Consider the following 472,787-nt stretch of genomic DNA (forward strand, 5'->3'; position numbering starts at 1 on the left):
TAGTATCATGTCATCTGCAAACAGTGACAGTTTTACTTCTTCTTTGCCAATTTGTATTCCTTTTATTTCTTTTTCTTCTCTGATTGCCGTGGCTAGGACTTCCAGAACTATGTTGAATAATAGTGGTGAGAGTGGACATCCTTGTCTCGTTCCTATCTTAGAGGAAATGCTTTCAGTTTTTCACCATTGAGAATGATGTTTGCTGTGGGTTTGTCATATATGGCCTTTATTATGTTGAGGTAGGTTCCCTCTATGCCCACTTTCTGGAGAGTTTTTATCAGAAATGGGTGTTGAATTTTGTCAAAAGCTTTTTCTGCATCTATTGAGATGATCATATGGTTTTTCTTCTTCAACTTGTTAATAAGGTGTATCAATTTTGCATATATTGAAGAATCCTTGCATCCCTGGGATAAATCCCACTTGATCTTGGTGTATGATCCTTTTAATGTGTTGTTGGATTCTGTTTGCTAGTATTTTGTTGAGGATTTTTGCATCTATATTCATCAGTGATATTGGTCTGTAATTTTCTCTTTTTGTAGTATCTTTCTCTGGTTTTGGGATCAGGGTGATGGTGGCCTCATAGAATGAGTTTGGGAGTGTTCCTTCCTCTGCAATTTTTTGGAAGAGTTTGAGAAGCATAGGTGTTAGCTCTTCTCTAAATGTTTGATAGAATTCACCTGTGAAGCCATCTGGTCCTGGACTTTTGTTTGTTGGAAGATTTTTAATCACAGTTTCAATTTCATTACTTGTGATTGGTCTGTTCATATTTTCTGTTTCTTCCTGGTTTGGTCTTGGAAGGTTATACTTTTGTAAGAATTTGTCCATTTCTTCCAGGTTGTCCATTTTATTGGCATAAAGTTGCTTGTAGTAGTTTCTTAGGATGCTTTGTATTTCTGTGGTGTCTGTTGTAACTTCTCCTTTTTCATTTCTGATTTTATTGATATGAGTCCTCTCCCTCTTTTTCTTGATGAGTCTGGCTAATGGCTTATCAATTTTGTTTATCTTCTCAAAGAACCAGCTTTTAGTTTTATTGATCTTTGCTATTGTTTTCTTTGTTTCTATTTCATTTATTTCCACTCTGATCTTTATGATTTCTTTCCTTCTGCTAACTTTGGGTTTTGTTTGTTCTTCTTTCTCTAGTTTCTTTAGGTGTAAGGTTAGATTGTTTATTTGAGATTTTTCTTATTTCTTTTATTAGGCTTGTATAGCTATAAACTTCCCTCTTAGAACTGCTTTTGCTGTATCCCATAGGTTTTGGGTCGTCGTGTTTTCATTGGCATTTTCCTCTAGGTATTTTTTGATTTCCTCTTTGATTTCTTCAGTGATCTCTTGGTTATTTAGTAATGTATTGTTTAGCCTCCATGTCTTTGTGTTTTTTACGTTTTTTCCCCTGTAATTCATTTCTAATCTCATAGCATTGTGGTCAGAAAAGATGTTTGATATGATTTCAATTTTCTTAAATTTACCGAGGCTTGATTTGTGACCCAAGATGTGATCTATCCTGGAGAATGTTCCGTGTGCACTTGAGAAGAATGTGTAATCTGCTGTTTTTGGATGGAATGTCCTATAAATATCAATTAAATCTATCTGGTCGATTGTGTCATTTAAAGCTTCTGTTGCCTTATTTATTTTCATTTTGGATGATCTGTCCATTGGTGTAAGTGAGGTGTTAAAGTCCCCCACTATTGGGCTTCCCTGGTGGCGCAGTGGTTGGGAGTCCGCCTGCCAATGCAGGGGACACGGGTTCGTGTCCCAGTCCGGGAAGATCCCACATGCCGCGGAGCGGCTAGGCCCGTGAGCTACAACTACTGAGCCTGCGCGTCTGGAGCCTGTGCTCTGCAATGGGAGAGGCCGCGACAGTGAGAGGCCCGCGCACCGCGATGAAGAGTGGCCCCCTCTCGCCGCAACTGGAGAAAGCCCTCGCACAGAAACGAAGACCCAACACAGCCAAAATAAATAAATAAATAAATATATTTAAAGTCCCCCACTATGATTGTGTTACTGTCAATTTCCTCTTTTATAGCTGTTAGCAGTCGCCTTATGTACTGAGGTGCTCCTATGTTGGGTGCATATATATTTATAATTGTTATATCTTCTTCTTGGATTGATCCCTTGATCATTATGTAGTGTCCTTCCTTGTCTCTTGTAACATTCTTTATTTTAAAGTCTATTTTATCTGATATGAGTATAGCTACTCCAGCTTTCTTTTAATTTCCATTTGCATGGAATATCTTTTTCCATCCCCTCACTTTCAGTCTGTATGTGTCCCTAGGTCTGAAGTGGGTCTCTTGTAGACAGCATATATATGGGTCTTGTTTTTGTATCCATTCAGCAAGCCTGTGTCTTTTGGTTGGAGCATTTAATCCATTCACGTGTACGGTAATTATCGATATGTATGTTCCTATGACCATTTTCTTAATTGTTTTGGGTTTGTTTTTGTAGGTCCTTTTCTTCTCTTGTGTTTCCCACTTAGAGAAGTTCCTTTAGCACTTGTTGTAGAGCTGGTTTGGTGGTGCTGAATTCTCTTAGCTTTTGCCTGTCTGTAAAGCTTTTGATTTCTCCATCAAATCTAAATGAGATCCTTGCCGGGTAGAGTAATCTTGGTTGTAGGTTCTTCCCTTTCATCACTTTAAGTATATCATGCCACTCCCTTCTGGCTTGTAGAGTTTCTGCTGAGAAATCAGCTGTTAACCTTATGGGAGTTCCCTTGTATGTTATTTGTTGTTTTTCCCTTGCTGCTTTCAATAATTTTTCTTTGTCTTTAATTTTTGCCACTTTGATTACTAGGTGTCTCGGCGTGTTTCTCCTTGGGATTATCGTGTATGGGACTCTCTGCGCTTCCTGAACTTGGGTGGCTATTTCCTTTCCCATTGTAGGGAAGTTTTTGACTATAATCTCTTCAAATATTTTCTCTGGTCTTTTCTCTCTCTCTTCTCCTTCTGGGACTCCTATTATGCGAATGTTGTTGCGTTTAATGTTGTCCCAGAGGTCTCTTAGGCTGTCTTCATTTCTTTTCATTCTTTTTTCTTTAGTCTGTTCCACAGCAGTGAATTCCACCATTCTGTCTTCCAGGTCACTTATCCGTTCTTCTGCCTCAGTTATTCTGCAATTCCTTCTAGTGTAGTTTTCATTTAAGTTATTGTATTGGTCATCTCTGTTTGTTTGTTCTTTAATTCTTCTAGGTCTTTGTTAAACATTTCTTGCATCTTCTCGGTCTTTGTCTCCATTCTTATTCCGAGGTCCTGGATCATCTTCACTATCATTATTCTGAATTCTTTTTCTGGAAGGTTGCCTATCTCCACTTCATTTAGTTGTGTTTCTGGGGTTTTTTCTTGTTCCTTCATCTGGTATATAGCCCTCTGCCTTTTCATCTTGTCTATCTTTCTGTAAATGTGGTTTTTGTTCCACAGGCTGCAGGATTGTAGTTTTTCTTGCTTCTGCTGTCTGCCCTCTCACCCTCCATGTCTTATTTTTTTTTTTCTTCCTGCTTCTCTCATCTGATCTGGCACAGTTATTGATTAAACCCACATTTATCTGCCTACTCTGTACCTAGTTCTGGAGGAGAAGAAGCAACTAGGCTAACTGGGTTCCTTCTAAATGTATGTGGCCTCAGGATGTAGAGAAATCCTTCTGTATTTCTCTAGTCAGTTCTCTCCACCACCTTTCAAAGCAGCTTCTCTCTGCAAATCCCCAGCCTTCCCTGACCCCGGCCCCCTTTCTCAGTTGGTGGTTTCCCTATTCCATGGAGACATCCTCATCCACTCACCACCAAACTCCCTGCATATTTAATAGATGCTCATCTTTTCCTCTTGTGACTTCAGATGAACTCTCCATGTTCACATCTAGGGCCATCCTTTCCGCTTGTGCACAGGATCCCACCCCCTTTGTCTCCCCTCCACCCCTCACTATCAGTGGTTCTCTGTCATTCTGACTCTCCTCCTGCTCTGAGAATGAACACATCCTGTCAGATTTTTTTTTTCTTAACATAAGAGACAACTTCTTCTGGGAAGATGAAGTTGATGTACTTTCCCATATTCCTCCACCTAAGTGAAACTAACACCCTTGGACATTACATATAAAAGAAACATAAGAAGGCTGAAAGGTAGAGAGAGGAAGGCAGATCAGCTAGGGACTTTGAGACCTGAGGAATGACACATGGTTAGTTCCTACCTTGTTTGTTTGTTTACCTCATATATCCCAGACTTGGAGCTGAAGAAGCTAGCAACCTGCAAACGCCAACAGGCACAGACAAAAAAACAAAACAAAAAACAAAAAAACAAAAACCTTCAACCAAAGCGTGCTCTGCTTAGCCAGAGAACCAGGAATAGGTCAGCCTAGTGAAATAGAAAACTTTTAGAATTATCTAAGCAGCTCTACTCCAGCCAAAAACCACAGAAAAAAAACAAAACAAAACTGTGGCCGCACACCCACCCATGCCAGCCCAGTCTTAGAGGGGAGACTAGACTTCCGCCTTCCGCTAGGCTGTACCAAGGCACCCCAACACACCTGCCAAGGTGGCGGCAGAGAAGGATACATAGGGAGCTGGGATTTTCATCCCCACCAGGCATGAATGATACACACTCTCCTCCCTCCCCTCTCCACAGTACCAGTGGAGACCACACGGGGAGCCTGGACTTCCACCCCCACTGGCAGTAACAAGGCCTCTCTCCCCATCCCAGATGGGTACTGCCAGAGAAGGCCTAGGGGAGCTTCAGGGCTTTTGCCACCACCCAGCGGTAATGAGGCACTTCTGCCCCTCCCATCCAGGAAGGCATCCGTGAAGGCCTCGTGAGAAGCTGGCACTCCCACACCTGCCCAGCAGTAATGAGGAGCTCACAGCTGTAAGAGAGCGTAGACTTTGCCTTCTAGGTCACTGTGTAACCCCAGTGCCTGGAATGACAGGGGCTAGTTGCATGATCTCACGCAAATCACTCATCCCTTCTGTGTCGCAATTTGTTCCTCTGTAAAATGAGAATGAAAATAATAGCATCTACCTGTAGGTTGCTGTGAGGATTAAATGAGTCCATACATATAAAGCTCCTAGAATAGAAAGTGTTAGCCATTGCTGCTGCTGCTGGCATTGTCATTATTCATTCCTTACTGATTTATGTGCCTCTTAAAATATAGCTTTAGCCGTATCCCAGGAGTTTTGTTTTGTAGTGTTTTCATTATTTTTATTTTCTAAATATTCTATGATTGCAATCATATTTCCCCTTTTATGCCCAAGAGATTTACAGAAGGGTATTTTTGAATTTCCAAGTGGGTGGGAAATTTTTGTTTAAATGTTCCTAATTTATAGTTTTATTGCTCTGTGGTCAGAGAATGTCTGTGCACTTTGTGCTTTAGGAGATTTGTTGATGTTTTCTTTATAGTCTAGTACATGATCTATTTTAAAAAATAAGTTCTTCAATTAAAATAGTTTTTCCCCTTTTCCTCATTGTGAAGGATACATCTTATCCCTAGCATAAAAGCTGGAAACATACTTTCCAACACACAAAACTAGACAGTTAAATGAAATAAAAGCGTCAATCATGTTGAGTTAACATGCTTTATTCCCATTCAATTTGCAGTAAGCACACATTGCAAAGTTCCCCAGAGGGAGAGAAATGGGAGCAGGCATACTCAGACTTCAGGTGTGATGGGTTAGTTGTTCTTCTGCTGCCTCTTTTCTCCCTCTAATTTTTTTCTTGTCAAGAAGGCATTTAATTCTAGTTGTAGCAGATTGTCATTTCCATAAGTGGCCACAGCAATATTTCTGACCCCACACGCTGTTCCAGGACCTTGCCACTTCCCGTCAAGAGGTGAAGTCTATTCCCTTCCCCTTGAACTGGAGTAGAACTTTATGACTGCCCCAACAAAAAGAGGATGGGGTGGATGTCATGTTGCATGACCTCCCAGCTGGGCCATAAATGGCAATAGAGCCTCTGCCTGACTGTCTCGTGATGCCCACTCTTGGAAGCCAGTCACCATGTTGTGAGGAAGCTCAGGCTACATAGAGAGGCTGCTTGTAGGTGCTGAGGTCCCAGCGAGAGCCACCATCAGTCAGCAGACGTGTGAGTGAGCGAGTGAGTGAGTCTTCAGGGGATCTTAGCCCCAAGTCATCTCCACAGCCCCTGTCTGAATTGTGACCCACAGACCCAATAAGCATTATAAACAGTTGTTTTACCTCATTGATTTGTAGGGTAATTTGGTCCTCAGCTATAGTAACCGTATCTCTAAGGATACAGTGACCCCAGCTAATCAGAAAATTCCAACTAGAAGGTGGATGTTATAATGAGAAAAACATGAGACTAGGAGCTGGGAGACCTAGCTCATAGGCTGGATTAACTCATAATTGACCTTAGGACCTTGAACATAACATGTAACCTTTCTGAGTCCTAACATTTGAACCTTTTAGCCCCCTTCAAGTTCTACCATTAATTAAGGCCTTGATAGAGAACAATATGAAAAGGTTTCATATTGGAAATACTCGATCTCTTGAGAGACTGCATATCTATATGTAATCAATGACATTCTTGGTTTTACAGTTAACTCTCACAGGGAAATCTTATTTCCCTCATTTCCAAAGTATGGGAAAATTTTTCCAAAGTATTGACAGCAGAGAATAGGGTCATTTTTTATCAACCCAATTTTAGCATAAAATAAATTAGAAAGCTGGCTGGGCCTTTGCTGCAAAACGTGGGCTCCCCAGTCTCAGTTCATGGTAATATATTAACCACTGCTTAGATTCTCGACTTTTATATTGTTCAGTCATCTTTGCCTGCTATTTTGGGTGTTCTTTGTTAGTTACCCGGTGACTTGCTGCCAGAATATGCTTACAGAGATTTTACTGTCTCCCTCTAGATTCAGCAGTTTGAGAACGTTAAATGTGCCTTGCAAAGCTAAATCTGCTATGGGATATATAAGGCTGGTCTCTCATCAGTTGTAATTCTCTGGTAGTTGCATTGTTAAGAGGAGTCATCTATTATTCCACATACTACATTCCAGAAGAAGCTAAAGCAAGTGTTTAATGCATGCTTTCCAGGGCACAATACTGCACAGTCCCTAGAGTGTGATGACTTGGGACAGCTGCCCCAAGTCAACATTCAGGGGACCCAGCCATGCTGGCAGCTTGTCAGTGACTCAGGGAGCACCAGCTGGGGCCCTGTAACATGCTTGTACCACGCTCACAGAGAAACAGTCTTTTTTTTTTTGAAATAAATTTATTTATTTATTATTTATTTTTGGCTGTGTGGGGTCTTCGTTGCTACGCGTGAGCTTTCTCTAGCTGTGGAGAGCGGGGGCTACTCTTTGTTGTGGTGCGTGGGCTTCTCATTGTGGTGGCTTCTCTTGTTGTGGAGCCCAGGCGTTAGCCATGCGGGCTTCAGTAGTACTAAAACAAAACACCAAAACTGCAATCTATCTTAACACAATCACTTTCTCCAAGTCTAAGACCTTCAGCAAGAAAACTCCATTAAAAAAATTACACATACCCCATAAACATTGCACAGGCTCCACAGTGATTCCCTTCCAAGCAGAGATTTCCCCCCTCGGTGTGATCCGTTCTCTCCACAACGCACCAGCAGCATCTGTAGCCCTAGCGTGGCATCTAATAACATGAGTTACTCCTCCCTCCCTTAGGAGCTTTACATCCCTGTTTTGGCTAAACTTCCTTTTCTCCCCCAGGACTAAACTACATCATTCACCGTGTCCCTAAACATAAACCAAACCACACCAAAACACAAAACATTAAGGGAAGCCGACAGCATCCACCAGCTCACCATTACCTTTGACACCTAAGAAAAACGAAACTTGACATCCTTTAACAGCTCAACTGAACTGTTAAGTGTACTTAAATATAGAAGGGAAAAAGTGAGCACACTCCACAAATAGGTCCTTAGAAATTTATCATGAAAGTCTTGAGTTGGGCATAAACTGTTTCCAGTGCAGTACCGCCCTGATGCATATGACAATATAAAAGTAGAGAAAAGAGGGAGCCCCCCCCCCAAAAGCCAAACCAAACACTATACGCTTCAATTGCACATCCAAAACTGTCCCCTCTACACACCCAACAGGATATCCTTACATCATAACTGGCGCCTCCACCTCCCCACCCCCAAAAAAGAACAAAAAAATTATCCCGGTAGGCACAGACACGTGATAGGAACTTTGTAGGAAAGCACTAAGAGGCTGTAGAGATTACAACCACCACCTTACCTGCTGCCGGAGACTTTGTGTGCGTGTTGTTTTTAAGTGTTTCGCCCAGCTCCTCCTTCCCGCACTACAAACAGCAAACACATGAGTGAGTTAATCAGCTCTTAAACTGAAAAACCTTTCGATCCAGGCGAGTGATGGAAGATAAAAGCTGAGGGGCGGCAGGAGGGTCAAATAAAAGTTGCTCCGCAGTTCGCTCATCCAAGCCCCGCAGCGACCGCAGGGGGGTGAGGTTCCCAAAGCCACTTTCACACCTTCGAGAATGCACTAGCAAAGAGAAGCCCGGAGAGGCTGAAGTTTCCACGGAGGGCGCCGTCGGGGAGACGCAGCCCGGGGGGACGCAAGGGTTGGGTCGCTACCTCTGCACACGGGCGAGCCGGGGCTCCGGCGCTCAGGTGAGTGGCTCCTCCGGTGGCTCTCTGGGGACCGTCTCGGGCGGCCCTTGGCCCGCGGCGCCTGCTCGGTCTGGGCCCCGGTCGGCGGCGGCGTCGGGCTGGGCGGGCTGGGGCCGCGAGCCGCCCCGGGCCCCGGGAGGCTGCCCAGCGAGGCGGCGGCGGCGGGCGGGCGCGTGGGACTGTGTCAGCTGTCCCGCAGGAGCTGGTAGGGCACCGTGGCGCGGATGGGCTGCAGCAGCCGGCCGGCTCCCGCAACCGGGGCGCAGCTCACGCCGCCGCCGCCGCCCGCACCGTTCCCGCTCCCGGCGGCGGGGGTGGCGGGCTGGGAACCCGCGGCGCTGCGCCGCATCCTCTGCGGCGGGGGATGAGGAGTCTGAGAGGAACTGGAAGAGGAGGAGGCAGTGCACATGGTGGCTCCGCGGGCCCTGGAAGATGCCGGCCAACACCGAGGCGCGGAGCGGGAAGCGCGTGTGGGAGCCGGCGCGCTAGTGCGTGCGAGTGTGTAAGGGGGAGGGGCGGGGGGATCGTGGAGGGGGAGGAGTCTCTCTGCTCCCCCTTCGCAACGCGCACCCCCGCCGCCTCAGCGAGGGGGGGAGGGGAAGGCTGCGAAAACTAACGTCCAACGGCCCCAACCACCCGACCGGGCTCGCTGTGGCGGTTACGGCCGGGGCCGCGAGGAGCCCGGAGCCGCCGCCGCCGCCGCCACGGGCATCGCGCTGACAGGGGAAAGGGGCAGCCGCCGGCATCACGCAGACTCGCGGGGCTGCACGCGCAGGAGAGCCCGGCAGCTGCAGGGAGGGCCGGGATCCCTGCTTCTGGGGATCTGGTAGGGCGAAAGGGCCTCGAGGTGCCTGGCTGAACGCGGAGCCGCGCCACCGCAAACTCCCCCGCCGCCGGCTCCTCTTCCCGCTCCTCACTCCGTAAGGCACCTAACCTCCCAACCCGTACCCCGCCCCCTGCACCGCCTCCCGGCGCTCGGGGCGGGCAGGTGACGCAACGAGAATTCCCATTGTCTCCGTCACTCTCCACCAGAACGCGAGTGATTGGTTGCCGGGTAGGAGTGAGAGGAGCACCTGCCAACGAAAGTGGGCGTCCTACTTTGGAGGCGGGATACGAAGGAGCGAAGGCGGAGAAAGGGGCTGTGCGTTGAAGGAGGGGCGTGAGAGTTGACAGGCTTTGAGGTGAGAGGGGGCCCGTGATTGGGCTGCCCTGGGAGAGTGGGTCCGTGTGTGTCCTGCGCGTACCCCGACACCCACAGACGCGCACGCCCAGGGAAGCAGGCTGTGAGGGCTCCACCCTCCAGGGCCGTTTGTACCACTTGAGACAGAGGATACGTCAGGCAAACTTGACTTTGCAAGTACACCCGTTCTGGTGGTGGGATGTTTGAGAAGAATCCATCCCTTCCCCACTAATTTTAGTAATCTGAGTTTTTCTGTTGAGTACCTAATCAAAAGAATGTAAAGGGCTTCCCTGGTGGCGCAGTGGTTGAGAATCTGCCTGCCAATGCAGGGGACACGGGTTCGAGCCCTGGTCTGGGAAGATCCCACATGCCATGGAGCAACTGGGCCCGTGAGCCACAATTACTGAGCCTGCGCGTCTGGAGCCTGTGCTCCGCAACGAGAGGCCGCGATGGTGAGAGGCCCGCGCACCGCGATGAAGAGTGGTCCCCACTTGCCACAACTAGAGAAAGCCCTCGCACAGAAACGAAGACTCAACACAGTCATAAATAAAGAAATAAAGAAAAAAAGAAAGAAAGAACGTGAATTTTTTAAAAAAAAGAAAAAAAAGAATGTAAGGCCATCAGAAGCAATGTCTGGGGGTTGGATTGAACACTGGGTGGATACTTTTACAGTTATCCTATGGAGTGAAAAGAGATCATCAAATCTTCTGTTCCAAGACAATAACTCTGAATTGCAGGGGTCAACAAGGAATTGTCCATCATTGCACCGTCAGTTAAATGGAGGTGTAATGGAGGGCACACCCTGTTGTCTTTTCCCAGAAGCAGATGGCCTCTTGGGAGAAATAATACCAGACTTGATGTAACAATCCACTGGGGCAAATTTAGTTTTTATTCTGCAGTGGAACTGAAGAGAAACTAAGATTTTGGATGACTGTCAGGAACCGAAGTTTACCCCACAGTAAACCAAGGTTTGAAACATTAAGCAGGAACAATTGATTGAAGGGTCCACATCAGATACCCTGCATTCGTTTCCATGAGAGAAAAAAGAAGTGGGAGATCAGATTGGTCTACTCTTGGTGTCTGCCCACACTGGCAAGCTTCCTCTGATTTCAGGCACTAAATGCAGGGGTCAGTTTCACTTAGAGGAGCCATCCCTCTCAGCTTCATTGTGCCCTCAGAACAGAAAGCATAGTAGGTTCTGTAAAAAGTGGATGAATCCACTTTTTCTGTAAAATGCAAGAATTGCACCCATGAATACTAGTGACAGTTCCTCACTTTATCACATAGTAGAATAACAGCTAACATTTACTGAGCATTTCATGTGTCAGCCACTGTTCTAAGAATGTTTTATGTGTTAATTCCTTCAATCCTCCTATAATCCACAAGGTACGATACTACTATTATCCCCATTGTGTTCACATGTATTTGCTTTCCAGAATAACATATATTAAATATAAATGTAGTAAAAACTTTTACTCGTTTCAATTTAGTATAATTGACCTATTGTGTTATTTTTTCCATCTGAAATGAAAGATTTCCTCATTCATTAGGAAATTGCCTTCCTTCATGGGGAAAAAGAATGAAAAATGGCTTCTTTCTGATGACTTTTTCAGAATATCAAGAACAAAAATTGACGGATTAAAATATGTGAAGTTTTTAAAAATGCTGGTAAATTTCCAAGTTGTCAATTTGATTACAGCATGGTTTCATAATAGAAATGTTATCTCTGGCCACTCCTAAATATAAGTATGTAACGACCCCAACACTTTAGATTACAGTAATTCTAAATTTATACCAAGCCACAGTCCTAATGATCAATACCTGATTTGGATCTAAAACAACCTACCTAGCCATATGTTAAAGTCTTTCTGTGTTTGTTCCAAACTGCCAAGGCCAACTTAAATCAGACAACCAAAACAAATCTAAATGATGCACACAGAGAACTAGTATGATCTTAAAATACTATTTTCAGTTGCTGATAAGTCACCATGAACTATTTGGAGGTTCAATCACCTTCTCTTTACTAAATGTATCTTGGTTGCCTCTTAAACCTTTGTTCTCATGAAATAAATACTGATCTTTATGTGTAAGGAATTCAGTCTCCAAACAAATCAAAGGTGGGCTAAAATCAACTAAACCCAGTACTGGCTTTCCAATGTCCATTTGTTGAGTTCTTAACAGTATTTTATTCTTAGTGAGTTTGGGAGTGGGCTCCAAGGGTATGAAAAGAAGCTTTAGGAAAACATACCCCTCAGTAAATTGGGACCTCCCCCCCCCTTAGAAGGAAGTGCGGATTGCTGGGCGAGAAGAGCATTGTTACCCGACAGTGCTAGCTATGGGATGGTTAGGTCCCGTGCAGATTATCTCTATTTGTTGAATATAAGTGTAACAATCCCTGGAAGTTCTATATATGTTAATGTTGGTGATGACCTCTTTACTATGTTGACCTACTTAGAAGAAGACAACACTGAAAGCGCAATTTGGTGGCATGGGAAATACCTTTGTTCTCAGTAACCCGTGTCTTGGCTGTTTGTGGAACAAGATTCCACCGTTAGCTAATCTGAAGTAGAACTATGACACTTACTTCTTGGTTCATATATGGTAATGGACTATACTTTAGGTTCCATTAAAACTTGGACTCATTGGCTACCTCTGATGAATATGTAGCCCCATGTGAAGAGAGAATGGGATAACTAACGGTCCTACAGAGCTACCAAAACCTCCCTCTTCTAGTTTCATCCAGGTTTGCCAGGGGATGCATCCAAGCCCCAACCAAATCTAAGAGGCAGTCCAGGCTGTCAGTATCAGAAATGAGGTCACGGCTGAGAGAGAACACTAAACAGATCTGCACTGATGTTCATCTTCAGCTGATTAAACTCTCTTGTAGGTGGATTCTTTAGAGCAGCAACAAAAAGAGCCTTGCCTGAATTTTTGTCCCTGGCAGATGCTTACAGTAAAACTCCTTACTGCTTGTGACAGGCTACGTGCACCTTTGCACTAGGTGTTCCCTCTGCCTGAGCAGTTCCTACCCCAGTTACCCACATGGCTTGCTCCCTCATTTCCTCCAGGGCTTCACTCAGATGTCATCACCTTCACAATGAAAGCTTTTCTGAAAACTCTTTTTTAAAATTGCAAGCACCCCCTCGATGTTCCCTACTCTCTTCCTTTTTTTTTCCCCCAGAGCACACATCACCACCCACCTATTTTATATTTTCATTATTTTTTGTTTTGTCCATGTAGAATGTAAGAGCCATGAAGGCAAGACTTTTTATCTGTTTTATTACTGCTGACTCTCCACAATAGTGCTTGGTACCTGGTAGACAATATTTGCTCAATGTTTTTGAAAAAAGTAGCAAATTTTAACCAGTGCTTGTCCCATGAACTAAACTGTGCCTTTCATCAGAAAAAAAAAATTGATAATAAGAAGTATATCACTGTTGCAAAGACGTAGCCACAGAGTAGAAAAATGTTCCATGTGGCTTTTTAAAGTAAACAGATATTCGCACTGGGGCCAGCATTCAAAAGGGAAGCATATCTTGTATTATGATCCTTATACAGGCAAAGTGAAAAATACTAGTCCTAAGAGGGGTGGGATAAGGAGGGCGGGAGGGAGTGATGAGTATAATTTTTGTGACTTTCTGTCTGAATTAAAAAAAAAAATCCCACAAGGACTCAGAGACAAAGAATATACAAATCAATTTTCACTGCAAAGTAAAGGAGCTGTTACAGTGGAGGATTACTGGACTGAATGTCAATATTATGACATAGTATGAGTGTGTTTCAGGTTTGGTAATTGCAATCATTGTTGCTTTTGTTGTGGTCATCCATGTACAATGCTTGGTGTCAGTCTATTTATCTCTTGTAAAAATAAAATACAGTGTGTGTGTGTGAAAAAAAAAAAAAGAAGTATATCACTGTTGCAAAGACATAGCCACAGAGTAGAAAAATGTTCCATGTGGCTTTTGTAAACTATCCAGATATTCGCACTGGGGCCAGCATTCAAAAGGAAAGCATATCTTGTATTATGACCCTTATACAGGCAAAGTGAAAAATACTAGTCCTGAGAGGGGTGGGATAGGGAGGGCGGGAGGGAGGGTGACGCAAGAGGGAAGAGATATGGGAACATATGTATACGTATAACTGATTCACTTTGTTATAAAGCAGAAACTAACACACCATTGTAACGCAATTAGACTCCAATAAAGATGTTTAAAAAAAAAATACTAGTCCTAGTGGCTCTTGGAGGCTCATCAGATGTTGAAAATGGAAACTGAAATTGGTAATGGAGAAAAGGCAGTTGAAATTTGCAGGAAAAAAAAATAACCAACTGAAACTGACAGAGAAGGACAGTTGAGGAGGATCCCTTAGAGAGTGACATCTGCTGATATGTAGTTAGTTCTATCTCTCTGTTAGGAGCAATTCTCAAGAGGCCTGTGTAAGGAAACTGAAAAAAATATATATTTAATTAAGTAGAAAGGAACATTTCATGTAAATAATAAATATTTTACCTTGTTTCTTCCCCCCCCCCAGCTTTATTGAGATATAATTGACATAAAAGATTGTGTAAGTTGAAGGTGCGTAATGTAATGATTTGATATGAGTATTTAGTGCAAAATGATTAACACGATAAGGTTACTTAACACATCCATCACCTCACATAGTTATAAACCTTTTTTATGATGAGAACTTTTAAAATCTATTCTCTTAGTAGCTTTTAAATATACAATATAGTATTGTTAACTATAGTCACCATGCTGTACATTACGTCTCCGGAACTTATTCATCTTATAACTTGAAGTTTGTACCATTGACCACCCTCACCCATTTCCCCCATTCCCCAGCCCCTGCCCCTATTCTCTGTTTATATGAGTTTGGATTTTTTTCGATTCCACATGTAAGTGAGATCATATAGTATTTGTCTTTCTCCATCTGACTTACTTCACGTGTCATAATGCCCTCAAGGTTCATCCATGTCATCACAAATGGCAGGATTTCATTCTTTTTATGACTGAATACTATTCCATTGTGTATATATACCAAAATTTTTTTCCATTCATCCATCAGTGGACACTTGGGTTATTTTCATATCTTGGCTGTTGTAAATAGTGCTGCAATGAACATGGGAATGCACATATCTCTTTGAGATATTGATTTCATTTCCTTCAGATATATACCCAGAAGTGGGATTGCTGGATCATATGGTCGTTCTATTTTTACGTTTTTGAGGAACCTCCATAATGTTCTACATAGTGGCTGCACCAGTTTACAATCCCATCAGCAGTGCACAAGGGTTCCCATGTCTCTATATCCGCACCAGTACTTATTATTGCTTAACTTTTTGATAATAGCCATTCTAACAAGTGTGAGGTGGTATCTCATTTCGGTTTTAATTTGTATTTCTCTGATGATTAGTGATGTTGAGCCCCTTTTCATATACCTGTTGACCGTTTGAATAACTTCTTTGGAAAAAATGTCTACTCAGATCCTTTGCCCATTTTTAATTGGATTGTTTGGGGTTTTTGCTATTGCATGAGTTGCTTATATATTTTGGATATGAACCCCTTATCAAATATGTTGTTTGCAAATATTTCTCCCATTCTGTGGGTTGTCTTTTCGTTTTTGTTGATTGTTTCTTTTGCTGTGCAGAAGGCTTTTTAGTTTGATGTAGTTTCACTTGTTGATTTTTGCTTTTGTTGTGATGCTTTGGGTGTCATAACCATAAAATCCTTGATAAGACTAATGTCAAGGAGCTTTTCCCTATGCTTCTTTTTTTTTTTTTTTTTTAAAGATTTAACTATTTATTTTTGGCTGCGCTGGGTCTTCGTTGCTGTGCACGGGCTTTCTCTAGCTGTGGCGAGCAGGGGCTATTCCTCATTGCGGTGCACGGGCTTCTCCTTGTGGTGGCTTCTCTTGTTGAGGAGCACAGGCTCTAGGCGTGTGGGCTTCAGTAGTTGCGGTGCGTGGGCTCAGTAGTTGTGGCACGCAGGCTCAGTAGTTGTGTTGCACGGGCTTAGTTGCTCCGCGGCACGTGGGATCTTCCCAGACCAGGAATCGAACCCGTGTCCCCTGCATTGACAGGCAGATTCTTATCCACTGCGCCGCCAGGGAAGTCCCTATGCTTTGTTTTTAAAAGAAGTTCAGAAGAGGCAAGAGAAAGAGGGGGTATCTTGTTTTTTAAGTGATAAATATCAAAAGAGTATGTATGCAATTATTCCTACCTGGATAGAAAATAGTGATGAGGACCACCAATTGTTCAGCTTTCATCTCCACAGCAATTCCTGTCGCCAACTATGATGCCAGGGGCACACCCCCTAAGCTGATACACAAGTAGAGTTTTATCATTTAACTAAAAGACTATATTGTACAAAGCCAACACATTCCGAGGCTAAATCAAGATTTGGGGACCAGAAACCTGCAAATATTCTCTCTTTGCTGTGACATTTCATTTGTCTTAGTTCCAAACATGGTGTCAACAGTACATGAGAGCAGTAGTGGTCCTACGAAGAGACTGTGCTTGATTATCATGATACTACTTTTTTTAAGTGAGAGTTTAGAGTGATTAAAATGTGTCGATTAATTTCCTCCTCTGTGACTGAAGTTTACTTTTTACCACAGAAGTGTGTTGAGTGACTGTTGTTAAGGTGCAATCAACTCATCAGCAGCGCTTGACTAGAGAAGTTATTAAAATTATTTTAAACTTTTTATAGCACAGTGTCCTACGAAGCATCCTATTGAGAAGGTTTCCAGCGTCCTACCAAGCATCCTATTGAAAAGGTTCATATTAATATATTTAATAGGCCTACATGAGGACTTAATAGCAATAATACTAGCATCAGGCCTTAGTAACTCCTCATCAAGTCACTTATTAAATGCCTTCAAAGTGCGACGCTCTTGTATACTCTGTAAGGGATCCTTGTTTTCACACTTTGGTAAATTGTAGTCTCTCAGAGGTAAAAAGGTAATTTCTACAGATAAAGGTAGAAACCATGTCTAAACAAGGTCTTCCATAAGAGAGATGCAAATAAAGCCAATGGAAGCAATGGGAGGGAAAGATCGCTTTTGAGGAAAGGCTTCAGGAAAGACGAGTATGAGGAAATCTTGTCACTAGGGATACACAGGATGTGTTAGGAGATGATCGAGCAGTGTGCCTCGACTGATGGTAAACGGAAGATAAGTCTTGGTCTGTTGATGACATGTCATGGAGGTTGCCAGGCAAGGCTTGCCCTTTATCGAGTATGCAGGGAGGAGCTGTTGAAGATTCTTGAGCGGGTGGGGAGAACATGAATGGACCTGGGCTTTTTGAATATTCATGCAAGAATAGTTTACAACCTGGATGGAGACTGTAAACTGGAAGATGATTTAGTAGACTTTGAGAATAGTCCATGGGAGTTTAGGTAATGAGAGTTAGGAGAATGATAGGGGACATGGAGGGGAGGAAAAGATGCAGGTGATACTCCTTCTTAGCTGATGGACCTTGAAAGTAGGACGTCAGACAACTCTGAAGCTTCAGGCTTGGATGCCTAAGAGGATTGTGGTGGCTTTAACAGGAATAGGGAGCCAAGAGAAGGAGTAGGTTTGGGAGAAGATAATGAGCTCATCTATAAATAAGAGAACCAGAGGATATTCAAGTGGAGACAGTTTTTTCCTTTGTTTTATTGAGATATAATTGACATATAGCACTGTATAAGTTTAAGGTGTACAGTGTAAAGACTTGACTTACCTATATTATGAAATGTTTACCGTAACTAGTTGAGTTAACATTCGTCATCTGATTTTGATACAAGGGGAAAAAAGAGAAAAAAACTCCTTTGGAGTTTTTAAGAGCAGTTTTTAAATGATAGTTGAGAAGAGCATAGGTATGGCTTGGGGGGTTATCCATGTACATATGATAGTTGAAGCCATGGGCACAAATGAAGTTGGCGAGGGAGAAAAATGTAGAGATAAAGAAAAAGAGGATGAAGGAGAAAATTTTCAGAAATTATACATTAGTGGCGAGGAAAAGTAAGCAAATAAACAATCCAAAGAAAACAAAACTAGGAAAGAAGGCAGAAGGGAAGAACTTCTTAATTAAAGAATTTGGTGTCTCAGAGGATGTTTGGTAGATGTCTGTGGGACATCTGGGAGCTCACGTCCCCTTCTCTAAGAACTAATCCTCTGCCAACACACAGAGGGTTTGGGCCTGACAGCTATGTTTGTACAATTTGACCTTGTTCTTCTGACCATGGTTGGTTTGACTTGAGTTCGATAACTGACCAAAGCTGCCCCAATCAGGTTTTCTCCCCTGGGAATTTGGAATTAAGAAATACAATGTTATTCTATTAAGGGCATGAACTGGGTGATCACAGAAACCTGTGCATGGGGTGGCCATCTTCTGTCACAGAAACAGAAAAGTGGAGGAAACCTGCCTTCTGAAAGAAACGAATGAAGTGACTTGCAGAAAATCAAAATGAGAACAGATGACCTGAGAGAGAGAGAGAGAAACTGAGAGGATGTTTATTTTCCCATGACGACTATTTTCTGTCTTATCCCTTTTCTTCAATCTTCAAAAACCATCCGCACACCTGCCTACCCTGATGCGATTCCAGTATATTCCTACCATCAAATCTACAAATCTTTTGGCATTTGGACCCATCTCTCCTTTCTTTCTTCCTCTCCTATCAAAAGCCATTCCTCTGCTTATGACTTAAATTCCTTCCCCTCTTCTTAGGGGTTTCATTTCTTCAGTTATTCCCTTCCTCTTGTTCATCATCAAATTCTTGATTATCCCCAATATGTATAAACATGCTCCATCCTAACATTTAGGAAAAAAACAAAGATTCTTATGCTATCCCTTTCCATCTGTAACACGAATTCTCTGATCCCTTCCCAGCAAACCTTCTTGAGAGAGATGTCTACAGGTTAACTCTGATTTCCTATTCAATCTACTCGAATCTGACTTCCACCCCCAGCACGCCAATGAAAACTGCTAATCCATGTTGTCAACAGCCCGCAAATTGCTGGACCCAATGGATGTTCCTTGGACCTCATCCTACTCCAACTTTTAGCAGTTTTCAACACAGTTGGTCAGGCTCAACTTCTTGAAAACCAAATCTCTTCTATTGGCTGGTCTGTCTCCTAATTCTCTAACCACTGCTGTTCAGTGACCTTCAGGGGTTTTTCCTCCTCTAATGCCCTCTAAAAACTGGGCTCTATTCTCTGCTTTCTTCTCTGTGAACTCACCTTCTTGGTAATCTCAGTCATTCCCATAGCTTTAAATACTAAAAATGGTAACAAATTCCCAGATTAATCTCTTTAGCCTAGACATTTTCTCCAAAATCTGTATTCAGATATTCATTTGTCTGTATGACATCTCAAGTCTCCGTGAATATCTGAAATTAAGGTATCTGAAATAGAACTAAACTCTCAATTTCTATCAACCTGCTTTCCTCCCCTCCCTATTAAAAAGAAATTCTATCTTTAGTTTTTCCCACTTCAGTAAATGTTATCACCATTCACCCAGTTATTGTAAACAAGACAACCCAGGCAATATTCTTGATTTTTCCCTCTCTTTCCCTCCCCAACTCTAACCTATCAGCTGGTCCTCTTATTTGCTCCTCACGAATAGATGTGTAGTCCATCCACTTCTCTCCATCTCCTCTGCTACTACATTAAACCAAACTGCCATCATCTCTTACCTGATCTATTGCTGTAGCTGCCAACTGGTCTTCTACCTTCTACTCTTGCCTCCTTTCATCTATTTTCTGCTCATCCGTCAGGGTAAACCTGGAAATACATCAGACCCTGTTGTTTTCTGCTTAAATCAGTTCAGTGTTTTCCAATTAGTTTGCCATGAGATCCAAATTCCTTTAAATACTTAAAAGGTCTGGCCTGCTCTGGCTTCTGCCTCCTTCTCCAACCTTACCTCCCTCTATTCTCCCCCTCACCCTTTAAGTTCCAGCCACAGTGGCCTCCTTTCACTTCCCCCGAAACACCACTGCAGGGTCTGCACACAGGTGTATCCTCAGCCTAAAACACTCCTTCCACAGCCCCAATCCTCAGTTGCCCTGAGTGGCTCCCCCCATTCTTCAGATCTCAGTTTAAATGCCTTGTCTTCAGAGTATCCTTTCTGAGTCCTTGCCTATCACTAATAACCTATAAGAACGTATCATTAGGTCAGTTTGTTGCATCTGTAGTGCTCATTATACAGTGTAAATACACATTTATTTACCTGTTTATGTAAGCCTTCGCCACTAGATTATAAAGTCTCTCAAGGCAGGGACCTTGTCTCTTCTGTTGACTACTTGGTCACTGAACACCTAGGAGTGCCTGGAATATAGCAGGTGCCCGAGAATTATTTGTTAAAACTTTATTGGTTACTGATAGCTTCCTAGTTCCTGATGCTAATCCCTGTACAGCCCTATTATACTTTCTGTGAGAGAGTTTCTTTGGTCTTATATTACCCTCCCCCTTGCTGTTTCAATCATTTGAATAGGTTTCTGTTCTTATAGTTAAATGATGACTAATTGATCAAGTTTTTAAAAGGATGCGGTGATCAGCAATGTCAAAAGCTGTTAGATGGGGAAGAAGGTTAAGGGCTAAGCAAAGTCATTGGATCTCATCACTTGGAAATCTTCACACCAAGAGTGTCCATAAAATGTGGCTCTGTGGAAGCCAGGGTACAGTTGGGTTGATGAGAAGGGTGAGAAGATGAATGCAAGTAATGTAGAATCCTCTTTTTGAGAAATTTGACAGTAAACATAAGGCATGAAGTAAAATGGGATCTTGGGGTTCATCGGAGTCCAAGAAAGTATATGTTGCTTTAGTTTAAAAAGAATAGGGAAGAAACGTCTACTGATATGCCAATAGAAGCCAAAAGAGAAAAAAATGAAGTTGGAATGAGGAAGACTAATAGACTTAGTTTCCATGAGGCAGTAGAGGATTTGATCAAGAGCACAAGTTTGACAAAATGGGACAGTGTTTCCCCCTCCATTTACAGGAAGAAGGGACGTTAAGAGAGTGAAGGTCAAGATAACATTTATGTAGAGCAAAGGAAGTTGAGCATGGCCATTTGAGGAGGTAGCAATGTCATCTACAACTGGTTGTCAAGGGGAATCTCTGGAAAGACTTTTCCAGACCACACCTCCATCCCTTTACTCCATGACCTCCCCACCCAAGATGGTAGACGCTCTCCACTGCACCTGCCGCAGACACTCACTGCTGCTGAGGGCCACAGTGGTTGGTGGGAATGTGCCTTCTTTCTTAGGTGGGGTGGAACAGAAAAAAAGCCTGCGATCACTGAGGAGAGGGGTAGTCAGAAGGGAATATTGGGGTTTGAAGAGCTCTGACATCATGAGGAATACGACAAGGACATAGAATTGTTTTCCAAACATATATCTCATCAGGCATTCCTGGGGCCCTTCTAAAAATACAGATTTCAGTCTCATTCCCTAGAGAGTCTAATTCAGCAGGTCTGGGAGCAGGAGGGGTAGGACTGTACAATTTTTAACAGGTTCCCCAGGTGATGTTTATGATTTGGCCAATTTGGGAAACAGTGGATTAGAAATGATTAAAAGTTCACTAAGTTTAATTGCAGGCCCCACATATGTTCTCAGTGTTTAGCCAAATACAAAGATTTGTGGATAACTGACGTCAATTCGTGGAAATTACCCAAAGAAAACAGTTTTCAGTGGATTGGTATCTAATTCTGTGGTTCCAAATAATCTGCAGCGATATTTAAAATGTAAGACTAGTTTATGGATATTTCTTTATAGAGAATTTCATTGAGGAAAAGGTAAATGGAATGGACCAGCTAACAGTTATTATTCATAATATAATAAGAAAGTCAGATGTTTGAAAGCCTGTTCTGCTTCCAGTTTGCTTACCTCCCAAATTAATAAGCTAAACATAATAAAAATCTAAGAATGTAACTTGATCTTACCCATTCCTAACATTCTTAAAGGAGGTCTTTAGCCCAATAGCAGTAGAGCTTCTGAGAGCAGATTCAGATCCATTTAAAATATTTTTTCCATTCCTTCCCAGAAAGAGTTATTTGTATTGATATACAACAGTTGGGCCCCAGACCACTTACTGGGACCACAGGGCCTCACTAATTTGTACCAGTTTTCCTCTATTCTAGTTGGTCCTGACCATCAGGTATAAATTAGTGCTAAATCAATATTAGCTGATACTTCCCCAGCTGTGGGAAGTATGGAAACCCTATCACATGAGCAAACACAGCCCTTCTTGGCTACATTTAAAATAAGGTGGTTATTATTACACTGTATGGGGAAAAGGCTTTTTTTTTTTTTTTTTAAAGAAATCTCATGCCACCTTAATTTGCATTAACTTGATAGACTGATATCAATAGTCGGAATCTATTTTCAATTGTTATAGTTTCCCTACCACCGTTCACACTTCCTTCATTCTTTCAGGGAGGCTTCTTCTGCCTTCCTATTTCTTCCCACCTCCAGCCATGCCATATACCCCACACCATTTTTCCTTTCTAGTACTACTTACTCATCGGGTTGAGTAGAGAAGCCAAAGGTGACTGAGTTTACATACCTGCTTTAATTGCTCACCTTGGGTGGAGCAGTGTCTTAAATAAACTTCACTTTTGCCACAGCACCATTACTCAGTAAGGTATTTATACAAGTGTCACTTAATCCCATGAAAATAATAAACAAGGCACTTAAACTTGTTATTGAGAAAGAAGCTTTAGGCTTTAGCTGCCCACTCTCCTTACTCAAGGGCCAATCTCACCTCACTTATTCTTAGAAAACTTTTCAGCAGTTTTCTTTAAAGAAAATCAGGCAGAGCAAAGTACTGTGAGTCAGGTTTAAGCTACCCTTACCTTTGAAAGAAAGGGTTCCTTTGTTAATTATCAATCACAAGGAATCTTGTCATTTCTCCCAATATTTCCAAGTCATAGCTACTCAAAGCGGAGCTATGCATTCAATGCATTCCAAAATAGTGAAAGCATATATGTTCAGTATTTAACCATAGATGAAAACAGAAACAAATATTTAACATTCCAAAGAAATGGTGCAACTCTACATGATTTTTTATTTTCTATATCCTGAATTGTATAGAAATTTCATAGTAGTTTTAAAGCACTTTCATAAATATGACCTTTTTGCTTGTGATCATTCTGTGAGGTAGTTATACTATTTCCATTTTTCAGATGGGAAAATTGAGGCTTGAAGCCTTGGCCAGGGTCACAGCACATGAGAGATTCAGAGCTGGGAATCAGCTCTCCTGACTCCAGGCCCAGTGTTTTTCCCTCTATAAAAATTGCCTTTATAGCAGGAGAGTCAGGGATATGTTCACTCAGTAATAGAGAAGTATGGATCTTTTCCACCCCTAGTCATTGAAGGACCTATGAGCTGATAGTGTATGTGAGAGAGGACACTTCCTGCCTGAAAGATTGATGACTTACATTCAGAGCAACCTGGTGTTGCACTCTGATAGGAGAAGGACCTGTCTAAAACGTCCTAATTGCTTCAAACATCCAGAGTTCCCAATAGGAAGACAGGGTGTGGTAATTATATATCTTGCTTTTGGCTTATCTTCTCCATATCCTCACCCTCACAGATGTCTTTCAAACATTGGTAATTACAGCTTTCAGAGCCAAAGCCTACAAACTCATAATCCACACAGATGACATACTAAAATCTACTCAAATATGTAAGGCTGAAGAAACTTTCAGTGCTACTGGACTCACAGTAAAAAAAAACTGCTTAGAAAAGAGGTAGCCTTTATTTCTATGTCACTACTGCCTAGATGTGTAATGGTTTCTTGTTGATCTGTGAGGGTGCATATTAACTCATTTGCCTCTAAATGTAATCAGTAACTTAAGAATAAAGTACACATGCAGATGACAAGACCATATGATTAAAAGCAAATAGTCTGACATTGGAAAACGGATCCAAATTAATGAAACGAACTTGAAACAATGAAGGAACGGCTTCTAAGCAAGAGGAAGAATCAGTATCAAGAAATAAATGCAGCACAGGAAAGCAGTTGTCCTTGTCATGCCGGCCTATAAATGGAACCTGAGTATTAACATCATAATCTCTAAAGAATTCAGCAAGTTCTTGCTATAGTGGCAATGAGATAATATATAAAGTATGGTGGAATTTCCCACCATCTGTATCACTGGCGAGCCCAATGGTAATTGGAATGGTTAAATGTCCCACAGTTTTTAAGGGAAATCGTTTTAGGAGGAGTCACATTTCTAGATGAAGACACATTAACCCAATGATTTCAAAGAATATGGCTTGGGTCTGGTATCACATTTCAAGACCAAGAATTAGCACCTCAGTTACTTACTAAGTGAAAGATACTCCAATGATAACTGATAAGAAAACGGCTCAGAAATATGAGTGGGATTTTAAACAACTAAATTTGTTTTTCTCCCACTCTGATTGAATCCAGAAGTATTTATTTAGGGGAGCAAAAAATCCAGATGACTTGGAAGCAAATGTTTCTGTTCGTTGAAGAATAAGGATGTCTTCTGCCAAATGCAGCCATTTCCAAACGCAATGAAGGACTATGGCTCATATTTCAATCCTGCCCCTTCCTAGCTCGGCCCTCATTCTCTGACCATCTTCTCCGAATTCCCTTGCAGGATTCCCTTCAGGACCATTGTAATTCATGCCTTCTGGAATCCACCTTCCTCATAGCTATTGAGGCTGTTCCCACCTTTTCAGAAAAAAGTTTGCCCTGGGTGATATACATAAATCTTTGCTCAGCCTCAACCAGCTTGCTTTCTAGCTAACAGGTTTATCTGTGGCCCCAGGGGGCAGGATAGTGTGAGAGAGGGGGCTCAAAAGACCATTACCTTTCAGTACACAGCTAGGTAAACTAATTCCACCAAAGATCACAGGTTTCTATATTTCCTTGAATATGCTTTTTTTTTTTAAAACGTCATCAAAATTTCACGTTTTAAATATATTTTTTAAAGGAATTCCTTTTATTTTTTTTATTATTTATTTATTTATTTTTGGCTGTGTTGGGTCTTCGTTTCTGTGCAAGGGCTTTCTCTGGTTGCAGCAAGCAGGGGCTCAGTAGTTGTGGCTCACGGGCCTAGTTGCTCCGCAGCATGTGGGATCTTCCCAGACCAGGGCTCGAACCTGTGTCCCCTGCATTAGCAGGCAGATTGTCAACCACTGCGCCACCAGGGAAGTCCCTAACCTCCTCCTTTAAGCCTAGGCAGTAAAAGCTCCCTGAGATGCTGGACTACTGTCCTCTGTTGTTTTCCCCAAACCCTTTGCAAATGATCTCTTGACTACAGTCTCCTTAATTACGGTACATTTGAGTGTGCCACCTTTCTCTTTCAGGGATTCTGACTTATACTGATAGGTAAGAAATGCCTGGGGGAGAGTTAAATTTGAGTCACCTGAGTAGAGGTGGTAATTGGAGCCGTGGGTATAAATGTGAATATCTTGGGAGACAGTGTAGAGAAGGAATGGGCCCTGAGGAACTCAAACATGTAATGGCTTTCAGAGGAGGATAATCTTGCAAAGGAATTGAAGTAGCAACCAAAGTGAGGTGAAAAATCAGGGCAGTGTGTGTCATAGAAGTCAAAGGAAGCAAAGGGAAGAAAAAGAGTGTTGGTAGTCAAGATTATCAGTTGGTCCTGCAAAGTCATTGGATTTAGTGACTTATACCATCGTGAATCTGTTACATATTTTCTGTGCTCCCTCTGAATAATGATTTAAATTGTTTTACATTAACTTATCTATAATTTATCTTAGGTAAATACAGTCAAATTTGTTTTAGAACGTATTTTAAGGTAAAAAATTAACTACCCTTCCTTAAGCATTATTCCAACATTATTTATTTTATACTTTCTCTATTACCATTATTTCCTCCAACATTCACTGTTTCTAAAAATATAAAGAGACGTTTGAGCACTTTCTACTAGATGTTTAAGAGCTTTCTATTTGACTGTATCATAGTGGTTCAATGGTTGTCGCTTTAGCATTCATTTTAAAATTGATCCATTACAACAAGTCTAACCTCTTAATTTTAATTTTCAGAATTCTATTATCAATAGCCCCATTTATTCTTCCAGATAAACTCTCTATATTTTTTAACATCTTTATTAGAGTATAATTGCTTTACTATGGTGTGTTAGTTTCTGCTTTCTAACAAAGTGAATCAGTTATACATATACATATGTCCCCACATCTCTTCCCTCTTGCATCTCCAGATAAACTTTAGAACCATTTTATCAATTAAAAAAGACTTCATTGTGATTTTTTCAAGACCGTGAGAGATAGATGGCCAACCAGAGTTCCTAAGGTTCAGTGTATGTAACTGTTGCCGCCGCTTAAGCCTGCCAAAGCAGTGGTACGGCTGCTGCCCTTGTATTTGCTACCTCTAGAAACATTCTTGCCAGTAGTGGCAGCAGCGGGACTCAATTACCCTCTTTTCGCACTCCCTCCAGAAGCTCCAGATGGCGTCTTCCGTGGGCAACGTGGCCAACAGCACAGACGCAACGAAACGTATGCTTTCCTTGCAAGGGTTAGCAGAGTTGACACATCGAGCCTATCAGGCGGGAGATTTTGAGGCAGCTGAGAGACACTGCATGCAGCTCTGGAGACAAGAGCCAGACAATACTGGTGTCCTTTTATTACTTTCATCTATACACTTCCGGTGTCGAAGGCTGGACGGATCTGCCCACTTTAGTACTCTGGCAATTAAAAAGAACCCTCTTCTGGCAGAAGCCTATTCGAATTTGGGGAATGTGTACAAGGAAAGCGGGCAGTTGCAGGAAGCCATCGAGCATTACCGGCATGCGTTGCGTCTCAAACCAGATTTCATCGATGGTTATATTAACCTGGCAGCCGCTTTGGTAGCAGCAGGCGACACGGAAGGGGCAGTACAAGCTTACGCCTCTGCTCTTCAGTACAATCCTGATCTGTACTGTGTTTGCAGTGACCTGGGGAACCTGCTCAAAGCCCTGGGTCGCTTGGAAGAAGCCAAGGCATGTTATTTGAAAGCAATTGAGACGCAACCGAACTTTGCAGTAGCTTGGAGTAATCTTGGCTGTGTTTTCAATGCACAAGGGGAGATTTGGCTTGCGATTCATCACTTTGAAAAGGCTGTCACCCATGACCCCAATTTTCTGGATGCTTATATCAATTTAGGAAATGTCTTCAAGGAGGCACGGATTTTTGAACGAGCTGTGGCAGCTTACCTTCGTGCCCTAAGCTTGAGTCCAAATCATGCAGGGGTACATGGCAACCTGGCTTGTGTATACTATGAGCAAGGCCTGATAGACCTGGCAATAGACACCTACAGGCGAGCTATTGAATTGCAACCAAATTTCCCGGACGCTTACTGCAACCTAGCCAACGCTCTCAAAGAGAAGGGCAGTGTTGCCGAAGCAGAAGATTGTTATAATACAGCTGTCTGGCTGTGTCCCACCCATGCAGACTCTCTGAATAACCTAGCCAATATGAAACGAGAACAGGGAAACATTGAAGAGGCAGTTCGCTTGTATGGTAAAGCATTAGAAGTCTTCCCAGAGTTTGCTGCTGCCCATTCAAATTTAGCAAGTGTATTGCAGCAGCAGGGAAAAGTGCAGGAAGCTCTGATGCATTATAAGGAGGCTATTCGAATCAGTCCTACCTTTGCTGAGGCCTACTGTAATATGGGAAACACTCTAACGGGGATGCAGGATGTTCAGGGAGCCTTGCACTGTTATACTCGTGCCATTCAGATTAACCCTGCATTTGCGGATGCCCACAACAATCTGGCTTCCATTCACAAGGATTCAGGGAACATTCCAGAAGCAATTGCTTCTTATCGCACTGCTCTGAAGCTTCAACCTGACTTTCCTGACGCTTATTGTAATCTGGCTCATTGCCTGCAGACTGTCTGTGACTGGACAGACTATGATGAGCGCATGAAGAGGCTGGTCAGCGTTGTGGCTGACCAGTTAGAGAAGAACAGGTTGCCTTCCGTGCAGCCTCATCACAGCATGTTATATCCTCTTTCTCACGGCGTCAGGAAGGCTATTGCCGAGAGGCATGGGCACCTCTGCCTGGATAACATCAGTGTCCTTCACAAACCACCGTATGAACATCCAAAGGACTTGAAGCTCAGTGATGGTCGACTGCGTGTAGGATACGTGAGTTCTGACTTTGGGAACCATCCTACTTCTCATCTTATGCAGTCTATTCCAGGCATGCACAATCGTGATAAATTTGAGGTATTCTGTTATGCCCTGAGCCCAGATGATGGCACAAACTTCCGAGCGAAGGTGATGGCAGAAGCCGATCATTTCGTTGATCTTTCTCAGATTCCATGCGATGGAAAAGCAGCTGATCGCATCCATCAAGATGGTATACACATCCTCGTAAATCTGAATGGTTATACCAGGGGTGCTCGAAATGAACTCTTTGCTCTCAGGCCAGCTCCTATTCAGGCAATGTGGCTGGGGTACCCTGGGACTAGTGGCGTGCTTTTCATGGATTATATCATCACTGATCAGGAAACTTCACCTGCTGAAGTTGCTGAGCAGTATTCTGAGAAACTGGCTTATATGCCCCACACTTTCTTTATTGGTGATCATGCTAATATGTTCCCTCACCTGAAGGAAAAAGCAGTCATCGATTTGAAGTCCAATGGGCACATTTATGACAATCGAATTGTGCTGAATGGCATCGACCTCAAAGCATTTCTTGATAGTCTACCAGATGTGAAAATTGTCAAGATGAAATGTCCTGATGGAGGAGACAAAGCAGACAGCAGTAATAGAGCTCTTAATATGCCTGTCATTCCTATGAATACGATTGCAGAAGCAGTTATTGAAATGATTAACAGAGGACAAATTCAGATAACAATTAACGGATTCCGTATTAGCAATGGACTGGCAACTACCCAGATCAACAATAAGGCTGCCACTGGAGAGGAGGTTCCCCGTACCATTATTGTAACCACACGTTCTCAGTACGGGTTACCGGAAGATGCCATTGTGTACTGTAACTTTAATCAGTTATATAAAATTGACCCATCTACTTTGCAGATGTGGGCAAATATTCTGAAGCGTGTTCCCAATAGCGTACTGTGGCTGTTGCGTTTCCCAGCAGTAGGAGAACCTAATATTCAACAGTACGCGCAAAATATGGGCCTCCCCCAGAACCGTATCATTTTTTCACCTGTTGCTCCTAAAGAGGAACATGTTCGGAGAGGCCAGCTGGCTGATGTCTGCTTGGACACTCCACTCTGTAATGGACACACCACAGGGATGGATGTCCTTTGGTCGGGGACACCCATGGTGACTATGCCAGGAGAGACTCTTGCTTCCCGAGTTGCAGCTTCCCAGCTCACTTGTTTAGGCTGTCTTGAGCTTATTGCTAAAAATAGACAAGAGTATGAAGACATAGCTGTGAAACTGGGAACTGATCTAGAATACCTGAAGAGAATTCGTGGCAAGGTCTGGAAGCAGAGAATATCTAGCCCTCTGTTCAACACCAAACAATACACAATGGAACTAGAGCGCCTCTATCTACAGATGTGGGAGCATTATGCAGCTGGCAACAAACCTGATCACATGATGAAGCCTGTTGAAGTCACTGAGTCGGCCTAAATAATGACTGTGTGCACAGGAGAATTACCCCTGTACCTGAGCCTCAACCTTCCGGGGGAAAGGGAACTAGATACGTTACTTTGTACTTACCTTTGTAGCAATATCATGTTGCAGATGGGTGACAGACAGTGATAACAAATAGCACAGCCAGACTTGCTTCCTGCATGATCATGACAGGGAGAGACACAAGAGATGGGAGACTGCTGTTTCACAAGGAGTCTCCATAGAATTTTGCAGCAGCCAGGTGTTGCCTAAGTCTGGAAGGTCTGATCTCCCTTGGTCTTCCATGGGATGGGTGGTTAGTGTGGAGGGGAGATAGAGATTGCCCAGTCTTCTGAATTAAGTTTTTCTTTATATTTGGGGTATTGGAGCAATTAAAAATGTTTGCTTTCAGGTATTTTTATTCATGTGAAGTGTATATGATTCTCTTGAGATAAGGTTTTAAGCTAAAATATTCCTTGTTTTAGTTTCTGAACTCTACAGATAAATGGGGACTTTGCTGGTGTCGTCTTTTTATAGGTTTAATAAACCACTTGAGCCTATATCAGTCATTTTAGTGTCTGACATGTTTGGAACTATCAGTGCTTTGTTGGCTTATGGCTTAAATTCTCTTTCTGGTCCGTTTCCTTCTTCCCTTCCCCCCACTTTAAAATTTTTCCTGTAACTTGGCTAACAAAAATCCAAGTCTGATTCAAAACCTCCCAGAGTGTTTCTCTTAACCGCATCATCTGGTGCCAAATGAAGATTCTTAGGAGTGATTATTAATTATGAAGGGCACAGTTGTGGTACTGTCACTGATGATAATAATAATGGATTTTTGGCCTAGAGTTTTGACCTTCTTCACCAGTGTTTTACCGTTGACTGCCCCTCTATGCTGCTTCCAAAAGTGATAGTGTGTGATAAGATTTTTACTTTCACTTCTAAAGTTTGTTTTCTTTTTTAAGTGAGTCCTGTTCTTCCTTTTTCTTTCACCAGAAATGAAATCCCAGGTAAGTACAAGTACTCAAATATTTGATCAGTAAGTCACAGTATATCTCCAGTACATTAAATAACTTTCATCAAAAAACATGTTATAGGTAAAAAGCTCTGGAGGACCTGCTATGTATATGATTATTATGTTTCAGACCTTCTAGGGTGTTATATATAATAACTTGTCTTCTGGACGTGGTCTTGAAGTCTTTCTGGATTCAGCCTCAGTAGTAGCGAACTGCACTGCTACTTGGTTTGGAGTATAAATTAGACTTTAGCCCTCCTGGAGGTTGAGTTTTTGGTATTGAAAACCATAGGAATGAAATTATTGTATTTCAACAAAGGATTGAGGGCTTGAGGCTTAAACAAGCCAACATATGAATATATGTTTTTATCTTGCTGTACTGCACATATGCTGTCTAGTAACAGATATTTTGTCTGCTAGTAGTGTTCTAGATTCTGTCTTTCCAAAGCGCTGAGGCAGTGCATCTATTCTGTAGTTGCAGCTGATGCCTGAATGTATCCTAGCTGACAAATGATTGATTAATAAGAACTTGAATTTCGGAAAGATTTGTACTGTTAACCAAAATCTGAGCAAGGAGTCTCAAATGTAATTCTTAGCCAGAATTACATGTTAATGAACGATTTAACAGTGTAAATCAAGGAACATCAGTGTAGGGATTTCTTTTATTTTTTACCTGCTTCAAATAATCAGTTAAAGGTTGCCAGCTTGGTTGCAGATGAACGGACGTTTGAAGTTCACCAAACTACTTCATGTGGAATAGGATAATAGACTTCCAGCGCCCTCAAGGCTGTGATCTTGCAGCCATTTTACATAGCACAGCAACCCTCTATAGGGATGAACCTTTCCCTGGCCCGAAAAGTAGCCGCTCTGGTTGAAGCTTTGCTTATTGTAACAGGCTTTTGTTTCCAGGTGACATGTCTGTGGAAGACTTAATTCTGAATAGAGATATAGATATTACTGGAAACTAATTGTTTTTTCTATTATACTCTTCTTCATCAAAAAAGTAAAACATTTACATTGTGCTACAGAAATTCAGATGTTGTCTTGCAATCTTTAAACAATAAATGAATGATTTGCCTTTAAAAACAAAAAACAAAAAAACTTCATTGTGATTTTGTTTGGGATTATTTTAATCCTGTAAATTAAATTGGGAAGAAGGTAAATCTTTATTATACTGCCTTTTAGCTAGAAACTTGATAGATAGATAAATCCATTTATCTTCAAATCTCATTTTTAACTCTAATAAAAGTGTAACCATTTTCTTCAAATAATATGTTAATATATTTTGTGACGATCGTTCCCAAATATTTTATATTTACATTCTTCTTTCTGATGTTTCTTAGATATTCTTTGCTACTCTTTCTCTGACTTTTTTTTGGTATAATAGTAATATATGTTTCTGGTAGAAAAAAATGAGAAGAAATCAAGAAAAAAAAACCTAAATATAATTCTAATAGTCAACACCCAGATTCCAATACAGTTAACTTTCTGGTGTACTCACTAAACGCTCTTTATATTCTTATGTATGTGTATTTTTATATTTCTTATGTAAATGAGATATCATACTGTTCTGTAACTTCTTTCATCTACTATACAAGGAACATCTCATGTCAGTGTATGCACTTCATTGCTGGATGCTATTCTGTTATACAGATGTACCTTAATTTATTTAACCAGACCTTTACTGGGGACCTTTGTTGTTGTTTCTAACTTTCCAGCATGAAATCATTCTGTGATAAAGCTTTTTGCCTCCTCAATTCCAAAGAGCCTTGACATTTTATTAAGTATTGGATATATACAAAAGAACATTTATAAAATAAATGTTTAAAGATAAAAAAAGTAACAAAGACATGATCACTTGTGCACCTACTGTCCCACTTAAGACATAGAACATTTAAGCCCCTATGTGTCCCTCTCCAATCCCATCCTTCCTAATCATTCTATATATACATCTGTGTGTGTATGTATATATACATATATATGTATGTATATATGATTTTTGCATGCTTTTGAACTTCATATAATTGGAATTTACCATATGGGTCTTTCTGGGACATACTTTTTCCACTTAATAGCATGTTCCTGAGATGCATCCACGTTGTTGCAAATAACTACGGTTTATTCATGTTTATTTCTGTATAGTATTCAATTATATGAATATACCAGAATTTTACTCCATTCTACTGTTGGTGAATATCTTGGTTATTTCTAGTTTTGGTCTTACAGATATGCTACTATGAACATCTTGTACCTACCGCCCACTACATGTGTACAAGAGTTTCTCTAGACCAAACATCAGAGAGTAGAATTGCTGAGTCAAAAGGCATGCATACCTTCAACCTAATAGATAATGCAAATTATCTTCCAAAATGGTTAAAATAAATTGACTCTCCCACAAACACTGTATAAGAATTCAGTGGTTCCACATCTCTAATTCTTGGTATTCCACATTTAACAATTTTTGTCAAGCTGATGAGATTGAAATAATATGCCACTGTGGTTTTAATTTGCATTTCCCTGATTACAAATGAAGTTGAACATATTTTCATATGTTATTTGACCATTTGTGTTCTCTCTTCAGTGATATGCCCAGTCAAATCTTTTTCCCCTTTAAAATAAATTAGGTTGTAGTTTTCTGAATGGCTTATAGTTTTTATATGGTCTGGATACTAACCCTTTGTCATATGGGTATAGCAAATACCCTCTCCCAGTGTGTGGCTCATCTTTTCACTTCTGTTATGGTATATCTTGATGAACAGAAGTTCTTCATTTTAATGTAGTTGACTTTAATAGTAATTTACTTTACTCCCTGTGCTTTTCTGTCTTGCTTCAGAGATTCTTCTCATCCGTTAATTGAAAAGGGCATTTTCTTTTATTACTTTCAAAAAGTTTAAAAACTCTACCTAATTTTGAGTCTTTTAGACACCTAGAATTGATTTTTGGCATGTGGTGTGAGGTAGGGGTTCAGATACCTTCTTTTCTATATGAATACCCAGTTGTCTCAGCATCAGTTATTTAAAGCTCATACTTTCTCAACTGATTTTCAGTGTCCGTTCTGATACACTTGAGAATCAACTTGCCAAGTTCCACTATCCATTCCTCAATGCCCACCAGTCAAAATAAATACTTTGTTGGGATTTTAAATGTAATAAAAGAAATCTATGGATCAATTGGAAAAGCAATGACAACTTTATAATATTGAATCTTCCTACCCATAAACATAGTATCTCTTTCCATTTATTTAAATTTCCTTTGATTTCTCTCAGTCATTTTATGATTTTCTGTATACAGGTCTTACTCATATTTTGTTAACTCTCTTCCTAGGTAATTCATATTTTTGATACTACTGTAAATGGCATCTGTCTTTTTATTACACGTTCTAATTTTTTGTTGCTGGTATATAGAAATGCATTTTTAAAATATTGACCTTATAAGTATCAATTTTACTAAAAAAAATCTTAATTCTATTTTTATGTATAGGAAAATTTTTAAAGTGGGGGGAAGGGAAGAAGGAAACGGACCAGAAAAAGAATTTAAGCCATAAACCAACAAAGCACTGATAGTTCCACACGTGTCAGACACTAAAATGACTGATATAGGCTCAAGTGGTTTATAAAACCTATAAAAAGACTACACCAGCAAAGTCCCCATCTTTAATATGTATTTTTATGTATATGTAAAAATCTTTTCTCCTGCAGATGACTCCCTAGTTTCTGCTCTCTAATCATTATAAATTGTATATAAATTTTACACTATCTGATATTTCCAACACCTGATTGACTTTTTGTGGGTGATGTGAGTTGCTTGTTATTTTGTTGGGTCTCGCTCATGATGCTTTTCTTTTCTAATTGTGAAATCATATTTCTATGGGAATTCTTTGAAGCCTAGATAGAAGGGAGTTCATTTAAAAAGGATTTGCATGTGTTTCTGCCAGATGCTCATGGGTACTACTGAAGGAGGGCCACTTTAAACTAAATTCTCAGCTTGAAGGTTTTCCAGACCACCCAGGTAGTGCAACTCTGGCAACAAAACTCACACGTGAGGGCTAGCTTGTACTTAGAAACTTTCAGGAAAGATTTTTCTTCTTCTTTACCAGCGCCAAATTTTAACATAAGCAAATGTCCTTGTTGTCTGCAATGGGGGCAATTTCATTTCTAGTATAACCTTTCGAGCTTTATGTAGGATTGTCTTTTATGCTGCCCTCTTTGGGCTCGACCTAGGCTTTGTCAACTATCATCCATATATCACAAGGCTGTGAACAGTGGATATCAAGATCCCCTGATTTGTCAAAAGTCCTCAGTGCAAAGGCCATTATCAGTGCCTGGGTCATCTCACTTGGGCCTTGCTTTGAATTCCTTTTGGCCTTACTTTATTAGCAGGTCCCTGATGCATTTAAAAATATATATATTTCTATATTTTATTCATTGTTTTTAGTTATTCTCAATGGGAAGTTTGTTAAGGGCATGTAGTTTGCTAAGCACCCCCCACCTCACTTCAGCTACACCTTCTCATATCCTAGATCTTTCATTTCCAATATCTATTTCACCTCCTAAATCTCAATTTCAAATATCTTCTCTATGGCCATCATCTCCTATCTTTGGGTGCCTCTAATTTACCAGTCTCACCTTAACAATTCTCCAGCCCTATTAGGACTCCCAATTCAATCACCCCCAAATATTCACTGGCCCTTTACTCAGGTTCTTCCTCATCCACATTAGAGTCTACGCTGGGTCTCTGTGTTGCAAAATACAATAAAAATAGTGCCTTCTGTAGTTGTGCCATGCTATGGTACTGACTTTGTGTTTCATCATCATAATCACTCCTTTATACACACCCTCCATCTCTTTTTTTTTTTTTTTAAGTTTCATTAGGTCCCATTTGTTTATTTTTGTTTTTATTTCCATTTCTCTAGGAGGTGGATCAAAAAAGATCTTGCTATGATTTATGTCAAAGAGTGTTCTTCCTATGTTTTCCTCTAAGAGTTTTATAGTGTCCAGTCTTACATTTAGGTCTCGAATCCATTTTGAGTTTATTTTTGTGTATGGTGTTAAGGAGTATTCTAATTTCATTCTTTTCCATGTAGCTGTCCAGTTTTCCCAGCACCACTTATTGAAGAGACTGTCTTTTCTCCATTGTATATCTTTGCCTCCTTTGTCATAGATTAGTTGACCGTAGGTGCATGGGTTTATCTCTGGGCTTTCTATCTTGTTCCATTGATCTATGTTTCTGTTTTTGTGTCAGTACCATATTGTCCTGATTACTGTAGTTTTGTAGTATAGTCTGAAGTCAGGGAGTCTGATTCCTCCAGCTCCGTTTTTTTCCGTCAAGACTGCTTTGGCTATTCGGGGTCTTTTGTGTCTCCAACCAAATTTTAAGATGATTTGTTCTAGTTCCGTAAAAAATGCCATTGATAATTTAATAGGGATTGCATTGAATCTGTAGATTGCTTTGGGTAGTATAGTCATTTTCACAATGTTGATTCTTCCAATCCAAGAACGTGGTATATCTCTCCATCTGTTGGTATCATCTTTAATTTCTTTCATCAGTGTCTTATAGTTTTCTGCATACAGGTCTTTTGTCTCCCTAGGTAGGTGTATTCCTAGGTATTTTATTCTTTTTGTTGCAATGGTAAATGGGAGTGTTTCCATAATTTCTCTTTCAGATTTTTCATCATCAGTGTATAGGAATGCAAGAGATTTCTGTGCATTAATTTTGTATCCTGCAACTTTACCATATTCATTAATTAGCTCTAGCAGTTATCTGGTGGCAGTTTTAGGATTCTCTATGTATAGTATCATGTCATCTGCAAACAGTGACAGTTTTACTTCTTCTTTGCCAATTTGTATTCCTTTTATTTCTTTTTCTTCTCTGATTGCCGTGGCTAGGACTTCCAGAACTATGTTGAATAATAGTGGTGAGAGTGGACATCCTTGTCTCGTTCCTGATCTTAGAGGAAATGCTTTCAGTTTTTCACCATTGAGAATGATGTTTGCTGTGGGTTTGTCATATATGGCCTTTATTATGTTGAGGTAGGTTCCCTCTATGCCCACTTTCTAGAGAGTTTTTATCATAAATGGGTGTTGAATTTTGTCAAAAGCTTTTTCTGCATCTATTGAGATGATCATATGGTTTTTCTTCTTCAACTTGTTAATAAGGTGTATCAATTTTGCATATATTGAAGAATCCTTGCATCCCTGGGATAAATCCCACTTGATCTTGGTGTATGATCCTTTTAATGTGTTGTTGGATTCTGTTTGCTAGTATTTTGTTGAGGATTTTTGCATCTATATTCATCAGTGATATTGGTCTGTAATTTTCTCTTTTTGTAGTATCTTTGTCTGGTTTTGGGATCAGGGTGATGGTGGCCTCATAGAATGAGTTTGGGAGTGTTCCTTCCTCTGCAATTTTTTGGAAGAGTTTGAGAAGCATAGGTGTTAGCTCTTCTCTAAATGTTTGATAGAATTCACCTGTGAAGCCATCTGGTCCTGGACTTTTGTTTGTTGGAAGATTTTTAATCACAGTTTCAATTTCATTACTTGTGATTGGTCTGTTCATATTTTCTGTTTCTTCCTGGTTTGGTCTTGGAAGGTTATACCTTTGTAAGAATTTGTCCATTTCTTCCAGGTTGTCCATTTTATTGGCATAAAGTTGCTTGTAGTAGTTTCTTAGGATGCTTTGTATTTCTGCGGTGTCTGTTGTAACTTCTCCTTTTTCATTTCTGATTTTATTGATATGAGTCCTCTCCCTCTTTTTCTTGATGAGTCTGGCTAATGGCTTATCAATTTTGTTTATCTTCTCAAAGAACCAGCTTTTAGTTTTATTGATCTTTGCTATTGTTTTCTTTGTTTCTATTTCATTTATTTCCGCTCTGATCTTTATGATTTCTTTCCTTTTGCTAACTTTGGGTTTTGTTTGTTCTTCTTTCTCTAGTTTCTTTAGGTGTAAGGTTAGATTGTTTACTTGAGATTTTTCTTATTTCTTTTGTTAGGCTTGTATAGCTATAAACTTCCCTCTTAGAACTGCTTTTGCTGTATCCCATAGGTTTTGGGTCGTCGTGTTTTCATTGGCATTTTCCTCTAGGTATTTTTTGATTTCCTCTTTGATTTCTTCAGTGATCTCTTGGTTATTTAGTAATGTATTGTTTAGCCTCCATGTCTTTGTGTTTTTTACGTTTTTTCCCCTGTAATTCATTTTTAATCTCATAGCATTGTGGTCAGAAAAGATGTTTGATATGATTTCAATTTTCTTAAATTTACCGAGGCTTGATTTGTGACCCAAGATGTGATCTATCCTGGAGAATGTTCCGTGTGCACTTGAGAAGAACGTGTAATCTGCTGTTTTTGGATGGAATGTCCTATAAATATCAATTAAATCTATCTGGTCTATTGTGTCATTTAAAGCTTCTGTTTCCTTATTTATTTTCATTTTGGATGATCTGTCCATTGGTGTAAGTGAGGTGTTAAAGTCCCCCACTATTGGGCTTCCCTGGTGGCGCAGTGGTTGGGAGTCCGCCTGCCAATGCAGGGGACACGGGTTCGTGTCCCGGTCCGGGAAGATCCCACATGCCGCGGAGCGGCTAGGCCCGTGAGCTACAATTACTGAGCCTGCGCGTCTGGAGCCTGTGCTCTGCAATGGGAGAGTCCGCGACAGTGAGAGGCCCGTGCACCGCGATGAAGAGTGGCCCCCTCTCGCCGCAACTGGAGAAAGCCCTCGCACAGAAACGAAGACCCAACACAGCCAAAATAAATAAATAAATAAATATATTTAAAGTCCCCCACTATGATTGTGTTACTGTCAATTTCCTCTTTTATAGCTGTTAGCAGTCGCCTTATGTACTGAGGTGCTCCTATGTTGGGTGCATATATATTTATAATTGTTATATCTTCTTCTTGGATTGATCCCTTGATCATTATGTAGTGTCCTTCCTTGTCTCTTGTAACATTCTTTATTTTAAAGTCTATTTTATCTGATATGAGTATAGCTACTCCAGCTTTCTTTTAATTTCCATTTGCATGGAATATCTTTTTCCATCCCCTCACTTTCAGTCTGTATGTGTCCCTAGGTCTGAAGTGGGTCTCTTGTAGACAGCATATATATGGGTCTTGTTTTTGTATCCATTCAGCAAGCCTGTGTCTTTTGGTTGGAGCATTTAATCCATTCACGTGTACGGTAATTATCGATATGTATGTTCCTATGACCATTTTCTTAATTGTTTTGGGTTTGTTTTTGTAGGTCCTTTTCTTCTCTTGTGTTTCCCACTTAGAGAAGTTCCTTTAGCACTTGTTGTAGAGCTGGTTTGGTGGTGCTGAATTCTCTTAGCTTTTGCCTGTCTGTAAAGCTTTTGATTTCTCCATCAAATCTAAATGAGATCCTTGCCGGGTAGAGTAATCTTGGTTGTAGGTTCTTCCCTTTCATCACTTTAAGTATATCATGCCACTCCCTTCTGGCTTGTAGAGTTTCTGCTGAGAAATCAGCTGTTAACCTTATGGGAGTTCCCTTGTATGTTATTTGTCGTTTTTCCCTTGCTGCTTTCAATAATTTTTCTGTGTCTTTAATTTTTGCCACTTTGATTACTATGTGTCTCGGCGTGTTTCTCCTTGAGATTATCCTGTATGGGACTCTCTGTGCTTCCTGAACTTGGGTTGCTATTTCGTTTCCCATTGTAGGGAACTTTTCGACTATAATCTCTTCAAATATTTTCTCTGGTCTTTTCTCTCTCTCTTCTCCTTCTGGGACCCCTATAATGCGAATATTGTTGCGTTTAATATTGTCCCAGAGGTCTCTTAGGCTGTCTTCATTTCTTTTCATTCTTTTTTCTTTAGTCTGTTCCACAGCAGTGAATTCCACCATTCTGTCTTCCAGGTCACTTATCCGTTCTTCTGCCTCAGTTATTCTGCTATTGATTCCTTCTAGTGTATTTTTCATTTCAGTTATTGTATTGGTCATCTCTGTTTGTTTGTTCTTTAATTCTTCTAGGTCTTTGTTAAACATTTCTTGCATCTTCTCGGTCTTTGTCTCCATTCTTATTCCGAGGTCCTGGATCATCTTCACTATCATTATTCTGAATTCTTTTTCTGGAAGGTTGCCTATCTCCACTTCATTTAGTTGTGTTTCTGGGGTTTTTTCTTGTTCCTTCATCTGGTATATAGCCCTCTGCCTTTTCATCTTGTCTATCTTTCTGTAAATGTGGTTTTTGTTCCACAGGCTGCAGGATTGTAGTTTTTCTTGCTTCTGCTGTCTGCCCTCTCACCCTCCATGTCTTTTTTTTTTCTTTCTTCCTGCTTCTCTCATCTGATCTGGCACAGTTATTGATTAAACCCACATTTATCTGCCTACTCTGTACCTAGTTCTGGAGGAAAACAAGCAACTAGGCTAACTGGTTTCCTTCTAAATTTATGTGACTTCAGGATATAGAGAAATCCTTCTGTATTCCTCTAGTCAGTTCTCTCCACCACCTTTCAAAGCAGCTTCTCTCTGCAAATCCCCAGCCTTCCCTGACCCCGGCCCCCTTTCTCAGTTGATGGCTTCCCTTATTCCATGGAGTCATCCTCATCCACTCACCACCAAACTCCCTGCATTTTTTAATAGATGCTCATTTTTCCTCTTGTGACTTCAGATGAACTCTCCATGTTCACATCTAGGGCCATCCTTTCCGCTTGTGCACAGGATCCCACCCCCTTTGTCTCCCCTCCACCCCTCACTATCAGTGGTTCTCTGTCATTCTGACTCTCCTCCTGCTCTGAGAATGAACACATCCTGTCAGATTTTTTTTTTCTTAACATAAGAGACAACTTCTTCTGGGAAGATGAAGTTGATGTACTTTCCCATATTCCTCCACCTAAGTGAAACTAACACCCTTGGACATTACATATAAAAGAAACATAAGAAGGCTGAAAGGTAGAGAGAGGAAGGCAGATCAGCTAGGGACTTTGAGACCTGAGGAATGACACATGGTTAGTTCCTACCTTGTTTGTTTGTTTACCTCATATATCCCAGACTTGGAGCTGAAGAAGCTAGCAACCTGCAAACGCCAACAGGCACAGACAAAAAAAAAAAAAAAAAAACAAAAACCTTCAACCAAAGCGTGCTCTGCTTAGCCAGAGAACCAGGAATAGGTCAGCCTAGTGAAATAGAAAACTTTTAGAATTATCTAAGCAGCTCTACTCCAGCCAAAAACCACAGAAAAAAAACCAAAACTGTGGCCCCACTCCCACCCATGCCACCCAAGTCCTAGAGGGGAGACTAGACTTCAGCCTTCCGCTAGGCTGTACCAAGGCACCCCAACACACCTGCCAAGGTGGCGGCAGAGAAGGATACATAGGGAGCTGGGATTTTCATCCCCACCAGGCATGAATGATACACACTCTCCTCCCTCCCCTCTCCACAGTACCAGTGGAGACCACACGGGGAGCCTGGACTTCCACCCCCACTGGCATTAACAAGTCCTCTCTCCCCATCCCAGATGGGGTACTGCCAGAGAAGGCCTAGGGGAGCTTCAGGGCTTTTGCCACCACCCGGCAGTAACGAGGCACTTCTGCCCCTCCCATCCAGGAAGGCATCCGTGAAGGCCTCGTGAGAAGCTGGCACTCCCACACCTGCCCAGCAGTAATGAGGAGCTCACAGCTGTAAGAAAGCATAGACTTTGCCTTCTAGGTCACTGTGTAACCCCAGTGCCTGGAATGACAGGGGCTAGTTGCATGATCTCGCGCAAATCACTCATCCCTTCTGTGTCGCAATTTGTTCCTCTGTAAAATGAGAATGAAAATAATAGCATCTACCTGTAGGTAACTGTGAGGATTAAATGAGTCCATACATATAAAGCTCCTAGAATAGAAAGTGTTAGCCATTGCTGCTGCTGCTGGCATTGTCATTATTCATTCCTTACTGATTTATGTGCCGCTTAAAATATAGCTTTAGCCGTATCCCAGGAGTTTTGTAGTGTTTTCATTATTTTTATTTTCTAAATATTCTATGATTGCAATCATATTTCCCCTTTTATGCCCAGGAGATATACAGAAGGGTATTTTTGAATTTCCAAGTGGGTGGGAAATTTTTGTTTAAATGTTCCTAATTTATAGTTTTATTGCTCTGTGGTCAGAGAATGTCTGTGCACTTTGTGCTTTAGGAGATTTGTTGATGTTTTCTTTATAGTCTAGTACATGATCTATTTTAAAAAATAAGTTCTTCAATTAAAATAGTTTTTCCCCTTTTCCTCATTGTGAAGGATACATCTTATCCCTAGCATAAAAGCTGGAAACATACTTTCCAACACACAAAACTAGACAGTTAAATGAAATAAAAGCGTCAATCATGTTGAGTTAACATGCTTTATTCCCATTCAATTTGCAGCAAGCACACATTGCAAAGTTCCCCAGAGGGAGAGAAATGGGAGCAGGCATACTCAGACTTCAGGTGTGATGGGTTAGTTGTTCTTCTGCTGCCTCTTTTCTCCCTCTAATTTTTTTCTTGTCAAGAAGGCATTTAATTCTAGTTGTAGCAGATTGTCATTTCCATAAGTGGCCACAGCAATATTTCTGACCCCACACGCTGTTCCAGGACCTTGCCACTTCCCGTCAAGAGGTGAAGTCTATTCCCTTCCCCTTGAACTGGAGTAGAACTTTATGACTGCCCCAACAAAAAGAGGATGGGGTGGATGTCATGTTGCATGACCTCCCAGCTGGGCCATAAATGGCAATAGAGCCTCTGCCTGACTGTCTCGTGATGCCCACTCTTGGAAGCCAGTCACCATGTTGTGAGGAAGCTCAGGCTACATAGAGAGGCTGCTTGTAGGTGCTGAGGTCCCAGCGAGAGCCACCATCAGTCAGCAGACGTGTGAGTGAGCGAGTGAGTGAGTCTTCAGGGGATCTTAGCCCCAAGTCATCTCCACAGCCCCTGTCTGAATTGTGACCCACAGACCCAATAAGCATTATAAACAGTTGTTTTACCTCATTGATTTGTAGGGTAATTTGGTCCTCAGCTATAGTAACCGTATCTCTAAGGATACAGTGACCCCAGCTAATCAGAAAATTCCAACTAGAAGGTGGGTGTTATAATGAGAAAAACATGAGACTAGGACCTGGGAGGCCTAGGTCATAGGCTGGATTAACTCATAATTGACCTTAGGACCTTGAACATATCATGTAACCTTTCTGAGTCCTAACATTTGAACCTTTTAGGCCCCTTCAAGTTCTACCATTAATTAAGGCCTTGATAGAGAACAATATGAAAAGGTTTCATATTGGAAATACTCGATCTCTTGAGAGACTGCATATCTATATGTAATCAATGACATTCTTGGTTTTACAGTTAACTCTCACAGGGAAATCTTATTTCCCTCTTTTCGAAACTATGGGAAAATTTTTCCGTAGTATTGACAGCAGAGAATAGGGTCATTTTTTATCAACCCAATTTTAGCGTAAAATAAATTAGAAAGCTGGCTGGGCCTTTGCTGCAAAACGTGGGCTCCCCAGTCTCAGTTCATGGTAATATATTAACCACTGCTTAGATTCTCGACTTTTATATTGTTCAGTCATCTTTGCCTGCTATTTTGGGTGTTCTTTGTTAGTTACCCGGTGACTTGCTGCCAGAATATGCTTACAGAGATTCTACTGTCTCTCTCTAGATTCAGCAGTTTGAGAACGTTAAATGTGCCTTGCAAAGCTAAATCTGCTATGGGATATATAAGGCTGGTCTCTCATCAGTTGTAATTCTCTGGTAGTTGCATTGTTAAGAGGAGTCATCTATTATTCCACATACTACATTCCAGAAGAAGCTAAAGCAAGTGTTTAATGCATGCTTTCCAGGGCACAATACTGCACAGTCCCTAGAGTGTGATGACTTGGGACAGCTGCCCCAAGTCAATATTCAGGGGACCCAGCCATGCTGGCAGCTTGTCAGTGACTCAAGGAGCACCAGCTGGGTCCCTGTAACATGCTTGTACCACACTCACAGAGAAACAGTCTTTTTTTATTAAAATAAATTTATTTATTTATTATTTATTTTTGGCTGTGTGGGGTCTTCGTTGCTACGCGTGAGCTTTCTCTAGCTGTGGAGAGCAGGGGCTACTCTTCGTTGTGGTGCATGGGCTTCTCATTGTGGTGGCTTCTCTTATTGTGGAGCCCAGGCTTTAGCCATGCGGGCTTCAGTAGTTGTGGCACATGGGCTCAGTAGTTGTGGCACATGGGCTTAGTTGCTCTGCGGCATGTGGGATCTTCCCAGACTAGGGCTCAAACCCGTGTCCCCTGCATTGGTAGGCTGATTCTCAACAACTGCGCCACCAGGGAAGTCCTGAGAAACCCTCTTAACTTGCCTCTTTTTCCTGGAGTCACCAGAATCACCGCCTATTCCCTTTGTACCCCAGCGTTCCCACCACAGAACAAGGTTAGTAGGTTACCTTCTGATATGAATTGTATCCTCCCTGTGAAGCAGTTGTTTCCTACGTCTGTTTAGGACACTTGCATTTTGTTATTTTAATGATGTGATATCATTAAATATTACATAAATAGATGAAATATGAAGACAAAGAAAAGAGTTGTTTCTAGTTAACAAGTCAAAATCTTCATTAAGTGTGAGCGATATAGCTGCAAAAGATTGTGGGAAAAACTCTAGAAGAATTCTGCACTCAGATCGCTTCCCCTTTATCTATAAGTTTTCATTCTCCTTTAAAGACGCCCATACTTTAAATCTCAGTTAATGTTATGGATGTTCTTTATTCAAGAGTGATGCCCTGTGCTCAAAAGCCTTGCTCCTGTGTCAAAAGATTGGGCAACTTATATATGCTTGTTTTCAGTTAAACAAAACGTTTTTGGAAATTTTCATTTTTTGACTTGTTACTTTAACCTACTTTTTAACAGAGCAACACATGCTCCTGAGGAATAAGTTGGCTTGAACTGTACATAAATTCAGCTCATCTCTACTTTCTGTTTCATCACAACAAATAAAGAACTGTGCAGACTGCCCTTTCCTGCTGCCAAACTACAAACTGCCACTTTGTGATTTTGTTTTCACATCAAGGATACTCTTCAGCTTTAGCCAGATCTCCCCAGGCCATTTCCCCCTCACTTTCCAGATTAATTCTAGAGGAATGTGATCTATTCCAGCCCCCACAAACCTCACTGGGATGGTTCTAAGTTCATGTACACAGGGAATCCTCTGCTATTTACCCCAATCTCAAAAGCTCCCCTACCCCTTGCCCCAGACAATTCCCTAGTACAGCACCTGGTTCCTTCTCTTCTTTGCTTCAACCAGTGTTTATTGGGCACCTACCACATGTCAGGCTCAGCGCCAGGTACTAGGTGTGCTGTAGTGAATAAAATGTGTTTACTTTATATTGTCAACAACAGAACTGTAGTATGCGCAGAAGAGCAGTAGCTATGTCTTTTTGTCTTTTTCTTTTAATTGATGAATTTTTAAACGAATGAAGGAGAATTTCCATAGCACTTTTGACTTGGGAAATTGTTAGTGTATGTCATTACGTATGCATTTATATATGGTCTGTATTTATTTGCATTTCTGTGGAAATTAAAAGGGCATGTAATACTTTAGTTTAAACCAGGGGCTAACAAACTTTTCTGTAAGGGGATCAGAGAGTAGATATTTTGGGTTTTGTGTCACAGGGTGTCTTTCACAACTACTAAAGTAAGTAAGCTGTTACAGCATAAAAACAGTCATCGATAATACATAAATGAATGGGAGTGGCTGGGTTCCAATACAATTTTATTTATAAAAACAGGCAGTAGCCCTAGTTTGCTGACCCCTGGAATCTATTAAAATACCTTACTGCTTCTCCTACTAGCAATTAAACTTGCTTAAGCCTCTTCCCTTTAAAAAAAAAAAAATCCAAGTCCCACATCACTGCAAGTAGTTGTCTTGTACACACCATCTCTACCTCCCCACCTCTCATTCACCTCCAGTGCTAGACAGTCTGACCTCTGTGCTCACCGCCCACTGAAATTGCTCTTATCAAGGTCACCAACAATCTCTGTGCTGCTAAATCCCTGAGAGTTTCTAGTCCTCTCTTTCCTACTCACTCTCTCTGCAGCTTAGAACACAGCCGGCCACTCCCTCCTCCTGGAAACACTCTCCGCTCTTAGCTTCCGAAACCTCACAGGATTCGTTTTCCTTGTACAATAGTAGCCACTCTTTCTGCCATCAAAGGCTCCTTTTCCTCTTGACAAACTCTAAATGGCAGAGTTGCTCAGGCCTCCATCCTGGGTTCTATTGTCTCTCCTTTGGGGATTCATCCACTCTTTAGCTTCAAATGATGTACTGAAAACTCCCACATTTATTTCTGCAGCCCAGATCTTTCCCGAGTTCCTGCCTCACATATCCAACGGCCCTCTTGACATTTCAAATCTCTCAGGTGTCTTAAACATAAAGTGCTGAATAAATAAATGAGTTTCCCTGGTTGCCCAAGCAGAGCCCAGAGCCTAATCGCTAACCCCTCCCTTTTGCTCACCTCACGCATTCCCCACATGTAAGCCTTCTCTTTCCTGACCATCTCCTGAATCTTTCCCTGGCTCTCTATACCAAATTCCCAGACTACTACAGTTGCGTCTGGTGCTGAAATATTGAAATACTTCCATACTGGTTGCAAAGAGCTGCTAGTCTAAGCCCCAGTTGTGTTGGCCTCACCTCTGGGTTCCACCTGTCTATCCAGCCTGGCCCAGCAGAGAGACGTCTGCAGACCCTGCTCAGTGCTGAAGCTACCATCCATCCTGATGAGTTAGTGCTCATACCAAACTGATTGTTAAATAGTTTAATATTACATCTACCTAATAGCACTGTTACTAAAATATTCTGGCACTAGGAAATTCTTTCTCACCCAGTTCACTGGAAAAGCCATCCAGCTGATCTCCCTACCTCTTCCTTCTGCCTTGTTCATCTCCAGACTCTGCATAGCAGCCAGAATGATTTGTCTAAAATACAAATTGATTGCATCTCTCCTCTACTTAAAACCTTTAAACATGGATAACGCTTAAGATAAAACCCCAACTCCCAGACCTAAATAGACATCTCTCCAAAGAAGACATGCAGATGGCCAAGAGGCACGTGAAAAGTTGTGCAACATCACTAGTTATTAGAGAAATGCAAATCAAAACTACAATGAGCTATCACTTCACACCAGTCAGAAAGGGCATCATCAGAAAATCTACGAACAACAAATGCTGGAGACGGTGTGGAGAAAAGGGAACCCTCTTGCACTGTTGGTGGGAATGTAAATTGGTACAGCCACTATGGAGAACAGTATGGAGGTTCCTTAAAAAACTAAAAATAGAATTACCATATGGCCCAGCAATCCCACTACTGGGCACATACCCAGAGAAAACCATAATTCAAAAAGACACATGCACCCCAATGTTCATTGCAGCACTAGTTACCATAGCCGGGTCATGGAAGCAACCTAAATGCCCATCGACAGACTAACGGATAAAGAAGATGTGCTACATATATACAATGGGTATTACTCAGCCATAAAAAGGAATGAAACTGGGTCATTTGTAGAGACGTGGATGGACCTAGAGACTGTCATACAGAGTGAAGTATGTCAGAAAGAGAAAAGCAAAGATCGTAAATTAACGCATTTATGTGGAACCTAGAAAAATGGTACAGATGAACCAGTCTTCAAGGCAAAAATAGACACAGAGTAGAGAACAAACGTATGGACACACGGGGGAAAGTGGGAGGGGGTGGTTGGATGAATTGGGAGGCTGAGATTGACATATATACACTAATAGGTATAAAATAGATAACTAATAAGAACCTGCTGTATAAAAGAAAACAAAATTCAAAAAAAAAAAACCCCACAAAACCCACAACTCACTAATCAGGTTCACCAGGCCCTTCATGATCTGACCCTTTTTCATCCTTCAAATCTCACCTCCTCAGAGATGTCTCCTCTGAGCCCATCTTAAGCAGATTCTTCCTGTTACTCTCTCCTCACACCCATTTGTTTTCTTCATTGTATTGATCCCAATTTGACATTAGTGTTGATTTTTAAAAATCTTTTTCTCCTACTAAACTATTAGCTCCCTGAGGGCAGATACCATGTCTATCTTTTGCACTGATAGGCCCCTGGCCCCTGAATGTTTAAGTTGATAAATCTGGCCCCTGAATCCCTTTTGGCTTTGTTTTTCACCACTTTCTCCCTTGTAATCTATAGGTTAGCTGTATGCACTCAACAAATATTCAATAATCATTTGATCACAAACTATTCTCAGTTCCTTAAACATTCCTTGTAATGGAATACTTTGCCTGGAATACTTTGCATCATTATGTCCTTTCCCCTGAACTCCTGTTACCTTCCAGGTATCAACACTGTCATTACACCCTCCAGCACAGAACTCTTGATACTATCATTAGTATCTAGTGCCTTCCTCACTAGATGGTAAGCTTGTAGAAGGCAAGAACCGTTTGTGATTTTTCATAGTTGCATCTAAGGCACCTTGCTCAGTACCTAGCTAATATTTAGCAGACCAATTCAGCCCTAAAGCAGACACCCCAAGTCCTGAGAGGGAGTCAGTGAATTTACATCCATTTGGGTGGCAAGATACTATTTGTAAATGGGATATCTTCCCCCGAAGGTAAGGGTTTTTGCTTTCATGGGAAACATGGGAATTTTGCCATGAAAATTCACGGGAATGAATTTTCCCTTAGTGACATGCTTCTGTGATTTGCAGTGACTTCACCTGGAACTCACTGTTTGGCTTTATGGGCAGAAAGTGGTTCTTAGTGGGAAGTACAAAATATAGGTTACTAAAAAGATCTTTAGTGAGACTGGGTTTTGTAATGTCTTAGAGGACATAACAAGATAGCAGTTTCCCTTCTTTGAAATATTTTTTTTATACGTTCATCCTGAATTCAGTTAAAAAAACAATCTCTTTCCTCTGCTTGTTAATGGTGGTTTTCTGGTTTCATTCTTCTGGGCACATAAATATGTTATAATATAAACAAGCCAATGGTGTAATGAATTATTGCAGTCTTATTGTGCATATGTTTTTACTACAAATCTTGGGGGGAAAAGCTATTCACGCTCTGCATTTTTAAATCATGCTAATGTGATTAGTCACTATGATCCTACTTACTCTTCATGATGGAGGCAAGACGTCTAAGCATCCAATGTACTTGTGAGGGGCCTGATTAGTGCTTGAGACCCAATCAAGAAGCTGCTGATGAAGTTCACATAACACATTAAAAAGTTACTTAGGACAGAGGAGTTGATCGTTGCTTATATAAGATTGTATAACAAATAAAATAAGTGTAAATTGTCCTAATGCACATTTTTATTCTTCCATGAGAATTTCAACTGCTACCATAACCTCCGAATATATTTTGCCAGGATATGTCCAGACCACTGTTTTTGTAATCAAAGTGTGAAAGTGACAGAGTAAGCTGCTATTATTGTTCAATAGAAAAATTCACACATCCACATCACTAAACAGGTGTTTTCAAAGCCCAGACTTCAAAATAGTTCACCCATTCTAGCATTTTGATGTTGTAATCAAGCAAAATGAGAAACAGAAGAGACACATTTTGGTTGATTATTATCCTGCCAAATCAGATTGTTCCTGTTATTGTCTTACACAAACACCAAGCTCAGAGGGAGAAGTGGGGAGCAGGGAGAAAAAGATGGATGTGTGTGAGAAGAGAGAAAAGATGGTTTTAGAATCTTAAATGAGTCCAATAAATTGAAGACTTGCTTAACAATCTCAGAAACAAAAGTCAGTAGAAAAAGAAGGAGTATAACACTTTACATTCAGTTTTTTAAAAGACTTTTTTTAGTAGTAAAACCCTCTTTTCAGAAGGAATCTTATGAAGAATCACAAATATATAAAACAGATAGGAAGAATATTTTTAGTAAACATTGTATTAGTTCAGATTTATCATATTTATTCAAATTCAATGAAAAAACAAGCCTGTTTTGATGAACGCCAAAAATTAAAATTAGGGGATTAATGACAATTATCTTACGTGAGCTTCAGCAACCAATTTATTTCTGTGATTTCTTACTTCTTGCATATTATCAAGATTTTTCTTGATTACAATGATAAACTGTTGGAAATGGTAAAAAATAGAGTTTTTAAACAAGTTGCCTTGTGATCTAAGGATACCATTCCATTTCTAAGTAACAAGGGGGAGCTTCATTTGTTCTGAGGGCTGTACCAAGAGAGTTAACCTGGCGAGGCCAGTAAGCATGTTGTTGGCCTCTTCTGTAGTAACATTTGTATGTGACACACTTGAATATGCCTTTTTAAAAAAATATATAGTTTTGTAGTAGTTAAAAATTAAGTAAAATTTGATAATGGCCATTCTGACTGGTGTGAGGTGAAACCTCATTGCAGTTTTGATTTGCATTTCTCTGATGATTAGTGATGTTGAGCATCCTTTCATGTGTTTATTGGCAATCTGTATATCTTCTTGGAGAAATGTCTATTTAGGTCTTCTGCCCATATTTTGGATTGGTTTGTTTGTTTTTTGATATTGAGCTGCATGACTTGCTTGTATATTTTGGAGATTAATCTTTTGTCAGTTGCTTCATTTGCAAATATTTTCTCCCATTCTGAGGGTTGTCTTTTTGTCTTGTTTATGGTTTCCTTTGCTGTGCAAGAGCTTTGAAGTTTCATTAGGTCCCATTTGTTTATTTTTGTTTTTCTTTCCATTTCTCTAGTAGGTGGGTCAAAAAGATCTTGCTGTGATTTATTTCATTGATTGTTCTGCCTATGTTTTCCTCTAAGAGTTTTAGAGTGTCTGGCCTTACATTTTAGGTCTTTAATCCATTTTGAGTTTATTTTTGTATATTGTGTTAGGGAGTGTTCTAATTTCATACTTTTACATGTAGCTGTCCAGTTTTCCCAGCACCACTTATTGAAGAGGCTGTCTTTTCTCTATTGTATATGCTTGCCTCCTTTATCAAAGATAAGGTGACCATATGTGCGTGGGTTTATCTCTGGGGTTGCTATCCTTTTACATTGATGTATATTTCTATTTCTGTGCCAGTACCATGTTGTCTTAATGACTTATTGTCTTAACTGGAGCTTTGTAGTAGAGTCTGAAGTCAGGGCACTGATTCCGCCAGCTCCGTTTTTTTTTGTTTTTTTGTTTTTTTCTCAAGATTGCTTTGGCTATTTGGGGTCTTTTGTGTCTCAATACAAATTGTGAAACTTTTTGTTCTAGTTCTGGGAAAAATGCCAGTGGTAGTTTGATAGGGATTGCTTTGAATCTGTAGATTGCTTTGGGTAATATAGTCATCTTCACAATGTTGATTCTTCCAATCCAAGAACATGGTATATCTCTCCATCTGTTTGTATCATCCTTAATTTCTTTCTTCAGTGTCTTATAGTTTTCTGCATACAGGTCTTTTGTCTCCTTAGTTAGGTTTATTCCTAGGTATTTTATTCTTTTTGTTACAGTGGTAAATGAGAGTGTTTCCTTAATTTCTCTTTCAGATTTTTCATCATTAGTGTATATGTATGCAAGAGATTTCTGTGCCTTAATTTTGTATCCTTCTACTTTACCAAATTCATTGATTAGCTCTAGTAGTTTTCTGGTAGCATCTTTAGGCTTCTCTGTGTATAGTATCATGTTATCTGCAAACAGTGACAGCTTTACTTCTTCTCCGATTTGGATTCCTTTTGTTTCTTTTTCCTCTCTGATTGCTGTGGCTAAAACCTCCCAAACTATGTTGAATAATAGTAGTGAGAGTGGGCAAGCTTGCCTTTTACTGATCTTAGAGGAAATGGTTTCAGTTTTTCACCATTGAGAACGATGTTGGCTGTGGGTGTGTCATATATGGCTTTTATTCTGTTGAGGTAGGTTCCCTCTCTGCCTACTTTCTGGAGAGTTTTTATCATAAATGGGTGTTGGATTTCGTTGAAAGCTTTTTCTGCACCTATTGAGATGACCATATGGTTTTTATCCTTCAATTTGTTAATATGGTGTATCACACGGATTGATTTGCGTATATTGAAGAATCCTTGCATTCCTGGGATAAACCCCACTTGATCATGGTGTACAATCCTTTTAATGTGTTGTTGGATTCTGTTTGCTAGTATTTTGTTGAGGTATTTTTACATCTATGTTCATCAGTGATATTGTCCTGTAGTTTTCTTTTTTTGTTAAATCTTTATCTGAGGAATAAATCTTTATCTTTGGTATCAGGGTGATGGTGGCCTCATAGAATGAGTTGGGAGTGTTCCTCCCTCTGCTATATTTTGGAAGAGTTTGAGAAGGATAGGTGTTAACTCTTCTCTAAAAGTTTGATCAAATTCGCCTGTGAAGCCATCTGGTTCTGGGCTTTGGTTTGTTGGAAGATTTTTAATCACAGTTTCAATTTCATTACTTGTGATTGGTCTGTTCATATCTTCCATTTCTTCCCGGTTCAGTCTTGGAAGGTTATACCTTTTCTAAGAATGTGTCCATTTCTTCCAGGTTGTCCATTTTATTGGCATAGAGTTGCTTGTAGTAGTCTCTTAGGATGCTTTGTATTTCTGCGGTGTCTGTTGTAACTTCTCCTTTTTCATTTCTAATTTTATTGATTTGAGTCCTCTCCCTCTTTTTCTTGATGAGTCTGGCTAATGGCTTATCAATTTTGTTTATCTTCTCAAAGAACCATCTTTTAGTTTTATTGATCTTTGCTATTGTTTTCTTTGTTTCTATTTCATTTATTTCTGCTCTGATCTTTATGATTTCTTTCCTTCTGCTAACTTTGGGTTTTGTTTGTTCTTCTTTCTCTAGTTCCTTTAGGTGTAAGGTTAGATTGTTTATTTGAGATTTTTCTTGTTTCTTGAGGTAGGCTTGTATAGCTATAAACTTCCCTCTTAGAACTGCTTTTGCAGCATCCCATAGGTTTTGGGCCATCGTGTTTTCATTGTCATTTGTCTCTAGCCATTTTTTAATTTCCTCTTTGATTTCTTCAGTGGTGTCTTGGTTATTTAGTAACGTATTGTTTAGCCTCCATGTGTTTGTTTTTTTACGGTTTTTTCCTTGTAATTCATTTCTAATCTCATAGGGTTGTGGTCAGAAAAGATGCTTGATATGATTTCAATTTTCTTAAATTTCGTGAGGCTTGATTTGTGACCTAAGATGTGATCTATCTTGGAGAATGTTCCATGCACACTTGAGAAGAAAGTGTAATCTGCTGTTTTTGGATAGAATGTCCTATAACTATCAATTAAATCTATCTGGTCTATTGTGTCATTTAAAGCTTCTGTTTCCTTATTTATTTTCATTTTGGATGATCTGTCCATTGGTGTAAGTGAGGTGTTAAAGTCCCCCACTATTATTGTGTTACTGTCGATTTCCTCTTTTATAGCTGTTAGCAGTTGCCTTATGTATTGAGGTGCTCCTATGTTGGGTGCATATATATCTATAATTGTTATATCTTCTTGGATTGATCCCTTGATCATTATGTAGTGTCCTTCCTGGTCTCTTGTAACATTCTTTATTTTAAAGTCTATTTTATCTGATATGAGTATAGGTACTCCAGCTTTCTTTTAAGGATTTTCTTTTTAATTAATTAATTTATTTATTTTTGTCTGTATTGGGTCTTCGGTTCGTGCGAGGGCTTTCTCCAGTTGCGGCAAGCGGGGGCCACTCTTCATCGCGGTGCGGGGACCGCTCTTCATCGCGGTGCGCGGGCCTTTCTCCATCGCGGCCCCTCCCGTTGCGGGGCACAGGCTCCAGACGCGCAGGCTCAGCAATTGTGGCTCACGGGCCCAGCTGCTCCGTGGCATGTGGGATCTTCCCAGACCAGGGCTCGAACCCATGTCCCCTGCATTAGCAGGCAGACTCTCAACCACTGCGCCACCAGGGAAGCCCCTCCAGCTTTCTTTTGATTTTCATTTGCATGGAATATCTTTTTCCATCCCCTCACTTTCAGTCTGTATGTGTCCCTAGGTCTGAAGTGGGTCTCTTGTAGACAGCATATATATGAGTCTTGTTTCTGTATCCATTCAACAAGCCTGTGTCTTTTGGTTGGAGCATTTAATCCATTCACGTTTAAGGTAATTATCAATATGTATGTTCCTATGACCATTTTCTTAATTGTTTTGGGTTTGTTTTTGTAGGTCCTTTTCTTCTCTTGTGTTTCCCACTTAAAGAAGTTCCTTTAGCGTTTGTTGTAGAGCTGGTTTGGTGGTGCTGAATTCTCTTAGCTTTTGCTTGTCTGTAAAGCTTTTGATTTCTCCATCGAATCTGAATGAGATCATTGCCGGTTGGAGTAATCTTGGTTGTAGGTTCTTCCCTTTCATCACTTTAAGTATATCATGCCACTTCCTTCTGGCTTGTACAGTTTCTGCTGAAAAGTCAGCTGTTAACCTTATGGGAGTTCCCTTGTATATTATTTGTCGTTTTTCCCTTGCTGCTTTCAAGAATTTTTGTCTTTAATTTTTGCCAATTTGATTACTATGTGTCTCGACGTGTTTCTCCTTGGGTTCTCCTGTATGGGACTCACTGCGCTTCCTGGACTTGGGTGGCTATTTCCGTTCCCATGTTAGGGAAGTTTTCGACTATAATCTCCTCAAATATTTTCTCTGGTCCTTTCTCTCTCTCTTCTCCTTCTGAGACCCCTATAATGCGAATGTTGTTGCATTTAATGTTGTCCCAGAGGTCTCTTAGGCTGTCTTCATTTCTTTTCATCCTTTTTTCTTTAGTCTGTTCCACAGCAGTGAATTCCACCATTCTGTCTTCCAGGTCACTTATCCATTCTTCTGCCTCCGTTATTCTGCTATTGATTCCTTCTAGTGTAGTTTTCATTTCAGTTATTTTATTGGTCATCTCTGTTTGTTTGTTCTTTAATTCTTTTAGGTCTTTGTTAAACATTTCTTGCATCTTCTTGATCTTTGCCTCCATTCTTTTACCAAGGTCCTGGATCATCTTCACTATCATTATTCTGAATTTTTTTTCTGGAAGGTTGCCTATCTCCACTTCATTGAGTTGTTTTTCTGGGGTTTTATCTTGTTCCTTCATCTGGTATATAGCCCTCTGCCTTTTCATCTTGTCTGTCTTTCTGTGAATGTGGTTTTTGTTCCACAGGCTGCAGGATTGTAGTTCTTCTTGCTTCTGCTCTCTGCCCTCTGGTGGAGGAGGCTATCTAAGAGGCTTGATGGGAGGGACTGGTGGTGGGTAGAGCTGGCTGTTGCTGTGGTGGTCAGAGCTTAGTAAAACTTTAATCCACTTGACTGTTGATGGGTGGGGTGGGTTCTCTCCCTGTTTGTTGTTTTGACTGAGGCAACCCAACACTGGAGCCTACCTGGGCTCTTTGGTGGGGCTAATGACAGACTCTGGGAGGGCTCACGCCAAGGATTACTTCCTAGAACTTCTGCTGCCAGTGTCCTTGTCCCCATGGTGAGCCACAGCCACCCCCTGCCTCTGCAGGAGACCCTCCAACACTAGCAGGTAGGTCTGGTTCAGTCTCCCCAGGGTCACTGCTCCTTCCCCTGGTTCCCGATGCACACACTACTTTGTGTGTGCCCTCCAAGAGTGGAGTCTCTGTTTCCCCCAGTCCTGTCGAAGTCCTGCAATCAATTCCCACTAGGCTTCAAAGTCTGATTCTCTAAGAATTCCTCCTCCCGTTGCCGGACCCCCAGGTTGGGAAGCTTGACGTGGGGCTCAGAACTTTCACTCCAGTGGGTGGACTTCTGTGGTATAAGTGTTCTCCAGTCTGTGAGTCACCCACCCACCAGTTATGGGATTTGATTTTACTGTGATTGCGCCCCTCCTACAGCCTCATTGTAGCTTCTCCTTTGTCTTTGGATGTGGGGTATCTTTTTTGGTGAGTTCCAGTGTCTTCCTTTTGATTATTGTCCAGCAGTTATTTGTGATTCTGGTGTTCTCGCAAGAGGGAGTGAGAGCACGTCCTTCTACATTCATTGCAGTTTTTAAATTTTAGGAATTTCTGACAGTTTTACAGTTCCTTGCTGTTCACAAATAGAAACATTCAAAATATATTATCCCATCTTCTTTTTTAATGTAGAATCATTATGTTCTTTTTAATTTATTTTATTGAAGTACATTTGATTTACAATATTGTGTTAATTTCTGCTGTAAAGCAAAGTGGTTCAGTTATACATATATATATTCTTTTTCATATTCTTTTCCTTATGGTTTTTTATAGGATATTGAATATATTCAATAGTTCCCTGTGTTATACAGTAGGACCTTATTGTTTATCCATTCTCTATATGATAGTTTGTATCTGCTAATCCGCAACTCCCAATCCATCTCTCCCCCACATCCACTTCCCCTTGGCAACCACAAGTCTGCAAGTCTGTTTTCTATGTCTGTGAGCCTGTTTCTGTTTCCCAGATAAGTTCATTTGTGTCATATTTTAGATTCCACATATAAGTGATATCATATGGTATTTGTCTTTCTCTTTCTGACTGACTTCACTTAGTATGATAATCTCTAGGTCCATCCATGTTGCTGCAAATGGCATTATTTCATTCCTTTTTATGGTTGAGAAGTATTCCATTGTATATATGTACCACATCTTCTTTATCCATTTGTCTGTGAATGGACATTTAGGTTACTTCCATGACTTGGCTATTGTGAATAGTGCTGCTATGATAATTGGGGTACATGTGTCTTTTTGAATTATAGTTTTGTCCAGATATACGCCCAGGAGTGGGATTACTAGATGGAATCATTATATTATTTATGCCTTCAAACTTCCATATTAGAAGCACATTAATTGCATAATACATACCCATAAAAATGGCCACAATGAAAATTGCTGATGATACTAAAAGCTGTTTAAGCCATGGAGCAACTGGATCTCTCATCCACTGCTGGTGGGAGTGCAAAATAGTACAATCACTTGAGATATCGGTGCAGTATTTTCTTTTATACTATTATATCACACAACAATTGATGCAACTTTCCCACTCAAGATAGTTGCTTTTCAGGAATAAAAACTTACATTCATGAAAAACTGCAGGTAGAAATGCTTCTTAGAAGCTCAATTTATAATTGCCAAAACCTGGATGGTACTCCAACATCCTTCACTGCATGAATGGATAATCAACAGGACCCGTTACTACAGTGGGATACCCCTCAAAAATAAATGGAACGTGGTTTTCTTCAAATCTAATTTCAATTTTAACAAGTGTAAATTTACTGTATGTATTGGAAAAGTTATAACATGTAAACAATAATAATATTGGATTGGCCATATGTTCATTCTGTTTTTTCCATAAGATGGCTCTAGTAGCACTTGGTTGTCTTTAACTTCATTCGAAACAGTTTTGTTAGATTGTATTGTGACAGCTGTTATATCAGTGTCCATTCAAAAAAACTTATCAAAATTGGTGAATTTTTGTGTAGCCTTTTTAATATTTATTTATTTATTTATTTATTTATTATTTTTGGCTGTGTTGGGTCTTCGGTTCGTGCGAGGGCTTTTCTCCAGTTGCGGCAAGCGGGGGCCACTCTTCATCGCGGTGCGGGGACCGCTCTTCATCGCGGTGCGCGGGCCTTTCTCTATCGCGGCCCCTCCCGTCGCGGGGCACAGGCTCCAGACGCGCAGGCTCAGCAATTGTGGCTCACGGGCCCAGCTGCTCCGTGGCATGTGGGATCTTCCCAGACCAGGGCTCGAACCCGTGTCCCCTGCATTAGCAGGCAGATTCTCAACCACTGCGCCACCAGGGAAGCCCTAGCCTTTTTAATATTAAAGATGGAAGAAAAAAGCAACATTTTCGGCATATTATGCTTTAATATTTCAAGAAAGGTAAAAAAGCAACTGAAATGCAAAAAAAAGATTTGTGCAGTGTATGGAGAAGGTGTTGTGACTGATAAAACATGTCAAAAGTGGTTTGCAAAGTTTCGTGCTGGAGATTTCTTGCTGGATGATGCTCCACGGTTGGGTAGACCTGTTGAAGTTTATAGCGATCAAATCAAGACATTAATTGAGAACAATTAATGTTATACCACGCAGGAGATAGCCGACATACTCAAAATACCCAAATTACGTGTTGAAAATCATTTGCACCAGCTTGGTTATGTTCATCACTTTGATGTTTGGGTTCCACATAAGTTAATCGAAAAAAACCTTCTTGACCGTATTTCCACATGCGATTCTCTACTTAAACATAATGAAAATGTTCCGTTTTTAAAACAAATTGTGACAGGTGATGAAAAGTGGATACTGTACAATAACATGGAATGGAAGAGATCATGGAGCAAGCGAAATGAACCAACCACACCAGAAGCCGGTCTTCATCCAAAGAAGGTGATGTTGTGCATAGGGTGGGATTGTAAGGGAGTCCGCTATTATGAGCTCCTTCTGGAAAACCAAATGATTAATTCCAACAAGTACTGCTCCCAAGTAGACCAACTTAAAGCAGCACTTGTCGAAAATCGTCCAGAATTAGTCAACAGAAAACGCATAATCTTCCATCAGGATAACGCAAGACCGCATGTTTTTTTGATGACCAGGCAAAAACTGTTACAGCTTGGCTGGGAAGTTCTGATTCATCCACCGTATTCACCAGACATTACACCTTTGGATTTCCATTTATTTCGATCTTTACAAAATTCTCTTAATGGAAAAATTTTCAATTCCCTGGAAGACTGTAAAAGGCACCTGGAACATTCTTTGCTCAAAAAGATAAAAAGTTTTGGGAAGATGGAATTATGAAGTTGCCTGAAAATGGCAGAGGGTAGTGGAACAAAAAGGTGAATACATTGTTCAATAAAGTCCTTGGTGAAAATGAAAAATGTGTCTTTTATTTTTACTTAAAAACCAAAGTCACTTTTTCGTCAACCCAATAGTAATAATAAAATCCCGAGTATCTGTATCCGTGAAATAAAGTATATTTTGTATCAAAAAAAATTACTAGGGACAAAAAAGCACATTACCTGATGATAAAAAGTCAATCCACCAAGAACATAGTGATTACAACAGAGAATCAAAATATTGGGTTGGCCAAAAAGTTCCTTTGGGTTTCTGTAAGCTCTTATAGAAAAACCCGAACGAATGGCCAACCCAATACACGAAACAAAAAAAGATATATCATGATATTGTGTATCTTAAAAAGAAAAGAAACCACATTGTACAACCTAAGTAACATAATTTGAATTTGTCAATCCTACCTTAATAAAGCTGGAAAAAAAGAGTGAGACACATCAAAACATAACATGGCTTCATTGATATATTGTTCATAGCTATGAGACAAAGCAAGTATTAAAAATGGTAAAATCTATGTTGTGAGTATGCAGGTGTTCACCTAAAATTCTTTGAGATTTTCTGTACTTTTGAAAATATTCACGATAAAATCAAAATCTAAAAAAATAACTGACATAACTGAAAGTAAAAATAGAGTAATCCAAAATTATAACTAGGGACTTCAGTACCCCCCCTCAGGAAGTGACAGTGTTACTCAACAAAAGTCAGCAAGAATATAGGAAAACTGAGCAACTATCAAACATCAGTATCATGTTGACATTTATAGAACACTGGGTTGAAATTTATAGTACACTCCATTCAACAACATCAGAATACACGTTACTGTCAAGCCCCCATAAAACATCCACCAAAATAGAACATATTCTGGGCCATTAAAAAAGCACTCAAGAAATATAAAAGAATTGAAATCATACAGAGGATGTTCACTGACCATGATGGAACCAATTTCAAAGCAATAACATAAAAATGACTAGAAAATCTCCAAATAATTGGAAATTATTCAACACACTTATAAATAACCTATGGTAAAAATTGAAACCCTCAAAAAATTTTTTTAAATAGACAAAAGTAATGAACATGAAAATACAGCACTTCAAAGTTTGTAGAATGGAAATAAAATAGTGCCAAGAGGGAAACTTATTGCACTATATGCTTATGTTAGAAGAGAAGAAATGTCTGAAATCAATAATCTGAGCTCCGCCTTAGGAAATTTTAAAAAGAAGAGAAGAGTAAATTTGGAGGATTGGAAGGAAGGTAATCATAAAAATAATGACAAATCAATGAATTCTAAACAAATACAACAGGGACTTCCCTGGTGGCACAACGGATAAAGACTCCGTGCTCCCAATGCAGGGAGCCCGGGTTCAATCCCTGGTCAGGGAACTAGATCCCACATGCATGCCACAGCTAAGAGTTTGCATGCTGCAACTGGGGAGCCCATGTGCTGCAACTAAGGAGCCTTGGAGCTGCAACTAAGGAGACCTGGAGCTGCAACTAAGGAGCCCACCTGCTGCAACTAAGACCCAGCAACCAAATAAATAAATATTTTTAAATAAATTAACAAATACAATAGAGAAAAGAGAACACATTATGATGAAGTAATATGACAGGAAATAAAATCCCTGATTAAGTAGAGACATACCATCTTTATCAATGGTTACAATATTGGAAAGAGCTGATTTTCACCCAAAATATTTGATTTAATGTAATATAGTTAAAACCATAATGTAATTTTTAGAAAGTAAAGATGTAGATTCTCAAATTCACAAGGAAGGGAATTTTTCAAGGAGAACTAAGACATTTTAGGTGGGGGAACATGAGAGAGAATATGGAAAATAGTAATATACCAAAATAATCTCCAGAGTTCATTATCAGAGGAAAAAACCAAAATACTGAATAAGAATATAGAGGCTCTAGAATCAATCCCTTGTTAATATAGAGGCTTACTGTTTGATAAAGTTGCCATTTCGTTTAGAATCTGCCTGCTTTGCATACCCTGTGAAACTGCACACAACATGTGATTCCATAAAAAAGATAAACCCTGTGGCTGTAAAATGCCTTAATCCCTGATGTCCTTTAGAGCTGTCTAAGCCAGAGATCCCCACGAGGCTGCTGAGTGACATCAACTAGACATGTAAGTTTCCTCACTGACCACCTCCCCTCTCTCTAGTGAGAGTTCCCTTGCCCTTCTACCCTTCTGAGTAGTGATTTCCATGCCATAACCTCTTCAAAATGTCATGCTCCCAGGTACTTCCCCTGCATGCATACTGGTCCAAGTATTGCCTAGTAAACCTTGTGTGTGCTGCTGCCACCTTGTGTGTGGTCATATCTTTTTTCTTGCTCAACCCTGAAATATTTCAAAACCCTTATGCTGGGTTGGATTGGCATGGGAACATGTGAGAAATAGGTAGTCAGGAAGAACAACTAGTCTTGGCTTGAGCCCGTTTCTTCCTCCTCCCAGGGCACCTTTGAGGACACTCCTGGGCACGTTTATCCTTCAATGCCTCATTTGAGAACTTGCCTGAGGAGCAATTTGCCCACTAACATTTTTTTCCAATTTACCCAATTTTCTCATTTAATAAGACTTACTCTATGAATAATTCCTTTCAAGTATAGTTTTATTCAAGAGTATATTTCAAGCAAGCGGACAAAGCCAGATTCTGTTCTGGCGTCTTTAAGAGTCAATGACATAATAAAAAACAGCGGGGTGGGGGGGGGAGGTGAGGTTCTGAGTAGGACTAAATCAAAAGACACTAAAAAGTCAATAACCTAATTGTTATAGGAAGGTGGATTGAATCCTAGTTTGAAAAAAGCCACCTACAAAAAGAAAATATTTGAAGACAGTTGGAATACGGTAAGTCCCCTACACACAAACCTTGAAGTTGAGTACTTTCAAAGATACGAACATGGGTTCGCATGTCCAATCATGTAAGTTAGTTCACGTGTCTGGCATACATTGTCACGTGCGTGCATCCTCTACAAGTGGTTATGCTTTTGTGTACTTTACTGTACAGTACCGTATCGAGTACAGTAGCACAGCATCTTTATTTCAAGCCCAAATGTCTGGAAGCAAGTGTAAAAGCAGTGGTGATGTAGCTGGTACATCAAAGAAGCACCAAGGGATAAAAATGAAAAAAAAAGTGAAAATAATTGAGAGAGTGGAGGCAAAAAGATGTTTTTTATGTATTATTTGTGTGAAAAGTATTATAAATCTATTACAGTACAGTACTACATAGCCAATTGTGTTACTTGGGTACTTAGGCTAACTTTGTTGGGCTTATCAACAAATTGGACTCCCCAGTGGCTTTAAGGGAAATGTTTTATAGACAAAGTGAGGAAGCAGGTCATGCTGCACAATTCTCTAATTGGTGGATGGTGAGGTAACAGGGTGGTATTTCAGGAGTTAACAGCATCAACTTTCTGGTTCCAGCCACTCTGGGGTCCATGTGTTTGTGGTCAGCATACAGTTAACTTCTTCCACCTGGTGGGAGTTTTATTATCAGAAAAACAACTCAAAGATACAGCTCAGATTATTAAGTATACCCTTGAGGAGGAACTCAGGTCCTTGACTTTGTTTTCTGGCTAAACTATTATTATTTTGTCTTGCTTGACCCTTTTCCTTTGTTTCAGCATTCTCCCCCTTCTCTTATTAAATTTGCTCTTTGGAACTCCGGGAAGGTCTAGGAGGCTAAAGATTTTCTACAATATAAACATCAGGTGGGGGATACAGGGGTATCCCTGTAAAGTCCCCACAGGTTCTGCTTGGTTTGATATGGACTGAATATTAGATGATACCAAAATAGTCTCAACTTTTGAAGCGTGGTATTGGTATTATGGTTACACAGGACAATGTCCTGATTCTGGGTGATTCATGCTGATATATTTAATGGTGAAGTGTCATGATATTTTCAACTTTCAAATGGTTCAGAAAAAATTATATCTACATCTACATGCAGTCAGTTCTGCTATAATGCTTGTTTGAAAACATGATATTTTTCTGGGTATAGATAAATTTGGAAACAATTTGAACATAATGTAAATTTTATGTTTGCTTATGTGCAATTTCATCTGCAAGGCACACAAGAGAAACTGGAGTTAACTGCAGAAAACTGCACCCAGGTGAACCTAGCTGCTCAGAAATACACAGAACACATGCGCACAGCTCAAGACACTGCCAGCTCATTCAGTGCCTCTCAGGTGTTATGAAGGATCCCCATATCCATCTGGGTTCTGACTTTCTGTGTGATTTTAGGTAACTCTCCTTCCACCTCTTCATTATAACTCACAAGTGTCAATACTTCTAATGATCACTTCTACAAGCAAAGGACAGGCCTCTTTCAAGGTAAAGTGCTCTGTTTCTTGTAGTGCTTTTGTATTTCTTAACCATTCAATATAGGTAAGATGCTGTTTTATTAGATTCCTTTTCTTTTTCAATGTCAGTGACAAGTTTTGAGTGTTGAACCCCACCCAATCCCATTTTTCCCATAAGCCCTGTGGCTTTCACTGTGTGATTATGCATAATATTGGTTAGGAACACCTATGAAAAAGTCTTGTTTAAAAGCAAACTTCCCTGGAGGGAGCAAGTTCCAGCCCACTGGCTGAAACTCATTATGTTCAACCACGTGACCTTCTGCCCTGCTGTCACTCAGGGAAAGGGGGTGGGTTCTCATGAATTGTCCAGTCAGGGGCGCAGCACGGGAAGGTGGGTGGGGCAACACTTAGCCGACCACATAGAGGATCCTGTAGGTGCTCAGCGTCGCGTTTCATCTGCTCTCCCGGTTCTCAGGTGTCTCTCTGCAGCGTATATGATGCTGTGAACTGCAGAGGCGGCAGGAGTGGAAGGGAGGACCCCAGGGGGACCCCAGAAGCCAGGAAATGGTGAGTTGAGGGGCCAGGTGTCCCAGACAGGGAGGAGGGGTTGAGTCGGAACCTGCCACTGTGGGACCCGAACCCTGCTGCAGTCAACTCCGGAGTCTGCAGACCTAAGTCCGCCCGGGGCTCAGCTCAGACCTAAGCCCCCTCCAGCTCTCAGCGCGGGGGCTGGGCCAGCAGCCGAGACTTCGGGCGTCCTGTCCCATCACTGTGCGTGGTGACTGGCCCCGGAGCCTCTCTGGGCAGCTCTGCGCCCGCAACCCGTCTCTCCTCAGATTGTGCATTGACCTCGGGTAGAGTCTTCAGACTCTGTGTCTGGTCTTTAAGTGTGGGTGGAGCTTTAGTCTGTGGGGACCCCAGTGCCACCTTTCTCCCCAAGAGGACCCGTTTTCTCCGGAGTTTTCCAAATGTTTGGGGAAGCAGAGTCTCAAATCCACGAATCTGTCGCCCTAGCCTAGCTCTTCCTAGGGCTGGCATTAAATCCATAAATTCCAGGTCCCTCCCCGCCTTCCCAAAGCCAACTGTGTCTCTAATTCACAGCATCATTATCAACTATTTGTCCTCCGTAGTGCATGTCAAACAGACGCGGTATTTTTTTTTCCAGGGTGGAAAATTTATGCGTTCATTTATTTAATAATAAAATCAATAGTATCATTAATGGAAATAAAAATTATTTAATGCTCACCATATATCAGGGACTGTGCATACACCTTACACAGATCTCATTTAATCCTAACACCTAATAAATATTAAGCTCACTTTTTAGAAGCAAACATTGAAGGATCCAAGAAGTTAAATTCTTACACAAGGTCCCACAGCTACTCTTTGGCAGAGGGGGATGCGGAATTTTGTCATTTTCCCACAGCCAATGAATGGCTCATGTTTAAAGGTGTAGTTTTTGGTTTGTGGATACTTTACCACGAGAGGAAAGCAGAGAATAACCACCTGTAACTAGGCTGTATGAAATCCTTGGGTGTCTCCCCCCAGAGTCTTTCCTGGGCACAGACATCCTGTATCCTATGGGAAAGCCCTTGGGTGTAGCTACCCCTTGAGAAATGTTCCTGCCCCTCCATGGGTTTGTCACCCTAAAAAGTTGTATTCACTTTTTAGTCACCGTTTTACAGTAACTGTAAACTAAAGAAAGAGGTGAATTTCAGAAAAGTAAAATATAACATTAGTACATTGCCTGTGTTAAAATTTGTTTCCCTTTTTTCCTGCCCTTAGCGGGTGTTTCTGAAGTCTATTGCTTACTTTTGGGTGCTTTCGAATGTATCAATAATTCCAGGGCTTAGGCTTGCAGAGCAGAAGTGCTCAAGTATGATTGTTTACAAAACAGTTTCTTGCCATGGAAATAATAACCAGCATCATTATTTTCTGGAATCAATAGATACTTGTGGCTTTTCGTCTTCTTTTTTTTTTTTAACATCTTTATTGGTGTGTAATTGCTTTACAATAGTGTGTTAGTTTCTGCTTTATAACAAAGTGAATCAGTTATACATATGCATATGTTCCCATATCTCTTCCCTCTTGTGTCTCCCTCCCTCCCACCCTTCCCATCCCACCCCGCCAGGCGGTCACAAAGCACAGAGACTATCTCCCTGTGTTATGTGGCTGCTTCCCACTAGCTATCTATTTTACATTTGGTAGTGTACATATGTCCACGTTGTGGCTTTTCTTGTTGAGCTAGCAGAATGCCTTACAATCTTCATTTTTTTTTTCCTTCTTCATTTTTCACGAAATGTTGTGTTACTGTCTTTGCATTTGAAGAAACAGTCACCTCCTCCAGTTTTTACTGACTGGCTTTGGGAGAGAAACACCTTCACCATTCAACCCAGATAGGATATTCTGAGCTTCTCTCAGGCTTTTTCTGTGGATGCCCACTTCATGCCTCTTGTTCCCTCTTTTGGACAGAATTCTTACGATTCTATGCCTTCCCTTGATCCCTCACATCCAGGCTGGGTGCTGTGTTTGCTTCCCCTGAAATGCTCACGTTTGTATGTCTTCCCAATCCCACCTAGTCAAGCCGGCTACATGTGTGTGCTTATGAGCTACATGTGTGTGCTTATGAGCTACATGTGTGTGCTTATGAGCTACATGTGTGTGCTTACTGTGCAGTCTTGCGCTCCTCATCTGGGGGTCATGTGAGGAGCCAGACATAGGGTGTGGGTTGACGTATATGGAGAACTGGGTGTGCCCATGGGCCAGTTGGAAGTGTCTGCAGGCAGAGTATCCCAAGCAGCTGGTGTACAAGGCTCCTGATGGATTCAGCGAGCAATTAGTAGGGTCTGCAGCCCTTTTTTGGATTTCCAAGCCCTGGTTGGTGAGAGTCCTCATGACTTCCTGGTACCAGCCTTCCAGCCACTCATCCATGCTGACCCCCTTGGTATTCTTTTTTTTTTTTTTAATTAATTAATTAATTTTTGGCTGCGTTGGGTCTTCTTTGCTGCACGCGGGCTTTCTCTAGTTGCGGCGAGTGGGGGCTACTCTTCGTTGCAGTGCGTGAGCTTCTCATCGTGATGGCTTCTCTTGTTGCGGAGCACGGGCTCTAGGGCACGCAGACTTCAGTAGTTGTGGCTCGTGGGCTCTAGAGTGCAGGCTCAGTAGTTGTGGCACACAGGCTTAGCTGCTTCATGACACATAGGATCTCCCTGGACCAGAGCTCGAACCCATGTCCCCTGCATTGGCAAGTGGATTCTTAACCACTGTGCCACCAGGGAAGCCCAGTTTAGTTTAGTTTTGTTTTTTAATCCACTGTGACAGGTTTTTTTTGTTTCACTTATTGTATTTAGACCACTGATGTTTAAAGTGATTATTGATATAGCTCGATTACTATCTACCATATTTTTACCATTTTTTATTTGTTGCCCTTGTTCTTTGTTTCTCTTTTGTCTTCCACTTTTCTTCTGTCTTCTCTACCTTTTAGGGGACATTTTACTTGATTCCATTTTTTCTCTTCTCTTAGCATATCATTATAACTTTTTTTTTTTTTTTACATTTTTAGTCATTGCCCTTGAGTTTGTAGTATACATTTACAACTAACCCAACTCCTCTCTGAAATAATACCATAGCATTTCACTGGATGTGCAAATCCTCTCCCTTGCCGCTTGTAACATTTATGTCATTCATTTCACTCATCCAAAAGCTATAATTACTGAATATGTTGCTGCTATTATATTTTAAACAAAATGTTATGTCAGATTAATTAAGAATAACAAAAACAAATGATTTTATTATTACCTTCATTTGTTCCTTCTCTAACACTTAACCTTTATCATTTACCTTCTTCCTGATGAATTTCTTTTAACTTTTTTTACAAAGCAGGGGTATTGGTGACAAATTCCCTCAATTTTTTTGGAAGTCTTTATTTCTCCCTCACTTGAAAGATAATTTTGCTTGACACAAAATTCTAGTTGGGTGGTTTCTCTTTCAGCACTGTGTTTCACAAAACTCTCTTCCTGCTTTCATGGTTTCTGAAAAGAAAAGTCCAATTTACTTCTTATCCTTGTTTCTCTGTAACTAAGGTTTTTTTCCCCTGATTTCTTTCAAGATTTTTTTTGTTTTTGATTTTTCTTGAGTTTGAATATGTATTTCTAAGTGTGCATTTTTAGGGTTTTTATCCTGTTTGGTGACTTCTGAGCTGCCTAGATCTGTATTTTGGTATCCATTATTCATCTGGGGGAAAATCTCACTCATTATTGTTTTACATATCCTGTTTATTTCTTCTCCTTCATGTATTCCCATTTTGTATATGTTACACCTTTTTTAACTGTCCCAAAGCTCTTAGATTTCTGTTCTCTTTACCCTTTTCTTATCTTTGCATTTCAGTTCGGAAGGTTCTAGTGACAGCTCCTTAAGGTTGCCGATTCTTTTTTCTCACACATGTCCACTGTAATGATAAGGTCCCCCCCAAAAAGGAATTCTTTATTTTTGTTCTGTTCTTTTGTTTTTTTAAAAATTTCTTTGCTTTCCCTTTGGTTCTTTTTTAGAGTTTCCAGCTCTGCACATGTTACCTATCTGTTCTTGCAGGTCATCCATTATTTCCATTAGAGCACTTAGCATATGAATCATGGTTGCTTTAAATGACTGGTCTGATAATTCCAGCATATCTGCTACATCTGAATCAGGTTCTTTTGCTTGTCCTAATCCCAGACATGTGTTGGGGTTTTTTTTTTTCTCTCTCTCTTTTTTTCCCCTCCTTTTTTTGGTTATTTTTTTAGGAGATGTGTTTTTTAAGTCTTTTATTGTGCCTTTTAATCTTTTGTTGAATACCAGACATGACGTACCGTGAAAAGGAACTGAGGTTTTTAGGCCTGTAGTATGAGATTTTAGGTTTATCTGACTAGGGTTTGGAGTTGTTTATTATTTGCTGTGGCTGTCAGAGGCTAAAATATCTTCAGGTGTCCTTGCTTTTGTCTCCCATGTCATCTTTAGGAGTACTATAGAGACTTGTAAATAAGTTCTGAAACATACAGTTCTTTCAGTGTTTTATACTGTTATTAGGTGTCTTCTTGATGTGGTGGTACGTTGAGGGTGGAAAGGAAATGTATTATAGTCCCATGATTGGGTCTCAGTATGTGACCATAGACTGTGACCTTCTATGGTATAAGAAAGATATTTGGTCTTTGTCCATGGTTCTTAGCAAAGACCTCCTAAAGCCCTTGGAATTTCCCATGTGATAGTAGCATCTTACATTCTAATGAGGCAACTGTTTCCAGACCCATAGATGATTTCATGATGGGGGACAGTTACCAGGAAGAACAAGCTATGATTAGAGGCTTAGAACTTTCAGCCCAGCCCACCCTCAAGCCCCCAGTGTTGAAAACTCCATCAAAACCCCTAAACTTCGGGATTCAGAGATATCTGGGTTGGTGAACACATCACTGTGCTGGGAGGCTGTCATGCCAGGAGAGGGCATGGAACCTTCCTACCCCTGTTCCCCTACTTTGCCCTGTGCACCCTTTCCATTTGGCCGTGCCTGACTTGTATCTTTTAAAATAAACTGATAATAATAAGTAAAGCATTTTTCTTAGTTCTAATAGTCGTTCTATCAAATGAACAAACATGAGGGGTTATAGGGAACTTCTGAATTTGTAGTCAGCCATCCAGAAATGTGTGTGGCCTGGGCCTTGCATTTGCAGCTGGCATCTGACATGGGGGCAGTCTTGTGGTGTTGCAGGAAGGGTAACCCCTTCCAGGGCCTGAGAATGGGCTCCTGTCTAACACTGAGAAATGAATTGTCCAAGGAGACACACATGCTGACAAAGAGAGAGATTTCATTGGGAAGGGGCGCCCAGGTGGAGAGCAGCAGGGTAAGGGAACCCAGAAGAACTGCTCTGCCACATAGCTCAAAGTCTCACGTTTTATAGTAATGGGGTTCGTTTCTGGGTTGTCTCTGGCCGATCATTCTGACTCAGGGTCCTTCCTGGTGGCACGCCCATCGCTCAGCCAAGATGGATTCCAGTGAGAAGGATTCTGGGAGGTTGGTAAGATATATGGACTGGCATCTCTTCTCTCCTTTTGACCTTTCCCGAATTCTTACGGTTGGTGGTAGCTTGTTAGTTCTGCATTCCTTACCAGAACCTCCTGTTGTAAGATAACTCATTGCAAGTGGTTACTATCGTGTCTGGCCAGGGTGGGCAGTTATGGTCAGAGGTTCCCCCAACAACAGGACTGGGCCCTTCAACTGTGGAATCTGGTGTTAACTTTGGTTAGTGGTAGAACTGAGTTGTAAGACACCCAGTTGGAATTGGAGAGCTGGTGAAGTGGTTTCGGAAAACACACCATGTGTTTGCTGTTGGGGTTTAAACAAAACAAAACAAAACTCTCAACCTCACAAGTCTTTCTGAGGTCCCTCTCCCCCTCAACTTAGGTCAGGCAGAAAGGCTAGAGGAGACTCAAGTTAGCAATTTCCCCTGTTGCCAAAAAAACCTTGGCTCTCTGTGCACTGATGCTGAACAGGAATATGGAGACAGAGTTTTTGGAGGAAAAGAAAGATAGCTTTTAATTCTTTGCCAGGCAAAGGGGAAAACACAGCAGGCTAGTGCCTCAAGAACTGTGCCCTCACTTCCCAAGGAATCAGAGGAGATCTTATAGGTGGGGCTCGAAGTCCGGGGGTGTATGATAAGGATCGAAGTCATGAAGGTCTTGCATTTTTCTTCTTCTTGCATTATTTCAAAACAGTCACATCTGGCGTCAGGCGGCCCAACCTGGTAACTGGGCCTGTTTATCTCTGGTTTATTGGCCTGTGACCGTCTTTCTGAAATGCAAAAAGCGACAAGGGGTGACTTGTTACAAGGGAGTGCAGGGAGCTTAAACACCAGGTGCAGGATGTAATTTACATCACACAGAGTTAGGGGGTGATAGGTGCAGGATGTAATTCACATAGTGTCAGGTAGTGATAGGTTAGCTTTGTGAAGGATGAATCTAGTTACAGACACTACAGATTAGTAACAGTTAAGATATAGCTAGGAGTGATTAACTCTTTCAGGCCTGTTGGTTTCTTCTCTAGGCTGATCACTGTTCCCTTTACTTTCCTTGTTCTCAGGAGAGGAAAAACTTCATTTCTATTTTTGCTGCAACAAATTCCCCACTGCTAGTTCATTCCCTCCGTATCAGTGGAGGAAGGGAAACGGGCATCATTCTTGTCTGGCTGAGGACAAAACTTCAGTTTTGCTCCACTTGACAAACACCAGCTGTCTGGCCCAGGGGCCCATCTATCTCCTAGTTCACCCTCCCACCATGTCAGTTAGGCACTGGTAAAAGAATCTTTTGAGGACAGGCATTGTTAAGAGCAGAATATTGTGGGCATATTTCAAAATTGCTATTTTACTGTCTCTCCAATTTTGGAGACAGCAGTCGGCCCTGTGATGAATGGTTTGATAGATCCGAGTCGTTAATTTTAAGTTTGTTTGCTTTTTTCTGGTGAGGATTATAGGAATGTCTCCTTCTAAGCTCTTTACATGCCAGATGAGAATCTAGAAGTCTGACTCCATTTTTTAATGTTTGACTGCTGACAACTTTTAAAGCCTCATCCTTCCTTCTCCTGGTGCCCCACATCTGTACAAGATGACAAGAAGCCCTGGGTGCTTACTTCTTTGGTGCTGGTAAGAGATTAAATCCTTGGTAACCCCTGCCTTTGTGTGCAAAATCTCACACTAGCCCACCTCCTAATCTCAATTAAAACAAACAAACAAACAAACGAAAAAACCCCAGGCCAAAATTTGCAGCAACATGGATGGACCTAGAGATTCTCATACTGAGTGAAGTAAGTCAGACAGAGAAAGACAAATATATTATATCGCTTATATGTGGAATCTAAAAAAATGGCACAAATGAACTTATTTACAAAACAGAAATAGAGTCACAGATGTGAAAAACAAACACAGTTACTGGGGGGAAACGGGGGTGGGGAAGGTTAAATTGGGAGATTGGGATTGACATATACACACTAACATATATAAAATAGAGGGACTTCCCTGGTGGTCCAGTGGTTAAGACTCTCCACTTCCAATGCAGGAGGCACAGGTTCAATCCCTGGTCTGGGAACTAAGATCCCATGTGCTGCGTGGTGCGGCCAAAAATTTTTTTTAAATTAAATAAAATAGGTAACTAATAGGGACCTAATATATAGCACAGGGAACCCTACTCAGGACTCTGTAATGACCTATATGGGAAAAGAATCTAAAAAAGAGTGGATGTATATTTATGTATAATTGATTCACTTTGCTGTACAGCAGAAACTAACACAACATTGTAAATCAACTATATTCCAATAAAAATTTAAAAAACAAAAAACTCAGGCCAGGCTCCTTTCCTTGTTCTGTCAAGGCACTTCCCACCTACTTAAGAGGCCTTCCCTGCCCTCCCCAGACACTTCCATTATGGAAGTGATAAACTCTTTCATACGTTCCTGGCAGTAATGTGTTGTCAATCAAACCTAGGGTAGGGACCCACCTAACACAGTAGGTTACCATAGCAGTTATAGAAGGGGTAAGGTATTGTCAACTGAAAACAAATATTCACAGCTTGAAAATTGAGAGTTGTGTTTTCTTCAGTGGACATACTGAGGACTTCAAGTCCGGGAGGCAGCATTTCAAGTAACCCTGAGAAAACTGCTCTGAGGAGGTGAGGCGGGGAGCTAGGATATATAGGAGTTTTGCAACAAGGGGCAGGTAGTAGGAACAAAAGATTACTGTTAATAAAAGAAAAGTAGGTACAGTAAGTCCCCTACATAAGAATGAGTTCTGATTCTGAGAGCACGTTCATCAGTCCGATTTGTTTGTAAGTCCAACAAAGTTAGTCTAGGTATCCAACTAACACAATCGGCTATATAGTACTGTACTGTAATAGGTTTATAATACTTTTCACACAAATAATACATAAAAAAACAAAGAATAAATAAAACATTTTTAATCTTACAGTACAGTACTTTGAAAAGTACAGTAGTACAGTACAACAGCTGGCATACAGGGGCTGGCATCGAGTGAACAGGCAAGAAGAGTGACTGACTGGAGGAGGGAGAGGAGGTGGGAGATGGTCGAGCTGAAGGATCGTCAGCAATAGGAGGTGGAGAGCAAGCTGCAGTTTCACTCACGCCTAACGTTGATGGAACGCTCATTTGCATCTTTGAAAGTTCGAAACTTGAAGGGTCGTTTGCAGGGACTTACTGTATCTCAAGTTAAGGAATTTAGCGCTTTTCTATGTATGGGAAGATGCAAGAGTCTGGGCTCACTGAAATCATTCCTTTTTTTTTTAAACATCTTTATTGGAGTATAATTGCTTTACAATGGTGTGTTAGTTTCTGCTTTATAACAAAGTGAATCAGTTATACATATACATATGTTCCCATATCTCTTCCCTCTTGCATCTCCCTCCCTCCCACCCTCCCTATCCCACCCCTCTAGGTGGTCACAAAGCACAGAGCTGATCTCCCTGTGCTATGCGGTTGCTTCCCACTGGCTATCTACTTTACGGTTGGTAGTGTATATATGTCCATGCCACTCTCTCACTTTGTCACATCTTACCCTTCCCCCTCCCCATATCCTCAAGTCCATTCTCTAGTAGGTCTGTGTCTTTATTCCCGTCTTGCCACTAGGTTCTTCATGACCTTTATTTTTCCTTAGATTCCATATATACGTGTTAGCATACTGTTTTTGTTTTTCTCTTTCTGACTTACTTCACTCTGTATGACAGACTCTAACTCCATCCACCTCACTACAAATAACTCCAATTCGTTTCTTTTTATGGCTGAGTAATATTCCATTGTATATATGTGCCACATCTTTATCTATTCATCCGATGATGGACACTTAGATTGCTTCCATGTCCTGGCTATTGTAAATAGAGCTGCAATGAACATTTTGGTACATGACTCTTTTTGAATTATGGTTTTCTCAGGGTGTATGCCCAGTAGTGGGATTGCTGGGTCGTATGGTATTTCTATTTTTAGTTTTTTAAGGAACCTCCATACTGTTCTCCATAGTGGCTGTATCAATATACATTCCCACCAACAGTGCAAGAGTGTTCCCTTCTCTCCACACCCTCTCCAGCATTTATTGTTTCTAGATTTTTTGATGATGGCCATTCTGACCAGTGTGAGATGATATCTCATTGTAGTTTTGAGTTGCATTTTTCTAATGATTAATGATGTTGAGCATTCTTTCATGTGTTTGTTGGCAATCTGTATATCTTCTTTGGAGAAATGTCTATTTAGGTCTTCTGCCCATTTTTGGATTGGGTTGTTTGTTTTTTTGTTATTGAGCTGCATGAGCTGCTTGTAAATCTTGGAGATTAATCCTTTGTCAGTTGATTTGTTTGCAAATATTTTCTCCCATTCTGAGGGTTGTCTTTTGGTATTGTTTATGGTTTCCTTTGCTGTGCAAAAGCTTTTAAGTTTCATTAGGTCCCATTTGTTTATTTTTGTTTTTATTTCCATTTATCTAGGAGCTGGGTCAAAAAGGATGTTGCTATGATTTATGTCATAGAGTATTCTGCCTCTGTTTTCCTCTAAGAGTTTGATAGTGTCTGGCCTTACATTTAGGTCTTTAATCCATTTTTAGTTTATTTTTGTGTATGGTGTTAGGGAGTGTTCTAATTTCATACTTTTACATGTACCTGTCCAGTTTTCCCAGCACCACTTATTGAAGAGGCTGTCTTTTCTCCACTGTATACACTTGCCTCCTTTATCAAAGATAAGGTGACCATATGTGCGTGGGTTTATCTCTGGGCTTTCCATCCTGTTCCACTGATCTATATTTCTGTTTTTGTGCCAGTACCATACTGTCTTGATTACTGTCGCTTTGTAGTATAGTCTGAAGTCAGAGAGTCTGATTCCTCCAGCTCCGTTTTTTCCCCTCATGACTGCTTTGGCTATTTGGGGTCTTTTGTGTCTCCATACAAATTTTAAGATTTTTTGTTCTAGTTCCATAAAAAATGCCATTGGTAATTTGATAGGGACTGCACTGAATCTGTAGATTGCTTTGGGTAGTAGAGTCATTTTCACAATGTTGATTCTTCCAATCCAAGAACATGGTATATCTCTCCATCTATTTGTATCATCTTTAATTTCTTTCATCAGTGTCTTATAATTTTCTGCATACAGGTCTTCTGTCTCCTTAGGTAAGTTTATTCCTAGATATTTTATTCTTTTTGTTGCAATGGTAAATGGGATTGTTTTCTTAATTTCACTTTCAGATTTTTCATCATTAGTGTATAGGAATGCAAGAGATTTCTGTGCATTAATTTTGTATCCTTCTACTTTACCAAATTCATTGATTAGCTCTAGTAGTTTTCTGGTAGCATCTTTAGGATTCGCTATGTATAGTATCATGTCATCTGCAAACAGTGACAGCTTTCCTTCTTCTTTTCTGATTTGGTTTCCTTTTATTTCTTTTTCTTCTCTGATTGCTGTGGCTAAAACTTCCAAAAGTATATTGAATAATGGTGGTGAGAGTGGGCAACCTTGTCTTGTTCGTGATCTTAGTGGAAATGGTTTCAGTTTTTCACCATTGAGGATGATGTTGGCTGTGGGTTTGTCATATAGGGCCTTTATTATGTTGAGGAAAGTTCCCTCTATGCCTACTTTCTGCAGGGCTTTTATGATAAATGGTGTTGAAATTTGTCGAAAGCTTTCTCTGCATCGATTGAGATGATCATATGGTTTTTCTCCTTCAGTTTGTTAATATGGTGTATCACGTTGATTGATTTGTGTACATTGAAGAATTCTTGTATTCCTGGAATAAACCCCACTTGATCATGGTGTATGATCCTTTTAATGTGCTGTTGGATTCTGTTTGCTAGTATTTTGTTAAGGATTTTTGCATCTATGTTCATCAGTGATATTGGCCTGTAGTTTTCTTTCTTTGTGACATCTTTGTCTGGTTTTGGTATCAGGGTGATGGTGGCCTCGTAGAATGAGTTGGGGAGTGTTCCTCCCTCTGCAGTATTTTGGAAGAGTTTGAGAAGGATAGGTGTTAGCTCTTCTCTAAATGTTTGTTAGAATTTACCTGTGAAGCCATCTGGTCCTGGGCTTTTGTTTGTTGGAAGATTTTTAATCAGTTTCAATTTCAGTGCTTGTGATTAGTCTGTTCATATTTTGTATTTCTTCCTGGTTCAGTCTTGGCAGGTTGTGCATTTCTAAGAATTTGTCCATTTCTTCCAGGTTGTCCATTTTATTGGCATAGAGTTGCTTGTGGTAAACTCTCATGATCGTTTGTATTTCTGCAGTGTCAGTGGTTACTTCTCCTTTTTCATTTCTAATTCTATTGATTTGAGTCTTCTCCCTTTTTTTCTTGATGAGTCTGGCTAATGGTTTATCAATTTTGTTTATCTTCTCAAAGAACCAGCTTTTAGTTTTATTGATCTTTGCTATCGTTTCCTTCATTTCTTTTTGATTTATTTCTGATCTGATCTTTATGATTTCTTTCCTTCTGCTAACTTTGGGGTTTTTTTGTTCTTCTTTCTCTAATTGCTTTAGGTGCAAGGTTAGGTTGTTTATTTGAGATATTTCTTGTTTCTTAAGGTAGGCTTGTATTGCTATAAACTTCCCTCTTAGCACTGCTTTTGCTGCATCCCATAGGTTTTGGGACATCGTGTCTCCATTGTCATTTGTTTCTAGGTATTTTTTTATTTCCCCTTTGATTTCTTCTGTGATCACTTCGTTATTAAGTAGTGTATTGTTTAGCCTCCATGTGTTTGTATTTTTTACCGATCTTTTCCTGTAATTGATATCTAGTCTCATAGCGCTGTGGTCAGAAAATATACTTGATATGATTTCAATATTCTTAAATTTACCAAGGCTTGATTTGTGACCCAAGATAAGATCTATCCTGGAGAATGTTCCATGAGCACTTGAGAAAATTGTGTATTCTGTTGTTTTTGGGTGGAATGTCCTATAAATATCAATTAAGTTCATCTTGTTTAATGTATCATTTAAAGCTTGTGTTCCCTTATTTATTTTCATTTTGGATGATCTGTCCATTGGTGAAAGTGGGGTGTTAAGGTCCTCTACTGTGATTGTGTTACTGTCAATTGCCCCTTTTATGGCTGTTAGTATTTGCCTTATATATTGAGGTGCTCCTATGTTGGGTGCATAAATATTAACAGTTGTTAAATCTTCTTCTTGGATCAATCCCTTGATCATTATGTAGTGTCCTTGTTTGTCTCCTGTAACAGTCTTTATTTTAAAGTCTATTTTGTCTGATATGAGAATTGCTACTCCAGCTTTCTTTTGATTTCCATTTGCATGGAATATCTTTTTCCATCCCCTCACTTTCAGTCTGTATGTGTCCCTAGGTCTGAAGTGGGTCTCTTGTAGACAGCATATATATGGGTCTTGTTTTTGTATCCATTCAGCCAGTCTGTGTCTTTTGGTGGGAGCATTTAATCCATTTACATTTAAGGTAATTATCGATATGTATGTTCCTATTCCCATTTTCTTAAATGTTTTGGGTTTGTTATTGTAGGTGTTTTCCTTCTCTTATGTTTCTTGCCTAGAGAAGTTCTTTTAGCATTTGTTGTAAAGCTGGTTTGGTGTTGCTGAACTCTCTCAGCTTTTGCTTGTCTGTTATGGTTTTAATTTCTCCATCAAATCTGAATGAGATCCTTGCTGGGTAGAGTAATCTTGGTTGTAGGTTTTTCTCCTTCATCACTTTAAATATGTCCTGCCACTCCCTTCTGGCTTGCAGAGTTTCTGCTGAAAGAGCAGCTGTTAACCTTATGGGGATTCCCTTGTGTGTTATTTGTTGTTTCTCCCTTGCTGCTTTTAATATGTTTTCTTTATATTTAATTTTTGATAGTTTGATTAATATGTGTCTTGGCATGTTTCTCCTTGGATTTATCCTGTATGGGACTCTCTGTGCTTCCTGGACTTGATTAACTATTTCCTTTCCCATATTAGGGAAGTTTTCAACTATAATCTCTTCAAATATTTTCTCTGGTCCTTTCTCTCTCTCTTCTCCTTCTGGGACCCCTATAATTCGAATGTTGGTGCATTTAATGTTGTCCCAGAGGTCTCTGAGACTGTCCTCAGTTCTTTTCATTCTTTTTTCTTTATTCTGCTCTGCAGTAGTTATTTCCACTATTTTATCTTCCAGGTCACTTATCCGTTCTTCTGCCTCAGTTATTCTGCTATTGATCCCTTCTAGAGTATTTTTAATTTCATTTATTGTGTTGTTCATCATTGTTTGGTTCCTCTTTAGTTCTTCTAGGTCCTTGTTAAATGTTTCTTGCATTTTGCCTATTCTATTTCCAAGATTTTGGATCATCTTTACTATCATTATTCTGAATTCTTTTTCAGGTAGACTGCCTATTTCCTCTTCATTTGTTAGGTCTGGTGTGTTTTTACCTTGCTCCTTCATCTTCTGTGTGTTTTTCTGTCCTCTCATTTTGCTTATCTGTGTTTGGGGTCTCCTTTTTGCAGGCTGCAGGTTCATAGTTCCTGTTGTTTTTGGTGTCTGTCCCTAGTGGCTAAGGTTGGTTCAGTGGGTTGTGTAGGCTTCCTGGTGGAGGGGACTAGTGCCTGTGTTCTGGTGGGTGGGGCTGGATCTTGTCTTTCTGGTGGGCAGGTCCATGTCTGGTGGTGTGTTTTGGGGTGTCTGTGGCCTTATTATGATTTTAGGCAGCCTCTCTGCTAACAGATGGGGCTGTGTTCCTGTCTTGCTAGTTGTTTGGCATAGAGCCCCCAAATCAGCAGCTCCTTTAACCCTGTCCTGTGTGAGTGAAGAACGGACGCCCTCAGGCGACCTACACGCAGAGGCAGGGCCACATCCAAAGCTGAACCCCGGGAGCTGTGCGAGCAAAGAAGAGAAAGGGAAATTTCTCCCAGTAGCCTCAGAAGCAGCAGATTAAAGCTTCACAATCAACTTGATATACCCTGCATCTGTGGAATACCTGAATAGACAACAAATCATCCCAAATTGCGGAGGTGGACTTTGGGAGCAAGATATATTATTTTTTCCCCTTTTCCTCTTTTTGTGTGTACGTGTATGCTTCTGTGTGAGATTTTGTCTGTATATCTTTGCTTTCACCATTTGTCCTAGGGTTCTGTCCATCCATTTTTTTGTTTTGTTTTTTTCTTAATAATTATTTTTTATTTTAATAACTTTATTTTATTTTATCTTACTTTATTTTATTTTATCCTCTTTCTTTCTTTCTATTTTTTCTCCCTTTTATTCTGAGCCATGTCGATGAAAGGCTCTTGGTGCTCCAGCCAGGCATCAGAGCTATGCCTCTGAGGTGGGACAGCCAACTTCAGGACACTGGTCCAGAAGAGACCTCCCAGCTCCACGTAATACCAAATGGCGAAAATATCCCAGAGATCTCTATCTCAACACCAAGACCCAGCTTCACTCAGTGACCAGCAAGCTACAGTGCTGGACACACTATGCCAAACAACTTGAAATCATTCCTTTGATATGCATCTCAGCTATTTGGGGCCAGTATCCTGTGCTTTCACATCCTGAGTTTCCTCCGGGCTCACCAGCTCTCTGTTGCGATGCTGCAATCGCTGATGATTGTGACATCCTTTACTTACTGATATGGCAGGCAATATTTTATTTCTCAGTATCTTTATCAATACACTTTGCTTAATTGTTCTATTGATAAATACTCCAGATTTTTACGTATCAATGCATGCCACCCTTTATTTTTAAAAGGTACATATGATGATGAATTTATGTAATCCATTTTTTCTAAATATTGGGTTGGCCAAAATGTTTGTTTGGGTTTTTCCATAAGGTGGAAAAACCCAAACGAACTCTTTGACTAACCTAATAGATACATGGCTTGTTACTGTGTATGAAAAATGCTGCCTGCCATATCAATAAACAAAGGATGTGCAGCCATCAAGTCATCAGCCATCAAGCCATCCCCAAGTGTGCACCCTGAGGGGATTCAGGGTGGAAAAAAGGATACTAGCCATAGATAGTTAAGGTGCATATCAAAGGAATGTTTTCAGTGAGCCCAGATTCTCGCATCTTCCCACGTGTAGAAAAGTGCTAAATTCATTAACTTGAGATATCTGATTTTCTTTAATTAACAGTAATCTTTTGATGTTCCACTACCTGGTTTTTATCTCAAAACTCCTGTATATCCTGGCTTCTCCCTTACCTCTTTGGAGCAGTCCCTCAGAGCTACCTGAGAGATGGCCTCCCAAGCTTGAGTCCTCAGAAAGTCCGCCAAATAAAACATAATTCTCAACTTTTATATTGGGCACTTTTTTCAGTGGATATTACTAATTTTTGCTGCCAAAACCATGAATGAAAACTCAGATTGCCACCTTACAGGGCAAACAAACATATACAAATTATGTTATTTTCCAAACTGAATTTCTTCTTCTTTTTTTTAAATCAGTCATCAATTTTATACACATCACTGTATACATGTCAATCCCAATCGCCCAATTCAGCACACCACCATCCCCACCCCACTGCAGTTTTCCCCCCTTGGTGTCCACACGTTTGTTCTCTACATCTGTGTCTCAACTTCTGCCCTGCAAACCGGTTCATCTGCATCATTTTTCTAGGTTTCACATACATGCGTTAATATACGATATTTGTTTTTCTCTTTCTGACTTACTTCACTCTGTATGACAGTCTCTAGATCCATCCATGTCTCAACAGATGACTCAATTTTGTTCCTTATTATGGCTGAGTAATATCCCATTGTATATATGTACCACAACTTCTTTATCCATTCATCTGTCGATGGGCATTTAGTTTGCTTCCATGACCTGGCTATTGTAAATAGTGCTGCAATGAACATTGGGGTGCATGTGTCTTTTTGAATTATGGTTTTCTCTGGGTACATGCCCAGTAGTGGGATTGCTGGGTCATATGGTAATTCTATTTTTAGTTTTTAAAGGAACCTCCATATTGTTCTCCATAGTGGCTGTATCAATTTACATTCCCACCAACAGTGCAAGAGGGTTCCCTTTTCTCCACACCCTCTCCAGCATTTGTTGTTTGTAGATTTTCTGATGATGCCCATTCTAACAGGAGTGAGGTGATACCTCATTGTAGTTTTGATTTGCATTTCTCTAATAATTAGTGATGTTGAGCATCTTTTCATGTGCTTCGTGGCCCTCTGTATGTCTTCTTTGGAGAAATGTCTATTTAGGTCTTCTGCCCATTTTTGGATTGGGTTGTTTGTTTCTTTAATATTGAGCTGCATGAGCTGTTTATATATTTTGGAGATTAATCCTTTGTCCGTTGATTTGTTTGCAAATATTTTCTCCCATTCTGAGGGTTGTCTTTTTGTCTTCTTTGTGGTTTCCTTTGCTGTGCAAAAGCTTTGAAGTTTCATTAGGTCCCATTTGTTTATTTTTGTTTTTATTTCCATTACTCTAGGAGGTGGATCAAAAAAGATCTTGCTGTGATTTATGTCAAAGAGTGTTCTTCCTATGTTTCCCTCTAAGAGTTTTATAGTGTCCAGTCTTATATTTAGGTCTCGAATCCATTTTGAGTTTATTTTTGTGTATGGTGTTAGGGAGTATTCTAATTTCATTCTTTTACATGTAGCTGTCCAGTTTTCCCAGCACCACTTATTGAAGAGACCGTCTTTTCTCCATTGTATATCTTTGCCTCCTTTGTCATAGATTAGTTGACCATAGGTGCGTGGGTTAATGTCTGGGCTTTCTATCTTGTTCCATTGATCTATGTTTCTGTTTTTGTGCCAGTACCATATTGTCTTGATTACTGTAGCTTTGTAGTGTAGTCAGAAGTCAGGGAGTCTGATTCCTCCAGCTCCGTTTTTTTCCGTCAAGACTGCTTTGGCTATTCGGGGTCTTTTGTGTCTCCATACAAATTTTAAGATGATTTGTTCTAGCTCCGTAAAAAATGCCATTGGTAATTTGATAGGGATTCCATTGAATCTGTAGATTGCTTTGGGTAGTATACTCATTTTCACAATGTTGATTCTTCCAATCCAAGAACATGGTATATCTCTCCATCTGTTGGTATCATCTTTAATTTCTTTCATCAGTGTCTTATAGTTTTCTGCATACAGGTCTTTTGTCTCCCTAGGTAGGTTTATTCCTAGGTATTTTATTCTTTTTGTTGCATTGGTAAATGGGAGTGTTTCCATAATTTCTCTTTCAGATTTTTCATCATTAGTGTATAGGAATGCAAGAGATTTCTGTGCATTAATTTTGTATCCTGCAACTTTACCAAATTCATTGATTAGCTCTAGTAGTTTTCTGGTGGCATTTTTAGGATTCTCTATGTATAGTATCATGTCATCTGCAAACAGTGACAGTTTTACTCTTCTTTTCCAATTGGTATTCCTTTTATTTGTTTTTCTTCTCTGATTGCCGTGGCTAGGACTTCCAAAACTATGTTGAACCAAAGTGAGGAGAGTGGACATCCTTGTCTGGTTCCTGATCTTACTGGAAATGCTTTCAGTTTTTCACCATTGAGAATTATGTTTGCTGTGGGTTTGTCATATATGGCCTTTATTATGTTGAGGTAGGTTCCCTCTATGCCCACTTTCTGGAGAGTTTTTATCATAAATGGGTGTTGAATTTTGTCAAAAGCTTTTTCTGCATCTATTGAGATGATCATATGGTTTTTATTCTTCAACTTGTTAATATGGTGTATCACATTGATTGATTTGCATATATTGAAGAATCCTTGCATCCCTGGGATAAATCCCACTTGATCGTGGTGTATGATCCTTTTAATGTGTTGTTGGATTCTGTTTGCTAGTATTTTGTTGAGGATTTTTGCATCTATATTCATCAGTGATATTGGTCTGTAATTTTCTTTTTTTATAGTGTCTTTGTCTGGTTTTGGTATCAGGGTGATGGTGGCCTCATAGAACGAGTTTGGGAGTGTTCCTTCCTCTGCAATTTTTTGGAAGAGTTTGAGAAGGACAGGTGTTAGCTCTTCTCTAAATGTTTGATAGAATTCACCTGTGAAGCCATCTGGTCCTGGACTTTTGTTTGTTGGAAGATTTTTAATCACAGTTTCAATTTCATTACTTGTGATTGGTCTGTTCATATTTTCTGTTTCTTCCTGGTTCAGTCTTGGAAGGTTATACCTTTCTAAGAATTTGTCCATTTCTTCCAGGTTGTCCATTTTATTGGCATAAAGTTGCTTGTAGTAGTCTCTTAGGATGCTTTGTATTTCTGCAGTGTCTGTTGTAACTTCTCCTTTTTCATTTCTGATTTTATTGATTTGAGTCCTCTCCCTCTTTTTCTTGATGAGTCTGGCTAATGGCTTATCAATTTTGTTTATCTTCTCAAAGAACCAACTTTTAGTTTTATTGATCTTTGCTATTGTTTTCTTTGTTTCTATTTCATTTTTTCCCACTCTGATCTTTATGATTTCTTTCCTTCTGCTAACTTTGGGTTTTGTTTGTTCTTCTTTCTCTAGTTTCTTTAGGTGTAAGGTTAGATTGTTTACTTGAGATTTTTCTTGTTTCTTTAGGTAGGCTTGTAGAGCTATAAACTTCCCTCTTAGAACTGCTTTTGCTGCATCCCATAGGTTTTGGGTCGTCGTGTTTTCAATGTCATTTGTCTCTAGGTATTTTTTTATTTCCTCTTTGATTTCTTCAGTGATCTCTTGGTTATTTAGTAACGTATTGTTTAGCCTCCATGTGTTTGTCTTTTTTACGTTTTTTTCCCTGTAATTCATTTCTAATCTCATAGGGTTGTGGTCAGAAAAGATGCTTGATATGATTTCAATTTTCTTAAATTTACTGAGGCTTGATTTGTGACCCAAGATGTGATCTATCCTGGAGAATGTTCCGTGCACACTTGAGAAGAACGTGTAATCTGCTGTTTTTGGATGGAATGTCCTATATATATCAATTAAATCTATCTGGTCTGTTGTGTCATTTAAAGCTTCTGTTTCCTTATTTATTTTCATTTTGGATGATCTGTCCATTGGTGTAAGTGAGGTGTTAAAGTCCCCTAGTATTACTGTGTTACTGTCGATTTCCTCTTTTATAGCTGTTAGCAGTTGCCTTATGTATTGAGGTGCTCCTATGTTGGGTGCATATATATTTATAATTGTTATATCTTCTTTTTGGATTGATCCCTTGATCATTATGTAGTGTCCTTCCTTGTCTCTTGTAACATTCTTTATTTTAAAGTCTATTGTGTCTGATATGAGTATAGCTACTCCAGCTTTCTTTTGATTTCCATTTGCATGGAATATCTTTTTCCATCCCCTCACTTTCAGTCTGTATGTGTCCCTAGGTCTGAAGTGGGTCTCTTGTAGACAGCATATATATGGGTCTTGTTTTTGTATCCATTCAGCAAGCCTGTGTCTCTTTGTTGGAGCATTTAATCCTTTCACGTTTAAGGTAATTATTGATATGTATGTTCCTATGACCATTTTCTTAATTGTTTTGGGTTTGTTTTTGTAGGGCCTTTTCTTCTCTTGTGTTTCCCACTTAGAGAAGTTCCTTTAGCATTTGTTGTAGAGCTGGTTTGGTGGTGCTGAATTCTCTTAGCTTTTGCTTGTCTGTAAAGCTTTTGATTTCTCCATCAAATCTAAATGAGATCCTTGCCAGGTAGAGTAATCTTGGTTGTAGGTTCTTCCCTTTCATCACTTTAAGTATATCATGCCACTCCCTTCGGGCTTGTAGAGTTTCTGCTGAGAAATCACCTGTTAACCTTTTGGGTGTTCCCTTGTATGTTGTCATTTTTCCCTTGCTGCTTTCAGTAATTTTTCTGTGTCTTTAATTTTTGCCAATTTGATTACTATGTGTCTCAACGTGTTTCTCCTTGGGTTTATCCTGTATGGGACTCTCTGCACTTCCTGGACTTGGGTGGCTATTTCCTTTCCCATGTTAGGGAAGTTTTCGACTATAATCTCTTCAAATATTTTCTCTGGTCCTTTCTCTTTCTCTTCTCCTTCTGGGACCCCTATAATGCGAATGTTGTTGCATTTAATGTCCCAGAGGTCTCTTAGGCTGTCTTCATTTCTTTTCATTCTTTTTTCTTTAGTCTGTTCTGCAGCAGTGAATTCCACCATTCTGTCTTCCAGGTCACTTATCCGTTCTTTTGCCTCAGTTATTCTGCTATTGATTCCTTCTAGTGTAGTTTTCATTTCAGTTATTGTATTGGTCATCTCTGTTTGTTTGTTCTTTAATTCTTCTAGGTCTTTGTTAAACATTTCTTGCATCTTCTCAGTCTTTGCCTCCATTCTTATTCCGAGGTCCTGGATCATCTTCACTATCATTATTCTGAATTCTTTTTCTGGAAGGTTGCCTATCTCCACTTCATTTATTTGTTTTTCTGGGGTTTTATCTTGTTCCTTCATCTGGTATATAGCCCTCTGCCTTTTCGTCTTGTCTATCTTTCTGTGAATGTGGTTTTTGTTCCACAGGCTGCAGGATTGTAGTTTTTCTTGCTTCTGCTGTCTGCCCTCTGGTGGTTGAGGCTATCTAAGAGGCTTGATGGGAGGCTCTGGTGGTGGGTAGAGCTGACTGTTGCTGTGGTGGTCAGTGCTCAGTAAAACCTTAATCCACTTGACTGCTGATGGGTGGGGCTGGGTTCCCTCCCTGTTGGTTGTTTTGCCTGAGGCAACCCCACACTGGAGCCTACCTGGGCTCTTTGTTGGGGCTAATGACAGACTCTGGGAGGGCTCACTCCAAGGAGTACTTCCCAGAACTTCTGCTGCCAGTGTCCTTGTCCCCACGGTGAAACAGAGCCACCCCCCACCTCTGCAGGAGACCCTCCAACACTAGCAGGTAGGTCTGGTTCAGTCTCCCCTGGGGTCACTGCTCCTTCCCCTGTGTCCCAATGCACACACTATTTTGTGTGTGCCCTCCAAGAGTAGGGTCTCTGTTTCCCCCAGTCCTGTCAAAGTCCTGCAATCAATTCCCACTAGGCTTCAAAGTCTGATTCTCTATGAATTCCTCCTCCCGTTGCCAGACCCCCAGTTTGGGAAGCCTGACATGGGGCTCAGAACCTTCACTCCAGTGGGTGGACTTCTGTGGTATCAGTGTTCCCCATTCTGTGAGTCACCCACCCACCAGTTATGGGTTTTCATTTTACTCTGATTGCACCCCTCCTACCGTCTCATTGTGGCTTCTCCTTTGTCTTTGGATGTGGGGTGTTTTTTTTGGTGAATTCCAGTGTCTTCCTGTTGATGATTGTCCAGCAGCTAGTTGTGATTCTGGTGTTCTCGCAAGAGGGAGTGAGAGCACGTCCTTCTACTCCGCCGTCTTGGTTCCTCCTCCGAATTTCTTCTTTTTTAAAAATTTATTTATTTATTTATTTATTTATTTTATTGCTGTGTTGTGTCTTCCTTTCTGTGTGAGGGCTTTCTCTAGTTGCGGCAAGCGGGGGCCACTCTTCATCGCGGTGCGCGGGCCTCTCACTATCGCGACCTCTCTTGTTGCGGAGCACAGGCTCCAGACACGCAGGCTCAGCAGTTGTGGCTCTCGGGCCTAGTTGCTCTGTGGCATGTGGAATCTTCCCAGACCAGAGCTCAAACCCATGTCCTCTGCATTGGCAGGCAGATTTTCAACCACTGTGCCACCAGGGAAGCCCCTGAATTTCTTCTTAATATTTTTATCATAAAATATATTCAGGGAAAAAATGTACAAAATGTTTTGTGGTAAGACTTAGTAATAATATACACATCCTTAGAATCATCCTGAAGATTCTTAAATGGCCTGTGGGCAGTGATGAGAGTGTCCGGACCTTCCCATCCCTGACTCATCTCCATCCTGCCCCATTCATTACCACTGTCCTGATATTTCGTTTATCTACATACCCTTACCATCTAAATATTATTTTTCACTCAGCAGTGTTCTTTCAGTTTTACCTCCTTTGACCTTTCGACAAACGAGTATTAATGGAATTCCACTGAAAAGGTTTTCCGGTGGTTTCTCTGCCTGTGTTTCACACATGCTAGTGTCTGGAGCTTCAGGGCTGGTCTAGGACTGTGGGGTTCATCCTCCCACCAGAGCCAAGTGCCCCTGAGGCAAGGGGACTTTTTAAAGAACCAAATGAGTGGGGGTGGGGAGGGAGGGACAGAATTCTCCTGAAGGAAATGGTGAAAATGAAAGTGGAACAGAGTCTTTTTTTGGGGGGAGGGTGGGAGCTGCTCTGCGGGGCTTGCAGGACCTTGGTTGCCAGACCAGGGATCCAACCTGTGCCCCCTGCAGTGGAAGCACGGAGCCCTAACCACTGGACGGCCAGGGAATTCCTGGAACAGCCTCATTATTACCGAATAGTGAGGACACAAAAGTGTCCATGTTTGTGAAGGGTCACAGTTCTGTGCCAGGCCTCAGTGGCCTTATGGTTTGACGCTGGGTCCTTGGAGAGCACATTTCCCACACACTGGCAGGACAAGGTCGGCTCAAAGATGCGACCTCCGACCTCCTGTCACTCAGGCATGGGATGGCGGGGCCCTGTGAACTGTCCAATCAGGGGAGTCACCAATTGTTTTATGTGGCGGCGCTGCTCCGATGATGGTGGAGGCGTGGACTGCATGCTCAGTGCCGCTGGCTCTGGCAGTGGCCGCATCGGCTCCTGCTGCCCTTAAAGGCTCCAGGTGGTTATGCCGCATTCTGTGTCACTGTGACCGGCACTTGCCGCGGCGGTCATGAGGTGGACAACCGGAAACTCCAGAAACCGAAAAATGGTGAGTGTGCGGGGTCGGTTGTTGGGAGAGGGGGTCGGTGGGACTGATGGAACCAGGCCTCCCGCGTGGCCAACTCCAGAGTCTGCAGACCCGAGTCAGCTGGTGGCGCGCCACACAGCCTAGGGGCTGGGTCGACAGCCGGGACCCCGGGTGTCCTGTCCTGCCCCTGCAAACCCGCGTCACCCCCACATGGCGCGGTGACTATAGGGAGGGACTCGGGGCAATCGTGACTCGGTCTCCAGGGTACACGTGTGGGAACAGCTGTGGTCTGGGGGTGTCCGGTTCCCCCTTTCTCTCAGGGGGAATCATTTTACTCTCACTTTTTAAAATGTTTGAGGAGCAAGATCTCAAATCCACGACCCTGTCCCCCCAGTCTAGCTCTTCCTAGGGCTGGCAATAAATCCCTAAATTTACAGATGTTTCCCTGCATTCCCAAATGCCATCTTCCCCTCTGCAGTTCATAGTATCACTATTAACTGTTTTTCTCCATGGTGCGTTTCAAACCGATGCAGTATTTTAATTGTTTACTCATTTATCAACAGAGCCATGGATGGCTCTTTAATTTAAAGATTTATTTTTATGGCTATTTTACTTGAGAGGAAAGCAGAGAACCACCACCTGGAATATGTTATATGGAATGCTTGTGCCTCTCCTCTCAAAATCTTTCTTGGTCATGGACAACCTATGGGAAGACCTTTGGGTGAAGGGTCCTCTTGAGAAACTTTCCTGGGTGATCTTTTTTCAGCACTGCCTCTGTTCCTGAGTTTCTCTCTTTGAAAAGATTTATTCACTTATTTGAGACTCAGTTTTTCAATAAATGTAAATTTTATTTATTCAGTAGACCTGGGGAGACAGTATAAAGTTTTTCCAAAGAGGCAAGAAAGGTGAATTTCAGAAAAATATTTCATTATTACATTCTGTGTATTAAAATTTTTGTTTCCCTTTTTTCTTTTTCACCCTGAGTGGATGTAGTAATATTCTGAAGTCTTTTGGGTGATTTCCCATGGCATATCAGGACTTAGACTTGCAAAATCTAGAAGTGTTCCAATACGATTGTTTACAAATCAGTTTCTTTTTTTGGAAATAAGTCATTGACATCTTCATTTTCCAATAGGAATAGATGTTTTGGGATTTTCCTGTTGAACAAATAAAATTGCCTTACAGTCTTCTCTCTTCCTTTACACATAAGCACTGGGTTGAGTGATTTTTCTGGATTATTGAAACACTGGGTTTATGTCATTTAAATTATCAATGGTGATCCAAAGTATTGTGACTGGAGCAGAGGCCTGAGGCCAGTGACTCCAAACTAAAGTTCCCATCTGGAGCCGGCAGTGGGGGGGGGGGGTTTCTTTGGCCTAGATGTTTTATGTTTGAGTTCTGCATCCATGATATAGGTGCACTCGGAGTGTATTTTGTGTATTAAAAAAGTCTGTGGTCAGGAGTTCTGTCTCCTGGACAAAAAGTTTACGAATTTGGGAGTTTGAGTCGGATCTTAAACTGAATCTGCCTGAGAGTTTCCTCACTTGTGAGAATGTGAGTACAGTTCTCTCCAGTGACTGCTCAGGTGTCCCTACCTTCCTTCACCAGGGACTGACCCACCTTAGGGGTTATATCTCAACCTGGGTATCTAGACCCCAAGCTTGGGAATGTGTTTAACTTTCTGAATGTGGGTTTTCTTTCTTAACTGTGGGCAAGCAGGCTTCTTATCTGAGCTGATTTGAATATTTGTGTTTCTTTTCTTTAGATGCCTTTATCTATTGGATATTTCAGTCCTTTAACTCTAGTTTCCCTTAGCAGTTTGAAATTTTATTTCCTTGGTGAGTGTATATAATTTTTGATTTCTTAGGCTTTGAAAAATATAAGTTGATTGAAAAATATGTGTGTAAGGCAGGAAAATCCTGGAACCAAACAGAATTTCTGCTCCTTTTAGGCAACAGAATCTTAAGCTGTGAGATGGGTATGTTTAGGTTCTCAGGCACACTTTTCATTTTTAGATCAGTTTTTTTTTTAATGTCTGAAACATTTATATTAACATATTTCCATACAAATAACCCAATGAAAGTTTAGTATTAGTTGTTTTGTTTGTTTGTTTTTTTATACTGCAGGTTCTTATTAGGCATCACTTTTATACACATCAGTGTATACATGTCAATCCCAATCCCCCAATTCAGCACACCACCATCCCCACCCCACCGCAGTTTTCCCCCCTTGGTGTCCATATGTCCATTCTCTACATCGGTGTCTCAACTTCTGCCCTGCAAACCGGCTCATCTGTACCATTTTTCTAGGTTCCACATACATGCATTAATATATGATATTTGTTTTTCTCTTTCTGACTTACTTCACTCTGTATGACAGTCTCTAGATCCATCCACTTCTCAACAAATGACTCAATTTCATTCCTTTTTATGGCTGAGTAATATTCCCTTGTATATATGTACCACAACTTCTTTATCCATTCATCTGTTGATGGGCATTTAGGTTGCTTCCATGACCTGGCTATTGTAAATAGTGCTGCAATGAACATTCGGGTGCATGTGTCTTTTTGAATTACGGTTTTCTCTGGGTATATGCCCAGTAGTGGGATTGCTGGGTCATATGGTAATTCTATTTTCAGTTTTTAAAGGAACCTCCATATTGTTCTCCATAGTGGCTGTATCAATTTACATTCCCACCAACAGTGCAAGAGGGTTCCCTTTTCTCCACACCCTCTCCAGCATTTGTTGTTTGTAGATTTTCTGATGATGCCCATTCTAACAGGAGTGAGGTGATACCTCATTGTAGTTTTGATTTGCATTTCTCTAATAATTAGTGATGTTGAGCATCTTTTCATGTGCTTCGTGGCCCTCTGTATGTCTTCTTTGGAGAAATGTCTATTTAGGTCTTCTGCCCATTTTTGGATTGGGTTGTTTGTTTCTTTAATATTGAGCTGCATGAGCTGTTTATATATTTTGGAGATTAATCCTTTGTCCGTTGATTTGTTTGCAAATATTTTCTCCCATTCTGAGGGTTGTCTTTTTGTCTTCTTTGTGGTTTCCTTTGCTGTGCAAAAGCTTTGAAGTTTCATTAGGTCCCATTTGTTTATTTTTGTTTTTATTTCCATTACTCTAGGAGGTGGATCAAAAAAGATCTTGCTGTGATTTATGTCAAAGAGTGTTCTTCCTATGTTTCCCTCTAAGAGTTTTATAGTGTCCAGTCTTATATTTAGGTCTCGAATCCATTTTGAGTTTATTTTTGTGTATGGTGTTAGGGAGTATTCTAATTTCATTCTTTTACATGTAGCTGTCCAGTTTTCCCAGCACCACTTATTGAAGAGACCGTCTTTTCTCCATTGTATATCTTTGCCTCCTTTGTCATAGATTAGTTGACCATAGGTGCGTGGGTTAATGTCTGGGCTTTCTATCTTGTTCCATTGATCTATGTTTCTGTTTTTGTGCCAGTACCATATTGTCTTGATTACTGTAGCTTTGTAGTGTAGTCAGAAGTCAGGGAGTCTGATTCCTCCAGCTCCGTTTTTTTCCGTCAAGACTGCTTTGGCTATTCGGGGTCTTTTGTGTCTCCATACAAATTTTAAGATGATTTGTTCTAGCTCCGTAAAAAATGCCATTGGTAATTTGATAGGGATTCCATTGAATCTGTAGATTGCTTTGGGTAGTATACTCATTTTCACAATGTTGATTCTTCCAATCCAAGAACATGGTATATCTCTCCATCTGTTGGTATCATCTTTAATTTCTTTCATCAGTGTCTTATAGTTTTCTGCATACAGGTCTTTTGTCTCCCTAGGTAGGTTTATTCCTAGGTATTTTATTCTTTTTGTTGCAATGGTAAATGGGAGTGTTTCCATAATTTCTCTTTCAGATTTTTCATCATCAGTGTATAGGAATGCAAGAGATTTCTGTGCATTAATTTTGTATCCTGCAACTTTACCATATTCATTAATTAGCTCTAGCAATTTTCTGGTGGCAGTTTTACGATTCTCTATGTATAGTATCATGTCATCCGCAAACAGTGACAGTTTTACTTCTTCTTTTCCAATTTGTATTCCTTTTATTTCTTTTTCTTCTCTGATTGCCGTGGCTAGGACTTCCAGAACTATGTTGAATAATAGTGGTGAGAGTGGACATCCTTATCACATTCCTGATCTTAGAGGAAATGCTTTCAGTTTTTCACCATTGAGAATGATGTTTGCTGTGGGTTTGTCATATATGGCCTTTATTATGTTGAGGTAGGTTCCCTCTATGCCCACTTTCTGGAGAGTTTTTATCATAAATGGGTGTTGAATTTTGTCAAAAGCTTTTTCTGCATCTATTGAGATGATCATATGGTTTTTATTCTTCAATTTCTTAATATGGTGTATCACATTGATTGATTTGTGCATATTGAAGAATCCTTGCATCCCTGGGATAAATCCCACTTGATCGTGGTGTATGATCCTTTTAATGTGTTGTTGGATTCTGTTTGCTAGTATTTTGTTGAGGATTTTTGCATCTATATTCATCAGTGATATTGGTCTGTAATTTTCTTTTTTTGTAGTGTCTTTGTCTGGTTTTGGTATCAGGGTGATGGTAGCCTCATAGAACGAGTTTGGGAGTGTTCCTTCCTCTGCAATTTTTTGGAAGAGTTTGAGAAGGATAGGTGTTAGCTCTTCTCTAAATGTTTGATAGAATTCACCTGTGAAGCCATCTGGTCCTGGACTTTTGTTTGTTGGAAGATTTTTAATCACAGTTTCAATTTCATTACTTGTGATTGGTCTGTTCATATTTTCTGTTTCTTCCTGGTTCAGTCTTGGAAGGTTATACCTTTGTAAGAATTTGTCCATTTCTTCCAGGTTGTCCATTTTATTGGCATAAAGTTGCTTGTAGTAGTCTCTTAGGTTGCTTTGTATTTCTGCGGTGTCTGTTATAACTTCTCCTTTTTCATTTCTGATTTTATTGATTTGAGTCCTCTCCCTCTTTTTCTTGATGAGTCTGGCTAATGGCTTATCAATTTTGTTTATATTCTCAAAGAACCAACTTTTAGTTTTATTGATCTTTGCTATTGTTTTCTTTGTTTCTATTTCATTTATTTCCGCTCTGATCTTTATGATTTCTTTCCTTCTGCTAACTTTGGGTTTTGTTTGTTCTTCTTTCTCTAGTTTCTTTAGGTGTAAGGTTAGATTGTTTACTTGAGATTTTTCTTGTTTCTTTAGGTAGGCTTGTAGAGCTATAAACTTCCCTCTTAGAACTGCTTTTGCTGCATCCCATAGGTTTTGGGTCGTCATGTTTTCAATGTCATTTGTCTCTAGGTATTTTTTTATTTCCTCTTTGATTTCTTCAGTGATCTCTTGGTTATTTAGTAACGTATTGTTTAGCCTCCATGTGTTTGTCTTTTTTACGTTTTTTTCCCTGTAATTGATTTCTAATCTCATAGGGTTGTGGTCAGAAAAGATGCTTGATATGATTTCAATTTTCTTAAATTTACTGAGGCTTGATTTGTGACCCAAGATGTGATCTATCCTGGAGAATGTTCCGTGCACACTTGAGAAGAACGTGTAATCTGCTGTTTTTGGATGGAATGTCCTATATATATCAATTAAATCTATCTGGTCTGTTGTGTCATTTAAAGCTTCTGTTTCCTTATTTATTTTCATTTTGGATGATCTGTCCATTGGTGTAAGTGAGGTGTTAAAGTCCCCTAGTATTACTGTGTTACTGTCGATTTCCTCTTTTATAGCTGTTAGCAGTTGCCTTATGTATTGAGGTGCTCCTATGTTGGGTGCATATATATTTATAATTGTTATATCTTCTTCTTGGATTGATCCCTGGATCATTATGTAGTGTCCTTCCTTGTCTCTTGTAACATTCTTTATTTTAAAGTCTATTGTGTCTGATATGAGTATAGCTACTCCAGCTTTCTTTTGATTTCCATTTGCATGGAATATCTATTTCCATCCCCTCACTTTCAGTCTGTATGTGTCCCTAGGTCTGAAGTGGGTCTCTTGTAGACAGCATATATATGGGTCTTGTTTTTGTATCCATTCAGCAAGCCTGTGTCTCTTTGTTGGAGCATTTAATCCTTTCACGTTTAAGGTAATTATTGATATGTATGTTCCTATGACCATTTTCTTAATTGTTTTGGGTTTGTTTTTGTAGGGCCTTTTCTTCTCTTGTGTTTCCCACTTAGAGAAGTTCCTTTAGCATTTGTTGTAGAGCTGGTTTGGTGGTGCTGAATTCTCTTAGCTTTTGCTTGTCTGTAAAGCTTTTGATTTCTCCATCAAATCTAAATGAGATCCTTGCCAGGTAGAGTAATCTTGGTTGTAGGTTCTTCCCTTTCATCACTTTAAGTATATCATGCCACTCCCTTCGGGCTTGTAGAGTTTCTGCTGAGAAATCACCTGTTAACCTTTTGGGTGTTCCCTTGTATGTTATTTGTCATTTTTCCCTTGCTGCTTTCAGTAATTTTTCTGTGTCTTTAATTTTTGCCAATTTGATTACTATGTGTCTCAACGTGTTTCTCCTTGGGTTTATCCTGTATGGGACTCTCTGCACTTCCTGGACTTGGGTGGCTATTTCCTTTCCCATGTTAGGGAAGTTTTCGACTATAATCTCTTCAAATATTTTCTCTGGTCCTTTCTCTTTCTCTTCTCCTTCTGGGACCCCTATAATGCGAATGTTGTTGCATTTAATGTCCCAGAGGTCTCTTAGGCTGTCTTCATTTCTTTTCATTCTTTTTTCTTTAGTCTGTTCTGCAGCAGTGAATTCCACCATTCTGTCTTCCAGGTCACTTATCTGTTCTTTTGCCTCAGTTATTCTGCTATTGATTCCTTCTAGTGTAGTTTTCATTTCAGTTATTGTATTGGTCATCTCTGTTTGTTTGTTCTTTAATTCTTCTAGGTCTTTGTTAAACATTTCTTGCATCTTCTCGGTCTTTGCCTCCATTCTTATTCCGAGGTCCTGGATCATCTTCACTATCATTATTCTGAATTCTTTTTCTGTAATGTTGCCTATCTCCACTTCATTTATTTGTTTTTCTGGGGTTTTATCTTGTTCCTTCATCTGGTACATAGCCCTCTGCCTTTTCATCTTGTCTATCTTTCTGTAACTGTGGTTTTTGTTCCACAGGCTGCAGGATTGTAGTTTTTCTTGCTTCTGCTGTCTGCCCTCTGGTGGTTGAGGCTATCTAAGAGGCTTGATGGGAGGCTCTGGTGGTGGGTAGAGCTGACTGTTGCTGTGTCGGTCAGAGCTCAGTAAAACTTTAATCCACTTGACTGTTGATGGGTGGGGCTGGGTTCCCTCCCTGTTGGTTGTTTTGCCTGAGGCAACCCAACACTAGAGCCTACCTGGGCTCTTTGGTGGCGTTAGTGGCACACTCTGGGAGGGCTCAAGCCAAGGAGCACTTCCCAGAACCTCCACTGCCAGTGTCCTTGTCCCCATGGTGAAACAGAGCCACCCCCCACCTCTGCAGGAGACCCCCCAACACCAGCAGGTAGGTCTGGTTCAGTCTCCCCCAGGGTCACTGCTCCTTCCCCTTGGTCCCGATGCGCACACTACTTTGTGTGTGCCCTCCAAGAGTGGGGTCTCTGTTTCCCCCAGTCCTGTCGAAGTCCTGCAATCAATTCCCACTAGGCTTCAAAGTCTGATTATCTAGGAATTCCTCCTCCCGTTGCCGGACCCCCAGGTTGGGAAGCCTGACGTGGGGCTCAGAACCTTCACTCCAGTGGGTGGACTTCTGTGGTATAAGTGTTCACCAGTCTGTGAGTCACCCACCCAGCAGTTATGGGATTTGATTTTACTGTGATTGCGCCCCTCCTACCGTCTCACTGTGGCTTCTCCTCTGTCCTTGGACGTGGGGTATCCTCCTTGGTGAAGTCCAGGGTCTTCCTGTCAATGATTGTCCAGCAGCCAGTTGTGATTCTTGTGCTCTCGCAAGAGGGAGTCAGAGCACGTCCTTCTACTCCGCCATCTTGGTTAATCCTCCAGCCTGTCTAGATCAGTTTTTGTATGTGCTTGTCACTAGAGAACTTTGATATTTAAAAGGCTGTACAATTCTTAAGGCAAGTTAATTTCTACTTGTATTGATGAGTGAAAAAAACTATTGAATTTCTGTTTTAATTGATATGATAAAAACTACTCAAACTTAGGGAAATCTTTGAAAATCCTAGTAGGTTTCTTCATGGATTAAATGCAAACCCCTAATGCATTATTATATGGTGCTCATTCCTGACCATATCCTGAGTGTGAAATATAGCGGAGGGACAAACTATGATGTCATTTGTCCTTTTAGTTAGAAAGACATTTGAAGTTTTTCACTTTCTACAGTTTGCAGTTTTATACCCAATAGTGTTTAAATAATTAAATTTAGAATGATTTCCTATGTAGAAAAGTTAAAATTAATTTAAAAATAAATTTAAAGTAGCAAAAGTTAATTAAAAACAGACTACTAGGTAGGAAAGTATGGTGTATATAAATTTCTCTTAATTTTAAATAATGCTTATAAAGGATTTATAAAATTGTAAGATATGAAACAGTGAGATTTCCGGTTTTTTAGAACATTTTAGGCTTACAGAAAAAGTGATCAGAAAGTACAGAGTTCCCACTTGACCCCTCTGCATCCACACAGTTTGTACCATTTTTTTTACATCTCATATTATTATGGTACATTTGTTACAATTGATGGATCAATATCGATGCTATAAAGTCCACTGTTTATATTAGCCTTGACTCTTTGTGTTATACAATGTAGGGGTTTCGGCAAATGTATAATGACATGTGTCCATCATTTCTATATCATATAGAATAGTTTAACTTTGCTAAGGATACCCTGTGCTTCACCTATCCATTCATCCCTCCCTCAAACCCCCAAATCTTTCCCAAGCAAAGATCGTTTTACTGGCTCATAGTTTTATCTCTTCCAGAATGTCCTATACTTGGAATCATACAGTATGAAGCCTTGTCAGAGTATCTTCTTTCACTTAGCGATATGCTTCTAAGTTTCCTGTTTTGTTCAGGCAAATTATGCTCAGAGACTGAGGCTGTCTTTGCCAGTAATTTATTTAACACAGGTTCACTGCGGGAATTATAATTTGTAATATTTCACAAGGCAGTAGCAAATAGGATAATGTCTCTTAATAAGCCAGTAAAGAAATAACATACCCCAAACCAATGATAGTTTAATTACACCGTTGTTCCAGCCAAAGGGAAGATGAAAGAAATAAAGTCCAAATTTAGTTGAGTTGCACCTTTATATGAATTGGTTCTTGATAGCGTCAGTCCTTCCAACTAAAAGCTGGGTATCAGATGTCCGCTTAGGTCCCTCCCTGCTGGACAAAGGCACTAGTGTTGGCAGGCAAGGTAGGCTGCTTGGTCCAGGGACCATTTCATGGCTTGCACCACTGCCTATGAGGAGTAGGCTCGCCAAAGCAGAAACAAATATGTCCCTCTCTTCCTGAGACTGCTGCTTGGTTTAACTCCACTGCTATCCAAGAGTAACCTGGCCACAGCAGGAGCAAGTGTCTCGTGATCTTCTGAGAGCTTTTTAGATTAGCAAAGAGTAGCCTTACCCAGACTGAACACTCAAATTAAGTCCTCACAAATTCTTGCTATTTAACGTTTAAATGTCTATCACATGATTGTCACTCCTCCACATGTTCATAATGATAAGCACAATTTTGATGGCATCATCCTGACATGGCCTCCCAAAGTAAACAAATTCACTCTTGGACCAAAACATCTTTACTTGAGCCATAAACAAGTAGATCAAAACAACTTCACTTAAGCCATAAATGTGTAAATTTAAAATTATAACAAACCAATGAACAGCAGTTTCCTCCTTGTCTGTTCATGGCTTGATAGCTCATTTCTTTTTATCACTGAACAATATTTCATCATATGGATATACCACTGGTTGTTTATTCATTCTACTTTTGAAGGATATCTTGCTTAACTCTAAGTCTTGGCAATTATGCATAAAACACCTGTAAACACTAATTTGCATATTTCTGTGTGAAGACAAATTTTCAACTCATTTGGGTAAATATAAATACACAAGGAGTATAATCTAGGAGCTAGATCCTATGATAAGGGTATGTTTAGTTTTGTGAAAAAACTGCCTGTCTTCCAAAGTAGGCATACCATTTTCCATTCCCATCAGCAATGAGTAAGGATTCCTGTAGCTTTACATCTTCATCAATATTTGGTATTCAGAGTGTTTTGAATTTTACCCATTGTAATAAGCGTTTAGTGGTATCTATTTGTTTTATTTGCAATTTCCTAATGACATTTGATGTTCAGTTTCTTTTCATATGCTTATTTAACATCTGTATATCTTCTTTATTGATGTGTGTGCAAATCTTTTGCCCATTTTTTTCCCCATGTTTGGGACTTTATTTTTTTTCCCCAGGGATTCTTGCTTTATTTTCAATTTTTCCCCTTTTTTGTTTTTGGCTGTGCCACACAGCATGTAGGATCTTAGTTCCCCAACCAGGGATCAAACCCGCGCCCCCTGCATTGGAAGCGTGGAGTCTTAACCACTGGACCACCAGGGAAGTGTCCCGAATTTTGCCCATTTTTTAACTGGATTGTTTGTTACCTTACTGTTGCATTTTAAGAGTTCTTTAGACATGTTGGATACCAGTCCTTTGTCAGATAAGTGTTCTGCAAAAATTTTTTTCCCAATCTGTGACTGTCTTTATATTCTCTTACCACTGTCTTTTGTAGCACAGGGGATTTTAATGAAGTGAAGCTTATTGTTTTCTTTCTTGGATCTTGCTTTTGGTGTTGTATCTTAAAATTCATCAATTAACACAAGGTAACCTTGATTTTCTCCTACGTTATCTTCTAGAAGTTTTTTACTTTTGCATTTTACCTTTAGAGCTATGGTCTATTTTAAGTTTTGTGTAAGGTCTGTGTCTAGGTTTACTTCTTTGTTTTTTGCATGTGGATATCCACTATTTCCAGCACTGTTTGTTGAAAACACTTTCTTTTTTCCATTGAATTGCCTTTTAGTCCTTTATCAAAGATCAGTTGGCTATATTTCTCTGGGTCTATAAGAAAGCAGTTGACTTCTGTATTCTCAGTCTTTCTATACTCTCATTAATTCCTGGAGTGATCTCTGGTGTTATGGTTTCTTTCAGATATTTTACATAGAAAATCATGTCATACACAACAAAGACAGTTTTATTTCTTTCTTCCCAATCTGTATACATTTTATTTCCTTTTCTTGCCTTACTGCGTTAGCTAGGTCTTCCAGTACAGTGTTGAATAGGAGTGGTGAGAGGAGACTTCCTTACCTAGTTTCTTATCTTACAAAAAAAGAAGCATCTAGTTTCTCACTATTGTGATGTTGCCTACAAGTTTCATGAAGATGTTCTATCTCAAGAGCCTGAACTCCCCTCTATTCCTAGTGTGTTATCATAAATGGACGTTAGATTCTATCAAATGCTTTTCCATTTTACTTACACTCCTTTCATTCCTGATATTACTAAATTCTGTCTACCTTCTTTTCTCAGTTAGCTTGACTAGACCTTTATCAATTTTACTGATTATTTCAAAGCACACCAGCTTTTGGTTTTGTTGACAGTCTGTATTCCTGCAATTTTTATGTCTTCCCTAATTATTTCCTTTTTGGTCACTTTATTTATTTTTATTGAGATATAATTGACATATAACATTACTTTCAAGTGTACAACATAACGACTTGATATTTGTATACATTGTGAAGTATTAGCACAATAAGTCTAGTTAACTAGACTAACATCATCACACATAGTTAGTTTTTTTTCTTGTGATGAAAAATTTTGAAATTTCCTCTTTTCAACTTTCCACTATGCAATAAAGTATTATTAATTATAATCACAATGCTGCACATTATATCCCCTGACTTATTTTATAACTGAAAGTTTGTAACTTTTGATCTGCCTTCACCTATTTCACCCACCCCTTGACACACACACACCCCCCCCCCAACACCTTCACGTCCCACCTCTGGCAACCACCAATCTGTTCTCCATTTCTGTGAACTTGGGTTTTTTGGTTTGTTTGTTTGTTTGTTTTGCTGCGTGGCTTGCAGGATTTTAGTTCCCTAAACAGGGATTGAACCCAGGCCCACGGCCGTGAAAGCACCACGTCCTAATCACTGGACTGCCAGGGAATTCCCAGGGTTTTCTTTCTTTGTTTCAGATTCCATATATAGGTGAGATCATATGGTATTTTTCTCTCTGACTTATTTCACTTAGCATAATACCCTTAAGGTCCATCCATGTCACAAATGGCAAGATTTCCTTTTTTATGACTAACATTCCATTATATGTGTGTGTGTGTACATTTTTAAAATCCATTCGTCCATCATTGGGCACTTAGGTTGTTTCCATGTCTTGGCTATTGTAAATAGTGTTGCAGAGAACATGGGGGTGCAAATATTGGGTTGGCCAAAAAGTTTGTTTGGGTTTTTTAATTTTTTGAGGAACCTCCACACTGGTTTCCATAGTGGCTTCATCAATGTACATTCCCACCAACAATGCGCAAGAGTTGCCTTCTCTGCACTTCCTCACCAACACTTGTTAGTTTTTGTCTTTTTGATAATAGTCATTCTAACAGGTGTGAGGTGATATCTCATCGTGGTAGTAGTGTTGAGCACATTTCGTGTACCTACTGGTCATCTGTATGTCTTTGGATAAGTATCAGTTCAGATCCTCTGTTCATTTTTTTAAATCAGATTGTTTTTGTGCAGTTGAGTTGTATGAGTTCTTTATATATTTTGGATAGTAATTCCTTATCAGATATGATTGTAAGTATTTTCTCCCACTCAGTAGTTTGCCTTTTCATTTCGTTGATGGTTTCCACTGCTGTGCAGAAGCTTTGTAGTTTGGTGTAGTCCCACTTGTTCACTTTTGCTTTTCTTGCCTTTGTTTTTGGTGTCAAAACCAAAAAAGTCATCTCCAAGACTGATGTCAAAGAGGTTACTGCCTGTGTTTTCTTCTAGGATTCTTATGGTATCGAGGCTTATGTTCAAGTCTGCCATTTAAAAAAATTTTTTTATTGGAGTATAGTTGATTTACAGTGTTGTGTTAGTTTCAGGTGTACAGCAAAGTAAATCAGTTATACACATATCCACTCTTCTTTAGATTCTTTTCCCATATAGGTCATTTCAGAGTATTGAGTAGAGTTGCCTGTGCTATACAGTAGGTCCTTATTATCTTTTTTAAAAAATAAATTTATTTATTTATTTTTGGCTGTGTTGGGTCTTTGTTGCTGCATGTGGGCTTTCTCTAGTTGTAGCAAGCAGGGGCTACTCTTCGTTGTGATGCACAGGCTTCTCATTGCAGTGGCTTCTCCTGTTGTGGAGCATGGGCTCTAGGCGTGCAGGCTTCAGTAGTTGTGGCACGTGGGCTCAGTAGTTGTGGCTCATGGGCTCTAGAGCGCAGGCTCAGTAGTTGTGGTGCATGGACTTAGTTGCTCCGCGGCATGTGGGATCTTCCCAGACCAGGGATGGAACCTGTGTCCCCTGCATTGGCAGGTGGATTCTTATCCACTGCACCACCAGGGAAGTCCTCTATTTTTTATACATTATTGTGTGTATGTCTATCCCAGTCTTCCAATTTAGTTAATCCATTTTAAGTTGATTTTTGTGTATGGTGTAAGATAGTCATCCAGTTTCATTCTTTTGCATGTAGCTGTCCAGTTTTCCCACACTGTTTATTGAAGAAACTGTCCTTTCCCCATTGTAAATTCTGGGTTCCTTTGCCAAAAATTGATTGACCATATAAGCATGGGGTTTTTTCCTTAGACTCTTTATTCTGTTCCACTGATCTATATATGTCTGTTTTATGCCAATACTGTACTGTTTTGATTACTTTAGCTTTGTAATGTAGTTTGAAATCAGGAAGCATTATGCTACCAGATTTGTTCTTTCTCAAGATTGCTTTGGCTATTCAGGGTCTTTGTGGTTCCATACAAGTTTTAGTATTGTTTGTTCTATTTTGTGGAAAGTGCCACTGAAATTTTGATAGGGATTGCATTGAATTGTTCATTGCTTTGGGTAGTATGGACATTTTTCCAATCCATGAGGGCAAAATATCTTTCCATTTATTTGTATCTTCAATTTCTTTCATCAACACCTTATAAATTTCAGTATACAAATCTTTCACGTCCTTGGTTAAATTTATTCTCAGTTATTTTATTCTTTTTAATGCAGTTGTAAATAGGATTGTGTTTTTTTGGTCACTGAAGTAGAGAATTTTTTGTGTTTTTTTGCAAAAGATAAAATTTAAGTTTATACTGATGTTTCCACAGGACTACAGGATTTTAGTCTCTCTAGTAAATGTGTATCTCTTTCAGACAGAAATTCCTGGTTTTCAAGAGTTTGATCTAATCAGAATATGATCTGATTTGCTAATCACTAATTTGCTTTTTTTAAAAAATTGAAGTATACTTGATTTACAATGTTGTGTTTCAGGTATACAGCAAAAGTGACTCAATTATATATTATCCTTTTTCAGATTATTTCCCATCATAGGTTATTACAAGATATTGAATATAGCTCCTTGTGCTAAATAATAGGTCCTTATTTATCTATTTTCTATATACTAGTGTGTATCTGTTAATACTAAACTCCTAATTAGTATTGTTTTCTTAATTTCTCTTTTTGATAATTCATTGTTAGTGCATAGAGATAGATTGTTGTATACTGATATTGTATCCTGCAGCTTTACTGAATTCGTTTATTGGTTCCAACAGATATGATGGAGTCTTTAGGGCTTTCTATATATAATGTCATGTCATCTGAAAATAGTGACAGTTTTACTTCTTTCTTTCCAATTTGGATGCCTTTTGTTACTTTTTCTTGCCTAATTGTTGTAGCTTATCATCCAATACTATGTAGTGGGCATCTTTGTCTTGTTCCTAATCTTAGAGGAAAAGCTTTCAGCTTTTCTGTATATTAATTTTGTATCCTGCAACTGTATCAAATTCATTAATGAGCCCTAGTAGTTTTTTGGTGATGTCTGTGGGATTTTCTATGTATAGTGTTATGTCATCTGCAAAAAGTGACAATTTTACTTCTTCCTTTCCAATTTGGATTCTCTCTCTCTCTCTCTCTCTCTCCCCCTCTCTCTCTGATTGCTGTGGCTAGGACTTCCAATACTATGTTGAATAAAAGTGGCAAGAGTGGACATCCTTGCCTTGTTCCTGATCTTAGAGGGAATACTTTCAGCTTTTCACTGATGAGTATGATGTTAACTGTGGTCTTGTAATATATGGTCTTTATTATGTTGAGGTACATTCCCTCTATACCCTATATAGATGTTGGATTTTGTCAAATGCTTTTTCTGCATCTATCGAGATGACCATGTGATTATTATCCTTCATTTTGTTAATGTGGTGTATAACATTGATTGATACACAGCTGTTGAACCATCCTTGCATCCCTGGAATAAATCCCACATGAACATGGTGTGTGATCCCTTTAATTTGTTGTTGAACTTTGTATAATAATAGTTTCTTCAGGATTTTTATATCTATGTTCTTCCTGGCTTGAATTTTCTTGTGGAGTCCTTGTCTGGTTTTGGTATGAGCAGAATGTTGGCCTTGTAAAATGAGTTTGGAAGTGTCCTGTCCTGTTTTTTGGAAGAGTTTGCAAAGGATTGATCATAGTTTTTCTCTAAATGTTTGTTAGAATTCACCAGTAAAGCCAGCTGGCCCTAGACTTTTCTTTGATGGGAGGTTTTAGATTACCGATTGAATCACCTTACTAGTAATTGGGCTGTTCACATTTTCTATTTCTTCATGATTCAGTCTTGATAGGTTGTATGTTTCTAGGAATTTCTTATAGGCTGTCCATTTTGAGGGAGTGTAATTGTTCATAGAAGTCTCTTCTGATCCTTTGTATTTCTGTGGTACCTATTGTAACATCTCTCATTTCTGATTTTATTTATTTGGATCTTCTCTTTTTTGTCTTCGTGAGTCTAGCTAAAGGTTTTTCAGTTTATTTTATATATTTTTTAACATCTTTATTGGAGTATAGTTGTTTTACAATGTTATGTTAGTTTCTACTGTATAACAAAGTGAATCAGCTATACGTAAACATATATTCCCATATCCCCTCCCTCTTGCATCTCCCTCCCATCCTCCCTATCCCAGCCCTCTTGATGGACACAAAGCATGGAGCTGATCTCCCTGTGCTATGTGGTTGCTTCCCACCAGCTATCTGTTTTACATTTGGTAGTGTATATATGTCGATGCCACTCTCTCACTTCATCCCAGCTTACCCTGCCCCCTCCCCGTGTCCTCAAGTCCATTCTCTATGTCTGCTCTTTTATTCCTGTCCTGCCCCTAGGTTCATCAGAACCTTTTTTTTTCTTTAGATTCCATACATGTGTGTTAGCATATGGTATTTGTTTTTCTTTTTCTGACTTACTTCACTCTGTGACAAACTCTAGGTCCATCCACCTCATGACAAATAACTCAATTTCATTTCTTTTTATGGCTGAGTAATATTCCATTGTATATATGTGCTACATCTTCTTTTTCCATTCATCTGTCGATGACACTTAGGTTGCTTCCATGTCCTGGCTATTGTAAATAGTGCTGCAGTAAACATTGTGCTACATGACTCTTTTTGAATTGTTTTTCTCAGGGTATATGCCCAGTAGTGGGATTGCTGGGTCATATGGTAGCTCTATTTTTAGTTTTTTAAGGATCTTCCATAGAGTTCTCCATAGTGGCTGTATCAATTTATATTCCCACCAACAGTGCAAGAGGGTTCCCTTTTCTCCACACCCTTTCCAGCATTTATTGTTTGTAGATTTTTTGATGATGGCTATTCTGAACGGTGTGAGGTGATACCTCATTGTAGTTTTGATTTGCATTTCTCTAATGATTAGTGCCGTTGAGAATCCTTTCATGTGTTTGTTGGCAATCTGTATATCTTCTTTGGAGAAATGTCTATTTAGGTCTTCTGCCCATTTTTGGATAGGGTTTTTTGTTATTTTGATGTTGAGCTGCATGAGCTGCTTGTATATTTTGGAGATAAATCCTTTGTCCGTTGCTTTGTTTGCAAATATTTTCTCCCATTCTCAGGGTTGTCTTTTCCACTTGTTTATGGTTTCCTTTGCTGTGCAAAGGCTTTTAACTTTCATTAGGTCCCATTTGTTTTATTTTTGTTTTTATTTCCATTTCTCTAGGAGGTGGGTCAAAAAGGATCTTGCTGTGATTTATGTCATAGAGTGTTCTGCCTATGTTTTCCTCTAAGAGTTTGATAGTGTCTGGCCTTATATTTAGGTCTTTAATCCATTTTGAGTTTATTTTTGTGTATGGTGTTAGGGAGTGTTCTAATTTCATACTTTTACATGTAGCTGTCCAGTTTCCCTAGTTCCACTTATTGAAGAGGGCTGTCTTTTCTCTGTTGTATATTCTTGCTTTATCAAAGGTGACCATAGGTGTGTGGGTTTATCTCTGGGATTTCTATCCTGTTCCATTGATCTGTATTTCTGTTTTTGTGCCAGTACCATATTGTCTTGATTACTGTAGCTTTGTAGTATAGTCTGAAGTCAGGGAGCCTGATTCCTCCAGCTCCGTTTTTCTTTCTCAAGATTGCTTTGGCTATTCGGGATCTTTTGTGTTTCCATAGTAATTGTAAAATTTTTTGTTCTAGTTCTGTGAAAAATGCCAGTGGTAGTTTGATAGGGATTGCATTGAATCTGTAGGTTGCTTTGGGTAGTATAGTCATTTTCACAATGTTGATTCTTCAAATCCAAGAACATGGTATATATCTCTCCATCTATTTGTATCATCTTTAATTTATTTCATCAGTGTCTTATAATTTTCTGCATACAGGTCTTTTGTCTCCTTAGGTAGGTTTATTCCCAGGTATATTATTCTTTTTGTTGCAGTGGTAAATGGGCGTGTTTCCTTAATTTCTCTTTCACATTTTTCATCGTTTAGTGTATAGGAATGCCAGAGATTTCTGTGCATTAATTTTGCATCCTGGTACTTTACCAAATTCACTGATTAGCTCTAGTAGTTTTTTGGTAGCATCTTTAGGATTCTCTATGTATAGTATCATGTCATCTGCAAGCAGGGACAGTTTTACTTCTTCTTTTCCAATTTGGATTCCTTTTATTTCTTTTACTTCTCCGATTGCTGTGGCTAAAACTTCCAAATCTATGTTGAATAATAGTGGTGAGAGTGGGCAACCTTGTCTTGTTACTGATCTTAGAGGAAATGGATTCAGTTTTTCACCACTGAGAACGATGTTGGCTGTGGGTTTGTCATATATTGCCTCTATTAGGTTGAGGTAATAAGTTCCCTCTATGCCTATGTTCTGGAGAGATTTTTATCATAAATGGGTATTGAATTTTGTTGAGGCTTTTTCTGAATCTTTTGAGATTATATGGTTTTTATCCTTCAGTTTGTTAATATGGTGTATCACATTGATTGATTTGCATATAGTCAAAAATCCTTGCATTCCTGGGATAAACCACACTTGATCATGGTGTATGATCCTTTTGAAGTGCTGTTGGATTCTGTTTCCTAGTATTTTGTTGAGGATTTTTGCTTCTGTGTTCATCAGTAATATTGGCCTGTAGTTTTCTTTTTCTGTGACATCTTTGTCTGGTTTTTGTATCAGGGGTCCTCCCTCTGCTATGGTTTGGAAGAGTTTGAGAAGGAGAGGTGTTAGCTCTTCTCTAAATATTTGATAGAATTCTCCTGTGAAGCCATCTGGTCCTGGGCTTTTGTTTGTTGGAAGATTTTTAGTCACAATTTCAATTTCAGTGCTTGTGATTGGTCTGTTTATATTTTCTCTTTCTTCCTGGTTCAGTCTCGGAAGGTTGTGCTTTTCTAGGAATTTGTCCATTTCTTCCAGGTTGTCCATTTTATTGGTATATAGTTGCTTGTACTAGTCCCTCATGATCCTTTGTATTTCTGCAGTGTCAGTTGTTACTTCTCCTTTTTCATTTCTAATTCTGTTGAGTCTTCTCCCTTTTTTTCTTGATGAGTCTGGCTAATGGTTTATCAATTTTGTTTATCTTTTCAAAGAACAAGCTTTTAGTTTTATTGATCTTTGCAGTTGTTTCTTTCATTTCTTTTTCATTTATTTCTGATCTGATCTTTATGATTTCCTTCCTTCTGCTAACTTTGGAGGTTTTTTGTTCTTCTTTCTCTAATTGCTTTAGGTGTAAGGTTATGTTGTTTATTTGAGATGTTTCTTGTTTCTTCAGGTACGATTGTATTGCTATAAACTTCCCTCTTAGAATTGCTTTTCTGCATCCCATAGGTTTTGGGTCATCGTGTTTACATTGTCATTTGTTTCTAGGTATTTTTTGATTTCCTCTGATTTCTTCAGTGATCTCTTGGTTATTAAGTAGTGTATTGTTTAGCCTCCATGTGTTTGTATTTTTTACAGATTTTTTCCTGTAATATCTAGTCTCATAGCATGGTGGTCGGAAAAGAAAATTGATATGATTTCAGTTTTCTTAAATTTACCAAGGCTTGATTTGTGACCCAAGATATGCTCTATCTTGGAGAATGTTCCATGAGCACTTGAGAAGAAAGTGTATTCTTTTGTCTTTGGATGGAATGTCCTATAAATATCAATTAAGTCCATCTTGTTTAATGTATCATTTAAAGTTCGTGTTTCCTTATTTATTTTCATTTTGGATGATCTGTCCATTGGTGAAAGTGGCGTGTTAAAGTCCCCTACTATGATTGTTACTGTCGATTTCCCCTTTTATGGCTGTTAGCATTTGCCTTATATATTGAGGTGCTTCTATTTTGGGTGTGTAAATATTTACAATTGTTATATATTCTTCTTGGATTTATCCCTTGATCATTATGTAGTGTCCTTCTTTGTCTCTTGTAATAGTCTTTATTTTAAAGTCTTTTTTGTCTGATATGAGAATTGTTACTCCAGCTTTCTTTTGATTTCCATTTGCATGGAATATCTTTTTCCATCCCCTCACTTTCCGTCTGTATGTGTCCTTAAATCTGAAGTGGGTCTCTTGTAGACAGCATATATATGGGTGTTGTTTTCATATCCATTCAGCCAGTCTGTATCTTTTGGTTGGAGCATTTAATCCATTTACATTTAAAGTAATTATCGATATGTATGTTTCTATTACCATATTCTTAACTGTTTCAGGTTTGTTTTTTAGGTCTTTTCCTTCTCTTGTGTTTCTGGCCTAGAGAAGTTCCTGTGACATTTGCTGTAAAGCTGGTTTGGTAGTGCTGAATTCTGTTAGCTTTTGCTACTCTGTAAAAGTTTTAATTTCTCTGTCGAATCTGAATGAGATCCTTGCTGGGCAGAGTAATCTTGGTTGTAGTTTTTTCCCTTTCATCACTTTAAATATGTCCTGCCACTCCCTTCTGCCTTGTAGAGTTTCTGCTGAAAGATCAGCTGTTTACCTTATGGGGAGTCCCTTGTATGCTATTTGTTGTTTTTCCCTTCCTGCTTTTAATATTTTTTCTTTGTATTTAGTTTTTGATCATTTGATTAATATGTGTCTTGGCGTGTTTCTCCTTGGATATATCCTGTATGGGACTCTGTACTTCCTAGACTTGATTATTTCCTCTCCCATGTTAGGGAAGTTTTCAACTATAATCTCTTCAAATATTTTCTGAGACGCTTTTTTTTTTTAAAAACATCTTTTTTGGAGTATAATTGCTTTACAATGATGTGTTAGTTTCTGCTTTATAACAAAGTGAATCAGTTATACATATACATATGTTCCCATATCTCTTCCCTCTTGCATCTCCCTCCCTCCCACCCCTCTAGGTGGTCACAAAGAACCGAGCTGATCTTCCTGTGCTATGCAGTTGCTTCCCACTAGCTATTTTATGTTTGGTAGTGTATATATGTCCATGCCACTCTCTCACTTTGTCACAGCTTACCCTTCCCCCTCCCCATATCCTCAATTCTACTCTCTAGTAGGTCTGTGTCTTTATTCCTGTCTTGCGCCTAGGTTCTTCATGACCTTTTTTTTCCCTTAGATTCCATATATATGTGTTAGCATACTGTATTTGTTTTTCTCTTTCTGACTCACTTCACTCTGTGTGACAGACTCTAGGTCCATCCACCTCACTACAAATAACTCAATTTTGTTTCTTTTTATGGCTGAGGAATATTCCATTGTTTATATGTGCCACATCTTTATCCATCCATCTGTTGATGGACACTTAGGTTGCTTCCATGTCCTGGCTATTGTAAATAGAGCTGCAATGAACATTTTGGTACATGACCCATTTTGAATTATGGCTTTCTCAGGGTATATGCCCAGTAGTGGGATTCCTGGGTCATATGGTAGTTCTATTTTTAGTTTTTAAAGGAACCTCCATACTGTTCTCCATAGTGGCTGTATCAATTTGCATTCCCACCAACCGTGCAAGAGGGTACCCTTTTCTCCACAGCCTCTCCAGCATTTATTGTTTGTACATTTTTTGATGATGGCCATTCTGACCGGTGTGAGATGATATCTCATTGTAATTTTGATTTGCATTTCTCTAATGATTAAAGATGTTGAGCATTCTTTCATGTGTTTGTTGGCAATCTGTATATCTTCTTTGGAGAAATGTCTATTTAGGTTTTCTGCCCATTTTGGAATTGGGTTGTTTGTTTTTTTAATATTGAGCTGCATGAGCTCCTTGTAAATTTTGGAGATTAATCCTTTGTCAGTTGCTTAATTTGCAAATATTTTCTCCCATTCTGAGAGTTGTCTTTTGGTCTTGTTTATGGTTTCCTTTGCTGTGCAAAAGGTTTTTTTTTTTTTATCAGAACATTTTAAACCCCACATTTGTTTTATTTATTTTATTTTTGGCTGTGTTGGGTGTTCGTTTCTCTGCGGGGTCTTTCTCTAGTTGTGGCAAACGGGGCCACTCTTCATCGCGGTGCGCGGGCCTCAGTATCGTGGCCTCTCTTGTTGCGGGGCACAGGCTCCAGAGGCGCAGGCTCAGTAGTTGTGGCTCACGGGCCTAGTTGCTCCACGGCATGTGGGATCTTCCCAGACCAGGGCTCGAACCCGTGTCCCCTGCATTAGCAGGCAGATTCTCAAGCACTGCGCCACCAGGAAAGCCCTGTGCAAAAGCTTTTACGTTTCATTAGGTCCCATTTGTTTATTTTTGTTTTTATTTCCATTTCTCTAGGAGGTGGGTCAAAAAGGATCTTGCTGTGATTTATGTCATAGAGTGTTCTGCCTATGTTTTCCTCTAAGAGTTTGATAGTGTCTGACCTTACATTTAGGTCTTTAATCCATTTTGAGTTTATTTTTGTGTATGTTGTTAGGGAGTGTTCTAAGTTCATAGTTTTACATGTACCTGTCCAGTTTTCCCAGCACCACTTATTGAAGAGGCTGTCTTTTCTCCACTGTATATGCTTGCCTCCTTTATCAAAGATAAACCCACGCACATATGGTCACCTTATCTCTGGGCTTTCTATCCTGTTCCATTGATCTATATTTCTGTTTTTGTGCCAGTACCATACTGTCTTGATTACGGTAGCTTTGTAGTATAGTCTGCAGTCAGGGAGCCTGATTCCTCCAGCTCCATTTTTCGTTCTCAAGATTGCTTTGGCTATTCGGGGTCTTTTGTGTTTCCATACAAATTGTGAAATTTTTTGTTCTAGTTCTGTGAAAAATGCCAGTGGTTATTTGTTAGGGATTGCATTAAATCTGTAAATTGCTTTGGGTAGTAGAGTCATTTTCACAATGTTGATTCTTCCAATCCAAGAACATGGTATATCTCTCCATCTATTTGTATCATCTTTAATTTCTTTCATCAGTGTCATAATTTTCTGCATACATGTCTTTTGTCTCCTTAGGTAGGTTTATTCCTAGATATTTTATTCTTTTTGTTGCAATGGTAAATGGGAGTGTTTTCTTAATTTCCCTTTCAGATTTTTCATCATTAGTGTATAGGAATGCCAGAGATTTCTGTGCATTAATTTTGTATCCTGCTACTTTACCAAATTCATTGATTAGCTCTAGTAGTTTTCTGGTAGCATCTTTAGGATTCTCTATGTATAGTTTCATGTCATCTGCAAACAGTGACAGCTTTACTTCTTTTTTTCCGATTTGGATTCCTTTTATGTCTTTTTCTTCTCTGATTGCTGTGGCTAAAACTTCCAAAACTGTGTTGAATAATAGTGGTGAGAGTGGGCAACCTTGTCTTGTTCGTGATCTTAGTGGAAATGGTTTCAGTTTTTCACCATTGAGGACGATGTTGGCTGTGGGTTTGTCATATATGGCCTTTATTATGTTGAGGAAAGTTCCCTCTATGCCTACTTTCTGCAGGGTTTTTATCATAAATGGGTGTTGAATTTTGTCGAAAGCTTTCTCTGCATCGATTGAGATGATCATATCGTTTTTCTCCAATTTGTTAATATGGTGTATCACATTGATTGGTTTGCATATATTGAAGAATCCTTGCATTCCTGGAATAAACCCCACTTGATCATGGTGTATGATCCCTTTAATGTGCTGTTGGATTCTGTTTGCTAGTATTTTGTTGAGGATTTTTGCATCTATGTTCATCAGTGATATTGGCCTGTAGTTTTCTTTCTTTGTGACATCTTTGTCTGGTTTTGGTATCAGGGTGATGGTGGCTTCATAGAATGAGTTGGGGAGTGTTCCTCCCTCTGCTATATTTTGGAAGTGTTTGAGAAGGATAGGTGTTAGCTCTTCTCTAAATGTTTGATAGAATTCGCCTGTGAAGCCATCTGGTCCTGGGCTTTTGTTTGTTGGAAGACTTTTAATCACAGTTTCAATTTCAGTGCTTCTGGTTGGTCTGTTCATATTTTCTATTTCTTCCTGGTTCAGTCTCGGCAGGTTGTGCATTTCTAAGAACTTGTCCTTTTCTTCCAGGTTGTCCATTTTATTGGCATAGAGTTGCTTGTAGTATCTCTCATGGTCCTTTGTATTTCTGCAGTGTCAGTTGTTACTACTCCTTTTTCATTTCTAATTCTATTTATTTGAGTCTTCTCCCTTTTATTCTTGATGAGTCTGGCTAATGGTTTATCAATTTTGTTTATCTTCTCAAAGACCCAGCTTTTAATTTTATTGATCTTTGCTATCGTTTCCTTCATTTCTTTTTGATTTATTTCTGATATGATTTTTATGATTTCTTTTCTTCTGCTAACTTTGGGGATTTTTTGTTCTTGTTTCTCTAATTGCTTTAGGTGCCAGGTTATGTTGTTTATTTGAGATGTTTCCTGTTTCTTGAGGTAGGCTTGTATTGCTATAAACTTCCCTCTTAGAACTGCTTTTGCTACATCCCATAGGTTTTGGGTCACCGTATTTTCATTGTCATTTCTTTTTAGGTATTTTTTGATTTCCTCTTTGATTTCTTCAGTGATCTCTTGGTTATTAAGTAGTGTATTGTTTAGCCTCCATGTGTCTGTATTTTTTACAGATTTTTTCCTGTAATTGATATCTACTCTCATAGCGTTGTGGTTGGAAAAGATACTTGATACGATTTCCATTTTCTTAAATTTACCAAGGCTTGATTTGTGACCCAAGATATGATCTATCCTGGAGCATATTCCATGAGCACTTGAGAAGAATGTGTATTCTGTTGTTTCTGGATGGCTTGTCCTATAAATATCAATTAAGTCCATCTTGTTTAATGTATCATTTAAAGCTTGTGTTTCCTTATTTATTTTCATTTTGGATGATCTGTCCATTGGTGAAAGTGGGGTGTTAAAGTCCCCTACGATGATTGTGTTACTGTCGATTTCCCCTTTTATGGCTGTTAGTATTTGCCTTATGTATTGAGGTGCTCCTATGTTGGGTGCATAAATATTTACAATTGTTAAATCTTCTTCTTGGATCAATCCCTTGATCATTATGTAGTGTCCTTCTCTGTCTCTTATAATAGTCTTTATTTTAAAGTCTATTTTGTCTGATATGAGAATTGCTACTCCAGCTTTCTTTTGATTTCCATTTGCATGGAATATCTTTTTCCATCCCCTCACTTTCAGTCTGTATGTGTCCCTAGGTCTGAAGTGGGTCTCTTGTAGATAGCACATATATGGGTCTTGTTTTTGTATCCATTCAGCCAGCCTATGTCTTTTGGTGGGAGCATTTAATCCATTTACATTTAAGGTAATTATCAATATGTATGTTCCTATTCCCATTTTCTTAATTGTTTTGGGTTTGTTATTGTAGGTCTTTTCCTTCTCTTGTGTTTCCTGCCTAGAAAAGTTCCTTTAGCATTTGCTGTAAAGCTGGTTTGGTGGTGCTGAATTCTCTTAGCTTTTGCTTGTCTGTGAAGGTTTTAATTTCTCCATTAAATCTGAATGAGATCCTTGCTGGGTAGAGTAATCTTGGTTGTAGGTTTTTCTCCTTCATCACTTTAAATATGTCCTGCCACTTCCTTCTGGCTTGCAGAGTTTCTGCTGAAAGATCAGCTGTTAACCTTATAGGGATTCCCTTGTGTGTTATTTGTTTTTTTTCCCTTGCTGCTTTTAATATTTTTTCTTTGTATTTAATTTTTGATAGTTTGATTAATATGTGTCTTGGTGTGTTTTGCCTTGGATTTATCCTGTATGGGACTCTCTGTGCTTCCTGGCCTTGATTAAGTATTTCCTTTCCCATATTAGGGAAGTTTTCAACTGTAATGTCTTCAAATATTTTCTCAGTCCCTTTCTTTTTCTCTTCTTCTTCTGGGACCCCTATAATTCGAATGTTCGTCCGTTTAAGGTTGTCCTAGAGGTCTCTGAGACTGTCCTAAGTTCTTTTCATTCTTTTTTCTTTATTTTGCTCTGCAGCAGTTATTTCCACTATTTTATCTTCCAGGTCATTTATCCTTTTTTCTGCCTCATTTATTCTGCTATTGATTCTTTCTAGGGAATTTTTAATTTCATTTATTGTGTTGTTCATCGTTTGTTTGCTGTTTAGTCCTTCTACGTCCTTGTTAAACATTTCTTGTATTTTCTCTGTTCTGTTTCCAAGATTTTTGGATCATCTTTTCTATCATTACTCTGAATTCTTTTTCAGGTAGGCTGCCTATTTCCTCTTCATTTGTTTGGACTGGTGGATTTTTACCTTGCTCCTTCATCTGCTGCATATTTCTCTGTCTTCTCATTTTATTTAACTTACTGTGTTTGGTGTCTCTTTTTCGCAGGCTACAGGTTCGTAGTTCCCGTTGTTTTTGGTGTCTGCCCCCGGTGGGTAAGGTTGGTTAAGGGTCTTGTGTAGGCTGCCTGGTAGAGAGGACTGGTGCCTGTGTTCTGGTGGGTGGGGCTGGATCTTGTCTTTCTGGCAGGCAGGGCCATGTCCAGTGGTGTGATTTGGGATGTCTGTGAACTTAGTATGATTTTAGGCAGTCTCTCTGCTAATGGGTCGGGTTGTGTTCCTGTCTTGCTAGTTGTTTGGCATGGGATGTCCAGCACTGGAGCTTGCTGGCAGTTGAGTGGAGCTGGGTCTTAGGGTTGAGACAGAGCTCTCTGGGAGAGCCCTTGTTGATTGATATTACATGGGGCCGGGAAGTCTCTGGTGGTCCAGTGTACTGATCTCAGCTCTCCCACCTCAGAGACTCAGGCCTGACACCAGGCCAGAGCACCAAGACCCTGTCAGCCACACGGCCGGGTATGTGGGGAGTTTTCTTGCCCTCTGGGAAGTCTGAGGTCTTCTGCCAGTGTTTAGTAGGTGTTCTGTAGTTGTTCCACATGTAGATGTATTTGCAGTGTATTTGTGCAGAGGAAGGTGATCTCCACGTCTTATTCCTCCGCCATCTCTACTGGATATCTCTTATATTTTAAAAGCTCTTAGTTTCATTGATTTTTTTCTACTCCCTTTTTAGTCTTTTTCATTTATTTCCACTGTGATCTTTGTTATTTCCTTCATTTTACTAACTTTGGCACTTGCTTTTTCTTCTTTTTCTACTTCCTTGATATGTAAAGTTAGGTTTTTTGAGATCTTTTTTGTTTCTTGATTTATCACTATCACTATGAACTTCCCTCTTGGAAATGCTTTTGCTGCCTCCTGTAAGTTTCAGTATGTTGCACAATAGTCCCCCTTTATCTGCAGTTTTGCTTTCTACAGTTTCAGTTACCTGCAGTCAACTGTGGTCTGAAAATATTAAATGGAAAATTACAGAAATAAACATTTTAAAAATACTTTAAACATTTTTTTAAAATAAAGTTTTGAATTGTGCATTGTCCTGAGGAGTGTGATAAAACTTTGTGCCATCCTGCTCCATCTTGCCTGGAATATGAATCATCCCTTTGTTCGTTGTATACACACTGTGTGTGCATGTGTATGTATAGGAAAAAACATAATATCTGTGGGGTTAATTACTATTTATGGTTTCAGGCATCCACGCAGTGTCTTGGAATGTATCCCTCACAGATAATGCAGTTCTACTATATTTCCATTTCATTTATCTCAAGGTACTTTTTAAAATTTCTCTTTTGATTTCTTTAACCTATTGGTTGTTCAGTATCATTTTTATTTATTTATTTATTTACTTACTTACTTACTTATTTATTTTTGGCTGTGTTGGGTCTTTGTTTCTGTGCGAGGGCTTTCTCTAGTTGCGGCAAGCGGGGGCCACTTTTCATCGTGGTGCGTGGGCCTCTCACTATCGTGGCCTCTCTTGTTGCTGAGCACAGGCTCCAGATGCGCAGGCTCAGTAGTTGTTGCTCACGGGCCTAGTTGCTCCGCGGCATGTGGGATCTTCCCAGACCAGGGCTCGAACCCGTGTCCCCTGCATTAGCAGGCAGATTCTCAACCACTGTGCCACCAGGGAAGCCCTCAGTATCATTTTTAATCTCCACATGTGAATTTTCCAGTTATCTTCTCATAATCGATTTCTAGTTGTATTGCATTGTGGTCGGGAAAGATGCTTAATATGACTTTAATCTTCTTAAATTTATTAAGACTTGTTTTGTGGCCTAACATATGCTCTTCTCCTGGAGAATGTTCCATGTGCCCTTGAGAAGATTGTGTATTCTGTTGCTTTTGGATGGAATGACTGGCCTTATGTGTCACTGAAGACCAGTGTTTATTGATTTTCTTTCTGAATGATGTATCCACTGATGAAATTGGGGTATTAAAGTTCCTTTCTGTTATTGTCTGGCTTTCTACTTCCCCCTTTAGATCTGTTAAATTTTGTTTTATATATTCAGATGTTCCTATTTTGAGTGCATAAATGTTTAGAAATGTTATATTCTCTTTTTGGATTTACTCCTTTATCATTATATAATGACCTTTTTTGTCCCTTATAACAGTCTTTGTCTTAAGTCTATTTTGACTGTTACAAGTATAGCTGCCCCAGCTTTCTTCTGGTTTCCATTTGCATGGAATATTTTTTTCCCATCCTTTCAGTCTGTGTGTGCACTTGTACCTCAGGTGACGTTTTTGTAGGCAGTATATAGGTGAGTCTTTTTTTTTTAAATCCATTCAGCCACTCTGTGTTTTGATGGGAGAATTTATTATTTCTTTTACATTTAAAGTAATTATTGATAGGTATGTCCTTATTGCTATTTTGTTCACTGTTTTCTGGCTGTTTTGTAATTCCTATTTTCCTGTCTTCTTTGCTTGCTTAGATTCCTGTCTTTTTTGATATGCTTAGATTCCTTTACCTTTATCTTTTGTGCATCTACCACAGGTATACCTCAGAGATATTGCAGGTTCAGTCCACTGCAATAAAGCAGTTATCACAATGAAGCAATTATCACATGAATTTTGGTTTCCTAGTGTATATAAATCTATGTTTACCCTGTATTATGGTCTATTAAGTGTATAACAGCATTATGTATAAAAAGTGTACATACCTTACTTTTAAAATACTTTAGAGCTAAAAAATACCAACCATCATCTGAGCCTTCAATGAGTCATTGTAGTAACATCAAAGATCATTGATCACAGATCACCAAAACAAATAGTATAATAACTTAATAATTTGAAAGGAGAAAGGGGAATCAAGATGACAGGGTAGGAGGATGTGGAACTCACCTACCCGTACAACACATCAAAAATATTTCTACAATTCTCACAGAAAATTAACTGGAACCTGGCAGAAGAACTTTTTTTTTTTTTTTTTTTTTTTGGCCCACACCGCACAGCTTGCAGGATCTCAGTTCCCCAACCAGGAATCGAACGCCCATGCCCCTACAGTGGCAGTGCAGAGTCTTAACCACTGGACCACCAGGGAGGTCCCCAGAAGAACTTCTTTATGACCAAAGCCACATGAAAGATCTCCACATAACTGGGTAGGACAGAAAAAAAAGACATCAGGTTGGGATCTGTGCCCTTGGGAGGGATCTGAAAGGAAGAGAAGGTCCACATGGGCAGCCCCTCACCTTGGGTAGCAAGCAGGTGGAGCCACAATCTGTGCCTCCCAGTCCTGGCATCCTGCAGAGAGGAGACTAGCCCCCTTGGCTGCTTGGAGAACCACTGGGACAGTCAGAAGGGCTGGAGAAGCCAAGATGCTACTCGCAAGGAGTGTGCACATGCTGGCTTGTCAACAATCAGCGCAAAGAGAGCCTGGCACTGGCAGCTGCTGCCTCACCACTCCCCAGTCTGAATTGGGCAAACACCCTGGCCCTGTACACTCCACGCCACAGCCTGGTGGGAGATCTGGGCCAACTGGGCCCTGGGAAAAGACTCGGTCTGGACACAAAGACAGACCAAGGGTCTTGGGTGTGATCTTGGTGAGGCAGCTGGAAACAACCATTGTCCTTGCGCACACAGGGCAGCACCGCAGGAATCCCGGGCAGACAGGCCCTGGGAGAGGACTCAGTCTAGCTATGCAGAGACAGCCCAAAGAGCCCAGGGTGTGATCCAGCAGGGCAGCAGCAGACATTGTCATGCGTACAGGAACATGCAGCAGCTCATCTCTCGTTGCCCATAACTGGCGATTCCCTATGCATAGGGCAAATGAGAACACCCACATCAAAGTGGGTAGATGCTGAGGCACAGTCTTACCATAAGCACCCCCCCAACATGGCACCCCACCTTCAGGAAGGGACTCAAAACTCCAAGCTTCTCCTTGAGGAGCAAAGTGTTTAGACCCCACACTTGGCACCCCAGCTTTTTTTTTTTTTTCAGTTTCACCAAGAACTTTATTGAACAACGTATTCACCATTTTGTTCCACTACCTTCTGCCATTTTTCAGGCAACTTCATAATTCCATCTTCCCAAAACTTTTTATCTTTTTTTTAAACATCTTTATTGGAGTATAATTACTTTACAATGGTGTGTTAGTTTCTGCTTTATAACAAAGTGAATCAGTTATACATATACATATGTTCCCATATCTCTTCCCTCTTGCATCTCCCTCCCTCCCACCCTCCCTATCCCACCCCTCTAGGTGGTCACAAAGCACCGAGCTGATCTCCCTGTGCTATGCGGCTGCTTCCCACTAGCTATCTATTTTACATTTGGTAGTGTATATACGTCCGTGCCACTCTCACCCTGTCACATCTTACCCCTCCCCCTCCCCATATCCTCAAGTCCATTCTCTAGTAGGTCTGTGTCTTTATTCCCGTCTTGCCACTAGGTTCTTCATGACCTTTTTTTTTTCCCCTTAGATTCCATATATATGTGTTAGCATACTGTATTTGGTTTTCTCTTTCTGACTTACTTCACTCTGTATGACAGACTCTAACTCCATCCACCTCACTACAAATACCTCCATTTCATTTCTTTTTATGGCTGAGTAATATTCCATTGTATATATGTGCCACATCTTCTTTATCCATTCATCTGATGATGGACACTTAGGTTGCTTCCATGTCCTGGCTATTGTAAATAGAGCTGCAATGAACATTCTGGTACATGACTCTTTTTGAATTATGGTTTTCTCAGGGTATATGCCCAGTACTGGGATTGCTGGGTCGTATGGTAGTTCTATTTTTAGTTTTTTAAGGAACCTCCATACTGTTCTCCATAGTGGCTGTATCAATTTACATTCCCACCAACAGTGCAAGAGGGTTCCCTTTTCTCCACACCCTCTCCAGCATTGTTTCTAAATTTTTTGGTGATGGCCATTCTGACTGGTGTGAGATGATATCTCATTGTAGTTTTGATTTGCATTTCTCTAATGATTAATGATGTTGAGCATTCTTTCATGTGTCTGTTGGCAATCTGTATATCTTCTTTGGAGAAATGTCTATTTAGGTCTTCTGCCCATTTTTGGATTGGGTTGTTTGTTTTTTTGTTATTGAGCTGCATGAGCTGCTTGTAAATCTTGGAGATTAATCCTTTGTCAATTGCTTCATTTGCAAATATTTTCTCCCATTCTGAGGGTGGTCTTTTGGTCTTGTTTATGGTTTCCTTTGCTGTGCAAAAGCTTTTAAGTTTCATTATGTCCCATTTGTTTATTTTTGTTTTTGTTTCCATTTCTCTAGGAGCTGGGTCAAAAAGGATCTTGCTGTGATTTATGTCATAGAGTGTTCTGCCTATGTTTTCCTCTAAGAGGCACCCCAGCTTTTAAGAGTCACACATGAAGACAAGACCCCCAAACATCTAGCCTTTCAGGGGTGGGGGGCACAACCACACAGCATGTGGGATCCTAGTTCCCTGATCAGGGATGGAACCCATGCCCCCTGCAGTGGAAGGGCAGAATCTTATAACCACTGGACCACCAGGGAAATCCCAAAACATCTAGCTTTGAAAACCAGTGGGGCTTGTGTCCATGAGACCAACAAGGCTATAGTGAACTGAGAACAGTTCTTAAAGGGTCCTCTTTTCTAATGTTCCACCTGTTTATATCATTTTGAGACATACCTTATTTTATTGTGATTCACTTTATTGCACTTTACAGATAATGCATTTTTTGCAAGTTGAAGGTTGGTTGTAACCCTGTGTGAAGCAAATCTATTGGCACCTTTTTTTCAATAGCATTTGCTCACTTTCTGTGTCTGTCACACTTCGGTAATTCTCACAGTATTTCAAATTTTTGTTACATTTGTTATGGTGGTCTGTGATCAGTAATCTTTGATGTTACTGCCATCACTTGCTGAAGGCTCTGATGATGGTTAGCATTTTTAGCAGTAAAGTATTTTTAGGGCTTCCCTGGTGGCGCAGTGGTTGAGAATCTGCCTGCCAATGCAGGGGACACGGGTTCGAGCCCTGGTCTGGGAAGATCCTACATGCCGCAGAGCAACTGGGCCCCTGAGCCACAATTACTGAGCCTGCGCGTCTGGAGCCTGTGCTCCGCAACAAGAGAGGCCGCGATAGTGAGAAGCCCGCGCACCGCGATGAAGAGTGGCTTCCACTTGCCACAACTAGAGAAGGCCCTCGCGCAGAAACGAGGACCCAACACAGCCATAAAATAAATAAATAAATAAATAATTTTTTAAAAAAATATTTTTAAATTAAGGTATGTACATTGTATTTTTATACATAATGCTAGTGCACACTTAATAGAGTACAGAATAGTATAAATATAACTTTTACATGCACTGGCAAACCAAAAAATTCATGTGATTTGCTTTATTGTGGTAGTCTGGAACTGAACCCTCATTGTCTCCAAGGTATGCCTGTACCTTCTAATGAACTTCTTTTACTGTTTCTTGTAAAACCAGGTGTATTGATGTCAGAGTCCCTCAATTTTTCTCAAAGTATTTCTCCGTCACTTTTTTTCCTGAGATGCAGCAGTCCTAGAGATTTTTTTTTATTACAAAGGCTTATTTGCTTTTTTATATTTTTTTATTGAAGTATAATTGATTTATAGTGTGTGTTCATTTCAGGTATACAGCAAAGTTATTCAGTTATTATATATATATTCAGTTATTTATATATATATATTATTTTCCAGATTCTTTTCCCATATAGGTTATTACAAAATATTCTCCCTCACTTTTGAAGAATAATTTTGCTTGACACAGAGTTTTAGGATGGTGTTTTTTTACCTTCTGCACTTTAAATATTTCATTCCACCCTCTTCTTGCTTGCATAGTTGGGGTTTTTTGTTGTTGTTTTGTTTGTTTCTGGTATGTGAATATTTACAGCAGCTTTATTCATAATCACCAAAACCTGGAAACAACTCAAATATCATTTGGTGAATGAATAAATTATAGTACATCTGTACAATGCAATCCTACTCAGCAATAAAAAGTAATGAACTGTTAATATGTGCAACAACATGGATAAATCTTATATATATATATATATATATATATTTATTGCTAAGTGAAAGAACCCAGATTCCAAAGGATAAATACAGTGTGATTCCAGTTATATTTCTTGCTTGCATAGTTTTTGAAAAGAGGTCTGATTTAATTCTTATCCTTGTTTACGTAAAACTAAGGTTTGTTTTTTCCCTCTGGCTTCTTTCAGAATGTTCCCTTTGTCTTTGATTTTTCTCCAGTTGAAAGTGATGTGCTTGGCAGTGCAGTTTTTGGTGTTTGTTTTTTTTTTTTTTTTTTTTTAATGTTTTGTGGTTTTCTTAGCTTCCTGGATCTGCAGTTTGCTGTCTATCAATCACTAATGTTAGGAAAATCTCAGTGATGATTGCTTCACTTATTTTTTTTGTTCCTTTCTGCTTTTCTATCAGGTATTCTCATTGTGTGTATTTTACACCTGCTGTCATTGTCCCAAAGTTCTTAGATGTTGTATTCTTTGTTGTCTTTGCATTAGGCCCTGCTGAAACAGTCTCTTTTGAGGATAGGCCTTGTTAGGAATAGCTATTTCAAAATAGCTTCTTTCTGTCTTTCCAATTTTGGAAACAATGGTTTGCTCTGTGTCTTCAGTTCTTTGCTTTTTTTCTTGTGAGGTTAGGAAGGATGGTTTCTAAGTTCATTATACAAAGAACAAGAAAAGAGAAGTCTCTGACTCCAGTTTTTTATGTTTGACTGCTGACAGCTTTGAAGCCTCATCCCTCCTTCCTCCTCTTGTGACCCACATGTATCCATGATGATAGGAAAGCCTTAGTTTCCTTCCTTTGGCAGTGACAAGAGATTCAATTCATGCCTGCTCCTGCCCTTGCATGTGAACTCTCTCTTCAGTCCACCCACAACCCTCAGCTAAAAAATAAGTCCATGTACTTCTCCTTGCACTCTCAAGCCATTTCATGCCTTCTTGAGAGGCCTGCCTTACTCCCCAGAGACCTCAGTTATGGAAGTAATAAACCCTTTTGTACACTATTGGCAGTGTGTGGTGTCATCAACTTACATATTCCTATACTTGGGGCTGGGCTGTTATGCTTCTGTGCACCATATGGGAGCTCAGAAGTGAGAGATGTTGGGAGGATTGCCTCTGGAGCAGCTGGCCAGGAAACTTCCACCTGAAATTAGAGAATGGAGGTTTTACATTCTTTGGAGGAAAGCGCTGTGAATCCTTTATGTATTATATAATCATGGGCAGATTCACCATCAGACTTTTGTGGAGTGTTGTGAATTCCTGTGCAATATGCAGCTCTTAACCTGTTCCTCAAGGTTATTTAGCAAGGGCTTTGACCAAAAAGAAATGTTTTAGTACTTTATCATTTCATTATATGTGCCTATGTGTGCTAAAAACTAGTGAGAAGCAGCCCTGAGGCTCATTGTGTATAGGGTTTTGTGGAGGTCTAAGTAGTTGTGTCTTTTTAGCATGTCATATCATGCAAAGTTGTCTGAGCCTTAACTTCTGAATAACTAACTAGCTCCACGAATGGGACAGAGAGAGAATGGAGAAACTGAGTCTGCAATAAATTTTACACAAGCTAAAAGTACTACTTCTTTACAAGAATATTTTAATCTAGCCAGTTGCACCTGGCTATTTCTAATCACCTGGAGTAATTCTCAGGCCAGTATGGCAAACTGATCCTTGTCACAAGTCGGATTTCCACAGGCCTCCTGGACTCTCATGTTTGGTGATGAGAATAAAAGAAAATAGAATAAAATAGAAGAAAAAGCTTCCAGTTCTTCACTGTGTTTTATTCATTAAAAGCTCCTGCAGATTTGACCTCATACATCATGGAGTGTACTGAGTTAAATGGTGTGTAATAACAAAGGAGATGAGTTTTTCTCACAAGAGACTGATGTGTTTAAAATGATATTTGATTCATTTGTGTAGCATTTCTCTCATTTCTCCAAGGTGCTCTAGACCCTGACATCAGAGAACAGTAACATTTAAAGTGATCACAGTGAAAATGAATAAATAATTTGCATGTGTTCATTATGCTGTTAAATTCATGACGAAGTAAGTAAGGACATAGAGTCAGTTTCTGATGACCAAGACATAAAATAAATGTTTGAAGATGACAGAATCATATGTAATCTTCCTGTAAATTGAGTATAAATCCCCAGTTCTGTCAGACTCACACATCTTACTGGAAACATATTTGGTCTGTTTTAGGGCCCAGTGACCTTTGAGGATGTGGCTGTGAACTTCACCCAGGAGGAGTGGTCTTTACTGAATCCTTTGCAGAAGAAACTTTACAGAGATGTGATGCAGGAAACCTTGAGGAACCTGGCCTCAATAGGTAAGCATGACAACATTCCTTCACTTCTTCAGTTAGAGAACAAGTATTTCTTGCCCATCAACACTGTTCCAAGATGTGGAATATGGAAAAGTAATACAGTAATCCCCCCTTATCTGCAGGGGATACATTCCAAGACCACCAGTGGATGCCTGAAACTGCAGACAGTACTGAATCCTATACATACATACCTATGATAATAAGTTTAATTTAGAAGTTCGGTGCACAGTAAGAGATTGATAACAATAACTAAGAATAGAACACGTATAATAGACGTGAACTTAACGTGTAAGTGTTAAGTGTCCATAACTTTTGCAGTTTGAGATGAGACAGCAAAACTAAGATCAATTTCTTTTTCCTTCTTCACAATTTCACAATAGAAGATTCATTTTTCCTACAGATCTTAGCAACATCAGTGTATGATTTTTTTCTTCCCTTAAATCAAGAACTTTCATCTTTTCACTGAAAGGAAGCACTTTATAACTTCTCTTTGGCATATCCTAATTACCAACATCACTATTCTTGTGCTTTGGGGCCATCATTAATTAAAATAAGGATTACTTGAACACAAGCACTGCAATACCACCACAGTGATCTGAAAACTGAGATGGCTACTAAGTGACTGATGGGCAGGTAGCATATACAGCATGGATACACTGAACAAAGGGATGATTCACATCCTGCACAGAGCGGGACATTGCAAGATTTCATCGTACTACTCGAAAGGGTGCACAGTGTAAATTAATATTTTCAGACTGCAATTGACCGTAGGTAACTGACACCACAGAAAGTGAAACTGTGGGTAAGAGGGGACTGCTGTACATTGGTAAATAAACTAAGCATGGTCACAGCTCATTGTGGACCTAGAATCTAATATTTTTCTATAATTTCTAATAATTTGCATTATTTTTCTGGGTCTGCATTTTAGGAAAAAAATGGGACAATCATAACATTGAAGACTGGTACAAAACCCAAGGGAGAAAACTAAGGTGAGTCATACACACAGTAGATAGCAGTGTGCCACATGAGAATCCTGGTATGTCATAAACTTTTTAAAATAAGCAAATAAAACAACCCCAGCTTCAAAGTTATCCTTAAATTTTTTTTCACCAAAAACATTTACTTAAACGTGACATAGATGTCCAGTGTTTTTGGAAACAATATTAAGAAACCCAATATATTAACATTACTGTTTTCATAATAGGTATGTCAAGTCCTCTTATAGAGCTTTCAGTATAAATCATCCTCAAAAAATTCAGAAAGGGCAAAAAACCTTCACTTTTGCTATAAAATATAAAAATGTAATTCTAATACCCTACTAATAAATGTGAAGTTGTTAAAGAAATCATTAATAATTTCTCATTTTTTACAGAAGTCATATGGTAGAAAAACTCTGTGAAAGCGAAGAAGGTAATCAAGATGGAGAAACTGTCAGCCAGATTCCAAATCCTAATCTGAACCAGAAAACTCTTTCTGGAGTAAAACCATGTGAATGTAATGTGTGTGAAAGTCTTCATGCGTCATTCATTCCTTAATAGGCACATCAGATCTATAGGCATATCCATCAGATATGGACACAAACCATATGAGTATCATGAATGTGAGGAGAAGCCATATAAATGCAAGGAATGTGGGGAAGCCTTCAGTTACTGCAAATCTGTTCACAGACATGAAAGGACTCACACTGGAGAGCGATCCTATGAATGTAAGGAATGTGGTAAAGCCTTCACATGGCTCACAACCTTTCAAAGACACATGATAACACACACTGGAGAAGGACCCTATAAATGGAAGGAATGTGGGAAAGCCTTTAGTTGTTCCACTTCATTTCAAGCATATGAAAGAACTCACACTGGAGAGAAACCCTTCATATGTAAACAGTGTGGTAAATCCCTCAGGTCTCCTCTAGGTTTGCGAATACATGAAAGAAATCACACGGGAGAAAAACCCTATGAATGTAAGCAGTGTGGTAAAGCCCGCAGTTGTCCCAGTTCCTTTCGAAGACATGAAAGGATTCACACTGCAGAGAAACAATACGAATGTAAACAATGTGAGAAAACCTTCAGTTCTCCTCTAGGTTTGCGAATACATGAAATAATTCACACTGGAGAGAAACCCTATGAATGTACAGAATATGGGAAAACCTTCATTTATCGCACCACCTTTCAAGGACACATAAGAAAGCACACTGGAGAGAAACTATAAATGTAAAGAATGTGGGAAAGCCTTCATTTCTCCCTCAAGTGTTCGAACACACATGATAACACGCACTGGAGATGGACCTTGTAAGTGTAAGGAATGTGAGAAAGCAGTTTTCCCAGTTCATTTCAAATACTTCAAAGAACTCACACAGGAGAGAAACTCTACAAATGTAAACAATGTGGCAGAGCCTTCAGTTGTTACACATACTTTCAAACACATGAAAAAACTCACTGGAGAGAAACCTTATGAATGTACAGAATGTGGGAAAGCCTTCATTTATTGCACTACCTTTCAAGGGCACATGAGAATACACACTGGCAAGAAACCCTACAAATGTAGAGAAGGTGGGAAAGCCTTCAGTTGACCCAGTTCCTTTCAAAGGCATGAAAGATCTCATACTTAATAGAAACCTCTTGAATGTAAGCAATGTGGGGAAAACATCAGTTGGCCTTCATTCTTACATGTGAAAATTCCCACTGGAAAGAAACCCTATATGTGTAAGAAATCTGAGAAAGCCTGATACAAATTAATCCATGTATAATGTTCCAGAAAAAAATAACATGAAAGAATAATTTTTAGAGTTATATCGTCTTTATCAAGTGCCTCATTCTTAAAAGGGATCTCTCGACTGGATATTTACTACTTACGTTCAAAAATGAACACTGAAGTGAGATAATTCTGTAAGTACTCTGTAAGCAATACTACATAATGATTAACAGGTAGTGTTTTGCCCTTAAATCAATTAACATTTTTCTCTTTTCATTTTGGAGCTTGTTTGATCCATGGTTGAATTGACATGTATTTCTAATATGCAGGTTGGTTTAATTTTTATGTTTTGATCGTTTTGTGTGGGGCTATTAATAAATGACATTTGGTTATTTGTTGGGATTTTCCTACTGGCCTCCTGTAGTGCCAGGTATTGGATATTCCTTACCCATTATATAGTCCATCCTTCTTATGAGAAAATCTACTCTTGTTTTGGCCAGAAGAGCCTTATTTCATTTTCCTTGCTAGTAAAAGATGGCATAAATTTGTAAATATCATAGTGTATATAGTCTCGTGTGAATTATTTCTATGTTTTGCCCTTTGCTCTTTGTCATTCCTTCTGGCTAGGATTTGAATAATAAAGAGTTTGCATTAACACATTATTGACCAGGGGATTTTTGCAGAAACTAACACCTGTGGCCAGTGATTTGTTATGTAAATGAATATGGAAACACCCATGTTTGAGTAAATATCAACAACTTTTTTTGCACTTAATGTATTTATTTGAAACTTTGTACATGTCTTACTAAAGCATTCTAATATTTCTTTATAGTGTGATAGGCAGTATAGCAAGCACCTCTGTGCAGGGGAACAGAACATCTATTACAAACATACCGTGTTTCACCACGCTTTCCCCTGGAAAAGCAGACTTTCGGGCGGCATTTTTTTTTTTTTTTTTTTTTTGGTCCTGTGGGTATTATTTCCTCTAGAGTATGTTCGTTTATTTTACCTGATAGTCGACAAGGTGGATCTTTGCGGGGGACTCTTTTAAAAACACCACAAGGAGGACCAGGTGCGGGACTACCACTGCATTCACCAGAATGCTCAGTTACCCATTCTCTAGCTACTGCTAACAAAAATTGCTTGTAAGTCATTTTATTCTGTGCATTAAGGCTACAATAAATTTTAAATGCATTGAATAAACCACAGTTACTCAAATGGAAACCCATTTTCTTATACCATTTTCAAGTTTTCCAGAGGATATTGAAGTTTGCCAGATACTGATCAGATCGATCAACTACTTTCATGTATTTATTATACTCTAATATACAAGTGGGCTTAGTTATCTGATGGCCAGTCCTCCTGTCTTCCTTTCCTGTAGATGCTATGGAGGCGTCATGAATAGTTGTCACCCTGCGGACTAGCCTCTTGTCTTTCCATATAAGAAGAATCACTTCTCCCTTCCATAAGAATGTTATTTCTCCCCCCTGTAGATTTTTAGATTTCTCCTTTAATTGGTTTGGTAGACCATGATTCTCTTATAGTCCCACAAACTCTGGTTTTATTTTTCAACAGTATTTCAGATGTGGACACACTGTTTTATTTTTCAATAGTATTTCAGATGTGGACACACTGTTGTAATAATTGTCTTGGTAAATATGGTGCCATGAACCAAGATAAGGTTGTAGGACTGATAATATTGTTTCTTGCAGTTTCTTTACTTCACCTGTGTAAATCTCAAGGTTGCATATATACCCAGTTTCACTTTCGCTAACAATCCTGACCAAAATTCCATATTTTGTAAGTTTTCCAGGATTTGAATCTGAGTTGTCCTCTCCACTTTATCATTCTCTCGTCAAGTGATAGCTCTTGTTTGGGTATACAGATTGATTGAAATTTTGGTGGAAAATAATCCAAAAGAGGTTTAACTTCTGAAATTCTGCAGGAAGTGGAGTTTTCTGAGTTATCATTAAAGTGAAGAAATGTCTATTTGTTCGAACCTTCTTCTCGTCATAATCTTTCGAAAGATAGGTGTTTCAATTAAGGGATCAGTCGACCAATATTCTTTCCAGTGTGACTTTCTTATTTGTCCCATCAAAAGTATTAACCCAAGAAACTTCTTCGTGTCACTACTGGTTACATTAGTCCATTTTAAAGCCTTACCATACTTTTTATATGATTTTTCATTCTGTTGGTGATACAAGTTTGTTTGAGAAGGAACCAACTCAAGAAAGTTATTACCAAAAATTGTTATTTCACTAACACCTTGTGGGTTATTTGCACCTGGCACACGGTAAAGTCTTCTGATTTTCATGAAATGTTGTCTTCAGTCCACTCTTCTGTAGAAGCAAAGGAGCATTCTCCAGCACTGTGAGTTTCATTTTCATTTCCTGTATCAGAATCAATCACTAAGGTTTTTTGTCTTTTTGTTGGTCTAATATTCACATCGTCTGAATCAGAACTATATTCTGAGACACGAGTATATACGTCACGTGGACAATCAGAGAAAGTATCTGCATAAAATTCACCACAAAATTCTTCTTCACTCAAAATTTCACGATGCATCATTTTTGAAAATTGTATGGTCATAAACTTGCGTTTATAATAGATACAAAGTTGGAACAAAAACCTAACGGAGCAAAATGTGAATGATAATGACAATCACAAGTTGTATAATGAACCTTGATCAATTTTAAGCTCTAACAACTTTGCACAGTGATGTTAATTGTATCACTCTCTAAAAACGTATTGGTACATCTCTGGTCAATAACATTCAGGTAACAAAAGATGTATTAATACATCTCCTGTCAATAATGTGTTAAGAGGGACTTCCCTGGTGATCCAGTGGCCAAGACTCTGCACTCCCAATGCCGGGGGGCCGGGTTCGATCCCTGGTCAGGGAACTAGATCCCACATGCTGCAACTAAGAGTTCACATGCTACAACTAAAAAAAAAAAAAATTCCACATGCTGCAACTAAGACCCAATGCAGCCAAATAAATAAATAACTACTAAAAAAAATAATTGTTAAGACAGACCTGTCACTGAACAATAAAATGTAGAATTGGAGTTGGCTCTCCTACATTGTTTTGTCACCTGAGTAATGTGACATTTTCTATCATCCATTTCTCTTATGGTTCCATGTGAGAATTCACATGTAGCCTCACTCGCATGAGATTTGGAATTCAGAAGTACAGGAGGCACTAGTCAGATTTCAGCACCGTGCAGGGAGACAGACATGTGTAGGAACTATGAGGACACTTGTTCTAGCCTGTTGTCCTGATTCCTTACCCTGTCAATCCAGAGTATCCTGGAAACCACAATCAGCTGGTTGACTTCCATTGGAAGACGTGTAGGTTTCTACACATCTTCACAAGTTCCACATCAAAGATCCATCATATTTTGGATTTTCCTGCAAGTTTCCATGAGTCCACCAGGCAACTAATTCTAACTTTCATGGTTTAGAGTATTCTCTGATGCTTGGACTTCCATCTTCTCTAGATCATATTCATATACGGTCTGATTTGTGTAGTAAACACCTAATTCTGATAATACTGCTAGTGACCATGTGTTCCTGATTCCACTATGACAGCTATGGTTGCACAGTCCAAAAGAACCACATTGGAGTTTGTTCCTCTGCTGCACTGTTCAGTGACTGCCCTGGCCCCGTCCCTCCAAGTGAGAATTGGCACCTTCCTCATATCAGGCAGATTGTGGGTGCTTCCCGTTGCTCACAGCTGTACACAATTCCTCAGTACATTTTCAATTATGTTTCATTGTGATTACAAACAATACATTTTTGTTGAACAAAATCTTCTGTTGTTTCTTAGAAATATTTTCATTAACTGTTTTCATACAATTTGCATACTAATAAATGTGTTTTTCATTTCCTGAACACGTATATTAAAATATTCTGTTGTGACTATGGATTTGCAGGTGAATTTTGTAATTTGGTCAAGTTAATTGCTACACATTCTCATTCAATAATCCCTTGTGTATACATGTTCGGGTATTTCTTTCCTTGGGTAAATTTTATTTTTATTTCTACATAGTTATGATTTTTGTCTTGAAACGAATTTTTCATTTGTTTCTTCAGTGTCATGTGGCCAGAACCCACTGGGATCACACCAGCAGTTAACAAGAGTGGTGTCATAAGTTGTAGTACTCAGAATGACCACAAACCCTAAATGACTGGATTTATCAGTAAGAGGTGCTCAAAAGGATTTACGATTTGGGCTTTTGCTAGGTGATTTGATTACTCTTCAGGGAAGCAAGATGTTTCTGGATGTACTGGATGCTGCAAGAAGGTGAACTTAATTCTATCATAGGTAATCACAATCAATGTTTTCTAGAAGACAAAAACAGTGTAGTGAAGCTAAATCTAATTCACAGGAAGCTCCACAGTCAGTCATATTATTAAGAAGAGCAGAATCTTGGTCATTGTTATGATTTGGAATTGTCTCATCATTTTTAGTGATATGGTTACAAAATACCCTTATTTTTGTCTTGATCCATTTGTGATCACTGAACAGCTTTGTCTGATGATGGAAGTGTTTGACATTTTTCTCTTCAACATGATAAAAGAACACAAGGCGGGCTTCCCTGGTGGCGCAGTGGTTGAGAATCTGCCTGCCAATGCAGGGGACACAGGTTCGAGCCCTGGTCTGGAAAGATCCCACATGCCGCGGAGCAGCTAGGCCCGTGAGCCACAACTACTGAGCCTGCGCGTCTGGAGCCTGTGCTCCGCAACGAGAGAGGCCGCGATAGTGAGAGGCCCACGCATCGCGATGAAGAGTGGCCCCCGCTTGCCACAACTAGAGAAAGCCCTCGCACAGAAACGAAGACCCAACACAGCCAAAAAAAAATAATAAACAAATAATAAATAAAAATTTAAAAAAAAAAGAACACAAGGCCAGCATCCAGTCCCCTGGTGTTGCTTTTTGCCTTTCCTACCCGTTATCTAAACACTCTTATACTTCCTGTGATATACTGGATGGATAGTGTTTACCATAAAGTACCTCAGTGAAAATATATAAATTCACTTCTTAGTAAAGTATACGATACCTTTTAATATCTCCTTTATAACTCAGCTGAGACCTATATGTTCAGGTAAATTGTGAGAGAACACAAACCTAGCAAGAGAGAGAGACAGGATCACTGTTCCAGTTAAGCATTCCTTGCTCAGAGGGACTATACTCTTGATGCTGTTTCAACATGCCTGGCACTAGATTCAACACATCCCCAGTTTAGCACAAATAAGGCACTCTAGGATTTGGATATAGAGGCATGAAACAAGTTCTTACAGTCCTGGTGCTCATATTTTTGTGGGAAAAGGGAGATGATAGTTAACAAATGATAAAACTTTGGTTTATAAGATGGAAATGAGGGCTTTGAAGGAAAGTAAATAATGACATGTCAGATAATAGAGAGGCTGGGAGTGTGTGTATATCTTTCTTACGAGAGTAGGAGCCTCAAGTGAGTGAGTATGTCATTACTGATCACTTGCATTTCTATTAACTTACAGGAACTGCTTGGGTGTGGAAGTAAATAGAGGGCAGCAGTGTAGAAAGTCCTGCTTTCTTTGATTAACAGTAAAGATTCCCCATAAAGGTAAAGATATAGATATGGTTCATCTTCATTTTTGCAGTTTCCTGTATACAACATGTGATCATGAGTTTGGACATAGGTTTCTGGGACTTGAGACTTTCCTTTGATCTGGCCACAGATATTTGTGGCATCTTTTTGTTTAACATCCTTTAAGAAACTATTCACTTTAACTATTTCAAGTTTTATATTTGGCATTTTCATTTTGCTTGTATACTGACTGACACAGTATATACTCTGTTTAACCCTGGAGTTCCCCCCAGTCTGAGAAAAGGTTATGTTCATCTGCACTGTTCTAGCCCATCCTGAGTTTATACTGTGAGTAGAGTGATATTTATGTAAGTCTACTGTGATTTCCTGGTGGAAACAACAAAAAGAGCTACGGATGTTTAGAAGGCAATTATCCAAGGAATAACTGAGGTGAGCTACAGAGAGAGGGTATCATTTTGAGTAATATCCTAATTTAATGTGAAAGGAGATAGTGGAAAATTTTAATGCCTTTCTATAAGAGAATTGGTTGAAAGCTTTTTTTTTTTCAGCGACCCACAAAGCCTCGTATCCCATCTTACTGTTCACAGGTATCATTTCTATATGCTTAGACTTCAAGCACATATTCTAGAGTAGGAGGATACAAAAGTAACAGCTCTGAGTTTTATTAAAGAGCAAAGGAAAGCCAAATTCTGTCCATTTTTAGTGCTAACTTACATTTTCTTAGCACTGTAAAGATTGTCATTTCATAATTATTAGTCTCCCTTTTGATGTCCCTGCAAATCGTTCCTTCCATCATTCCTAACATCTTAACGAGAAGGTTAACCATGGTAGAAGAGGTTATTACCCAAACGTACAGAGCTCACAGTAATGGAATCTCAGTTTTGAAAGCCTAATGTATGCCACCAACTTAACACTTGTCAAAATTTTAAACTCAGAAGAACACTGCAAGGGACTTCCCTGGTGGTCCAGTGGCTAAGACTCTGCGCTCCTAATGCAAGGGGCCCAGGTTCAATCCCCGGTCAGGGAACTAGGTCCCACGTGCCACAACTAAAGATCCTGCATGATGCAACTGAAGAGCCCATACGCTGCAACTAAGACCTGACACAGCCAAATAAATAAATTTTTTAAAAAAGAAGAATAACACTGCAAGAAATTACTCACTATGAAAGAAAATATGGCATCAAATTTCACAGATGACTCAACTGGCAATATGTTCTATTTATGTTACATTCTGGAAAGGCATACATAGGGACCTAAAACATCAGTCAGTGGTGAAGGTGTTTGGTAGAAAGGGGCATCACAAAAATGTTCTTTTGGGGTGATGGTGTATAACCCATCTTTTGGTGGTAGCGTTACTGTACATTTGTGAAAACTCACAACTACACTTAAAATATGGTATATATACGTATTTAAAATAATTAACAAAAAACAATGCTTTCACATACTAGGAAAATGTTAATCTTTGCTGAATCTTGATTTTTACATGTGCAACAGTTATTTCCACCACCTTTTGGTACTACTTACAAAGAATTGAAGGACCAGGAGGAAGGACTCAGTCCTCAACAGGCCTCTCTTGAAATCTCATCTTAATTTAGAAAACACCCTCTAGGGCTGCACTGGCCCTCATCTCATAACAGGAGTGGAGTAAGAGGGTTCCCAGATCTTTTGAGTTTAAGTTAGGTTCCATGGTCAGATCTTTGGAAGTACTATGGTTCTGAAACATAAAGGTGTATCCCATAGTCTCCCCAAGTGGAACCTGCCTGGGAACATCCTAATTCATGATCATCAGCATCATATCTTTTCCAGGGTCATCTTAAGGCCATTTCCAGCTCTACATTTCCCAGCTCAAGCCTACTCTGTACCTCCTACTGGCAAACATCTTTAGAAATCCACATCTGCCCCACTCTGGAAAATTTCTCTGTGGCAACACCAGGGGGCTGTGAGCTGAGATGGTGGAAGAAACAGTGGTCAAACCCATGTCATGGTACATACCTCTCAGCTGCAACAATCCCAGGTGTCCCATAATTATCATCTCTACTTGCTTACTTACAAAATACTTAAACATCTGCAGATTTTGAACAGGAAAACAAAAGGATCTAGACTCTGACCAAATAACAGGCACTACGTTAGCGTTGCCCTCCCCACGCTCCTACACCACAAAGGCCCTAGCAGCCACCCCTCATGCCTCTCAAGTCTCTAAACCACCCAAGATGGCCATAAACCAGGACATTCTGGTGTAAGAAACTATTCTCAGCCTAGTGCTAAACACAGAACAGCCACTGTTGGTAATGGACACAGTCTGGAAATGGAGGATCTCAGAGGCCCTGAGCTGATGATTCAGTGTAGCCAGCTTTCCATTTTGTCTTGGGTTGTGAAGCCAGGATCCCTCAGGCTTTTTTCACCACAGAGGCTTCCTCATTGAAAAGACAATGGTACCTACAGGATAAAGCCAAAAATGGGACCTCTGGCACATCTCAACTACAGGAGGAAGTGTGTTCCCTTCTGAGTAATGCAGTTGTTCTGAAGGAGGTCACCCCTTTTCTAGACTCATTGGCCATTTGGGGAGTCGCTTAGGAGCACATGAAGGACCATGAGAGTTCATATACTTCATAGACCATGTGCTACCACCACACTTGATGGAGTCCACTGGAGAGAACGGCAGGTTCTGCCCCCGATCAAACAAGATATCCCTGATAAAAACTTCACCCAAGCATCCGCTCAAATTCCAGCAAGCACGCTAGCACTACAGGATGCCCTGGCCAATAGTCAAACTCATCTGCACATTTTCACAGATCCTTTGACCGTTGCCAATGATCTTGCTAACCAGTCCCACCAATAGTGACAAGAACTTATCTAACTCCTTATCATTGCTCTGGAATAAAGAACTCTGGGAATGTCTTGCTTCACAGTTACCCAATCAAGGTCACTCCTAACTCTGCACATATGAAACCTCTCAGACCTGATGGTATTAATCTTGGCCCTGTGGGCCCATGATGTGTGAAACCGTTGAGAGACCTCTACCCTAAAGCTCTAGGCAGAATGCAAGGGACTTCCCTCCTCTGCCATGGCTAACTTACTAACTGCCAAGTTTACCTGATAAGGAAAAAAATGCCCCTAGTAGTATAATCAATGGACATAATTTCCAGGCTGAGGAAGGGGTCCCTACAGCTGATGGAAAATAGACTTAATAGGACCCTTCATCCAATCAGCAGGACTACTTGCTATGCTCTGACCATGGTATATACTTACATATTCCTCACTTATCCTATTAGACATGCCACTGGTGAAGCCAAAACGGAAGGACTCACCAAGACACTGATGTGACCTACTCATTTCTCAAAAACAAACAAACAAACAAAAAAAACCCTCGAGACACTGGGCTCTAGAAAAAGGCATTTGGCGGCACTTTTACTTCTTATGACCCCAGGATACAGCCCTCAAAGAAGCTAGAAAGGCTTCCTTAGACAAACCGTGTTAACTTCTAAATGAGTCTTCCTGCTGTTTGAGGCATTAGTTAGACCCTCCCACCCCCTACCCCCCACCTCGGTATATGAGCCCATTACTTTGTTCTGATCCTCAGGCTTAGTGACACCTTATAAACAGAGGCCTTTCTGCACGAGACATTTCTGTCAAATGGTCACTCTCAACAATCCTTTTGTTTACCGTAAGAGTTTCCAGTAGCAAACACTCATATCCCACCACCGGACCTTCCTCCTAACACCACCTATACTCTGTACCCTGGATGTCAATATTTTATTTGGGGGCATCCTCCTTCATAACACGCTATGGCCCTTCCCAACACAAAGGTGCTGTTTTCCTACCAATTTCACTCACTGTCCTGAGAGTCACTGGCATTGCCCAGGGTACACACGATGCCATTCAACAAACTCACATCACTGATCCCAGTCAAGAAATGCCTGAAACATTCTAAACACATGCAGCAGGCAACTAACGTTTTAGAGGCTTTCCATGAAGGGGAACCTCCCTGGCAGCCATGGTGGCTGACTTGTTGGCTTTAGACTATTTATTGGCCACCCAGGGAAAGTTCTGTTCCCTTAAAGGATTGCTTGCTGCCTGTGGGTAAACAACATGGCAAGAGGCCACCAATAACTCAACACATGTGAAAACAAATGAAAATAACGAATAACATTACCAAGGTAATTGAATTGAGTTCTGGAACCCCACTGACATATTTTCCTGGATTTCTCCAACACCTTAGGATGACTGGAATTGGAATGCTTTTTTCAAGACTTCCTCATCTTAATCATAACATGTTGCTTGTGCTTTTCACATGGTTATTCAAATTCTTGTGAGATGTGGCATAATTCAGTCAACAGTCATCAGGAGTGAACTTTTAATGAAGACACTGATTCCATTTTTGATGTGTGACTGTTAATTGGTTTCAGATACCCACTCACCCTGCCTGGTCTGCAATAGGCAATCAAGTTACAAAGGTAGACACATGCCTCTTTTCTCTTTGTGCCAGTGGATAGGAGGGTCAAACCTTGAATACCCAAACTCAACTCCTTGATACATTAAAGGCCCAACCCACTCTCCTCTTTGCTGCAGCCACCTGCACCCACTTAACACTTGCCCTACTCTCCTAAAAATTGCCTTTGTGGAATAAACCAAGACCAGAAGCCACTCGAGCCAGTAAACTGTAGGAACACATGAATTGCTGGAGACACAGTGTAAACTCGCTCGAGAATTAAAAGGTCTGCAGAACCCAGTCTTAGAGGGCCACCCACAATTCACGAATTCTTCCTGCAGGAGCCAAACCATGTTCTTACCATAAAGATTAAAAAAAAAAAATTGCCTCATGCTTCATGCAGCAAACAGGGAAATATTTTGATATATACACAATGCATTCTGTTCTTTGTATCTTACGCTATTTCTCAAAGGAAACTAGCTTGCCAAAGCTTTATCTGATTAGAGAAAGAGCAATTATGCAACTCCAGCCCTTTTCAGCTTTCCTCTCTGATTAAAAGAAAAAAAAGAAAGGCTGAGAACTTTCTCTGATTTTCATAGTCCAGTCCATAGAAACAGTCCTATGCACAGTCTGTTCCACCAAAACTTTGCAGGCTTAATCATAACGTAATAGAACATATTCCATCCCAAATACCTTACCACCATATATCATCAGGGTCCCAATATAGTAACAGTGGATTAAAACAGAGAGCTGCAAGACATAGACTCTACTCAAGAATGAGCTTCTGGGACTACTCAAACACGAGGAAGAAAAATTCAAGGGCACTAGAGGATATTGAAGCTCCTTATACTTACAGCTATGTCAAGCATTAAACATACTCTAACCTCCTGTTCAAGAACACATAAAACCTCACACTAAAGACCTATTTACCTCAAATTACCTGATACATCTGGTTTTCAACCAAAAAATAGAAGGCATACTAAAAGGTAAGAGAAAACACATTGTGAAGAGAGAAAGCAATCATCAAAACAATACTCAGGTACAGGAGAGATTTTTGAATGACCAGGCTATTAATTTAAAATAACTATTAATTTCACACAAAGCTGATTTCAGAACAAGGAAAATTATCAGGGAGAAAGAGGGGCATTACATACAGATAAAAAGTGCCAACTCTCCAGGAAGACATAAGAAGCCTTTATTATACATGTGCTGAAACATATTGACAGAATAAGTGATGCAAAAATGTACAAAACTGGAATATGAGGTAGACAAATCTACAATTCTAACTGAACATTTCAATGTCACTGTCAGTAACTGACAAATCCTGCAGGCAGAAAGTCAGTAAACATATTTTTGAAGAGAACAGTACCATTAATCAACTGGTTTTATTTGATATTTATAGAATATGTCATCCAACAACAGCAGACTAGCCATTCTTCTCAAGATAACATGGGACATTTACCAGATAGACCACATTCTGGGCCATAAAACACGCATGAAAAGTAAAGAATATAAATCCTACAAATAGGGAGAGACGGAGGGAGAGGGAGAGACGGAGGGAGAGAGTGAGAGGGAGGGAGGGAGGGTTTATTATATCCTATAATATGGTTTATTATAGGATATTGAATATAGTTCCCTGTGCTATACAATAGGACCCTGTTGTTTATCTATTTTATATATAGTATTTTGTATCTGCTAACCCCAAACTCCTAATTTATCCCTCCCCTACCCCCTTTCCCCTTTGGTAACCGTAAGTTTGTTTTCTATCTGTGAATCTGTTTTTGTTTCATAAGTTCATTTGTATCACAGTTTAGATTCCACATGTAAGTGATATCTTATGGTATTTGTCTTTCTCTTTCTTCACTTAGTATGATAATCTCTAGGTCCATCCATGCAGCTGCAAATCCTAATGACCTCATTTTAATTCAATCACTTCTTTAAAGACTCTATCTCCAAATACACTCACATTCGGAGGTACTGGGGGTTAGGGCTTCAACATATGAGTTTTGGGGGGACACAGTTCAGGTCATAACACAACTCAAAAGTCCATCAACAAATGGATGGACAAAAAACTGTCTTCCATCTCTACAATGGAGTACCACGTAGCAATAAAGAGGAGCAAATGACATTGATGCACGGTGACATGGATGCATGTCACAGACACAAAACAATAGATACCATATGATTCCATTGGTGTGAAATTCTCAAACAGGCGAAACTAATGCTTAGTAACAGAAATCAGAACTGTGACCATCTCTTTATGGGGATGGGACCCACTTGCAAGGGGTGCCAGGCAGGTGATGGGAATTTTCTCCATCTTGATCTGGGCGGTTAATGACAGACAAATACACTTGTAAAATATCCAGCTACCCTTAAAAAAAAGTCAGACCCTTAAAAAAAAATCCAGCTGTACATATAAGATCTGTGCATTTTAATAATAAAATCTGGAGAGAAACAAAGCAAAGGTCAGAGTCACTCCATCCCAATTCTCTGCTTTATTTTGATTGTAGCAGTTCTCACTCTTTCAAATCCCCTTGTTCATTGTGGAGTTTGCCTGCCTACCTTGTTCTTGAGACAGGCAGGGGCGGCATTGGTCTGTCTTATTGCTACGTGCATGCCCAGCCCCAGAACCAGGACTGCAATAGTCAGCGGTAGATCAGTGGTTGTGTGACGATGTCTGTGTAAGTTTTTGATTGGTAGTTGCAAACGATTGCATGTCAGTGTGGACAAAGCTGACAGGCACATTACACATGTGCGTGATTATGGTCACCGTGGTGATGATGGGGTGTTAGAAAGGCTTCCTCATGACACAAAAAGAGGAAACAAGTGCTGACCATTCGTTTTGACTGTCTGTCATGGGGTTCAATGTCTTTTTTGCTACAGCTTGCTTTTTAAAAACTGCAAACATGCTTGAGGGAGAAAAGCAGGTTGCAGATAGATATGTGTGGTAGAATAGTTTAACCTAATGTTTCTAAACACACAGAGAATAAGTGAGTTTAGGGACATGTGATAACTGTGGGAAAACCTGGACAGGAAGGAGACAGACCAACACTTTCATAGTGGTTGTGTCTGGGGAAGCAGCAGACGGGGATCTGAGAGGCACACAAATGGGCTTCAGCTGTGCCTTGAATATTTATTTCATTAAATAAAGACAAAAAAAACCCCCTGCTGTTGTGGAAAATAGTATGACAGGTCCACAAAAAATTAGAAATAGAATTACTGTAGAATAGAAATATGACCCAGCAATTTTACTGGGAATTGAAAATGTGGTCTCGGGACTTCCCTGGCAGTCCAGTGGTTAAGACTCCACACTTCCATTGCAGGGGGCACGGGTTCGATACCTGGTCGGGGAACTAAGATCACACATGCCATGCGGCATGGCCAAAAGATTAAAGAAAAGGGGGGGGGGTTCTTAAACAGATATTTGTACATCCACATTCATAGCAGCATGATTCACACTAGCCAAAAGGTGGAAGCAACCACAGTGTCCATCAGCGGATGAATGAACAAAATGTGGTCCATTCATACAATGGAATATTATTCAGTCTTAAAAACGAGGGACTTTCCTGGTGGTGCAGTGGTTAAGAATCCGGCTGCCAATGCAGGGGACACAGGTTCGAGCTCTGGTCCGGGAAGATCCCACATGCCATGGAGCAACTAAGCCCGTGCACCACAACTACTGAGCCTGCACTCTAAAGCCCACAAGCCACAACTACTGAGCCCACATGCCACAACTACTGAAGCCTGTGCGCCTAGAGCCTGTGCTCCGCAACAAGAGAAGCCACCGCAGTGAGAAGCCCACTCACCTCAACGAAGAGTAACCCCTGCTCACCACAACTAGAGAAAGCCCGTGCACAGCAAGAAGACCCAACACAGCCAAAAATAAATAAATTTATTTTTTAAATTATTTTTAAAACTATTTTTAAAAAAAAGGAAGGAACTTCTGAGAATTCCCTGGTGGTCTAGTGGTTAGGACTCTGTGCTCTCACCACTAAGGGCCCAGGTTCAATCCCTGGTCAGGAAACTAAGATCCCACAAGCTGTGCGGTGTAGCCAAAAAAAAAAAAAAAAATGCTAAAGAGAATATTTAAAAAAAAGAGAGAGGAGGAACTTCTGACACTTGCTACAATGTGGATGATGCACCTTGAGGACATCATGCTTGGTGAAATAAGTCAGTCACAAAGAGTAAATACTGTGTGATTCCACTCATATGAGGTCTCTAAAGGAGTCAAATCCAGAGAGACAGAAAGCAGAATGGTGGGTGCCAGGGGCTGAGGTTGGGGAGGGATGAGGAGTTAGTGGGGGTTTTTTTGTTGTTTTTTGTTCTTAATTGAAGTATAGTTGATTTGCAATATTGTGTTAATTTCTACCGTACTGCAAAGTGACTCAGTTATACAAATACATATTCCTTTTCATAGTCTTTTCCATTATGGTTTATCACAGGATACTGAATACAGTTCCCTGTTCTATACAGTAGGACCTTGTTGTTTACCCATCCTATATATCACAGCTTGCATCTGCTAATCCCAAACTCCCAGTCCTTCCCTCCCCCACCCCCCCCTCCTCCTTGGAGACCACAAGTCTGTTCTCTATGTCTGTGAGTCTGTTTCTGTTTCTTAGGTAAGTTCATTTGTGTCATATTTTAGATTCCACACGTAAGTGATATCATATGGTATTTATCTTTCTCAGTCTGACTGACTTTGCTTAGTATGATAATCTCTAGGTCCATCCATGTTGCTGGAAATGGCATTATTTCACTCTTTTTTATGGCTGAGTAATATTCCATTGTATATACATAGCACATATTTTTTTTTAATTTATTTTATTGAAGTATAGTTGATTTACAATGATGTATTAATTTCTGCTGTACAAAGTGATTCAGTTATACATGTATATACATTCTTTTTCATATTCTTTTCCCTTATGGTCTATCACAGGATATTGACTATAGTTCCCTGTGCTATATAGTAGGACCTTGTTGTTTATCCATTCTCTATACAGTAGTTTGCATCTGTTAATACCAAACTCCCAATCCATCCCTCCTCCACCACCCTAGGAGTTGGTGTTTAATAGGGACAGAGTTTCAGTTTCACAAGATGAAGAGACTTCTGGAGATGGAAGCTACTGATAGTTCCACAATGTGAAATTACTTAATGCCATTGAACTGTACGCTTAAAAATGGTTAAGATGGCTTAAAATTTTTTTTAAATCTCAGTCATGATTCTTGACTGAATAAATTAGATCATTAAGGGTTACAAAATTACCTCAGTCTATTCTTTCACCTACATTTATTAATTGCCATTCTATTGGAAACAGAGCTTTCTTCTGATAAGCAGGCACGATCTGGTTATCATGAAACACAGTCCCTGCTGGAAAGAGGGAAAAGGCTTCAATGATTTAAAAATGTGGCATTTGTAGGAATTCCCTGGCGGTCCAGTGATTAGGACTCAGTGCTTTCACTGCTGGGGCCCGGGTTTGATCCCTGGTCAGTGATCTAAGATCCCACAAGCCGTGCTGTGCGGCTGAAAAAAAAAAAAGCGGCATTTGTGAATAGTCACTTCAAATGGTAATGAGGTTTTTTTGTGTGTGTTTGTTTGTTTGTTCATTTTATTTATTTATTTTTGGCTGCATTGGGTCTTCGTTGCTGTGCACGGGCTTTCTCCAGTTGTGGCGAGCGGGGGCTACTCTTCATTGCGGTGCACACGTTTCTCATTGTGTGGCCTCTCATTGCGGAGCACAGGCTCTAGGTACGCAGGCTTCAGTAGTTGTGGCACGTGGGCTCAGTAGTTGTGGCTTGTGGGCTCTAGAGCGCAGGCTCAGTAGTTGTGGCACACGGCCTTAGTTGCTCCATGGCATGTGAGATCTTCCCAGACCAGGGCTCGAACCCATGTACCCTGCACTGGCAGACGGATTCTTAACCACTGCACAACCAGGGAAGTCCGGTAATGAGGTTTTGAGCACCAGTGGATTTCCACTGATTAAATGTACGCCAATCTGCAGCCACTGTGGAAAACAGTATGGCGGTTCCTCAGAAAACTAAAAATAGAATTACCTCGGGGGTTACTTACAATTTGGGACTTCCCTGGAGGTACAGTGATTAAGACTTCACCTTCCAATGCAGGGGGTGTGGGTTCGTTCCCGGGTCAGGGAGCTAAGATCCCACATGCCTTGTGGCCAAAAAACCAAAACATAAAACAAAAGCAATATTGTAACAAATTCAGTAAAGACTTTAAAAATGGTCCACATCAAAAAAAATCTTTAAAAAAACCAATTATCTTATGATCCAGCAATCCTGGGCATATATCCAGACAAAACTCTAATTCAAAAAGATACATCCACCCCTATGTTCACTGCAGGACTATTCACAATAGCCAAGACATGGAAACAACCTAAATGTCCATCAACAGATGAATGGATAAAGAAGATGTGGTACATATATATACAATGGAATATTACTCAGCCATTAAAAAAAGGAATGAGGGGCTTCCCTGGTGGCACAGTGGTTGAGAATCTGCCTGCCAATGCAGGGGACACGGGTTCGAGCCCTGGTCTGGGAAGATCCCACATGCCACGGAGCAACTAGGCCCATGAGCCACAACTACTGAGCCTGCGCGTCTGGAGCCTGTGCTCTGCAACAAGAGAGGCCATGATAGTGAGGGGTCCGCGCACCGTGATGAAGAGTGGCCCCTGCTTGCCGCAACTAGAGAAAGCCCTCGCGCAGAAACGAAGACCCAACACAGCCAAAAAATAAAAATATATAAAAATAAATAAATAAATTTAAATAGCATATATTGACATAAAAAAAAGAATGAAATAATGCCATTTGCAGCAACATGGATGCAGCTAGAGATTATCATACTAGTGAAGTAAGTCAGAAAGAGAAAGACAAATACCATATGTTATCACTTATATGTGGAATCTAAAATATGGCACAAATGTACCTATCTACGAAACAGAAACAGACAGACATAGAGAACAGACTTATGGTTGCCGAGGGGGAGGGGGAATGGGGGAGGGATGGACTGGAAGTTTGGGGTTATTAGATGCAATCTATTACATATAGAATGGATAAACAAGGTCCTACTGTATAGCACAGGGAACTATAGTCAACATCCTGGAATAAACCATAATGGAAAAGAATATTTTAAAAATATGTATATGTGTATAACTGAGTACAGCAGTACTTTGCTGTACAGCAGAAATTAACATAGCATTGTAAATCAACTATACTTCAATTAAAAATTAATTTAAAATACATAAAATAAACAACATTCTTAAATAAAAACCCAACAAGGGTTTAAAATCAAGATTGAAAGTTACTTCACCACAGTGGAGTTTAAAAAAAAGAAAAAAGGACAATGCAGAATATCACAATATATTGGTACCTCACCTTCACAACAAAAATATTTTTCTATCTTTCACTACATTACAGATTTCATATGCATTCATTTAAGTTTATTTCCTATCTTTCCTATCTGATGTAACAGATGCATCTAATGATAATGATGATAATGAGTGTCTGTGTTCCCAGGATGCATGTAGAAAAGAAGATGTACCTAAGTAGTTTTAACCCTCCACTATGGTTTAGGGGGTGAAAGAGAAAATCAGCTTTGCAATGGAAATAGTCTATATTAATTTTTAATTGGATATTTTTCTAATAAACATCTGGAGTTAGGCTGTTATAAAATTATAAAACAGACTCACAACTGTGACATTTAGTATTCTGGACCTAGGCCTGGCCTGCTCCTGAGGCTTTGTTCTTGTGCATTACACCTACTGGTTGACACTTGGTGTGGTACTTCTCCAGGAAGGGAAGGCTCACAGACAGTTAATTCCCCGAGATTCAGAAGCAGCCACTACGTAGATAAATGCTCATGATTTGTTTGATTGAGGGATTTCTACAAAAAAAATGTACTTTTAATAAAATAATAGCATAGGGGACCTCCCTGGTGGTGCACTGGATAAGACTCTGTGCTCCCAATGTAGGGGGCCCGGGTTTGATCCCTGATCAGGGAACTAGATCCCACGTGCATGCCGCAACTAAGAGTTCGCATGCCACAACTAAGGAGCCCACAAGCTGCAACTAAGGAGCCCGCCTGCCTCAACTAAGCAGCCCATGTGCTGCAACTAAGGAGCCCACAAGTGCAACTAAGACCCAGTGCAACCAAATAAATATTTTAAAAATAAATAAATAAAATAATAGCATAAATATAGTAGATTTTTAAATACTTTCAGGCCAAAAGATTTAAAGAAAAAAGCTACATAGACACTATTGAGCAGACTGATGTGAAACTGTCAGTGCCTATTTAAATAACTATTGTTTTGTAAGCTTAAAAAAAAATACATTCACCCCTATGCTCATAGCAGCACTATTCACAATAGCCAAGACATGGAAACAACCTAAATGTCTGTCAGCAAATGAATGGATAAAGAAAATGTGGTACAAATGTACAGTGGAATACTACTCAGACATAAAAAAGAATGAAATAACGCATTTGCAGCAACATGGGTGCAACTAGAAATTATCATACTAAGTGAGGTAAGTCAGAAAGAGAAAGACAAATACCATGTGATACCGCTTATATGTGGAATCTAAAATATGACACAAATGGACTTATCCACAAAACAGAAACAGACTCACAGACATTGAGAACAGACTTGCAGTTGCCAAGGGAGGGGCCGGGGGGGAGGAATGGAGTGGGAGTTTGGGGTTAGCAGATGCAAACTATTATATACAGAATGAATAAACAAACAAGGTCCTACTATATAGCATGGGGAACTATACTCAATATCCTGTGATAAACCATAATGGAAACAAATATGAAAAAGAATGTATAGGGAATTCCCTGGTGGTCCAGTGGTTAGGACTCCATGCTTCCACTGCAGGGTCTCTGGTCGGGAAACTAAGATCCTGCATGCTGTGTGGTGCAGCCAAAAAAAAAAACAAGAATGTGTGTGTGTGTGTAACTGAATCACTTTGCTGTGCAGCAGAAATTAACACAACATTGTAAATCAACTCTACTTCAATTAAAAAAAAAGAATGGCTGTCATCAAAAAGTCTACAAATAATAAATGCTAAAGAGGATGTGGAGAAAAGGGTACCCTCATATACCATTAGTGGGAATATAAGTTGGTGCAGCCACTATGGAAAACAGTATGGAGGTTCCTTAAAAAACTAAAAATAGAACTACCATGTGATCCAGCAATTCCATTCCTGGGCATATCTAGAAAAAATGAAAACTCTAATTTGAAAAGATATATGCACCCCATGTTCATAGTAGCACTATTTACAATAGCCAAAATATGGATGCAACCCAAGTGCCCATCAACAGACAGATGGATAAAGAAGATGTGGTAGGTATATACAATGGAATATTATTCAGCCATAAAAAAGAATGAGATATTGCCATTTGCAGCAACATAGATGGACATAGAGAATATCACGCTAAGTGACATAAGTCAGACACAGAAAGAGAAATACTATATGATATCACTTATATGTGGAATCTAAAACATAGTACAAATGAATCTATATACAAAACAGAAACAGACTCACAGACACAGGAGACAAACTTACTGTTACCAAAGGGAGCAGGGAGGAAGGGAGGGAGAAATTAGGAATATGGGATTAACAGATAAAAAACAGATATATGTAAAAATAGATAAGCAACAAGAATTTACTGTATAGCACAGGGAATTATACCCAATATCTTGTAATAAGCTATAATGGAATATAGTCTGAAAAAAACTTGAATCACTATACTGTACATCTGAAACTAAAACAACCTTGTAAATCAACTATACTTCAATAAAAAATAAAATTAAAATTAAAAAATAATAAAAATGGGGCTTCCCAGGTGGCGCAGTGGTTGAGAGTCTGCCTGCTAATGCAGGGGACACGGGTTCGAGCCCTGGCCTGGGAAGATCCCACATGCCGCGGAGCGGCTGGGCCCGTGAGCCACAACTGCTGAGCCTGCGCGTCTGGAGCCTGTGCTCCGCAGCGAGAGAGGCCGCGACGGTGAGAGGCCCGCGCATCGCGATGAGGAGTGGCCCCCGCTTGCCACAACTGGAGAAGGCCCTCGCACAGAAACGAAGACCTAACACAGCCAAAATCAATCAATCAATCAAACATACGCATCTGATTCAAGATCCTCATTAAAAAAAATAATAATAATAATAAAAATGAATGTATATGCAAAACAAAAACAGACTCACAGATATAGAAAACAAACCAGTGGTTATCAGTAGGTAGAGGGAAGAAGGGAGGGGCAGTTAGGGGTATGGAATCAAGAGGTACAAACTGCTATATATATAATTGATATGCAACAAGGATACATTGTATAGCACAAGGAATTATAGCTATTATCTTGTAATAACTTTTAATGGAGTATAATCTTTAAAAATACTGAATCACTATGCTGTACACATAAAACTAATATAATATTGTAAATCAACTATACTTCAATTAAAAAGAGAAAGAAAATCAATAATGTAATCTTCCACTCTAGGAAACTAGGGTAAGACGAATTAGAAGAAATAAGATGATCAGAACATAAATCAATGAAATTAAAATAACAGGGAGTTTTTAATAGAGAAAATCAATAAAAACCAAAGTTGATTCTTTGGAAAGGTCAAAAAAAACAAAGCTGATTCTTTGGAAAGATCAATGAAATTGATAAACTTCTAACCAGGCTAGCCAAGAAAAAAAGAGAAGACACAAATTATTAATATCATAAATGAAAGTGAGGCCATCACAAATGATCTCATTGGCAGTAAGGGATAACAAAGGAGTATTATGAACAATTCCATGCCCACAAATTTGATAATGTAGATCCACTGAACCAATTTATTGAAAGACACAGTCTACTAAAACCCCTGAAAAGAAACAGGTAATCTGAATAGACCTATATCTATTAAAGTAATTGAATCAATAATTGATGACCTTCTAAAAATAAGAAAGTACCAGGCCCAGATGAATTCACTGGTGAATTCTACCAAACATTTAAGGAAGAATTATATCAATTCTCTTCATTCTTTTCCACAAAACAGAAACAGAGGGAATACTCCCTAAGTAATTCTTTAAGGCCACCATTACCTTAATACCAAAACCAGAAAAAGACATAAAAAAGGAGAAATTCAGATTTTTATCTCTGAACATAGATGCAAAATCCTCAACAATAATAGCAAATTGAATCTAACAATGTATAAATAGAACTATAGACCATGACGAACTGGAGTTTATTCCAGGTATGCAAGGGTAGATCAACATTCAAAAATCAATTAAAGTAATCCATCACATCAACAGGCTAAAAGAGAAGTCATAGAATCATATCAATAGATGAAGAACAAGCATTTGACAAAATCCAACACCCATTCCTGATTTAAAAACAAAACTAGGGCTTCCCTGGTGGCACAGTGGTTGAGAATCTGCCTGCCAATGCAGGGGACACGGGTTCGAGCCCTGGTCTGGGAAGATCCCACATGCCGCGGAGCAACTAAGCCCGTGCACCACAACTACTGAGCCTGCGCGTCTGGAGCTTCTGCTCCGCAACGAGAGGCCGAGACAGTGAGAGGCCCGCGCACCGCGATGAAGAGTGGCCCCCGTTCGCCGCAACTAGAGAAAGCCCATGCACAGAAACGAAGACCCAACACAGTCAAAAATAAATAAATAAATAAAAATTAAAAAAAAAAAACTATCAGCCTTCATAGAATGGAAATTCCTCAACTTCACAATGAACACGTAAGAAACCTTTCAGCTAATATCATACTTAACAGTGAGAAACTAAACCCCAACCCCCAAAATTGGGAACAAGATAAGGATGTCCTCTCTCATCACTCTTATTCATACTAGAAATCCTAGCTAATAAGACAAGAAAAGGAAACATACTCCTTCCCCCTTGCTTACAGTTTTCTCTATTTTTAACATTTTGCATTAGTGTGCATTTGTAAAAATGGATGAACCAATATTGGAACATTAACTAAAGTCTGTAGATAACATTACAGTTCATTCTTTGTTTTGTACACTTCTATGACTTTTGACAAATGCATGTCATACATGCACTGTTACCATATTTTCCAGATACAGTTCACTGTCCAAAAAATCTCCTGTACTTCCCCTATTCATCCCTATCTACTCACCTCACCACACACTCCCATTTTTCAGATCCTTGGCATTGGTGATATTTTATTGTCTCCACAGTTTTGCCCTTTCCAGAATATCACAGAGTTGTAATCATACAGATTGTAGCCTTTGGGGGTAGGAGGTTTTTTTCACTTAGCAAAATGTATTTAAGGTTCCAATATATTTTCCTGATAGTTCATTTCTTTATAGTCACTGAATAAATATTCCATTGTTTGGATATACCACGATTTGTTTATCCATTCATCTATTGGGCCTCTAGATTGCTTCTAGTTTTTGGTATATATGAATAAAGCTTCTATACATGTGTGTGTGTGCATGTTTTTGTGTGGCCATAGGTTTTCAAGTCATTTGGGTAACTATGTAGAGGCACAATTGCTGGATCATATATATGGTAAGACTTAGGTGTAGTTTTGCAAGAAACTATCAGACTGTCTTCCAAAGTGAACTTCTCAGGCCCAAGATATATAGTTGGAATAGATGTACTTATTAACCTATATTGGTTTCTAACACTTCTGTTCAGGCATATTCTGGTAGGAAAGGCCAAATGGGTGCTTCTTGATCTGTTCCCCAACCAAGATAATGACTCAGAAGTGACACCTTATCCATGGAAGAATTACATAGATAAGTTCCGTCATCAAAAACCTGAAAGATACAGGAGCATTTTTTTTTACCACCTTCTTCTTTAATTCACATGTTTGTTACAATACAAAACTACGGAGAGTGAGTTTATAATATTACATACATAACTAGTTTGGGATGTTGATCACAGCTGTTTTCTAACTATGGTATCATTACTGGAGCATAGAAACAAGCTTTGTGGCATCTGGTATGCAGCTTCTGCTTTTTGCCCATCTCTGCCAGTAGAGTTCATCAGAATCAATTTTCCCTTTCTTGGCAATCACAATAGTGTATTTTTACTGTCTTGTCTTAGGGCTAGGTCGTAAGTCCTTACCTTTATCAAAATAAAGTACAGACACGCATATCAGATATCAGGGTATAAATGCCATGAACGTACATGGCCATGTATGTTTGTGGATTTTCTAGAGTTTCAGTTGTCTGAGAACAGGATGAAATATGACCTGCAGTATGGGAGATAAATTGGTGCACCTTGTACTGTCCTCCATCAGGTAGGTAGCAAGGTCAGTGGGAATGTTTAGATTATGGAGACCATATACATATTTGAGTTTGCCACTCAGACTCATCTAATGGTCACACATAAGAGTGCCAGTTTTGCACAGGAACCAGAACAGGAAAAGTTCTGCATCATGTCCTTGATGAAACTGCCTTTCTATTTAGGTCTTATTACACAGATCTGATTGGAATATGTTGTGTGGAACTGATGGAAATCCCAAATAGTAGAATCACAGAGTAGATCCCTGACATTGACAGTCTGGTCATACCCTCTTCTCCTGAAAACCTTTCAACCTTTGAAAAATAACCTTGGCTTCCTACTGGGTCCTGGTACAGACTAAGTTTCTGACCACAAGGGACTATATAACGTTGACCTTTAATGCCCATCATCACTGGGCACTGAACCATAAAACTGCGTTAAGAATAGCATTCATGGGATTAACCAAGATGGCGGAGTAAAAGGACGTGCTCTCACTCTCTCTTGAGAGAACACCAGAATCACAACTGGCTGCTGGACAATCATCGACAGGAAGACACTGGACTTCACCAAGGAGGATACCCCACGTCCAAGGACAGAGGAGAAGCCACAGTGAGACGGTAGGAGGGGCACAATCAGAGTAAAATCAAATCCCATAACTGCTGGGTGGGTGACTCACAGACTGGCGAACACTTATACCACAGAAGTCCACCCACTGGAGTGAAGGTTCCGAGCCCCACGTCAGGCTTCCCAACCTGGGGGTCCGGCAACCGGAGGAGGAATTCAAAAAAATCAGACTCTGAAGCCTAGTGGGAATTGATTGCAGGACTTCGACAGGACTGGGGGAAACAGAGACCCCACTCTTGGAGGGCTCACACGGAATAGTGTGCGCACTGGGACCCGGGGGAAGGAGCAGTGACCCTGAGGGAGACTGAACCAGACCTACCTGCTAGTGTTGGAGGGTCTCCTGCAGAGGCGGGTGCTGGCTCTGTTTCACCGTGGGGACAAGGACACTGACAGCGGAGGTTCTGGGAAGTACTCCTTGGTGTGAGCCCTCCCAGAGTCTGTCATTAGCCCCACCAAAGAGCCCAGGTAGGCTCCAGTGTTGGGTTGCCTCAGGCAAAACAACCAACAGGGAGGGAACCCAGCCCCACCCATCAACAGTTAAGTGGATTAAAGTTTTACTGAGCTCTGACAGCCACAGCAACAGTCAGCTCTCCCCACCACCAGAGCCTCCCATCAAGCCTCTTAGATAGCCTCAACCACCAGAGGGCAGACAGCAGAAGCAAGAAGAACTACAATCCTGCAGCCTGTGGAACAAAAACCACATTTACAGAAAGATAGACAAGATGAAAAGGCAGAGGGCTATGTACCAGATGAAGGAACAAGGAAAAACCCCAGAAAAACAACTAAATGAAGTGGAGATAGGCAACCTTCCAGAAAAAGAATTCAGAATGATAGTGAATATGATCCAGGACCTCGGAATAAGAATGGAGGCAAAGATTGAGAAGATGTGAGAAATGATTAACAAAGACCTAGAAGAATTAAAGAACAAACAGAGATGACCAATACAATAACTGAAATGAAAACTACACTAGAAGGAATCAATAGCAGAATAATTGAGGCAGAAGAACGGATAAGTGACTTGGAAGACAGAATGGTGGAATTCACTGCTGCAGAACAGACTAAGGAAAAAAGAATGAAAAGAAATGAAGACAGCCTAAGAGACCTCTGGGACAACATTAAACGCAACAACATTCGCATTATAGGGGTCCCAGAAGGAGAAGAGAGAGAGAAAGGACCCGAGAAAATATTTGAAGAGATTATAGTCGAAAACTTCCCTAACACGGGAAAGGAAATAGCCACCAAAGTCCAGGAAGTGCAGAGAGTCCCATACACGATAAACCAAAGGAGAAACATGCCGAGACACATAGTAATCAAAGTGGCAAAAATTAAAGACAAAGAAAAATTATTGAAAGCAGCAAGGGAAAAATGACAAATAATATACAAGGGAACTCCCATAAGGTTAACAGCTGATTTCTCAGCAGAAACTCTACCAGCCAGAAGGGAGTGGCATGATATACTTAAAGTGATGAAAGGGAAGAACTTACAACCAAGATTACTCTACCCGGCAAGGATCTAAATGAGATCAAAAGCTTTACAGACAAGCAAAAGCTAAGAGAATTCAGCACCACCAAACCAGCTCTACAACAAATGTTAAAGTAACTTCTCTAAATGGGAAACACAAGAGAAGAAAAGGACCTACAAAAACAAACGCAAAACAATTAAGAAAATGGTCATAGGAACATATATATCAATAATTACCTTAAACGTGAAAGGATTAAATGCTCCAACAAAGAGACACAGGCTTGCTGAATGGATACAAAAACAAGACCCATACATATGCTGTCTACAAGAGACCCACTTCAGACCTAGGGACACATACTGACTGAAAGTGAGGGGATGGAAAAAGATATTCCATGCAAATGGAAATCAAAAGAAAGCTGGAGTAGCAATTCTCATATCAGACAAAATAGACTTTAAAATAAAGACTATTACAAGAGACAAAGAAGGACACTATATAATGATCAAGGGATCGATCCAAGAGGAAGGTATAACAATTGTAAATATTTATGCACCCAACATAGGAGCACCTCAATACATAAGGCAAATACTAACAGCCATGAAAGGGGAAATTGACAGCAACACACTCATAGTAGGGGACTTTAACACCCCACTTTCACCAATGGACAGATCATCCAAAATGAAAATAAATAAGGAAACACAAGCTTTAAATGATACATTAAACAATATGGACTTAATTGATATTTATAGGACATTCCACCCAAAAACAACAGAATACACATTTTTCTCAAGTGCTCATGGAACATTCTCCAGGATAGATCATATCTTGGGTCACAAATCAAGCCTTGGTAAATTTAAGAAAATTGAAATCGTATCAAGTATCTTTTCCGACCACAACGCTATGAGACTAGATATCAATTACAGGAAAAGATCTGTAAAAAATACAAACACATGGAGACTACACAATACATTACTTAATAACGAAGTGATTACTGAAGAAATCAAAGGGGAAATCAAAAAATACCTAGAAACAAATGACAATGGAGACACGACGACCCAAAACCTATGGGACACAGCAAAAGCAGTGCTAAGAGGGAAGTTTATAGCAATACAAGCCTACCTCAAGAAACAGGCAACATCTCGAATAAACAACCTAACCTTGCACCTAAAGCAATTAGAGAAAGAAGAACAAAAAAACCCCAAAGCCAGCAGAAGGAAAGAAATCATAAAGATCAGGTCAGAAATAAATGAAAAAGAAATGAAGGAAACAATAGCAAAAATCAATGAAACTAAAAGCTGGTTCTTTGAGAAGATAAACAAAATTGATAAACCATTAGCCAAACTCATCAAGAGAAAAAGGGAGAAGACTCAGATCAATAGAATTAGAAATGAAAAAGGAGAAGTAACCACTGACACTGCAGAAATACAAAAGATCATGAGAGATTACTACAAGCAACTATATGCCAATAAAATGGACAACCTGGAAGAAATGGACAGATTCTTAGAAATGCACAAACTGCCGAGACTGAACCAGGAAGAAATAGAAAATATGAGCAGACCAATCACAAGCACTGAAATTGAAACTGTGATTAAAAACCTTCCAACAAACAAAAGCCCAGGACCAGATGGCTTCACAGGCGAATTCTATCAAACATTTAGAGAAGAGCTAACACCTATCCTTCTCAAACTCTTCCAAAATATAGCAGAGGGAGGAACACTCCCAAACTCATTCTACGAGGCCACCATCACCCTGATACCAAAACCAGACAAAGATGTCACAAAGAAAGAAAACTACAGGCCAATATCACTGATGAACATAGATGCAAAAATCCTCAACAAAATACTAGCAAACAGAATCCAACAGCACATTAAAAGGATCATACACCATGATCAAGTGGGGTTTATCCCAGGAATGCAAGGATTCTTCAATATACGCAAATCAATCAATGTGATACACCATATTAACAAATTGAAGGAGAAAAACCATATGATCATCTCAATAGATGCAGAGAAAGCTTTTGACAAAATTCAACACCCATTTATGATAAAAGCCCTGCAGAAAGTAGGCATAGAGGGAACTTTCCTCAACATAATAAAGGCCATATATGACAAACCCACAGCCAACATTGTCCTCAATGGTGAAAAACTGAAACCATTTCCACTAAGATCAGGAACAAGACAAGGTTGCCCACTCTCACCACTATTATTCAACATAGTTCTGGAAGTCCTAGCCACAGCAATCAGGGAAGACAAAGAAATAAAAGGAATCCAAATCGGAAAAGAAGAAGTAAAGCTGTCACTATTTGCAGATGACATGATACTATACATAGAGAATCCTAAAGATGCTACCAGGAAACTCCTAGAGCTAATCAATGAATTTGGTAAAGTAGCAGGATACAAAATTAATGCACAGAAATCTCTTGCATTTCTATACACTAATGACGAAAAATCTGAAAGTGAAATTAAGAAAACACTCCCATTTACCATTGCAACAAAAAGAATAAAATATCTAGGAATAAACCTACCTAAGGAGACAAAAGACCTGTATGCAGAAAATTATAAGACACTGATGAAAGAAATTAAAGATGATACAAATAGATGGAGAGATATACCATGTTCCTGGATTGGAAGAATCAACATTGTGAAAATGTCTCTACTACCCAAAGCAATCTACAGATTCAATGCAATCCCTATCAAACTACCACTGGCATTTTTCACAGAACTAGAACAAAAAATTTCACAATTTGTATGGAAACACAAAAGACCCCGAATAGCCAAAGCAATCTTGAGAACGAAAAATGGAGCTGGGGGAATCAGGCTCCCTGACTTCAGACTATATTACAAAGCTTCAGTAATCAAGACAGTTTGGTATTGGCACAAAAACAGAAATATAGATCAATGGAACAGGATAGAAAGCCCAGAGATAAACCCATACACATATGGTCAACTTATCTTTGATAAAGGAGGCAAGCATATACAGTGGAGAAAAGACAGCCTCTTCAATAAGTGGTGCTGGGAAAATTGGACAGGAACATGTAAAAGTATGAAATTAGAACACTCCCTGACACCATGCACAAAAATAAACTCAAAATGGATTAAAGACCTAAGTGTAAGGGCAGACACTATCAAACTCTTAGAGGAAAACATAGGCAGAACACTCTATGACATACATCACAGCAAGATTCTTTTTGACCCAGCTCCCAGAGAAATGGAAATAAGAACACAAATAAACAAATGGGACCTAATGAAACTGAAAAGCTTTTGCACAGCAAAGGAAACCATAAACAAGACCAAAAGACAACCCTCAGAATGGGAGAAAATATTTGCAAATGAAGCAACTGACAAAGGATTAATCTCCAAGATTTACAAGCAGCTCATGCAGCTCAATAACAAAAAAACGAACAACCCAATCCAAAAATGGGCAGAAGATCTAAATAGACATTTCTCCAAAGAAGATATACAGATGGCCTACAGACACATGAAAGAATGCTCAACATCATTAATCATTAGAGAAATGCAAATCAAAACTACAATGAGATATCATCTCACACCGGTCAGAATGGCCATCATCAAAAAATCTAGAAACAATAAATGCTGGAGAGGGTGTGGAGGATAGGGAACACTCTTGCACTGTTGGTGGGAATGTAAATTGATACAGCCACTATGGAGAACAGTATGGAGGTTCCTTAAAAAACTACAAATAGAACTACCATACGACCCAGCAATCCCACTACTGGGCATATACCCTGAGAAAACCATAGGTCAAAAAGAGTCATGTACCAAAATGTTCATTGCAGCTCTATTTACAATAGCCAGGACATGGAAGCAACCTAAATGTCCATCGACAGATGAATGGATAAAGCAGATGTGGCACATATATACAATGGAATATTACTCAGCCATAAAAAGAAATGAAATGGAGGTATTTGTAATGAGGTGGATGGAGTTAGAGTCTGTCATACAGAGTGAAGTAAGTCAGAAAGAGAAAAACAAATACAGTATGCTAACACATATATATGGAATCTAAGGGAAAAAAAAAAAAAAGTCCATGAAGAACCTAGTGGCAAGACGGGAATAAAGACACAGACCTACTAGAGAATGGACTTGAGGATATGGGGAGGGGGTGGGGTGAGATGTGACAGGGTAAGAGAGTGTCATGGACATATATACACTACCAAATGTAAAATAGATAGCTAGTGGGAAGCAGCCACACAGCACAGGGAGATCAGCTCGGTGCTTTGTGACCACCTAGAGGGGTGGGATGGGGAGGGTGGGAGGGAGGGAGATGCAAGAGGGAAGAGAAATGGGAACATATTGTATATGTATAACAGATTCACTTTGTTATAAAGCAGATGCTAACACACTATTGTAAGGCAATTATACTTCAATAAAGATGTTTGAAAAAAAAACAATTAAGAAAATGGTCATAGGAACATACCTATCGATAATTACCTTAAACGTGAATGGATTAAATGCTCCAACCAAAAGACACAGGCTTGCTGAATGCATACAAAAACAAGACCCATATATATGCTGTCTACAAGAGACCCACTTCAGACCTAGGGACACATACAGACTGAAAGTGAGGGGATGGAAAAAGATATTCCATGCAAATGGAAATCAAAAGAAAGTTGGAGTAGCTATACTCATATCAGATAAAATAGACGTTAAAATAAAGAATGTTACAAGAGACAAGGAAGGACACTACATAATGATCCAGGGATCAATCCAAGAAGAAGATATAACAATTATAAATAAATATGCACCCAACATAGGAGCACCTCAATACATAAGGCAACTGCTAACAGCTATAAAAGAGGAAATCGACAGTAACACAATAATACTGGGGGACTTTAACACCTCACTTACACCAATGGACAGATCATCCAAAATGAAAATAAATAAGGAAACAGAAGCTTTAAATGACACAATAGACCAGATAGATTTAATTGATATTTATAGGACATTCCATCCAAAAACAGCAGATTACATGTTCTTCTCAAGTGCGCACGGAACATTCTCCAGGATAGATCACATCTTGGGTCACAAATCAAGCCTCAGTAAATTTAAGAAAATTGAAATCATATCAAGCATCTTTTCTGACCACAACCCTATGAGATTAGAAATCAATTACACGGAAAAAAACGTAAAACACATGGAGGCTAAACAATACGTTACTAAATAACCAAGACATCACTGAAGAAATCAAAGAGGAGATCAGAAAATACCTAGAGACAAATGACAATGAAAACACGATGACCCAAAACCCATGGGATGCAGCAAAAGCAGTTCTAAGAGGGAAGTTTATAGCTATACAAGCCTACCTAAAGAAACAAGAAAAATCTCAAGTAAACAATCTAACCTCACACCTAAAGAAACTAGAGAAAGAAGAACAAACAAAACCCAAAGTTAGCAGAAGGAAAGAAATCATAAAGATCAGAGTGGGAAAAAATGAAATAGAAACAAAGAAAACAATAGCAAAGATCAATAAAACTAAAAGCTGGTTCTTTGAGAAGATAAACAAAATTGATAAGCCATTAGCCAGACTCATCAAGAAAAAGAGGGAGAGGACTCATATCAATAAAATCAGAAATGAAAAAGGAGAAGTTACAACAGACACCGCAGAAATACAAAGCATCCTAAGAGACTACTACAAGCAACACTATGCCAATAAAATGGACAACCTGGAAGAAATGGACAAATTCTTAGAAAGGTATAACCTTCCAAGACTGAACCAGGAAGAAATAGAAAATATGAACAGACCAATCACAAGTAATGAAATTGAAACTGTGATTAAAAATCTTCCAACAAACAAAAGTCCAGGACCAGATGGCTTCACAGGTGAAGTCTATCAAACATTTAGAGAAGAGCTAACACCTATCCTTCTCAAACTCTTCCAAAAAATTGCAGAGGAAGAAACACTCCCAAACTCATTCTATGAGGCCACCATCACCCTGATACCAAAACCAGACAAAGACACTACAAAAAAAGAAAATTACAGACCAATATCACTGATGAATATAGATGCAAAAATCCTCAACAAAATACTAGCAAACAGAATCCAACAACACATTAAAAAGATCATACACCACGATCAAGTGGGATTTATCCCAGGGATGCAAGGATTCTTCAATATACGCAAATCAATCAATGCGATACACCATATTAACAAATTGAAGAATAAAAACCATATGATCATCTCAATAGATGCAGAAAAAGCTTTTGACAAAATTCAACACCCATTTCTGATAAAAACTCTCCAGAAAGTGGGCATAGAGGGAACCTACCTCAACATAATAAAGGCCATATATGACAAACCCACAGCAAACATCATTCTCAATGGTGAAAAACTGAAAGCATTTCCTCTAAGATCAGGAACAAGACAAGGATGTCCACTCTCACCACTATTATTCAACATAGTTCTGGAAGTCCTAGCCACAGCAATCAGAGAAGAAAAAGAAATAAAAGGAATACAAATTGGAAAAGAAGTAAAACTGTCACTGTTTTCAGATGACATGATACTATACATAGAGAATCCTAAAACTGCCACCAGAAGACTACTAGAGCTACTCAATGAATTTGGTAAAGTTGCAGGATACAAAATTAATGCACAGAAATCTCTTGCATTCCTATACACTAATGGTGAAAAATCTGAAAGAGAAATTATGGAAACACTCCCATTTACCATTGCAACAAGAAGAATAAAATACCTAGGAATAAACCTACCTAGGGAGACAAAAGACCTGTATGCAGAAAACTATAAGACACTGATGAAAGAAATTAAAGATGATACCAACAGATGGAGAGATATACCATGTTCTTGGATTGGAAGAATCAACACTGTGAAAATGAGTATACTACCCAAAGCAATCTACAGATTCAATGCAATCCCTATCAAATTACCAATGGCATTTTTTACGGAGCTAGAACAAATCATCTTAAAATTTGTATGGAGACACAAAAGACCCCGAATAGCCAAAGCAGTCTTGACGGAAAAAAACGGAGCTGGAGGAATCAGACTCCCTGACTTCTGACTACACTACAAAGCTACAGTAATCAAGACAATATGGTACTGGCACAAAAACAGAAACATAGATCAATGGAACAAGATAGAAAGCCCAGAGATTAACCCACGCACCTATGGTCAACTAATCTATGACAAAGGAGGCAAAGATATACAATGGAGAAAAGACAGTCTCTTCAATAAGTGGTGCTGGGAAAACTGGACGGCTACATGTAAAAGAATGAAATTAGAATACTCCCTAACACCATACACAAAAATAAACTCAAAATGGATTAGAGACCTAAATGTAAGACTGGACACTATAAAACTCTTAGAGGAAAACATAGGAAGAACACTCTTTGACATAAATCACAGCAAGATCTTTTTTGATCCACCTCCTAGAGTAATGGAAATAAAAACAAAAATAAACAAATGGAACCTAATGAAACTTCAAAGCTTTTGCACAGCAAAGGAAACCATAAACAAGACGAAAAGACAACCCTCAGAATGGGAGAAAATATTTGCAAACAAATCAACGGACAAAGGATTAATCTCCAAAATATATAAACAGCTCATTCAGCTCAATATTAAAGAAACAAACACCCCAAGCCAAAAATGGGCAGAAGACCTAAATAGACATTTCTCCAAAGAAGACATACAGACGGCCACGAAGCACATGAAAAGATGCTCAACATCACTAATTATTAGAGAAATGCAAATCAAAACTACAATGAGGTATCACCTCACTCCTGTTAGAATGGGCATCATCAGAAAATCTACAAACAACAAATGCTGGAGAGGGTGTGGAGAAAAGGGAACCCTCTTGCACTGTTGGTGGGAATGTAAATTGATACAGCCACTATGGAGAACAGTATGGAGGTTCCTTAAAAAACTAAAAATAGAACTACTATATGATCCAGCAATCCCACTACTGGGCATATACCGAGAGAAAACCGTAATTCAAAAAGACACATGCACCCGAATGTTCATTGCAGCACTATTTACAATAGCCAGGTCATGGAAGCAACCTAAATGCCCATCAACAGAAGAATGGATAAAGAAGTTGTGGTACATATATACAATGGAATATTACTCAGCCATAAAAAGGAACGAAATTGAGTCATTTGTTGAGACGTGGATGTATCTAGAGACTGTCATACAGAGTGAAGTAAGTCAGAAAGAGAAAAACAAATATCGTATATTAACACATGCATGTGGAACCTACAAAAATGGTACAGATGAGCCGGTTTGCAGGGCAGAAGTTGAGATACAGATGCAGAGAACAGACATATGGACACCAAGGGGGGAAAACTGCGGTGGGGTGGGGATGGTGGTGTGCTGAATTGGGCGATTGGGATTGACATGTATACACTGATGTGTATAAAATTGATGACAAATAAGAACATGCAGTATAAAAAAACAAACAAAACAACTAATACTAAACTTTCTTTGGGTTATTTGTATGGAAATATGTTAATATAAATGTTTCAGACATTATATGAAATTTCTAAAAATCTTATATGTTCTGGTATAATGTTAAAAGTCATAATCCTAGTTATTACTTTAAAATGTATATCTCAGAAATAACTAATTTTCTTGTCAACTGCATTATTATGATCTTTCATCAAATCTTTAACCGTGGTCATTTTTAAGTCTTTTGTCATTTACAGACAGTTCTGGGTGTACTCTGATGCTTTTGCAAATATGTTCCTATAAAAGGGTTTCATCTTCAAGAAATTCATGGAAAAGACTCTGACAAGTACAGGTTTCTGGTAACTGACTGTACTGCTGAACTGAATGAATAAGCATTTTCAGAACTCTAATGAAAAACTGATGAACTCATAAAAGTGTTTACAAAAGATCAAAATGAAAAAAAAATTAATTACATGGGACTGAGTGAACTGATGAGGATGAGTATAATTTTTGTGACTTTCTGTTTGAATTTTTTTTAAAAAATCCCACAAGGACTCAGAGGCAAAGAATATACAAATCAATTTTCACTGCAAAGTAAAGGAGCTGCTACAGTGGAGGATTACTGGACTGAATGTCAATATTATGACATAGTATGAGCGTGTTTCATGTTTGGTAATTGCAATCATTGTTGCTTTTGTTGTGGTCATCCATGTACAATGCTTGATGTCAGTCTATTTATCTCTTGTAAAAATAAAATACAGTGTGTGTGTGTGTGAAAAAAAAATCAAATAACCATAGATATATGGTTTTACATCTGGACTCTCAGTTCTATGCCATTGATCTGTATGTCTATCCTTTTCCCAATACAACACTGTCTTGATTACTATAGCTTTGTAGTAAGTTTTAAAATTGGTCAGTGTAAGTTTTCCAATGTTATTCTTCTTTTAAATATTGTTTTGGCTCTATAAAAAAAAAAAGAATAGCATTCATTATAATATGGGAAAGGTATACATACACGACTGGGCCTGAGCATGTTTCAGAATACAAGTTCCACGACTCCCCTGGCAGTCCAGTGATTAAGACTTTGCCTTCCAATGCAGAGGCTGGGGGTTTGATCCCTGGTCAGGGAGCTGAGATCCCACATGCCTCGAGGTCAAAAAACCAAAACATAAAACAGAAGCAATATTGTAGCAAATTCAATAAAGACTTTAAAAACGGTCCACATCAAAAAAATTAAAAGAACACAAGTTTCTTTTTTAAAAAATTAAGATATAATTGGTATATAACATTGTGGAGGTTTAAGGTGTACAATGGGTTGATTTGATACATTTATATACTGTAATATGTTTACCACTGTAGCTTTAGCTAACACCTCTATCATGTCACATAATTATTACTTCTTTTGTGGTGAAAACATTTAAGGTCTCATCTCTTAGCAATTTTGAAGTATATAATACAGTATTATTAACTATAATTACTGTGCTGTGCATTAGATCTCCAGAACTTTTCATCTTCTAGTTGCAAGTCTGTACCTTTGTAAAACATCTCCCCAATTCCCCCACTCCCTGGTAACCACCATTCTGCTGTTTCTATGAATCTGACTTTTAATTAGCAGGTAGTTCAGACTCCCTTTGTACTTGTGTCTAGTAATATCCTATCATCTTCACCCTTAGCCCACATCTCTGCTCTCCTGGGTGTCTTGAGTTATATTCTTTCAATGTATATTACCCAAGGATATTTAATGGGAAGTTTTGTACATTTCCAGGTGGAAGAGCCTTCTTGTCTTTTGTTTTTGTTAATTTCTATTTTTAAATATGTTATTTTGCATTGTCTTCTGAGACCATCTTAGTCATATTTTTGCATTATGGACACATTGATATTTTGTTATGCTTTAATCTATATTTTGGTGAATGCCATGTCACCTAAGACAAACATACATTATTATTAGAATGTTGTCTTCCATATATATCCATTGGATACATCCTATTCAGAAGTGTTGTATTTTCATCATGAACTGTGGCTTTTAGCATCAAAAAAGTGTCCTTCAAAATAAATAAACAATGGAAACCAGGAAAAAGAAAAAAAAATTTTAATTAAAAAAGTGTCCAGGGCTTCCCTGGTGGCACAGTGGTTAAGAATCTGCCTGCCAAGGCAGGGGACACAGGTTTGAGCCCTGGTCCGGGAAGATCCCACATGCCGCGGAGCAACTAAGCCCGTGCACCACAGCTACTGAGCCTGCGCTCTACAGCCCGTGAGCCACAGCTACTGAGCCTGCATGCCACAACTACTGAAGCTCTTGTGCCTACAGCCAGTGCTCTGCAACAAGAGAAGCCACAGCAACAAGAAGCCCACGCGCTGCAACGAAGAGTAGCCCCCACTCGCCACAGTTAAAGAAAGCCTGTGTGCAGCAAAGACCCAACGCAGCCAAAACTAAAATAAATAAATTAATTTTTTTAAAAAAGTGTCCATTATCACCTTTAATGCTTTAGGCTTCACTTCTACTTTGTCGGATACTGGAACATTACCCCTGCTCTCTTTTTGTTTACATTTGCTCAGTGTACCTTGTCTATCCCCTTGGGTTTTTTTGTTTGTTTTTGGGGGTTTGGGTTTTTTTGGCCGTACTGACTGCTTTCATTTTTTTTTAACATCTTTATTGGAGTATAATTGCTTTACATTGTTGTGTTAGTTGCTGCTGTATAACAAAGTGAATCAGCTATACATATACATATATCCCCATATCTCCTCCCTCTTGTGTCTCCCTCCCACCCTCCCTATCCCTCCCCTCTAGGTGGTCACAAAGCACTGAGCTGATCTCCCTGTGCTATGCAGCTGCTTCCCACTAGCTATCTATTTTACATTTGGTATTGTATATATGTCAATGCCACTCTCTCACTTCGTCCCAGCTTACCCCTTCCCCCTCCCCGTGTCCTCAAGCCCATTCTCTACGTCTGTCTTTATTCCTGTCCTGCATGTCTTCGGAATACAGTATACACTTGCATCTTGTTTTGTAAACTAAATCAAAAATATTTTTCTTTTAATAGGTTTATATTCATATATGAATGATATGTTTGGTCTCAACCCTGTCATAATAATTTTCATAAAACTTGCTATTTTCTAGCAATTTTAGATTTAGAAAAAAACTTCAAAGATAGTAAAGGGGGCTTCCCTGGTGGCGCAGTGGTTGAGAATCTGCCTGCTAATGCAGGGGACACGGGTTCCAACCCTGGTCTGGGAAGATCCCACATGCCGCGGAGCAACTAGGCCCGTGAGCCACAACTACTGAGCTTGCGCGTCTGGAGCCTGTGCTCCGCAACAAGAGAGGCCACGATAGTGAGAGGCCCGCGCACCGCGATGAAGAGTGGCCCCCGCTTGCCGCAACTAGAGGAAGCCCTCGCACAGAAACGAAGACCCAACACAGCCAAATAAATAACTAAATAAATAAATAATAATTAAAGGTGCTAGTAATTTAAAAAAAAAATAGTAAAGGGAGTTCTTATTTACTTGTGCTCAATTTCTCCTACTATTAACATCTTAACATTAGTATGGGAAATTTGTTACACTTAATGAACCAGTATCCACAATTATTAATAATTTCCATACATTATTCAATTTTGGTTTTCCTTGATGTCATTTTTCTGTTCCAGGAGAAAATTCAGGATATCACATTACATTTAGTCATTCATCTGCTCAGGTTCTTCTTCACTGTGTCCATATGTCACTTTCCTTGTTTTTTATTAACTTGAGAGTTTTGAGGAGTACTGATCAGATATTTTTGAAATTGTCTCACTTTGGAATTTTTCTGAAGTTCTTTCTCATCATTGGACTAGGATCATGGGTTTTGGGGAGGATAAGCCCATAGGCAAAGTGCCATTTTTATTATGTCATATCAAAGGTACGTACCCTCAACATGACTTACCACTGTTCATGTTGACCTTGATCACCAGACATAGGCTGTGTTTCTTGAGTACCTACATTATAAAGTTTTTCTCATCCCAGTTGCATACTGTACTCTTTGCAAAGTATTCATTATGCAGAGGTCACACAGAGTGGGGAGTTACCTCCTCGAGGGAAGAGTATCTAAGTACATTATTTGGAATTCTTCTGCATGGGAGATATACTCTTCTCTGCATTCATTCATTCATATCATAAGGATAATGGATATTTATTTTAAACTTTGGGTCATATCCTAATACGACATTATTTACTTTGTTGCTCAAATTGTTCCAGCTTTGGTCACTGGGAGCTCTTTCAGTTGGCTCTGTGTCTTTTTGTCGTACTGTTTTAAAAGCATTTGCTGGTATTATACGATGCTCCAGGCTCATCTGTTATATTTCCTTCCCAGTCCTAAAATCAGCAATTTCTCCAAGAAGCTTTGGTTTCTTTTATTCAATAATAGTCTTAGTAACCAAGACATGGGTATAGGTAAGCTTTTTGCTATTAGGGTATCCTTTTTTTCTAAGTATCATAAGGTTTTACAATTACGCATATTTTGTTTTCTATGCTGTTTCTTTATGACATACGTATTCTTTGCTCCTTTTGCAATTTAAGGCTTGCATTTTTGTTCTATAGATAATTGTTATCTTTGTACTTATTCCTTTTTAATACCTCTATTTCTGTTTGCTTATTTAACTGTTCACTATCTGGGTAACTGTCAGGTTTGTTTTTATATCCTTTAATGCCCTCCTATTGCCTATACATCAATGAGTTTTACTCTGCTTCATTTTTCTATCTCCCTTTTCCTCTCATTTACAGTTACATTATTTCTACCTTGTCAGAATGTGAATATTTGTACCTTTGTCTTCCACCCTCATTCCCATGTTTGGTTTAGTCTGCGACTTATATTTACATATTTTAAGTGCTCATCATCAGTCCTTTTGCTGCAGTTTCCCAATTGTCACTTGGGTGGAAAATGTTCATCATCAAGTAGACTCAAGAAGCTGATGGTAGCTGAATACTCTACGTTCTTATCTGTTGCAAGCTGTCTTTACATAGCCCTGATACTTGACGGAAAGCATGTAAAATCCTTGGTTCATAATTACATTGTCTTTTTTAAAACACTGCTCCATTGTTGACTTTTTTGTACAAGAAACTAATAAAATTATTACCTAGGTACTTTGGGATAAGGAGACAGAAGTGTGAGTTGACATACTAAGAGCAAGTCCTCAGGTAGACTGTTAAATATCAGGCTGATTGTTTGAAACTTGACATTTGCTATTAATTCATAACAAACAAAAATTTGAATTAATCATATGTGATGTTTAATTTTACAAGTCACGTTGGCTGGGACATGGTGCTCAGATATTTGGTCAAAGGTGTTTTCGGGGTGAAAGGTGTTTTTGGGGATGAAATTAACATTTAAATCAGCGGATGTTGAGTAAAGCAAAGTACCCTCCACAGTGTATATACCTCATCCAATAAATTAAAGGCATTAATAGAGCAAAGACGGACCTACCCTGAGCAAGAAGGAATATTGCCAGCAGACTGCCTTTGGAACAGAACCACAAGTCTTCCCTGGGTTTCCAGCCTGCCTGCCTACACTGCATGTTTTTGACTTTTCAAACCTTCAGCATCACATGATCCCATTCCTTAAATTAATTAATCTCTGTCTCTCCATCTCCATATATATATATATGCATACACATGCTCTTGGTTCTGGTTCTCTGGAGTACACAGACTAATACAAATTTTGGTAACAAGAGTAGTTTTGGAGGAATATAAGCTTAAGGGTTAGTTTTCTACAATGGTTTTGGAGTCTCCGGAATTGGCTAATATGATTAGATTTAAAGACACTAATGACTCTATTTCCAGTAGGAAAGAGAGCACTGATGGTGCATAATGCGATGTGGCAACAGAGATACACAAAACACCACCACTGCATATTCCTGATCACACAAGCGTGAGAGGCAAAGTTCTGTACGCTCATGTATATGATACCTTTGAACATTTTTGTGAAACTAATGAGCATAAAGAGATTGGCTGGTTGCTCCTAATATGATTCATCAAAGCAGGGGAAGAAGAGGACAGGCTCAGAGATAGGAAGTCCCAGATCAAGTGCTGCATAAATGATATGAAAGTTGACAAATCTGCCCTGAAAAAGACCCATTATCTCATGTAGCTGCAGAGCTGAGACTGCTAAAAACCAAAACGTAGAATCTCATGCTTCGAATGGCTGAATTACAAGATAAATTGAATTCCCAATTCATAAGACATCTACTGTTAAAGTGAGGGTGGGCGTTGTCTGGGAAGGAGCGGGATCCTGAAAATTGGAGTGGGGATGTACGGAAAGACCCTGATGAAGCAGGGGCCCTTGAACCCCTAAATTGTGAGGAGTCTTCTTTGCCAGAAGAAGCAGCCTTTCCACCCCCATGTAAGGAAATTAACCCTGCATTTATTCAGGAAACTATAATAACACAAGATACTGCTGATTCTCCTCAGGGACTACCCCTATTAGCCCTCTTTTCTTCTAGACTTATAACTAGACTCAATTCCCAGCAAGCCCCTAAGGGTGAAGTACAAAGTGTGACCCATGAAGATAAGCATTACACTCCAAAAGAAATACTTATTTTTTCTAACTTATGGAGAAAGAAATCCAGAGTATATGCATGGGAATGGATATGAAACATGTAAGATAATGGTGAAAGGAACCTAATGTTGCTTCAGGCTGAATTTATTAATATGAGCCTACTTAGCAGAGATTCTGCATTTAATGCTGCACCTTAGGGAACTGAGTAGCTATCTGCCAGCTTTGTTGGTTAGGTAGGTGAAACATAGACCAAAAGGCAACTAAAAGTAAATGAGCCTGCAACGCCAAGAATCTCTTGGTTTATTGTAGCAGAAGGGATTCAAAAACTTATGGAGGATGGAATTAAAGTAGATTTGTCACCAAAGACCTACTCGCTCACAGGTTGGACACACCTTTTATCACAACTGTGAGAAACCAGTTTATGAGGGGAGCTTCGGCCTCCTTGATGAGCTCTGTGATAACTGTTTTCCTTAGGCCAGAACTTACACTGGGAAATCCTGACACTGAGTTGGGAAATCTAAATGGAATAGGAGTCATTAGATCCTGGGATAACAGGGGCCAAGTGGTAGCATGGAATTCGCCAAAGGCAAGATGGACATGGTTACCATCATGGACATAAGAGTCAAAGCAGGAATCAGAAAAGTTTGTCTCCGGGAGACCTACAGCATTGTCTGGTTGATAATGTTGTTCCTAGAAGTGATATACATAGGAAGCTTAATAAATTCTTACTTGATCTGTATAAGCAGAAAGGTTCTAGCTTAGTGAACAAAATTCTAACTTGAATCATCAAAAGAGAGTCATAGTTCCTCAATCAATTCCCAGACTTGAGTCACTTTACAGTTCCAGAACCCCTTGAATTAAGACGAGGATAATTCCCCATGAGGAAGGACCCAGGTACACTGCCAAATGTATATATTTAATCTTTTTCCCAGCCTTCCCAACAGGACCTTATAGTCAGGGCGACAGTACATGGGGAAAAGGAAATAATCAGACCTATTGGAGATTAATTGCATTAATTCCAGGAGACCCAAAATGTCACTATGATCCACTACTCAGAGGGGCTTAAGAAGGTCAGGTGATCTATGGAGATTTAGCTCAGATCCATCTCAGAGTGGGCCCAGTGATTCCCTGGACTTATCCTTTGGTTACTTCCATAGTTCTGGAATTCATAATTGGAATAGACATAGTCAGCAACTGGCAGAATCTCCCATTGGTTCCATGACCTGTGGAGTGAGGGCTATTATGGTGAGCAAAGCCAAGTGAAAGCCACTAGAATGGCCTCTACTTAGAAAAATAGTAAACCAAAACCAATTCAGCATTCCTGGAGGGATGCAGAATTAATGCCACTATCAAGGACTTGAAAGATGCAGGCAAGGTTATGGCCAACATATCCCCATTCAACTCACCTACTTCTCCTATGCAGAAAACAGATGGAACATGAAGAATGACAGTGGATTACCATAAGCTTGACCAGGTGCTAACTGTAATTGCAGCTGTTTTACCAGATGTGGTTTCATTGCTTGAACAAATTAACACAACCCCTGGTACCAGCTAGGCAGCTGTTGATCTAGCAAATGCTTTATTCTCCATTTCTCTTAATAAAAACCACCAAAAGTAATTTGCTTTCACGTGGCAAGGCTAGCAATTCACCTTCCCTTCCTACCTAAGGAGTATATCAATTCTCCAGCCCTAAGCCATAATATAGTTTTCCAGCCTTGATCACCTCTTCATTCCAAAAGATATCACATTACATTGATGATACTCTGCTGACTGGAACTAGTGAGCAAGTAGTAGCAACTATTCTAGACTTCTTGATAAGACATTTGCATGTCAGAGGATCAGAAATGAATGCAACAAAAATTCAGGGGCCTTCTACCTCAGTGAAATTTCTAGGGATCTGATGGTGTGGAACATACCAAAATATTCTTTCTAAGGTGAAGGGTATATTATTGCATCTGGCCCCTCATATACCAAAGAGAGGAAAATGCCTAGTGGGCCTCTCTGGATTTTGGTAGCCAACAGAAACCTCATCTGTGTGTGCCACTCCAGCCTATTTACCAGGTGATCCAAAAAGCTGCTAGTTTTGAGTGGGACCTGGAACAAGAAAAGGCTTTTTAACAGGTCCAGGCTGCCTACAAGCTGCCCTTCACTTAGGCCATGTGATCCAGAAGATCCAATGTTGCTTGAAGTGTTCATGGCAGATAGGATACTCTTTGCAGCCTTGGGCAGGCCCATATTGGTGAAACATGGCAAAGACCTGTAGGATTTTGGACCAAAGCCGTGATATCCTCTGTCAATGATTCACCCTCTTTTGAGAAAAGGTTTGCTAGTGATCCTTAGTAGAAACTAAACATTTAACCACGGGCTCCCAGGTTGCCAGGCTAACTGAGCCACCCATAATGAATGGGGTGTTACCTGACAGACCAAGACATGAAGTTCGGTATGCAGAGCAGCACTGTAGCATCAAAAGGAAGTAGTATAGGGACTTCCCTGACGGTCCAGTGGTTAAGACTCCGCACTCCCAATGCAGGGGGCCTGGGTTCGATCCCTGGTCGGGGAACTAGATCCCGCATGCTGCAACTAAAATAAGATCCTGCACGCAGTAACAAAGATCCCGGGTGCCACAACTAACACCCGGTGCAGCCAAATAAATAAATAATTTAAAAAAAAAAGAAGTAGTATATACAAGAAGAGGTACAGACCATGAAGGTGCAAGTAAGCAAGTGGATCAAATGCCCACAGTCTCCACTTCTGCTACACTACATTCTCCCTCCCAACCTGTACCTATGGCACCTATGGGGAGTTCCCTGCAATCAGCTGACAGAGAAAAGGAGACTAGGGCCTGGTTAGCAGAAAGTTCTGATGCAGGCACCACCTGAAATGGACAGCTGCAGCAGTGTAGCCCCTTTCCGGGACCTCCCTAAAGGAGATGGTGAAGGGCAATACTCTTCAGCAGGCAAAACTGCAAGCAGTGCACCTGTTTGTTCACTTTCCTTGGACGGAGAAATGGCCACAAGTATGATTATACACTGAATCATGGGCTGTGACCAAAGGTATTGGCTGGATGGTCATGGACTAGGAAGAAACATGATTGGAAAATGGATGACAAGAGAGTTGGTGAAAGTGGTATGTGGATAGATATCTCTGAATGGTTGAAAAAAGTGAAGATATTTGTGGCCCATGTGAATGCTCACCGAAGGGTGACTGCAACAGAAGAGGATTTTAATCATCAAGATATATAGGATGACCCATTCTGTGGATAACAGTCAGCCTTTTTCCACAGCCAACTCTGTCTTTACCCAATGGGATCATGAACAAGTGACTATGGGGCAGGAATAGACGTTATTCATGGGCTCAGAAACATGGACTTTCGCTCACCAGGGATGACCTAGCTGTACACACTGAGTGCCCAATCTGCTATCAGCAGAGACCAACACTGAATTCCCGATAAGGCACCGTTCTCTAGGATAATCAGCCAGCCACTCAGTGGCAAGTTGATTTCATTGAACTGTTTCCATCATGTAAGGGGCAGCATTTTGTTCTTTCTGGAATAGATGTTTATTCTGGATACAGATTTACACACATACACTCATATGCAATGCTCTTGCATAAACTACCATCCATGGACTTACACAATGCCTTATGCACCATTATGGTATTCCAGACAGTATTTCGTCTGATCAAGGAACTCACTTCACAGCAAATCAAGTGCAGCAATGGACAAATGCTCATGGAATTCACTGGTCTATCCATGCTCCCCATCATCCTAAAGCAGCTGGCTTGACAGAACTGTAGAATGGCCATTTGAAGACTGAGTTATAGCACCAGCTGGGTGACAATAACTTTCAGGGCTGGGACAAGGTTTTCCAGGAGGCTGCATATGCTCTAACTTAGCATCCAATATATAGTAATGTTTGTCCCGTAGGATGCACAGGTCAAGGAATCAAAGGGTGAAAATGGGATGGCACTATTTCTCCTGATGACCCATAGCAAACTTTTTGCTTCCTGCCCCTATGACCTTATGCTCTACCATCCCGGAGGTCTTTGTTCCAAATAGAGTAATGAATTCATCAGGACATACAACAATGATTCCACTGAACTGGAAGTTAAGACAGCCATCTGGCCACCTTAGGATCCTCATGCCTCTGAATCAACAAAGAAGGGAGTGCTGGCTAGGGTTACTGATCCTGCCTACCAAGTGGAAATTGGTCTGCTATTCCACAAATGAGGCAAGGAAGAGTGTGTCGGACATCCGTTAGGGCATCTCTTATTATTACCATGCCCTGTGATTGAAGACAATGGAAAACTATCAATACAACAACCAAGTCAGGCAGGATGACAATTTTGGTGAAAATAACAAGCCCCAGAGTGAAAGGAACCAGTCTACAGAGTTGTTACAATGTATCATCTAAAATGTCCCTTTGCAGGACTTGCCTGGTGGTCCAGTGGTTAAGACTCTGTGCTCCCAGGGCAGGGGGCCCAGGTTCCATCCCTGTTCAGGAAACTAGATCCCGCATGCCACAACTAAAGATCCCTCATGCCGCAACTAAAAGATCCCACATGCCACAACTAAAAAAGGATCCCACACACCTGCAACAAAGATCCCGTGTGCCGCAATGAAGACCCGTTGCAGCCAAATAAATAAATAACGTGTCTTTGCAATAAAATTAGGAGACATACAAAGAAATAGTAAAGTGTGAATCATACAACAACAAAAAAAAAAAGAAGCAGGCAATCAGAACTGCATGTGTGAGCAATCAGATGTCAGATTTAACAGAAAAAGACTTCAAAGTAGCCATTATAAATATGTTCATGGAATAAGAAAAAAGCATGATTAAAGAAGTATGTTGAGGGACTTCCCTGGTGGCGCAGTGGTTAAGCATACGCCTGTCAATGCAAGGGACACAGGTTCGAGCCCTGGTCCAGGAAGATCCCACATGCCACAGAGCAACTAAGCCCATGAGCCACAACTACTTAGCCTGTGCTCTACAGTCCACGAGCCACAACTACTGAAGCCCACAAGCCTAGAGCGCATGCTCCACAACAAAAGAAGCCACCGCAATGAGAAGCCCGCGCACCGCAACAAAGAGTAGCCCCCGCTCACCGCAACTAGAGAAAGCCTGCATGCAGCAACCAAGACCCCACGCGGCCAAAAATAAATAAATAAATTTATTCTTTAAAAAAAGATGTTGAAAATGTTTGATCAAATAAAATTACCAATCAAGACATAGAAATTATGAATTGAATCAAAAGGAAATTCTGGAGTTGAGAAGTACATCAACTGAAATGAAAATTTCACTGGGGGTCTCAACTGTAGATTTGAACTGCAGAAGAATGATCAGACTTGAAGACAGACTGACGGGGAATTCCCTGGTGGTCCAGTGGTTAGGACTCTGCACTTTCACTGCCGAGGGCCCAGGTTCTATCCCTGGTGAGGAAACTAAGATCCCGGGAAAAAAAGAAGATAGACCAATGGAGATTACGTAATCCAAAAACAGAGATAAAAAAGAATGCAGAAAAATGAACAGAACCTCAGAATAATGTGGAATACCACTAAGTACACCAATATATTATAATGGCAGTATCAATAGGAGAAGAAAGGAAGAAATGAGAAAAGATATGTGAAGAAATAATAGCTGAACTTTTCCAGAATGTATGGAAACACTAACTTACACATCCAGGAGCTCATCAAACTCCAAGCAGGAGAAACACAGAGAGCCACAAAGAGACACATCATAATAAAAATGCTGAAAGTCAGTCGATGACAAAATTATCAAAACATCAATAGTAACTGGAAGAAGAACCAATGTTTACAAGGAAACCTCAGTAAAATTAACAGCAGACATCTCAGCAGAAAAAAGAGGGGCCAGAATGTAGAGTGATGACATATTCAAAGTGCATTAAGAAAAAAATGTCAACCAAGACATTTGGTCAACCTATATTCAGTGAAGCTACCTTTTAAAAATGAAGGCAAAGACTTTGCCAAATAAACAAAAACTGAGAAAATGTATTGATAGCCAATCCAACTTACAAGAAATACTGAAGGAGGTTCTTCAGGCTGAAAGTGAGTGACCCTAGATGGTAATGCACAGCAACATGAAAAAATAAAGAGTGCTAGTATAAGTAATTATGTATTTATGAAAGAGAGAATAAGTACACATTTAATCCTTTATTTTCTTAACTGATATCAAATGAATTACATAAAGTAATATGTATATAATGTGATGTTGGGTCTATAGCATAAAGAAATGTAATATGTTTGTAATATGTTTGCCAATAAATCCCACAAAGGCAGAAGCAAAACTGTATTGGGCTGACAAAATGAGCACAAGTGGTAAAGTAATAAGCATAACAGTGTATTACTGGGTTATACCATTAATAGGTATAACCTGTATGATAATACTACTACAGAATGGCAAAAGGGAATAGAGCTGTATAGGAGTAACCTTTCTATATGTCATTTGAATTAAACTAGAATATACCTGAAGCTGCTTCTAATAAGAAGACTACTATAAACAGTAGAGCATCCAATAAAAAATAACATCAAAAATATGGTAAGAAATTCATTCAAAAAATTAAAATGCAACATTACAAAATATTCACCTAATGCAAAATAAAGAAATGAAGGAAGAATAAAAGAACTAAAAATGACATGAGAACTGTAGAAAACAAAAGGTACAATGGCAGATGTAATTGCAACTACATTAATAATACCAAGTATGAATGGATTACATAATCCAATGTAGGGGCAGAGATTGTCACCCTAGATTACTTTTTAATTTTTTAAATCTAAATACATCCTGTCAACAGGAGATGCAGGTTAAATTTAAAATACAAATATATTGAAAGTAAAAGAATGGGAAAATATACATCTGTAAACATTACCCACTAGAAAGCTAGAGAGACTACACAAATAACAGGCAAAACAGACTTTAAAACAAAAAATATTACTAAGGATAAAAAGGAACATTATATCATGATAAAAGGATTAATCCATCAAGAAGTTATAACAATTATGAAAATATATGTATCCAATAACAGTGTGCCAAAACACAGGAAGCAAAAAAATGACACAAATAAAGGGAGAAAGAAATCAATCAACGATAACTGGAAACTGCAATATCCCACCTTGTATAATATATGCAACAACTAAATAGAAAATCAGTAAGGAAATAAGACTTGAAAAACACTATAAACCAGGTACACCTAAATATATCTACAGAACACTGGGCCCAACAAAAACAGAATATTCTTCTCAAATGCACAGGAAACTTTCTCTAGGGTAGAACAAATGCTGGACATAAGACAATCCTCATTAAATTTAAAATCTATGGCCTGTGACGAGAATGGAATGAAATTAGAAATCAGTAACTTGAAGAAAATTGGGGAAATTTACAAATACAAGTAAATTAACGCATCCCTAAATAACCAATGTATCAAAGAAGAAATTAACACATAAATGAGAAAATAGTGTGTGTTGAATGAAAGTCAGGGCAAAGTTACTGGGCTGCCTCTGAAATACTACTCAGAGAAACATTTATAGATGTAACTATACTAATATTATGATTTTGTTAAATTAACATTTGTTAAGTGGAACCCCAGGTGGAAGACATATGGTGAGCCACGGTTCAACAAAGACCACAAGGGGAAGTGAAATAGAGAAGTTTATTACTCACAGATCCTGGAGGAGGTACACGGGAAGTCAAGGCAGGGTGCAGGCACACTAAGAGCACCATGACCTGGGGCATAAGACTTTATTAGGGTCCATGGGTTGGATGTTTCTGGCGTTCCCAGGCTGAAGACGGGGATTGGTCACTTCAAGCCAAAAGGAGCAGGGGTTTCCGGTAGGCTCAACAAGGGTCTTATCTAAGGAGCACAGATGGGAAGGAGCTGGGAAGCAGGAGAGATTTTGCCCCCACATTGTTGGAGAAGTCCTATCAGGAACTTACATTTGCCCTACCACATCCTACCTATAGGAGGCCCTCTCACATTTCAGGTGCATACATCACAAGGCTCAAGTTCTGCAAAGTCCACTCAGATGTTCTGCGGCGCATGAGCTGACCCCACCCCCAGCCCCTTGCCTCAGAACCTGCCTCACTCACACTCATCCTGGGTGGGCCTGGAGCCTACCCGCTGAGACCAATACCTACTTCTTCCTAGAACTGGACTGCTCCTCCGCCCACCCCACCCAACAAGCGCTCCAGCTCTGTGGCCTGCTGGAAATGGTGACCTTGGAGGCCCTGCAAGGGCCCCTCGCTTCATGTGCACCCCAGAATGCAAAGTACGCTCATCTCCTGGAGACTTAAAAGAGCGCAGTCGCAGGAGGTGGCAACTCCTTTGTCCGAAGTGAGCCCACGGTTTCTCGGACGACTATATATACAGTGCGGGGGAGGGAAGCGGCAGAAATAAGGGAGGCCACGTTCCCAAGCGCACTAGCAACAGCTTCCAGCCCATTCCTGGGTCCCAGAAGCAATTTCTGTGGCTGGAAACTTGTTGTCTGAGCTCAGGAGGCCTCCTCCCTCTCCTAACAGCAACAGATGTGACTACAGAGCGCAGTCGCCACGCTTGGACCCTGCAGGACTGATGGGAGCAACCTCTGTGGACAGATGAGACCCCCGTGGGAGTGCTGTCCACCGAAGAGACCACATGGAGGATGTGGTGGCCAGGCGGGGAGATGCAAACCTTTACAGACCTTTACTACCCTTACTGGTAGTGTTTGGAAAACCAAAATGAACAAAGGGTCAAGTGAACTACGGTGCGTTTCTGGAGGTGAGTCTGGAGCATGAGGGGTTGGAATTATGTTCTGGCCCTGACTCTCACCTCTTCAACTCCTGTTTTGCATTTCTGTAGGCATGACATTTTTGTATAGTGAGCTGAGGAAGTGTGAGATCCCTTCCTCATCAGGAGGGGCAGATGGACCCTCCTTTGGGGATTGTTTTGGGGGCCAGGACACACCCTTCTACCATGTGGCCTGTGGGTGAGAACAGTTCACTCTGTGAAGATCAGGTGGCTGTAGGCCTGAGACTTGTGTAAAACCCCTGTGTGGGGGGCGGGGGGGGGAGTGTACATGGGAGTGAGAGTGCTCAATTATTCAGTAAGTGTCAATTCCCTCCTGTGTAGTAACAGGCCTTCTAGTAGGTGCTGAAGTGAACAAAGCCGAACAAATATCCCTGTCCCCTTGAAGCTGACATTCCAGGAGATAAGAAATGAGAGATACAAGTAAAATACATAATGTATCTGGTAGTGGTTATTCAGAAGGAGAGAAATAGAGCAGGGGAGGAGTCTGGGGGACTGGGCCGGTGCATTTGTGTAATTTTGTATGTCTGTCTGGGGGACTATGTGTGCATGTCCTTTAAAATTTGGAATGCTTTTATATCATTTTCTTGCCTAACTGCTATGGTAGCCCCTCCCTTACATGTTGAATAGAACTGGCAAGAGTTGAATATCCTTGCTCTGTGTCTGACCTTAGGGAGAAAGCAGTCAGAGTTTCACCATCAAATATGATGTTAGCTGTTGGTTTTTCTAGATGCCTTATATCAGGTTGAAGAGGTTCCCTTTAGTTTATTGAGAGTTTTCCATGTAAAGTGTTGTTGAGCTTTGTCAAATGCTTTTTCTCCATCTATTGAGATGATCCTGTGGTTCTTGAGTTCAGCATGATTATAGGAGGCAAGATCAGTATATAAGAATCAATTGTAGGGCTTCCCTGGTAGCGCAGTGGTTAAGAATCTGCCTGCCAATGCGGGGGACACAGGTTCGAGCCCTGGTCTGGGAAGATCCCACATGCCGAGGAGCAACTAAGCCCGTGAGCCACAACTACTGAGCCTGCGCGTCTGGAGCCTGTGCTCTGCAACAAGAGAGGCCGCGACAGTGAGAGGCCCGCGCACCGTGATGAAGAGTGGCCCCCGCTCGCCGCAACTAGAGAGAGCTCTCGCACAGAAACGAAGACCCAACACAGCCAAAAATAAATAAATTAATTATTTTTTAAAAGTATAAAATACTTAGGAATTTAACAAAAGAGGTACAAAACACATTGAAAACAACAAAAAAGTTGAAAGAAATTAATAATATTATAAATAAATTGAAAAATACCCCATATTCATGGATTTGAAGACATAATATACTTGAGATGGCAGTACTCCCCCAAATTATCTACAGATTCAATGCGATTCTTATCAGAATCCTGGCTGACTTCTCTGTAGACAATGAAAAGCTGTTTCAAAAATTCATATGGAATTGCAAGGGACACAGAAAAACAAAACCAATCTTGAAACAGAAGAACAAAGGAACCACATTTCCCAATTTCAAAACTTACTGCAAAGCAATGGTAATCAAGACAGTAGACAGTGTGGCGCTGGCACGATCAAAGGAATAAAATTTTGATTTCAGAAATAAACCCATACAAATATGTCAAATGATTTTCAACAATGGTGCCAAGAGCATTCAATGGTAAAAAATATTCGTGTCAACAAATGGTGCTAGGACAACTGGATAATCACATGTAAAAGAATGAAGTTTGGCTCTGACCTCACACCATCCACAAAAACTACTCAAAACTGGATCAAAGACCTAAATGTTAGGGGTAAGACTATAATACTCTTAGAAGAAAACATCAAGTAAAATCTTCATGACCTTAGATTTGGGAAAGGATTCTTAGAAGTCACACCAAAAGCATGAGCAACAAAGAAAAAGGATAAGTTGGACTTCATCAAAACTGAAAACTTTTGTGTTTCAAAGGACACATGAAGAAACTGAAAAGACAACCCACAAAATGGAAGAAAAATTAGCAAATCATAAATCTGGCAAGGGACTTCTATTTAGAATATATAAAGAGCTCTTACAACTCAATAATTTTAAAAAAACACAATTTTTTAACAGACAAGGTATCTGAATAGACATTTGTCCAAGCAAGATATGTCTAAGTGGCTAAAAAGCACATGAAAAGATGCTCAACATCGCTAGTCATCAGAGAAATGCAAGTCAAAACCACAAAGAGATACCACTTCATACCCACTAGGATAGCTAGAATTTTTAAATGTTGGTGAGGATGTGGAGACACTGGAACCCTTATACACTGCTGATGGGAATGTGAAATGATGCAACCACCTTGGAAAACAGTGTGACAGCTCCTCAAATGATTAAACATAGACTTAACATGTGACTCAACAATTCCACTCCTCGGTGAAGAATACCATTCCCAAAACAAATTAAAACATATGTCCATATAAAATCTGTGTATGAATGTTTATAGCAACGTTATTCAGAATACTCAAAAAGTAGAAGCAAACCAAATGTCCATCAGTGGATAAATGGATAAATCCAGCACCCAATGTGCTAGATCCATACAATGGAATATTACTAGGCCACAAAAAAGAATGAAATACTGATTCATGCTACAACATGGGTATCCCTTGAAAACATTATACTATTGTAAATGGAATTGTTTTCTTAATTTACTTTTCAGATTATTCACTGTGTTAGAAATGCAACCAATTTTTGCATATTAATTTTGTATCCTGCAACTTGGCTGAATAAGTTTATGAATACTAACAGGGTGTATGTGTATGTGTGTGTGTGTGTGTGTGTGAGTGTGTGTGTGTGTGATATTTAGCGTTTTCTACATGTAAGATTATGTCATCTGCAAACAGAAGTTATTTTATTTTCTCCTTGCTAATTTGGATGTCTTTTCTTTCTTTTTCTTGCCTATTTGCTCTGGCTAGATTTCCCAATATTATGTTGAATACAAGTGTTAAAAGCAGGCGTCCTGTTTTGTTCCTGATGTGAGAAGAAAAGCTTTCAGTCTTTCATCATAGAGTATGAGGTTAGCTGTGGGTTTTTCATATATGGCCTTTATATTATGTTGAGAGAGTTTCCTTCTATTCCTAGTTTGTTGAGTGCTGTTATCATAAAAAGGTGTTAAATTTTGTCAAATCCTTTTTCTTCATCAATTAAATGATCATGATTTTGTGTGTGTGTGATTCTGCTAATATGGTATATTACGTTATTTGATTTTCATATGTTGAAAATTCTGCATTCCAGGAATAACTCTCATTTAGTTGTGGTTTCTAATCCTTTAAGATGCTGCTGAATATGGTTTGCTGGCATATTTTGAGGATTTTTCCATCAATGTTCATAAGCAAAATTTGTCTGCGTTTTCTTGTACTGTCTTTGGCTTTGAAATCAGAGTTTATGCACACCTCATGGAATGAGTTCTGAAGGGTTTCCCCCTCTACACTTTTTCAAAAGATTTTGAGGAGGACAGTTGCAGTTCTTTCAATGGTGGAATTCATCGGGGAAGTAATCTGGTTTTAGACTTTTCTTTGTTGGGAGGGATTTGTGGGGTTTTTTGTTTTCATACTGCAGCAATCTCCTTACAAGTTATAGGTCTGATCAGATTTTCTCTCTCTTCATGAATCAGGCTTGGTAGTTTGTGTGTTTATAGAACTTGTCCATTTCATCTGGGTATTTGTTGCTGTACCCCTAGAAACCTCTTAAATAAGGTTTGAGGTGTGAAGTTCCTTCCGTTGTGTTCCCCTGTTATTTTACAGGAGCCCCCTTATGTGGAGGAAGGGAGGAGCATTCTATAGTCTATATCCTGTGTCCCTGGGCTGTAATTTTCACAAGCGCTTTTCCGTACCCCGCCCCCCAATTTGGTTGAGGCAGAAAGGCTAGAGAATGATGGAGTTGGGTGTTTCCCTTTCTCCAGGTCAGTTAGGCTCTGGTAAAATCCTAGTTGGTTAGGCTTTGTAAAATAGTTTCTTTTGAGGGCAGGCCTTCTTAAGAAGTACAGAATACTTGGGACATATTTCAAGATGGATACTTTTCCCCTCCTTGTGCTGGAAGCACAAAGAGATTTTTCTCAGATTTTCCCTCTAAGAACCTGGTAGGGATTTCTGGATGTAAAATTCACAAATTGGTGGGGACACCCTAAGACTGTGTCCTGTGGGGGTTTTAACACTAAAACTTGTCCACACGTGACGTCCAGCAATTTGTCAATTACGGTTCAGGTTTTCCTACCCGAGTACATGTGCATGAAAACTATCACCCTGACCCCACACTAACCACAATAAAAAAACAGGCAGTCTCCTTTCCTTGCTTTCTCAAGCCATTTCCCACCTGCTTGAGAAGGCTGCCCTCCTCCCTCTAGAGCCCTCAATTATTTGAGTAAGTAATATTTTCATACCCGCTTGGTCTGTATGTGCAGTCCTCCGTCTCAACACTGGGACCAAACTTTGGGTGGATTTCTCCCAGTTTGTGTATCTTTTAACTCCCTTAAATTTTTTTCATTGAAGTATAGTTGATTTACAATGTTGTGTTAGTTTCAGGTGTATGACAAAATGATTCAGTTTACATATATACATATATATATACATATATATATGTATAAAATTATATACCTGCATCATCAGTTGACCACAACAGTTACAGAAAAGGTAAGATAGTTTATACACTGCAGTACTTTTGTTCTATTGATAAATCTTCTAAGATCTTTTCATATCAATACAGGCCACCTCTCATTTTAATTACAGGTATATATGATGATGACCTTATGTAATCAATTCTTTCTAAATAGACACTGAGCTTGTTTCTAAACTTTTGTTACCAAAATTGTTCATTAAAACTCATATTGTGGGGACTTCCCTGGTGGTGCAGTGGTTAAGAATCCACCTGTCAATGCAGGGGACATGGGTTCGAGCCCTGGTCCGGGAAGATCCCACATGCCGCGGATCAACTAAGCCCGTGCACCACAACTACTGAGCCTGCGCTCTAGAGCCTGCAAGCCACAACTATTGAGCCCGTGTGGCATAACTACTGAAGCCCACACACCTAGAGCCCGTGCTCTGCAACGAGAAGCCACCGCAATGAGAAACCCACGCACCACAACGAAGAGTAGCCCCCGCTTGCCGCAACTAGAGAAAGCCCGTGTGCAGCAACGAAGACCCAATGAAGCCAAAAATATTAATTAGTTAATTAATTTTTTAAAAACCTCATATTGTGGGAATTCCCTGGTGGTCCATTGGTTAGGACTCTACACTTTCACTGCTGAGGTCCCAGGTTCGATCCCTGGTCAGGGAACTGAGTTCCTACAAGCCACACAGCAAGGCAAAAACAAAAAAACAAACAAACAAAAACTCATGTTGTCATGTTACAAGGCAAACAAGTATATTAAAATTCTCTTCTTTTCCAAATTTAAATAGTGCTTTGAAGTTTTATTTTGAAACATATTTTGGAAAGAATAAAATGTCTTGTGCTAAGTTTTGGTAATAATAACAATATAAACATTCCTGGACTCATCAAGATTCATAAATGGGCCTTGGGCACTTGTTAGGGTCCTCCGACGTTCCCCTCACTGAACCCATCTCTGACATGGCCCATAGATGACCACCGTTATAATTCTTCACTTATTCTTCATATCTTTACCATGTATTCTTTTTCACTAAGCAGTTTTCATTTAGTTGTGCCTGTTTGGGACTTTCCATAAATGAATATTAAAGCAATTACACTGAAAAGGGTTTTTTGTTGTTTCTTTGCCTTGGTAGTTTCACTTGGTGGCATCTGAGGCTGCAGGTCATCCAATTTGTTCATCCCTTCCAATGCTTTTGGTGTCTGGGTTTTATCAAAATTATTTTTTACTGTTGAGGAAAATACCACTGCTGTTTTTCTTTTTCAGACTCAGGTGTAAATGTACAAGAAATTCTTTGCAAATTAGAGAAAGGTTGTTGGGGTGTAGACCATGGTCAAGGCTACATTTACAGGAAGTAGCAATGGATGTATCAGCTGACCCTCCTACCACTCTTTGTCTAACTATTTACTCAGTATGGTCATCAATACTTGGGATTGTTTTATTTACGAATTCTTGCCCCTCTAATAAATGTGAAATGAGACTACTTGAGATTGTATTTGGATACTTTTTCATTACCAAGGAGGTTCACCTTTTTTTGATATGTGATCTTTCACCCTTTGTGAAATATGTTCTGGTCATATTCTCCTTTTTAAATTACTCGCTCATTCATTTTTACTCTCTGACTAATCCTTTTATGTTGCATGCAATGCAGAAAAATTTCTCCCAGTTTGCGTATCTTTTAACTCCCTTAAATTTTTTTCATTGAAGTATAGTTGATTTACAATGTTGTGATAGTTTCAGGTGTATGGTAAAGTGATTCCGTTTACATATATATATATATAAAATTATAGAATACTATATAGAATATAGAATATTCTATAATATAAAATATATTCTTTTTTCACATTCTTTACCATGATAGGTTATTACAAGACATTAAATATAGTTCCCTGTCAACAGAGAGATTAGCCAAGATGGCAGAGTAGAAGGACGTGCTCTCACTCCCTCTTGCGAGAGCACCAAAATCACAACTGGCTGCTGGACAATCATTGACAGGAAGACCCTGGACTTCACCAAGGAGGATACCCCACGTCCAAGGACAGAGGAGAAGCCACAGTGAGACGGTAGGAGGGGCGCAATCAGAGTAAAATCAAATCCCATAACTGCTGGGTGGGTGACTCACAGACTGGCGAACACTTATACCACAGAAGTCCACCCACTGGAGTGAAGGTTCTGAGCCCCACGTCAGGCTTCCCAACCTGGGGGTCCGGCAACGGGAGGAGGAATTCCTAGAGAATCAGACTTTGAAGCCTAGTGGGAATTGATTACAGGACTTTGACAGCACTGGGGGAAACAGAGACCCCACTCTTGGAGGGCACACACAAAGTAATGTGTGCATCGGGACCCAGGGGAAGGAGCAGTGACCCTGGGGGAGACTGAACCAGACCTACCTGCTGGTGTTCGGGGGTCTCCTGCAGAGGCGAGTGGTGGCTCTGTTTCACCGTGGGGATAAGGACACTGGCAGCAGAGGTTCTGGGAAGTTCTCCTTGGCGTGAGCCCTCCCAGAGTCTGCCATTAACCCCACCAAAGAGCACGGGTAGGCTCCAGTGTTGGGTTGCCTCAGGCAAAACAACCAACAGGGAGGGAACCCAGCCCTACCCATCAACAGTCAAGTGGATTAAGGTTTTACTGAGCTCTGACCGCCACAGCAACAGGGAGGGAACCCAGCCCCACCCATCAACAGTCAAGTGGATTAAGGTTTTACTGAGCTCTGACCGCCACAGCAACAGTCAGCTCTACCCACCACCAGAGCCTCCCATCAAGCCTCTTAGATAGCCTCAACCACCAGAGGGCAGACAACAGAAGCAAGGAAAACTACAATCCTGCAGCCTGTGGACCAAAAACCACAGTTACAGAAAGATAGAGAAGATGAAAAGGCAGAGGGCTATGTACCAGATGAAGGAACAAGAAAAAACCCCAGAAAAACAACTAAATGAAGTGGAGATAGGCAACCTTCCAGAAAAAGAATTCAGAATAATGATAGTGAAGATGATCCAGGACGTCGGAATAAGAATGGAGGCAAAGATTGAGAAGATGCAAGAAATGATTAACAAAGACCTAGAAGAATTAAAGAACAAACAAACAGAGATGACCAATACAATAACTGAAATGAAAACTACACTAGAAGGAATCAATAGCAGAATAACTGAGGCAGAAGAACGGATAAGTGACCTGGAAGACAGAATAGTGGAATTCACTGCTGCGGAACAGACTAAAGAAAAAAGAGTGAAAAGAAATGAAGACAGCCTAAGAGACCTCTGGGACAACATTAAACGCAACAACATTCGCATTATAGGGGTCCCAGAAGGAGAAGAGAGAGAGAAAGGACCCGAGAAAATAGTTGAAGAGATTATAGTCGAAAACTTCCCTAACATGGGAAAGGAAATAGCCACCCAAGTCCAGGAAGCGCAGAGAGTCCCATACAGAATAAACCCAAGGAGAAACACGCCGAGACACATAGTAATCAAAGTGGAAAAAATTAAAGACAAAGAAAAATTATTGAAAGCAGCAAGGGAAAAATGACAAATAACATACAAGGGAACTCCCATAAGGTTAACAGCTGATTTCTCAGCAGAAACTCTGCAAGCCAGAAGGGAGTGGCATGATATACTTAAAGTGATGAAAGGGAAGAACCTACAACCAAGATTACTCTACCCGGCAAGGATCTCATTTAGATTTGATGGAGAAATCAAAAGCTTTACACACAAGCAAAAGCTAAGAGAATTCAGCACCACCAAACCAGCTCTACAACAAATGCTAAAGGAACTTTTCTAGGCAAGAAACATAAGAGAAGGAAAACACCTACAATAACAAACCCAAAACATTTAAGAAAATGGACATAGGAACATACATATCGATAATTACCTTAAACGTGACTGGATTAAATGCCCCAACCAAAAGACATAGACTGGCTGAATGGATACAAAAACAAGACCCATATATATGCTGTCTACAAGACACCCACTTTAGACCTAGGGACACATACAGACTGAAAGTGAGGGGATGGAAAAAGATATTCCATGCAAATGGAAATCAAAAGAAAGCTGGAGTACCTATACTCATATCAGATAAAATAGACTTTAAAATAAAGAATGTTACAAGAGACAAGGAAGGACACTACATAATGATCCAGGGATCAATCCAAGAAGAAGATATAACAATTATAAATATATATGCACCCAACATAGGAGCACCTCAATACATAAGGCAACTGCTAACAGCTATAAAAGAGGAAATCGACAGTAACACAATAATACTGGGGGACTTTAACACCTCACTTACACCAATGGACAGATCATCCAAAATGAAAATAAATAAGGAAACAGAAGCTTTAAATGACACAATAGACCAGATAGATTTAATCGATATATATAGGACATTCCATCCAAAAACAGCAGATTACACGTTCTTCTCAAGTGCGCACGGAACATTCTCCAGGATAGATCACATCTTGGGTCACAAATCAAGCCTCAGTAAATTTAAGAAAATTGAAATCATATCAAGCATCTTTTCTGACCACAATGCCATGAGATTAGAAATGAATTACAGGGAAAAAAACGTAAAAAAGACAAACACATGGAGGCTAAACAATACGTTACTAAATAACCAAGAGATCACTGAAGAAATCAAAGAGGAAATAAAAAAATACCTAGAGACAAATGACAATGAAAACACGACGACCCAAAACCTATGGGATGCAGCAAAAGCGGTTCTAAGAGGGAAGTTTATAGCTATACAAGCCTACCTAAAGAAACAAGAAAAATCTCAAGTAAACAATCTAACCTCACACCTAAAGAAACTAGAGAAAGAAGAACAAACAAAACCCAAAGTTAGCAGAAGGAAAGAAATCATAAAGATCAGAGTGGAAATAAATGAAATAGAAACAAAGAAAACAATAGCAAAGATCAATAAAACTAAAAGTTGGTTCTTTGAGAAGATAAACAAAATTGATAAGCCATTAGCCAGACTCATCAAGAAAAAGAGGGAGAGGACTCAAATCAATAAAATCAGAAATGAAAAAGGAGAAGTTACAACAGACACCGCAGAAATACAAAGCATCCTAAGAGACTACTACAAGCAACTTTATGCCAAAAAAATGGACAACCTGGAAGAAATGGACAAATTCTTAGAAAGGTATAACCTTCCAAGACTGAATCAGGAAGAAACAGAAAATATGAACAGACCAATCACAAGTAATGAAATTGAAACTGTGATTAAAAATCTTCCAACAAACAAAAGTCCAGGACCAGATGGCTTCACAGGTGAATTCTATCAAACATTTAGAGAAGAGCTAACACCCATCCTTCTCAAACTCTTCCAAAAAATTGCAGAGGAAGGAACACTCCCAAACTCGTTCTATGAGGCCACCATCACCCTGATACCAAAACCAGACAAAGACTCTACAAAAAAAGAAAATTACAGACCAATATCACTGATGAATATAGATGCAAAAATCCTCAACAAAATACTAGCAAACAGAATCCAACAACACATTAAAAGGATCATACACCACGATCAAGTGGGATTTATCCCAGGGATGCAAGGATTCTTCAATATACACAAATCAATCAATGTGATACACCATATTAACAAATTGAAGAATAAAAACCATATGATCATCTCAATAGATGCAGAAAAAGCTTTTGACAAAATTCAACACCCATTTATGATAAAAACTCTCCAGAAAGTGGGCATAGAGGGAACCTACCTCAACATAATAAAGGCCATATATGACAAACCCACAGCAAACATCATTCTCAATGGTGAAAAACTGAAAGCATTTCCTCTAAGATCAGGAACGAGACAAGGATGTCCACTCTCACCACTATTATTCAACATAGTTCTGGAAGTCCTAGCCACGGCAATCAGAGAAGAAAAAGAAATAAAAGGAATACAAATTGGAAAAGAAGAAGTAAAACTGTCACTGTTTGCAGATGACATGATACTATACATAGAGAATCCTAAAACTGCCACCAGAAAACTGCTAGAGCTAATTAATGAATATGGTAAAGTTGCAGGATACAAAATTAATGCACAGAAATCTCTTGCATTCCTATACACTAATGATGAAAAATCTGAAAGAGAAATTATGGAAACACTCCCATTTACCATTGCAACAAAAAGAATAAAATACCTAGGAATAAACCTACCTAGGGAGACAAAAGACCTGTATGCAGAAAACTATAAGACACTGATGAAAGAAATTAAAGATGATACCAACAGATGGAGAGATATACCATGTTCTTGGATTGGAAGAATCAACATTGTGAAAATGAGTATACTACCCAAGGCAATCTACAGATTCAATGCAATCCCTATCAAATTACCAATGGCATTTTTTACGGAGCTAGAACAAATCATCTTAAAATTTGTATGGAGACACAAAAGACCCCGAATAGCCAAAGCAGTCTTGAGGCAAAAAAATGGAGCTGGAGGAATCAGACTCCCTGACTTCAGACTATACTACAAAGCTACAGTAATCAAGACAATATGGTACTGGCACAAAAACAGAAACAGATCAATGGAACAAGATAGAAAGCCCAGAGATTAACCCACGCACCTATGGTCAACTAATCTATGACAAAGGAGGCAAAGATATACAATGGAGAAAAGACAGTCTCTTCAATAAGTGGTGCTGGGAAAACTGGACAGCTACATGTAAAAGAATGAAATTAGAATACTCCCTAACACCATACACAAAAATAAACTCAAAATGGATTAGAGACCTAAATATAAGACTGGACACTATAAAACTCTTAGAGGAAAACATAGGAAGAACACTCTTTGACATAAATCACAGCAAGATCTTTTTTGATCCACCTCCTAGAGTAATGGAAATAAAAACAAAAATAAACAAGTGGGACCTAATGAAACTTCAAAGCTTTTGCACAGCAAAGGAAACCATAAACAAGACAAAAAGACAACCCTCAGAATGGGAGAAAATATTTGCAAATGAATCAACGGACAAAGGATTAATCTCCAAAATATATGAACAGCTCATTCAGCTCAATATCAAAGAAACAAACACCCCAAGCCAAAAATGGGCAGAAGACCTAAATAGACATTTCTCCAAAGAAGACATACAGACGGCCACGAAGCACATGAAAAGATGTTCAACATCACTAATTATTAGAGACATGCAAATCAAAACTACAATGAGGTATCACCTCACTCCTGTTAGAATGGGCATCATCAGAAAATCTACAAACAACAAATGCTGGAGAGGGTGTGGAGAAAAGGGAACCCTCTTGCACTGTTGGTGGGAATGTAAATTGATACAGCCACTATGGAGAACAATATGGAGGTTCCTTAAAAAACTAAAAATAGAATTACCATATGACCCAGCAATCCCACTACTGGGCATATACCCAGAGAAAACCGTAATTCAAAAAGACACATGCACCCGAATGTTCATTGCAGCACTATTTACAATAGCCAGGTCATGGAAGCAACCTAAATGCCCATCGACAGACGAATGGATAAAGAAGTTGTGGTACATATATACAATGGAATATTACTCAGCCATAAAAAGGAACGAAATTGAGTCATTTGTTGAGACGTGGATGGATCTAGAGACTGTCATACAGAGTGAAGTAAGTCAGAAAGAGAAAAACAAATATCGTATATTAATGCATGTATGTGGAACCTAGAAAAATGGTACAGATGAGCCAGTTTGCAGGGCAGAAGTTGAGACACAGATGTAGAGAATGGACATATGGACACCAAGGGGGGAAAACTGCGGTGAGGTGGGGATGGTGGTGTGCTGAATTGGGCGATTGGGATTGACATGTATACACTGATGTGTATAAAATTGATGCCTAATAAGAACCTGCAGTATAAAAAAACAAACAAAACAACTAACACTAAACTTTCATTGGGTTATTTGTATGGAAATATGTTAATATAAATGTTTCAGACATTACATGAAATTTCTAAAAATCTTATATTTGTATTTGTATGGAAATATGTATGGAAATATGTTAATATAAATGTTTCAGACATTACATGAAATTTCTAAAAATCTTATATTTGTATTTGTATGGAAATATGTATGGAAATATGTTAATATAAATGTTTCAGACATTACATGAAATTTCTAAAAATCTTATGTGTTCTGGTATAATGTTATAAGTAATAATCCTAGTTATTACTTTAAAATGTATATCTCAGAAATAACTAATTTTCTTGTCAACTGCATTATTATGAACTTTCATCAAATCTTTAACCATGGTCATTTTTAAGTCTTTTGTCATTTACAGACAGTTCTGGGTGTACTCTGATGATTTTGCAAATATGTTCCTATAAAAGGGTTTCATCTTCAAGAAATTCATGGAAAAGACTCTGACAAGTACAGGTTTCTGGTAACTGACTGTACTGCTGAACTGAATGAATAAGCATTTTCAGAACTCTAATGAAAAACTGATGAACTCATAAAAGTGCTAACAAAAGATCAAGATGAAAAAAAAATTAATTACATGGGACTGAGTGAACTGATGAGGATGAGTATAATTTTTGTGACTTTCTATCTGAATTAAAAAAAAAAAAATCCCACAAGGACTCAGAGGCAAAGAATATACAAATCAATTTTCACTGCAAAGTAAAGGAGCTGTTACAGTGGAGGATTACTGGACTGAATGTCAATATTATGACATAGTATGAGTGTGTTTCATGTTTGGTAATTGCAATCATTGTTGCTTTTGTTGTGGTCATCCATGTACAATGCTTGGTGTCAGTCTATTTATCTCTTGTAAAAATAAAATACAGTGTGTGTGTGTGGAAAAAAAAAAGAAATAACAACAGAATTTAATATGATTATTAATTTCAAAATAAATAAGCATGTATTATATATACATATAAAATATAAATCATATGTAATAAATATGAATATTATAAAGTAAAAATGCCAGAGAAATAAATTTAATAAGAAATGTACATGAATTATACAGAGAATATGTGTGTGAGTAAATACTTTTTCCATTTTTTAAATTCCAATAAAGATAGCGATGGACTTTCAAAAAAAAAAAAATAGTTCCCTGTGCTATACAGTATGTCTTTGTTGTTTATCTTTTTAACTCCCTTAATTTTAATGTATTTGATGTATTTGAATCCTTTATGGCTTACTTGTTTTTTTCTTGTATAAGAAAATTCTTACCTATTCCTGTGTCAAAAGAATATTTGCCTGGGGACTTACCGGGTGGCGCAGTGGTTAAGACTCCATGGTCCCAATGCAGGGGGCCCAGGTTCGGTCCCTGGCCAGGGAACTAGATCCCACATACATGCCACAACTAAGAGTCCGCATGCTGCAACTAAGGAGCCAGTGAGCAGCAGCTAAGACCTGGCACAACCAAATAGATATTTTAAAAGAAAAAAAATTTGCCTGTGGCTTCTGAATTATTTAGTTTTGTCTTTCACATCGAAATCTACAATAAATTGATCACCGTCCATAGTACGGAGGGGAATGTCATGTATTTTTCCAACATAGATAACAGTTTGTCCCTGCCCCATGTATTAAAGTGTTCACACTTTTTGCCACTACTCTGTAATGCCTTCTCTATCTAATCAGATTTCCGTAACGTGCCGGCCCACTGAAGACTGTTTTCCTTTCCCTTGGTCTATTTGTCAACTCTCTGCTAATATACTGTCTGTAATACTATAGTATTAAAATCCTTGATATATATTATGCCGGTCCTCACGTTGTGATTCAGAAAATTTTGACCAATTTTAGACATCTGTTCTTCCTATTAGGTTTGCAGTAGTTTTTGTTAGTTCCTTCAAAGGAAGTGAAATGGATAGACAAGTCACAGACAGCTAAGTCTTAAAATCAATGTTTGAAGACCACAGAATCATGTGACTTTCTTAGGAACTGAGTGTAGACACCCAGTGCCCTTAGCCTCACCCATCCTCCTATACTCATACATGGGAGGTTTTAGAACTCAGTGGCCTTTGACAACGTGGCTGCGAACTTCACCCTGGAGGAGGAGGCACTGCTGGATCCTTCTCAGAAGAAACTCTACAGAGATGTGATGCTGGAAACCCTCAGGAACATGGTCTCACTCAACAAGGTGACATCACACCTCCACTTAGTGAATTAGAGGACAGCCCTCATCAAATGCCATGATGACTTACTTAGACAAACCTTGCTAAGATTACAAAATATCTTTTTTTTAAAATAAATTTATTTATTTATTTATTTTTGGCTGTGGTGGGTCTTCTTTGCTGCACGTGGGCTTTCTCTAGTTGCATCATGCAGGGGTCCTCTTTGTTGCAGTGCGCAGGCTTCTCATTGCGGTGGCTTCTCTTGTTGCGGAGCATGGGCTCTAGGCACACGGGCTTCCGTAGTTGTGGCACGTGGGCTCAGTAGTTGTGGCTCACGAGCTCTAGAGCGCAGGCTCAGTAGTTGTGGCGCATGGGCTTAGTTGCTCCGGGGCACGTGGGATCTTCCCGGACCAGGGCTCAAACCCGTGTCCCCTGCACTGGCAGGCGGATTCTTAACCACTGTGCCACAAGGGAAGTCCCACAAAACATCTTTTAAACATGTTCTTCTAAATGAGTATCCCTCCTATTTGAGGGCTCAACCCCCAGCCTGTAGGGCCTTAATCATCAGGAGCACGGACATCTTACAAATAAAGTCATTCCTATACCAGACACTTCTATCAGAATGGTCACTCCCACAGGGCTTTGATTTGTTGTTTTGTGCTCACTAGCCACCATTCATGTCCTACACCTGGGCCTTCCTCAAGGTGCCAGTATTTCCTTTTGGATACCCTACCCTCAGGCCCATCTCAACAGAAATGTGCTGTTTTCCTACCAATTGCACTCATGCACTCACTGTTGTGGGAATCTCCAGGACTGCCCTGGGCATACATGACATCACTCAACAAACTCACATCATTGACACCAGTCAGGAAATATCAAAAAGGCTCCTAACTCATGCAGCAGACAGCTAATGCCTTAGATGCTTTCCGTGAAGGAAAACTCTCTCTGGCAGCCATGGTAGCTGGTGAAACTGTGGCTCTGGATTATTCATTGATCAGTCAGAGAGAGCTCTGTTCCCTTAAAAGAGGTTTTGTGCTGCGTGTGGGCAGACAACAATGACAAAGCACCACCAATAATTCAACAAATGAGACAACAGATTAAAAGAACCAATAACATGACTAAAACAACTGAACACAGCTCGAGCCCCACTAACATATTTTCCTGGGTTTCTCCAACACTGGGATGACTAGATTCAAGTGCTTTTTCAAACCTTCCTCATCTTATTTATAATGTTGCCTGTGCTTTTCACTTGGCTTTTAAAATTCATATTCAAAACCAAATTCATGTAAATGAGATATAGCATATTTCAGTCAACATCAAACATCAGAAGTAAACTTTAATAGAGACATTGACTCCATTTTTGACTTGTTTGACTATTAACAGATTTTATATACTTATCCATCCTCCCTGCCTGGCCCAACACAGATAACCAAGTTAAAAATGCTCACAATCTTCCTTTTCTCTTTTTGTGCCAGTGGCTAGATTTGTCAAACCTTGAAAAACTCTAGCTTCAACCTATAGACACAATAAAGATCCAGCTGACCCTATCTGCTTTACTTGAGCCATCTTGCACTTGCCCTCCTTTCCTTAGAAGGTCACACTGAGTAATAAACATTTTTGTATTCACTTGCTGTGTGTGACATCATCAGTTTTCACACTCAAACCCATTTTGGGTAGGGGGTTGATCCTTCCCCAAAAGGGGGCAAAGATAAAACCAAAGGTCACCTGTGGGAAATGTTTTTGCAGTGAGGAACAGGAGCTTAGGGTGGGGAATTCTGAAAGGAATATGAGGATAAAACATCCAAATGCAGAGTTCCCCATATGATAAGCTTTTTGGACCCATGGGTTATTATAGAAAAACTCTGAAACTACACAAATGGTCACTAGCCATAAAATCAACAAGTGAAAATCCTATGGTCTCACAAGGGAAAAACACACAGCAACGGAAGTGAATAAATGCTTTCTGCTCTGACATGAAAAGAGCTTGGAGTCATCAGTTACATCATAAGAAAAAAGGTGAACAAAATGAAAATCAACAATTGTTCTTAAATCCATCAGAGAATTCAGATTATAGGGTAAACCACTGCCCTAAAAACTGGAAAGTGGGGGGGGACTTCCCTGGTGGTTCAGTGGCTAAGGCTCCACGATCCCAATGCAGGGGGCCCGGGTTCGAACCCTAGTCAGGGAATTAGATCCCACATGCCACAACTAAAGATCCCACATGCCACAACTAAAAGATCCCCCCATGCTGCAAGTAAAAGAGATCCTGCATGCCGCAACAAAGATCCCTCCTGCCGCAACTAAGACCCGGTGCAGCCAAATAAATAAATAAATAAATAGTTTTTAAAAACTGGAGGGATGTGTGAATATAGAGAATTACCAGTCGCTGGGAGCAGAAACCAGTGGAGCAAGCAAACTGTGGTAACATGTGAACTACTATAGACGGACTGCTGGAGACAGTATGGACTAGCTTGAAAGTTTCCTGGGGGGGCCCAGTCATAGGGTACCCCCCACAATGAATTTTACCTCCAAGAGCCCGAGCCTTGTGCTTCATACAGTTAAAGAAGAAAAACATTTTTAAATACACTCAGAGCATTCTGTTCTCTGTAATTTATGCCACCCTTCAAAGAAAACTAACTCACCAAAGCCTTATCTAACCTGAGGAAGGGCAATTAGCCAACTATAGCCACTTCCAGCTTTCCTGTATGACAAAAGTGGAGGAAAAATAGCGGCAAAGAAACTGTTCTGAAGGTCACAGCCCCAAGAATCTGTCACACCAAATCATCACAGGCTTAATCATATTGTTATAGAACACCCTTGCCTTCCCAAATACCTATCACCGTATTAATAGGACTTCAGTTTAATAGTAAGAGTAGATTACAACTGAGAGAGCAGTAAGACATAGGCTCTACTAAGGGACGAGTTTCTAGGGAAACGCAAGCACAACAGGGGAGAAAAATACTAAAGGATACTAATGCCCATAACACCCATAGCCACAGCATGCAGGAATTGAACTCCTGTTCAAGAAAACATAAAGTCTGACACTAAAAGTCTATCTAACTCAAATCTTATTACCTGATCTATCGTGTCCAGTTTTCACAAGAAATTACAAGATATGCAAAAAGGAAAGAGAAACAATTTGAAGAGATAAAGTAAGTATTAAAACAAAACTCAGATATGGCAGAGATTTTTGAAGGACCAGACCAAGAATTTAACTCCACAGAAAGCAGACTTCAGAACAAAGAAAACCAGCAGGGATAAACATGGACATAACATAGTGATAAAAAGGCCAATTCTCCAAGAAGACATAACAATCAATCTATATGCTCCTCACAAAAGATTCCCTAATTTGCTATTCCCTAAGGACATTAATGATACTGTTGATCAACTTTTCATATGTTGGATTTGCCATCAGTATATCTTCTTGGGTAAGATGTCTGTTCAGATCTCTTACATATTTTTTAAACATTTATTTTCTCTAATTTTAGTACATCTCTTTTTCTTTTTTTTTCTTTTTGGCCGCACAATGTGGCTTGCGGGATCTTAGTTCCCCAACCAGGAATTGTACCCCGGCCATGGCAGTGAAAGCGCTGAGTCCTAACCACTGGACCACCAGGGAAATCCCTCGCATATTTTTTTAATTGGATTGTTTGTTTCATTACTGTTTAGCTTTAAGAGTTCTTTTTATATTCTGGATACAAGTCCTTTATCAGACATTTTCTTCTAGTGTGTGGCTTAACTTTCCATTCTCTTAACAGTATCTTTTTCAAATTGGAAGTTTTTCATTTTAATGAAGTTCACCTTATCAATTTTTCTTTCTTAGATCTTGCTTCCGTTCAGTATCTAAAAGCCTCATCATCAAAACCAATGTTTCATAGATTTTCTCCTATGTTATATTTTAGAAGTTCAATAGTTCTGCATTTTACATTTAGGTCTATGACACATTGTGAGTTACTTCTTGTGAAAATTGTAAAGTCTATGTCTAATGTACAACAATGTTCATTGCAGCACTGTTTACAATAGCCAGGACATGGAAGCAACCTAAATGTCCATCGACAGATGAATGGATAAAGATATGGCATGTGTATACAATGGAATATTAGCTATAAAAAGAAATGAAATTGAGTTATTTGTAGTGAGGTGGATGGACCTAGAGTCTGTCATACAGAGTGAAGTCAGGAAGAGAAAAACAAATACCGTATGCTAACGCATATATGTGGAATCTTAAAAAACTGGTACTGATGAACCTAGTGGCAGGGCAGGAATACAGACCCAGACATGGAGAATGGACTTGAGGACACAGGGGGGCAGGGGAAGCTGGGGCGAAGTGAGAGTAGCATTGACATATATACCCTACCAAATGTAAAACAGATAGCTAGTGGGAAGCAGCAGCATAGCACAGGGAGATCAGATCGGTGCTCTGTGACTACCTAGAGGTGGGGCATAGGGAGGGTGGGAGGGAGGCTCAAGAGGGAGGGGATATGGGGATATATGTATGCATATGGTTGATTCATTTTGTTGTACAACAAAGTAACACAGCACTGGGAAGCAATTATACCCCAATAAAGATGTATTTTCAAAAGTCTATGTCTGGATTCATTTCTTTGCATGTGGATGTCCAATTGTTCCAGCACCAATTGTTGAAAAGACTACCCTTTCTCCATTGAATTGCCTTTGCTCCATTTTCAAAGATCAGTTGACTATATTTGTAGGGTCTATTTCTGGGCTCTCTATCCTGGTTCCACTGATGTATGTTATGTCTGTTCTTTTGGCAACACCCCCACTGTCTTGATTACCATAGCTTTACAGTTCATATAGAAGTCAGTTGGTGTCAATCCTCTGATTGTTTTTCTTCTACAGTATTGTGCTGGCTATTCTAGGTATTTTGCCACATAAACCTTAAAATCAATTTGTTGGTATCTACAAAATAGTCATCTATAGATCAAATTGGAGACAACTGACATCTTAACAATACTGAGCCTTCCTACCTATGATCACAGAATATCCACACTTATTTGGATCTACTTTGATTTGATTTTTTCATCAGTTTTGTCATCTCTTCATATAGATTTTATACATATTTTGTTAGATTTACACCTAAGTAGTTCTCTTTTTTTGGTACTACTATAAATTATATTGTGTTTTTAATATCAAAATCCAATTGTAGGGACTTCCCTGGTGGCACAGTGGTTAAGAATCCGCTGGCCAATTCAGGGGACACAGGTTCGATCCCTGGTCCAGGAAGATCCCACGTGCCGCAGAGCAACTAAGCCCACGAGCCACAACTATTAAGCCTGTGCTCTAGAGCCCGCAAGCCACAACTACTGAAGCCCACGTGCCTAGAGCCCGTGCTCCGCAACAAGAGAAGCCACCGCAATGAGAAGTCTGCACACTGCAACAAAGAGTAGCCCCTGCTCGCTGCAGCTAGAGAATGCCTGTGCACAGCAATGAAGACACAAGGCAGCCAAAAATAAAAATAAATAAATTTATTTTTAAAAATCCAACTGTATATTGCCAGTATCTAAAAAAGTAATTGATATTTGTATATTTCCCTCATATTCTGTGATCTTCCTCTGATTGCTCATTAGTGCCAGGGGCTTTTTAAATAAACTTGGAGGGGATTTTCTACATAAACAATCATATTAGAAAAGTTTTATTTCTTCCTTTCCAATCTCAATATGTTCTATTTCCTTTTCTTGTTCTATTCCATTAGCTAGGACTTCTAGTACAATGATGAATTGAAACGGTGAGAAGGGACATTCTTGCTTTGTTCCTGATCTTAGTGGAGAAGTATCTAGTTTCTCAAAATGAAGTATGATATTTGCTGTGTGTTCTTTTTAGAAGTTCTGTATCAAGTTGAGGACTTGGCCTAGGCCAAGCCGTTCTGGGGTTTCCATAGGAGTAGTAAGATGGGGCAGAATAAACATCTTATGATTGCCTAGTTTCAATAATTACAGAAGGCTTTGGAGCATGGGGGCTGTCACAAGTTGTCTAGCACCTGAGCCTGGATTGGTTTAGGACAGAAGATATACTGGTTTGGGTGTGGGAAACAGATAAGGAGGTGGGTGGGGATATGGCACTGGATTAGGCATTCTGCACAGGAAAAGCGGGCTCCTGGCAAGCTGTCCACTACCACCACCCCTTGGAATTAGGTACCTCTGGGAGGAGCAATCACTCCCCAGGTCTAAAAGACCCCCAAATGTCAAAACATCTTAAGACACAGAAAATATAAAACATGATTAATACAACCAGAAACAAGACAATGATGTCTGCTATCGCCAGTTCTATTCAACATGGTATGGGAGGTGCAACCAAGGACAATGAAATAATATAAAGCGTTCAAGATTTTGAAGAGTACACACACATATCCCCTCTACTCAGACATATAAAACCACACAGACTTTGTCACTGCAAATACAGGTAGACACACCCTGACATAGATATGAACACTCATAAGCCCTCAGAGATGATGCAAAGACACACAGAGCCCAGGTCCTCAGACTCCTCCCCTGCTCTCTCCCCTCCTTTTGAGTCATCGCCACCAGATACATTGTATATTGTACTTGTATCTCCTTTCCTATCTCCTAGAATGTCAGCTTCAAGGAGACACAGGTGTTTGTTCTGCTTTGTTCACTGCAGCACCTACTAGAAGGCCAGTTACACAAGAGGGAATTGACATTTATTGAATAACTGGACACACACACACACACACACACACACACACAGGGCTTTTACACAAATCTCACCACAGGCCTACAGCCACCTGATCTTCACAGAGTGAAATGTTCTCACCCCTAGGCCACATGGCAGAAGGGTGTGTCCTGGCCCCCAAAGCAATCCCCAAAGGAGGGTCCATCTGCCCCTCCTTGTGAGGAAGGGATCTCACACTTCCTCAGCTCACACTGTGTAAAAAGATTATGTCTACAGATCTGCAAAACAGGAATTGAAGAGGTGAGAGTTAGGGCCCAAAATGGCTGCAATTACGTTCCAGCCCCTTCACACTGCTATAATCACCTCCAGAAATGCACTCTTGTTAACTTGACCCTTTATTCACTTTGGTTTTCCAAACACTATCAGTAAGGGTAGAAAAGGTTTGCATCTCCCCGCCCAGCCGCCACATCCTCCACATGCTCTCCTCAGTGGACATCACCTCCACTGGGGTCTCATCTGCCCATGGAAGTTGCTCCCATCAGCCCTGCAGGGTCCAAGTGACCTGACTGCAGCCTGTAGTCACATCTGCTGTTGGGGGAGGGAGAATGCCTCCTGAGCTCAGACAAGTTTCCAGCTACAGATATTGCTTCTGGGACTCAGGAATGGGCTAGAAGCAGTTGCGAGTGCACTTGGGCACACAGCCTCCCCTCCAGGGCAATGTATACAGTCCTCCAAGAAACTGTGGGCCCACTTCCAACAAGGGAGGGGTCACCACCTCCTGCACCTGCGCACTTCAGGGAAAGCATGACTCCCAAAAGGCTGCAGGACACAGTCTATTTGGAGACGAGTGTACTTTGCATTCCGGGGTGCATGTGAAGTGAGGGGGCCCCAGGGGCTGCAGAGCCTCCAAGATCACTATTTCCAGCAGGCCACGGAGCTCGAGTGGGGGTGGAGGGAAGGATCCCATTCCAGAAAGAAGTAGACAGTGGTTCCAAACCCACCTTGGATGAGTGTTGGGGAGGCAGGCTCTTACGTAAGGGGCTGGGGCGTAGCCTGCACATGTGCTGCAGAACCTCTCAGAAGGGAATGCGCAAAAGAATCTGGGTCACGTGATTCATGGACCATGAGGTGTGAGAGGTCCTCCTATAACTGGAACATGCCAGTGCGTCTTTTGGCAGGTTGGAGACTGTTATGTGACTTTGCAGGTGGGTGTGGAACTGATGATCATGGGAAAGCAGGGGTTATTGTGGCTGAGGGGGGTGTGCCCTGTGACATGGGTTCTGACACTAAGTCTTCTCTTCTACCTTAGAGCCACTGGAGGTTGCCACAAAGAAAAATCCCCACTTTGGGACAGGTGTGGCTATTTAAAGATGTTTCCCAAAAATAAAGCACAGAAGAGGCTTGAGATGGGAAACTTAGAGCTGAAAATAGCCTCAAGATGGCCTTGGAAAGACATGACGCTGATGCCCGTGAATTAGCATGTCCCAGGAGGATGTTACTCGAGAAGATCTGTGGGGTGCACCTTTATGTTCCAGAACCACAGTATTTCCGAAGATACAACCCAAGGAACCTGGTGTCAGTGCAGACAGATCTTGGCAGCTCCCTCATTTGTCTCCAGTATGTGTGTGAGGTGAAGGCAGGTGAAGCACTAAAAAGTGTTTCCTAACTTCAGACTGGGTTCCAAAATGGCCTGGTGGGGAACCCAAGTCCTTATTCCACAGTCCTTAAATTCTTCCAAAGAAGGATATCAAGGTGATAGAAAGAAGCACTGAACACGTAAAAATCAAGATTCAGGGGAGTTTAACGTTCTCCTGGCATATGAAAGCATGTTTTTTTTGTTTTCTATTGTTTTTAGTGCAAACACATATGATTTTAATTGTAACTGCAACTTCTCACAAATGTATAGTTATACCACCACCAAGATAACACTATCATAAAAGACAGCCAAAGCAATCTTGAGAAAGAACAATGGAGCTGGAGGAATCAGGCTCCCTGACTTAAGACTACACTAAAAAGCTAGAGTTATCAAAACAGTATGGTTCTGGCACAAAAACAGGCACACAGATCAATGGAACAGGATAGAAAGCCCAGAAATAAACCCATGCACTTATGGTCAATTGATCTACAACAAAGGAGGAAAGAATGTACAATGGAGAAGTCTCTTCAACAAGTGGTGCTGGGAAAACTGGACAGCTCCATGTAAAAGAATGAAATTAGAACATTCTCTAACACCATATAAAAAAGTAAACTCAAAATGGATTAAAGACCTACATGTAAGACCAGATACTATAAAACTCCTAGAGGAAAACATAGGCAGACACACTCTGACATAAATTGCAACAATATTTTTTTGGATCCATCTCCTGGAGTAATGGAAATAAAAGCAAAAATAAACAAATGGGACCTCATTAAGCTTAAAGCTTTTGCACATCAAAGGAAACCATAAACAAAATGAGACGACAACCTACAGATTAGGAGAAAATTTTGCAAATGATGCAACCGACAAGGGATTAATCTCCAAAATACACAAACAGCTCATGCAGTTCAATATCAAAAAAAACAAAAAACCCAATCAAAAAATGGGCAGAAGATCTAAATAGACATTTCTCCAAAGAAGACATACAGATGGCCAAGAGGCACATGAAAAGATGCCCAACATCACTAATTGTCAGAGAAATGCAAATCAAAACTACAGTGAGGTATCACCTCACACCAGTCAGAACGGCCATCATCAAAAAATCTACAAACAATAAATGCTAGAGAGGGTGTGTAGAAAAGGGAACCCTCCTACACTGTTGGTGGGAATGTAAACTGGTACAGCCACTATGGAGAACAGTATGGAGGTTCCTTAAAAAACTAAAAACAGAACTACCATATGATCCAGCAGTCCCACTCCTGGGCATATATCCAGAGAAAACCATAATTTGAAAAGATATATGTACCTCAATGTTCACTGCAGCACTATCTACATTAGCCAGGACATGGAAGCAACCTAAATGTCTATCAACAGAGGAATGGGTAAAGTAGGTGTGGTTTATCTATCTATAGATAGATAGATAGATACACACACACACAATGCAATATTACTCAGCCATAAAAAAGAACAAAATAATGCCATTTGCAGTGACATGGATGGACATAGAGATTGTCATACTAAGTGAAGTCAGACAGAGAAAGACAAATATTATATGATATTGTTTATATGTGGAATCTTAAAAGATGGTACAAATGAACCCATTTACAAAGCAGAAATAGAGTCACAGATGTAGAAAATATTACGGTTACCAAGGTGGAAGGGGAGGAGGGATAAACTGGGAGATTAAGATTGACATATACACGCTATATATAAAATAGGTAACTAATGAGGACCTACTGTATAGCACAGGGAACTCTACTCGATACTCTGTAATGACCTATATGGGAACAGAATCTTAAAAAGAGTGGATATGTGTATATGTATAACTGATTCACTTTGCTGTACACCTGAAACTAACACAACATTGTAAATCAACTGTACTCCAATAAAAAATTAATTTTTTAAAAAATTTTTAAATAAATAAATTTTAAAAAGCAAAAAAAAAAAAAAAGAATATACAATGAAGAAAAGACAGTCTCTTCAGCAACTGGTTTTGGGAAAGCTGGACAGCTACATGTAAATCAATGAAATTAGAACACTCCCTCATACCATATACAAAAGTAAATTCAAAATGGTTTAAAGACCTAAATGTAAGACATGACACTATTAAACTCCTAGAAGAGAACATAGGCAAAACATTCTCAGACATAAACTGTAGCAACATTTTCTCAGATCAGCCTCCCAAGGCAAAAGAAATAAACAAATGGGACCTAATTAAACTTAAAAGCTTTTGCACAGTAAAGGAAATCATCAACAAAGTGAAAAGACAACCTATGGAATGGGAGAAAATATTTGCAAATGATGCAACCGAAAAAGAGTTAATATCCAAAATATACACACAGGTCATACAACTCAATAGCAAAACAAAACCAAACAACCTAATCAAAAAATGGGCAGAAGACCTAAATAGACAGATATCTCTCCAAAGAAAATATACAGATCGCCAGCAGGCACGTGAAAAGATGCTCAACATCACTAATTATTAGAGAAATGCAAGTCAAAATCACAGTGAGGTGTCAACTCACACCAGTCAGAATGGCCATCATTTAAAAGTCTACCAATAATAAATGCTGGAGAGGGTGTACAGAAAAGGGGACCATCCTACACTGTTGGTAGGGATGTAAATTTGTGTAGCCACTATGGAGAACAGTATGGAGGTTCGTTAAAAAACTAAAAATAGAGTTGCCATATGATCCAGCAATCCCACTCCTGGGCATATATCTGGACATAACTCTAATTCAAAAAGATACACGCACCCCAATGTTCATAGCAGCACTATTTACAATAGCCAAGACATGGAAGCAACCTAAATGTCCATTGAGAGACGAATGGAAAAAGAAGATGTGGTATATCTATATATATAATGTAATACTACCCAGCCATAAAAAAGAATGAAATAATGCCATTTTCAGCAACATGGATGGACCTAGAGATTATCATACTAAGTGAACTAAGTCAGACAAAGACATATACCATATGATATCACTTACATATTGAATCTAAAATAAAATACAAATAAACTTACGGAACAGAAACACACTCACGGACATAGAAAACAAGTTTATGATTACCAAAGGGTAAAGGAAGGAGGAGGGGAAAATTAGGAGTATGGGACTAACAGACACAAACTACTATATATAAAATAAACAATGAGGTCCTACTGTATAGCACAGAACTATATTCAATATCTTATAATAACCTATAATGGAAAATAATCTGAAAAAATATATATATATATATATAACTGATTCACTTTGCTGTATACCTGAAACTAACACAATATTGTAAATCCACTATACTTCAGTTTAAAAAATGAAGTCAGAGACCTCTGGTTTCTGGTCTGGCATGTAAGGAGCATAGAAGCCGGTCATGCTGTCCTCACAGGAAAAAAAAAAACGAACACACTTAAACCACTACCACTTCCAGGAATCCCCTGGTGGTCCAGTGGTTAGGACTCTGCACTTTCACTGCCAAGGGTGTGGGTTCCATCACTGGTCAGGGAACTAAGATCCCGCAAGCCGCTCATTGCGGCAAATAAATAAATAAATAACCAAAAACAACAACAATACTTCCATCAGAGAACTGTGGTCAGAAGGCAAACTGCTGTCTCCAAAATTGGAACAAGGGACAGGGAAGTAACCATTCTGAAATATGCCCAGAACATTCTGTTCTTAACAAGGCCTGTCCTCAAAAGATTCTGTTTCAGCAGAGCCTAACTGACTGGGACGCTACCGACTGCCCTGGGCAGAGAGAAATACTCAACTTGAGTCTCCTCTAGCCTTCCTGCCTCAGCTAAGGTAGGGGTAGGGGGCTGAGAAGGAGTTCTAAAGGTGATAGGTTTTCTCCCTCTTGACACCAAATACATGGTGTCTTTTTCAACACCACTTCTCCACCACTCCAACATCAACACAAATGTGTCCTACGCTTCAATTCAATTCTAAAACTACCTACCTGGAGTTAGCATCAGACTCCACAGGTTAAGGGCTCAATTCCACAAGACTGTCCCACTGCAGATGCCAGTCACAAATGGCATGCCCAGGCTACCCACATTTCTGCTCAGCCAACTACAGATTTGGAGGCTCCCTCCACACTGCCTCAGGTTAGATACGTCATTAGAACTACTCTCAGAACTCAGAAAAGCACTTTACTTACAATCACCAGTCTTTTTAAGGACACCATTAAGAAACTGTCAAATGGAAGAAATGAATAGAATGAAGTTTGGGGGATGTGCAGGGCATAAAGCTTCCACATCTCCGCTAGGCATGCCACCCAGAACCTCGACGCATGCACCAACCCAGAAGCTCTCTGAACCCCGATGCTTAAGAGTTGTTTATGGAGGTTTCATGATATAAGAATGATTGCTTAAATCATTGCCATTCATGATTAGCTCAGTCTCCTGCCCCTCTCAATTCTCTGAAGACGGGCTGAAAATTCCAAGCTTCTAATAAAGGCTGCATCTTACTGGTGACCAACCCCCATCCTGAAACTTAAATCTACAGAGCTGCCAAGAGTTGCTTCATTAGAAGAAAAGATGTTCTATCACCCTTTTCACTCAAGAAATTCCAAGGGCTTTAGGAGGTCTAGGAACCAGAGACAAAGAACAAATATCTTTCTTATTACACCACAGAAGGTCAGAGCCGAGGGACACAAGCTCACTAACAGACTGAGACCAAATCACAACAGAAGGCTTCCCCTCCACCCACACTTACCTCTATGTTGGGAGGGCTCCTGTTTAATAACGGTGGAATATGCTGAAGGAAATGCACTTTTCAGACCTTATTTAAGAAGCCTCTAGAGCAGGGGTCCGCAACCCCTCGGTCAAGGACCACTAATGGTCCGTGGCCTGTTAGGAACCAGGCTGCACAGCAGGAGGTGAGTGGTGGGCAAGCAAGTGAAGCTTCATCTGTATTTAGAGCTGCTCCCCATCACTCGCATTACCGCCTGAGCTCCACCTCCTGTCAGATCAGCAGCAGCATTAGATTCTCATAGGAGCGCAAACCCTACTGTGAACTGCACATGCGAGAGATATAGGTTGAGGCAGTGTGGAGGGAGCCTCCAAATCTGTAGTTGGCTGAAACTACAGATTATCATTAGCAGAGAGGTTTGACTGCACAAAGACCATAATAAATCAATTGCTTGCAGACTCATATCAAAACACTATCAGTGGGGCTTCCTTGGTGGTGCAGTGGTTAAGAATCCACCTGCCAATGCAGGGGACACGGATTCGAGCCCTGGACCAGGAAGATCCCACATGCCGCAGAGCAACTAAGCGCATGTGCCAAAACTACTGAGCCTATTCTCTAGAGCCCACAAGCCACAACTACTGAGCCCACGCACCACAACTACTGAAGCCCACATGCCTAGAGCCTGTGCTCCACAACAAGAGAAGCCACCACAATGAGAAGCCCATGCACCATAATGAAGAGTAGCCCCCGCTCACCACAACTAGAGAAAGTCCGCATGCAGCAACGAAGACCCGACACAGCCAAAAATAAAAAAAATAAAAAATAAATAAATTTATTTTTAAAAAACCCTATCAGTGAGTGGCAAGTGAAAACAAGCTCAGGGCTCCCACTGATTCTGCATTATGGTGAGTTGTATAATTATTCCATTATATATTACAATGTAATAATAATAGAAATAAAGTGTGCAATAAATGTAATGTGCTTGAATCGTCCCCAAACTATCCCCCTCTCCCCCACCCCCATCCACGGAAAAATTGTCTTCCACGAAACTGGTCCCTGGTGCCAAAAAGGTTGGGGACCACTGCTCTAGTGAACCCCAAAGATGACAGAGGAGACAAAAGGAAGGACACCAGAGAAAAGTTCAACCTCTGACACTTGCAGGTACAGCAAATAGTAAACATAGACTAGCCAGATAAACTGAAAATATCACACTAAAGGCCCATTTATCTTAGTTACTCTGTCTCAGCACATCATGTCTGGCTTCCAACAAAAAATTACAAGGCATACTAAGACACTTAATCTTGAAAGAAATCAGAAGAGAAATAAAATACCTTAGTTATGGAGAAAGAAGGATAAAAATTAAATCAGACTTCTTTTCAGAAATCATACAAAAAGAAAAGTTTGTGTTGAAGATTGGAAAAAAAAAAACCACCCACAAAGAGGTCTGTGTTGAGCAAAATTATCTTTCAAAAGTGAGAGAGAAATAAAGACTTCCTGAGACAAACAAAAGTTGAAGGAATTTGTCACCAGTACACCTGCTTTGCAAGAAATGTTAATAAATTAATTGCAAACAAGGAAAATGAAAAAGAAAGGTAGAGCATTAGAGAATGAATAACTGAAGGGAAAACGAAATAATTTGTTTTTCGTACTCTTAATTAATCTCACAAATAACAGTATGTTGAAAATAATAGCAACATTGTTTTCAGTAATTATAGCTTATGGATAATTGAAATGAATGAAAGCAATGTTATAAGGGCAGGGAAGGGGTAATTGGGAACTCTGTTATGAGGAAGTTATAAAACCAGTGAAGTATTATAGTGTTCCCTGAAAGAGTACATAGGTTAACTGTAAATATACACTGTAAATTCAAGGGTAACCACTAAAAAAGGTTTTTTTTTTAAAAACATAATTGATATTCCAAAAGAGGAGGGAAAAAAAAAACGGAATCAGGTAAAATGCTCAATTAAAGCCAGAATGCAGGAAAAAAAAGGTGGAAGACAAAAGAGAAACAAAGAACAAGCACAACAAATACAAAACAGTAAGAGGGACTTCACTGGTGGTCCAGTGGTTAAGACTCCACACTCGCAATGCAGGAGGCCTGGGTTCGATCCCTGGTCAGGGAACTGGATCCCACATGCATGCTGCAACTAAAAGGAGCCCACATGCCGCAACTAAAGGAGCCCATATGCCACAACTAAAGAAGCCCACATGCCGCAACAAAGATCCCACGTGCCACAACTAAGACCCGGTACAGCCAAATAAATAAATAAATATTAAAAAAAAAAAAAAGGAAACAGTAAGAGTATAGTAAATATTAATCCAGCTATATCAATAATTATTTTAAATGTCAATGGTCTAAATATAAGAACTGAAAGACAGATACCATCATAGGGTTTTAAAAAATAACAGCTTATTGAATGTTGTCCATAAAAAAGCCACTTTAGGAGAAACTGAAAGTAAAACAATAATAGTCAGGAACTTTAACATCCCACTTACATCAAGGGACAGATCATCCAGACAGAAAATCATTAAGGAAACACTGGCCTTAAATGACACATTAGACCAGATAGCCTTAATTGATATATAGAAAGCATTCCACCTGAAAATAGCAGAATACACATTCTTTTCAAGTGCAAGTGGAAAAGATAATTCCAGGATAGATCACATGCTAGGCCACAAAACAAGCCTCAGTAAATTTAAGAAAACTGAAATCATATCAAGCATCTTTTCCAACCACAATGCTGTGAGACTAGAAATCAACTACATGGAAAAAACTGCAGAAAACACAGACAAGTGGAGGCTAAACAATATGTTACTAAACAACCAATGGATCACCAAAAAAATCAAAGAGGAAATCAAAAAATACCCAGAAACAAATGAAAATGAAAACAGGATGATCCAAAACCTATGGGATGCAGGAAAAGCAGTCCTAAGAGAGTTTACAGCAATACAAGATTACCTCAGGAAACAAGAAAAATCTCAAAAAAAAAATCTAATCTTACACCTAAAGAAACTAGAGAAAGAAAAACAAAACCCAAAGTTAGTAGAAGGAAAGAAATAATAAAGATCAGAGCAGAAATAAATGAAATAGAGACCAAACGACAACAAAAACAGAAAAGGTCAATGAAACTAAAACCTGGTTCTTTGAAAATATAAGCAAAACTTCAGTCAGGCTCATGAGGAGAAAATGGGAGAAGGCCCAAAATAATAAAATCAGAAATGAAAAAGACATTACAACCAGCACCACAGAAATACAAAGGATCAAAACAGACTACTATGAACAACGATACGCCAATAAAATGGACAACCTGTAAGAAATGGATGAATTTTTGGAACAGTACAATCTCGCAAGACTGAATCAGGAAGAAATAGAAAATATGAACAGACAAATTACCAGTAATGAAATTGAATCAGTAATAATAATTTTTTAAAAACTCCCAGCAAACAGAAGTCCAGGACCAGATGGCTTCACAGGTGAATTCTACCAAACATTTAGAGCCCAGTTAATAACTATCCTTCTCAAACTATTCAAAAGTGCAGAGGGAAGAACACTCCTGAACTCACTCTATGAGGCCACCATCACCCTGATACCAAAACCAGACAATGATATCACACAAAAAGAAAATTACAGGCCAATTTCACTGATGAACTAGATGCAAAAATCCTCAACAAAATACTAGCAAGCCAAATTCAACAATACATTAAAAGGATCATACACCATGATCAAGTGGGATTTATCACAGGGATGCAAGGATGCTTCAATATATGCAAATCAGTCAATGTGATACACCACATTAACTGAAGAATAAAAACCATATGATCATCTCAATAGATGCAGAAAAAGCTTTTGACAAAATTCAACACCAATTTATGATAAAAACTCTCCAGAAAGTGGGCCTAGAGAGAACCTATCTCAACATAATAAAGGCCAAATAAGACAAATCCACAGCTAACATCATTCTCAATGGTGAAAAGCTAAAAGTATTTCATCTAAGATAAGGAACAAGACAAAAACCACTCTCCTCACTTCTATTCAACATGGTTTTGGAAGTCCTAGCCACGGCAATCAGAGAAGAAAAAGAAATAAAAAGAATCCAAACTAGAAAAAAAGTAGTAAAACTTTCACTGTTTGCAGATGACATGATACTATACATAGAAAATCCTAAAGATGCTACCAGAAAACTACTAGAGCTCATCAATGATTTTGGTAAATTTGCAGGACACAAAATTAATATACAGAAATCTCTTGCATTCCTATACACTAACCATGAAATATCAGAAAGAGAAAGTAAGGAAACAATCCCGTCTACCATCACATCAAAAAGAATAAAATACCTTGGAATAAACCTACCTAAGGAGGCAAAAGACCTGTACCCTGAAAACTATAAGATGCTGATGAAAGAAATCAAAGATGACACAAACAGATGGAGAGATATACCATGTTCTTGGATTGGAAGAATCAATATTGTGAAAATGACTATACTACCCAAAGCAATCTACAGATTCAATGCAACTAAGAAGCTCACATGCTGCAACTATGAGGCTGTATGCCACAACTAAAAGATTCCACATGCCGCAGTGAAGATCCTGCATGCTGCAATGAAGACCTGGAACAGCCAAAATAAATAAATAAATAAGATAAATATTTTTTAAATAACTTAATTAAATTAAAGTTTCTAAAAAAAAAAAAAAACATGAGCAGAAGAACTGAGTAGACATATTTCCAAAGAGGACATGCAGATGGCCAACAGGCATATGAAAAGATGCTCATCATTGCTAATCATCAGAGAAATGCAAATCAAAACCACAATGAGCTATCACCTCACACCATCAGAATGGCTATCATCATGAAGAATACAAACAACAAATGTGGCGAGGATGAGGAGAAAAGGGAACCCTTCTACACTGTTAATAGGAATGTAAATTGGTGCACCCACTGTGGAAAACAGTATGGAAGTGTCTCAAAACACTAAAAATAGAACTACCATATGACCCAGCAATTCCATTCCTGGGTACATATCCCAAAAAAACAAAAACACTAATTCAAAAAGACACATGCACCTCAACGTTCATAGCCTTATTTACAATTGCTAAGATACGGAAGCAACTTAAGTGTCCATCAACAGATGAATGAAAAAGAAGATGTTGTATATATATACAATGAAACACTACTCAGCCATAAAAAAAAAAAGCGAAATTTTGCCATTAGCAGCAACATGGATGGACTTGGAGGGCATTATACTAAGTGAAATAAGTCAGACAGAGAAAGACAAATACCATATTATATCACTTATATGTGGAACCTAAAAAATACAACAAACTAGTGAATAAAACAAAAAAGAAGTTAAACTCACAGATATAGAGAACAAACTAATGGTTACCAGTGGGGAGAGAGAAGAGGAGAGGGGCAACATAGGGGTAGGGAATTAAGAAGTACAAACTATTCTACATAAAATAAGCTACAAGGATATATTGTACAACATGGGGAATGTAGCCAATATTTTATAATAACTATAAATGAAGTATAACCTTTAAATATTGTGAATCACTATATTGTACAACTGTAATTTATATAATATCATACTCAACTATACTTCAATTTTTAAAACTCAGCAATAAGGCAACCACCCCAATTAAAAATGGGCAAAAGTTCTGAACACGCATTTCACCAAAAAAGATATGTAGGCTGCAAATACACATACAAATGATGCTCAACATCACATACCGTTAAGGAATTGCAACTAAAACAAAATGAAATACCAGCAGACACTTATTAGAATGGCTGAAATTCAAAACACTGAGAACGCCATATGATGGAGATGTGAAGCAAGAGGAAATCTCATTCATTACTGGTGCGAATGGAGGATGACATGCCTAAGGTGGAAAACAGGCAGTCTCTTTCAAAGCTAAATATACTTTTTTAAATTTTATTTTAATAAAATTATTATTATTTTAATGATTTATTAAAATTTATTTATTTATTAATTATTTATTAAAATTATTTTAATTTTATTTATTTATTTATTTTTGGCTGCATTGGGTCTTTGTTGCTACACACGGGTTTTCTCTAGTTGCGGCGAGCAGGGGCTACTCTTTGTTGCGGTGCGTGGGCTTCTCATTGCGGTGGCTTCTCTTGCTGTGGAGCACGGGCTCTAGGCACGCGGGCTTCAGTAGTTGTGGCACGCGGGCTCTAGAGCACAGGCTCCGTAGTTGTGGCACACAGGCTTAGTTGCTCTGTGGCATGTGGGATCTTCCCGGACCAGGGCTCGGACCCGTGTCTGCTGCATTGGCAGGCAGATTCTTAACCACTGCGCCATCAGGGAAGTCCTAAATATACTCTTAATATTCTAAATGTTTATATAAGCTTTATTTCTATCTGGCAAGACTTAGAGGTAACAAAGATATCCTTCAATAGGCAAACAGATAAACAATTAGTGGTGAAAATATCCATATGATGAAATATTATTCTGTGATAAAAAGAAATGAGTGATAAAAAGGCATGATAAGACAAAGGAAACTTAAAACCATATTGTTAAGTGAAAGAAGCCAATCTGACAAGGCTACAAAATTCCAAGTATATGACAATCTGGAAAAGACAAAAATATAGACCATAAAAAGATCTTCGGTTGCCAGGAATTTAGGGATGGGGAGGACAAATGAATGAATAGGTAGAGCACAGGGGATTTTTAGGGCAGAGAAAGTATTCTGTATGTTACTGAAGTGATGAACACATGTCATTGTACTTTTGCCAAGAACCATAGATTATATAAAACAAAGAATCAACTCTAAGGTAAGTGTGGACTTTAATGCATCAATATCGTTGAATCAATTATAACATGCATACACAGTAATACGATATAAAAAATAAGGTTAACTGCATGAAGGCAGAGGGATTATATGTGAACTCTGTATTTTCTCAACTTTTCTGGAAAATAAAAACTCCTCTTTAAAAAGTAGTCTAGGGAATTCCCTAGCAGTCCAGTGGTTGGGACTCTGCACTTCCACTGCCAAGGGCCCAGGTTAAATCCCTGGTCGGGGAACTAAGATCCCACAGGCCACACGGCACAGCCAAAAAAAATAATAAAATAATAAATAAATAAAAAGTAGTCTATTAGAAAAAAGAAAAAATTAAAACTTAACCTTTTCTTAATTCAAAAAGATACATGCACCCCAATGTTCATAGCAGCATTATTTACAATAGCCAAGACATGGAAGCAGCCTAAGTGGCCATCGACAGATGAATGTATAAAGAAGCTGTCGTACATATGGAATATTACTCAGCCATAAATAAGAATGAACTAATGCCATTTGCAGCAACATGTATGGACCTAGAGATTGTCATACTAAGTAAGCCAGACAAAGACAAATATCATATGATATCACTTACATGCGGAATCTAAAAAAAGTGATACAAATGAACTTATTTACAAAACAGAAATAGACTCACAGACATAGAACACAAACTTCTGGTTACCAAAGGGGGAAAGGGGAGGGGGATAAATTAGGAGTTTGGGATTAAAAATACACACTACTGTATATAAAAGATAATTAACAAGGACCTAGTGAATAGCACAGGGAACTATACTCAATATCTTGTAATAACCTATAATGGAAGAAAATGTAAAAAAAGAATATAACTGAATCACTTTGCTGTATACCTGAAACTAACACAACATTGTAAATCAACTATATTTCAATAAAAATTTTAAGTAGTCTATTAGCAAAAAAGAAAAGACTAAAACAGACACCTTAATATCCACCAGTGATCACTGATGATTGAAACAGGCCATCGTTCATTTAATTGATTTGAACTTTAGCCATCATGGTATGCTATGAGGCCTGCAGGCCAAGACTGGGAAGGGAGGTGAAAGTTCCGTTGAATGTCTTTTCCGAGAGCCCAGCCCCGTGTGTCCTGAGAAGTGAAATGAGTGCCTTGGTTATTGTCATCCGTATCTAGAACTCCAGCATGGATGAGGAGTGTGCCGGTGGGTGAAGCCTCGTATTGCAGACTCAGTATACATGCAGACCAGTGTTACCTTGATTTATATGGTGGGTATCTGTGAGGCAAGAGATTCCCAGAGTTCTTTTATCACAAAGGGGGAACTCTTAGACAATCATCTAGGAATCTGTAAATGTGTCCAGATGGGCCAACTGTTGGCCAGTGCTCAGATGACAGCCTGATGTTTGGTCAGCTGCGTGACCCTTGGGTCTAGTCCTTTATCAGGGACGTCCCAGTTAAGGGATGAAAAGCAGCAGCTCTTCATCCCTACTGAGCTCCATCATGTAGGACTGTGGCCATGTCACCCACAAAGTATACAAAGTCCTCATTGCTTTTCTTTATTTTTTCACAGATATATTTTTTTAATTTTTATTGGAGTATAGTTGCTTTACAATGTTGTGTTAGTTTCTGCTGTACAGCAAAAAGTGAATCAGTTATACATATACATATATCCCCTCTTTTTTAGATTTCCTTCCCATTTATGTCACCACAGAGCACTGAGTAGGGTTCCCTGTGCTATACAGTAGGTTCTTATTAGTTATCTATTTTATACATAGTAGTGTATATATGTCAATCCCAATCTCCCAATTCATCCCAAACTCCCCCTTCCCCCCTTGGTAACCATAAATTTGTTCTCTACATCTGTGACTCTATTTCTGCTTTGCCAATAAGTTCATCTGTACCATTTTTCTGGATTCCACATATAAGCGATATTATACGGTATTTGTTTTTCTCTTTCTGACTTACTTCACTCTGTATGACAATCTGTAGGTCCATCCACATGTCAGCAAATGGCACTATTTCATTCCTTTTTATAGCTGAGTAATATTCCATTGTATATATGTACCACATCTTCTTTATCCATTCCTCTGTCGATGGACATTTAGGTTGCTTCCATGTCCTGGCTATTGCAAATACTGCTGCACCTCACTGCTTTTCATTCAGTTAATCCCAAGGAGCTCCCCAGGGAGCCTAGCAGTCTGGGGAAGGGATGACCTCCTTCAGCATCACGGTACCTGGCAAGGGACTGAGGAGAGGGGAGGCCACCCGCTCTTGCAGGGAGGAATGTGGAGGGCCCAGGTTTGGCTCTATTATGTTGCAAGGAGGTGTCAGTAGCTGTGTTGAGCTCACGGGGTGCTGTTTCCAGATCCCAAGGCATAATGAGCAGCCGGGTGGAGGGTCACGTGCTCAGGGCCTTGGAGAGCCTCTGTTTTCAGGAAAGCACAGTACCTGGTGGAAATGCAGCTCTAATGACATATAGTGTGGGGCAGAGGAGGGCAATTCCTTGCATCAAAAACCTATGGACAGGGCTTCCCTGGTGGCACAGACTGCCTGACAATGCACGGGACACGGGTTTGGTCCCTGGTCCGGGAAGATCCCACATGCCACGGAGAAACAAAGCCCATGCGCCACAACTGCTGAGCCCACGTGCTGCAACTACTGAAGCTTGTGCACCTAGAGCCCATGCTCCACAACAGGAGAGGCCAACACAATGAGAAGCCCACGCACAACGAAGAGTAGCCCCCGCTCGCCACAACTAGAGAGAGCCCGCATGCAGCAACAAAGACCTAACGCAGCCAAAAATAAATTTAATTAATTTTTAAAAAAAACCTATAGACAGGGGAACTTCCCTGGTGGTGCAGTGGTTAAGACTCCACGCTCCCAATGCAGGAAGCCTGGGTTCAATCCCTGGTCAGGAAACTAGATCCCACATGCATGCTGCAACTAAGAGTTCACATGGCACAACAAAGGAGCCAGCGAGCCACAACTAAGGAGCCTGCCTGCCACAACTAAGACCCGGCGCAACCAACCAAATAAAGAAATAAATAAAACCTATGGACAGGGACTTCCCTGGAGATTCAGTGGTTAAGACTTCGCCTTCCAATGCAGGGGGTGCGGGTTCAATCCCTGGTCGGGGAGCTAAGATCCCATATGCCTAGCAGTCAAAACACCAAAACAGACAACAGAAGTAATATTGTAACAAATTCAATGAAGACTTTAAAAATGGTCCACATCAAAAAAAAAAAAATCTTTAAAAAAAAAAAGCCTATGGACAACTTAAGGCCACGATGCGTAACTCAAGGAGGCGTGAGAGAAGTTGCTACACCCTCTACAGTGAGTGCCTGCTGTGTGGCAATTTAAACACAGTAAAGACCCTTCTATGGTAGGGGTGCCCATTCAAGGTGGGCCAATTTACAAGCAACAGCATAAACGGACTCAAGTAAAATTTGTAAACAAGAAATACGTTGCCTCTGAACATCAAAAGAACCAAGTAGATGCGTTGGATGCTGACAGGGATAAGAGCTATTTCTTACAGTGTCAGGGAGGGAGAAGCCGTCTCATTAGCAAAGAATTTTCAGGAACTTAACCAGTGTTAGGGCCTCACATTATGTGTGGGGCAATGACCCATCCATTTTGGGAGGTATTCCTTTTTTCATTATTTCTTTTCCTGAATGAATGTCAAACCAGTGTCCTCAGAGGAGGGTATCACTGGCGTCATGTCAGACCTGTGCTCCTGGAGCCAGGGAAATGTGGTTCAGATCCTGCCTGCAGAGACTGTGTGCAGTGGTAAATGTGCTGAGGTTCCCTGAGGATAACCAGGTAAAGGTGTATCATGTCCCTTCAGAGGTGGGACCAACTGCAGCTGAGAGGCTATTCAAACAGGCACTGAATAGCCAAATAGCCAAATAGCCAAATCTGGGAGAGCAGGATATTTACCAGTTGCTGAGTGGACGGAGTCAGTAATTCCCATAATGTTGGGGACTGGGAATAGGGGTCTGTGTGGTGAGACCACAGCCTCCAGGTTGCAGTAATGCACTGTGAGGTGTCATTCATTCTTTCCAGGTTTAAGAACAGGCCAAATTCCACTATTAAAGGAGAAGAACAGTGGATAATCACTTCTTCATTAAATAGGTGTTATACAATGGTTTTCAATCCTTCAAAGTCCGGTTTACTTTGGGACAGATTAAGTAACTTAATTGGGGGGGGCAGTGGCGGGGGTAAGGTCTGTGGAATCCCATTTTTGTCAAGACAATTTGGAAGTGCCAAAGACTTCATTTAAATGTAATTCATGTTGGTACAGCCACTATGGAGAACAGTATGGAGGTTCCTTTAAAAACTAAAAGCAGAGCTACCATATGATCCAGCAATCCCACTCCTGGGCATACATCCGGAGAAAACCATGGTCCAAAAGGATACATGCACTCCAGTGTTCATTGCAGCACTGTTTACAATAGCCAAGACATGCAAGCAACCTAAATGCCCATCAACAGCTGAATGGATAAAGAAGATGTGGTACATATATACAGTAGACTATTAGCCATAAAAAAGAATGAAATAATGCCATTTGCAGCGACATGGATGGACCTGGAGATTATCATACTAAGTGAAGTAAGTCAGACAGAGAAAGACAAATATCATATGGTACTGCTTATATGTGGAATCTAAAAAAATGATACCAATGAACTTATTTACAAAACAGAAATAGACACACAGACATAGAAAACAAACTTATGGTTATCAAAGGGGAAAGGCTGGGGGGAGGGATAAATTGGGAGTTTGGGATTGACATATACAGTGTACTATATATAAAATAGACAACCAACAAGAACCTACTGTATAGCACAGGGAACACTGCTCAATATTCTGTAATCATCTAAATGGGAAAAGAATTTGAGAAAGAATAGATATATGTATATGTATAACTGAATCACTTTGCTGTACACCTGAAACTAACACAACGTTGTAAATCAACTATAGTCCGATATAAAATAAAAATTTTTTTTTAATTTTTAAATAGAAATAATAGCAGAAATTTAAAATTTTTTAATAAATTTAATTCATGACTCATTAGTGTAGAGTTTCCCTGCTTGGTATGGGATATTTTAGGACACTGGGTATTATGACCATGGGGAATTTAGGCAAGACAGTAGTTTTCTGATGATTAAGGTGAGGCATACCTATTTGTCCCCTATAGTATATTCAGTAACTCCCCTAAGATGATCATGAGTACCTTGCTTAAATTTAGTGGGACCCCCATATGACTCTACTTTCAGACCTAGTATTGATTAATTGCTTGAAGATTTCTGAATTGGTACGTTACACCAGATGGCAAAATTAATTCAGAACCTATGTTGTAGAGGGCAAAAGCCAAGCAGTGTCCTTTTACCTTTTTTGTTGCGTAAAATCTTTTAGTATATGTTGGATTGCCAATAGGTCAAATTGTTTCAGTATTTTTTTTTCTGCTTTTGCTTCCTCCCTCCTTTCCTCCCCTGTTGTATTTTCATCACTGGATATACTTCAGGGGAAGAGGTGTCCTAGCTATCCTGGTGCTTATCATTTTTTTCCTCCAGAGAGCCTCACACCAGTGCCGTTAGGGTTAGGGGTCTCCCCCATGACAACTGGTTGCTTTGTAGGGTTTAAAGACCCAGGGCTTAGTTTGAGTTTGAACTAGTACCTTTGCTGGCCACAGGGGTGCCATGGTGTTGTCCCCTGTAACCCCAAGAGTAGGATCTTTGCTGCAGTGGAGTCAGGGACCACAGCAGCAGAGACACCCAAGGGTCCTGGTGAGCCCCTAGAATTAGGAGGGTGAACTCAGCTGCCATCTACTGGCTGCCATTCCCCCCTCTCTTCTCTTTCTCCCTATTTAAATGGCAGATGTTTCAGGAGTGGCTATCTGATGGACCCACCCATTTTCCAGGGTACAGTCCCCCTCTGCCACCCAAACCCTGGGGTGTGTCAGGGCCAAACCAGCCTCTGTCATCGCTTCACTCTAACACTCAGATAAATCCGTCAAAGACATCAACCCAGGACTACTTTAAGGAGAGCCCCGATCCCATACTCCTGCTCCTAAAAGCTTTAGGAATTCTCAAAACTGCCATCTCTGGTCGGCTGAACATAGAACTGAGTCCTGGTGGGGTCAACAATGCAACAAAAGGCAGCACAGCTCACAGCAAGAGCTCCCCAGCACCCAGCAGCCCACAGCACTGGCCCCCATCAGACAGCAGAGCAGGTGAGCAAGTCAGAGCAAGAGAAGACAGACTCCCGGGGCGGGGGTGGGTGGGGGGGGGGTGGTCATGTCCAGACGTGCTGCTCACGGTGCCAACTGCTGTGGTCACCTGCAGAGGTAGGGTTCCCTTGTTGAGACTGATGCTGATGTGTACACACATGCACACATACCAAAAGGGTAGGAAAAGGCTTACAACTCACACAATTGAGGTCTCAGGAAAGGGCAAGGCTGGCCTCTCAAGCAGCTCAGAAACGGCTTCAGAAAACAAAGAGAGGAGCCTGGGCTGGGTGTTCATTGTGGTTGAGGAGTGAGGCTAGGGCAAGTGTTCTGCACACAGGGGCCTGTGCGGGTGGAATCTCCTGCTCTAAGGGAGAGACCACCCAGGCTTTCTCATCAGCTTCTCCAGGTGGGGGCGCGAGAGAGGCTTAAGTTGTGAGCTGTCAAACCTCCAAAAATGGGGAGTCCAGTCCACACCGCCACTGCAGGGGGCCGGGGTTCGATCCCTGGTCGGGGAACTAGGATCCCGCAAGCCACGCAGCCGAAAACAGAAAAAAATGGGGAGTCTGCTCATTACACGCGCAAACGTGTAAGAAAAAAAATGCATTTGCAATTGCTTGTCTTTATATAAAGAAACACAAGAAGCTCAAGAAATGATCAACACAGGTATTGGGGTGGCTGAAGCAAGAGCACTAGAGGCAACCAGGATATGCTGGTGGGGAATCTTCTTAAGTTAGATTCTTATCTTACAGAGTTATTTTACCCTTAACATGCATTATTAAAATAAACAGAGTACTTAATTTATTACCTACTTGACTATCTGTTAGCCTGTATTTTTAACTTACTTTTGCTTTTTTAAATTCATTAATTTTAACTTTTCTTCATAGGAAACCATTCTAAGATATAGTCCTTTAAACCTTAATGGTTATAAAAGCTTAAGCCATAAAAAATGAAATTTTTCACATCTCTTCCTAACTAAACAAGAGGCTATTTTAAGCCACCTTAAACCCTTTCTGGAACAAGGTTGGGTATAAACAGTGAACTTTAAAAATGAAAGAAAATAATAGGCATCAGAATTTGTCCTTATATATCAAACTGGGGGGTCTCTGGGGGAATGGGTTGCATATTATAATGCACTAAAGGTTTGGGCCTAATCCCATAAACATAGCATGGTTCTCAAAGATTTAAGTAAGCTTTAAGTAGTTTTCCTCCCATCAATTAAAATGGAAATTCATTTGGCTTGGCAATAGTATAGCCTTTTAAATATCAAAATTCTCAGGGATATGCACATAGAAAACCTAATTTAAAACTTGAAAATGTACCTGAAAATTTAAATTTACCCATCTCACATCTTGAGGTTCTCTGCCCTAAAAGGAGCAAATATTCTATTTGTCTCCAGAATTTTCTCGTCCAACTCACATTGTATCTTTCAGTCAACTTACATTCTCAAAGCCCAAGAAATTAAAAGTCTCACACACTCTCACAGGAAATAAAATTACAAACTGCTAAGGGAAATCAGTTACAGGGTCCTAATAATCAACAGATAAAGGAATCAAGGGAAAGAATCACAAATATTTGAATCAGCTGAAATAAGCAGCCTGCGCCCCACAGTTCAGAAGCAAAAGCTACATTCTGAAGGTGAAACACCTTCCCAAGCTTTGGGCTCCAGACTCTCCTGGTTGAGATAGAACCGTCAGGCCAGGTCAGTCCCTGGAGAAGGAGGGTGGGGACACCAGAGCAGTCACAAGAATAAACTCTGAGAGCTCCGCCTGCCCTCCTCTCCCTGGGGAATAATGGGAAAAGCTCCTTCCCCCAGGCTTCCATTCTCACAATGAGGAAACTCTCACCCAAATTCAACAAAAGGTTCTGACCCAGAGAACTCCCGAATTCAAGACCCTTTGTTAGAAGACAGAATGCGTGACCTTCACAGGTTTTCTCAATGGGCACAAATTACTTGGATCATACCTAAGCTGTGGATGCAAAACTCCAACCTACATCTAGAAACAGGCACAAAGGAACCACAGTTACAGCCTCAAAAAGGGCACCACTCCACCCTGCCACCCCCATCGCAGGTGCATCCCCAGCTTTCCAGGGTTGGAGCTTCTCTCAGTAGAAAGGGCTCCTTCTCAGGTGGGTGTGAGCAGGTAAGCACCTGCAGGGGGAGGCTTTCAGGAAGAACCAACTGGCCTTCAAGTCCTTCCCTTTGCAGCCTCAAGGCAGGGGCTTCGCTTAGAGACACTGACCTCAAACTCTGCTCCCAGCCAAGTTGCTCTGGACCAGCATTGATATTTTGAAAGTGACGAACCCACTGTTTGGAGAATCCAGTAAAGTCACTCAAAAGCAGTGTTTATGTGTAAAGGAGGGAAGAAAATTGCAAGGCTAGTTCAACGAGAAAACTCACAAATATCTATTCCCTTCAGAAATGAATGTAACAGTTAATTATTATTTCCACAGCAAGAAACTGCTTGGAAAACAATCACATTTGAACACTTCTAAGTGTTGCAAGTCTAAGACCTGATATTCCCCTTGAAACGCCCCCAAAATAAGGACAGACTGTAACCAAGCAGGACCCTATGGGGCCTTCTGGAACAGACCTCCTCCCCCCACCCCCGGCCATGTCCTCCACCTGCCTCTTGTCTGTAGAAAAACTTTAGCCTCCTAGGCCTTCCCAGAGTTCCAAAGAATAAATTTAATCAGAGAAGTGAGAAAATGCAGAAAAAAAGGACAACAGTCAAGCAATATAAAATAGTAATAGTTTAGCCATTAAAGTCAAGGACCTTTAGTTCCTCCTCAAGGGCTATAGATAATATTCTCAGCCATGTCCTTTGAGCTGTTTTGCAGATACTGAAATCCTCACCAGGTGGAAGATGTTAACGGTATGCCGCCCACCAGCACCTAGATCCCAGAACAGCTGGAAACAGAAGGTTGATGATGCTGACTCCCAATTACCTCACTGCCAACCAATCAGAAGAATGTCCACAAGCTGATCATACACCCCACAACACCCTCTCCCTCACCCCATCTTTAAAAATCTTTCCCTGAAAGCCTTTGGGGAGTACAGGACTTTTAAGCACTAGCTACCTGGACTCCTTACTTGGTGCCCTGCAATAAATGCTGCACTTTCACCACATCCCAGTGTCAGTAGGTTGGCTTTACTATGTGTGGGCGTGCGGACCCAAGTTTGGCTCCTAACAAGACCTCAGAATATTTATACACACTCCCAGGGGAGTAAAAAAAGGGAAACAAGAAATAAACGGAACAAACATAATGTAATAATACTGAAGTACATTATTTCATTTTTTGGAAACTCACTTCTTTGTAAATATTTTATACTGTCTTTCAAGATCTACTAATTTAATACATTTTATATATTGAAAAACTGAGACTCAAATAAGTGAATAAATTTTTCAACGTGACAAACACAGAGAGGGGTAGGGCTGACAGGTGAGAACACCCAGGAAAATTTCCAAAGACGTACCTGTGCCCCAAAGACTTCCCATAGGATATAGGATATAGGTATCCAGGAAAGATCCAGGGGGAGAGAGACAAGGATTTCATATAAAGTAGTTCCAGCTGGTAATTCTCTGATTTCCTTTCATGTAAAATATCCACAAACAAAAAATAAATCTTTTAAAAAGAGCCATCCATCGGCTGTGGAGAATAAACAATTAAAATATTGGGTCCGTTTGAAATGCACCACGGAGAACGAACAGCTGATAATGATGCTGTGAATTCGAGAGGGCAAGTGGGCCTTGGGAAGGTGGGAGGGATCTGAAAGTTTAGGGATTTACTACCAGTCCTAGGAAAAGCTAGGTTGCGGGGACAGTGTCATGGATTTGAGGTCCTGCTTCCTAAAATTTTTAAAACTTCGAAAGAGAATGGGTGCCGCCTGGGAAGAAAACAGGGACTGGGGACACCACAGACCACAGCTCCTCCCACGCACGAACCCCGGAAACCGAGTCACGACTGTCTCCTGATGACCCTCCCCAAGGTCACCGTACAATCTGGGGTACTCGGGGGCTGCGGGCGCAGAGCTGCGCAGGAGCTGAAGTCGCGGCGCGAAGCGACGGGACAGGACTCCCGGGGTCCCGGCTGCCGGCCCCGCCCCCACTAGCAAGACGGAGGAGACTGAGGTCCGAGCGGCGCCCCCGGCCCACGCGAGTTCGCAGACTGCAGAGTTGACTGCAGGGAGGCCAGCGTCCCGCCACGGCAGGTTCCGACTCAATCCCCCCTCCCCGTCCTGGGACACATGGCCCCGCACACTCACCATTTCCCCACTTCTGGCGTCCCCGGCGTCCTCCCTTCCACTCCCGCGGCCCGGGCAGGTCAAGGCGCAACAGACGGTCCAGCAGAGACACCCGAGGCGGTTAAGTACCGGTAAGCCGCGATCCCCGGCGCATCCACAAGGCGTAGCGATGTCCACGCCCAGCCGAGCGTCGCCCCACCCACCTGCCCTTGATGTGCCCCCTAGAGGACTGTCCGCAAGGACCTCCTCTCACCACCCCCACCACCCCGCCCCCAGAGTTAACAGCAGGTGGAGGTCACGTGACCAAGCGGACCCAGCTTCCTCTCTGGCCCTCCAAGGATCTTTGCTTTCAACCAAATCCTGCTTCGGACCTGAATGGGGCACAGGTGTAAGCAGGTTACTCAAAGCTGTTTCTAGATGGACCGACCCCTTGAGGAGCAAGTCCAGAGCAACTGAGTTGCCGGGGACAGGCCAGACTGGAGCAGGAAGATCTCCTCTCACCAGTCACAAGCTATGAGACATGTTCATTAAATTCTTAGGTGTATGTTTTACATTAGTTTTTCAGTGTGTTCTTAAAGCACCTTGAGATGTAAACAACTGTAATAGCCCTACAGCAAAATTCCTGTTTTCACTGATAAAAGAAAAACAATAAATTATAAATGTCATATATGTCCCACATTATTATAATTGTTATAAATGTCCCACATTAAATTATAAATGTCCCACATCATATAAATGTGGGATGTACCCAGAAACTATTAATATGCTTTAGAGACTGGATTGCAAACTCTTAATGCATTTAGCCATTTATTTGAAAGGCTTTGTTAAGATGCAACACATACTATACAATGGACCACTTTAAAATGTACAATGGACCACTTTAACATGTACAATGCTGTGGTTTTCAGTATATTCATCACTATGGTCAATTTTATTTTTTTTATTTCTTTTTTATATTTTTGTTTTTTTATTTTATTTTATTTTATTTTTGGCCACCTCTGCATGGCATGCAAGATGTTAGTTCCCCAACCAGGGATGGAACCCATGCCCCCTGCAGTGGAAATGTGAAGTCTTAACCACTGGACCACCAGGGAAGTCCCTGTGGTCAATTTTCAAACATTTCCATCATCTCAAAAAGAAACACCTGTACCCTTTAGCTATCAGTATCTTCCCATTTTCCTCCTTCAGGCCCCAGGCAGTCACTAATCTACTTTCTGTCTCTTTAGATTTCAGTATTCACTGACTTAATGTGAATGGAATTATGTAATATGTGGACTTTGTTGTTGACTTCATTTACTTAGCATAATTTTTTCAAGGGATATCCAGGTATCAATACTTCCTTTGTTTTTATGGCTGAATAATATTCCATTATATGGGCATAGCACATTTTCTTTATTCATCTGTTAATGGACACTTGGATTGTAACTACCTTTTGACTATTATGAAAAATGTTGCTATAAGCATTTGTAAAAAAATTAATAAAAAATTAATAAACATTTATTTGTTTAAATAAAACTTGTTTAATTAAACAAATTAATTAAATAGAGTCAGGAGAGCAGAAGGGGAAGCTCCCACACCCTGCAGTCATAGCAGAGCCCAAGAGGAAGAAGAAAGCCTCCTTTCTTGGCAAAGATTCAGTCAATGAAAAACCGTAGACTGTTTACTATAACCCTCCCAAAGTCCTTTTCCCTTCTGTAAAAGCATTCTCCTTCCATTGCTCTGGGGAGACTTGCACACAGCTTGCGGTGGTTGCACACCCTGAATTGCAGTTCTCTGCTGATCCTGAATAAACCCATCTTTGCTGGAGAAATAGCTGACAGTCTGTTTCAAATCAGTGCTGTCATGTACAAGTTTTTGGGTAAACACGTGCTTTTACTTCACTTGGGCATATGCCTGGGAGTGGAATTGATGGGTCATGTGGTAATTCTAGGTTTAAGTTTTTTGTTGTTGTTTTTTTTAATATATTTTCTTAACCATATTTGCTTATTTATTTATTTATTTATTTTTATTTTATGGCTGTGTTGGGTCTTTGTTTCTGTGCGAGGGCTTTCTCTAGTTGTGGCAAGTGGGGGCCACTCTTCATCGCGGTGCGCGGGCCCCTCACTATCGTGGCCTCTCTTGTTGCGGAGCACAGGCTCCAGACGCGCAGGCTCAGTAGTTGTGGCTCACGGGCCTAGTTGCTCCGCGGCATGTGGGATCTTCCCAGACCAGGGCTCGAACCCGTGTCCCCTGCATTGGCAGGCAGATTCTCAACCACTGCGCCACCAGGGAAGCCCCCTAGGTTTAAGTATTGAGGAAATGCCAGACTGTTTTCCAAAGTGGCTGCATCATTTTGTATTCCCACCATGTATGAGGGTTCCAATTTCTCCATATCCTCAAGTACACTTATTCTTTCACTTTTGATTCTAGCCATTCTAGTGGGTATGAAGTTGTATCTTACGGGGTTTTTTTAACTGTTATAATTAACATATAACATTATATTAGTTTCAGCTGTACAACATGATGATCCCACATTTGTATATATTGCAATATGATCACCACAATAAGTCTAGTTAACCTCTCTTACCACACATAGTTACAAAAAAAAATTTTATCTTGCAATGAGGACTTTAAAGCTCCACTCTTCTAGCAACTTTCAAATATGCAATACAGTATTTATTGACTACAGTTGCCATGCTGTACATAACATTCCTGTGACTTATTTTATAAATGGAAATTTGTATCTTTTGACCCCCTTCGTGCATTTCACCTAACCCCCACCCTTGTTGTGGTTTTGACTTGCATTTTCTTAATGTGTAATCGTGTTCAGAAATCTTCATATGTTCTTGACCATTAGTATATCTTCCTTGGAAAAATGTCTGTTCAAGTGTTTTGCCACTTTTTAAAATATTTATTTATTTATTTATTTGGCTACACCGGATCTTAGTTGTGGCATGCAGGATCTTTTCATTGTGGCATGCGGAATCTTTAATTGTGGCATGCGGAATCTTTAGTTGCATCGTGCAAACTCTTAGTTGCGGCATGTGGGATCTAGTTCCCTGACCAGGGATCGAACCCTGGCTCCCTGCACTGAGAGTGTGGAGTCTTAGTGACTGGACCACCAGGGAAGTCCCAAGTGTTTTGCCACTTTTAAACTGGGTTATCTGGCTTTCTATTATTGATTTATAGGAGTTTTTCATTTACTCTTGATGCAAGTCCCTTATCAGATATATTATTTTCAAATTTTTATTCCATTCTGTGAGAAGTGTTTTCACTCTCTTGCTTTAAAACTTTATACTTTTAATTGTGATGACATACACATACCATAAAATTTACATCTTAACTATTGTTAAGTGTACAGTTCAGCAGTGTGAAGTACATTGACTATGGGAAACCAATCTCCAGAACTGTTTTCATCATGCAAAACTGAAACTCCATACCCAATTAAACAGCAACCCCCCATTCACACCCTCCTCCAGCCCCTGAAACCATTCTATCTTCTGTCTCTATAAATTCGACTGCTATAGGAACCTTATATAAATGGGATCATGAAGTATTTGTCCTTTTTGGACAGGCTTATTTTACTTAGCATAATGTCCTCAAGGTTTATCTATGTTGTAGCATGTGTCAGAATTTCCTTTCTCATTAAATCTGAATACTATTCTATTACATGTATATACTACATCTTGTTGATCCATTCATCCCTTGATGAACACCTAGGTTGCTTCCACATTTTGGCTATTGTGAATAATCATCCTATGAACAAATATACAAATATCTGTCCATGTTTTGAATTCTTTGGGGTATATACCCAGTAGAGGAATTGCTGGATCATATAGTACCTGTATAATTTCTGAGGAACTGCCATATTGTTTTCCATACAAGCAAAATGATTTTACATGCCCACCAGTAGTGCACAAGGATTCTAATGGGTGTGTTTCCTTTCTTGATGGTGTCCTTTGGTGCACAAAATTTATTAATTTGGTGAAATCCAAAATATCTTTTTTTGCTGTTTTTGCTTTTGGTGTCATATCTAAGAATACTTTGCCAAATCCAAGGTCATGAATATTTCTGCCTATGTTTGTTAAGAGTATTGTAGTTTTACTTCTTATGTTTGGGTCTTTGTTCCATTTTTTGTAAATTGTTGTGTGTGGTATGAAGTAAGAGTCCAACTTCTTTCCTTTGCATGTGGCTATCCAGTTGTCCCAGCACTGGGATTTTACACAAACCTTATCACAGACCCACATCTACTTGATCTTCACAGAGTAAGCTGTTCTTACCTCCATCCCATGTGGTAGAGGGGAGTCTCCTGGTCCCCAAACCAATGCCCAAGTTGGGTTTACCCAAATGAGTTGAAAATTTAGGGCTGCACAAAAACCTGCACATGGATGTTTATCACAGCTTTATTCATAATTACCTAAACACAGAAGCAATTGAGATGTCCTTGGTGTAGATGAATGGATAAATAAACTGAGCTACCTCCAGACAATGGAATATTATACAGCACTAAAAAGAAATGAGCTATCAAACCATTAAAAGACATGGAGGAAATTTAAATGCATATTAGTAAATGAAAGAAACCAATCTGAAAAGGCTAAATACTGTATGATTCCAACTATATACCATTCTGGAAAAGGCAAATCTATGAGACAATAAAAGATCAGTGGTTCAATGTTCATTGCAGCACTATTTACAATAGCCAGGACATGGAAGCAACCTAAGTGTCTATCGACAGATGAATGGATAAAGAAGATGTGGCACATATATACAATGGAATATTACCCTGCCATAAAAAGACATGAAATTGAGTTATTTGTAATGAGGTGGATGGACCTAGAGTCTGTCATACAGAGTGAAGTAAGTCAGAAAGAGAAAAACAAATACCGTATGCTAACACATACATATGGATTCTAAAAAAAAAAAAAAAAAAAAAAAGGTTCTGATGAACCTAGGAGCAGGACAGGAATAAAGACACAGATGTAGATAATGGACTTGAGGACACAGGGAGGGGGAAGGGTAAGCTGGGACAAAGTGAGAGAGTGGCATGGACTTATATACACTACCAAATGTAAAATAGATAGCTAGTGGGAAGCAGCCACATAGCACAGGGCTCGGTGCTTTGTGACCACCTAGAGGGGTGGGATAGGGAGGGTGGGAGGGAGACTAAGCGGGAGGGGATATGGGGATATATGTATATGTATAGCTGACTCACTTTGTTATACAGCAGAAACTAGCACAACATTGTAAAGCAATTATACTCCAATAAAGATGTTAAAAAAAAAAAGATCAGTGGTTGACAGGGGTAGGGTTGAGGGAGGGAAAAATAGGCCGAGCACAGAGGATTTATAGGGCCGTGAAACTATTCTGTATGATACCATAATGGTGGATGCATGTCATTATGCATTTGTCAAAATCCATAGCATGTACAACACCAAGAGTGAACTCTAGTGTAAACTACAGACTTGTCGGTGATAGTGTTGTGTCGACGACGTAGGTTCATTGATGGTAACAAATACACCACTCTGGTGCAGGACATTGAGAGTGGGGGAGGAGCACATGTGGGAGGAGCAGGGGCACGTGGAAACTCTTGACTTTCTGTTCAGTTTTGCAGTGAACCTTAAACTACTTTAAAAAATAAAATCTATTAAAAACAACAAAACCCCAGGTCCAGAGAGCTTTACTGCTGAATTCTACCAAACATTTAGAGAATGAATACCAAGTCTTCACAAACTCTTCCAAAAGATAAAAGAGGAGTGAACACTTCTCAACTCATTCTACAAAACCAGTATTACATTGATAACAAAATCAGACTAAGATTACACACTTATTTCTTATAAATATGGATATAAAAATGTTCAACAAAGTACTAGACAACTTAATTCAGGGACATATAAAAGAATTACACATGACTAGGGCTTCCCTGGTGGCGCAGTGGTTGAGAATCTGCCTGCCAATGCAGGGGACAGGGGTACAAGCCCTGGTCTGGGAAGATCCCACATGCCGTGGAGCAACTAGGCCCGTGAGCCACAACTACTGAGCCTGCACGTCTGGAGTTTGTGCTCCGCAACAAGAGAGGCCACGACAGTGAGAGGCCCACGCACCGCGATGAAGAGTGGCCCCCGCTCGCCACAACTAGAGAAAGCCCTCGCACAGAAACGAAGACCCAACACAGCCAAAAATAAATAAATAAATAAGTATTAAAAAAAAAAAAAGAATTATACATGACTAGGTAGGTTTTATTCCAGGTATGCGAGGTTGATTTAACATCCCAAGATCAACTATTATAATGCATCATATCAATAGAATAACAAAAATCACATGATCATCTCCATAGACACAGAAAAAGCCTGTGACAAAATCCAACACTGTCTCACAATGAAAACATGCAGCAACATTTTTTTTTTTTTTTTGGCTGCCCTGCACAGCATGTGGGACCTTAGTTCCCCAACCAGGGATTGAACCCGCAACCCCTGCTGTGGAAGGGTGTAGTCTTAACCACTGGACCACCAGGGAAGTCCCTGCAAGAAGCTGTTAACAGAAAGGAACCTCCTCAAGCTGACAAGAGACAGCTATGAAAAACCCACAGCTAAGATCACACTTAATGGTGACAGACAGGATGCTTTTCCTTACAAGAACAGAAACAGGACAAGAATGTCCACTCTTTTTTTTTTTTTCACACACACACACTGTATTTTACTTTTACAAGAGATAAATAAACTGACACCAAGCATTGTAAATGGATGGCCACAACAAAAGCAACAATGATTGCAATTACCAAACACGAAACACACTCATACTATGTCATAATATTGAGAATGTCCACTCTTGTTGCTTTTATTGAACATGATATCAGATGTTTTATCATTATCAATTAGACTAGGAAAAAATACAAAATAAAAGGCATCCAGACTGGAAAGGAAGAAGTAAAACTATCTCTATTCACAGATGACATGATATTGTACATAGAAAATCCTAAGGAATCTGCTAAAAAAACTATTATAACTAATAAATGCGTTCAGCAAGGTTGGAGGGACAAAATTGATATACAAAAATCAATTGTATTTCTATATGCTAGCAATAAAATATTTTAAAATAAAATTAAGAACACAAATTCATTTACAACACCCAAATGCTAAAATACATAGGAATAAATTTAACAAAAGAAGTGCAAAACTTATACTCTTAAAACTACAAAACATTGGGACTTCCCTGGTGGCGCAGTGGTTAAGAATCTGCCTGCCAATGCAGGGGACACGGGTTCGAGCCCTGGTCTGGGAAGATCCCACATGCCACAGAGCAACTAAGCCCATGTGCCACAACTGCTGAGCCTGCGCTCTAGAGCCCGCGAACCACAGCTACTGAGCCCATGTGCTGCAACTACTGAAGCCCAAGCGCCTAGAGCCCATGCTCTGCAGCAAGAGAAACCACTGCAATGAGAAGCCCGTGCACTGCAACGAAGAGTAGCCCCACTCATGGCAACTAGGGAAAGCCCACGTGCAGCAACAAAGACCCAACAGAGCCAGAAATTAATTAATTAATTAATTTTTTAAAAAGAAAAAACTACAAAACTCTGTTGAAAGAAACTTAAAATCTAAATAAATGGAAAAATATCCCATGTTCATGGATCATAAGGCTTAATATTATTAAGATGTAATTTCTCCCCAGTTTGAACTATAGATTCAACACAATCCCAGTCAAGGATATTTTATGGATAATGACAACTGGTTAAAGTTTATACAGAAAGGCAAGAGACCTAGAATGTTCAACACAATACTGAAGAACAAAGTCACAAGACTATCTGACTTCAAGACTTAATAGACAGCTACAGTAATCAAAACAATGTGAAAGAATAGACAGACTGAGACTTCCCTGGTGGTCCAGTGGTTAAGACTTTGCCTTCCAATGCAGGGGGTGCAGGTTTGTTCCCTGGTCGGGGAGCTAAGATCCCACATGTCTCAGGGCCAAAAACCCAAAACATAAAACAGAAACAATATTGTAGCAAATTCAATAAAAAGACTTTAAAAATTGTCCACATCAAAAATCTTTAAAAAAAAAAAAAAGAATTGACAGATTAATGGAACAGAACAGAGAACCCAAAAATAAATTCATATATAGTCAACTGATCTTTGACAAAGAAGCAAAGGCAACTCAATGTAGAAAGAAAGTTTTTTCAACAAATAAGTCTTCTTAGCAAATGACAATGGAATGCATGGATAGCTATAAGCAAAAATCATTAGACACAAACTTTAAAACTTTCACAAAAATTAGCTCAAATGTACCTCATAAACCAAAATGTAAAATGCAAAATTTTAAACATCTTAAAGATAATATAAGGGACTTCCCTGGCAGTCCAGTGGTTAGGACTCGGCGCTTTCACTGCAGGGGCCCGGGTTCAATCCCTGGTCAGGGAACTAACATCCCACAAGCCAAACAGAGTGGTCAAATAAATAAATAATAAAATTTTTTAAATAAAAGATAATATAAGAGAAAATCTAGATGACCTTGGGTCTGGCAATGAGGTTTTAGATGCAACCCCAAAAGCATGATCCATGAATGAGAAAATTGATCCATTAAAGTTCATTAAAATTAATTTTTTCTGTTTTTCAAAAGATACTGTTAAGAGAATGAAAAGACAATCCACAAATTGGGACAAAACATTTGCAAAACATATGTCTGACAAAGAACAATGTATGAACTGAGTGGAAATATCAACAAAGAAATAGAAAACATAAAAAGAAACCAAAAAGGGACTTGCCTGGTGTCACAGTGGTTAAGAATTTGCCTGCCATTGCAGGGGACACGGGTTTGATCCCTGGTCTGGGAAAATCACACATGCTGCAGAGCAACTAAGCCCATACACCACAAATACTGAGCCTGTGCTCCAGAGTCCAAGAGCCACAACTAGGGCATGTGCCGGCTGCTGGTGGGGGACTCTGACACCCAAGAAGATGGGAGGGACCCCAGAATGAACCGGTAGGATGTAGGGGGACTGATGGGGGAGAAGTGGAGGCCAGACAAGATCGGCGCCCCTGAGGTGGGGGAGATCAGGAGAGGCAGGTGGGAGGGACTCTCCAGGAAGAGCAGGAGAGGAGTGGAGGGCGATCGCCTAGCCCACTGGGTCTGGGGAGCCTGCTGAGTTCCCAAGCCAGTTTCCCCACCCCCCAAGGCCCTGTTCAGGCCACATGGGTCCTGGGGGCAATGGAGGTAGGCCGAAGAGATCAGGTGAGGCAGGTGGGAGGGGCCCTCCAGGAGGAGCGGGAGAGGAGCAGAGGGCGATTGCCTTGCCCACTGGGGCCCGGGGAGACTGCTGAGCTCCCAGGCCAGTCCCCTGCCCTCCAAAGCCCTCTCCAGGCTGCATCGTCCTTGGGGGCATAGGAGGGAGGCTGGGGAGATCAGGAGAGGCAGGCAGGAGGGGCCCTCCCAGACCCCAGACCAGAGAATCAGTAGAGGAGAGGAGGGCATATGCCCTGCCCACTCAAGCCCAGGAAGCCTGCTGGGCTCCCAGGTGAGGTCCCCTGCCCTCTGAGACCAGGGGTGGGGGACACGCCTGGGCCCCTTCTGTTCCTTGAGCCTAAGCCCCACCTCCCACAGCCCCCAGGGCCTTTTCCATCCCTGTGGGTCCTGAGCATTGGCCTTGCCCACCACCCAAAGCTCGTCCTTGCTTAGGCCCCATTCTCCACAGCCAAAACCTTTCCCCCATTGCCTCCCTTTTTTTTTCCTTTTCCCTCCTCCTCTTTTTTACTATTGTGGTACTGATGTACCTTCCAGTTGTTGATTCATCCGTATTTTTATTTTTACATTCTTTCTAACATACCTGTTAGTTTCCTAGTCTAATTTTATTTTTTACTTTGTTGTTGTTCTCTTTTCTTTTTTTGCCACCCCACGCAGCTTGCATCATCTTGGTTCATGAGCCCAGGGTTGGGCGGAAGCTCCTGCAGTGGGAGCTCTGAGTCCTAATCACTGGACTAACAGAGAACCTCAAACCCCAGGGAATATTCATCGGAGTGAGGTCTCACAGAGGTCCTCATATCAGCACCAAGACCCAGATCTACCCAATAGCCTACAAACTCCAATGTTGGAAGCCTCAGGCCAAACAACCAGTAAAAGAGGAACACAATCCCACTCATTAAAAAAAAAAAAGAGAGAGACAGCAAAAAAATATGTCACAGATGAAGGAACAAGGTAAAAACCTACGAGACCAAATAAATGAAGAGGAAATAGGCAACCTACCTGAAAAAGAATTCAGAGTAATGATAGTAAAGATGATCCAGAATCTCGGAAATAGAATGGAAGCATGGGTTGAGAAAATACAAGAAATGTTTAACAAAGATCTACAAGAAGTAAAGAACAAACAAACAGAGACAAACAACACAATAACAGAAATGAAAAATACACTAGAAGGAATCAATAACAGAATAATGGAGGCAGAAGAACGAATAAGTGAGCTGGAAGACAAAATGGTGAAAATAACTGCCGAGGAGCAGAATAAAGAAAAAAGAATGAAAAGTATTGAAGACAATCTCAGAGACCTCTGGGACAACACTAAACACACCAGTATTGAATAATAAGGGTCCCAGAAGAAGAAGAGAAAAAGAAAGGGTCTGAGAAAATATTTGAAGAGATTATAGTGGAAAACTTCCCAAACATGCAAAAGGATAGAGTCACCCAAGTCCAGGAAGCACAGAGAGTCCCACACAGGATAAACCGTAGGAAAAACACACCAAGACACATATTAATCAAACTACCAAAAATTTAATTCAAAGATAAAATATTAAAAGCAGCAAGAGAAAAACAAAAAATAACATACAAAGGAATCCCCATAAGGTTATCAGCTGATTTTTCAGTGGAAACTCTTCAGGCCAGAAGGGAGTGGCAGGATATGCTTAAAGTGATGAAAGAGAAAACACTACAACCAAGATTGCTCTACCCAGCAAGGATCTCATTCAAATTCGATGGAGAAGTCAAAAGCTTTTCAGATAAACAAAAGCTAAGAGAATTCAACACCACCAAACCAGCTTTACAACAAATGCTAAAGAAACTTCTCTAAGCAGGAAACACGAGAGAAGATAAAGACCCACCAAAACAAACCCAAAACAATTGAGAAAATGGTAATAGGAACATACATATCGATAATAACCTTGAATGTAAATGGATTAAATGCCCCAACCAAAAGACAGAGACTGGCTGAATGGATACAAAAGCAAGACCCATATATATGCTGTCTACAAGAGACCCACTTCAGACCTAGGGACACATACAGACTGAAAGTGAAGGTATGGGAAAAGATATTTCATGCAAATGGAAATCAAAAGAAAGCTGGAGTAGCAATACTCATATCAGATAAAATAGACTTTAAAATAAAGAGTGTTACAAGAGACAAGGAAGGACACTACATAAGGATCAAGGGATCAATCCAAGAAGATATAACAATTATAAATGTTTATGCACCCAACATAGCAGCACCTCAATACATAAGGCAAATGCTAACAGCCATAAAAGGGGAAATCGACAGTAACACAATAATAGTAGGGGACTTTAACACCACACTTAACAGCAATGGACAGATCATCCAAATAGAAAATAAATAAGGAAACACAAGCTTTAAATGACACAATAGACCAGATAGATCTAATTGATATTTATAGAACATTCCACCCAAGAGTGGCAGAATACGCTTTCTTCTCAAGTGCACATGGAACATTCTCCAGGATAGATCACATCTTGGGTCACAAATCAAGCCTTGGAAAATTTAAGAAAATTGAAATCATATCAAGCATCTTTTCTGACCACAACACTGTGAGATCGGAAATCAATTACAGGAAAAAAACTGTAAAAAACACAAATACATGGAAGCTAAACAGTGCGCTACTAAATAACCAAGAGATGACTGAAGAAATTAAAGAAGAAATTTTAAAAATACATAGAAACAAATAACAACAAAAACACAACGACCCAAAACCTATGGGATGCAGCAAAAGCAGTTCTAAGAGGGAAATTTATAGCAAGTCAATCTCACCTCAAGAAACAAGAAAAATCTCAAATAAACAACCTAACCCTACACTTAAAATAATTAGAGAAAGAAGAACAAAGAAAACCCAGAGTCAGTTCAAGGAAAGAAATCATAAAGATCAGAGCAGGAATAAATGAAATAGAAATGAAGAAAACAATAGCAAATTTCAAAAAAACTAAAAGCTGGTTCTTTGAGAAGATAAACAAAATTGATAAACCCTTAGTCAGACTCATCAAGAAAAAAATGGAGAGGATGCAAATCAATAAAATTAGAAATGAGAAAGTAGAAATCACAAAAGACAGTACAGAAATACAAAGGATTATAAGAGACTACTACAAACAATTATATGCCTATAAAATGGACAACCACAAAGAAATGAACAAATTCTTGGAAAGGTACAATTTTCCAAGACTGAACCAGGAAGAATTAGAAAATATAAACAGACCAATCACAAGCACTGAAATTGAAACCGTAACTAAAAATCTTCCAACAAACAAGAGTTCAGGACCAGATGGCTTCACAGGCGAAGTCTATCAAATATTTAGAGAAGAGCTAACACCTATCCTTCTCAAACTCTTCCAAAAAATTGCAGAGGAAGGAACACTCCCAAACTCGTTCTATGAAGCCACCATCACCCTGATACCAAAACCAGAAAAAGATATCACAAAAAAAGAAAATTATAGACCAATATCACTGATGAACATAGATGCAAAAATACTGAACAAAAAATACTAGCAAACAAAATCCAGCAGCACATTAAAAGGATCATACACCATGATCAAGTGGAGTTTATCCCAGGGATGCAGGGATTCTTCAATATACACAAATCAATCAATGTGATACACCACATTAACAAATTAAGGAATAAAAACCATATGATCATCTCAATACATGCAGAAAAAGCTTTTGACAAAATTCAACACTCATTTATGATAAAAACTCTCCAGAAAATGGGCATAGAGGGAACCTACCTCAACATAATAAAGGCCATATATGACAAACCCACTGCAAGCATCATACTCAATGGTGAAAAACCGAAAGCATTTCCACTAAGATCAGGAACAAGACAAGAATGTCCACTCTCGCCACTCTTATTCAACATAGTTTTGGAAGTCCTAGCCACAGCAATCAGAGAAGGAAAAGAAAGAAAAGGAATACAAATGGGAAAAGAAGAAGTAAAACTGTCACTGTTTGCAGATGACATGATACTATACATAGAGAATCCTAAAGATGCCACCAGAAAACTACTAGAACTAATCAATGAATTTGGTAAGGTTGCAGGATACAAAATTAATGCACAGAAATCTCTGGCATTCCAATACACCAACAAGGAAAAATCAGAAAGAGAAATTAAGGACACACTCCCATTTACCATTGCAACAAAAAGAATAAAATACCTAGGAATAAACCTGCCTAAGGAGGCAAAAGACTTGTATTCAGAAAACTATAAAACACTGATGAAAAAAACCAAAGATAACATAAACAGATGGAGAAATATACCATGTTCTTGGATTGGAAGAATCAATATTGTGAAAATAACTATACTACCCAAAGCAATCTACAGATTCAACGCAATCCCTATCAAACTACCAATGACATTTTTCACAGAATTAGAACAAAAAATCTTACAATTCGTATGGAAACACAAAAGACCCCAAATAGCCAAAGCAATCTTGAGAAAGAAAAACAGAGTTGGAGGAATCAGGCTCCCCAACTTCAAACAATACCACAAAGCTACAGTAATCAAGACAATATGGTACTGGCACAAAAACAGAAATATAGATCAATGGTACAGGATAGAATGCCCAGAGGTAAACCCACACACCTATGGTCACCTTATCTTTGATAAAGGAGGCAAGAATATACAATGGAGAAAAGACAGCCTCTTCAATAAGTGGTGCTGGGAAAACTGGACAGCTACATGTCAAAGAATGAAATTAAAACACTCTCTAACACCATACACAAAAATAAACTCCAAATGGATTAAAGACTTAAATGTAAGACCAGACACTATAAAACTTTAAGAGGAAAAAATAGGAAGAACACTCTTTGACATAAACCACAGCAAGATCTTTTTTGACCCACCTCCTAGAGTAACAGAAATAAAAACAAAAGTAAACCAATAGGACTTAATTAAACTTAAAACCTTTTGCACAGCAAAGGGAATGATAAACAAGACACAGAAACAACCCTCAGAATGGGAGAAAATATTTGCAAATGAAACAACAGACAAAGGATTAATCTCCAAAGTATACAAACAGCTCATGTAGCTCAATATCAAAACAAACAAACAATCCAGTTAAAAAATGGGTGGAAGACCTAAATAGACATTTCACCAAGGAAGACATACAGATGGCCAAGAAGCATATGAAAAGATGCTCAACATCACTAATTATTAGAGAAATGAAAATCAAAACTACAATGAGGGGGCTTCCCTGGCGGTGCAGTGGTTGGGAGTCCATCTGCCAATGCAGGGGACATAGGTTCGAGTCCTGGCCTGGGAGGATCCCACATGCTGCGAAGCAACTGGGCCCGTGTGCCACGGCTGCTAAGCCTGTGCTCTGGAGCCTGCGAGCCACAACTACTGAGCCTGTGTGCCACAACTATTGAAGCTCGTGCTCCTGGAGCCCATGCTCCACAACAAGAGAGGCCACAACAATGAGGGGCCTGCGTACCACAACGAGGGGTAGCCCCACTCACCACAACTGGAGAGAGCCCACTCACAGCAACAGGGATCCAACACAGCCAAAAATAAAAATAAATAAAATAAATTTTAAAACTACAATGGGGTATCACCTCACACCGGTCAGATTGGCCATTATCAAAAAAGCTAGAAACAATAAATGCTGGAAAGGGTGTGGTGAAAAGGGAACCCTCCTACACTGTTGGTGGGAATGTAAATTGATACAACCACTATGGAAAACAGTATGGAGGTACCTTTAAAAACTAAAAATAGAACTACCATATGACCCAGCAATCCCACTACTGGGCATATACCCTGAGAACACCATAATTCAAAAAGAGTCACGTACCACAATGTTCATTGCAGCACTATTTACAATAGCCAGGATGTGGAAGCAACCTAAGTGTCCATCGACAGATGAATGGATAAAGAAGATGTGGCACATATATACAATGGAATATTACTCAGCCATAAAAAGAAACGAAATTGAGTTATTTGTAATGAGGTGGATGGACCTAGAGTCTGTCATACAGAGTGAAGAAAGTCAGAAAGAGAAAAACAAATACCGTCTGCTAACGCATATATATGGAGTCTAAAAAAAGAAATGTTACTGATGAACCTAGTTGCAGGGTAGGAATAAAGAGGTAGACAGAGAATGGACTTGATGACATGGGGTGGGAGGGAGAAACTGGGGCCAAGGGAGAGCAGCATCGACATATATACACTACCGAATGTAAAATAGTTGGCTCGTGGGAAGCAGCAGCATAGCACAGGGAGATCAGCTCTGGGCTTTACGACGACCTAGAGGGGTGAGATAGGGAGGATGGGAGGGAGGCTCAAGAGGGAGGGGATTTGGGGACATGTATATGCATGTGGCTGATTTACTTTGTTGTGCAACAGAAACTAACACAGTATTGTGAAGCAATTATATTCCAATAAAGATCTATGTTTTTAAAAAATTTTTAAAAAGAAACCAAAAAGGGACTTCCCTCATGGCGCAGTGGTTAAGAATTTGCCTGCCAATGCAGGGGACACGGGTTCGATCCTTGGTCCGGGAAGATACCACGTGCCACAGAGCAACTAAGCCCGTGCGCCACAACTACTGAGCTTGTGCTCTAGAGCCGACGAGCCACAGCTACTGAGCCCACACGCCACAATTACTGAAGCCTGTGCAGCCTAGAGCCCACGTGCCACAACTACAGAGCCCGGTACTGCAACTACTGAAGCCTGCACACCTAGAGCCCATGCTCCACAAGAAGAGAAGCCACTGCACTGAGAAGCCCGTGCAACACAATGAAGAGTAGCCCCCGCTCGCCACAACTAGAGAAAGCCCGCGTGCAGCAACAAAGACCCAACGCAACCAAAAAAATAAAATTAAATAACTAAATAAATATCTCAAAATTCTCAAAAATATTTTTTTAAAAAAAAGAAATTCTGGTTACATACATGCACCCCAAGGTTCATAGCAGCATTATTTACAATTGCCAAGACATGGAAGCAACCTAAATGTGTCCATCAACAGGTGAATGGATGAAGAGGATAAAGAAGGTGTGATATATATATATATATCACATGGATGGACTTGGAGGGTATTATGCTAAGTTAAATAAGTCAGACAGAGAAAGACAAATACAGTATGATATCACTCATATGTGGAAACTAAAAAATAAAACTAAGTAGTGAATATAACAAAAAAGAAACAAAGTCACAGATATACAGAACAAGTGAATTGTTACCAGTGGGGAGAGGGAAATAGGGAGGGACAACACAGGGGTAGGGGATTAAGAGGTACAAACTATTCTGTATAAAATAAGCTACAAGAATATATTGAACAACACAGGGAATATAGCCAATATTTTATAATAACTATAAATGGAATATAATCTTAAAAATTGTAAATCACTATACTGTATACTTGTAACTAATATAATATTGTATATCAACCATACTTCAATTTAAAAAAGAAATTCTGATTACAATTTTCATTTGTCAATTATACCTTCATTTGTCAATGAAGATGGGAAAAAATAAACCTAGGGGGAGAAAAGAAATTCTCGAGCTGAAAAGTACGAAAACTGCAATAAAAATTTTCTCAGAGAGATCCAAAGCCATAATTGAACAGACGGAAGAGAGAATCAGCAAAACTGAAGGTAGAAAAATGAAAATTATTGAGTCTGAAGAACAGAAAAAAATAAAATTGAATTAAAGTGAACAGAGCCTGGGACTTCCCTGGTGGTGCAGTGGTTAAGAATCCGCCTGCCAATGCAAGAGACACAGGTTCGATCCCTGGTCTGGGAAGATCCCACATGCCACAGAGCAACTAAGCCATTGCACCACAACCACTGAGCCTGTGCTCTAGAGCCTGTGAGCCACAACTACTGAGCCCAAATGGCACAACTACTGAAGCCCACGTGCCTAGAGCCCATGCTCCGCAACAAGAGAAGCCACCACAATGAGAAACCTGTGCACAGCAACGAAGAGTAGCCCCTGCTCGCTGCAATGAAGATCCAAGAGAGCCAAAAATTAATTATTTTTAAAAAAGTGAACAGAGCCTAAGGAACCTGTGGGACACCATCAAATGGACAAATATACACATTGTGGGAGACCCATAAGGAGAAGAGAAAAAAGGGGAAGGAAGAATATTTGAAGAAATAATGGCTGAAAACTTCCCAAATGCAATAAAACACATGAATATAAACATCAAGAAACTTCAAGTAAGATGAACTCAAAGAGACTCACACCATGACACATTATAATCAAACTGTCAAAAACCAAAGACAGAGAATTTTGAAAGCAGCAAGTGAGAAGTGATTCATCATCTACAAGGGATCCCCAGTAAGATTATCAGCAGATTTTTCATCAGAAACTTTGGAGGTCAGAAAGCAGAGGACTGATGCATTCAAAATACTAAAACAAAAAAACTGTTCACCAAGAATCCTTTATCCAGCAAAACTGTCCTTCAAAAGTGAGCAAGAAATCAAGACATTCTCAGATAAACAAAAGCTGAGGGAGTTCATTACCACTAGTCCAGTCTTGCAAGAAATTCTAAAGAGAGTCCTGTAGGCTGAAATGAAAGGATACCAGATAGTAATTTGAAGCTGTATGAAGAGATAAAGATCTCAGTAAAAGGAAATACATGGGTGATTATAAATGCTAGCTTTATTGTAACATTGGCTTATAACTCCACTTTTTGTTTTCTACATGATTTGCAGAACCGACACAAAAAGACAACATGCGTTGGCAAGGGTGTAGAGAAACTGGAACACCTGTATGCTGTTGGTGGGAACACAGAATGGTGTCGCCACTATGGAAAATAGTACGGGAGTTCCTCAAAAATTAAAAGTAGAACTACCACGTATAGCACAGGGAATATAGCCAATATTTTATAATAACTTTAAATGGAGTATAATCTATAAAGTTTTTGAATCACTATGTTGTACACCTGAAGCTAATACAATATAGTAAATCAACTACACGTCAAATTTTAAAAATGATTGGGAAATAAATAAATAATAAGAGCTGGAGCAAGGGGGAAAACCATAAGGAAGACAGCGCTAATATAGTAGTACTACTTAAGGCAAAATATGTTGGTAAGGGGGCTTCCCTGGTGGCACAGTGGTTGAGAATCTGCCTGCCAATGCAGGGGTCACGGGTTCGAGCCCTGGTCTGGGAAGATCCCACATGCCGCGGAGCAACTGGGCCCGTGAGCCGCAATTACTGAGCCTGCGCGTCTGGAGCTTGTGCTCCGCAACAAGAGAGGCCACGACAGTGAGAGGCCCGCGCACCGCGATGAAGAGGGGCCCCCGCTCGCCGCAACTGGAGAAGGCCCTCGTGCAGAGACGAAGACCCAACACAGCTATAAATAAATTAATTAATTAATTAATTTTAAAAAATATGTTGGTAATTACTGGTCAATGAAAACAACAATAATATCTAACATTCACTATGTGCTTCCTACTTACCAGGCATTAAGTTAACTAAGTACTTAGCACAGTCATTAATCCTTCAACAGACCTGTGAAATACGTACTGCTATTAGGATAGAATAAAAAGCAGTCTCGAGGAGGCTGAGGAACGTGCCAAGTTCACATAGCTTGTAAATGGCATTCCTGAAATTTGGGCTTTAAATTCATATCTGTCAGATTTCAAAAGCCTAGCCATTTTCTTACATTTTATTCTGCCTCCTATCAACATAGCACTTTATGCAAGGGCTATGGTCCTATCTCTCCAGCTGCTTCCCCATCCAGCCCTATCTTTAATAAAACAAATACACATTTTTCCAAAATGAAACACCGTAAATAAATAAAATGTATCCTTCAAATTCATTAATGTCTCAACATTAGGAAACCCAATAATATACAATTTTATTACTTGTGCTTAAAATCTATTTAAAAGAAACCATGTAACCATTTTTTTTTCTTTTCTTGTGTATTAAGAGCTTTTCAGTTCCAGCCATTACAGCTTACTTCAAGAATGAAAATGAAAGTCCTGAAATTTGAGAAAATACTAAGCTCTTTTGCATGTTTATGAAACGGCTTCCTGAATATTATGTTGCAATGTAACTTTACTAAGACAGCTTTCCCTCTATGTTTGTTTGTTTGTTTATTGAAGCATAGTTGATTTACAATGCTGTGCTGATTTCTGCTGTACAGCAAAGTGACTCAGTTATACACATATACACATTCTTTTTTTTATATTCTTTTCCGTTATGGTTTATCCTCTATGTTTCATAAAATAGATCTATGAGTGCCTATGTTTAGATAAATTGAAGGAAAACAGAAGTTTCTGAAAATAAAGAAAAATTTTGTTCAGATATTTCAACACACTTTTCTTATATAAAAATTATATGAGTGTGATATATAAAATTTTTTTAAAATAAAACTACAAGCTCACTTCTGGGTATTTATCCAAAAGAATTGAAATCAGGATCTCAAGGAGATAGAGCTCCCATGTTCACTGTGGCACTATTCACAATAACCAAGATGTCAAAACAAACTAAATGCCCATCAACAGGTGAATGGATAAAAACACTGTGGCATATACATAAAATGCAACATTGCTTAGCCATAAAAAAGAAAGAAATCCTGCAATATACAGCAATATGGCTGAACCTTGAGGACGTTAGGCTAAGAGAAATAAGCCAGTCACAGAAGGACAAATACTGCAAGATTCCATTTATATGAGATATTTAAAATAGTCAAACATACAGAAACAACGAATAGAATAGTGGCTGCTGGGGGCTGGAGGGGAGGGGGGAAGAGGGTTGCTAATCAATGGGTATAAAATTTCAGTTATGCAAGATGAATGGGTTCAAGAGATCTGTAGTACAACATTGTGCCTACCAATAAGAAGACTGTATCATAACTTAAAAACCTGTTAAGAGGGTAGATCTCATGGTAAGTGTTTTACCACAATAAAATAAAATTTTAAAAATATTTATAAGATGAGACAATGGTAAATAATGTGAAGGTAATTCTAAAACAACAACAAAAGACAAAAACTGAGGTTTGGGACTTCCCTGGTGGCGCAGTGATTAAGGCTCTGCACTCTCAATGCAGGGGGCCCGGTCAGGGAACTAAATCCCACGTGCATGCCGCAACTACAAGTTCACACGACGCAGCTAAGGAGCCCACCTGCTGCAACTAAGACCCAGCACAACCAAATAAATAATTTTTTTTTTTTAAACCTGAGGTTTGAGAAATGCTGCCCTAAATAAAGAAAATGCAAAAGTTGACCATCCTTTATCAAGGACATGTCTTTCTCCACACATCAATAGTTAAAGAGAATCAAGTTTATTTTTTCAAAATTAAAAAAACACAGACGAAAGAAACTAATACGTTTTACAAAGTGAGTATTAGTCTAAAAGCTACTGTTATTGTAACATTAGTTTGTAACTCTGCATTTTGTTTTTTACATAATTTAAGAGGCTAATGCATTTTTTTATATAAATTAATTAATTAATTTATTTATTTATTTATTTATTTATTTTTGGCTGCATTGGGTCTTCGTTGCTGCACGGGCTTTCTCTAGTTGCGGAGAGCAGGGGCTACTCTTCGTTGCGGTGCATGGGCTTCTCACTGCAGTGGCTTATTTTGTTGCAGAGCAGGGGCTCTAGGCACGTGGGCTTCAGTAGTTGTGGCGGGCGGGTTCAGTAGTTGTGGCTCCCAGGCTCTAGAGCGCAGGCTCAGTAGTTGTGGTGCACGGGCTTTGTTGCTCCAAGGCATGCGGGATCTTCCCGGACCAGGGCTCGAACCCGTGTCCCCTGCATTGGCAGGCGGATTCTTAACCACTGCGCCACCAAGGAAGTCCAAAGAGGTTAACGCATTTTTTAATTATTAATTTATATTTTTGACATACAATGTATAAAGATGTAATTTTGTGACATCTACAACTGAAAGGGGTGGGGAATGAAGCTGTAAAAAAGCAGAGTTTTGTATTATTGAAATCAAGCTGGCATAAATTCAGATTAGAGTGTTATAACTTCAGGATGATAAATGTAACCCCCATGGCAACCAAAAAGAAAATAGCTATAAAATATGCACAAAAGGGGATAAGAAAGAAACTTAAACATTATACTACAAAAAAAATCAACTAAACACCAAGAATACAGTAAGGCAGGAAATGAGGGATAAAAAACAATGATAAGGCATATAGAGGACAAATAGCAATGTGACAGAAGTTAAGTCCCTCCTTATTTAAAGTAAATGTTTACTTTAAATGTTCATAGATTCAATGCTCCAATCAAAAGACAGATTTTGGACTTTGAACTGTGAAAATATTAGGGTTTCCCTACCATTTATTAATTAAAAGTACCAGACATTAAACCATCATGAGCTGGATGCTGAAACCCACGGTTAAAATAAAGGAGTCAAAACATCAGACGGTCATTAATTAAAACACCTTTAATCCACTCGTAAAAGCTGTAGCATTTTCCATCAGAGAAAATGGACATGTTTGGAAAATAAGACAAGATGAATGAGTATAACAAATGAGTAAATGATCCTGTTTCTTTTGAAAATTAAACACACACACACTCACACACAATAATATCAGAGGACACTTCGCCATACCCAAAGGATAAAATACCACACTGTAAGATGCACTTCTCCTCACTCCTCACATTAACTGCCCCAGGAATAATGTTATGTTTATTTGTTCCCAGAGAGGTATTTAGAGAAAAGACAGTGTACCCAACTATGTCGAGGGAGAATGTTTATTTACGGCTTTTGTATATGTCTACAGATTGCAGCAATTAAATAGTTGACTATTGTGTTGATTTAAATGTTTATAAAAGATTTCATACAAAAATAAACGTTCATATTACCATGATGGGAAAAAAAGTCAGGAATGATCATTCCTGTAAGAAATTATCAAACAAATCCAGGGAAGAGGTAAGAAACCTGTAGGTGTAGAGCTGGAGGTAAGCTCTGAGAAACCACATTTTGGTGGGGAATTTGGGGACTGCAAAAGGCACATGCACCAAAATTTGTGTGTAGCAGTTCATACACATGGTAGAGAATATATGGGTTGGGTTCTTCACAGTGGCTCTATGACAGCATCAGGGGTTTTTGCATTAGGATGTTTCTTTTTTGTCTTTAAACACACACACACACACACACACACACACACACACACACAAATTCCTTCTCCACCCCTCAGTCACAAAGATATTCTCCTACGTCTGCTACTAAATTTATATTTTTACTTTTCAACATTTCAGCATGAGTTAATTTTAATGTATGGTGTGAGGTAGGGAGTCTCAGTTCATCTTTTTACCAGTCCGTATACAACTGTCCCTAGCACCATGTGGAATAGACTTCCTTTCTATTTTTTTTCTTAATATTTATTTATTTATTTTTGGCTGCATCAGGTCTTAGTTGCAGCACACGGGATCTTTCATTGCAGCCTGTAGGCTCTTCATTGCCATTCACAGGCTTCTCTCTAGTTGTGGTACATGGGCTTAGCTGGCATGTGGGATCTTAGTTCCCCGACCAGGGATCAAACCCACATCCCCTGCATTGGAAGGCAGATTCTCAACCACTGGGCCACCAGGGAAGTCCCTCCCCATGGAATTTTCTTGGGCCATTTGTTGAAAATCAATTGACCGTAAATGTAGGGGATTATTTCTAGACTCTCAATTCTGTCCCATTGATCCATATGTCTAAACTTATGCCACTACCACACTGTCCTGGTTATTGTAGCTTTGTACTACTTTTTAAAACATACTACAGTTAACTTGTTCCTGTTCTAGATCCCATTCATCTTCTCTGAAACCCAGTGGCTCTCCTCTTCCCTACTACTCTATCCAATTGGGACTCTGCTCTTCCATCCTACATAACTCCTCCCACTCTGGTCTTCCATCCCCCACACCACAGGACCCTGCTATTCCTCCTTCTGGAGCCCTAGCCTTTGTCTCTCTGGAAACCTACTCTCTGCTTCAACATTCTGCCTCCTCACTCTTATTTCCAGGATCTCCTTTACCCCCAGGATGCTTGGACTCCTCTTCCTGAACCGATTCCTCTTCTGTGGGCAGAACTCTACCCTAGTTTCATCTCCTTGCAGTGTTCCTTATTTTCACAGAGCCCTCACTGGGATGGGCATGACAAGCACTGGTCCCAGGTGTGCATGGCTCACAAGCATCTCTGGGGAGACCTTTGCCTCGACTCCTACTTCCTTTCTCTTACCTGTCATCTGGTATCCTGGGGCTAACTCAGGGATAGCCATGAGAGTTTAGGAGAGGGGACCTTTTACCAGGGAAAGGAAAGGGGCTAAAAAGATCAGATGGATGCCCTTCTTACAAAAAACAGTACACATACGAGTTTTTACTGAATTGAGCAGGTTATTTGTAACACAAATTTTCAGCAGCACCTGAAAATCTGTGCTTTACCACCTCCTCGGGGGGTTGTATCCTTCAAGCAGAGTGGGAATCACTTATTAAGCTACTGTCTCTCAGCTTCAATCTCATCCCTACAGATTTTTGTGTGTGTTGCTGGAACTGGGTCTCAGCAAACCATGTTTCTGCCTTGGTGCAGGCTCCCTTTTAGAGGCTACCAATAGAGGGTGATAGAGAGCCTGAAATGCTGTAGGCGGGAGAAGGGACTTGATTCTTCCAGTTTCTGGTCAAACCAGCTTCTTCACCCTGGCAGAGGCACGTCCTCCTAGCATCAGCTGCTAACTCCAGCTGGTAGTTTTCTCATCACTCGCAGAACCAGCCTCGTTGAGGCTCCTCAGAGAAACAAGCACCAGTCAAGCTGCACCCCTCTCTCCCTCTCTCAGGATTCTGTGTTTCAACCCCACAGGACCCATCTTCCACGTTTCTAAAATTGAAACTATATATAGATAGACAGATATAAGATACTACTACTATACTATACATAAGATTGGTAACCAACAAGGACCTACTGTATAGCACAGGGAACTCTACTCAATATTTTGTGATAGCCTATATGAGAAAAGAATCTTAAAAAGAATGGATATATGTATATGTATAACTGAATAACTTTGCTGTACACCTGAAACTAACACAACACTGTAAATCAACTATACTCCAATAAAACTAAAATTTTTTTTAAAACTGGCCAATAATTTTTATATCAAATCCCTTTTTTTTTTTTTTTTTTTTTTGGCTGCATTGGGTCTTCGTTGCAATGCGTGGGCTTCTCATGGCAGTTGCTTCTCTTGTTGCAGAGCATAGGCTCTAGGCCCACGGGCTTCAGTAGTTGCAGCACTCGGGCTCAGTAGTTGTGGTGCACGGGCTTAGTTGCTCCATGGCATATGGGATCTTCCCAGACCAGGGATCAAACCCGTGTCCCCTGCATTGGCAGGAAGATTCTTAACCACTGTGCCACCAGGGAAGTCTAAATCCTCCTCATTAATATAACAAAGATGGCTTGTCTCTTCTGACTGGACTGTAGATGCTATAACACCATCCTCAGATAAACAACAAGGTCCTACTATATAGCACAGGGAACTATATTCAATATCCTGTGATAAACCACAATGGAAGAGAATATGAAAAAGAATGTGTGTGTGTGTGTGTGTGTGTGTGTGTATAGCTGAATCACTTTGCTGTACACCAGAAATTAACACAACATTGTAAATCAACTATATTTGAACAAAATAATTTTTTTTTACAAAGCCCATCCTCCAACTCCCTTAAGTCTAGACATTTTTTGCCAGCCTTAGGTGCCAAGGGAGTTTGAATTCAGACAGACCTCACCTCTACTGGACCAGTCTCTTGATGGGGTCTTTGATCCATTGTGTTGGCCAGTTCTGTCTCTGAGAGACATCTTCACTCTCTACGGTGGCCTCTGCCTTTCTTCCCTTTGGGCTGTGACAGTAGCCCATTGCCCAGTTTTAGGAACCTGGCCCTTGAACTGTAGGGAGCAAAGCAGACCTTACCCACTAATTGTTGTGTAAGTCTGTTCTAACCTGTTTGGGAGATGCTTGGAGGACAGGTGCAAGGTGCTGGTCTCTCTTGAGCCTAACTCAGCTCTCAGGTAGGAAAAGCAGCAGGCACTGCTCGTAAAGCTGCACAGCAGACTAGAGACCCACAAATATCTGGGGCAAGAGGTTATGGAGTTTAGACATACCATAGACTGCCCAAATTCTGGAGGAGACGCTGGAGTGGAGAGTCTTTGAGATATTGGGACATTCAAAGCAGCTGTGTAGGGAATTCCTTGGCCGTCCAGTAGTTAGGACTCCCGCACTTCCACGGCAGGGGGCCCGGGTTCGATCCCTGGTCCTGGTCGTGGAACTAAGATCCCGAAAGCCAAGTGGCAGGCCAAAGGAAAAGAAAAAGCAGCTGTGTAGAAAATGATGTCAGGGATGATGGTGGAGAAGGAAGCACCAGGTACCTGATTCCCCACGTAGACAACAACTGTACTGCCACAAACTCTCTGAAGTTAACTCTTTTGAAACGATGGAGTCTTATTTGAATTCGTGGCTTCCATGGGAAATCTTGGCTACTCCACTGCAGCAATTTCAGTCAATTTCAGCCTTTAGTGCAAGAGTGACTACCCATCCCCCACCACTCAGTCCATGGCAGACAGCTTTGGAGACAGTGGCACCTATGCCAGGTGTGGCTTCTAGACCCAGGGTGGGACAAAAAGACCTTGTCCTCCAATTATCTGAGTTCTATGTTCTGATGGCTGATTACTGCTTTTGATCACTGAGGTGCAGATACTGAGGCTGGCTAGCATTGTTTCAACCCCTACCAGCCGAAGTGGCTTCCAGGAGATTTTAAGGAACAGTATCTGTGTTTTTTGTTTGTTTCTTTCTTTTTCCCTTTTTCACCTTTTTGATTTAAGGATTACAATACTCACAGGCAACCAGATATATGGCGGAATTTAGAAAGTGACTGCAGATGCCCAAGGAAAAATTAAGAGGTACAAACTATTATGTATAAAATATACTACAAGGTGGGAGTTTCCTGGTGGCTTAGTGGTTAGGATTCTGGGCTTTCACTGCTATGGCCCAGGTTCAATCCCTGGTTGGGGGACTGAGATCCCACAAGCCACGCAGCACAGCCAAAAAATAATAATAAATAAATAAAATAAAATATACTACAAAGACACATCGTACAACAGAGGGGACATAGCCAATATTTTATAATAACTATAAATGGAATATAATCTTTAAAAAATGTGAATCACTATGCTGTACACCTGTAACTTACATAATGTTGTACATCAACTATACTTCAATTTTAAAATATTTTTTTAAATTTAAGTGAGCCAATGGAATCCAAAATTTAAAACAGAATACCATTAACAATTGCAACAAAGAAGATTAAATACTTAGGTGTAAATCTAACAAAACATGTACAGGATATGTATCCTGAAAATTACAAAATGCTGACGAAATCAAAGATCTAAATAAATGAAGAGACATGCCATGTCCATGGATTAGAAGACTCAACATAGTAAACATGACAATTCTCCCCTTGATAGATAAGTTTAAAGTAATTTCTGCCAAAATTCCAGCAAGATCTTGCATAGACATAGACAAACTTGTTCTAAGATTTATATGGAATGGCACAGGTCACAGAATAGCTGAAAGCAATTTTGGAAAAAGTATAAAATGGAAGGGATCACTCTGCCCAATGTTGAGGCTTACTGTACAGCTACAGAAATCAAGATATGGTGGTACTGGTAAAAGGATAGATACCTAAAACAATGGAGCAGAATAGGGAACCCAGAAATAGACCCACAAAAATATGCCCAACTGATTTTTTTTTAAGACGCAATAACAGTAAATGGAGAAAGGATAGACTTTTCCCATTTCTGAGACGCAGGCTGCTCATCAGATTATCCTGCAAACATCTGAATCCCCGTGTAGCTCACTCATCCTTCCCCCCGGGAGCTTCTGTGGGGGGCGAGGGGGGGCAGACCTTGGCTGGATCCATTGCCCGACCCTCCACACCCCGCACAAGGGGGCCTTTGCGCACCAAAAAGGAAACACGGTTTGCAGGACGTTGCTGCAGTTCAGGATTTGCCCACGCGGAAGCAGCAGTGGACAGGTCAAGAGTCTGAGAAAGGCGCCCGGCATTCTGGCCCCTGCTGGGGGTTCCGGGGAGCTTCCGAGGTCAAGATTTTAAGACTTTGTTTACCGGGTTTGGGGGAAACCAACAGGATCCGGTTTTTCCCACCGGCAGCACCCACCAAGTAGCTGTGGTCCACAGCCCAACAGCTGGTGGAAATTATGCAAAACCTGTTGATTAGTCCCACCTCTGCTCAGAATTCTCCGCGGCGCCCACCTCCCTGGGGATAAAAACCCTCTTGCCTGCAGCCCCCAAAGCACTCGCACGCACCCCTTTACCTCCCTGCCTTCGTTTCCTCCCTCTTTTCCCCTCCCTCCCTCTGCTCCAGCCACACTGGTCTTTGCGTTCCTCTAATCAAACTCACGACGGTGTCTGTATTTGGGGCACCTTTGGTGCCTAGAAAAATCCATCTTCGTGGTTACTTTGCAAGTACACAGTCAATTTAAATTATACCTTGAAAAACAGAGTTTCTCTTAAATCTTCGGTTCCAATTACAGCTATTATGTTACTTACACACCTGGCAAAGTGGACCATCACTTTCAGAGAGGTCATTGGATACATATTTGGGTCCATTTAGAAATGTAGTGGGTTGAAATCTCTTAAATATTGCAGATGGCATTTATAGAAGTGTTATATTTGATCCTTTACTCTTAAATCCCTCCACCAAGCAAATGCTTCTGAAGTCCTTAGCGTTGTTACAAATCTAAAAATTAAACATATAAATAGGAGTTTGAAATATGTTCTTTTAAACATTCTGATACTGCTTCTTAATTCAGCCAAATTATCATATGACTTTTCAACTTAAAGTCAGCAGCCCAGGGCTTCCCTGGTGGTGCAGTGGTTAAGAATCTGCCTGCTAATGCAGGGGACACGGGTTCGAGACCTGGTCCCAGAAGATCCCACATGCCGCGGAGCAACTAAGTCCCTACGCCGCAACTACTGGGCCTGTGCTCTAGAGCCCGCGAGCCACGTTACTGAGCCCGCACGCCTAGAGACAGTGCTCCGCAACAAAGAGAAGCCACCGCAATGAGAAGCCCGCGTACCTCAATGAAGAGTAGCCCCCGCTCGCGGCAACTAGAGAAAGCCTGCGCGCAGCAACAAAGACCCAACGCAGGCAAAAATTAAAAATAAATAAATTAAGAAAGAAAAAAAAAGTTACCATCCTGAAATCAATTAACCAGCTCTGGAAGGAGACACAAAAATCTGGTAACTTTTGTTCCCTCCAAAGCGGAGGACCAGAATGGGAAGGAGACTTATTTAGGATTTTTTGAATTGAAATTACAAGCGGGAGAGGACTTCAACTTTATCTCTACTGGGTTTTTTTTCTTTCATAAAAAGGAAAATGTATATCTGAAACAATTACAATATTTGCTTCTTCATGTGATGGTACAGGGGTGTTTTAGGATTATCTTCTGTGCTTTTCTGGTTTTTTTTTTTTCAACTTTGGTAAAATACAAATAACATAAAATTTACCATCATCACCATTTTTCAGTGTACAGTTCAGTGGCATTAAATACATTCACATTGTTGTGTAACCATCACCACCATCCATCTCCAGAACTCTTTTCATCTTGCAAAACTGAAACTGTCTTCATTAAACACCACCCCATTCCGCCTCCCCCAGCCCCAGGCACCCACCATCCTACTTTCTGTCCCTATGAATCTGACCACCCTAGGGACCTTGTAGAAATGGAATCATACAGACCTTTGCTGGCTGGCTTATTTCACTGAGTATAATAATGTCTTCAAGGTTCATCCATTTGGAGCAGGTGTCAGAATCTTGTCTATGTTTTTCAAATTACTGTTAAAATACAAAAGCACGTTAAAAAAATACAAAAGCACATGCACATGATTAAAACAAATGAGACCTTTTGCAGGGCATGAATTCTTAGCTTTCTCTCTGGGCATCTCCACGATTCTGAATGCTGAATACGCTTCTCTCCCTCTAATCACCCACAGGTGAAGGGAGCTCTCATCTGCTGATTTTCTGCAGCAGTAGATCAGGATTTAGCTCACAGCCGCCCTTTCCTTCCACCTGCCTTCCACACCAGTGTAGATCCCATGCTTAGGTTCCTCTGTTGGCCATCTTGGAAATTTTTCAGCAATATACTTACCTCTTTATTTCTTCTTCCACCAAGAGTAATTCTTTTCACTGTTCCAACTGGGTAATATTATAAGTGAGTGTTTTCAAGGCACTTTTTAAATTTCTTTTTAATATTTATTTATTCATTTATTTTGGCTGCGTCGGGTCTTAGTTGCGGCACACGGGATCTTCGCTGAGGCATGCAGGATCTTTAGTTGCAGCATGTATACTCTTAGTTGCAGCATGCAGACTTCTTAGTTGTGGCACACCTGCGGGATCTAGTTCCCCGACCAGGCATCAAACCCGGGCTCCCTGCATTGGGAGCATGGGAGTCTTACCCACTGGGCCACCAGGGAAGTCCCTCAAGGCACTCCTTACATGCCAGGCACTCCTCAGTATTTCTACACGAATTCACGTGTTCAGTAACCACGACAACCACAATCAGATCTCAGACAGGCACCCTTACTCTTCCCATTTTAGAGATGAGAAGCTGAAGCCCAAAAAGGTTAAGACACTCACTCCAGGTCACAGAGCTTTGCAAGTAGCAGAACCAGAGCTGCCTCCATTTACTTCTATTTTTTGTTTTGAATCTCACGGGGGTTGAGTAAGTTATTTCTTTCATGACTGTAGCTGAGGTTTATCAGAACTTGCCCAGTGTACACTTAAGGCTTGTACATATCATTGTATGTAAATTTCACATCAGAGAAAAGAACTGTAAACAAATATCGAATTCTAGTTAATGGTATGAGCACTGAAGCCTTGGCAGGGAAGTGTGCAGATGTCCACAACATATTAAAATAGGTAAAGAGTAAGATGGATGAGTGAACAGATGGATAGATATTAAAGCAAATATATGCAAATCTTAATTGCAGTATCTAGGAGCAAGTGTGTGGGTGTTCGCTGGACAATTCTTTCAACTTCGCCGTGTGTTCGAAATATTTCAGAATAAGATACTGGGACCTCTGTCCCGTGATCCCCACAGGGAAACCCATCTTCTCCCACCCAGACAAGCAAGAGGCCCCTCAAATTCAACGTACCCACGCTCAGGTTTGTCCACTTCCCCAAAAATGGTTCATCTCCCTGAGTTTCTTCCTTGGGTCTAGGTTCTCATTCTCCAGACCTGAAAGCTGGAAGTTGCCAGAGATTCCTCCCTCTAACCACTGGGTCCCAAGATTTATCTTAGGGTGACCAACTATCCTTCTGGTTTACCCAAGACTGAGAGGGTTCCTGGGATGTGGGACTTCCTATGCTAAAATCAGGAAAGTCCCAAGCACACTGGGATGAGTTGGTCCCCCAACTTCTTATTTCTGCCTCTTAAACATGTTCAGTTTATCCAAATTGCCACTGCCCTAGTCTATAATAATAATACACATAATAGTGATGTAATAATAACAAGCAGTGGCAGCTAGCTTATAGGGGGTGCTGGCTATGAACAAGGTCCTCTTCTGCATGTTCCATCTGTGGCAGGACTTTTGGTGCACACGACACTCTGTACTGAATAACTGTAACATCACCCGTGTTAAAGATGAAGAAATAGGGGCTTCCCTGGTGGCGCAGTGGTTGGGAATCTGCCTGCTAATGCAGGGGACACGGGTTCGAGCCCTGGCCTGGGAGGATCCCACATGCCGCGGAACAACTAGGCCCGTGAGCCACAACTACTGAGCCTGCGCGTCTGGAGCCTGTGCTCTGCAACGAGAGAGGCCGCGATAGTGAGAGGCCCGCGCACCGCGATGAAGAGTGGCCCCCACTTGCCGCAACTAGAGAAAGCCCTCGCACAGAAACAAAGACCCAACACAGCCAAAATCAATCAATCAATCAATCAAACATATGCATCTGATTCAAGATCCTCATAAAAAAAGATGAAGAAATAAAGCACAGAGAGGTAAAGCCCCTAGCCCACAGTCACACAGCTAAATAACAACAGAGGAGCTGGAATTTGAACTCAGGCAGATGGCTGCAGAGCCCCCTGGCTCAACCACCTTTAAACAGCCATCCTGGAGGGCTGATCCGACCATACCAGCCACTTGGGGGGGGGGGGCGGTGTCCCCCTCAATGTAGGCTAACCCTCCATCAACAATCATCCATGCCTTCATCAGAATGGTTATTTAGGTAAATACTGTTTTCCTGATTACAAACTCTTTACTAGCTTTTAATTTTTAAAGATGAATTCAGTAAAGTAGAAGTTAATAATTTCCCAGGGCAACCATCCCCGGAAGATACCATTCTTAAGTTTGTTCCTGTGGGTGCCAGAATTATTTCTTCTTGGTGAGTAGCAACCAAAAGCACTTGTAGTTTTGTATCAAGATATAGGGTGATAGATAGATAGATTGATAGATAAAAATTAATGGATGGATAGAGATACAGATAGATGGATACATAGAGATAAATGGATAGATATACAGATAGGTAGATAGACAGATAGATAAAAATAAATGGATAGATAGAGATACAGATAAATAGATGGATAGATGTAGTTAAATGGATATACAGATAGATAGATATAAATAGATATAGAAATGAGACTTCCCTGGCGGTCCAATGGTTAAGACTCTGCACTTCCACTGCAGGTGGCGTGGGGTCGATCCCTGGTCTGGAAACTAAGATTCCCACATGCCGTGCAGCCAAAATAATAATAATAATAATAGATATAGAGAGACAGACAATATAGATCTGTCTGTGACTTGCTTTTTTCCAGACTGATCTTGTAAAAACACAGCTTGGACCCTATCCTCCAAACCTGTCAACCTCCAGATCGAGTCCACACTCCGTAGCTCCAGGCCATTAGCTCCTGATCCCCACCTCCTGATGCCTCCCACCTCAGGCTCTCCTCACGGCATGTACCAATCTGCTGCACACCTCCCTTCACTGACCGTGCTTGTCAGAAGTAATGCTAACCGCCTGCCCCCCTTCTGACCCCATCGAGTGGACATTTGTTGTCCACCCAGACCTGTTTTCGTGGGAATTCCTTGGGGGGGAGGGCGGGGACTTGACAACAGTAGAGACAGGGGAGTAGGTGTTGGGTGTGTGTGCTAACTGAGTCAGGGTGTCAGGATAGTCTGAGGAAGTGGCATTGAAGCCAAGTGCTCAAGGATAAGAAGGTGGGGGAGAGTGGGCCAGTGGAGGGCACAGCAAGTGCAAAGGCCCTGAGGTCAGAATACACTGTCCTTAGTGTGACTTGTGCGCAGTGGCCCCAACACAAAGGAGATGCAGACATTGACATATCTCCAAGAGTCTTGGACAGATTATCAAAAACAACAACAACATTTGGGACTTCCCTGGTGGTCCAGTGGTTAAGACTCCCTGCTTCCAATGCAGGGGGCACAGGTTCAATCCCTGGTGGGGGCACTAAGATCCCACATGCCACGCAGCTTGGCCAAAAAACAAACAAAGAAAACAACAACAACAAAACAACAACGTTTAGATCTGAAGCAAGCTGTAAAGGAGTTAGTGGTATCCACTCAAGGGATGAAGCCGGGAGGGTGGGGGGAAGCTGCACATTCAGACTGGAGGGAAGAGCGTATCGTGCAAGCGAGTCCCTTCATTCCATCCTTCCCCAGATAATTCTTGAGCAGCTGCCTTTGTGGGCCCCAGATTCTAAATGCCAGAGAAACAGCAGCAAACACCACCGACTGCAGACACTTCTTGTCGCCTCAGACCTCATTCGGGTGGGGAGACAGACTGAAAACAAGATAAGCAGAGTTTGGTTCATCAGGCAGTGATAAGGGCTACTGAGAAAACTACAGCAAGTTAAGAGGGAGTCAGGATGGGGGTGGGAGGGATGCTTTTTAGATAAGTTAAAGGAAATGAAATACAGTGGGAGGGAGCCACGGGGGTAGCTGGAGAAGGAAGAGCCTTCTAGGAAAATGGAACAGCAAGTGCCAAGGCCCTGAAGTCAGAGCGAGGGCTCCTATTCCAGGAAGGGTGAGAAGGCCAGAGGAGTGGTGAGAGCTGGGGCAGAGAGGGGAGGGGAGGGCAGGGAGGAACTCAGCCATGGGATTGACGTTGGTGTTGGGAAGCAAGGCAGGAGTGGAGGGGGAGGGAGGCTCAGAGCCAAATCCAGATCCACCTCCACAGAAAATCAGCAGAAGCAGGCTCCCCTGGGTGAATGGAGGGAAAAGAGTTTACTCAGAACCCCAGAGGTGACCAGAGAGATATAGCCAAGGAGTCACAAGTTTCATTACCCACTCCGCAAGAAGTCTGATTTCTTTTCACGTGCATGTGCTTTTGTACTTTTTAATTTAAAAGATATAGAAAATGTTAACATTGGACAAACTTAAAAAATGGTATCAGTAGGGAATTCCCTGGTGGTCTAGTGGTTAAGACTCCACGCTTCCACTGCAGCGGGCTATGGGTTTGATCCCTGGTCGGGGAACTAAGATCCCTGTGTGATGCACAGCATGGCCAAAAAAAAAAAAAAAAAAAATGGTGTCAATAGCATCCCATTCTTCAGAAGACACATGTAGGCATAGAAAAATTAATGGAAAAAAATTACTGAATAGTCACTCTCTAGGCAGACGAGTGTAATCATTTTCCTTGTGCTTTTCAGTATTTTCCAACGTTTCTTTCAAGACCAGGTAATACGATATGACAGTAAATATTATAATTTTGTGTGATCTCAAAAAAATACAGAAAGCGTAGAAGATAATCCCTCAAACACCCCCAGACCTGCCACATGAAGAAGCAAATGTTAACATTTGGTCCTAGTTGCTTCAGATAATTTTTTTTTTTTTCCTTTTCTGTGAAAGGAAACAGTAGGGATAAAGTTGAAGCTCCCTTCCTGACACTCCCTTGTCCCTGAGCCCCAATTCCATTCCTCTTCCTGTCTCCCCAGAAAACAATCACTGCCCTGGATCTGTGATGAGGCATTTGTTTCCCATGTTTACATTCAGACCACAGATATGTTAGGAGGAAGTGTGCATTTATTCTGCTGGCAAAATAACAGTGCTTTTCAAGCAAAAATCCAAACAATACATAAAGTATAAAATGGAAAGAGAATGCCCCACCCCACCCCCAAAGAATGGAAAGTAATTAACAGCTAGAATACAAATTTCGCCAGCACATGGGGCCCCAGCGGAGCAGGTGTTTCCTATCTGTCTTGTTCCCTGCTGGGTCTGCCAGTACTGGACATACAGCAGGTGCTCAGTGCATGTCGAATCCATGTTTAAGTTTCTTGGATCATGCCTATTTTCAAAGTAAACTGTTTTATTTTGGAGTAATTTAGATTTACAGGAAAATTGCAAAAAAAAAAAAAATGCAAAGAGTTCCAACATACACCTCACTGTTGGCCTCTATGGCCAGCATCATCTGGAACCATGATATACCTGGAACCTACCTATACGCGATTCTGTTTCTTAGTTGTGTTACTATTCACAGAACTCCAGGCTTTGTTTGGATGTCACCAGTTTTTCCACAAGTGCCCCTTTTCTGTGACAGCCCCTCAAAAGTTGCTTTTTCATGACTGGGCCATTTTTGCAGAGTTCTAGGCAGGTATTCTGTAGAATATCCCTGGATTTGGGTGTATCTGGTATTTTTCGCATCATAAGCCTGTGGTTACAGGTGACTGGGGAGAAACCCAGGAGGTGAGGGGCCCTTCTCATGACATTATGTCAGGGCCACGTGATATCAATAAGACATCACTATGCTGTTCACCTGGATCATCTGTTAGGGCGGTGTCTGCCAGGTGTCTCCGCCAGAAAGTTCTCATCTTTTGCTTTCCCACACTTTACTCTTCAGATGAGACTGTTTTGCGTCCTGCCCACCTTCAAAAGGAGGCGGGAAGGGTTGCAGCCCCAGCTCCTGGAGGGGTGCTTCAACTTAAATTATTTGCAACTCTAAGTAAGCTTGCACTCTTCGGCCTCACACCTAAAGACCAGGAAACTGAGGTTGAAGATGACAGACTTCCTCACTAGAGGGTGGCGCAGCCCGGGGCTGAGGCCCCACCCAGCGCTGCGATGGTGGGGGCCGTGGGCGCCCCAAGTGCGCAGGCAGGTGGAGACTCTGCCTGCGTGGGGACAGGGGGAGGAAATTGGGTCCCCGAGCCACCTTGCCCGGCCGAGCTGCAGCCCAATCGGCAGGTCTGGGCCGCCCTCCAGGGAGCGTTACCTCCTGTTACAGAAGTGCGCCCCGCAGGCGTGGTGGCGCGCGCAGTGGCCCAGCAGCATCCCAGGGCGCGCCGGCCTGGCCAGGAGGCCCAGAAGCCCACGTTTGCCGCCGGGGATCACCTGGGCCGCCCCCTGCCCGCCGGCAGGGCTGGCTAGCTGCCGCCTCCTTAAAGCCGGGGTAGCCCCGACGGCTATCACCCCGCACTCCTGCAGCTCGGCTGGCTGGCGCGGCAGCGCCTGGCCTTGACCCCCGGCCCAACCTTTGCCAGGTGAGACCGCCCGGCGGCGGGAGGTCTCCACCCGGAGGAGGGGTCTCCGCCGGCCCTCGTGACCCACTTCCTGTTTGTCGGGGCTGCGGGGGCGGGAGGAGCGAGCAGCCAGCCTGTGTCTTCAAGCCGTGAATGAGGGGCCCTCATCCACTCTCGCAAGAGACTATAGGGAACCAGCGTGAGTGTGCAGGGGGCAATCAGGGCCGGGAGGAGGGAGACAGGGAGGGGAGGGGCAGGTCAGACCGGCCTCAAGTGCAGGGGCCCCGCTGCCCCATAGCCTGCCCCCCTGCCCTCGGGGTCTGAGGGTGTGAGGGTCAAAAGTCTGTAGTCACACGGCTTGTCACCAGCTGCCTTCTGCCTGGGTTCCTCCTGCAGGAATGGGGGGTGGGGCAGAGAGGAAGGTGTGGGCAGGACTTCCTGGAAAAGGGAGCCCCTGCTGTTTGGGGGAGGGGGGGTGACCCTGGGACTCGAGCGCAGATGTTGTCAAACACACCTCACACACCGGACCTACAACTCAGCTGAGAGACACAACACATAGACACACAACTCCGCTCGGGCACAAGACAGGGACACACAAGTCCTCGTCCCACACACACAGTTCCACTTGAGGACGCAGGCGCGCGTCACAGGCTTGCCACACAGGCCTTGCCAGCTCAGTGTCCACAGCCACGGGGACATGGGACTCCCAGGCACACAGCAGACATGTGACCGAGGCAGGCACGCTTGGCTACACGCAGAAAACAGCTCAGACACACCCAGGCACTGGCAGACAAACACGTCCGCGGAGGACACGGACACACACACGGGAGGTGCCTGGCTGGGGCGCACAGATAGAGCTGCGCACACAGCACACACGAGGCCCACGACACAAACGCGCTCCCGTGGGCAGACGCAGAGCCTGTGGGGCAGGCGCGGCTGCACTCATAGGCCAGACCCCCCCACCCCAACTCCGCCTCGAATCCCGTGTCGGGCCTCCGGGGAACTAACTCCAAGGCTCACATGACCCAAGGGGAGGGCTTCTGGAACAGTTGGCGGAGAAACTGCATCATCCTCTCTAATGATCCATTTCCGCCCCCAGGGAATAAAGGCTCAGTGACGGCCAGTTCTGCTCTGGAGCTCACCTGCCTCTCTGAGCCCCCAGCCGACTGGCTTGTGCCTCCCCCAGGGTGAGTGCTGGGCCCCGCATCCCTACCCTTCCCCGCCCCACTGGCTGGACCCTGCTCGCCCCTCGACCCTCCCAGCCAGCTCTTGCACTCAAGTCCCGGGAACTAGGGAGCCAGGCCATCCCTGCAGGGGGCCGTCTCCTCCTTTCTCAGAACAGGGCAAGTGGGGATCTCAGGGCGGGGTCGGGGGGGGGGGGCATGCGGCCCATGCCCCAGACGCTTGTCTCTCCCCTCCCAGATGGACACGTGGACGGTGCTGCTCGTCCTGCAAGCCTCGCTGGTGCTCCCCCTGGTGCTCCCCCGGGCTGCCGGCATCAGTACCAACACCCGCACCGCCCCCGCCCCTGTCCTGCGCTTTGTTGCCGTGGGTGACTGGGGAGGGGTCCCCAATGCCCCGTTCTACACAGCCCGGGAAATGGCCAATGCCAAGGAGATTGCCAGGACCGTGCAGATCCTGGGCGCAGACTTCATCCTGTCCCTGGGGGACAATTTCTACTTCACTGGCGTGCAAGATGCCAACGACAAGAGGTTCCAGGTGTGCGCCACTGGAGTAGGTGTGGAGGCGGGGGGACGCGTGGAGAAGCCACTCGATCTTTTGACTCTGGAGAGGGCAGAGGGAAGCTGACACTTGTAGACACCTAGCACACTCATTATCTCCCTTGTACATAGCGCCTGACTTGGTGGGAGCATCCGATGGCTGCTTGAACCTGGGGGGGCGGGGCTCCCTTCTCTGTCTGCTGCAGGAGACCTTTGAGGACGTGTTCTCTGCCTCCTCACTCCGCAACGTGCCCTGGTACGTGCTGGCTGGCAACCACGACCATCTGGGGAACGTCTCGGCACAGATAGCCTACTCCAGGATCTCCAAGCGCTGGTGAGTCTGCCCCTCCTTCTATCCCTCCGCCAGCCTCGCTCAGGTGGGCAAAGAGATCCATCAGCCAGAGCTGAGCCTGGGGCTTCTCTGCCCAAGACGGGCGCCCACCACCTCCATCCCATCCACAGGAACTTCCCCAGCCCTTACTACCGCCTGCGCTTCAAGATCCCACGGTCCAACGTGTCCGTGGCCATCTTCATGCTGGACACAGTGACACTGTGTGGCAACTCAGACGACTTTGCCAGCCAGCAGCCCGAGAGGCCCCGCAACCCGGCGATGGCCCGCACGCAGCTGGCCTGGATCAAGAAGCAGCTGGCGGCGGCCAAGGAGGACTACGTGCTGGTGGCCGGCCACTACCCCGTGTGGTCCATCGCCGAGCACGGGCCCACCCACTGCCTGGTCAAGCAACTGCTACCGCTGCTGACCACGCACAAGGTCACCGCCTACCTGTGTGGCCACGATCACAACTTGCAGGTGAGGGAACTGAGGGTGGGGCGAGAGCCTGGTAAGGGATCCCCAGCCCAGCCACTGTGCCACATGGCATATTGGGGTCCTCCTCCTGTTTGGGAGCCCCCTGAATGTCACTCTCTCTCAAACTCTATGCTCGCTCACCAGGAAACAGCCCAAAGTTCCCTAAAAGCCGTCTCACAGGTCCCAGTTGACTATTGGTTGCTCAGATCAATACACTCTCACAGGTGGGAAAACTGAGGCCCAGGACAAGAGGGGGTGGGGTATGTCCCCTGCTCAAGGTGACTCTGTGGTCCATCACAGGCCTGACCCTGGACTCAAGACAGGTAGACACCAAGCCCGTGGTCAACCTCACTGAGGGGCTGGGGGCTCCAGTGACCCTGCTTCCTCTGTCCACAGTACCTTCAGGATGAGAATGGCGTGGGCTTCGTGCTGAGCGGGGCCGGGAACTTCATGGACCCCTCGAAGAAGCACCTGCGCAAGGTCCCCAACGGCTACCTGCGCTTCCACTACGGGGCCGAGAACTCACTGGGTGGCTTCGCCTACGTTGAGATCAGCCCCAAAGAGATGAGCGTCACTTACATCGAGGCCTCGGGCAAGTCCCTCTTCAAGACCAAGTTGCCAAGGCAAGCCAGGTCTGAGCACCAGCACCGACGGGGGCTCCACGCTGGGGCCTGAGTTAGGGGCGCCTCCCTGCTGGTGGGTGAGTGGGCCCTGCTGGGACCCCCTGCCCATGGGCAGGCTTTCTCAAGGGCCGGTGGTGCTACGGCAGAGCAGGAAGGAGAAGGACAGATGAGAAACTGTGGTGCCACATGGCCTTTGTGACAAGGATGCCCACATACATGAAAGAAGCATGGACACGTGTTCCGGCCAGAGTGCCAGGCCCCTTGGCCGGGCTCGCCCAGCCTGAGTTCCGGGCATTGGGGGACAGGGAGGGAAAGCCCTCCCCTGGATCAGACATCCTTCTGTCACTGCCAAATAGTCAATAAAAAAAATAGTTGCAAAGGCTGAACGTGTATCACGAGCATCCCTTTCCTCACCTCACTGGCGAGATGCATCACCTGGGTTTGAAAGGGTCGGGGCTCCCCCACTTGCTGTTCTGCATCTCCATCTCTAAGCCTCATCCATAACCAACTGGCCTCATACATGGATGCGATTTTAAGTAAAGACCAAACAGAAAGAAGGGTCCATCGTGAAGAAAGCCTTCCTCCCCCATGCTCACCTCCCTAAGAACAGCCATCATCATGTTCTTTCCTTCCATAATAAAAGCATCCTCCTTTTTTCACACAAAGCATCACAATGTATACGCCGTTCTGCATGTGTTTTTTCTTTTTTCCTTTTTTTTTTTTTTTTGGCGGGATCTTAGTGCCCAGGGATCGAACCCATGCCCCTCACAGTGGAAGCACGGAGTCTCAACCACTGGACTGACAGGGAGGTTCTTTTTTTTCTTCTGGGGTGGGGGGGGTTCTATTTAACCACAAGTGAACTGATCATATCAGAATATTCATTTTTGTACATTTCACTGTGGCATCGGTGCTATTCATATGGTTCGAAAATCTAAACTGTAGAAAGGTAAAATATCTCACCCCCTTCCCATCTGTCCCTCCACCTTTCCGGAAAGGAAATAGCTTTTTGTAAATGCCTTGGGCTTCCTTGCAGGATTTCTGTGCGCAAATGAAAGCAAATCTGAACGGTTTTTTCCTCCCCTTTCCCACTGATCTGCACCTTGCTGTTTTGGTATTGGTTTTGTTTTCTTTTTCAAACCAACTTCATTGTGGTCTAATGGACACTTTTTGAAAGTCTGCTGTTCAGTAAGTTTTGACAAAGGCACACACCCACAAACCCACCACCACAATCAAGATACAAGCATTTCCTGCACCCCCAAAGGTTCTCTTCTGCAATTTGCTGTTTCTGCCTGTTGTACCTGGAGATCTGCCCATCAGCCCTCTGGGGGAGCTTCTTTCTGCAGCTACAGAGGCCCCACTGTGTGCCAGTCCCCAACTGTCTATCTAAACAGCCATCTACTGAGGGTCGCCTGGATTGCTTCCAATAATTTTGCTATCCCCAAGCAACGCTGCCATAAATGACCCACACATTCATTTCCTACATATGCAGATATGCTTGTAGGATAAACCAGATACATTCCCAAGAGCAGGATTGCCCTGCTTTTTGACAGCCATGGAGTTTCTGCCTTATGTCACCAGCTCTTTGCTGGGGCCTGCGGAAATCTTTTCCAATCATTCCCTCTTACCAACATAGTTGCAGTGGACACGCCTGGACCCATGCTTTTGCACATCTGTGCAAGTACGTACGGAGGAAAACTTCCAGAAGCAGAATTATTTCAGGGCCTGTTGCTGCCGAGGAACGCAGAAAGCAGCATACTCACCCTGAACTGAAAGCTGCAGAGAAACCCAGTTCCCCTCGGGGCTTGAGTTGACTAACACCCACCACAAACAGCCTGAGCCAGCCAGTCACAGGAACTGCTCTCTTGGCCTGCCCTCAATGGCCACTTCAGCTGCTACGGGGCCAGGGACCCAATTGTTTGGGTCTAGCTGCCTGCCCACCTAAATAGAATGAAATAGCACCCTGGGTAAAATAAGTGAGGTTACTGAGTTCTGGACAATGGGGGTGCAGCTGTCTCCTGAATCAAGCATCCTTTGGTCACTGCCAAATAGTCAATAAAAGAATACCTGCAAAGCCTGAAGGTGTGTCACGAGCATCCCTCGCCTCACCTCTCTGGGGAAAGGGACTTGATGGAAGTGGCACCTTCTGTTTGCTACTTTGTAGCAGTCAACACTGCTGAATTTGTTACAAGGTAACATGTGTTACTATTAAAATTAAGCAAAGCTGTCTTACCAGAATGCCAGCCCTGAGTTCCTTCCAGCTGACATTACCACCCACCAAGCTCTATGCCAAAAACACCCGCCATCCCTTCTAATCCTGACCCCGGAGGAAAGGGCCAGTGTCATCCTGGCTTCTCAGAGGACAGAAACTCGACAGATTAAGTCAGGTGCCCAAGGTCTTATCCAGGAAGCGTCAGACCCTCAATCTTAACCACAACAGTCAAGGCAGCTCACGGCCACCCTGCCTCTTCCCACTGACTCAGAGGCTCCAGGCAGGCAGGGGTCTGAATCAGAAGTCAGCCCAGTGTCCCTGTTTGCAGGGTCCAGAGTGTGGAATTAGCCCAACATCCCAGTTCACAGGGCCCAGAGGGTGGAAAGGAGAAGTGACACATCCAAGCTGACACAGGGAACTAGTGGCAGGGAGGGGGATTGGCCCCCCCCTCCTCCACAATGGCCAAGCACGTCTACCAAGCACCAAGGACCAAGTCCTGTGCCAACTCAAGGAGCACCCAAAGGAATAAGGCAGGGTAGACACATGCCCTCATAGAGGGCTTCCTTCCAGCTCAGGGGACAATGTCAGCCAGCACACGGCCATGGTTAGAAAGATGCCTTGTAGGAAGCAGCCTAAGTGTCCACTGACAGATGAATGGATAAAGAAGATGTGGCACATATATACAATGGAATATTACTCAGCCATAAAAAGAAATGAAATTGAGTTAATTGTAGTGAGGTGGATGGACCTAGAGTCTGTCATACAGAGTGAAGTAAGTCAGAAAGAGAACGTAGAGAATGGACTTGAGGACATGGGGAGGGGGAAGGGTAAGCTGGGACGAAGTGAGAGAGTAGCATTGACATATATACACTACCAAGTGTAAAATAGCTAGCTAGTGGGAAGCAGCCGCATAGCACAGGGAAATCAGCTCAGTGCTTTGTGACCACCTAGAGGGGTGGGATAGGGAGGGTGGGAGGCAGTCGCAAGAGGGAGGGGATATGGGGATATACGTATGCATATAGCTGATTCACTTTGTTATAAAGCAGAAACTAACACAACACTGTAAAGCAATTACACTCCAATAAAGATGTTTTTTTAAAAAAAGATGCCTTGTAAATTACAGGAAATAAGATGGCAGAATTCCTGAAGACCAGTCACAGAGTCTCATCTCTTCCCGCTTTTCCCGAGCAACTGCATCTGATTCAACCATCATGGATATTATCATCTCCCCACTCCCCTCCTCACACCAGGTGCTGGGCCTGACACCGGCACCCTCACTCAGCCAGGAGGTTGTCATTGGAGAGTCAGGCCACATCCACCCCCTCAACAGCCTCCACGGCCAAGACTCATGAATAGCAAGGTGAGAAAGCTGCCTTGCCAAACAGCAAAACGCACTGTCATCAAAACAGCATGACCCTGGCTCCGGGAAAACATCCAGAGGGAATCCAGAAACAAATTCAAGAACACATGAGAGCGTGATGTAGGTTAAGGTGGCATTACAACTTCCCAGGAGAGATGTTATCTGCCTTGTCGGTTAGCCCAGAACAAAACACAACCTGAACCCTACTTCAGACCGTATACAAAAATGAATTCCAGAGGAATCACATGTTTTAGTGTAGAAATAAAATACAGTAGAGTAAATCAACTACCCTCCAAAATAAAATAAAAATTAAATTTAAAAAAATACAGTAGAAAACGAACATCCACACAAAGATCTGAATGAGACAGTACATAGTAGCTTTATTCATAATTGTCCCAAAATGGAAACAACCCAAATGTCCATCAGTAGGTGAAAGGATAAACAAACTGTGTCCATCCATACAACGGAATACAACTCAATGATAAAAAGGAACAACTACTGATAAACACAACATGGACATAGGGAATTCCTTGGCGGTCCAGTGGTTAGGACTCCACGCTTTCCGAGGACATGGGTTCAATCCCTGATGGGGAACTAAGATCCCACAAGCAGTGTGGCAAAAAAAAAAAAAAAAGGACACATCGCAAACGTACTGAGCTGAGTAGAAGAAGCCAAATTCAAAAGGCTACGTTTTGTATGATTCTGTTTATGTGACTTCCTCAAAAACACAAAGCTATAGGAACTGAAAACAGATTAGTTGGTGTCAAGGGCTGGGGGTGGGGTAGGGATTGACTACAAAGAGACATAAGGAAACTTCTTGGGGGGATGGAAACATCACTATCATGATTGTGGTGATGGTTTCACAGTTGTATGTATATGTCAAAACGTGCAGTTTATTGTCTGTCAGTTATATCTCAATAAAGATGTGAAGGAAGGGAGGGAGGAAGGAAGGGAGGGAGGGAAGGAGAGACAGAGAAAGAAAGAGAGGAGAGAAAGGAAGGAAGGAAGGAAGGAAGGAAAGGGAGAGAGAGAGAAGAAAGGAAAAGGGAAAGAAAAGACACAAAAAACCTATGAACCTGGCAATCATGAGTGAATATAGGATTGTCCATATATACTACGGCAGAGTCACACAATAATTATCTGTATGTGTATTGACCATTAAGTGGAAATAGCAAGGTGCAAGTAACATGTATGGTATGATCCCATCCTGTGTGTATCCAGGTTTGTACAAGCACGGAGAAGGGGTCCTCCAGAGAGGCACTGCCAAGGGTTAAGCTTGGCAGTTCCGAGAGTAACACTGCCCTCTAGAGGACTTCTTGGAGATAGGTCTATTGGAAATACATCGATAGCTCTCTTGACAAGTTACTTTCCTAAACACTCCAATGAAAGAGCTCTTATCAAGATTGCCAGGGACCAAACACTTGCCTAAGTCAACAGCCAATTCTCTTTCCTCATCTTACTCAACCTCGCAGCCACATGTGACACAGCTGATCACTCTCCTCGTCTTGAAATACCTGCCTCTGGAGGCTTCTGGGAGAGGGCAACCCACGTCTTTCTCCTCCTACCTCACTGTTCTGCCCAGTCTCTTGCTGGCTCCTCCTCCTCCTAACCTCTAAGGCTGGGGAGCCCTGGTGTCCTTCTTAGCCCTCTTCTTCTGCTATACTTTACCCCTTACCCCTGAAACCATGTGACCTCCTCTGGCCCCAAGACTTTAAATAACCTCCATATGCAACTGACTCTCAAAATCACATCCAGATCCTTCTCCTGAGCTCCTGGCTTCCCTTCCAAAGGCCCCTTCCAGAGCCCCTCTTGCTTGTCTCAGATTAATCACAGCCAAACACAACCCTTGACCGCTCCTCCAAATCATCTCTCTTGAGCCTTCCTCATCTGAGTAAGAGGCAGTGCCCAGGGTCTCCACCCTTGACACTCCTCTCTCCTTCACTCCCTCTTAAGTTCTATAGGTGCTACTTCTGTCTGTGTGACTTCCACTCAGGCTTTGGATTCCATCCTGAGCATCGGCCTCCCAGGGAAGCCTTCGCTAACCTCTCGTACTAGTTTGGCAGCCCCCTCCTCCATCACATGCTCTGAGATCCACACACTCCCCTCTGCTGCGCTGAACAGTGTAGCAACTGATCCTTTAAATTTCTGTCCAGCCTCTTCACTACATCGTGGGAATTGTGGAGCTTTGTTTTCCCCTCCCCCAGCCCCTACCTGCCTGTCCAATCTCATGTATTATAACTTCGGCACTCAAAGTGTGGTCCCGCAGACCAACAGCACGTATGGCACTGGGGAGCTAGTTAGAAAGTCAGACTTCCAGGCCCCACTCCTGACCTAATGAACCAGAACCTGAATTATAGTAAGATCCACAGGTTCTTGTTAAAGTTTGAGAAGAGCTTCTTACAAGCTTCCCCCGTTAACTCTGATTCAGCCATACTGGTATCTGCCGTTTCTTAGCACTGAGATATTTGAATGTGCCCGACATCGGGGAGACCCAGGTGAGCTGCGAGGAGCTGGGGCTTGAAGTGGGAGAGAAGGCACGTGAAGATGCTGCAGCCAAAGGAGAGGCTGCCTTTCCAGTGCTGCTATGGCCCGGTCCACCGCTCCTGAAACGCGGGAACTGCCACCGCGGAAGCTCACTACAAGTAGAGGCCACTTGCACACCAACTGTGAAATGCGGTCCAGCCCTCGCGCACGCGCACTGCGATCCCGCCTCCGGGCCCGGAATGAGAGTACAGAGAAAACTTACTTTCTGTGCGTGCGCACAAAGACGCTGGAGGAGGCGGGGCTTACTCGCTGGGAGGTCCCGGCCTCGGGTGGGTGAGACTGAAGGGGAGGGGAGGGATTTCCGCTTCCGCCGGGAGCCGGAAGTCACTGTCTCCCGGGTGAACGAGGCAGTCGCAAAGAGCGTCGGTGAGTGCAGGTGAAGGTTCGCGCGGGCGGGCTATGGGACCGGGTGGGACTGGGCGCTCTGCGACTCCGGGGCGCTGACGGGGTCCTGGAGGAGGCACCGAGGGCCCAGGGCTTGGGGGGCGGCCCATCGGGGGACTTGACTCCCCCGGGTCCCAGCGGGTCCCAGCCTGCTGCTCGGAGGCCTGGCTTCTACCGGCGGCCAGCGGGAGGCGACGCTGAAGCCTCGGTGAGCCTGGAAGGACGGCCCACCCGCCTCCTCTTGAGTCCCGGCAGGGTCGGTGGCTGAGCCCTTTTCCAGCCCCCACCTTGGCGCGCTTTGAACTTAGATCGCCACAGAAGTACAGTCCGAGGCCCCTGGAGTTTCATGTGCAGCCCAGACTCCCTTTTCTGGAGTGTGGTTGGCGGGTGCTGTAGTCACCGGGGAAAATGAGATTCTGGGGTCCACCTGTAGCTTCTGATTCAGGAGACTTGTTTATATTCAACAGTTATTGAGCTCTTAATGCATACCAGGTACTGTGGGTGCTGGGGATTCAGCAGTGGGCAAATCATGCTCCCACCTGAACCCGCAGAACTGACATTCTAGTGCGGGGAGATCTGGGGTTAGGTTCAGAAATCTGCATTTTTTTGAGCACCCCCAGGTGATTCTGGTGCAGGTGGTAACCAGGGCCAGGCTTTGGGGAAAAAAATTCAACAGAACACTACCGCTGTACGCCCGAAGGTGAGAGCCTGGGCTGCAGAACTGGCTACGCCTTACTAAAGCCTACTGGGTCTTGTAGGGTCTGGCTGCTTCTCTTCTGTTGCATCTCACACCCATCTCCCCATTGCTCGCTGGGTTTCAGCTGTACCAGTCTTCTTTCTCTTTCTCAAGAAAAGCTTCTTCTGCCTTGGAGCCTTTGCGGTTGTTATTCCCTCTGCCTGGGCTACCATGCATGGTCGCCTTCTCTTATTCAGGCCTCAGCTTAAATGACTCTTACCCAAGGGTTCTTCCAGCTCCACCCTTAAGTAGCCCCGTCCCAGAAGTGTTCACTTAGCCCTGTTTCATTAACCTCATAGCACTTACCAATATTGGAAATTATCTCCCTTATTAGTTAGCTGAAGGGTCTGTCTTCCTCCGCTACAATATCAGTTGCACAAGAGCAGATACCTTGCCTGCCTTGATTGCAGCAGTGCTGTGGTTTACTGTAGACCTGGCATTGGTCATTCATTCATTCGGTAAATCTTTGTTGAGAGCCAGCTCTGTGCCACGAGCTGTTCTAGGCGCTGGGGATACAAAGGAAAGACAGAAATCCCTGCCCTCGAGGAATTCACATTTGGAGGGTGCTGGGCAGAGTTAGAGATGCAGGGAGACCAGTGAGGATGCTGTGGTGATAATACAGGCCAGAGATGACTGGGACTCAAGACTCAGACCACGGAGCTGGCCCTGGGAGTGGTGAGAAGTGGCCAGATGCTGGATGTCTTTTAAAGGCAGAACAGTAGGATCAGGATGGGACAAGGGATGTGAGAGAGGGCGAAAGGAACTGAGGCTGAGTCTAAGGTTTTTGGAAAGATGGACTTTGCTGCCTGTGGGACAACACATTGAGGTGTTCGGAGCTCGGTTGTGGACAGGTTCTGTTTAAACGTTTGGTAGCACCGGGTAGGAGTGTGGCTGAGGCAGGTGGCCAGGGAGCCTGCAGTTCAGAGAAGACATCGGTGTAGAGGGGGCATTTGAAGCCCTGACGCTGGGTGAGATCTCCATGGAAATGAATGGCGATGGAGAGGGGAGGGGTCCAAAGACTGAGCTTATGGACTCACCATCATTAGCGAATTGACAGGGTAAGGATGGGTTTGCAGCAGCAGCAGAGACTGCAGGAAGCTGCCACTGAGGAGGGTGGGAGAGCCCTGTGAGAACGGTGGCCGGAGGAACCGGTGTGTCCAGTACCCTGAGGAGTGAGGACTGCCCCTTGGGGTGGACAGCATGGAAGGGGCTGGGGAGAGAGGGTAGGAGGGAACGCAGACAGCTGTACTAGGAAAGCTCACAGAGAACAAAGAGGTGATTTTTAATGATGGGAGAGGTCATAACAAGTGTGTTTGTTAATGATCCAGTAGAGAGAGAAAATGTGATGTTGGGATCCAAGGCACAAGGTAACAAATTGTTTTTGTGGGGAGCGTGGACGTTCTTCCATAGCAAAGGAGAGAAGGTCGAGGGGGTGGTCCTGGGGACTTGTGGATTGTGGATGTTGTCTGACTGCCTCTGTTTACTCAGTGAATTGGAAGCACCCTTAGTTAAGAACAAGGATGTTGCATAGAGAGTGGTCTTAAGTGTAAATGAAACTCTGGTCCTTATCTGGCAGGCTGCTGACCTCCTCTGCCATGGAAGAATGATGCCAGAATCAGGGTGGGGCAGGGTTGGGGGGAGGACCACTTGACCGCTTCCTAGAGCATTGAGCCGGAGGGACGCGTGGGTCCCACGAGTCGCTGACTTCTGCCCCCATCCTCCCACAGGTTTGCCCTCCTGCAGACATGGGGCGCAGAAAATCAAAACGGAAGCCACCCCCCAAGAAGAAGATGACAGGCACCCTAGAGACCCAGTTCACCTGCCCCTTCTGCAACCACGAGAAGTCTTGTGACGTGAAAATGTGAGCGGGGCCCGGGATCCTGCCTCACGGGTCCTGCCCTCTCCTTCCTCAGTCGGGAGGTGGCTTCCCCCCACCCCCACTGTCCTCCATTCTGTCCCCAGCCTTCCTGGTTAGGGGGATCGTCACCCACAGACACAGGTCCCTTCGTTCACTAAGTCCCTTCATCTCCTCCCGTTCCAGGGACCGGGCCCGCAACACCGGAGTCATCTCTTGTACCGTGTGCCTGGAAGAATTCCAGACGCCCATCACTTGTATCCTTGGGAACCCGGGCTTTTCCCAGGGGATGAGGGCGGGGCGTCAGGGCTGCTCTGCCCAGAGTGGGCTGCTCAAGGGCACCCAGCCCTGCTGCGTGCCCTGGTGGTGTGGCCACCGAGAGGAACCAGTGCCACGTGCTGACTTACATGGGGTGACAGGCTTCAGGGCAGGGGTCTGGCTAACAGTAGCGTGAGCAACAGAAGTGTGTATAGGAAAGGGGTCCAATGCTACCAGTTGCCCTTGACCTCAGCGGCTCAGATCTGTCGGAACCAGTGGACGTGTACAGCGATTGGATAGATGCCTGCGAGGCAGCCAATCAGTAGCAACGCAGAGGACCCACTCCCTTGGCAGCCTCACCCGCTGGGTACCAATCCAGAGACATTCCAGGGTCCAGGGTGTGGGTCCAGGGCCTCTGCAGCCCTGTGTGTGTGTGTGGAGTGGGTGTGGGCATGGGTGTGAGTGTGTGTGTGGCTGCAGGTGTGCCTGGGGGGGGTGTCCTCGTGGGCATGGGGTAGAGTTGAAGGGTTGCTGGGCCCCAGGGGCCTGAACTGCCTCCCTTGGCTCCGAAAGCCTTTGACTTGCTCCCTCCTCTGGCACCTGGCCCCCTGGCTTTGGGGCCCTGGCCCCTCCAGGGACCTGTGTCCTGATATCGTAGGTGAGGGCAAGCCCAGCAGAGGCTGCCTCGGGACTCTCCAGCGTCTTCCCCCACCTCACCAGCACTTGTCCATTTGAACTGGACCGACTGCCCATCCTCCTTCCCTGCCTTCCAAGGCCTGTGGCCTGGGATTCAAGCCACAGGCCCACAGGCCTCCTGGCAGGGCAGCCTGTTTTCACGTTTGGCCACTTTTGTAGGAGGAGGGAGGGGCTGGGTTGGGGATAGCTGTCAGTCACCAGCCCTTAAATAAAGCAGCCAACGCAAAACTCCCAGCTCTCTGGTTTCCTGGGCTCTGGGTCAGACCCAGGGGCTCAACGAGGGAACGGGGGAGACAGGCATTCAGAGGTGGCCTGGCGGGCCATTGGAAGTGGTCAGTCCTTCAAACTGTCCAGCGTTTTATCTACTCTACAAGCATTCAAGGTGAAACCAGGGCAGTGCTGGGCTCAGGGGACAGGGATGAACCCACAGACATCTGGCAAGGCGTTTACAGTCACAGCAGAAACCGGGGCCAGCAGAGCCCAGGGTGGGGATTGCGGGGGTCAGAGAAGGCTTCCTGGGGGGCAGCCTGAAGGAGCTAAGGCTCAGGGGCCACACTGTGCCAGAGGCCAATGTCAGGTTTACCTGCCTTGCCCCCATGTCGCGACAGCCGCCCTGAGGAAGATGCTCGCAGATGAGGAAACAGGCCCGAGACAGGAGGTCACCGGCCAAAGGTCCCACAGCCAGAAGACTGCACAGCCGGGCCTTGAACCCAGGAGGCCTGGTTTCACAGCCCAGCATCTTACTTCCTCCTGAGTCCAGGGTCCAGGCTAAGGGAACAGCTCCTGGCTTCCTGGGGGCTGGGGGGCGGCGGGGAGCACTGGAGAAGAGTAAGGGACCCTTGTCCTAGGGTCGCGAGGAGTCTCTCGGAAGGCTGGAGGTGGAGCCAGACGCACGTGTAGGGTGTAAGAAGAAATGTTTGGGCTTCGTCCCTGGCTCCTGGCAGGAAGCTTCTAAAACCCTTGGAATTTCCTGAGCAACTGGAGTACTTTTTGTCATCCATAAAGAGCCCCTTTTGATCACAGGTGAGATTATGCTAATGAAGTGACTTAGAGTGGGGCCCTAGATAGTCTCAGGAAGGGGCAGGATGCAGAGTAGGAACTCAGTCAGCCACACCCACCAACCTTCGGGAAGGGGAGGGGACCTACAGATGAAGCGGATATGAGGACAAGATTTGGTGAGCTTCCACCCTTGGTGAACACTGGGAGGTGCTGGGACACTCGGGAGAGGGCACGGAAGCTCCACCCTCCTTCCCCATACCTTGCCCATAGCATCTCTTCCATCTGGCTCCTCCCGAGTTATATCCTTTTATAATAAACCAGTGATGTAATAAGTAAAATGTTTCTCCGAGTTCTGTGAGCCACTCTAGTAAATTAACCAAATCTGAGAAGGGGGTGGGGGGAACCCCCGATCTCCAGCTGGTTGCTCAGAAGCACAGGTAACAACCTGCACTTGTGATTGGCAGCTTCAGTGGGGGAGGGGCAGTCTTGGACAGAACCCTTATCCCGTGGGAGCTGATGCTTTCTCCAGGTAGAGAGTGTCAGAACTGAGTTAATTGCTTGGTGGTATTGGAAAAAACACACCTTCACAAGGCTGATGGTGAGACCCCAGATGGTCTCATGGTGTGGAGGTCCTGACACTCCAGCAGTGTGGGGCAGGTCCATCTCCACCTGGCCTTGTGAGCCTGGGCAGCAAGTGACTTGTGCTTTGGCTTCCTCGTTGGTACAGTGGGAAGGATGATGGAACCTTCCTCCCAGGGCCACACTGAGGATGGATGCACCTATCATGATTCCTGGCACGGTTCGAACAGACTCGGACCCACCAGGGCAGCGAGGGATACGAACGGCCAAGAAGATGCTGACCAGGCCAGAAGCCCTGGCCACCAGGCCCAGCCACTGGGTCTGGCATGTGTCCCCAGGGCCCTCTCTACACTGACATACCCCTCCTTGGTGCTCCCACCTCCCCCTCCAAGGCCCCAGGTGGGGTCCCCTGGCCGAGGCAGGACCCAGTGGACACAGAGTGGTGGACAGGCACTGGGGGTGATGCCCTCTGGGGTCCAGGGAAAGGGGGCTCCTGCCAACCAGGGCCCGCCCACCCCAGTCTTACAGACCAAGTGCTAATATGGTGCTGTTTTCCCAAGAAGGCAGGGCCCTAGGCCAGGCGTGTATCCTCCTCAGCGTAGCTTCCCCGAGCTGGCCCCGTGGTAGCAGGGCCTTGGGTAGCAGGACTTAGGGTAGCCAGGCCAAGAGCGCCTGGAATCCAGTTTACGAGGCCCCAGGGGCCGTGTGCGTCTGTGCGAGCGGGTCTTCTGATGTCTGTCTCTGCAGGTCCCCACGTTCCAGCCTCGCCCCCTGCCCTGGGGAGGGAAGGGGAGAAGACCGCCGTGCCCCCAGCACGGCCGCATCCTCCCGTTGGAACCCTGGCAGTTGATAGCTTCCGAGCAGGATAGCTGGGGCCCACATCACTGGGCGAGCAGGGTCCCCTCTGAAATGTGGGGAGGTTGGGACCCTGTCCAGACTTCTGGGATCCTGGGCTGGCAGGCCAGGCGCCTGGGCCAGCTGCACCCTGCAGTCAGCTACTTAACTGCTCTGTGCCGGTTGGTAAAGGGCCATTGCCAAAGTGCCTCCACTGTGCCCATCCAAAGCGGGCATATCTTTCCAAAGTGCCCATCTTTCCCCACTGCCCTGTCCCCTCCCACCTTCCCACAGTCTACTTCAGGGCTAAAGGGTTCTCCCTGCCCACAGGGGCCTCCAGGACCTGGCTGGTTGTCCATTCTCATGGTCAGTACCAAATGTCATCCCCTGTCTGGAGGCATCATTTCATTTAAGCTCCCTGTGACCCCACAAGGTTCCATGTCCTCATTTTCCTAATGGGAAAACAGGCCTAGGGAAGGGAAGTGACTTGCCCAAGGTCACCTAGCTGGCAAGCTGCAGAACTGTGATTTACATCCCATTTAGCCCGTCCCGGCGCTTGGCCTCAACGCAACCCACAGGCCCCCAGGGAAGGTACATGGGTGCTGAGCATGTGTGTCTGTGTGTGTGTATTGTGTACCTGTGTGAGGGTTTATGTTTTTATGTGCCTCGAGTAGGAGTGTGTACTGCATGTGTATCTGTGTGTGAAAGGGTGTGTGCACTAAGGCTGTAGAGAGCGTGTGAACACCATACACACGAAGTGTGCATGCGTGTGGATTTTGTGAGTGAGGGGGGGGCCCGTCCTGGGTCCAGCGAGCTCTGTGAGCTCTGTGTGTGTATCTTAGGGTGCATGTGAGTGTGTGTGCCTGTGCAGATGTGTGTGTGGGAGATGGGGTATATCTGAGCAAGGCCACTTATGTGTGTGCTAGAGCCACACAGCCTCTGTGACAGGGCAGCCCTGAGTCCTCAGATAACTTTACAGCCATTTATTGTGCTCCAGTGAAGTAGAAAAAGAAAGTGCTCGCGTTACAAACACCGCTGTCACATCCCTTAACACCAGCTGCAAACCAAACCGCGTGTGTCCGCTGGGGGTCTGGGCATGCAGTTTGCTCCCACTGTGGGAATGGGGGGGGAGGCGAGCCTGGGCTCTGGGGGCTTCGCTTGGGGGGGCTTCTTGTCCTGGGGGGACCCACCTGTGGGGAGTGGGGGACAGCGGGGTAGCTTTGCTCAGTGCGTCCTTTGGGTGCTGCTGGGAACACCCAGCTCTATGTTGGACCCGGGGAGGAGCCCCCTTTCCCCCCCACAGGCCCCCCCCAGTCTGCTCCCCCCAAACGCTAACCCTGTAGGCACGTGCCAGCGGGCTGGAGGAACCATGCAGGGGGAGGGGGTCGGCGGGCCGGGCTGGGCCCTGCCAAGAGCAGCAGCCGGCCTCCCCGGGGGAAGGCGGGAGGCCCAGGGCCCTAGGCAGAGTTGTAGTAGTTGTGCGCGTGGTGGTTGTGGGCAGGCTCGCCCAGCTCCGGGTACTCGGGCGTCAGGCAGTACTTGGGGTCGTAGACCTGGCGGGGCAGCCCGTACACCGTCATGCCCCGCTGCGAGGCCCCCTTGTTGCTGCCCATCTGCAGGCTGACGTTGAGCGTGTCGCAGTGCTCCATGCCCAGCCCCGGCTCGAAGATCTGCCGCTTGGTCCCGGGAGCGGTCATGCCGGCCTGCGGAGGGCAGCGCAGTCAGGCCGAGGGGACGGCGAGGGGCACAGCCCCACCAGCCCGCCCCATGGCCCCCCACACACCTGGCTGGCTCCCTTGTTGGTGCCCATCTGCAGGCTGATGGTGGCCTGGTCCAGGGGCTGGTCTGTGCCCAGCTTGGGGTCGTAGAGGTGGCGCCGGGTGCCGTAGGCTGTCATGCCCTGCTGGCTGGCAAACTTGTTGGTGCCCATCTAGGGAGCCAGAAGGAGAATCACCCCGGGGTTTACAAATCTCACGGTGGGCCATGAGATGTAACTCATGTCAGCAGACACTTAACATGGCCGTCTAATGAGGCACTGTTTCCACCCTCAGGCTACAGACTGGAAACTGAGGCCCAGAGAAGGTGGGTCACATGACTGATAGGTGGCCTGACTTCCAGGGTTCAAGTTCCAGCCCGGCCGCTCATCACGTGGCCAATCCTGGCAAGTAAGCTATCTTCTCCAGGCCTCAGTTTTCCCATCTGTATAAAGGGTATGCTGATAACAGTACCCACCCCCTAGAGCTGTCGGAGGAGTGAGTTAGGGTATGGAAAAATGCCAAGCATATAGTAAAGGCCAAATATCCTGCCACCCCCCTGCCGAAGCCTGAAGGGACCAGGGCGCCCTCCCGGCCTCCTCCACTCCCTGACTCTCTGCTCAGCTCAGCAGTGAGACCCGGGTGAAGAAGGGGTAGTACCTGCAGCCCGATGATGTTCCGCCCTTCTCTTAGCTTCTCTGGCTCAAATTTCCGTTCCTGCTTCTCTGCGTATTTCACTCCCACGTTCACCTTGTTCCCTTTCGTCTTGGCCTGGGGAGGGCGAGGGGGGGCAGGGACTGACAAGGAAGCCCCTGGGCCACACTGTCCCCTCGGAGACCCTGAGCAGCACCTGCTTTCCCCCTCCCACCCACCCGGGGCTCAGAGGGCACAAGGGGCCCCACCCGCATCCCAGCCCCGAGCGCCCGCGGCCCCCCGGCCCCATGCCCACCCTTCAGCCACACTCACCATGCTGGCCAGGGCCAGGAGGGTGGACTGCACTTGGGTGTAGTTGGTGTTCTCGAACAGGTCGTTGGCCTCAAAGATGTCGTGGGGCTTCACCCCGTACTTGGTGATGGCCTTGATGAAGTTGCCGATATTCTCCAGCTGGAGGGGAGCCGGTGGCAGTCAGGGGTGGGAGGGGAGTTGGGGGTCTGGGTGGAGCTCTGAGGGGCTACGGGCCAGGGGTCGAAAGAGTTAAGAGAGTCTGGGCTCACCTGGTGCCAGTTCTGGGTGGACTCATTGACCTTCTTCACAGAGCCTGGCTGGAGCTTATTGATGAACCTGCAAGGCGCAGGGGAGGGCACTGAGGAAGGAGACCCCTACTGCCCCCACCCAAGCCCAGCCCAGCGGGACAAGGGGTCAGGATGACAGTCAGTGGGCGCTATGCTTTTTTCTGTTTCCCACTGCAGTCAGCCCCCAGCTTCAGCCCCCAGCTGCAGCCCCACACAGACCATCCACACACACAGGCAGGACCCAGATGGGAAACCAACCCCGGGGAGCTAGACTCCTTCAGGTCGGAAAGTCTCCCAATGGAGGGTGTAGGGGAGTCTCCTGGGTGCACCTGCCTCGCTCGTGACCATGTTTCAATCTCCTTTTCTTTTGCGAACCGCTATACCTCGGAGAGCCCGCAGCTCAGGGCTGGGGCCTCTTCTCTGGCTACACTCACCCCTTTGATCTCATCCAGTCTCTTGGCATTTTATTTTTTTTTTGGCCATGCTGCACAACATGTGGGATCTTAGTTCCCCGACCAAGGATCTAACCCGTGCCCCCTGCAGTGGAAGCGCAGAGTCTGAACCACTGGACGGCCAGGGAAGTCCTCTCTTGACTTCATATGCCAACACCTCCCCAACATCTTCCTGCAGCCCACCTCTTACTCTCCATTCCAGATCCCCACATGGGTGTCTCAAATCAAATGAACCGTACCTGGACTCCTGACACCCACTTCCCCCCACAGAACTCCCTCCATCCTCCCCAGCTCAGTAAACCCAGCCCTCCAGGTCTCAGAATCTAAGGAAAAATTTTAAAAAAGGTCATGAAGAACCTAGTGGCAAGACGGGGATAAAGACACAGACCTACTAGAGAATGGACTTGAGGATATGGGGAGGGGGAAGGGTAAGATGTGACAAAGAGAGAGAGTGGCATGGACATATATACACTACCAAACGTAAAATAGATAGCTAGTGGGAAGCAGCCGCATAGCACAGGGAAATCAGCTCAGTGCTTTGTGACCACCTAGAGGGGTGGGATAGGGAGGGTGGGAGGGAGGGAGACGCGAGAGGGAAGAGATATGGGGACATATGTATATGTATAACTGATTCACTTTGTTATAAAGCAGAAACTAACACACCATTGTAAAGCAATTATACTCCAATAAAGATGTTAAAAATAAATAAATAAATAAATAAATAAATAAAAATTAAAAAAAAAAAGCCCTCCGCCGCCCTTGACTCTCCTCTCCCTCTCTCTCACCCCCACATTCCATCCCTCAGCAATTCCTTTTACTCTGCCTCCTGAAGACTTCCAGAAGCCCACCTCCGCCCTGCTCTGAGCCATCAGTGTCTCTTTCCTGGGCTCTTGCCTTGACCTCCCCTTGGGCTCCCAGCTTCCACCTCATCCCCTCCAGATGCTTGTCATCCCATGGCTAAAATGGCCTTCTTAAAACAATTCCGTTACGGTTTATCATAGGATATTAAATATAGTTCTCTGTGCTATACAGTAGGACCTTGTATAACTTTGCTGTACAGCAGAAATTAACACAACTGTAAATCAACTATGCTTCAATTAAAAAAAAAAAATTTCCAGTTACTCCCCAGTTCACAGCACTCCCATGGTTTCCTATTGCCTTGAGAATAAAAGCCTACCTCCAGAGCATGAAGGACGAAGAGGCCCTGTACCATCTGGCCCCCAGCTAACTCCCTCCACTTTCCCTGATCACTGAGGCATGCTCCCACCCCAGGGCCTTTGCACTGGCTGTCCCCGCTGCCTGGCCCACTCTTCCCTAAGATGTCCTGCCGGCAACTTCCCTCACTTCATCTAAGAATCTGCTTCAATATGACCTCTTCAGAAAGACCTCCCAGACCATTCTGTACAAAGCAGCAACCCTTCGCCCCCCGCCCCCCACCCCCCCATCCTTCCCAGCTTGACTCTTCCTCATGGTACTTCCCACCACAGGCAAGTATGTGATTATTTCATCAATTATTTGTTCAATCCCCCCCACCAGGACTAAAGGTCTGTAAGCGCCCCAAGTCGAGTCTGTTTTGTTCACTATCCCCAGCGCCTAGACCTGGCTGGCACACAGCAGGTGCTTCATAAATGCACCTCCTCCATAAATGGGTGGGTGGCCCTGCACTCTTTAAGGCCTGGGACACCAGACTGTCCCCCCATTCCTTGGATATGGTAGAACAACATCCCCCAGCCCCTCTCTTTCCAGCAAGCTAGGGCTTGGTAACGCTGTGCCTTTGGGAAGCTTCCCTAGCACAAGCTCTGGCTCTTAGGGTCACCCTGCCCTGGGTCAGACTCAGAGAAAAAGACAGGACCCCAGCTGGGCTCAGGGCCCCGCCCAGAAATAGGGTTGCAGTGAAATCTAGGAGGTGGAATCTGGAATCGGGGCTTGGGAGCTGTTGAGGGTTTTCCTCTCCCTCAGTGATTAGGTTCTGAGAGGGGGAGAGAATCAGGGCCCACTTAAATTACTGTGGTGCATCCCTCAGGTCACCAAGCCAGCAGTGGACAGCCGATGTGGCCCAGTGCCTTTTCGCCGTGACCTCCCTTTCTCGGGACTCTAGAGACCATACACGTGGCTGCCCCGTATGCGTGGCGGTTCAGACTCTAGATTCGGAAGTCATTTCTGTTGGAACAGCGTGGGACTTTGGGCGACGTGTTTTACCTGAGGCTCAGTTTTCTTTACTGTTAAATGGGCACAGTGATTATCTTTATATCTGATACCTCAAAACAAAGGTATCAGATATAAAGTGCCCAATCCAGCTCTGAGCTCTTGGTCATTTGAGGGGCTCAGGTAGTAGAGATGAGGGGTTGGGGGCAGCCCAAGGCAGAGTCTGGGCCATGAGCTCCCCACTCACTCGCAAAGAATGATGCCGTCTTTGAGGCCGTCCATGAAGTTGTTGCCAATGCGGCGCCCTGTCACCCCCTCGATCCACTCTCGAAGCTCCTGCTCCCGCTGGTGGTCGTACTTCTGGGCCAGCTGGTGGTGGGGGACACAGAGAAGGTGGTGAGGACGCAGTGGGGAGCAGGGTCGGCTCCCAGGCCCAATCCAAGATTCCCAAGTCTGATCTCTTCCCTCGTCCCTTCCCAACTAAGGCAATTCTGTCCCAACGTCCAGTTGGGGGGGGGGGGGTTGCTGAGGGCCAGTGTTGAGGTGGCACCTGCCCAGGGGGCCATTCCAGGCATTCTGAGGTTTGGCACCACAGAATGTGGATTAAGGGGTGGAGAACGAGATACTCAGAGCTGGGGGGCGGCGCCTGGCCTCTTGGTTCCCCCTCCAGACCAAACTTGGGGTTTAGCTTCCCCTGGCCCTGCCCCCCCGTCCTGGGAGCTTCAGGCAGGGGAGGAGGAGCCCTAAGGAGGTGCCCCCGGATGCCGCCTTGCAGGGGACTGCTCTGTCTTACATCTCTGTCTCAGTGTCTCTCCAGGTCCTCATCCCTGGGGCCCCCTCTCTGGCTCGGGGCGAGGGCCTGTCTTTGCCTTAACTCCTGGCCCCATGCATGTCTGTATTTCTCTGTCTCTCTCCCCATGGCACGATGTCCTCGGTCTCTCTCCCAGCTCTGTCTGTCTTTCCTAGGCCCTGTCATCCTGTCCCCATCTCTTCGTGTCCGGCTGGGGGTGGGGCTCATAGCTCATCCATCTCTGCTTTCATAGGTCTCTCTCCATCTCTCCGACTCCAGGTTCCCTGCCTCGGGTGAGGATGGGGCTCAGCCGTCTCTCCGCCTCTCCATCCCTGTCTCAGTCTTATCTTGCTCCAGGCTCGCCCTCCCCCATCCGTCCCTCTCAAGTCTCAGGCTTCCAGTATCTCTGCGTCTCTCCCCCACCTCTCCTCTCCCACTTTGCCCCCCTCCGTTTCCCCAGAACTCTCTACCCCAGCCCAGACAGGCTCCGGGCCCCTGGGAGACCCGGTCGCCCCTTCTCCTGGGGGAGGGGATGGCCCCCTCACCTGGCCCCGGCCTTGCCGCCCCCCTCCCCATCAGCCCGGCTTTATAAAGCAAACCGGCCCTTATATAGCGCGGCCCCGCGGGCCGGGCTCCCGAGGCCGCCTTATATGGCGCGGCGGCTCCGCTCGGCTCCTGGGCCGGCGCTGGGGGGAGGGGGGGCGACGCTGGGATCTGTCTCCTGCCCGAGCACCCGCCCCCTCCTCCAGCCCCGAGGATCCCCCCGACTCAGGTTCCCAATCCCAGCTCCCCATTTCCTGCCTGTGGAACCCTGGGAAAAGCCACCCTGAGCCTCAGTGTTGCCCTCTGTCAAATGGGGCTGGGACTTCTCCCCGGGCAGCGCTCAAGGGATTGTTCCAGTGGGTTGGGGACTTCAAGCTCGCTGCCCTGGAGAAGCTGATCCCATGGGGGGCGTGGGCCGCAAGTTCAGGGGCCCAGTTCTGAATCTCTCTTATATAGGACCAGAGCTACTTGCCTCTTCTTTCTGAACCTCAGTTTACCCATACATAGCATGAAGGTGATGTCCCCATGTCCTCCCACCCCCAGAATTAGGAGACCCCTGCTTTGTCCCTAATGCCCACTCTCTGCCCATCCTCAGCCTCTCCGTTTCCTTCACGATCTCCAACACCTTGGGGCCTCACCTCCCAGGAACCCCAGCTCTGGAGCACACCGCAAATTCTTTGTCAGGCTAGGGGGTGTGGGCAAAATCAAGTCCTTCCTCAGACCCCCAGAAACAAAAAGGGTTAACAGGGGACTCTAATCAAGTGGGGTTTCACAATGGACCAACCGCCTCAGTTTACCTGTGACTGCCTGCATGCCCCCCCATTTCACACCCCAACAGGAGCTGAGGGCTCTGGGATGCTCAGGCCGGGGAGGAAGGCAGCCCCTTCCCCATACTCGTCCTTTTTCTCTCTCAGGTTCCAAGTCATATGGGATAGGCAGGAAGGGGGTCCATGGAACCCCAAGTGTGGGGCCTCTGGCCTGGCAGGGCAAGTGGGCCAGGTCGGGGGGAGGCCCTCCAGCCCTACCTTGTTCTTGACCTCAGCTGACAGCCCGTAGGCGGGGCCTCGGTTGAAGTGAGCAGAGGACATGCTGGCTGACGGTGGACAGCGGGGGCAGCAGCGCTGAAGAAGGCGGCAGCAGCTGAAGCTCCGTCTGCACCCTCTTCCCTCCTCACACGTTTTTGAAGCTCGGGAGGCGGCCCGGGCCTCTTCCAAGGCCGTCCCATTGGCCATAGAGGCCTGCCAAGGGGCGGGGCGCCCCCCACCTTGGCCAGCCCCCCTTCGTGATGTCAGGGCCTTGGTATTGGGAGCTGATTGTGTCATTGTTTCCACCTAGGGGGGCGGCCTGGGTTATTCTTTTTTGGGGCGGCGGGCAGCTTGGCCAGACAGAGACCAACCTTTCCCCACTCCCCACTGTTCATTAGGCCTCTGGCTGGGTCTCCTCATCTCTTTGTGTCTGTCTCTGAGGCTATCTCCCCACACCTCTAAGGTCATCTTTCTTCGTTTCTCTCCTGTCTTGAGGCAGGACTACCACCTGTGGTAGTTTATGGAGCGCCACCCTGGTTTTAAGTCCAGACACCAGTAGTCTATAAATGTAGGCCAGCCCCTTCCCCTCTCTGAGCCTCTGTTGCCACATCTGTAAAATAGACTAATGATAGTGCCTGTTCATGAGGGTGTTGTGAGGATCAGAAGAAATAAGGCCTGGGACTTCCCTGGTGGTCCAATGGTTAAGACTCTGTGCTTCCACTGCAGGAAGCACGGGTTTGGTCCCTGGTCAGGGAACTAAGATTCCGCAAACCAGGTGGCGCAGCCAAAGAAATAATGCCTCCAATATGCCCAGGGCAGTGCCTGGTACAGGGAAAGACAGGGAATAGCAGTATTTCTGCTGAGAATCTGGCACCCCACTTCTGTCCCCTCCATCCCCTCATAAGGACCTGGGGGAGCAGAGACCCTGGATCTCACCCTCCCCATCCACCTGTGGGTTGCCTGAACCACGGAGTGGCTGTGTTAGTGGGTTCCAGGCCATGGACACCCCCATATATTCCTGTCCCAGCCAGGCTGGCCTGGAGGGAACACCTGCAAGCAGTCCCGCCTGTCCAGGTCTCACCCTTGTACCATAGGGGTGGATGACATGCCCACGTCATGCCATGTATGTTTAGGCCATGTTAGTGACACTTGGATAACATGTCAGCAACCATATCATACACTAATGATACATCAAGGACATGCAATTTGCTGGCCACATGCTAAGGGCACAGCCGTGATGTACTAATAATGACAACAGCCCTTATGTTAGGCCCTGGTCCAAATGCTGTACACGTATCCACTCAAACCTCACAACACCCTCAGAAGTGGGTGCTGCTATTATATCCACTTTACAGATGGGGAAACTGAGGCACGGGGGTGTGGCATCCCTTTCCCAGTGTCACACAGCTCACTAGTGACAGAGCAGAATTTGAACCCGGGCCTCTGCCCCTAATGCTATGAGACTAAGGCAGGGTTTCTCAATCTTGCTACTGTTGACATCCCGGCTGGATAATTCATCGTGGGGGCGGGGGTCTGTCCTGGGCATTGCAGAACTTTAAGCAGCATCCCCAGCCTCTACCTACTCAGTGCCAGAAGCAACGCCCCCCCCTCACCTTAGTCTTTATTGTTTTGTTTTGGCCGCACCGCATGGCATGCGGGATCTTAGTTCCCCGACCAGGGATCGAACCCGAACCCCCTGGGGGGTCTTAACCACTGGACCGCCAGAGAAGTCGTTCCTCCCTTCACCTCCCCCCACCTTAGCCTTGACAAACAGGAAAGTCTCCGGAGGTTGCCAAATGTCCCTGGGAAAGCTATGGGGGGGGGGAGGGGTCGCCAGCAGATCGCTCCCATTTGAGAACGACTGGGCTAAGGCAACTACCAAGTTGATAGTGTCTAATGGTATATTGAAGATACGCTAAAATACATAAAATGAGCAAACAATTAGCTCCTACTACGTACTGAGTGCTTTGGATCTGTTAACTCATTCCTCACAGCAGCCTTATGATGTGGGGTCTAAATGTTGCACAGAGAGGTGAAGCCGACTGCCCGGAGTCACGCAGCTCCAGGGTGGCGGAGCCAGGATTCAAACGCGTAGATTGCCGGATCCTGCCCACGCTGAGCGGCCCGCAGCGGGCCACAGGTCGCTACTGCGCATGAGAAGACCCGCGCCTCGGCTGGCTCTCGGCCGGCGCCCCCTGGCGGCCCAGGAGGGTGGGGGCGGGGCCTGGCGGCATCCAGGCGGCGATGACGCAACGCGCTGACTCATTCGGCCCCGCCCCCCGGCCCGCTGTCGCTTGGCCATTTATAGAATCCGCGCTGGCTCTGAAGTCACTGCCCAGGCACGACGGGGGCGGAGTGGGGGAGCACTTGGCTTGCCCCCAGACGGGGCAGCCCGGGGTCTCCCTAGGGAGCAGCCCTTTTTGGGTCCGTTTGTCCCTCCAATTCTGGGTCGGTGTCTCTGTATCTCTTGCAATGTCTTTTGGTCGTTCTGTGCCCGTCTCTCAGCGTCGCCTAGCCTTCTTCTGTCTCAGCCTTTGTCTCTCTCTGCGTCTCTATGAATCTGCCCATCTCACTGTCTCTTTCTCTCTGTCCCCATGTCTCCTCTGTCTTTATCTCGCCGTCTCTGCGTCTCATTTTCTGTTCCGCGCCTCTTGGTCACCGTTTTTCTCAGTGTCTCTGTATTGTCTCTGTTTCTGTCTGATGGATGGGGGTAGAGGCGGAGAGAGGGGACTGATCCCATCCCGAGGACCCAGCCCCAGGGGACTCCCCCATCACTGGCTGCCCGGTGTGCAGACCCCCCACTCAGCTCCTATTTGGCGCTTCCCAGGCCGCAGCCCCTCTGTGCCTCAGTTTGCCATCTGAATGAGAAGGATGGGCTTTAGTAAGGAATAGAGTTTCTTTTCTCGAGGAGTCCAGGACAGTCTGGAAAGAAAAGCTCTGCCTTTCTTCAATCTTAGGAGATCCCCCAGAAACTTTCTGACTCTCAGAACTAACACACACACACACACACCCACACCTCTGCGCCTGTGTCCGGGAGAGTCTCACCCCCTTCACTTGCCTATCTTGGCAGACCACGTCTGCCAGCACCCCCAAACCCACCCCCTACCTAGCTCTCCCTTCCCCGGATGGCTTCTGTTTCTGGAGGGCTCACTCCATGCCAGGCACTGTGCCAGGCACAATCTCACTTAATCCTCACCACCACCCTCTTGAGGGGGAAAGTCTTAGACCCCTTTTTTGGGGGGAGGGGGGCGGGGCGGTGGGGCATGTGGGATCTTAGTTGCCCCACCAGGGATCAACCGGAGCCCCTTGCTTTGGAAGCACAGAGTCTTAACCACTGGACTGCCAGGGAAGTCCCTTAGACCCTTTTATAGATAAAGAAAAGGTTCAGAGAAACCAAGTCACTCCCCCAGGGTCACGCTGCTCCTGGTGCTCCCACATCCTTCCACGTGTATTTCTTGAGTGCCCAAGCACGCTCTCATCTTTGTAGTCCCTTCCGCCTCGACACATGTCCACAAGATGCCTGTGAGCCCTCTCCCTCATTTCCTCTGCTCAGATGTCCCCTCTTCAGAGAGGCCCTCCCTGACCACCTGCTCTAAAATAATGTATCCCACACCCCCAGACTGTGAGAGGATGGGCAGGAGGGAGCTATTCATTTCAGTGTTTGCACCTGACAGTGGATACGTACGTCTGCCTCCATAAAAACTTCCATTTGAATAAGTGATTTTAAAAAGCCCCCTCGGACTTCCCCTGTGGCGCAGTGGTTAAGAATCCACCTGCCAATGCAGGGGACATGGGTTTGATCCCTAGTACGGGAAGATCCCACGTGCCGCGGAGCAACTAAGCCCGTGCACCACAACAACTGAGCCTGCGCTCTAGAGCCTGCGAGCCACAACTACTGAACCCGCGTGCCACAACTACTGAAGCCTGTGTGCCCTAGAGCCCGTGCTCTGCAACAAGAGAAGCGACTGCAATGAGAAGCTCGTGCACCACAACGAAGAGTAGCCCCCGCTCGCTGCAACCAGAGAAAGCCCACGTGCAGCAAGGAAGACCCAACGCAGCCAAAAATAAATAAATACATTTTTAAAAATAATAATAAAATTTAAAAAATAAAAAGCCCCCTCCACAGGACTTCCCTGGTGGTCCAGTGGTTAAAAGTCCGTGCTTCCACTGCAGAGGGCCCGGGTTTGATACCTGGTCGGGGAACTAAGATCCTGCATACCGCATGGTGTGGCCAAAAAAATGAAAAAAATAAAAATAAAAGAGTGGCCCGGATTGGCAAAAATCAGAACACCTCATAACAACAAATGCTGGGGAGGCTTAGGGAACATCGTTGATGGGCATGGGCAGTTTGTTGATAGTTTTCAAAATGATAAGTGTCCTTCCTTTTTCTGGTGGTTACTTTTACGTGTCAAGTCAACTGGGCCAGGGGGTGCCCAGATACTTGGTCAAACATTATTCTGGGTATGTCTTCAAGGGTGTTTTTGGATGAGATTAATATTTGAATTTGCAGTCTGAGTAAAACAGATTGCCTTCCCCAATATGGATGGGCTTCATCAGATCAGTTGGAGGCTTGAATAGAACAAAAAGGCTGATTCCCCCGTCCAGTAAGAAGGAACTCCTCCTGCCTGACTGCCTTGAGCTGGGACATGGGTCTTTTCCTGCCTTCAGACTGGAACTGAAACACCAGCTTTTCTTTGGTCTCAAGCCTGCCAGCTCTTGGACTGGAACTTATACCGTTGATGCTCCTGGTTTTCAGACCTTTGTTCTTGGACTGGAACTACATCATCTACTCTCCTGGGTCCCCAGCTTGCCAACTGCAGATCTTGGACTTGGACTTCTCAGCCTCCATAATCACATAAGTCAATTCCTTATAATAAATCGTCTCTCTCATATATATCAATATATATATGTATATGTACATACATTTTTTTTGTTTTTCTGGAGAACCCTACCTATGTAATACACCTCTGAACCAGCAAATCTCTTTTTTAGAATATTCCTAAGAAGTACAAGTGTAGGTATGAAGAATCACATTTATTGCAGTGGCCTTTTAATAACAAGTCACCCTGTAGATCTATCAACAGGGAACACGTGAGACAGACAAAGATGACAGCAGAATATGCAGCACTTTGTTTCAATTAAATAAAGGCACTGTGGTGCTGTGGTTAAGAGTGGTGGGGGGGCCTCTGGATCCGTATTCCATGGGTTTGGGTCATACCCTGGTGCTTCCTGGCTGTGTGATCTCAGGCAGGTGTCTTAACGTCTCTGTGGTTGAGTTTCCTCCTCTGGAAAATGGGCATATTAATAGTGTCCGCTTCAGTAGGCTTGTTTCTTTTTAACTTTTTGTTTGGAGATAATTTTAGGCTTACAGAAAAGTTGCAAAAAAAATAGCACAGAGAGTTCCCAAATACCCTTCACCCTTCTGCCCCTACTGTTGACATCTTACATAACCATAGTACGCTTATCAAAACTAAGAAATTAACCTTGGCACAATACTATTAATAAACTACAGACTCCAGTTTTTTAACTCATGTCCTTTTTCTGTTCCAGGACCCAATCCAAGATCCCTCATGGCATTTAGTTGTCATGTTTTCTTAGACTCCTTGGTCTGTGACAGTCCCTTAGTCTTTCACGGCCTTGACACTTTTGAAGAGCACTGGTTAGTAATTTTATAGCCTGTCTCTCAATTTGGTTTGTCTTGATTAGAGTGGGGATTTTGCTTTAGTGAGAAGGATACCAGAAAGGTGATGTTCCCTTCCCATACCAAGGGCTTATGATGTTACTGTGACTTATTGCTGGTGATGTTAACCTTGGCGCCTTGCTTAAACTGATGTCTGCCAGGACCCTCCACTGTGAAGCTGCTATTTTCTTTGAGTTGTTTTGAGGACTGCCTGTTAAAGGGTCTACATCAGGGCTTCACACATGCTATTGTGCTCTGTGTTTAAAAAAAAAAATCCCCCCCATAAAAAAAAAAAAAAAGCACATGTCTGTGTTTGAATCAACTACTTCTGGAAGGATAAATTAGAAAATGAGAGCCGCAACTGCCTCACTAGGAAGAGGAACAATGGGAGCTCTAAAGGCTGCGGCCAGGTTGGTGAGCCCACCACCGCCCACGCGTGCCTTCACCCAGACCCAGCTGAGCAGATCGAACTGCGCCTACTCATAGCTGGGCACGCCCAGCAGAGGGCAGTAGCACTCCCAGCAGCTGCCCACGTGGCTGTCAACGTGCTGGGGAAGGTGCGCAAGCCCTTCTGGACCGGCAGTTGATTGGCTGTAGCGCCTCTTATATCGGCCAATCACAGGAATCTCGATGGCAGATGTGCTGCGGCTGCGCAGAGTCCTGGAGGCATCCTAAGGGTGGCTGTGAGTATCTTTCCGTCCCCCTGCCAGCACCCTGTGTCATGGAGGCCAAGGGATTGCAGAAGTGGCTTTATGGGAGCGGAGAAACGTCATCGCCTGGAGCCTCTGCCACTGCCAACCCCCCCTTTTATGTGCTAATCTGTTGGGGTAATTAATAGCCTAAAACCAGGGCTTTCTGGGGGAGCCCAGGAGCACCCCCCCCACTCCACTCTGACCTCCTCGTATTTCCCTCAGTTCACTCCACTCCAAAGGCCTTTGCAGTCGCTCCTTATGCCCAAAGTGTTCCCCAAATCTTCAGATGGTTCACTCACCTCCTTCAGGTCTTTACTCAAAGATCACCTGCTCAGTGACACCTTCTAACCAGCCAGTTTCAAACTGCAAACCCCTCTTGCACCTCCTCCCTTCTTCTGCTTCACTATTCTCTGTTATCACTTATCATTTTTAAGTAGACTTTTTCAAAATTGTGGTAAAATATATAACATAAAATGTACTATTTTTAAGTGTACAGTTCTGTGATATTAAGTACATTCATGTTTTTGTGCAGCCATCACCACCATCCCTCTCCAGAACTTTTTTCATCTTCCAGGACTGAAACTCTGCCCCCATTAAACAGTGATTCCCCACTCTCCCCCTCCCCCAACTCCTGGCAACCATCATTCTACTTTCTGTCTCCATGATAATTTGATTACTCTCTAGGTACCTCATATAAGTGGAATCATACAGTATTTGTCCCTTTGTGATTGGTTTATTTCATTTAGCATAAAGTCCTTAAGGTTTATCTATTTGTAGTATGTGTCAGAATTTCTTTCCTTCCTAAGGCTGAATAATATTCCATTGTATGTATATACTACATTTTGTTTATCCATTCATCTGCTGATGGACACTTGAGTTGCTTTGGCTATTGCGAATCATGCTGCTATGAACATGGGTGTGTGACTATCTGTTCAAGTCCCTGCTTTCAGTCCTTTGGGGTATGTACCCAGAAGTGGAATTACTGAATCATATGGTAATTCCATTTTTAATTTTTTTAAGGCACTGCCATACTGTTTTCCATGGTGGCTGAACCAGTTTACATTCCCACCAGGAGTGTACAAGAGTTTCACTTTCTTCACTTGTTAGATTCTATTTTTTTGATAATGGCCACCCTAATGGTTGTGAAGTGTTTACATAGACTTTACAAGTATATCATACATATAGAAAAGTGTACAAATTATAGCTCAATGAATCAATTATCACTTTTAAAATATTTTTAATTGAGATATTACTTAAAGTAAAATGCACACATCTTAATCGAGGGCTCAGTGAATTTTTATATACATATACACCCATGTAATCACCATGCACAGCTCAAGCTATAAAATATTTCTTTTTAAACAATTCTTAATCTGTTTATTAATATCAGCCCTTTTGTTAATTACATGTAGCATTTTACATTTTTACTTCATGAAAATATACCCTTTCTTGGAAACAGATTCTAAGTACTTGGAGAACTTAAATTTCTTTTCCTTTTTCAAATTAATTTCATATTTCCTTCTGGATCTAGCACACAACACGTATTTGTTTTAAGTAATTAATTTGTTGAATTAATGAAAGTATTCTGATGCTTTGTTTGAGATGGCAGAATGACAGAAGGCATAAATCTAAATACCTAAATTAATACACAGAACACAAAGAATCAAGCTCTACACACAAGCAAAAAAGGGACTAAAAATTGCTGTTAATTACAAAAGGTTACATGTTCTATGTTCAAAATCACTGAAGACTCACAAGATGATAGACAAAATCATATCCTAAAAAGTTCTGAAGTTGCACTTAATATTTTTTCAAGCTGCATATAGCTATGAAAATATTTCTATAGAACATGGGTCTTTCGGGCTTCCCTGGGGGCGCAGTGGTTAAGAATCCACCTGCCAATGCAGGGGACAAGGGTTCGAGCCCTGGTCTGGGAAGATCCCACATGCCACGCAGCAGCTAAGCCCATGCACCACAACTACTGGGCCTGCGCTCTAGAGCCCGCGACCATGTGCTGCAACTACTGAAGCCCATGCGCCTAGAGCCCGTGCTCTGCAACAAGAGAAGCCACCGCAATGAGAAGCCTGCGCACCGCAACGAAGAGTAGCCCCCGCTCGCCACAACTAGAGAAAGCCCGCGCACAGCAACGAAGACCCAACACAGCCAAAAATAAAAACAAACAAACAAACAAATAAATAAATAAATATTTATTTTAAAAAAAGAAAAGAACATGGGTCTTTTTTCTGTCTCCTCCACGAGAATGCCAGCTCCCCCAGGTCAGGAATCTTTTTTTTTTTTGCTTACTGTTTTTCCTCAACACTTAGAACGGTGCCTGCTACAAAGGAGGCTCTCAATAAATGCTTGTGTTTTGTGTGTGTGTGGTTTTTTGTTTGTTTGCTTGTTTTGTTTTGTTTTTTGCCGCACCACCCAGCTTGCGGAATCTAAGGTCCCCGACCAAGGATTGAGCCTGGGCCCTTGGCAGTGAAAGCGTGGAGTCCTAACCACTGGACAGCCAGGGAATTCCCTCAATAAGTGCGTGTTGAGTGACTCTGAGCCTTCCTGTGAGGAGGTGGGCACAGCCTCAGGATCCTATGCACAGCTTCCCTTATTTTGGCCCTGGGTCTGAGGCTGCAGCAGGATTGAGGGAAGCTCTTCCAGATTGCTTCAGTCCCTTCCCACACTCTGCTCTGGGGTTCTCTGGGATGGCTCCCCCGCCTCAGGCCCCAGACAGGATGAGGTATATCCGTAGAATGTTAAGGATGTCCAGGACCAGCAATAGCCACGGTCATCACCCCTCGAATTTTAGAACCGTATCCCAGTGGTTTCAGCTATATAGACTCCAGCCATGGCCACACCAGCAAGGCCACTGGTGAGTTTTGGGGGCAGCTCACCATACTCAGGAACCAACTGTGGACAGGAGAAGGGGGGGAGGGGTCAGGAGTGAAGGAGAGGAAGGTGAATGCAAGAGAGGAGCAGGAAGGCCCTCACATGCCCCCCCAGACTCAAGTGCCCCAAATTGACAAAAGGCTGTGACAGACACACAGATGGGCATAGAATTCTACAAGGTAACGCAGCCTGTCCCGGGGCTGGAGAAAGAGGGGCGAAGGCAGTGGCAGGGTAATTAGTCGGGCATGCCGAAGGCAGTCACATGGGGCTGTCACAAGGGACCGTTTGCAGGCTTTAAAGGTTCGGGTGAGCTTCAGGAACATTCACCCATTCGTTTACTCATTTTTGTAGCCAACATCTATTAAGCACTTCCCATGTTCCAGGCTCCGTCCCTAATGCTGGGGACACCACACCAAACAAACAACCAAAATCTCCCTGTCCTCTTGGAGCTTATGGTAACCAAGCCCACAGGAGATGTTCAACGCATGCGGGCAGGGTAGTGGGAGAGGTGGTGTCTCCAAGGGTCTTTATAGAAGCAGGAGAAACCAAAGAGAGAAACTGCATGGTAACACGGGAACAACTGATCCCTGTTGTGGAGAATCACCACCAACCAGGTCTGAAGGGAGCAGGGTTCAGAAGTGGGCAGGGGATTGAGGGAATGTGATCCCCAGTCGCACGCAGCTGGATCCCATCTACCACAGACCAGGTCACCAGAGTCATCAGCCACAGTCCATGGGATGGGAGGAATGGGGGTACCACTGGACCCCCACTCTGGACATCTCTGGACAGGGCAGCTGGGGGTCTGGCATGGAGGGGTCAAGGCCCAGGTCTGGGCTCTGCCTGGGCTGAGGTAGAGACAGACAGTGGGCTGGCCCATGAGGCCCCTTAGCTGGGCCAGCCTCACTCAGAGAACCTTCCTGGAGGGATCTCGCCCTCCTCTGGACATCCTCAGCAGCGTCCACTCCCTTTCTCCATGTTGCCGACTCTCCACGCCTACAGGAGCATAGAATAGGGGTGGAGTGAAGTGGAGAATGTCCACTTGGGCCCAGCTGACCCTTACAGAGTGAGGTTGATGTTGATTGTCTCCACAGAGAGCAGGTTGTACCAGCAAAGGGTACTGATGGCCAGGGAGAGGAGGATGGCTACACACCTGGGGAGGGGGCAAGGCAAATTAGGCCCCGCCCCCTCTTCCGCGTGGCCCCGCCCCCTCAAGCCCCGCCCCCGCACCACCTGGAGTCCCACTGGAGGAGTTTGCGTGAGTCCAAACGCGCTCCCAGGCTGGCGGGAGGCTGCTGAACGCGCGCTGGCTGAGCGCCTAGGAGCTCCTTTGGTACAAGACGAAGCCAGGAGGCTGAACCACGGTGGGTGGAGGGGGGGCCTGCCATAGAGACGGGTAGGGGTGGTTATTGAGCGGTGGCTGTGGCCACGTCCACGCCTCGGGCACCTCCTCTGCCCGGAGGCCCAGCTCCTACAGCCAACGGGGCAGATGCCAGCTGCACCATCTCCAGTGTTGCCACACCCTGAGGCAAGGGAATTATCCAGGGATCACAGGCCTGCCACACACAGGGGAGGAGAAGTAAAATCCGGGGACCCAGACACTGCGTCTCTCACACACACTCGTGGGTACAACCAGCGTGAGTAGACCCTGGGAATCAGACACACAGCCACACACAGATGCACTCGGGGAGCTACAAATACAGCGACAGCCCCCACTATGGTTGGGTGGACAGTCATACACAGAGGCATAGGGACACACCATTGTCACACACACAGACAGATCAACACAGTCATAATCGACCAATATTGAGGCACAGTCACAGACACACACAGTGTCATACACTGTCACTGACACATCGATGGTGGGGGGCACCCATACAAGTCACCCATACAAGTCAGAGACACACAGTGTTACAAACACATACCAATGGTTGGACACAACTACACAATGGAGTCCCACAACGTCAGAGACCATCCCCCGACTTGGCATGGTCAGACCTTTATACCATTGCTGGGACACAGAGTCACACACAGTCAGAGACACACAGGGTGCCATGAGCACAGCCATGTACACATGAAGTCAGAGATTCATACAGTCACAGACACACACTGGTAGACACAATCACACACAGACCGATATGGGGTGTAACAGTCACATGCGTTTTCACAGTGGGACACAATCATTTATCCACAAGTTGGGAACACATGAGGTGTCACAAACACAGTCATCAACCCACTGGTGTTCAGACATGCAATCACACTTGCATTATTGCATGGAACATCAAAGAAATGTGACACACCTACTCCCAGCCCTCAGAATTGTGGGACAAATTCCACAGCCTTACACACACACAGACGCCCAGAAGCTGGTACAATCACAGATGCACATGCAGCTAATGGCACATGAACACACAAAGACACCCACACACCAATGTCCCAACTGGCCTGGCTCACACTGACACACACATGGGGACCACCCCTGACCTACGCTCACACAGCCACACACAAACCTACACACCTTTGCTTGAGTTCTGAGACACTACAAAGACACATGAAAACCTCCACACTCTATCACCCCAACATCACAGTCACACACACACACACACAAAATCATGAATATGCACACAACACTACAGGACCCTCAGCTCTCCATGAGGGTGGCCCAAAGTGTCAAACCAGCCTCCATGCCCTTCCAGTGAGGGAGGTGGAGGGAGGTGTTAGGGTGAGTCCCCCATACTAACAATAGCATAGGGAATTCCCTGGCGGTCCAGTGGTTAGGATTCCTCGCTTCCACTGCAGGGTGCACAGGTTCCATCCCGGGGGGGGGGGGGGGCGGGGGGGGGCGTGTGGAACTAAGATACCACAAGCCGTGTGGTGAGGCCAAAACAAAAAAACAAAGATACAAACAAAAAATCCCCAGCATACACTTATATGGCTGTTCTGCATAAACTCAATTAAATCTCAAAAACAAAAAACAAGAAAACCCATGAGGTTATTATAATTGGCCCATTTCAGGGTTGAGACAATCGATGCACAAATGGGTTAAGCACTAGCCCAGACCCATGAAGCTAGATTAGCAGAGCCTGCCACCTTACCTACTGTTAGTGTCCAATCCTCAGCGCCTGGCTCAAATGTTTCTTGAACAAATGAAGGAATCCACATCACTTCCACCTTTAATATTTCATTCCCACATTTCAGGTGGGAAAACTGGGGCTGCCAGTTGGATTCACAGGCCCCCCCCACCCCCCAAGTCCAGCCTCCCAGCCCGGGAATGGGGCAGTCACTCCTCCCCAGACCAAAACTCCTTAATTCCTAGGTAGGAGGCGCCGCTTGCCTCATTGAGGGCGGGGCCTGGCACATTACGAGGCGGGACCATGGCCTTGCCGCCTTCCTATTGGTGCTCCTCTCTTGGGGGCGGGACCTCTCGAAACCGGTGTTCTTGATTTGCTGTCTCCTTGGCGGCCCGTGACCCGGATAGTGCAACATGGCGGCGCCCAGCGGCAAGGTAGAACCGGCCGGGATTCCGCGGCCAGCCGCGTGAGTAGGTAGGTCGCGCGTGGGGAGGCAAGCGCGAACATCTGGGCCCCGGGGCGGCCCGTTCTGTGCTGGCAGTGCGGAAGAGCGGCCCCGGAGGACCGCGGCTGCAGGGCCAGGGCACCGTGACCTTTCCGGGTACGGGGCGGGGATGTGCCGGAAAAAGCCGCCCTCTCTGTACCCGCCTCCCCACATCCCTAATCTCTAATTTTGCAGATGAGACAGCTGAGGCTCACAGAGGTTAAAGCCCTCTCCCAAGGTCACGCCGCAAGTCAGCAGCTAGGCTGGAATTCGATCCCGCGTCTGTCCCTTTCTCCGAAGGGACTCAAATTCCTGGCAGCCAGCCTCAGAGCTGCTGTAGGTACACCCTGCCTAGGGGATCAGATTTTTAGAAGTTTTGTAGAAATTTAGCTCTTCCTATTCAACTGATACTTGCTGGGTACCTACCATACACCAGGCACTGTCCCAGGTCCTGGAGACGCAGCAATAAGGCACACAAAAAAGCCAGACATTGAACAAATCAGAAGTAAATGAAACATGTGATTTCAGATGCTAATAATTGCTAAAAATGCATTCATCAGGGTGATGGGACTTTAGATTGGGAGTGGGGCGGTGGTCAGGGAAGGCTTCTTATTTGACTATAGACCTGAATGACCAGAGACAGCTCTGGACTGATGGGGGCCGGGGGGGGGGGCGAGAAATTTACAGAAAGAGAAGCAAGTTCAAAGGCTCTGAGACTAGAATAAAGTCAGCTTAAGAAACGGTGTAGCTGGAGCTGCCAGTACTAAGAGTTGAGTTTGGAGGGGTGGACCCTGTCTGATTTTATCTTGTGTGATATATCATTAGTGATTTTAGGCAGAGAACACTGAATTTAGTTTACATTTAAAAAGCTCCCTCTGACCTGGGGGAGAGAACTGAGTGGAGGCAGGTAAGGAAAGAAGTGTGAGGCTGGGTAGGTGGATAGAGGTCATGGACTGGAGTGGTGGCCTGCAGATGGAGAGAAATAGATGCATTTGAGGTGGATTTGGAAGCAGTCAACATGAGTAGCTGATGGATTGGATAGGAGAGTGAGGGACACAGTGAACTCAGAATTCCCAGGTTTGTGGTCTGAATGACTAGGAATGGTGATGTCATTGGCTAGCATGAGGAGGAACAAGTTTAAGCAGGGATATAATTTGGAGCAATGTAAGTTTGAGATGGCTGGGGAATACACCAAAGTGGCAGTTAGGTATGGAGGCTGGAGCTGAGGGCATAGATCATCATTTCTCAGACTTTAACACACAGAGGAGAAACCTGGACTTTTGTTAAAATGCAGATTCTGATTCAGCATGTCTGGGTTAGGGCTGAGATTTTGCATTTCTAATAAGCTCCCAGATGATAATACCAATGCAGCTGGTCCCTGGGACACACTTTGAATAGCAAAGGTTTAGATTAAAGTCTTAATCTCAGCTGCATGTTAGAGTCATTGGAGTGCTTTAAAATGCTGATACCATGATAGATACCATGCCTCTAGATATTTTGATTCAGTATATCTGGGGTATGGCCTGGACAAGGGGATTTTTAAAGCTCCCTAGATAATTCCAATATGAACAAAGTTTAAGAACCATTAGAGCTGCCTACAGGAATACAGAGAGGAGAGGAATCTCTCTTGGAAACTGAATGATGCCTTAGGGTAGCAGACATATAAATTCAGAATGTGGGACTCTTTGCAGCCTTATTACTCAAAATGTGGTCTCCAGACTAGCAACATCAGCATCACTTGGAAGTTTGTTAGAGGTATGGTCTTTGCTTCCACCCCAGACCCACTGAATCAGAATCTGCATTTTAACAAGATCTTTGGTGATTCATCTGCAAACTCAAGTTTGCAAACATTTCAAACTTTAGAGAAGGAAGCAGGTCTTACTGAATGGTTGAGAAATAGACGTGGGTGCTAGGAAGAAAATCAGAGTGTCAAGGTGGGAGGAGGACCTCACCTATGCCAAATCCTTCTGAGAAACTGAGCAAAATGAGCCAAAGAAATAACCACTGGCTTTGTTAAATGTAGAAGACACAAGGGGTCTTTACAGGAGTGGTGTTAGTGGAGTGGTTGGGGCAGCAGCCAAGTTGGAGAGAGTGAGGAGGGAACACAGCATGTAGACACCTCTTAGGAGAAGCTGTGCTATAAATGGAGCAGAGATGTGGAGCAGAGGCGGAAGAAGATGCTAGAGAAAGTTTAAACAGTGATAAGAGTGATCCAAATACTTCCCAACTCATTTTATGAGGCCAGCATTACCCTGAAACTAAACCAAACAGACACGACAAGAAACGAAAACTACTGACCGATATCTCTTATGAACATGGATACAAAAATCCTCAACAAAACGCTAGCAAACCAATTTTAGCAACATATAAAATGAATTATACACCATGACCAAGTGGAATTTATCCGAGGAATGCAATATGAGTTTAACATTTGAAAATCAGTTAATGTAATACAGCATATTAATAGACTAAAGGACAAAAAACACATGATTAGTTTGATAGAAGCAAAAAGAAAAAGCATTTGACAAAATCTGATGTCCTTTCTGATAAAAATACTCAGCATCTAGCAATGGAAAGGAATTTCCTCAACCTGATAGGTCATCTGTGAAAAACCTACAGCTGACGTCATATTTAATGATGAAAGACTGGATGCTTTCCCCACTAAGATCAGGAACAAGACAAGGATGTGCACCCTGGCCATTTCTATTCAACACTGTACTGGAGGTCCAGCAAGGACACTTGGGCAAAAAAAAGAAATAAAAGGCATCCAGATTAGACAGGAAGAGGTAAAACTGTCTCTGTTTGCAGATGACATGATCTTGTATGTAGACAATCTCAGGGAATACAATTTTTAAAGAAAAACTATTAGGACTAATGCAAGTTCAGCAGGGTTGCAAGATACAAGATCAACACATAAAAATAAATTGTGTTTCTGTACACTAGCAATGAACAATGTGAAAATGAAATTATACAATAGCTTCATAAAGAATAAGATACTTACAAATAAATTTAACAAAAGAAGTAAAGGACTTCTACACTGAAAGCTGTGAAACATCGTTGAGAGAAATTAAAGAAGATCTAAATTAATGGAGAGGTATCCCATGTTCATGGGTCAGAAGACAATATTATTAAGATACCAGTATTTCCCAAACTGTTCTACAGATTCAACACAATCCCTATCAGAATCCCAGCTGGATTTTTTCCAGAAATTGACAGCTGATTCTAAAATTTATATGTAATAGTGAGGGATCCAGAATAGCCAAATAATATTGTAAAAGAAGAACAAAATAGGAGGACTTAACACTTCCCAATTTCAGAACCTACAAAGCTACAATAATCACAACAGTGTGGTATTGGCATAAGGCTCAACCTATAGATCAATAGAATTAAATTGAGAGCCCAAAAGTAAACCCTTACATTTATGCTCAATTGATTTTCAACAAGAGTGACAAGGAGAAAAAATAGTCTCTTCAACAAATAGTACTAGGACAACTGGATATCTACATGAAATGAACCCCTTCCTCACACCATTCACAAAGATTAATTCAAAATGGATCAGAGGGGAATTCCCTGGTGGTCCAGTGGTTAGGACTCTGAGCTTCCACTGCAGGGGGCACGGATTCCACCCCTGATGGGGGAACTAAGATCCCCACAAGCCGCTAGGTGTGGCCAAAACAAACAAACAAAACTTCTAGAAGAAAACATAGGAGTAAATCTTCATGACCTTGGGCCAGGCAATGGTTTTTTTAGATAAAACATCAAAAGCACAGCTACAAGAGTAAAACAGAAATTGGATTTCGTTGGAATTAAACATTTGTGCTGCAAACGATAACATCAAGAAAGTGAAAGACAATTCAAAGAATGGGAGAAAGTATTTGTAAATCATAAGCTTCTTGTATCCAGGATATATAAACAACTCAATAATAAAAAGATAAATAACCTAATTTTTAAATGGACAAAGGATCTAAATAGACATTTCTCTGAAGAAGATACACAATGGACAATAAGCCCATGAAAAGATGCTCATCATCATTAACTTTTAGGGAAATGCAAATCGGAACCACAATGAGCTACCCCTTCACACCCATTAGGATGTCTGTAATCAAAAAGAAAGACAACAGGGCTTCCCTGGTGGCGCAGTGGTTGAGAATCTGCCTGCCAATGCAGGGGACACGGGTTTGAGCCCTGATCTGGGAAGATCCCACATGCCGCGGAGCGGCTGGGCCCGTGAGCCACAATTACTGAGCCTGCGCGTCTGCAGCCTGTGCTCCGCAACAGGAGAGGCTGCGATAGTGAGAGACCCGCGCACCGCGATGAAGAGTGGCCCCCGCTTGCCACAACTAGAGAAAGCCCTCGCACAGAAACGAAGACCCAACACAACCATAAATAAATAAATAAATAAAAATTAAAAAAAAAAAAAGACAACAGCAAGTATTGGCAAGAATGCAGAGAAATTGGAACTTTATACATTGCTGGTGGGGATGTAAAGTGGTGTAGCCACTTTGGAAAACACTTCGGCAGTTTCTCAAATGATTAAACATGAGTTACTATATGTCCCAGCAGTTTGATTTCTAAGTATATACCCAAGAGAAGTGGAAACGTGTTCACACAAAAGCTACACAAGTGTTCATAGCAGCAATAGTCATATAGTCAAAAAGTGGGAAGAACTGCAAGTGTTCATCAATTGAATGGGTAAATAAAATATGGTTAAATCCATATAATGAAAAATTTTGGGCAATTAAAAGGAATGAAGTTTGATACATATTACAACGTGGATAAACCTTGAAAACATGTTAAGTGAAAGAAGGCAGTCACAAAACAGCCCATATTATATGATTCCATTTATATGAAATTCCCAGAGTAGGCAAATTTATAGACACTAGATTAGGGATTGCCTAGGGTTGAGGGTGAGGGGAAATGAGAGGGACTGCTAATGGGTATAGGTATTCTTTGGGGGGGGGGTGACAAAACTGTTCTAAAATTAGATTTAGTGATGGTTGCACAATTCTGTGAATATACAGTTGACCCTCGAACAATGTAGGGGTTAGGGGTGCCGACCCTCCTCACAGTTAAAAATTCAAATATAACTTTATAGTCCGCCCTCATATCCACGGTTCCACATCCTTAGATTCAACCAACCACAGGTCGTGTAGTACTGTAGTACATATTTACTGAAAAAAAATCAGCATGTAAGTGGACCCATGCAGTTCAAACCAGTGTTGTTCAAGGGTCAACTACTGAAAACATTGAATTTTATACTTAGGGTCAACTGTACGGTACACAAATAAAGCTGTTAAACAAAACAGAATGATCTGGTATGGAGGGGGACGAATGCAGGAGCAAATTCCTCAAGATAGTGAAGGGTTTGGCCCAGAAGAACAGGGACCCTTGATTGTAAGAGTCACTACTCCTCCACCTTGTGCATGAGGAGACCAGTGGAGCTGGTGAGTTAGCCGTGCAGTCTGGGACGTGACCTCTGCCCAAGAGAGGGGTCTCATTGCCTTTAGCGGGTGGGGTACCAGGCTGATGCTCTTTCTTCTCTCTTCCTAGGTGGTTGTCTGACAGGCAAAGGCATGAGCTGGGCCCAAGGCATCCTGCTGGCCCGGGGCCTCTCTCGGGGCTGGGGAGGTATCTGCAGCACCGCCCTCACCAGAGCCCCCTTCTCTCAGGTAACTGCCAGTCATGGGGTGGAGAGAGGCAGGCAGGCCTGGGATTTGCTTACAAGCCCTCCCAGTGAAGCCAGCTCGGGGTGGCGGGGGTGGGGGTGGGGGGGGTCTGGGCTGGCCTGTCTGCTCTGAGGGCCAGTTGAATGTCTCTTCTCATTTTAAGAAGTGTTGGTGCCCCCATGAGTGAGGGGCTTGAATTTGAAATCAAGAAGGTCTGAGCTAAGTAGACTTGGGTGGTGACTCTGGGTGACTCCTGTATTCACTTGTAAAGATGTGAATTGAATTTCGTTCCCTTACCCTAAGTGACCAGGCTGATCAACGTCCATAAATTATAACAAGGATGGTGATGATGGTGACAATATTAATAGCTCCCTTATTGAGCACTTCCTCTGGGCCAGGCCCTGTGCTATGCATTTCATTTGCATTATCTCATTTGTGGTGTCTCCCCTTCTTTGGAGCATTCTAGAGCTTCTTTTCTGCTTTCTGCCCTATGCACATACCACCTGTAGTATTAGTTGCCTACACTTTCACTTTATTTATTTATTTTTAATATAAATTTATTTATTTATTTATTTTTGGCTGCATTGGGTCTTCGTTGCTGCACGCAGGCTTTCTCTACTTGCGGCGAGTGGGGGCTACTCTTCATTGCAGTGCACAGGATTCTCATTGCAGTGGCTGCTCTTGTTGCAGAGCATGGGCTCTAGGAGCTGGGGCTTCAGTAGTTGTGGCACACAGGCTCAGTAGTTGTGGCTCGCGGGCTCTAGAGTGCAGGCTCAGTAGTTGTGTTGCACGGGCTTAGTTGCTCTGCAGCATGTGGGATCTTCCCGGACCAGGGCTCGAACCCGTGTCCCCTGCATTGGCAGGCGGATTCTTAACCACTGTGCCACCAGGGAAGTTCCACACTTTCACTTTAAATGAATGCCTTTTTTTTTAAAAAACATCTCCTTACCTAAGCAGGATATTGGGATGGCTATTGGGTGCAGCAGAACAGAGGGCTCCAATCTCAGCTCTGCTGCTTTGCTGCTGTGTGGCACCAGGCATCTTGTTTCATCTCCCAGGGCCTCAGTTTCCTCATCTGTAAAATGGGTACACGAAGAGGCACTCCTTCAATGGACAGTTGAAAAGAGTAAATGAGCCTGACTCTCAGAAAGTGCTCAACAATGCCTGGAACATAAGAATATTCCGTAAGGGACTTCCCTGGTGGTCCAGTGGTTAGGACTCTGTGCTCCCACTGCAGGGGGCCCAGGTTCGATCCCTGGTCGGGGAATTGAGATCCCTCAAGCCACACAGCCCAGCCAAAAAAAAAAAAAAGAATATTCTGTAAATGTTAGCTCTTATTAGCCATATATTTGAAAAGATGCCTTATGTATAACCATTCTAGTTTAAACATTCAATTTAAATGAAAATAAATCTATTAGGGTACCATCCAGAGGAGGGGTTGGCAAACTTTTTCGTAAAGGGTAAGACAGTAAATGCTTTTGGCTTTGTAGGCCATGTGGTGTCTGTCACAGCTACTCAACTCTGCCACTGCAGCACAAAGCAGCCCCAGACCAGACATAATGAAGGCATATGGCTGTGTTCCAATAAAACTTTATTGACAAAGGCAGGCAGCTGATTGGATTTGCCCCACAGACTGTAGTTTGCCAACTTCTGTTCTAGAGGGATCTGACCTGCTCCCAGCATCATGCACTCCCCACTCTGGGGAACAATATCTCCTTGACCCAAGGGAGGTACCATCATAATGGATGGGGAGAGAGGCCTGAGCAGTAGAGTGGGATGTGGGTATCACCGGGTGGAGGACAGTCAAGCCGAGGCTCCTGCTGACTCCAAAATCTGCATTTTCTTTTTTCAACTCAATTTTTTTTTTTTTTGGCCATGCCACGCGGCTTGTGGGATCTTAGTTCCCTGACCAGGGATTGAACCCAGGCCCTCAGCACTGAAAGTATGGAGTCCTAACCACTGAACTCCAAGGGAATTCCCTCAACTCAGTTTTCAAAATCTATCTTTTAAATAGGTAATTACAGCAGACAATATAGTTCAAAATTCACAAAGTTCTGAGGCTGTACCGTGACAAGGGACTCTCTCTCTCTTGCCTGGCCACTGCTTAGCTCCCTTCTCTAGAGGCAAGATGTTTCCCGCTTATTGTATTTCCTTCCAGAGATATTTTTCACAAAAGCAAAAAATATGTATCCATACAGTCGATTCTCATTATTCACAGTAACATTTTAGAAAGTCACTGCATACGCTGAATTAGCGAATACCAAACCATTGCTGCCAGGGGAGATACGGGATAGGGTTCCTGTGAGCCTCAGGTCATAACATTTTCATCAACCAATCAATCATAACCTTGTTGTACGTGTGTTTCTGTTTAAAGACATCCTATTTAATATAGATTTTTGATTCATTAACATTGAACTCATGGCCAACAGCACTATAACTCATGCCTGAGCTTACCTATCACATGTATCTTCTCTAAGGAACAGCAGGGCCTTCTTGCACGTAGGAACACTAGGCAGGCTTAGGAGTCCTTTTCAACCACAAATCAACAAAAAAGATGCAGAAAACATGCACTAAATAAACCTCTAGGAACTTTCCTGGTGGCGCAGTGGTTGAGAATCCACCTGCCAATGCAGGGGACACGGGTTTGAGCCCTGGTCTGGGAAGATCCCACATGCCACGCAGCAGCTAAGCCCGTGCACCACAACTACTGGGCCTGCGCTCTAGAGCCCGCAAGCCACAACTACTGAGCCCGTGTGCCACAACTGCTGAGCCTGCACTCTAGAGCCCGTGAGCCACAACTACTGAAGCCCGCATGCCTAGAGCCTGTGCTCTGCAACAAGAGAAGCCACCGCAATGAGAAGCCCGCGCACCTCAACGAAGAGTAGCCCCCGCTCACCACAACTAGAGAAAGCCCACGCACAGCAACGAAGACCCAACACAGCCAAAAATAAATAAATAAATTTTTTAAAATAATAATAAATAAACCTCTAAAAGGACACTTGTTGGGAATTCCCTGGTGGTCGAGCGGTTAGGACTCCATGCTTTCACTGCCGGGAACCCAGGTTCGATCCCTGGTTGGGGAACTAGTTCCTGCAAGACATGCAGCACGGCCAAAAAATTTAAAAAAATAATATAAAATAAAAGGACACTTGTTGACAGCATGGGAGCCAATACAAGAAGGGCGAGCATTGCCTTGTTCCATCTCAGCTGAGAATATAGGCGCTGGGCAACTCAACTTTCCAGCCCACTGCACGTGTCTGCAAATGGCCAGAAAGTGCCAAGAGTATTGGCTTTGGGAGCATAAATGAATTTTAGCAAGTAGGCAAATTTGCAAACATGGAATTCGCAAATAATGAGGACCAACTATGCATAAGCTGTTGTTGTTTTCTTTTCTTTTTTACACAAATGGGAAGCTACTGTACACACCGTTTCACACCTTGCTCTTTTTTCATTTAATGATATACCTTGGAGCTCACTCCAGGTCACACAAGACCTCCTCAGTGTGCCTTACAGCGGTAGGTGCTCCTTGTCCAGGTTCTTGGCCATTTGCTAAATTATTTCCTTGCCGATGCACATATGCGCCATTTCCACTGACGCAGCAGATGCACAAAAGTCATTTGGTGCAGGTGCTTTTAGAGCTATCCGATTTAAATACCAGATGCAGGATTGCTGCGTCAGAGGGTGTGTGTTTGTCATCGTGGTGGACGTTGGGTCCGTCGGGGCGTTACCATTGCTCTCTCACACTTTGTGATGGTGCCTGATCATGGGTGTGTAACCAGCGCACCACACTTCTTCAGAGGCCCTTAGGGATGCCTGCTGGCACCTTTCCCAGCAGAGACCCAGCACAGCAGTCCCCCAGGGGCACTGGGAGACCCACATTCCAGCAGTGGTTCTCTATCCGCAGGGGCTGCCCCAGGCCCCGCGGGGCCTCCACTGCAGCACAGCCGCCCACAACCCTGATTCGTCGCTGGTCCCACGCCCACCCGAACCCCCGAGGGGGCCGGTCAAGGCCCTGGCACCCCACGTGGAGCTGTTTAGGCAGGCGCCAGATGGGGTGCGGGACAAGGCGAGCTTCGTGCAGGCGGTGCAGAACTTTACGCAGTACAACGTGCACAAGCGGGGCCACGTCGACTTCATCTACCTGGCCCTGCGCAAGATGCGGGAGTACGGCGTCGAGCGGGACCTGGCCGTCTACAACCTGCTGCTCGACATCTTCCCCAAGGAGGTCTTCCGGCCTCGCAACATCTTCCACAGCATCTTCCTCCACTACCCACGGCAGCAGGAGTGCGGGATCGCTGTCCTGGAGCAGATGGAGAACCACGGTGAGGCCAGCAGGCCAGCTCAGGCGGGGGCGGGGCCACCTCCCTCTCCAGGGCCCCGGGGCCCTCCGTGGCTCCTTGGCTCTGACTCCTCTCCTCTCTGTCTCTGTCTGGCTTCCTCCTCTGCCCGCCCACCCCCATCTCCTTCTCATCTCTCTCTCCCGTCATCCCTTCCCTCGTCTGCTCCCTCCCTGAGGCTCACCCTTCATCTGCCTGGCACAGGGGTGATGCCCAACAAGGAGACGGAGTTCCTGCTCATTCAGATATTTGGACGCAAAAGCCACCCCATGCTCAAGTTCGTGCGAATGAAGCTGTGGTTCACCCGCTTCAAGAATATCGACCCCTTCCCCGTGCCCCGGGACCTGCCCCAGGACCCAGTGGACCTGGCCAGTTTGGCCCTGCGGCACATGGAGCCCGACCTCAGCGCCAGGGTCACGGTCTATCAGGTATCCTCCCCGTCCACATCCTCGGCCGCCTCTGGGGCAGGGCCCCCTTCAGTAACCCCAAGTGATTGTGGTGAGACAGGCCGTGATTCGCTGGCAGAGCCTCCGCTAGAGTCCAGGGCCCTTGGCACAGCTTGACCTCTGACCTTGGCCCCTCTCCCCACATTCACTGTATTCCGGGCATGGCTTTCTGTTCCTTGAGCAGTCTGTAGCAGCTCCCTCCTGAGGCCTTTGTGCTTGCCGTTCCCTCTGCCAGGAACACCCTTCCTCCGGGACTTCACTTCCTTCAGGTCTGAGTTCCACCGACCTTTCGTCCCATTTCGTCCCAATGGGTCAGGACCCATTTCCTGACCACCCTGGCTGAGCCTGGTTCCCCGTAACTCAGTTTCCCCTGTGTCTCCCAAGGCCCAGCACAGGTTCTGGCACAAAGCAGACGTTCCACAGCTGTTTGTCAAATGACTAAATGAAATATTCCCCATATCCTGGGGGTCCCACTCATGCCAAGCCACACGGGGGACCAGAAGAGAGCCCCTCACAGCACTTGTCATCTGGTCCTGGAGGCGGACCCTCAGAACTGCTGGTTTGGAGATGGAGAAGCCCTGGAGGCTGTGGGAGCCCAAAAGGGAGCAGGGAGGGCTTCCTGGAGGAGGTGAGGGTGAGCTGGGCACAGGCAGAACAGAAGAGGTGAGGAGAGCATTCCAGGCAGAGGGAGCAGCATGGGCCAGGGCTCGAGGGCAGCTGGGAGTGGCTGGAGATGCTGAAAGGGCTTCCTTTGGCTGGAGCACGGAGTTGGGATGAGAGAGAAGAGGCATATAGGACAACGGGTTAGTGATGAGAGGGCCACGGGGAGGTTTTAAGAAGAGGAGGGTTGGGGTGCAAGTCAAGTTTCTGGAAGGATTTGCGCTTTTGAAAGCGCCCCCTGGCGGCCGTGTGGATGGTGTTGGATTGGGGGCAAGGCAAAGAGGACAGAGGGGCTAGGAGAGTGGTGATGCGGTGTCCCAGTGAGAGAACATACTGCAGAGGAAGTACAGTTTTTAACTCATTTCTTTGTTTTTTAAAGTAATGCATTAAAAGGAATTTCCTGGTGGTCCAGTGGTTAGGACTCTGTGCTTTCACTACTGAGGACCTGGGTTCCATCCCTGGTCAGGGAACTAAGATTTCACAAGCCGGGCGGCAGGCCGCCCCCAACCAAAAAAAAGTAATGCATTAAAAAGCCAAACAGGGAACCGCACGGGTTCGATCCCTGGTCAGGGAACTAAGATCCTGCAAGCCCACGTGGCGCAGCGGGGGGAAAAAAAAAAAAAAAAGCCAAACGGTACACAAGAACACACAGTGAAGAGTTCCCCTCTCCTACCCTGACCCTTTAGCCCCCAGGCTACTTCCCCAGAGGTGACCACTTCCATGTCTCCTTCCCAAGAGATCTATGCATTTGCATGCAGAGGTATACTTTTTTTTTTGCATATATATCCTTTGTATTTAAATATCCCTTTATTCCCCCCCATTTCATTATTAAAAGTGCATACAGAAGGGTTGAAAACATGGTAAAATGATCACCTACACCACCTAGGTTTTTTTAAAAACTTTTTCTTTATTGAAGTATAGTTGATTTACAATGTTGTGTTAGTTTCTGGTGTACAGCAAAGTGACTCAGTTTTATATATATATATATGTATACATATATATTTTTTCAGATTCTTTTCCATTATACTTTATTACAAGATCTTGAATATAGTTCCCTGTGCTATACAGTAGGACCTTGTTTGACACCACCTAGATTTAGAATGGGAACAATCCAAGTATCCATCAAGAGGGACTTGTCCATGTCCACTGTGGCACCTCAAAGACTGGTGAAAAAAGTGAAAGGGTGAGGCATGCACAGTGGTGCAGTAAGCCACCTAAAGTGTGAGAAGGGAGGAGAAATAAAAAGGCATATAGCTATTTGTTTATTTTCACAAGAATAAATAATGCAGGGAATTACCTGGCGGTCCAGTGGTTAGGACTCAGAGCTCTTACTGACAAGGGCCCGGGTTCAATCCCTGGTCAGGGAACTAAGATCACGCAAGCCACGTGGCGTGCCCAAAAAATAAAAAAATAAAAAAAATAAGTAATGCAAAGATAAGTCAGATATGGGTAAAAATGGTCATCTCTGGGCGGGCAGAGGAGATGGGGGTAGAGAGAAAAGGAATGGGAGGGAGACACCTATTTAATATGGGTTGGCTTCTAAACTATGGAAGTGTGTTTAGACTATCAAAAATATATATAATCAAAAAAGAGGGGAAAGAACCCACCAAAGTTGAAAACAAACATATGTGGCTAAATATCCAATTGACAGCATAACCAGTGAGAGAAAAAAATTCTGAGTCACTGTTGTCTGACATCCTTAGTGGCCTGCATTCTGAGAATCCTGAACTTAATCCCCTAGCGTTATGGTCAGCTGTAATATCAGAATCATTTATGTATATTGATGGATAAGTCAAATAAGCATGTGTATTACTTGTAACAGGAACCAAGATTTTGAGTGTGAGAGAAAAAGATATACAATCGAAATGTTAAAAAAAAAAAATCCATAGTGTTAAATTTGAAATGAAAAATCGGTATAAATATATTGTCCAGTAAAAGGGCCCAGGAGCAAAACCTACACTTTTAAAGATGTTTCTCCAGTGGCAGCACACTATACATACACATATTCTGCACCTCGCCTTTTGCTGTTCTCACTTAATAATATGGCTGAGAGCCCTTTTTTTTTTTTTTTAAATTAAGTATTTTTGGATTTTTTTTTTTTTTTTTTTTTTTTTTTTTTTTGCTGTGGACCATTTTTAAAGTCTTTATTGAATATCTTACAGTATCGCTTCTGTTTTATGTTTCGGTTTTTTGGCCACAAGGCATGTGGGATTTTAGTTCCCTGACCAAGGATCAAACCCGTACCCCCTGCATTGTAAGGCGAAGTCTGAACCACTGGACCGCCAGGGAAGTCCCAAAGGAGTCCATTCTTTTTAACCTGAAAAGGTGGAGGATATGTGTGCCAACAGTTGTCCACTCACAGGTATTTCGGTCAGAGTATGTGCATTTTTTCACAAATGAATTTCATTTAGTTTTGGTTTTTGTTTTTTGGCCACGCTGCTTGGCTTGCAGGATCTTGGTTCCCCGACCAGGGATTGAATCTGGGCCACCGCAGTGAAAGTGTCGAGTCCTAACCACTGGACCACCAGGGAATTCCCTCATTTAGTTTTTGTTTTTTTTTTTAAAGACTTTTTTTTTTGATGTATACCAATTTTTTTTTAATCTTTATTAAATTTGTTACAATACTGCTTCTGTTTTATGTTTTGATTCTTTGGCCGCAAGGCATGTGGGATCTTAGCTCCCCAACCAGGGATCGACCCACACCCCCTGCACTGGAAGGCGAAGTCTTAACCGCTGGACCGCCAAGGAAGTCCCTCATTTAGTTTTTAAAATCACATTTCAGAGTGTAAAATTAGAAAGCTACAAAAGGCTATTCTTTCCCTCCCTGCCCTCCACAGAGGCAAACGCTGTGACTTGCTTCTTGTGTCTCCTTCCTGGCATATTCTGTTTGCAAGAAATTCTTTTCCTTTTTTAAATTTCACATGCACTGAGCACTCAGCACGTGCCAGGCATCGTTCTCGGCATTTTAGAACCATCTCAACTAAGTGCTGTTATTGCCCCCATTTTGAATTGGGGAAACTGAGGCACATGGTGACTTAGCCAAGGTCATGCAGACAGTGGCAGAGCCGGGATTTTAACGCAGGTGGGCCAGCTCCAGGGTTCCCTCCATGTGAGTATCTCCAGGGTCAGTGGCTCTTACCCAATTAGATAGAAGCAAGAAGGCGGTGGGCTCGAGTGATTGTGGGAGGCCCAGTAGACAGACCCAAGAGGGGCCCTGAATTCACCGGAATCCCCATTTCTCTCTCCCGGGCTCCTCCGTAGGGGCTGTGGGGGCCGCAAGCTTCCACCCCGACTTTCCTTGCAGATGCCTTTGTCCAAAGACTCCACAGATGCCACGGATCCCACGGAGCCCCACATCATAGGTAAGGTCCTGCGGAGGGAGGGAGGGAGCGAGTGCCGGGTTCTCAGCAGGCCTGATGGGTGGGCTCCCTGGGCCTCTGGGCACAGCCCCTCAGCCAGGACGCCCTGGGAATGTGTGTCTCCACACCAGGAATCCAGAGTCCTGATCAGCAGGCCGCCCTGGCCCACCACAACCCAGCCCGCCCGATCTTCGTTGAGGGTCCCTTCTCCCTGTGGCTTCGAGACAAATGCATCTATTACCACATCCTCAGAGCTGACTTGCTGCCCCCTGAGGAGAGGGTGAGGGCCCAAAGCGGGAGTCGGGGGTGGTAAGAGTGAGTTGGCTCAAAGGTGGGGAGGGGGTGGGGGTTTGGGAGGGCAGGGGCCAGGGGAGAGGCGGCAGGTGGCTGCAACATCCTGGGCCTCTGGCTCTGCCTGCACCTCCCCTCCCCCTCCCCCACCCCGCCCCCCGGGTTAGGAAGTGGAGGAGATTCCAGAGGAGTGGAACCTCTACTACCCAATGCAGCTAGACCTGGCCTACGGGAGGAGCAGCTGGGATGACTACGAGTTTAACATCGATGAAGGTAAAAACTGGGATGAGTAGGATTCTGAACACTGCACGGGATGGGGTGCCACCTCTGGAGTCGAGGGATGGGGCCCAGGCCGAGACCTAGTCCAGTTACACACACAGACCCTCTATACACACGCACACACACACACACACACACCACCACCACCACCCCACCACCGCCTCCCCCCACGAAAGCACGAAACTCACCACTCAGGGGCTCCAGACCTGTCAGCCCTCAGTCATTTCCTCCTTCAAGCATTTGTGGAGCACCTCTGTGCTGGCTACTGGGCATGACCAGGACAGGCCCGGTCCCAGGGGAGGAGCACACAACTCAGCCTCAGGTGGGAGTCAGGAGGATTTCCTGGTGGAAACTTGAGCCAGGAGGTGTCACCTAGGTGAAGCGTGGGACAGGCAGGCTAGGCAGAGCATGTGCAAAGGCTTGGACACACACAAAAGGCAAAAGGGAGCTTAAAGCCCCCATCCTTGGCCTGGAAGGGGTGTGGGCTTGGGGGGGGCTGCTCCAGTCCCTACTGCACAAACTGAGGGCCTGTCTCTCCCGACAGTGGAGGAAGGCCCTGTCTTCGCCATATGCATGGCGGGTGCCCATGACCAGGCCACGCTGGCCAAGTGGATCCAGGGCCTGCAGGAGACCAACCCAGCCCTGGACCGCATCCCGGTGGTCTTCCGCTTGTCAGGGTCCTCCGGGGAGCTCCTGGCATCCTCCTCAGGGCTGGAGGAGCCACCCCTGACCCCACCCGAGGGCCAGGAAGAAGAGGAAAACAATCAGCAGCGACAGCAGCAGAGCCAGAGCTGAGCCTGAGCAGTCACAGGAGCACAGGCTGTGGACTAGTGTGAAAGCATGAGATGACCTTTTAGTGTACAGCAAATAAAAGTTTTCCGGCTTGGGGCTGTCCTGCTTCCTCTCTGGCAGTGTAGCGTCCCTGCCCCTTTAATGCCTGGTGTCACGTCTTTTCAAGTGATGGAGACATCATCCAGAACTGACGGGTCGAGCCGCTGGCCTTCCGTCCGCCTTTCCTAGACAGCTCCCACCCTTCCCTTGTCATCCCCACAATGCATTCAGGATAAAGGTGCGGAGGAAGAAGGCCGCATCACCCCAGGGTCTACGGGCTCTCCTGGCTCTTTCTTCCCGGATCAGCCTCAAACCTTCAGCTACCCCTTCCGTCTCTGCCTACTCAGAAAGTTTAACAGAGAAGGGAGTAGGGGGAGAGTGAGTTGTTGCTGGCGCTTATTGCGCGCATGCGCAGCTTCCGCTCTCGATCTTCTTTTGGCGCCGCGAGGCAGTGAGAGTCCATGAGAAATTTCCCGTCGGCGCGGAACATGCGCGCCACTTCCGGCCGGGCTCCTAACAACGGGGGAGGCTGGTAACCAGGGAGGGGGGGATGGCGGAGCGGGCGCCGGAGCCCGAGGCGGAGGCGGAGGCTGAGGCGGGAGCGGGCGGGGAGGTAGCCGCCGAGGAGGGCGCGGCGGGCCGCAAGGCGCGGGGCCGCCCGCGGCTCACGGAGTCGGACCGAGCCCGGCGGCGGCTCGAGTCCCGGAAGAAGTACGACGTGCGGCGCGTGTACCTGGGCGAGGCGCACGGGCCCTGGGTGGACCTGCGGCGCCGCAGCGGCTGGAGCGACGCCAAGCTCGCCGCCTACCTCATCTCGCTGGAGCGCGGCCAACGTAGCAGCCGCCACGGGTGAGGGGGCCCGGCCCGACGGAGGGAGGGAGCGAGGGAGGAGACGCCCCCATCCCCCGCTGAGCCTGGTCCCGCCCACTCCGCCCCCAGGGTCCCGCCCCTGGCACCTGTGAACCCCGCCCAGCGCCCCGACTGCCGGCCTGGGTCTCCGACTGCTGGTCCTGGGACGCGCCTGGCTCGCGGCCCCGCCTTCCGTCGCTCCGACTGCCCAATCCTAGGATACGCCCAACCTCTCGACCCGCCTCCTGGGCGCTTGGCCCTGCCCCCTAGAGCTCTGGCTACCCAATCCTGGTACGGGCCCCACCTCCAAGCATTCTAACGGCCCAGTCCCTGGAGGGGCGGCCCCGCCTCCTGAGGCCTGAGGGGCCCGAGGTCCCTGCTGGTCCCCGGGATCTCACATGCCTCATTCCCTAAAACTCCCACAATGTAGCCTGGGGCTGTGACTGGACACCCCGGGCCACCCAGCCCTACCCCTCATGAGGTTCCAGTGACCCACCTGGGACTGCGTGTGGCCCCATTCCCACACTGGAATGGGGCCACTGGGGAGGCCCCACGCTCCCAGAGCACCCCTCACGATCCAGATCTCACTCCCCTAAATCTCTTGGCTCTTGGTGATCACCTCTGTCCAGGGAGACTCAGGTGAAGAGGAAACCCCGAGTTAGCTGCTCAAGTGGAGGGCAGAGGCCTTTGCATAATCTCAATCTCGAGAACGAGCAGTATGGAAGGAATTTTTCTCTTCTTGCCTTATAGGTTGGTGTGATGATTGAATGAGTTAAAATACAGCAGAGGGCTTCGAACAGTGCCTGGCACATAGTGAGCAGTCCGGATATTAGCTGTTATGATGATGTTTGTTTCCTGTCACAAACAGTGCTGCAACAAAACCCTTGTTCTGCCCTGGTTTTCACTTGTACACATTCACATGTGTCTCTCAGGGGAGATTCTGAGGGCCAAGAATCAACCAGAACCTGCTGAATTGTACCCACCCCCTCCCCAGGGTGGCAGGCTGGTTTATATGCCCAAGAGCAGGGCAGGAAATGCTGGGAGCTTATAAAACTTGAAGCCAGTGTCCTAGCTATTGGAGTTTCTGATTCAGTTAGTCTGGGTGGAGTTGCAGACCCTGTATTTTTTTCTGAAGAGCTTCCAGGGAGACTTGATGCACAGCTGGAGTTGAGAACCACTGACCAGAGGGAGCCCCTGGAGGTTCCGAAGCTGAAAGTGGTATTTACAGAAGCTTGTCTGGCTGAGCTGGAGGTGTGTGGGAGCTGTGCAGGACTGGGGCAGGGGCACTGAGACAACCCAGGCAGTGTGTGGCAAAACCTGACCCCGGGGCACATGAGTAGTCGGGAAAATACACTAAGGGGTATTTATTCCTTCAAACTGCATGGCAGTTCTGTGTGGGAGGCACTGCGGTTATCGCCACTTCACAGATGGGAAAACTGAGGCCCAGAGGGGACCAATCCTGCTTGAGGTCACACAGCCAGTCAGTAGCAGAGATAAGACTTGAACTCGGATCTGACTGACGCCAAGTCTGTCTCCACCACGATGTGGCGTTCCCCGCACCCCAGCCATGGCGAGGCTATGAATGGGTGGAGATGGTCATGGGTGTTTGGATTTGGGTTTGGGTGAGGATCTAGGCAGCCAGTCTGGCCCCTTGGAGGGGAGGTGGAGCCTTGGGAGGGGACAGAGGCTCCTGGGATGGTACAAGGGGACATGGATTCCTGGGCAGGAGCCCCGAGGAGCTGTCTTGGGCTAGACATGGGGTGTGGGGGCTGAGGATTGCTATCAGGCTGGACGAGAGTCAGTTAGGGTGAGCGGTGGAGCTGAGGAGAGACCTTGGACCGGCTGTCAGGACATTGGTGGCAAGAGCGTGGCCCCAGCCACAGCGAGGAGACCCATGTTCCAGTGCCTGGCTCTGTGATAATATTGAGAATCATAATGGTCATCGTTACCATTTGCTGAGTGATTCTTAATTACCAGGCTCTTTACAATGCATATGACCCCACGCCAACCCCATGAGGAAGGTACTGTTATGAGCCCACACTACACATGGGGAAACTGAGGCACAGGGAGGCAGGGTTACTCACCCAGGGTCACAGAGCCTGCTGCTGTGGTTTAGAAGAGGAAGAGCAGGGAAGCAGTCTGAGTCAGGTGGGCAGACCCTGAAGCATGGTGGCAGGAAGGCAAAGGGAGGCCCTAGCAGGTCCAGGAGAGATGGCTCCAAAGCACCTGCCTGGAGCCTGTGCTGGGCCACAGCTGAGTGGGCCACGTAGGGTCAGGAACCTGCTTGGCAGATCTGGTGGCCATCCTGGTGTGGGAGGCCATGGGGGCCCCTGGCCTTAGGGTCCAGCCCTGCCCTGGGCTCCCCAAGGCCACGGCTCACTGGGACACACAGTCAGGGTACTGGGACCCAGGCAGAGCGGGGAAGGCCCTAGAGGTGGGCGGACATGATGGCGTGGCCTTTGGGCCTGAGCTGGCTGCGGGGTCAGGACCCTCATAGAGCAGGCAGTTAGGGCCCAGCCATCCCCCCAGGGCTCTGGGCCAGCCTCAGGGCCAGGATCTGCAGGTCCTTGGAGGGGGCAGTCCGAAGTCAACTCCATGACTGTTCTACTGGGTAACAAATGACCACAGACTTAGTGGCTTTAACACCCCACAGATTTATCATCTCACGTTTCTGCAGGTCAGGAGTCTGGCACATTTTAGCTGGCTCCTCAGGTCAGGGTCTCAGGAGGCTGAAATCAAGGTATCAGCGCACCACAGCGTCACCTAGAGGCTCGCCCAGGGAAAGATCTGCTTCTAGACTTGTTCAGAGCATTGGCAGAATCCATTTCCTCCGGGCTATACGGCTGGGGTGCCTGCGGTCCTGCTGACCATCAGCTGGGACTGCTCTCAGCTCCGCAAGGTCGTTCTCAGGTCCTGGTCCCTCACAGGCCCCCTCATGCTCTCAGCTCCCAGTCTCTGACTTCAGCAGGACCCTTTTAAAGTCTCCCCTGATCAGGTCAGGCTTCCCGAATAACCTCCCTCTTGATAATCCACTCCGCAGCCACGGGACCCTGGGCAGGCAGCTTCACCCTCAGGGCCTCAGTTTCCCACTCCGTGAGGTGGGTGATGATAGTAGACCCCTGCTAGGGCTGCTGTTGGTGCAGGAGAGACCAAGTGAAGGGGCAAGGGAAGTAGACCTGGCCCGGGAAGCAGAAGCCCACATTCTACCCCAGCAGGATTGGCATCTCATCATCCATCAGGCCCCAAGTTCACTCCCCACTGCCCCCTCTCTCTGTTACAGGAAGCCTTGGGAGCAAGTCCCCAAAAAGCCAAAGCGGAAGAAAAGTAAGTGGGGCTGCAACCAGGGTGGAGGTGGCGTTGGGAGTAAGTGGCTTTGTGGTTGGTTCCCTCCCTCCCTCAGGGACCACTTGTGGAGGGTCTGCGTGTGCCAGGAGCCGTGCAGGCCGGGACAGACCCAGCCCTGCCCTCCCAGAGCCCGCAGTCTCATAGGAAAGACGGGGGACAGGCTGAGCAGGGCTGTGGCGGGGAAGTAGAGGCACCGGGGGGCCCAGAGGAGGGGTCTGACCCAGCCTGGGTCGGGGGTGGGGATGGGATAGGAAGGGTTGGAGGGGACCCGAACCTGTGCTGTGCCCACCGGGGGTGCTCTCATCATCCCCATCTGACACAAAAAGCCTGAGTCACTGCCCCAGCCTGCACAGCCAGAAAGTGGCCGGGCCAGACTGCAAACCCAGGAGCATGTGTCACCCGAGGGGTCCCCTTTGCTCCTCTGCTCTCCTGCCCGGTGCGTGGGAGTCAGCCGGGGAAGAGCCAGGCAGAGCAGAGGGAACAGCTTGTGCCCAGGCCTAAAGGGCGTGTGGTGTGCCAGGCTCAAGGGGAGCCGGGCGTGGGCAGTCGGAGCAGAGGCTGGAGTGCGTATCCCCACCCCCTGACCACGACCCCTGAGCCCTGGGCTGTGGGTCCCAGGCCATGTCCAGCAGGGTGAGGGCCGGTGGTCCAGGGACGGCCGTCTGATGGCAGTGAGCCCCTCTACTTATCACGGTGCTCAGAGGCAGAAGCTGAGCTAAGACTGAGACCCCCAGTCCGAGAGGTGTGGGGAGGGAGATGAGGGGGCCGGAGAGTGGCTGCTGGTGTCCCCGTGGTCGTCACTGGGTTGGCGGCCTCAGGCACCATCCCTAGACCCAAGGACCTTTCCTGGGCCCCCTCGTCATCTCCCAGCCTGGAAGGTCAGGGGCACACCTTCAGAGCTGAGTGAAGGGCGAGGGGCAAGGCAGGTGTCTAGAGGAAGAGGGCACAGGGCACAGCCCTTGCAGAGGTCCTGGGGCAGGGCCATACTTCCCTAGTTGAGGAACAGGGAGGAGGCCCTGAGGCTAGAGTGGAGTGATCCAGGGGAGCAGTAGGAGGAGGTGAGCGCAGGAGGTGACAGGGCAGAACACACAGTGCCTGGTGAACCTCAGGGAGGACTTGGGCTCTTACCCCCATTGAGGTGGGAGCCCTGGTGGATTTTTTCTTTTTTTCTTTTGGCTGCGTTGGGTCTTCGTTGCTGCACGCGGGCTTTCTCTAGTTGTGGTGAGCGGGGTCTACTCTTTGTAGCGGTGCGCGGGCTTCTCATTGCGGTGGCTTCTCTTGTTGCAGAGCACAGGCTCTAGGTGCACGGGCTTCAGTAGTTGTGGTGCGTGGGCTCAGTAGTTGTGGCGCCTGGGCTTAGTTGCTCCACGGCACGTGGGATCTTCCCGGACCAGGGCTCAAACCCGTGTCCCCTGCATTGGCAGGCAGACTCTCAACCACTGCGCCACCAGGGAAGTCCGCCCTGGTGGATTCTGAGTAGAGAAGGGATGTGGCCCGACTCAAGTGTTCAGAGGCGCCCTCTGTCAGCTGCCGGGGGCAAGGGTGAGAGCTGGGAGGGTAGGGCCGAGGGACTGAGCTGGTGCAGGCGGGAGACGCTGAGTTGATGAGGACGAGTATAACCGTAACTGGCAGCTGACAGTCGTTGCGTGAGCACCTGCCATACGCCAGGCTTTACTATGTATATGACTTGACTCGAACAGTGAGGACATTCCCTGCCAGTCTCTGTTGTCTCCAGGGCGGGTCTCACATCTCTGAGCCTCAGTTTCTTCATCTGTAAACTGGGGACAGGCCTGGATAATACTCAGGAGGGTGTCTCAACCCCCAGAGCTATAAGACCCATGTGGTTCTGGGGGCCGTGCTGCCCAGAGAGGGGGGTAGGGGTGAGCCCTGCCCCTCATGCCTGCCCGTGCCCCGCGTGTGCAGGGCGGCGACGCAACGTGAACTGCCTGAAGAACGTGGTGATCTGGTACGAGGACCACAAGCACCGCTGCCCCTACGAGCCGCACCTCGCCGAGCTGGACCCCACCTTTGGCCTGTACACCACGGCTGTGTGGCAGTGCGAGGCTGGGCACCGCTACTTCCAAGACCTGCACTCGCCCCTGAAGCCGCTCAGCGACTCAGACCCTGAGAGTGACAAAGGTGGGTCTGCGGGGGGAGGGCTCACAGTAGCCTCCGGTGTTTGGGGCTCTACAGCCCCTCCTGGGCCCTGCCAGCCTCAGGCCAGCGTCGCGGACCTCACAGCAGCTGACATGGCCCTGGTGCTGGATGGCCTTTGCAGTCTTTGAGTCCTTGCAGAGCCCAAGAACTGGTCCCCATTTTGCGGAGGGACAGCCAAGGTGCGGCGCGGTTTGCCCATCTGGGCCTGAGGTCAGTCGCAGGCAGGGCTGAGGTCCAGGAGCCTGGCTCAGCGGCTGGAGGGACAGGAAGGTGCTGGGCCTCTCCTGGCCTCTTTGTCCTCCTTTACTTCCTCCGGTTCTCTCTCAGGTTCTGGACTGTCTCTGCAGCCTCATCCTCTTTCCCTCCCTCCAGCCTGTTCTCCTTCTCCCTACACCCCACTCTCTGCTCTTGAGCTTTCTCTTATTCCTGAGCCTCCCCTTTCATCTTTCTGTGTTTCATCCTCTCTCTCTCTCTCTCTCTCTGTGTCTCGCATCTCCTTTCCTTTTCTCTCTTCTTCCCACTGTCTCTCCTCCATCTCACTCTCTCACTCCCATTTTCATCCCTTTCTCTCTCCTCCACACCATGGCCCCACCCTCGCCATCTCTCACTGCCCCAGCCCCTCCCCTGCCATCCCACATTGCTTACACACACACGTGAGCTGGAGTCCTTCTCAGGACTGGGAGGGACTCATTTATGAAGGTCCAGTTGGCCCTGGTAGGGGAGCAGAGGAGATGCCATGGGTGGTGAGGGGCTGCCCGCCTGCCTCGGGGGCTTGGCATCCGGGGGAGCATGGGGCCCTCTGCCAGGCACCCTGCCGGAGCTGAGGGTGGGGTCAGTCACCAGGGCTGAGCCCGCGCTGGCAGGCATCTCTGAGCAGGTGGCATCCCAGCTGGCCGAGGGGAAGCCGTGGGCGAGAGGTGTTCCAGGTGGGCACCCCAGCCAACGGCTGTCCCGTTGTGTGTCCGCCGGGCTCCCAGTGTGCAGCCAGCCCCTCGGCCATCTTGTCCTCCCGACTCCAGGCCCTGCCCCAGACCGCCCTGAATCCTCCTCACAGCCCTGTCATTAGCAGTCGAGGAAACCAAGGCCCTGGGAGTAATGGGACTGGCCCATCTGGCACTGGGCCTGGCTGGGATGGGGGTGGCACCCAGAGGAGTCCCCTGACAGCCCAACCCAACTCTGATACCAGTGGCCTCTGGATCTGGGCTCTCAGGAATGAATGCTGGGATCAATTAGCCAGATCTGCTTTGGGCGCTGGCGGGGGGGTTGCTGTGAGGGAGTGGCTGTGTCCCTGTCCCAGCCTGGTCCCTCAGCAGCTCCCTTATCAGCTCTCTGCCGAGGGCGGCCCTGCCACCTCGTACTCAGTAAGAAGACCTCGCACCAGGACTGTGGGAGGCCGGTGGGTGCCCTGCCAATTCTGTCATTAATGTCATTATCAACTGGCAAGAAGTCCAGTGTCGGCTTAACAGCTGGACACTGTAACTGGGGATCCAGGCACAGGCCCTGGCCATGCCCCCAACTCACTAGGCAACTGCCCCCTCCTTCAGGGTGGAGCCACGGGGCTCAATCCACCCTGCAGATTACAGGGTGTTGGAAGGAGGGGCGATCCCCCTACCCTGCCCCTGCTGCTGCCCCAGGGCTGAGTCAGGGATGGGGCGTTAGGATAATAACGATAATGGGAAACATTGATAGGATGCTTACTGTAAGTCCTACTGTCCTATTTACTCATTAAATACCCCAAACACCCCTTGAGTAGGTACCAAGTTATCCCCAGGCCCAGAGAGGTTATAAGGCACCCCCCCTTCACACAGCCGGAGGAGTGGGCACCAGGATCCCACCCCGGCAGTCAGGCTCCAGAGCCTGCTCTCTCCATGTGACCCTCTGGGAGTGTAGAACACGTAGTACCCAGACAGCATACCCCAACTGTGTCACGAGTGTGTAACTTAAGGGACAGTCATTCATTTTTCCCATCCCCAGTTTCTCCCTGCTTGCGGACATTAGCACCAAACACCTGGGTAAGATGCCAGCCCTCTTGGCCTTCATCACAGCCTTGGTCATGGGTTCATGCATTTTTGTAAACATGCACTCAATGTGTACCAAGCAGCACTGTGTACCTGGGCACTGGGGCCTGTGCACAGGGACCCCCATCCTTGTGGAGTTTACGGTATAAAGGGGAAGCAGACAGTAAACAAGATAAACAAGTAAAATCTAGAGTGCAGTGGAAGGCGGTAAGTATTGGGGGGAAAATAAAGGAGAGAAAAGGGTGCTATTTGAGACCAAGTGGTCAGAGGCCTCCCTGAAAAAATACCATTTGAGGAAGGGTCTGATGGAGGTGAAAGAGGGAGCCCACGCAGGTGTCTGAGAAAAGAGGGTTCAGGCAGAGAGAGTGGCGAGTGCAAAGGCCCTGAGGCAGAAACCTGCCTAGTGTCCCTGGGCACAGAAGGGAGGTCAGTGGGGCTGGAGAGGAGGTGACAAGGGCACATGTTCAGGCTGTGTGGCCATGGTGAGAGCTTTGGCTGCTACACCAAGTGAGTTGGGAAGGGCATTAACTGAGGTAAGGCCAGCTGCCGAGATAGACGCACCCCAGCTCCTGTGACCTAACACAGCTCACTTCCCCCCGCATTACGGTGAGACTCAGCTGTATCGCACACCTAATGGCAAAGGATGCTGGGACATGTAGTCCACCAGGTGTCAGGAGGAAGAGACAGGGGTTTGGTGAGCAGCTGGCCTATCTCTTCCACAGGAAGCGATGAGCAGATGCTCAAAGAGGGATGTGACCTGAGCAGGTGTTCACAGGCTCCCCCTGGCCAGTGAGGGGAGGACAGACTTGGGGGTGGGCAAGGATGGGAGCGGGGACACCCAGGAGAAGGAACTGCACGGTCCTGGCAGAGGGCTGGCGGGGCCGTGACCAGGGTGTGCGGGGGAGGTAGGAGAAGCCGTCAGCCTGGGGATGTATTTTGGAAGCAGCGCCAACAGGTTTTGCTGACAGATTGGAAGTGGGTGTGAGAGAAAGGGAGAAGTAAGGAGAGCCCCAGGACTTTGGCCTGAGCAACTGGAAGGGCAGAGCTGCCGCCCGCTGAGACGGGGATGTCTGTGAGCCATGCAGCCTTTCTCTGAGGGAAGATTCGGAGCCCAGAGTCTGAGATGCCTGTAAGACCCCTCAGAGGGAGCAGTGGGGCGTGACGGGCTGCAGCTCCGCAGGAGGTCCAGGCGAGGACTGTCCACTGGAGACACCGGGGTATGGGTGGTGACGGTATAATAAAAATAGATGCAGGCAGACCTAAGCGATATTGCAGGTTTGATTCCAGACCACCGCAATAAAGTGAATATCGAAATAAAAGGAGTCTCACGAACTTTTTGGTTTCCCAGTGCATATAAAAGTTATGTTTACACTATACTGTGGTCTATTAAGTGTGCAATAGCATTGTGGAAAAAGAAAAGGTACATTCCTTAATTTAAAAATACTTTGTTGCTGGGGAATTCCCTGGCTGTCCAGTGGTTAGGACTCTGCACTCCCACTGCAGGGGGCACGGGTTCGATCCCTGGTCAGGGAACTAAGATCCTGCATGCCGAGTCTGCTGCTCAGCCAATGATAGATAGATAGATAGATAGATAGATAGATAGATAGATAGATAATAAAATTTTTAAAAATAAATAAATAAAAATACTTTATTGCTAAAAAAATGCCACCATCATCTGAGCCTTCAGTGAGTGGCAATCTTTTTGCACTAGTAACATCAAAGATCATTGATCACAGGTCACCATAACAAATACAATAATAATAAAAAAATTTCAAGAATTACCAAAATGTGACCCAGAGACACAGAGTGATCAAATCCTGTTGGAAGAATGGCACCAATAGACTTGCCCGAGGCAGGGTTGCCACAGACCTTCAGTTTGTAAACAGTGTTTGTAATGAGCCCCTTTCGCAAGATGCCCCTTGGGAACACACCTGAGTCTAATGAAGTGACTCAGGGAGGGGCCCCTAGATAGCTTTACGATGGGGGCTGGTCCCCAGAAAGCAAACCCAGGGTTAGAGGGTGGCAGCTCTCAGCCCCACCCCCAGCCCCCAGGAGCAGATGGGGGCTAGTAACTGGGTTATAAAAACTCTTTTTTTTTTTTTTTTTTTTGGCCACGCTGTGTGGCATGCAGGATCTTAGTTCCCCGACCAGGGATCAAACCCGTGCCCCCTGTTTTGGGAGCGTGCAGTCTTAACCACTGGACCGCTAGGGAAGTCCCTATAAAAACTCTTAAACAGTGACCCGAGAGCTTCCAGGTCGGTGGACACATTGAGGTGCTGGGAGATTGACGTGTCTGTAGAGAGCATGGCAGCTCCGTGGCAACCCCCAAACTCCCCCCGCCCCCCCACCAATTACCTTCCCTTGTGTATCTCTTCATCCGGCCATTGCTGAGTTGTATCCTTTATAATAAAACTGTATCAGAAGTAGAGCACTTTCTTGAGTTCTGTGAGTTGTTCTAGCAAACTACCAAAGCTGAGGAGGGCGCTGTGGGAACCTCCACTTCATAGCCAGAAGTATGGGTGACCCGGGACTTGTGACTGGCATCTGAAGTGGGGGCAGTCTTGTGGGACTGAGCTCTTTCACCCTCAGGGTCTGACACTGTCTCTGGACAGATAGTGTCAGAACTGAATCGAATTGTTGGACACCCAGCTGGTGTCAAGGATGAGGGTGGTATGAGCCTGGTGGATACCCTGGGATGAGTGGAGCGCTGAGGAGAGGCCCCAGTGAGAGCCTCCCAGGCCCTTAAGAACAGAAGAGGCTGAGAAGGGGCCACCAGGGAGGAGCCAGGGACCTGAGTGCGGGTCTAGAGGCTGTCAGGAGAGCATCTCAAGGAGCAGGGGCAGCTGTGGAGGATATGGACCGAGCTGACCGCTCTTATGGGGGTAGGGGAGTCACGGCGCTCAGCCCCTGGGGAGCCTTCAAGAAATACCAGCTGCTGCCGCCACTGTCGTAACTGTCCCCTCTCCTCTGTTACCACAGTGGGCAATGGCCTGGTAGCCAGCAGCTCTGACTCGTCCAGTTCCAGCTCCGGCTCTGACTCCGAGGAGCCCCCCGAGGGCCAGCAGGCCAAGGCGACAGTGGCAATGGCGGCAGTTACCCCCACCAGCCCAGCGGGCAGCAGCGGGCTCATCACACAGGAGGGCATGCACATCCCCTTCGATGTCCACCACATGGAGAGCCTGGCTGAGCAGGGCACCCCACTGTGCCCCAACCCGGCCAGCAGCGGGCCCGAAGCCCTGGAGACAGTGGTGTGCGTGCCAGTGCCCGTGCAAGTGGGCCCAGGCCCTAGCACCCTCTTTGAGAACGTGCCCCAGGAGGCACTGGGTGAGGTTGTGGCCAGCTGTCCCATGCCAGGCATGGTGCCCGGTTCGCAGGTGATCATCATTGCCGGCCCCGGCTACGATGCCCTCACAGCCGAGGGCATCCACCTCAACGTGGCAGCAGGCAACGGCGCCCCCGGAGGGGGCCTGGGTGACGAGGTGCCCTGCGCCATGATGGAGGGTGTGGCCGCCTACACCCAGACAGAGCCAGAGGGCAGCCAGCCCAGCACCATGGACCCCGCCGCCATGACCGGCATTGAGACCAAGAAAGGTCTGGGGGGCCGTGCCAGTCTGGTGGGTTAGGGGGGCCATGATGGGACCTGGGAAGGGGAGGGCGAGTAATGGCCCCAGAGGAAGCTCCTCAACAGCCTTAGTCCCCACGGACACCCACCCTGTGTCCACCCCCGTAGAGAAGGAGGACCTGTACGTGCTCAAGAAGGAGGAGAAGGAGGAACCGGTGGCCCCAGAACTGACAGAGCTGGCTGCGACGGTGCCTGAGAGCGCAGAGCCCGAGGCAGAGGCAGACGGGGAGGAGCTGGACGGCAGCGACATGTCAGCCATCATCTATGAGATCCCCAAGGAGCCCGAGAAGTGGGTGCCGGGGCAGGCGGGGGAGAGGAGGGACGAGGAGCGGCCCTTGGGCCCGCAGCCCTCCTGGTGTCAGAGCCCCGACGCCATGGGCCCTTCCCCTCCAGGAGGCGGCGAAGCAAGCGATCGCGGGTGATGGACGCCGATGGCCTGCTTGAGATGTTCCACTGCCCTTACGAGGGCTGCAGCCAGGTCTACGTGGCCCTCAGCAGCTTCCAGGTGAGGCCGCCATCCAAGTGGGCCGGGCGGGACTGCTTCTGTGTCGGGCTGCCTGCGCGCTGGGTCTGGGCAGTGCGGCTCGTGGAGGGCCCCACCCGGCCCCTCCAGGTGCCACTGGCCTGCCTGCCGTGCACCCACCCAGCCCCAGCTGATCTCAGCCTCAGCCACAGAGAGGCAGCCGTCACCTCTGTGCCCTCCCCTCCTGCTCTCCAGCCCCAGCCACCCTGCCTCCTCAACCAGCCACGGCCTCTCTCTGCACAGCCCGGGGGCCTGCCTGGTCCTGGTGGCTCCCCATAAACTACCCCTTTTCCAGCCGCCTGAACTCTTCCTGCCTTTGCCCAGGCCGCCCTGTCAGCTCACGATGCCTCCTCTCCAAGCTCAACTGAGGACGGCCCTCCGCCAGGAAGCCCACCCTAGTCCCCCCAGCCCCGGGTCACTGCACTACCAGGACATACCTGCCGTTTGCCCGCTGAGGTTTGGACAGGGTGCCCTGAGAGCAGAGACAGGGTCCCGTCACATCCCCACTCCTGGCGCAGGATGTCGCACCAGGAGAACTTTGAATTTGCCAAGTCATGTTTTCATTAAGCACATGTTGAGCACCTACTGGGTGCCAGGCCTGGTGCTGGGCGCTGGAGCAGTTGTGCTAGTGAGTTAAAGAATGAAAGAACAAAAGAATGAATGACTCGGGGGCTGCCTGCTCCAAGCGCTAGGGGCAGCTTAGCACTATGCAAAGTGCCGCTGTGGGGCTGACAGCCCTGGACTCCGGTCCTAGCCCTGCCACTGCCCACCTTTGAGACACAGGCCAAACCACTAAGCCTCCAGAGCCTTAGTTTCCCCATCCACAAACTGGGCTCATGGCTGAGCCCCTTCCCATGGTTCTGACAAGGCTGACTGATGCCCCAGCCCAGAGCCTGGCTGGAGTAGGTGCTCAGTAAGCTGCTCTTGGATCCCAGTTGTGCCCCTGGCCTCCAGCTCAGATCTGGGAGTCCCTGCCCAAGGGCAAGGGCACCCCTCTTCCTCTTCCTCTTCCAGGGAGGCCAGCCCTAGCTGGCCCTCATCTGTCCCCACCCTGGGGAGCTCCAGCGGCGGGCCCACGGCACCCGCAGCCCCACTCCTGCCCCTCTTGCCCCCAGAACCACGTCAACCTTGTGCATCGGAAAGGGAAGACCAAGGTGTGCCCTCACCCCGGCTGTGGCAAGAAGTTCTATTTATCCAACCACCTTCGGCGGCACATGATCATCCACTCAGGTCAGGCCGGGGAGGGGCTGGCAGCTTGAGCCAGAGGCACGGTGGCCTGGGCCTGGGAGCTGGGGCCGGGGCTGGGGCAGGCAGGGGGTGAAACCCAAACACGGGCTGCCCCTCCCTGAGCCTCCTCCATGCCCACCACAAGGGCTGGTGTGAGATGGTGGAAGTAAAGTGGTTGACTTAGTGCCCACTGGGCACCTCCCAAGTAGACAGTAAGCTGTCTACACGGGTCACAGGGACATCTGCTATTCTCAGTCATGTGGAGCTGGGCAGGGGTTGGCTGTCTCTTCCCCAACTTGGCCCTTGGCCTCCCCACTTCAATGAGCAATTCTCATGTGGGACTCAGTTCCAGGACTGAGGGGGGGACAGTGAACCACCCCAGGTGGGCAGTGGGGAGAAGTGAACTTGGGACAGGATTTCTGTTCCGTCTGCTCCAGGCGCCTCCTTAACCCAGGACACAGGGTGCAGGCCTCACGGGGAGCGCTGGTGCCTATGCCCAGCAGGAGGGCACGGCTTCAGATTTTTCGAGAGGCCAGAACTTTGGATTTTTATGTGAGATCGCCCCAATACGTGAAACATTAGAGTCAAATTCAGGCCCACTTTAGCTTGGCAGTTTGCACCCTGTGCACCTCAGGGATCCGAGTTCGCATTCCTGCTCTGCCCAGCCGCGTTCCTGGGCAGCCTCCGAGCCTCATGCGAGGCCGTAGCTGTCCTTCGTTCTAGCTGCCTTAGTTATTATAGTCGGCATTCGCGCCCAGAGGATGTGGGCTTTAGTCTGACCGCGCCCAGAGGCCTTGCGCACTACTGGGTCTCGGCAGTGCCGCAGTGACCCCACAAACCCCTCTCTCGACGGCGGCCTGCTCAGCCCCGCGTCTCCCCCAGGTGTCCGTGAATTCACCTGTGAAACCTGCGGCAAGTCCTTTAAGAGGAAAAACCACCTGGAGGTGCACCGGCGCACGCACACAGGCGAGACGCCTCTGCAGTGAGTGATGGGCTTCCCGCCAGGGGCTGGGAGGGAGGGCATCCGGGCCTGGACTCTCACAGGGCAGCTCCCAAGAGCGGGCGACGCCCCCAGCGTTGCATCCGTGGGGTTTCCGGAGTGCTCCCACGCCAGATGGTGCCCCCCCTTTCAGGGGTCTGCCCAGCCTTAGTGGTTGGGCCCCGCCCCCCGAGGCGGCCCCTCCCCGGTGCTGCTCCCTTTTGCCCCGCCCTCTCTGACCCCGCCCCCCACCCCCTACCCCGTGCCTCCCGCGTGCTCCCTGGCAGGTGCGAGATCTGTGGCTACCAGTGCCGACAGCGCGCGTCGCTCAACTGGCACATGAAGAAGCACACGGCCGAGGTGCAGTACAACTTCACGTGCGAGCGCTGCGGGAAGCGCTTCGAGAAGCTGGACAGCGTCAAGTTCCACACGCTCAAAAGCCACCCGGACCACAAGCCCGCCTGATCCACCCAACCACTGAACGCCCCTATTTATTCATCCGATCGGACACCATGCCCGAGTTTGCCAGGGCCGGGACAGCCGCGGCCAGCCGCCAGGACCTCGGGCCAGAAGGAGGCGCCCCTGCCCCGCTCCAGGGCTGGGCCCTCAGGGCAGGTCCCCCCCCAACCCCGCCCGAGTTTTGGAGCTGGCACTTGGGGCTGCACTGCTGGGACTGTGTCAAGAGAGCAGAACGAGATTAAAGAGCGAGAAAGGAGCTGCTCTTCCCCTAGGCCTGGATGATTGGGGGAAGGTGGGCCCCTCTCTGTCTCCAACCTGCTTCCTTCCCGAGCAAGGCGGGGGCAGGGGCAGATGCCCCTACACACCAGGCAGCGCTCCTGCGCTTTCCTGTCAACCTCCGCTCTGCCTCGGCTACCTGGGCCTGGCAACCCTAAACACCCCCTCCTCTGACAGGGTCAGTTGTGGAAGGTTGGGGGCCCTGGAGGCTACTGAACATCTCCCAGGTATCAGGATCCTGACTCCCTCTCCTAATCCCTCATAGAACAGTCATTCCTCATCCTCAGAGAGCTCAGGAAGCAGTTGGGGAGATGTCCAGTAAACCCCTAAGTAAAACATCTACAGCTGTGACAAGCGCCGTGCAGAAAATAGAGTGATATGCTAGTTCCTGGGAGTGCTGTTTAGGTTGGTGGTCAGGGAGGGCCTATCTGGGGAGGCCTTTGAGCATAGACCAGAATGACAAAGAGGTTCCATCCCTGAAGAAAGACGGGGGCGGAAAATCCCAGGTCGAAGGAGCAGCCAGTGCCAAAGCCCCGAGGTGGAACGGGCTCAGCGTGTTCCTGGAACAAGAAGAAAGACGGGGGAGGGGATTTGGCAGCGGCGGGGCGACTGCCCTGGCCCCATTTCCCGGAGGATGATGCCGAGGCCTCCTCCTCCTCCTTATGCGGGCCTCCTGGGAGAGGGACGGGGAGCGATTCCAGGCCACGCGGCCGCCAGATGGCGCGCAAACCTCGTGGGCCCTGGTGGCCGCAGCCACGTGACTCCGGGGACCGCAGCCGCGAGCCAGGGCACGTGCCCGGGGGAGCTCTATGGCGCCACGCGCAGAATGGCCCCGCCGGCCCCTCACCAGCTCGTGGGGGCGGGGCCGCAGCTAGGCCTCATTTTATTTTTCGGACTGGGAGCTACCCCAGCCGGGGACGGATGAGTTGGCGAGAATGAGCGAGTCCGGCTACTTGGGCCGCCCCCGCGAACCTCCCCGCAAGGCTCAGTCCCCTTTCGCTATCCCCGCACAACCGGGAGCCAGCAGTTTCCATGGGAACTGCAGCCTGGTCTGCGCGCCCAGGAGTAGCTTCCTTCCCGGCACAAGCACAGTTTCCGATCCGACAGGAGCGGGATGGGGAACAAGCCATCGCTCGGGGTCCCCGGGGTCGGGAGCCAGGTCGCCCTGGCAAATCCAAGAAGGGCCAACGGGGGATCCGCATCGCCACCGCCCAGATTGCGCGGGCCATTATGATTGGCCTTCCCTTTCCATCGTCGTGGCAGCGCTGGCTGCTGCTGGCGCTCCCATTGGCTCAATCTCGAAGGCATCTTCCCTCAATTGGTCCTCTTGGGGGCCATCCCTGATTGGTCAAATTAGGCTTTCCTCGCCGGGTTTGATGGCACTCTCGGACAGTCTGGAGCTTAAAAGGGCGTGCACGGACGAGGATAGAGTTTGGATTGCGACTCTTGGGTTCGGGGACCCGGGCTACGCAGCCCGCAGCGCCCTGGACAGGGCCGTCGGACCGCTGTCTGTGGTGCTGAAGCCTCACTCAAAGGCTCCCCTAGTGTTCTAGTGAGAACACCTCCTCGCGCCTGGTGGCCGCCCCGACAAAAACGTGCACTCGCGCCCGCACACCAGAGGAGACTGCGCCACCCCCTATCGCCTGACAGGAAGGCCAGGTCCCGCTTAGCAGAGAGGGAGCGGGACTCCACAGGCGGACCAATCACCAGCCCGGGAAGCCAGGACATTTGCACGGCAAAACCGTCCACCCGAAGTTTATGGGGTCCGAGATGGCCCGATGGTTTCCTGGGTCTGCAGGGCACCAAAGGAGTTTGCCTGGAACCCTGAGCCCCAAACTTCTTCACTCCCTTTGGAGCAGTGCCCCTGCACTGTGGGATGCCCATTCCCCACCCCCTTTAAACCTAGCCTGCTCAAAATCCACAGGGTCCCAATTCCTTCTGCAGGCTGACTAGGTCCCCAGCCACCCCCACCTTCCTCCCTTGGTCTTGGGACTACATATGGTCCTCCCAAATGTGGGGACCCAGGCATCTGCTCATTGAAGTCTAGGTAACTCGTCCCTCTGCAGTGCTCTTGGTGGACAGCACCTCCTGAAGGTAGTACAATCGAGCCATCAGTACCTCCTCGCCCCTTTGCTCCTCCAGCTCTGGGTGCTGGACAGAGGGGAACCCTTCCTGTCTTCTGGGCAGAAAGCCCGCCCAAGAAAGGGCGCCAACGCAGAAAGTAGGATCCGTGAGGGCAAAAGGGACCGAATCTGGCAACCCGAGCCCCCAGGATGTGCCTTCTGGGCGTGCGAAGTCCTGGCCAGCGCGCCCTCTCTTCCACCTGCCGCGCCGTCGGGCGCCGCGAGGAGGCGGGGCTCGGTTGCCGTAGCCAATAAGCGACGCCGGCGCTGGCAGCTGCTGCTATAAAGGGCTGGGGGCGGCGGCGGCGCGGCCCAGAGCGCGGAGCGCGCAGCGCGGGCCGGAGGGAGGGAGGGAGGGCGGGCGAGGGGAGAGGACTGAACACCGGGGACCAGACGGGCCGGGCCGAGGGGCGGCGGCGAAAGGCAGAGCGCAGCGATCTCTGTCGGGAAGCGCAACCTCCTCGGGCCCCGCGGGGCCGCGCAGGGGGCGTTCTCAATCCCGCGCCCGCTCCCTCTTTCCATCCCCTGCCGCCCGCAGGCCACCCCGGGGCCCGGTTATCCGCGCGCGCGTACCCGGGCTCGGGCCCGTCCCCGGCCCTCGAGGGAGTCGCTGCCCTCACCGAGACCTCTGCAGCGGCCGCACCAGAGGCCGCCCGGGCAGGACCCCGGCGTGAGCATCGAGCGCCCCCCAAGGAGTGCACGACCCCCGGAGCCACCCTCAACACGGACCGCGCCCGCCGGGCACACAAGAATGGTCACTGTAGGTATTCCCCTGTCACTGAGAGGGAACCTGGTCGGAGAGGGGTTAGGCACAGGCTCCGAAGAGATGGGAGGGGGGGTAGGACCAGGCCTAGCTAGGCCCGGGTGGGGGGGTAGGACCGAGCCTCGGGGCCTGAGAGTGGACAGAGCCGCGCCCAGAGTGCCGGGGGCTCTTAGAGTCTGGCTTGAGAGGCCTTAGGGAATCGAGCTGCGATTCGGGGGACATCCTACGGCGCCCTGGGGGCGGGATTGCCCCCCCTTCAGCAGGCCTGATGGGGGAGGGGACGCCGCGGCGTAGGATGCCTCCTCCATCCAGGCCCGGACCCAGCAGGCCTCCCAGGCAAACGCAGGGCCCCAATCACTGGTGCTGGGCCAGGACAAGGCGGCAAGGAGTCCCCGAGAGCCCCAGGGAAGGGGTGGCGTCGGATCGCGCGCCCTGGGCCTCGACCGCGCCCTGGAGCCGAGCGTCTCGTCCTCAAGCCCGTCGACCTTGCGGCAAGCGGGGAGGGGAGAGGAGGGGGCGCGCCCGGCGGCCCCGCGGGCCCGCCGCCACCGCCGCCGCGTCCCTTTGTTTCTCGGCGCTTCTTCGCGGGCCGTAGCCTCGCGCGGGCGCCTCAGGCTGCGGGGAGGGGGAGGGGAGAAGAGGGCTCGTAGGGGGTGCTCCGCCGCTCCTGGGCCCCCGCCCCCAGGGGATGGGGTAAGGGGCTCAGGCAGGCCCCCTAGGCCAGGTTCAGGTGCCCCACCCCGCCAGAGCTCTGGGCCGCGGGATGACCTTGAGCGCGCCCGCCCGCCCGCGCCACTCGCCCCGCGCTCGGGGCTTTCAGCAGCCACAGAGCTGGTCAGCTCCCGAGCGCCCGGCCACGCCCGGCCACGCCCTTACTAACCACGCCCCTGCCCCGCCCATCTAGGCCCCGCCCCAGGGGCCCCAGGGGCCCTGCCTCTTCCGAGCCCTCGGATTTCCACTGGCAGCCCGGGCGTATCCCGGGGGCGGGGCTGGCCAATTCTAGACCCACCCCAGCTCCACCCCCGCCCCCGCCGCGCGACTCTGCTCCCCGCGCTGCCGAGCGTCCTTTGTCTGGTCCTGGCGCCGGGGCTTCCTTCTTCCGCTCTTTCTGTCTCTTGGGTCTCTGTGTGTGTGTCTCTGTACACTGTGTCTCTTTCTGGATCTCTTTTTCGAGTAGTAACGAGCATGGTGGGTGGGGGGATGCTCAGCACTCCCCACGCCTGGGCCTCTCCCCTACTAGACCCTGGGACCCACCCACCTGGCTCTGAGAAAGGCCTGAGAGAGACCACCCTTTTCTGCTGTGTGACCTCAGGGCAGCTCCTTCCCCTCTCTGTGCCTCACGCTGCTCACCCTGATCTAGGAACGTGAGCGAGGCCTCCTGAGGACCCTCAGCACCCCCATAGCAGTCCAGCATACATTGCTCCGATCTGTGCCCGCATTTGAGAAAGGGAAGCTGATGCACAAAGGGGAGAGGGTGTGGTCAGAGGTCACACAAGGGCCTTGAAGCCCTTGGAGTCCTGGTCACTCCAATGGAGAGTACTCAGGCAGAGACCCATCATGGGGACAGGCTGGGAGGAAGTGAGGGGATGAGTTGAGACAGTGAGGGCTCTGCATGGAGGGAGAAGGGCCCAGAAGTAGGAGGCTCACTTAGCACCACGTGGTGGCCCAGCCTTACCATGCATAGCCACTCAATGCCCTATTGTTGCCAGTACCCAGGCATCTGTCACTGTGACTAGGGCCAGGGGGCACAGCTGGGGGCCAAGGGAGTCTGACACAGCAAGTAACCTCAGGTGCGTTCATTGCAAAATCCATATGTCAGATGTTTGTATAATGGTGCAAAAGAGTTGGAGAAAGGGTGAGAGAGAGGGAGGGGGAGAAAGAGAAGCGTTCAGAGGGGAGAGATGGACAGAGGGGAGAGATGGGGACAGAGGAGAAGAGAGAGAAACTAAGGGGGAAAAAGGGAAAGAGAAACAGAAAGAGGGAGAGACCCAGAGGAAGAGCTGGAGAGAGTGGGAGGGGAGGTTCCCTTGCTCCATCTTTGATCTGCCTTCCTCTCCTCTGAATTCACCTCTCTATCCCTGTTCTGGGACAGCCCTCGAAGGTCCCTGTGATCCCTGTGTCATCCCAGGCCACGCATTTGCTGTGGGCTGAGGCAGGGCGGGTGTGGCCTCCACCAATCCGATCCCCATTAGCAGCTCAGCCGGCTCAGCCTCGGAGGAAATGCGACACTGATCCCTCTAAGCTCTGGCACAGATGGGAGGGAGATGGGGTGGTGGTGAGATTAGCGGGCTGGGCCTCAAGATCCCGAGTGGGAACCCCCCAGTCACCTCTTAACCCCACGCAAGTTGAGGACAGCATTTCCGGGGGTGGAGGACCAGTAACCCTGTAGGCTCTAGGGTCATCAGATCAAGGGGTCAAACCCTAACACCATCACTACTACTTCCCTCTGTCATCCTGGGCAAGTCACCGGTCCCAGTTACCCTCAATTTCTCCATCTGAGAGATGGAGATGATCTCCAGCTTTCAGGGTGGTCGTAGAAAGGCAATGAAAACAGCACAGGCTCAGGGCCTGGCACATAGTAGGGCTTCCAAAGCTGGAATCTGATGTGTCCTGAAACAGTGGCTTATGTACTGCTGATTGCTTTTGGGGCTCGCATAATAGACATTATCAACCAATCACAGAATTCTAGCTCGCTGAGCCCAGACAGGAATTCAGACGCCATCTCCCCGTACATGGGGGACCTCTGTGCCGTATCTTTAGTAGTGGGGCAGAGACCTAGAGCGGCAACATGAGTGTCAGAGGACACACAGGAGGGTGGAGCCAGCAGCTGGCATATGGTGGCACCTAGTAAATACTTGTTGAGTTGAATGAGCAGACTCGGCCAACAAAGTGGGTTTATTTTTGTTTGTTTGTTTGTTTATTCTTTTTGGTTTATTTATTTATTTATTTATGGCTGCGCTGGGTCTCCATTGCTGTGCACGGGCTTTCTCTAGTCGCAGCGAGCGGGGGCTGCTCTGCGTTGCAGTGTGCGGGCTTCTCATTGCGGTGGCTTCTCTTGTTGCAGAGCATGGGCTCTAGGTGCACAGGCTTCAGTGGTTGTGGCGCACGGGCTTCGTTGCTCCGCAGCATGAGGGATCTTCCCGGACCAGGGCTCGAACCCGTGTCCCCTGCAATGGCAGGTGGATTCTTAACCACTGTGCCACCAGGGAAGCCCCCAAAGTGGGTTTAAATGTAGTGTTGCCCGGGGCTTGGCATAGAGTGGGTGCTCAGCTTTGCTTTGCTTTGTTATTTTTATTATTTTTTTAATTGGCCTTTTCATTGAGAGTGGGCTCTAGAGTCTAAACCCTGGATTGGAATTCTTGGTCCACATTTTACATGCTACCCAAACTTGTGCAAATCCCTCCTCCTTCAGTGAGACTCAGTTTTCTCATCTGTTAAATGAAGAAAAGAGTCCCATAACATTGAATTTTGGGAGAACTGCCTGGAAATTTTCACATAAAGAATTTTGGCTGGCACATAGCAGGCCCTCAATACATGGTCATGTTGTTCGTAAAGTATTAATGTTACAAGACCAGGATGCAGATGTGTGGAGGGTACATTACTGCTATATTTCAGGCGCCTGTGGCAGACACTGCTGAGCAATCCAGTTTGTGTTCCTGGTGAGCCTGGTTGTGGCTTCAGAATAATCCTCCAGGGAATTCTCCCGGTGGTCCAGAGGTTAGGACTCCACACTCCCACTGCCAAGGGCCTGGGTTCAATCCCTGGTCTGGGAACTAAGATCCCATTAGCCACATGGCGTGGCCAAAAATGGAAGAAAAAAAGAAGAAGAAGAAGAAGAATCCTCCAGGCAGCTCCCCAAGACAGCCACTCCCAGCCAAATGGAGCTGCAGGGGAGTTGACCCTCTGTATTATCCTTTAAATAAGAATAAATGACAAGGAAACAGAAGCCCAAAGAAGAGCTAAGATTGTCCCTGAAGACATACAGCTATATGGTGGCAGAGCTGCCCCCAGTGTATTGGCCAGTCATTAAAAACGGCTCTGAAGTCCAACATATCCAGGTTTGAAATCAATTTCCCCATTTATATCACCCAACGTCTCTGAGTTATTTCCCTGGTACCTGACACGGTAGGTGTCAATGGAGCGGGATGATTATTAACAGCAGCATTATGAGGCAGGGCTTGTCTTGCGGACAAGACAAGCCCGCTTCCACTTCTCATGACTGCCTGTGTCAGACATAGCTAACTGATCCCAGAATGCTTTCCAGCTGCACCCACAATTGGCTTTAGATGGGTCTCTGGTCACTATGCTGGTGATTTGGAGTTTTCAACAAAGTGGAGCAGAGGTCATAGCATAAAGTGCGTTAAGTAGCATACCTGAGGACACACAGCTGGGAAGTGTTAGAGCCAGCACTAGTCTTGGTTGGCAGTGGAAGTTGGAAATACAGATGCCCAATCAGAAAAGCTCATGCGCAAATCCCTGTTTCACCATTTATGGGCTGCATGATCTTTGGTAATTTTTCAAACATCTCTGAACCTCACTTTCCACATCTGTTGTCTTACTCAGCTCAGGCTGACAAAAATACCATAAACTGGGTAGCTTAAACAACAGACACGTATTTCTCATAGCTCTGGAGGCTGAGAAGTCCAAGATCAAGGTGTGGGCTGATTCGGCTCCTGGTGAGGGCCGGCTTCCTGGTTTGTAGACAGCTGTGTTATCACTGTCTTCATATGGTGGAGAGAGGGAGATCATCTCTCTCCCGTCCCTTTTTATAAGGCTCCACCCTCATGACCTAATAACCTTCCAAAGGCCCCACCTCCAAATACCACTGCACTGGAGAGCAGGGTTTCAAGATATGAATTTGGAGGGGCACAAGCATTTAGTCCATAGCGTCTGTTAAGCAGGGGTAATAAAACCCTCCTCCTTTCAGAGTGGTGAAAAAGAAAAGAAACATTGCCTGTAGAGGGCCTTGCACTGTGCTTGGCACATAGTATGCACAATATTTGGGAACAATTATGGTATTGAATTTTGGGGCAGGGATGGCTGAGATGATGTGTACCTGCTGGCTCTTTCTAATTCTGTGGCCACAACAGATATTGCTAATCAATCACAGTCATCTTTCCTGCTGAAACTGAATATAGCTTTAAATCCTTCTTAATTCATCCGTCTAGGAAGACTCTACCAATCTATTTGGGTTTCTAGGTAAGGGCAACCTATTCACCAACCGTGACATAGGAGAAGACCTAAGGAAATGCTGGCTACTTTCCCTTCCCATGCCCATGACAGACAATACCAATCAATCCCAGCACTCTTTTGTTCTGAGCCCAGATATGGCTTTAAAATTCTTCTCTACATGGCCCTTAAGATAGCCATTACTAATTGTTTTGAATTTTCGGCAAGTGAACCAGAGACCCCAGGAGGATAAGGAACATATCGAAGGACACACAGCGAAGAGTTATCAGAGCTGGTACCTGCCTGGTTGACTGTCATAGAGAATGGTAGAGTGGTCTTCAGGTCTAGACAGGTCTGCATTTGCATTCCAGTGCCACCACTGATATGCTGTGTGACTTCAACAAGTTCCTTAACGTCTCTGAGCCTCAAATTCCTTATTTGTCATAGCATAATAAACTTCTACCTGAGCCTCCGTGTGAATTAAATTTTAAAAAAGCATATCTTCCTGAATATAGAGGTTAAAAATCCTAAACAAAGAACCATAAAAAATTTGGCAAATCAAATCAAACAATGTATATAAACAAAACTGCAACATGACCAAGTTTAGTTTAGCTTAGGAAAGTTGACTTAATACTGGAAAATCAATTAATGTAATTTATTACATTAACATATTAAAGCAGACTTCCCTGGTGGTGCAATGGTTAAGAATCCGCCTGCCAATGCAGTGGACACAGGTTTGATCCCTGATCCGGGAAGATCCCACATGCCGTGGAGCAACTAAGCCCATGCGCCACAACTACTGAGCCCGCGTGCTGCAACTACTGAAGCCGCGCGCCTAGAGCCCGTGCTCCACAACAAGAGAAGCCACCACAATAAGAAGCCCGTGCACCGCAACCAAGAGTAGCCCCTACTCGCCACAACTAGAGAAAGCCGCACACAGCAACGAAGACTGAACGCAGCCATAAATTAATTAATTAATTAATTTTAAAAAATAAAAATAAAAAGGCCTCTTCCCTATCTGTTAAAAAAAAATATTGAAGCAAAAAAATCATCTCAATAGATGCAGAAAAAGATATTCAATAAAATTCAATATCCGTTCCTTAAAAAAATATCTGGTTAGGATACTAGGAATAAAATTAAACATTCTTAACTTGATAAAGGCCATCTGCCAAAAAACCTATAGTAAAGATCATATTTAGCTGTGCAATGTTTAAAGCATTTCCTTTAATGTCAAGAATAAAGAAGCCAATGTCACAATGTATCCCCTGCCATAAGACAAGAAAAATAAATAACAGGTATAGATTGGAGATAAAGAAATAAAACTGTCATTATATTTGCAGGTGTTATTATGATATACATAAAAAACCCAAAATGGCTCAGTGGAAAACCTGTGGGGGTAAATTATGCATGAAGCAAAAGAAATATTAACACATTTGGGATAGGAATTACATTTGGTGGGAAGGGCAAAGTACATGGTCAGGGTTGGGATTATGAGGGCTTCAAAGCTAATAAAAATGTTGTAATTCTTATTCTGAATACAAAGTATTAATTTCATTATTCTAAAAATGCAGATTGGCTTTAGACAAACAGGCAAGCATATGTGTAAATGGGCATACATGGCATTAATATATGGACTTTTTCAGAGTAAAATCACCTGTAAAGTACTTTGCCCAGTGCTCAAGAAGTGGAAGGGACTATAAGAATAATACCTTATCCCCTCTGTATGTTCAAGCCTATGCAGACCTGATTGATCTGTCACCACCAAGCCCCTCCTCACTCCCACTGGTCCCTGGTGTGGGAACTGGGCCGTGAGTGGGTGCGGCCTGTTGTCTCCAGCAGATACTCGGGGCCATGGAGTCTCAGGTGGCGGGGGGCCCGGCTGGCCCGGCCCTGCCCAACGGGCCACTCCTTGGTACAAACGGAGCCAGTGATGACAGCAAGACCAACCTCATCGTCAACTACCTGCCCCAGAACATGACCCAGGATGAGTTCAAGAGTCTCTTCGGCAGCATTGGTGACATTGAGTCCTGCAAGTTGGTTCGGGACAAGATCACAGGTGTGGCTGCTGGCAGGTGGGGGGTGGGGATAGGGGACAGAGGTGGTAGCCTCAGGAGTACAGGTGTGGTGTAGAGACAGGTGTTACCCCAGGTGGGAGGTGATGGGAGCAGGTGGGACCCTGGGGGGTCTGAGCTGTCCTCGGGATATGTTAGTACTCTGGGGGAACAAATAAGGGTGGAATCTTGGTTCTCATAACCTTGAGGGGGGTGGTCAGTCTCTCAGGCCTGGGTCTGGGAGGACACTGGCAGGTCCAGGGAGGTCATCGTCCTGGTCCTGCCTGCAGGGCAGAGCCTCGGCTACGGGTTTGTGAACTACTCTGACCCCAACGATGCAGACAAAGCCATCAACACCCTCAACGGCCTCAAACTGCAGACGAAGACCATCAAGGTCAGCGCCCTCGTTCCCCACTGCCACCCATCCCTGTGACTTCCCATCTTGGCTGTGCCCATTTCCTCTTTATTACCGCCCACCTGGACTGACCCTTTCACGGCCACCCAGCCCCCCACGACCATACCCTCCCCATACATCCATTCCCCCCACTGCTGCCTATCCTCCCCCATGGCTCATCCCCTAAGGGGTTCAAATCAATCCCCAAAGGCTTTCTGGCTGGGGCCCTGGGGCCAATGGCTCTGCCTCTCTGAACCTCAGTTTCCTCACTTGTCAATGGGGAGATGATCAGCCCCACATTCTCTGGCAACTCGAGGAGTCAGCCAGGCCCTGGAGGTACCCACCCCCTCAGCAGTAGGAGAGAGTGACCAGGGTCTGGTGGGCAGCCCTCTCCTTGCCTTTGTCATGGAAATGGGGGAGAGGTGGGGGCCCATCTGCCATCTGGAGCCTAACTAGGGTCTGGGAGGGTGGGATTAGGGGTGGGCCCTTCCCCAACCTTTGTACAATGCCCCTCCCCCTATGACCTCCCCTCTCAGCAGCTGCAGCTGGGACCCTGCGAGCCCAGGTTCCCGGGGGGCCATCGGGGGGTGCGGGGAATCACCATGGAAACATCCTCTCTAGGTTTGCCTGGGGGTGTCTGGGCTCCGCCCCACAAATCTGCTCCTGAACCCTGGGGGAGGCTGGGCTGGGGAGGACGCCCATCTGGCCCCCAGTTCGCCATGGGAACAGAGGTGCCGGAATCTCTTCCTCTCCCTGGTGTGGAGGCTGACAAGGGCCTGATGGGTCCCTCCATGGCCAAGTAGACCCAGAAGCCCCCAGGTTGTGAGAGTGGACCTAGTGATGAACTGTATGACCCAGAGGGCCACTGTGTGCGTGTGATGTGGCGTGTGTGGGGGGGGGGGTGGGGGGACCCTGAGCTATAAGACATGGTGTTTGTGGGACCCCGTGGCTATGTGAGTGGCTGTTATCACGTGGGTCTGGCTGTTACAGACAAGGGTGTGTCACCTTATGTCTGTGAGACGTGTTTATTTGACAGGTGCTTTGTGATGCACTGCGACTCCAGCTGTGACCTGGTGGGGCTGCGTGGGTGTGTCTGGCTGTGACAGGGTGTTTGTGTGTTACGGTGAAGTTGTGTGGGTGTGTCTACTTGTGCCCCATTCAGGATGGAACGTGTGTGACATTGAGGGCTTGTGTGGTGGTGTGACAGGTGTGCGGTTCTGCGACTCTTACTGCAATTATCCCAGACCCCCAGAGTCACCGTGAATGTGGTGGTGGCCTTGTGTCACCCTCCTGCTGGTGTAGTCACCATAGCTGTGCAGTGAATACTACAGCGTGGCCCTCTGTGTGTGTGTGTGTGTGTGCGTGCGTGTGCATCTGCCTGGGTGGCTGTGGTGTGTGGTTGGTCCTGACTAGGTGTTCCCGCAGATTCTGCCCAAAATAGTTCCAGCCACTCATCGTGTGCCAGGCCCCATCCTAGTGAGGGGGTGTGGGAGGAGCCCATACCCAGGTGAGGGAATTGGGTCAGCCCATGTCATGGAAGGATGGGAAAGGCCCCTGAACACTTACTCTGTGCCTCAGATGACCCCTGACCCCAAAACCCACCCAGGAGCTGAGCCTCTCCCAGCTCCAATCCATCAACAAGTCCTCACCCCTCAAAACTCACAGCCCCACGGGGTAGGGGAGAGTGGAAACCATCAAATACATGGCCATGAGTTTTAATTATTATTACAGAAATAATAGCAGCTGTGGTGTCTGTCTTTTTTCTGGAGGACCCCAGGTGTGCACAATTGCATCAATTAGAATCCCCCTGCCCCCACCCCATGATCACCCTGACCCCCATCTGCCCTTGGCCCAATTTATTCATTTTGTTCGTTTTTTAATTAGTTATTTCTAATGAAGTAATATGCCCTCACAACTCACCACCCCAAACAAAAGCCAGACCCTTTACAATGACCCCCATCTACCCAGAGGTTAATTTAGAAGAAACAGAAAATAGACATCAGCAGAAATAAGGGGGAATGGAGCTTATCCCACCTCGCCTCCCCCGTCAGCTCTAGGTCACCCTGTTAGCGTTTAGGGGTGGGCCCTCCAGACCATGTTTCCAGGACATTGATAAACACACAATGAGATGGGGTCACACAATACTCGCTGCTCTGTAAATGGACTTTTCTTTCCCCCACTTTACAATACTCACCACTGTTTCGGGGAAATAAATATACACGTCCACCATTTTTTAAACAGCTGCAGAGAGTTTCATTGTTGGGCTGGACCATAATTAATGACATGAACTGAAGGATCGTACTAAAACGTGTCTAATTCACAGCTGAGAGAAGGGCTTTGACAGAGAGTAACAGGGATAAGGGTGGAGGACCAAATTCAGATGGGAAAGGACAGGAAGGATATTTCAACTGAGACCTGGAGAAGAAAAACAAGGAAGAGAGTTGCAAGCACAGGGAACAGCAAGTGCAAAGGCCCTGAGGGTGAAGCACACCTAGTGTGTTTGGGGAATGTGGAGGAGGCCCGTGTGCCTGGAATAGAGATGTTGAGGGGGACAGTGGGCAGAGATGAAGGAAGGGGGGTGATGGGGCAGGTCGTGCAGGGCCTTGTGGCCCTGGGAAGCACTTTAACTCAGGAAGGTGGGAGCCATGGAGGGTTCTAAGCAGAGGAGGGATGTGACCTGACTCAGATGCTCACAGGTGCCCCCTGGCTGCTGTGGGGGGAACAGCCTGTGGGGGGGCGAGGGTGGAGCAGGGAACCAGGGCAGAGACTGCTGCACTGGTCTGGGTGGGCAATGGTAGAGCAGTGGAAATGGGGAGAAGTGTGTGAATTCTATCCAGATAATGAGGAAGGTGGAGCTGACAGGATGGATGGTGGTTGGATGCGGGTGTGACAGACAGAGGCATCGAGGACAGCCCGAGGCTGGGGACCTGAGCACCCAGGAGGACAGAACTGTCATTACTGAGTTAGGGCAAGTTGGGGGTGCTGAGTGTGATCCCCCATGAGGCCTCCTCGTGGGGTACCTGAAGGCAGGTGTCACGCAGGTGTGCAGCTCAGGGGCCAGGCCCATGCTGGGCTCGGACATTTGGAAGTTGTCAGGGTTGAGCTGGGCGCTAAAGATCTGAGGGGCCCAGTGTAGCCGGGAAGAGAAGGGGCCAGCATGCCAGGTTCACTTTCCAAGGGAGTGGGACGTGTCAATGTTGATGGAATATCCAGCCTGAGAACATTAGCTAGAGATGTGAGGGTCCCTGAGGCCCCCAGGGAGACATGTGACCCCAAGGGTGCAGCTCCTTTGACCTCCTCGGATGACAGGTCCCTCTCACCGCTCTCCGCGGGCAGGGCCACATCCCCTCCCCCAAGCCCTGGTTGACCCCACCCACCACCCACGGTGACTACTCCCGGTATTTGTTGAATAAACGGATGAGGGATTTCTGTTGCTCAGTGGCGGTTTGAATGTGGCCTCTCCTTCCCCATTTGAAATGGGTCTTGCCCTCACCCCTGTCCGCCCGACCCCCTCCCCCAGGTGTCCTATGCCAGGCCCAGCTCCGCCTCCATCCGGGATGCGAACCTGTACGTCAGCGGGCTCCCCAAGACCATGAGCCAGAAAGAGATGGAGCAGCTCTTCTCCCAGTACGGCCGCATCATCACTTCTCGCATCCTGGTGGACCAGGTCACAGGTCAGGCTGCCGGGGAGAGTGCACGTGGGGTGGGGGGGCGCTGGGCTAAGGCACCCAGGTGGGACCAGAGTGGAGAAACCGGAAATAGCAGCGAGGAGGGGGGCGGGGTCACGCAGGAGGGGGCGGGTCCCCATGACGCCCTCGCGCCCCTGCAGGTGTCTCTCGGGGTGTGGGATTCATCCGCTTTGACAAGAGGATCGAGGCCGAGGAGGCTATCAAAGGACTGAACGGGCAGAAGCCACTGGGTGCGGCCGAGCCCATCACGGTCAAGTTTGCCAACAACCCGAGTCAGAAGACCGGGCAGGCCCTGCTCACTCACCTCTACCAGTCCTCCGCCAGGCGCTACGCAGGCCCACTGCACCATCAGACACAGCGCTTCCGGTGAGCCCCCTGCCGCTCCCTGCCCCCCAGACGTCCCAGACCCCCAGGGCCGGGTGCCCTAGGCTTGCAGGTGCCCTCGCCGAACCCCATTCCTGCAGGGCGGAGAGACACCAGGGCGAAAGGGGAAACGTGGGGGTCTGTCAGGTGCTGAGGCCAGACCCCCGTATACAGCAGGCGCTCAATGTGTGCAGGCCACTAAGAGTGGCATTATTGGCGTCAGTAGTTTTAGAATCACCTGACCAGGCCCAGCTCTGACTGCCAACCCACCCCCTCCCCAACCCCGCCAAGGGCACGTGGCTTCAGCTCCCTGCTGGCCAGGCACCCTTACTTTTTCTGCGCAGCGACCCCGTGAGGACAGAACTTGTCTTGTCCTCATTTTACGGATGGGGCCCCTGAGGCTCAGAGAGGCATTGTCACTTGCCTGGCCCAGGCATTTTGGAGAAGAGATTTCCCTTCTCGGGACCCAAGCCCCGGATTGGGGGGTGGGGGGCCAGGCGAGCAGGGCTGGGTGGGCGGGAGGGGGAGGACGAGGATGCCAGTGCAGGCTGGGCAGCAGCAGGGCAGGCAAGAGGCGGTGCCCGAGTGACCACGGTTCCGTGCCAGGCGGTGTCCAGCCTGGCGGGGAGCAGGCAGGCGGGGGCAGGGCTGGCACTGCTGGACTGCTGGGTGGGGGCGGGGAGGGCAGGCTGGCTGCCCGGCGTCACAGCCGGGGGTGTGCCCAGAAGCCACCAGTGACCACCCCTTCTGCCTCCACAGGCTGGACAATTTGCTCAACATGGCCTACGGAGTCAAGAGGTAACAGTGCCCCCGCCCCGCTGCCCCCAGCCCCTCGCCGTCCCTCCTTGGACCCTTTTGCCCTTATGGCCCCCCTCCCCCACCTCACCCCCCAGGACCGCCCCTGTCTGGGCATAGTGTGGCCATTAAGAGATCTGGGGGCTCTTGAGCCTACTAAATGCCTAGAAAGTGCTACTACAGAATCTGGACTTGGGGGGCCTGTCTGTGGCCTTCTCCACCCCATTGAAAGGCAGGCAATGTTGCCTGGGTCACAGCTGTGCCCCCACTGGCCACTGTTGATCATCTTTGCTGAGGGTCACAGAATGCCCCCTTCTGCCTCATAGCTGGGGGTGAACCTTGAGGGCCCCCACCCGCTCCATTGTCCACATCCCTGATCCTCTGAAGGTCCCCGCGTTTATAGCATCAAGAGCTATTGAGCACGTGCTGAGTGCCAGGAGCTTGGCTCGGGGCTGGGGACCCAGCGTGGCCCGGCCAGACTTGGCCCCTGGTGGAGATGGAATGATACTGAGCATGGTGCTTGGCACGGAGTGCGGGCTCACTCAGTTTAAAAGGCAGTGTCTCTTACGATTATGGTTACTGTTATTACTTATTTCAGTCCACTGGGGGAGACAGATGAACCGTGATCTGAGCTGTGAAGGGGGCAGGAGACGGGGTGATAAGGATCCAGCGGAAACATCACTCAGGAGACAGGGCCAGAGCTGAACTGGAGTTCCTGGCAGCAAGAACGGCTTGTGCAAAGGCCAGGAGGAGGGAGTGAGCCCAGTGATCAAATGAATGGCTCAGGCCCTCGGGGTCCTGGGGTGCTGAGGAGTAAAGGAGCCTCAGGAAGGCAGGGAGCCAATACCCCTTCACTCATTCGTTCACTCCACAAACCCCACCCCCACCCCCCGAGGGCCTACTGATGCTGGGAGCTGTTCTGGGCCGGGACATCGAGGGAATAGAACCTTGCAGGGAAGATGGAGCCGAGAATAAATACATGATTTAAATAGAAAAAGGCCTGGGGACTTCCCAGGTGGTCCAATGGTTAAGGCTCTGAGCTTCCACTGCAGGGGGTGCGGGTTCGATCCCTGGTCAGGCAACTAAGATCCCACATGCCGCGTGGTGAGGCAAAAAAATACATACATACATACATAGGAAAAGGCCAGAGAGGGCCAGAGGGAGGAGGTGGCCACTTTATGAGTCGAAGGAGGCCACCCCAGGGAAGTGACAGCTGAGCTGAGACCTGAATAACAAGAGGGGGCGCTTAAAGGCCTCGCTCGCACCCTGGTTCCAGCGCTGCCCTTCCGGATGGGCCTCTGCCTGGCAGGATGGCCAGTGGGGCAAAAGGGGCAGCATTGCCAAGGGCGGGATCAGGGTGGTGCCCAAGTCGGGGTGAGGGCAGGAGTTGGGTGGGAAGAGGCGTCAAGGGAAGGGTGGTGGCCAGGTGTGGGGAAGGGGTCAGGGTCAACAGGGCTGAGGACCAGGTAGGTAGGGTCCAAGGTCAGGGAGTCGGGGTGGATAGGGGCTCAGGGCAAGATCGCAGGTGAGGACCTAACGTTCAGGGAGGGTCAGCGGTCAGGACAAGGCTCCAGGTCAGGACGGAGATCGGGGGCTGGTGTATCAGAGTGGCTCAGAGTCTGGGGCTTCAGGCGGGGTCACAGATGGAGGTCACGGGGCCAAGGCAGGGGTCACATAGTCCCGAGGTCTCCGCACGGTCAGAGGTCATGACAGGGTCAGGGGGCATGCCGGGGGTAAGGGCAGAGCCCGCGTGACCCCCAAAGTAGTCCCCTGTCGCTCATCGCCAGGTTCTCACCCATCGCCATCGACGGCATGAGCGGCCTCGCGGGCGTGGGCCTGTCGGGGGGCGCGGCGGGCGCTGGCTGGTGCATCTTCGTGTACAACCTGTCTCCGGAGGCGGATGAGAGTGTGCTGTGGCAGCTGTTCGGGCCCTTCGGGGCAGTCACCAATGTCAAGGTCATCCGCGACTTTACCACCAACAAGTGCAAGGGCTTTGGCTTCGTCACCATGACCAACTATGACGAGGCGGCCATGGCCATCGCCAGCCTCAACGGCTACCGCCTGGGCGAGCGCGTGCTGCAGGTGTCCTTCAAGACCAGCAAACAGCACAAGGCCTGAGCCACCGCCGCCCTCCCCACCCTTCCCGGGCAGCAGAGACAGAGAGAGAGAGAGAGAGATTGAGAGAGAGAGAGAGAGAGAGACAGGGGCCCGAGAGAGACAGCGCAGGCAGACCACGGACGGCACGAGGGCCCCGTGTCCCTGCAGAAGCCACAGGGTGAGCACTCGGTGGGAGGGTCTGCAGGGAATGGGAGGGCTCCTGGGGGTCCCCCACCCCGTCCTCCTGCCCCTCCCCCCCAGGCTGGGCTGTTCACTCTCTCGTCTTGGTTTTGTTCATGGTGAAGGTTTTTGTTTCCTTTTTCGGCTAAAGTGAAAGCAGAGATGTGCCCCTAGCCCACCCTCAACCACCCTCCGTGGATGGCTTGGGGAAGGGGTGCTGGGGGTGCCCTCCCAGGCCCCCTGGCCCAGGCCTCCCCAACACCTAGGTGAGCCTGAGAGGGGGCAGCAGGTTTAAAAATCCCCAAAAAAGCGAAACGTGAGAGGGGTGTGGGCATCCCTGGCCCAGAGCCCCTTGGAGGAATGTGAGGAGCAGGGGGAGGGGCTGGAAACAGAAACACAATGAAAAAAAGGGGGGGGTGGGAGGGGAAGAAAAACTCTATTTTTGTAAAAAGGGAAAAAAGACCTCGTGGAGAATTTTTACTGGGGATTCTTGAACTTGAAAAAAAAAAAACACAAAAAAAGACAAAAAAAAAAAAAAAGAAAATATTTTGGCAGGTTATGTTTACCAACTGGGGCAGGAACAGGGAGCAGGGCTTAGGAGCTGAGGGTCCACGGGGCCACACAGAGAAACACAGCCACGCAAAGACACACAGGGACACCACACACACACACACACACACACACACACACCCCAGGGATACACAGCAGCACAGACGGACCCAGAGACACGCCTCAGGAACTCCCTGGCCCAAGTCAGACACGTAGACAAACACATGTATAAACAACAGAAGACTGAAGTATGGGGCTATGTAAATGTGGCCATGGTGGACGTGGGCAAATGCGGCCACGGGCAGATGTGGACAGTGGTGAATGTGGCCGGGGACAAATGTGGACACGTGCACACGTGGACATGGGAACATTTCCACACGTGCATGTGGCCACATGGAAGTGGAGACAGTTACATTTGGACACACAAATCTAGACACCGAGTCATGGAGAAACATAGTCACAATACCCAGAGACACACAGACATGCCCACAGCATCCCTCAGGCCCAGGCGAGAGGTCACAGCCCAGACCCCAGCCCAGTCCATAGCCCACTTCCTCCAGCGAGGCCGGCCCGCCCCTCCTCCTGGCACTCAGCCCCACTCGCCCCTGCCCCAGGTTCTCTGCAGAGCTCTCTCCTGGCTCCTCAATGGTCCCTGCCGCCCACGAACACAGGCGTGCACACACAGCGTCCATGCATCCAGACACACGATACCTCGTTGTCCTTTTGGCGTCATGGTGGGCTGGAGGCAGCCCACCCAACGCTTGAGGCCAAAGGACCCCCATCCCTGGGGCTGAGCCTCCCTGGGCCGAGGCCCTGGCCCACGAGGCCGAGGGGGAGGCCAGGCCCTGAGCCTCCACTCCAGGGCCTCCCCAGCAGCAAGTGCCCCGACACTCCCCGCCAGGCCCGGGGTGGATGGGCCCAGGGGCCCAGCCCCGCATTCCCTTTCCGTCCACTCGTCACCCCCTTTCAGTTTGTTGGGTTTTTCCGTCTTTCCAGATCAGTGAGGGCAGTGGACGCAGCCCCTATCCCGAGCCCCGGCCTCGGCTTCTGTCTGGACTTTCCATCCCCCTAGTTTTCACTCTTTGTAAAAAAAAAAAAAAAAAAAAAATCCAACAGAAGCCAAAAGCCGGAGCACCCCCCGGGAGCCCTTGAAGCCCCCACCCCCGCAGTGGGCCCAGTCAGAACTGAGAATGGCGAACCCCGATTTTAGCCTCAGCGCCCTTTCTGTGGTGTCCCTGCGTTTGGTGTCTGGCCATGGCCCCATCTGACTGCCCAGCTCTCTCTCCCCCACCCCTCCCGGTGTTGTTATTAAACGTCTGTGGAGCTTCTGCTGCAAGGAACAAAAAGAAAAAAAAAATTAAAAAAGCGACAAAAAAACACAAACAGAAGAGAAAAAAAGCGACAAAAAAAGGAAGAGAAAAAAAACACAAAACCACACACACAGAAGAGATTTAAAAAAAAAAAAAAGGAAAAAAAAAAAAAAACAACAGACATAAACTGGCACCAGTTAACTTTCTTGTACTTTTTTGCCGAATTGAGCTTCTTGTAGTTTTAACTTATTGCTATGTTAACTATTTATCCTCCTTGTTGCCCTGTAAGGACATTTGTGTATATTTCTGTTCCTTCATCCAGTTTGCAAGTTTAAAGGAACCACGATGTTCTCTTTGTTTCTTTAAGTTTTGCCGAGACGTGGTTATGCCTAATTTATTTATAAAAGGGGAAGTGGAATCATTAAAGTAATAATAATTATTAATAACAGTAATGGTAGCCGAGCGGCGCCCTGGGGGACCTGTGCTCTGCAGGGCGGTCCCCACGGCCAGCGACGTCCGGGGTCTTAATGGGATTATTTTTGCTCGTCTTGAGAATTTTTTCAGTCCTATTTAGCTGGTGAAACCCTAGCTTGTTCTTGATACACAAACCTATTTATTCTTGTGGTTTTTAAGTCCTCCCCAACCTCCCGGCTCCCCTCCAGCAGGGCAGGCCCCGCAGCGGGTCCATCCCTCTCCCTCTGTTTTCTTGGGGCTTTCTCCCCTCTGCACTCCGCGCGGTGACACGTGTCCGCACGTGGGCGGCGTGGCGGAGGCATCTGTGAGCAATAAGGGCTGGGTTTGTCCCTCACCCTGGGGGGGGCCGGGCTCTGGAGAGGGGGCACCTCCCCACACCCCCTCACAGAGGCCTGAGCCCCTGCCACCCCCAAGACTGGGAGGGGACTCCTTTTTCTAAAACACAGAACTCAGCCCAGCCAGCCAGGCCCCCTTCCTGGAGGCCAGCCCCTCACCCCAGGGGAGGGGGCCTGGGGTCTTCCACATCCCTGGGAGGCAGGGGCAGGGCCCATGGGGAAGGGGCTCAGCCCCTCCAGCCCTCCCTTCATCCTGTTATTTATTTGGATGGTTTCAAATCAAGACAGAGTCCATGTTGGAGGTGATAAAGAACTGTTTAAAAAAAAAAAAAAAAAAAGACAAAAAAAAAACAAAACAAACCCAAAACCCAACAACAAGAACACTTTGCGTTGAGTTTAGACACTATTTATTACCGGGATTACAGGCCTGGCCGCGGTAACAGACTTTTACATGGAATTGTTTAATTATTTGTACTTTTCATGCCAGAAAATAAAAGTTCAGAATCTTATGGCCTCAGATATATGTACAACGGCGTGCGGGGAGTGTTGGAGCACGTGTCAACAGCCCCGCTGTGTGACTGAGTGCAAGCTGCTGTCCCTCTCTGGGCCTGCATCTCATCTGGAGCCTCTTGGCCTTCCCACAGCACTGTGATTAGCGGGTGGGAGACAAGTCCAGGCGGAAACCCAGACAGAAGTGGCCCAGGGGCCGTCTGTCCCGTGGCGCCAGGTCCACGGGGCATCTCAGGTGAGACCCCCAACTGTGGAGCCAGCCTGATGGGGAAGGAGGCCCGCACAGGATCTGCACAGCTGCTTCCCCTGCATTTAGCCCTCTCGCACCCCTGGCTGATTCCACACCCGAGCGAAGACAGACAGACAGATGAGTTGGGGAGATCACGTTTATTGTTTAGAGGTCACAGGTCAAGTAACTCTTCCACACCAGGAGGGGAGGCAGATGCCCTGGGTGGGGGGGGCCACCAGGGTGGGGGGCCCAGGGAGGGCAGACTCCTTTATTCCACCTCTGGAGGCACCCGGGGCCGGGGGAACGTGGCTCTGCCCCGCCTGCCCCCAGAGCAAGGGCGTGGAGCCCCACCCAGTTCCTGCCCGCTGGGGAGGGCAAGGAGACCCAGAGGGGCAAGTCTTGGTCTACAGACTGAGGGGCAGGCGGGCAGCACCGCTGGGGGCTGGTTCCACGTCTTGAGGTTCTGGGGCCGCAGAAAAACCAAATGAGACAGAGACGGAGGGAGATGGGTGGGGGAGCATCAGTGCGACCTAGACCACCCCCTGCATCCCCCAGCCGAGGCGGTAGGGGTCTCACCTCCCCACCCACCTCTGGGCCGGGCCGGGCGGGGCAGGACAGGGCTAGAGCTCATCATGGTTGCCCTCAGCGGGCGGTTCCGGTGGTGGCTCTGGGCAGGCGGCCGGTGTCATCAGCTCCATGAGGTACTCGCAGCGGCTGGGCTCCGTGGTGCTAGTCACCACTGTCTCCTTCCCACACAGCAGGCGCACCTGGGGCGGGTGGCGGGCAGGCGGGGCTCGGGCAGGCTCGGCGGGCCTGGGTCCCCCGTACCGGCCCCACCCACCGGGCACTCACAGTGGTGGAGCGGTTGGGTCCCTGCCAGCAGCCCGTGCCCTGCTCATACTTCATGGCGCTGAACTTGTCGTGGTCGGGGCCGGCCCACGAGCCCCAGGTGCTGCGGGAGAGTGGGGTGCTGAGGGGGGCCGGCCAGGCGGCCGGGGGACCAGGGGCTGAGAGGGGGGCCCAGCCTGAGCCCACTCACCCGAGGCTGGTGGGGGAGCCACCGAGTTTGGGTTTCTGCGAGACGAGCTTGAAGGGGCAGAGCCGGTAGACGTACCTGTCATGGGATGGGGTGCGTGGGTGGGGGGGCCCGGCCCCAACCTCCATAACATCCCCCCACCCCGCAGGGGGCACACAGGTACCTCAAACTCCAGTGACTGCTCCTAAGCCCACCCCCCTCACTCCCCCCATCCTTGCTCAGGCCCAGGACCTCCCAGCCCCCCCACCCCGCCTGTCCGTGGGGAACGCACTCATTGGTGGTGAGCTCGTAGCACTGGCTGTACAGGTAGGCAAACTCGCCGTTGGGACCAAAATCAAAGGAAATCTCCTGCTCCAGGTTCCTAAAAGGCGAGGCCGGGAGCTTAAGGAGCAGCTGGGGACGCCCCAGCCCGACTCAGGACAACACAGGAAGGCCCGCTCCGGTGGCAGAGGGCCTCTTGGGGGCTGGGCTCTGCTCCCCATCACCTGGGGACCCTCCCAGCAGGAGCCACTGCCACCTTGCCCGAGGTTGCCCGGGCGACTCCCCATTACCACCTCCCCTGGGGAGCCCAGCAGCAGGCAGCTGTGGGGCCGGTGGAGACATGGCCTTGCTGCGGCCACACAGCCACCCCGTACCTGATGGACTCCTCCACATCCTTCAGCGACCGCTCGGCCTCTTCAAACTTGTTGCGGGCCTCCTGGGCAGCTGGTGGGGGCAGGGAAGGAGGTCAGAGGTGCCCCTACTCCCAGCCAGGAAGAGAGGGAAGGGGATGCCGAAGACACGCCAGCTTCCCCCAGCCCCCGGGCCTGCTCTGGGCGAGGACCGGGCCCAGGAAGACCCTGTGGGCCTCGCCAGCCCCAGGGCAGACCCCACCCCACTGCCTGGGCTCTCGGCTCCCTAGGGAGCAGGGCCGGCCGGGGCTCCCGGGGCCCAGCCCCGGCTCCTCACCTGCCAGGGGTGAAACAAACAAGCAACAGCCCGTGAGGAGGCAGGAGGGCCCCTGGGGCCGGTGGAGGTGGTGCTAGCCCTCCCCAGGCCCCAGAAGCCCCCTCCAGGCCACCCAAAGTCCCCTGGGCTTGCTCGGGGCCAGCCCCAGCCCGCCTCTGGGAGCAGGTAAGGCCCTTTCTTGGGGCCCTGCAGGTGCAGGCGATGCGGAGGCGTTCACCCCTCCCAGGCTCCACCCTCACCGTTGATGAAGGCCTGTGTCTGCTCATCGTAGGGCGGCATTTTGTCCTCCTCTGTGGGGCTGGCTGTCTGGGGGGGCACGACTGGGGATGGGGTCTCCTGCGGGGTGGGGGGGACAGAGTCAGCGAGTGACCCCACCCCGACCCCATCACTCCTTTCTCCCCTGAACACACACCTTGGGCTGCTCCCCCTGCACCTGGGAATCCTCTTCCTCCCCCTCCTCCCCCTCCTCCTCCTCCTCTGTCTCCTCTTCTTCCTCGTCCTCCTCCTCTGTGGGCTGTGAGGGCACCGGGGGCTGCTCCTCCTTGGGCTCCGTCAAGTCGGGTGCAGAAGGCGACGGCGGGTCGGTGGGCAGCACCTGGCAGACGTGTGGAGCGGTCGGTGCTGTGGACTCGGGAGTCCACCTCCCACCCCCAGGGCTTGGGTCCAGGCCTCGTGTCTCTAGCCCTTCCCAGGAGCCTGGCGGGAGGGAGGGACAGACAGCTGGAGGCGGGGCGGCCTCTGTGGAGGGGGTGGGGTTGCCCAGCTGGCCAGGGTGGCCCGGCGCCAGAAACGGAGGCTGTTCCCTCTTGAGGCATCGAGGGGCGGGGGGAGGGGGGGGGCAGGACCACATCCCTTCCCCTCCCCCCACTGACCTCGGACCGGTACTTGTCCCGGATGGCAGCCCAGATGCGGTCAGAGAAGGAAGCAGCATCTGTCTGCGTGTCTCCCCCGAGGAGGGTCTGTGTGCGTTATGTTGGGGTGGTGTCAGGAGCAGGACCTCCACGTGCCCCCCTGCACCCCAGGCACTCTCGGAGGGGGTGGGGGGGGGCCCTCAGGCCGTGGTGCCAGGCACAGCACGCCCTGACCTCCCATGGCCAGGCCGGGGCCAGGCCGGGTGAGGCGCGGCGGCCAGAAGGGGGCAGCACAGGCCTGTGGGAAAGGAGGGGGGCCAGAGAGGTGTCGGGTGGGGACTGGAGAGACCAGGGAGGGAAACTGAGAGGCAGGGGCACCAGAGGTGCCCAGGCCCTCGGAGACAGAGGCAGAGGGGCAAGGGGCCGCAGTGGGGACCAGCAGGGCAGCGATGGACGGGGGACCAAACCAGCAAAGACAAAGAGCTACAGGCCCAGCTGTGAGGAAGGTGAATCAGGTACGGGCGCTTGGCGGAGCAGGTGGGGCACGCGTATGCGGAACCTGGCTCCATCCCGATCAGACAGCCCTGGGCACCTGCGCAACCCCACCAGGTCCCAAAGGGCAGGGAGAAGCGGCCCCGGGCGTCTGCCCCCCTGCTCGCTCACAGGGCCTGGCCGCGTCAGCCACGGTGGGCACCCCAGCGGCCCTGGCCTGCGGCCAGCGGGGCACCATCCATGGGAGTAGCCCACGGCCAGCCTGTCTTGGGCCCCCTGGCCCTGAGGTCACCGTGGGGCAATCCCCTCCAGGAGTCCCAAGTGAAGGGGCCGGTTGGGTACCTGGGCTTCCCCTTCTGACAATGCCCCGTCGCCATCTGTGTCCAGCTCCGGGTGGGTCTGCAGCTCGGCCACGGAGACCCTGCAGGGGCACAGGCAGAAGCCAATGGAGGGGTGAGCCCACTGGCTCCTGGCCAGCTGCCCGCCTCCCCCTGCCAGGGCCCCCCCCGCGAGAACTTGCTTCAGGACCTTCGGGCAGGGAGGGGAGAGCAGCAGGAAGCTGAGAAAAGATGAAGTCTGGGGTTCGGCCCCCTCTGGCCCCCACCCCCCAGGAGAAGCACCACCCAGTCCCCGCCCTCCTACCCCCTCCTGAGGCTCCACAACCCTGAGGGGCTCAAGGGAGGGAAGGACACAGGGGTGGGACTAGGAGATACCTGGACAACCCTGTGTCCCCCACGACCCAGCTTCCACTTCCTTCCACACTTAGAGCCCAGCACATCGAAACTGCCGTTGGCCTGGCGCCCTCCCCCCAGCCAAGCCCCAATACCCACAGTGGCCCAGGCACCACATCCTGTCCCTCCACCCGCACCATTGCCAACCAGCGTGTGGACTTCCCCGGCCCATTCTGCCCCCCTTGGTCCCTCCGAAGTCCCATGTCTCCCACCAGGGGGCTGCCCAGCCTCCTCGTTCCCGACAGCCCACTGTCCACCGAGCCCTTTGCTTGGGGTCAGCCGGCAAGTTCAGGGGCGCAGGTGGGATCCTGACTTTCACCAGAGTGTCCCAGGCCACAGAGTAGGCTTGTGAAAAGTAATGGGATCCCTAGTCCCCTCGCCCAGCTCCTTGAGGGGGTGGTTTCCCTCATCTCCTCCTCCCGGGGTTGCTCTAGACCCATCTTATACATGAGCAAGCAGAGGCTCCTTTAGAGAGGGCTTGGGACCAGCTCGGGCCCTGGGGGCCCAGGGCGAGGACGTGGGCTCTGGCTGGTTTCTAAGGCGGGGAGTGGGAGGAGGGAGCCCAGGGCAGGCAGCGCCGGCACACTCACGCCCCGTCCATGTCATCGTCCAGCTCCTGGAAGGCACTGGTCGCCAGCTCCTGCTCCCGCTGGGCCTTGGAGGCGGCCAGCTGCTCTGTGGAGGGACCAGCTCCGTCATCCTCTGCACCGCCTACAGCTCCCGCCACCCCAAAATCTGCCCTCCCCAATGCCCCAGGGGGGCCGATGTACGCCCGGCTTTCCACTGGGTGCTGGGGCCCTGAGTCAGGCCGCTATGGGGGTGGGAGCAAGGAGATGACGAGGGCTGGCCGGTGCAGGGGCAAGGGGGCCAAGGAGGTAGGAAGTGCCAGATTTGGGGGAGATCCTGAGGGGCTCTGCAGATGGTCTGAACGATCGGTGACTGTGAGGGGCAGGCGGGGGACCATGCATTAGGTTTGCCATGTCCAGGAGGCCCCCACGGGAAGAGGCCAAGCAGGAAAAAGGTCAGGGGACGGAGACTGGGGTGGGGGGGGGGCAGCCAGGCGAGGGAGATGTCCTGGGGGCCCAGGGGAGTGTCTCGGGAGAGGGGAGAGGCCACCTGCACGGAGAAGGGGAACTGGGCGCGGCCAGTGGACACAGGGCCTCAGCCCCGTATCTGCTCTGATGGTCCCTCCTCTGCCTGTCTGTCTCCTCACCAGCCGGCTCAGGTGGGGTTCAGGAAAGCAGCCACAAGGGCAGCTCCATTACGAAGCTCAGCCCTCTACATCAGGACAAGTGGCCTGTGTCCCAGGAGACCCCACAAGACCCCAGCAGACTCAGCCGACACCGTCCTCACAGATGAGGGCCTGAGGCTCAGGTGGATGAAGGGACCTGCCCATGGGCACCCAGCTGGCGAGGGGCAGAGGCGGGGGCCCAAGCCGGGCCGTCTGCCTCCAGGGCCCGTGCTCATCCCCACCATCCTCTGGAAATCTGGGTCAAACCCTGGCATGTTACCCCTGAACCTGAGTCAGCAACTCCATGCTGAGAACTTGGGCTAAGGGAAACGGGGCACGAGTACGCCCAGCCTTGTGTAAAAGGACGCTCGTCGTGGTGCAAAACAGTGGAAACAGAAGCAAAGAGAAGACAAGAGTGAATTCACTTTCTTTTCTTTTTTTTTTTTTTTTGGCCGCTCTGCGACATGCGGGATCTTAGTTCCCCAACCAGGGATCGAACCCATGACCCCCTACAGTGGAAGCCCAGTTTTAACCACTGGACCACCAGGGAAGTCCCTGAATTCACTTTCTAACACATGGCCCAGCAAGAAAACACCAGGAACCTGGCACCAAAGATGAATGATAAGAAAACACTGGCAACTTCAGTTACAAAGGGCCAACGCCCTAATACACAACAGGCGTTTATAAACAATGAAGACCAGCACTGCGAACCTGATAGAAAAAAATGGCACCTGGATTAAATAAATCCTGCCAGGGTCATACACTGGAATAGACACAACTATTTAAAGGAAGTAGGGTCCAGACACAAGGCTACAATGTGGATGACCCTTGACAACACGATGTTCGGGGAAAGAAGTCAGTCACAAAGGCCACACACTGCCTGGTTTTGTTGATATGAAACGTCCAGAACTGGCAAATCCATAGAAACAGAAAGCAGATGAGTAGTTGCCAGGGGCTGGGGGGCGGGGGGAAGGGGAGGGACTGCTTGATGGGCATGGATTCCCTTTTGGGGTGATAGGAATGTTCTGGAACTAGATAGCAGAGATGGTTGCACATTGTGGATGTACTTGATGCCACTGAACTGTACTCGTCAAATTGGTTGAAATGGTAAATTGTACATTTTGTGGATTTTACAATAAAAAAAAAGTGAAGGGTCAGAGTGAAAAAAGAGGAAATGAGGTACACATAGACATAGCACAATACCCATACACCATGTAGACCAGTGCTGTCCAAAAGAACTTTCTACAAAGATGGACATGGTCTACATCTGCTGGCCAAAACGACAGCCACCAGCTACACGTGGCCATTGAGCACTTGAAGTGTGGCTTTGGGGTCGACACCCAGAGTTACTACCCTCTGAAGAATTGCATCTCTGCCTGGGATGGACAAGAAAGGTCTGGAAGGTTTCACGCCTCCTGGTAGAGGTTAACCTGGAGGAAAACTCTCTCCCTTTCTACTTTACTACTTTCAGGATTGTTACCCCAAAAAATCTTTTTAACGGAGAATATGGAAGTCAGATGGAATATTTTAAATCACATGGAAACTAGGAAGAAATAGAGCAGGGAACTCCCAGCCTTCTTTCAAGGCCCCAGTCACATCCCACGTCTCTCACACACACTCACACACCCCACCTCCGATGATCTGGCCTTGGAACTCATACCACCCTTAAAAGTCCGAGCTGGGTGACCCCATGTTGTGCCTGGCCCTTGACAGGTCTGACTTGGTCACCAGCTACTCACTCCAAAACCCAAGAGGGCAGAGAATAGTAGAAGCAATAAGACCCCAGCAAAGGAGGGTGATTCCAGCCCTCAGTTTTACCTTTCCAGCAAACAACCCCACCTGCTTACAATACCCCTCCTCCAGTTCCCTGTGGGCAACCACCCACCGACACTCAGGCCTGACCAATCAGAACCTGTGCTGCACCTCCTGGCTCCAGTGATCGGTTCATGGGCAGCCACGTGACCTGGGACGAGCCAATAGGAGCTTGCCCTGGAATTTGTGTTGGGACTTATGGGAAAGTGGTATTCTCTACTTGCTGGGGCTGCTGAGCCAGAAGGAAATAAACGTAGTGCTGCCTGTGGTTGTGCTGGCACAGGAGGGCAGAGCCTGCCTGGGAGGGAAGCCCCCAGAGAAGGAGGCAGAGCCCAGAGGTGGAGGGAGGACTCGTGCCATCCAGGGAGCCTAGGGTCCCACTGGGCCTAAAGCTTCCACTTTTTATGAAGTGGGTTCAAGTTGGGTTTTTGTCACATGTGATCAGAAGGGCTGATCTCAGGAAGGAAGCTGGAAAGTCTTTGTGGAGGCAGTGCCATCTGAGGGCTTGGGGCACAGTGGGACTCACTGATCTGCTGCTCCCATTTCAAGGTGAGCAGGGCTGCAGGATGGGGCCTCATGTGTCACTGCTGAGCACTGGGCCTAGAGCCCTCTAGACACCTCTGTATTTGCAGTGGGAATGGCTGGAGCAGAGGCCTGGGAGCAATAAAGGGCAGCAGTTTCAGGGGAAAGGCAATCAGACCCATGTGGTGAGTGCACAGGGTGCAGCGCAGGGAGAAGTACTCGACTTCTCGACGCAGGGGGCATAACCAGGCAGTGGTGGCCCAAATGCTGTCCCACCCAAGGCACTGGGGAGCCAGGAAGACTGCTGGGCAGAAGAATGGCTTGGCCTGATGGAGGGAGGCCATCAGGAGGCCAGGGCAATGCTGGGCCCTGAGCCAGGCAGGAACAGGCAGATGACTCAAGCCTGCAGTTAAGGAACAGGGTCTGCAATCAGAGAGATTTGGGCATCAACCTAGCCGGGCGAGGCCTCAGCTTCCTCATCTGTGAAACAGGGCTACGTCTGGGTGCAGTTCATAGGGAAGGGAGGCAGGAGCGACACGATGATCCTGATGAAACAAGCACTGGATGCTCTGGTGTGGGAGAGAATATCAGTGTCTTTATCAGGGGTCGGAAAACTTTACTGTAAAGAGCCCAATGCTAAATACTTTAGGTTTGGCAACCCATAAGGTCTCTGTTGGCAACCACTCGGCTCTGTAGCTGTATCACAAAAGCAGCTGATGTTATGTAAATAAAGGGGAGAGTCTCCTCTCACTCCCCCACATGGCCTCCTTGCTGCTCCTTAAAAACTAGACAAGATGCTGCCTCAGAACCTTTGCACCTGTCCCCTCTGCCGGCACTCCCTCCCTCCCTCTGCGGGCAGAGGGCTTTCTCTGTCTTGTTCAATCCTGTATTGCTGGCACCTGGGGTGTACCTGGCACATGACAGGTACACAGCAAATGCTTGTTAGATGAATGACTGAATTACTGATTACGAGAAATCAGAGCAGAGATAGGAAAGGAAGGGAGAACACAGCAGATGCTCAAAGAGATGGATGAGATCACAGAATGGCCTCAGAGAGAAGACTGCCAGTTCCTGGTCACCAGCCCGGTGACCAGCTGCAGCCACGCCTCCAAACCCTCCCAGCAATGCTTGCTCTTTTAACTGGCCTGGAATGGGCTTCTGTCCCCCCTCTCCCTTCTATCCTCCTTCCACCATGTGCCCCTGCACAGAGCAGACTGAGAACAAATGCCAAGGCTTCAGATTTCCCATAATGGCAGCACAATCTACCAACAGCAAGGAAATGCTGGACAAAGCATAAGAAAATCATCTTAAAACCAACCAAGACAGTAGGAGTTTCCAGGGCCAAGAGGAAATCAAGAAGGTAAGAGAGTATGGAAGCCGCTTTCACCCTAAGGGATTTTGCCAATCCTGGCAAATGTGGATGTCCATTTTGATAACTTGTGAGGGAAGAGAAATGAAAATCAAAGTCCAAGGTGACTCCCCTCCACCATAACTGTGACCCCACGGGGCTCCCCTCAGGGATAAGCTGGGCCAGAAATTACCCAGCCTATGCTCAGACCTCGGCTCACACTGCCTGAGAGGCTGGAAGAATCTCCAGCCTTGAATTTGGATTCAAGGGATCCCTGAATGGTAGTGCTCAGAGATGGCAGAAAGAAAAGTCCCTCCCTCTCTAGAGAAGGACCTCTCATCCTAGACTGCAAGTTACCCCTATTAATGACTTTTAAACACAGTGACCAACACACAGTCAAAGATAACTGGGCACGCGGGGAACTAAAGTGCCATGATTTAAAAAATCAGCAAAACCACAGATGAGAGATAACAAGCAAGAGGCTCCTGCGCCCAGACTCTTCCCAGCCAGGAGCCCAGGGCAAGTCACGGCCACCCTGGGACATAGTGATGTACCTTCCCACAGCTTCCGGTGCTGGTCCTTGGCCTCCTTCTCTGGCTTCTCAGCTTCTTCCTTCAGTGTCCGCAGCAACTCCACCTGGTCCTCCAGTGACTTCTTTCCAGCCTGCAGCTCAATGAGCTTTTTCTGGGTAGGCAGAAGACAGGGGCCAGCTCTCTTCCTGTTCCACCCGCTTCCTCACAGACTGCCATCTCCCTGCCTCTATTTCACAGGGTGGCCACAGAATCTTTTCAAAATACACACCCCTGTCTGGGTCTCCCCCTTGCTGTGGTTCCCTGCAGCCCACTGGAGAGAAACCCAAAGACGTCAATGTAGCCCCCGAGGCCCTGCATGACCAGGCCCCTGCTCACCTCTCCAGCCCCATCCACCCCACTGCTATCTTAAACTCTAAGATCCAACTGCCCTGACAACATTCAGAGCCCCACTCTCTGCCTCCAGTTCTTCACACATGCTTTCCTTCTGTCTGGAACACTCTGCCTGGCTAACTCTGAATTACCCAACAGATTTCAGTTTAGATGGAGGCCTCCTCCTCCAGGAAGTCGTCCCTGCTTCCTACCCCCAAGACGGGTTCGGGGAACAGAGGGACCGGGCAAGAGTCTTCTCTATGCCTTACAGTCCCGAACATCCCTTCTCCCCTCAGCCCTGGCTATCACTTTGTCTGTGTGTCCCTCCCACTAGCTGATGCACTCTTGAGGCAGTTCCACCTCTAGTTCCACGTCTGCTTCTAGTCATGATGCACGAGCCCAGTGCATCCTGGGCTTCTGTGGCTATTTCAAAAAGGAATGTGTGTGCTGGGTGGACTCCAGCCTAGGGATGGGGGTCCCAAGCTGTAGGGTCTTAGCCCAAGCCCGCACGGGATCACTTTCCTCCCGAGACCTCAGCCTGGTCTGCTGCCAGGATCCTCCCACCTGCCCAGGAGGGCAAAGATCACCTGGAGCCAACCTCACCATGCGGCTCCCCCAGTATCCCCTAAACTCGGGAAGTATCTCACTGGCCCTGAATTCACTGCCCCATGAACTCGGGAGGTACCGCACTAGCCAGGCCATGGGGGTGGGAGAGAAAAACCTGGAAGCTGCCCAGGGCAGAGAAACAGAGTTGGAGCCCTTACTCAGTGGGTCGGGCAAGAGCCCAGGAGTGTTGAGGACTCTGACCCATCAAACAGCCAAGGGGGTGGCAGACAGGGGAGGGAGAGACACACCCCTGGGGGTACACCCTCTTCTGGCCCCCCCAGCACCCACCCTATTGAACTAACCTGACTGCGACTGACTGACCCCCATCTCGAGTCCTCCCCCAGACTGGCAAGCCATGTAGCCATTAGCCCTAACTTACAGATGAGAGAACACTGGGACCGGGATGCAGAGGTGTCCCTCCTGTCCTAGGGGCAGCAGAGCTCCTCCGAGCCCACTTCAGTCTGCGCCCAAGGCCCAGGTCGATGCCTGTACTGGCTGCCGCCCACTTGGTACCCGCTTAAGCGACGACTAAACGCCAAGTGGACAAACGAGTGAACCAAGGCGCAGAGAGACAGTAACCGGCCCCAGGACACCACGAGTCGGGAGCAGACGTCAACCCCAGCCGGCCTCCTCAGCCCACACCTCCAGGTTGTCCTGGGTCAGCCCCACCGGGCCCCTCACCTGCTTCTCCTCTCGGGCCTTCTTCCAGTCCTCAATTAGGATCTTCTTCAGGCGGAACCCCTCGCGGGTCACCTCCGCCATCTGCTGTAGAGTCTCTCTCTCCTTACGACCCTTCTCTCTGCGGGGAGGGGACACACGGGCACGATGGGGTCGGGGGCACTTAGCATCCACCAGGTCTGCTTCTTCCAAAAGGGTTCAACCCCCATGCCTTCACACCCCCTATGCGGGCAAAGACAGGAGAGCCAACCCTCCTCCCCCCACCTCCCCAGGCTCTCTTGGCCTCAGGGTCCCTCATCCCCGTCCTTGTGGGGAAGGACAATGGGCAGGGTTCGTCCACCCTCAGGGTCGGGGAGGGACTGGGGGGTGCTGGGATGTGGGGCTGGAAGGTGGCTCCCAAGAGAGGGAGGAGAGAAAAGCACAGAAGTCACAGGCGCCCAGACACAAAGGGCAATCTGGCCGGTAAGCACTGTTCTGCTTAATCCACTCTCTATTTAAAAGATCTTCCACCAAAAGAGTTTACATGAGTATTGGGACTCTCAGCTTCTTTGAAAAACAAATCCAGTCCTGCCACCTGCCCTCAACTCACAGGAGTGGAGGGCAGCTGTGCCTTTAGATGTCACAATCCCACCACTCCCTACTGCCTTATACTCAGCCTGTTTAGATTACCTGCCTGTGGGCATTTCAGTTTTCAGGTCCTGCTGCAGAGCGTAGCAGTTAAAAGCATGCAGTCTCAAGTTAGACCAACCTGGGTTCGAGTCTCGGCTCTGCTATCTCCTAGCTATGTGACCCTGAGGAAGTCATTCTCCTTTCTAAGCTTGAGCTTCCTCATCTGTTGTTAGGCAAACTGCACCTGCTTCCAGGCCAGAGAGGAAATTGCTGATGGAGCATTCACAAGGCACCTGGCACGGGGTGAGCACTCAGTACACAAAAACAGAAAAGAGAGGGAACCTGATTCACCCAGTGGGGCAAGGCAAGGTCTGGGGTGGGGGGGATGGGGAGGTGGGGGGGGGTGTCACCTACGTACTTGCAGGTGTTCTCACAGACGATCCCACTGTTGTATTCGTCTGTCCCGTCGCAGCAGTCTGAGGGCAGAGGTGTGGGCACCATCGGACCCGGCAGTGCCTCTTCCCTCCCTCCACCCAGCACCCTGTCTCCAACCCCAGGGTGATCTCATTCACCACAAACTCCATCGTTGACCCATCTGGAGGAGATGTACAGGGGCTTGTAGCCAGTGTTGGTGCAGTGGAAGCTGCCGTTGGGACAGGCGGCTGTGCCTGGGGGGAAGAAGGGAGGGAGGGTTTGTGGGGTGTGCTCAGAATCCAGCGTGTCACACCCACCGCGTGCACAGAAGGAACAAGGAATGTGAGAGTAACTGATCCCAAGTAAAAGGAGCAAAGAGAGCTGCACGCTTGGGGCCTGAAACAAAACTCTCCAGTACTCCCTCCTGCCTCTCCTCCCTGAGGCCCTCAGAACAGGGCCCAGCCAACCCCCTCCCCCTCCCCCTCCCCCTCCGGGCTCCCACAGCACCTCCCACTCTCCTCGCCAAACCACTGACCACTCACATCTGTGCCCGCTTCCCCCCACTCAACAGGGAGCTGTCTGAGGACAGGACTGGGTCTGTTTTGCTCACCGCACAGGACCTGGCACTCACCAACTGCTCAGTAAATGCATGATGAATGAACGAATGAAGAAAGAGCTCACCTGGTTCATCTGAGCCATCCTTGCAGTCACAGTAGTCGTCATTGACCTGATCAAAAGGGACACTGGCAGAGCCATCCAGGCAAGTGAAAGGCTTGGACTCGTCGTAGAAGTGATGGTCTGGGGAGGGGGGGCAAGGGGCTCAGCCCAGGGCAGGAAGAGGCCCTTTCCACCCAACGGCTCCTCTCCCCCCACCCACCAGTTGAGCATTGCCACCTTCCCTGCCCAGAGACCAGAACACTGAGACCGAAGGCTGTTAAGTGCCTCTCCCGGGAGCCTCCCACACCCCACCCCCACCTCTGGCCACCTCCAGTAGCCGACTCACTGGTGAGGGAGACGCCCCGGGGTCGCTTGACCTCCACGGCCCAACACATGGGCAGCAGCAGCAGCACTAGTAACATCTCGCTGGAGCCTCGGAAGCCGGAAACGGGTTCTGTCAGAGGAAGGAGGCTGCTGGGAGATGCGCTGTGCCCTCGCGCTGCAGCAAGAAAGGGGCGGCAGGTCAGTGGGAGAGGGCGACCTCCAGCCAAAAAAAGGCACCTCTCCCTCCAGCCAACTGGATTTCTCCATCGCTTCCGGGCAATGAGGGCTCACTTTGCTTCCCATACTGGGGGCGGGGGGGGTGGTCTCCCCAATCCTGCCCAGTGGAGGGGAATCTCACTTGGCCCAAATCAATGGTGGGGGGGATCTCAAAACCTCCGCTCCCCATGAGTAGGGGGTGGTTAGCTATCCAATTCCCGCCTTCGACTGCCCCCAAGAGGAAATTGGGGTGCCCTCCCGCCCACTAGTTCACCACCTACACGAGGCTGGGGCAAAGGTCAATATCCACCGCGCCCCCCGACCCAGCAGCCAACTGTTCCTCCTGCAGAAAGAAAGCGGAAATGTGTGGAAGCATCACTTCCGGCATCACGCTGCGCTCCCGGAACGGCGGTTCGTGGCCGCCATGTTGTGAGTGGCAAGTGGCGGGGCCGGAACCGAGACGGCCATCTTGGATAGGACTGTGAAGCCTTAAAGGGAATAGTTCTGAAGGTTAGCGCTTAATGGCGGCGCAAGGGGCCTCCATCTTGGGAGTGTCGGGTTCTGCAGCCGGAACAGAAAGTTCCTGAAAAACGCCCGCGAACCGCCTCGGCGGGGTTGGGGTGGAGGGGTGGGGAGGAAAAGGGATGAGCACGTGACTCCAAAGTACCCTCCCCCATCTTTCTGAGGAGCTGGTCCGCTCTGTCCCCTATTGGGACCGCCCCTCAGCTCGGCGTCAGCCAATGAGAGCCGTAGATTGGAATGCAGGCGATTTCCTTGGGAGCGCTGGAGGGAGGCGGGGAAGGTTACCTAGCAACCGGAGATGCTGCGAGGCCCCGCCAAGCGGTAGACAAGTGCATTCCCAGAGCCCGAGGAACAGGAGCTGACGGATCCCGGACAGAGGCAATTCCTAGTGGATCCCCTAACCCCCAGGGATTCTTGGCCTCAACCCAATCATGACGTCTCCCCTGTGCTGGGGGGCCTCCGCCAACGCCATGCCTTCTCAGGACCAGATTGCAGCTCCCTCCAAAGTCAAGGGCAGTCAGGCTCAGATCAAGCCCTACCACCCTCGAGGCAAGGGCTCAGTGCAGGCCTGGCACTCACTCCATTCCAAGGCGGCACCTTTCCACGCCAGCGAGGGGAAGTCCGCTGTGCACACGCAGGTGGCTGAGTTACAAAGGAAGATACAACTGTTAGGTAAGATGGCTCCAGAGGGCACAGAAGGGTCAAGAGTCAACAGTCCTCCGACCTGGCAGGAGCGTTTCACTGGCATTCATCCAGTGGCCAGTTTCTGGAGGCAAAAACTCATACTTGTTCATGGTTTTCTTCATCTTTCTTGTAAAATTTTTCCTGAGCTCAGAACTGACTGGACTGCATTTCATACTTTTATGTAATTTCAACTCTTCTATCATGCATGGAGTGGTAAAGAATATAGATTTCTAGAGCTGGATTTTCTGGGTTCAAATCCTGGCTCTACATATACTAATTGTTTGACTTTCAGGGACTAAGAGTAACCTAATTGCTCTCAGTCCAACCATGAAATGGGGATAATAACAGTACAACCTTATAGGTAGTTGAAATGTGTAAGGTGCTTAGAACAGTGCCTAGCACATAGTAACGCTATAAAGTGTGAACCAGTAGTTCTCAATGGAATAGGGCTATTTTGCAATGTCTGGAGACATTTTGGTTTGTCACATTGCTGGGGGGGAGGGGGTTACTGGCATCTAGTGGGTAGAGGCCAGGAATGCTGCTCAACATCTGACAATGCACAGGACAGCTCGCCACAGCAAATAATTATCCATCCCAAATGTCAGTTGTGCCAAGGTTGGGAAATCCTGGTATAAACCATTATTGTTTTATTATTAGGAGGTAATTTTGCGTAGTGGTTGAAGGTATGGGCTGGGGAGTCCAACTGCTTGTGACCTTGAACAATCTAAAAAGCCTGAGTCTTCTTATGCGTAAAATGGGTATAATATGTATATGGATATGTACCTATTGGCACACGCTGTTTGATACCTAGAAAATTATTAGTCCAGCATCCAACACCTAACAAATGCTCAAAGTGAAATACTGTTAAAATGTTAGGTTGACAATTACTAAAAGGTCTTCCCTCTGGGAAGTCCCCCCTTCCCATGATGCTCTGCTTCTGCCTGCCCACCTCACATGACCCCAGAGGGTGACCGGAAGGCCTTTTATGAGAGCACCCAGTGGAACATCAAAAAGAATCAGGAGACCATCAAGCAGCTCCATGAGGAGACCAGGGCGCTGCAATTACAGTTGACAGACCTGCTCCAGGTGAGGTTGAAGAGGCTCCAGGGGACAGGAGCAGCTCCAGGGGCAGAGCAACACCCCAAGTAGAAGTGGCCTGAATCAGTAGTGTGACTGGGCTCTTCTCTCTGCAGGGAGATGAGAAAGTGATCCAGGCAGTGATTCGGGAATGGAAATCAGAGAAGCCATACCTGAAGAACAGGACAGGCCAGGTTTGCCCCACTCCCATTCCACTGACCATCTCCGTTCATTTCCAGCCTGGGTCCCCACCCGACTGGCCTCCCTGCTCACTATCTCGCCTCTCCAATCCCTTCTCCACGCCTGGCGCCACTCATTTATTTCTAAATCTTTATCACGCACCTACCATGTGCCTGGCATGGTTTTAGGTGTTGGTCACCATGAGGTGAAAAAAACAGACCATGTCCCCACTCCCCAAAATCTCATATCTTGGTGGAGAAAACAGACCCCCCCCAACCCAAAAAAAAAAAAAAAAGAACAACAAATACAGAAACAAAGTAATTCCCAGTGGTGACAAGAGAAACAAATAAAATAAAACAGACTGACTTAACTAGAGAGGGATGGGGGCAGGGGTTTGCCTTTTAGACTGCAGGATGCGGGTCTTTGCTTTCTCTAAGAAGGTGATATTTGAGCTGAGAATGGGACAGGCAGGTAATGATCTGGGGAAAAGCATTCCAGGCAGATGGAATAGGAAGTGCAAAGTCCCTAGGGTAGGAACAAAAGTAGAGTGTTGGAGACACAAAGGAGGTAAGTGTGGCGGGATGGTAGTGAGTGAGCGGGGCTCTGTAGGAGGTGAGGTCAGGGAGGTCAGCAGGGGCAGAACTCTGCAGCAGCCTTCACTGCAAGAGCGCAGATTTTATACTAAGAATCAGAGAAATGGAAGATGGGCTGTGAGGAGGCAGGAATAGAAGCCAGGAGGAGGTCAACCGGGTGAAAGATGGGGTTGGCTGCACTAGGACAAAAGGGGTAGAAATAGGAAGAAAGAGATCTCTCTGGAGGAACCTTTGAAATAGAACAGAGAATTGCTAACAAACCGGGTGCGGGTGGGAGAGAAAAAGAGAAGGTGAGGATGACATCAAGGTTTGGGACTTGAGCACCTGGAAGGGTGGAGCTGCCATGAGCTGAGATGGGGAAGATTCGAGAAGGGCAGGTTTGGGGAAAGATCAAGGACATAGTTTTGGACACGATGGTTTTCAGCTGCCTGTGGAAACATCTGGAAGGCAGTGTAGATATGGATATACGAGCCTGCAGTTCAGGAGGGAGGCTGAATTGGGGTGTCTTCAGTGTGTATGTGACTTTTGAAACCCTGAGACTGGATAGGATCCCCAAGGGGCTAAGGTTGGTCAGAGGAGAGAAGAGCCTCTTCAAAGGCAAAGGAGATGGAGAACGGGCAGCCAGGGAGGTGGGTGGAAAACCAAGGAGTGGGGGTCCTGGAAGCCACAAAAAAAGAGAATCTGCAGGAGGAGGGGGGTCAACCAGGTCAGACGCTACTAAGAGTCAGGGGAGATGAGAACCAAGATATAGGAGAAGGGGGACTTCCCTGGTGGTGCAGTGGTTATGAATCTGCCTGGCAATGCAGGGGACACGGGTTCGATCCCTAGTCCAGGAAGATCGCACATGCCACAGAGCAACTAAGCCCGCAAGCCACAACTACTGAGCCCGCGCACAACTACTGAAACCCGCGTGCCTAGAGCACATGCTCCATAGCAAGAGAAGCCACCGCGATAAGAAGGTCGCACACTGCAACAAAGACCCAACACAGCCAAAAAATAAATAAAATTTAAAAAAAAAAAAGATATAGGAGAAGGAAGGAAGGACTAGGTGAGGGGTTCAGGCCCCTGCTCTTGCTCCCCTCCCTCAGCAGGCCCTGGAGCACCTGGACCGCCGGCTGAGTGAGAAGGTGAAGCAGCTGAATGCTCTTCGGTACCAGCTGGGGCTGCGACAGAAGTGGCTGGAGGAGCTCCAGCTGCAGCACAGTCTGCGTGAGCTGGAGATGGCAGAGGCGAAAGATAGCAACACAGAGGTGGCCAAGGTGGGGCCAGTGAGGTCTGCAGAGGCCTTGATCCTGGGGGAGGAATTGAGGGGGGAAGGGACCCAGCCCAGCCTTGCTTCTCTCTAGACCATGCGGAACCTGGAGAACCGCCTGGAGAAGGCCCAGATGAAGGTGGAGGAGGCCGAACACATCACCAATGTGTACCTGCAGCTCAAGGCCTATCTACAGGTAGGGACCAGGGCGACTGGGGGTGGGAGGTGGCAAGTGGGAGGGCCAGCCTTGTTAGGGACAGCGGTCACAGGCCTGCCTCATCCCTCACGCCCCAGGAGGAGAGCCTCCGCTTGGAGAACTGGCTGGACTTCATGGAGGCTGAGGTGGTGAGAACGAAACACGAGCTGGAGGAACTGAACCTAGTGAATCAGGAGGCGCTTAATGCGAGGGACATTGCCAAGGTGCCAGCCCGTTGGGTCCTGGGGGGGGGGTCCTGCCCCCCGACCCCCGAGGCTGCCATGGTCTTCTGGCCCCAGCATCTGAACCTCAGCTGTCCCGGAACCCGTCCCATCTCTCTCCCAGGACCCCACAGCCTGACCCAGCTGTCTAGAGTTGGGCCTGCGGCTCTGGCCCAGAGCCCGGATAGGTGCCAGCAGGTCCTGCTGTCCCCCTTTCCCACCCTCTAGAACCAGCTGCAGCATCTGGAAGAGACAGTGTTCCGAGAGCGCAAAAAGCGCGAACGCCACCTAACAGAGTACAAGAAGCGCGCGGAGGAGAGGAAACTGCAGAACGAACGCATGGAGCGCAAGGTGGGCGCACCAGGGGTACGGGGCTGCGACGACCCCAGCCTGCTCCTGCTTAGATGCGGCCCTACTGGGTCCGGGGCCGGGCCACAACGTCGGCCCAGGCCCTAGACCCTTCGGCAGTTCTGACGTTTCTCCTGACTCCGCCCCCATCTCCACTAGATGCCAGGGCTCGTCTCACATCCCTGACCCTGCCCTCCAGCCCTCCCCTTACTCTCAGGTCGATCCTCCTCCTTCCCCACAAGACTTGCCTGTGTCGGAAATTTGATCCTGCCTCTAACCCGCCCCTTACCCGACAGGCCCCGCCCCCGCACCCTGGACCCCCGTCCCTCTGCGCTGCTTCTGAGGCCTCCCTTTCTCGACCAAGGCCCCGTCAAGCACTCCTGACCCCTGCCTGGGTGCCCTTACCCACGCCTGGGCCCCACCCGCTCCCGTACTCCAGTGCGGATACTTCCCCAACCCCCGCGGCCTCGGCCCTAAGCCCTTGTCTGAGAGCTGACGCCGGCCCTGACCTCAACCCACCAGCAGACCCAGCGCGAGCAGGTGCTGCTGCAGTCCGACGACAGGCTCCAGGACAGCGTGCGCTCCAAAGAGGAGGAGCTGCGGCGGCGCTGGGACATGTACCAGATGGACGTGCTCTTCGGCAAGGTCAAGGACGCCACCGGCGTGGCGGAAACGCACGTGAGTGCTGCCCTCGGCCCTCCCAGCTCCCAGACGCCCGAGCTGAGCCTGGGAAGCCAACACACCCAGCCTCGCCTTTTTGCCGGGTCAGTTCCTCAGCACACAAAAGACACCCCTTCTTCCTCCAGCTACTGCCTCATTTCTCCGCTACCTCTCTCAGCAAAACCCACACGAGTTATCTACACTGGCCATCGTCCTCTCCTGTTCCTGCTTACACTGGTGCTGACGTCTTTGACATACCAGCTCTAGGAGAACTATGAGTGTTTTCTCTCTGCTGTATCTCCAGCACCCGTAGCAGGGTCTGGGCGCAGTAAAATGCCCAGTGCCAGCCTCAGTCCCAGAGAAGCTGGGCCCTTGCTCTGGGGCCCACGCTTGGCAGCGTCTTCCTTGAAATTTTCTAAGACTTTATGTCCCCACCTGGTGAACAGTAATTCCCCTGGATCCCTGTCGGGTTTCTCCACTTACGGCGCTCTCCAACCCACTCCTCCTCCTATGGGGTAGCCTCCGAGGAGTTCCAGGACTTGGACATATGGGGTCGTCTGGAGCACTGTGGCCAGGCGCCTTTCCTGGCCGTATTTCCTCACGGGAGTGGGCAAGATTCGCTGCCAGAACGTTGCTGGCGTGTTGATTTTGGAAAGCAGCTGTGCTCACTATCACTGCCCCGCAATCCGATTTTGGCTGATTCAATTTCCTTATATAGACAAGGAAGGGCCCGCAAAAATCATTTCTTCGGGGTTGCACACCCTCGAGGCAGCCCTGGGTCAGACTCACAGAGCGTCTAAACACCATTATGCAGAAGCCATCATCTCAGCCACTTGTCCTGCGTGCCCGGGGGAAAGAAGGGGGGGAAAGAAGGAGGGGTGCACCCCTGCCTACCCCAGCCCTGGCTCTGACTCGGGCTGCGCGGCCCCCAGGCGGTGGTGCGGCAGTTCCTGGCACAGGGCGACACCTTCACGCAGTTGGAGACGCTCAAAAGCGAGAACGAGCAGACGCTGATGACACTGAAGCAAGAGAAGCAGCGGCTGCAGCGGGAGCTCGAAGACCTCAAGTACTCAGGGGAGACTGTGCTGGTGAGGTGAGGTCCCGGGTGCCCGAGGGCGAGAGTGGGGCCTGCGGGGTCGGTGGAGCTCCAGTGGCGGCCTCCCTGCCCCCCGCAGCGAGCAGAAGCTGCAAGTCGAGTTGCAAGGACGCATCAAGGAGGAGGAGCAGCGGCGGGCTGACACACAGGATCGGCTGGAGCTTGCCATGCGGGCAATGCAAATGACCAAAGAGGGCCTGGAACACCTGGCTGGCAAACTGAACCACGTCCTAGTGGCAGGCCCCGCCCACGAGGAAGCACCGCAAGACGTGAGAGGCGGTGCCAGCACGCAGGTGTGGGGTTCTGCCCCGTAGCCCACTCAAGAGAACCCACCGCAGGCCCTGTCCAGGACATGAGAGGCCTGGACACAGGGGAAGCCTCAACCCACTCCTGAGTCTCCACCCCACGTCTCAGGGGGCACCCCCTTACTCCTCAAGAGGCCCAGGACTTTAGAGACCCTGTCCCATTTCAAGTCCCGCCCCCATGGGAAAGTCCCACTTAGCCCCCCCCCCCACATACACACACCCACCCAAAACTTCAGAGACCCCGCTCCAATCCTGGAGCGACCACAGACAAGAGAAGCCCCACCCTGCCCACAGCAGAATCCCATTTCTTAAGGTCATCCGGCAATGGCCTCTCTCCAGTTAGTATCCCTGCCCTCCCACTAAAAGACTCCCCCCGCCCCCCATCCCTTGGCTTGGGTCTCTGGAATTCAGAGGCAATTGCCTCATAAGCATGGCCCTTGACCACAGAGTCCCGACCCCACAGAGGATAGCACCACTCTGGTTGGTGGCCCCTAACTTCAAAGGCCTGGTTCCTGAGGAAAAGCCCCGCCCCTGGGTGGAACCTGCCCCCAGAGGCCCCGCCCCCTCCCAACTCACCTGGTTCCGCCCCCGGGCTGCAGGAGGCCGGCCGCTTCGCAGGAAAGGAGCTGGATCCCAAGGCAGGTGACTATCTGCCCAACCTCCTGGGCCTCGTGGAGGAAAAACTGTTGAAGCTACAGGCGCAACTCCAGAACCACAACGTGCCAGAGATGCTGCGCCACATCGCCGACCGCGAGGTACCCCTTCAGCCAGGGGGTGGGGCTGAGGGTGCAGGGGCTGGGGCGGAATACCAGGGGGTCGGGGCATCCCCCTGGAGACCAGAGAGGAGGCCGAGGGGCCGGGAATGGGCCTTAGGGACAAGGCGTGAGGTTTAAGGAGCTAGGGATGAACCACGAGAGTTTCCAGAGGGCCCTGGCGGGCCAGAGGTCAAGGCTGGGGGGATCAAGGGTCGGGCCTCGAGAGGACAAGAGGTGGGACCTAGAGACCACGGGCGGGCCTGGGGGGGGAGGGGGTTGGGTATCAGGATGCACGCTGAGAACAAATGACGCAGCAGCGACCAAAGAAAACTTTACAGGAGTGGGCAGAGGTGCTGAATGGAATCAGGTTATGTCTCAGAGTGGGGTGGGGAGGAGGGGGAACGGACTTCGCTGCAGCCTCTGCCCACCCTCACTCTTCTTTCCCGCTCCCCCCTCCCCCAGTTCTACTCCACCCTAGAGGGAAAGCTGCCGATGTACAACACCCGCATCGCCCTGCCTGTTGCCGGTCGCAAGGACAGGTTCTTCGGTCAGTACGGGCAAGGAAAGGGGGCGGGGCCGGGGGCCCAAGCAGAGCATCGGGAGGTGGTCAGGGGCCGGACCCAGGGCCAAGGTGGTGGTGGGATGGTAAAGGCTGGGAAGGAACATCTGAGCCGGGAATGGGAACCCTGATCCCCTCATCGCCCTTTGCAGACGAAGAGGAGAGTGAGGACGAAGACAACGACGTGGTGACCCGCGCGGCGCTCAAGATGCGTTCCCAGAAATTAATCGAATCCCGCAGCAAGAGGCGCGGTCGTTCGCGGAAGTCCTAGACTCGCCCTCGCGCCCACCTGGCGTTTCCGGGCCCCTGCGGAGCCCCCAAACCCCTCTGGGCCCAGCGGCGGGCCCACAGGGCCCCTTCAAGGGCTGAACGCGGCCCGGACGAGGGAGCAGAGCGGGCGGGCAGGCGATGCCCGGAGTAGAGAAGGGGGCTGGGCTGCCGGACGTTCCCACAGTAAATCTCCCCATGCTGGTCCGCGCCGGCCTCGGAATCGCGCATTAAAGGTCAACCACCAGCCCCCTGAGTATTCGCCTCTCCTTGATCCTGCACCACCCCATAGATGGCTGCCGCTCAAAGCAGGGCCACAGATTGAGCCCCCTCCGACCTGGGGAGTGATGACTCCCATAAGCTAGGGACACAGATTGAGCTCCCTCAGCCCATCCAGAGAAATGAGAAATACCTCCACACCTGGAGCGGACCAGCCCTCCCCGTCTGAGCAAGCGGACTCTCCTGAGGACGCAGACCTGTACCCCACTTAGCTATACACATTAGCTCCTCCACACCTGGGGACACAAAAAAGAGCCCTCCCCTGGGAGAGAGAGAGGTGTCCTTTCTCCCGGGCTCAGACTGATACACATTTATCCGGAGAGCTCGGACCTCTTCCCCAGGGCCCTGGGCCGGGAGCTGGGGTCTGGCAGGGGCAACAGCGAGCCGTGGGTCCACCCCGCCCCGCCCCCGCGCTGCCCGGCCGCCCCGCCCCGCCGGCCCGACTCCCGGCCACTGCTCCCCGACCGGCCCTTCCGCCTCACTCAGCCGCGCGGCAGAGCGGGACGGGAGCGGACCATGGAGCGGACAACGAGCAAGGAGCTCGCCCTGGTAAGGGGACCTGGGGTCCCAGGACCCCACATCCCTGGCGACCCTCAAGTCCAGAAACTCCAGGTCCCCGACCGCCCCTTGGATCCTCTCTCCCCTCAAATCGGACCCTTCGAAACAACAGCCTGGGAGTCCCTACCTCTGGCCTCCCGGCCCCTGACCCAGTGAAGTGGCTGGTTCCTTTTAGGGATGATTGGTGGGGGGAGTGTCTCTGAGCGCATCTGCGAGAGGGACTAGAGACAGACTCGGTAAGACTGGACCCTGGGACGTCCCCAAATGCCACCCCATCCTCCCAATGACTAGGTAGGAGGGTACCCGCCACGCCGAGGGGACTTCCCGAGCCCAGGCCCCTGCCCCGAGTCTCACTGACTCTGGCCGGCAAAGGGGGAAAAAACCGGAGGGATCAGGCTTGAGTCCGCGGAAGAGGCGGGGCCCTGGTCCCGGGACCCTTCCCCCTGCGGCGTCCTGAGCCCGCCTCCGCGTCCAGGCGCCGCTGCAGGACTGGGGCGAGGAGACCGAGGACGGCGCGGTGTACAGTGTCTCCCTGCGGCGGCAGCGCAGTCAGCGCTTGAGTCCGGGAGCAGGGCCTCGGGGCACCCAGGTGAGGAAGGGGTAGGAGGCTGGGGCTGAGCGGAAGGCGACCAGGTGAGGGCGGGGCTGAGTAGAGGGGAGGAACTGGGGCCCGAGGAGGGGCGGGGCTTAGAGGCGACCGGGTAAGAATGGAGTGGAGCCTGGGGGCGGCCAGGTGAGTGGGGTAGATGAGGAGGCGGAGCCAGGTGAGGCCGAGGTGACTAGCAGGACCTGGGGACGGAACTGGACGGCAGGGCCTAGGTAAGCCAGGTTTAGTGGGGCGGAGCTGGAGAAGGAGGAGTGGTCTTTAGAAGAGACCAGGCGAGAGCGAGGTGGGGCGGAGAGCCTGGGAACGGGCCAGTGAAGCGCGGCAGGAGAGCTGGGAGCAGCCTGGGGGCGGAGGTGGGGGTGAGGTAGGGGTGGCTTGTAAATGGGGCAGAGGGCAGGGCGGGGCCTGGGCGGATGAGGATATTCCAGGCGGGTTTCGGGGGTCGATTGTGCAATGGGGGAGAATAATGAACTCAGGGGGCAGGATGCAGAAGAATGGACAGGATCAGATGCAAGATCGGTGCTTCCCAAAGACATGATTGGAATGGGATGCTGGGGCCCACTCCTCTGTGTCTCATTGCGGTCACCCTGCCCCGCAGGCCCCCAGCCCCGGTGCCGACACCTTCCTCCATTACCGCACCAGCAAGGTGCGGGCGCTGAGGGCAGCGCGGCTGGAGCGGCTGGCGCGGGAGTTGGTGTCTGGAGACCGCGAGCAGGACCCAGGCTTCGTGCCTGCCTTCCTGGCCACCCACCGGGCCTTTGTGCCCACTGCCCGCGTGCTGGGCCTTCTCCTGCCACCGCCGCCGCCGCCCCTGCCGCCGGGGTCAGTACCAACGGGAGACTCTCATGTTCCCACCCCAGACCTTCACCTGGATACTCCGTCTGCTCCCTCCGGTTTAGAACTAGGACCCCACCCTCCAACCCCAGAATCTTCCTCCTGAGTCCCCTCCAGCCGCCCTCTTCTTCACCTGATGGCGGAGGGGGGTTGTCTTTCCAGGGTAGAGATCAAGAAGACAGAGGGAAGAGATCTGACCTTCAACAAGAACCTAAGGTTTGTCTCCCGTCGGGTGTGGGCAGGGGGGCATAGAGGTCAAAAGGATCTGAAGTGTAGGGGCTCCAGAGGTCCAGAACTCTGGGCTGGGCTCTGAGGCCCCACCCCTCTGGCCAGGGCTGTGGTGTCGGTGCTGGGCTCCTGGCTGCGGGACTACCCTCAGGATTTCTGGGACCCCCCTGCCCACTCGGACCTAGGCAGTGTTTGCACCTTTCTGGGCTGGGCAGCCCCATCAGGGGCTGAGGCCCGGGAGGCAGAACAGCTGCTGGGAGATTTCCTGAAGGATGCTGAGCCACAGCAGGAAGAAGAGGAGCAGTCCCAGACATGGGCAGGTGAGCGGGTTGGGGAACTGATAGTGTCCAGAACAGGCATTCTCCCTCCCCCAGGGGTCTTCTCCCCTCACGGAGGAGCTACAGATCTTGGGCAAGGTTCTTAACCCTGTCTGAGCCTCAGTTTCCCCACCTGTAAAATGGGGGTAATAGCCCTTTGTTTAAAGTATTGGCATTTGTCTATCACCTCCCCCACACAACACATCCCAACTACAAAGATAGTCCCTCATTGGGTCAGAGTACCCTGTGTTTTTGGCTACAAATCATCTATTACTACTTGCCTTAGGAGCTACAGAGACCTGGGTTCAAATCCTAGTTCTGCCATTTGCTGACTGTGCGACCTTGGAAAAATCACCTCTCTGAGCCTCAGTTTCCTTATCTGCAAAATGGGGGCAATGACAGTACTTACCTCATTGGCTTCTTCATTCATTCAACAAATATTTAGCCACTGGCTCTGGGCACATAACAGTGGACAGGAGCTCCCTGTTCCCTGGGGAAGACAATTAGTGGACAAGTAAATAAACAAATAATGAGGGCTTGGCAAATTATTTTTAATATTTAACAGTATTATTTTCATTACTGTTGTGATCACAGATTCTTACTTATTAGAATCTACCACTTATAATGAAATCGATACAATAAATCATACTGATATTTTCTAGTAAAGTGGGTGTCGGCAAACTATCTAGCCCTTTATAGAAAAGTTTGCTGGGACTTCCCTGGTGGTCCAGTGGTTAAGACTCTGCATTTCCATTGCAGGGGGCATGCGTTCAATCCCTGGTTGGAGAACTAAGATCCCACATGCCACGTTTGCCAACCTCTGTTGTAGAGAGCTTTGGGGGGAAGGAAAAATATCCACATACTTCATTCAGATCTTTTTTCAGTTGTCATCTCCTCAGACATGCCTTCTCACATCCCCTCCCAACAAATACAGCCTCCCACTCTGAGTGCTATTACCTGCCTTATTTTTCTGCATAGAGCCCATTGGTCTTGTCCCCAGCTCTATCCCCAGGGTCAGTTACAACACGGATTTGTCTACTGAATAATTGCATCCTGCTTATAAAGTATCATCTTTCACCCATCTGTGTTTGATCTGATCCCTGTCACAAGAGCTTTATATCCCTAATCCATTCTTTAATCCTTAAACTGGCCACATTTCTCTCTGCTTTACAAAGTAGCAACCACTTCTCTCCCCTGGTGAGAGTTATTTATATACATTTTATCCCTTCATCTTCCCTCCTGGTTACCAAGTATCTTTCTTCCTCTGCCTTCAAGATTTCACCGGCTGATTCCAAGTCATCAGAGCTGCACAGGGCAGTGGGGTAGCCACTAGCCCCATGTGGCTATTAAAATTGAACTTAATTAACATTAAATAAAAATTAAAATCAGTTCTTTGGTCACAATGGCCACATTTCTAGTGCTCAGTAACCACATCGGGCAGCACAGGTAGAAAATATTTCCACCACTGCAGAAAATTCTATTGAAAGTGCTGCCCTAAGCTATGAGTTCTTGAGGTAAGAGGAGAAAATGAACAATTTATTGAACACTGACTTTATGCCAGGATCTGGGAACCTTAACATCCTTGTTTGGGGGTTACTTTTTACCATGGAAAATTTCAGACATATAGAAAAGTAGAGAGAAATAATGTAAAGAACACTGAAACACCCATCGCTCATCTTCAACAATTATCAATTTGACCAAAAAAATTTTTTTTCAGGATGATTTGAAGGCAAATCCCAGACTTACGTCCCTTCACACACAAATACTTCGGTTCGCACCAGTAATTGACAAGGACTTTAAAATATATATAACCTTCATGCCCACAATCTTTTCCAACGAAATCAGCAATAATTACTCAATATCAAAAAATACTCAAGTCAAATCCCCCTATTGTTCCCAAGTTGTCTTCTTTATAGTTCTTTCTTCCAAAACCAAAGATCCATTTAAAGTGTTCTTTTTTAAAAAAATAAATTTATATATTTTATTTATTTACTTTTGGCTGTGTTGGGTCTTCGTTGCTGCACATGGGCTTTCTCTAATTGAGGTGAGCGGGGCCTACTCTTCGTTGCGGTGTGCGGGCTTCTCATCGAGGTGGCTTCTCGTTGCAGAGCACGGGCTCTAGGTGTGCAGGCTTCAGTAGTTGTGGCACACGGGCTCAGTAGTTGTGGCTCTAGAGCACAGGCCCAGTAGTTGTGGCGCACGGGCTTAGTTGCTCCGCAGCATGTGGGATCTTCTTGGACCAGGGCTCAAACCCATGTTGCCTGCATTGGCAGGCAGATTCTTTACCACTACGCCACCAGGGAAGTCCCAAGTGTTCATTTCTTAGATCTCTTTTTTTCTATGACAGTTCCTCTTTGTCTTTTGATTAATGGCATTAGGAAAAAATAATGGGTCAATTGTCCTGAGGAATGTCTCACATTCTTCTCCATTTACCTGTTAGCTTTCTCATGGTGACATGAAGCATGTTCCTCTATTCACCATATTTGCTGTAAGAGCTAAAGGTTTGATTAGATTTATGTGCAATTTTTTTTCCCCTATGCTCACTTTTTTTTTTTTTTTTTTTTTTGGTGCTCAAGTTACGGGATTTTTAAAAAATTTATTTTATTTATTTTTTATACAGCAGATTCTTACTAGTTGTCTATTTTATACATATTAGTGTATATATGTCAATCCCAATCTCCCAATTCATCCCAACCCACTCTTTCCTTCCTTGGTGTCCATACGTTTGTTCTCTACATCTGTGTCTCCATTTCTGCCCTGCAAACAGGTTCATCTGTACCATTTTGCTAGATTCCACATATATGCGTTAATATACGATATTTGTTTTTCTCTTTCTGATTTACTTCACTCTGTATGACAGTCTCTAGGTCCATCCACATCTCTACAAATGACCCAATTTCGTTCCTTTTTATGGCTAATTTTTCCCCCTATGCTCACTTTTAAAAACTAATATTTTGCGGGACTTCCCTGGTGATCCAGTGGTTAGGACTCTGAGCTCCCACTGCAGGGGGCACAGGTTCGATTCCTGTTCCAGGAACTAAGATCCTGCATGCAGCATGGCACAGCCAAAAAATAAAAATAAAGTAATATTTTGCAATGGCCACCTGTCCTAATACGAAATGAAAGACAGATAATTAAACAGACTTACACAGATAATTTTAAAATAATAATGTGATGCTGGAATTGTAATAGGAAGGAGAAATAAAACAAAAGCAATTTACACAACAACCAACTATACTTGTTGGTATGTCAATGTCTGGGCATGCCTTACCAGGAGACACGATGAAGTTGTTCAGTGCCTTCACCTGCCATAGCATCATGGTGAATATGGCAGCCAGAAACTAATGCAGGGGAGTGCACTGGCGACACAGACGCAGCAGCATAGATGTTGGTGACATCAGTTTCCAAAGTGGTGAACAACACTTGCCATTTCCATACAAAACAAAGTCCGCACTTTCACAGTCCTTGCCTTTCTAGAGCCAAAATAATTAGTGTTTATGAGCAAGATAGTTGAGTTCTAGGTGCCAAGTATTGTAAACAGGTTTTTCAAGGACGGAAATTTCTTGGAGGGTCATTTGGAGGCTGGTGGCACAATTCTTCACTATGCATGACTAGCCCCTCTTGTGGCAAGATTTCAACTTCCAAAATGTCCCCTAGGGGGCGCCACCATTGAACGCCACCTCGGAAAAATCATTCATATTTATTGAGTACTTTATAGCCGTCTGGTATGCGTGATTTTCATTTGATTTTTAAAAAATCCAGGTGAAGAAACCAAGGCACAGAGAGGTTTAAAGTCTTGCTTAATTTGCACAGCACCCCGGTGGACCAGTTTGGATTTGAACTTGGGACGTTAAGACGATAACCCTTCCTTAACCACAAGGTTATACCACCTCTAACCACCAGAAAAGGGCAGATGGATCCTATCTTAATACAGGTTCAAAGTCGAAGAGCTCTATTTTCTATTCTAGCCTTTGAGCACCTGGCTTCAGATCCCTGCCATTTACTGAAGATGTGAGTTAGAGCAAATTCCTGCCTCAGTTTCCCCCTTAAAAAAGGTGCATAGGGCTTCCCTGGTGGCGCAGTGGTTGAGAATCCGCCTGCCAATGCAGGGGACACGGGTTCGAGCCCTGGTCTGGGAAGATCCCACATACCGCGGAGCAACTGGGCCCGTGAGCCACAATTACTGAGCCTGCGCGTCTGGAGCCTGTGCTCCGCAACAAGAGAGGCCGCGACAGTGAGAGGCCCGCGCACCGCGATGAAGAGTGGCCCCCGCTTGCCACAACTAGAGAAAGCCCTCGCACAGAAACGAAGACACAACACAGCCATAAAGAAATTAATTAATAAATTAATTAATTAAAAAAAAAAGGTGCATAATAGTACCTCCCTCGCAGGGTTAGTGTATAAATTTCCCCGTTAATCCACCCAGGATGCTCAATGAACAGTTACTGCTGCTCTGACGTTCTTCAAAACACTCAAGGAGATCTCTGTTTCACAGATGAGAAAAGTGAGGATCACAGATGCCCAAGGTCACGCAGCCAGTCCTGGATTCAAACTTCAGAGTTTTTAACCCCCTCTAATGCTCCCTCAGGACATCCAGGGGTTGACCAGATACCCCGTCCAGACTCCCCGGTAAGCTGCTTGGAAGAGGTGGAAGGACTCGTGCGGGAAGGTCCTGAGCTCCTGGACTTCAGTGTAGACGACGTGGCCGAGCAGCTGACCCTGATGGATGCGGTGAGGATCCCGGCTGGGCGCGGCCGGGAGGGGGCGGGGCGTAGGGGGGGGGAAGGGGGAGAGGCCCAGCTGAGCACAGATCCTACCCACCCCAACCCCCGCGCGCAGGAGCTCTTCTCGCGCGTGCGGCCCTTCGAGTGCCTGGGCTCCGTGTGGTCGCAGCGGGACCGGCCGGGGGCCACAGGCACCGCCTCCACTGTGCGCGCCACTGTGACCCAGTTCAACACGGTGACCGGCTGCGTGCTGGGCTCGGTGCTCGGGTCGCCGGGCCTGGCCGCCCCGCAGAGGGCGCAGCGGCTAGAGAAGTGGATCCGCATCGCGCAGGTGCCTGTCGGGGGTGGTGGGTGGGAGGGGGCGTGGGGCACCGAGGCCAGAGAGAGGTCGGGGGCGGGCGGAAGGCCGAGGACTGGGGTCTGGGGAGACTCGGAGGATTGGGGCTGGGAGGTGCCTAAGGGAAAGCCTAGGACGTGGCTGGGCGGGACTGGCGCCTGGGACCGCAGAGGGACGCAGGGCTGGTCTAGGAATAAGGATGGGATGGGGGCACTGGGGAGGGGATAGGCTTGGAGGAGGGACCAAAGCCAAGAGACGGAGGCAGAGGTCCTGAAAGAGACTGGATGGAAGCGGGGCAGGAGCCTGAGCAGAGAGGAAGAGTAGAAATGGGGGCCAGGAAAGAGAGTGGGGGCGTGGCAAGGCGAAGGGGGAAGAAGGTTGACACCTGGGGTGAGACTTGGGCTGGGGAGGAGGAGTGTGGGTCTAGGAGAGATGCTACGGGTCCGTCTGGGGCCCGGGGAGAAGTAAGGAGTGGGGACACGGGAAGCCAAGGTCAGAGGAAGGGAATAGAGGGGCAGCTGGGGGAGGGCCTGGGACTGCAGGTTGGGGAGGGGGAGGGGGCCCCTGGGGGAGGAGGCTGAATCTGGGTAGCTCGTCAGATATGGGGCTGTTAGGATCTAACCTGGGGTCACAAGTCACGGGATCAAAGGTGGATCATACTTGGGGATCAGGCTTGGGGGTGTGACCAGCCGTCCCCCACCCCGCTCCGCAGCGCTGCCGGGAACTGCGGAACTTCTCCTCCCTGCGCGCCATTCTGTCCGCCCTGCAGTCTAACCCCATCTACCGGCTCAAGCGCAGCTGGGGTGCCGTGAGCCGGTGAGCAAGGTGGGGGGGGGGCGCTGGCGCGGGACCTCTTGCCCACCTCATCCCAGCTCTGACTCTCCCCGCGGCCACCCCTGACCCCTCTCCTGTCCCCCCAGGGAACCGTTATCCACTTTCAGGAAACTTTCGCAGATTTTTTCCGATGAGAACAACCACCTCAGCAGCAGAGAGATTCTGTCCCAGGTACAGATGGGTGAGGACCCCTCAGATCCCAGGCCCAGGAAGGGGACTCAGGGCCCAGCAGGGCATTGCCTGTCATTGTCATAACATTCAGTGTCCTTTCCCTATGCCTCGAGAATGACCTTCCTCTTGTCTGTGGGCAGCCCTGCGTTTTTACTCCCTCTGCTGCCCTCATTATAGCTCACACTTGGTGGCTGCCTTATTTATTCATTCAACAAATACCAGAAGTTACAGGGGAAAGGTCACTGAAGGCCAGAGTCAGAGCAAAAAAAAAAAAAAATTCTGCTAAGGACTTGACTTTGATAAGAAAAACTGAAAAAAAAAAAATGTGCCAACAAGGTTCAGGGCATTTCTGGGGGATCTCCAGGTACAAGGATTATCACCTGTGTTAAGGCCAGCCTTGGGGGCCAAGGCACCCACAAGCCCCACCTCCCATCATCCCCAGTGAGCCCTGCCCCCTGCTGCTTATCTGGTCTCTCCCCCTCCCTGTTCACTTTCCCTTGGGTATGGCCTTTACAACTGCTTGTGATGGAGGCATCTTCCCCGAGGGAGGGGTCACAGAGACCCCAGGACTGCTCAGTTCTTCCCCTTCCCCCAGGAGGAGGCAACCGAGGAGAATGCCCCCCCAGGAAGCCTGCCCTCAGTGAGTGATGTGGTTTGGGATGAGGGACAAGCAGGATCCTGGGTGGGGGGGTGGAGCCTGATGGGGTCGGTGATGGCTGAGAGTGACTGGAGCTCTGGGGGCCACAGAAACCGCCCCCAGGCCCCATCCCCTACCTTGGCACCTTTCTCACGGACCTGGTTATGCTGGATACAGCCCTGCCGGACATGCTGGAGGTCTGAGCCCTGACCCTTGACTCCTGACCCCAGCCTCACTCATCCTTAGCACAGAGGGCCTCCTGACCTCACACCCGTGACCCTGCCTGTGCTCCTGACCCCAGACCCCTAAGTGCAGTGGGGCTCCTGACCTCCCAACCCCTGACCTTGACCCTTGATCTTTAACCCTGGAGGCTCCAGTTCAGACAAAATTTGCCCCCAGGGGGATCTCATCAACTTTGAGAAGAGGAGGAAGGTAAGTGGGCACTGGGGTGGGCATACGGGAGTGGTCCAGGATGGGGGTTGAGCATGGGCGGGGTCTCAGAGGCCACCCCCTCAGGAGTGGGAGATCCTGGCCCACATCCAGCAGCTGCAGAGGCGCTGTCAGAGCTACTGCCTGAGCTCCCACCTGCCCATCCTGGCTGCCCTACGCACCCAGCGCCAGCTCAGCGAGGAGCAGAGGTGACCAACATGTGGCCTGGCCTGACCACCCCCCCACCCGCTGACCCTGGATCACACACTGGATCCACCTCCCCCATGCACCTCTCCAGCTCCTCCTAAGACCCCCTCCTGAGCCCTGACACCCCCCCCCCACCCAGCCTGTCACCTTGCATTGTCTGCGGCCCAGTCGAGGGCCCCAGTTGACCTCTGACCCCAAACTTTGACCCATCTGACTTTCTGACTTCAACCTTTAACATGCAGCTGGCCATTCCATTCAACCATCCCATCTTTTCTTTTCCCCCACCTCTGGCCCTATCTGACCCATGACCCCCTTCATAACCCCCATCTGACTCTCTGAGCCCAGTCATTGACCCCCATTCTGAGCAACTGACTCTTATGTCAGAGTATCCAACTCAACTGTCCCAATGGTTTCTTTTCATTCTACTGAATCCATGATCCTAACAACTGACCTCAGTGATTATCTGACCTTGAACTCTATCCTTGACCCAATTTGACTCCTCAGTCCCACTCTGTAAACCCCTGTGTGACCTGCCAACCAAGCCATCTCATCTCATCCCTGATAAGACCCTGCAGCTGTAATGACCCTGACCCCAACACTGGGTGCCCAACCCCTGGCTGTTCCCACACACACACACACACCCAAAACCCAGCTCCCAACTGATTCTAACTCATTTCCCAACCCCCCCATCCCGTCTGCATCTTGACCCCTCAGCTACCGCATCTCCCGGGTCATTGAGCCACCAGCCGCCTCCTGCCCCAGCTCCCCACGCGTCCGGCGGCGAATCAGCCTCACCAAGCGCCTCAGTGCGTGAGTCTCAGGGAGTATGTGGGGAGTGACGTGGGCAGAGATGGTATCCGCTCCTGGGACTGACTCTGGTCTCAGCCTCATCCCCTGTCTCTATTTTCAGGAAGCTGTCCCGAGAGAGAGGCTCATCCCCTGGTGGGAGTCCCAAGGATCCCTCATCTTCCACCTCCAGGTGCGCATCCCGTTTGGTAAAGGGGCTGCAGAGGACAGGATCAGAGATCAGTGCAGCCACCCCGCTTCAGACTCTGTGTCTCCCCCAGTCTGTCCCCAGCGTCCCCCCCATCCAGTCCTAGAACCAGGGACCCTCCTCCCGGCAGTCCTCCGGCCTCTCCAGGGCCCCAGGGCCCCAGCACCAAGGTACCAGGACTATGTGTACATGTGGGACGGTGGGCACCCAGGGCTGTGTGTGTGTGTGTGTGTGTGTGTGTGTACAGGATTTGGGGGCTAGGTATGTACACAGGAGACTGTGCACACAGTTGGCTGAACACTCTAGGGATACATCCAGGAAGCCATGTGCATTTCCATGGCCCCGTTTGAGGGACTGTCCATCAGTTATGCTCAGATCTGGACCAGAGCTTCCACTTACCCACAAGGCACTCTGGGGTGCAATCACCCACTTTTGCACAGATATGCATTTCCTAGGAATCTGCATACCTGGAGGGGAAATGCGGGCATGAATATCCACAATATCCACAGGACCATGTGCAGGGTTTTTCATGGACATGGGCTTGTGCGTATCCAACAATTGTGAGCAAATGGGTGCAGTCGCTGCTCTCTGGTTACACAGGGTTTCTTGTATGTGAACATGAGTCATGTGTGAATTCGTGTAACAGGGCATGAAAGTCTGTATGTGACGGGATTGCATAGATGTGGGCTTGTCTATGTACCCTAATTGCATGTCCCAGGCTTGGGGTGTGCAGGAAGACGTGTTGAGTACAATGAGGGAGGGGCCTCGTGGCCTCACCGCTCATCCCCCACCCCACTGCCTACAGCTGCCACTGAGCCCAGACCTGCCAGGCCCCCGGACCCTGGCCTTGCCCTTGAGTGGCCCTCACATCGCCCTCCCGGGGCAGCAGGGCTCAGAGGCCCGCGTCATCCGAGTCAGCATCGACAATGACCATGGAAATCTGTATCGGAGCATCCTGGTGAGGGGCTGTGCCTGGGACCTGCTGGTGGCAGCCCTGCCCTTGGGGCTTGGGCTGTCATCCCTCACCTCCCGCCCTCTCTTCCCAGCTCACTAGTCAGGACAAGGCCCCCAGCGTGGTGCAGCGAGCCTTGGAAAAGCACAATGTGGCCCAGCCCTGGGCCCGGGACTATCAGCTCTTCCAAGTCCTTCCTGGGGACAGGGGTGAGCAGGGACAGCTTGGAGCCAGAGCTGGGGGGCAGCTTCAGGAGGGGGGGTGGCAGACTGACCGGGCTGGTTCTGGCACAGAGTAGGGGTGAGATGAAGCAGGGTTGGGGTAAGAGGCAGAAAAATATTGGTGCCTCTATTAGGTGGGGTCATGAGGTTGTCCTGGCTCAGTGTGAGGGAAGCGGGCACCAAAGGTGACTTCCTAGGATTTATGGGGAAATGAGATGGTCCAGGGTCCAGTGGAGAGGGAGTGTAGAAGGTCATCCGGGCTTAAATTTGTAGAATCATGAGGTTATTCAGGCTCAACCTGGTGGAGCACAAGACTGAAGCAGGGTCTGGGCTTGGATCTGAGGGGAAATGAGTTTGTCCAGGCTCAGCATGGGGATCTGAATTTACCTGAACTTGGCCGAGGAGAGGGCCACATGGTACTGAAATTCAGGGTAGGGAAGCATGAGATCGTGCAGTGTACAGGTGAGTAGGAGGCTGTCCAGTTTTCAAGAGGGAGAGGCAACAGGGAACTATATTCAGTATCCTGTGACAAACCATAATCGAAAAGAATATGAAAAAGAATACATATACATATGTATAACTGAGTCACTTTGCTGTACAGAAGAAATTAACACAACATTGTAAATCAACTATACTTCAATTTAAAAGTTTTTTAAATGGAGAAAAAAATGTAGGAATAAAAAAGAGAGAGAGACAAGAGATTGTCATGCTAGGGAATTCCCTGGCAGTCCAGTGGTTAGGACTCTGTGCTTCCACTGCAGGGGGCATGGGTTCCGTCCCTGGTTGGGGAACTAAGATCCCGCAAGCCCTACAGTGTGGCCAAAAAAAAAAAAACCAGAGAGAGAGTGACATATTAAAGGGCATGACGTGAAGTTGGCTGGACATTAGGAAGGATACATGAAGTTGTTCACGTGTCAAGTGTGAGGGTTGTACAGGCTGGAAGTGGGAAGTCAGAAGTTGTCCAAGTTCATGGTGAGAGCAGCATGAACTTGGCTGGGAGTTGGCTGCGGGGGAAGGGTGGGGTGGGCAGGAAATTGATTGGGCTGGGTGGCCTGACTTTGTTCAAGCTTGTAGTGCAGGTTGTCTAGACTCCAGGGGGAAATAGCAGGAGGTTGCCCAGGTTCACGGGGTTGGAGGTGGGGGGAGACATGAGGTTGTGCAGGCTTTGAGTGGGAAGTGGTCTAGGTTCACAAAGAGAGGAGAATGAGGTTGGCTTAGCACTAGCTGAAGGGACCCACGTTTGTTCAGGCTCCAAGGTGAATGGTGGAAGGTTACCTAGGTCCTTTGTGAGGGAAGTATGAGGTTATGTGGGCCTTTCACCATCATCTCCACACCTGGTCAGAGCTCCTGATTCCTGACAATGCCAATGTCTTCTACGCAATGAGCCCAGCCGCCCCTGGAGACTTCGTGCTGCGGCGGAAGGAGGGGGCCCGGCACACAACCTCAGTCTCCCCAACCTGAGGTGGTCCTCCCCCTCCTCCAGGACATGGGCCCCATGGGCAGCAAGGGGCCTGGCTTCTCTCACCAGGGGGCAGGGAGGGAGCTCTTCTCTGGAAATCTCTCATTCCCCAGTTGAGGCCATTGTCCTCCATACCCTGTAAACTCCCCCCCAACTTTATTGGACCTCATCCCTCTGACCCTTTTGGCACCAGACCCCTATTCCAAAGACATCAGCCCATGGGTGGCTGGTGGAAAGCTTCATCCCATAAACATAGAAAGGGGTGCGGTGTCAGGGGTCAGACCCTCCCCCAGAGAAATCTTGTAACTGTTGGAGACACATTTGAAGCGATAGAAGTGGATGAAAATAGTGATCAAAGTTATGAAACAGGAGTCAGTCTTGTTTGTTCTGCGCCTGTGCTTCATGTTCACTTTTCATCAAGATAAGAATTGAAAGAAAGAAAAAGAAAGAAAGAAAGGAAAGAAGGAAGGAAGGAAGGAAGGAAGGAAGGAAGGAAGGAAGGAAGAAAGAAAGAAAGAAAGAAAAGAAAGAAAAGAAAAACTTAAGAGCCCTAAGAAAGGGGTTGGGTGAGGCATGACTTGACTCCAGGGGAGTCTCTGTCACAAACAGAGGGTTCAGGACTCCCTCCCTCAACATTGTTGGGGTGGTATGATTCTTTTCTGCCATGTATATGGGAGAGTGAAGAAGAAATTCCATTGGAATCAGAGACAAATAACATCATCACCCATGAGTCATTAAGGGCTGTGAGGATGAGAGGGGTGAGCTAGCGGTACTGGGGTAGGATGAAGAAACAAGTAGAGAAGGCACAGACGAAGTGAGCTGTAGGGCCACCCGCAGCATAATCATAACAACAACAGCAAGAACAATAATGATACTGACTCATGAACTCCCACTCTGCTAGACATCAACTAGGGGCTTAATATATAACTGTATTAATCAGGGTTCTTTCTGTTTCAAGTGGTCAAAAACCCAAATCAAACAGGTATGTGCAAAAAAGGAAATGAATGCCCGTGTAATTGAAAAGTTCCGTGGGTCCAGCTTCAGGCACAGTTGGATCCAGGGACTCAAAAGATGTCACCAGGACTTTGTAACAAAATCTCTTGCCTCTGATTTTCTCTGAGAACGAGACTGTCCATTGTCTCCCTAAATCCATTCACCTTCTTCTATGGTAATGGAAACACTGATTTTTAGCAGGCTACCCAGAGTAAAAACCACATTTCCAGTCTCCCTTGCAGCAAAATGTGATCATATGACAAAGTCTTAGCCAATGAGATGTAAAGGGAAAGGATGTGGGTAAATTCCAGGCTCTGCCCTTGAAGAGAAGGGTTGTGTCCTCTCCTTCTCCCTTTTCTGCCTCCTGGTGGTTAGAATGAAGACGTGGAGTGGATCATCTTGGAGTAGGTGGTTCATACCCTCTGAATAACTGAGCCACAAACTGGAAGGAGTGTGGCCCTCTGAGACCAGGGAGCAGCCATATTGTATTGCTGCTACTTGGATTGTTACAAAAGAGAGAACTAAATGCCTATCTTATTTAAGCCATCACATTATGGTTTGGGTCTCCATTACAGTAGCCAAAAGAACATTTAAATGACTACTGCCCCACTCCAAGGCAGCCTCACCCTCGTTGGGGCAGTGCCAGGCTTACATCCCACCAGCTCCACCTTCCCATGCAAGGAAAATCCCTTCATCCCATCAGCTCCAGCAAAAGTCCCAGAGCAGAAGCTGACTGGACCAGCGTGTCTTGTAGCCACCCCTGAGCCAATCACTGTGTTCAGGGGGAATGTGATATGTTCATTGGCCAGGCCTGGGTCCTGTGCTCATTCTGTCAGCTGGCAGTGACATTTCAAATCACAGGAATGGAGTCTGGGAGGGCATGTAAATAGAAATTACATTTGCTGTTACTAGGAAAAGGGAGAATTCTGGTGAACATGCAAAAAAAAAAAAAAATCCCTAGGGTTCTAAACATTGTCCCTGGAACAATAATGGGGGATGCCCAGGCATTGTCTGGAGTGGGAGAGGAGCTAGAAGAATCTAGGTATCATGTAGGGCCTCATGAAAAACAGAGTTAAGCACACAGCACGCTACTTTACAGGATTTTTTTTTTTTCTCTAAGTATTAAGACATTAAGACCAATCGGGACTTCCCTGGTGGCACAGTGGTTAAGAATCCGCCTGCCAATGCAGGGGAAATGGGTTTGAGCCCTGGTCCGGGAAGATCCCACATGCCGCGGAGCAATTAAGCCCGTGCGCCACAACTACTGAGCCTGCGCTCTAGAGCCCCCGAGCCACAACTACTGAGCCTGCATGTTGCAACTACTGAAGCCCGCACGCCTAGAGCCCGTGCTCCACAACAAGAAAAACCACCACAATGAGAAGCCCACGCACGGCAATGAAGAGCAGCCCTCACTCGCTGCAACTAGAGAAAGCCTGCGTGCAGCAACGAAGACCCAACGCAGCCAAAAAAATAATAATAATAAAAAATAAATTTAAAAAAATTTTTAATTAAAAAAAAAGACCAACCAGATGTAAGTAACAGCATCCTTCTTAAGTTAGTTTAAGCAAATAATTGCTATCCTTACTGAGTGCTTACAATGCACCAGGCATGTTCTCAGAAGTTGACATAATCTATCTCATAATCCTCACAATAGCCTTATGTGGGGGGGGAGGGGTGCACTATTATCATGCCCATTTTATACATGAAAAACTGAGACTAGGGAGGGTTAAGTAACTTATCCAAGGTGGCATGGTAAGTGGCAAGGTTGGGGTTCAAACCTGAATGGTCTGCAATACATCAGAACACATGCTCTTAGCAACAGGGCTAGTTTGCCTCTCATAATCACAGTTTACAGTTTCTCTCCCTCTCTCTCCCTCTTTCTCTCTCTCTCTCTCTCTCTCTCTCTCTCACACACACACACACACACACACACACTCAATCCAAATGCCAATTTCCCAAGGAAGAGATTCTCATTGACTTCTGTTTTTTGTTTGTTTGTTTTTTGTCCACACTGCCCAGCTTGTGGGATCTGAGTTCCCCTACCAGCGACAGAACCCGTGCCGCCTGCAGGGGAAGCATGGAGTCCTAACCACTGGACCACCAGGGAATTCCCCGACTTCTGTTTTTAAAAGTGCAGGACAGGACTTCCCTGGTGGCGCAGTGGTTAAGAATCCGCCTGCCAATGCAGGGGACACAGGTTTGAGCCCTGGACCGGGAAGATCCCACGTGCCGCGGAGCAACTAAGCCCCCGAGCCACAACTACTGAGCCCAAATGGCACAACTACTGAAGCCTGCACACCTAGAGCCCAGTGCTCCGCAACTAGAGAAGCCACCACGATGAGAAGCCCACGCACCGCAACGAAGAGTAGCCCCCGCTCACCGCAAGGAGAGAAAGCCTGCGTGCATCAACAAAGACCCAACACAGCCAAAAATACATAAATAAATTTATTTTTTTTTAAGTGCAGAAGTACTCAGGAACAGCTCTATCCAGTGGCTAACACAAAGTCAACTGTTTCTCTACATCTCTCAGCTTGGTTTTTCACTAATCTTTTACTCCACAAATATTTCCTGACCTCCTACTGTATGGCAGGCCCTGTTCTAGGTGCTGGGGATACAGAAATGAATAAAACGGACTAGTGAAGGTGGTGAATCAATAACAAAGCATCAAATACGTATTAGATATAATAAGTACAGGGAATGCAAAATGCTACTACTACTACTACTAAGCCATTTAAGGGCTGATGGGGAGTGTGGGGCTAGAGGGTTGCTATTTTATTTATTTATTTATTTATTTTTACTTTTGGCTGTGTTGGGTCTTCGTTGCTGCATGCGGGCTTTCTCTACTTGCGGTGAGCGGGGGTTACTCTCCATTGCGGTGGGCGGGCTTCGCATTGCAGTGGCTTCTAGGCGCATGGACTTCAGTAGTTGTGGCACGTGGGCTCAGTAGTTGTGGCTCGCGGGCTCTAGAGCTCAGGCTCAGTAGTTGTGGCTCACGGGCTTAGTTGCTCTGCGGCACGTGGGATCTTCCCAGACCAGGGATCGAACATGTGTTTCCTGCACTGGCAGGCGGATTCTTAACCACTGCGCCACCAGGGAAGTCCCCGAATGGAGCTCTTTGATTGGCTAATCTGGGGCAGGCTGCCACAATGAGGTAGGTATCACCACCACCCCCTCCGCCTTCCCCAGGCATGTACCTCTGTGGGGAGGGTGTTTACCCCAGTTTAAGCTCAGCCCACGTGAAAAGCTTTTATACTTTGTTCTATACTTTCCAGATAACTGGATAGTTTCCAAAGAACTACACACTCCTTATAAAATAAAATCCCAATAGTGTACAAATGTAAGCAGAAAAAAAAATCCAAAAAAATCACAAATGAAAACTCACACTCCAGAATATATGTAATTTTACAAATGCAGGCTCTTTCACACATACTGTCTGGCAGCACTGCCCAACACTGTGCAAACACTCAACCGCTACTCACTATTACGATTATTATTTTCCTACCCAGACTGGGAAGAGATGTTGATTAGCCTGATAATATCAGTAGCTTACATTTTTGGAATGTTTGCTATGTGCCAAGTCGGATTTTACAGATGAAAAGGCTGAAGCTCAGATAAGGTGAGTCACCTGTCCAGGGTCACACAGCAAGAAAGTGGGTCCTATGCAGAAACCAGAGCTGCTCCCGCCAACCCCCCCCCAAGGGGCCCCCGGGCCCTGGAGGGCCTCTGCCCTCTCTAGCCAGGCCCGGCAGGGCGGCTGCCTCCCTCTTATCTCAGCCCAGGCTGCCTGCTGGTCCCGCCCCCTCGGGGGAGCTGCCACTTGGAGGCGCCTGGCCGGGAAGGCCTGGTCAGCTGTGTCCGGCGGAGGCAGCTGCTGACCCAGCTGTGGACTGTGCCTGGGGCGGAGGAAGGGGGGGCAGGAGCCCTGGGCCTCCCGTGGCAGGGGCTGCATCATGTATCCTCTCGGGGCACCCCTCTGGCCTGGAGTTGGCTTCCTCTGTCTCCTACTCGCTGGGGCAACCTGGGCTCCCCCACCCAACCCACCGGACCCCAAGTTTGAAAGCAAAGGTAAGGGTGGAGCTGAGTGTGGACCCCCGCACTAGGTCCTGGAGGGCAATGCTGGGGCCTGAACTTCCAGCTTGGGTCCTGGGGGCCATGCCAGGTTCTGAACCCGAGTCTGTGTCCTGGAGCCCAAGCTGGTGTCTGAACCCTAGACTGGGACCTGATATGGCATACTGCGGGTCTGTATCCCCAGACTTCATTCTGCGGGAGAAGCTAGAGAGGGGCGTAAGAGTCCTGTTTTATCTTCTCAAGGAGTCTGGGACATGCTAAACACTAATTGGGCAGGGGTGGTGCTGGTTCTAGGCCCTGTAGTCTAGAGTCCCCAAGGGGAAGGGACCTAGCCGACCCTCCAGTGGGGGAGGGAGGCTAAAACCAGGGTCCGAGTCAGAGGGGCCGGGCCGCAGGCGTCTGTAAACACTGTTTGCATGCGGGCGCCATATCCCTGGGTCCGCGGGGTTGAGGGAGCGGGGGCGGGGGGCACGGTTGGCGCTATCGGGCAGCCGGGAGCCTGCCGGGGCTGATAGGGGACCCCGCCTCCTGCACACACACTCACCCGCACGCACGTCCTGGGCTGGGGCGGGGCCGGCAGCGGGAGGCGGAGGCCTTGAATGCTGCGCTCAGCTCAGCCGGTCGCGGGGTGGGCGGGCGTGTGTGGGGAGACAATAAGACATGCAACCTACGCGTGGGAGTTCGGGGGGCAGCACTTCTGCAGACCCCTCGAAGGGCCCCGCTGGGGTAGCCAGAGGGGCGGGGCTTTTTTCTTATCGGTCCGCACAGGCGGCAGGAGGGAGGGGAGGATGCTGTGGCCCGAGGACGGGGCTCGGGTCCCCTGACCCCCTCCCCTGGCCCCCATCCCCAGCGGCCCTGCTGACAGCCCGCGAGCCTGAAGAGTTTCTGTGCTTCACCGAGAGGTTGGAGGATTTGGTGTGTTTCTGGGAGGAAGCGGCAAGCGCCGGGGTCGGCCCGGACAACTACAGCTTCTCCTACCAGCTCGAGTGAGTCCGACGGGGCAGGTGGAGCGCCCCACAGGTGGAGGGGGCGGGCGGGCCGAGCAGCGCTCCCCGGAGCTCGCACCTTGGGACTTCTGGTGCCAGGGGCCGGATGGCACCTCCGCTGGTAGTCACTACTGGGAAGCCCACGGGGTCAGGGCTGACACGCTGCCTAGTGGTCGGGGCTGGAACACTCCCGTGATCACTGCTGGAGTGCGACCCCAAACTTCAGGGCTGGGACAACACCGCTCCAAAGCAGGACTAAGGCGTCGCGTACGTCGGGGCTGGGACGCCCCCTGGTGGTAGTGTCCAGAACTCGCCCTCGGTCCCGGCAATGCCTCCCAACTTGCTCCCTACCCTCGCTGGTTCCTGGGCGAACAGGGGTGAGCCGTGGAAGCCGTGCCGCCTGCATCAGGCGCCCACCACCCGCGGCTTGGTGCGTTTCTGGTGCTCGCTGCCTACAGCCGACACGTCGAGCTTCGTGCCCCTAGAGCTGAGCGTCACTGCGGCCTCCTCGGGCGCTTCACGCTACCGCCGAATCATCCACATCAACGAAGTGGGTAAGAGAGCTGGGAATGGGAGAGTGGTCGGGAGGGAGTCCCAGTCTCCGCCCACCTGAGCAACCCCTCTCCACAGTGCTCCTAGACCCTCCCGCTGGGCTGCTGGCGCGGCGGGCAGACGAGGGCGGCCATGTGGTACTGCGCTGGCTCCCACCGCCTGGGGCACCCATGGCAAGCCTCATCCGCTATGAGGTGAACATCTCGGCAGAGAACGCCGCTGGTGGCGCGCAGAGGGTGAGGCTCGCTCCTATGGCCTAGCCCCAAGGGCTCCAGAGTCGACAGGCCCTCTAGGTCCCACCCAGACGGTCACCACGGCCCCGCCCCCGTGGCCTCGCCCCTCCACCTCCCGCGCAAGACAGCTCCACGGCCACCGACTTGTCCCCTTTCCCAATGTCCCCTTTCCCCAGCCCACCGGGACTCAATCCCACTTAACCCCTGTCCCAAACCCTAGACTTCTTCAGGGCCCGCCCCCTCTGTGCTCTGGCCCCGCAGTTAAATAGCCCGAGCCCGCCCTCTTCTACCTGGGGCCCCATGCTGATTGGCCCCGACCCTTCCTGGGCCCGGCCTCCTGCTTTCATTGCCCGCCTCCCCATGCTTGGGCTCGGTTCTTCCTTTCTCTGATTGGCTCGGTCCCTCAGGGCCCACCCTCACATACCCTCCTTTGCCCGCCCCGCCCCTATTGGCGACACCTCTCACCTGGGCCCCGCCTCCAGGTGGAGATCCTCGACGGCCGCACTGAGTGCGTGCTGAGTAACCTGCGGGGCGGAACGCGCTACACCTTCAGGATACGCGCGCGTATGGCCGAGCCGAGCTTCGGTGGCTTCTGGAGCGCCTGGTCCGAGCCTGTGTCGCTGCTGACGGCTAGTGGTGAGGCCCCAGGCAGGGGTGTAGGAGGGGCTGGGCGGAGCATGGGGCAAGCTCACCGCCCTGACCTCCTCCCTGCTCCCCAGACTTGGACCCCCTCATCCTGACGCTCTCCCTCGTGCTCGTGCTCATTCTGCTGTTGCTGGCCGTGCTAACCCTGCTCTCCCACCGCCGGTGAGCGCCCCGCTCGGCACCTGGCTCAGATTCCTCCCCACGAACGTTCTCCTTTCCCTGTGGAAACCTAGGCTCAAAGAGGGGCAGGCACTTGCCCAGGGTCACACAATGAGGAGTCAGTGGCAGGACTGGCATGCAAGCCAGGTCGGACGCAGACTCTTACTTAAAATCCTCTGCTCTTGGGCATACTTTCACCTGGTTTTCCTCCTACCTCAGTGGCTACCCCTTCTTGGATTCCTTTTGTGAGTACTTTTTCCCAATTTCATCAACTTCTGTAAAATCAACCAGATGGGCTTACTGAAACGATTGAACCCCAAGTGCCTCCCACCCCTGTTGTCAAGCTCCTTAGATGCTTTACGATATGACCAGCCATCCTGAGGTTTTTGTAATTCCAAGTACAAACCATGTGTTTTCACACCCCCGAGGCTTGGCACATACTGTTCCTTCTGCCAGGAATGTCCTTCTTGCCATGTCTGCCAAGCAATCTCCTAGTTGTCTTTCAAGGCCCTGTTCATTTACTTCGTTGGAAAATACATACTGAATGCCAACTATGTGCTAGGCACTGGGGAGAAAGTGTAGAACAAACCAGACGTATCCCTGACCTTGTGGATCTCATAGCTGAGTCACACAACAAATAAGGGAATCAACAGATATTTGATTATATATTGTGATGAGTGATATCACAGAAATAAATGGGGTATGGGGCCATGACAGGATAGTCAGGGAAGGCCTCTGGGAGGTGACATCAGAGCAGAAACCTGAAGTCTGGTAGGAGGCAGCCACATGAAAAGCAGGGAGAAAACCCAGCAAGTGCAAAGGCCCTGCGGTGGGAATGAGCTTGGAACATTGAAGCAGTTGCAAGAAGAGCTGTATGGCTAGAGAAGAGTGTGTAAGGGGGGAAGTGGTGGATGATGAGATGGAGGTGACAGAGGTCAGACCATGCAGGGTCTTCTGCAGGGCTGTGGGGAGGAATTGGGATTTTATTCTGAATGCATTGGGGAACTATGGAAAGGAGTGAGGAGGGAAGTAACATAATGGACCTTCAGACAAGACTTGGTGGGTTTTAGAGGGAGCATACTGAACTCCTATGCGTCCTTCAAAACTTTGTTCCAGTTGCCCTTCTGTAGGGCCTGGCAGATGCTTTGGCCGAGCCCCTGTTCCTCAGCCCCACACACTCCTCTGCCTTCATCATGATCACAAGGGGCTAGGAGTATCTTTGCCCTGTGACTGGTGCTGAGGGGGTGCTGGTGAATGTTCAGTGACACATGCCCAGGTATTCGTTTCTTTTGGCTTCACTAGGACTCTGAAGCAGAAGATATGGCCTGGCATCCCAAGCCCCGAGAGCGAGTTTGAGGGCCTCTTCACCACCCACAAGGGTAACTTCCAGGTAGGTGGCCTGGTTGTCCCCTCAGGGCCTGGGGTTTCCCTGCTCCTGTGGCGGAATCCCCGGTCTCTGAGCAGGCAGCTGCTGTTTCCCCAGCTGTGGCTGTACCAAACTGATGGCTGTCTGTGGTGGACCCCCTGCACCCCCTTCACAGAGGACCCACCTGCCCCCCTGGAGGTCCTCTCTGAGCGCTTCTGGGGGGTGACACAGGCAGTGGAGCCAGGGGCAGATGATGAGGGGCCCCTGTTGGAGCCAGTGGGCAGCGAGCATGCCCAAGACAGCTACCTGGTGCTGGACAAGTGCTTGCTGCCCCGGAGCCCGCCCAGCGAGGACCTCCCACAGCCTGGTGGCGATCTGGACGCAGCAGCCATGGATGAAGGCTCAGAAGCATCCTCCTGCTCATCCGCTTTGGCCCTGAAGCCTGGCCCAGAGGGGGCCTCGGCTGCCAGCTTTGAGTACACCATCCTGGATCCCAGCTCCCAGCTCTTGCGCCCGAGGGCACTTCCCCCTGAGCTGCCCCCTACCCCGCCCCACCTAAAGTACCTGTACCTCGTGGTGTCTGACTCTGGCATCTCAACTGACTACAGCTCAGGGGGTTCCCAGGAAGCCCAGAGGAGCTCATCCAATGGCCCCTACTCCAACCCTTATGAGAATAGCCTCATCCCAGCCCCCGAGCCTTCACCCCCGAGCTACGTGGCCTGCTCCTAGGACTCCAGCCCTCAGGTGCACGGGGACCCAGAATGACCTCAAGTGCTACTCCAGGCCCAAGATTTATCCGGCAGGGTCAGTGAGGCCTGCTAACCTTGGCTTTCTGCTCAATTCATCCTGGTCAGAAAGTCGCAACCTTGCAGTATTTTTAAATGTACAGTCTTTTGTGTAGATATATAAATATATATACGTTTTCTGTCATGACTTCTGTAAATACCTGTAAGCCTCATCTTTTCCCTGGGCCCAGGCCATAGGAGAAGCAGTAAAAGGCCTTGAGTTCAGTCTGAAATTGTGACCTGGCAATCTGAATAATAATAATAAAATGAATTAGTTAGTATGTTATGCTAGCTGCCCTAACAAAGCTGCCCTGAAACTGAGTGGCTTAACACATTAAATATTTTCTCTCTCATTTCTCAATTCAAACATGTGGGCAGTTATCCCTGGGATGAGTCAGAAGCCCAGACCGTAGATTTACCATCCCCCAGGGCTACCCTGGGGTCTTTAGATGGATCCTCTGCATCCTGCCAGCCAACAAGAGAAAGACAGCAGAAGATTCTGTGGTCTTTAAGGACCTAGCCTAGAGGTGGGCGCCATCTCTTCTTCACAAATTCTACTGGCCAGAAATGGTCATGTGACCCTAGCAAGAACCATGGACAGCTGGGAAATGTAGTTTAGCTGTGCACCCAAGAGAGAAAAGCTGTTTAATGAGCTGCTAGCTAGTCTCTGCCACTAATAATAATACCAATAACATTCATTCCTAGGGCTTTATTCTGAATCAGGCCCTGTCCTAAGACAGCACTCTGATGACACCAAATGTCATCAAGTGGCTCAATGGGAGTTCTGGTTTAACCACTTTTAAATAGTTTGACATAACCTAGGAAAGCTGAACGTGTGCATACCTTCTACTCCAGCAATGCCACTTCTAGGTATGTACCCTAAAAACCCTCACACACATGAACCAGGATATGTGTACAAGAGTGTTAATAGCAGTAAATAAGTCAATCTGATTAGTAAATTGGGGTATAGTCACCCAAAGAATTATACAAAGTACGGAAAAAGGAACGAATGAGAAAATGTGGCCGAATGTTTTTTGTTTTTTGGCTGCGCTGCATGGCATGTGGGATCTTAGTTCCCAGACCAGGGATCAAACCCGTGTCCCCTGCACTGGAAGCATGGAGTTTTAACCACTGGACCACCAGGGAAGTCCCACGGCCGAATCTTAGTAACAATGTTGAGCCGGAGAAGAAGGAAGTCTCAGATTACATTTATCATTAAACTCTTTACAAAGTTCAAAACAGCAAAATTAACAATATGTTGACAATATGTACAGGATAATGCTATATTTATGAGAGAAAAAGCACTTTATAATCTTTAGGTCTCTGAATTTGCATCTGTCCCTGAGGTAGGTATTCCAGCCATGGAAACTGAAGCATAGAGAGGTTGTCACACTCCAAACCTCAAGGTTGGCCTCCAGAGCTTGAACCCTTGTTTAAGCTGGTGTCACCAGCCTGCGTGGGCCACGGGGTGACTGTCATCTCTCCATTTTGTCGGAAAGTCACCCGCCACTCTGCCCTGGGACCCAGCCCATCTGGCTCCAGGCAGGCTCGGAGGCAGTGCTGTCCTGGGCCTGGTGCATCGGGCTGGAGCCAGCACTGGGCAGGGAAATACCTCTGAAGCAGTGCCAACTGCAGGGCAGTCCCACCGTCTCCCTCCTCCTGGGTCTGCAGGGCCACAATGAGCCCACAGCCCCGGCCAGACCCAACCCGGTGGCTGAAGTGGGCAGCTGTGTCCAGAAGCAGGGCGGCCAGGTAGGCGACTTCCTGGGACCCGGGGTCTTCCGCTAGGTACTCCTCCAGGCCATCGAGCAGCAGGAGGGAGGGGGCTGGCCCCCGGGTCTCATGGGCAGAGCACAGGAGCCAGAGGAGCTCACGGGTTGAGGGTGGGTACTGGAAGCGGATCTTCTAGAGAGAGGAAAAAAGGAAACGGCCAGATTCAGCACAGGAAGCCAGGCTCTCAGCTATAGCAGCCCTGCTTCCTTGCATACTTTCCTGGACGTGGCTCTCACTCCCCAGACCGCTGGTTCCAAAGTGAAAGAGCTAGCTCAGAGTGGTCGAATATTCTTCTGTTCGTCACGCCCGCCCCCTCCCCCCCCCGTTTTTTGTTCTTATTTTAATTCTGCACTCATCACTTCCCGGAATTAGTTAAGAACAAGGTATATCGTTTTGTCAAATCTCTAGGGCAATCTTTCCACGGAAAACCAGCCCATAGCGTCCGACCCCAGCATTGACTCCAGCGGCCCAAAAACTCTTGTCCAGACCCGACCCGTGTTTAGCCCCGCCCCCTACTCGCCCCTGACTCAACTCTTTGGGCGCCACCCTTTGCTAATTCCGCCCCCTCATTGGATGGTTTCTCACTCAATCTTAACAAAGCTTCGCAAAGTCCCACCCCCGACTCGTTCTAGACTCCGTCCCATAATGGCTGCTCCGGCTTGCCCTTCCTTCGTCTCCGCCATTGGTCTGTCTCTACCTGTCACTCAATCCTCCATCCGCCTCGCTACTGGCTGGTCCGCCTCTGGTCCCGCTCCGCCTCACCTGTAACCGCAAGGGTTCGAGTGCAGCTCCAGTCCCGCGGGGCAGGCTTTGCAGAGGCCTCCGAGTCAGGAAGAGGACGGGGCCTCGGCCTTCCCCTGCCGCCTCCAGGGCCGCCGCGAATAGCAGCGCTGTCTTTCCAGAGCCGGGACCGCCGAGCAGCAGCAAAGGCGGTTCGCCCTCAGCTGTGTTCTCCTCCCCGGGGCCAGCCGCGCTGCCCCAGTTTAGCACCCGCCTCAGCGTCTCCGCCATTCGCAGCGTACCTCTGTCCAATCGGCGGCCCGTTCCTGCCCTTGATCCCGCCCAGGACGGGGTCTCATTGGTTACAGTGCACTTAGCTTCTCCATTGGTCCAATGATCTGTTCATCAACGCTAGATCGACGTTTCCTAGCTCCTCCCCCGGTGAAGGGGCAAATAACCTAGTCTGAGGAAGGAATGGAGGCCTTTGAGGGAGATAAGGCCCTTCCCTGGGTGAGTCCGCTGACGGAAGCAGCATGAATACTATTATTCTGAGCTAATAAGCTAATCAGACAATACAAGGGTTGAAAGTTGGAGGGAGTAGGCCCTAATCACTGACACATTACTTAAAGTCTCCTAGCCTCAGTTTGCTCACCTGTAAAATGGAGCACATGGGTATCTCAGAGGAATATTGTGATGCGTATGTGTGTGTTTCTGCTGATGTTACCCAGTGACAATGAAGAAGGGGTGAGATGGAGGAGCTATGTGCTTGTGTCTCTCTCTGTACCTGAGTACTTGCACAAATGGGGGGGGGCGGCTGCAGGCTTGAGGACATTCGTGTGCAAAACATCCGTCAGACAGCAAAGCAGCTGTCTTTGAGGGTCTAAAAGAAGAAGAGTCTCAGCTGGCATCCTCATTGGCCTGGGGGCTTCTGGAGTCCTGCTTGGGGTACAGTGGGAGGCAGGACCATAGAATAAAAAAAGGGCCAGGAGAGAAGAGGCAAAGATGAAGGGGCTGGGAGACTGAGGGAGAGCCACAGCACGACCTTGTTTGTCACGTTCACTTCGGTATCTTCAGTGCCCAGTCAGTGCCTAGGGCATTGCAGATTCTCAATACAGGTTCGTTAAAGGAATAAATGAAGAAAGGAAGGTAGAACTGATGGGAAACTGGGAGAGAAGGAGGAACAAGGTGAATGATCAAGTGATCACTGGTTGGGTCTCTTCACCTAGACTTCTCCCCAGAGCTGCCACTCACGCCCCTGTTGCCCTGGCAACTCTGTCTCCTGGTAACTTCAAAGTGGTGCTGTTGCCAGGAGACCCAGGGGCAGGGCTGAACTGAGATTTCCAGGGCTTTCTCTCTCCCTCTGGGGCCAGAACACAGCTCCACAACATCCCCCAATACACCCACTCACAAAGCCGGGTGCCCCCACACCCCTCTACAAATACATACAGACACACACACACACACACACACACACACACACACACGGCATCTCTGCATATATTTCACTTCCAGAATCCCCATCACTCACATGCTCACAGCCATTCCTATCCTGACACAACGCATCCCATACACACTCTTCCCCACATTCATGCCCCCACACCCTTTCCCTTGCATGCATACAAAAACACACTCTGATACAACCATACCATTGTCACTACACACACACACACACACGAGGCATGCTGTTACATTCCCCAGTCAAATGCACAACCTCAGCCCCATGGTTCACCTCACTTTGCAACACTCTAAATACACAAGCACCCAGGAGTGACACCCGTATCACACAGTTCCACACAGTTATATACATGGGAGTATGCCCAACACAGCCCCATTTCAAGTCCTTTGCACTTGCTGTTCCATTGCCTAGAGCACTCAGCTTCCAGATATCTATCCCTAATTGTTTTCATTCCATTCAGATCTCTGCTCAAATATCACCTACTTAGGCTTTCCCTGACCACCTGTGTAAAGTCACACACCCTTCACTCTTTAATTGCTTATTCATCTTTATTTCTCTTCAAATAACTTATCACTTCCAACCTTATGTATTTATTTTATTGCCTCTCTCCCCACTAGTATGTCAGCTCCACCAGGGTAGGGTCCCTCTTTCTTTCACTACTGGGTCCCCAGCTCCTAGAACAGTACCTGGTGCAGAGTAGGTGCTCCTAAGTGTAGCAGAGTGAGTATATTGGCAGAGATGCAGACATTAGGTGTATCTCTCATGCATACGGTACTTCTTTCCCTACCTTCTCAGGATCCCATCTTCATGTCCTGACAGAAGGACTCTTACCTTAGAGGGGCTCCCTGGAGGAGGCAGGACCGCCGGGTGAGGGGACAAGGAGGTGGAGAGCTCAGGGTCAGTCTGTGTTCCTCCCTGGTTTATCAGCATCCTCAAGTGATTCGTTCATTCATTTGGCAAACACTTATTGAGCACCTACTGTGTGCCCAGCCCTGACCTAGGAGGCACAGGTGTTCAGCGGTGAACAGACAAAAAAATCTCTGTCCTGGTGGAACTGACATCCTAGCGAGGGAGGAGATAATGAAGAGTTTAAATAGTCTATGGGCAGATGATAAGTGTGTGCAAAAAAAAAAAAAAAGTTTGCACAGGGAAGGGAAGGGCCAGTTGTTTATTTGGTTTTTGCAATTTTGAATAGGGTGGTAGGGGCAGGCCTCCCTGAGAAGGTAATACTTGAGGAAAGGCTTGAAGAAGTTGAGAGAGGGAACTGTGTAGCTATGTAGGGGAAGAGAATTCCAGGTGGAGGCACCTTCAAGTGCAAAGGCCTGGGGGCACTGGGAGAACTTTGGTTTTTCCATAGAGTGCCATGAAGAGCCAACAGAGGGTTTGAGCACAGAAGGGTCATGGTCTAACTTACATTATAAGTCGGAGCTCAGTTTTTTAAATAAATTTATTTATTTTATTTATTTATTTTTGGCTGCATTGGATCTTCTTTGCTGTGCACAGGCTTTCTCTAGCTTCGGCGAGCAGCGGCCACTCTTTGTTGCAGTGAGTGGGGTTCTCACTGCAGTGGCTTCTCTTGTTGCCGAGCACGGGCTCTAGGCACGTGGGGTCAGTAGTTGCAGCACGTGGACTCTAGAGCGCAGGCTCCGTAAGCGCGTGGACTCTAGAGCGCAGGCTCCGTAGTTGTGGTGAACGGGCTTAGTTGTTCCGCGTCATGTGGGATCTTCCTGGACCAGGGCTTGAACACATGTCCCCTGCACTGGCAGGTGGATTCTTAACCAGTGAGCCACCAGGGAAGCCCGGAGCTCAGTTTTGATCGAGTTGAGCTTGAGAGGCTGTGAGACTTACTGGTGCATGTTGAGAAGGCTTTTTTTTTTTTTTTAATTAGAGGATCTTTTTTTAAAAAATACATTTATTTTATTTATTTATTTATTTTTGGCTGCATTGGGTCTTCGTTGCTGCACATGGGCTTTCTCTAGTGGCGGCGAGTGGGGGCTACTCTTCGTTGCACTTCGCAGGCTTCTCATTGTGGTGGCTTCTCTTGTTGCGGAGCATGGGCTCTAGGTGCGCGGGCTTCAGTAGTTGTGGCACACGGGCTCAGTAGTTGTGGCTCGTGGGCTCTAGAGCACAGGCTCAGTAGTTGTGGCACACAGGCTTAGTTGCTCCGCGGCATGTGGGATCCTCCCGGACCAGGGCTTGAACCCGCGCCCCTGCAGTGGAAGCATGGAGTCTTAACCACTGGACCACCAGGGAAGCCCTTGAGAAGGCTTTTGGGGTTTTTTTGTTTCTTTTTAATTAATTAATTAATTTATTTATTTATTTTTGGCTGTGTTGGGTCTTCGTTTCTGTGCGAGGGCTTTCTCTAGTTGCGGCGAGCGGGGGCCACTCTTCATCGCGGTGCGCGGGCCTGTCACTGTCGCGGCCTCTCTTTTTGCGGAGCACAAGCTCCAGACGCGCAGGCTCAGTAGTTGTGGCTCATGGGCCTAGTTGCTCCGTGGCCTGTGGGATCTTCCCAGACCAGGGCTCGAACCCGCGTCCCCTGCATTGGCAGGCAGACTCTCAACCACTGCGCCACCAGGGAAGCCCCTCGAGAAGCCTTTTGAATAAGCAAGCACATCTTAGTCTGGATTTTCTTTTTTTTTTTTTAATGTTTATTTATTTATTTATTTTGGCTGTACTGGGTCTTAGTTGAAGCACGCGGGATCTTCGTTGTGGCATGTGGGATCTTTAGTTGCGGCATGTGGACTTCTTAGTTGTGGCATGCAGACTCTTAATTGCGGCATGCATGCAGGATCTAGTTCCCCGACCAGGGATCGAACCCGGCCTCCCTGCATTGGGAGCATGGAGTCTTACCCACTGGACCACCAGGGAAGTCCCTTAGTCTGGATTTTCTACCTAAAATTATCCACCCTGGGATGGGGGTGTGTGCAAGGCCAGGGCTGCTGTCTCCACCCTCTCCAGCGGGCCCAGACACTTTGTGTCTGGCAGCCCCGCCTTTACCCTTTCTTGGCCTCCGCTTAACATCAGGACCACGGACAGCGCCAAGTGGGTTGCAGTAGGGCGCTGTCCATTGTGCTGAAGTTTTGCTTCTTTCCTGCCCGCGTGGAGGCAGCTGTGAGTCTGGAGGAACCACGGGCCTCAGGGGTGCAAGCCCTGGAAATAGAAGCTCTGGGCGGTGAAGCAGGGGACTCCATGATTCTGTTCCTCCTCTGCCTGCAGCCCTCTCATGCGTCCACCTCATTCCCTGCAGCCCTCAATCCACCCCACCACCTCCTCCCCCTCCTCTCCCCTCTGTCTCCCTGTCGCTTGCTCAGCTCCAACCGCACAGGTGTCCTCACTGTTCCCCGAACACAGCCGGCACGTTGCCACTTCAGGGCCTTCATTCTTGCTGTTCCCTCTGCCTGGAACGCTCCCCCCCGCTCCACACTGCGGATACGTGCATGGCTCCCTGCCCTCCCTCCTTCACACCTCATCTCCGGTGCCAACTCCTCACAAAGAACTTCCCTGACCACCCTCTTTAAACTGCAAGCTGTGTCCCCATCCCAGAGTTGTCCCATTGTCTTCTCTAGCTTGAGTTTTCTCTATCACTTATCAATCTAGCATATCAGCGATCTCAATCCCTGACCTAAATCCTTGATCCTACAGTTTAGAATTGAGAATTTTTCAGATTTTCGAAAGGTTCTACGGTGTAAATACTATGCACTGAATAACACCCCTAGTTGGACCTGGGATAACATTCTAAGTCGAACACTTTATCTGCAGGAAAAGAATAGAATAGTCACATAAAGTTAAATAAAGAAAAGCTATAATAACCTATGTCAATTCAGGTCAGGTTTTGCCACAAATGAGAAACAAATTTTGGTTTCCAGAACTTCTTGAAATTTGGAATTGTGGTTTTGTGTATAGCTTATTTATCTTGTTTATTGTCTCTCAGGTGTTAGAAAGTGAGCTCCATGAGGGCAGGATTTTGTGTCTGTTCTGCTCACTGCTGCAGCCCCTGTGCCTAACTAAACAGCACCTGGCACTCGGCGGGGGGTGGGGGGGGTGGGGGTGCTCTATAGTGTTTGCTGAATGAATAAATGGATGGATGGATGAATAAACGAGAAAGGAAGGAAAGCAGACTCCCCTTTCCTGGTTTCTGATGACTCCGTGCCCTGAATGGCCTGTCTGAAGTCCCTAAGAGCCACAGTGTGTGTAGGGGGGGGAGGTGGTCTGTGGCTCTGTGTCCCTCCTACCTTCCCTGGTCTCTGCTGGGTCCTCAGGGATTGGTTCCCAGCAGAACCTCATAATCAGAACCCCTGCTCAAATCCATGTAGTCAGGGATTCAGCTTGGAGGTTCCTACAGCCTTCAGCATCCCCTTCTATTAGAACCCTTAGGGTCCCCTCACCCGATTCCCTGTGCCCTCTGCACCCTGGCCATGGTCAGAAACAGACCAGCCGCCTGGGGAAGGCAGTCATTGTGAGGCCCCTCACCGTGTGTTTGTGTGCCTTACATGCGGCTTGTAGGGCTGTTCGAATGTGACATGAAGAAACAAGGGCACAGAGAGGTTAATTAACTTTCCTGAGGCCACACAACCAGGAAATGCTGAGCCAGGATTTAAAGCCAAGTCACGGACCCCACAGCCCCATGCTGCCTCTCCACAATCGCCCTGTGACAATACACTCACACCCAGCCTCACTGACACCTAGACCCAAAATTAAAGTCCTCCACACCCTGCCACCTGGGGGAGGAAGGCAGGTGGCCAAACTTCTGTTACAAACAGGTCTTTATTAAAGATGAGGAGGGGACAGGGAAAGGGGGCAGTGTCTCCCCTGCCCACTGCCTTCGGCTGCCTGGGGTGGGGCGCCCTCTTTGCTCCACCTGTGCCCCTATGATGGCACATGTGTTCAAGGCTGAGGCATGGGGGGCAGTGTGAAGAACAGGGGTGGGTTCTAAGAAAAAAAAACTCCTTCCCCACGGCCCTAATAAATAACAGAAGGATTTGGGGTGACCTGGGCACAGGCAAGGAAGGATGCAGCACCCTGAACTCCAAAACCTCTGAACTGGGGCAAGCCCTGCATAAGTTGGGAGTTAGGAGGGACTGGGTGAGAGATTGCACATGAGGGAGGGGCTGAGAGAGGAAGGGGTACCCCAAGGACCCTGCCACGGGGGAGCCTGCCCCCCACCCTCCAGTTGGACTCTCTGATTCTGAGGAGAGAGGACCCGATGACAAAAGATGACCCCATCTCCCTCCTCTCCTTTGCACATGCTTAGACATGGGCGGTCCCCCATTGACTGGAATCATACCCACCCACCCTAGAAATTCTGAGAACCAAGGACTCCTATTCATTGTTCAGACGCTGAACACTGGCTAGAGTTGCCCTCTTGCCTGAGGATTCTAAGAAATGATGAGGAGGCTCCTATTGGCTGGAGTAAACTCCTTTTGGCCAGAATTCTGAGAACTGGGGGACTCCCATTGGCTAGGCAATGGCCAGTAGAGTCAGGCTTTGGCCCTTAAAAGGGCAATCCTAGGAGGCAAGGACCCATCTCCCAATTATGCCCACTTGGATGTCCCAGAGGGCAAGAGAGGCAGGGGGTCCCCTGGATGTCCTTCCAGCCATCCTCTGATGTCTGGGCCTGGCTGGATTGGGGACAAGGGCTTTGGCACTCACACAGCACACGCACACACACGCGTGGCAGGGAAGAAATGGGGACTGGGCAGATTCTGGGTGGGTGTTGGGCCTCACAGCAGGTGGTCACGGCTGGCAAACAGGTAAGGGCTGAAGTTGTCCCGGTGGAAGGGGGAGGGATAGAGTCCACTAAGGGTGTACAGGTCCCGCAGAAGGGGTGTGGGCAGCAGCAGCTTCCGGCCACGGCCACCACCCCCGCCCGGCCCCCCAAGCCCAGGGGAGGAGGGCGAGGGGCCCTGGCTGGGGGTTGGTGCTGGCAGGGGCAGGGGCAGAGGCAAGGGTGTTGGCTCAGACCTCAGTCGAGGGCGGGGCACGCGGGGTGATGAACACATGGCTGGAGCCCTAGAGGACACGCAGCTGGGGATCAGGTGGCCACGGTGGGCGCAGTTCTGCGGCTCTAGGGATCAGAAGTCAGGGGGTTAGAAAGCTTGGGAGGGGTCATGAGAGCACAGGTGAGACCTCTGTGGCAGTGACCGCCATCTGGAAGTCCCCCGTTTATCCTCCCACTCCCTCGACACTCACTGGATGGGGTGAGCCGTGCCGGTGTCGAATGCGGCCTGCAGGCCTCGGGTTCCTGAGACAAAGAGGCAGAGGGAAGGGGCTAGCGGCCCCCTGGGCCCCACTGGCCAGAGCCACAAGGGGCTCATCGGGCAGAGAGCCCAGTGGAAAAGACAACAAGTTTTCAGGATTAACCATGTTCCCTTGGGAGGGAGGGGGGGGCCCGCCCTTGCATCCTGTGGGACGGTCCCCCCAGGACCTAGGTCCACAGAGATGAGTGATCCCTCTACTTCTCCATGGCCCTGAGCCCCCCACTGCCTGCCTGACTTCCTGCCTCCTTTGTCCTCCTCCACCCACCACCCTCTCCAGCCGGGAGCGGCCCCCGGCCCCCCTTACCTGGGCCACACTTAACTTTTCGAGGCGGCTGTCCATGGTGGGGGCTTGGCCCAGGGCCTCCCAAGGGGAGAGCCTTCGGCCAGAGGGTGGCCGGCTCTGGAAGTTGTGCACGACACAGGTGACCTGTGACACAGGAAGGGGGCATGCTGAGGCCTGAGGCCAATAAGGTAAATTACCATCCCCATTTTTCAGATAAGGATACTGAGGCTCAGGATTTCAAAAAGAGCTAACACTTTTATGGTGCTTACTATGTGCCAAACACTGCTCTTTCCACTTTACTAAGAGATAGGTACTATTATTACTTATTCCACACGGGGAGGCAGGTAAGGCCGAGTTGTGTAAGAGGATCTGATCCTGTCCTTATTTAAACCTTTGGTATTTTGGACATTATGGGTTTTTGCATTAATTTTGATTTTTAAAAATGTTTCATTAAAATATTATTTATCTGCTTTACTGAGTGTTTTGGCTCCTCCTTAAATTTTGTGCTCAAAGCGAGTGCCTCACTCGCCTTACCTCGGTCCCAGTCCCGTTATCTCAGTTCACAGATGAGAATGTCCAAGCTAGGTAAGGTTAAGGGACTCGCCCAAGGTACAGAGTCCACACCCTTCACCGTCATGCAGTCCTGCCTCTTGGGTCAGGGATGGATGGCAAGGGGGCTCACCAGAAAGGTGGCGATCGCCGCCCCTGTCAGGAAGCCGGCCAGCACGTCAGACCAGTGGTTGCGGTACTCAGCCACGCGGACCACGCCCACCAGGAAGGCGGGGCACAGCAGGGCCAGGCAGAGTGAGGGTTTGACCAGGCGGGAGCCCTTCACGCGGAACACGAGCGTCACGTACATCTGCAGGAGCCGGATGGGTCAGAGGAGACATGGCAGCAGCAGTTCCCAAACCCAAGCGGACACTGCATTCAGGGATAGGGGGTGTGGCCAGAATCCTGAGAAGCCGCAATGGGACTGGAGGCACCGGCCAGGGGCTCCAGGGAACAGAGCCCGGGGGACAGGAGTTCAGGGGATGGAGTCATGGACCCCCAGTGGGCCTTTGCAGGGATGGGGGTGTGTGTGGCCTGAGCACCAAAGAGCAGTGGATAGGGTCTGGGGCCCAGGTCTCTGGGGGACCTGGGCCCCAGGTCCAGGTAGGATGGGGAAGGATGCTTGCTGGCTTAGGGTGTGGCCACAAAGTCAGAGGGTGGAGTCAGGGCTCAAGTGACAGGTCCAGGAGCTCCAGGAGGTGGAGTCCCCAAACCCCTGGGGACCACTGACGGGGTTAGAAGCACAGTCCCCAATGCCAGAAAAAGGAATCAAAGCAACAGAGGGTGCGACCAGGGAAAGACAGGGGACAGAGTCAGGAAGTTCCAGTGAAGTCGAGTCAGGAGCGTGGCCAGGCCAATAAAGGGCGAAGACAAACTGGAGGGCAAGGGCTCCAGGGGATGGAGTTGAAAGCCCATTACCGAGTCACCCAGCCAATATCCAGGACCTGTAGCATGGCGGAGACTTGGCTAGGCTTCAGGGTGCTGAGCCAATAGCCTCCTTTGGGTGTGGCATTAGTGGGTCAGGAGGCGTGGCCAGACACCAAGGGGGCGTGGCCAGGGTCCAAGGGGAGGAGTGGGAGCCTCCGCCCTAGGGACGGTGTCACAGTGATGCGTGGCCTCACTCGGGGAGGGATTGGAGGCTCCAGCCCAGACGGTCTCCTGCCCGCTGGCCGCCCCGCTACTGCCGTGCCCCCGTTTCGGGGCTCACCGCTGTGTAGGCGACGGCGTAGGCGCAAAGGGCAGCGTCCTTGCAGGGGAAAGCGCGGCGCGCAGCGGCCACAAGGCTGGGGCTGCCAGCACAGGCACCCTGGTCAGTGACGAAACGGTCGGGCCCTGGCCGGTCCGGTGAGGGTGGCGGGCAGCCCAGGGCCGTGTAGTTGGGGCGGCACACGGACAGGAAGTGCGGCGTCGGGTTGCCGGTCACCACCTGCCCTGCGTTGGCGAAGATGGTCGTGGTGAAGAGGCCGAAAGAGTAGACCCCTGGGGTGGGGTAGGAAAGGGGGTTCATGCCAGGGCCCAGCAGCCGACCTCCTGTGAGCCCCCTTACGGCTCATATAGGCCCCTGTCTCCTTGTTCCTGTGACAGACATTAAAGCATAGCTGGGACTCCCCCTAACACCATACCCCCATAATAACTGGGCCATGTTCCTCTTCCCTTGGGACCACCATGATGGCATTCTGGGCCTCTGGCCTCTGTCCCTCTGGGATTACCAATATGCCAGGAGTGGGCCCTCCTCTGGAATCCATTATAGCTGGGCTGGGACCCCTCAACAGCATTACATCAGGATTGGGCCCATGCCAGGGACCTCCTAGGACCACCGTGATGGCATTTCTGGGGCTCCCATACCTGCCCCTGGACTCGCTATTACTGAGCTGATCACTTTTTTCCTGGAGCACCACTCAGCCAGGGCTGGATCTCCAGCCCTCTGCCACAGGGACCACCATTTTGGATGAGCTCTGCCCTACCCTAAGGCCACCAGCTGTGGCTGGGACCATATTCAAAGCACAGCCAGCGTTCTCATCTCCCTGCCCCCAGGGCCCCCTGGTGTCTGTCCTGTGCTTTTTCTGCCTGAGACTCTCCTTGTGGCAATTTGGGGCCCTCCTCTTAGAGTTGTCATCATGGTTGGCTTAGGCCCCACCCATGTCTCTAGAACCTCCACCATGACTGACCTCAGCCCGCATCCCTCTTGCCCCATGAAGTCACCATCATGGCAATTCTAGGCCTTCCCCCCCCCCCCTGGAATTCTTACTATATCTGAGCCTGGCCCATAGCCCTTTTGCATGGCTGACCCCTGACCGAGTCACTCACCCAGGAAGCGGACCAGCCTCCGCAGCGGGGGGCTGAAGCGGCAGCAGGCCCCGGACACGATGGTGCTCTCCCCAGTGACTGGGATGGCTGACGGTGGTGCAGGGAAAAAGGCACGTGCCAGCTCCCCAAGCAGGATCTGTGGGCAAGACCGAGGCGTGGTCTTCCTGGCCTTCAAGCCCAGCCCTCCACCCATCTCCACCTGGCCCTCCTGCCTCCTGGAAGGCCCTTCCCACAGTCTGAGCCAGGTTACCCCCAGTCTCACCGTGAGGGTGGGCCCAGCGGTGACCAGGGCGTAGATGAGGGCTGGGGGTGCTCTGCTGGCAGCCTCAGGCCCTGGGTAGGGCTTGGCATAGGTACTGTCATAGCAGAAGAAGCCCTGGGTGTGCACGGGGAAGGTGTCCGTGAACTCCAGGCGGTAAGCAAGCAGGACCACGATGCCCAGCAGCACCGACTGCCGCCCAGCCAGGGTTGGGAGAGAGACAGAGTAAGAACAGAGAGGGTCAGGCCTGAGCTGGGCCACGGAGATGGAGACACAGAGATGGAGACAGAGACAAGGGGGAGAGAGAGAGAGAGAGATGAAGAGGAGAGAGGAGATGGGACTGGGAAGAGGGAGAGAGGACAGGGCCAGAGCTCAGAGAGAGAGAGAGAGAGATAGTGGGTAGTGGAGGAACAGACCAACAGAGAAAGAAAGAATACTACTGATAGAAATACTAGAGTTACCACAGGTGTAACTCTTATGGTGGGCAGGGCGGCATACTAAACCTCTTCCATGAATTAATCCATTTTACTTTTATAACAGCCCTAGGAGAGAGGGACTCTAATTATGCCCATTTGACAGATGAGGAAACTGAGGCTTGGGAGGGTATGTGAGGTGCCCAGAGTCCCACAGTAAGGATGGGCAGAGCTGGGTTGAACCCCGGATTGCCACTTCCGAAGGTGTCTCCTCCCCCTTGAGGGTCTGGGCAGGGGAGGTACTGTGCTCCTCACCTCCACGAAGACAAAGCAGGGAATGATGGAGAAACTCCTCTTCAGCTGAGGTCTCCCTCCCGCCATGGTGAAGGCTGGGCCTGTGGAGGAGGGGAGGGAGTGGCACTGCCAGGGTGGGGCCTAAGGGGAGGCTCAGGTCACCTGCTTGTGGAGTCTTCTGGCCACAACCTGGCCCCCATCCCTGGCCCCTCGGACTACAGCCAAGGAGCCCTGGCTCCGCCCCCTGAGTCTTCTAGCCACGCCTCCGCATATGCAGGTCTTGCCCTGCCCCTGCCCATTGGAGGCACCAGCCTCCCCTGACACAACCTGCTCAGCTCAGCCTCTGCTGGGGTCCCCACAGATTGTATAGTGGTCTTCTCCCCCCACAGCCTACACAGGAGATTCTGACCCCATACCTTTTAGCAGGGCCTGGCCTCCTTAGCATGTGGGACCCATGCCCTTGGCCTTTAGCAGAGACTTCTCCAGCTAATGCGGACCCCTCCCCCACAAAGAAGGGTCCTCACCCCCACTAGTTTTTAGGAGACCCCATACTCTTTCCCCACATGCTTTACAGGAGACCCCATGTTCCCTGTCACCCACCCCCACCAAGCCCCTCTCCCTATACCACTTCCCTCATGGCCCTCAGGGGCCTCCCTCTCCTGTCCCCATGGGCTGTGCCTGACTGGTTTGGGCTGATGGCCAGGCCCTCCTTCTCTCCCAGCTGCCTCTCCCTCTCTCCCTCCTTCCCCTTCCTCCCAGCCCGTCTGCCTCCCTGTATCACGAGAGGGCTATCTCCCCCTCAACGTGCTCTCCCCTCCCCCCAGTCTAACCTCAGTCCCCAGCACCTGCTTGACCCATTCTCCCAGCCTAACCTCACCTGTGAAAGGGCCCTATGACTTCCTGCAGGCCGCTGCCACGCCCACAGACTCACAGCCACTCCTGGCGGCCAGCAGGGCAGGGATGGTCACCCCCATTGCACAGATTTGGAAACTGAGGCCCAGGCAGGTAAGGGTAGGCACTCTGGGTCCAGTGCCCCATCCACGTGGCTTGCTCTGCAATGTGACATGTGGGGGTGAGGGTCACCAGAGAGCCCAGATGCCCAAGATGGCCACCTAGCCACGGCCCCCTCACCTTCTCAGAGACACAAACACACACCGGCACCCCCAGAGTACACAAGTCAGCCAGAGCTTCCATCCCAAACACCACACACACACTCATTCATCCCACCAGCGAGGATCAAGGGCCTGCTGGGTTCCAGGCCCTGTGCTGGGTGCCAGCCTTGTGGTGAACAAGACACGCTCGCTCATTCAGACAGGTGCCCAACACCCACTACACACATAACTGCACACACACAGCACAGTGTGCACACGGCCTGTCACAGACACCCACACAGATCAAACAAATCCCCCCCCCACACGGTCACTGGGACACAACAGGAGGTCCTTCACACACCTCACAGCCCCACACACACAGCCCTCACTCCACCACCATCAGGGACAGACTCGAGGCCGCCAACACACTTAAGAGCCGCATCAAAAAAAGAGTCACCACACACAGTGGGAGGGGGGGTCACAGAACTGGTCACAGCGTCACACCCCCAATTACAAGGCACAGGATGACACACATTAACAGTCTCTCGTCCACACTGACAGTCCTAGGAGCCCCCTGTGCCATCCACAACCGCGGCCACATGGCCACACGAGGGCACAGACATGGACCACGGCACAGACTCGCACACAGAGCCACACAGGAAAGGCTCATGATCACAGCCACACACTGGAACACGATAACGCCCCCCCCCACCATCAGAAGGAACACACAACAGCCGCCACACAATGACAGTCACATGCACACAACCATACAGACACCGAGCCAGCCACACAATCACTGTGACAGCAGTCACACGGCCACGCAAAGGCGACCCCAACAACACAGCCACCACACACTCACCATCAGAGTGATACCCACGGCGACAGCCGCAAATGACAGCCACAGGAGACACAGTCACAGAGACACGAGCCACACAATCACTCATACAGCCACACACTGACACGTAACGACAACCACACAATCACCGTCAGCCTCACCGGGGTCCCCTCCCCACCTTCCCCTCCCCCAGCCCGGTCCCCAAGCCTCAGCTCGCAGCCTCCCCTCCCCCTCCCCGCGCTGGACCCGCAGGGGACCCGACCCACAGGAACCGAACCCTGGCCAGACAGACCGAGGGTCGGAAGCAGGAGAGAAGGGGTACAGGGGGCTCCCCAAGGCCCTCCCCCTCACCGGGTCTAGACTGCCGCCGCCTGAGCCCCGGCTCCACCTAGACGGCCCCGGCGCGGCGGGACTGACAGACAGACGGCCGGCCAGCGAGCGAACGCAGAGATGGAGACGCCGTCGGCCGGCCGGGCCGCGCGGCGCCGCGCAGCGCAGACTCCGCGGCGGGGAGAGGGGCGGGGCCTCCGGGAGCGTTATTTGCATAACCCGTGAGGCGGGGCCTCGCGGAGTCTCATTAGCGTGATCCGGGGCGGGGCCTCTGTTGCTCTTTGGGGCAGGGCGTTTTAGAATAGATTCGGGAGGGAACGAAGGCTGGAGGTTGAGAGGGAGGACCCTGGTGGGTGCTGAGAGGAAGAGGAGGGTGGGGTGTCAGAGCGTGACCCCGGGCCGAAACCCTGGGAGGAAATGAGAATGATCCCCCCACACACACCCTGGAGTGCTGCTCAACCCCCCTCACCCCTGAGGCTCCAGGCCCTAGGGTGGCCCACTGAGGATATGGCGAGGCCATCAAAGGAGTTCTGCAGCAGGTGCACAGCGGACCTGGGGGGAGAGGGGGATCTGGGGGCCCCGGGGGACTCTGGACTGCTCAGAGCTGGGGCCGGGAGGCCATGGTGGGGGCAGGGGCGGAGATGAGTCCTGGGAGGAGAGGGACTCAGGTGGGTTCCAGGTTCTGGTGGTCGCTGCTTGATCTTATTAGGAGGAACGCAGGGCAGATGAGGGTCAGGGGCCTCAATTTCCCCATTTGGGCAGTAGGGACAGCAGGCCAGATCGCCAAGGGCCTATCTGGCCACTCGTATCTGGACAGGCTTACCCCTGACCTTGTCATATACTAAATCCAGCCTCACCCTGTCCCCTGACCCTAGGCCCACATATCCCGAACAGTCCCTGGGGTCTCCACACCCTCCCCAAGACTGGGTAGTAAACTGTGGGGGTCACTCTCAGGCGCAGGAAGCAGCAGGAGCAGCAGTCCACAGGTGGAGGAGGGTCTCAGCTAGTTTATTTTCTCTCTGGAGGGGTCTTCAGGGAGAGCAGTCCCAGCTGCTCAGGCTGTGGAGAAAGAGGGTGGGTCAGAGGCTGGCCTGGCCCAGGGGACCCCAGGGCTGGAGGTCAGGGGGCAGATGCCCAGGCTGGGAGTTGGAAGGGCCTGTACTTTGGGATTCCAGGGCGGGCCAGGAGGGGAAGGGTAGGTTGGGGCAGGGGAGGATCCACACCAGGTGGGAAGGAGCAGCTCTTGCTGAGTGGTGGCTGGGAAGGGTCCTGGTCTGAGTCCGAGTCCGAGTCCCAGGAGGGGAGTGGAGGGCTCAGGCATCGGTGCCCCTTATAGCCTGCAGGAGGGACAGGTGCAATTCTGGCACAAACCCTGAATGTGACCCTCGAGTGGCCTTTGAATATGGGCCCAGTGCCCTTGATATTATGTGATCCTTGATTATGTCCCTTGAATGTGACCCAACATGACACCAAAGTATGACCTCGATGACACCTGAATTTTACCCCACTGACCCTTAAAAAAGATCACAGTGACCCTGAGTGACCCCTGGGTGAAACCTCCAAGGACTCTTTAATGTCACCCCAGAACATTATTTAATGTGACCCCAGAATAAGACCCAACAGACCCAACCACCCCCAAATATGGCCTCTGAACATGACCTCCATGAGTGAAGCTGGAGAATGAACCTCCCCCAACCCTGGAGTGCTGCTCAGCCCCACTCACCCCTGAGGCTCGCAGCCCTGGGGCGGCCCCCTGAGTATCTGGCGAGGCCACCAAAGGAGTTCTGCAGCAGGTGCACAGCAGACCTGTGGGGAGATGGGGATCTGGGGGCCCCGGGGGACTCTGGACTGCTCAGAGCTGGGGCAGGGAGGCCATGGTGGGGGCAGGGGCGGAGATGAGTCCTGGGAGGAGAGGGACTCAGGTGGGTTCCAGGTTCTGGTGGTCACTACTTGATCTGATTGGGAGGAGCACAAGGCAGATGAGGGTCAGGGGTCAGAGGTTAGAGTGGGAGCTGGGCATCACCATATGTTACCCAGCTCCTTCTGGAGGTCATCCCTCCAGGAGCCACTGCCTCCTGGTGGCAACTCCTCAGTCTCTGGCCAGTTGGATGTCTCATACCCCTGCTGCTTCATTTTGGTCAGGACCTGAGGCCGGGGGAGATGGGAGGATAATAATAATAATGATAATGATGGTGAAACGTGTAATATAGCATTTATCACATTCCAGGCTGCCTTCAAAGTGCTTATCACTCAGTTAATGCAGCTACTCGGTCAGGTAGGGCTGTGTTGTTACACCCATTATTCAGATGAGGAAACTGAGGCCCAGAGACGGGAAGTGACTTGCCCACACTCACACAGCAGTAAGTAGCAGAGCTGAGATTTGAACCCAGGCCTTCTGGCTCCAGTCTGATGGTGGAGGCCAGCAGAGATCCCCATAACCCCAACTCACGCAAGGTCCCCGTGCTCTCTGCTCACCTTGCGGCACTTCACCTGTGTCTTTTGCATCTTCTGGATGTTCACCAGGTTCTCCGTGATCTCCTCTTCCTGTGCCTCTGTAGGGGGAGGGGACTCAGGTGGGCCAGAGCTGTAGAAGGACCCCCCCGCCCTCCTGGTCATGGGCTTTGGGCACTCACGGAGCTTTTGATAAATGAAGGTCACCTCCTCCCGCAACAGCTCCAGCTCCTCCCACAGGAACTTCTTGCTGAGGGGACAGTGCAGCCTCTGGCCTCCCATTTCCTGACCTCCTGGCTTCCCATTTGCCCACCTGCCTCCCCAAAGCCTCCTCCACCTCCCATGTTTCTATCTGTTCAACTACCATCCCCCAGGCTCTGTCCCCTCCCCATACTTGCCTACCCACCTGTCTGCTCCTACTACTATTCCCCCACTCCTACCCCTCCCTAGCCCCGTGTCCTCTCCTTCTGGCCTCCAGCCTCCCATTTCCTCAGCCCCCCATTGCCTTGCTTCCAGCTCCTCACCTTCTGCCCCCCCAGACCTCCAATACCCCCAGCCTCTGCCCCCCTCGACCTCCTCTACCCTCCAGCTTCCCATGCCACCCCCGCCAGCTTTCTGATCCTCCAGCCTCCCTTTCCATCCCACCTCCTGCCTCCCCTATTTCTGGCCTCCCAGTCTCCCACACACCCCCACTGCCTCCTGCCTCCCCCATCCCCTCCTCTTGTCCCCCAAGATTTCCAAGACCCCCCAGACTCCCTTACTCAGGCCCCTCCCATTTCCCCCATCCTACCTGTGGTTCCCTCTCCTTGGCCTCCCTTCCCTCCCGCAGCCTCCCTCCTGGCAATACCCACCTGTCCCGGATCTCCTGCGCCAACAGCTGTAGAGAGCGGGTGGTACGGGCCCGCTGCACCTCCTCGTTGTCATGCAGGGTCTTCTGCAGCCCCTGCAGGCCTTTAGCCAGGGCCTCATATAGCTCCTGCCGTCCCTCGTCCACGTCCCACTTGTGTCTCTCCTTGTCTGCCTGGCGGCTCGTGGGGCCCAGCACCTCTACAGAGATGGTGGGACCTTGGCTGAGCCCCACCCACACCCTGAGCCCATCTTTGAACCCAGCTTGCCCTCACCCTGACCAGACTCTGGTCCTGAACCCAGACTCATCCAACTTCTCTCACCCTGGCCTGACTCAGCTGACCCTGATAGGAGCAGCCTCCAGCCTTACCTTGACCTTTGGCCAGTTCTCACCTTCAAGCTGTTGGATCTTGATTTGCTGCAGGCAGCTCCCCTTCTCCAACATGGTCACTGAGTGGTTTAGGAACTCGAAAGCCTGGAGGAAGAGGCCAGGCCTGGGGGTGAAAGCACGGGTGGAGTGGGAGGGGCAGGAACAATTGCTGGGGGCGGGGCTGAGGTGGCTCACCTTGGTCTGAGCCTGTAGCTGACACCTGAGTGACTCCAGTTCACATCTCAAAAGCTTCTGGGATTCGGGAATCATCACGGTGGACTTAACTGTGAGCAGAGGTGAGGGTCAGCCGAGGCTGGGAGGGGTGGGGGCAGGGGCAAGGTCAGGGCAGAGGTCAGTAGAGGCTCAGGGTCTGGTTGAGGGGGGACAGGGCAAGAAGCTGGGGTAGGCTGAGGCAGAGGTAGAGGCAGGAATAGAGGTCAAGGTCAGGGACAGGGATGGTGGGCGAGGTTAGGGGCAAGGGTCAGCTGACTATGGGGCAGGGATGAGTGGGCAGCAATGGTGGGGGTCCACTGAGGCTGGGGCAGAGGGTGGAGGTAGGAACTGGCAGGTCTCCCACCCACAGTCTTGTTGAGCGGGAAGGTTCTCACCTTTGGTTTTGGAAGAGCTGGTCTCCAAGGGCTTCTATGAAAGGTGGGCATGAGAGTAGTAATAATTTATCCCTGTTCTGCCTCCTTGCTCACCCCAATCCAGTGTAAGGGGGCTAGACATGATTTGGGTCTGCTGAGTTCTGGGTGTCCTAGAACCCCAAGTGCAGGCAAAGCTGCCTCCAGGCATATGCACGCACCCCACCACCATCCCCACCCCCACCTCCGCCCCAGCCTGAACACGCTCAGAAGTGCATTTGTGTGGCAGGCCCATGGGCTGCCCGAGAGCATGCGCCTTCAGAGCCATGTCTCTGTTTGCGCTCAGGTAATGGCCCTCCTCCTTAGGGGCATCAACAATGTCTGCAAGGAGCACCAGTAGCCACTGACGCACAACCACACATGGTCATCAAAACACGACCACAGACACGCAGCCTCAGACACAGCCGTGCACACTAAGTCATAAGACCCAGGGCATGTATTCATGCCCATCTCAGACACACAACCACAGACACACAGGCAGTCACATCCAGAGACAATCACAGACAGGACCTCATTAAGACACACAATCGCACATCCACACATCCGTTCCATTCATTCAAGACATTTTTAGTGCAGGCCTGCTGAGCACTGGGCGCTGTTCGGGGTGCTGAAGACAGAGGGTGTGAGGGGTCTCCAGGAGGACTCTCTGCCCCCACAGCTCCCTCCCTAAGCCCTGCAGCGGTAGATATCGGTGCGGCAGGAAGGGGTTTCCCGGGCGGGGATGACCTTAGCGTTGCTGTGATGCCTCTTTGGAGGGTCCTGGTCATTACAGTGCTCCTGTGAGTCCGAGTTGGGGAAGGACCCATGCCACTGAGGCCCCGAGTCTCTCGCTGGCCTCCAGGTTCCAATTGTCACTGTGTTTTCGGGTGCAGCCAGCTGCGAGGTCTCTGGCTCTGGGGTCCTGGACCAGTGAAATGTATATTCCAAGGTCTTTTCTGAGGAAGGGCCTGGGAGGGGGGGGTGGTGTGTGGTGAAGTTTCCTGAGAGCCAGCCCAGAGCACTCCAGCCCCTCCTGCTCCCCAGCCCCAGGGCAGCCCCTCAACGAACCGCAGCACTTGTCACACTTCTCATCAGCAGGCAAACACACGTTGGAGGGTGACGGAGGTGAGCAGTAGCAAGGCACGGAGTAGTCAGGATCCAGGGGTAGGCTGGCCAGAAGAGGGTTGCTTTGAGTAGGGGGGACAGAGGGCTGCACTGAGACCAGCTCCCAGGTCCTGACACTCTCATGCCCTCTCTGACACCCCAGAGAGGCCTCAGCCCTGAACACAGGCCTCTTATTTATGATAGGAGCCAAAGCTGGGTGAAAGATGATCCCAGCTCCGGGGGTTAGGATGGGCAGTGAGAAAGACCTAGAAGATCCCACAGGAGTCAGTGAGGTCTGAGACGAGCCTAAAAGAAAAAAAAGATCTTAACATTGGGCCTTAAAGGAAGGACATCCCTGGCAGGAAACAGCGTGTGCAAAAACTTGGAAGTCTGGAACTAGGTGCTCTTTGCGGGTCAAGTCAGGGTGGCTGGAGGCAGGGTCCAGAAGGAAGCAGCAGGAGGTTAGCAGGGCAGTTCAATCAAGGCAGGGCAAGCCAAGACGGGGAGTTGGGAACTGGCTCCCCAAGTAAATGGGAGACATAGAATGTGAGCAGGAGAGGCAGAGCATATCTATTTAATAAATGTTAGCTGAATGGGGTCCCAGGCCTGTACTAGGTGAGGCTGGAAACAGGAAAGAACTCAGTTCTGGGTCTCACATCCACACCCCCTGCTCTTCCAGTGTAGCCAGGGCTGACACAGCTGGAGAAACCTGGAGGAGGTCTGTCTGGAAAAACTTCCAGGTGAAGGGCAACTTGCCATGGGTTACACTCAGCCAGAAAGGCCACAGTATACGCCTTTCTCTTCTTTTGTCCTTGCTGGGTCCTCTGGTATCTTTCCCCTAACCCAGTCCTCCTGGAAGACTCCTATATACCCTTCAAAACCCTACTCAGCATTGCCTCTGTAAAATCTTCCTTATTCCCTTTTTAAGCTCATATTTTCTGAGCATCTTGCTGAGTGCTGAGCACCACCCTAAGCCCTCACTGGGTGTTCACACCCACCCTGTGATGTAGGAGTTATTATTCTGCCTGAACTGTTCTAAGCTACCACTTCAAAAGTCACTGCCTCAGGGAGGCTCTCACTTCCAGAGGCAGTACAGCATGATGATGAAGCAAGGAGACCCTCCAGCTAGATGGCCCAGGTTCACATCCTAGCTTTGCCCCTTCCCAGCTGTGCGATGTTGGAGGAGTTACTAAACCTCTCCGTGCCTCATTGTCCCCAACTATAAAAATGGGATGTCATACTATCCACCTTACTGGGTTGTTGTGATTAAGTAAATTAATCCATGCCAGTGCCTGATATACAGTAGTGGGGAGCTCAGTGTCTGTCCTTGAACATCACACAGAGGACTTGGTACTTGGGAATCATAGGAGCCCTGGGAGACTTGGAGGGGGAAAGGCAAGATGCATTTCTGAGTGTCAGTTGCAGGCAGGCCCCCAGTCGAGCCCCCCTCCCCCTCCCCCTCCCCCTCCCACATCACCTGTTTTCCCTCAGTCCTCCCCAATAGAATTCTTGGAGGAACGGAGCGGGGTCATTTGCCTGGGCCCCGCCCGCCGGGGCCTTGAATCCTGCGCCCCGCCCGCCGGGACCTTAAATCCTGCGCTCGCCAGGCTCCCGACCCCCTTCCACCTCCACCTACCACATACCACCTGCTCCTGCTCTCCCATCAGGGACCGCGAAGCCAGCCCCCAGATGAGACGCTGAAATTTGATCCCGTGGAGACACCATCCTATTAAAACGCGCGGAGCCCAAAGGCAGAGTCACAGAGAGGGGTGTGGCTGGCATTTTAGCTCCGCCCCCGCCGATGCAGCCGAAGACCTCATTGGCGCCTTTCCGCTTCCGCAGATCTTAGGAGCCGCGGTGTAATTGGGTGAAATCCCGAGGAGTGGACGGGATTCCAGGCTGGTTTCCGTTCATCGATTAGTCAATATCTAAGAGGGCGGTACAGGAGTTACAGATCTCCGACCCGATTGGCTTCTGGCTTAGCTGGGAGGCGGGACGAATTCTTGGTCCCACGAGGGGAGGTGGCCGAGGAGGTCCGCGGCCACCCCGGAGCGCGAGAGTGAGGTACCGAGCCCAGCCCGCCTGACCCCCTTAGATCCGGCCCCGGACTCTTGAGTGCTGCAGGTCGACGTCCGGGTCCAGTGGTGGGGTCGGTGCCCTTGGACCCACCTGACCCTCTTAGATCCGGCCCCGGACTCTTGGGTGCTGCAGGTCGATGTCCGGGTCCAGTGGTGGGGTCGGTGTCCTCGGGATGAGATTTAGGGTTTCTCAGGATTAGATGGCGTCTCCAGGAGGTGCTTTGGGAATCTTCATAGTGATATCTGGGATCCTGTCATGAAAGAAGTGATCTTTGATATCAGAACTCGGTCCCTGGGGTGATATTTGGGAGTCACTGGGGTGATCTCTGAGGATCTAGGGCTTCGAGCTTGAGCTGCTGGGGCTGAAATTTGGGGGTCTCAGAGGTGGCATGGATGTTGGGGTCCAGAGAGCCTAAGATCTTGAGGGCTGACATTTGGAGAGATGGAGTCGGGGGACGTCACAGAAGTGCTATGGGTCTTCCCCACCGCCATTCCTGGGCTACTATCCCTGGATCCCTGCTGGATAGACCATGACCCTGGCCTTGTGAAGGCTCACAGGGTCTGAAGGCCACAGGGCAAATGTAAAACTCTGACCACCTGGTGCCTCCTTCCCAGGCCCGCAAGATGGAGGAAGGTGGAAACCCGGAAAGCCTGACTAAGGTGGTTCATCTACTGGTCTTGTCAGGGGCCTGGGGCATGCAAATGTGGGTGACCTTCGTCTCAGGTAGGGACCCTCGGCCTGGATATCATGAGTGCCTAAGGTGGGGACAGGGATGAGAGGGGGACTTGGAAGTGTCCTAACAGACATGTGGACCCCTGCACCCCACAGGCTTCCTGCTTTTCCGAGGCCTTCCCCGACATACCTTCGGCCTGGTGCAGAGCAAACTCTTCCCTTTCTACTTTCACATCTCCATGGGCTGTGCCTTCGTCAACCTCTGCATCTTGGCCTCACAGCGTGCTGGGGCTCAGCTCACATCCTGGGAGGCCAGCCAGGTATGCGGGGTTGAGCTCCACTACCCTCTGGAGGTTCATTCCCAGGACCACACTGAGCACCTATGGCTACACCTTTGTGAGAATTAAAACGAAACCCCCCAAACTGCCCCTTCTTCCTGGTGTATACAAAGCTGGGTTCTGGATACCCTTGAGCAGTGCACAGCCTGCACAACCATCCCCAGCAGCCCTGACTAGTCCCCAGTGTCTCTCTGCTGGCTGTTGCTCCCTCTCCTCCCCCTGGCTGGGCCTGCAGCCAAGCTGTGGTGACTCAGCTGGGCTGGGGCACTGACCCCATCTCAGTGTTTAAAAACCAGCCTGACTGGGAATTTACAGTCCCCCACCCCCATCCACACATTTTTCCCAGCCACAAGGCAAGGAACCATCTGTGCATCTCATATTTCTCTATCCTGCCCTCCCCCTGCCCCCATTATGTCCCTCAGATGTGGGCAGGTGAGGCCTGACAGGGGTTTCAATAATCCCACAGACACAGGAGGGATTATGGGTAATTGGAACTTCGAGGACTTTTAATTCACTCCCTGTGGGCCCAATGTCAGCTTCTAGGGTCTAGGCTGGGGCCACAAAGGAGATGGGCCCTCTCTTAGGCTCTCTATTTTGGGGAAATGAGGGGACAGTTATGGTGCTCTGTCCCAATTCAGGGAAGAGAGGCTCTGCCCTGAGATACCTTCAGTTTGGGGGAACAGAGGAAGGTAGGAGACAGGCTGTGTTCTGGAAAGTTCCAGTCAGGGTATCAGAGGAGAGGAGGCTCAGGAGGTTTGGGGGAGAGAGAGGAGATAGTGGTGGAGCCTTTCCTTAGGAGCTGTAGGTTTCAGGGTATGAGAGCTGGAGCTCTGTTTGGGTTTGAGGTTGGAGCAGGGAGGCCTGTCTTTGACCCAGTCCTGCCCCCCATTCCCCTCTGGGCTTTGAGGATGCAGAAGGACCCTCCCTAGGGCCCCTGCTGCCTCCCAGGCATGGTTCACCTTGTCCTCCTGCCGCCCCACCAGCTCTGCTTGCTGCTCCTGAGCCTCATGCTGGCCACCATCAACGCCCGCTGGCTGGAGCCCCGCACCACGGCCACCATGTGGGCCCTGCAGACCATGGAGAAGGAGCGGGGCCTGGGCGGGGAGGTGCTGGGCAGCCACCAGGGCTCAGACCCCTATCGCCAGCTGCGGGAGCAGGACCCCAAGTACAGTGCCCTCCGCCAGATCTTCTTCCGCTACCATGGCCTATCCTCCATTTGCAATCTGGGCTGCCTCCTGAGCAATGGGCTTCATCTTGTAGGCCTCGCCCTGGGCCTCAGGAGCCTCTAGCACCCACTGACTCTCTGTCTCTGCTGGGGCCCCAAATGTCAATAAACACTTCTTTGGAAATGACTGCTGTCATTTTTCTCCAACTGGGAAGCAGGGGGAGGGGCAGGCAAGGGTAGAGCTGAGGGATTCCGTTTCCCCATTCATGATGATTTGGAGAGTTAGCTGTTGCAGCCCTTAAGCTCTTCCTATAATGGTGCCCATTTGTTGAGCACACACTGTGTGCCAGGTGTGGCGCTAACCACAGATCATGTATATTGTATTATTATACATTATTGTATTATTATAATAACATGTATTATTGTAACAACAGCTGGTTCTGATCCCTAGAGGACAATCATATTTTTCACCCCATTGACATTGGGGGTGGCCATGTGACTTGCTTTGGCCAATGAAATGTGAGCAAAGTCACTTCCAAAGAGAAGTATACAAGCCAGTATGTGATTCGCCACATCTTCCCCTCACTGCAATGACCGGTGTGAGTGAGAAACAAACCTTGCATGTTAGATGCCATGATGACTATAGAGCCGCTTGTTACTGAGCATATGCCAACCCTTCCTGACTGATGCATATCATCTCAGTTTGTCCACAACAGCCGTTAGAGGTGGCTAACATTGTTCCATGAAGCAATGGGAGCTCAGAGAAGTTCAGCAAGTGGCTTCAGGTGCAGTTGTTGGGATTTGAACCCCAACAAAGCCTGAACTGTGTTTTGTTTTGTTTTAAATTTTTGGCCACGCTGCATGGCATGCGGGATCTTAGTTCCCCAACCAAGGGATAGAACCTGTGCCCCCTGCAATGGAATTACAGAATCGTAACCACTGGACCGCCAGGGAAGTCTCAAGCCTGAACTGTTATAACTGCAGATTCTCTTCTGTTGGCTTGAAGAAAAGTCTGGGACCTCAGCTGGGCCTGGTTGCCAAATTGTGTGGCCTCAGGCAAGCGTCTGCCCCTCTTTGATCTCCAGTTTCTTTATCTGTAAAAGGGGGGGCGGTGGTTAATTCTAAGGGCCCTTAAGGGTATTTGGAAAAGGGCTCTAGCCCAGTTTAGGTCAGGCGCTGCACGTTACAAACACTAACTCAGATCAGAACCCTTACACAACCCTGTGAGGTGGGTACCCTCGTTATCGACCACGTGACGGATGGGGAAAATGAGGCCCAGGGAGGTTAACATGTCCAAAGCGACAAGGCTAGAAAGTGGTGGAGCTGAGATTCCAACCCGGCTCGAGAGTCCGTGCTCTTAGCTGCTGTGCACGTAGTAGGAGCTCCACGTATGGTTAGTGAAAATGAAATATTTATTGTCAGGGAACTGACAGCTGCGCGCGCGGTGCGACTTCCAGCCCCTCCCCCGCCCCCCAATCCGCGGTCTCCACAGTCCCCGCCCCGGTCCCGCCCCGCCCTTCCCCGAGAGGGGCCCCTCCTCCCACGCCTGGGCGGGGCCGGCGCGGGATCCGGGTGGCTGCGGGCAGCGGTGGCGGCTGCGGCTGCGGGGTCCGGGTCGCAACCAGGGCCAGGTCGCAGCGAGTTCGGAGGCGGAACACCTGAGGGCGGCGTCCCCACGCGAGGTGACCCCGTCGGAGGGAGCGTACCCCAACCCGCGCCTCCGCGTCCCAGCAGGTCTTTGGGGGGACAGGGGCTTAGGGGGAGGCCCGGGGCCTGGGGAACAAAGGCAGGCAGCGGGGGACGCCTCTTCCCTCGCCCCCACCCAGCTGGGCTCATCGGGGAGCGTTAATGGGGCGCGGGCGGGGCAGACAGCCCAGCTGGGGACAAGAGATGGGACCATATGGTGATGGGAGGAAGCCCCTGAGCTCCCCTGCACCTGCTGGGGCGCCCCACATCTAGTGACGGGGGACAGTGCCGAGCCCTCCGGGGTCCCTTACCTAGTGCCAGGCTTGAGGGAGAGTCGGCAGATGGTCAGAAAGAGGTGGGACCGGCTGACAGGTGGGCTGGGGCTGGGGGATGGGGCGGGGCGGGGGCCCCCATACCAGCGGCCCTGCCCTGCATGGGGAAAGGCTTCCTGCCTTTCTCTTCCCCTCCTCAAACTCGTTCTCCCGGAACACGGGGTGGGGCGGAGGGCTGGGCAGGAAAGGGGGGCTAGTTGGGTCCTCCTTTAAAGTGGAAAAAAGCCCCGCGGGGCAGTTGAGAAATGGCTTTGCCAGGGGTTCCTCTGCTGGTTGCCCCTATTCACCCAGGCCTTCTGCAGCCTCCCTGTGAGGCTCAGGGAGCAGCCATAAACAGCTGGGGAAACTGAGGCCATGAGGGCTGAGGGGGTGAGCTGGATCCGGATGAAGCAGCCCAGCCGTGGGGACAGATTGCCAGGAAAGGCAGGACCAGGTGGTCGTGGTGGTGGCTGAGGGTGGTTTCCTTGGATTTGAGGACCGTCATTCTGGCCTCCGTGGGCTGAAGCCGGGGCTGGGGTGAGTCAGCCCTACTGGGAGGGAGATGGGCCCGGCCCCTTTGACAAACAGAAGGTGGCAGTACCCATGTGGTGGTAGAGCTGGGCTTTAAACCTGGGGTGTATCCACTGAAAGCCCCCTCCCCATGGGGGTCAGGGAAGGAGTTAAAGTTAGCTTGGGTGGGGGCAGGCAGGTGGCCAACACCTGCCAAAGTCAACACCCAGGCCCTGAGGGGGGGACTCTATCCAGCTGGCAACCCCCCCCTCCCCCCAGCTCACACCTGGGCCACACCAGCTGCTCACCCTGGGGCAAAGTCCACACCTGCACCTTCCGCAGGGTCTGGTTCCTCAGTGGCCAGATGGGGCACCCCCAACCTGGGCCCTTGCATTTGACAAACATCCCCATTTTCCAGAAGAGGACACTGAGGCCCAGAGAGGGCAAGTGACGCATCCAGGGTCTGTTGGCTTCCAAGTGGCAGAGCGGGGATTTGAGCCCAGGTCTGGTGTAGACACTGGAGCCATTCCTGGTGGTTTTATTTCCCTACAGGGCTCCAGCCCTCCCCTCCCAGGAGGCTCCCTGCCAAGATGGCGTCAGCTGGAGATCCCCCGACGGGCCAGCGGGATGCAGCGGACCAGAACTTCGACTACATGTTCAAGCTGCTGCTCATCGGCAACAGCAGCGTGGGCAAGACGTCCTTTCTGTTCCGATACGCCGACGACTCCTTCACGCCCGCCTTTGTCAGCACTGTGGGCATCGACTTCAAGGTCAAGACCGTCTACCGCCACGACAAGAGGATCAAGCTGCAGATCTGGGTGGGCCAGGCGGCTGTCTGTGGGTCTGCTGGCCAGGCAGGGGCTGGGGTTCCTCCAGGGAAGTCCAGGCGAGGGTGTAGGGCTGTGGGGAGGGTCTGGGTGAGGACAAGTGTCCAGAGTCGAGGAGGGGGCTTGGAGTAGGTGTGAAGAGTAACAGGGGGTATTATCTATGAGGTGAATTCATCAAGATGAGGGGGATATGCCCTGCCCTGTAGGGTCTGAGGGGGAGACAGTACTAACCCAAGTTGGGTTGGAAGACCTGGTGACCAATGGAGAAGAGGTTTGGGTACCCTCTCAGGGCAAGCCCAGAGGCCCCCACTGAGCCTCTTCAGAGCCATGCTCTTGCTCCCAAAGCGCCTGCTGGTAATGATTGTCATGGTAACGAGCATCAGGCTCTCTGCATCAAGGTGGTAGCCTCTGGCCCATGTGGTTCTTATTTGTGGTCATGAAGCTGGTTCTTGGAGATGAGGTCAGAGGGGCTTATAAGTCTTTGAAAGGCCACTGACCCCTCAGACTGGGAACCCCTCAAGGACAAGAGATATGTCTCCACCAATAGACGAGAGATTATACGGGCAGGCCCATGTTTCTCCCATTAGACCGGGGGGCTGTGAGGGCAGATCCATGTCTTGCTCATCAAACTGGGGTTATGAGGCTGGGAGACAGGAGCCTCAGACAGGGGCCTGCAGGGGTGGGGTGGGGAATAGAGTGGCTTCTAGACGCCTGACCCCACTGTGTGCCCAGGACACGGCAGGCCAGGAGCGCTACCGTACAATCACCACAGCCTACTACCGCGGAGCCATGGGCTTCCTGCTCATGTATGACGTCACCAACCAGGAGTCCTTTGCCGCCGTGCAGGACTGGTGAGTTCTTGCTGACCACTGACCCCCTGACCTTCGCCCTCTCCCCCTGACCCTAATCTCTGGCCTAACACAGCCCCTCAAACTCCTCAGGGCCACGCAGATCAAGACCTACTCCTGGGACAACGCTCAGGTCATCCTCGTGGGGAACAAGTGTGACCTGGAGGACGAGCGTGTCGTGCCCACTGAGGAAGGCCAGAGGCTCGCTGACGACCTTGGTTAGTGCCCAGCCTGGGCCACAGGCCTGGGACCTCCCAGAACCAAACCTCCAACCCTGTGCTTGAGTCCCAGGTCCAACCACAGTCACCAACCCTTTGCCCTTTGAAGATCTGCCCAGAAAAATACCCACTTGTATACCACCTGCTACATTTCATTTCAGAGGATTCACCCACAGATACCCTTTACCGCCCCACTGCCCTGGGAACCCAGACTCAGCAAAACCATTTCTGGGAATTTATCCTACAGACATCCACTTCCCATGTGGGAAGTGGCAGGTATATCAAACTGCAGCACCGTTAGTGGAGGGAAACCTTGGCAACCTCCCAAGTGTTTCACAGTGGGGGAAACAGCTACACATAAACTGTAGTCACATGGTGGAACACTACGCAGCTGTAAGAAAGGATGAGGGCCTTCTTTATGTGCTGGGGTCTCTGGGTATATGGTTAAGTGGAAAAAGCAAACTGCAGAAAGGTGGGTATGGCTTCTTCCTTTAGTCCAGTGGTCAGCAAACTTTTTCTTTTCTTTTCTTCTCTTTTTTTTTTTTTTTTTTTTGCTCCTTGTGGGATCTTAATTCCCCGACCAGGAATTGAACCCGTGCCCCCTTCAGTGGACGCATGCAGCCCTAACCACTGGACCACCAGGGAATTCCCCAGCAAACATTTTCTTTTTTTTTCAAGTATTTGTTTATTTATTTATTTATGGCTGTGTTGGGTCTTCGTTTCTGTGCGAGGGCTTTCTCTAGTTGTGGCAAGCGGGGACCACTCGTCATTGCGGTGCACGGGCCTCTCACTATCGCGGCCTCTCTTGTTGCGAAGCACAGGCTGCAGATGCGCAGGCTCAGTAATTGTGGCTCACGGGCCCAGTTGCTCCGCGGCATGTGGGATCTCCCCAGACCAGGGCTCGAACCCGTGTCCCCTGCATTGGCAGGCAGACTCTCAACCACTGCGCCACCAGGGAAGCCCGCAAACATTTTCTTAAAGGGCTAAATAGGAAATGTTTTCAGTCCTACGGTCTGTGTCACGACCACTCAGCTCTGCCTGAAAGCAGCCATAGATAATACATCAATGAATGAGCATGACTGGCAGCCAATAAAACTTTATTTACAAAAATAGGCAACAGCACCTGAAACTAACACGATAACATGATATTATAAATCAACTGTATTTCAGTTAAAAAAAAAAATAGGTGACAGGCCAGATTTGGCCTGCAGCTCAGTTTGCCAACCCCTGCATTAGTGTGTAAAAAGGGTGAGAATAAGGATATTATACTTACGTTTGCTTAAAGGAACTCTGGAAGGATACAAAAGGATCTAGTAACAGTGGTGACCTGGGTGTCTGAGACCTGGCAGGCCAGGGCACCAGAGTGGGAAGGGGACTTTTCAGTCTAACTTTCTGAATCAGGTAAATGGATTATCAATTCAAAGTTTAAGCTAAAAGAAAATCTTATCTTGGAGTATTCTAGGCCCCCCCCAGGACTTTCCTTGCGGGAGGCATTGTAACCCCTATGGGGGAGGGCAGGTTAAGGACCCAGACTCTGGAGCTAGAATCCCCTTCTGCAACCCACTAGCTGTGTGACCTTGGGCACCTCACCTACCCTCTCTGTGCTTCCATTTCTCCATCTAGGAAACAGGTGAAAACCACATCTACTTTTCATAGGGCTGTTAGAAAGATTAAATAAGCAAATGCTGGCCATGATTGAACATGAACTCCTGTTACTTCTCGATTGCTTTGTGATCTTGCACCGGTGACTTCAGCTCTCTGGGCTTGCACTTCCTCATGTGTGAAATGCAGATAATAGCAGCCCCACCTCATCAGGTTGTCAGGAGGGTTAAATGAGTTATGACGTGTGAAGCAGTCCGGCATACATGTAGGTTGCATCTAAGCGTTAGCTAGCATGATTTTGAACTACTGCTGATGCTTGTACATAAAACCTAAGAGATTTGCTATCTGACCCTTTACAGAAAAAGTGTGCAGACCCCTGGACCATAACGGACCTCTTTCTCTTTTTTTTTTTTTTCTTGCCATCGTTTGTTGGAGAAACTGGGTCTTTGTTCTGTGGAATGTCTCCGTTTGGGGTTTGACTCTGCTCCCTCGTGGTGCCATTTAAGCTGCTCCCTTGTCCCCTGTGTCTTCTGGGAACCTCAGCCTGGGTCTCGTTAACCGCTGTGCTGGGGAGTCAGCTTCTGGTGCCCGGCCGTGGGCTAGAATACTTGAGGATGCTGCGCACACCTTCCTTTTTTTTTTTTTCTGGCTGCACAGCAAGTGGGATCTTAGTTCCCCAACCAGGGATCAAACCCGCACCCCCTGCAGTGGAAGCACGGAGTCTTAACCACTGGACTGCCAGAGAAGTCCCCTGCCCACACCTTCTTGCGGAAAACATCTAGTGCCTGGGGGTGAGGGGAGATTCCCACTCTGGCATTACATTTAAAACATTAGAGGACAAAGTGGGAGATAGAATTCGATCCCAATTTTGTAAGAAAAAACGCACATACGTGTGCACACACACACACATACCCCCTACAAACCGAACCCCAACAATTATGTATTTATATTTTTAAAAAGAGTGGAAAACTAAATATCAAAACACCAATAGTAATTGTTTCTGGATGATGAGGTTACACACAGCTTTTCTCTATTTCTTGATATTTTTCAGTAGTTTCTAGTTTCTCCAGTGAATTTCTCCAGAGAGTATTTATAACCAGAAAAAAAGCATTCAAAAAGAAAAAAAAACTCAGATTATTTGAGGCAGAGCCAGACACAATTAAGGAAATGCCAGATTTGCCTAGGAAGACAGAGGGGTGACATTGATGACCACCAGGCTGAGAATAGAGATCTGTGTTTGTGCCCTGCCTCTGTCATTCATCCATCCATCCAGCTATACATCCATTCATCCATCTACACATCCATTCATTCATCCATCCATCTACACATCCATTCATTCATCCATCCATCTACACATCCATTCATCCATCCATCCATCTGTACATACATCCATCCATCTGTTCAATCAATCATTCAGCCAGTGGTTTCCAAGCATCTGATCTATGCCAGGCTGGGCTGCAGTTGTGGACAAGGCAGACAGAAATCCTGCCCTCTTGGTGCTGGTGTTCCAGTAGCAGAGACATAGTAAATGGATAATTACACACGTAACTAACTACAATGACATTTTTATAGTGCTGCATGATAATGACAAGTGCTGGGATAGAGGACTGTTTACCCTGTGATGTGTGTAATATGGTGGACGTTTGTCTGAATTTCTGGCCTACCTTGGGGATGGCAGATGGGGACACATTGGGGACCGTTCAGGGACAGCTCCCAGCAAGCAGAGCCTGAACCAACCTTTTAAGGGTGCAGGAAGGTCTGTCATGTATTCCCTTATTTGCAGGTTGGCGGGCCACTTCTTATAGCCTAGGGACCCTGGACAAGTCCCCAAAGCATTTGTACCACCTCTTACCTTTTCCAGGGGGGGATAAACTTTTTTTAATGAGAAAAAGTTATGATGGTCACTATGACGCTAAGAATATATTCAAAGCTACCTCGCCATCCCCCTCCCCAAAGGGAATCAGCCAGCCTGCCCTCCCTCCCGAGGCCCAAGGTAATACACTAGAAATGTTTAATCTATTAGTATTCCAACCAGGCAGCCTGGTTGTGTTCCCAGTATGAATCTACATGAGTGACTTTCCTTCTGTGTGCCTCAGTTTTCCCATCTGTAAAATGGGCTATAATAGTATAGGGACTTCCCTGGCAGTCCAGTGGTTAGGACTCCACACTTCCACTGCAGGGAGCATGGATTCAGTCCCTGGTTGGAGAACTAAGATCCTGCAAGCTGTGCGGTGTGGCCAAAAGAAAAGTATAAACCTTAGAGCATCCTTAAATGAATTAATTTATGTAAAGCGCTTAGAAAAGTTGCCTGCTGCGTAGTAAGCATGATGTAAGCACTGTCTATTATTATTATTATTGTTATTATCATTTTTAGTGCATTCTGTAGGCCAGGAACCCTGTGCATTGTATGCTCTCTACAAACTCTGTGAAACCTGCCGTTATCTGGCTGACAGAGGTTGCAAACTGGTAGCCCCTGGGCTGAAGACAGTCCTCAGCCAGTGCTCAGTCCTCTGTTTTATTGGACCTGGAACATATGTTCCAGAACATGTGAAATACTTGGCTCCATTTAAAAGGTCCACATAAATATCTGGCTCTGTGGGCGCCCTGGCTGTGCCTTCCTGTGCAGCAGAAATTGAATAGAAGATGAGCCCCACTTACACAGGGGCACCCCCATATCCGCTGGACACCAGAATGTGACTACCTGGACTCTTGCTGCCACTGCCTTGTGACAAAGAGATATTTCAAGGTCCCACAGCTGCCCGAAGGGCAGAACTGGGCTTGGAACCCAGGTTCCGGTGATGCTACAGTCCAGGCTCTGCCCCCCAGCGTCTCACAGCTCTTCCCATCTTATATCCCTGCAGGTTTCAAGTTCTTTGAGGCCAGCGCCAAGGAGAACATCAACGTGAAGCAGGTCTTCGAGCGCCTGGTGGACGTCATCTGCGAGAAGATGAATGAGTCCCTGGAACCCAGCTCCAGCCCGGGCAGCAATGGGAAAGGCCCGGCCTTAGGGGACACCCCACTCCCGCATACCAGCAGCTGCCCCTGCTAGAGATGATCCCCCACCCCCGCCCACCCCCTCCTGCCTTGGCAGGGACAGTGACTGAGGCATGAGCCACAAGGGCTGTTTCCAAGCTCAGGGCGCCCCCCTCCCCTCCCATCAGCCGCATCTCCCCCGCCCCCCCCCCCCGCCAACTCCCGCATGGCGCGTTCTCTGGCCATGGCCACCAGCCTGCCCAAGCGGCCCCTTTCACAGGCTCCAGACCCTGGGGACTCCGCACTGCAGGCAGAGTCTGGGGATAGGGGCGTGCACGATCTTGCTGCTTTCAGGCGCTTTCATGGGGGCAGTGCGGGCAGCGTGTCCCACCCCGCCTGGATCCACAGTGCCTTCTGGGTTAGAACCACTTATCCACATCCGTTTCTTTGTCGGGCATTGTTTGGAGTTCACGTGCTGGCCAAAGATGGTTCTTCTCCCTCGTGCAGTGGGGATTCTCAGACTTCATCCCTGGAGATGTGGAAGGCGGCTCCTTTCTCAGGGTCACCCAGTCTGCTTGTGAACCTTCTCAGACCTGGAGGCTCCAAGGCAGGGTGGTGACTTAGTCCTCCCAGAACCCTCCTTTCAGGCCCGCAGATCCTCTGCCTGTGAAAGCAGTATTAAAGCAGCTTTTCCCGTCGTAAAGGAAGAGGGAGTCAGACCCCCCCACACACACCCCCATTCCCCAGCCTGGCTTCAGGGACCCCAGAAGTGCCTTCTGAGCTTCCCCAGAATTCCACATCACCCACGACCCTGCCACTGTTTCAGCTTATCCACTGCATCCCTGCTCCAGAATTGAATTCTAGAACTATGGGCCGCATGAGGCCGGGCAGAGAATCACCCAACCCTTGGCGTTCCTGCTGGGGACTTTTTACCAGAAGTTAACTCAGAGTCAGGAGCCTGGGCTCTCCTGCCCAGACCTGCCTCCTCCGGGCCCTGTTTGGCTGGTAATGTTTTAAGCAAGGTTCTTTCCACATCCGACACCCTGCTAGAAAAGGAAATTGAGCAATGTTCCTGTTTTCCTGTGCTGGCTGGTTGCTCTGCATGTAAGGACTTTGGCTCCTTCCACTTGAAAAACCTTGAAGACGTAGTGTTGGCTTCCCGAGCCATATCATCGCTAGGTCCAGTGACGTTCTCTGCTAATAGAAGAGTCACTCGAAAGAATGCTTTGGGGTTAGGCTGGAGGGACGAGAAGGCAGGGTTGGGTAACTGCTGTGGCCGCTTGCATTTCACAGGTGCAGCTTGGGAGTGGCAGGCTGATGGGGGATGGGCGGGGAACCAGTCTCCCTGGTTGAGGCACTAGTGGGGAGCCCACCAGGGTAGGGTCCCCAGATACCAGGGGCTCCTGCTGAGAGATGATGTGCAGTTTGGGGATCTACGTCTTGACACCGCCCCCCACCCAGCCCCATCCTCAGTTCAGTGACCCTTCCAGCCCACCAGAGTCCAAACCTGGTGACATGACACCTCCTTCTACCCTGGAACACTGACACCCCAGAACTTGACAGACACTGTGAGAAAGGCCAGACATATCGTTTGTCCAGTCTCCCAGCCCCTGGCGCCAAAATGACTTCCTGTAGTCTTAAGGATCTCTGCTGCTTCCTTCCAAGAGTGGGGAAGGTCTGGTTCAAGTTTAATGTAGTTCTTACTTTTAGAGAAGCTGGAGATTGAATTTATTTCTAGAGGGCCCTGTTCACCCCAAACCATGGGCTGAATTTATTTCTAGAGGGCCCTGTTCACCCCAAACCATGGGCTGTCCTTAGAGCTTCAAAGTGCGGATATCTTTGTATACCAACAACCGGACTGTGATGAATGAAAAGGACAAGTTCTTGGAAATGCACCATGAGAGAGTATCTGAAGGTTTGGGGCGGGAGTCAAAAATGTTAATTGCTTTAACATAAAAGAGAAATTAAAGCAGCTAGAAAAAGGCTTCTTAAGATGCACCATGGCCTGTCAAGACCCTGTTGGTCAGTTCGTTTTCCTTAAACTGCTGCCAGAAAAAAATGGTGGTTCAGAGTGTCACTATCTGAGGGACCAGCTGACTTGTCATCTCCCGTGTGATAAAAAACAGCTTTGGCTGCATCTTGGTCCTGACCTGGCCTAAGCTTTCTGTTTACACAAGATTTTTCAACAGTTCAGCTTCAAGTAGCAACTGAGACAGCTGCCTCTGGGTTCTCTTAAGACTGGGAATGATGTAGGAGAATTTTTCTTGTTTCTTCTAAACATAATGTAAGTTTTTATTTTGTGATGTTTGGGGGGGAGCTTTAACTCCTGATGGTCTCTGAGGAACTGAAACTGATGTCCTCAAAGATCACTAGGAGAGAATGGGAGTTTGCTGAGTTTACAAACAAAAATTAAGCCAAAGGCTGTGGGAAAACAGCTTCCCAACTCCAGGGAGGCTGGCATCTGGGGAGGTCACTTGAGGCTGTATCCTGCATCTGTGCTGTCCCTTCTTACCATTTGCCTTCAGCAACTTGTCCTTCCACAGGCAATTTCAGTGGGAAATTGCCACGACTGCCATCTGGGGTTATGCTTTTTTTTCTTTTTCTTTCTTTGGCTTCTCTGGGGATCATGTTCTTGTATCTTTCTCTCCTACTCCACTGGAAAAAAAAACCAAGTAAGGGCTTCCCTGGTGGCGCAGTGGTTGAGAACCTGCCTGCTAATGCAGGAGACGCAGGTTCGGGCCCTGGCCTGGGAGGATCCCACATGCCGCGGAGCGGCTGGGCCCGTGAGCCACAGTTGCTGAGCCTGCGCGTCTGGAGCCTGTGCTCCGCAGCGGGAGAGGCCGCGATGGTGAGAGGCCTGCGCAGCGCGATGAACAGTGGCCCCCGCTTGCCACAACTAGAGAAAGCCCTCGCACAGAAACGAAGACCCAACACAGCCAAAAATAAATAAATAAAAATTAATTAATTAATTAAAAAAAAAAAAAAAGTAACTGAAGTGAAAAACCAATTGAGGACACAAAACAAGGCAAAAATATTAAAAAAAAAAAAAAAAACCAAGTAAGTGGTGAAATTTGATCTCAGTGTTGAAGTGCTGATTCCACTAACTGGCTTCTCCCCAGTGATCCCAAAACACACTATAGAGAGAGCTCTGGACCTGATCATTTATTTTCTGGGTGTGGTTCTCCTGTGTAAGCCATTCTTTGATGTCCACTTATAAAGATGTGCTCTTTTCTCCACAAGAAAAAAAAAATTAAAGTTGTTATGCCCAGATGGGGTTGTTCTTTTATTGCCATTAGTGAAATGTCCTCCAGGAAGAGGACAGTTAAATCACAGTCAAGTAGATAGTTGGTCGAGGGCCATGTGTGATGCTGCAGAACCCGAATCAGGACAGGGAGGCTCAGGTCTGGGGCTGCCTCTAGCTGGGCCTCGTGGTCACCGCCTTGGCCCTGGAAGGTTCCACTGCATGGAGGGCAAAGAGGATGATATTGCCTCAATTAATTCTAGTAAGAATGTCTGTCCTCCCCATAGCAGCCAGAGGGCGCCAGTGAGTACCTGAGTCAGGTCACATCCCCCTGGTGGGAGCCCACCATGGCTCCCACCTGACTCAGAGCAAATGCCTAAGCCCTCCCCGGGGTCCACAAGGCCCTGCATGATCTGACCTGTCACCTCACTCTCTTCCCTGTCACCTGCCCTGTCACTCTTCCCACTTGCCCCCCAAACTTGCTCTGCCCCTCATTGCTGCTATTTGAGCACATTAGGCCCCTGCCTCAGGGCCTTTGCACTGGCTGTTCCCTCTGCGTGGAGTCACGTGGCTCCCCTCACTCACCCCCTCTTTCAGGTCTTTGCACAAATCTCACCTTCTTATCATGGTGATTATTTTGAAACGTATAGAAATATCAAACCTATCAAACCGCTATGTTGTGTAACAGGAACTAACATAGTGTTGTAGGTCAATCACACTTCAAAAATAAACTGTTGACCCACCTCCCTCCCCAACACCCAGGTTAGGACTGCAAACCCTCCCGCAGCATTTCTGTTGCCCCTTTCCTGGTGTCCTCCTCCCTACAGCCCCTAGAATCTAAAATACTATATAATTTACTCATTTAACTTAAACAAGTGTCTCCTTCACTGTAATATCTGCACCTCAAAGGCAGGGATTTTTAAATTTTTTACTACCGCACCCAGCTCTTTCCTGTCTGATACAAAATAAAAAAGAAATATTTGGTCTTTGCCCCTGGTTGTTGGCAAAGAGCTCCTAAAACCCTTGGAATATCCAGAGTGATAAGAGCATCTTTTGTATACTAATGAGAAGACAAGCTAGGCTGGGGACCCCTAGGTAGCTTCAGGATGGGGAGGATTGCCACAAAGACCAAACTATGATTAGAGGGTTGAGACCATCAGCCCCAACCCCTGGGATGGAGCTCCAGGGAGGAAAGAGGGGCTGGAGTTAATAACAAATTGTCGGGACTTCCCTGGGGGTGCAGTGGTTAAGACTCCGAGCTCCCGATGCAGGGGGGCCGGGTTTAATCCCTGGTCAGGGAACTAGATCCCACATGCGTGCCGCAATGAAGAGCCCACATGCCGCAACTAAAGATCCTGCACGCCGCAGCGAAGACCCCGTGGGCTGCAACTAAGACCCGGCATAGCCAAATACATACATAAAGAAATAAATAAATATGTTAAAACTATCACTCCCATCTGAGCTATATCCTTGGTAACAGTAAGTAAAGGATTTCCTGCGTTCTGTGAGTTATTCGAATGATCAAACCTGAAACGGAGGGGGGATTGCGGGAACCCCCTGATTTTGTAGCCACGTCAGACAGAAGTATGGGTGCCCTGGGGACCTAATACTGGTGACTGGCATCTGAGATGGAGCCGGTCTTGCGGGACTGAGCCCTTAAACTGTGGGGTCTGCACTAACTCGGGGCAGTGTCAGAATTGAATTGAACTGTAGGGCACTCTGTTGGTGCCCCCAGAGAATTGTTTGGTGTGGAAAATCCCCACACGTTTGGTGTCAGAAACAGGAAAAACAGTCCATTTCTTCTTTTTCTTCCAGTTATTGACATACAGCTCTGTATAAATTTAAGGTGTATAACATAATGATTTGACTTACATACATCATGAAATGACGATCAAATAAGTTTAGTGAACGTCCATCATCTAGATACAAGATTAAAGAAATAGAAAAATTTTTTTTTCCTCGTGATGCGAACTCTTAAGGTTTACTCTCAGCAACTTTCATATATAACACAGAGCAGTGTTCATTATATTTATTGTGTTGTCCATTGCATCCCTAGTACTTTTTATCTTATAACTGGGAGTTTGTACTTTTTGACTGCCTTTATCCAATTCCCCCTCCCCCCATGCCCTGCCTTTGGTAACCACAAATCTGATCTCTTTTTCTATGATTTTGTTTGTTTGTTTGTTTTTGCCGCGCCAGCAGCTTGTGGGATCTTAGTTCCCCAACCTGGGATTGAACCCGGTCCCTTGGCGGTAAAAATGCCAAGTCCTAACCACCAGACTGCCAGGGAATTACCTGTTTGTTTTTGAAGTGTAATTAACCTACAACACTATGTTAGTTGCTGTTACACAACATAGCGGTTTGATAGGTTTGATACTTCTATACGTTTCAAAATAATCACCATGATAAGCCTAGTTACCAACTGTCACAATACAAAGAAGTTACACAATTATTGATTATATTCCCCCCACTGTACATTTCATACCCCTGACTCATTTATTTTGCAACTTTAAATCTGTGCTTCTTAATCTCCCTCACATATTCCTCTCCTCCCCTCTGGCAACAACCTGTTTGTTCTCTGTATCTATGACACTGTTTCTGTTCTTTTTTTTGGCTGCGTCGGGTCTTCGTTGCTGTGCGTGGGCTTTCTCTAGTTATGGCGAGTGGGGGCTACTCTTCGTTGCGGTGCACGGGCTTCGCATTGCAGTGGCTTCTCTTGTTGTGGAGCACAGGCTCTAGGCACGCGGGCTTCAGTAGTTGCAGTGTGTGGGCTCAGTAGTTGCAGCACGTGGGCCCTAGAGTGCGTGGGCTTCAGTAGTTGCAGTGCGTGGGCTCAGTAGTTGTGGCTCGAGGGTTCTAGAGCACAGGCTCAGTAGTTGTGGCGCATGGGCTTAGTTGCTCTGCGGCATGTGGGATTTTCCTGGACCAGGGATTGAACCCGTGTCCCCTGCGTTGGCAGGCGGATTGTTAACTGCCTTGCATCACCAGGGAAGTCCCTCTGTTCTATTTTTAAAATAGTTTATTTCTGACATAGAGCAGGCACTGACAGATATTTGTTGAGTGAGTGCATGAACTGCAGAGTGCAAGAGTCAGCTAGGACTTGTGTACCATCCCAGGATTCTCCATGCCTTCTCTTTGCAGTCTTGCCCCCATGAGGCAGTCCCTTCTGAACCAGGTGAGATTTGGCAGAACTGTTCTCTCCCCGTTACCGTATCCAAAGTCCCCAAACCAAGTCTCATTGGCCAGTTTCGGTCCCACGCCCATGCCTGAACCAATGACTGCGGTTGGACAGATGGAACATGCCAATTGGCCTGCTGGGATCACATGCCTGCCCCTGGTTTACAGAAATCGGAGAGGCGGGCTGGTTCCAAAGAAAACTAGGTGTGTTCCTGCCAGACTTGGGAGATGATTGCAGCATAGCAATTTTGACATGTGCCCATTTTATCCTCCTTAAAATCCCTCCAAAAGAAAGATGGAAGAATTAGATAAACCACCATTTTGCAATCTCCAGTGAAAGAACTGATTCAGCCCGCTATGATCTTTGGATGAAGCTCTTTGTTTATTGATTCTCAGCCGTGATCATGGCCACCCCTTGCAACCACCTGGGTAAATGTAAGAGTCTCCATGCCCAGGCCACAACCCAGTCCGATTAAATCAGGAGATGGGAGATGCAGTGCAGGCTCCGATATTTTGTTAAAGCTCCCATGGGATTCTCATGTACAGCCAAGGCTGAGAACAAGAGATGAAAAGGAAATATGGGGATGAGAGGAACAAGATAAAGGGACCACAGAGAAGCAAGCACCAAATCCAGAAGGTACTGCATTACCCAACATTCCACACCTTTTCTGCAACAAATCTAAGACAGGTGGGGTTGGAGAAGAAGAGGAGGAATCTAGAGCAGTGGTCTCAAAGTGTGTTCCCCATTCCAGCAGCATGGCCTGGGAACTTGTTAGAAATGCAGATTCCTGGGCCCCTGCCAGACCTTCTGAGTCAGAAGCTCTGGGGGTAAGGTTCAGACACCTGTGCTTTAACAGAACGTCCAGAGTATTCTAATGCATTTTCTAATTCTGTAACCACTGGATTAGGATAAAAGGAACTTAGGATACATGAAAAACGTGTTGTGTGGACATTGTTGGACCCAATTTAAAGAAACCGAGTGTGAAAAGACATTTTTGAGCCAATCAGGAAAATCTGACAATGGCCTGGGTTTTGAGTGATGCCAAGGAATGACTGTTAATTGTCTTGGGTGTTGTTTTAGTCCGTTTGGGCGTCTGTAACAGAATAGACTGGGTGGTTTACAAACAACAGACATTTCTTTTCTTTTTTGTTTAAAATAAATTTATTTATTTATTTATCTATCTTGGCTGCGTTGGGTCTTTGTTGCTGCGCGCGGGCTTTCTCTCATTGCAGTAAGCGGAGGCTACTCCTCGTTGCAGTGCGCGGGCTTCTCATTGCAGTGGCTTCTCTTTGTTGCAGAGCATGAGCTCTAGGCAGGCGGGCTTCAGTAGTTGTGGCACACGGGCTCAGTAGTTGTGGCGCACGGGCTTAGTTGCTCCGCAGCATGTGGCATCTTCCTGGACCAGGGCTCGAACCCGTGTCCCTTGCATTGGCAGGTGGATTCTTAACCACTGTGCCACCAGGGAAGCCCATAAATTACATCTTAATGTAAGTCTGTCAACACAGTTTTTTGGTTTTTTTGTTTGTTTTGTTTTGTTTTGAATTTTATTTATTTATTTTGGGCTGCATTGGGTCTTCGTTGCTACGCATGCAGGCTTTCTCTAGTTGCGGCGAGCGGGGGCTACTCCTCGCTGTGGTGCGCAGGTTTCTCATTGCAGTGGCTTCTCTTTGTTGCAGAGCACGGGCTCTAGGCATGCGGGCTTCAGTAGTTGTGGCTCGTGGGCTCCAGAGCGCAGGCTCAGTAGCTGTGGTGCACGGGCTTAGTTGCTCCGCGGCATGTGGGAGCTTCCCAGACCGGGGCTCGAACCCATGTCCCCTGCATTAGCAGGAAGATTACTAACCACTGCGCCACTAGGGAAGCCCTGTCAACACAGTTTTATGGCTATTGCCTTATACAATTGTCTTGTAAATGAGGTAGGAGAAGAATAGGTTTTTTTAATATAAATTTATTTATTATTTTATTTATTTATTTTTGGCTGTGTTGGGTCTTGGTTGTTGCTCACAGGCTTTCTCTAGTTGCGGCGAGCAGGGGCTACTCTTTGTTTTGGTGCATGGGCTTCTCATTGTGGTGGCTTCTCTTGTTGCAGAGCGTGAACTCTAGAGCGCAGGCTCAGTAGTTGTGGCACACAGGCTCCACAGTATGTGGGATCTTCCTGGACCAGGGGTTGAACCCGTGTCTCCTGCATTGGCAGGCAGATACTTAACCACTGTGTCACCAGGGAAGTCTAGTTTTTTAAAAAATTTTAAATTTATACTGTTTTTTATATTTATCTATGTAGTTATCTTTATCAGTGTTCTTTATTCCTTCATGTGGATTCAAATTGGTGTTTTCTGTCCTCTCATTTGAATCTGAACAACTCCTTTTAGTATTTCTTGTAGGTCTTACAGGTCTGTTTGTAATTCATTCTCTTGGTTTTTGTTTATCTGGGAATATCTTCATTTCTCCTTCATTTGTGAAGGATAGTTTTGCTGGATACAGAATTCTTAGTTGACACTTTTTTTTTCTTTCAGCCTCTGAATATGTCATCCCATTGCTTTTGGCATCCATGATTTCTGATGAGATAATAGCTATTAATTTTATTGAAGATACCTTGTACATTGGGGTCCCCAACCCCCAGGCTGTGGACCTGTTAGGAACCAGGCTGCACAGCAGGAGGTGAGCAGCAGGAGAGCAAGCAAAGCTTTATCTGCCACTCCCCATTGCTCACACTACCGCCTGAACCATTGCTCGCATTACCACCTGAACCATTGCTCACATTATCGCCTGAACCATCACATTATCACCTGAACCATCACTTGCATTACCGCCTGAACCATCCCCCCCATCGCTCACATTACTGCCTGAAACATCCCCACCCCCAGTCTGTGGAAAAATTGTCTTCCATGAAACCAGTCCCTGGTGCCAAAACGGTTGGGGACCACTGTTGTACATGATGAGTTGCTTCCGTCTTGATGCTTTCAAGAGTCTCTCTTCATCTTTTTCTTTTTACAGTTTGATTATACAATGTTGAGACATGGATCTCTTTGAGTTTATACTGCTTGGAGTTCATTGAGCTTCTTGGATGTGTAGATCCATGTTTTGCATCAAATTTGGGGAGTTTGGGGCCATTATTTCTTCAAGTATCCTTTTTGTCTTTTTCTTTCCCTCCTCCTGTTCTGGAATCCCATCGCACATATGTGTGTATGCTTGATTGTGTCGCACATGTCTCTGAGGCTCTGTTCATTTTTCTTCATTCTTTTTTCTTTCTGTTCCTCAACTGACTCATCTTCAAGTTCACTGATTCTTTCTCCTGCCAGCTAAAATCAGTTGTTGGCCCACTCTACTGAATTTTCCATTTCAATTTTTGTACACTTCAACTCCAGAATTTCTATTTGCTTCCTTTTAAAAACTCATTTCTGTCTCTGTTAATCTTTTCTATTTGATGAAACATCATTCTCATACTTTTCTTTAGTTCTTTAGAGAGTCTCCTTTAATTCTTTGAACATATATATAATACCTAATTTAAAGTATTTGTCTAGTAAATCCAACATCTGGGTTTTCTCAAGGACAGTTTCTATTGACTGATGTTTTTTTTTTTTTTCCTGTATGCTGGCTACACTTTTTCTGTTTCTTTGCATTTCTTTGAATTTTGTTTCTTTGCAATTTTTTTGTTGAAAACTGGACATTTAAAAAATATAATGTGGTAACTTTGAAAATCAGATCTCCCTTCCCCCTACTCCCCAGGGTTTTTTGTGTTGCTGGTTGTGGTTGTTGCTGCTGCTGTTTGCTTGTTCAGTGACTCTCTGGAACTAATTCCACAAAGTCTTTGTTTTGTGCAGCCACTGAAGCCCCTGCTTGCTTAGGCTAGTGTTTGGGATGAGAATTTTCTTTTTTTCAAAAGAGAAACCTGGCTTTTGAAAGTTGAGCAATATTCTGCCATTATTTATTGCTTTATCCGTTCTGTGTATTACAAATCATATTTCATTCTGTTTTTACAATCTGGATAGTGTAAAAAATCAGGACCAGTTGAATTGAAAACAACTTCCATTTACTTCCCAAGTTTATGTTCATTCTTTTCTCCCTGGGGCCTATCTGGGCTGGGCTCTGAGCAAAGTTTCCCCCTTGCACAAGGCTCAGGAATGAGAATAGTGTTGCTATAATGAGTAGTCTTTGAGCATCTCTACTGGTGCATGGAGACCTTATCACCCTTCAGCCACTGCCTTCCTGTGATCCTTGCTTTGGGCAGGACCTCCCTAGACTTAATGACAATAACATCCCGCAATCACTTCATGCTTTCTGTGGGTAGGGCATTGTGCAAAGCCTCTGACATACTGCACCTCATGAATGACTCACAAAAATTGGGCAGTCCATTTTACAAATGAGGGAGGCCATGGTCCTGATGCTCTGTCAGAGAGCTAGTGAGTGACATGACCAGGGCTGGAGTTCAGAGCCCCAGCACTTTCCCACACAGGCCTCCTACCACATAAGTGTAAGCCAGACTCGTTAGCTGGGTGGACAGGGCATATCCCTGGAGTAAGTTTTTCTTCACCTGAATTAGGTCTGACGCCCCCAGCACCTTCATGCCTTGCCCCCTTTATAGGTAAACAGTAATGAAATCACCCTGCTTAAAATTACCTCCTCTCTCTTCTTCCCAGTTTTATATTTCTCCTTAACTCTTATCACTATCATGCAATAAATTTTCTAATTTAAAAAAACCATATTTTGGGAGTTCCCTGGTGGTCTAGTGGTTATGATTCAGCACTTTCACTGCTGTGACCCACGTTCAATCCCTGGTCGGGGAACTGAGATCCTGTAAGCTGCCTGGCGCAGCCAAAAAAAAAAAAAAAATCATATTTTTTGTTTCTCCCTGCTGATTAGAATGTCATCCCCATGAGAGAAGGGATTTTTGTCTGTTTAGTTTATTGTTGTATCCCCAGTGCCTACAACAGTGCCTGGACTCAGTAGGTGCTCAATAAGGTTTGTAGAGTGAAAAAGTGAATGTTAAAACCCTTCTAATGGCTTTCTATCATACTCAGAATAAAAGCCACGCCCCTCTCTGTAGCCTACAAGGCCTTGCCCTCATCTCCCCCTACCATCCTCCTCACTCAGCCTGCCCAGCCACAGGGGCCACTCTTGCTGGTCCCTGAGAAAACCATGCTTATTGCTGCCTCAGTGCTTTTGCACCAGCTCTTCCCTCTGTCAACTCCCATATACACACATGGCTTTTCCTCACCTCCTCCGGTCACTGATCAAATGTCACCAGGGAGGCCATCCCTGATTCCCTTCCCTATCCCATCACCCTCTTTTACTTCCTTCCCAGCAGGTATCTTATACTGAAATGATCATCCATCGCCCCCACTGAATGTCAGCTCCACCATGGTAGAGATTTTGTCTTTATTATTATTATTATTTTTTTTTTTGGCCGTGCCCTGCGGCATACGGGATCTTAGTTCCCCGACCAAGGATCAAACCCGTGCCCCCTGCATTGGGAGCACGGAGTCTTAACCACTGGACCACCAGGGAAGTCCCAAAAGGGATTTTGTCTTTTGTCGCTGCTCTGTCCCCAGTGTCCCTAACAGTGCTTGGCACACAGTAGGTGCTCAATAAAAGAGACTGGTGTGTCCCAGAGGAGCTGGACCTTACCTGTATCACTGCTGCCCCCAGAGAGCCCCCACTCAGGTTGATGCTCTGAGTCTTGGTTATTTTCAGGAGCTTAGGGAAACAGCCCTGCAGATACAAACATCAAAGCAGGCAGAACCTGGTCAGGGACTCCTGGATTCCAAGTCCCCATCAACCCCCAATGGGTGGACCACCAACATTCCTCTCAGATTCAGGGAGGAGAAAAGGACACAGCCATAAGGACCTTGGCTCTTCCTTACTTGACTGCTCCCCCCACCCCAGCATCTTCCTTGGCCTCCTCATTCCCTCACCCCACCCCAGAACATACCACTTACTCCCTAGTATCCATTTGTGTTGATATCCAAGTGTGTTGATTAAGAATATGACCAGAGGGACTTCCCTGATGGTCCAGTGGTTGAGAATCCACCTTCCAGTGCAGGGGATCCGCGTTCGATTCCTGGTCGGGGAACTAAGATCCCACATGCCAAGGGGCAACTAAGCCCACGTGCTGCAACTAAGACCCAACGCAGCCAAAAATTAAGTAAATAAATAAATTTTAAAAATATATTTTTAAAAAAGAATATGATCAGATGTCCCAAGGTATTGCTAGCTGTGTGACCTTGGAGAAGTCACTACACCTCTCTGTGCCTCAGTTTCCCCAACTGTAAATGGGACCAATAGGATCTGCCTCACAAGATTTTTGTGAGGATTAAAAGAAAGAATCTACATGAAGTACACAGCAGTGGCCTGATACATATCCAGCATTCAGTAACTGTTAGTTATTTCTAAGTCCCCTTTACATATGAACAAAAGGGCTAACATGTATCCAGCACTTTCTCAGCCATTTTCATGTATTTTCTCACTATAATCCCATAAAGTGGGTACTAGTCTTTTCTCTGTTTTATAGGTGAAGAAACTGAAGCTCAGAGGGATTAAGAGAACAGGCACAGTGAATGAGCAGAACAGCCACCTGCAGGTGATGGGACCTTCACTTCCCTTTCTGCAGCCACTGAGATACTCCCCTTTCTTCTGGAAGCTTGAGTTGTCTTGAATTCAAAGGGCTCAGTGCCCCCTTTCATTTAATAGGCTTTTTTTAAGTGTCCACTGTGTGCTGGGCACTGAAACGGGCGCTCGGAACCCAGCAATGTACAAAAGAGAAAACATTTCTGCCTTGGTGGGGCTAACAGTTGAGTGGGAAAAACAGGTAATAAAATAAGCAGGTACAGAAAAGACTTTGTCAGGTGGTGATTAAGCGCTGGGCAGACACTAACGCAGAGTAAGGAGATGGAGTGTGATGGTGAATGGGGAGCATCCTTTTATAGATAGGGATTCAGGAACAGCCGCACTGAGGAAGTGACAACTGTGCACAGACTTGAAAGAGATGAGGTAGGAAAACATTTAGGGGAAGAGCATTCCAGGCTGAAAGAACATGGGAATTCCCTGGCAGTCCAGTAGTTAGGACTTGGTGCTTTCATTGCCGAGGGGCTCGGGTTCAGTCTTGGGTCAGGGAACTAAGATCCTGCAAGCCAAGCTGCAAGGCCAAAAAAAAAAAAAAAAAAAAAAAAGTACAGCCTATGCAAAGGCCCTGAGGCAAGCATGTGCCTCCTGTATTTGTGCTGCAAAGGCCCTGAGGCAAGCATGTGCCTGCTGTATTTGTGCTGCAAAGGCCCTGAGGCAAGCATGTGCCTGCTGTATTTGTGCAGCAGCGAGGAGGTCAGTGTGGCTAGAGTGGAATGAGTGAGGGGTGAGTGGGAGGAGAGGAGGTCAGGAGGTGACAGGCAGGTTGTACAGGGCACAGTGGGTCACTGTGTGGTGCCACGTCCCTCTCTGAGGCCCTAGCCTGGGACTCACTCTGGCCAATTCACCCAGCAAGAGACATTCAGTGTGAAGGGATGAATTAAGGAATGACCCTCATTTCTCAAGGAAGACCCATGTGTTTATTCCCCTGCAGCAGAAGTTAGGGGTGGGGAAGCGAGGGCTGGGCTTTGAAGCCCAGCTCCACCCCTCCCTGGCTATGGGAACCTCTCTGTGCCTCAGTCTCCTCATCTGTAAAATGGGAGAAGGGCAGTCCCCACCTCAAGGGGTGCGATGGAGACTGAATTCACTGAATGAGTACCCAGTCATGTGGCGGCCATCACTATCTACAGAACAATCATTTTCCATCATTATTGCTGCAATTTGATTCCTCTGTGAGGCAGGCAGTGTGACCCAGGCAATGGACACAGGCGAACATGGATCAAATCCCGGCTCTACCAAAGCCATGTGACCTTGAACCACTCTCCTCCCCAGCCTCAGTTTCCCCATCTGTGATATGGGGATGGTAACCCTAGGCTGTGTGGTCAAAATGAGCTGAAATTGTGGTCAAAATCGCTAGGGTTCCTGCAAAAATGCAATTTTTATAAAAGTTCCCAGCCCTCGGGGTCTACCTAGACACCTAACAAAATGTCAAGTTACCTCCTGGTCGGTGACATCTGCAGACACGTTGTGCCCTTTGCAGGCCACGGTCCTGATGGATTTATAGCAGCCCCTGGGGTAGGTATGGCCAGTCATCCTTTCGAAGGATGGAAAATCTGTGTAGTTCTTCATGCCACAGCACTTTAGCTGCAGAGAAGAGAATAAACACTTGAAGACTCCCTTTCAAATTTCAAAATAATAAAAACACTAGAAATCATGGTCACCATGGCTACTGTTTAGAGTAGTCACAATATTCCAATGCCTGTGCTAAATGCCTCCCTTTCCCCACCCCATCATGGCTTAGCACCCTCCATGGCTGTCATCTTACTTGGGAGTAAAAGCTGAACTCCTCACCGTGGTCCACAAGGCCCTGCATGATCTGCCCTGTCACCTTCAGGTCCTCATCTCCCTGCTCTCTCTTGAACTCACTCAGCTCCACACTGATCTCCTCTCTGTTTCTTAAACACACTTAGTAAGCATCAGCCTTGCTGCCTTTAGATGGCTGTTCCCTCTTTTTGGAATGCTGTTCCATCAGATGTCTGCACAGCTCCCTCTCTCACTTCATTCAGGTCTCTGTTCAAGTGTTCCTCCTCAGGAAGGCCTGCCCTGACCCCACTTTCTAAGTTAGCCACCAGCCCTGTATCAGTCAGGCCAGGCTAAGTGATGCTGCATAACAAACAGCCCTTCAATTTCAGCAGTGCATCTCTCACTCACACTAAATGTTCATACCAACCTGGCAGGGGAACTCCATTTATCAAAGTCTCTCAGGGACTGAGGCTTGTGAAGCAGCCACCATCCAGATGATTCCACTATTGTGGAAAAAAGAAAAAAAGGTCCAGAGGGCCCTACACTGGTAATTAAATAATTTGGCCAGGAAGTGACTCACATCACTTCTCCTCCCAGCTCATTGGCCAGAGCTCATCACTTGATCCCCAACTAAATACAAAAAGGCTAGGACAGGCCATCCCACTCTGTGCTGAAAATAGGTGACAAATAGCACCTACAAGTAAACAAAATCCTGACTCTCTCTGCCCTTTCCCTGCCTTGCTTTCTTTTTCATGGCACTTATCATCCCAGCCACCAATGTTTACTTAGAGGTTTTTTCTCCATCTCCCCACTCGAGTGTCAGCAACACAGGGCAAGGATTTTGTTTTGTGCCCTGCTTTGTCCCCAGACCTCTGAACAGTGCCCAGCACATAGTAGGTGTTCAATAAAGACTCGTGGAAGGACAGCAACCTAAAGGTCCATCAACAGAGGAATGGATAAAGAAGTTGTGATATAGGGACTTCCCTGGTGGCGCAGTGGTTAGGACTTCACACTCCCAATGCAGGGGGCCCGGTTTCGATCCCTGGTCAGGGAACTAGATCCTACATGCATGCCGCAACTAAGAGTTCGCATGCCACAACTAAGGAGCCCACGTGCCGCAACTAAGGAGCCAGCAAGCCACAATGAAGGAGCCTGCCTGCTGCAACTAAGACCCAGCGCAACCAAATAAATATTAAAAGAAAATTTTTTAAACTATACTTAAATTAAAAAAAAAAAAAGATTAGTGGAAGGACTATATGAATGAATGAGAGGTACTTTCTACCACCTCAAGCTTCAGAAGCCAAAACGGGGATGCAGGCAAGTCCCCTACCCATCCTGTGCCCCCTCCCAAGCTTGAACTTGACCCCATAGCAGTTCTTGGGCCCCAGACTCAGATGGAAAACACTCCTAGAAACAGGCAATGGCTTTTCCATTCCACACCCTCCCTAGCCTCAAAGACCCTTCTCAACCATCTGCCTCAAGAGCTTAGATGACACATGGAGGCCAGTCCTGCTCCTTAAACACCAAGACTCAAGATATAAGTCTCACCACCTCACACCGATGAGAATGGCTACTATCAAAAAACAAAAACAGAAAATAACAAGTGGTGATAAGGATGTGGAGAAACTGGAACCCTTGTGCCTTCATTGCTGATGGGAATGTAAAACGGTGCAGCTGCTGTGGAAAACAGTATGAAAATTCCCCCAAAAATTAAACATAGAATTATCAGATGATCCAGCAGTTCCATTTCTGGGTATATACCAAAAAGAACTGAAAACAGGGACTCGAAGAGATATTTGTAAACCCGTGTTCACAGCAGCATGATTCACAATAGCCAAAAGGTGGAAGCAACCCAAGTGTCCATTGACAGAGGAAGGGATAAATAAAATGTGGTCCATCCATACAATGGAATATTATTCGGCCCTAAAAAGGAAGTTCATGCTGCAACATGAATGAACCTTGAGGATACTCAGTGAAATAAGCCAGACACAAAAAGACAAATACTGTATAATATCACTTATATGAGGTCCCTAGAGGAGTCAAATTCCTAGAGAATGGTAGAATGTAGGTTGGTGGGTATGGGGGTTTGGGGGAAGGAACCTTAGTGTTTAATGGGGACAGAGTTTCAGTTCTGGGGATTCAGGGTGGTGATGGTTGCACAACCATAGGAAAGTGCTTAATGTCACTGAACTGGACACTTATAAATGGTAAGATGATAAGCTTATGTTATATATCTTTTACTACAATAAAAATAAATTAAACAAAACAAAAAAAGGATGTGAATCTCACCTTCTCCATGACCAGATTCCATTCCAGGGAATAGTCATCTGGCTGTTTGTAACCTCTGTAATCCTCAGGGTCACAAAGCTGTGCTCCAAGGCCACTTCTCTAACCTCAGAGATGAAACAGGGAGCGGTGAGCACAGAAAACAGCAAGGTGCCCCATTTGGTGAGGTTTCTTGGGGACTCAGGAGGGAGGTGAGGGCTTCCCTTCTGCTTCCTTCATGGCCCCTCCCCCAGCCATGGGTCTGCGCTGGAGGAGGACGAACTCAGGCTACCATCGCCCCCGAGAGAGGGACACAGGGAAGAGCGTGGGTCTCGAGCCCAGCACATCTGGTTGTATCCAAACTCACAAACGGCTTTGAATCATCTGCTCTTTTGAATCGCCCACACGCCCGCTACGCCCCCGTTATGGCTGCAACTCGATGAGGAACTTGAATATCATCTTCAGCAACTGAATTTCTCTCTGCACAAAAGGGGCAACTTTAATTTTCTGTTTTTTAAATAGAGGTCTAAATTAAAACCATTTTTTCCCCAAAGAGGTGAAATAGTCACACGGCTCAAAATTTACAAAGCACAGAAGGGTAGACCATGAAAAGTCTCCCTCCCACTTTTTTCTCCCAGTCGACAAGTTTCTCCCACTTCACCACCACGACTGTTACGGTTTCCAGTGTCTCCAAAGAGATATGCTATGTGTGTCAAAGCAAAGTATATCCTCATTATTGTTCCCCTTGCTTTATTCTATTCTCATTGTTCTGCATCCGGCTGTTCGCAACACGAGTAGCAGTGGCTCTCGTTGCCCTGCTCAAATCCCGGTGGCTTCTCTTATTTTCTGTGCCGCGGAGCCCGGCTTCCCGCTGCCAGCAACCGAGGTTCTTTTTTTTTTTTTTTTTTTTTTTTTTTTTTTTTTAACTTTTTGGCCGCGCCTTGCTGCATTCAAGATCTTCGTTCCCTGAGCAGTAATGGAACCCGCGCCCCCTGCAGTCGAAGCTCCGAGTCTTAACCACTGGACCCCCAGGGAAGCCCCCAGCAACCGAGGTTCTTGCAGTGGCCTCCCAGCACGCATGCGCCCTGGGAGCAGCCCTTAAGCAATGACTGATGGGAGGTGTTGGATTAATACTGCAGCTCCCTAGTCGCTTGGGTGGAGAAAATAGATGGCGTGCTCCTTGCTGCGTCCCCGACATCCCCCACCAGGACTGAGCCCAGTTGCACCCAGTGTCAGCTTTTAGGGGCTACATTCCCTTCCCTGCCTCACTGCCCCTGTCCCCTACAGGTGCTTCTTGGGATCACCTCTCAAATAAACCACGAGCCTTCAAATCCTCTTCTCAAGGTGAGTCTCTGGGGGGACGCAAACGGGGACAGCACTATGTCCTGGAGAATGTACCATCTCCTGCATATAGAGCCTCTTCCTTCCTTCTTTCCAGCTGCATCAGACTCCCTTGTGTGGATTATTATATATTATAAACTCCTCCCGCCCCAAACTAATGCTCACTAGGCCGGCAGCAATCTTTTTCACACCCTGGTATGTATGACACGCTGCACACAAACAAGCATATCCTTGGATAATTCCTAGGGACCAGCTGGTTGGGTCAAAGTGCCCGTGCTTTGTCATTTTGATGGATCTTGCTAAATAGCCCTCTATTTTGAACTCATTTCAAAACCCCAAGAAACTTCACAGCTTTTCCCATTACTCCTCCAGCAATTACTTCCCATTACTCCCCCAGCAATTACTTCCCATTACTCCCCCAAATGAGAGGTGGTCCAATTCACTCCGCAGTTTCTTGAGGGGGAGCCTTTGAAGGCAGGGCTGAGGTTTCCGGCTTTTCACCCTATCTCTGGAGACTCAGTCTCCCACCATCACCGGATCCTGGCGAGCGTGGGAGCCTCCCGGGGGGAGGGGAGGGGCTTCTATTGATTCTGTTTATTTCTAATGCAGAGTGAGAGAAGCCGAGCTGTACTTACAGTCGGGAAGAAGGCAAGGACCACTGTGGCGACAGTGATTTCCACGATGAGAATGATGACCATGACCGAGAAACACTGGAAAACACGGGGTGGGGAGTCGGGGGTGGGAGTCTGCTGGGAGTCCTTCCACCCCATCCCCAGGCCACCGTGGCCTCTCCATTCTGAAAGAACACACGCCTGGGGGCGGGGGGGTGGGGGGGTGTTATTTTATTTCTTCCAGGTGTTGCATTCCTGAATGTTGTCCAGGATGCTGGCAGTGGGATATTCTTAGGAGCTATCAGTAATAGCTGGAGGGCTTCCCTGGTGGCGCAGTGGTTAAGAATCCGCCTGCCAATGCAGGGGACACGGGTTCGAGCCCTGGTCACGGGAGGATCCCACGTGCCACGGAGCAACTAAGCCCGTGAGCCACAACTACTGAGCCTGCGTGCCCCAAGGACTGAAGCCCACGTGCCTAGAGCCCGTGTTCTGCAACAAGAGAAGCCACCGCCGTGAGAAGCCCGCGCACCGCAACGAAGACCCAACGCAGCCACAAAATGAATAAATAAGTAAATTTATTTTTAAAAAAATAATAATAGCTGGAACCCCATTTCACCGCCAGCACTTTCTGAGAGTCTGGGAGGCCTAAGAGGTGACTTCCAGCGGTGTGTGCAGACAGCAGGGGCCGACGGAAAGGGAGGAGGGACAGTGGGGGGGCACCAAACAGAGGCAGGAGGGAATTCCCTGGTGGTCCAGTGGTTAGAACTCAGTGCTTTCACTGCCGAGGGCCCGGTTCAATCCCTGGTCGGGGCACTAAGATCCCTAAAGCCGTGCTGCAAGGCCAAAAAAACAAAAACAAAAACAAAACAAAGCAAAACAAAAAACAGAGGCAGGGCCAAGAAACCTCAGAAACACAAATTGCGGGGAGGGGTGACCGGACTGAAGGGGAGATACCAGATGACAGGAGGGTGGGTGCCAGGGGAGAATGCCTCATGTTTCCGATGAAATTCACATGCCTGGTGGGAAACAGTGGGAAATGCTGTAAGCGGGGGTGGGGGGACTTCAAGTTATCCATCGAGGAAAAGCTGCTTCCCTCCAGAGCCTCAGTTTCCCCATCTGCACAATGGAGGGGTGGGACCAGCTCAGGGGGTCTCAGTGGGTTCTGTGGAGCTTCTAGAGACCAGATTTGGGGGGGGTTGTCAAAGGAAGGTCAGCTCCTGTCTCCTCTTTCATCTATTTCTATCTATGCCTATTATTATTATCATTATCATTAAAATCTCTTTGATAATTCAGGCTTTGAGTCGCCAGACCGGCCGATGGCTGGGCTTATCTGGCCTTGACACAGAGAGGCAGGAAAGCACAGTGGATACACATCAGGGGTCCCCACAGTCGACCAGGAGAAACATGAAGGCAGTTGTGAGACCCCAGACATGTGGCTCCTGTGTCAGATTCTGAGAATTCTTATTAATATTAGTATTTCCTGGGAATTCCCTGGTGGTCCAGTGTTTAGGAATCCGTGCTTCCACTGCTGGGGGCCTGGGTTCGATCCCTGTTTGGGGAACTAAGATCTCGCAAGCCGCCACTACGTGACCAAAAATAATTTAAAAATAATATTTCCCGGGACTTCCCTGGTGGTCCAGTGGTTAAGACTCTGCGCTCCCAATGCAGGGAGTCTGGGTTCATCCCTGGTCAGGGAACTAGATCCCACACGCATGCCGCAAGTTAGAGTTTGCATGCCACAACTAAGGAGCCCACATGCTGCAACTAAGACTCGACGCAACCAAGTAAATAAATATTTTTCAAAAAGAAAAATAATATTTCCCAACCTCTGGGTGACTGGAGCATCCAGAGGACAGATATCCAGGCATTGGCAAGTCCTATTGGCTCCATCTTCAGAGTCTATCCAGAATCTGCCCACTTCTCACCCTCTCCTGGCCCCACGGGGTCCAGCCCCCACCATCTCCCATCTGGACCAATACAGTCCCTCCACCCTGGTCCCCCCTACACTCTGTTCCCTCCATAGCCGCCAGAGGGCGCCTGTGAGCACCTGAGTCAGGGCATGATTCTGCTCAGAACCCTTCGTGGCTCCCAACGCCATCAGCTTTGGACGGACCAGATGCTGAGGGTAAAGTCGATCGGATTTGCCAGTGGGTTGGACGTGGGGTGTGAGAGAGAGTACTCTTTGACTCCTCCGAGTTAAAACATGGATAAAATAGTGTCCACATTCTACTGAAGAGAAAACGAAATCTTGCAGACACGGTACCTGTTCAATAAATCTTTGCTGAATGAAGTAATTAAGAAAGAAAACGAGGACTTCCCTGGTGGCGCAGTGGTTAAGAATCTGCCTGCCAATATAGGGGACACGGGTTTGATCCCTGGTCCAGGAAGATCCCACATGCCGCAGAGCAACTAAGCCCGTTTGCCACAACAACTGAGCCTGCGCTCTAGAGCCTGCGAGCCACAACTACTGAGCCCGCGTGCCACAACTACTGAAGCCCACAAGCCTAGAGCCCGTGCTCTGCAACAAGAGAAGCCACCACAGTGAGAAGCCCAAGCACTGCAATGAAGAGTAGCCCCCACTCGCTGCAACTAGAGAAAGCCTACGACGCGCAGCAATGAAGACCCAACGCCACCAAAAATAAATAAATAAATAAATTTATAAAAAAAGAAAGAAAGAAAATGAGAGATGATGGAGATTCAGGGAGGAGGAAAGTGAGGGTGGGTGCTTTAACAGTCGGGGCTGTTTATGCTCTGGGAGATGGCTAGAGAAAGAATCTCCCTGAAACCCCCAAACAGAAATTGCTGGAGTTTTGCAGCAACACAATGGAGGAAGGAAAACAAAAGATGCTGGACACAGATGCAACTTTGGGTGCGATGATGAGCTCAGACAAGATTTTAAGGGAAGTGGGAATGGGGACTCTTGGAGCTGGACTCTGGGGAGACATTTGGCCAAGGCTATATGTGAGAATGAGTAAGACATGCAAAATCTGTGACATGCTATTTGCATGATCATGCTCGAAATATTCATACCCCATGTATCTGAACATGTACTTGTGCTGCATGGCAATTACAATAGTGTTGTGTTAGTGGGGGATATACACATGGGCCAATGGAACAAAGCAGTGTGCACAGAACAGACTTGAGCATAATGGAAACTAGCATAGACAGAGGAGGACTCGATGGACCAGTTGGTAAGTACAACAGTATGTCACCAAATGGGAAAAAAAAAAAAATCAAATCAGACCCCTACCTCACACCACACACACGAGAAAACACACACGACAAAAGGCTAAAGAGCTAAGAGTGAGAAAGCAAGACTTAAAATTATGGAAAGAAAACCTAGGAGAGTATAATTTGTGTGCTTGGGTAGAGGAGGGGTTCTAAATGAGACCCATCATAAAGGAAAAGATGGATGAGTCTGATGCCCTCAAACAAGACACCATAAATATTGTCAATCAAAGGAGTTTGCAACACATGCAAGGAAGGATTCAGACACGATGGGGAAGTTGTGGGGTCTGTGTGCAGATCCAGCTTACAAACAAGAGGGTGCCTCGGCTTTCTTTGGTTGCTCTGTGCCACCTAGCAAAGCCAAGCAGCACTGTGATGCAGCCCATCACCAGGCACAGGTAGCCAACGTGAAATAGGTATGCAGAGGACAGGCCGAGGACCATCAGAACAGCCCCTCTGAAACTGACATAGATGCCCAGGCCGATGAGGATCACGCCAGAGAGCTTTAGAACAGAAACCAGACAGGGAAAAGCAATCTGTTAGTTGTATACAAATCTCCTGGGGGAGGGGGCAGGAGGAGCAAAGGCCAATAAAATCAGCAAAAACATTTCAAAAATGATAATACCTGGAGTCGGTGAGAGTGTGGAGAAATATTTCCTTTTCTTTTTTTTTTTTTTAATTTATTTTAGTTTTGGCTGTGTTGGGTCTTTGTTCCTGCGTGCGGGCTTTCTTTAGTTGCATCGAGCAGGGGCTACTCTTCATTGCGGTGCACGGGCTTCTCATTGAGGTGGCTTGTCTTGTTGTGGAGCATGGGCTCTAGGCTCACGGGCTTCAGTAGTTGTGGCACGCGGGCTCAGTAGTTGTGGCTCACGGGCTCTAGAGCACAGGCTCAGTAGTTGTGGCGCACGGGCTTAGTTGCTCTGCGGCATGTGGGATCTTCCCAGACCAGGGCTTGAACCCATGTCCCCTGCCTTGACAGACAGATTCTTAACCACTGTACCACCAGGGAAGTCCCGAAACATTTTCATACATTGCTACCAGGTAACAACCTTTCTTTTTTGGGGGGCGGGAGTCGTGGCAGGAGGACATTTTGCAATTCATATTTAAAACTTTAAAGGTTTTATGGTAAAATCTTTTACCTAGAAATTCCATTTCTAGACATTAAACCTAGGGAAAATAGTCACATATGTGCCTCAAAAGCAGGATGCGCAGGGATGTTCATTAAGGACAAAATGTTGGAAGTAACTGAAGCAACTAATAACAGATTGGGTACGTAAATCATGGTACAGCCATGCAATGGAATCCTAGAGAGTTTTTTTATTTTATAAATTTATTTATTTATTTATTTTTTTTGTTGTTGTGTTGGGTCTTCGTTGCTGCATGCGGGCTTTCTCTAGTTGCGGCGAGCAGGGTCTACTCTTCGTTGCGGTGAGTGGGCTTCTCATTGCGGTGGCTTCTCTTGTTGCAAAGCACGGGCTCTAGGTGCATGGACTTCAGTAGTTGTGGCATGCGGGCTCAGTAGTTGTGGCTCGCGGGCTCTAGAGCGCAGGCTCAGTAGTTGTGGCGCACGGGCTTAGTTGCTCCGCGGCACATGGGATCTTCCCGGACCAGGGATCAAACCCGTGTCCCCTGTATTGGCAGGCAGATTCTTAACCACTGTGCCACCAGGGAAGTCCCTAGACAGTTATTTTAAATGATGCTTGTAAGACAGGGGGTGGCAAATTTTTTTGCAAAAGTACCCGATATTGTGAGCTTTGCAGGCCATACAGTCTCGGTTGAAATGAAACAGCCAGTGTAGTGGAAAAGCAGCTGTACACAATCCATAAACAAATTTATTTTATTTACAAATGAATTTTATCTATCAATCTATTTACAAGACTGTACTTTGCTGACTTCTGTGGTAGGAGAATGTTTATTGATACAGAAAAATGTTTTTAAGGCCTAAATTTATTTATTTTTTTAATTAATTTATTTATTTATTAGGCCTAAATTTTTTTTAAAAAGTAGATTGTCAACAGTCCTTGGGTATTAATCTAACGGAGTTGAAAACTCATGTTCACATAAAAACCTGCACATGGATGTTTCTAGCAACTTTATCCATAATTGCCAAAACTTGGAAGCCACCAAGATGGCCTTCAGCATATGAATGCATAAATAAACTGTGGTACATCCAGACAATGGAATATTGGCACTAAAAATAAATGAGCTATCAAGCCAGGAAAAAACATACAGGAAACTTACAGGCACATTGCTGAGTGGAAGAAGCCAATCTGAAAAGGCTACATGGTTTACGATTCCAAGTATATGACATTCTGGAAAAGGCAAAACTATGGAGACAGAAGAAGGATCAGTGGTTGCCAGGGCTCAGCGGGGAAAGAGGGCTGATGCGTGGAGCACGGAGGATTTTTAGGGCAGTGAAACTACTCATGCGATGCTGACATGGTGGATACACTAGTCAAAACCATGGAAGGTTCAACACCAGGAATTCCCTGGCAGTCCAGTGGTTAGGACTCCGCTCTTCCATTGCAGCGGACACGGGTTTGATCCCTGGTCAGGGAACTAACATCCCGCATGCCACGGACCTCAGCCAAAAAAATAAATAAATAAAGTACAACAACAAGAGTGAACCTTCGTATAAACTGTAGACTTTAGGTTCTAATGATATCAGTGTAGGTTCATTATAACAAACGTACCACTCTGATGGGGAATGTTGACGGTAGGGGAGGCTGTGTGTGCAGGGTCAGGGCCTATATGGGACATCTCTGCTCAATTTTGCTGTGAACCTAAAACTGCTCTTAAAAAAGTCTATTTAAAAGGATGAAAAACTCACAATTTTTTAAAAGAGAAAAAAAATGAGGATTGTAAAGCTTTAGCATCCCATGTTTGTTTTGCTGTTTTTAAAAGTTACATAGAAAAGTCTGGAAGGATATAATGATGATATTTATTGAGCCATGTTCCGATGACAAGCATCAGCCCTTTAAAGGCATTATCTTGTTTAATTCCCATCAAAATGATACAGCCACAGGTAAAGAGTGATAGTTAATTTCCTCCTCTTCCCTGGCGGCCTTTCCTCATACTGTTTTACTATTAAAAGCAATTAGTTCTTAAGCAGTGCATATTTTGGGTTACTTTTATAGTAAGAAAAAAAATGGTTTGAAACATGTAGAGGACCAAGAGAAGAACCATTCCCTCCTGCCTTCCTTAACAACTTAGCTTTCTGCAGGATTTTCTTTAGAGCCAAGTTCTTCTGCCATGGACCCCAGGTCCCCCAGATCACACTCTTCTGCTTGATTTCAGCAGCTCTGGGTCGATGGAGGCTACACCTGTTCCCAGTGTGTCCCGCTCCTTGTCTGTCGGCCCTACATCCCTCCTGCTTCCCTGGGGACCACAGATCCGGATGCCAGTGAATTTGGATCAACTTATTTCTGTCTTTGAACGAGTCAGTTGTGGAGGAAGGGCTGCAAATCCCCAGGGCCCAGGTTGTGACATACTTACAGCCATAACACCGTTGAAGAAAGATAACAGTTTCTTCAAGGAATAATACAGAGTGTGCGTTTCAGCCATGTCGGCCAGACTGGGGAGCCCATTTAAGTCAGCATCTTCTTAAACCTCTGGGATACTGTTTCCCAAGATGGTAGAGGTCTGGGGTTGGGGGCATCAAAGCTGCCTTGCTCTGCCCCTCTCTCTCCTGGCTGCCTGATCCTCTGCCAGGGAGGGGTCCCAGCGGCTGCCCCTCTTCTGTCACAGCCTTTATCATATCACAATCAGATGCTGGAGCAAGGTTCCCGGTGCCAGGGAAGCAGGTGCCCCAAACTGAGCCCTGCTGGTTCCTCATCCTCCATCCTCCAAATAAGCCACACCAGGGGTGGAGAAGAGGCACAGTGTACCACCCTGGTACCCCTCCAGATGCCACCCGGGCCCTGTGGGCACAATGCTCAGCACTGACCACTCGTGTGGTTGATGCACCCGCTAGACTGGAGGCTCCGAGTGGACAGGAGCCTGGACTGTCCTACTCATGGCTTTGTTCCCAAAGCCTTGTACACAGTGGTGCTCAAGAAACCGCTGTGGAGTGAATGAAGAGGTTCCATGAAGCAGGGATCTAGCTACAAGCCATCATGTTCCCCAAGTCCCTGCCTAGACATTAGCTCACTTGGCTCATCCTTCTCACAGGGCTCAGAGAGGCCAAAGTAACTGCCCGAGGCCACACAGGAAGCAGGGCCAAGGCTGGCCTTTGGAGCTCCAAGAGTGACACAGAGATAGGAACCTCCAACCCCTTCCCACCTGAAAGCCTGTATTTTCTGCATCTGAGGCCTGCTTCACCACAGCTGATGAAGATATAGTCCTTAAGCTCATGTGTCATTGATCACTGGGCCTTTCTTGACGATAATAGAGGCACAGAGGGCATTTCAGGGCAAAATATATGCATGCGGGCACTGAGGGTCCCCAGGCCCAACTTCTGCAGCCACTAGCCCTCATTGTCTCCCTGCCCCCACCCCGCCCAGGTCCAACTCTGGGCTCCTCTGTCCAGCCCCGGGCTGGAGCATGTCTGTGGCCAGGTCCTGGAGGGCTCAGGGTTTTCACGATCTTCTGTGATCCCCAGGGAACAACTCAAAGAAAAAAAATTACTCTCCACTTGAATTAATTTAATGAATGTTTGTAAAACTGCCTGCTTCTTGGAACAGGTAGAACTAAGCAAGATGTTCATGGAGGCGTGGCTGTCTCCTCCCGGGACCACAGGTCACGTTCACAGCTAGGAGTGTGTCCTTCCACATCTTTCTCTAAAAGGTCACTTGAAATAAGGAGCCTCAGAGTTAGAGGCTGAGGGCCCAAAAATGGGGGCGCAAAGGATTCGAGAAAAGGGGAGCAAAGCAGGACAGGAGGGGTGGCATAAAGGAGGGAGGGAAAATGAAGGACGGATAAGGGCGGGGAGAGTGGGAGGCAGAGAGTGATGTGGACGTAGGGGCGCGGTGGAGCGCCTGCCATCAAATGTTAGCAGCCCTTGCGGAACCGTGAAAAGGAGGACCCAATGACGGAGACGGCAGGACCCCCTCCGAAGCCCCACCTCCGCGGCAGCCCCGCCCCGCGGCAGCCCCGCCCCGCGGCAGCCTCGTCTCGGCTTTGAGGCAAGGCAGAGGCCCAGGTCCCGGCCTCTCGCGCCCCCTGGCGGCCATCAGCGGAAGCACATGCACCCAGACCCTGGCGTCTCCCAGTCAGACACACCCAAATGTGTCTCCGTCCCCCGGAGCCGCCGGTCAGCCCTCGCGTGTGGGGAAATGGAAGGGCAAGAACCACCCCCAGTCCCCCCCCAATACGCACCCATTGAATTGATGCGGAGAGACAGAATAATGCAGGGATCTGGCGTATGGCAAATTCAAGACATTTGGCAAAAAAAAAAAAAGCATGCAGAAAACCAGTGTAATTTATCAGTAACTGTTCAAAGGTTCTAGAAAACAGTGAAAAATACCTCTCGAAGGGGCTCCACAGAGTGATTAGAAGGACACTGAAATACCATCGTAGGGCTTCCCTGGTGGTGCAGTGGTTAAGAATCCGCCTGCCAATGCAGGGGACACGGGTTTGAGCCCTGGTCTGGGAGGATCCCACATGCCGCGTAGCAACTAAGCCCGTGCACCACAACTACTGAGCCTGCGCTCTAGAGCCCTCAAGCCACAACTACTGAGCCCGCGTGCTACAACTGCTGAAGCCTGTGCTTCCCAACAAAAGAGGCCACCACAGTGAGAAGCCCGCGCACCACAACAAAGAGTAGGCTCCGCTCGCTGCAACTAGAGAGAAAGCCCGCGCGCAGCAACGAAGACCCAATACAGCCAAAAAATAATAAAATAAAATTAATTATTTTTTTTAAGAAAGGAATACCATTGTAGAATAAAAGAAGCGTCACTCCAGTATTTCCTTAATTACAGGGCTTAGGGTGTGTCGAGACTCCTAATGTATTTCTCCACATGCTTGGTCTCCTTCCGGTGTGCTTTAGGAGAAGTTTTTAAAAAGCACGATCTCCAAGAAAATGGAGTGTCAAATAAAAAAATAAAAAATAAATTTAAAAATCTAAAAAAAAAAGGAAAACAGAGTCTTATACACACACACAATATTTATATCAATAGCCCATATTGGTCTATGAACTGTCCCTAAAATGATGTATTTGTCATCAATAGCAACAACAAGGGACTCAGGAGATAGTTTCACCAGGTTGATTGTTCATGTAAAATTTGTAGCACTGATGTATTTGTATGTGTAGGCCCCACAAAACCTGGATCCACCCCTGACAAAGAGGCATTTTATGGTTTAAGTTATTTTAGTAGCAGTCATTGAGGGAGGAGGTGACAAATCAGAATCCACCATCCAACAGAAAAGTCTGGAGCACAGGAAAGAAAGGTGCCTGTTCATGCTGAGGCTGGTCCACTTCCTTGACATCATTCACTTGCTCTGGGCCTCCCAGTCCAAGGACCTCAGCCCTCAACAGGGATGGGTGCATGGGTGTCACCAGGTTATAGCATCATGGGCTGAAATCTTTGACAAGACAATAGAGGATCATAGTGACAATTATTGCTGCCAACTGAAAAGGAGGCAGACAACATTTTCACTGTTAGAGATTTTTTTGTTTGGCTTAGCAGTTTTTATAATTCCATTTGTTTCATCTTTTTCACATTCTGATTTATTTTTGAGCCTTTGTGCTCACTCTGAGTGCTGAGGCCCTGTGGGTTGGGATGTGACAGGTAGGCCCCCGTCCTACAGGGGAGACTCACTGCTCTCCCAGGTTCTCTTTCCCTCTACCTAAAAATCTGGAATTTCTACTCCTTCAGCCCAGCAAAGTCTTAGCTTCATGAAAGGAGAGGAGTAAATGAAGGAGCACCAAAAGATTCTGGCTGATATTCAAAATACTCAGCCGGAAAGTACCACCCAGGAAGCAATGATCCAGACAGAGCAGAGTGTGTCAGGAATGTTGACCCCATAGGACTGGGAGGACTGGGGGTCCTGGTGAGAGTTCAGGCACAAATGGCCACCAGGCCAGTGGGTGCAGGCGGCACTCAAGGGCCTCCTGCTTTTAGCATATGGGTCTTGGGTTATAATTTCCTTTCTTAACCTGGTGACTGGTCCCAGCACTGTGGCCAAGACTGTTGTTCCCATTCTACTGAAAAGTTCATAAACAGCTTTCAGAGATTTTGTGTAATGTCTCAAGGGGAGACTGTAACAACTGCAAAAATGGGACTTTTTAAAGTATACGGGTTGATGGGGGAGATTTCCCCCTCTAGGAATTTCTACTACAGATGTATTCAAACACATATAGACCAGGAGTTAGCAAACCTTTTCTGGAAAGGGCCAGAGAATAAATATTTCTCAGTCATCACTCTGCTGTTGTAGCATACACAGTATGTAAATGAGCAACATGTAAATATATGTAAATGAATGGGCGTGACCACATCGCCAAAATGTTATTTACAAAAACAAAAACTAGGCTGTAGTTTTGCCAGCACTTGCTCTAAAGCCTAGTTTGAGTTGGCGAATGATTAGAAACAACCCAAATGCCCTTCCCAAGGGAACTGGTTAAATATGGCATGGTTCAACCATAGGAAGGTGTTACAGAGTGAATTGTGCCCTGCCACCCCCCGCCCCCGGAAATTCATATTGATCTACAATCCAGGGAGAGAGACACCTCACCAGAAACCAACCCTGGCAGGTTGATTTTGGATTCCAGCCTCCAGAACTGTGAGAAAATAAATGTCAATTGTTTTAAGCCACCCAGACTGTGCTATTTCATTATGGTAGCCTGAGCTAAGATGAAGGAATATTCTGCAGCTGAGAAAATGAAGGCAGAAGTACCAAAGGTAATTTGGTATCAAAATGAGAAGAGCTCCAAGTGATGGTCTCTTAAGTGAAGAAATAAAGTACAGAGCCGTGTGTATGGACGAATGAATATTTAAACAAACAGTGATCTATCCATACAATGTAATATTATTCAGTCATAAAAAGGAATGAGGCTGTGATACATGCTACAACATGGATAAACCTTCAAAACCTCATGCTGAATGAAAGAAACCAGACCCAAAAGGCCACATATTATCTGATACTGTTTATATGAAATGTCCAGAATAGGCAAATCCAAAGAGACAAAGCAGATTTGTCATTGCTGGGGGCTGGGGGAGGAGGGAATGGGACTGACCGCTTTCTGGGGACAGGGTTTCCTTTTGGGGTGATGAAAATGTTTTGGAACTAGATAGGGTTGGGGTTGCCCAGCATAATGAATGTCTTAAATGGCACAGAATTGTACAATTTGAAGTGGTTAATTTGATGTTATGTGAATTTCACCCTAATTAAAAAAAAAAAAGAAATCAGCCACTGAGCTCCATAAAAGCAGAAACAGGTTTTTTATATAATTTTTATTGGGATATAGTTGATTTACAATGTTGTGTTAGTTTCAGGTGTACAGCAAAGTGAATCAGTTACACATATACATATATCCACTCTTTTTTAGATTCTTTTCCCATATAGGTCACTACAGAGTATTGAGTAGAGTTCCCTGTGCTATACAGTAAGTCCTTATTGGTTATCTATTTTATATATAGTAATGTGTATATATCAATCCCAATCTCCCAATTTATGCTTCTCCCCACCTCCCCCCAATAACCATACGTTTGTAGATGTCTTCTTATAAGTTAATAAGTTCATGTGTACCATTTTTTTTAGATTCCACATATAAGCGATACCGTATGATATCTGTCTTCCTCTGTCTGACTTACTTCACTCAGTATGACAATCTCTAGATCCATCCACGTTGCTGCAAATGGCATTAGTTTGTTCTTTTTTATGGCTGAGTAATGTTCCGTTGCATATATGTACTGCTTCTTCTTTAGCCATTCATCTGTCAATGGACATTTAGGTTGCTTCCGTGTCTTAGCTATTGTGAATAGTGCTGCAATGAACATTGGGGTGCATGTATCTTTTCGAATTATGGTTTTCTCTGGGTATATGCCCAGGAGTGGGATTAAAGCAGAAACATTTTGATCTTCCCCAAACAACGATAGATAGATGGAACTTGTTGGGAATTCTTGAGGGAGGCTTTATGGTCAGGGGATTGGGCCCTAACATTTGGTTTGTTCAGATCCCAGTGTCCCCCCTCGTTGGCCAAATGACTTAAGCCTTGGCACTCACATGACCAGGCCTTAGTTTCCTCACCTGCCAAACAGTGATAATGATAACATCTGCTTCCCAGAGTCATTGTAAAGCTTTCCATGCAATGGGCAAGCCCTCAGCCAATGATACCCAGAATTGTCATCTTTTGAAAACTGTGAATATCCTTTCAAGGCCCATTCTAGCCACAGGTTTAGCTCCGGACTTAGGAAGGAACAGATCCTCAAAAAAGTCAAACATATACAATAGCCAAGACATGGAAGCAACCTAAATGTCCATCAGCAGATGGATGGATAAAGAAAATGTGGTACATGTATACAGTGGAATATTACTCAGCCATAAAAAGGAATGAAATAATGCCATTTGCAGCAACATGGATGGACCTAGAGATTTTCATACTAAGTGAAGTCAGACAGAGAAAGACAAATATATATCACTTATATGTAGAATCTAAAGAAATGATACATATGAACTTATTTACAAAACAGAAACAGACTCACAGACATAGAAGACAAACTTATGGTCACCAAAGGGGAAAGGTGTGGGGAGGGATAAATTAGGAGTTTGGGATTAACATATACACACACACAAAAAAAATAATCAACAAGGATGGACTGTATAGCACAGGGAACTCTACTCAATATTCTTTTTTTTTTTTTAATATTTATTTATTTATTTGGCTGCACCAGGACTTAGTTGCAGCATGCGGGATCTTGGTTGCCGCGTGCAGGATCTTCAAGACAGCGTGCAGGATCTTTTCTTTTTTTTTTTAAGGTTCCAGCATGTGGGATCTTTAGTTGTGGCATGTGGGATCTTTTTAGTTGCAGCATGCAGGATCTAGTTTCCTGACCAGGGATCAAACCCGGGCCCCCTGCATTGGAGTGTGGAGTCTTAACCAGTGGACCACCAGGGAAGTCCCTCTACTCAATATTCTGTAATAACCTGTATGGGAAAAGAATCTGAAAAAGAATGGATATATGTATATATACAACTGAATCACTTTGCTGTACACCTGAAACTAACGCAACATTGTAAATCAACTATACTCCAATATGAAATTTTTAAAATTTATTTATTTATTTATTTATTTTTGGCTGCATGGGGTCTTCGTTGCTGCGTGCAGGCTTTCTCTAGTTGCGGGGAGCCAGTGCTATCTTCGTTGCAGTGCGAGGGCTTCTCATTGTGGTGGCTTCTCTTGTTGCAGAGCATGGGCTCTAGAACGCAGGCTCTAGAGCCCGCAAGCCACAACTACTGAGCCGCATGCCAAACTACTGAAGCCCGTGCACCTAGAGCCCATACTCCACAGCAAGAGAAGCCACCAGAATGAGAAGCCCGTGTACCACAATGAAGAGTAGCCCCTGCTGGCGCAAGTAGAGAAAGCCCACGCACAGCAATGAATAAATAAATAAATAAAAAGTCAAACGTGGGACTTCCCTGGGGGTCCAGTGGTTAAGTCTCCGCCCTTCCACTGCAGGGGGCACAGGTTCGATCCCTGGTTGGGGAATCAGGATCCTGAATGCCACACGGTGTAGCCAAAATAAATAAATAAATAAAATTTTAAAAATAAAAATAAAAAAGTTAAATGTAGAATTACTATATGGTCCAGCCATTCCACTCCTAGGGTATATACACCCAAAAGAATTGGAAGCAGGGTTTCAGATATTTGTACACCCATGTTCACAGCAGCACTATTCACAATAGCCAAAAGGTAGCAACAACCCAAGTGTCCATCAGTGGATGAATGAATATCAGAATGTGTATGTATACAGTGGAGTATTACTCAGCCTTAAAAAGGAAGGAAATTCTGACACATGCCACAACATAGGTGAACTCTGGAAATTTGCTGGGTGAAATAAGCAAGTGCATTCGTCAGCCAGGGCTGCCTTAGCAAAGTACCAACACACTTTTATTTTCTCCCAATTCTGGAGGCTAAAACTCTGAGATCAAGGTGTTGGCAGGGCTGATTCCCTCTGAAGCCTCTCTCCTTGGCTTGAGGCTGGCTGTCTTCTTCCTGTGTCCTCATACGGTCTTCCCTCTGTGTGTGTCCTCTTCTTATAAGGACACCAGTCATACTGGATCAGGGCCCACCCCAGTGACCTCATTTCATCTTAATTATCTCTTTACAGGCTCTATCTCCAAATACAGTCACATTCTAAGATGCTGGGGATACAAACTTCAACATAAGAATTTGGAGACGCAACTCAGCCAGTCACAAAAAGACAAATACTATATGATTCAACTTACAGGGTGTCCCTAGAGTAAGCAAATTCCTAGACGTAGAAAGTAGGATGGTGGGTGTCAGAGGCTGGGGGGAGGGGAGAATGGGGAGTTAGTGTTTAATGGGGACAGAGTTTCAGTTTGGGGTGATGAAAAAGTTCTGGAGATGGGTGTTGGGGATGGTTGCACAACAATGTGAATGTACTTCACGCCCCTGAACTGGACATTTAAAAATGGTTAGAAACAGTAAATTTTTTGTCGTGTGTATTTTACCATAGTAAAAAATAATAATAAAATAAATAAATAGAGCAGGAATAGAGCCCTCCTGGTGGGAAAGAGGGAAGTGAATGATGTCAACACACATTTCCTGCAGCTCCTGTGGAATTTCATCCCCTGCTGATCACCTTGGACAATGTAGTGGGTGGGATAGTGACCCCTCCCACCCCGAATTCAATTCATATGACCTGGAGCCTCTAATGTGACCTTATTTGAGGATCATCGCAGATGTAACTAGTTAGGGATCTTGAGATAAAATCATTCTGGATTTAGGGTGGGTTTGGGCCCTAAACTCAATGGCTTAGGGTTATAGTGCCCTAATTTTTAAAAAAAGAAAAAAAAAGGGAGATTTGGACACAGACACAGAGAGGAGAACGCCACATGAAGACAAGCTTGGAATGCCAGGAGCCACCAGAAGCTGGAGGAGGCAAGGAAGGACTCTTTCCTAGAGTCCCGGGAGGGAGTACGGCCCTGCTGATACCTTGATTTCACACTTCTGGCCTCCAGAAAGGTGCGAGAATACCTTTCTGTTGTTTTAAGCCATCAAGCTTATGTTAATTTATGGCAGCCATAGGAAACTAACTGAAGCAGAAAACAGTGGGTAGCCGACAGCATGTATTTCAGCTGCCTGTGCCGGTGAGAAGCAAAAGGTTTGGGAAAAGGGTCCACGTCCAGGGTCCAGGGAGGGGTCCTTTTCTAAGAATAGGAATGCTGTTCAGATCTTGCTGGTGGCCTGGGCTTTAAAAAAAAATTAAAACATTTTCAATTGAACATCTCGATTTGGAGTTTCTCTTGGAAAATCCAGAGATGTGACCATGCTGGAACTGCCCTCCGCTCCTCCACGCCCCGCCCCGTGGCCACTTGCGGCTGAGCTGAGTAACTGCTCTCCCCTTCCTGGACGGGGCATAGGGTCAATTTCCAGTTTGCCGGCGTGCCTCCACCTCCCTCCAGCGACCTGCCGGTCAGGTAGGCATCTGAGTTGTGGCCCCTCAGCCAAGACAGCCACCTGACTGAGATATCCAAAGGGTGTCCCCGCAGGTAGGACCCGGCTGCAGCCGCTGGTAGAAAGAAAGGGTCAGAAAGGACTATGGTTACATATCTAAGTGTCTGGAATTCCTCTTCCTCGAGAGGAAATGGAGGGCGGGGTCCACCCACCATTAAGATCCTTCGAAACGCGACCGCTTTCCACCACTTTCCGGGTCCATCACCTGGCCTCGCTCACCTGGACCAGTGCAGTAGCCCCCTCCCTCGTCTCCGGGCTTCTCCCCTCCCCCCACCGTGTGTTTCCCCGACGGCCGCCAGAGGGCGCCTGTGAGCACCTGCGTCGTTGGGGTTCATCCTCTTTTTAGAACCACTCCCCCGTGGCTCCCACTTTACTCAGAGCAAAGCCAAGTCTTACTCATGCCCTACAAAGCGCTGCTGTGTCCTCAGAGCCCAGAAAAGTGCCTAGCACACAGTAGGTGCTCAATAAATGCTTCTTGAGCGAGCAAACTAATGCAATGACCAGCCTTCCACATCATCTGATTATTATGGCAAACCTTTTGCCTCACGATGAGAAATCATTGCCCAGCCAAGCTATTGGACATTCAACTGTGAGGCTGGAATTACTTTTATGCCCATTTTCTAGATGTGAAACCTGAGGCCAGAGGGGGGTGCCTGACCTCCACAAGCTCATCCAGGGAACAAATGGCAGAGCTGGGATTTGAACCAAGTGTGTCTCTTCCTCATCATTTCACTTCGGTTATAATTTGAATTCCTCAAGTAGATTTGCTGACACGCCTTCCAGGCTATCATTCATTGTCTGACACACGTCTCCTCGTGGTTTGCTGGGTTCTATCCACCTGTCATTGTGTTGTTGGTTCTAGCCAGCCAGTCACCAGGAGACAGACCCACAGCCAAGCCAGCGTGCTGAGATTCAAGACTGAGGGTCATTCATGAGCCAGGCAGGGAAGTTAGGCAGCGACACGGCATTCTCACTCCACTTCTCTTTATCATCAGTCTCTGAGATCTTGCAGGACCCTGCTCTAGCCTGTACAGGCCAAGGGATATGTTTGTACCTTCTGTGAAGGACGCAAAGTCATTATGATCAGCATAGCTGTTGAATTTCGTCTAAAATGGAGGAAGATTTACTTGTGAACCTGAACTGCCAAGTTGCCCTGGAATGATTCAGCAGCTGATGGTGTCGCTTCTGGAGCTGCCTCCTTGCACAACTCTAGGGGCCGCTGCTCCCATTAAAAGCATATAGATGGCACCTCCTAGAGCTTTCTAGCACAGCAGTTCCCATCTTAGGGATACATACCATTCCTTGCGTCTGTGTCAGGCCTTCCCCCAGACACTGCCCTCTCATGGCAGTGAGTGGGACTACCTTTTCTTCCTAACTGCGAAGGAAACAAGCCACAAAGCTTAAAGAACCCCCCACAAGAACACATCTCGCAGGAATTCCCTGGTGGCCTAGCGGCCGGGACTCCTCGCTTTCACTGCCAAGGGCCCGGTTTCCATCCCTGGTCAGGGAATTAAAGTCTCACAAGCTGCGTGGGGTGGAATGTAAATTGATACAGTCACTATGGAGAACAGTATGGAGGTTCTTTAGAAAACTAAAAATGGAATTACCATATGACCCAGCAATCCCACTGCTGGGCATATACCCAAAGAAAACCATAATTCAAAAAGACACATGTGGGCTTCCCTGGTGGCGTGGTGGTTGAGAATCTGCCTGCCAACGCAGGGGACACGGGTTCGAGCCCTGGTCTGGGAGGATCCCACATGCCGCGGAGCGGCTGGGCCCGTGCGCCACAACTACTGAGCCTGCACGTCTGGAGCCTGTGCTCCGCAACAAGAGAGACCGCGATAGTGAGAGCCCCGCGCACCGCCATGAAGAGTGGCCCCCGCTTGCCGCAACTAGAGGAAGCCCTCACACAGAAACAAAGACCCAACACAGCCATAAAATAAATAAATAATTAATTAATTAATTTTAAAAAAAACAAAAACAAAAGTTCATTATTTGGTAATCACTTTAAATGGAGTATAACCTATAAAAATATTGACTCACTATGTCATACACCTGAAACTAATATAATATTGTAAATCGACTATACTTCAATAAGAAAAGAAATACTTGGACTTCCCTTGTGGTCCAGAGGTTAAGAATCTGCCTTCCAATGCAGGGGACGTGGGTTCGATCCCTGGTCAGGAAACTAAGATCTCACATGCCACGGGGCAACTAAGCCCACGCACCACAACTACTGAGCCCACACGCCACAACTAGAGAAGCTCGTGTGCCACAGTGAAGAGCTCGAGTGCTGTAATGAAAGATCCCACATATTGCAACGAAGATCCTGCCTGCTGCAACTAAGACCTGATGCAGCCAAATAAATAAAATAAAATTAAATTAAATCAAAATACTTAAAAAAATACCCCCCAAAATAAAATAAAATCAGTGAGAAACTTAAAAAAAATAAAAAATAAAAAATCTGGCAATGGGACTTCCCTGGTGGCGCAGTGGTTGAGAGTCTGCCTGCCAATGCAGGGGACACGGGTTCGAGCCCTGGTCTGGGAAGATCCCACATGCTACAGAGCAACTAAGCCCGTGCGCCGCAACTACTGAGCCTGCGCGCCTAGAACCCGTGCTCTGCAACAAGAGAAGCCACAGCAATGAGAAGCCCGTGCACCGCAACGAAGAGTAGCCCCTGCTCACCGCAACTAGAGAAAGCCTGCGTGCGGCAACAGAGACCCAATGCAGTCAAAAAATTAAAATAAGTAATTAATTAATTAATTTTAAAAAATATCTGGTAATGGCATCTGTTTTTTGCTCCAAACTCATTTGTGCTGTTTGACATTTAATTTATTTTAAAAATCTTTTTTTAATGAGGACATAGAACACAAATACAGAAAGCTCCATAAAGCATGTATGCTGGATATAATGAATAATGGCAAAGCAGACAACGTTGAATGTGTGTTTTGTGATTTTATATAAATAATGTAGCACTGAAGGTGTGATTTTTATAACTTGCTGGGAAGGCAGTGCGGTGTCATCCTTAAGAACATCCTTTCTCTGCTGTTGACTCACTGTGGGGCCCAAGGTTGTTGTGAGATTAAGTGGAGTAATATATCCCCGTTTTACAGATGAGGAAACTGAGGCACAAAGCTTAAAACAGTCCCACAGAGTCTGAAAGTGGTGGGAGCCAGAATTTGACCCCAGGGCCTCAGTCTTAACCACCACATAGATGTTTTGTAGTCTATCCATCTGCCCACAAACATACAGTCTTTCTTATCTTTTTTTTTTTGGCCACACCATGCGTAGCATGTGGGATCTTAGTTCCCTGACCAGGAATCAAACCCGGGTACCTTGCAATGGAAGCATGGAATCTTAACTACTGGACCACCAGGGAAGTCCCCAGTCTTTCTTATCTTAAAGTACTGAATCCACCATGGCCTTGGAGGGTCAATGGTGGGGAAAACCCGAATAGAAAAATCCCGTCATGTTGCCAAGAGGACACAGCAGTTTCCAAAGTCGTGCGTTCAGAACAATCCCAACTTTTGAAAAATTCGCACAGATAACTGTTCTGTAGAGAAAAATGACCAGAAGGAAATTCACAAAAATGCCAGCATTGGTGGGCTTTTGGGCAACTTTTTTTTTCTTATGTAGTCTTTTCTGAAAAATGTTCACAAATTGTCTAGCGTGAACATGGATTCCTTTGGCATGCAGAAGAAATTGTTCAGAAAATGGAGGGATGTTTTGATTGTTTGTAAAACGTGCCTGGGGGGGGGCAGTGGCACTGGAGGACAGGCGGCCTCTTCGGCCGAGGCCTCTGCATTCCTGGGAGGGTTTTCTCACCATCTCAGCGGATGCTCCTTGCTGAGCCTGGCGGGGATGTTGGAAACCACGACTTCATCTTGGACCATGCGAAAGAGAGATGATCTGCAGAAACAAAAAACAGCTCTGACCCGAAACTTAGCCAGGACCTCAGGGGTCACGGAAAACAGTCCCGCCCAGCACAGGAATTTCCTTTTCAGTCTGGGTTCAGACTGTTTTCTGTAGTTCTCTCTTAAAAGATCTGAGAGAGTTGGTGTAGACATTTCCCATAGCCCTTACTCCATGCCAGGTGCTTGACAAATGGTCTGGATTCTTCCCTCCCCTCCTTGGAGGTAGGTGCTCTTACTACACCCATTTTACAGATAAGAAACCAGAGGCACAGTGGCAGAAGCCTTGTGCCCTAGCCCACACAGCTGAGATGTGAAGGTCTGTCTCCTGAGTCCAAAGTCAAGCCTCCTTTCTAATGGGTGGCATCTCCCCACTCTCTAATTCATTCAATTTTTTATTCAACGAGCATCCATTGAGCACCCAGTATATGCCCACCATTGTGCCGAACGAGACAGACGCAGTCCCTATCATCCCAAACTCAGATATTTTGGGGACCCAGATGTGTAAACAGACAATTACAACATTGGACCTGGCTTCTTTCTTTCTTTTTTTTTTTTTTTTGGCCATGCCGCGCAGCTCAAACCTGGGCCCCCAGCAGTGGAAGCACAGAATCCTAACCACTGGATCACCAGGGAATTCCCTGGACCTGGCTTCTCTCTGAGAACATCGGGTGACGGGGATATCACTACCTGACAGAGCAACTTGGTCAGTTATTGGTGGACGCCGGTCTGACCCCCTTATTCCTTGGGCCAGGAAGCTCTCAGGCTTCCATGAGGCAAAGGAGACTCTGAGCCCACAGCTGTCTCCTTTGGAAGTCCAGCCTTACACTTGCATCCTCACCTCCTGTTTCTGGGCCTGGCTTTCAGAGTCTGCCAGGGGTAGCCTCTGGCCCCTCATCTGCAGCCCTTCTAACACCCGAAGACCCAACAGGCATCCCTTGACACCTTTTGTGTGTTTAATACGGGCAGGTGTGACTGCTGGCACCAATTATTTCAAAACAAAATGAAGTCTGGCCATTTTTCATCACAAAAATAGTCTGTGCTTATGATGCCACTTATATGAAATTTCTAAGGGTGGGGGAGGGATGGACTGGGAGTTTGGGATAAGCAGATGCAAACTAGTATATATAGAATGGATCAACAACAAGGTCCTACTGTATAGCACAGGGAACTATAGTCAATATCTTGTGATAAACTGTAATGGCAAAGAACATGAAAAAGAATGTATATATGTGTATAACTGAATCACTTTGCTGTATACCAGAAATTAACGCAACATTGTAAATCAACTGCACTTGAATAAAATAAATTCTAAAAAAAGAAAGAAGGAAACTAATAAGGACCTGCTATATAGCACAGGGAACTCTACTCAGTACTCTGTAATGACCTTTATGGGAAAAGAATCTGAAAAAGAGGGGATATATGTATACGTATAGCTGATTCATTTTGCCGTACACCTGAAACTAACACAAAATTATAAATCAATTATACTCCAATAAAAATTTTGTTTTAAAAAAAAGAGAAATACCTAGAATAGGCAAGCTGACAGAGACAGAAGAGAGAATAAAAGTTACCAGGGGTGGTATCAGGGAAGTTATTCCTAATGGGTGCAGAATGTCTGCTTGGGGCGATAAAAAATTTTTGAATTAAATAGTGGTGATGGTTGCATGACTTTGTGACTGTAATTAACACCACTGAACTGTACACTTAAAAACAGTTAAAATGGCAAATTTTGTGTTATATATATCCTACCACAATTTAAAAAGAGCATAAAAAAATAACCTATTCTTAGTGTAAAAACATCAAAACATTGTAAAAATTGATAGCCACCTAGAAAAAGAGAGTCCCCCCCACTTATTTTTTTGGCAGTGAAGGTGCTTCTAATCACTGGACCGCCAGGGAAGTCCCAAAAGAGTTCCTTTTAATCCCATATATTCCTCCAAATTTTTCTACCTTATATTAACCTTAGTAACATTATTTTAAATAATCTAGGGCCTCTCCATGCCCCTACTCCCCACAGTTGCAAGGATTCCTGTCTGCTTTGTTCACTGGATGTCTTCAGTGCCTGGTACACAGTAGGAGCTCAATAAAGACCCATCAACTCTTTATTCAAGCTTCAGTGAAATGAGAAAACCCTTGTGTCTGGGGTCTAAAGATCTGGGTGCCAGACCTGGCACTGCCTCTCACTGACTGTGGGATTCTGATCCATGCTTGGCCTCAGTATACCTGAGTCATATCTGCAAAATGGGCTCAAGGAGAGTTTTCACGTGAGGATGTGGAGGAATAGATGCCCTCATACACTGCTGGTGGGAATGTACAATGGGGCAGTCGCCTTGGAAAACAGTCTGGCAGTTCCTCAAAAGGTTAAACATAGAATTACCATCTGACCCATTTAGATATGCACCCAAGAGTCATGAAAACATACGTCCACACGAGTACTTTGCTGACTTTTCCTTTTTTTGGGGGGGGGGGTGGCCACTTCTCGCAACTTGTGGGATTTTAGTTCCCCGGACCAGGGATCGAACCCGGGTCCTCGGCAGTGAGAGCTCAGAGTCCTAACCACACACAAGTACCTTGTACTCAGATATTCAGAGAAGCGTTCGTTATTCACAATAGCCAAATGGTGGAAACAACCCAAAAGTTCATCCACTGATGAATGGATGAACAAATTGGAGTATATCTATACAATGAAATATTTATTATTCAGCCACATAAGGAATGAAGTTTCGACACACACTACAACAAGGATGGACCTTGAAAACATTATGCTAAGAGAAAGAAGCCAGATGCAAAAGACCACATGTTATTTTATTCCAGTCATAGGAAGTCCAGGATAGTAGGTTACTGGTTGCACAGGGCTCAGGGGATGGGGACAGGGGACAGGAGACAAGAGGGTGAGAGCTAAGGGTACAGGAGTTTTTGAGTAATGAAAATATTTTACAACTGACCATGATGAAGTTTGCACATATCTGTGAAAATACTAAAAACCACTGGAGTACCCTTTACATGGGGCATTGTGTGGTATGTGAATTATATCTCAATAAAGCTATTTTTAAATTTATTTTTTAAATTTATTGAAGTATAATTGATTTACAAAGTTGTGTTAGCTTCAGGTGTACAGCAAAGTGGTTCAGTTATATATATATATTCTTTTTCAGATTCTTTTCCCTTATAGGGTATTACAAAATATTGAGTATAGTTCCCTGTGCTATACAGTAGCTCCTCACTGGTTATCTGTTTTATATACAGTAGTGTATTTGGTTTTTTTTTAATTTTTATTGGAGTATAGTTGATTTACAATGTTATGCTAGTTTCAGGTGTACAGCAAAGTGAATCAGTTATACATACACATATATCTACTCAGTAGTGTGTATATGTTAATCCCAAACTCCTAATTTATCCCTCCCCCACAGTAAAGCTACTTATTTATTTATTTGGCTGCTCCAGGTCTTAGTTGCGGCATGCAGGTACTAGTTCCCTGACCAGGGATCGAACCCAGGCACCCTGCATTGGGAGCATGGAGTCTTGACCACTGGACCACCAGGGAAGTCCCAAAGCTATTTTTTTTTTTAAAGTATAGTTTTTGCTTCTGAGCTGGAGGTAAGGAGAAACTGCAGGCTGAGGGTAGCCCGAGGTCAGCTGTCCATTCACGGGAGTAAATACGAAAGATTAAGGAGACAGAAGATGCCCACAGCTCAGCCCGAAAGGCTGAGGTCAGGTCAGCCCATCCTTGAACTAGTAACTGTTTCCTCTGTGGCCTTAAAGAAAACAGGCTGAGACCTTGCTTTGTGGCTTGAACCCTTGGAGCAGGTTCTTGTCGTGGGCCCTTCCCTCTCACATCGGAAGTTTTTCCTCATGGGTTTTTGGAGCAAGCACAGTGGCTTCTGTCGCTCTGAGGTCTGGCCCTGCCCCCCTGGAGACCACCCCCTCTCCTGTCTGCATCGCTCCAGGTGTCCTGGTAATCCCAGTCCTCTGAGATTCTCTTCTTTACCTGTGGCACCTCTGTACCCTGGGGTGGCTTTGTCTTAACTGGAGCTCTTTTTAACTTAATGACTTCTTTAAAGACCCTATCTCTGATGGACATGTACACACTACTATATATAAAATAGATAATTAATAAGAACCTTCTATATAGCACAGGGAACTCTACTCAGTACTCTGTAATGACCCATATGGGAATAGAATCTAAAAAAGAGTGGATGTATGTATATGTGTAACTGATTCACTTTGCTGTACAGCAGAAACTAACACAACATTGTAAATCAACTATACTCCAATAAAAATTAATTTAAAAAAAAAACAACACCCTGTCTCCAAATACAGTCCCATTCTGAGGTCCTGGGAAGTAAGGCTTCAACATATGAATTTTGGAGGGAATTCCCTGGTGGTCCAGTGGTTAGGACTCTGCACTTTCACTGCCGAGGGTGACAGTTCAATCCCTGGTTGGGGAACTAAGACCCCGCCAGTCACGCTGAGCAGCCAAAAGAGAAAAGAAAAAAAAAAAAGGATGTATCTCAAAGAAAAAAAAAATCTCTATAATCAGTCAAATAAACGCCACCCGGTTTCCTGAATGTCTCACCTCTGGGCCTCTGTTCATGCCGTTCCCATGGCCTGGAAGGCTCTTCACCTGCCGGACTCCAGCACAGCCTGTAAGTCTCAGCTCAGATGCCCCCTCCTCCGAGAAGCCCTCTGGCTGGGTCAAACATCGCATCAGGGGCCCCTCAGTGCCTCAGTGCCTGGGATTCCCCCCACGACAGCTCTGATTACTGGGTCACCATCATCATCCGCTGTCCTGCCAGTGAGCTCCAAAACTCCGAAACAATCCCTCAAATTCCCTCATGCTGGCCTTTTGTAGTCAGCCCCAGGCAAATGCTGATCTGCTCTCTCATGCTAGAGATCTGTTTTCTGAGAATGTTATATATTTGGAATCATACGACATGCAGCCTTTTGAGCCTGGCCTCTTTCACTGCAACATAAAACATTTGGGCGTAAAGCTTTGCTGCCTGTATCAGTAGTTTGTTCCCTTTTGTTGCTGAAGAATATTCCATTGTACGAATGGACCCAAGTTTGTTTTATATTCGCCCATTGAAGGACAATTGAGTGTTTCCAGCTATTGGTGATTATAAATAGAACTACTGTAAATAATCACGTACAGGTTTTTTTTTTTTTTATTAATTAATTTTATTTTTGGCTGTGTTGGGTCTTCGTTTCTGTGCGAGGGCTTTCTCTAGTTGTGGCAAGCGGGGGCCACTCTTCATCGCGGTGCACGGGCCTCTCACTGTCGCGGCCTCTCTTGTTGCGGCCTCTCTTGTTGCGGAGCACGGGCTCCAGACGCGCAGGCTCAGTGGTTGTGGCTCACGGGCCCAGTTGCCCCGCGGCATGTGGGATCTTCCCAGATCAGGGCTCGAACCCGTGTCCCCTGCATTGGCAGGCAGATTCTCAACCACTGCGCCACCAGGGAAGCCCACGTACAGGTTTTTATGTGAACATAAATTTTCATTTCTAAATTCACAGCAGTGGGATTGCTGGGCCGTACAGTGGTTGCATGTTTAGTGTTTTAAGAACCACCAAACTGTTTTCCAGAGTGGCTCACCATTTTGCATTCCCACTATCCCCAGCCAGGTTTCTTGGCCTCCTTAATCAATAGAAATTGATATGAGGCCAGACAAGAAACTCAGGCAAGGCTTTATTGGGACCCCTGTTGCAGCAGGAGGGAGCAAAAACAAGTAACAGGTTCCCTTGCTCACTCTGCAAGCCAGCGCAAGCCGGTTCCTTATATGGGGTGAGGGTGAGGGTGAGGGTGGGTCCAGGGGTCGGGCTGGAGGGGTGGCTTAGGTGGTCTGTACACCCCCATAGTGGTGCTGTGTGGGTTTTTGGTGTTTTTGTATCTTGTCCATAATTTGCCCCAACTGCCCATGCATGCAGTTATTTTTAGTCCCTTATAGTTTCTTTGTATTTTGTTGCTGGAAGAGGCGTTTGTCCAGGTACAAGCACGGCAGCAAAGGGTCCCAGGTCCCAGCCTGTCTCACCACCAGCAGCATCTGAGAGGCCCAGTTTCTCTGCATCCTCATCTGCACTTGGTATTGTCGGTATTTTTAGTTTAGCTGTTCTAATAAGCGTGAAACGAGTCTTTTAAGGCTGGCATCATAGCCGAGGTGCAGGATTTGAACCCGAGCATCAGAGCATGTAACCACTGCAAGGTGCATTGGTAAAGATATAGGAAGTTGCTGGCCTGAGAAAACTTGTTCCATCTAGAAGGTAGAGTTTTGTGGAAGTCATTGCCACCTGCTCCAAAAAGTTGTGCTAAGGAGGAAATGCCACAGGGTGGAGGGCAGGGCTTTTCATGCAAGAGGTGGCTGTGGGTTCAAGTCCTAACTCCACCACTTCTCAGCTGGGTCGCCGGAGTCTTTCTGAGCCTACTTGGCTCATCTGGTGAATGTGCCTCAGAGGTTCCATCTCACAGAGGCAAGGTGTCCCCCCGGAGCCCTGGTCGGTCGGTGAGAAAGTTCTTGCAACGTGTGCCCCAACTCCTTACAGTCAACTCACACTTGTGCTTCAATGGTGGAACAGGTGACACAGGGAACCCGAGAGGAGAAAAAGTCATTGTAGGGGCCAGTCCGGACGGGAGAATCAGATCTTCCTGAAACAAACCAGAGGGTGCCCCTGCCTTGCTCTGCACCCCTCCAGGGCTCCCCACTGGGAGGTCCTGCCGGACCTGATCCCACAAACTCACCACCCTTGGATCTCATCCTCTCCTCCTTGCCCTCCACACGGGTGACTTCTACATCTCCTCTCCATCTTTGCCTTGCTGGTCCCTCTGCCTAGAACTCCCTCCCTTCCCAACTGAGCCTGAACTTCAGGTCTCAGCACTGACATTACCTCCTTCCCATGCCTGGCATACAGCAGGCGCTCAATAAATGCCGCTGGAGTGAATGAATGAGGTGGGAAAAGGAAGGGGGAGGAGTCTTATGGGGCAGATGAGGGAGTCTGTAGGCCACAGGGAGGAGCATGGCTCCTTCCTGCAGCAATGGGAAGCCGCAGCAGGCTTTAGGCAGGGAAAGGCATGTTGCAGGGGGACCTTTCTGTGCTGTGGGCCCTTATCAGTGGAAGTTTGTAAGTGCCTAAAATAAAACCCCTCAGATGGTAAAGGAAACCCATTACAAACCCATTACATGGGATACAGTTATCAAAATGTGCTTTAATTGTGATGGAATTTGTACATCTTCCCTCACACTTAAATAGCGAGGCCCGGTAGCAGCTCTAATGACTGTTAACATTAGAAGCAGGGGCAGGCGTGAGTGATGCAAGTTTTTCCCCTCCAAATTCATGGACCCCCCCTGACTTCTATTTGTGGACCCCTTGGGTGTCTGGGACCCCTGGAGAAAAATTCCCAGACGTTGGAATGTGACAAGAGCACTGGAAATGAGCACACTGGACACAAGTGTCACCAGGAGGGATAAGAAGTGATTACCGGGGACGATGGACTAGCATCCACACAGACAAGCGTCTGGCGGCTCGGCCATCTGTTCAAAGAAAAACAGGAAGCCTGTGGCCTGCCCCTCTGGCCTCTCTGGGCCCAGCCTTTGTCTTTGTGACTTAAACTCCCAAAGGCAGGCCTGGACACCCTGAGCCGGCTCCCAGCTTCCTCCCCCGGCTCCGGAAGCGGCAGGAAAAACAATCGGACAAGGCAGCATCTCCCAGGTTCTGTGCTCTCCTGACAACATCTCATGGGCACCGAACATGGGCCCACGGGGTCGGCTCTGAAGGTAACATCCCCATTTCACAGGTGAGGAAACTGAGGTCCAGAGAGCCCCACCCCCACCCCATCCAAGTCACTTAGCCTGGCTGTGGCCAAGCCAGGGTTGGAATCCAGGTCTTTTTGGACTCCAAGCCCTGCCTGTGATCATTCCTACTCTGAACTCACCACCTGGACCAGTGCAGTTCCTCCTCCCAGGTCCACAAGCTGTTGCCATCAGACCCCACAGGCTGTTCTCCCATACCAGCCAGAGGAGGCCAAAGTCCCCACCAATCTCAGCCTCTGTTTGAGCAGCTGCCGGGGTCACCCCAGCCCCGCCTGGCTGAGTCAGGCCTGGTCGTACCCTGGAGAGGAACTGCCTTGTCAATCAAGTCTGGCAGGCACCAGGGTGGGCAGGTAGCTGGAGCAGGACCTTTATTTGGAGGGTTCTTTGAAGAAGTTTTTCCACTAAGATAGGGCTCATAGCCCCCACTGGCTCCTGTGTGGAATCAGCTCCCACAAGGGCCTTGAGCTTAGTGCTGACCGCACCCCTCACTGAGCAGATGAGGAAACAGAGGCTCAGAGAGGTTGAGAGATTGGGTCACACAGTCTGGCCTGGATTGGGATCCAACTGGTATTTATTTTATTTTATTTTATTATTTTATTTTTTATTTTTGGCCGTGCCGAGCGTCACATGGGATCTTAATTCCCCGGCCAGGGATCGAACCCGTGCCCCCTGCATTGGAAGCGCAGAGTCTTAACCACTAGACCACCAGGGAAGTCCCCCGACTAGTATTTATTTATATATTTATTTATTTATTTGGCTGCATTGGGTCTTAGTTACGGCACACAGGATCATTGTTGTGGCATGTGGGATCTTTCGTTGCAGCGTGAGGGCTTCTCTCTAGCTGTGGCGGGTGGGCTCCGGAGCACGTGGGCTCAGTAGTTGCAGCGTGTGGTCCCTCTAGTTGTGGCCCACAGGCTTAGTTGCCCCGCGGCATGTGGGATCTTAGTTCCCCGACCAGAGATTGAACTCGCGTCCCCTGCATTGGAAGGCGGATTCTTAACCACTGGACCACCAGGGAAGTCCCCCAACTGGTATTTAGTTTGGAGTCAGGCTCCCCGGGCCACAGATCTGCAATGATAGATCTGACACTGATTCATTGGGTAAAATGGCACAAGTCACTCTGCATCTGTGAGCCTCAGTTTCCTCATCTGTACAAGGGGTATGGTGATGGCACCCACATGTGAGAAGGAGAACAGCATGTACAAAGGCCCTGAGGTGGAGTTGCGCCCTAGTGTTTACAGCCACATGGAAGAGGTGGGCAGCTGGAGTGGAGTGATTAAGGGAGACAATGGGAGGAGGGGATGACAGGGAGGTGACAAGGTCAGATCATGCAGGGCCTTCTGGGCCACAGTGAGGACTTCGGCTTTTACTCTGAATGAGGTGGGAGCCATGAAGGATTCTAAGCAGAGGAGGGACCTGATCTGATTCGGGTGTTCCCAGGCTCCTTCTGACCATCGAGGGGAAAACAAACTGTGAGGGGTGAGGGCGGGAGCTGGGAGACCAGGTATGATGGGGGCTGGACTGGAAAGAGGCAAAGAGGAGTGGAGAAACCTGCCAGTCTTTGCTCATCTTCGCATTTCCTGCCCAGCAGCTACCAGCAGCCTGAAAGGCGAGGCAAGGACTTTAGCCTGGGAGGCCGCCGGTTGCAGCAAGAGTGACCCGGGGTGGGGCACACCAGGGAGTGATGAGCAGGGTTACACCTGGCATCTCCCAGGCCAAAGTGGCTGGACCACTTGGGAAGGTGCGTGGGCTGCTGACACACGTGTGACATGTCACATGCCAGGCTGGGAGCCACCCTCCTGTGCCCTCAAGAGCCTGGGGCCCCACAGTCCAGGCCTCCCTCCTGTGGGCTCAGAATCTGACACTGATCCACTGGGCAACTGGGGCGAGTCACTCTGCTTCTCTGGGCCTCAGTTTTCTTTCTTTTTTTTTTTTTTTAAAGATTTTTTTGGTGTGGACCATTTTTAAAGTCTTTATTGAATTTGTTACAATATATATTTTTAAATTTTTATTTATTTTTATTTTTGGCTGTGTTGGGTCTTCGTTGCTGTGCACGGGCTTTCTCTAGTTGTGGTGAGCGGGGGCAACTCTTCATCGCGGTGCATGGGCTTCTCATTGCGGTGGCTTCTCTTGTTGCGGAGCATGGGCTCTAGGCGCGCAGGCTTCAGCAGTTGTGGCACGCGGGCTCAGGAGTTGTGGCTTGCGGGCTCTAGAGCGCAGCCTCAATAGTTGTGGCGCATGGGCTTAGTTAGTCCGCGGCGTGTGGGAGTTTCCCAGACCAGGGCCCGGCCGTGTCTCCTGCATTGGCAGGCGGATTCCTAACCACTGTGCCACCAGGGAAGTCCAAATTTGTTACAATATTGCTTCTGTTTTATGTTTTGGTTTTTTGGCTGAGGCATGTGGGATCGTAGCTCGCCGACCAGGGATCGAACCCTCACCCCCTGCATTGGAAGGCGAAATTGTAACCACTGGACCACCAGGGAAGTCCTGGGCCTCCGTTTCCTCATCTGTAAAAGGGGGGGGATAATGACAGCACCCATACACAGGAATGGGAACAGCACAGGCAAAGGCCCTGAGGTAGAGCTGAGCCCTAGCATTATTCAGCCCCTAGTTCCTAGGACCTTTTCTAACCAGGGCTAGAAGGGCCATCAGGAGGAGGCGCCTGGGCATGCAAAGCCTGGGAGGTGAGCAAGAAGTTGGCATATGCAGATGCTGAGTGGGGGCTGGAGAATCCACTAAGACTGCTGCCTTGGGGCTGGGAGAGGAACCATAGGGGAGAGATTTGAGACCACATACTGGCCAAGACACTCGCACATCCTCCTTCCACTGGAGGCGGCTGGGCCGGTCCAGGCTCCCAGACTGGCTCACTCAGGTCCCACCACCTGGTCCTGTGTCACATCTCCTAGCGCCTCGGAGCCCAACTGGACTCCTCTGCCCTCACCCCAGACTGGGGCACAACCCATGGAGACCCCTAGGTAAGCGCCCGAACA

At 46.2% G+C, this 472,787-nt stretch overlaps 17 protein-coding genes, 1 long non-coding RNA gene, 1 other non-coding gene and 2 pseudogenes across 54 annotated transcripts; 14 read left to right on the forward strand and 7 right to left on the reverse strand.

The window, feature by feature from the left end:
• The first annotated feature begins 5,942 nt into the window (after window positions 1-5,942).
• LOC103000690 (zinc finger protein 709-like) lies at window positions 5,943-124,085 on the forward strand (annotated as a pseudogene).
• LOC130707403 (UDP-N-acetylglucosamine--peptide N-acetylglucosaminyltransferase 110 kDa subunit-like) lies at window positions 26,158-29,386 on the forward strand. Its single transcript, XM_057541709.1, has one exon. The coding sequence runs from the start codon at window positions 26,207-26,209 to the stop codon at window positions 29,345-29,347; it is 3,141 nt and encodes a 1,046-aa protein (XP_057397692.1). The 5' UTR covers window positions 26,158-26,206; the 3' UTR covers window positions 29,348-29,386.
• A 91,020-nt stretch (window positions 124,086-215,105) lies between the features above and the next one.
• On the reverse strand, window positions 215,106-356,178 carry PRKCSH (protein kinase C substrate 80K-H). Of its 6 annotated transcripts, none has more exons than XM_057541718.1 (18): window positions 356,018-356,178; window positions 355,543-355,695; window positions 355,221-355,337; window positions 354,698-354,793; window positions 354,544-354,601; window positions 353,520-353,637; window positions 351,885-352,014; window positions 347,008-347,092; window positions 346,029-346,107; window positions 345,216-345,302; window positions 344,756-344,938; window positions 344,583-344,679; window positions 344,031-344,100; window positions 343,667-343,756; window positions 343,399-343,473; window positions 343,212-343,311; window positions 342,948-343,126; window positions 215,106-215,120 (listed from the first exon to the last, which is right to left on the reverse strand). In XM_057541718.1, the coding sequence occupies exons 2-17, from the start codon at window positions 355,616-355,618 to the stop codon at window positions 342,980-342,982; spliced, it is 1,608 nt and encodes a 535-aa protein (XP_057397701.1). In that variant the 5' UTR covers window positions 355,619-355,695; window positions 356,018-356,178; the 3' UTR covers window positions 215,106-215,120; window positions 342,948-342,979. The 6 variants fall into 6 exon arrangements, with proteins under 6 accessions (XP_057397701.1, XP_028019039.2, XP_028019040.2 ...); XM_028163238.2 differs by lacking the exon at window positions 215,106-215,120 and adding an exon at window positions 342,499-342,822; XM_028163239.2 differs by lacking the exon at window positions 215,106-215,120 and adding an exon at window positions 342,499-342,822 and having other exon boundaries at window positions 342,936-343,126.
• ACP5 (acid phosphatase 5, tartrate resistant) lies at window positions 254,754-257,404 on the forward strand. The gene is made up of 5 exons (XM_007168911.3): window positions 254,754-254,837; window positions 255,073-255,369; window positions 255,578-255,705; window positions 255,834-256,179; window positions 256,573-257,404. The coding sequence occupies exons 2-5, from the start codon at window positions 255,073-255,075 to the stop codon at window positions 256,849-256,851; spliced, it is 1,050 nt and encodes a 349-aa protein (XP_007168973.1). The 5' UTR covers window positions 254,754-254,837; the 3' UTR covers window positions 256,852-257,404.
• On the forward strand, window positions 263,212-267,683 carry ELOF1 (elongation factor 1). Of its 4 annotated transcripts, none has more exons than XM_057541723.1 (5): window positions 263,212-263,278; window positions 265,760-265,893; window positions 266,074-266,144; window positions 266,407-266,512; window positions 267,450-267,683. In XM_057541723.1, exons 2-4 carry the CDS (start codon window positions 265,778-265,780, stop codon window positions 266,469-266,471), a joined length of 252 nt encoding a protein of 83 aa, XP_057397706.1. In that variant the 5' UTR covers window positions 263,212-263,278; window positions 265,760-265,777; the 3' UTR covers window positions 266,472-266,512; window positions 267,450-267,683. The 4 variants fall into 4 exon arrangements, with proteins under 4 accessions (XP_057397706.1, XP_057397707.1, XP_057397705.1 ...); XM_057541724.1 differs by lacking the exon at window positions 267,450-267,683 and adding an exon at window positions 266,804-267,072; XM_057541722.1 differs by lacking the exon at window positions 267,450-267,683 and having other exon boundaries at window positions 266,407-267,072.
• On the reverse strand, window positions 270,210-289,704 carry CNN1 (calponin 1). 3 transcript variants are annotated; one of them, XM_057541720.1, is made up of 7 exons: window positions 289,545-289,704; window positions 275,084-275,205; window positions 272,222-272,288; window positions 271,974-272,111; window positions 271,668-271,778; window positions 271,037-271,183; window positions 270,210-270,956 (listed from the first exon to the last, which is right to left on the reverse strand). In XM_057541720.1, the coding sequence occupies exons 2-7, from the start codon at window positions 275,116-275,118 to the stop codon at window positions 270,711-270,713; spliced, it is 744 nt and encodes a 247-aa protein (XP_057397703.1). In that variant the 5' UTR covers window positions 275,119-275,205; window positions 289,545-289,704; the 3' UTR covers window positions 270,210-270,710. The 3 variants fall into 3 exon arrangements, with proteins under 3 accessions (XP_057397703.1, XP_028019097.2, XP_057397704.1); XM_028163296.2 differs by lacking the exon at window positions 289,545-289,704 and adding an exon at window positions 277,195-277,349; XM_057541721.1 differs by lacking the exon at window positions 289,545-289,704 and adding an exon at window positions 276,172-276,190.
• ECSIT (ECSIT signaling integrator) lies at window positions 289,875-305,930 on the forward strand. Of its 3 annotated transcripts, XM_007168916.2 has the most exons (9): window positions 289,909-289,994; window positions 290,200-290,340; window positions 295,555-295,673; window positions 299,575-299,992; window positions 300,212-300,435; window positions 304,418-304,475; window positions 304,604-304,752; window positions 304,931-305,036; window positions 305,587-305,930. In XM_007168916.2, exons 3-9 carry the CDS (start codon window positions 295,578-295,580, stop codon window positions 305,835-305,837), a joined length of 1,302 nt encoding a protein of 433 aa, XP_007168978.2. In that variant the 5' UTR covers window positions 289,909-289,994; window positions 290,200-290,340; window positions 295,555-295,577; the 3' UTR covers window positions 305,838-305,930. The 3 variants fall into 3 exon arrangements, with proteins under 3 accessions (XP_007168977.2, XP_007168979.2, XP_007168978.2); XM_007168915.2 differs by lacking the exon at window positions 290,200-290,340 and having other exon boundaries at window positions 289,875-289,994; XM_007168917.2 differs by lacking the exon at window positions 290,200-290,340 and having other exon boundaries at window positions 289,875-289,994; window positions 304,979-305,036.
• Window positions 296,865-296,937, forward strand: TRNAG-CCC (transfer RNA glycine (anticodon CCC)). Its single transcript has one exon. It is a non-coding gene; the product is annotated as a tRNA-Gly (tRNA).
• ZNF653 (zinc finger protein 653) lies at window positions 306,149-321,640 on the forward strand. The gene is made up of 9 exons (XM_057541717.1): window positions 306,149-306,722; window positions 310,003-310,046; window positions 311,991-312,206; window positions 317,222-317,833; window positions 317,973-318,153; window positions 318,258-318,369; window positions 319,503-319,617; window positions 320,497-320,596; window positions 320,881-321,640. The coding sequence occupies exons 1-9, from the start codon at window positions 306,424-306,426 to the stop codon at window positions 321,056-321,058; spliced, it is 1,857 nt and encodes a 618-aa protein (XP_057397700.1). The 5' UTR covers window positions 306,149-306,423; the 3' UTR covers window positions 321,059-321,640.
• ELAVL3 (ELAV like RNA binding protein 3) lies at window positions 323,827-339,356 on the forward strand. 3 transcript variants are annotated; one of them, XM_007168918.2, is made up of 7 exons: window positions 323,827-324,211; window positions 331,220-331,439; window positions 331,725-331,828; window positions 335,349-335,502; window positions 335,658-335,883; window positions 336,640-336,678; window positions 338,442-339,356. In XM_007168918.2, the coding sequence occupies exons 1-7, from the start codon at window positions 324,203-324,205 to the stop codon at window positions 338,791-338,793; spliced, it is 1,104 nt and encodes a 367-aa protein (XP_007168980.1). In that variant the 5' UTR covers window positions 323,827-324,202; the 3' UTR covers window positions 338,794-339,356. The 3 variants fall into 3 exon arrangements, with proteins under 3 accessions (XP_007168980.1, XP_007168981.1, XP_028019080.1); XM_007168919.2 differs by having other exon boundaries at window positions 338,463-339,356; XM_028163279.2 differs by having other exon boundaries at window positions 331,223-331,439.
• LOC103002244 (uncharacterized) lies at window positions 339,388-342,407 on the forward strand (annotated as a pseudogene).
• Window positions 356,179-356,689: 511 nt separating the features above from the next.
• ODAD3 (outer dynein arm docking complex subunit 3) lies at window positions 356,690-365,012 on the forward strand. Of its 2 annotated transcripts, none has more exons than XM_028163246.2 (13): window positions 356,690-356,930; window positions 357,907-358,028; window positions 358,136-358,213; window positions 359,881-360,051; window positions 360,139-360,240; window positions 360,339-360,464; window positions 360,690-360,812; window positions 361,332-361,487; window positions 362,402-362,562; window positions 362,645-362,858; window positions 363,470-363,625; window positions 364,088-364,172; window positions 364,337-365,012. In XM_028163246.2, exons 1-13 carry the CDS (start codon window positions 356,690-356,692, stop codon window positions 364,453-364,455), a joined length of 1,854 nt encoding a protein of 617 aa, XP_028019047.2. In that variant the 3' UTR covers window positions 364,456-365,012. The 2 variants fall into 2 exon arrangements, with proteins under 2 accessions (XP_028019047.2, XP_028019048.2); XM_028163247.2 differs by having other exon boundaries at window positions 361,335-361,487.
• LOC130707404 (uncharacterized) lies at window positions 356,805-363,573 on the reverse strand. Of its 2 annotated transcripts, none has more exons than XR_009007296.1 (3): window positions 363,447-363,573; window positions 358,020-358,129; window positions 356,805-356,900 (listed from the first exon to the last, which is right to left on the reverse strand). It is a non-coding gene; the product is annotated as an uncharacterized LOC130707404 (long non-coding RNA). The 2 variants fall into 2 exon arrangements; XR_009007295.1 differs by lacking the exon at window positions 363,447-363,573 and adding an exon at window positions 361,329-361,417.
• A 185-nt stretch (window positions 365,013-365,197) lies between the features above and the next one.
• On the forward strand, window positions 365,198-378,591 carry RGL3 (ral guanine nucleotide dissociation stimulator like 3). Of its 5 annotated transcripts, none has more exons than XM_057541711.1 (19): window positions 365,198-365,279; window positions 365,764-365,877; window positions 366,494-366,717; window positions 366,892-366,945; window positions 367,063-367,277; window positions 371,863-372,005; window positions 372,114-372,329; window positions 373,048-373,151; window positions 373,256-373,340; window positions 373,936-373,980; window positions 374,088-374,174; window positions 374,377-374,409; window positions 374,494-374,615; window positions 375,328-375,423; window positions 375,524-375,592; window positions 375,681-375,777; window positions 376,413-376,565; window positions 376,654-376,768; window positions 378,123-378,591. In XM_057541711.1, exons 1-19 carry the CDS (start codon window positions 365,247-365,249, stop codon window positions 378,239-378,241), a joined length of 2,124 nt encoding a protein of 707 aa, XP_057397694.1. In that variant the 5' UTR covers window positions 365,198-365,246; the 3' UTR covers window positions 378,242-378,591. The 5 variants fall into 5 exon arrangements, with proteins under 5 accessions (XP_057397694.1, XP_057397695.1, XP_057397696.1 ...); XM_057541712.1 differs by having other exon boundaries at window positions 374,521-374,615; XM_057541713.1 differs by having other exon boundaries at window positions 378,029-378,257.
• A 4,496-nt stretch (window positions 378,592-383,087) lies between these two features.
• EPOR (erythropoietin receptor) lies at window positions 383,088-388,136 on the forward strand. Of its 2 annotated transcripts, none has more exons than XM_007168927.2 (8): window positions 383,088-383,297; window positions 384,151-384,286; window positions 384,662-384,840; window positions 384,917-385,074; window positions 385,554-385,707; window positions 385,791-385,878; window positions 387,178-387,265; window positions 387,359-388,136. In XM_007168927.2, exons 1-8 carry the CDS (start codon window positions 383,183-383,185, stop codon window positions 387,968-387,970), a joined length of 1,530 nt encoding a protein of 509 aa, XP_007168989.1. In that variant the 5' UTR covers window positions 383,088-383,182; the 3' UTR covers window positions 387,971-388,136. The 2 variants fall into 2 exon arrangements, with proteins under 2 accessions (XP_007168989.1, XP_057397702.1); XM_057541719.1 differs by having other exon boundaries at window positions 384,926-385,074.
• Window positions 388,137-389,218: 1,082 nt separating this feature from the next.
• On the reverse strand, window positions 389,219-390,810 carry SWSAP1 (SWIM-type zinc finger 7 associated protein 1). The gene is made up of 2 exons (XM_007169200.3): window positions 390,562-390,810; window positions 389,219-389,931 (listed from the first exon to the last, which is right to left on the reverse strand). Exons 1-2 carry the CDS (start codon window positions 390,808-390,810, stop codon window positions 389,428-389,430), a joined length of 753 nt encoding a protein of 250 aa, XP_007169262.2. The 3' UTR covers window positions 389,219-389,427.
• Window positions 390,811-396,004: 5,194 nt separating this feature from the next.
• On the reverse strand, window positions 396,005-405,148 carry PLPPR2 (phospholipid phosphatase related 2). Of its 7 annotated transcripts, XM_007168928.3 has the most exons (11): window positions 405,066-405,148; window positions 404,618-404,952; window positions 403,272-403,392; window positions 402,362-402,441; window positions 401,637-401,825; window positions 401,375-401,510; window positions 400,275-400,546; window positions 399,201-399,377; window positions 398,540-398,662; window positions 398,168-398,219; window positions 396,006-398,042 (listed from the first exon to the last, which is right to left on the reverse strand). In XM_007168928.3, the coding sequence occupies exons 2-11, from the start codon at window positions 404,810-404,812 to the stop codon at window positions 397,699-397,701; spliced, it is 1,689 nt and encodes a 562-aa protein (XP_007168990.1). In that variant the 5' UTR covers window positions 404,813-404,952; window positions 405,066-405,148; the 3' UTR covers window positions 396,006-397,698. The 7 variants fall into 7 exon arrangements, with proteins under 7 accessions (XP_007168992.1, XP_007168991.1, XP_007168993.1 ...); XM_007168930.3 differs by lacking the exon at window positions 405,066-405,148 and having other exon boundaries at window positions 396,005-398,042; window positions 401,637-401,750; window positions 404,618-404,860; XM_007168929.3 differs by lacking the exon at window positions 405,066-405,148 and having other exon boundaries at window positions 396,005-398,042; window positions 400,275-400,498; window positions 404,618-404,860.
• A 401-nt stretch (window positions 405,149-405,549) lies between these two features.
• Window positions 405,550-411,726, reverse strand: CCDC159 (coiled-coil domain containing 159). 6 transcript variants are annotated; one of them, XR_009007288.1, is made up of 13 exons: window positions 411,634-411,723; window positions 409,955-410,296; window positions 409,634-409,854; window positions 408,872-408,905; window positions 408,459-408,547; window positions 408,287-408,368; window positions 407,899-408,094; window positions 407,230-407,297; window positions 407,072-407,148; window positions 406,630-406,741; window positions 406,320-406,402; window positions 405,820-405,933; window positions 405,550-405,655 (listed from the first exon to the last, which is right to left on the reverse strand). XR_009007288.1 is itself a non-coding variant. In XM_028163286.2 (13 exons), exons 1-13 carry the CDS (start codon window positions 411,713-411,715, stop codon window positions 405,651-405,653), a joined length of 1,281 nt encoding a protein of 426 aa, XP_028019087.2. In that variant the 5' UTR covers window positions 411,716-411,726; the 3' UTR covers window positions 405,550-405,650. The 6 variants fall into 6 exon arrangements, 5 of the variants coding, with proteins under 5 accessions (XP_028019087.2, XP_057397651.1, XP_028019082.2 ...); XM_028163286.2 differs by having other exon boundaries at window positions 406,620-406,741; window positions 409,955-410,055; window positions 411,627-411,726; XM_057541668.1 differs by having other exon boundaries at window positions 406,620-406,741.
• A 195-nt stretch (window positions 411,727-411,921) lies between these two features.
• On the forward strand, window positions 411,922-414,431 carry TMEM205 (transmembrane protein 205). Of its 2 annotated transcripts, none has more exons than XM_007168935.2 (4): window positions 411,922-412,054; window positions 412,684-412,792; window positions 412,898-413,061; window positions 414,063-414,431. In XM_007168935.2, exons 2-4 carry the CDS (start codon window positions 412,693-412,695, stop codon window positions 414,366-414,368), a joined length of 570 nt encoding a protein of 189 aa, XP_007168997.1. In that variant the 5' UTR covers window positions 411,922-412,054; window positions 412,684-412,692; the 3' UTR covers window positions 414,369-414,431. The 2 variants fall into 2 exon arrangements, with proteins under 2 accessions (XP_007168997.1, XP_007168998.1); XM_007168936.2 differs by lacking the exon at window positions 411,922-412,054 and adding an exon at window positions 412,070-412,201.
• A 1,380-nt stretch (window positions 414,432-415,811) lies between these two features.
• On the forward strand, window positions 415,812-423,725 carry RAB3D (RAB3D, member RAS oncogene family). Of its 3 annotated transcripts, none has more exons than XM_007168938.2 (5): window positions 415,812-415,978; window positions 417,304-417,569; window positions 418,311-418,429; window positions 418,520-418,644; window positions 423,108-423,725. In XM_007168938.2, exons 2-5 carry the CDS (start codon window positions 417,342-417,344, stop codon window positions 423,293-423,295), a joined length of 660 nt encoding a protein of 219 aa, XP_007169000.1. In that variant the 5' UTR covers window positions 415,812-415,978; window positions 417,304-417,341; the 3' UTR covers window positions 423,296-423,725. The 3 variants fall into 3 exon arrangements, with proteins under 3 accessions (XP_007169000.1, XP_007169001.1, XP_007169002.1); XM_007168939.2 differs by having other exon boundaries at window positions 415,812-415,926; XM_007168940.2 differs by lacking the exon at window positions 415,812-415,978 and adding an exon at window positions 416,746-416,778.
• Window positions 423,726-427,981: 4,256 nt separating this feature from the next.
• Window positions 427,982-449,005, reverse strand: TSPAN16 (tetraspanin 16). The gene is given in 8 exon segments (XM_057540461.1): window positions 427,982-427,987; window positions 435,261-435,344; window positions 437,691-437,837; window positions 440,286-440,347; window positions 440,350-440,389; window positions 442,238-442,312; window positions 445,750-445,944; window positions 448,937-449,005. Coding segments are annotated over 8 exon segments (678 nt in total).
• Window positions 449,006-472,787: the final 23,782 nt, after the last annotated feature.

The sequence above is a fragment of the Balaenoptera acutorostrata genome, chromosome 2 (assembly GCF_949987535.1).
Source record: "Balaenoptera acutorostrata chromosome 2, mBalAcu1.1, whole genome shotgun sequence".
NCBI classification, from domain to species: domain Eukaryota; kingdom Metazoa; phylum Chordata; class Mammalia; order Artiodactyla; family Balaenopteridae; genus Balaenoptera; species Balaenoptera acutorostrata.

Coding starts and splice junctions, on each gene's coding strand:
- LOC130707403 (XM_057541709.1), top strand. CDS start 26,207: ATGGCGTCTTCCGTGGGCAACGTGGCCAACAGCACAGACGCAACGAAA.
- ACP5 (XM_007168911.3), top strand. CDS start 255,073: ATGGACACGTGGACGGTGCTGCTCGTCCTGCAAGCCTCGCTGGTGCTC. Junction 255,706..255,833: donor TCCAGGATCTCCAAGCGCTG/GTGAGTCTGCCC, acceptor TCCCATCCACAG/GAACTTCCCCAGCCCTTACT. Junction 256,180..256,572: donor GCCACGATCACAACTTGCAG/GTGAGGGAACTG, acceptor CTCTGTCCACAG/TACCTTCAGGATGAGAATGG.
- ELOF1 (XM_057541723.1), top strand. CDS start 265,778: ATGGGGCGCAGAAAATCAAAACGGAAGCCACCCCCCAAGAAGAAGATG. Junction 265,894..266,073: donor AAGTCTTGTGACGTGAAAAT/GTGAGCGGGGCC, acceptor CTCCCGTTCCAG/GGACCGGGCCCGCAACACCG. Junction 266,145..266,406: donor ATTCCAGACGCCCATCACTT/GTATCCTTGGGA, acceptor TCAGCGGCTCAG/ATCTGTCGGAACCAGTGGAC.
- CNN1 (XM_028163296.2), bottom strand. CDS start 277,257: ATGTCCTCTGCTCACTTCAACCGAGGCCCCGCCTACGGGCTGTCAGCT. Junction 271,779..271,973: donor TCCTGGCCCTGGCCAGCATG/GTGAGTGTGGCT, acceptor CGCCCTCCCCAG/GCCAAGACGAAAGGGAACAA. Junction 271,184..271,667: donor GGAACATCATCGGGCTGCAG/GTACTACCCCTT, acceptor CTGGCTCCCTAG/ATGGGCACCAACAAGTTTGC.
- ECSIT (XM_007168915.2), top strand. CDS start 295,578: ATGAGCTGGGCCCAAGGCATCCTGCTGGCCCGGGGCCTCTCTCGGGGC. Junction 295,674..299,574: donor CCAGAGCCCCCTTCTCTCAG/GTAACTGCCAGT, acceptor CTCTATCCGCAG/GGGCTGCCCCAGGCCCCGCG. Junction 304,476..304,603: donor CACGGAGCCCCACATCATAG/GTAAGGTCCTGC, acceptor TCTCCACACCAG/GAATCCAGAGTCCTGATCAG.
- ZNF653 (XM_057541717.1), top strand. CDS start 306,424: ATGGCGGAGCGGGCGCCGGAGCCCGAGGCGGAGGCGGAGGCTGAGGCG. Junction 318,154..318,257: donor ATCCCCAAGGAGCCCGAGAA/GTGGGTGCCGGG, acceptor CTTCCCCTCCAG/GAGGCGGCGAAGCAAGCGAT. Junction 318,370..319,502: donor TGGCCCTCAGCAGCTTCCAG/GTGAGGCCGCCA, acceptor TCTTGCCCCCAG/AACCACGTCAACCTTGTGCA.
- ELAVL3 (XM_007168918.2), top strand. Junction 331,440..331,724: donor GGTTCGGGACAAGATCACAG/GTGTGGCTGCTG, acceptor TCCTGCCTGCAG/GGCAGAGCCTCGGCTACGGG. Junction 331,829..335,348: donor TGCAGACGAAGACCATCAAG/GTCAGCGCCCTC, acceptor CCCCTCCCCCAG/GTGTCCTATGCCAGGCCCAG.
- PRKCSH (XM_057541718.1), bottom strand. CDS start 355,618: ATGTTACTAGTGCTGCTGCTGCTGCCCATGTGTTGGGCCGTGGAGGTC. Junction 355,338..355,542: donor CCGGGGCGTCTCCCTCACCA/GTGAGTCGGCTA, acceptor CCCCCTCCCCAG/ACCATCACTTCTACGACGAG. Junction 347,093..351,884: donor GCACCGGAAGCTGTGGGAAG/GTACATCACTAT, acceptor GTCCCTCCACAG/AGCAGCTGGCCGCCTCCAAG.
- ODAD3 (XM_028163246.2), top strand. CDS start 356,690: ATGACGTCTCCCCTGTGCTGGGGGGCCTCCGCCAACGCCATGCCTTCT. Junction 358,029..358,135: donor AGTTGACAGACCTGCTCCAG/GTGAGGTTGAAG, acceptor TTCTCTCTGCAG/GGAGATGAGAAAGTGATCCA. Junction 358,214..359,880: donor TGAAGAACAGGACAGGCCAG/GTTTGCCCCACT, acceptor CCCCTCCCTCAG/CAGGCCCTGGAGCACCTGGA.
- RGL3 (XM_057541711.1), top strand. CDS start 365,247: ATGGAGCGGACAACGAGCAAGGAGCTCGCCCTG. Junction 374,410..374,493: donor ACTTTGAGAAGAGGAGGAAG/GTAAGTGGGCAC, acceptor CCACCCCCTCAG/GAGTGGGAGATCCTGGCCCA. Junction 374,616..375,327: donor CAGCTCAGCGAGGAGCAGAG/GTGACCAACATG, acceptor TTGACCCCTCAG/CTACCGCATCTCCCGGGTCA.
- EPOR (XM_007168927.2), top strand. CDS start 383,183: ATGTATCCTCTCGGGGCACCCCTCTGGCCTGGAGTTGGCTTCCTCTGT. Junction 383,298..384,150: donor CCCCAAGTTTGAAAGCAAAG/GTAAGGGTGGAG, acceptor CCCCATCCCCAG/CGGCCCTGCTGACAGCCCGC. Junction 384,841..384,916: donor CATCCACATCAACGAAGTGG/GTAAGAGAGCTG, acceptor CCCTCTCCACAG/TGCTCCTAGACCCTCCCGCT.
- SWSAP1 (XM_007169200.3), bottom strand. CDS start 390,810: ATGGCGGAGACGCTGAGGCGGGTGCTAAACTGGGGCAGCGCGGCTGGC. Junction 389,932..390,561: donor TCGAACCCTTGCGGTTACAG/GTGAGGCGGAGC, acceptor TCCTCTCTCTAG/AAGATCCGCTTCCAGTACCC.
- PLPPR2 (XM_007168928.3), bottom strand. CDS start 404,812: ATGCAAATAACGCTCCCGGAGGCCCCGCCCCTCTCCCCGCCGCGGAGT. Junction 401,826..402,361: donor CCTGCTTTGTCTTCGTGGAG/GTGAGGAGCACA, acceptor GCTGGGCGGCAG/TCGGTGCTGCTGGGCATCGT. Junction 401,511..401,636: donor CCGCTGGGCCCACCCTCACG/GTGAGACTGGGG, acceptor TCTTGCCCACAG/ATCCTGCTTGGGGAGCTGGC.
- CCDC159 (XM_057541668.1), bottom strand. CDS start 411,715: ATGGTGTCTCCACGGGATCAAATTTCAGCGTCTCATCTGGGGGCTGGC. Junction 410,297..411,633: donor TGGGAGAGCAGGAGCAGGTG/GTATGTGGTAGG, acceptor TTTTTCTTTTAG/GCTCGTCTCAGACCTCACTG. Junction 408,906..409,633: donor GGCATCACAGCAACGCTAAG/GTCATCCCCGCC, acceptor CACCTTTCATAG/AAGCCCTTGGAGACCAGCTC.
- TMEM205 (XM_007168935.2), top strand. CDS start 412,693: ATGGAGGAAGGTGGAAACCCGGAAAGCCTGACTAAGGTGGTTCATCTA. Junction 412,793..412,897: donor GTGGGTGACCTTCGTCTCAG/GTAGGGACCCTC, acceptor TGCACCCCACAG/GCTTCCTGCTTTTCCGAGGC. Junction 413,062..414,062: donor CATCCTGGGAGGCCAGCCAG/GTATGCGGGGTT, acceptor CCGCCCCACCAG/CTCTGCTTGCTGCTCCTGAG.
- RAB3D (XM_007168938.2), top strand. CDS start 417,342: ATGGCGTCAGCTGGAGATCCCCCGACGGGCCAGCGGGATGCAGCGGAC. Junction 417,570..418,310: donor GGATCAAGCTGCAGATCTGG/GTGGGCCAGGCG, acceptor CTGTGTGCCCAG/GACACGGCAGGCCAGGAGCG. Junction 418,645..423,107: donor GAGGCTCGCTGACGACCTTG/GTTAGTGCCCAG, acceptor ATATCCCTGCAG/GTTTCAAGTTCTTTGAGGCC.